The 576716-nt window shown below is 46.2% G+C and overlaps 1 protein-coding gene across 3 annotated transcripts; it reads right to left on the bottom strand.

The window, feature by feature from the left end:
- Nucleotides 1-106295: 106295 nt before the first annotated feature.
- SCMH1 (Scm polycomb group protein homolog 1) lies at nucleotides 106296-475339 on the bottom strand. Of its 3 annotated transcripts, none has more exons than XR_014978950.1 (15): nucleotides 475211-475336; nucleotides 473140-473264; nucleotides 471124-471209; nucleotides 458612-458674; nucleotides 430522-430592; nucleotides 423142-423376; nucleotides 374731-374819; nucleotides 345308-345551; nucleotides 233563-233798; nucleotides 217717-217843; nucleotides 176188-176388; nucleotides 167397-167579; nucleotides 153986-154113; nucleotides 133652-133794; nucleotides 106296-109386 (listed from the first exon to the last, which is right to left on the bottom strand). XR_014978950.1 is itself a non-coding variant. In XM_085645667.1 (15 exons), exons 3-15 carry the CDS (start codon nucleotides 471146-471148, stop codon nucleotides 109261-109263), a joined length of 1875 nt encoding a protein of 624 aa, XP_085501793.1. In that variant the 5' UTR covers nucleotides 471149-471209; nucleotides 473140-473264; nucleotides 475211-475339; the 3' UTR covers nucleotides 106296-109260. The 3 variants fall into 3 exon arrangements, 2 of the variants coding, with proteins under 2 accessions (XP_085501793.1, XP_085501794.1); XM_085645667.1 differs by having other exon boundaries at nucleotides 153986-154117; nucleotides 475211-475339; XM_085645668.1 differs by having other exon boundaries at nucleotides 153986-154117; nucleotides 473140-473259; nucleotides 475211-475319.
- Between the last annotated feature and the right edge of the window lie 101377 nt (nucleotides 475340-576716).

Here is a 576716-nt window from a genome sequence, read left to right as displayed (position 1 = left end):
ATGCCAGATGATATTTTTGTACATGATATTCTGACCACAGGGCAAACATCCACTAAACGGCCCTACTATAAAACTACTCACAGAAACTTAGCAATTTTAAAAAATTTTTAACCACATCAGATTTGCTCCCTCTAAGTAAAAGTACTTCACTATAGAGAGCAAAGGAAACGAGGAATACATTATGCGCTTCTTATTGAAATCACCCATTAGAGCAGAAATAACCCTTCAATATCAAGGAGTGGAGACAGCAGTTGATCCTTAATAGCCCAATGCAGGAATTACAGCCCATGTAACAACATAGCCGACACCAGCAACATTCAGCCAATTTGATCCTGGGAGTATCTCAACCACCACCTGCTACAACGCTAGGACCAGAACACTGCTATTGACCACCAGGTCAATAAAGGTTCGTTGCAGGTCTTGAAGACGACTCTTAGTCCTTGCCGTAGCCAGACTCACATCTAGAAACACAATCGTTCATTTTTTTTTTTGCTTGGCCTTACACCTCAGAATCCATTCCCTCACACAATGTTATTGAAATTCCTCCAGGGCTGAAACAAGCTCTTGCCATCACTTTTTGACTGCCAATGATAGAATGCTGGTGATGGAGAAAACAGTCTACTTGAGGTTTCAGTTCTCCAGAGTCCTCCACAATAGGCCAGCTAGTCAGTCTCAGATTCAGACTGTGAGCTGTTTTTGCTCAACACTTTCCGCACTGTTGATATTTTGATGTCCTATTGTTGAAATCTCGCTGTTGAGCGATGCCGTCTGTAACAACCGTGAAGCGTGCTTGAAGCCTCAACAATGCCGCTTCGATTGCAGAGACGTAGGTTGACATCAATTCAAGTCTTTTTCCTATGCAGGGCTGTTAGGTTCAAAGCTGTCAATTTCTTTTATTGATGCTTTCCAATGAGCACATGAGGCAATGAGAGCTGCATCGCCCAAACTGTTCTTTCTCACAGTCTCATTTGGAGTAGATCACTCTGTGGATTCCTCAAACTTGCTTCCTATATGCTTTGTCTCAAAAGCTTCTACCTGTTGAGGCAGAATGTCCCACTAGATTCCTCATCAAGGAGAGTCTGCCTGGGAATCACAGTATCTGCCCTGTAAGATCCACCTAACATAGCAGATCGTGCTCTCCCCTCTCGATGGTGGGGGAGTGGGAAAGATGGAACTAGAAGCCCCCCATCCTTGAATGATCCTCACTCTCCCATTGGGCTCCTGTAGAGTTTTAACTGTGGTTGCCTGATCGGCCACAGAACTCTTTCTATGTTTGTCGATACCAGCATCCACCGGTGAAGGATGTCCCCAGCAGGCTGTCACCCCTGCCAAAGTGTTCCAAGGCACTCAGGAATAGACACTGAATGCTATGTTGACCACCTCACATGCAGTAGGATCGGAGGCAACTGTCCAAAACATTTAGCTCGGCTGGGCATTGTTTCATTTCCCAACGCGCTCTACGGAAATTAGTATCCCACAAACTCTCCTCAAAGCCTGCAGACACACTTTGAGCGAGGGCCGACCAAGGACAAGACTTACCCAAAACACATCCAAGGATACGGTAGCCATCCTCCTGCTCGTGCGGCCATACCCCCTGCACAGCAGATTTTAATGGACTCTCAAGATGAGCCTTAATTGAAGTGCTGACTTTCTTTATTCCTCGTCAGCTGCAATGTTCACCTTTGTCCTTGTGTTAAACTACAGTGCTGAACAGTTCACGCATACCTGTCAACTCACCCACATTCTGTAGGTGCCATCCTCTTTTTATTTCTATTCACCCACCTGAGAAACAAAGTTCCTCTATAGACATTGATGGGGGATGGTCACCTCGCTTTCAAACCTATATCACACTCCAAAAAGTGTTAATTCTCTAAGTACCTTAATGAATCACCTTACTAAACTCCCAACATCACCCGCATTTTTACTCGAAGAAGGTGTTTTCACTGACCTGTTTACATGGAATGTTCCTTTGTTATCTGGTTGTGGAAAACTGCATTTTAATGTTCTGGTGCCTTTGCAGAAGCAAACCTAGTCCTTTGGCATCACTACACTCTCTCTTTGCTAATTAAGTTAGAAATAATATTGTTATTCTATGTATGGAAATTATAAAGTGCATTGATCACCTAGCGGTCTCTTAGCGGTAATGTTTCGAATAAGAGAAACCTTGTGGTATACATTTATTGATATTGGATTCTGAGCCCCTCTTCTACCAAGTATTCAGACTAAAGGTGCTAAAGAGGCAAACAAGTGAGTTTTGAATTGGAGATGAGTGTTCCAGCCTGAGAATAGAGTAGGAATCTACAGAGAGAATGGTGTTACTGCAGAGGATGTGCCACTGGTACATGCCCTGTGCTTTACATATGTGAATACAACAAGGAGAGTATTGGTTAAATGGATGCATGTCAACATGGAGGTGATACAGTGTCACCTCAAGTGATTCAGAAAGTAAAGGTGGAAAACATTTGGGTTTTATGAGTAGGAAGTTACAATCTAGATAGCAGAAATTGCCAGCCATTGAGGAAAAGTGACAATGGACATATTTACTACTTTTGTGAACAAAAATAAAGGAAGACAAGGGTAAAATAACCAACTGGAAATTAACATAAAGAACCTAGTATTTAAAGGAGACAGCCGTATAATTGTAAAAATAATTCTTCCCAACATAGGAAGAGCCAAAGCAATCCAGAGTTTCCTATGATCCTTCTTATGTTTACAAAGTCAACAATGAGATACAGATGATTAATATAATCTATGTGACTGCCCATTGTTCCACACCTAAAGGCTGCTCTTGCTAGAGTCTGAATTAAATCTTTCATTGGAAGCAAAGAAGCAGGTTGTCCAAATCGTTAGATTTTAAAATTAATGTCCAGGATTTGCTGGGCCATTGAAACACTAACCCAAATAGCTAGCTTCCGAAACATCACCCGCAAATCCCGTTCTGGGTTCCATGCAAAAGTTGATGTAGGCATGTTTCGAGAAAGGCACAGCTGGACATGATTTTGGGAACAACATGTCTGGGCACCTGTTACAGCTTTCTTCCTTTCACCATTATGCACACTTGGACTGCAGCCTGCTTTGTTTTCAAGAAATTCTACTTAGGAGTTCCATAGATCCCTCTTGGGTGGAGACAGTTTCCATCTTGGCACAGAGGCCTTGTCCAAATCTACAAGTTACTTAAAGCAAGGGAGTAGCCCAAAAAATATAAATACCACCCACATTAAACGAAAGCTAAGATAGAATCATGGAAACGCTAGTTGACTCAAACCTTCCTAGAAGTGTCCCCTTGTCTCTTCCATCCAAGCATCTATCCATTCACCCTTTCTCTCTTCCATCCACCATTTCACCTTTATCATGTCATCCATCCATTCATCATTCAGTTTTCACCATTCCATCCATACACAGATCCACCATCCATGCATACATTCATCCATATATGCATCCACCCATACATTCATCCTTTGCCTTACACATCCATCAATAAAGGCTTTCATACATCAATTGTTCCTTTTTGCTACCCACCCACTCAGATTTCCATTTACTCTGCCATTCTTTCACCAGTTCCTCCATCACACTCTCAGATTTCCATTTACTCTGCCATCCTTTAACCTATCCTTCCACCTTTCCAATCACCCATCCATCTATCTATCCATCCACTCATTCATCCACCCACACATCCGTCATATCACTCTTCATATCTTTCTTTCAAACGTACTTCCTCTCACCTTTCCTTCTTTTCAATACTTCATTCTTCTTTCCCTTTTCTATTAACACTTGTTTCTTTCTTCCTTAACTGTGAACTTTTGCCTGCCTAGGTGCAGACTGAAGAGGCCCATTAAGAATCCCACCCTCTGTAGCTGCTAAAGCAGGTGGGGGCGGGGGAGAGGGGGTTCACAACACCCCTTACTTCAAGTAATACCTATTGTGGTTATCCAATTTTACAGATGTCTTTTGCTTTCCACTCTCATCCTTGTATTTTTTAATTATTTAATTGGCAGGTTTGTAGCTATTGTGTATTTTGCTACATTTCTTCCTTGCACCTCAGTGAGCACATTTACTTGACTCCAGTTGCAACATTCTTTCCTGTAGCCAGGGTTCTCCAAAATTGGTCCCAGAGGGCGAGATCCATGCCAGATTTGTAAAATAACTACATTTATCTAAAATGGGATATGCTAAAAATCGGGCATGGATCCGGCCCTCCAGGGCCGACTTTGGAGAACCATGCTGTATACCCTTTAAGGAGCCATTCAGAGTAGAGAAAAAACTGCTCTCTTTACCCAGGCCAGCATTACTTACAAAAGGCATTCCAGAAGGTTCCTCGGAAAGATGATGTCTGCTTGGGCTATGAGACCTATTGTGACACCATTCATTGGATGGCCCCTTCAATACTGCTGTCCAAGACCTCTTTGTCTGCTAAACTGTATGTGCTAACACTTGGATCTATTTCTCTACATGTACTACCCGGTCTGCATTATATTATCCACCCTAATACAGCCCTCATCTCTTTTATCTGAACTAGGGATGCCATGGATTAAAGTCTCACTGGCAAGCTGGTCTTTCCCTAATGGGGAAAAATGATTCATACATGCGTCATTAGTGATAAAAGCTAGGTCCTGCTCGGCTGACTTCCCTCTCCCTCGTTTCACCAAATTCCCTAGCCTAGACACTAAAGAAAACAAGCTAGGAACATTATTTATTTTGGGTAATTCTTTAAATGTGAATTTCTGCTGTGTAGTTGACAAAGTCGTTTTCTGGTTAATTGTGGTGAGGTGCATGGAACCAGTTAGGCAATGGTTGAATTTGACGCTTTAAAGTGCTATTTAACTTGGGTAAATTCCACCATTTTGTGGACACACCTTTCTTCAGTATTGTTCCATTGTTTCTTTTTATAGATTTAGAGGACTTTATTAAAGTATTTTTGCTTAATATTATGGGCTTCCATATTTTAGATAAAGCAAAGGAGTTCTTTGTTGATTTTTTGAAGCATGCAATAAAGAAGGTGCAGAGGTAGCCTTTTACTTTGATGGGAGACGATATCCCAAACTGAAGTTACTCAAAGAAACTGCTTAATGAATTAAGTGTACCTATTAGGACTCCCTTGAACCCTTAAGCTTTGGTTAAATGGGTAATTGTCACTACCAGTGCTCAGTAACAATGAGTAGTCACCAGTACCAACATCAAAATAATAAAAAATGAAAATAGATACCACATGAGGAGTAAAAACAACATATTAAATCAGAGGCCTTAGTAGCTCTAAATAAGCCAACCTTTGAAGAATATTTAACTATGGGGCAAATAAACCACTGATCTGGTCTATTGTATGGTTGGTTTCCCTTATACGCATCCACAACTTCTTATATAGAGGGGCCTTCAAATGCTTCAAATCATAATTCATTTAAAAAAACAGTGTAACATAGATCACATTTCTGCCACCAGTTCTGTTTCACTACTGCCAGAGGGGGTTACAAAGTCTGAGCCCCTGTTCAGCGCGCAAATCATAAGTAGCTTGAAGGTCTCCCAACAGATTGGCCTCGGCAAGAAAACTTCCCCTCTTTGATCATATGCAACTCCTTGCAGCAGGTGGCTCCAGAGTTTGATAAGGAGAAGTCTGAAATCAGTGGCACTCCATAGATCACAGAGCTCGACTGGCTGATGGAAGCTCCGAGTTTGTGCCTCCTGCCCCAATAAGCACCTAGGGCCTCATTTATGAAAAGTGACGCATCGTTGCGCGAAAACATCGATGCGTCACTTTTCATTGAGCTCCCCTTACGACATGATGGATGCGTCATGTTTACTGTATGACGCATCATGTCGCAAGGAATGACAGATATGTCAGTTTTACTGACGTATCTGTTGGCGCAAAAATTATGCATTGCTGCAGTTGTGTCGGAAGCGTGACGCACCTCCAGCAATGAAGGGGGAGCGCTATGGATATAGCCCTGCATCACACTTCCGCCTGTTATGAGGCAGGCGTAAGGTTTTGACGCATTTGCGTCCTAGAAGTGACGCTGTGAAATCTCATATATTTTACTGCGTCACTTCTACGAGGCTTATTTGCGTGGGAACACCCCCCTGCATACATTATACCTGATGCAGGTATAATGTAGCGAAGGGGTTTACAAAGTGACACATCTGCTTAGATGCGTCACTTTGTAAATAGGGTGCAACAGGGGGCATGCTTTACGCTGCCGATGTGTCACAAAAAGTGATGCAACAGGAGCGCAAACTGTCGCAAGGCCTCAAAAATAAGGCCCCTAGATTGTTAGCAGCTGTGTGCTCTGTTTTTTCCTGTGCTGGTCTAGACATTAAATATTGAAGACGGCTTTTAGGGGCGCCCCTAAATCAATTTTGATACAAAAATGCAAACATAGGCGCAGTATTTTCTCAATCTGCTTTTCAGGTGGATGTGTTTACCGGGCAGGCTTGGAGATTCTAGGAAAAAGCAAAAAACGTCATGAAAAGTACCTCCTGCTCCTATCTCATAAAGATTTGTGAGGGTCTCTTTCAAGAGATTCTCCTAGGTTACTTTAGGGTCTAAACATGTGGAGAAGTGTGGCTCAATGGTTAGAGCGGCAGACCTCGATGCAGAGCACTGGTCCGGGACCAGGGTTCGATTCCCGTCGCGGCAGGGTCTCGGGCTATAAATTCCGCGGACTGGATATTCTCGCCTCAGTGCCTATTCTAATCATGGGTCCCACGCTGCAACTCTGGGCAATAGCTTGCTTAATCTCCACAACGGCCCCCCCGTGGCGGGATGCCTGGCTTTCACCTTGGGGATGCCCAGTACGGGTTATCTCACAGGGAAAAACCAGGACGGGTTCCCAAGGCAAGCGCCAAGATGCCCAAGGGTAAGTTGAGCACTATATAAGAACACATAATAATAATAATAATAATAACATTCCACCAATCAAGGTTAAGAAGAAGCATGTGCATAGCCAATCTGTGGTTAATTATGAAGCTAAATAAAATAAAGCTGGAGTTCCTCATGGGCTCGAATCTGGTCTCTGCCCTTTTCAATTTCACATGTTGAGCCTCTATGTGGAATCCGCTGTGTCTATCCATCGATATGTGGGTGACACACAACTCTCCATGAAAATGATCCACTTCTATAATGTCCTTACTCTTAAGGATACGCTAACCAGTATTCAAAAGTGAATGTCCGTGAACTTCCAGAAATGAAATCCTCCACATTCTCCTCCACAGCAGATCACCACCAAATGTACACAAGTATATACAGACTAGATAGCTTATTTAAAATCAGATGATTTTATACTCAAACTAACCAATTTCCTTAGGCTTTTGAATTGATGCTAATTTATCCATAAAAAGTCACATCAATTATACTGTTAAATATACTGTTAAATTGACAGCAGCTTTATTTTCCTTAATACGCCTCAAACCTCTGACTCCCAGTGCATAATCCGAGTCATTCCCATTTCCAAATCTGATGAAGCAAATACACTAATTATATTAACAAACTGTTTTGTTATAAAGTGCTTTGACATCATCAAGTAGGTTGCCGTCCTAATTAGTAGATAGTAAGTATCAAATGCACTGGCACATAACTGCTTGACAGTAATAGTCGAAAGCTGGTAGAGCCCACTCACCTTTCCTCAAAGAAAATTTACTAAATTGTATTTCCCCAATCAAAAGGTATGATGGTTGAATCAAATCAGGAAAACAAAGTATTAGGAAGGCTAAAAGAGATTGCTTCGAACAGATATAATAATCTTTGAAATTTTTTTATTTTACTCAATTTATATAGCCCTATCAGACTAATGGTCAATCGATGCCATAGTCTCATATCAGCAATGCTTTGCTTCATCACAACTTCATAATCTATTAATAGGCTCCTCTATACATCTGCGTGTAGGGTTACTCCCAATTTAGTAGCTGTGATGAGTATCAGATAATCATCAGCCACATACCTAAAGTTTAAAATAATTTGTGTTTTTTTCATTCAATCTATACCCAGACAGGTCCCCAAACTGTTTTCCATCCCTCTCTGTTGTAGAAATTGCCACCAGAGGGTCAGTGTCATATGAAAAACCTTAACCTCTCCGCGGCGGCGCAAATTCCGCCGCAGCTCTGCCGCAGTGCTGGACATTCCATTCGTGGGCGTGGTCATGACGTGTCCCGGCCGTCGTCCGCACACGCCCATCGTGACTCATGACGGCCGGGAGACGTCATGAGCATGGAAGAGGTTAAATAAATTAATACTTTGGTGAATACTGTCCGTGTCCCAGAAGCACCAGAGATTGTTTCCAGGGCTGTGCTGCTTATTTTCTCAAAACTGCTTTCGGTATACATTTGCCTCAGTGTCAGGACTAAGGGGACCCTTCTGCTTCATCGTTATATCTATGGGTCTGCCGTCCTTGCAGTAAGCTGTATTTGGAAACCCTGTGGAGATGTGCCTGAAAGCTGTGGTACCCCATGCTTGCTAACTGACAGAGAAGGAAGATTACACAGCTCAACCCACAAGTGATTTGACTGTTAATCAAAATGTAAATTTCTGTTTGAGCAGGAAGTTTGTACCATTATCCTAGGACAAGGCATTTCATACGTTGAAGATTGTAGTTCAGAGATACTGAGTAACTAAACTCCATCAGTGATAAGGTGATGAATAACCAGATATTCTATCACCTGTCATTCTTTTTGACACTCAGATAAAGTAAATAAATGTGTGACGTGTTACTAAAATAGTCAGTGACTGACTTATAGGAAGACTCACCAAAGAAACCCAAACTCTGAATAGCGGCAGTACAGAGATCCCATTGTAGAGAAATGATTGTGGCAATGAGGAACCAATGCAACCAGGAAGCAGCCAGGGTTCTTGTATCTGTTGAAGAAAAGAGCAGAAGCTGAGAAGACTCAGGCTAAAGATTGAAGATTTGGCTGAGCCAAATGCTACCTGTTGTGCCATTACATTGTCATTGAAGTCATTTCCTTCATTTAAGTGTAAAATACAGAAGTCTGACCAAGTCGTACGGATTCAAGGAGTAATTGAAGGGTACATGTAAATAAAGTTGTTATGGAATAAAGAAAAAAAGAAGAGTCTGATAGATGCTTAAATCAGGGTATATATGTAAACAATAATGATTCCAGGTAAAGGGCAACTGTTGCAGTCAACAGATGTGAAAAATACCACAAAAATAATAGTAATAAAGTATGGTGCCTACACAAAAAGTCGAAAATATAGTAAATTATTATTTTAAGCAGAATTTAGACATAACAAACACAACATACACAATGCATACATACATTCTTGATGCTCAACTTCTTATACAGAAAAAACACTTTAGATAGTACATAATGTGTTACAGGTAAACAAACTCATTGTCTTAATAAATCCATACCGAATCCAGTATTGGATTTATTAAGAAAGGCATTCAGCAGACCCCTTACAGGTACACCCTGAGCCCTACAAGTCTTCTAGTGTGCCGACTGACTGGTGTCGTCTACAATGCCACCAAAGATGAGTTTCTGACCCCCTGTAGGTGAGAGTCAGCACTCTCTGAGGTCAGGAAACTATGCCTGCTTTGGAGGAGGGTGTTATCACCTATTTCAGCAGGATGGCTAGTGAATCTGCATACTAAGGCCAGAGGATTCAAAGCTTCTATCGCCTTTGATATGCAACCCCAGCTTCCTCCATAACATTTGGCACCAGGAGAGATGGAAAATTAGCTAGTCACACCTCTAAGGTGGGCTACCTGATGTGCTCCCATTTCTTTGGGTGCAATTAGGAACTCTGGGACAGGGTTATGCCCGCTCCTCACAGGAAGTGGTCATATAGGGGGTGTAGTGACCTCAGGGGTAAGTAGCCCATTGGCTACTACCCTTCACTTCCCTTAATGCCCCTAAATTTATTATTTAATTGGCCCCTGACACCAGGAGCTCGGATTCATGTGACTGAAAGAAGAAGAAGGACAAAGAACAGCCAAAGACGTGTGAACTTTGGACCAGCATCAAACTTGGCGCAAAACCCTGCCTTGTGGCTGCTGTTCTGACAATCACAAAGACCGACTCATCAGAAGTAGAACAGCCTCCCCAAGCCCTTGGAGGTCTTCTGAGAACTTAATTGATCCAGCAATATCTCCCTTGGAGTGGAGGAGCTACTTCCCTGCACCTACAGGCACTGACCACATCTGCCTGGTCCACTGTATTGCTGACCATGAAGTCCACTGAGGGAGTAACTAACCAGGAAGAGACCAACGAGTGTTCAGGACATACGCCCCATCTATTCATCCAGTCCCTGAAATGCTGAGCTTTTCTGGAGCCTCTCTGCGCCAATACTCGGGGTACCAGAGCCAGTTGCAAGCACCAATGCTTGTTTGTGTCCAGTCAGATCACCAACACAGCCAAAACCAACATGCACGCCGGGGGACTTCAAGAGAGTCCAGCATTACACTGAAAGTGGCCCTGCTGTGTTTCTTTTCCCTCTTCTGCCGGTACATTAAGAACCGTAAGAGCCTCTGACTCACTAACCTACCGGACAAAACACCTCAGCACCTGAGGTCCCCAGCCTGGGCTCAAGTAAACCAACTGTGTCTCTGTGGTCCTGGGATCCTCAAAAGCCGAGCCTCCCCTTGGGTTCTGCCGGACTGGGATCCCAGTCCATACTTGCATTCTTTTTTTTACAAGTACTTTTCCCTATGGACTTTAGTATGTAGCATTCAAGTTACTGCTGCGAACAGGCACCTCGGCACCCGGATAACCCAGGGCAGGTAAACTTGAACTTCTGGTGCTTTCTTGGACCTTGGCCCCTACTTACCTCAAGTCCAGAAGAGAATAGTCCTGTAAATCATCTGTAAGTGTATCCATGCAGTGAAAGTTTCTCCCCTTTGTATAACATTACCACAGTCTAAGCTCATGCCTCAAATCTGACAGCTGTGATTTTCTGTTTTTTCTGTAAATGTTTAAAGTACTTACCCGAGTCCGATGATCTTGGTGTCTAAAATTATATAAAAATCTATGCTATTTTTTGCTAAATTGGTCTCAAGTTTTTCTTCAGTGTGTGTCTCATTTACTGACTCTGTGTGTAAAACAAATGCTTTACACTACCGTCTGATTAGTCCAAACTGCTTGCCCACACTAAGCAAAGACAAATTTGAGATCAATCATTTGAGCCCTTTAAGCCAATAAGGGTAGTCTGGACTTTCACATAGTGTACCTCGTTTTGGTGCGCTACATAAAAAGCCAGCTTTCTACAGTGTTTACAAAATAAGTACTCCTAATGCATCGTGTGTGTAGACGTATTGAAGAGATTATAAAAGTTTGTATTGAAGAGTAGCACAGTGTGCAGGTGACAGTTGACAACTTGTGTCCAGCATGTTCCACTATAACTATAAAATAGGGTATAACATAACACGTATATGTATGTGTATATCTATCTATCTATCTATCTATCTATCTATCTATCTATCTATCTATCTATCTATCTATCTATCTATCTACCTACCTACCTACCTACCTACCTACCTACCTACCTATATATATATATATTCACTGAAGAAAAAAAAAGGTTAAAGTAATGTTATAGTTAGGTGAATTTGCTAGTTACAACATTAATGTTTTGAGCTAAAAAAAAAAAAACACAGAAATTCACCAGTTAGTGGAGTTGTGTAGTTCAGAATACATGGGCGGATGCATGGGAACACCCACACTCCACCCATGTAACGCTCTCACCATGCTGTGTAACGCAAGGCAGTGACTTACGCTGCCTTGCGTTACACTAGATTAAATAAGCCAGGCAGGGTGGTTTTGTGTGGCTTGATAAATCTCATTAACAGTTTAGCGCCGCCCTGAGTCGCCTTGCTTGGCGCAGGCCGACACAAAACCTATAATAAATATGCCCCTTTTTGTGCACTCACAAAACCCGAGGTTAAAAAGCCAAATGGAAATGCTTATTGTGGGAAGGCTAATTTGGCACCAGGATCTCTAACAGCACTGCTGGAGCCATTCTGTACAAAAGTAGAAGCAGGGGCACTTTATGGGGCAGAAATTTGGTGATTTACAAATGCAAGGCAATTAATGATGCTTCAAAATTAGCTTTTAAGATGGGAGCTTCGGCCTCCCAAAAACAACGCGTATACCTTTGAAATTTAAACTAGATGTTAATTGGGTTGTGAGGAATGTAGTCCTCAAACTAGTAAACCTTTAGCTAGAAAGTCGTCAAAACAGGCAGCATTAATTTATCAGGAGGTATTGGTTGATTTATATATACCCTGATCAAGCATTAAGCCTGCCATGGATATCCCATTCTTGGATTATCTTGTTGGGTTTGGGGCTGAACTGTGTATAATGCCAACTTCCTATAATTATGATCCTTTATTGGGGAAATTATGTCAGTGAAGGGGTCTTGAACCATATCTGTAATATCACACTGTGTTTAAAGTACACTAAATTGCAGACAGTCCCCATGAGGGAAGAATATGTGGATTTGGGCAGCCCCAATAGATTTGTTTAGCATATATATCAAAATCAGAGTGGGGATTTTACCAATAAGTGATGGAAGCCTGGTTTGCCCTCCTGTTGATATTGTAGAGATGGCCTGAGATACATATTCTCTTTATGTGTCCATATTATGCCAATTCGAAGAAGGACTTATTGAAACCAGTACTTAGATTTTGGAAAGTAAATAGGTTATAATGCGTTAGGATTATACGCAAGAAAATTATTAAATTTGGGTTAAATTCTCCCACAGTGCATTACATCTGGTGAGAATGGACAACAAGGAAACAAATCCTGTAATATAATCCTATCTAAGAAAAAGCAAAGTCATACAGTGAGCAAATGGCCAGTTTGGGTCTAGAAACATGAAGAATGTGAATGTTCACCCTGCTGACCATAAGATCCAGTGAGATGGGTCTTAAAGGACACCATGTAGAATGTTTAATACTCTAATTATACTTTTTATTTGATAAAAATTAGGTGGCCATTATCTACCTGGAGTTGTTTTGAATTTCCCCACCATTATGTCAGTTCCATTGTAATAATGGGAATGTTTACTGAAGTTCACCTTTTTTAACAAGGTAACACGTTTTGTTTGTCAATTGATGAATTGTATGTTTCATGGAATACTAATCTGAATTAAAATGTTATTGATCTTAATTGATTTTAAACTGGACCCACCGCAAGTGAGCATTTAATACTAAGCACAATATGTCCTCCTTAAAAATAGCTACAGAGAAATCACAAGATGGAAGTTCCATAAACTCCATAATTTCCCATTTCAATCATGACGGAACTCACCAGCGACGTTGGTGTTTTTTCCTTATGTGAACTGCCATGGCAATGCGTCTGTGGTGTTTTCTCTGCTCCTCCCGACACACCTAAGGAAGCCCTGGTGCCCTCAACACTGACCACAATTTCCTCAGAAGTGCAGACTTCACATCTACTTAGATTCTCTAGGAGAAAGAATGGAACCCCGCGGACAAGGTGTTGATTGTGATGTAACTCCCATGTCATCAGTCTACCTTCTTCCACCAAAGTCAAGTCTAACCACAGCTTGTGGTGTCTTGAAGCATGAGCAGGAGACTAAGAAGACAAATGACATTCTATTTCAGTATTGATTGATTGATTAATTTGGGCTTGATTGCTATTCCGGCGGAGTGCTATCCCGTGGTGCTATACTGCTCCGTCTGATCATCACAAGCCTGGTGGTACCATACTTGGTTTGCCAGTTGCAGGAACACCAGACCTGATTTTACAAGCTGGCAAAATTACATGAGGTTTTGACTGCAACAGTAACTAAGCCGTGTTCCTGGTTCCTGATGACCTTGTTCTCTAGCAGGGAGGGAGCATGCTCAGAGCAGGTGGTCAATTTGCGCACGAGGCCCCTCGGAACAAGGAATACCCATGTGTAATTTCAGTTGGCAATTCTGCAGAATTCTGGTGGAGATACCAGTAATGGTAATTCCGGCCACTGGGAACCTCCTCCCAGAGTTCCGCCTAGCTCGTAATCATCACGTATGTGTGATATTCTCATTTGTAGTGAATAAGGGGGCTAACCTCGAGGAAAGCGTACCAATTGAGGGAGAAAGGGTAAGCAAGGTTGGATCAGTAGGCATAAAGAATTATCATTATAAATATATATCAAGTGTTGGATTCATCATTTAAACAAAGAAATAGTGCACAAGACAACACGGAACCACCACAAAGGTAATCATTGGCTACTCATACATCCTTGTTATCCACATTTGTTATTTGTTTTCCGACCTGGGAATGGAGTGCAAAAAATAAAGTCGTTTTGAGTTAGTATCAACGGAAGACAGTGGCACTGCTGGTCAGGCTGCAAGCAAATACGTTGAAATAAATCCCTTCACCCCCAGGAGAGTTGCAGTTTACATACTATGTTATAAAACAAGCCTGCTTCAGGACCAGTGTACCAATGTCAACACAAGCTTGTAAAAGTACGCTTATTTTCAATGGAAGGGTATTGCATTACCAGCAGTTGGCTACGTTTAGTGCTGAGCCTACTACAAAAGTGCAAGTCACTACAAAGGTGTAAGTTACTGCAAAAGCCTAAGTTAGAACAAATGTGCAGTTTGTGAATATTGAAAAGTAGTAAACTTACTCAAAAGTCAAAACTTACTCAAATGTGTAAATTGCCTTTGTGAGTCAGGCCCATCTGTTCTCAAATGGAATGCACTCTTCCCCCATCTAGAAAGAGGAGACTTTCCATATTGTTGAAATAATAGGTGCATAAAACACAGGGAAGGTTTTAGAATCTTGGTATTTCGAAATGCTCTCTTTGTCTGTGACAAGTAGGTTTGTTGTGTGTTGTACCTTCAGTCTCATCACCTAGGGTTGATGTGGTATCTTAGAATGCCTTTCATGTTGCCAGGGGCTAAAGAATGTTCATCTATGTATGTGCTAGGATGATGTAAGCGACAGCAGGGCAGTTGGAACTTGACTTTCATCCCTGCAGGAGCTTCTGGTGGATGGGATCTTCACTTACAATAAACATGATTATCATCTAAATAATCCTGAGTGACCTTCATCTTTACAGTTGATTTACTTGATTAATGAACTCGCAGATCTCTTTAAATGCAGAATCTGCCGCTCACGTTCGAACTTGAAGTACATCCAGGCAAAACCCAAAGCAGGACTGCAGTCTAGCTAATACGGAAGCCTGATGTCCGTTGTGAAATGAGGGATGAATAAATTCAATAATGCATTTAGGTTGCATTCCTAGACTCGTACAGCAGCAGAAAATTTGTAAACATGGTGTAACCTGGATAGATTTCTGCAGGGCAATATGCCAGAATAATAAAACATCACTTTCAATATATGTATATACCTAACTTACTACTGAGGTTGCTATTGAGTAAGCAGCTGGGCATGGAAAGGCGAACTTGTCAGAGTAGAACAGAGGATTCCTGATGCACCTGGAATTTTATCTACCTCTTTGAGGGAAAACTGGAGGAAGAAGGCTAAGGCTATGTTTGTATCTGAGAATGCACCAAGAGTTATGCCTCTGTCTTTGAAAAAATTACCTAGAACGTGTATGATTATACGAGAACCAAAGATTGTAAAGGATTCCACTAACTAGTCGCATTAAGTAGTCGGCAAGCTGAAAAATACCAGTCACCCTGATATGGTCCTTCTATTTGATAATGTAGAAGTACCCATGCAGTGGATTCACTGCATAAATCTGTTAAACGATGTAGGGATTCAGATTAAACATGAAGAGATCCACACATGCAACGGTAGGTTTGCATGTGTGGATCTCTTCATGTTTAATCCACACCTTCACCGAGGTGAGAATCGCATCAGGGATGGAATTTACCATGTCTTGCTTAGCTTTAAATGTAGACATAAACTTACAAGTCTCCATGCCCTTTAGTGAAAATAATGAGTGAAAAGATACCATTAGTAATTTTTCACCTGGCTGTGGAGATCTCTGCCACCGGGGCAGAGTTCTGCCTATAAAAAGTACTGGGACAATTTAGAAAAAAATATTTTAAATTAATGCAAAAGAAATATTATTTTTGTCATAATGAAAAACAATTAAAACTTATTTCTTTAACTCTTGTTCACCTAGGACTACCACGGTGACAACACACATGCACTAAAACGTAACACAATAAATGTTTACTTTCAAAAAAATATTTATTTAAATGTTTTTTGTAATTAAATAGATTTAATTAAGATGTTAATATTCCCTTCTTCACTCCATTCAGTATCAATCTTGGATACACATAATGTATTATTATACTTGTGATTTTATTTTTGTTATTAATTATTTACAACATATTGTATGAAAATATCATTCTGTAAAATGCAAAAATGTACTTTATATAAAAAATATGTAATAGTAATATGTAATACCTTTAAATAAAGTCGTATTTAAAATGTTATGTAAAGTTATTTATTTTATGTTTCTCTGTGTTAGTTTTATTTATTGCCTCCAATGATTTATACTGGAGTGTGTTTCAGTACCAGTGGTTGGCCATGTGTGGTGCTTGGCTCACTCCAAGGCTGGGCTGGAGTACAGTTGAGCTATTTTGTGAGGTGCAATAGATTTCAATGTGCATTTGGTGAATAACAATTCTGTTACTCTTAAGTGTGTGTGTGTTTCACATTAACTAGTCCCTGCTTAAACCTCTTCTTCAGTTTTCCTTCGCCCCACTCATTTTACAGTAATTATTCTCCTTTCTCCAGCCACTCTTTCTTGTCCCTTCCATATTCTCTTCTAAATCCTTTACCAATGTGCGCAGCAATATCTCTGTACACAAAAGACAGGCCAGATGGAGGCAGAGATCTCTGCATGGAAGTTGGTGAATTGCATTTTGGAGTACACAGAGTAGCAGTGCATTATGCACTGCAAAATAGAGGTCATGAACAGGACTCCCTCTGGGTGGGACTTCACAAGAGGCTATGGGAAAGAGAAGTGTCAGGAGGGTACACACATGATTAGCGGGGGCTTGTTGAGGGGAGACTGTTGCCAAGGCAAGGAGAGACCTGCCTAGTTTGCCAGTGGTAATTAGCAACACACAGGGAGCAGCCATAATGGAGGAGCCAAACCTGGGGAAGCTTGGGCCTCATGGACTCTCCTACACCCACCACTTTTGCACCAAGAGCACTCGGCACCCTACTCACTCAAACACACATAAACCAGCCACTCTCTCATGCTCATACAGACCAAACACCACCCATTCAACACACCACACTTGCATGTATGCTTCTCAACACCCGCTCGCTCAGCAAACACGCACAGAGATATGGCACCTACTGTACAAGTACACTCTGGACCTACTCTTCCTCATAGAAACATGGCTAAATCCCACCTCTGCACCGAACATTGCTACAGCAATCCCTGCCGGCTACTAGATTATTAGGCAAGACCATTGGCACAAGCCCTGAAGTGGAGTCGCCATCATATTCAAAGATACCATCAGCTGCATCACCTACACGGACACCCCCATCAGATACATGGAACACTTCACACTCAAGATATGCATCACAGCCAACTTCTCCCTGGTGGAGCCTTTGTATACAGATCACCAGGACTTGCACTAATTTCACCAGCGACATCACAGACTTTGTCAGACTCCTCATCATCAACCCTTGCACCTTCATCCTCCTTGGAGACCTTAACTTTCACCTAGAAGACCACACCGACCCAAACTTCACGACCCTTCTAGAAACTCTCGCAAAACTTGGCCTCACCCAGCCCATTACTGACACTATCCACACAACTGGGCACCTATTAGACCCGATTTTTTTCTTAATCAGCAACATCACAGTCTACAAGCCAGCAACTATGACTGAGACAGGCCACCTCTTCGTCTGTTTCAGTGTACCCGTCCCACACCACCGCAGACCTAACACCACCAGCACCGCCCGCCGCAGCTGGAAAAGCATCACAGAAGAGGAGTGGCTTCTGCCCTCTCTGCACACCAACCCAGGTACACCAGCTGCTTGCAGAAAGCCATCAATAACCTCAAAAGCTGGATCATTGCATTCACACCGACAGCCTGGTTCTCCTCAAGTGCAACCTAAGAGCAAGAGCCCTACTATGGGCCACCTCAGACGGAAAACCACTGCAAGCAACTGGATCGGAAATGGAGAACAAGACACCACAGATAAAGACATCTTCAAATCAGTCCTAAGCCGTTACCACCAGCAGATACGGAACACCAGGCGCACAGCTCTTGCAGATCGTATTGACCATGACACTAACAGCAGCAACAAAATCTTCGCCTTCACCGCACCTCCTGCTGCCTCCAAAATCTTTACAACAAGCCCTCAGAATTCTTCTGCAAAAAAATTACCTCCATATACGGCAAATTTGACCCTCAACTTCTCATCGGGACCAAAGAATGAACCCTGACCTCAAGGCCAGCAGTAACCACCATCAAAATCACTGCCACCATGAATATCATCCACCCGGGCCCTATCTGACACTTGCTACCACCACACCTTCATTAAAGGACTCCTACTGATCCGCAAACACTAACACCCATCTTCAGTGCCTCCATTGACTCAGCCGCATTCCCGGACACTTGGCAACGTGCCACCATCAAGCCCCTGCTCAAGAAACCACCCGCTGACCCAACCACACTTTTCAACTGTAGAACCATCACTCTTCTACGATACCCAGCAAAGGTTTCAGAGAAACTAATCAACCGATACCTCACCGACCACCTTAGCAACCACCAGCTCTCCGACGCCATGCAGTCTGAATTCAGACCCAATCACAGTACAGAAACAGCACTCATCGCTGTCACAGACAACATCCTCATCGTACTTGACAGAGGAGACATGACAGCCCTCATTCTCCTAGACCTTTCTGCAAGATTTGACATGGTCTGTCTTGACATTCTGTCCTCATTAGGCGCCTGCCCAAGATTTTCATCCAAGGACACGGTCAGCTGGATCTGCTCCTTCCTAACAGACAAGCTGTGAGCCTTGCACCTTACTCTACAGAAACCTGTAAACTCATCTGCAGAGTGCCTCATGGTTCATCGCTCTGCCCCACCGTCTTCAACACATACATGATTCCTCTGGCCATTGTCATATGCGCACACAACCTCAACATCCTCTCCTATACTGAAGACACAAAAAATATACTCTTCCTCTCGAACAAGACCCTCCACACAAGAAACAAGTTCACCGCTGGCATGACTGAAGTGACTAAATGAATGAAAGTCTCAAGCTCAACTCTGACAAGACAGACGAAGTGATCTTCGGCAAGAACCCCTCACCATGGGACTCCAACTGGTGGCTGGCCGAACTGGGACCCACACCCAACACCCAAGCCTGGAATCTCAGAATAATCATTGACTGCAAACTGGACATGAAGGCACAAGTCCTTGCAGTCACTGCATCCTACTTCTATACCCTGAAGATGCTGAGGAAGATCTTCAAATGGCTCCCAAGCAACAATGGAAAAACTTTCATTCACAGCCTAGCTAGCAGAAAGTTGAACTACGAGAACACCATCTACACCGGGATCGCCAAGCAACTCACTAGAAGTCTACAAACCATTCAGAACTCGTCAGCCAGACTCATCCTCCACCTCCCACACAAAACTCACATGACTCCATACCTCAGGGAGCTCCACTGGCTCCCGATACACAAACACACTCTTTTCAAACTCTTCACACACACACATGCACACACATTCAAGGCACTACACAACTAATGCACTACCTACGTGAGCAGTTGCAGCTCTTTCCACCAACCAACCGGACACTTCTGCTCTGCAATACTCCTACTCACACACATCCAATGCATAAATATTACCAGATCAGGAGGAAGGGTATTCTGTTACATCACTCCTAAAGCATAGAACTGCCTTTCAATTTACATCAGAACCTCTTCATCCTCTCTTCTTGAATTCTGAAAGATGGTGAAGACCTGGCTTTTCAATTAAACAACTTACCATTGGCCGGTCTAGGCACACACAACCCCTCAGCATGATAGTGTGCTTTACAAATAAGGCTCCCTGTTTTCCGTTTTTACTGATTTTTACAGATAAATACAGACAGAGAACCATTTATTTTCTTATCTGTATTTATTTTTAAATGTAGATAAAAACGGAATTTGTGTGCTTTTTGAATGATTCTAAATACACTGTGCTATGACTGCCAGGCTCATAACTGTGTGGATTGAGAGGTAAGGGGGTTAAAAAAAGGAATTTTAGTAAAGAGGCTTAAACAGCAGTAGTATGCACAAGGCTGATACTGAAATGTGCATATTTTCTTAGAAGTGCATGGATCTATCTTCTGCGGGTGTTCATATCACTGAAACCTGGCAGGCACTCATGCATGGCTGCATATATATTGGTTAAATAAATGTGGAAATATACCAGATTCAGCTTGATTTTTTCACAAAACTCAAAATAAATATGGATAAATCCAGATAAAGTTGGCAAAAAATAAATACGGATAAATACAGACGGAAATGTCAAAAAAATAAATACCATAAAACCGGGAGCCCTATTTACAAATACACATAACAAATTATTTGCATATCGAACACATCATTTATAAAACAGATCAATAAGTCACAGTATGGAGGTACCCACACTAGGTGATGTAGACACACTTCTGTATGGGGTTGACTTCACAAATGGTGATACAGACTGAAGCAATGTTATGGCGGTTGCTGGCTTTAAATCTTTCTTTAAAGATGTTTATCTCCTTCCTTCAGAAAATGCTACCAGTGATCACAAATTGGGCATTTCATACCCAGTATGTCATTCCCGAGGTCACTCCTCCAAACTGTCTCAATTACTGAGGCAAACCTGTTGAACCCAAGCCTTGGAACCTTCAATGACCATGTTCTGTCAGCACACCTACAAACCCCAACCCAGCAATCTGTTTCCCCTACTGAGAAAATATCTTATTCCATTTTGCTACAGACATTTGGTTTTTAGCAAACAACCAAACATGATTAAAATGGAATATAGAACAGCAAGATGTACTATACTGGTTCCCATTAAGAATAGTTCTAACTAATATTGTGCAGCTATTCTTTATTCGGGAGGTAATTCCTACTAGGTATATAAATCAATTTAAGGACCTTCCAGATAGAGTTGGATAAGAAATGTTGAGACCCTGCAAATATGTTAGGTAGGTTAAAGTTTATTGGAACACTTGTCCATAAAACGTCCTCAAACAATAAAACAATTATAATACAGTATCAACTTTAAAAACAAAGACAAAAAATCACCACGGACCCTCCTTGAGCAGCACAGCTTATTCTAATCAATCCATAGCACTCTGCTTAATAGTAAGTATAAAACCTGCAATTCCTATTGCAACGTCAAGGTAACGCATCTCGGCCAGAAGCCCCATTGCCTCCAACCTTCAAAGAGTCTGATATTTTAAAAACAGAGGTCTTAAAAACTAGATACAGGCAGGAATTTAAAAAAAACAGTCCATAAGTACCTGGGATAAGGAACATTTTGCATTCACGGAACAGGTACAAAACCCATTGCTATCCCGGACAGCATTAAACCATTTAGGGGTTGAAAAGATCGGGTTACACCCTCCTCTCACTTTTAAGATTTCATTACTTAGCCTGAGGTTTGGTACCTGGACCAAAAAGGAAAAGACCGTGTGCTGACCAAGAGTGTTTAATGTAAAGTCTATAGAGGGTTTCTCCCTCAAATAAGCCAAGTCCAAAGAGCCGCCAATCTTTCCCAGGGATTCTCTCAAAGCTTGTTTACTGGGCAAGGAGACCAAGTATCAATTGTACCCAAAAGAGAATGCATTTATTTAAATCTCGAATCCTGGCTCTTGCTTCCCATGCCGGCCCTCTTCTTTTACTATTAAGCATTTCTTCCCAATTTAACCTAGAAACCTTAGGAGCTTCGCTTGTCCGATAGCTTGTTGAAAAATCTCAGTGTGCGGGATTCGCTAGCAGATTCCAGGAAACTAGATTCAATTTCCTCCTTATACCATCCTTATACCCTGAACCATAGTTCCATGTGGCAGCGACAACAGCCTCTAAAGGATGGACCCTTCCAGCAGAGGTCAGTTGCAGGAGGGGTGAAGAGCAATTACCTCTGCTCCATACAGCCCTATCAGGAGTATTTTCACTTCTTAGGCCTTCATTAGCCACCATATCTCTGATTAAATATGACCAACAAACCTGCTTGCAACTTGGACCTCTGCTTATCGTTCCCCATATGGTTATCCCACTTTAAATTCCTATAGAGGGACAGCCCTAGGTATTTATAGTAGTACAGCACTTTCAACTCTTGGGCATGCAAGCACCATTTAGATAGGGGTGTAGTCCAGCAAAACCAAGTCGTCCGCATATAACAGACAGAATATTTGCTGTTTCCCAACTTTGGGGGAGAATGAATTCAATAGATTTATGGCTGCTGGAAGGTCTGCCAAGATAAGATGCGCCCCTGCCATAGGCCATTCTAGATAAGGATCTGTTGCCATAATCTGCCAGATTTATCAAGTTCGATCTGTGCACAATTGTCCGTATGTAATGCTTGTATTGCACTGAGGAGGGCAATCGGACGTTGCCAGGAGCAAAGCTTCTCCCATAGGAGTCCCCTCTCTACTGTATCAAAGGCTATACGACATCAATAAAAACAACAGCGCAGACTTTGGTTCACTTCCAAGGATTTCTGAAGGATGGCCCAAAGAGTAAAACAATGGTTTATGGTTGAGTGACCCTTCCAAAATCCTCCTTACTCAGTTGGTATGATCTTATGCTTGTGTGCCCAGTCATCCAAAATGGACAATCAATCAATCAATCAATCATAGCATTTGTAGAATGCACTACATACCTGTGAAGGGGTGTAGAAGCTGAGTCGGCTGTTGAGGTATGCTGGTCCGGTGTTGTGGAGTGCCTTGTGTGCGTGGGTGAGGAGCTTGAAGGTTATCCTCTTGTTGACAGGGAGCCAGGGCAGGTCTCTGAGGTGGGGTGTGATGTGGCTACGGCGAGGGATGTCAAGGAATAGGCTTGCGGAGGCGTTCTGGATGAGTTGGAGCCGTTTCAGGAGTTTGGCCGAGGCTCTTGCGTAGAGGGCGTTTCCGTAGTCCAGTCTGCTGCTGACGAGGGCCTGGATGACCGTCCTTCTGGTTTCGGTGGGGATCCACTTGTAGATCCTGTGGAGCATGCGGAGGGTGTTGAAGCAGGAGGAAAATACTCTGTTGACCTACTTCGTCATGGAGAGGGTGGAGTCGAGGATGATCCCTAGGTTGCGTGTGTGGTTGGTGGGTGTTGGGGCTGTTCCTAGTGCAGTCGGCCACCAGGAGTCGTCCCAGGCTGAGGGGGTGGAGCCGAGGATGAGGACCTCCGTCTTGTCCGAGTTCAGCTTCAGTCGGCTGTTCCTCATCCAGTCGGCGACGGCCTTCATTCCTTCATGGAGGTTGGTTTTGGCGGTGTGGGGGTCCTTGGTGAGGGAGAGGATCAGCTGGGTGTCGTCGGCTTAGGAGATGATGTTGAGGTCGTACAGTCGGGCGACATGGGCGAGCGGTGCCATATAGATGTTGAACAGCATTGGGCTAAGGGATGAGCCCTGGGGTACGCTGCAGATTATCTCGGTGGCTTCGGAGCGGAAGGGGGTAGGCGGACGCTCTGTATTCTGCCGGAGAGGAAGGAGGTGGTCCAGTCCAGGGCCTTCTCTTGGATCCCGGCGTCATAGAGGCGTGTTCGTAGTGTGCGGTGGCAGACCGTGTCGAAGGCGGCTGACAGATCCAGGAGGATGAGGGCCGCGGTTTCTCCGTTGTCTAGCAGGGTCCTGATGTCGTCGGTGGCGGCGATGAGGGCAGTTTCGGTGCTGTGGTTGCTGCGGAACCCGGACTGGGAACAACAATATTTATGAGAACACCTTCTCAGAGACATTTAGGAGGCTGATCAATCTATAATACAAATACGAGAGGGGCCCGAGCCATTCTCTTTTTTTAGGCTGAGCATTCGAGACCTCTTGTATATACATTAGTATATACTTATATGTGTATGTACTTTGTGGGCTCTGGAGATCAGCCCTAGGAATTGTCTGCTTCCGCTTAGGGACTTTTTTCTGTTCAACTGCCTCTATTTAACTGTCTTAATAGAAAACGACCAGTAGAGGTCAGTAAAATAGCAGAATTGCTTTCTGCTCAGGGACTTTCTTTTTTTAATTTTTCTGGCAACTGCCTCTATTTAACTTTCTTGATAGAAAACGACCAGCAGAGGTCTTTAAAATACCAGAATCACTTTAGCATTCTCTAGATTCCAGTCCATAGAAATTGTCTTCCACAAGCACCTGTAGACAATAATATTTTTTTCAAATCTTGTATTTTCAGTGATATGACGACCGAAGTCCCTGATTTTATATTAAAAACAGAGCTTTGGACAATACAATTTCCCGCTGAAAGGCAATAATTCTCTCCATGTGTTCCCATACCTTGAGTGTCACGCAGTTTGGTGCTTACTTTTCCTCCATGTTAAAGAACAGTAGATTTTTTCAGCACCCAGGCTAATGTGCTGCATAGCTAAATACATCTAAAGTCCCAAAGGCGAGACCGATTGCATTGCAAATGCTTGTTAGTATGGGTTTCACTATTGAACCCCTCCAAGATGAGGGATATTGGCCCATTGAGGCTCTCCAACAGAACAAAAGAGAGTACACCTTCACCCACCAGCCACTATTTGACTTAATTGAATCTTCCAAGATGTTGTCGGGGTCCACAGCTCTTGAAAGCTTGATACAGTCAATTATCGCCTTTTTTTCTTTCACAGAAAACGAGTGGGGGGCAAATTCATAGCGGGTACGCATTTAAGGTTAGATGAAATAAATGAGCTGCCATACAGGCCCTCTAAATACGCTGCCCAAGTATCCTCGCAATCATGCATGTTATGGCCCCCCCATGTGAGCTGCAGGATACATTCACTTTCTTTCAGAACTCTCGCTGGTCACCTGACTGTAGAGCCTTTAGCATATCCTCCTACAAACTATGACAGAAAGTGGCCTTTTTCTCTTTAATCAGCTGCCTATACTGGCACCTTAGCCTATTCAATTCCTGTTTGGGCTATCTTTCTGGGCTCAGCTTAAATTGTTTGTTACCTACCTGCAAATATGGTAATAAGTAGTTGTGGGTGGTTTTTGTGAAAAGAGTGAAGTGTGGCAAAACTAATTTTTAAAAGCCTTTATGTTGGGAGAAGAATAGAGGATTTTGTTAATAGGTCCAAACTGTGATCTATCTTTTTAAATTATGGCCTAGATGCGCCCCTTGTACATTTTTTGGCCTATCTGCATACTGACACAAAAGCCCAAGTAAGGGTTGGGATGGCAGGGGAAACCTCTGGGGCCATAAGAGTGGAAAGAGGAGTTAGGCAGGGGTGCGTTTTAGCACCCCTGTTGTTTATTAACTATATTAATGGGTTAAGTAACTCCCTAAAATTGGCAACTCCGGATGTCCCAAAAATAAGGGGGAGGCCTTTACCGACATTACTTTACGCAGATGATGCGGTACTTATGGATCTCACCCCGAACGCCTTGCGCATTTTGGTTAAAAGTTTTGTACAGTACATGAAAATTTTTATTATGTCCTGTGGGCCGGGGAAAAGACAGCTTAGTGCTATTTCGGTGGGAACTGACAAGCTATACTCTACAAATACTTTTCCCTACTTAGGAATGGTTTTTGCTGCGAACGGCTCGTGGAGTGGACATTTGGCCCACGCCATGAGCAAGTTCTCAAAAGCCATTAATTCTATTCTCAGTCTCCCACGGCCTAAGAAAATAGGAGCTACTAAAGCTATTTTAAAAAAATGTCAATCACAATGTGTATCGGTAGCAACTTATGGGGCTGAGATATGGGGTCTGGTCAAGACACCTAGGTGCCAATTACGATCCGGTAAAAAAAATTCCCGTACGACTCGTATTCGGTCTTTTTACCGTACGAATCGTACAAGTGCCATACAAACTGGCAATCACGATTCGCACGGTAAAAAGCCCATACGAGTCGCATTGGGAATAATTCCCCACACGTCCTCGGGTCGGAAAAAGTGTCTGACACGTCCTCGGACGAGTTACCGTACAAACGTGAAAAGCGAAGTCCGACCGGGGAATCGCGATCCGTCCCGGGCGTCCGATAGTACAACCATATGGTTAAAAGACCGTCCGCACCAAAATCCAATAGCAACCATGGAGACGTCCAAACAGGTGCCCGGTACGCGCCGTACCCCCCCCCAGCCCCCGCATGTACGCGCCGTACCCCCCGTGTATGTACACCCGAGTACGTGTTGAACCCCCCCGTGTACGTACACCCGAGTACGTGTCGAACCCCCCCGTGTACGTTCGAGTCGTACCCCCACCCGTGTATGTACGGTGCATACCCCCAGCGCGACGCGCTGGGGGTACGCACCGTACATACACGGGTGGGGGTACGACTCGAACGTACACGGGTGTACATACACGGGGGGGTTCGACACGTACTCGGGTGTACATACACGGGGGGGTTCGACACGTACTCGGGTGTACATACACGGGGGGGGTTTGACACGTACTCGGGTGTACATACACGGGGGGGTTCGACACGTACTCGGGTGTACATACACGGGGGGTTCGACACGTACTCGGGTGTACATACACGGGGGGTACGGCGCGTACATGCGGGGGCTGGGGGGGGTACGGTGCGTACATGCGGGGGCTGGGGGGGTGCGGCGCGTACATGCGGGGGCTGGGGGGGTACGGCGCATACATGCGGGGGCTGGGGGGGGTACGGCGTGTACATGCGGGGGCTGGGGGGGTACAGCGCGTACATGCGGGGGCTGGGGGGGGGGTACGGCGCTTACCGGGCCACCTACTCTGGTCGTTTCGCGCCGTACTTCGCATTTCCGACACTTTTTGGGTGCCGTAAAAATATTGCCGTCCGGACTGCTGTCGGTTCGAATCGTAATTCCTGGGTCGTGAAACGCTGCCTGGAAGCGTTCCGACGTCACGTCGCAGCATTCCCGGATCACATTCGTATGCATATTTTCGTCGGTCGGTGTTTTTTACGATTCGTACGGAAATGGTGTTTCCGTGCGAATCGTAATTCCATGTTTGTAATGTTTTACGACCGGGTACGAGTCGGACGGAGAATACGCTCCGACCGACGGTTCGTACCCGGTTTTTACCGGATCGTAATCGGCACTCAAGTATCCAAACCGAGGAAAACCGTTTCTGTAGAAAACTCCTTGGAGCCCCTATTGCCACATCGGAGTATATCTGTCATTGTGAATTAAATTTGCATTATATAACAGATTTTATAGGAATAAGACCGGCCCTGTTTTGGTTGACAATTTGGAGGAACACAGCGGCATCCTTAACCCATGAAATTATAAGAGATTGCCTAAACTGTGAGAAAGGGATGAGAATCCCGTGGCTTGCTGGTGTTTTTGAGAAATTATGCAGTGTGGGTAAAGGCCACTTATTTATTGACCCTACTAAGATTGAGCCCACAGATAAAAATGAAATTAAGTCTGCACTGTATGCACTTTATAGTAATACAAGATCAGATGTGGAATTAACTAAATCAACCGTCCAGGCCTATATAAATAAAGACCTGTATAGACAGTCAATTCCTTTGTACCTTATGTGACCGATGACAAATTGGGAAAGATCGTTATTACTCCGTCTAAGGGCAGGCACTGGCAGATTTTTATTATGTTTTCCATTAGGTTTTTGTTCATCGAAATCTGAAAGAATGCTATGTGACGGAGCGAGTCTACAAAATGATCTACACTTTTTCTTTTTCTGTAAATTTTATCTAAAATACATTAAATGGTTTTTATTCCCATATTTTAAGAAACAAAGACCACTTTCTTTGGAGCAGTCTTACGCGATGTTGCTCACCCTGCATACTGACGAATTGATCTTCCGTGTTAGCACTTTTTTGAGAGTTGTAACCCATGTACGCAAAACAATGGAAAACCCCTGAAATAATTTTTGTTACCATATAATATGTACCATGTAATGTGTGTTGTTAACATATAATTGGAACTATAACTAATTTTTATTTTTTATTTTTTTGGTTTGTGCATATGTCACTGCTTTTATGAATTTTGAAATTCGAATAAAGATGAATTGAATTTGAATTTTTGAGTCTGCAGAAGATTCCCTTTGCCATTATCTTAACTATTGCTGTAGGTATAAAAGGACAATAAAGCTCTCTTGACCTCCACTAGCTGGAGACCGTCTTTCCTACTAGCCAGACATACACTTTCACAGTACTCTCATCAAAGATGAAAATAGGCTAGGTAGAAACTTTTTCACTAAGACAACTCCTAATGGAAAGCAAATATTTAGCACAAACAAAATACAGAGAGCCCTCCAAGACCAGAAAAAAGTGAAGGCTCCTGACCCCTGGTTGACTTTAACCCTCAATGTCCCACCTCCATTGATGGGTCACCTTGCCTGTTTATTCATCCAGCTCTTCGGCGGGCATCACTCCAGCATCTTGGCTTAAAGCTGTCATCATCTTAAAGATGAAAGAATGCACTACAAGAATTTCCATTCAAATTCAGTCAGTCAGTCAGTCAAAATTACTTTATTCGGTTCATAGCAAAAACCATAAAAGTACATTGAACATAAAACAGTACAGCCATTTAAAAAACAGTTGACATAAAATTACAATAAATAATTACTCAGACAATAAAAAGATATACACTATAACCATGTGATCTTTTTCCTCAATCTCATTGAAATTACTAAAAAAGTGGCAATATTAAATATTTCCCAAGGAGAACCCAACATCTGAAGATGCATGAGAGCTGGTTTCGCCTGTCTGAAGCCTTTATTTTTTAAAAGAGGAATGATATATTTTTTACGGATTGAAGACAGGTGTTCACAGAAAAAGATAAAGTGCATAGTGTCTGTTATTGAGAATCCGTCACACGAACAGATCCCCAGATCCTTCTCCTTAGTCCAGCCAGGGGAGTCAGTCAATAAAAGATGGAATTTGTTCAATCTGAACTTAATTAATAAAAAACGATGGTCCATCTTATTGACAATACCCAGGTAAGGCTCTAAACCGTTAGATGTAGTAATCAGCTGATGTGCCTTTACAGTGGGTTTAAGTAATTCTCTTTCCTCCCTTGTTAACATGGCCCTCTGTTTATGTGTGTCTTTTGCCCATTTTAAATCCCCCCTTACTATAGTGCTTGGGTTCTCAAATAACTCAGGTCGGCCCAAATACCTTGCTAGAATTTTAATATGGTTCAGCCACGGTATGGTTTTGCCATACTCTAGGGATAAGCAATCTTTTAAAATGGCATGGTTCAATTCTAGTTCAGGATTTAGCCAAATCGAGAGCCATTTCAAAAGTGGGGCAATGACTATACGATCAGTTAAATAGTCAATCCCACACTCTTGATGCACTATGTAGCTAGAAGTAGAACATGGGAGGGATAATAGTGATTTTAGGAATCTATTTTCTACAACTTGTCGATCAGAAATGTTTTTAAAACCCCACAAGTCTGCCCCGTATAAAGCGATGGAGGTGCATTTTGCTACATAGACCTTCAACATGGCTTGCATGGGCTTCACCCCCAATTTGCGTCCAAATTCTAGGACAGCAAGTGTGGCCCTGGCAAATACATTGCGTTTGGCAGCCAATTGTGGGGCCCAAGTAGACTTGTCATCAAAAATGACACCTAAATAAGGGAATCTTGAGACCCGAGATAAAACATGACCTTCACAAGACATGGTTTTAACTCTCTTTGGGATAGAACCCACGAACATCACATGGGATTTGGAGAAGTTCACTCCAAGATCAAGTGCAATCATAAATTTAGCAAAAGAATCTAAAAGCTTTTGGAGCCCTACAGCCGTACGTGCTAAGAGAGCGGCATCATCAGCATACAATAATGCTGGGATGTCAAATTTGCCTGCCCTAGGAATATCCTTACATGACTTAGTTAATGTAGAGCCCAATTCATTAATATATAAAGTAAAAAGCAGGGGGGCTAAAATGCATCCTTGCCTAACGCCATTGGTGATTCCAATTTTATCGGTGGAATTGCCCTGCCGGTCATATCTGACCGTGGCAGTGAGGTCTCTATGCAAATCTGCAAGAAAATAAACAATGTTGGCATCTATTCCACAGTTTAATAATAACCCCCACAATTTTGAGCGATTCACTCGGTCAAACGCCGAAGACAAGTCCATAAAGGCCAAATACAAGGCCCCTTTTTTAGCAATGGTATACTTGCCTATTAAAAGTTGGAGGTTCAGGCTCTGGTCTATGGTCCCGCGGCCTTTTCGAAACCCATATTGTAGACACGAAAGGGAGGCTGTGTCTTCTAACCAATCAGTTAGTCTGCCCAGGACCACACGCCCCAGAACCTTCACAGCTGAGTCAATAAGGGAGATAGGTCGGTAGCAACTGGGATCCCCCCTGTTACCTTTTTTAAAAATAGGTATGATTACTGATTTGGACCAGGTGTCAGGAATCCCAGCAACACATACCCGGTTAAAAACATTGGTTAATACTATGGACCATGTCTCAGGATCAGATTTAAAGAGGTCCGCTGGTACGCCATCAGGGCCCGGGGCCTTATTGCTTGTCATCTTACTGATGGCCTCGACCACCTCTTGCTTAGAGACTAATAAAGTATAAGGGTTCACAGCGGTGGGAGATATGCTCGATTCACCACTAGATCCCATTTCATAGACTGTTTTAAAATGTGAGTGCCACGATTGTTTCCCGATACCGCAGTCTAGTTGATCATTTCCTATATCGGAAAAGAAGGGTTTATTCACCACAGACCAAAACTTTGCACTGTTACTTATTACGTCCACACTGGAAAGTTCTTCCCATGCTTCCTCCCTAATCACCTTTTTCCTGGCATCCAAGGTTTTCTTGTATTCTTTTCTCAACTCCGCAACCAGAATCCTATTCACTGGGTTCGATTTCAGGGCGGCCGTTAGCTTTCTGTTGGCAGATGAACAGCTTTTGTCAAACCATCCTAGCTCTGCCTTATCTGTGTGTTTCCCAGGACGGCTCAAGTCGGCAAGGATCTGACTACAGATGGCTGAGTAAGCCAAAAGGACCTCATTATCCCCTGCTTCGAGGTCCTGGCAGATTTTTAACTCAGAGCCAACCTTGCTATTCAGGTTGTTATAAAAGTCGCCAGGGATTACTTTGCACCATTTGATTCTACGTGCTTGATCTGATGGGCAAATATCGGATTTATCCACTCTTATTGGGAGTTTAGCCGGTTTTTCGAAGACGTTACAGAGTATTAGGTTTACAGGGTTATGATCACTTAAATGGGACCAGGTAGTCTCATATTTTTTAATGTTGGCCCCCAAAATAGAACTAACAAAAATGTAATCAATAACCGAGTCTTTCCCAGTACCTTTAAATGTGGGAATAATTTCACCCTCCATAGACGGGAGAAACAGACCGTAGTCTGCCAAGATGGATTCAAGGAGAAGTCCCGCCGCCGAATGTTCAAAGTGTACAGCACTTGAATCAATCGGTCCCAGAGGATCCGAGGAGAGACAAAAGTGTGGACAGCCATGGATATTAAAATCACCCATCACTATAGTGAGGCAATTTTTACTGTTGAGTTTATTGGTCTCCATGCGGTCAGCTAAAAAACTATTTAACGCGGCCAGATGATCGGTCGTGGCAACTCTATCATAAGAGTTATAAAAATTCATAACCAAAAAATCAGGTCCCTCATTCATCAGGATAAAAATAGCCATAAAATTTGGCGAGCCTGTTTCTATTTGAGAGGATGAGCCAGATATGGATGCTGATATTAACATTGCCAGCCCTCCCTTCGCCCTCCCTGAGCTAGATGGAGTGGCGGATACAGAAAAACACTCATACCCATCCATGTGCAGCGTGTCCTCAGTGTCCCAAGTCTCTAGTAAACTAATAATGTAACCTGATCTGATTAGATCTCTCCAAGTGGGATCATCTACTTTGCTTCTGAGACCAGCTACATTCCAAGAAATCAATTTAAAAGAGGAACCCAATGGTTCCCGATTTAAACCTGATGAAATGGAACCGCAAATTGAGGGATTCACAATTGGAAAAACAGGGACTTGTATATCAGGGGCGGTGACATGATCACTAGTCTTTAGTCACTCAATGTCATCCAAATTAGAGAAAACCACAAATCTGTTGGAGACAGGGACGGCGAAATTATTAGTGGAACTAAATCTAGTACTGAGTCCAAGTGGTTGAGAGGAAAATGGTGAGCCAAAGTGAGATGGTGGATAAAAGAAACCCAAGGGGAGAATATTCACATAATCTTTATGAATTCTCACAGACCCTGCCTGTCCTAAGATGTCAATTACAAGCCCTGGGGATCTAAAACTTATCACTATACAATCACCCTCTAGATGTTTGACAGTCTTACCTACCCAAGGTACCCTTCTAATCATCATAAAGTGCTGGTTGAGGTGATGACCCAGAACTGTTTTATTGGAAAGATAATGAAGGACCTTATTTTTCAAGGAGGACCAATGTTCCTTTTTATTTTGCTCTAGTTTAGGTACATTGGCTAGAATAATAGTGTAGGGGCATGCCTCAGCTGGTAAATGTAGGGAAAAATCCCCTTCTTGCTGAGGAACAGGGAGATGTGAGCCCCCCTCCTTGGTCTGCGTTCGCCCTGCCGTTCCTAAGGTCTTGCCCAAATTATCTAAGGCTGGTTGCGACATCGTGGATCCTGGGCAGATAGGCGCTACCGAGGGTGCTGGTTGGTGTGTAGAGGTGATCATGGAATTCAACAAGTTATCTACCGAAGCCGTAAGTGTGCTTAATGTATCTCCTGCAACGTTTTTTAGACCTGTTTGGGGTTCTTTGCTTCTGAGGTGAGATTCCATGATACAAATACGGTCCTCTATTCTTTTTAGGGTAGCTATTATAGGCTGTATTAATGAAGTAAGATGTGCTTCCATATTTGTAATGATACTAGACATGAATGTCTCCCTATTCTGGTCCAACTCTACATTTAAACCAGTTCGTCTATTCTCGCCAGAGTCTGCCCTGACCAAGTGAGGTGAGCTAGAGTTCAGTTTCTCCTGCCTAGAAAGAGGAGTAGTAATCCTTGGTTGCTTAGCCTGCTTACGATTCCCCGCTGGGTTATTTATGGCTTTCCGTTTACCACTAACAGAGTTACCCCCATTACACTTAGTGCCAGTTTTTGACTTGGACTGTCTAGTATGGATAGCCACTGGTGAGGGAACACTGCTCTCTGTACTTAAAGGAGTGATACTTGTGGAAATGGGATTAGAGTCGTCCGCCATCAACTCATTGGGGATAACACGGGGATGCACAACTGCCGGTATGACATTTAAGGAGGGAATATCAACTGTGGGTTGCGGGATACTTAGGTGGCAAATGGGCTCAAGAGAAAGTCGCCGTTCAACCAAAGCAATTTCATTCACTACGGCAGTTTCAGCTTGTTTTAAATAATTGTCCAGAGTCCCCATGCCTGCCACCCTCGTGCTTAGTTTCGCGTTCCCTCGTTGCATTGCTCACACCGGTCGTAACAGAATACGTAGCAACGGATTTGCGACTCACCACAGCAAAACAGCAATCAATAGGGGATTAAGGATCAGGCCAGATGTAAGAGGGATAGTCCCAACCCAACCTCTTTCGACCTCTGACGGCCTCAGACGGTCCGCCCTTTGTCCGGGCTTCGTCCGGCGCCCGCCCGCGCGCGTCCCGCGTCGCGGGGGCTTTCGATCACTTTATGCGCTTCAGGCGCGCTTCCCGCTGACGTAGGCGGGCTCGTCCCGCAGGGGCCGCCGGGAGCTGTGGTTCCCCTGCACACAGCGGCCGTTTAGCTGGTGAGTACGGCGGCGGCAGGGAACCCCAAAGAGTGTTGTTTAAAGCGCGTCCCACAAGCGCTGGGTAGACACCGTGGCTCTGCAGTTGGGTGGAGGATCGAGCGTTATTTCCGCCAGCTCCTTCTGAATTCTTTCCAGCGGCGCCAAGCCGGATGCGCGCTCAGATGTGGAGAAGGAGAAGATCCCACGGAAATGGAACCCAGAGAGCGTTCGAGCTCCGCCGGGAGGCTCACATCGAGAGACGCGGGGAGTGGGGCAGCTGCAGTGCGCTTCCACCGACTGCAGGGGGCGCCACCGAGCGGTTTGGCGAGGAAAGCGGTTCAAATTCACTTCTTGACAGTACTACTAAATTTTTTAGAACTCCCAAAACAAAGATTAATCGATCACCTAGAGGCGAAGGGAGCAATAGTAAATAACAGGTCAGCTTAATTGCATTTGACTAGCAATTCTAATAATGGAATATCCCTGTTTCAAAAAAAGTAGTCTTGATATGAAATTTCTCTACCTTTGGGCTATGTTTATTAAAGTTGTTTCGATTTTACTGGTGAATAGGTCACTTTATGGTTTGGACATAGCGAATGTCAGCAGAGTACATTACAACATGGGAATGAGAGAGTGCACATAGCTGCCAAGGTTTCCGATTGCTTATGTGTGACATTTTCATAATATCGGTGTAATTATGAGTTACATTCAATGACTATGAGTGACATTTTCTCGCAAGCAAAATCAAGCACCGAAGATGAGGGAAATATAAATATCAGAAATTACACCTATTTGAGTAACGAGAATCTCTAAGATCGAAGGGGCATATCAGCAAGGCGAGGCAGTAAAATTATTGCCGCTTTAGCGTCCGTTTTTGGACGAAAAGCAGCGATAATTTTATCGCCCTATCAGCATGGACACGCTAACGCGTGAATCCATGCCTTAGCGCCTGTTTACTCAATGCCCAGCTTTGCATTTCTAATGAGATGCAAAGTGGGCGTTCCTTCCCGAAATAACTGGAGAAATGTCACTAACCGACATTTCTCCAATTATCAAGGGAATCGCTAACAAGCATAGCGATAAGAAAAGTAGAGCTAACCACGGTTATCGCTACTTTCCTTACGCCTGCTTTAATTCTGACTTAGCCATGTAATCCAATGGGAGGTGGATTTCATGGCTAAAACCACCCTGCCCTATCAGCAAGGTATCGCCGGTCACAGTGCGATAATCACACTGTTTTCCAGCTATCGCTTGCATCTCTATCGCTTTGGAGATAAGCGTTGCTGATAGCACGCTATCTCCATGATAGAAAGCAGTGATAGCCGGCGATAATTTTCCTAGCGCTAAGTGGGCTTAGCGATAATTATCGCCGGCCCCTGCTGATATGCCCCGAAAAACAGCTGCAAAGCACCAGATACCCCAGTAACCTGATCTTACTGCAGACAGTGACTCACTGTGCAATGCAGATGTAACTTTAGGTTGAATGATGTGATTCTAAAAGTAAAATAAATTAGGAAGCCAAGGTGAAAAAGATTTATGCAATCATACCCCTCTGCAGTACAGCACTATTCTCCAGGATTGATGCAATGTATATGTCTTCTGCCTTTATAGAAAGATGTACAAGAAAGATGTACATTTTTTTTGTTAAATCTTTTTATTGAACTTCATTTCACACAGATTTGTCATGTTGTTTGGATTACATTGGTCAAGTTTGTGTCCGTCTGTGCATCCCATTTCTACACATATAAGTTTACATAAAAGCATCAAACAAAGAACTGTATGGTAACAATCCCCCCACCCAGTCCTAATTTTAGAATTGTAATTGTAATTGTAAAATCACTTATATAGCGCATGGCTACCCGTAGGCATCCCAGCGCTCTTGGCAACGGTGACCCTGGGCTAGTCCGATCTACATTCCTACTACGAGCTAATTTCTGGGGAATAGGAAGGTTTTAAGTTTCTTCCTGAACTGGAGGAAGGTCTGTTCCTGCCTCAAATTACACGGGAGGGCATTCCATTCTCTTGCTGCTTGCAGAGAAAAGAGCCGGCCGCCCGAGCGGGCTCGCTTTATCCTGGGAATGATTGCCAGGTTGTGTTCACTCGAGCGGAGATTAAGTTGGGGCCTATAGGGACTTATCATATTTTCCAAAATGGAAGGGCCTTCTCCATGCATGATCTTATATGTGATGCATAGGGATTTAAATCGCACCCGTTCCCTCACCGGGAGCCAATGAAGCGATCTTAGAGCTGGCTTCGCCGACATATATCGACTAGTTCCAGTCAAAATCCTGGCAGCAAAGTTCTGAACCACTTGTAAGGTTTTAAATGTGGATGCCGGTGCCCCAAGGTATATGGCATTCCCGTAGTCAATTCGTGATAAAACCAAGGACTGAACTACGGTCTTCCTTGCTTTTTCAGGAAGTTGGGGCAGGATTTTGCGCAGGGATTTGAGTATCCCATGACAAACTGCAGAGGTCTTTCTGGCTTGAGTTTCGAAGGATAAAGCGTTATCAAGCCAGAAGCCTAAACTCTTTATTTCCGGCTTGGGCGGTGGTATGGCACCCATACAGGTGGGCCAAGCTAGACAGTCAGGGATATCCTGCTTTCCTAAGAGCATCAGCTCAGTTTTTCCTCCGTTAAGTCTGAGCTGAAGACGAATTCATCCAGTTTACTACCACCTCCAAACAATTAGCCAGATTGTTTGGGGGGCCATCTATTTGTTGCAGGGAAAACACCAGCTGGGTGTCATCTGCGTAGCTTATTAACTGGATGCCAAACGGAGCAACTAGTTCCGCCAACGGGGCCATGTAGACATTAAACAGTGTGGGGCTGAAGGACGACCCCTGTGGTACCCCACACTGTAACGCTAGCAGGCGAGAGCAGTTGTTACCCTCAAACACCTGAAAATATCTTTCCTCCAGAAAGGATCTAAGCCACTCCAAGGCTTTCCCGGTTACCCCGATGTTTCGGAGTCGGGCCAGCAGCAGATGATGACTTACCGTGTCGAAGGCGGCGCTGAGGTCCAGAAGGATAATGGCCGCGCTGCCACCTGCATCCAAAATCCTTCTGGCCTCTTCTACCACCCTCAACAGTGCTGTCTCGGTACCTTGTCCCTTCCTGAACCCCGTCTGGGATGGATGGAGAAGATTGTACTTCTCCAGAAATGCCGCCAATTGGATGTTTATCAATTTTTCGGTTAATTTCCCCATCCCAGGTAACAGGGATACCGGGCGATAGTTAGCCGGGTCTCCTGGGTTGAGGTTCGGTTTTTTAATCAGGGATCTAACCATGGCCACTTTCCATGCCTTTGGAACCGTAGCCAATTCCAGGGAGGTGTTAACCATCTTAATTACCGGTTTACTGATGGTTGGAAGTGCCTGGTTGAGTATTTTCATGGGGACTGGGTCTCGTGGTGATCCACTTTTTATACTCCTCATCAGAGAGGGGAGAAGCTCCTCCGTGAGGGGGGCAAACTCGGAGAGTGTTGGGCATTCACTTCTTTCCTCACGAGGAGGTACCCTATGATGTAAGGCCGGGTCCGATACCGGGATCGTCTCAAGAATTTTGTATATTTTAGTCTGAAAGTAGTTCGCCATGTCATCACATCTTGTGTCCTGCTCGTCTGCTTTTACGGGGGGATCTGGGATTTTTGTCAGGAGCTTTACAATCTTAAACATTTCCCTGGGGGCATTGGGGGCGGATTCCATTTTGTTCGCAAAAAATGCAGTTTTAGTGGTAATAAGAGTAGTTTTGTATTTCTTCAGTGTGGCTTTGTAACTAATCTTCCTTTCCACGCTAAAATCCTTCCGCCATTTACATTTATGGAATATTTGGGAAGAATGATATCTGACCACCCTCATGTACAGCAATGTATGTGAATGTTAGAAACAGAACCGCTGAAATAGATACTTCCCCCGGGGAACCTAATGGGTCCCCTTTCCGGGATATTCTTCGGCTAGAATGAAAGAATTACTTTGAACTGAAAGGAGTGATACCTTGTCTAGTGGTAATGAGTGAGATGCCTCGAAAGTGGTGATCAGGGCGATCTGGGATTTTGCTTTCAGCAGGATAGCAGGTATTAGAAAAAGCCCCTGGAGTAGGAACTACAGGACAATGAGGGATCTACCTTGTACACAGGACGGAATCCCCCACCCTTCGCCCCCGCGCTATGCGTACTGACTATCTCTGACACAATAAACTGTTTTTTTCTCTAGATAGCATGGTAACAATCAGTATCTACATGCAGCAGAAGGTAAATTCTGAAAGAGTACTAGAAGCTGTGCAGAAGTCGATTGCATTTTAGTTTACGATGCTACTATCTCTGATAGGTTTTGTTTTTTTAACAAACTTTATTGCACACCAACGAATAGTACAGCGGCAGTATTAAGTACATCTTGGCATGTTCATTTTGTTTTTGTTGAGACATCTTAGCCGAATTACTATCTCCGATAGGTAGTATTGTATTAAATAGGATGGTGATAATCCCTAAAAGGTTACGCATTTTTCAAGGACACATTTGCACTAACCCTATAGAAGTATTTACTAGACTGAATGATGCGGAAACTATAATGAGTTGGCAAGTGGAACAGAGTCAATTTGACTCAGCTACACATGGACAGGGAAGAAGAGGATCTACAACCCCCCGGCATACAATATTATTGTTTGACGTCCCTTGTCACGTATGAGGTCAACTGATGTGCTGAGGACAAAACAGAAAGTCATTGAGCGTGATGATGGACAATTGATGTGCTGAGGACAACACATAGTGTTATTGAGTGAGATGATAGGGGAATCTCAACTAAGCAATCTCGTATTTAAGGACGTCATAAGTGCTACATATTGCCCATATACTGAGGCCATGCAAATGTATGGTAAGTTATCCAAGGCTGGAAGAGGCATGTGGGGAACATTTCCTGAAAAGGCAGTAGTGTCAGTGACGATACAGCTTTTGATAAGCACCTTTGTGAAATGAAACTTGATAACTCTACTGGACAGGATGGTACAGAGAGATATATCAACATCTGCAATTAAAGCTCCCAGTTTTCCCTAATTAATGATCTTAACAGATAGTTTCAGGCAGAAACCCAGTTATTTTCGATTTTTAAATGTGGCTAAAACCGGACATTACACTGTTTTTGAGTGATTCTCAATGCTGTCAGTCATGGCTGATAATCCAGTAACTGTGCTGATCAATGGGTAAGGGGTTTAAAAAACAAAGAATATTCCAGATGAGGCTTAATAAGTAGTGGATGTGCACAAGGTTTGCACTCAAATGTGTAAGGTATCATTTATATAATTAAAATCTGTGAGGTCTTGAAGAATGAGTGTACATTTATTGGGTAAATTAATCAAGAACTATACTAGTTTCAGCTCCATTTTTAACAAACTTCAAGATAAATATTTATAATCAGTGAAAAATTAAGCCCCAAAAAATATTGAAAAATACAGACGGAAATGTCAAAAAACATATATAAAACAAGGAGCCCTAAGTTAAACAGGCATGGCAACGAGATTGTGTGGAAGACATAACTGTGAGCAAGTTAAACAAAGCTTGTGTCCTGAGCAAAAAGACATCCAGCAATGTTAGATTTTAGTTGTCCCAAGTTGCATTGGTCCAATGGACATACACATCAGTGCAGCATAAAATGGATATGGTAAGACTGGAAAGCTGCCCCAAGTGCTCCGAAAAATAGGGCAAACTTCTTTCATATGTTAGGGAGCTGCCCGGCACGTATTGGAAAGGTGTTTGTGAAAGAATTGAAACAGTGCTATGGGAGGGGGGGGGGGGGGTTAAACTAGCACTCAAACCTGCCTATAAGACATTGCCCCATCAAGGAGAAGTGGGCTCTATCACAGGTTGGCATGTGATACCCTCAGTGGAGATGCCACTCAGCCAATTCTGAGTGGTCCTGTGTTCCCAGGAGTACCGGGTGGAGAACGCCAGGCCAAGTTTAATCTGTTGTGAACTTGCACCTGGTAAATCCACCCGTGAGCAAAGGCCCAGGCTGTGCGCGACCTCACCACCCTAAAAGTACAGGAGCCTGACCTACCCCCTTCCTCATTCCTCACCCCATGGCCCTTAACAACAACCCACTGTGACCCCATTGCTGAAAGCAGGTGATAAATGAGCGTGTTAACTCTACGGAATCGGGCAAAGCCTGTGCAGAAGGACCCAGTGGTTCTGGAGCGGGCGGGTTATTCCCCTGTCTGAGGAGTTCAATTGCAGCCCTGGGGCCAGATTTATGAAAGGATTGATTTGCCCTTGGGTCATGCGAGGCGACGCTAGGGCAACGCAAGCCTTAAGTGAGATTTACAATGGCACCCAGAGCCACCTTGCTTGGTTTTGGAGGGGTTGGAGATGTGGCTGTGGGTTTGGGAGGGGTCAAGGACAGACCTGATAAAAATCTGGATGAGGAGAAAGGGCAGGATGGGTGGAAAATGACTGGGTTTGGGAGGTAGAGGGAGCTGCGTTGAGTGATGTGTGTGTGTGTGCTGTTTTTGCAGTTGCATGTGGGTCTGGTGTATGTTGTGTAAGTTTAGGTGTGTGCTTCTTGGCAGGTGTATGTGGTATTAATTGAGCTCCCGTTCTGCAGAACTCTTAATACCCCTTTCATTTAAGGCCTCATTCTGTGTGGCTGGGTGTAGCACCAGCTAATTCCAGTTATTCTGCCTTTCAGAGTAACCAATACAAATGTTACCAATAACTAGATGACAGAGTACTAGAAGTACTGGGTACACAAAGTTAGGACGTATGTGCCAACAGTCTTTCATAGATGGTGGACTATCCATTACAGGGTCTCTGGCCTCAATTATCGGGGAGGTGTATCCTATTTTAGGTGAGTTTCCTGATGCTTACCCCTGTCAGGGTCTGCACTATAATAAGATCAAAAAGAGAGTAACCCCTCAGAACAGGAGGACAGGGTTATCTAGACCAAATATCTCAAAAACTCCCCTTGGTGAAACAAAACAGTACAATCCCTTTATACTTCACCAACAGCCAGTCCTAATGGTATCTAAGGGCCAGATGTATCAAAGGGGTTTACCCATTCTGTGTCTATGGGAAAATGTGTTCATACATAAGGCCCTAAATCACTCACACACATAATCCTTGGTATAAAATAACCAAATACCATAAAAAAGTAAAAAAATATATATGGTGTTAAAATCATTCAAAGTAAAACACAAAATGTATTTTTTTATAAGGTTTATATAGTGCGAATTTGACCTAAAGATATCAGAGCCCCTTACAAAGAAAGCATCACAACAATAACATGAGGTACATAGAGAGTATAAACAAGTATATGGTAAAGGTAAAAAGAGTAAACGCTATACAGTGGGAAATGTAAAAGAAATAGTAGCAAATACCAGAATTACAAAAAACGTAGATAAAAAACACATGGCCACATTATATAAACGCGATGCCCTTTGCAGTCCTGTGCACATGCAGAGATACACATGCTTTTCTGTGCACTTTGCTGTATCTGCAGATGCAGTGACGCACACAGGGTGGTATTATTATTATTATTACTTTGAGTTTTACATAGCGCCAGCTATAATAAAAAAAGAAAAAAATCCATAGAGAGAAGAATTCAGGAGAATATTCCGAGGACGACACAATTTAACTTTTTGTGCATACACTACTACTCATATCACACGGTGTCTACGATTTATTTGAAGGTGGTGTTTATCAACTGTGTCCACCGAAACATGTCAACGGCTTGGAAAAGCACAATGGTCAACACTAACCATTACAAGAAAGAAAACTCCCTTTGTGTGGAGACCTTTGTTTTTGGGGTTTCGCGAACACCTAATTTTAGGGATTATCTCTAAAAAACAAAGAAGTATGCTAAGTGGACTGTATCATTTGTGCCCACTTTTTTAATTTTGCCAAAAGAGCATCCATTACAGCGGTGGATTCTGTTTTTTGAAAGAGCTCAGCGGGAACAGCAAGGGGCTCTAAATTAGGGGGCTGTTGACCATGGACAAGGTCAGGGTCCCACACCTATTCATGGTTACAGAATATCCTGGATCCTGTTATATCACTTGCCTTCTTCGGTTACACATGAATCGCTCAGGTTACAGATATTACCAGGAGGCCCTTTTATAAGTTATTCCAATGCAGCACACACTGCCATACCAGCTTCCATATCACCTGAGTGTTTAAACCCTGTACTTAGCCCGGCTTAAAATTGGAATGGAGGAACACACCTAACTGGCTGAATGGTTGGTTGGGCAGAACTTATGCAGCACATTTACATGCAAAGGTTCCCTGGCATTGTGCCTGGACCTTAAGAGGAAACCAGCCTGAGGAGAGTGTGGCAAAGCAAAAAATGTTTTAAGGCGGTCCTCAGGTAGATGATTATTAGAAGTAAAGGGTTGAGGTAGAGATAGTAAGCACGGCTGCCAGTACAGATGCTGTAATAATAGGGAATCATCTTTATGGCCAGGAACCTTGAGCAAAGCTTAAACCTGGACAGATAAGGCTGCATTTATTGCACTGAATCCAGAGCCCAGTAAAGTTGTGTGCCTGATGTACAAGGCAGAAAGCCTTGAGCAAACTGTGCTCTGGCAATCAGTGGCAGAGTAGACTTTACCTGGCAAAGGTGGCATGATCACATTTCCAAAGCCTTTGGACAGGTTGACTGCAAGGTTTTAGATGCAATGAAGTTTCCTCAGGCAGTATGCTGGGAGGCCCATGTAAAATGCATTACTGTAATATGGTCACTAAAATATAAAACCATTGCACATTAGGCAGCCGCTGTACGTCTGGCAGATTTTCAACAGGAGACACAGTTGATGGAAACAGCAGAAACAACTGCATCACTCTGACTAGACTTTGACAGATATATATCTAGAAGAAAGCCTACGTTTCCCAGTGAGTTGGTTTGGGTACGAAGAGGACTGGAAGACAATATCAACAAGCATTTGCAATGCAATAGGTCTTGCATTTATAAGAGTTTGAGCTATTGGCATTGTAAAATTACAATGCCTTTTATTTATATTTTGGTTTTAAAACAAATAAAAGGCATTGTCATTTACAATGTCAGTAGCATAAACTCGCATAAAAGCAGTGTGTGGAGTGCAGCAGTGTGTGAGGTGCAGCAGTGTGCGGCGTGCAGCAGTGTGTGGCGTGCAGCAGTGTGAGGCGTGCAGCAGTGTGTGGCGTGCAGCAGTGTGCGGCGTGCAGCAGTGTGCGGTGTGCAGCAGTGTGTGGCGTGCAGCAGTGTGTGGCGTGCAGCAGTGTTTCGTGTTGCAGTGTGAGGCATGCAGTACTGTGTGGCGTGCAGCGGCGTGCAGCAGTGTGCGGCATGCAGCAGTGTGCTGCATGCAGCAGTGTGCGGTGTGCAGCAGTGTGCGGCGTGCAGCAGTGTGCGGTGTGCAGCAGTGTGTGGCGTGCAGCAGTGTGTGGCGCGTAGCAGTGTTTCGTGAAGCAGTGTGAGGCATGCAGCACTGTGTGGCGTGCAGTGGCGTGCAGCAGTGTGCGGCATGCAGCAGTGTGCTGCGTGCAGCAGTGTCCTGCAGCATGCAGCAGTGAGTAATGCAGCAGTGAGTAATGCAGCAGTGTGCAGCAGTGTGTGGCGTGCAGCAGTGTGCGGCATGCAGCAGTGTGTGGCGTGCAGCAGTGTGTGGCGTGCAGCAGTGTGTGGCGTGCAGCAGTGTTTCATGTAGCATTGTGCGGCGTGCAGCAGTGTGTGGCGTGCAGCAGTGTAGCAGTGTGTGGCATGCAGCAGTGTTTTGTGTAGCAGTGTGCGGCGTGCAGCAATGTGCGGCATGCTGCAGTGTGCGGCGTGCAGCAGTGTGCGGCGTGCAGCAGTGTGTGGCGTGCAGCAGTGTGTGGCGTGCAGCGGCATGCAGCAGTGTGTGGCGTGGAGCAGTGTGCGGCGTGCAGCAGTGTGTGGCGTGGAGCAGTGTGCGGCGTGCAGCAGTGTGCGGCGTGCACCAGTGTGCGGCATGCAGCAGTGTGCGGCGTGCAGCAGTGTGAGGCGTGCAGCAGTGTGAGGCGTGCAGCAGTGTGAGGCGTGCAGCAGTGTGAGGCGTGCAGCAGTGTGAGGTGTGCAGCAGTGTGCTGCGTGCAGCAGTGTGCTGCGTGCAGCAGTGTGTGGCGTGCAGCAGTGGGAGGCGTGCAGCAGTGTGTGGCGTGCAGCAGTGTGTGGTGTGCAGCAGTGTGCAGCATGCAGCAGTGTGTGGCGTGCAGCAGTGTGTGGCGTGCAGCGGCATGCAGCAGTGTGTGGCGTGCAGCAGTGTGTGGCGTGGAGCAGTGTGCGGCGTGCAGCAGTGTGCGGCGTGCAGCAGTGTGAGGCGTGCAGCAGTGTGACGCGTGCAGCAGTGTGAGGTGTGCAGCAGTGTGCTGCGTGCAGCAGTGTGTGGCGTGCAGCAGTGTGTGGCGTGCAGCAGTGTGTGGCATGCAGCGGCATGCAGCAATGTGTGACGTGCAGCAGTGTGTGGCATGTAGCAGTGTGCGGCGTGCAGCAGTGTGCGGCATGCAGCAGTGTGAGGCATGCAGCAGTGTGCAGCAGTGTGCGGCGTGCAGCAGTGTGTGGCATGAAGCAGTGTGTGGCGTGCAGCAGTGTGAGTCGTGCAGCAGTGTGAGGCGTGCAACAGTGTTTTGTGTAGCAGTGTGAGGCATGCAGCAGTGTGCGGCGTGCAGCAGTGTGTAATGCAGCAGTGTGTAATGCAGCAGTGTGCGCAGCAGTGTGTGGCGTGTGGTAGTGTGCGGCGTGCAGCAGTGTGCGGCGTGCAGCAGTGTGCGGCGTGCAGCAGTGTGTGGCGTGCAGCAGTGTGTGGCGTGCAGCAGTGTGTGGCGTGCAGCAGTGTGTGGCGTGGTTTGTAAACAACAAGAAAAGCGGACATCAAAGGAAGGGTGGGAGGGAACGAGCATATGGGGTGAGAGTTATAACGAAAGTTAATTGTTGTAAGAGGGGATGCAGGAAGTGAGGCCGAGCGTGGGCTGGCGAAAGCAGTCTGCTGCTTTCAAGTCCGATGCCAGATGCCAGCTTCGCGCTTGAATGCCTCGCATGCACTGGCCATAAACCGCATTCCTAAGGTCTTGTGCCCCTCACTAAATCTCTCTGAATGCGTGAGGCGGAGCACGCGCAGGAATTAGCTGGTGGCAAATGGAATGCGCGTGGTTGTGTGCGTAACCGCCACCCGATCCGCCTGGGAGCATTTTCTGAAGCCCCTACATAAGTCTTGCTGAGCGATCGCTTACGCGATAGCCAGACGAGACCTAAAAATGACTTTTAAGCTTGTCCTTCGCAATGTGCAAACTCTCAGCTTGAGGTCATTTTCATTCATCCTTTATTGATTTTCATTCGTCCTTTATTGAAAGAGAGAAAAACATTCTGAACAGCACAAGGAACGATATGGATCACATTTTTATCTAGCTGGATAGTTCTTTCCACATCATTTGCAGAGCAAACCAATCTAAAAACGTAATGTTCAGATAAGGACCGTTAGCAGCTGGGCGTGCACAATAAACTGTTTGGGGAACAATTCAGAGGCCACAAAAGAAAGGACAACAGCGAGACCTAAAAATGGATGTGCAGAAAACCAGTGGCCAATGGCTCAGGTAAGAGCTAATCCAGTTCAACAGTGGCCCTTACTCTCCTAGCATCAATAGCCGCTCAATCAGAACGGATTGGTTGACCATGTCAAATGCAGCAGATAGGTGACAAGTACCAGAACTGTCCATTACCAGAGTCTAGAACCAAGCACAGGCAAGGACAGCAATCAGCACCAACTTCATAACACTAGCAATACTAAAGGTAGCGCAATGTGGTCACACAGCCAGCTGGATATGACGTTTTAGCCAGTTTGTGGCAGAGATAGGCCAAGGTAACTTAAGAAACCAAACTAGGATTTTTCAAAGGAGTGATTAGCATTCTTTTCCATACCTGTGAGGCCATTCCTGAAGATAAGGAGGGATCAGAGTATTTTTGAATAAATGAACGCAAGTGGAAGCGTGCCTCAAGAAGAGAAATGAGGCAGGGATGAGAGTCGGGAGAACGGGTTTCAAAAAAGGGCAGATGGGCCTCCTCAGGAATGGTGATGGAGAGAAGTACTGTGGTGATTGGAAGAGCAGCAGGTTCTAAACCACGAGCAGGCCTAAAAAAATGAACCAGAACGCTTTCTTAGATTTTAATAATGTTTCCTGTTGCATTTCAGGCAATATTGTCACCGAGCGATTGGAAAGGTTTGATTTTGAAAGTTTCGGACTTTGCCGAGTTCCAGTTCCTTGATGATCAAGAATAGCTCCCTTTTACATTTAAAAGATACGCTTCATGATGCAGACGGCAGCTTTCTCTTGGGCTAAGGTACTCACAAAGCTGACATTTGTTGGACTTCATGGGATTTCTTCTTGTAGGAGCCCCTACATCAAACCTCAAACAGACAGCTAAGCAGTTTTTCTAAATAGGACAGGGAGAAAACTACTTGTTTTTTCCAATCATTACAGATATTAATTGATTTCTTAGGAGTCAGGTGATAAGTTGAGAAGCTTGCAATATGCCAGTGCCAGGATTCTTTGGGGTTGGACTCTGCACTTCCACTAGTTAACAGGAGATAACTGTCATGTCAAGTGTTGTTTAAAAACAAACTTTATTGGATTTCTATCTAACCTGGTCAGTCTTAAGGAGGAGCCAATCAAAACAAGGGAACTGAATAAGGTAGTGGTCTACCTGCACCAATAAGCAACTCTTGTGGTATCTGTAGGGATGGAAGTTGAGAGTTTGAGCTCAGGAGTGTGGCCAGCATTGGGCACATCCACATAAGTAAAGATTAAAGATTGATGCCTTATATAGAGTTTGGCAGATGGGATATTCAGTCACAATGTGACGAGTATCCTGTCTACTGTATTACAAGTGCCATAGGGTATAATGCACTTATAATACGCCCAATGGGACATCCGCCACATTTGTGATGGAGTATCCTGTCCCCCAAATTCTAAATAAAGCCCTGAATTAACTGAAGAAAGTAATCCGTTGTGCACACAAATATTTGAGACACTAAGAGCCAGAAAGGAGACGGGCAGACTAGACAGCTTGTGGCTGTGATACTAGGGGTAAGAATTCCACCACATAATGTAATCTATTACATTTTTAGGTCTCGCCTACGCAGCGCGCATGCGTTGCATAGGAGGAGACCTTTAGTAATTGATTCAGGTTTTGGCCCCAAAACGTGCACGCTTTGCATTGCTTTCAATGGCAACGCGTGCACGTTTGGCGATTCCCTTGCGGGTGCGAGCTTTGAAACCATCTGTTTGTAATTAACAGATGGTTTCTGCTCGCTCCCACAAGGGAAACAGGCGCAGGCCCCCTCCTCTCTCCCCTCCCCCTGCTGCCGCCTCCTCTTTCAGTGCGAGGCGCGCATGCGTGTTCATTTTCTCCCGATCCCGGATGTTACATCTGCTGACACCCCTGTCAGGATTCAGTGTTTTTAATTTGCTCGGAGCTGCTCGCGCCACCACTGCGACACCATAACATATTCAGCACATTATATTGGCACCCCAGGATCCCGCGTGCCCGTAATGGCCGTCAGGCTAGCAGAGGCCTCGCTTTGATGTTTGCGAGCACCACGAACAGCCGTGCGCTGCCAACGTACACGTGATATCCTGCACCTGCGGCCCTCGGGTGGTCTGAGGCTTCACAAACGACCACTCACTAGCCTTCAAAATCCACAGAGCCGACGTTCACAGTGTGCTTGGAAGGGGCTTACTTTTGTTAATCCTCCCTTGTGTGAGATGCGAATTCGGTACCACTGCAGAGTCTGTTTTGGCATCCTTCACTAGGAAATTGTGCAGACATGGCACATCAACACCTTAAAAAAGCTGCCCATTAAAAATACATATTACTGGGATAAATGACTTCGCTTTATTCATCATCAAAATGGCATAAGGTGTCTTCAAATCGCAGTAACAAGCCTTCTAGCAGCATGCGCTGCGTGTGACCAAAGATCTCTACACGGCGCTTCTTGGAAAAGCTGAGGAATTTCAGAGAGAAATATGTAGAACGTGGCCGTATTTATAGTTCACACCATAAAGTACAGTTTCATTAAGCACATGTTAATCTGTTACATGCTTGTCATTTTACTTACCCTCAGTATGTCACAGCATTTGAGAGTATGGCTCAGCATTGTGCAACCTAACTGTGCTGCTTATTTATAGTACACAGTGCTGTCAGTATGTCACAGCATTGCACAGTAGGGCTCAGTGCAATCTATTTCTGAGAATGTCTATGTCTGCTTCTATTTAGTAGTGTTAATTCTTGTGATGACTTTGCATTCTGTGATTCTATGGCTTATGGGTGTAAATTGACAGTCTCTGCTTTTGGATTTGCATTGTTTTGGTGTGGCTATGACCAGCTTTCATTACTGAGATGGCCTTCTTTCCTCAATACTTCAAAAAAGTACAAGAACAACAGAAAAATAATTGGCTTTGGGTCAGCCTCCTGCAGCCATTGACTCATGTGTTTTGTGTGGTCTGCTATTGATTGGGTGGGCTGCTCATCAAAGGCATGACATTGCATGGATGGTTAAATTGTATACCGTTTGCGTTCTAATTAGGTTTTGGTGATGGCCACTCTTTATTTTTTTATTATTATATGGCTTTCTTTGTCGATCTTGTGTTTTAGTCCCACTCCTTCTTCTGTTTGTCCCGCCCATGCAGTATAGCCTCTTTAACATCCTTTTCATTGGGTGACGTGTATCTTTCCCATGTTCACAATTAGGAAACTACGTTTCTTTTTTGATTTCAGCACTCCATAAGAGTGTGCCTGTTACCCTCCCCTGAACACTGCCCACATTCGCTCTATGTTGCTCATTCATTCCTTCTCTCCAAGCTCATTCATTGGTTTCCCCACCCCAACTTGGCTGTATTATTAGTTCTTGGTGGCCTCTGCCGTCCTCATTCCCACCCACCTGCTCCCTTGTTGCCCCCTCAGCTCTCACAGTCCCTTTTCTTGTTTCTCTTGTGTAGTCAGATTGCTTCTTGCAATAGTGTGACCATACCCTGTTCTTTGATTGCAGCTACTTCTTTTGGTGGGAAAGCGGGCCTTCCGAGCATGCCACCCATGTCACTATAAAGGCCGGGCAGGAGGGCGTAGTTATCAGTAGTGCAGCTGATGCACCTTCACTGGGGCCCAGTGCACTCCAATTATGTCAGTATGTCAGTTCCTATCTAAAAGTGAGTGAAGAGAGTCAACTTTTTCCTAATTCAAGCCTGGACTTCCGTTGTACAAGAGATGCTTTTTAACTAAGAATAGTAAGTAATATGTTCGATTCACGTCACATATAAATAAATGCCCACCAGACGCTTGGTTTGTATTGCCTCAGACTCCTAGATCAAGGGAAATAAATGCCATTTCAAAAACTGGGCTGAAACCGTAGGCGGAAGTGCTGTACCTTCCCATAATATGGACTACCGATTTTTTAATGCAATTTTATATAGCGCGGGCTTTACCCAAAGGTGTCAGAGCGCTTCACAATAGAAACAAGTACGTTACATGAGAAAATGTACAGATGCTTACACGTTACAGATACAAACGAAACGACAACAACCTCCTCCCTTATCACGCTGTAACAGCAACTTAAATTTCTGCAGATATAACTTGGTGGGCAAGAACCCCAGACCAAGTGCAATTTGCACGGAACCCGTCATTTGTTTTGTTGTTGTAAATGTTTGGAAATTTTTTCTGCTGCAACTTTCCAAAATATTATCCACTCACAAAGTGGACTCAAACGCCAGAGGCTCAGAGTCAAACCCGGGGTGCTATTAGTTGTGTCTGTAACAACCAGTGAGGGGGTGGGGCACCTGCGACAATATGCGTACCCCCGCGCGTCAGCTTCCAGGTGCCCCATTTCACATGCGTCAACATCAGTGAGTTCATGCTTTTCACCAGCAGCAGATTGCCTTCTGGGAGTTTTAGTTTGGCTTTAATGTGGTAAGAGTACGCAAAGTGTTGTTAGCTACAAGCCAGGACAGGATGAAGTTAGTTGTCACACAACATGCGACCACTCTCCAGTCATGATGACACTGCTACCCCCTGCGCACACTACCTGCTTGTGGGTTCAGTTGAAGGTCACTCTGTTGGCACTTTCCACGCTCCCATTCTGGCAGTGCGCCCCCTGGCATTGGGCTGGCGCAGAGGTGTGTTAGCAGCCCTATGATGAAGCATGACACAGCTTGCTGTGTGTGAGGGCAGTTTTACTAATTCGGTGCATTTCCCTTACACTCATCAACCTTTATGCAGTGTTATTATCCGTCTTCTATTTGTGAGATTAAAGTGCACCCCCTGGCCCACTTTATGCAGGGTGGGGCACCTATTCCCATTGCTGAGATGCTCGCCTCTCCGTTCTGCAGGTGTTTGTCCCCCGCGGGAGCAGCGTACAGCCCACAGGTGTGCTGAAATCGGGCCACCAGCTCCGAGTCCTGGAGGGTCCGTAGGAGGCTGTCCATGATGTAGGGTCAGGGGTTCCCTGTTGGGGGTGATATCCGCAGTGGGGCGGCAGCCTCGCTTGAACCCGACTGAGCGCAAGAGCTGACAGGTGTGTAGGGCGGAGAAGTCGTACGGTCCTAGTGCCGCCTACCAATACCAGGCAACAGAAGGAATCTTACAGCTATAATGCAGATTACAACACGCTGGCAGGCCATGGAAAACAACAACCCTAGAGAGCGTGTCAACTGCCAGGAAAGGACCCCTATGAGGCTCCCCTTAGTCTGACTGTCCTCTGAGCTGTTTAATGTACACTTCAACATATGATGGCAGTTATGAATGAATGCTATCATTTCTGGATTGTGCGTTGCTTCACATAGGAAACCAACCAAATGCCATGAAACAGGTGGAGTTACACAGACACAAGAAGGGAGTGTGTATTGTGGCTGTTCTTGGGAGCAGGACAACCAGGCCAATAAAAGTAAACAACAAGCATTGGCATAGCCAATAGGTCTCGCCTTTGGGACCTTATAAGTATTTTTTTATGCAGCACAATATCCTTGGTGCAAAAACATCAATTGTTGCATGGCTAAACACTTATAAGGTCCCAAAGGCGAGACCTATTGGCTATGCCAATGCTTGTTATTGTTCTGCTCTTAGTTAACTATTTATTTTTGTTTTGAAATCAGTAAAGAGAACGAACAATCATGTACTAACTTCAGTAGGAATAGGTAAATAAATACATGCTTGGGGAGTGGGCTCCTGAAATGCTGTTATGGGGGTTGTGGGGGCATGTCAATGTACCAAGTAGGCCCTTAAAAGTTATATTGCTTTAACATTATTTGAATATCTTCAACATAGTATTGTCAATGTATTAATTTATCCTGCCCACTCTCACCTATTTGTTAGGATTCTACAGTCCACATTGGCTGAAAGGGCTTCTCTTCAGGCAAGGTGGCGGAAGCAACTTGAAGATGCGAGGTTAGAATATAGGGTCTAATTGGATAAAAAATGCAGAGCTCAGTGGAATGCCAGGTCTATGCAGATCTTTGAATATGGGGAAAAAGCAGGTGCCTTATTGGACTGGAAGGCTTGGACAGACAGATCTAGGAATTTTAGTGAAAACGTGGTTGTGAATGATAGAGGGGACACCTCGGGGAAGCAGGAAGATATGCAGGCCTGCTTGGTGTCTCTCTTTTCTAGTTTATAAAGGGAAGAAATCTCCCCTAAGTTGGAGTCTATTAAGGCCTGGCTGAGGAAGCTGCAGCTCTCCAATTTGATAGATGTGAGCAGTAAGGCTCTTGACGCTCCAATAACTAAGGAGGAGATTTGCTTGAGTATAACCAAAAGTAGGAAGGGTAAAGCCGCAGATACCGATGCTTTACCAAATGAAGTGTATATTCTTCTAATTGAGGAGCTGATGTCATTCTTCGCAGCTCTGTTTAATTCAATCTACGGGCATGGTGGTCAGGTCCCTATATCCTGGAAAGAGGCCTCTATAGTCCTTATTTTGAAACCCTCTAAGGCTCCTACAAGTGCGGATTCCTATTGGCCAATCTCCCTGCTTAATGCAGATTCTAAAATCTTTATGAGCATCTTACCGGGCAGATTGGCTAAGCTTGCTCCTCAGCATATACATTTAGATCAGAAGGGTTTTATTCCCAAGAGATACATAAAGGAACAGACCCAACAGTTAATTGGTACAATAGATCTTGCCATAGAAAGATCTGCTCCTTTGGCCGTAGTAGCGTTGGATGCCGCTACGGCTTTTGACCGAGTATGCTGGATCTTTATTTGGGAGGTTTTGAGCACAATGGGATTCGGCCGTAAATTTATTAATACACTTATGGCGCTCTAGGAGGGAGCATCGGCCAGGATTTTCTTTAATGGTACATTATCCCCCAGTTTTAATTTACTAAGAGGGACACGGCAGGGCTGCCCCCTATCTCCTCTCCTTTTTGAGCCTAATATAGAGCCTCTCGCTCAACAGCTGAGATTGGATGCTTCTATTGCTCCATTTAGTTCCCTGCCTTATAGCTGTGCTTCATGCCGACGATTTATTAATCTACACAGCTGACCCTCGGATCTCGATTCCGAGAGTGGAACAATTACTGATGGAATTTGGCTCTCTTTCTGGTTACTTAGTAAACACTGCTAAAACCTAGGTTATGTGAGTTCCAAGTTTAGATATTTGGGCATTACAGTAGTAAGTTATATATATTCAGCAGCTCAACTTGTTAAGGGTGACCAAAGAGATTGACTGTCAATTAAGTAGGTGGAAAAATCTCCAGCTGACAATTTTTGGACGGGTTAATTTAATAAAAATGGTATTCTTCCTAAAATAACCTATCTTTTTAATGCTATTACTCCTGGGTTTCCCAAACAGGGCATTGACAAAATTCCTAAAATAACCTATCTTTTTAATGCTATTACTCCTGGGTTTCCCAAACAGGGCATTGACAAAATTCAGGGGAAGGTTGCAAGTTTTATTTGGGCCCATAAAGGAGCTAGGCTATCTTGAAAAAAAACATAGACGCATGTTGAATAAAGGGGGATTGGCCCTACCAGATTTTAAGTGCTACTGCGTTCCAATTAAAAAATATTCAAATGCTTCTGGCAAAAATGGATTATTCCACTTGGGGGAGATGGAAAGGCATTGGAGTGTGGAGGGCTTCTTATATAAGTTTGGTGCTCCCAGGTTTTTTAAGAAGGTTCTACTAAAAGTAGAGATTTGCCTTAAATACTTGGTATAGAGTCAGGAGGAGGTGGGGCATTAGTTACTATTCAGATTTAGCTCCAGTTTGGGACTCCCCTGGAACCACAGAATGTTTAAAGGACACCTTAAGTCTTCCACTCAGAAAGGCGTGGGTCACAACTTGGTCAGATCTAGTGTCATTGGAGGAAGTGCACCCCTGGGAAGTATTAAAGTCTAAAACCAGTAATGAGTTGTCCAGATTTAAATGTATCCAATTATCCTCCTGGTTTGTGGCATCAAAAAAGGAGATTGGGGGTGACCATGAATTGGGAATGTCTCTTCACGACATTAGATCGAAGAACAAGGAGGTGGCAAGGTGGTATGAGAGATTCCTAGTGGCAGAGAAAAAGATGCTACCACCCCCCTCTTCAGTGTGAAGTGGAACCCTCCCAAAGGGAGATATTGAGTCAGTATAGGAAAATTCATTGAAGACTCTGTACTCAACTGTTAAACCAGCTAATTTGAAGAAGAACCATTTCTTCACTATTAATCGCCTTTACTGGACCCCAAACAAAATATCCAAGTTTGTCCCACAACCTCCCCCTAAGTGTGTGAGGTGTGACTGTGTAGGAGCTAATGATGCCCATATTTTTGTTGAGTGTTAGTGTTTGAGAGACTTTTGGAGCAGAATAGAACTTGCACTAAAAGGCATTTTTGATCAGGAGATCAAACTGAATGCAATGCTTATCCTCCTAGGAGAAGAAGGAGCACTAACTATGTTGTTGAGGCGGTCCCACAGAAGGTTGCTCTTCTATTTGATTCTTATCGCTTGAAGGGAAATCTGTTTGAAATGGAGGGACGCCTTGCCTCCGAGAGTAGAAGACTACGTCAGGGCTGCTGTTAGGATCTGTTGTTTAGACCAGGGAACAGCAAAGAGCTCTAATTTGACTATATGGTCTGACTTCTTAATCTGGTGCAGCTCCTTGGGTGTTGGCTATTCTTCCCAATGATTACACCGACTCACTGGCAAAGGTGATGTCCAGGTTGGAAATGGACCCGGGTGAATGCAGTGACCGCTGGGCAGATATTTAGATGATGTGTTTTTTTCAGATTATTGCAGATGCACTTTGGCGATATGAGGGATAAACAAAAAAAGGAAAGTGGCTTCTCTTCTACTGACTCTAAGGCCTTCTTAACCTGCAAAATAATCCATGTTTTCTGATTTCTTTAGGGCCTCTTGCTTTTAGACGTTTACAGATTTTGACACCTTAGCACATTGCCCTGGGACCTCATGCCTATAAACTAGGTGGGGCAGGACATGACAGGCCTTGGGAGTGGTTTATGGTATCAAGAGTCTCAACAATGCAGTTAGAGAGCAAGACTCCCTGTGTGTCCCAAGACACGCTCTCTCAGGAACACACACCATGCGTGAGTACCCAAAAGGCATAACTTGTGCCATCTTTGAGCTTTGATACTGACTATGCTGTAAATTAGTGTGCCTTTGCATGTTGTGGTCCATGCTTATCCGACAGCTTCTAAAGCATCTTGTCTGAAATCACACTGTGTACGTGGCCCAGCTGGGATCAGGGCTTCGTCTCATCTAGTAAGGAGGTGTTTCCTTGAAGCGTAAATAAGTGGTGTAGCCAGGGTGTTGTGGACCCCAATGCAAGCAAAGAAAATGGGACCCCTGCATCAAAGGCCCATATTAGAGGCAGCTATAATTTGGGTGGTGAGCACCTCACTCCTCTGTGCTTACAGGTCACTCAGTTCCTAATACTACTTGCTTCTCATTCCGCTCTTCCTTATTCCATCCCTCATCTCTTTCCTTCCTTTCACTTTATCTCCACCCTGTATGCTTCCACTCTCACTTTCAAATCCCCCCTCACTCATCTTTATGTTTTTCCTGCCTTTTACACTTCATTTTCCACCTCACCTCCAAAGCTCACCCTTGTTTCAATTTCTCTATTTGCTCTCACCATTTCTGCCTACACTTACTCTATAGTTAGATCACTTCTCTTTCTTTTTCCATATCTTATTTTTCCCTCTCACTTCCCATCTGCTTTCTTCCTTAATTTGTGACCTTCATATTTTGTTTGCTTTTTCCTCTCGAGTCCCTTCTCTTTTATTACATTCTCTGATTGCATGTATATTGCTATATCCTTTTCTGTCCTCTTATCTCATTTCTTTTTCTCTTTGTCAACCCTATTTATGATCTCCATTTCTCTCTGTAAATTTAAATTCCCTATCTCCTTTTCTTTTCCCCTCCTACCTCTCGCTTCCCATCTCTTTCCATTATGTCTGACCATCCTATCTTTTCTCCATTCTTCTCCAATCCTTTCTTACTTTCTATTCTCTCTGTCATTCTAATCTCATCGCTATTTTTCTATTAAGCTTTTCCTATCTCCTGTGCCCTATTTCTCTTGTTGTCTCTGCTCTCCATCTAAGCTTCCACCTCATATCACCTTGGTCCTTTTTCTCACCCTCTCAATTCAATCCTTTCTTTTTCTCTCTCCTTTATATCCTTACTCTTTTCTATCAACACCCACTCTTCTCTATCACCGGCTGTCTTTATAACATCTTTTGACTTCCTTTGTTTCGCGTCTATCTTCTTCATACTTTCTCGCTGTTGTCTTATTTTTTTCTCACAGCCGGCTTCCTTTTTTTCTTCTCTATCCCCCTCTGCACTTGTGTTTCTCTTTCTTTTCTCTATAAATAAAATTGTTGTTCGGTGTTTTTCATGCTGAGCGCCATTTATACAGACTCTGCATGCTTGCCCGCCTCTGCTGTACTTCTGGTCTTTTCCAGTGGTTGCGTAGGGCGATGTCCATCTCAGTGTCCATCACTGTTTTCCACTCCGCCCCCCAGAAAGAGCGTAAACATATTGTAAGGATGCATCATTTTGCTTTTGCATCGTCAGTGCTGGTTTGCAGGAGCAAAAACACAAAACCTCCTTTTGCTTCTGTATAGCAATCATCACCACCTTAAAAAAAAGCAAAGCAGCAAAGTAGAACACACTTCCAATCTGGAACATAGACATATCAATATCTCCTGGGTGGGCTGACGGTCTTCTCAGCTTCAGGGTACACTGGATAACGAAAACAATCTTTTTCTGCTCTCTCTCTTCTGTACCCCCTCTCACTGAGTAAAGTTCTAGGTGTTAAAAAGTAAACTAATGAGGAATTATGCATTCAAACAATGGAAGGGAGGGCTGAAGCACTCACTCTCCTTCGAAAGGAGATCTCTCCTCTGGGGAGGCAGACAAGTTCCCTCTGCTAGACGTAAAGCAGATTTGAGAACCAAACCTAGCGCGGTGAGGATGGTGCCAACAGGATCACTATGAACGGTCAGATTGTCCTGATCATTTGGAGCAAGTTTAGAGTCATAGCAAAAGAGTAGAGGAAGACCCCTGTCCACTCCATCACCAGATTATCCTCAGGAAACTGGATCCCTTGCACAGCCAAGAAGAGAACTTCCTGCATTTGGCGTTATAGTGAATCACAAAGGCACCTATGAGAGGTTGATCCTAAGATTTGAAAATTAGATTTGGGGACTTCTTTGAGGCTCTCCCACGTACATGACTAGTAAAGCTACCTGATCTGTGTGTACACTCTTGAGTTAATCATCCACGCATTGTGGGAGACGAGTGTGACACACACCCCATTGATAAGCCTATTCCTGTAGAGTTGCGGCAGTAAATAAGGGCCATCGTATTGTCTGTGTGGATCAGAGTAATCCTGAAACACTTCAGCATCAAGAAGATGGCCTAAAGCTATAATAGATTTATGTGCTGGGACATATTTGAACATCTTGGCCATATTTTGAGGAGTCTGTGGCGATAACTCTGTGTGGGTGGAGAAGACCCATCAAGAGATAGGTAGCGTGCTGTGGCCTTTCTAAGATTGGGGCTTATAAATGGGTACAATGGGGCTACTTTTGATGATTTGTCTTTAAGTTGATCTCAGTGCTCTGCCACGTTCCATTATAATGTATGCGTGCGTGTGGTGCTTATCCTAGGATATGTGTGCAGCCCCAAAAGCCCCTGAAGCCAACAAGCTGAGACTGTTCTGTTGGCAAAGAAGTGCTTCAAAAGTGGCATGGTGCAACAGTAGAGCTAGATGGTAGCTTCCCTCCAGCACTCCCAGATCTCAGTAAAATGTTGGTGAAAGACACCAACGCAGAAAAGAATGCACTACTGTAAAAACATTTTACCTTATGAACAAGTTACTTCCCTTCGATAATGCTCTTTCTCTGGGATACTGTACTTTACTGCAGATTCCTCACCTTTAGAGTAATCACAGGCACCAGACTGGATCAGGATTTTCAACAACAACTGTTCCAGTGTGCAGAAGGTGGCGCCTTTGGAATCTGCAATAGTCTTGCGCCGCCCTCGATGTGATGACGTGGAGCTATATACAGATGCCACACCTGCATGCTGCATCAGTTTTTATTTTGCACTCTTCTTGGGTCTCAGACATGAATCAAGCTTTACAATTTGGAGGTGACGGTATGCTGAAACTAATCTGGGACCTGTTTAATAGGCACAGGAGTTCACTCCACATAACAGGAGGGAGGGAGGATGGCGAGGAATCCTCAGTTAGATAGAGTAGCCAACGGGAAGAGCATTACCTAATGTACTTAACATGTTCTTTAAATGGATACTTCTAACCGCAAAACAGCTATCTAAGCAGTACCTCCCGAAAGGTGGAGGATCTGAGGAGTTGACTCATACAAAAATGTTCTGAGGAACCGAGTCAACATAGCCCTCTCTGCAGACCTGACTGTTGAGGTAGTAGAGCTAGTGAATGTACGGGAACATTACTTGCGCATGTAGTTGAGGCACCTTTGGCTCGGGAAGAATGAGCTTGCAGGCCTTCACAGGGTTCTTTTTTGGCCATAGTGAACAAGTTACCTACCTTTTCGAACGCCTTATCTGATAGAAGTCTATCTAGCCGCAGTTTCCTTACCTTAAAACGATCCCCAGGCATCAGACTGAATCCAGTATTTTTTTGGTGAGCAATACCCCTGCATGCTGGTAGGTGGCATGGTACGGCTCCGTGCGGTGTCATCCGTGCCGGAAATGACATGTGTGGTGCATCTATAGGTGCCACCCCAGTGCGCTGACATCAGTTTCTTTTCACGACATTGCATGCCAGAAGTTTAGAGCCAAGTAGAATACTGGCCACAGCTGTTAGAAAACTAGGGCACTGCAAGAAATACCGGAAATTACATGTGTGGTGCATCTAAATGTGCCACCCCAGTGCGCTGACGTCAGTTTCTTTTCACGACATTGCATGCCAGTTCATAGCGAAGTAGAATACTGACCACTGCTGTTAGAAAACTAGGGCCCTGACATGGGAAAACCCCTAAGGGGCAGATTTACAAGCCCCGTACGCCACATTTGCGCCGCCGTTGTGTCACTTTTGTGACGCAGCGGAGGCGCAAAGCCAGCGCCATGCTGCCGGGTATTTACAACGTGACGCATCTAGGGAGATGCGTCACGTTGTAAAGCCCTGCGCCACATGTGGGCGTTCAGACGCAGGGGGGGGGGGGCGCGTTCCGGCATAGGAACGCCTCCTAAAAGTGGCTGAGTGAAATCTACAAGATTTCACTCAGTCACTTTTACGGCCACGCTGCGTCAAAACCCTGCGCCTGCTTGAAGCAAGCGTAAGGATTGACACAGCATGTTAGGCATAGGGGCACCCCGAGCCTTGCTGGAGCTGCATCGCGCTTGCGACGCGACTCCAGCAATGCGTCACCTTTACGGCAGCAGATGCGTCACGCATCTTTCTATTCTTGCCCCATGGTGCACCGCATTGTAAATGCGGCGCATCCATGGTGGTGCAAGAGGTGTCTGACGTGACGCAAAATAACTGGTGCATCCCTGCTGATATGCAGGGATGCACCAGTTATTGTAAATCTGCCCCTAAGTCTATAAATCTGTTTGTAGAGCGGGGAGGATGGGTGGGTTGGTAAGAAATCTGCGGCTAGATAGATTTCGATACAAAGCACGATCCATCGAAAGATGGTCTGTTTCTGTAGCGCCTTCCCTTTCTGGGCTCCGACATACCCTCCTCAAATAGTGGTTCATCAACTCTGAACTTTTTGTGTGTAGCCAAGGTAGAATGTCTACACTCTTTTTGGGTCCAGCATGTATAGTCCAGCCCTGCCAAGTGCTACGCATCAGGTGTTAGACTAACGCACTTCAATGTGGTGGTCCGCATCACCGCATTAAAATGCATTAATTACACATTTTGACTACCTGCGGGCTGAGGGTGAAGCAAGTAAGTGGCCGCAACAGTGGGAACTGCATTTGCATCAGTGCAGCGTCTAAGTGGTAAATGAGGACTGGGGCAGCCGTGACGGGAGCACAGCGAGCTCCTGCGACAGGGCAGCTCTAGAATGACAGGAGCAGAACTCCCGAGTCAGCTCCTGGAGCTGTAGCCCTTCACCATATAAGAACCCTGAAACATTGGCAGCTATGCACACACCTCACGGCGTGATCATGTTGTTACACTTTGAGGGCATGCAACGGCATAATGTCGCACATTGATGTTTTCTGTTCTCAACTTCAAAGTGCAGGGGACATGGAGCACGGCACTCATCAGCATCCCAGGTCTTCTAAATTGAAGTCATCTGAGTTTGGCTCCATTTCAAACATGGTCGTTTAAGAGTCCATTCTTGAGCCAGGCCCCACTCAGACTCCCCATTCTGAATTCACTTGGCCCATTTCAACGTGGCAGTGAATGGCTCAGCAGACCGGTGACCTTGTGACACTCGCAACGTGTTTCATGTACTATCATGGCAGGCCCCGCCTCCTCGGCGCCAGCGTTAGCTACCTGGTCTCTGGCTCCATGCTTTGCTCGGCCGCACGAGCTGTGAGGAGAAACTAATAAGAGGGTACAGGGGCGTAACAAACACCCCCGCAGCCCCCACGGTGCGGGGGGCCCCCAGTCTTCAGTTTATGAAGGGGGGCCCCCACAGCTCATCCGTAGAGAGCTGTGAGAGAGAGGCTTGCTCTAAAGCAGCTGCAGTGTGCAGCCTGCTCTGAGCTCCTCGCGCTGACCCAGGACTGAAGTGAAACAAAGCAACAACTTACATTCTCTTCAGTCAGAGCCATGAGCCAGGCCCAGAAAAAGGATGGGGGTGGGGGCTTCAGAGAGAGCAGGAGGCAGCACAGAGGAGAGCTGACAGGGGCAGGAGAAGGATTCCAGCTCCAGGAACAGGATCTGCTGGGACGCATTGGAAGGTGAGAGTTAGAGCTATTGATGTTGTAAAGGATTTTTATTTTACCTATGCATTTTCTGTTTGGAGTGGAGTGAATGTGTGTGGTGTCAAGTGGACATATATGGTTTGGATTGGAATTGTTAGTTGTGGAATTGTGTTGCGTGGATTGGATCTGTGTAGTGAAATAATGTGGCATGGTGTGCAGTGTAATTATGTGGTATTGAGTGGAGTGGGATTGTGTGTCTTGGAGTGGGATTATCTGGAATGGTATTTTGTGTTGTGGAGTGGTATGTAGTAGAGCTTACTTATGTAGTGTGCTGTTAAATATTGTAGCATGATGTGGAATTTTGTGGTGTAAATTGGATGTATGTGGTGTGTTGTGCATTTGTGTTGTTAGTTTGAATTATGTAGTTTGTTGTGAATTATGTGGTGTGGAATGGTAATGGGTAGAGTTGAATTGTGTGACGTGGAAGTTGCGGTGTTGAGTGAAATTATGTTGAGTGGTATTATGAGGCATGGCGTGAAGTGTAGCTATGTGGAGTGTTGCTACGTGGCATAGACTGGATTTATGTGCAGTGTATGTATGCAGTATGGAGTACAGCATAATTATGTGGAGGTTAATTATGTGGTGCGGAGTGGTATTATGTGGAGTGTAATTATGCTGTGTGATAAATTGTCTGGGGATGAATTGTGGAATTGTGTGACGTATGGAATTATGTCCACACGTCTGCACGAGTGCGCATCTTCAGGGTGGGGCATAGGGTGGGGCTGGTGACCATACCATTGTCATGCGCATTGCGCAGTAGTGCAATACAAAGTGCGCGTGACCGTGACGAGTGCAGTGAGGCATCCCACCCAGGACCCAGACAGAGTGATTACTGAGAAAGACCGTCACCGTGCGGCGCCCCCGGCCATAATGTAATTATTACTAGCCCCTACCTGGCTAGCCTTGCCCTCTTCTGCTGCCCGCTCGCACCTGCCACTGAAGCTGCAGGCCAGGCCTTAGGTGAGTCTGTCCGAGCCGTGTCAGGAGTGGTCCATGGTGGCGGGGAGTCTCAGTGGGTGGGTGGGTGGGGTGGTATGAGATCATAATTTGGATCAGGGAGGGCATCATAGTGGGGTCAGGCCGGGAAATCGGGAATAAAAGTAAAACGTATTATGTAGGCCGGCCCAGGGCGTAATTGACCCCCGCAGAGGTAAATGACTGGACGCTTGCCCTGGTTGCAGAAACCTCTCTAAAAGGCTGGCTTTGGGGAATGTCCCTGAACATACTATCTGTAGGTAGAGGAGGGAATACACAGACTGTCAGCTGCATGAAAGGTAGTGCCTGGGCCTGGAACAGAGCCATAACACTCCAGGGATGGAAAAAGAAAATCACTAAGGAAATTCCCCTGCGGGTAAGTACCTTCTTAGAAAAGGGACACATTGAAAGGATTTAGAAGTTGGCATCTCTATGGAATTTCCAAAGTAGGGGACCTAACCCAGGGCAGTGGAGCACGAAGACACTTGAGCACATGCAAAGGAATATAAATACATACAGCTAAAGGTATATCATGATGTCGTGCCCATAATATGGGCTGAGTTGTTTGAATATAGTCTGTGGGAACGTGGGGTTCTAGTGGAACATTTGTCTAAGGGACAATTCCTGCTCTTTATAAGGCTCAGAACAACAACATGTCTGGCTGCCTCCATAGGCTTACAACCTCATGGGAAAGAGATCTTGGCCCCATCGTGGGCACTGCCTGGGATACGGCCCTCTTGCCCATGAATTTGAACAGTGTCACTCATATTTTGGATCAGCCCATGGGAAAGCATACTTAGAGCAGAATTATCGGTCAGCCCTCTTTATCCATGGCTTTGTTGAAAGATTCATTTACATTTCTAAATGCCAGTCATCATAACTGACTGCAATTTTCATCTTTACTTCTCTGAATTCGCTCGCTTTTGCTTAAGAGGCTTTTGAGGGGATGCTGAGCAGCTCCCTCGAGGGTGAGGGGTTAATGGGCCCTCACCCCTGAGCAACAGCTGAATTTGCAAGGCGGAAAAGTAAACTTTTTCCATATGATTTGGGTGTGTAGTGCTATACATATCTACTGGAGAACTACAGCCAGTGAACTCTCAGGAAGTGTGAGAAAATGATCCTCTGACACCACTATGCATAATTTAGGGACCAAACCATGTTAACTTGGCTAGAGCTAGACTTGCTTGTTGCTTCTTTGGGCCTTATGGAAGAGAAGAGGGATGTAGTTAGAGCATGGGTATTTACAAACACTTTCCCAGGGGCCACTAAGTACAGTCTCTGGTATGACTGAGGACCACACTGATGCCAGCAAGTTGGCGGTTGGGTGATATGGGATTTGTAAGGTGGGTGTAGAGGAAACAAAGCATGTACAAAAAGTGACTGTTTGCACAATGCGAAACCAGAAAACCTGTTATTAATCCTGCCTTCCCCACTTGACCAAACGGTGTGATCCTAGGCAATTGTTTTTTTTCACTTTGCCTCCTTTTTCTTTTCTTGTGTTTAATATAATAAGCTATGATGTAGTCAATTTATAATAGCAGCCCAGGCCACCCAGAGGGTGCACATGACAATTGACCTGCCTCAGTGCACTACTCACATTGTTGTCATGGTCGGTGGAAGCATGAATGTTTCTACATTCATGCGTGAAAACTATCCCATTAAAAGAAAATACCTCTCAATGCAGTGATATCATCAGATATACTGTGGAGGAAAGGCTCTACAGGCTAATGAAAAAGACATTTTGAAGAGACTTTATCATATTTTTACACGTTTATTGTAAGATGTCTTTAAAAAATGAAGGTGGAGGGGGCATAAAAGGGGAGAGGGTCCTACAGAGGGAAGAGGGCTGCATGGTAGCTCGAAGAAGGAATAATGAAGCTTGACCATCTTATTGGTTTGTAGCACTCGTGCACCCAAAGGTCACCTCACGGTGCTCATCTCTGGATAATGAATTAGTAGACATTTCAAAACCAAAACTAAAGAAAAGTATGAGGATAGCTAGGGATTTGGGGTACATTTTCCAAATAAAAGGCAGAAGTGTCCTCTCACAGGTTAAAAAAGGTTGTGCTTGGATAAGACCCGTGGGCTACTGGGCTTTGTTAGAAAGGCATTCAGCGCTTAATTTGAGCCGGTTGGGGCACTGGCACTTATTTTTGGGGACCAGCACTGTTCCGAGCGCAAGAGAGGAAAAACACAAAGAACAGAAAGCAGCCAACTGCAAGAGAGAGAAAAAGGGGCAGGGAGTGCATAAAAGACTGTTGGCCTTGGTATTTGGTGCACCCATGTTTAATTGCACGGCCACCAGCTTCTGAGCAGAGCTTCGGGCACTGGCACTCTTTCGTTCACAAATTAGGCACTGATGATGTTGAGCCAATTTTCGGATATCAGAAAGTCATGATTATCTGTCTACCAGAGCATGTAAACTGAAGACTAAAAGTGATAAACAAATATATAGATAGCGGTTTTGGGTTGCCTCCTTCAGCTATTGTTTTTTTAAGGTGTCATTCACATTTTTGTTCGGCACACAGGAAAGCATACATAAAATATGATAATGGGTCATCCCCGTTTAGTCATTACTTTGTTGGAAATGTAATTCACATTTTGTAATATGTTGTTATGTTATACCAAATTTGTATAGCGCACATTCACCAAAAAGGTTTCCTGGCGCTGTCACCATGAATGATTGCATTTTTAATCTATAATTCTCTGGGTCCACTCGCTTCTGGTCTATGGAACTACCAACCAGTGTGGCAGATGAGAGCACGCTAACCATCTCCCCCAGGGGCAATGGAGTAAGGGACTGGTGCATATAAACCCCTGCACAGCAAAGGTGGGGCTGGGAGGAGGACAGCCTGCTGCCCAGAACATTGTGCCTCCTGTGGAAGGTAGTTTCTTCTGAGCAGCCTCCATCCCGGCATCCAGCGTTGTCCTTTTTCACACCTTTGGCTCCAGTTGCTGCTCGGACTGTCCTAAGGCTGGAAACCAGTGCTTAATTTGAGCCAGTGGTTTCCGGTGCTCGGCCCATCACTTAATTGTCAGCACCGGCTCTAATGACAGTCCACCACATGGTGGCGTTGTCTGTCAAATGTTGAGATGAGCACAACAGTGTTTAATAAGTCAATGTACATTAAAATTAATGAACAATATCTTATTATAGCTTTGGGGGCCTGCAATAGTCTGAATTGTCACTCCTGTAGGAGTGCAATGATTAGTAGTTGTGTTCGTGCGGTCATTGGCAGTGCTGACAGGGTCAATGGGTGGTGCGGACAGCAGTGACCTCACGAGAACGGCCTTGGCACATACTTTTTTAAAATTACAAATAAAGCACTGCTGGAAACAGCGGTAGAGGTGGAGAGGATACCAGCAGCGGAGAGATAAGCTAGAGGCACTGGGAAGTGAGTGTGGAGCAGTCCTGCGCCAGCAGTCTCAGCACCCTACAGTCTGTATCCTCTGCTCACACCGTGGCAAGTTCTGCACCTGAGCTGTGAGCTCCTGCAGATCCTGCCGGCCGCACTCGGCAGAACCACCTGCCCAAAATACCTCATGTTGGCTAGGTTCTGCAGCCGTCCCTTCCCGGGTACACGCCCTCTTCACTCTCTTTTCTTCACTCTCAACCTGTGCACAAAAAATACACACCATAATAAGGTAGAACGAAGGTAGACTGTGTAATGAAGCACTCAACACTACCTTAAAGTGCTGAAGGCTGTTTCAATGTAACAGGTTATCCCAACACCCTACAGCATATGTCTTACAGCCTAATATTCACCTTAACAATACAAATATTTGGATCTACCATTCTCACCCTTAATCCTCCGGAAGAAGTCCAGACCAGCCAAACGAACACCAACACATCCCACACATTCCTTCAGCAAGTCAACTGTTATAGTCCATTGTTGCACCCTTTCTGTTCAACCTTCCCAGTCACTGATCACAACCCCACCACAGTGAGCTAGAACTGACTGTCCTGCCACCATCCCAACCATCACTTAGTCCTCCTGCCTGTCTTTCCTGCCGCCATCCAGCAAAACCTCAACAGCTCTTTCCTGCCCCCACCCCCCCAGTACTCCCCTCTATCACCAACATGTTAATCAAACTAGTGGCGTAACAAAAGCCCCCGCAGACAGTCGCAGTGCGGGGAGGGGGGCTCCTGAGCTCTGGGTCCCCCTCTAGCACTGGCAGGCCCCTGACCAGTGAGCTTCAGACTGGGTCCGGAGCGTGGGGGCCCCATGCATGTACTTTGCAGGGGGGCCCCCTCAAGCTTAGTTATGCCACTGAGAGGGTAGGGTTGGAGTCAGATGTTGCATTCACCTCTATCAAGATGCCAGATCATTCGCAGAGCTGTGAGGTAAAACGGCACTTGCGTTCCTGATTTCATAATTGTTGGAGACAACTACTGTACCTGTAAACTTTTTAAGACAAAAATGAGCGCGATAGTTGTGCTCGCCATTTTCAAGCTCTGGTTGTGACCACGGTGAACATTTTAGAACATCGGTGCTCTTTCTTTAGTTGGAACAATAAGTCCTAAATAAGCCTGTACATCTTGTGGTTACGCCTGGGGGTGCTTTACGTGGCTTATCTCGGAGGCACTGATGAGCAAAAGCCCCCATAATGTTTGAGAATTATGATGTTAGATGAAGCAGGTAAATATACCCGAGCCACTCATAAACATCACAGAACAAAATAATTTATATTTATAACTGCAGTGAAAAACAATATCGGGAGTGGTATTGATGGTACCCCGGTGTTCTTCTGAGAAAATACTTCGAAATGTATCTTTGTCCGTTTTCTATATTTGCAAAATGAGATCAGTAATTACTTTTGCTTTCCAAATGTAGTTCTGTAAATAATCTGGGATTTTTATGATGATGTGTTACATTTCTGGGTGACTCTTGGATATAGAAGTAACTTCCCCAGGACCCTCCCTACTGAACGTTTCTTTAACCTTAAGGCCAGTCAGAGTTCAAGTTTAATATCATAGTTACACATTTGTTTTACACTTGGTTCAAGTTACAAGAGCACTTTCGTTTCTGGTGCTTTGCAGCAGTTGTAAGATTTCCTTACAGTTTCTGGTTGCTCAAATGAGTGACATTTCTGATATTTATATATTTTTCCTGGTCTTCTTTCTTGAGTTTGCACGTGAGCAAAGTGTCACTCATAATCGTTGAATGTCCCTCATAATTTCACTGAAATTATGAAAATGTCACACATAAGCAATCTGAAACCTTGGCAGCTATGATAGTCACTTCTCTTCCCTAGAGGGATGAGGTGGAGCGTAAAAGGTAGGCAGGGTGATAGACGGCCTAATGAAAGGGAGTGACCACTTTCGGTAGGAAGGAAGCTCTAGTGTGAAGGACTAGCTTGTCTGGGAAAATGTTTAGGTTTGGAGGCTTAGATGACAAAGTCTGGAGCTCACTCACCCTCCAAGCAGATGTTATTGCCACTACAAAGGCCATCTTGATAGTAAGGAAACTGATAGGATAGTTTTGTAGCGGCTCAGAAGGAGCACCCATCAGAAATGTCAAAACTAAATTTAGGTCCCAATGAGGCATGATGTTAAAAATATTGCAGACCTTTCAGAAACCTATGTGCACTAAGGCACTTGAAAAGGGATGGCTGATCTGCAACCACAGACATGCCGGAAAGATAGCCTTTTAAGGTGCCCAGACCATAGCCCTGCTGGGAAAGAGAAAGAATAAACAGAAGGACCTGGGAAAACTGAGCAGAAATGGAGTCGACCTGTTTTCTGCACAACATGCCACAAACTTGTCCCGTCTTGGTGGAGGGACACCTGGCTGCCAAGATAACATTATAAGCTTCGGGGGAAAATTTGAAAGGTGTCGACTGTAGGAGAGTAGGGTCTGCAATCCTATGATCACCCAGATTTTTTGCTTTTGCTTCATTGGTTTACGACTTTCTCCGGCTGTGGGCCTGCCAATCAGACCCACAGCCTAGCTGTTCTCTCTCGAAATTAACACACATGTACATTAGGTGCATCCACTAATTGGAACTGGGCCGCCTTGTCAGTCCCTGTCTCAGCATACCACAGGTATCCAGGGCATCGGTGTACCCAGGGCCTACCAGGGGCTGAAGCATGTGTTATGCCACCCCTGGAATGGCCGCCCAAATCTGACACAACTGGCTGCACGACAGCTGGGGCCACGTGGTGTAATCACCCGTTGCTGTAGGTGTAGTATTCCTACACCTAAACCCTAAAATGGACACATGGATTCCTATCAGTCACTCCTATAGCAGGCCTTATCAATCCTGAAGGCAGAGTGCCGGGAATCATGTGGGACGGTGCTCTGGCGCGAGCTGAGCCCGTCGACGGCTTGCGGAACCAAGTCCTAATAGCCGTTCCATGGTGACGCGGGCCAACTACTTTTAATGCATTATAATCCTTGCGGTTATTTGCTAACTTTGGCATCACATCACCTACACATGTCGAGTAAGGTGTCATACGAATGGGAATACGAACCCCTCGCCAGTCCTGGCGACGGGGTTAGCATTCCCCCCTTTTAGAGGGACACGACATGGAAGTAACCTTGAACCCCGGTTAAAGTTGACTCAAGCCTCAGCATCACAAAATGGATGCTGCCACCAGACACAAGTCTGACCTCCTGCTGCTGGGGGACCTTCCAGCAAGGGGAGCTTGGACAAAGGGTTTCCTGTCGAGGGCGGTGTTAGCACCATCCCAGACGGGGTTTGTGTATCCCAGGTAGGCAGGGCTGAAAGGAAGGTGATTGCAAGTGGCACCCCGGTGCTCACTGTGCATAGCCCGGCTCAAACCAGTTGCGGGGGCACACCAGCCCCTGAGCTGGCGCGAAGCCGGACAAAGGATAGGGGTGTTACCACCCCCCTCCTGGCTCCACCCATAGGTAGAACCTAGTCACGGGCCAGCCCCTTTTCTTAGAATAAAGGTAGGAGCGAGTCCCCTTCCCAAATTGGATAATCAGATAATCGGATAACTCCGAATCACGAACCACTTTCCACGAAAGGAACTCTTGACTATTTCTGAAGACTCTCCCTTGTGGCTAAGGAGTAGCCACCTTGCACCAGCAGGCACCACCTAAGCGCTTGCGGTTTGCTGCACGTCTCCTACGGATCAAGACTGCCCAGCTCGACGAGACCCGAGTTCCCTGCCATCTCTGACCTTTTACCTACCTCATCAGCCCAGCTGAGAGTCGTAGGTGTGACGAGACCTGCGGGACCGGCTATCTTCAGAACCTGCACGACGCTTATCTAGCACGCCCACCGAGGGACCCTCGAGTGAGTGCACCTAGGGTTTGAGAAGCCCTAAAACCCTGAGCAGCTCCAGCATCGAAGTCTGTCTCCCCAGCATCCACGAGATCTGCGTGGGGGCCCTTCCGCTTCTTGCTGTTCCCAGCGTTGTCCGACCACTTGCCGACCGGCTTGTGGCCCTCTTCACGACGCTCCAAGATTATTTGCATCACCGGTCTGGTTGCTCCAGACTGGCTCTTGCTCCCCTTCAACAGAGGAGTACCACGGACCCTCCTGGTCCACTCCCGACGCCATCGGGACTCCCCCGCTTGGGTTGCCACTGCCAAGATCCGCTGCCCCTTCCTGGGCCCAGCATCATCGACAGCAGACACCTTCGTGGGACAGCTCGCCCTCCATCCTGGTCGCCGCCGCGCCTCCTGGTCCGAGGAACAGCCGAGTCCGACGTCACCCACTCACCTGGTCGAGGTGACTTCAGCCGGTACCCCCCTGGTACCCACACGATCGCTGGCTAGCGGTTGAGAACTGAGTCCCCTCTGCTTTCAGGTTTCCTTCACCACCGATCCAGGCTTGGATCGCTCTGAACATCGTCACTGGTCGCCTGCCAGCAACTTCTTCTTTCAGGCTCCTGAGACTACACGAGGACTCCCGACATCTTGCCGAACTTCACGCAGCCGCAGCCTCCGGGCTAGGTAACTCGAGCATCTCGGTGCTCCATCGCAGGTTCGCTCTACAAGTGTCCAGTTCCTTTTTCTTTTAGTCCCACTGATCGGAACACTCCGGAATCAGTACCTCCAGACTCTAACCATTCGCATTTCACTGTTAGTGTAGATGGTTTCTCGTGCCCCTCGGGCATTTGTGTAAATTGTGCAACTGAAGTATTTTCCTAAGAGTTTTGTAGTGTGCTTAGCTCCCTGACTCATAAAGAGCCAGGGTAGTCTTGTTATAAATAAATATCCTTTTATTTTCATAACAACTTGTGTGGAGTCCTTTCACTTGGTGTTCAAGGGGTATATGTGATGGTAAACAGCTGGCTTAACACGCCCTCTAGAGTTTAGCCTAAGACTGCTCGTATCCACGCTACTAGGATAGCTGGTCTATAAGGTTGACTTACAACCAATCATCAATAAGGGTCGTTTGGAATGATACACAGTGATCACTAGAATAGTGAGCACTACATATCAGGCCAACTTCTCACATTGGTGAGCAGCGGTTGGGATTTGAGCTTGCTGTTGTTTTACCACACACGTATCCTAAGAATATCGCAGTGAAAGATCACATAAGTACCCAGGTACATATAACTTAACTTAGAATACTCCGAGTTCTACTGAGCCGGCTGTTGTAGTGTAACAGGGCTTAGCACACCCTGACTACAACTCTTAGCAAGGGATCAGTAGGTAAACCCATAGTGTAGGTAGGTGCAACACTTACACCCCACTAGAAAAGCATGTCGGTCCACGGAGAGTCTGCAGGGACTCCCTTAGTGGTCAGTGACCCTCCACAGGTCGTGTCACGATATGCAACTCTTAGCTTCAAGGAGATGAGACAACTGTGTGCCTCCAGGAAGCTAAACCAGGGTTCTAACCCTACCATCGCAATACTGATAGGTCTCTTAGAGGCGTACGATGCTAGGAGGTCCTCTAACCCAGGTCCCCCCAGTGCAGATGGGAACATGCCTCCCTTAGAGGGAACCCTCGGTGACCCAGACCTCGACCTCCACACGGAGGAGGACGAGGACGAGTTATCGGGAGACGAGGCAGACAAAGGTCCAGTGGTAGTCGGCAGGCTTACAAGGACCAACTTAAGCAGGCATGAGAATGGAACTGGGGGAGCCCCGGGCCCACGCTCAAGCAGGCTTAACCTTGGGAACGGACGAGCTAGGTCTCTCTCCAGAGGCTCTGGCAGATCGGTTCATACACATGTCTCTCAGGTACCTTCTCAGAGAGGAATGACTTCCCCTCAGAGGAGGGAGCATGAAGCGAAAATGCGGGAGGTCAATCTGAGGATCGAGCGGGAAGAACTTGCCCTCGCCAAAGAAAGACTTGCCTTGGCCCGAGAGCAGAAATTAAGTGGGTTAGACCCCACTGGTGGCAGCATTCTCAATAGAGAGAAAGACAGGGGTATAGACACTAGACACCTGAGTAAAATAGTGCCCCCCTTTAAACAAGGGGACGACATCCACAAGTGGATAACTGCCTTGGAGAGGGCCTGCACTGTCCAGTGCGTCCCCCCAAGTCAGTGGGCAGCTATACTGTGGCTTTCCTTTGAAGGTAAAGGAAGGGACAAGCTCCTCACTACAAGAGCTGAGGATGCTAACAACTACCAAGTCCTGAAGAACACACTGATTGATGGGTTCGGCTTAACCACGGAACAGTACCGGGTGCTGTTCCGGGACACCCAGAAAATTCAGTCTCAGGATTGGGCTGACTTTGTCGATTGTGCCACTAAGGCTTTGGAAGGCTGGTTGCTGGGTAGCAAGGTTACTGATTACACAGGATTGTACAATCTTATCATGCGAGAACAGATTTTAAACAACTGTCAGAACCAATTGTTGCATCAGCACCTTGTCGACTCGGATCTGACCTCTCCCCAAGAATTGGGAAAGAAGGCAGACAGATGGGTCAGAACAAGGGTCAAGCAGAACCAGAATCAGAACCAGGGTGGTCAGAAGAAAGCAGACCAAAAGGGTAACAAGAACGAACAAAATGACCAGAAGTCTTCGACAGGTCCCCAACAAACCAAAGAGGGTGGGGGTCAGGCTTCACAGAAGAAGAAGACTCAAGAAGGCCAGTCAAAAAGGTGGTGCCAATACTGTAAAAGTAAGACTCACTGGTTTAGTGAGTGCACCAAGAAAGGAGGGCAAACTCCTGCCACTGCAGCCCCTAAGGCACCTGCGCCCCCTAGTACAGTCAGCAGTGGTAGTGCGCCTCCCAAGGCATTAGTTGGGTTAACCTTGGGAACCGAGGGGAGTGACGACTTAGTCGGCACGCTCACTCAGGCCGTCCTTGTCTGTACAGGGGATATGGATATGTCCCCTGATGCCAGTCCCAATACTTTGGGCAAATACAGACAGACACCTTTGATAAATGGAAAAGTGGCTCAGGCCTACAGGGACACGTGTGCCAGTGTCACCATGGTGACGCCTAACTTCGTGGACCCTGGACAGATCATGCTAGGTACCAGTTACCTAGTGACCAATGCCAGCAACGTCACTACCAATCACAGTATGGCAGTTGTTGATTTCTCCTGGGGAGGGGTAAGTGGCCCGAAAAAGGTTGTGGTTAGTTCAGACCTCCCCGTAGAATGTCTGTTGGGCAATGATTTGGAAACGTCACAATGGTCAGAAGTGGAGCAGAGGACTCACATGGAGATGTTAGGCTTGCCAGCACATGTCCTTGCTGTGACCAGGTCACGGGCCAAAAGATGCCCCACTGAACAGGTGCTGGATCCTGGAAGAACGGACCAGACACCTTCCAAGAAAAGGAGCAGTAAGGGTAAGGCTTCGCCTTCCCCCTTGCCCCAGGTCGTGGATCAAGTCTCCGAGGAGGCTGACCTTAAAGAACTGAGGGAAACTGAGCCGCAAGAGCTTGAACCTGGTCAGGTTGAGTTTCTGGGCTCAGGGGGACCCTCCAGGGAAGACCTGGGGAAGGCACAGTTAGACTGCCCCTCACTTGAACCCCTCAGACAGCAGGCCGCTGCTGAGGCTGCAGGGAACGCCACAGGTACCCACAAAGTGTACTGGGACGATGGACTCCTGTACTCCGAGGCAAGAGACCCCAAACCTGGTGCGACCAGGAGGCTGGTCATCCCCTTGTCTCTGAGAGGTTTCCTTCTCACCTTGGCCCACGAGATTCCCCTTGCAGGTCACTTAGGCCAGAATAAGACTTGGGACAGAATTGTTCCACACTTTCACTGGCCCCACATGTCCGAAGATACGAAGGAGTTTTGCCGCTCCTGTGTCACTTGCCAAGCCAGTGGTAAGTCAGGTGGCACGACAAAGGCCCCCCTCATACCACTACCAGTGGTGGGGGTACCCTTTGAACGGGTGGGGGTCGACATTGTCGGACCAATGGAACCCCAGACAGCATCAGGGCACAAGTTTATACTGGTGGTGGTGGACCACGCCACCAGGTATCCTGAAGCTATTCCCCTTAGGACCACTACAGCACCTGTGGTGGCACGGGCCCTACTTGGAGTGTTCTCCAGAGTGGGCTTCCCTAAGGAGGTCGTCTCAGACAGAGGTGCAAACTTCATGTCGGGATATCTGACTGCTATGTGGAAGGAATGTGGTGTCAACTACAAGTTCACCACACCCTATCACCCACAATGCAATGGGCTTGTTGAGAGATTCAACAGGACCCTAAAAGGGATGATTCACGGACTACCTGAAAAGCTTCGGCGGAGATGGGATGTCCTGATATCCTGCCTCTTGTTCGCCTACAGAGAGGTCCCGCAGAAGGGGGTTGGCTACAGCCCTTTTGAGCTTCTGTTCGGACATCCTGTAAGGGGACCCCTTTGTTTGGTAAAGGAAGGATGGGAGAGACCTCTCAGAAAGCCGGCATCAAACATTGTGGACTATGTGCTCGGTCTCCGCTCGCGGATGGCGGAGTACATGGAAAAGGCGTCTAAAAACCTGGAGGCGAGCCAAGAATTACAGAAAGCTTGGCACGACCAAAAGGCTGTCCTGACTGTGTACCAGCCTGGACAGAAGGTGTGGGTGCTGGAGCCAGTGGCCCCAGCAGCACTCAAAGACAAATGGTCTGGGCCCCACACGATCATTGAGCAAAAGGGAGAGGTCACCTACTTGGTAGACCTGGGAACTCCCCGGAGCCCCCACAGGGTGCTCCATGTAAACAGGCTCAAGACATATGTCGACAGGGAGGGCATGGGCTTGCTCATGGCCACAGATGAGGGACAGGAGGAGGAGAGTGACCCTCTCCCAGACCTGCTCTCTCAGAACCCTGACGATGGATCAGTAGATGGTGTTGTCTTTTGCGGCAGCCTCTCTGGACATCAACAAGAGGATTGTAAACAGGTTCTTCAATCCTTTCGACATATGTTCTCTCTGACACCCAGTCAGACCAAGTGGTGTACCCATGAGGTCGACACTGGGGACAGTCTGCCCGTAAAGAGTAAAATCTATCGGCAACCTGATCATGTCAGAGACTGCATCAAGACAGAGGTGCAGAAAATGTTGGAGCTGGGAGTCATTGAACCCTCGGACAGCCCCTGGGCTAGTCCCGTAGTGCTCGTGCCGAAACCTCACACCCAGGGCGGTAAGAAAGAGATGAGGTTTTGCGTGGACTACAGAGGCCTCAATGCGGTCACTAAGACTGACGCCCACCCGATACCAAGAGCAGACGAACTTATCGACCGGTTGGCCTCGGCCAACTACTTAAGTACGTTTGACCTGACAGCTGGGTATTGGCAAATCAGGTTAGCTGAGGAGGCCAAGCCCAAAACAGCATTTTCTACCCCGGGTGGGCATTATCAGTTCGTGGTAATGCCCTTTGGTTTGAAAAATGCACCTGCCACCTTCCAAAGGCTGGTGAATCGAGTTCTCACTGGGTTGGACGACTTCTGTGCGGCGTATCTGGACGATATCGCTGTCTTTAGCTCCACCTGGGAGGATCACCTGGTCCACCTGAGGAAAGTGTTAGAGGCCCTGCAGAAGGCAGGCCTCACTATCAAGGCCACCAAGTGCCAGATAGGGCAGACACAGGTTGTATACCTGGGCCACCTTGTAGGTGGAGGCCAGGTTCAACCATTGGAGAGCAAAATACAGGCCATCCAGGACTGGGCTCCTCCAACCACCCAGACTCAGGTTCGAGCTTTCTTGGGCCTGACTGGTTATTACCGGAAATTTGTCAGAAATTATGGATCCATTGTGACCCCGCTAAACGACCTGACAAGTAGAAAGATGCCAAAAAAAGTTCAGTGGACAGCAAGCTGTCAGAAGGCATTCGATGACCTAAAGCAGGCCATGTGCACAGCACCTATCCTAAAGAGTCCAGACTACTCCAAACCATTCATTGTCCAAACAGACGCTTCGGAGCTGGGTGTGGGAGCTGTTCTATCGCAACTGAATTTTGATGGTCATGACCAGCCCATAGCTTTTATTAGCAGGAGGCTGACCCCCAGAGAGAAGAATTGGTCAGCTATTGAGAGGGAGGCCTTTGCTGTGGTTTGGGCCCTGAAGAAGTTGAGGCCATACTTGTTTGGCACTCACTTCAAGATTCAGACCGACCATAAGCCCCTCTTGTGGCTAAATCAAATGAAGGGTGAAAACCCCAAACTACTTAGGTGGTCCATTTCCCTACAGGGGATGGACTTCACAGTGGAGCATAGACCTGGCACTGATCATGGCAATGCAGATGGGCTCTCCAGGTATTTCCACTTAGAGCAAGAAGACTCACCTGGTCAAGGTTAGCTTATTGTCCCAAAGTTTGGGGGGGGGTCATGTAGGAGAGTAGGGTCTGCAATCCTATGATCACCCAGATTTTTTGCTTTTGCTTCATTGGTTTACGACTTTCTCCGGCTGTGGGCCTGCCAATCAGACCCACAGCCTAGCTGTTCTCTCTCGAAATTAACACACATGTACATTAGGTGCATCCACTAATTGGAACTGGGCCGCCTTGTCAGTCCCTGTCTCAGCATACCACAGGTATCCAGGGCATCGGTGTACCCAGGGCCTACCAGGGGCTGAAGCATGTATTATGCCACCCCTGGAATGGCCGCCCAAATCTGACACAACTGGCTGCACAACAGCTGGGGCCACGTGGTGTAATCACCCGTTGCTGTAGGTGTAGTATTCCTACACCTAAACCCTAAAATGGACACATGGATTCCTATCAGTCACTCCTATAGCAGGCCTTATCAATCCTGAAGGCAGAGTGCCGGGAATCATGTGGGACGGTGCTCTGGCGCGAGCTGAGCCCGTCGACGGCTTGCGGAACCAAGTCCTAATAGCCGTTCCATGGTGACGCGGGCCAACTACTTTTAATGCATTATAATCCTTGCGGTTATTTGCTAACTTTGGCATCACATCACCTACACATGTCGAGTAAGGTGTCATACGAATGGGAATACGAACCCCTCGCCAGTCCTGGCGACGGGGTTAGCATTCCCCCCTTTTAGAGGGACACGACATGGAAGTAACCTTGAACCCCGGTTAAAGTTGACTCAAGCCTCAGCATCACAAAATGGATGCTGCCACCAGACACAAGTCTGACCTCCTGCTGCTGGGGGACCTTCCAGCAAGGGGAGCTTGGACAAAGGGTTTCCTGTCGAGGGCGGTGTTAGCACCATCCCAGACGGGGTTTGTGTATCCCAGGTAGGCAGGGCTGAAAGGAAGGTGATTGCAAGTGGCACCCCGGTGCTCACTGTGCATAGCCCGGCTCAAACCAGTTGCGGGGGCACACCAGCCCCTGAGCTGGCGCGAAGCCGGACAAAGGATAGGGGTGTAACCACCCCCCTCCTGGCTCCACCCATAGGTAGAACCTAGTCACGGGCCAGCCCCTTTTCTTAGAATAAAGGTAGGAGCGAGTCCCCTTCCCAAATTGGATAATCAGATAATCGGATAACTCCGAATCACGAACCACTTTCCACGAAAGGAACTCTTGACTATTTCTGAAGACTCTCCCTTGTGGCTAAGGAGTAGCCACCCTGCACCAGCAGGCACCACCTAAGCGCTTGCGGTTTGCTGTACGTCTCCTACGGATCAAGACTGCCCAGCTCGACGAGACCCGAGTTCCCTGCCATCTCTGACCTTTTACCTACCTCATCAGCCCAGCTGAGAGTCGTAGGTGTGACGAGACCTGCGGGACCGGCTATCTTCAGAACCTGCACGACGCTTATCTAGCACGCCCACCGAGGGACCCTCGAGTGAGTGCACCTAGGGTTTGAGAAGCCCTAAAACCCTGAGCAGCTCCAGCATCGAAGTCTGTCTCCCCAGCATCCACGAGATCTGCGTGGGGGCCCTTCCGCTTCTTGCTGTTCCCAGCGTTGTCCGACCACTTGCCGACCGGCTTGTGGCCCTCTTCACGACGCTCCAAGATTATTTGCATCACCGGTCTGGTTGCTCCAGACTGGCTCTTGCTCCCCTTCAACAGAGGAGTACCACGGACCCTCCTGGTCCACTCCCGACGCCATCGGGACTCCCCCGCTTGGGTTGCCACTGCCAAGATCCGCTGCCCCTTCCTGGGCCCAGCATCATCGACAGCAGACACCTTCGTGGGACAGCTCGCCCTCCATCCTGGTCGCCGCCGCGCCTCCTGGTCCGAGGAACAGCCGAGTCCGACGTCACCCACTCACCTGGTCGAGGTGACTTCAGCCGGTACCCCCCTGGTACCCACACGATCGCTGGCTAGCGGTTGAGAACTGAGTCCCCTCTGCTTTCAGGTTTCCTTCACCACCGATCCAGGCTTGGATCGCTCTGAACATCGTCACTGGTCGCCTGCCAGCAACTTCTTCTTTCAGGCTTCTGAGACTACACGAGGACTCCCGACATCTTGCCGAACTTCACGCAGCCGCAGCCTCCGGGCTAGGTAACTCGAGCATCTCGGTGCTCCATCGCAGGTTCGCTCTACAAGTGTCCAGTTCCTTTTTCGTTTAGTCCCACTGATCGGAACACTCCGGAATCAGTACCTCCAGACTCTAACCATTCGCATTTCACTGTTAGTGTAGATGGTTTCTCGTGCCCCTCGGGCATTTGTGTAAATTGTGCAACTGAAGTATTTTCCTAAGAGTTTTGTAGTGTGCTTAGCTCCCTGACTCATAAAGAGCCAGGGTAGTCTTGTTATAAATAAATATCCTTTTATTTTCATAACAACTTGTGTGGAGTCCTTTCACTTGGTGTTCAAGGGGTATATGTGATGGTAAACAGCTGGCTTAACACGCCCTCTAGAGTTTAGCCTAAGACTGCTCGTATCCACGCTACTAGGATAGCTGGTCTATAAGGTTGACTTACAACCAATCATCAATAAGGGTCGTTTGGAATGATACACAGTGATCACTAGAATAGTGAGCACTACATATCAGGCCAACTTCTCACATCGACTGTCACCGCTCTATCTCCATGCATGAAGGTGGAGCATTGACAGTTTCAGGTGGAGAACCCTTCCCTGCTGCTGCGACAGAAGAACCTCACAAATCGGGAGGACCAATGGCCATGAACAACAGCCCGGAATACCAGACTCTCTGAGCCAGGTCCGGAGCCACAAGGATGACTTGTGTCTGGTCATTCCTTATTTTCTAGAGAACTCTGGGCAGGAGTGGTATCGGAGGAAAGGCGTACAGGAACCCTAGGTTCCACTCGAGACAAAAAAAGCGTCTCCGTGTGAGAGCTGCCTCGGAAACTCCAGTGTGCAGAACTGCTCACATTGTGGATTCGTAGCTGTGGTGAACAGATCTAATCAAGGTTCTCTCAACTGCTGAAAGAGACCTTGCACCACCTCTGGATGGAGACGACATTCGTGATCTGCTAGTTTGTCTGCTCTGGTGTTCAGAGATCCCCCTGGTGTTGAACCCCCAGGGAAATGCCCTGATGTTCCAATCATGTCCAGAGACGCAGGCCTCTTGACAAAGGGTCCATAACCACACCCTGCCCTGTTTGTTGCAGTACCACATGGCGGCGGTGTTGTCCGTCAACACCTGCACTAGCCTTCCCTTGATGGAGGGTTGAAAAGCTTTTAATGCCAGTCAGGTCACTCAGAGCTCCAATAAGTTGATAGGTTGATGTGGAGTCCAGATATCGCCTTTGATCTCCACCTCTCCAGGATGGCCGTCCTGGCCCAAGAGTGATACATCTGTAACTACTGTTAGTTCTGGTTCGGGTTCGGGAAGGGAGAGGGGACCAAATTGCTGTTCGTTAAGCACCACTGCAGATCTCTTGAATGCCCTCCAAGATCTGGACCAAGTTGGAGAGACTTCCATGATGCTGCGCCCTCTGGAACTTCAGGCCACGCTAGAGAGCCCACATATGCCAGCGGTCAAGAGTCACAAGCAGGATGCAGGAGGCCATGAGGCCCAGCAGCCTCAGTGTCAGTCTCACCGAAGCCCAAGATAGAGGCTGAAACATCGGTATCAAAGCTTGAATATCTTGGGCTCGCCGTTCAGGAGGATAAGCTCGAAACTGCACTGAGTCCAGAACAGCTCTGATTAAAAAGGGACCATCTGAGAAGGTGGTCAGGTGTGACTGCAGCTCGTTTGATAGTGAACCGCAGCGACTGAAGGAGGTCCGCCATATTCTGGAGGTGGGAGATGACTACCTGGGACAAGCCCGCTTTCAACAGCCAGTCACAGAGATAGGAAAAGACTGGCACCCGGATCACCATAGATGAGCTGCAATCACTGCCATCACCTTGGTAAACACCCAAGGGGCGCTGGTAAGGCCAAAGCAGAGCATGTTCAATCAATCAATCAGTGACATTTATAGAGCGCACTACATACCCGTAGGGTCTCAAGGCGCTGGGGGTGGGGGGGTGCCGCTACTGCTCGAACAGCCATGTCTTCAGCTTCTTCCTGAAGGAGAGGTGGTCTTGGGTCAGGCGCAGGTCGGTCGGGAGGGAGTTCCAGGTCTTGGCGGCCAGGTAGGAGAAGGACCTTCCTCCTGTGGTCGCTCTTCGGATGCGGGGGACGGCGGCGAGGGCGAGGTTGGCTGATCGGAGGTGGCGTTTGGGAGCGTAGAAGTTGACTCGGCTGTTGAGGTAGCTCGGGCCTTGGTCGTGTAGGGCTTTGTGTGCGTGGGTGAGGAGGCGGAAGGTGATTCTTTTGTTGACGGGGAGCCAGTGAAGGTCTCTCAGATGTCCGGAGATGTGGCTGGTTCGTGGGATGTCGAGGATGAGTCTGGCTGAGGCGTTCTGGATCCGCTGGAGTCTCTTCTGGAGCTTGGCGGTGGTACCGGCGTAGAGGGCGTTGCCGTAGTCCAGTCGGCTGGTGACGAGGGCCTGGGTGACGGTCCTCCTGGTCTCGGTGGGGATCCACCAGAAGATCTTCCGTAGCATGCGTAGGATGTTGAAGCACGCCGAGGAGACGGCGTTGACTTGCCTGGTCATGGAGAGGGAGGAGTCCAGGATGAAGCCCAGGTTGCGTGCATGGTCTGTCGGTTTGAGTGCGGTGCCCAGGGCGGGCGGCCACCAGGAGTCGTCCCAGGCGGAGGGTGAGGAGCCCAGGATGAGGACCTCCGTCTTGTCCGAGTTCAGCTTCAGGCGGCTGGTCGTCATCCACTCGGCTACGTCCTTCATCCCTTCGTGTAGGTTGGCTCTGGCGGCGGCGGGGTCGTTGGTCAGGGAGAGGATCAGCTGGGTGTCGTCGGCGTAGGAGATTATGTTGAGGTTGTGTTGCCGTGCGATGGCCGCGAGGGGGCTCATGTAGACGTTGAAGAGGGTGGGGCTCAGCGAGGATCCTTGAGGGACGCCGCAGATGACATCGGTGGCCTCTGACTTGTACGGTGGTAGACGGACTCTCTGTGTTCTTCCGTCGAGGAAGGAGATGATCCATTCCAGCGCCTTGTCCTGGATTCCGACGTTGCTGAGGCGCTGTACTAGGGTGCGGTGGCAGACAGTGTCGAATGCTGCGGAGAGGTCTAGGAGGATGAGGGCCGCTGTTTCTCCGTTGTCCATCAGGGCTCGAATGTCATCGGTGGCGGCGATGAGGGCGGTCTCGGTGCTGTGATTGGCTCGGAAGCCGGACTGTGAGGGGTCGAGGGATCCATTCGTTTCGAGGAAGGCGGCCATCTGCTTGTTGACGGTCTTCTCGATGACTTTGGCTGGAAACGGGAGGAGCGAGATGGGGCGGTAGTTCTTGAGTTCGGTGGGGTCCGCTGTGGGTTTTTTGAGTAGCGCGCTGAGTTCGGCGTGCTTCCAGCTCTCAGGGAAGGTGGCGGTGTCGAAGGATGTGTTGATGATGTCTCGCAGGTGGGGTGCGATGACAGCGTCAGCCTTGTTGAAGACGTGATGAGGGCAGGGGTCGGTCGGTGATCCGGAGTGGATGGAGTTCATCGTGCGGATGGTGTCTTCGGTGCTGATCGGAGTCCAGGCTTGGAGGGTGGTGGTGAGGGGTGGTTGTTCGGTCTTGGTGTGCGTTGGTTGGTTGCTGAAGCTGTTGTGTATGTCCGCGATCTTGTTGTGGAAGTATGAGGCGAGGGAGTTGCAGAGGTCTTGCGATGGGGTGATGTCGTTGTTTTCTGCGCTGGGGTTGGAGAGCTCTTTCACGATGTTGAAGAGTTCCTTGCAGTTGTGTGCGTTGTTGTCCAGCCTGTCCTTGAAAGCAGTTTTCTTGGCGGCGCGGATCAGCTGGTGGTGTTTCCGGGTGGCCAGCTTGAAGGTGTTCCTGTTGTCCGGTGTGGGATCCCTTCTCCAGACTTTCTCGAGGGCTCGGCAGTTCTTCTTGGAGCTCTTGAGTTCGTCGGTGAACCACGGGGCTTTCTTGCTGCCGGGTCTGCTGGGCGGGGTCCTCAGCGGGGCGAGTTCGTCCGCGCAGTTGCTGATCCACTGTGTGAGGTTGTTGGCGGCCTGGCTGGGGTTCGCTGAGCTGGCAGGGGGGTGCTGGCTCAGGGAGGTGGCGAGCTGGTCTGCTGTGATCTTGTTCCAGCTTCTGCGGGCGGCCTGTTGCTGGTGGTGGTGGGTCGTCGTTCTCTTGAAGGTGAAGTGGACGCAGCTGTGGTCCGTCCATTGAAGCTCTGTGGCGTGGCTGAAGACGATGTCTTTGCAGGATGAGAAGACGGCGTCGAGTGTGTGTCCGGCGAGGTGGGTGGGGGTGGATACCAGCTGCTTGAGTCCAAGATTGGCGAGGTTGTCGAGCAGGGTGCTGGTGTTGCGGTCGTTGTTGTTCTCCAGGTGGAAGTTGAGGTCCCCCAGGAGGATGTAGTCGGCGGAGGGGAGGGCATGCGGGCTGACGAAGTCGGCGATGTCCTCGCTGAATTGTGTGCGTGGTCCCGGGGGTCGGTAGATCAGGGTGCCTCTGAGGGTGGTGTTTGGGTCGGTGTGGATCTGGAAGTGCAGGTGTTCGGCGGTGGTCAGGGAGTTGTCGGTGCTGGTCGTGAGACGGATGGTGTTCCTGTGGATGATGGCGATGCCTCCTCCCATCTGGTTGGCGTTGCGGTCCCTCCGGATGATCTTGTAGCCCTCCGGGATGGCGATGGCGATGTCGGGAGCTGAAGAGGCGTTCATCCAGGTCTCCGTGAGGAAGGCAACGTCAGGGGCTGTGGCGTCTAGGAGGTTCCAGAGTTCCACGGCGTGTCTGTGGACGGAGCGGGTGTTGAGCAGGATGCACTTGAGGTGGGTGCTGCTGGTGTTTGGCTTGGCGGCTGCTGGTGCGGGGCAGGTCCGGATGCAGGAGAACTTGCAGGCGTGGCAGCTGAAAGGTCCGTGGGTGAGTCGTGGTGTGGCTTGGTGGCATTTTGGGAGTCGGCCGGTGTTGAGTGCGATGAGGGTGGCGGCGGAGTACTTCAGGCGGGTAGGTCGGGGTCTTCGTGGGCCAGGGGTCCTGGCGCTGGTCGCGATCCGGTCGCGGACGGGCGCAGACGGGCTTACCTTTTGCGCGCCTTCGGCGCACAATCGGCGCGCCCGCTGCGCGTGACCGCTGCGCGTTCGCACGGTCGCCATATAAGGCGAAGTGCGCGGGTGGGCGGGGCAGCTGGGAGGCGGGAGCGGGGAGGGATACAGAAGGAAAAAGGGGCGGGGCTAAGCGGCGGTGGCGGGAAGCGGGGAGGGTGAGCGGGGCTCGGCGAGGTAGGCGGGCAGACAGGGAGGAGACAGCGAAACACGGGCACAGTTATCAGATAATTTTAACAAAACACGGGCACGGTTACAGTGAAAAGAAAAAACACAAAGTCACACAGTCAAGGGAATGCAATTCGCACCAGAGCGATCGGCAGGCAGGCACGGACCGCGCCTCTCGGAGGAGGGGGCGTGGTCAGCGGCAGCGCGACAGGTAGCGAGGAAGCTAGGCGGGCAGAGGAGCACACGCAGCAGCTGGTGGCCGTGTGGCGCGGGGGTGTCCCACAAGTGGGTCACACTCACCTGCGTCGCACGGTCGCCATATAAGGCCAAGTGCGCGGGTGGGCGGGGCAGCTGGGAGGCGGGAGCGGGGAGGGATACAGAAGGAAAAAGGGGCGGGGCTAAGCGGCGGTGGCGGGAAGCGGGGAGGGTGAGTGGGGCTCGGCGAGGTAGGCGGGCAGACAGGGAGGAGACAGCGAAACACGGGCACAGTTATCAGATAATTTTAACAAAACACGGGCACGGTTACAGTGAAAAGAAAAAACACAAAGTCACACAGTCAAGGGAATGCAATTCGCACCAGAGCGATCAGCCGGCAGGCAGGCACGGACCGCGCCTCTCGGAGGAGGGGGCGTGGTCAGCGGCAGCGCGACAGGCAGCGAGGCAGCTAGGCGGGCAGAGGAGCACACGCAGCAGCTGGTGGCCGTGCGGCGCGGGGGTGTCCCACAAGTGGGTCACACTCACCTGCGTCGCACGGTCGCCATATAAGGCCAAGTGCGCGGGTGGGCGGGGCAGCTGGGAGGCGGGAGCGGGGAGGGATACAGAAGGAAAAAGGGGCGGGGCTAAGCGGCGGTGGCGGGAAGCGGGGAGGGTGAGCGGGGCTCGGCGAGGTAGGCGGGCAGACAGGGAGGAGACAGCGAAACACGGGCACAGTTATCAGATAATATTAACAAAACACGGGCACGGTTACAGTGAAAAGAAAAAACACAAAGTCACACAGTCAAGGGAATGCAATTCGCACCAGAGCGATCAGCCGGCAGGCAGGCACGGACCGCGCCTCTCGGAGGAGGGGGCGTGGTCAGCGGCAGCGCGACAGGCAGCGAGGCAGCTAGGCGGGCAGAGGAGCACACGCAGCAGCTGGTGGCCGTGCGGCGCGGGGGTGTCCCACAAGTGAACTGAAAGTGCTTGTGTTGTACTGTGAACAGCAGATATATTCTGTGGGCAGGCATGTCAGGGATGTGGAAGTATGCCTCCTGCAAGTCCACTGCTACCATCCATCTCCCGGGCCCTGGGCAGACAGGACTTGAGCGAGCATGAGCAGTTTGAATTTCTTCTTTTTCAGGAAGAAATTGAGAGAGTACAAGTCTAGGAAAGGATGAAGGCCTCAGTCCTTCTTGGGCACCAGAAAGTAGTGGGAATAGCAACCACAGCCTACTTCTGATGCTGTCACCCTCTCTATGGCTCCCTTGGCCAAGGGAGCCGCCACTTCCTGGTAGAGTAAGGAGATATGGACCTCCATCAGCCTTTCACAAGTGGGTGGCATGGGTGGAGGGGTAATCACGAAAGGGAGGGAGAAGCCCCTTCGGATAATCTGGGGAACCGAGCGTTTGGATGTAATTGAATTCCAGTGGTGCAGGTAGTGGCATATCCTGCCACCCACTGGGTGCCCCTGATGGTTGGAGGGCAAACTAAAGAGGCTTGGAGGCTGTGGCTGCCGGGGGCCCGACCTCTGGGTCTGTGGGTACCGCATCCCCAGCCTCACAGGGGCTGGGAAGCGGGCATGTCTTGGTGGCTGGGCAGGTAGAGATGTGGCTGGTTGCCCCTTCCGTGGCCACGGAAGGAGAGGAAGGTGGACTGGGGTTGGTGGGGGTCATGGATAGGCCCAGGTACCTGGCCGTAGCTCTGCTGTCCTTTAAGTGCTCTACCGCTAAGTCTGCTTGTTTTTGAAGAGACGGAGCCACCAAAGGGCATGTTCATTAGTGAGGCCTGGACATACCCTGACGAACCAGTGGTTCTCAACCAGATGTGGCACCTAAGGGACACCGTGGAAGAAACCACTCTGCTCAGTGAGTCAGTCGTAGCAAACCCACAGCGTATGCCGAGCTTGGGAGTGCATGGCTCAGGCCTCCTCCAAGACCACAGGCAGCACCTATGCAACCAAGTCCCAGATTGAGCGGGAGTATTCGCCCAAAAAGCATGCAGTGTTCACCGACCGTAGTGCCAGGCTGGCGGAAGAAAACATATTCTTTCATAAGGCATTCAGCCTCTTAGATTCCATGTCCAGTGGAATGGTAGGGAATGGGCAAGCATTTAGTTTGGAAGTGGAGGCTTGGAAGACTAAGCTCTCCGGGGTGGGGTGTTAGGTGAGGAAGATGGGGTCCCCTGGGGCAGGGTGGTGGCAGCGGGCAATTGTCCTATTCACAGGAGCCCCTGTGTAGGGCTTGGACCAGGTCCTGAATAGGACATCCATTAAGGCTTCACTGAAAGAGAGAAGCGGTTCGAAAGGGGTGATTTCCGGCTGAAGCACCTCCATCAAGACATTCATCCGCAAAACCATGGGTTAAGCTGAAGGTCCAGGTCCTCACTGCCCGCCTCACCACCATTGCAAATGAGGCTCCCTCCTCTGCAGCCATGGTAGGAAGAGCCACCAAGCCAGTATCTGGGGTGATGTCAAGTCCACTGGCATCTGCAAAATCCTCACACCAGTTGCTCTAATTTATAAGAGTCCAGTGGCCCCTCCCAATCTTCCCCAAGTTATAGCCCCTAGGAATAAGGCTCAGGCTCCAGCCTGAATGGAATGTTTCCAGTCGGCGTCAGATGAAGCCCATCCATCTCCGAGTTGGGGTAAGAATGGGGGTGTCGCCCAAGACGTCAGCAGTGGGACCAGCCCAGGAGAAGGTCGAGGTGGCTCAACTGGTGTGGGTCCGGATCCGTCCATGGATCCAAAGGACCTGAGGGCGCACCAGCGGGGACGGGTTGCACAAATATGAGCTGCACAGCCTCATTAAACTCACGGAGTTGGACAGGACTCGACCTGGCTCCAGGAAACCCAGGCAGGCACGGAGACAGCCCAGGTAAGCGCTAAAACAGCGGAGCCAAGCCTTGAAAGCTGATGTTCCCTCGCCTTGTCAGATGACATCGACGGATGGGGCCAAGTCGAAGAACTCTCGGACTTCTTGTTTTTCTTCTATTTGGGGGACTTACCCGACAGTCCAGACGACTTCGACCGTTGACCTGGATCGAGACCTTCATGGCGTCACACGTCGAGTGGTAAGGAGCTTAAGGGACCACTCCCTCAAGGCCTTAGGATGATTGGTGTGACAATCGACGCATGTGTTGGCGTCGTGGCCACGCTCGAGACACCAGAGGCAGACGAGGTGTGGTCCATTACTGACATTTGTCGGTGACCGGCGCCACAGGTCTTAACCAGCCTTTCTCGTTGACATCCCTGCCACACCTAGAGACAATATCTCGAAAAATCTTTTGACAAAAGTTCCAAAAAGGTCAGTCAAAGAGTAACTGAGGGTAGCTATTCTGCAGACCTGTGCTGACTGCACGGAAAGAAAAGATCTGACTTCAGCACTCTAGGGTCGCCCCTATATAGGCACCGCAAACGACACTTCCAATGCGGATGATGCCACGCGCAGCCGAACGACACCACCTACCGGCACGCAGGGGTACTGCTCATGAAAACGTTTCTGGATTAAGTCTGATGCATGGGGATGATTTTAAGGTAAGGGATCTGTGGCTAGAAGTCTCTATCATATATAGCATGTCTTTTAGCACAGGGTAACCCACCTAGACAGGGTCTGTTTTTACACTGACTTCCCTTTCTTGGCACCAGCAGAGTCCACACAGAGCTAGTCGTCTACATAGTATTCCATGCATATCAGAAACTTGAAGACCAGACTTATTGAGGCATAATGACGGGCTTTGGCGGAAACATGTGTCAAAAATATTAAATGATCTCATCATGATAGGAGATTTGAATAAAGACATAAAAAAGCCAAGGCGGTTGACATATAACCTTTAACTTTGCCCACTGCCAAGTCTTGCTGGGCTAAAGATAATGCAAACAACAAGACATGTGATAATGTGACCTGTAAGGGGATTAAGCTGGGAGTTTCTACAAGACTTCACAAATTTCTCCCAATACCCAGAATACATGTTTTCAGTTGAAGGGTGCCTAGTCACAAGTAACACAACCACTACTTCATCAGGCAAGTCGAAAGTTCTCAGTTGCATCTTCTCAATATACAGAGGTGTAAATTTTAAGGCCCTGCCGTGGGACAACTTAAAACAGGAGAGACAACAGCGAAAATGCATACAGAAGGCCTTTGCTGCACCACAAGCAGAAGACTTCTCCTATGGACCCACTTGGCAGGAACTTCATCGTGCAGGCAGTAGTCTTGATACTGCGCATTCTCAGGAGTGCCAAAATGATCCAGCGCGGGCATGCGTCACTGGTCGAAGATGTCCTGAGCCACCCAAGAGTGAAAACTTCTGCTGAGTTTGCCTGCCCCTGGCATGTAGCTGCCCCGCTAGGTGATACCTTGTTGGTCCAGCCACTTTCAAGGGCACAGTGCCTTCAGACACAAGGTCCAAGACCCTACTCCACCCTGTGTCTCACAGTACCACATGACACTAGTGCTGTCTGGCTGGTCCTGCACTGCCCTGGCTCTCTCTGATGGACTGGAGAAAGGCTTTCATAACCAGCAGGATGGCAATAAGCTCCAGGAGTTTCATGTGGAGCAATTATTCCACATGGGACCTTTATTTTTCACCTCTTTCAAGCGACTGCAACCCACAGACAAAACATCCTTCACTACAGAGAGCACTGAATAGAGTAGGGAGATGTACCTCCCGTAAGACAAACTGGTGTCCACCTGTCACCACATATTGTCACACAGACAGCCCCAGTATTAATCCCACTGGAAATGGGGGCCCCACTGCAAGGTAGAGATGTGCCAGTGAGTGCACAGACGCAGGAGCATACATGATGCCAGTAGTCAAGGAACCCTCAAAACCTAACTCACTGAGCCCGAGGATTAAGCCCGAAGAATTGTAATCATGCCCTGTATGTCCTGGGCTTGTTGCGGGTGGAGAGAAGACTTTGAACCCTACTAAGTTCAGGATGGTCCCTATGAAGGGAATTCTCTGCATAGAACCAGATGGACTTCGGTTCGCTGATGGAATACCCGAGCAACAAAAGAAAGGCAACTGTCATTAGGGTATACATATATCTCTGACCAGCTGAGGTGGGCCGCGGCCATCACCTTCTGCTTTGTAAACAAGGTAGAAGAGTAAAAAAGAGGCAGAAGTTAGGCCTAAGGGAAAAAAGGTAAATTGGTAAACGCTCAATACCCACCATGAACTGAGGGTTGGGTCTGTGGGACTGTAGGATGGGCACATGAAACAAGCATACTGCAAATCCAACAATATCATCCAATCTTCTGGGTCCAGGACAGAAAGAACCTGGGCCAGTGTGAGCATTTTGAATGTTTTCTTCTGTAAAAAGGTATCAGGGGGGCAAAGACCTAAAATCACTCTAAGCTGTTTGTCCTCCTTGGGCACCAGCAAAAAGCGGTAGTAACACCTCTCAGCTATATCAAATTTCAGGGACATTTCCATGGCCCCCTTGGCTAATAAGTACTTGAGAAGTCAGTCTGCTGGAGTAGGAATAGGTGTGAAACCAGATGGAGAAGAAAGGAATGGTGGGGTATAGCCCCTTCTTGCATTACCCACACGATCTGAAGTGATGGATTTCCAACTGGGTCGAAACATAAAATCCTAACAGCTGTACATGGTCTTGCAAGGGGCAATGAAAGTGGTTTGGATTCCATTACAGCAGAGAAGGAGGTGGAAGAATGTTGTCCCTCCGGACTGAGACACTATCACATCCTCTGGAGCAGCAAAATGTCTGGGCCAATTACTGAATTTGTTGTGCTAGTTGCTGCTGTCGACTGCCAAAACCGGTGAGTAACCTCTACATTTTCTGTACTGTTTCTGTACTGGCTGGCCACTGCGAGCAACCCTAGAGAATGGGCTGTAACATGGCTATCTTTGAAAGCACTTTAGCACTTAGTTGGCCATTACTTTAAAGAGTCTGAACCCATTGAAGGACCTCTCTATTAAGGCCGCCTAGATGTCCCCGGAAAACCTAGTAGCTTCATCCATAATGCCTGATCACAACACTGCTTCTTGTTCGTGGGCTTATGGTGCGATTTGGGCTTGGACTTACCCCAAAGAGTTTGACCAAAATCGTGATTTGATGCAGGGGCAAGCCAACGATCTAAAACTGAAACTTTGACCCATTTTGATATGGCGATGTTTATTCTTCATATCTGATGTAGTAATATGTCTGTGCAGGTACAACATCAGAAACTGATTATCTATTTATCAATACCTGAGAGTAGCACCCTGAATACCGTATGCATTCAGCATGAGAGTGAGTGTACAGCCATACATGCACTGCAATCAACATAATCAGTGGATGGGCCTTTATTCCCATACCCTAAAAATCCTCTAACTCGTGGTCGGACATAGAGCATGCTGAGACCACAATTAACTATTTTGTGCCCATTATGAACAGTTCCACTTTCCATTTGTTGAACGGGGTTTCAGCTATTCATCGTACCTCTAAACTGACTAGTCTGGAGGAAGGTTGTGTTTTGAATGCAAGGATCATGTGATCTGTTCTATCATTAGCTCAGCCAGCCATAAACAAGATATCCAAACGTTGTACCCCCACTCACAGTTACAGGAGACCTTTTTTTAACCACTACGGGGAACAGCGTCCTTTGGTAGTAGGTCAGGGACAAATCTGTATCCTGCAATCAACCTTAAGCTGTAACCATTATGTTGTCTCCTTATATCTTTGAGAATGGGTAGCAGCCAGGTGCTTCCAGGAGCCATCCGAACCTCTTTCAGTGATCAGGGACTTTTTGCTTTGCCCAACTTCCTCACAGTTGTCAAAAATGAAAACCCAAACATGAAGATTCACCAGAAAGAAATCCTCTGTACCTAATCACTCTCCATATTTAAAATAGATGAACAGAGGTAAGTTGCAAGCAATCTAATATTTCTTACCATTTACAGTGCATGTGAAAACTTAGTTTTTAACTCTAACTTCAGTTCTCCAGCGTTGGTATCTTTAATATATTCACATGCTTAAATCACTCCCCATTGTCAGGCTGATGTACTTATCTTGCTGTGCAGGTACAAAATCAGAGATTAATGATCAATTTACCCTTGTCCATTCACTCATTTTCGGAAAGCTGATGATGCGATGGAATATATCTAGTCTGAATCTTACTAACAGAAATCTGTCATATTGACTACATACTAGGGTGAGGTAAGGTTGGATACTATAAGTTATCAAAGAGTGATGCAATTATGCCCCTGTGATGACCCCTCAGAGCAATCCACAATCCACGCAGTCTTTTTCTGTAAATTTTATAATTTGCAAAGGGAAAAAGGGTTACTACCGATTTGAAAGAAATTTGCTTTAGAAGATGCCGACCAGCGTTTTTAGCGTTGCAGTTTTTAAATAATCAATTTATGAAATGGTGCCTGATAAATTTCTTGAAAAGTTTGATAAAATGTAGGAATTCAATAATATTATGATTAAGTACTATTCTGATAATTTGTGATTTCTGTGGAAAATTAGATTTTAATTGTTAAACTTTGAATAACAATGTATTTTTATTTGTGCTTTTATGATTCTCGTTTTAGTAATCAAATAAAGCTTTTCTATCTATCTATCTATCTATCTATCTATCTATCTATCTATCTATCTATCTATCTATCTATCTATCTATCTATCTATCTATCTGTTGGAAGGCGTTCACCGGGGAGGCTGCGGAATGTGTTCCTGACCACCCGGGGACCCACCTCTCCCAGAGTTAGGCCGAGCAAGAGTGGGGAGGCCCTTCCTGGAAGGGTCTCGTACCTAGGATCGCACACGCTGCGCTTACTCTCTTCTGACAGAGGGACACCACACAGTAGTTCTTCGTAAGACAATATACTTTATCGTTAGTGGTAAGGCACCTTTATGATCTGAAATGCAGGTACAGTGCCACAATCAGCGGCGATCTCGTGATGGGGGTATGGGGGTAGCGGGACAGTCTTTGAGTCAGTGTCTCTGCAGAGTATGCGGCGCACAGCTCTCAATCCTCGAGCTGATGGGATGTTGCTTCTATCGGCAATCTCTGCCGATTCTCTTGGAAGAGGGTGCCGCGAGTCACTCAGCAGGCACAGGAGGTTCGTAGTTCGGGGAGCCGCGACGGCGTCAGCAGGGCTCAGATGGTTCAGAGTTCGGGGAGCCGCGACAGCGTCAGCAGGGCTCAGATGGTTCCAGGATTCGGGGAGCCGCGACAGAGTCAGTAGGGCTCAGATGGTTCAGAGTTCGGGTAGCGTTCTTCGGTTCGGGGAGCGATCGAGCCGTGACCGGGTCAGCAGGCTCTCGTCAGTCCAGGTCTTCTCTGCCTCCCGTCCCTTCCGCACCCCTTGTTATACTTCCCCTCCTCTTTGAAGTCCGGAGTCCTCGCCGTGAGGGGTCTTGGTGCCTGGGGGCGGTGTGTCGGGGCTTCCTGTCGCTCGGCCCTTTGATCTGTTCAGGTGGGTCCGGGAGGGACTCCAGACACCCAGCAGGCGAGGTGGCCGCTCACCGGGGGCCTGGTGGCCGATCGAAACCTCCCTCGGGGAAGAGACCAGAGGTGTGACAGGGTCGGCGCCTCTCGGTCTGGCTTGGGGGGTTTCACTCTCCCTCGGCCGGGCATGCGTGTTGGGGGTCTGGCCGGCCATCGGGATGTTGGGCCATGGGGGCCGGAAGTCTGTGATATTGAGGATCGATGCGGTTGCAGGGTGGCTTGCTGGTCGGGAGGGCCCACGCCTTGAGGCCGGTCTCACACGCGCCCCCCCCCCCCAGCTGAAAGGCGGGGAGAACTACCCATCTACTTGGGGGTTCTCCTCGCTGAAGCGGAAGAATCGGGACAGGCTGTCCGCGTTGGCGTGGTCCGTCCCGGGGCGATGTTCCACAGTGAAATCCATCCCCTGGAGGGAGATAGACCAGCGTAGCAGCTTGGGGTTTTCCCCTCGCATCTGCATCAACCACCGCAAGGGTCGGTGATCTGTTTGCACTCGGAAGTGTGTTCCGAACAGGTAGGGCCGTAGCTTTTTGAGGGCCCAGACTACTGCGAAGGTCTCTCTTTCAATTGTGCTCCACCGCTGTTCTCGGGGCAGCAGCCTTCGGCTGATGAAGGCTATGGGCTGATCTATGCCTTTGTCGTTGAACTGTGATAGGACTGCCCCGATGCCGTGTTCCGAGGCGTCCGTCTGGACCACAAACTCCTGGGCGTAGTCGGGGGCTTTAAGCACCGGAGCAGTACATATAGCGGCTTTTAAGGCATCGAACGCTTTCTGGCATGGGGGAGTCCATTGTACTTTCTTGGGGTGTTTTTTGGAGGTTAGCTCTGTGAGGGGGCTTGCGATGCTGCCATAGTTCTTAATAAACCTCCGGTAGTAACCGGTGAGGCCCAGGAAGGCCCGGACTTCCGTTTGGGTCGTTGGGGGTTCCCAGGACAAGATGGCGTCGATCTTTGGTTGGAGGGGGGCGACCTGTCCGCTTCCCACCTGGTGCCCCAGATAGGTTACGGAGCCTTGCCCAATTTGACATTTGCTGGCTTTGATGGTGAGGCCGGCCTGGCGCAGAGCCAGCAGGACTTGTCGGAGATGCTGGAGGTGCTCGGTCCACTGGGAGCTGAATACCGCTATATCGTCGAGGTACGCTGCGCTGAACCCCTCTAGTCCGGACAGGACCCTGTTCACCAGCCGCTGGAAGGTGGCCGGGGCATTCTTCATTCCAAACGGCATCACCCTAAAGCGGTAGTGCCCATCCGGGGTGGAGAAGGCGGAGCGCTCCTTGGCTTCCTCGGTGAGGGCAATCTGCCAGTATCCACAAGTTAGGTCGAAGGTGCTGAGGTAGCGAGCGGCCCCGAGGCGGTCGATGAGCTTGTCTGCGCGGGGGATAGGGTGAGCGTCCGCTCGGGTGACCGCATTGAGTCCTCGGTAGTCCACGCAAAACCTCAGCTCGGGGGCGACACCAGGGGCAGCCGCTTTCGGAACCAGGACTACCGGGCTGGCCCAGGGGCTGTCGGAGGGTTCAGTCACCCCGAGAGCCAACATCTTCGCTACCTCGGTCTGGATGCAGGTTCGGACCCGCTCAGGGACCCGGTAGGCCCGGTGTCTCACGGGCGGGCTGTCGCCGGTGTTCACGTCGTGGACACACCAGTCGGTGACCCCAGGGGTTAGGGAGAAGAGGTCCGCGAACTGCCTTAGTAGCTGGCGGCAGTCGTCGGACTGTTGGACTGTGAGGGCGGTTGACAGTCTCACCCCCTCCACGGAACCATCGGTCTCTTTCGCCCCCAGGGGGTCTGGAAGGGGCTCGGTGTCTTCTTCGGCCCCATCGTCGGTGGCCAGGAGTAAACTCAACTCCGTCCTCACAAAGTGGGGTTTGAGGCGGTTCACGTGGAGGACCCGGAGGGGGTTCCGCGGGGACTGCACATCGACGAGATAGGTGACTTGGCTCTTCCGCTCGACCACCTTGAAGGGTCCAGTCCATTTATCTTGGAGGGCGCAGGGTTTCACCGGGGCCATGACCCAGACTTGTTGGCCCGGCTGAAACTCGACCAGCGTAGCATTCTGGTCATACCAGCGCTTCATCTCTTCCTGGCTAGCCTCGAGGTTCGCCTCTGCGAGTTCTCGGAATTTCCGGGTCTGGTTGCGGAGCGCCAAGATGTATCGGAACACATCCGGAGGGGTCCCCCGGAGAGTCGTTTCCCACCCCTCCTTGACCAGGCTCAGGGGTCCCCGGACGGGGTGTCCGTATAGCAGTTCGAACGGGCTGAACCCCAGAGATTTTTGTGGAACCTCTCGGTAGGCGTACAGGAGGCAAGGGAGGAGGACGTCCCATCTCCGGCGTAGAGGTTCTTCGAGGCCCATGATCATTCCTTTCAGTGTCCTGTTAAATCGCTCGACTAGGCCATTCCCTTGGGGGTGGTATGGGGTGGTGAACTTGTACGATACTCCGCACTGCTGCCATAGGGACCTCATGTATTTGGAGATAAAGTTCGTGCCCCGATCACTCACGACTTCGCGAGGGAACCCCACGCGGGAGAAGATCCCCATCAAGGCCCGGCCTACCACGGGGACCGTCACGGTGCGGAGGGGAATGGCTTCGGGGTAGCGGGTGGCATGGTCCACCAGGACGAGGATGAACCGGTGGCCCTGGGCAGTCTTGGGGTCCAGTGGTCCCACGATGTCGATGCCTACCTGCTCAAAAGGGGTACTGACGACGGGGAAGGGTTGTAGCGGAGCCTTGCGCTTCCCCCCACTCTTTCCGCTGGCCTGGCACGTGAGGCAGGACTTGCAGTGGGCCTCCACATTCGCTCGCATCTTGGGCCAATAGAAGTGGGTGACGAGTCGCTGGTAGGTCTTATCCTGACCTAAGTGTCCGGCCAAGGGTACATCATGGGCCAGGCCCAGGAGGAGATTTCGGAAGCGCAGGGGTACCACCAACTCGGCCGACTTTTGTTCGCTGTACAGGAGGCCGTTTTCCCAGTATACCCAGTGGGTTCCGGTCCAGTCGCCTGCGGCTTGGGCCTCGGCCTGCTGTCGGGGTCCAATGAGAGAAGGGCAGGTGGATTGTTCTTGGCAGAATTCTTCTCGGGAGGGACCTCCCTCGCAGTGCCACTGGGCCATTTCTGGCAGGTCCCCAAGCTCGGTCAGGGGTTCGGGATCTGGAGGCATGGGCCCCTCGTCGGGAATGGTCGCTTCTTCCGGAAGGGGGTCGTCGAGCTCGGGTGGTGCATCCCGGACCTCGGGGATGGTGACGGTGTTCAGCGGAATGGCCTCACCTCCCTCGGAGGAAGGCAATCTGAGAGTCATCGAGCGCGTGGTGGCGCATACCCATTCGGGTAGGCCCATCATCTCGAGATGGGCTCTTCGTTCCACTTGTCCCCACGGGGAATTCTCAAGGTCGTTGCCCAGGAGGCAGTCTACGGGCTGGGAGGTTCGGACGGCCACATTCAACTGGCCGGTGACTCCCCCCCATTCGAAGGGTACCAGGGCCATCCAGCAGAGGCTCTCGGAATTGTCTGACGATATGACTGGACAAAAGGCGTCGGGCAGGATCTGATCTTCGGAGACCAGGTGACGGTGAACCGCCGTGACACTCGCCCCCGTGTCCCGGAGACCCTCGACGCGGTGACCGTTGACCGTCACCTGCTGTCGGTACTTCTTCGTGTTGGCGGGCAGGGATGTTCCGGGGACCATCTCTCGGTCCCCTAGGGAGACCAAGGCCATGGCGGCTGGTTCCCATTCTTCGGAGTCTTCCATCTCCTCCCCCAGGGCTACGGAGGCCATTTGCCGAGCCGGTGGGGTTGTCTGGGCAGGTCGTTGGTACATGGGACATTGGGGGTCACTGGCATAGTGTCCGGGCTGTTGGCAGCGAAAACAGGTGATCCTCACTCGGGGCCCCGACCTCCCCGGTGGCCCGGTGCCGGCTGGAGGTGGGGCTGGAAAGGGCGGAGGTTGTCCTCTGGGTGGACTGTGCTGGGACCCCCCCGGGAGTTCTCTTGGTCGGCCTTGATTCCCTCCGCCCCTCTGGCGGGGGGGTCCCTGACTGTGGCGACCGTAGTCTCCCACGGGACCCCGTGAGGCCCAGGTGTTCACCCATCGGTCAGCCTCGACGGCCAGTTTTCGAGGGTCCGTGACTTTGCTGTCCAGGAGGTGCTGGCGTAACTCCACAAAGCAATTGGCGGACAAGTGTTCCCACGCGATTAGATCGAACAGCTCCTCAAAGGTGGAGACCTTGCTGCCCTTGATCCACCCATCCAAGGCCCGGCTGTAAAAGTTCACGTACTCCACCCATGTGGTACCGGGTATCTTCTTGCAGTCTCTAAATCGTTGCCGGTACATTTCGGGGGTGAGCCCATATCTGGCTACTAGGGCCTCCTTCATGTGGCTGTAGGAGTTCATCACCATGGAGGGCAGGTCCAGCAGGGTATCCCTCCCTTCGCTCAGGAACCGGCCCCACAGCCTAGCCCCCCAGTCTTTCTGCGGGACTCGGTGGGAGGTCATGGCGACTTCGTAGGCCTTGAACCATTGCTGGATGTCGTCGTTCTTATAGTATTCCTTCACCACATCCTTGGGGATGTGGACCTTTGGTTCCACGACGGAGGAGAGGGGTTGAGTTCCCGAGGGTCCGGCCTCCGCATTCTTAGCCTTGAGCTTGATCTCCTTCAGGCTGCGTTCGTGCTCCAGTTGGAGTTTTCTTTCTTCGTGCTCTCTCTGTCGTTTCTTTTCCTCGAGTTCTCCTTGTAGGCGTAATTGTTCTACCGCCAGTTTCTTTTCGGCCAGTTTCAGCTCACCCTCGATTTTTAACTTTGCTAGCTCTAGTTCGTGGTGGCGACCCCTTTCTCGGTCCGCTAGTTCCTCTGGGGATAGGCCCCCCTCGGGGGCACCGTTCCTCCCCGGGGTGCTTCGTGGTTCGTTTGGCGACTCTCCTTCTGTTTGTGTCCGGGGAGCTCCTGCCTCGACCCAGGTTTTTAATGCTCCCTGGAAATCCTCTTTCGTGCTTAATCCGGTGGTAGCGATTCCAAGGTCTTTGCAAAATTGTTTCAGTTCTCGGTGTGTATAAGATTCCAACTGGTCCTCTCGGAATGCCGTGCCCGTGTTGGTACCTGCGGCACCTAGGGATGTTTCTCCTTCCATTCCTTCTCGGTAGTGCGTCAGCCGTTTACTGCACGATCTCTAGGTGTTGGCTCGGATCCCGTCGTCTGCCACCAAATGTTGGAAGGCGTTCACCGGGGAGGCTGCGGAATGCGTTCCTGACCACCCGGGGACCCACCTCTCCCAGAGTTAGGCCGAGCAAGTGTGGGGAGGCCCTTCCTGGAAGGGTCTCGTACCTAGGATCGCACACGCTGCGCTTACTCTCTTCTGACAGAGGGACACCACACAGTAGTTCTTCGTAAGACAATATACTTTATCGTTAGTGGTAAGGGACCTTTATGATCCGAAATGCAGGTACAGTGCCACAATCAGCGGCGATCTCGTGATGGGGGTATGGGGGTAGCGGGACAGTCTTTGAGTCAGTGTCTCTGCGGAGTATCCGGCGCACAGCTCTCAATCCTCGAGCTGATGGGATGTTGCTTCTATCGGCAATCTCTGCCGATTCTCTTGGAAGAGGGTGCCGCGAGTCACTCAGCAGCCACAGGAGGTTCGTAGTTCGGGGAGCCGCGACGGCGTCAGCAGGGCTCAGATGGTTCAGAGTTCGGGGAGCCGCTACAGCGTCAGCAGGGCTCAGATGGTTCAGAGTTCGGGGAGCCGCAACAGCGTCAGCAGGGCTCAGATGGTTCCAGGATTCGGGGAGCCGCGACAGCGTCAGCAGGGCTCAGATGGTTCAGAGTTCGGGTAGCGTTCTTCGGTTCGGGGAGCGATCGAGCCGCGACCGGGTCAGCAGGCTCTCGTCAGTCCAGGTCTTCTCTGCCTCCCGTCCCTTCCGCACCCCTTGTTATACTTCCCCTCCTCTTTGAAGTCCGGAGTCCTCGCCGAGAGGGGTCTTGGTGCCTGGGGGCGGTGTGTCGGGGCTTCCTGTCGCTCGGCCCTTTGATCTGTTCAGGTGGGTCCGGGAGGTACTCAAGACACCCAGCAGGCGAGGCGGCCGCTCACCGGGGGCCTGGTGGCCGATCGAAACCTCCCTCGGGGAAGAGACCAGAGGTGTGACAGGGTCGGCGCCTCTCGGTCTGGCTTGGGGGGTTTCACTCTCCCTCGGCCGGGCATGCGTGTTGGGGTCTGGCCAGCCATCGGGATGTTGGGCCATGGGGGCCGGAAGTCTGTGATATTGAGGATCGATGCGGTTGCAGGGTGGCTTGCTGGTCGGGAGGGCCCACGCCTCGAGGCCGGTCTCACTCTATCTATCTATCTATCTATCTATCTATCTATCTATCTATCTATCTATCTATCTATCTATCTATCTATCTATCTATTTACCAATTCCTGAGAGGAGCATCGATTACAGTTAGTATTCAGCTCCACAATTGATGCTTCTTTCAACATGAAAGTGAGCGTACACTTATAACTCTAAACAGCAGTAAAGAATGTTAAAATGGCCATATAGTTCAACAAGTTTGTTTAGTAGCACATTGACCTCATCTGAAAAACTCAAACGTCAGCCAATGTGGTGGAAGTGCTAAGCTCTCCTACTCCCCCATAGAAGACACCATTGCTCAGATTGTATTCACAAGTGTGAGATGTACATATGTTAGAAGTAAGCCCCTGATAAGGGAGGAGATAGCCATGCTGAAGAACTTGAGTAACAGCTAAGTAACTCATTGCTTCTACAGCGTTTGATCTACCATATCGATTTGTTTGAATCAGAATAACAAGTAGTACATAATATTTGAATCAAGCGGCAAACAGGCTTGTCTTTATTGAAACAAATTGCGTAGAACGGCCTGCCCACTGCTGAGTCAACTGCTGTGTTCACATCCAGGTAGAAGAGCCTGGTGAACCTGTGCCTATTCTTCCACGTGGCTACACGATCAATTACTTCTAGAGGCACATCAGCATACAGTGAAGCAGTTGTAGCCTTGCTTATAGTGGGATGCGTCCTCACTCTACCCAGGAGGTGGTGCCTCTCCTTGTTCTGGAAGAAGGCGATGCAGGCTGCCAAGCCAATGTGCTATGCCCTGTCTGGATAGTGGTCAGCCTTATCCTGATTAGCAGAAGGCACAAACAGATAGACTAATTTGCATAAGTCTTTTGTCTTGTCCATATAAAATCAAATGTATTTGCGAACATCCAGAAAGTGCAAATAATTATCTGCTTATGTTGCAATAAAGAAAAAAACGCGAAGGATAACAGGGTCATTTAAATTAAAGACTGTCGGGATTATAGGCATGACTTTTGGATTGGTTTGCGGGATGACTCTGTTTCTGGTGAACTGAAGCAAAGACTCTTCTCTGGTAAATACCTGCAGCTCCCCTACTGTCCTTGCCAATGTAAGGGCAAGCAATAACTGTTTTCCACAAGATACATTTTAGTGTGTTCAGCCTCAGGAGGTCCCTGTATCAGTACTGGAGAGGCCATGCCAGGCGATGAGGATCAGGAACAATGATCGGCCTTCACATTCCTCGGTCCACTGTGCATTAGGGGAAAGCGAGGGAAGGCCTTTCAGAAGACGTTCAACCAGGTCATCAAAAAGGCATTGTACCCAGTTGCCAAAACTTGTTGATGTAACAACAGCATTTCTTGTTGTGCAGTGTGGAAAACAGGTGTACTGTTGGCTGGCCTATTTGGGGAAGATGTAATCCACATGTTCTTGGTAGAGCTCACAACGGCTGTAATTGCTAAAAAACCTTCGTCTCAATGCCTAAGAAATTGGGATTCTCTATGAACTATAATTTCACAAACATTTGGGAGACTTAGAGTTAAACTGAACCAGTTAGCCAAGACTTGGTGCTCTAGCAAATAGTCCTTTACAATCACCATCAGCTATGCCATTTCACCCCTTATCAAGAAATGCTGCATAGCTGCCTTTTTTTTTGGTAGTAGTCCACATGGACTTCGCAGTACACTGGAATTTTCCTCTTCAATCCTGTATTTATACGCTCCGCTGCTCCATACTGGTGATAGGGACACTTCCTACAAACAAAGATTATGCTTTTAGTATTTTCAAACAAACACAAGTGATGGTCAATGCCTTCAGAAGAAATTATTTGACTCATAGTTCAAGCAACATATTGTTATGAGAGGCAGCTCTTCTCCTACTATCATCTTAGGTTTTATAAACACTAATCTTAATCTGCAAGAGACTGGTTAACATTATGGCCAGATCGTCAGGGTAAAGTAAAAAATAACACTCTGGACACAAAACAACAATCAAACGTGGATTTATGATCATAAAATCAATGTATTATTTGAATGCAATATTATTTGTAAATCAAACAGGGTCTGATAGTGATGCATAAAATGTATTAGCTAAACAGCTCTGTCTCCCTACAAAAAGGATTGAAATAACAAGTATAAAATACAACTGGTGACATTTTCTTGAATGGTTGCTGCATAACACCAGAGAAATAATCAACCATATCTTCCACTCCCTAGATGTTGTGCTGTGGTAGGAAAGAACAGTGGGTTCAAAACATCTGCAGCATATCATACATTCATTAAATAGCGTTATCTTCCAACATAACCTCTACTTTCATTTAAAATAATAATAAAATAAAGTTTTATACAATTATTCAGCAGGGACAAAATCGAAGCTGCCAATTTACATTTTGTGTATGTTATTATGACTTGAAGCTACTCAGCTTACAATAGACTTGTTTGATAGGCGGTGAAAAGAATGCAGAGTTCTCTGTTATGTGTTAAATGTGACAAAATAATGGGGTTTGAAATAGCAAGGACCGTGAGACCCAAGACAGTGTGCTTTTAGTGACAAGACTGGAGGAAAAGCAGATGTTAAAGATGGCAAACAGAATACATTACAAAAACAAGTTACAACGTTAAAAAAACAAGTCTAAATATGACTTGAACCTAAAAGTGCTCTTGAAATACAGGTATCCCAAAGTCCTCCTTTAACTGTTACAATTTGTTGTGATTTTAGACTCATTGACCTCTTCTTCACCAGTTCTTAGAGCTTTTCAGGGCACCAGAACTCAATGTCTTAATGATTAACTTGAATTGTAGTGGTTTTATTGCTCAGAAAATGTATGTTAAAAAAAATTAACCTTTACAAAATGTCATATTAGAAGTGAATTACTGGGAGGCCATTATTCAGAACACTTCCCAGCCTGTCAAGGAACTTCTAGAACTGTGCCAACCTTGAGAAGTTTATGATCCTAGAATCACGACCCTTAGAAGAGAGTGGCCTTTGAACCCGACAATATAATCTATCACAGAATCAGATCCATAGAAACTGTATCCATTCAGAAACTCAGGCATTTCAGTGAACATAGTTCCTGAACCATTTCTATTACGAGCTTCACACGCCCTTAGCCTTTATCCTAAACAATAGAATAGAATAGCTCCAATAGGAAAAAGGTATACAGCCCAAAGCCAAAAGCTCTAAAGCTAGCTGTCCTGCATAAATGCAAATCAGGCTTGGTAACTTTATGGACTTCCCTATGTTTATGGGAATAACTGCTTCTAAGTGAAGCATGTATAAAACCAACCACCTCCAGATCAGCATCAGAACAAGTAGAACTGTCACTAAGGTCTGCAGTAGTTTATGTGTTCCAATGTTACGTTTTTGTGTGCCTGGGGTCTTATATATGCTTTTTGTTCGGGTTAAGGAATGCTATTACTCTGCACCCTTATTTAACCTGGAAGGAAGTGAACAGTTCACAAAATAGTTAAATGAAGAGAAAGGTCGCTACAGGTTTAGCATGAAAAAGAAGTACCCAAAGTAGCCTGCATCCAAAGCAGCATCATTACACCATGGAACCTAAAAAAGAACATGGGCTCCATCATTGCATCCTACAGATAGAAAGTGCTACCTCATGGACTCCATCATCACATCTTGCATTTGGAAATGCTACATCATCCTATTTTACAAAAAACTGGGCCCCATCATCACACCCTACACCATGGTATCCGACGGACAAATGGACATCCATCATCACAGTATCCTATAGAGAATTAGGCTCTATCACTACATACTAAAGATGGAAATTACTACATCATGGTATCAGGCAGAAAACAGGGATTCTATTATTGCATGCTAGCAAATATTTAACATCTTTTAAACATCTCACTAAATTAGAGACTCTACCATCAAATTTTATGCTGAACCATCACAGCCTATACAGCAGAATACGAGGGCAGAAATGTTCTTTGAATTGTTCCTCAACAACAATATGTAAACCTTTCAATAAAAAACTTGTTTTAGAGTACAATATGGTTACTAGTAAGTTAGATGAACATAAACACTGCAACACTGCTAGGTGAAGGGCTGTGCAGTAGCTGGCACCTGAGACCATCACTTGGTATTCAGAGTGATATTGGTGAGGAAGAGTGCCTACATTGCCTCAGTTGAGTACCTCTTCTTAGAGGAGTAAGGGAGGTTGGTGCCAGCAGAGATGTTTTTATTTATCTGGCCTAAATATGCTTGCTATTAATTGAAGGAAAAAGATACATATAACGGGGTTGGGCCAGGGGAAGAGTTATGACTTTTGAGCCTCACAGTGACCGACCAAGGACAAGCCATGCTAGGCCTGATGTCAATTGCATCTGGGTCCCTATGGAGAGCAGGACAGCTCTAAGTTGTTTGCAGGAAGGTGTTCTCCCTTACCGTGCCTTGCACTTGCCATATTTCTGTCTTCATTTAGTAACCCGCAATAATACTTTGTCTATCGTTAGTTGTCATACAGAGTATGCCACTTTTCTCAGCATAACCTTTACAGTTTGGCCTTTTCACATAAGCTAAATGAACGTTGCCCACACTCTTCCAGATTGCCACCCAGCAGCCAGTGCCTTGTCATAAAGTAAAGTTCCTGCTGCTCACTAAAGCAAAGCAGGTTGCAGAATGAGATGGAGTCAGACGTGGCAAGTGCTGCACAGGCCCTTTTAAAGCAAGCTGGCAGGCAGGAAGCCTTGCTGGCAGGGGTTTGGCACTCCATAGTAAGCTTTCTTTAGGTAAGCCACTAGCTCATCAATCCTACCTGATGTGACAGGAAATGAAAAACTATATCGAAGAGCATTCTTGGTCGAAATATACCCCACTACACTGCCCAAAAGCAAGCAAAAATGCTCTTTAGAAAAGCCGGGCTTTCAAGCCATCCTTAAGATTAGCTCCTCAATTCACCTTCACTTAGCAGGCCCTCTTGGGCAACACAATATCCAAAGCTTTCTAAATCTGAAAGACCTATTAAAAAGCAGACTATCAAACTTTAAAGCACCTCCTTGGCATGGCCAGAAGCACAGCCCACGATCCTGGGCTTACACTGCCATATTTCATGTAGAAGCCAGAAACTTGATAGGATTGGAGGTTTGTGTAGTGTATTATTGACAGGCAGGCCTGTGTCGAAGCACAGTGTTGTAGGCTTACAAAGTACTGTAGCCATACTTGATGAAACAGGCAGAAAATTTGAACAGGATCATGGAGTTCAGAGCACAGCATATTGTCAGCAGGCAAGGCGTACGCATTACTTCATGTAACCATTCTGCATGTAGCAGGCATAGACTATGTAGGAGATCATATATGTTTGTGTCCTCGGTGCAGTGTGTGTGGTACATGGAAAGATCCTAAGCTTTATATAGCTTTGGCTAAGCACATGAGCTTTAAAGAACATATTGGGGGAAAAGGCCACCAGCACCAAGTTCTAGTTATAATTCAGGTAGCATCCAGGGACTGCTGACGCTTGTGTACTTCTCAGCACGTTTTCAGCTGGCAGAACCTGGCACAGAACTTATTTCTTTGATTCTTCAGATTGCTTGAGCTAATGCTTAACAGATAGCCATATCCTTTCTAGAATTAGCAGAATATATGGCACAACACAAGAAGACACCCCTCCTTCAGGTGTGCTTAGTACACAGCAAATATCCAACTATTCTTTATGTAGCCCTAATGGCACTTGCATAACAGAGAATCATGAAGTGCCCTCAGATGCACCTTACAGCAGGGCAATGGGCACAGCAGAGCACCCTAGGCAGCTTCGAGCCGTATTTCAGTGAGGCATTCTGAACTTACAAGTCCCAAGTCTGAATGGCCACTTCTACCAGTTTCTAACAGAAGGAGCTTTATATGAAGTAAAAGATCTCAGCAATTATAAATGGAAAATCGTGGAACGTCCACTGCCTTTTCCTGCAGCACTGGGTACTATGTATGTGTCTTGACAGTTTCTCTTTCGAGTGCTGCCGTTTGAATCATATATATATATATATATAACAGATGTGCTTAATTTACACCTATTGCATTTTATATCACATTTATTTTCATTTGAAGCTGTCGTTTTTGTCATGCTTTGTATACCTGATTGGAGTAAAGCGCCAAGTTTGTACATTTTGGACTTGAGAAATGCCATTGAAATGTGAATACCACACAAACCTTCTGCTCACCTTGTGCAAACTGCATCTGACACTGTCCTGTAGATGAAAGGAAAGTTATGCTGTGCAGATTAACTTTATTCAGGGAACTATAGTGCAAATTCTATTCTCCAACAGATACCGGTATAGCCAGGAGTTCCCTTGCAGCGATGTCCACAACCCTAGAGGGGAGAGGGGAGAGGATTTTGTGGTAGAACATCTAGTGACACAGTTGGCACAGGGAACAAGGATTACAGTCTAAGGGTGATAACATTACACGCACGGCGAAGTTGCCATGTGTGAAACTTAGCGTTGCTTCATCATGGCACGTTATGCTCTTTTTCCCCCTCGTTATGCTCTTTTTTTCCTCTCGATAGTGGGTAGGGTATGTCAGTACAGACACAGAGCCTGGGTAATTAATGCACTCCCCGCTTCTTTTTACAGTAGCATCATTTCTGGGGTGGCATGGGGTACAGCGCGTGCTACTTAAGGCCAGAGTAACCAGTGTTTCCTCTCTTTGTTGCTTCTTTTGTTTGGGAGGTTTGTTGTGTTAAGTTTCTGAAAGTTTCAGGCGGACATACATGGTGACCGAAAGGAATTTGATGGTCAAAGAAGTTCAGAGATTGAGAAGAAGTGGGCCGTGAACCACGAATCTGAGTGAAATTACAGAAACAGGAATAAAAGCATTATTACCTAGGACAGTTGCCAGCCTGAGCACGTGTGTGCTAGGTATCATCTAGACCGTGCAAATGCAATACTTCCCTCGGCTAAAAGGTCCAGATGTGAGGTGTTGCATGCACAACCATGACATGTCATGTTACGCCTGTGCAGTGTTTATATTTGTTCCTTAATGCTATGTAGGAGATAGACATGAGCATGACACCCAGTGAAGCGCATGTGCCTATTTCAGAAGACGCCTGCTGTTGTGCAATGAGCCTGTTGTTCGTGGTAGGCGATATTTGTGTTCAAGTGGGGTGCGATTTTTTTTATATATGGTGTAGGCTGAATAGAACAACAGTCGATAAACATTACTGGGCCATAACACAATCTCATTTTTCGTGCTGCACTGTTATGTGCAGACACAGAAGGCGGTCTTTGTGTTTTCTATCCAAATAGAGTGCAAACATTCAATTGGGAAATCTCATTATCAGTGGATGGTCTACAGTGCTGCTGACAGCAGAGCTCGGAAACACGAAGAGGCAATTGCTGTCCTGTGTCTCTGAACTCTGCGGCCTGTAGCGCTTGACCGACTCTAGACGTTTTAGAGCTTATGTATGCGATGAGGATGGGAAAAAAACAACCTACAGGCCCCTTCTGTATGGATTATGATAGGACCCCGGAATTTGTTTGCAACTCAGGTGGGCAGACAGCCCAGGAGGCATTGATACTGCCTGCTCTTGAATCACCTGTAAGTTAACCTACTTACATGTTTTAGAAACTTGCGCCATAATCTTTCAACATAAACCGGTGTGGTGCCATTTATTCTGTAGTAATGTCATTTAATGCATGTATTGTGTACCTAATTTGGTTATGGACCAGCAGCGCTAGATCTGCTATAACCATGGTTCACTATATTTTCCTTGTCCCAAGAAGGAGGAGCAGGAAATGTCAGTGGAAGAGGAAATAGTGGTGTGTGTTAAAAACCCCTACCCTACAAAAGCTATCGTTTAGGCAGCTCTTGATGCCGGGAGAGGGTACAGGGCAACAACAAATGAAAACGATCACATTGTGAGAAAAGGCTTTCAAGAGTGTGGAATGAAGTGCAGCCATGATCAATATGTGTAAGTAGCAAAATAAATAACCATGCAGCAACTTAAAGAGGGATTTGTGACATTGTGACATAATGACAAAGTACTTTTTTTTCAAGCGATTGAGAAGTTGTCTGGGATGAAGCATAAACTATCTTTTTCACATATTGTAAACATCATTCTTTGAGTAATGAAAACACAAATCATTCAATTTTCAGGGACTAAATTCCTGGTCAAGCAGAATCAAGAACTGGGATAGATAGATAGGTCTAGCATGTCCCTTTTTGGGATATGCTAGATAATAGTGCAAATCTAGCGCTTCTACCCATTAAAAAGTACATAATGCCCTGATAAGCAGGAACATATATATCATTTGGGCAGAAACACATTGTGTACCTTTAGAAACGAAATCAGCTCTATCAGACAGCCTTTCAGTGTTGTCCCTTGGTATATGATGAACAAAATATAGTCTCCAGTGTATACCTAATAAGACCTACTACTCTCAGAAATATGCAGATTAATCAATTTTACTTACCATTAAAAGGGGGGGTCGGACGTATGTGGTAGTAGGTTACAGTACTGCCTACGCCTACACTGCCTTACCACTACATCGCCTTCACCTAGACAAGTCAAGTGTTGATTAATTAAAATGACTGCAATCACAATAGCACAAAGGTAATGACATCATTAAACCAATCCCTTAATACACCTTTATAAAAACAGTGATCTTAAATATGTATCCTTAAAATATCTTGACCTATCTCATGCCTAAACAAAGACTCTAAACTCTAAAAATGTCAGAGCACCCGAAACACACTAATTTTAACGATTCAGGAAGCAGAATGTATGAAGTTCCTGAAGAAGAAATCAGATTAAAAAGATCAACATGTTTTCCCTTAAAACAATGTTATTAAAGAGTGTTATCCAATCTTGGACAGGTAGATCCTTAAAAAAGCACTATTATCTGGTTTGTCAGTACATCCAAGCATGCTATTATAACCATACAAAGTTCTCATTGCAGAATGATGCTTTGCAGCTCACAAGTCAAAAATGCGCATACCCCATGAATTACTGCCTGACTTTGCCCTACAATATGCACCCTCAGTATTTTTCACGGCTTTTATGGCCTCATCCATGAAACTATTAAATAGCATTGAAATCAGTGGGTCAGCCCTGTAAAGACAAAATGTAAGAGCATCTGTGCACGGACGTATCCCCTTTAGACGCATCATGGGCTTCAATCAATATCTGCCCTCCTGAACCGGACTTGAGCAAATACACATCTTATATGTAAAGTCCTCTGTTTGCAATGTGGAAAACTGATGCCTGGGTGAGCCTGTGTTAGATTTGACCCCAGACTTTCTCAACACTGACACAGGAATTGATACAATCCTCAGGCAAATGACTTTGTATCAAATTGTTTTATGTAACATCATTAGGAGATAGGTTTATATGATGACCACTTTCCATTTCCAGACCTTTCCACTGTATAATTCCTCCAAGTTCTTTAATTGCCAAGTTAGTCACTGTTCATACCTACACCTGACATTAAACCCAATACAGGACACAGCAGTCTCCCAAGAGGTAATAAGATTCAATTCTCTCAACAATTTTCAATGAAAAAGTGACCAGGTGTTTAGACAATCTTACTTTTCCTCCCCTACTCAGAGGGCAGATTTGTGATTTTATTTTACCCTGACTGACATACCAGAGTAAATTTGCAAATCTTGTCTAGTCTATAGTATGTAACAGTTTAAACAATCTGCTATAAGAAAATGTGCGAAGACTGAACTCCAGTCAAATATGACCTTAGGGTATGCTGTTTAGATGGTTGAAAACAGCTCGAAAGGTGGAAAACAGTCCTGTGCCAAACGTCTTTGACAATCTACCTGGGAATGTCACAAGCCCATATGCAGGTTTTTGTTTAGTTTTAATAACAGTAAGGATCTGCTTACATCCGGGTGATCATAATTTATGATATAGTTGCCTAAAAGCATAGGCCACAAATGCTGCCTTGCTGTTGAGGCCAAACTCAGGGTATTTGTGGTTACGTCGCACCTTAAAGCATAGTGTCAAATATTCTAATGTCGCAGAAAGCTCAAACTATATACCGCAATTTGTTCTGATTATTTTGATTTCTTCATAATACCAGCAAGTTTGTTTATTAATTTTAGAGCAACCATCTCTCCTTTACTTTGCTATTATGCCTTTTGGGATATACTTTGTATAAAAGTAAACTATTTTTATACAAAGCACCTAATGCATATGGTTGTTGTACTTTTTTTTTCCCCAAACAATATAGGATAGACTGGTCCAACAAATACTTGTAAGTAATAATGAAACGTTTGCATATTTCTTGGAGTACTCAGTCTAGGCTGACATAAAGAGCACACATTCTTCTCTAAATTACGTCTCAGTATGAAAAGGGTTTCCTTTATTGTGTGGTATTCACTCAGCAAAGATAAATTATTGCTATTCAACTCGACAGAACGTATGAGGATGTTTAATCTAGATCTAGCATTTATCTACAGAGATCTGGATAACAGCAAATTTGGGAATCCAGAATGTAAAAAGTATCACACCAGTGGCTATTGATGACACAAAGTGACATGGTGGAAAGAGCTACTGTTCTTTGCTTCTGTTTATAAAGTTGGGGTCAGATGTATAAAGGGGTTTAGCGTTCGCACACCCTCTGATTCAGTAAATCAGAGGGTTTTCAACAGCTAAAATCAATTTTCAAATGTACTAAGCCCATTTACTAATTCTGAAAAGGTTTTCCGAATCACTGAGTATAAAATACCGATTCCTTATGGTATGTTTGAATGTTTTGCGATTAAAATAAGGTTGCAGAAAATTAATAACTGACCAATATCTTAAAGGGAAAGGGTCCCTAAGTGTGACCCTGACATGTTCCCCTTTTTGAATGTTGAAAAACATTTTTTTAAGAGTAGGCAGTGATCTAAGTTTGTGTAAGTTTTCATTTTTTAAAATGCATCCCGTTTTCCTTTAAGGGAAATGGGTTTCATTTAAAAAATTTATTTTTTTATTGAAGGGTAATTACAGACATGGCAGACCTCAGCAGGCCACCATCCCTCTGATGGCAGCGATTCGTAGTGGTTCACAGTTTACGACAAACCAAATTACTATTCATGTAGTAGGTTGAATTGCGACTGACTATGACTTTGCAATTTGTAAACCGAACTATTAGTACATGGGCTGTACAAAAAATACTAATGCATTTGGTAAATGTTAGAGCGCAACTTCCCACTCCTTTTACCAAATGCATTCTTAGTACACCTGGCCCTAGGTTTATGATAGAGGGGTTTTCAAAAGTGGACTAAAAGAACAATTACATGCAATTATAAATTACATAAAAATATATTTTGAGCCACAATCTTACATTAAAGTGTCATCTACCACAATTTAATGAGGCAAAACTAATTTCCTATAAGGACCAACCTCATGAAAATATCCAAAGAGAGTTCATAAATTTATCAGAATGGTAGAACTGAGCCCTTGTGGCCTAAAATGTTGACTTTTCTTCTGCGCAAATACAGTATTTTGAGAACAAAAATTGTGAAATAAGTTTCAGGGTAGAATTGGAATTTCTTGACGCACTACAGCAAAACTGTAAAAGTATCCTTCACAAGAGAAGCCTGCAACCACATGGAATGAGATCAAAGACTCAAACTACATCTATTCCTGAACCCATCAACAGTGACCTTCATGGAAGACTGGGAGGGATGGCAGTGCATGGGAGGAACCCTGTTGAAACACACATCTTTACTCTAGATATCATACCCATGTAGTCAAAAACAACATTATGCATTCCATGAAAAAGAGCTTACATTTTATCACTGGTTGGAAATCATACCTGAAACACAACATACAAAAACATGGAGGACATAGAGAGGAGATACAGCAGGATATTACAGGAAGGTAAAAGAAGGAAAGTACAGTGCAGTGTGAAAGAAAGGAACACACATCTGATGCCAAGCCTAAACAGTTTGATGAAGGCTAAATAAAACATTTTACAAGATTTTGTAAAAATAAAACAGAGTTTTCCTTTCCTTCACTTCAAAAACCGAGGATCCAAAGCTTCCTTTGACTGACTTAGTAGCAAATAAGTTTTTTCTGCTAAACTCATGAGATCCATGATTTCAGAGTGCTTCCATACCAAGGGTATCAAAATGTCTTTCATTTTCCATAAAATGCTCCGCTCACAATTCCAAAGGAACAGTTATACAAGGATGCCAAAGGCTTCTGTGACGGGTGTCTCTAGAGTGTACATTCAGTTCTATATTTCAGAGTATTTGCATGTGTAAACAACTTGGAGTGCCACATTCAGGGACTGAGGTCATTTGAGTCCATTCAGAACTTTCCCTGCTTTACTTTATCAATGTGGTGGGTTAATTTCAGTGCTGGCCCCAACTTCAGTCCCATATATTTCATCATCATGTCACTTCGTAGCAGAAGCAAGGCTTTTCCATCGATTTCCTGTAAGAGTGAGAAAAAAAGTTAATCAGCGTATTAACTCCAGTAATCTTTACCCTCTGGAGGCTTCACATTTCTTATCTATGGAATGGATGTAGACTAGTAGATTGCACACTGTCCAACACTCTTCAAAGAGTTAAGACGCAAGCACAATCGTGCATCACCACTAAAGACCTTCTGTGTGCAATTTCCTGAAATCCAGATCTATGCATTACATGCTGTATAGATGAAAACAATTGTCCTTGTAATACATGAATGATAGCGGGAGGGTACTGATATTATGAAGGAGTATTTCGCCATGTACATTTTCCATACCCTTAAGACCGTCTTGTTCACACTCCCAACATATGGTATTTTTATTAAGAATAAGGAGAGCAAAAAATTGCGACAGAATAGGACAAAGCAAGGGTTTCAGCTGAAAGATTACTTACCTTTGATAATAATATATTGGGTTTGTACATGATGATTATGCAGATGTATCACCTTATGAATATACACAAGGCGTCAGACTGGATCCAGGAATCTTGTCCCCAGCAGTAGCTCCCCAGCTTTGCCAGGTGACACCACAAGGCCTCAGTAGCTACTCCACCCTTCTTGAATGTGATGACATCAGAATTTAGTTCCTGGTACTTGTTCTTCCTCACATCGAGTTGTGTGGAGTGAACGTGAGAATGCATTAACATCCGTGACACCCATTACATAGTTTCATACCTTGGGATCTTATTAATCATATCACCAACCCCTAGGGGAGGAAAGAGGGTGGAGAGGAACCTGCGAGAGAATTATGTATCAACCAGCAATATCACTACGAAGGGTGTATAACTTTTTCGTCTGCTGGATACACCTTTCCACAGATTCTGCTTCTTCTTAATGAGTCCAAAAGCAATATCCTAAGGGAATTGGGACTAAGTAGTGCTGATTAGCCAATTAAATCATGCAGTACAGCCTGGGCAAAGTACCAGTCCATGTGTGCTTAACTCGTGGGGCAGTAAAGCTTGGCAAAGGTATGCAAGGATGACTATGTGAGTGCCCAGCATATTATATAATCAAAAGGGGGAGGAAGAAGCTCTGATCCATTCAGCTTCCTGTGAAAGTTCAATAATCATAAGGGGAATGGATCACTTGTACCTGTAATACCAGGGTCAGGTGTGGTAACCAACATAAAAACCCTCAATCACGTACAGGTGCGAAAAGCGGTATGTCTTGATTCTCCGCTTCTAGAGACGTGAAAGCATCATCATTGGGTCTTTTTTTTTTGTAACATATTTTTATTGCCATTTTCATAGTACACATACTGCGCATTATACAGAGCCTTCGAGTAGTTATGCCTAATAGTACAGCATGTGGTGTCACACATCATCTGCATAGACTAGTGAAGCATCAGTGGGGAGAAAAAACAACGTACAGATATATCACGATGTGTGTACCCTAATGGCGCGGATACATGACGTGTCACGTGAACTAGGGTATAACACAGGTATAAACTAGGGGATGGGCATGGAAGATCATATCCAGTTTACGCCAGCGAGTGCATTAAACGTCGCATGGGTATGGCGCCTCTATGACTCGTGATTGCATATCCTCTTCGGTTCGACCTGTAACTGCGATAACATATCCACTTCTGGGGCCTTGTATGTGATCACGTGGTCGGGATAACAAGAGATTGGTCGGGCGGGGTCTGTGATTGCGCTTGCAGGGCTGACAATGTGGGTGGGTCGTCTGTGGGGTCAGCGCCCGGGGTTAGCTGCCTGAACTGATATAGTAGCATGGCCCATTCCATGGATATAGGGTTTTTGCGGACCCCTCTCACTTCCTCCTCCCGTAATGTCTCCTCCTCTGCCGCCGCCCATTTGTGTGTAGCTCCCACCCAAGCTGCCAACGGAGGGCCGGTGGGGGAGCGCCAGTGCATGGCGATGCTGCGTTTGGCTAAAAGCACCGCAAGGGAGAGGAAACGAGTCTGCACCATCATTTGGTCTTTTTTGTTAAAATGCTTTCCTCCACCTGGAGGTTGGACCACTGGTTTTGACAGTAGTGACCAGAAATAGGTAGAAAAAGTGAGGGGAACAAAAAGAGCTAAAGTGAGCTAAAATTGCTTTGTTCTCCCTCCTAAACAGACTTTATTCAGAAAGAGAGGTGGCAAGGTTAAACAAGCATTTGCAATGCAATAGGTCTCGCATTTATAAGAGTTTGAGCTATTGGCATTGTAAAATTACAATGCCTTTTATTTATGTTTTGGTTTTAAAACAAATAAAAGGCATTGTCATTTAAAATGTCAGTAGCATAAACTTGCATAAAAGCAGTGTGTGGAGTGCAGCAGTGTGCGGCGTGCAGCAGTGTGCGGCGTGCAGCAGTGTGCGGCGTGCAGCAGTGTGCGGCGGGCAGCAGTGTGCGGCGTGCAGCAGTGTGCGGCGTGCAGCAGTGTGTGGCGTGCAGCAGTGTGAGGCGTGCAGCCGTGTGCGGCGTGCAGCAGTGTGCGGCGTGCAGCAGCAGTGTGTGGCGTGCAGCAGTGTGTGGCGTCCAGCAGTGTGTGGCGTGCAGCAGTGTGTGGCGTGCAGCAGTGTTTCGTGTAGCATTGTGAGGCATACAGCACTGTGTGGCGTGCAGCAGCGTGCGGCATGCAGCAGTGTTGTGCAGCATGTAGCAGTGAGTAATGCAGCAGTGTGCAGCAGTGTGTGGCGTGCAGCAGTGTGTGCTGTGCAGCAGTGTGTGGCGTGCAGCAGTGTTTCGTGTAGCATTGTGCGGCGTGCAGCAGTGTGTGGCGTGCAGCAGTGTGTGGCGTGCAGCAGTGTGTGGCGTGCAGCGGCATGCAGCAGTGTGTGGCATGCAGCAGTGTGTGGCTGTGAGACCGGCCTCACGGCGTGGCCCTCTCCATCATCCAGCCAACCTGCAACCACCCTCAAGACACGACATCCCCGACTCCGGCCGCCCCAGCCACCCCCGATCCGCGGGCCGGCCAGAGGCCTGACCAACTCACCACCCTACCACGCATGTCCAACCAAGGAAGCGGGAGCCCTCAACCCAGACCCAGAGGCGCCAGCCCAGTCACACCTCGGGTCGCCTTCCCCGGGAGGACTCAATCGGCCACCAGGCCCCTGGGGAGCAGGCGCCTCTCCTACCGAGCGTCTGGGGTCCCTCCCAGACCCACCTGAAAAGACCAAAGAAGTGAGCGGCAGGAAATCCCGCCGAACCCCCTCCGTCACCCCAGTCCCCCCTCTGCGAGCACTCCGGACTTCAAAGAACCAGCGGAGTATAACAAGGGGTGCCGGAAAAACAAAGACAGAGAAGACCTGGAACCATCTGAGCCTGCAGACGCTGTCGCGGCTCCTGAACGCTGAAGTCACCTGGGCCTGCTGAGTGACTCGCGGCCTCTTGCTATTGAACCATCTGAGCCCTGCGGACGAGGTCGCGGCTCCCGAACACTGAACCACCTAGGCCTGCTGAGTGACTCGCGGCCCCAGCTATTAAATCATCTGAGCCCTGCTGACGGAATCGCGGCTCCTGAACTCCGACCACCTGTGCCTGCTGAGAGACTCGCGGCGCTCCCCTTGAGGACGACTCGGGAAGAGATCGCCCAGAGACACGACACCCTCCGGCTCGAGGATTGTGAGCTTCCGCAGGGTATTTCGCAGAGACACTATCTTGAAAGACTGTCCCGCTACCCCCATTCCCCACGACTGACTTGTGGTACGTTGTGCCACTGCTGTACTATTTGTCTTTTGGGTCATAAAGATCCCTTGAAATCATCGATAAAAGAACTTATCGTCCTACAAGAATACGTGTGGTGTCCCTCTGTTCACAGTGCAGTTCAGGGTGTGCGCGCCTGGTTCGGCTGACTTGGGAGAGGTGGGTCAAAGGGGTGGGCAAGACGTGTATCGAACCCCCTTCCGGCGAACGCCTTTCCAACATTTGGTGGCAGACGACGGGATCCGAGCCGACACCGAAAGAGAGCGTGCAGTGAACGACTGACGCACTACCAAACAGAGATGGAAGGAGAAACCTCCCTGGGTGCCGCAGGTACCGAAATAAGCTCACCGTTCCGAGAGGATCAATTGGACTATTACACGCATAGAGAACTCAAACAGTTTTGCAAAGACCTTGGCATCGCTACCACCGGACTAAGCACAAAGGAAGACTTCCAGAAAGTACTGAAAGCCTGGGTCGAGACGGGGGCGCCCCCGACCCAAACGGAAGAAGACTCTACCCATGAACAAACAAGCACCCCGGCGAGAAACAACGGGCCAGAGGGGAACCTGTCCTCCGAGGAACTAGCGGACCGAGAGAGAAGCCGCAACCACGAACTGGAACTGGCAAAACTAAAAATCGAGGGAGAGATAAAACTGGCAGAGAAGAAGTTAGCCGTCGAGCAGTTACGGCTACAAGGGGAACTCGAAGAGAAGAGACTCCAAAGGGAGCACGACGAAAAGAAACTCCAGCTAGAACATGAACGCGGCCTGAAGGAGATTGAGTGGCGGGCTAGACACGAAAAGTCACAGCCGCCCGGGAATCCACAGCCCGCTCCCGCCGGGGAAACCAAAGTTCACATCCCCAAGGATGTGGTCAAGGAGTATTATAAGAACGATGATATCCAGCAGTGGTTTAAGGCCTACGAAGTCGCCATGACCTCTCACCGAGTCCCGCAGAAGGATTGGGGGGCTGGCCTATGGGGCCGGTTCTTAAGCGAAGGAAGGGACACTCTGCTCGATCTGCCCTCCACGGTCATGAACTCCTACAGCCACATGAAGGAAGCCCTCGTGGGCCGGTACGGACTCACCCCCGAAATGTACCGACAACGGTTCCGAGATTGCAAAAAGATACCGGGCACCACGTGGGTCGAATACGTGAACTTTTACAGCCGAGCCTTGGACGGGTGGATCAAGGGCAGCAAGGTCTCCACCTTCGAAGAACTGTTCGATCTGATCGCCTGGGAACATTTAGCGGCCAATTGCTTTATAGAACTGCGCCAGCATCTCCTAGACAGTAAACTCACCAACCCTCGGAAGCTGGCCGCTGAGGCTGATCGTTGGGTGAACACCCGGGCCACCCGGGGCCCCGTGGGGGACTACGGCCGCCACAGTCAGGGTCCCCCCCGCCAGAGGGGCAGAGGGAACCACGGCCGACCAAGAGACTTTGCCGGGGGGTCCTCCACCAGCCCCCCCAGCAGCCCACCAGCGGCGGGTTCGGCCCAGTCTCCAGCCAGCACCGGAGCCCCAGGACGACCAGGCCCACGAGCTAGGATCACCTGCTTCCGCTGCCAGCAGCCCGGACACTACACAAATGACCCCCAGTGTCCCCAGTATCAGCGAACCACCACGACCAACCCCCCGACCCGGCAGATGGCCTCCGTGGCTCTGGGGGAAGAAATGGAAAACTCCGAGGAATGGGAACCGGCGGCCAAGGCCCTGGTCTCCCTTGGTGATCGAGAGATGGTCCCCGGGACACCCTTGCCCGCCAACACAGAAAAGTACCGACAGCGGGTGACCATCAACGGCCACCGAGTCGAGGGCCTTCGCGACACCGAGGCGAGTGTCACCGCGGTCCACCGCAGCCTAATTTCCGAAGACCAGATCCTAGCCGGAGCCCTCTGTCCGGTCGTATCCTCCGACAATTCTGAGAGCCTCTGCCAGATGGCCCTGGTGCCCTTCGAGTGGGGAGGGGTCTCCGGAGAACTGAAGGTAGCGGTCCGGACCTCGCAGCCCGTAGACTACCTCCTGGGCAACGACCTGGAGAGTTCCCCGTGGGGGCAGGTAGAACGAAGAGCCCACCTGGAGATGATGGTCCTACCAGAATGGGTCTGCGCCACCACGCGCTCCATGACCGCACGAGTGGCCCCCTCCAAGGGCGGTGAAGCCCTCTTACCGAACACTTTCCCCGAGAGCAGGGACCCCCTACCAGAAGCAGACAACCCTCCTCCCGAGGAGGAAGGAGACACTAACCCAGGGGAAGGACCGGAACCTTCCGCCCCAGAGGCCCCGATGGAACTCGAAGAACTGCCCGAGTTGGCCCAGTGGCACTGCGAAGGGGGGCCCTCCCGCGAAGAGTTCTGCCAGGAACAGACCACTTGCCCCTCCCTCGAGGGACTTAGACAACAAGCCGAAGCCCAGGTCGCCGGTGACCAAACCGGAACCCATTGGGTCTATTGGGACAATGGCCTCCTCTACAGCGAGCAAAAGTCCGCCGAGCTAGGCGCAGCACGAGTACTGGTGGTACCCCTGCGGTTCCGGAGCCTCCTCCTGGGCCTGGCCCACGATGTACCCTTGGCAGGCCACTTAGGCCAAGACAAGACATATCAGCGATTGGTTACCCACTTCTATTGGCCCAAGGTGCGAGCGAATGTAGAAGTACACTGCAAATCATGCCTCACGTGCCAGGGCAGTGGGAAGAGTGGCGGAAAACGCAAAGCTCCCTTACAACCGTTCCCCGTTGTGAGTACCCCGTTCGAGCGGGTCGGCATCGACATCGTGGGACCCCTGGATCCGAAGACCGCCCAGGGCCACAGATTCATCCTTGTCCTGGTGGACCATGCCACCCGCTACCTCGAGGCCAGCCAAGAAGAAATGAAGCGCTGGTATGACCAGAACGCAACCCTGGTCGAGTTCCAGCCGGGCCAGCAGGTTTGGGTCATGGCTCCGGTGAAACCCTGCGCCCTACAAGACAAATGGACTGGTCCATTCAAGGTGGTCGAACGGAAGAGCCAGGTCACGTATCTGGTCGACGTACAGTCCCCACGGAACCCCCTCCGGGTCCTCCATGTAAACCGTCTCAAGCCCCACTTCGTAAGGACAGAACTGAGTTTGCTACTGGCCACCGATGAGGGGGCAGAAGAAGACACTGAACCCCTGCCCGACCTCCTGTGCACGAAAGAACTGGACGGTTCCGTGGAGGGTGTGAAACTGTTGGCCACCCTCACTCCCCAGCAGGCAGACGACTGCCGCCAGCTGCTCGGACAATTCGCAGACCTCTTCTCCCTCATTCCAAGGGTGACCGACTGGTGTGTCCACGACGTGGACACCGGCGACTGCCCGCCTGTGAGACACCGAGCCTACCGGGTGCCTGACCGGGTCCGCACCTGCATCAAGACCGAGGTACAGAAAATGCTCAACCTAGGGGTCATCGAGCCCTCCGACAGCCCCTGGGCCAGCCCGGTGGTCCTGGTCCCGAAGGCGGCCTCCCCAGGGGTCACCCCCGAACTAAGATTCTGTGTAGACTATCGGGGACTCAACGCGGTCACCCGTGCAGATGCTCACCCTATTCCCCGAGCCGACGAGCTCATCGACCGCCTGGGGGCCGCCCAGTTCCTCAGCACTTTCGACCTGACCTGCGGGTACTGGCAGATCGCTCTCACGGAAGGGGCGAAAGAGCGCTCTGCCTTCTCCTCGCCAGATGGCCACTACCGCTTCAGGGTCATGCCGTTCGGAATGAAAAACGCCCCAGCCACGTTCCAGCGGTTGGTGAACAAGGTCCTGGCCGGACTCGAGGAGTTCAGCGCAGCGTACCTTGACGACATCGCCGTATTCAGCTCTCAATGGCACGAGCATCTCCAGCACCTCCGACAAGTACTAATGGCCCTGCGCCAAGCAGGCCTGACAGTGAAAGCCAGCAAATGCCAGCTCGGACAAGGCTCCGTGGTCTACCTGGGGCATCAGGTGGGCAGCGGCCAGGTCGCCCCTCTCCAGCCGAAGATCGATGCCATCAAGTCCTGGGAGCCCCCCACCACGCAGACAGAGGTTCGGGCCTTCCTGGGCCTTACGGGGTACTACCGGAGGTTCATTAAAAATTATGGTAGTATCGCAGGGCCCCTCACAGAATTGACCTCCAAAAAGCTTCCGCAGAAGGTGCAGTGGACCCCCCAGTGCCAGCAGGCGTTCGACGCCTTGAAAACCGCCATGTGCACCGCTCCCGTACTCAAGGCCCCCGACTACTCCCAAGAGTTCGTGGTCCAGACCGACGCATCCGAACATGGCATCGGGGCCGTGCTCTCGCAGTTCGACGACAAGGGCATTGATCAGCCCATAGCTTTCATCAGCCGAAGGCTGCTGCCGAGAGAGCAGCGTTGGAGTACTATAGAGCGAGAGGCCTTTGCCGTAGTCTGGGCCCTCAAGAAACTGCGGCCCTACTTGTTCGGAACCCATTTTCGAGTACAGACGGACCACCGGCCCTTGCAATGGCTAATGCGGATGAGGGGGGAGAACCCCAAGCTACTACGATGGTCCATCTCCCTCCAAGGGATGGATTTCACTGTCGAACATCGCCCCGGGACGGATCATGCCAACGCCGACGGCCTGTCCCGGTTCTTCCGCTTCGGCGAGGAGAACCCCCCAGTGGATGGGTAGTTCTCCACGCCTTTCAGCTGGGGGGGACGCGTGTGAGACCGGCCTCACGGCGTGGCCCTCTCCATCATCCAGCCAACCTGCAACCACCCTCAAGACACGACATCCCCGACTCCGGCCGCCCCAGCCACCCCCGATCCGCGGGCCGGCCAGAGGCCTGACCAACTCACCACCCTACCACGCATGTCCAACCAAGGAAGCGGGAGGCCTCAACCCAGACCCAGAGGCGCCAGCCCAGTCACACCTCGGGTCGCCTTCCCCGGGAGGACTCAATCGGCCACCTGGCCCCTGGGGAGCAGGCGCCTCTCCTACCGAGCGTCTGGGGTCCCTCCCAGACCCACCTGAAAAGACCAAAGAAGTGAGCGGCAGGAAATCCCGCCGAACCCCCTCCGTCACCCCAGTCCCCCCTCTGCGAGCACTCCGGACTTCAAAGAACCAGCGGAGTATAACAAGGGGTGCCGGAAAAACAAAGACAGAGAAGACCTGGAACCATCTGAGCCTGCAGACGCTGTCGCGGCTCCTGAACGCTGAAGTCACCTGGGCCTGCTGAGTGACTCGCGGCCTCTTGCTATTGAACCATCTGAGCCCTGCGGACGAGGTCGCGGCTCCCGAACACTGAACCACCTAGGCCTGCTGAGTGACTCGCGGCCCCAGCTATTAAATGATCTGAGCCCTGCTGACGGAATCGCGGCTCCTGAACTCCGACCACCTGTGCCTGCTGAGAGACTCGCGGCGCTCCCCTTGAGGACGACTCGGGAAGAGATCGCCCAGAGACACGACACCCTCCGGCTCGAGGATTGTGAGCTTCCGCAGGGTATTTCGCAGAGACACTATCTTGAAAGACTGTCCCGCTACCCCCATTCCCCACGACTGACTTGTGGTACGTTGTGCCACTGCTGTACTATTTGCCTTTTGGGTCATAAAGATCCCTTGAAATCATCGATAAAAGAACTTATCGTCCTACAAGAATACGTGTGGTGTCCCTCTGTTCACAGTGCAGTTCAGGGTGTGCGCGCCTGGTTCGGCTGACTTGGGAGAGGTGGGTCAAAGGGGTGGGCAAGACGTGTATCGAACCCCCTTCCGACGAACGCCTTTCCAACAGTGGCGTGCAGCAGTGTGTGGCATGTAGCAGCGTGCAGCAGTGTGCGGCATGCAGCAGTGTGAGGCGTGCAGCAGTGTGAGGCGTGCAGCAGTGTGTGGCATGCAGCAGTGTGTGGCGTGCAGCAGTGTGAGGCGTGCAGCAGTGTGAGGCGTGCAGCAGTGTGCGGCGTGCAGCAGTGTGCGGCGTGCAGCAGTGTGTAATGCAGCAGTGTGTAATGCAGCAGTGTGCGCAGCAGTGTGTGGCCTGCGGTAGTGTGCGGCGTGCAGCAGTGTGTGGCGTGCAGCAGTGTGTGGCGTGCAGCAGTGTTTCGTGTAGCAGTGTGAGGCATGCAGCACTGTGGCGTGCGGCAGTGTGCTGCGTGCAGCATGCAGCAGTGAGTAATGCAGCAGTGTGCGGCGTGCAGCAGTGTGCGGTGTGCAGCAGTGTGTGGCGTGCAACAGTGTTTCGTGTAGCATTGTGCGGCGTGCAGCAGTGTGTGGTGTGCAGCAGTGTGTGGCGTGCAGCAGTGTGTAGTGTGCAGCAGTGTTTTGTGTAGCAGTGTGCGGCATGCAGCAGTGTGCTGCATGCAGCAGTGTGCGGCGTGCAGCAGTGTGTGGCGTGCAGCGGCATGCAGCAGTGTGTGGCATGCAGCAGTGTGTGGCATGCAGCAGTGTGCGGCGTGCAGCAGTGTGCGGCGTGCAGCAGTGTGCGGCGTGTAGCAGTGTGAGGCCAGCAGCAGTGTGAGGCCAGCAGCAGTGTGAGGCGTGCAGCAGTGTGTGGCGTGCAGCAGTGTGTGGCGTGCAGCAGTGTGAGGCGTGCAGCAGTGTGAGGCGTGCAGCAGTGTTTCGTGTAGCAGTGTGAGGCGTGCAGCAGTGTGTAATGCAGCAGCAGTGTGTAATGCAGCAGTGTGTGGCGTCGGTAGTGTGCGGCGTGCAGCAGTGTGAGGCGTGCAGCAGTGTGAGGCGTGCAGCAGTGTGAGGCGTGCAGCAGTGTGTGGCGTGCAGCAGTGTGTGGCATGCAGCAGTGTTTCATGTAGCAGAGTGAGGCATGCAGCAGTGTGCGGCGTGCAGCAGTGTGCGGCGTGCAGCAGTGTGCAGCATGCAGCAGTGAGTAATTCAGCAGCGTGCAGCAGTGTGTGCCCTGCAGCAGTGTGTGCCGTGCAGCAGTGTGTGCCCTGCAGCAGTGTGCGGCGTGCAGCAGTGTGCGGCGCGCAGCAGTGTCGTGCAGCATGCAGCTGTGTGCAGCAGTGTGCGGCGTGTAGCAGAGTGTGGCGTGTAGCAGAGTGCGGCGTGCAGCAGTGTGTGGCGTGCAGCAGTGTGCGGCATGCAGCAGTGTGTGCCATGCAGCAGTGTGTGCCGTGCAGCCGTGTGCGGCATGCAGCAGTGTGTGGGGTGCAGCAGTGTGCGGCGTGCAGCAGTGTGCGCCGTGTAGCAGAGTGCGGCGTGCAGCAGTGTGTGGGGTGCAGCAGTGTGTGGGGTGCAGCAGTGTGCGGCGTGCAGCGGCATGCAGCAGTGTGTGGCGTGCAGCAGTGTGTGGTGTATAGCAGTGTGCGGCGTGCAGCAGTGTGCGGCGTGCAGCCGTGTGAGGCATGCAGCAGTGTGAGGCGTGCAGCAGTGTGAGGCGTGCTGCAGTGTGAGGCGTGCTGCAGTGTGTGGCATGCAGAAGTGTGTGGCATGCAGCAGTGTGAGGCGTGCAGCAGTGTGAGGCGTGCAGCAGTGTGAGGCGTGCAGCAGTGTGAGGCGTGCAGCAGTGTTTCGTGTAGCAGTGTGCGGCGTGCAGCAGTGTGCGGCGTGCAGCAGTGTGAGGCACGCAGCAGTGTGAGGCGTGCAGCAGTGTGCGGCGTGCAGCAGTGTGCGGCGTGCAGCAGTGTGTAATGCAGCAGTGTGTAATGCAGCAGTGTGCGCAGCAGTGTGTGGCCTGCGGTAGTGTGCGGCGTGCAGCAGTGTGTGGCGTGCAGCAGTGTGTGGCGTGCAGCAGTGTTTCGTGTAGCAGTGTGAGGCATGCAGCACTGTGGCGTGCGGCAGTGTGCTGCGTGCAGCATGCAGCAGTGAGTAATGCAGCAGTGTGCGGCGTGCAGCAGTGTGCGGTGTGCAGCAGTGTGTGGCGTGCAACAGTGTTTCGTGTAGCATTGTGCGGCGTGCAGCAGTGTGTGGTGTGCAGCAGTGTGTGGCGTGCAGCAGTGTGTAGTGTGCAGCAGTGTTTCGTGTAGCAGTGTGCGGCATGCAGCAGTGTGCTGCATGCAGCAGTGTGCGGCGTGCAGCAGTGTGTGGCGTGCAGCGGCATGCAGCAGTGTGTGGCATGCAGCAGTGTGTGGCATGCAGCAGTGTGTGGCATGCAGCAGTGTGCGGCGTGCAGCAGTGTGCGGCGTGCAGCAGTGTGCGGCGTGTAGCAGTGTGAGGCCAGCAGCAGTGTGAGGCCAGCAGCAGTGTGAGGCGTGCAGCAGTGTGTGGCGTGCAGCAGTGTGTGGCGTGCAGCAGTGTGAGGCGTGCAGCAGTGTGAGGCGTGCAGCAGTGTTTCGTGTAGCAGTGTGAGGCGTGCAGCAGTGTGTAATGCAGCAGCAGTGTGTAATGCAGCAGTGTGTGGCGTCGGTAGTGTGCGGCGTGCAGCAGTGTGAGGCGTGCAGCAGTGTGAGGCGTGCAGCAGTGTGAGGCGTGCAGCAGTGTGTGGCGTGCAGCAGTGTGTGGCATGCAGCAGTGTTTCATGTAGCAGAGTGAGGCATGCAGCAGTGTGCGGCGTGCAGCAGTGTGCGGCGTGCAGCAGTGTGCAGCATGCAGCAGTGAGTAATTCAGCAGCGTGCAGCAGTGTGTGCCCTGCAGCAGTGTGTGCCGTGCAGCAGTGTGTGCCCTGCAGCAGTGTGCGGCGTGCAGCAGTGTGCGGCGCGCAGCAGTGTCGTGCAGCATGCAGCTGTGTGCAGCAGTGTGCGGCGTGTAGCAGAGTGCGGCGTGTAGCAGAGTGCGGCGTGCAGCAGTGTGTGGCGTGCAGCAGTGTGCGGCATGCAGCAGTGTGTGCCATGCAGCAGTGTGTGCCGTGCAGCCGTGTGCGGCATGCAGCAGTGTGTGGGGTGCAGCAGTGTGCGGCGTGCAGCAGTGTGCGCCGTGTAGCAGAGTGCGGCGTGCAGCAGTGTGTGGGGTGCAGCAGTGTGTGGGGTGCAGCAGTGTGCGGCGTGCAGCGGCATGCAGCAGTGTGTGGCGTGCAGCAGTGTGTGGTGTATAGCAGTGTGCGGCGTGCAGCAGTGTGCGGCGTGCAGCCGTGTGAGGCATGCAGCAGTGTGAGGCGTGCAGCAGTGTGAGGCGTGCTGCAGTGTGAGGCGTGCTGCAGTGTGTGGCATGCAGAAGTGTGTGGCATGCAGCAGTGTGAGGCGTGCAGCAGTGTGAGGCGTGCAGCAGTGTGAGGCGTGCAGCAGTGTGAGGCGTGCAGCAGTGTTTCGTGTAGCAGTGTGCGGCGTGCAGCAGTGTGCGGCGTGCAGCAGTGTGCGGCGTGCAGCAGTGTGAGGCACGCAGCAGTGTGTGGCGTGGAGCAGTGTGAGGCGTGCAGCAGTATGAGGCGTGCAGCAGTGTTTCGTGTAGCAGTGTGAGGCATGCAGCAGTGTGCGGCGTGCAGCAGTGTGTAATGCAGCAGTGTGCGGCGTGCGGTAGTGTGCGGCGTGCAGCAGTGTGCGGCGTGCAGCAGTTTGTGGCGTGCAGCAGTGTGTGGCGTGCAGCAGTGTGTGGCGTGGTTTGTAAACAACAAGAAAAACGGACATCAAAGGAAGGGTGGGAGGGAACGAGCATATGGGGTGTGAGTTATAACGAAAGTTCTGGTGAAAGCAGTCTGCTGCTTTTAAGTCCGATGCCAGATGCCAGCTTCGCGCTTGAATGCCTCACATGCACTGGCCATAAACCGCATTCCTAAGGTCTTGTGCCCTTACTAAATCTCTCTGAATGCGGGAGACGGCGCACGCGCAGGAAGTAGCTGGTGGCAAATGGAATGCGCGTGGTTGTGCGCGTAACCGCCACCCGATCCGCCTGGGAAGCCTTTGGGAGCATTTTCGGAAGCCCCTACATAAGTCTCGCTGAGCGATCGCTTACGCGATAGCCAGGCGACACCTAAAAACGAGTTGGTACTTTTATAGAAATGTTACTGTCCTATAGCACCATGTGGTTCTTGTGGAGGTCAAAAGGTCGACATGTTTCAGCCCCGTATATTGCCCAGGAGGGGTCGGAGGGCGTTCTTCAGGACCTACGTGCGAATTTTGGGTCTCTAAAATGATAAACACCCTAAAGGGGTAGTTATTTAACTCTCCCTTCTTCTTAGCCAAGAACCCACCCTTCTTCTTAGCCAAGATGAACAGGTGCTCTTCTGAAAATCACTCTGATGTGGGCGGAAGATGCAGCAGGCCGGAAAGGAATGACAGGGCATCGCCCCGTTAAAGGATCTGAAGGACCCATCTGTCGTATGTCATATTATGCCACCAGTGAAGGAAATGTCCAGTCCTGCTTCCCACAAGGTGGTCGCGTGCCACTATGGGGAAACTAAAGGAGCTTGGAGGCTATTGGCGTAGTGTCAGGGATTGGGAAATTCATTGTCCCTGGTGGCCTGGACATTATCTGCTTAATCCTCGTTCCTCGTCCTAAAAGGACTGGAGTGCCTGTTGTGGGGGCAGTGGGAATTGGCACTGTCAGGAAGCGAAACCTCTGGAGTAGCCCTGAAATGGAAAAAGCTACTTAGAAAATTGACTATTAGGAGTGGAAAGGCCCAAAGAACATGGCATGGCCCGGCTCCTCTTAAGGCATATCAGGGCAGAGTCACCTTTCCAGCCAAACGTCTCCTTGGAAAGCATATCCATGAGTGTTGTCTGCACATATTCAGAGAAGCCCGTGGATCAAATCCATTATTAACGCCAAAGCTCCCTGCTAGTTCTGACTGCTCTGCCCAAGTGATCGGTAGTGCCCAGTCCAGAATGGCTAATATATTTGGCCACATCCTAACCATCCTTGATAGTTTAAGCTAGGGTGGCTTTAGACACCTTAGAGGCTGCAAGCAGGATCAAGCCAACCATGTCCCACAAAACGTGGGAATATCTCCACAGGAAAAGTCAGTTTCCCGAATGCGTTTATTCTCTTCGACTCTGTCTGCGGGCCTGCTAGGAAATGAACCGGGGTTCACCCTGCTGGTAGAAGTCTGAACCACCAGCTTTCTGGTCACATTTGCTAGGCACTGGATTGAGAATCTAGCAACATGCCTGCTCACTGGTGGACACAAACAAGGCTTAGAACATGTGCCCATTAAGGTGTCAGTCAGGGCTTCACTGAATGGTACTAAAAGCCCAGAGAAAGTGTGCATTGGTATCTGTAAGTGTAATACCTCAGCTGCCCGTCTCATCACCAGAACAAAGGAGAAACTCATGAGCCATCAACAGAAAAAACACAACGCAGTGTGCAGAAAACTGCCTAATCCAATGGTCTACAGGAAATCCATGTACAGATTTTCATCATCCTCATAGTGTCACCAGTGTCATCTCCAAAAGCTGATTGACGCTGATCAGAGTCGGAAAAGAGAAGATGTTGGAGTACGGCTCTGGGGTAAAGGCATGGATCTGTCTGAGTCAGATTGAACAGAGACAAGGTAGGTTAGTCTGGCTTCGGGATGTGACCACAGTCAGGGCCGAGACAAATTTGACTTGGAGTTAGATAGGGCTAACGGGATAAGGTCGTAATCTGATGTGGTGGCATTGTGGCCTGTGTCGATGCCAAATGGACCAGAGTGGATTTCGGTGTCAGAATGAAAGTCATCTTCTATGTAGGAGCGGAACTTGAGATGGATTCAGGAGGCACAGATGGTGCAGAGAGCAGACCTGCAGGGGGTAAGCAGACCGAAGGCCCCCATGGATCTCTGGCGTCAAAAGGCATGCCAGAGAGAGATGAAACTGTGCCAACGATTCACAACATCCTTTTTATCAAGGCTTCACTCTGTTGCTGCATCGCAGATCGACTGGCAATCTTGGAATGCATTGGGATCTGGATCAGAATCAGATCCTAAGCAGGAATCCAGGAGTGAGACAGAGGGGCACACTGACATCCTTGTGACTTCTTTGGCTGAGAGTTGCAGGACAGAAACAAATCCCGCTTGCATTTCTTGCGCTTCCACTTTGACTTACTGGAAGACTTGGACCTCGAAGACCACCTATAAAAGGAATGGCACAGAGAGCGGAAAAGAGTCTGCACCCTCAACTTCTATGTCTTTTTTCGGTTTGCTTTTGGGTTCCCTTTGCTTCACGTTCTCGGATCACATTCAGGTTCATAAGAGCCAGTTTTTGCAGGCCATGGAGTCGTGCCCAGAACCCTAACACCTGAGGCATACCTTGAGGGTCTATTACAGGCACTAGTTTGCATCTTGCTGAAGGACTCATGTTTGCATTCTGAACTCCTTGGAGGCCAACTGTTGCTATTTTGCAGAAAACCCTTTAGTTTTTTACGACAAATACACGTGTAAATTCTGATTGTGTATGTGGATAAGAGATTACATGCTACTGCTCTCTCCTCGCAGCACCACCCAACAAAGACTCACCAGGCTATAATGTCTGTGGGACAGCAGTAGTATTGATAAAGGCTGGAAGTGGTACTACCCATTTGGTAAAATGTGAATGTTCTGAAGTTAACCACTGAGGACTTTTTCTGCTAGCGAGAAGTCTCAGCTTTGACAGTTGCTGTTGTCAAAAAAACGATGCATAGCTCACCCAATGACACATGCGCCCAAGGCAATGAGGGTCTGAAGGAACATAATGGTCAAGAGTCTTGAAAATAAAAGATGTCAAAGATGGTGAAGTTGACCTAGGAATTGACACCTTCACTCCACCTGTTGCAAGAACTTCGAGGAAGGTGTTTGTCATTAGCTGGAGAAATGTGAAAGGGTGGTTGGTGGCTCTCTGTGTGTTGGGGAGTGTCCCTTGACACCGCACAAACAGAAAGAGGTTGAATAATAAGAGTGTCTTAATCTAGGAATGGCTAGAGTGCCACAATTGGTGTCTTCAATGAGAATGATACCTACTTGGTATACGAGAACGTCTCGCCAAGTATGCATTTATCTCGGACTATATTTCAGAGTCAGTGTGCCAATAGGCACAAAGGTGTTGGCAAAGTCTGTTGTACAGCAGCTAAGAAGTTGCTTTTCGTTGAAGTTCAACACAAGGCAGCACTTGGAGAATGGTGATAAGACTTCAGAGAGGATGAATTGAAGATCATTATTACTGGACTAACCTCTCTGGTAGCGGGCATAACCCGTCAAGCCTGAATCAAACACAGCTGGATGCCGTTAGCCCTCAATTTCTTGAACCACTCAGATGAGAAATTAAGAGGCATATGACTGGTTTCAGAGTGGTGTTATGTCATGGAGATGTCCTTCAATGTTGATGTTCTGGACCTCTGGTGAGGAAAAGTTACCTCTTCTCAATGTAGTAGTCCTCAATGTCACCAGAAAAAGTTTATTTCGACGTGGTGACGTCTCTTTGTTGGATCTCTCATTATGGATGTTTTTGGAGATATTTGGACCGTCTGGGGTAGAGGGTGCCCTCTGCTATTCACTTTTCTGGCACTCCTGGTGGAGTTTTCTGGCACTGCTCCTCTTCACAGCCATGAAGTTGGATACTTTCTCTTTTCTTCAGGGTCCACCTGGAAATGGTTGTACAGTGCTTGATTTTCTTAGGACGAGGACAATCTGGCAAGCACACAATGCACACCTCCGGAATTTAGATGGGCAGAAAGTATTTCAAAATCACGATATATGCTTATGATATCCTGGTTACTACTAATAACCCTTAGAAAAGTCTCACATACAAAATATTTTGATGTCTCAAAAACAAATATCGTCATTAAAGACATGCTTCCTTTCCTGATGGGCCTGAGACTCAATCATCTATTTAGGAGGTTAAATCACTCGTCTAGTTGATTAAGTGATAAATGCCAATTTTTCTCCACTACTAAGAAACATATGTAGGGATTTTAATATGTGGCATGTGAAAGCTTTGTTGTGGCTTGGGTTAGCTGCAATAAACATGTCAATACTGCCTATGATTTTATTTCGTTTCCAGACAATACTACTACTTACATCTCTTCCTTTGTGGAAACAGATCCAAAAAACAATGAAGGACTTATTCTAGACAAGGAAATACCCCTGACTTGTATTACTTAAAACCCAAAGCAACAAAGTGTTTGGCCTTGCTGATATTTAAAGATACGTTCATGTGGGCCAATTATGTTACCTTGAGGAAAGTAAAAAAAGACAGAAACTGAAAGCAAGGATGCTTTATCATCCAAGTGATAGCTGGTGTGCATATTTGGAAAGTACCAATGATGGAGAGGAAGCATTGCACCTGGGAGGTTATTTTATCGCCAGTCACACATACCTTACAGTTCATCTAGGATAGGGTCACTAACAAACATGGCTTCTTGAATTCCCAGCTTCAATGTCATCCATAACGGGTAGCCCAGACCTTCCCTCCCTGCACTACACAAGATATAAGTCCATAAGTGGACCTCCCACAGTTGCCTTAGGATAGAGCAAGCTATTTGATGTCAATGGTATAAAATAATTTAAAACTCTTAAGAGAATCACTAGACCCATTGAAAGTGAAAGGAATTGGTACTATCAGATTGGGCATCACTAAACAGACAACACTGATCACAGAGCACATGCTGACAAACAGGTATGATGAATTCATTGGCACAGAAGGACTTTGTAATGATCAAACAATGAAAGTCTGGGTAAACAGCAATTTTGAAATAGCGCTAATGGATTTTACATACATCAAAAGCTATTGATTTTGTTAAAGCAAACTGTACAAAGTGCTGATCTGCTAAATTCAAGGCCTTTTGAGGGAACAGGTAATGAATGTATAATTATTTGCAAGGAATATGCTACTTACCAGTATGCATCTGTTCTTGGCATGTAGAGCTGCAGAGTTGTACACTTAGCATAGATCGCCATCTGGTGTTGGGCCCGGATGTTTGCAGTTTGTTTTTGTTCTTTGGACAGTTTTTGGAAGTCACGAGTTCGGTGACTCCTCCTTCGGTCCGTACTGCGCATGGGCTTCGGCTCCATCCTCAGATTGTTTTTCGCCAACAGGGAAATGATGGAGCGTAGTAACAACAGTGAGAAACCCATGTGTGTTGTATCTAAATAAGATATACTGGAACGGATACAGGTAGCCGGGGAGGCGGGTGGGCGTGTACAACTCTGCAGCTCTACATGCCAAGAACAGATGCATACTGGTAAGTAGCATATTCCGTTCGAGGCATATGAGCTGCAGATTGTACACTTAGCATAGATTATATAGCAGTACCCAACCTTAGCGGCGACCACCGGTATCCGTTGCAGTGGTTTGAAAAAGTGTCTTTAGTACAGCCTGGCCCACACTAGCTTGCTGCTTGGAATGCACATCTACACAGTAATGTTTTGTGAAGGTGTGCGGTGTTGACCATGTGGCTGCTTTGCAGATGTCATCTAAGGGTATGTTCCCTAGAAAAGCCATAGAAGCCCCTAACTTTCTAGTAGAGTGGGCTTTAGGTGGAACAGATAATGTTCTTTTTGCCTTTTGATAGCAAATTTGTATACACTTTACAATCCACCTAGCTATCCCTGATTTAGAGATGGGGTTGCCTTTATGTGGTGGAGAGAAGGAGACGAACAATTGTTTAGTCTTCCTGAAAGGTTGCGTTCTCTGTATGTAGTACAGCAAAGCCCTTTTAACATCAAGTGTGTGTAAAGCCCTTTCTGCAACAGATTGAGGTTGCGAGAAGAAGACAGGTAATTCCACCGATTGATTGAGATGGAAGGGGGAAATGACCTTGGGCAGAAACTTCGGATTTGTACGAAGTATGACCTTGCTGTGATGTATTTGTAGGAAGGGTTCCTGTATAGTGAACGCTTGTATTTCACCAACCCTTCTAAGGGAAGTGATAGCTACGAGAAAAGCTGTTTTCCAGGTGAGAAACTGTAGCTCACATTTATGCATTGGTTCGAAGGGCGGACCCATTAGCCGTGTAAGAACTACATTTAGATTCCATACAGGGGAAGGTGGTGCCCTGGGAGGAATTACTCGTTTAAGGCCTTCCATAAAGGCTTTAATAGCGGGCACTCTGAACAGTGATAAATGCTGTCTGTTTTGTAGATAAGCAGCGATCGCTGCTAGGTGTAGGCGTATGGATGAATATGCCAGGTTACACCTGTGAAGATGGAGCAGATAGCATATAATGTGTTGTATGGATGCATCTAAAGGGTTGATTGTATTGTTACGGCAGTAAATTACAAATCTTTTCCACTTTGCGGCATAGCATGCTCTAGTGGTAGGACGTCTGGCTTCCATGATGATGTTCATGCAATCAGGGGGAAGGTTAAGGTATCCAAATTCTAAGATTTCAGGAGCCAGATCGCAAGGTTGAGCTGAGCTGGGTCCGGGTGCCTGATTTCTCCATGGTTCTGGGTTAGGAGGCATGGGGACAGGTGCAGTTTTTGATGTGGTACCACTGATAGTTGTAGTAGTGTGGTGTACCACGGCTGCCTGGCCCACGTTGGAGCTACTAGAATGAGTGTGAGGGAGTGCTGTTGTAGCTTCCTTACCACTAATGGAATTAGTGGGAGAGGTGGAAAGGCGTATGCAAATCTGCCTGACCAGTTCATCCATATCGCATTGCCTTTGGACAATGGGTGTGGGTATCTGGCGGCGAAGCTTGGGCATTTTTTGTTTTCGTGGGTGGCGAAGAGGTCTATCTGAGGATGCCCCCACTGTTGGAAGAATGGGTGAAGAACTTGTGGATGCAGTTCCCATTCGTGTAGTTGTTGCGTCTGTCTGCTGAGCAGATCTGCCATGGTGTTTTGTACGCCTGGAACGTGCTGTGCCAGGAGAAAGATGTTTTGGGGAATTGCCCATCTCCATATGCTCTGGGCTAAGCGGGAGAGCTGGGGAGAGTGTGTCCCCCCCTGTTTTTGGATATAATACATTGCAGTCATGTTGTCCGTGCGAATGAGGACTGCTTTGCCTGAAATCTGTTTTTGGAAGGATTTTAGGGCTAGAAAGATCGCCAAGAGCTCCAGATGGTTGATGTGGAGCGATTTTTGCTGTGGCGTCCATAGACCTTGCATTGTGAGGTGTAGGAGGTGCGCTCCCCAGCCGGAGAGCGATGCGTCCGCTGTTAGAATCACCTGAGGAACCGGGTCCAGGAACGGCCGCCCTTTGGAAAGGTTTGTGGTGTTCCACCACTGCAGAAAGTGATGTGTGCGGCCGTCCACCAACACCAGATCCGTCAGCTGACCCTGGGCCTGGTTCCACTGTTGTCCTAGGCACTCTTGAAGTGGACGCATGTGGAGTCTTGCATGGGGCACTATGAAAATGCAAGACGCCATCATTCCTATGAGCTTCATAAACACTCTTGCTGGAAGAGAGTGTTGAGGAAGGAATGTTTTGCGTAAGGCTTGAATGCTTGTGATTCTGGCTGAGTTTGGATAGGCAATACCCTTGGAGGTGTCTATAGTGGCCCCGAGATATTGCTTTGTGTGAGATGGTATGAGGTGGGACTTTTGGTAGTTCACCGTGAAGCCTAGCTGGTGGAGCAGTTGGATGGTGCTGTTTGTATGTTGCACGCATTGGTGGTAGGACGCGGCTTTTATTAGCCAGTCGTCTAAGTAAGGGAAGACGTGAATATGTTGACGTCTGAGGTGTGCTGCCACTACTGCTAGGCATTTGGTAAACACCCGTGGTGCGGTGGTAACCCCGAAGGGGAGAACCGTGAATTGGTAATGCTGCCCGTCCACCACGAACCTGAGGTACTTCCTGTGAGAGGGGTGTATTGGAATGTGAAAGTATGCGTCTTTCAGATCCAAGGTAGTGAGAAAGTCTCCCTGACAGAGGAGCGGGAGGACTTGTTGTAGGATGACCATGTGGAAATGGTCTAAATGTATGTAGGCATTTAGAGGCCGAAGGTCCAGAATGGGCCTGAGGGTCCCGTCTTTCTTTGGTATTAAGAAATATAGGGAGTAGACCCCTAGATTTTGCTGATTGAGTGGAACCTGCTCTATAGCGTGTTTTTGGAGGAGGGAGAGTACCTCCTGTTTGAGCAGTGTGGAATGTTCTTGAGACATTGGACGGTGCCTTGGTGGGATATTGGGTAGGGTGGATGTTAGCTCGAGACAGTACCCTGACCGAATGATTTGGGTCACCCATTTGTCCGATGTTATGGACTCCCATGCGTGGATAAAGTTTTGTAGCCTGCCCCAGACCGGAGTGGGATGGTCTGGGGGAAGGGGAGGGAAGTCATTGTGCGGGTGGGGTAGCAGAACGGGTGGTGTTAGTTTTGCCCCTGCCCTTATTGTTGTTGCCTCTTTGGTTGCCCTTTGAAAAGGTATTTTGAGGAGGGGACTTGTAGGAGGTAGAGGCGCTATCGGTGGAGAAGCCTCTGCCTGTGCCACGAAAGGATGAGCGTCGAAAGGAACGTTTAGAGGCTTGTGTTTGGAGTGCCCCCATAGACTTTGCTGTGTCTGTGTCCTTTTTCATCTTTTCCAACGCTTCGTCTACCTTTGGCCCAAAGAGAGTTTGTTGGTCAAAAGGGTGATTGAGTATGGACGCCTGGACTTCAGGCTTGAAGCCTGAGATCCTGAGCCAGGCATGGCGACGAAGCAGGACACTGGTATTTATGGCTCTAGAACCAGTGTCGGCTGCATCGAGGGCACACTTAATGGAGGTGTTTGTAATTAGTTTACCCTCCTGTATGAGTTCATGAGCCCTGCGCTTGTGTTTTTCGGGAAGGTGCTGCATAAGAGCCTCAAGTTCGTCGTAGTGTGCTCTGTCATAGCGCGCAAGTAGCGCTTGTGTATTTGCAATGCGCCACATGTTTGCAGCTTGGGAGGCGGTGCGTTTGCCAGACGCGTCTAGAAGTTTCGATTCCTTGTCTGGCTGTGGGGCTTCTCCTGAGGACTGGGAGTTAGCCCGCTTTCTAGCTGTGGAGACAACTAGGGAATCTAAGGGAGCAGGGCCCTTAATGTATGCAGGGTCTGTGGGTGCTGCCTTGTACTTTTTCTCTATTCTAGGGTTCAGTACCCTGGCCCTGACAGGGTCTTTGAACACCTCCGCAGCATGCTTGGTGACACCTTTAAGCATGGGCAAAATAGACGTGGATTTGTCCTGGATGTCAAATGTGTCCAGTAGGAAGTCGTCTTCCACTGGTTCGCTGTGCATGTCCACCCCATGGTAGTGTGCTGCTCTCTGCACTAAATGATGAAACCCTAAGGAGTCCTCTGGAGGAGACGGCCTGGATGGGTATAGGTCGTCCTGAGGCATATCAGGTATGTCAGGGTTATGGTAGTCTTCCCATGGGTCTGGGGTCCCCGGTGGAGTGGGGTCCATTGGGGCGTCCGCCGGGTCATAATCCGGGTCCCCGTCGTCCGGATCTGGGGACGGGGTCGGAGTGTAATGAGGTAAAGGTGGCGGAGACCTGGGAGGGGGAGGGGGAGGGGGTGGAGGAGGTGGAGGAGGCAGGGGAGGAGGTAGTGGGGAGGGCACTCTGAGGGGAGAAGTAGCAGAGTCCTTCCGTTTGGGTGGTGGAGGAGGAGCCGGAGTGTCAAGGTGTCTTTTGTTGATAATTAAAGTCAATAGCCCAGTCTTTGGATCTTTAGATAGAGTCTTTTGCAAAGGGTCTGGTGTAAAGAGAGCCAGTGGCGCCGAGTCGTCCACTGGCGCCGATGATTTCGGAGCCGAGGGCTTCGATGGTTTCTGTGCGCCATGCTTTTTTGGGGCCTCCGGTTTTTTCGGCGTCGAAGGAGTTTGGCGCCGGAGCGTCGGTGCCGACGGATTTGTGTTTGTGTTTGGTCGGCACCGAGAGTCCAGGCTTCGGCACCGGTGGCTTCGGGGTCGAGCTGGGTATTACTCTTTTCGGTGCCGGATGCTGTTTTTCGGCACCAGGCGTCGGCTGGCTCGAGCCCGAGTTGCCGTGAGACTTTGGAGGCTTCGACACCGGGCCCGAAGGTGGGGTGATAGAAGCTTTGTGCTTGGTTTTACCCAGGCCTGCAGGCGAGGGTGTAACCTGAGTCTCTTTGGTTTTGGGCGCGGGGGTGGGAGGGGGTACAGTACTCACGACCCGCTGCGCCGGTGTGATGTCCTCCACGTTGGAATCGTCGGCCTCGGAAGCGCTGACGACGTCGTCCTCCTGCTCGGTGTGTAGTTGCCCCGAAGCTTCGGCGCCGTCTCCGAAGATGTCCGGTGGAGCTGCGGACGATGAGTGCGCCATGGTGCGTCGAGCTCTTCGATCCCGGATGGTCTTCTTTGATCGAAAAGACTTACAGGCGGGGCAGTCTCTGGCCTCGTGTTCTGGAGAGAGGCAAAGGTTACACACCTGATGGAAGTCGGTGTGGGGAAATTTAGACCCACATTTTGGGCACTTTTTGAACGGAGTCCTTTCCATCGGCCGGGACCGGAGTCGAGGAGGGCCCGAAGGCCGGTGCCGATGTACGGGATGGAGAAAAGTGCCGCTTCGAGAGATGAAGATGATGATGAAGAAACTCGAAGAAAACGAGGATTTTCCGTCGAGGCTGGAACCGTAGAAGTTCGAAGCCGGAGCACGAAGTATCACATCCGAGCCCGATGGCGGAAAAAAACAATCTGAGGATGGAGCCGAAGCCCATGCGCAGTACGGACCGAAGGAGGAGTCACCGAACTCGTGACTTCCAAAGACTGTCCAAAGAACAAAAACAAACTGCAAACATCCGGGCCCAACACCAGATGGCGATCTATGCTAAGTGTACAATCTGCAGCTGATATGCCTCGAACACATAGTTCGAGAAAGAATGTATGTAGCCATGATTTGCAGAGATATGATTAGAAACACATGGTATTTACATGTTTCCGGAAAAGATCTGCATGGGATCCCAGCTGTGGATCAGCTTCTCTTATAAAATGCATCACATCTTCCACTGTCCAGAAAGCAGGATCCTTGCAGCTCGGCTTACTGGCATCACGTGATCCCAAGTACCTATCTGACCCTAGAGTGCAACACAGAAAAAATAGAGGGTTTAAAATACAATTATTTTTGCAATTCAAGACACATTGTCAATCAAAATCTGTCCTATTTCTCATTGATCAGATTCTTAACAAAATAAAGTTAAACCCATGTCTGTAATTCAAACAAATCAGCATGCCAATAAAATTAATTTTTTTGTGGTCAGTGTGGTTAAGAATAATGAGGCGTTTCATGCCAATTTACCCAAATGTCACTTCAGCAATCTACTTTTACCTTGGCTGTTGTGCTAGCGGTGCCCAGATAGCCAAAATCCAATACTGAGGACTTAGAAAATGGTTTATTAAAAACTGCTCTGAGAACCGAGGGGAGACCAGGACCAACCAGCTCGTCTATCCGCCTAAGGTCCAGGCCCTACTTCGCAGCTGCTTCTGCTACGTTCTTCTCCCCAGAATCAAATCCAGTTCAGTGGTCCTTCGCCAAAGGGGAATCAAAGCCCCTGGAACTGTCTTCAGCTACAGTCTCGTCCTGCTGGAGATTTTCGACTTCCAAAAAAAGAGTCTAAGTTCGACCATGGAAATCTTCACCACAGCTTCCACCCAAGGCTACCCGATGATGAAGCTCCCTCCTTGGACACCATCTGCAGCCTGGCCCGCTGAACTTTTTGGGAAATTCTTCTAAGTCTCAAGGTAAGCGATGACCGGGCACAATCCCCTTCTTGGATCCGAACCACACTTCATCGTGGTCAGACATATTTTTCGACTTTGACCTGGTCTCGCATGACTAGATGTCTGCGGTTAGGTCTTTGATCTTTTAGGCACTAGTTTTTACAGAAAACCTTTAAAATTCATAACTTCAGTTCTACTGAATGGATTTTTGTTGTTTTGGTGTCCAATAATTTATAAAAATGTACTCAATTTTTCTGAATTGCTGTGGGATTTTTCTTGTGTTGGTTTTTCACCTTATAAATGTTTGTGCGCTATATACTTTACACATTGCCTCCAAGTTAAGCCTGACTGCTTGTTGTGCTTTGCTACCCAGGGTTAAGCACAGGTGAATTTAGTGACTTTTTGTGGTTCAACCTGCCAGGGTTTGTGGCTGCTGCTTGCCCAGAGCTCACAACCACATTCAACCAACAACCCAATTTCTCACACTCCTTATTTGCATGCATAGCTGGGTACACCGATAATTAAAGAAACATTTCAGTTCACCAGGAAAGAGGAGGCACATAAAGCTTCTCGAGCACTTAGCATAGTCTTGAATAGCATTCCTGCCAGTGAGGTATTTATGCATCCCCTAGTCCAGCTTTCCATTCCTTCCTCCTTTTGGAGGCTACCCTCACTAGCCAAATGGATGCAGCAGAAGGTGAAAGTAGCTGGTTAAACAATCACCTATCCCTTGAGCCTTGTTAACATTGTCTGAGGGAAGGGTCCGAAGTGCCTGGAAGTAGAGGATCTTTGGGATGTAAACCCTTTGCTCCAGAGACTGTGTTGCATCATGGGCGAGCCATCTTACCTGCATGTGAAGGCTCCAAACCACTGTTGTCCCGAGGAGCTGAGCCTGTCTCTGCTTCTAGGTGCAGTGTTAAAGGCCAGTTACACCAGAAGATTAAGCCCATCTCTATTCTTGGAGGCAGACTAGAAGACCATGAATCCCCTTGATCTTATGCCTTTTGAGACGTGTACTATGGAGTCAAGCCCAGTTCTTCTTCTGGGCAGCCACTGTTGCAGTCCCAGTCCCAGTCTGGCAGTGTAGGCGCATCTCTCGAGTCCTCCTTAGCCCCGGCAATTAGGAGCTATCACATAGCTGTTGAGAAAGAAAGTGCCATCCTATCAACGAGCAATAAACCTTGGTTAAGGAAGAACAGAAGGAAAGTCTAACTAAAGAACTAGTCTGAGTCACTTCTTAAATGAAAGAAGCACAAGCACCAAAATGCATTCCACTCCAGAGAAGCTACCCCAAAAAACAACCAGCTTCGTTGGGAGTCAGTCCCTTGTGCAGCCACTGGGCTCTCTAGAGTGCAATCTGGTAACAGTGGTCAGTTTTCTCAGTCCACAAGCTCTGGTGGTTTCTCCCTTGGGTCTCTGAAAATCAGATGTTGTGAAATCTAAAGGTAGACATGTCTGAATCATTCAATCCTAAGGACCCTCTCCCAGTCCCTGTCAATCCAGCCGCAGGGTTTACATCCATGCTGTCCACAATACTCACCTCCGGTTCCTTCCTGGATTTTCTGAGGACAAAGGTGAAAGCCAGTAGTACCCTGTAGCACCTCTGTCCAGTGCAGCTCCCAACTCTCCCGGTGCAGATCTGTTTTTCCCAATATAGTGCAGCTCCCAATTCCAGATGATCAATCCTTGATAGTTCCTCGACCAGATCACTGCCAATCTCCCACCCATTTCCATGTACAGGCCCAACTTAAATCTTGGTTGCATCTACGAGTACTGGTCATAGAACGTTAGGTTCTTAAGAAATCTCAGAGATTTGGAAGACATTTTTCTCCGAGCTCGATGTCTCACAGTCTATGAAGTACTGAGCACCAAAGGACTGTCCAGTCTTTATGTCGGTGAATCCTTCAACTCAGCCTGTCTTGATGAAAGCAGCTAATGTGGACTTCAGTCTTCCCTTGCCCAATAAGGCTGACAGCTATTGAAAGGGCAATGAGTCACTTCTTGAGCAACAAGACTGTGACAGACTAGTAGTACCAGAGATGTCTCTGCCTTCAAGAGGTCTGCACAGAGTTGTTCCCATACCAGGCTCTAAATGTACACCCTGCAACTGCACTTGGACCAGCTCATCCTGGTCCATTCATCTTTGGTTCCACTCTTGGAATGGTATAGACATGCATTTGACTCTTTGATAGGATGTACCTTCCTCTTGACCTGGCCATGGCTTGTGACCACAACTGAAATCTCAGAGGCTTACGGGACAAGTAAAAATTGACAATAACTTGTGCCCTAAGGTAACTATAACTTGCGCTCTCGCCATGCACTGCTAATTACCCCACATATTACATCACTCATGACATCTATGACATAATTGATAATATTACTGTAAGTAAGAGTTATAGTTACCTTAGGGTACGAGTTAAAGTTACTTGAGATAACTATAACTGCTAAATTCTGAACCTAACTATAACGACCCTGTAACCTTTTGTTTTTTTAAGTGAAAAAAATATATATACACACAGCACAAGTTACTTACCTTCGGTAACAATATATCTGTAAGAAACATTAGTTAGTTATAGATTCCTTACCTTAGAATTACCCCCAGGTGTCAGACTGGATCCGTAATGTTTTTTCGTCAGCAGTACCCCTGCGCGTCGGAAGGTGGTGTCGGTCGGCTCTGCGTCTGTCATCGTGGTCGCCGGGATGACGTTGCGGCAGCTACTTAGACACCGCCCTCACGAGCTGACGTCAGTTCTGTACACGACTTTCCGCACCTGAAACGCAGAGCCATGCAAGACACTGACCATTGCTGCACAAAACTAGGGCCCTGAAAGAATAACCTTAACCCTAGAAATCAGTTCGCAGAACGGGGAGGATGGGTGGGGCGGTAAGAAATCTATAACTAACTAATGTTTCTTACAGATATAATGTTACCGAAGGTAAGTAACTTGTGCATCTGAAAGAAACACGTTAGTTATAGATTCCTTACCTTAGAATAGATACCGCAGCAATACCAATGCCGGTGGTGGGTCTGCGAACCAAGATCACACCAGAAAATCCTGGAGAACAGAACGGCCAAAGAAGCCGTCTCTCCGCGGACCTGGCTGTGCAGGCAGTAGTGTTTGGGAACTGTTTTGTGAGATCCAGATAGAAGGAGAGCGCACGCTTTGGGTCCAGACGGTGGAGCCTCTCTTCTTCCTTAAAGGATGCAGAGGTGGAAAGAAGGTGGGCAAAGTGATGGTCTGCCTGATGTGGAAGGCAGTGACCACCTTAGGAAGAAAGGTTGGGCGTGTCCTGAGAACCACCTTGTTCGGATGAACAGACAAGAAAGGAGGCTTTGAAGAAAAAGCTTAGAGCTCACTCACCCTTCTAGCAGAAGTGATGGCTACTAGGAAAGCAGTCTTAAGAGTTAAGAGACGTAAAGGACAGTTATGAAGCGGCTCAAAGGGAGCGCACATTAAATAAGTTAGCACAAGGTTCAAGTCCCACTGAGGCATAACAAATGGAATTGGAGGAAAAAGATGTGTTAAGCCTTTCAAGAAACGGTTAACTACCTGGGACTTGAAAAGAGAAGGCTGATCTGGCAGCCGAAGGAGAGCAGAGATGGCAGAAAGGTAGCCCTTGATAGTGCTCAGAGCAGAGCCCTGCTGGGCTAAAGAGAGAAGGAACAAGAGTACTTCAGAAAGAGGGGCAGAAAGGGGATCTACAGCCTCTGCTGTGCACCATGCCACAAATCTGTTCCACTTGCAGGTGTATACCGTCTTTGTGGAGGGACGCCTGGCTGCCAAGATTATGTCACAAACTTCAGAAAACAGGTCGAAAGACCTCAACTGCCGCCGCTCAATCTCCATGCAAGGAGGTGGAGACTGGACAGGTTCGGGTGGAGGACCGTCCCCTGCTGCTGCGAGAGAAGATCCTCCCGAAGAGGCAGTCTGATCGGAGGATCGAAGGCCATGTTGAGCAGCTCGGGATACCAGACTCTTCATGCCCAATCCGGAGCCACAAGAATGACTTGGGCCCGGTCGCGCCTGATCTTCTTCAGCACTCTGGGCAGAAGTGGTATAGACGGAAAGGCGTACAACAGACCGCAACTCCACTTGCGATGAAAAGCGTTGCATAGCGAGTGCCGCCTTGGAAATTCCAACACGCAGAATTGCTGACATTGCGCGTTTTCTTCGGTGGCGAATAGTTCTAACCAAGGCTCTCCCCACTGTAGAAAGAGACCTTGCACCACCTCCGAGTGAAGACGCCATTTGTGATCCAAATGCGGCTGAGTTCGTCCGCCCTGGAGTTCAGAGAACCTGCCAGGTGTTGAACCACCAAGGAAATGCCTTGATGCCTTGATGCCCCAGCCATGTCCAGAGGCGGAGGGCCTCCTGACAGAGGGTCCACGACCCCACCCCGCCCTGTTTGTTGCAATACCACATGGCGGTGGTGTTGTCTGTGAACACCTGCACTACTCTTCCCCAGACAGAGGGAAGGAATGCTTTCAGTGCAAGACGAATCGCCCGGAGCTCCAGAAGGTTGATGTGAAGCCCGGACTCCGCCGGAGACCAGAGGCCTCTGATCTCGGCCCCTCCCATGTGGCTGCCCAATCCCAGAAGGAAGGCATCCGTCACCACAGTGTGGTCTGGCTGGGGAAGGGAGAGGGATCTGCCATTGACCCAATCCTGGTTCGTAAGCCACCACTGCAGTTGTCGAGCAGTGACCTGGATGCAATTGGACAGATTCCCCTGATGCTGCGCCCACTGGAACTTCAGGTCCCACTGCAGAGCCCGCATATGCCACCTGGCATGATCGATCAGCAGGATGCAGGAGGCCATGAGGCCCAGCAGCCTCGGTCATTCTGACCAAAACCCGGGACAGAGGCTGAAAGATCGGAATCATAGCCCGAATATCCTGGACTCGCTGTTCGGTAGGATAGACCCAAATCTGCATTGTGTCCAGAGTCGCTCCGATGATTAGGAGCTTCTGAGAGGGAATCAGGTGCGACTTCGGCACACTGATGAAGAACCCCAGCAAATGCAGGAGGTCAGCCGTGGTCTGGGGGTGGGAGACGACTTCCTGGGGCGAGCCTGGTTTCAACAGTCAGTCATCGAGATAGGGGAAGATGGAAACCCCTGATCTCCGCAGATGAGCTGCGACCACCGCAATCACTTTCGTGAACACCCGAGGGGCGCTGGTAAGGCCAAAGGGGAGCACGGTGAACTGAAAGTGCTCGTGGCCTACCGTGAACCGTAGGTAACGCCGGTGGGCCGGCAGGACGGGAAAGTGAAAATAAGTGTCCTGCAAGTCCAACGCTACCATCCAGTCTTGCGGATCGAGGGCAGACAAGACCTGAGCAAGCGTCAACATCTTGAACTTCTCCTTCGGGAGGAAGCGATTGACGTCCCTTGGGTCCAAGATAGGACGCAGGCCCTTGTCCTTCTTGGGAACCAGAAAGTAGTGGGAGTAACAACCATGACCTACTTCTGGGAGAGGAACGCGCTCAATGGCTCCCTTGGCCAAGAGAGCCGTATCTTCCTGCTGGAGAAGGGCCAGATGATCCTCCGACATGCAGTGGTATCGCAGTGGCATGGCTGGAGGGGTAGTCTCGAAGGGGAGGGAGTAGCCTCTTTGGACTATCTGCAAAACCCACCTGTCCGAAGTGATGGTGCGCCAGTGGTGGAGGTGCTGGTGAATCCTGCCGCCCACTGGCGTTTGATGGGTCTAAAAGGTCGGACTAGGAGGGTTTGGAGGCAGCTGCAGAGGGGGGGTTGGTGGACTGGCCCGCCTGCTGGCCCCCAGAACCTCGCTGGTTGTTTCCACTTCCCCGGCGGTGTGAAGTTTGGGTAACTTGCTGCGGCCTGTGGCCCTGGGTGGGACGTAGCGGGGCACCCCTTCCGTAGCCACGAAAGGGGCAAAAAGCAGACTGCGCCGGACGGGAGGAGAGGCCCAAGGACTGGACGTAGCCCGTGAGTCCTTGAAGCGCTCTAGGGCGTTGTCTGCTTTGTCGCCAAAAAGGCGACTGCCATCATAGGGCATGTCCATCAAGGTGTTCTGGATGTCCCCTGAAAAGCCAGTGGACCTCATCCAGGCGTAGCGCTGAAGCGCTACCAACGTTGAAATAGTCCTGCCCAGAGAGTCGGCGGTGTCCAGCCCACAACGGATCGTAAACTTTGCTGCATCTCTCCCGGCGGCAACAGCCTGGGAGAGCACTGCCCGGGCCTCCTCTGGACACTGAGGCAGCACTTGCGCCACCGTATCCCACACCGAGTGCGAATAACGGCCCAAGAGACATGCAGTGTTTACGGACCGCAGTCCTAAGCTGGCGGAAGAGAACATTTTTGCAAAGATGGTCCAGCTTCTTGGATTCCCTTTCCGGTGGAGCGGTATGGAAGGCGCTTTTGGAGGTGGAGGCTTGGACCACCAAGCTCCCTGGGGTGGGGTGTTGGGAGAGATAAGTGGGGTCACCTGGAGCCGGGCGGTGGCGCTCCCTCCTCCATAGCCACGGTAGGAGGAGAGAACATGCCAAGGTTGGGTGAAGTGTCAAGACCACTGGCATCTCCAGTTCCTCTCTCCAGTCCTGCTCAGCACCTAGCTGGTTAGTTAAAGGGTCACCTGACCCCTCCCAGTCCTCCTCATCATCCTCTGGGTGCCACTGTTGTTGAAAAGGGACCCCAGGAGTGAACAGGGACATGGAAACCCCGCCTGGCGCAGGATCCGGCGTCGATCGACACCGGTTCGGCTCCGTGTCCACGTCGGGATGGAAGCCTGGGTCGACGTCGGCCGGGGGCACGACTGGCGTCGGTAGCGGAAGTGTTGCCTGAGGAAGCGGCACCGGTGGAGGCGTAATGAGGTCAACTGGTGCCGATCCGGATCCAGGCCTGGATCCAAGGGGATCCTGCGGTGCCGGGGCCGTCGGCAGCGAAGACCCAGGTCCCCCGACCGAGCCCGAAGGCGCACCGGCTGGTCATTCCGCCCAAAGATGGCATGCATCGCTTCGTAGAACGTACAAAGCTGGACGGGGGTTGCTCCGGGTCCCGGAAAAGGAGGGAAGATCGGAATCGACCATTCGGGCTTCACGCTCGGAGCCACGGGAGTGGCACCAACCGCCTACCTCATCGGATCGGCCGACTGACGAGGAGAAGTTAAAGAGCGATGATGCTTCTTCGACTTCTTCTTATGCTTCGACTTACCCGACCCAGAGTGCGAAAACTTCGATGACTTGGAACTGGAATGGTGGTGGCTCCGCGACCGGTCCCTCGACCTCCCTCTCGAACGGGACATCGAACGGCGCGGAGCCACCTGTCGGCGTTCGAGCAGCTTTCAGGACCGCTCCCGCAAAGCCTTCGCGTCAACAACTGACAGTCTGAGCACGACTTGGGGTCGTGGTCGCACTCCAGGCAAAAGAGGCACACGCGGCGCGGAGTCGTCACCGACATCAATCGGTGACAGGAACCACAGTCCTTAAAACCGGGCATCCCTCGTGCACCTGTTCGGAGTCGGAGACTCGAAAAAAAGACGTCGACAAACGTCTATAAAAAGTTAGTCAAAAAATGACTGAGGTACCGCTCTTCCCGGATCTGCGCTGGCTGGCGTGAAAAAAAAAAAGAACTGACGTGCCGACGACCGGCGCGAAGCCGACTGTCGGCGTTCGAGCAGCTTTCGGGACCGCTCCCACAAAGCCTTCGCGTCAACAACTGACAGTCGGGGCACGACTTGGGGTCGTGGTCGCGCTCCAGGCAAAAGAGGCACACGCGCTGAGGATCCGTCACTGACATCAATCGTGGACAGGAACCGCAGTCCTTAAAACCGGGCATCCCTCATGCACCTGTTCGGAGTCGGAGACTCGAAACAAGACGTCGACAAAAGTCGATAAAAGGGTAGTAAAAAAATGACTGAGGTACCGCTCTTCCCAGATCTGCGCTGGCTGGCGCGGAAAAAGAAAGAACTGACGTCAGCGCGCGAGGGCGGCGTCTAAGTAGGTGCCACAATGTCATCCTGATGACCACGACACCGACGAAGGATGCGGAGCCGACCGACGCCACCTTCCAACACGCAGGGGTACTGCTGATGAAAAAACTTTCCGGATCCAGTCTGACGCCTGGGGGTAATTCTAAGGTAAGGAATCTATAACTAATGTGTTTCTTTCTGATATATATATATATATATGCATATATATATATATATGCATATGCATATATATATATATATATATATATATATATATATATATATATATATATTACCTACTGGCGGTCGCCAGTAGGTAGTTATAGTTAGGACCACGTTTCCATAGGAAAACCTCAACATTCTATTTTGAATAACTTTGGCGCCGGTCGACGAATCCTCGCGAATTTCTCAAAATAGGTGGGGCGCTACGCTCCGCTCCTACCCTGAAAGTCTCGGGGGGATTCGTCAAGCGGGGGCTGAGATAAAAGGGGGGTCCCAAAACGCGTTTTTCCCATGCATTTTTCCATAGGACCTTTAGAACGAGCTACAGCCCGAACGGCTGAACAGAATTACTAGAAATTTGGCAGAGAGGTAGTCCCTAGGTCAAGGAAGTGCCTTTTGTAGGTTTGGTGTAAATCTGTTCAGTAGATTCTGAGAAAATAGCCTTTAAATCAATATATATATCTGAGCCCGCTTACGGTACGCTTACCGTACGCTTACGGTAAGCGTACGGTGGCGTGCGCGAGCGCGATTCTGATTGGCTCTCAGATCTTAGTAAACATTCGAATCGGCAGAAACCAGGAAGCGGCGTCCGCCATTTTGTCTACCGCACTGAGTGTTATGTATCAAACATGATGGCCAAAAACATGTTACGGGGATGTTTTGACAACTCCCTCTCACATAGTCATGTTGAGGGAGTCCCCAAACATCCCCCAAGAGCAAAAACGGCATTATTTTTTTTTCGGCAATTTCGCGGGGTACGCTTACCGTACGCTTACCGTAAGCGTACGGTAAAAAAATAAAAATAAAAAAAACACTATCCACACTTTCTCCACCCCTTGTGCAAATGGTGGCCGAAGGCCACCATTTGTGCATGGCTTATCAGAGCACAGAAAATGTTCCCAAAAAATTTCAACAGATTACCTATCACAAGGAAGCGCATAATATGTCCTCCATGTGCGCACGGTGCGCGAAGCGCATCGTGCGTACATGGCCCATCTAGCGTAACGTGGGCACGGCACTAACTGCGTAAAGTGGGTGCGCGGTGCGCGAAGCGCACCGCGTGCTCACTGTGCGCGCACGGTGCGCGAAGCGCACCGTGCGCGCACGGAACGAACTGCGTTAAGTGGGCGCGCACGCCACGAATGGCGTAAAGTCACTTAGCATTTAAAAAACCGTACAAATTCACTGAAAAAACCATAGGTTTCACACACGTTATAGTTAGGAATTAGCATTTAAAAAACCTTGCAAATTCACTGAAAAAACCATAGGTTTCACACATGTTATAGTTAGCGGAAATTTTACTGATAAAAAACCAATGAAATTGCCCCGTTATAGTTAGTGCTGGCAACTATAACTCACGCGACCGCAATCTTCTGCTGATGACATATGTGTCTTTATGAAAAAAAAATATTTGTAATATATGTATAGCTAAAAATGTATGGAAGAAGACATGGGCAAATAAGTGTCTAAATACAGTATTAGCATCAGCAGAGGATTGCGGTCGCGTGAGTTATAGTTGCCAGCACTAACTATAACGGGGCAATTTCATTGGTTTTTTATCAGTAAAATTTCCGCTAACTATAACATGTGTGAAACCTATGGTTTTTTCAGTGAATATATATATATATATATATATATATATATATATATATATATATATATATATATATATATATATATATATATATATATATATATATATATATATATATATATATATATATATTTGTGAATAAGAGGGTTTTCAGTTTTCTCCTGAAGGGCAGGAGACTACTTTCAGAGCGCAGTTCGCTTGGCAGTTTGTTCCAGATGTGAGGCATAAGAGTGGAAAAGGCTCGGCCCCCTGTTGTGGAGTAATGGAAGCGTGGGCATTTTAGTAGACCCTCCGTGGAGGACCTGAGAGTGCGACCGGGGGTATAGATTGTCAGGCGGTCCTTGATATATTTGGAGGCTTGTCCAAACAAGGCCTTGTGTGTGATGCAGAGGCCTTTAAATTTGGCCCTCTGCTTGATGGGCAGCCAGTGTAGTTGTTGTAGTAAGGGGGAGGCGTGAATGTGTCTGGGTAGTTTAAAAATCAATCTGGCTGCATCGTTCATAATCACCTGCAGTCTGTGCAGTAGAGTGGAGGGAAGCCCGATATATAGTGCATTGCCATAGTCGAGCCGGGCCAAAATCAGGGCGGATACTACGGTTCTCATTGATGAAAAGGAGAGGATGGGGGAGAGTCTTCTTAATCGCCTGAGAAGGCTCACACAGGACCCGAAGACGGAGGTGATCTGATTTGACAAGGAGAGATTCGCATCGATTTTAATTCCCAGACTTTTTACCATTGTGGCTGGTGCAGGGATTGCCCCCAGTTCATCGGGCCAGAACTGGGAGTTCCATGGGTTGCTGTTGTTTGTGATTGCTAACACCTCCGTTTTATCGGGGTTGATCTTAAGTGAGTTAGAGGTCATCCACCTGACCACAAATCTCAAGATATCTTTTACCCTGTCGTATGCTTGCGTGCTGTTGTCTATTTGGATAATGATTTGTGTGTCGTCCGCATAGTTGAAGACTTGACAGTCCAGTAGGGCGAGCTTCCTGATCAAGGGTCCCAGGTAGATGTTAAACAAGAGGGGGGATAGTGCTGACCCTTGGATCCCCTCTCTGACGTCAGATCCCCCATCTGTATTTTGTGGGCACGCTCTGACAAGAATGATTCAATCCAGCGGAGGATCGACCCTCCGATGCTAGTGTCTCTAATTCTGTCCAGGATTTGTGCATGATTGACCGTGTCGAACGCTGCCGACAGGTCGAGAAGGATTAGGACACAGGGTTTTTTGTTGTCTGCTTTGGTCCTGATTTCATCTAGAACAGACAGCATCACCAGTTCAGTGCTGTGATGAGCCCTGAAGCCGGCTTGCCTGTCCTCGAAGAGGTTGTGGGACTCCATGAATTTGGAGAGGGTTTGAAGGACGTATTGCTCCAATGTTTTAGCTAAGAAGGGCAACTGAGATATGGGTCTGAAGTTTTTCAAGTTGGTGACATCAGCCCCAGGCTTTTTAAGAAGGGGGATAACTCTAGCTTCTTTGAATTGAGGTGGGACACTTCCTGAATCCAGTGATGAGTTCATCAGGGCCAGGATTTCATCCTCGATTGCTGGGAGTGCCAGTTTGAAAATCTTGGGAGGGCAAGGGTCTAATGGTGAGCCGGATTTTATTTTGGTCACAATGTTTCGCAGTGTCTCCAAGTCAAGGGGCTGGAAACGGGATATAAGCTCAGCTCCTTTTCCTTTTGACTCCGCCCTCATATTAATGGGGAGTTTAAAGGGGGAGTTGTTAATGTCCGTCAGGATATCTTGGACTTTATCCGAGAAGAAGGATAAAAATTTATTACATAATTCCTTGCTAGAAGGGGCGACTGGCACCTGTTTTTGACTTAGTTCATTGAGGATATTAAATGTTTCTTTTTGTTTGTTAGTGGCCGTCTGGATCTTGTTCTCGTAGTGTTTGGCCTTGTAGCTCAGCAAGGTCTTTTTGTAGACGATGAGTTTTGCCTTATATTCTACATGAGCTTGTGGTTCATAGGCTTTGCGCCAGCGTCTTTCATATTGGCGAAGTGTGCTTTTCAGGACTTGAAGTTCGTTTGAAAACCAAGGGGAGCCTTTGCCCTTATTTCCCGTTTTTTTCCTTCTGATTGGGGCGAGTGTGTTTATGGCGGATATAAGATGGTTATTGATGGAATCTGTCCATTTTTCCAAATCCAATGTAGTAGGCCTCTTGGCAGGGTTACTCCGAAGAGTACTCTCTAGGGTAGGACCTGAAATATTGTTCCAGCTTCTAACTACCTTCCAGGTAGGAGGTGGACTGGGGTTATGTTTGATCGGGGGGAGTAGAAGGTTGATAGAGTAGTGGTCAGACCACCCGCAGGGGATGATATTTATTAAGTTCACGGAGGGGGAAGTGGTCCATGCCAGGTCAAGGGTGTGACCTTTCTCATGAGTGGGGCCTGACACCAACTGGGTGAATCCGAGGGAGGTCAGCATTGTCTCAATAAGTAGAGCCTGTGCCCCTCTGGGTATCTGATCCCAGTGGTAGTTGAAGTCACCTACTATCACCATTTGTTGGAAGCGTGAACGGAGGTTAGTAATACAATCGGTGAAGAGGTCGATAAAAGAGGGTGAGCAGCTAGGTGGACGGTAGACAGTCACAATGACTATGTTAGAGGCGCTGTTGCAGACCTTGGTGACCAGAATGTCTGCTGCCTCGAAGTTTTCCCCAGACAACTTCTCAATAATCAGGTGATTCTTAAAGATAAGGGCAACCCCACCACCACGCTTCCCTGCTGTCCTATTATGCCAAAAGGCATCGTAGCCAGGAGGTAGGGATGCAATTAGCGTGGGTTCTGAGTCCTCATCGAGCCAAGTTTCGGTCACGGCGAGGGCATCAGGGGCATCCTCTTGTAGGAGGGTGAAAATTTCTGGGGCGTGTTTATGGAGTGATCTTGTATTGAGGGAGACGAGTTTCATGGGGATATGATGCTTTGAATGGGTGAGGTCCGGATTGCGTGGAGGAGGGGCGCAGTCTGTCCCCTTCACCTGTGGGTTGAGAATACCTTCTCTCTGGAGGACAAGCAAAGTTTCTGATGTTAGGGGATGTAAGTCGGCGCCTAGACTTAGAAGCTCATTGTGCGAGTATTTGTAAGCAAGGGCAGAGTTTTTGGTCCCTGGGCCCTTTCGGGCGCAGACGGGCTTGCCTTAGGCGCGCCTTCGGCGCGCCAGCGGCGCGCCCGCTGCGCGTCCTCTCCAGCGTGTCTTTTTTATGCTTCTCGATGCCCCTAGGCCCCTCCCCTCAATCAGCCCTGCTGAGCAGCAGCTGAGGCCCCCGAGACTCGTGGGGAAAGCGGGGAGGAGGTAGCGGACTAATTAGCACAGGAGGTTTGCTTGTAAATTCACAACAGGTAATACAATTTTAAAAGCAATGTTTTAAAAAGCAACAGGTTAAAAGCGGGTAAAAGCAATACTAACACTGCCTGGGCTAGCGCGTTCTGCAATCGCTGCGCGTCCGCTCCAGCGTGTCTTTTTTATGCTTCTCGATGCCCCTAGGCCCCTCCCCTTAATCAGCCCTGCTGAGCAGCAGCTGAGGCCCCCGAGACTCGTGGGGAAAGCGGGGAGGAGGTAGCGGACTAATTAGCACAGGAGGTTTGCTTGTAAATTCACAACAGGTAATACAATTTTAAAAGCAATGTTTTAAAAAGCAACAGGTTAAAAGCGGGTAAAAGCAATACTAACACTGCCTGGGCGAGCGCGTTCTGCAATCGCTATATGGATATTTCACTCGTAAAAAACCAATGAAATTCCCCCGTTATAGTTAGTTCAGATAACTATAACTCACGCGCCCGCAATCCACTGCTGATGACGTCACATATTACATCACTCATGACATGGTCAGTGGCATCACTGATGACATCATCCTTGTGATAGAGTGGCGGTCGCGCGAGTTATAGTTATCTGAATATATATATATATATATACACGCTCCAACCCTCCTTCAACATTCATAAAAGGAAGAACGGCACTCTCGGGGCTTCGTTGTAGCAATTTAATCTTCGGACAACAGTGTCCAAAGATTAAATTGCTACAATGAAGCCCTGAGAGTGCTGTTCTTCCTGTTATGAATGTTGAAGGAGGGTTGGAGTGTTTATAATTTTGCGGAGCACGACCGCAATATCGGCACCCGTCCCCCGAGTGCCTCGCACACTTTTGTGCACTGGAGCAGGATATATATATATATATTACAGAGTGGCAGTAGCCACTCTGCAGGTAAATTAGCTTAACCAGAGAGAGACCTGTTGCACCGGTTTCATTGTTGGAGAACTGATAGTTGTGTGGTGTTTGGTGAAGGAGGTCCAAAGAAAAAAAAACAGGGGGGGGGGGGGGTTCCAAAAACGTGCTTGATATCCAATGCATTTTGCATAGACTTTTGTATTTCGCATATCGCGGAAACGCTCAGTCGGATTTTCTATAAATTTGGCAGCAGTAGATATTAGGGTGTGCAGATGATTGGCTTTCATTCACTTTGAGCTTACATTACTACATGAACAACTAAAAGACACATTTATGGTCACATGATCATGTAAACCAATAAATAAATACATAACCGATACAATAGATAAAAAGAATGAACTCACATTAAATCCAATTGTCACTCGATAATTATAGATAGCATTCAAAACGATAAAAATTACTTCGATATTAGCTATTAACTTTCCACACGTTTGACGAATCACCACAAAACGTTCCAGACCAATAGCATTTTCTACACTTTGAGATGATGTGCATTGTTGTGGTGAATCATTAAGGGGGTGCAAAGATAAAAGAGGATGCCAAAATTTATTTTTCCACCAATTTTATTTCCATTGACTATTGTATTTGAGGTAGCGCAAAACCGTCTGCACGGATTTACATGAAATTTGGCAGAATTATACATTATGGTGCAGATATGCTTTTTGGGTACTGCAGTTAAGTAAGTAAGTATTTTTTAAGTTATAAGACATTTAAACTTAGTGATATTGGTCACCGCTGTCATTTCGCAGAATTTCACAAAGTTTTGTGAAACTACTGCAGTACATGGCTGTAAGCTGATTTAAAAATAAATAAATAAAAATATATATACATTTCCCTATCTATTACCACTTTAACAAGGTGGTAATAGGAAGGGTCCTTCTACTTACCTATATCTAAGGCCCTAACACTGAATACTGCCAAAGTGTAGAGAAAACAATATAGCTGCCTTTTCATTCTCTAAAAACAGCCATTGCCCATTTATATACTGGCTTGTCATTGCTATGTACCACAGTATACTGCATATTATCACAGTATACCATGGCCCAAAATATAACTAAGGTCTAGCCGTATTATTGGATTGTAGTACCCTTGTGCCACTCAGTGTCGCATGGGGAATGCAATACTCAAGTCAGATTTACAAAGGAATGCAAGGCCACCATGCATGGCCCTGCTATGATTGGTTAATCTGGAGAAATGCTAGGCAGTGCAATTCGCTGTTTTATGTTACTCTGCACACCATAATCTAAATTGCTGCTAAATTTCACATACGCTATTACAGTGCATGCAATGATACTGTACGGCACTCCACTCTACGTCACTCCACAGGACGCTATGCCACTCTATGCCATTCTACTGTAGACCACTCCACTCTATTCCACTGTATGTCACTCCACTCTACGCCACTCCTGTGTATGGCACTCCACTCTACGCCACTTCATTCTACGCTATTCGATTCAACCCACTCCACTGTATGTTATTGCACTCTACCATACGCCACACCAGTCTACACCACTCCATTATAAGCCACTCCACTATATCTACGCCAGTCCACTCTACTCTATAACACTGTATGCAACTCCATTATATACTACTTCATTATATGCTATTCCACTCTACGCCAGTCCACACTATCCTACTCCCCTCTATGCCACTCCGCTCCACCCCACCCCATTCTACACTATTCCATTGGACACCACTCTTCTGTATGCTATTACACTCAACCCCACTCCAGTCAATACCACTTCACTGCACACTATACGCTATTCCAGTCTACGCCACTCTACTGTACACCACTGCACTTTACGCTGTTCCATTGTATGCCACTTCACTATATGCTACTCCACTCTACGCCACTCCAGTTGTACACCACTCCACACTACACCACTTCATTCTACGCCAGTGCATTGGACACCACTGGACTCTATGCCACTCCACTATATGCTATTTACCCCACTCCAATGTACACTACTCCAGTCTACACCACTCCATTATATGCTAATCTACTCTAAGCCATTCCACTCTACGTCACTCCACTCTACTCACCTCTACTCTATTCCACTGTATGCCACTCCATTCTACGCTACTACACTGTACGCAACTTCAATCTTTGCCCCTTAACTATATGGCATTCCACTCTACCCTACTACACTGTACCTCATCCCACTGTATGCTATTACACTCTACCCCATCCCACAATACACCACTCCAGCCTAAACCACTTCATTTTACGCCACTTCAAGATACTATACTATATGCTCATACATTTTAGGCCGCTCCACTGTACGTTACTACACTATACGCTATTACACTCTACAAAACTCTGCTACACTCTATGCCACACTACTAGACTCTATCCCTGTGCACTACACTGTCCAAATTTGCAGTCAAGTCTATGCCCGTACACTTTATTGTACAACACTCTGCTCCACTCTACGACAGTTTCAAACTCTTTATGACACAGCAAAACACTCTACGGTATAAGATGCCACTCCAATTATAACAGTTTACTCGATTTTACGCTACGCCACTTCAATGTATGCCACCCCACTCTTTGCTAATCCACTGTGCCCTACTTCACTCTATGCCACTCCACTGTACGCCACTCCACTGTATGCCACTTCACTGTAAAGCACTCCACTCTACGCTACTCTATGCCACTCTACTGTGCGCTATTCCACTGTATGCTACTCCACTTTACGGTAATCCACTCTATGCCACTACAATGTACGCCCCTCCATTCTATGCTGTTCCATTGTATGACACTCTCCTTCGCTCTATGAAAGTCTACCACATTTCATGGCACTCTACTCCTCTCTATAACCGTATACTCCAATACACAAAACTCTATTCCAATGTACAACACTTTGCTATACGACACAGCACTCCACTCTGCTGTACGAGACCCCACTCCAATTTATAACAGTTTAATATCTATGCTACGCCATTACACTCCACTCCATGCCACTCTACTCTACTCTACAACACACCAATATGCTCTATTGTACCTTACTCCACAGTACGTTGCACCATTCCACTCAACTCTACTCCTCTGTACAAGACTTTACCTCACTTTACGCAACTATACAAAAATCCACTCTACGCAGCTCTACTGTTCCACACACTACTGTACCGTATGCAACTCCACTCTACAACACCCTATTAAACTGTAAGTCACTCACCCACACTTTATTCCTGTCTATACCCTTTCACTCCACTGTACTATACTGTATGCCACTCTACAACACAGTACTCCACTCTACTCAACAATACTCTAGTCCACTTTATGCAACTTTGTATGCCACTGAACCCACTGTACTCCATTCTACTCTGACAAAGTACTCCAATCTACTCCACTGTACGCCACTCCTGTCTACGCCACTCAATACCATTGTACTATAAATTTGTATGCCAATCCACTGTACCACATTCTACAACACTGCACTCCACTCTACAAAAATCAACTAGACCGTATGCCACTTTACTGTAGTGTGCATCACTTTTCTATATTGGACAACACCCCACTACACTCTACTGTGCAACACAGTACTCCAGTTTATGACACTTTACTCAACTGTATGGTCTCCACGCCACTATAGTCTATGGCCTAACACTTCACTCTACTCTACTCTACTCTACAATATCCCACTCCAGGCTACTCTACTATACTCCACATCACAACAGTTTATCTCCCTCTACGCCACTGTACTATACTCCGGTCCAGGCGGCTCCAATGTCTGACACTCTACTCCACTGCATGCAACTTCAATCTACAACACTGTACTACACTCTATGCCAAGGTATGACTCACTTTGCAGTCCACTCTATTCCCATCTACTCTAAGCCATTGAACTACACTGTATAACACTCGACAACATGCCACTCATCTTCTCTCTACGAAATACCACTCCACTCTACAACACTCTCCTCCACTGTAGTCTGCCACACTACACTTGACGATACTTCACTCTATGACACTCTACTTCACCCTACTCCACTCTAAAACACTTTATGACAGTCTACGACACACTACTCTACTGCTCGAGACGCCATTCCACTGTACAACTCGCTGCTCCAGTCTACAATACTTGACTCCACTATATGAGACACTATGCCACCATACTATATAACACTTTACTACACTGTAAAATACACTACTACTATCTACTCTACTCAATTCCAATCTACAATGCTCCAGTCTATCACAATAGACTTTACAACACTCTCCTCTCCTGTACTGTATGACACTCCACATAACAACCTTCCACTTGAGACATTGGACTTTACGGGTTGAAACACATTTTTATTTAAATAATTCTAAAAAAACATTGATATTCAATGAAAAATCCACAGGTTAAAGCTTAATTATATTTAGGAAAACTTATTTTCCCTATATAAACCAAGCTTAAACCACACAAACTTTAAAAGTTCTGAAGTGATAGTTATAACTTTCATTTACAATTTATCCACCACCTACAAATTATTAGAAGTATAGACTCTTTTCAGCTTGCTACCCAAACAACCATAACTATAACTGGTCAATCTACCATGCACTGTGTTGTGACAAAAAATGCCATTTGAGAAGTTTTAAGTGTTGGAATGTAATGAATGGCGATGATAGACAACTCGACTTGAAAGTCTTTGCTTCAGACATTCAATATCTCAAACACTGGTTGCACATCATCCAGACCTGGATATCTAGTGTCTAACTGAAGTTCAACACAACCAAGATAGAATTCCTGTTTTTTGCCAAGAACAATAAACAAGATACAGTACAAACTGGCTCAATGGCATGACCTTGATGGCTTTGAACACCAACTTTCACCGAATTCCAAGTCACTAGGATTCACCTTGGACACCAACCTCACCCTCAAGGTACACATTGCCCAAAAAAAAAGCATACTCTAGTAACAGCATACTTTTTTTAAGAAAGTCAAACCATTTCTTCCAGAAAGAGACTTCAGTACTGCTGTTCAAACCCCTGTACTCTTGCATCTGGACGGTGGTAATGCCTTACTGCATGGCCAGCCACACTTCACACAGGAACCTCTTAGAGGCAGCACGTTTCATTCGAGGTCTGCAGAAATATCATCACATCACCCACATCCTGATGGAACTTCACTGCCTCCCCTTGCTAGTCCACAAAATCTTCAAAACGAGCTGCACATTTACAAACCTATCACAATCAGCACCAACCCGTGTATTGCAGACAAGCTCACCTCTTACTCATTGTCTTTGACCATATGCAGCGCTCGGCTACCTTTTGGCTAGGTTGCGTTATAGAAATCCTATATACATGCATACATGAAATGGCTTTCCTGAATAAATTCTTTTATTCAAATAGTTTCTCTGAAATGGACTGGAATGAAATGACAGGATACTGTAGCACACTGCTCTGACAGTTCTTATTCTTTATACGATTGATTGTACACCGCCGTATTAAATCTTTCATATTTTGTGTATCAGGCATGATTTGTTATCTATAATGGGCCATAACCTACACACTTTCACAGAGCTATATTACTACATAAGTAAAGAAATGTAGAGAAGATACAGAAGTTTCTGTTTACCATCTGAAGGGTGACGGTCAGTTTTTGGAAGCTTTGGAGACTGCGAGGTGTTGCAGAGTGGGGAGTCTTGGTAGTATCGCTTGCTACCCCGACCAGGTAAATGCTGACTGCCTTCCAATGAATTGCATCTATCTGGGAAAAAAGCACAATAATTATTCAGGCAGAATGGAGAAATTTATGTAAGAGGAAACTTTGCAAGATTAAAAAAATCACGATGTTTAAATCAAGGACATTTTATAAATGCTTTTTATTACCCACACCCCCTCCCCAATTCATTTTTTAAATTATTCTATACTACCTTGAGCCTTGTGCAGTATTGTATCTCTGAAGTGCCAGGCCCAGGCCTACTCTTTACTATCCAATGTGGAGTGTCAATGCATGGTCCTCTACCACGAAGAGGAAGACAGAAAACTGAAAAGTATAATTTCATAGTTTTTTTAAAAAAAACAAAAGTAATAAGCATAGAGAAAGTGGAAACCTTTTGCAGTCTCTGTGTACTGTTGCATCCACAGGTTTCTCTTATGTTTCAAAACTGCCATCAGCTCTCCTGCTGGGTTAAGGTAGTTAAGCAATGCATGAGAAGCTGTCCAGGTCTATATACATTACTACCAAAAAATTGAGAATCTCAGACTTAATTTATATACTGTCCACATTAGTGCTCATCCTGGGTTTTGTCTCTATTATCACAGACGTAGTATTTCATTCAATGACAAGAAGAGGAACAAAGAAAACAGACGTTACTAATCGTTTCGACATCTTCTACAGGCTGTTGAGGTGCCTCTTTTGACTAACAAATCAGACGTCCAGCAGGCCGAGGTACAGATATTATTTTGCCTAGAACACAGAAAGTTAACAGGGGCTCTGGAGCATGTTTGGCCCAACCATACCCAAGCCCTTCTTCAACACCAGAAAATAAACATAATGGCACCATTTCTCAAGATGGTTGCAGGGCTTAACCAAAATATCTCATCTCTGGCTCCAAAATATCAGAAAGCTATCTAGAGTAATTGTGGGTTGGGGGAATAGGGAGTAGGAGAAGGGGTCTCTGTGAAAAAGGGAGCTCCCCAATCTATTGGCAAGTGGGTTCCTGTTATTGCTCAAAAGCCTCTAACAGCCTCATTCCCAGAAGATGACTTTTGCCCTCACAATAGGGATTTGCCAATTCAACAATTTCACATTTTTGGAGAATTTCTAAATTCACAATACCATTGTTAGGGAAGGGTTATGGGAAGTAATGGGTGGGTCTGCGAGAAGCTGGCCTGGTATATGATGTTCACTTATGTAAGTAGGCACCTTGCACCAGTCCAGACAACCCTTATGGTGATTTAAGAGGTCTTAGACAACCTTAGAAAGTGGTAGCTGAGGAGAGCAGCCTTCAGGCTTAGTCCAGAAGGAGCGTAAAGCAGCTTGTTTCACCAGAATGCAATCTTATAGAATAGATTAAGTGAAAAAGAACCACACAAAGTATTTATACAAATATGTATTTATTATATAATACTCTCTAACACTTAGAAATAGCACAAAATACACAGTGGACCCCAGGGGGTGACCAAACCATATACTAGGAAAGTGGTCTGAGAACCACGTCTTGGATCAAGACAGGGTCAAGAGGACGTAGAAGTGCTCTGGACCCAAGGAACCACCCAAGGTGAGTAGATAGGGACCCCACGGAGAGCGTGTGCAGTGAGGGAACACGACTGTGTGCTCCGTACAACTCTACGTGTAAGTCGCGGTTGGATTTTTAAAGATTAAGGACCCTTCCCAGTGGAACCTGAAGAAACTCCGTGGAAGAAAGAAGGTTGGAGAGCCACCCCACCCATGGATACCCTAGTACCCACATTACCTACACCAGGGAAGCCAGGTGCATACGTGTGAAGTGGTGTCGGAAACTGCTGTTGAACCCAATGGGGGACTTCAGGAAAGTACCGCTGCTGAAGAGGGAGAAAGTGTCCGGTGGAATCCGAAGGTGGATTCAAGATGAGTGGTACCTGCAAGCGGAGGGGACAGAGTCTATGTCACTCATGAGTGACCAGGAGACTTGGAAGACGAATGACCCTCCGATGTCGGGTGTTGCAGGATGGGTGACGATGATATAGACTGCAGCTGTGAGGATCAGGCGATGCTGAGGAGGACCAGTAACCGTGCACGAGCTGTCCCACGAAGGATGTCGAGTGCTGAGGGGTCGGTGTCTGGCGGGGGCACCAACAAGCCATGGCAAATGCAACCAATGCAGGAAGTAAAGAAGGAGCAACGTCGGGACCAGCAAGGTCCAGGGGACTTACCACCTGCAGAGGAGTCCGAGCCGGCCCTTAGCAATCAGGGGAGCCCAAAGGAAACAATGGTGACCCTCACGTGGACCTACAGGCTGGAGGCATTGGAGTCGAGAGAGGACCTCAAGCAGCTCACCAAAAGATGCAGGCCAAGATGCACAAGATGCGGGGTGGCTGAAGATTCTGGTCACTGGAGGTGCTCGAGGTTGGGGCTACTTGGAGCCCGAAGATCTTCTTGGAAAGAAGTCAACAAGCCTTTGCAAATGCAAGTTGACGCGGTACACAGAGGTTCGGTTATTGTAACCCCCACGATGGATACTGGCCTCAAACTTGATAAGAGGGCAGGGCAGACATCGGGAGCTGTTTAAAACCACTTCCTGTGTTGCATAGCCTTTGCAGTCCGGAGGAGCTTAGGATCAGCAGACCAGTCGACTTAGTTGCGGTGCCTGCGAATGCAGGGGAGTTACTCCTTCACTCCGAGGGAGATTTCTTCAAGTGGCTTTGATGCTTTAGAAGCTTTGGAAGGTTCCTGTATGGTGCACAGGCACAGACGATGCAGCAGACTGGAAGGGAGACGAAGTCAGGCCCAAACGAAGTCCAGAGTGCCCAGACGGTAGAAGAAGAAGTTGTGTCTGATCTGAATCTTATCCCATGACGAATCTAGGGACCTACACCCAGGTAAGCCCTTAAGTACCCAAAGGAAAGGGTTGGGAAGATTCAGGAGACCCTCACAGGGGAGGGTCTGGACAAGGGGATGTTACTCCCATTACTCCCATGTCCTTCGTCCAGTTTTGACCAGAGAGGGAGCCAAAGGCTCCAAGGACTGGTTTGAACTGGACTATGCACAGGGACACCAAATGTGTCTCATCATGCAGACTGAGTGGCACTGGCAAGCGCACCCACCCCACCCCAATACACTAAATCCTGTCTAGGAGATGGTCACAGAATGCCTATTGTTCTGCCTTCTCCTGCTCGATCTTGGCTCAGCAGCAGGAGGGCAGAATCGTGTCTCTGGTCAGCAGCAGCCATTTTGTGCTGTCTGGGTCAAGAAGGCTGGTGCCGGTAACACAGAGCCTAACACAGGACTCTTCCAGTGCTTGGAATCATACCTCCCACACCGTTTATGGTGTAGGGGTGTGATTCCAACATGTTTGATACCAAACATGATAGGATTTGTTGCAACCGTTTTCGAGATGGTCATCGCGTAATAAAGCGGTGCCTCTTTATATAGTATATGGATGCTTCACTGACAACCCGGGAGAATGATTCCGTAGGCTGCAGGGGTGTCCTGCTCATGCAGGGGCACCCTCTCACTTAGAACCAAGCACCCTGCCTTCAGGATTGCAAAGTCCTGCTAGAAGGGTGACATATAGGTTTTAAGTGCAGTGACCGTAGATATAGGAAACCTATATCTTTAGTAAGTGGTGCATGCACCATCTTACACAGGCTGCAATGGCAGGCCTGTAGTTCCATTTTGAATGGTCTCTCATGGGTGGCATAAAACATGCTTCAGCCCATAGGAGACCTCTGGGGTACCTATGCCCTGGGTACATGGGTATCATATACTAAGGACTTAGAATGGTACCCAGTATCCAATCTGGGGTGAACCTAAGTACTGAACTTAACAATTTAGGGAGAAAGCAGATCGACTGGGGTCCTGATTAGCAGGATCCCAGTCAGACTAGTCAAATACAGCTTAGCACCAGGCAAAAAGTGAGGGTAACCATAGAAGCAGATCCTACTTTCCTACAGGGTCTACCAGCAAACGTTGATCAATTCCCACAAACTGGGTATACACACCCTGGAAATGCAGACGGATTTAAGGTCTGGGTTTTTAGGTATATGCATAACCAGCCTAAGAATGAGGAGAGAACACCCATAGCACTGATGGCAGTGTAGCGGAATGGTTTTCTTCACAGGTAAATATTTTTTTCTACATGGAGCCACAAAGTGGACCGTCAAAATGCATATTTATGTCAATTCACGCATTTGAAATTCTACACCAGTCACACATGCAGACATACATAACCTTTTATGTAGTCAAGGAATTCTAGGGCTGTCAAAGATTACTTTAACCACTATCAAACTCTTTGAGAATTCTTAAAATATCAGGCATTCACAACAGACATATCAGTAATTCTACAAGGTAAATTTTTTACTTTTAATTTAAACGTGTATGAATTAGATCACAAGATCTCTTCCGGGCTGTGAGCTTTGGTCTTTGCGTTCAGTATTGTTATAGGAAAAGCAACTGCTACCATTCTCACACACTTGTATATGGCAGAAATGTACCCAGAACGGGAATCTATGCATAATGAAAAGGTACTTCAGATGAGGTGTCAAGCCCTCTCACTTTTTGAAATCTCAAAATTAAGTCCATACAAGTGTTAATAGGTAAGCGCGGATGTTGAGTTTCTTTGTCATCAACTTAGTCAAGGACATCACATGAGTTAGGGAGACCAGACCCTCAGTCGTAAATTCAAATATAGACCAGAACCTACGCAAAGATTCAGCCCTGGAGAAATTTATCACTAAGCCCTTCATATAAATATATATTTTTGCTATGTTAATAAAATCTGATATTTTTTTTATAAACAGCCTATTCAAATTGAAAAAAGACTTTACTCCAAAACTAGTTGGTAGAAGTTACAATCCTTACCTCATTAGGTCGAGCCTAGTGCAGCGCGCATGTGCTGCTCTAGAGAGGATCTTTAGAAATCGGTCAGCTCTTTTCAAGCACTCTGCTGGCATCCACCTTGAGGGAGCGAGCAGCAGCGCGCAGGGGCCATCTGTTTCTAATTAGCATGGCCGCGCTTGTTTACACATGCTGGCTTATTTTATACATTACATACTGGACATACATGCTGTTTACATTTATCATTACAACGCTGCATATAGCTGGGAAGTCGTTTTAATGTGATAGCAGTGATCCTTATGCAATGGGTTTAAAAGGAAAATTTGATTGAGGGGAGTAACACTAACCGCAGCTGACTCTTCAGGAATTGGGGCACAGAGATATCTTATATATTTGCCTGTTCCCTGCTGACATAATTAAAGAGGAGCCAACTGTATGCAAATGCATTGGATACTACTCACATTGAGCCAGCTGCTTGCTTTCATTAAATTTCTTATATTATACCGTGGCTCATTAAGATAAAAGCAACTGTTGCGTCCTCCGCAGCAGAACGTACGAATAAGGTGAAACATCTGCCTAATTTTGTTATTTTCAGGCAGACCCACAGCTATCCATTCATGATCGAGTTTCAGCCTGTCATGCTCTTTTTTGGCCAATTCACTGACTGCATAGGCCATTGATCCAATTTCTAACCATGTGTACATCTAATGTTTACGGGATAGTGACGCGCTTTCACTGTTATAGTTGCCCCGCCTACAAGTGGTGTGATGTTGCCACCCTCCTAGCGGATGATGAGCAGACGCCGGGGATCGAACCCGATTCCCCAGCTCCCAAGTCGGCAGCTCAAGCCGGCAGACCCGAGGAGCATGGGTGCAATGGGAGAAGTCTTGCTTTGATCTAAAAGAAACTTTTTTCATGGATGGTCCATGACACCAACGCAACATTTCCATGCCAAATGTTTATAATAGACTCTTCCCCATGACCCACGTTAAATTAATTAAAGGGGAAAACGGTATTTGAAACAATCTGCTTAAGGGCAGGGATATCTTAAGGATTTTAGGGGTGGTCCTGGGCAAAACATATTCTGGGGCCAATCACATCTATCCCTTTCTTCCCCACCTGGGTTTCCTACCTCACACATGATTGCCAGCGCCTACGAAGGCCTGCACATAACTCTATTCAGGTAATAGTTAACCCTGAAGATAAACGCTGTGGAACAACTATGCAAGCAACACCCGATGGACCGGGAACTGGATTGCTTGAAGTGGTAGGTTTGCCCAAACAGGAGCGTCACCCTAGTGCCTCATACTGCCTTCTCCTGTTGTATACGCAACAGGACTCATCATTACATTGCCCTTAGGTCAGTGCGCTTGGATATCCAAGGCGTCCGAATATCACCCGTGCCAGCACAAACTAAGCTCCGCGCGCGGGTATGCTCACCCATCCCTGTCCGCGGCCTCTGCTGCATGCCGACATAAAACGCACGGGGGAAGAAATAAAAAATGTTGAGAGCACATTCCTACTTCCTGGTCAATGCTTAACTCTTAGTGCTTCCTGACCGAAGCCTCTTCAAGGCAGCTTTTGCTGACCTATCCTCCTGCCTACTCCTTAGTCACAACATAGGCTCTAATTCCAGCTTGCTTGTACTGGTTCAAACCAGGGTCTGTCTAGCCAATCGTTCTTGCTTTGACCCCACGGCCCAGCTGTTACTTCCGCTCTCCCAGCTAGACCCCCGCCCTAGTTACTAAAGCTTGTGCTCGTAACAGCGCCGGCCCGGCACATTGAGGTACAAGGCTGCTTTAGTAGTTAAACGATTCCCTAGCTCATTTGGTTCTATTAGCCCTGTGTTAACTTTAACTCTGTAACAGTTCACTGCTTTGAAGTAACAATTCTATGTCACGCTAAGTTGCCCCAAAGGTATTGAAGCACCATTTATTTAACACCACGATACGTTGGACTTATTTTTTGGGTGGGCAGAGGGCCAAAGGGGGGGGGGGGGGAGGGGAAAGGGACAGAGCTCAAACCTGTGGCTTTCGGGCTCAACACCCGATATCAACCGTGAGCGATTAACTTCCTGAGCCATCCGGCTGGTACGTCGCGTAGTAACAGTTTAAACAAGCATTCGCATAGTCAATAGGTCTCGCTTTTGGGACCTTGTAAGTATTTAGTTATGCAGCACAATATCCTTGGTGCAACATCAACTGTTGCATGGCTAAACACTTATAAGGTCCCAAAGGCGAGACCTATTGGCTATGTCAATGCTTGTTTTTAAGAGAGTCAGTAAAGAAAATGAGGGGACGGAGCCAGATAGAAACAGTTCTGCAAAGCTGCAAAAAACACAGCCTCCCTTAGTTATTTTTGTAGTTGAAAAAGCACTGCAAAAGATAGTTAATTGACTCCAAAAGCCTGCCCGGACTATAGATAAAATATTATAAATTCAAATATACTTCAACAAAATAACAAAGGAATCAAAGACAGTTTGCTGAATCCAATAATTTGAGAGTTTCGAAAACCAATACAAGACTGATAGCAAAACATATGATCGGGAAGAGTACACCCTCTTTTATCAACTAGAAGTTTTAAATATCGTAGAACTCTATGGGTTTTCTGTAACTACAAATAAATCTACTACATGTCTACTCCCCTGATTGACAGAAACCTGCAGAGATGAAGACAAGAACTGGAACAGCTGGATTAGATGCAAAAGTGGAATGTCCTCAGCCTGGGTGGCAATCTTTTGCTCCAAAATGCAAAGAATGACCGATGGAATATCATTAGCCTTTTCCATACGGCAATTATACAGCTCCAAATAGAAAGCCAATATTAATGGTGAGAGCGGGCATTCCTGCTTCATACTGCAAATGACCTCTAACAGTGGGGAGCATGTCCCCCATACAGATGACCATACCAGTGGGCTTTTGCAGTGCCCAGCTGAATCATCTTGGCCCCAGCACTATCACTTAGCAATATCAAATATGGTAACTTTAAAATTAATATGGCATGTAGTATCCCTAGAAGGAATGAAACAGTGTTGGACTGGTGAACCCAATGGCTGAACAATATTAGCTCTACAGCTAGCCAAAACCTTAGTGTAAATTGTAGTGTCCACATTAATTAATGATAGCGGACTCTAGGAGCCACAGACTGTATGGTTGTTCTATGTCTTGCGGAAGACAGAAGTATTATTTATTTCCATGATGGAGGAACTGTGATCTTCTGACAAACGTTTCTGTATCATTGCCGGAAATATGGAGCTGTTACCATGGAACATATCTTATAAAGTTAACAAAGTATAAAATCTATCCCTGATGGTTTATCGAAAGGTAAGTTGTAAACTACTGTGGTTACTTCTTCCATTGTAATGGAGGACACTAGAATAGCTATATCATGTGTGTATTGGGGATGGAGGCTGCTCAATTAACTTCCAAATACTCTTAATCTAAATGGACATTCCAGTTATTGCATAGTATAGTTCAGAGGAACATTCACAAAAGATATCCATGATGGCAGAGGATTGTTGTACCTTGACTCTGTTTCTCTCATAGATACCCTACGTAACCAACATGGTTTGCTGCTCTTTTACTTTAAGAGTCAGTAACTTTCCCTTAGTCTCGCTAAATTCAAAGAGCTGTAACCAGTGTTGGTAACATTTCTTAATGACTTTGCCCCTGATTTGCTCATGATTAGATAGCAAATAGCTACCAGTTGCTTATATGCCATGACCTCCTCTTCAGAAGTAGGTTGGAAACAAAGGAGTTATCCATGCTTACAGTCCAGCTTAAGCAGTTGATTATGCAATCTGCTACTCTATTGACAGCCAAATGTATTTCTTCTTAATGTAAAATGCAGCATAGTTCCTTTCATTGCAGTTTTCAAAACTTCTCACACTATGTTAATTGTGAAGGGTAGAGAATTGATATTGATATACTATTAAATAATTGTGTTCATCTTTTGTCTATATGCAGGATGTGATAGTAGAGACTGATTAACCATCCAGCTCTTATGCTTGTCTGTAACGAGGACCCTAAGTTAAAGTTGTAATTAGACAGTACCTTTGGGTGAATCGGTTTTGTAATGCCTGATGTATGTATTACTGATTTAGTGCAGAAAAAAGTCAATGTAGGATTAGTGTTTATGTGGGCTAGAGTAAAATGTATATCTAGCTTCTTTACTCATTATTGTAGATCAGCAATCATATAAAGCTAGGGATTTAATAACAAGGTTGATAGCAGCCTGGACTTTACTAATGTGAGCACTAACCTGTTTACTGTAGTTACCAGTCAGGAGGTTTAATGGGGCATAAACATCCCCACCTATAATAACTGAACTGTGCCATCCTGATAAAAATAGCGGTAGGTGCACACAGAAGGGGCATATATGAATAGACCATACACTAAACATATTGTTAATTGCCTTTTCCTTCTGTAGGAGCCTTACCACAACCCAGTCACCCTTATTGTCCACCTTACTGCGTAGGCATTTCAATGCACCCCTTCCTTACAAAGTATGCAGCACCTTGCTTGGAGACAGTCTATGCATTAGGAGCACTTGATGTCTCAAAACAGAACAGCTTTGTTCTGGTATACATGTCTCTTGTAGACAAATGGATTTTAATTGAACAAGCTCCTCTTAAATACACAAAACAAGAGGCAAGAGGAATATATATTTAGTGTAGACAGATGATCGTAAGTCTTGAGTGTTGATGTAGAATTTTTCGGTACTATATATTTGCAAACAAGCACAGCCAACGCGTTTCACCTTACAAAAGTCTTCATCAGGGCCAATAATCAGAACTACTGTCAACGCAAGAAAAACTCCAGGTACACCGTAATCTGTGTCGGCATTCTAAAATGTACATGCAATTCAAAATTCGTTTTGGGTCGAAAGATATTGGTTTCCTTTCTCATTCAGGGATCGTTACGTGTATCTCCTGATCTGACCATGAGCGGCGTGCATCCAAATACATCACTCAAGACACATTCCAGTGGCTCTTGGTTCCACACATCTTCTAAGAGGTGGAGTTCGTAACATGATCCTTTGAGAAAGTAATCACACGAGAAGCAGCTATAAACACCTCTTGGACTGCCAGACTCTATGGGAGATAGGACGTGACTCGTGACGCTGTACACGGTGGTAACAGAGTGACAAGGATCCTGGATCTAGAGGCATCTACAGCTGCGTCTTGTCAGATTACTGCCCTGGGCTCCCTTCTTCAGCCAATCACGTCACACAGTGCCTGGGATAGGGTCCCGCAGGCCCAGGGAGGACTTCTGTGCTTGTCCGGGATGAAAAGCTCTGACTGGGCGCGGGGTCAGAGCCCCAGAGAGCCAGGAGGTGGAAGATACCAGCCTTGGGCTCTGTTCCCTTGCCCGCCGTGTCTCAGAGAGCAGCCGACAGGGACCCACAGGCCTAGGGAGGCCCCCCGCTTGCCTTGGTTCAGAAGCTCGGACAGGTTCCCGAAACAGAGCCCCAGTGGACCCAGAGGTAGAAGCCCCAGGCCCTGGGCTCCTTTCTTCAGTCCGCCGTGTTGCAAAGTATCCGGGACAGAGACTGGTAGGCCCAGGGGGGTCTCCTATCCTTGTCTGGGTTCAGAAGCTCTTACCGGGCTCCAGGATAGAGCCGCGGCAGGCCCTGGGTTGGAAGCCCCCAACCCTCGGCTCCCTTTTCCAGCTGGATGTTCAATGTGCACAGGATGAGGTCCCGAAGGATCAGGGAGGTTGCCCCTGCTTGCCCAGGTTCAGAAGCTCTGTCCGAGCCCTGGGGTAGAAGACTCTACCCTGGGCTTCGTTTCCTTGCCTGTCGTGTTTCGGAGTGCCGCTGACAGGGGGCCTGCAGGCCCGCGGAAGCCTCCCCTGCTTGTTCGGGATAAGAAGCTCTGACCGAGCCTCTGGAAAGAGCTCAGGCAGGCCCTGAGGTGGAAGACCCCGTCCCTGGGCTCCCTTCTCCAGCCTGCTGTGTCGCAAAGTGCACGTGACATGATCCCGAAGGACCGGGGAGGTCGCCCCTGTTTGTTTGGGTTCTAAACCTCTGACCGGGCTATGGGCCAGAGCTTTGCGAGGGCCCCCCATGGCCGCTTTTCATGATAATGAGCTTGGGCTCCGAGGACCCGGGTCTTAGAGTCCTTGTTCCCTCCAATGGTGAGCAGAATCCTTTTTCAGAAGTCATGGTGCAACCAGATGGCCGTTCTTCTGATCCTGGGCATCTGGTTGCTCTGAACTCCGGACATCTGGATGCATCTGGTTGAGCGCCATGTATTCCTATAGGGTGGCCAGAGGCCAGGGAAGTCCCAATGAGGGCTTGTTTAACTCCTTGATACTGGCCAGGGCTCCAGGATGTCGGGGTAGTTTTCTCTGGTGGCCCCTCTGTCACTCCCTGTTCATGGATTACAAGAAAAGGGGGTAGCCGTGCTCTGGATTAGTAGGGACAGTGTACTTGGGACCCTCTTGTGGCCTGCAGGTTCTCACCCAGGTGCTGCCTAGGCCTGCGGCGGCCTTCCAACCCAGCTCCTGGTCTTCTTGAGGCAGTGATACTTTCACAGCGTTCTCACTCGATTCACGGGGTCAAGTTGGATCAGATGCAGTCCTCACTTTCTGCTCACAGATCACGGGGTCCTTGCCAGTCCGCACAGCACAATTACTACCAGCAGCCCCTCCTGGCATACGGGGTTGCGGTGCAACTGCCACACAAAGCTTCGGCCTTCACCGCAAAGAAGCCCTTACCACGGCGGCCCCACTTGGCATTCGGGGTTGCCGCTACGGTGTGGCACAGGCTTCAGACCTTCTCTGCAAGGCAGTCTTTTTCCATGGTGGCCCCTCTTAGCACATAGGGTCGCCACAATGGTGCCACACAGGATTCTGCCTTTACCACATGACAATCTTTACACGGCTATCTGCACGGAGGCCCTCTCCTGGCGTACGGGGGTCACCTACTCAAGCCTGCACATGGGCAACAGCCCAATCAGTGCAGCAGCTGTCTCCTCTCATCTCGCACTGGGAGTTTATTCGTTAGGGCTCCCAAACTTGATCTTGCTCCTGCCAACTCTCTCCGCTTCCTCATACGACACACTGGTCTTTGCAAGCAGGCAGGTGCTGATACTCCAGAGCAGGTAGTCTTGGTTTCCCTGGGTGATGTCCACTCAGACAGTAAGGAGAATAGCAGGTCTTGGCCCCAAGTCCTAGTCACAGGCAGAAGTCTTGCAGAGCTTCCTCTCCTTACGCCCGTCTGACTGCTTGGCAGATGACAATTTTTGGGGTCTCAACCTCCCCTTCTTATAGTCCATTTCCAACCATCAAATGTGATTTAGAGTCTGGGTCTTTAAAGTTGTATGTTAATGTTCTGCATATTTTGAAGTACATACTTCTCTCCCTCTTCCTCTTGAAAAGCAATCTCTCACAGCAGGAAAGACTCTGAAGCTGATAGTCCCACAACACAGGCCATGGGAGTGGCTGGAGTTAACCCCTGGATTTCAGTCACAGTGATATGTGAATCAAAAGCTTAATCTCGAGTTCCCAGCCCCACTCTTTATAATTCCCTTATCAGCCCCATCTCCTTCCTGATATGTGTACAGGCCCCTTCCTTGCGATCTCTCACTGAATCAAAGAACACCATTTGAAGCATACAGGGGGAGCCTTGCTCTCCCTCCTCCAGTGTATGCCACCCAGCTCACAGGAATGTAGAAATACACTGATCTATCTGGGGAGATTCCTCTACCTCCTCATGCCTTCACCAGGCAGGTCGGGCCCCCCAAAATGGAACCCACAGTCCTCCATCTAATGTACCATTCAGGCACACTTGCACTCAGTATATTTACATAGTACACACACTTTACCAGCACTGTATTGTGCTACCACATTACCACAGGCACATATACATTCAGAACTCACATACACTCTGTACGCACTGCTCAGTACTGTAGCACCTCTGTGTTGCCACCTGCAGGCACACATGCAGCCAGCACACACGTTCAGCATGCACGTGCTGCACAACACTATACTCGTCATCGGTTGTACTCCTCGCAGGTACACATACACCTCGTACATGCACTCACCAGGCGCGCACTGCCTAGCACTGCATCTCACATGTACTGTACTCCTCAGAGGTAAAGATACACCTAGTACATGCATGCACTGCTGCCACCACTATGAGGATAGCACTTTACGCGCCCCTCCCGGTCCAACAAGACAGCAATCCATGAGACAGGCCTATGTCATGGCACACATGCATGCCCCGTGTTTGCCTATGGCAGCAAAGATCAGCATTAGGGATCCAGATATCAGTACAGTAGGCCATCCAGGGCAGAGGTTCACAACCATTACTATGCAGAGGACTTTCCGCCCCAACAACACCATAAAAAAGGTGGTGAAAATTTACAGCTTATGGCTTGGACTCTGGATGTATAGCAGTACAGCAAGGCAGCAGCAGTAATAACCAACCCAAAATGTCCTTGCCCGCTAGAGCTACAAGCATTCTTAACATGTATACCAAACCTAGTGGACCCAGCTCCTACCTGGTAGGTACCTGTCATGCTCGTATTCAAAGGACTGATGCATGTGGCTCTGTAGAAAAGGCTGGTTCCCAAATAGGTTATCACTTCGCAGATTGTGGCAGAGCTTCTCTAGGAATCGCAGGACGTAGCTTATGCTGTTAACCGCTGGAAGGGTTTGTGTGTGCTGTTCCCGGTCAAAGGTAGCTGCAAGGGAAACAAAAGGAAGGATTGATTTTAACCTATAATATTAGAAGGATAGCTCACCAGACCTTTCCCATGAGAGTTTGGAAACTATGTAGCACATATAACTGTGACTAACTACAAGTGCTGTGAAAGAAACACTAGGGAAAAACACTGTTAAATTAGGCATTACAGATAAATTCAATATAATTCAATATAATCATACTTCACTTATGTAATGTTTCATATATATATTATGGCACTTTCTTGTGCACCGTCATGTCGCCATAGAACATCACTAGAGTATTAAGTAAATTCTCAAACGTTTTCTCAGTGGTACATAATTGCACCTGAATCTGAGGCCCTGTGCATTCTCCATTTTCCTTTTCATGCTATTCAATAATGGTTAAAGACTTATGCAGGATATATTTTTTAAATGTGACATTAGTTTTGATTAATCACCTAACGTTTTTCTAAATAGGTGCATTCATCATCAAACTCATTTAGCTAGTTCTGTGAGGCAGCGAGTTCCTTCAAAAGTTTACTTAATCGCCAACAGAAGAGAGGGCTATAGTTCTCCCCACTCTTCCAGTGAGTTAAAGAGATGGACTGGACTATCTCCGATGGGCATCCCAGCAGAATCACCTCTGGGTATAGTGAAAGCTCCTTCCCAGTTAAATCTGTATGACTGCATATACTCCTGACCAATTGCCAATCAGCTTCTGACAGCCCCACACAATATGCATTATAGTTTCAGCTCCTCGGACTTAGGCAGATTGATTCGAATGCATGCTGTAATTCGAAATTTCTCTAGTTCTGATATCAAAGCTTTGAGGTACTGTTTTAATGCCATTGTTGCCTCCAAAAGATCATCTGCAAATCTTGTGAGCTTGAAGACATTATGCCCCAATACAATCCCTTAAGGGTTTCCTTAATCTTCTCTACCTGGGGTTCGATGGTGAGAGCAAAACGTAGGGGAAGGAGACATCCCAGTTGGGTGCAGTCCTCTATGCTTATTTCTTCAGCTAACCGTACATTCACTCCACCATCAACTTTGGTCTTTGGTAACTAGCTAAGTCCCATCTTATAAATCATGCCCCAAATCCAAAGTTCTCCAAGGTATCCGCCAGTAAATCCCACCAAACCCGATTGAATGCTTTTGCAGTATCTAAAGAAGGGCCCACCTTATGCCTAGCTATGTCAATTAGGTGTAGGTCTTTTTGTGTTATCTCAGTACTTCACCCCTTATAAATGTGCTGTGATCCGCATGTATTAGGGATGACATCACCCAGCTAGTCTGCTGCTTAATATTTAGTAAATATCTTGTTATCAAAGTAAAGTAGGGATACAGATCAATAGGATGAACATCAAATGGGCTCAATCATTACTTGGGTATAGGACCACCAATATTGTACTTCTTCAATAGAAGGAGTTATACACTGACATTTACTAAATGCATTACGCAACTCTGTTAGAAAGGTAATAGCTGTGAGGCAGGCATGAAACCTTCTGGCGCTGGGTTTTTAGCGAGTTTAAGCCATCCTATTGCTAACAATATATTCTCTTTGGTAATCAGGCCTCAGGTGGTACACACCCAACGAGAATTCCACACAAATATATGTTTTTTATCCTTGATACATTTTTGAGATCGTCATATTTCCCCTGGAAGATTAAATTCAGTTCTATTCAGCTGCAACAGAGATGCCTGGAGTTGCTCGTAGTCTTTACCCTGCTCATGCTCATCCATGTTCTCCTCTGAAGTATGCAGCCTGTCAGCAAGTTCAGATACATCCTTTCTAACATCTTTCTGGTCTTGTTTCAAATCAGTCTTAGCTGAGATAATGTTGTCTTTAAACTTCTTAAAAACTTGCAGTAGGAAACCTTTGGTGATGGCAAAACCTGAGCACACAATGGAGCCTTTCTGGTCCCTGGATTTCCCATTAACCATCGCTTAAGTGGGGGCTAAAGGGAGTTCATCTATCCAGCCGCCTTCTTTCGCACATCTTGCTGGATCAAGACTTTTATATTTTAGTGCTTCATACCCCTTCACCTGTTATGCTGTTGTAGAGAGGCTACAATCTCCCAGTAATCCCAAGATGAACTGGGTCCCACAACAGTGATTTAAGTAGGTTAGTCAGTGAAGCAAAGTTTTTCTAGGGGACTCCAGCATTCAAGTATATCCCACACTCAAGGTTCAGCAGCAGGGTGTATGTAGCAATGAGGGCTGTGTCTTATAAGTCAGGCAAAAGAAGCATTCCCTGTGTCTACTGTAGGTAGGGGGACCCACTTTCCTGTCCTGACCTTACATGATTTAGACCAATGAAGTTTCTCAGAATGGCTTACCTCTGTGTTAGGAAGGGCTGGGTCCCCACTCTCTTGCTGAGTGACTGCTTGGTAGTCGCTGTTTGTCGGAAATGATGGTGTCACCATACCCGACGCAGTGGACTCTCCCTCTGGATGGCACTCTTTGTCAGTGGGCCAGCTGCAGTCATTTTAAACTATTTGCTAGGCCATCATACTCATCCCAAGGTTGTTGTTCTGTCCTTCTATCGACCAATCTGTCTCAAGGGCACTCAGGAGTCCAAGGCAGGCAGCTTGTTCTCGTGTTGACTCTTTCACCCTCTAGGTCTGCTATTCTAGCAGGTCTCCACAACTCACATGGGCCTGTGCGGTCCTAAGGCATCATTGGTTTGCTTTGTTACCCAGCACAAGGTGCGCTCCTCTTCCATCAGATCAGGCCACTTACCCTCAGCTTTCATTTCGCACTGTTCTCCTCAGGCACGGCTTCCTCATTGATCCAACATTTTGATGTGCAGCACAGTCTCCCAGCTCTCCCCTATGAGCAACACCAGCCCTTTCAAACTGATCAGTGAGCTGCACTTGATTTCCCAGCCTTCAGCCTCACCTTGCACTGCTCTGTAGGCCTCAGGCACAAAAACCTCCTGGGGTTCTGTGCCATTATGCATACTTATTACCAAGGCCATGCAGGAGCTCGCAGATTATTCAACAGTTGCTGCAGAATATGTATCCAAACCCTTGCTACAACACCTTTTGCCTTTCATTTGAAACACCAGATGTTCTGATCTTTCACATCATGCTAAGAATGTCACTCAACTGGGATTCAGAGGAAAAATGAAACATGTCAGATCAGACTACATTCATAATGAAGGCTAAGAAATCAAAATTATAACTCAGTGGAGCAAACGAAGGATGTAGTTAATAGCTCACAACTTCCCATTATTGGCAGCCTACAAAACTTGCTTTTGCATGCTCATCACTTGAGATGTAGTAGCACAGTCAATGAACTCTTTATGTTTGTATCTTCTACTCAAAACAAAACCATTATCATCAAATGCAAGCTCATAACGAAATGTTGTAGGTCATAAAATGCTTCTGCTAAATCTACACTCTTTTTAAACATAAAACAATGAAACACCAGCATAACCCTCACAAATTCTTAATCCCTCCAATAACCTATAAACCACATCTGCACAGACGCGCCATCCTTAATTTAAAACCTAATTTACTATTCACCAGCAATGAGCACATTGTCACCTGAGCACTTGTTTCATTATTTACATTTCTAGCCATGCTTTTGGCCAGTCACGATAATTGGTAGCAACTTAGAGAATTAACTAAAAAAAAATATATATAAAAAATGCAGTTGTGCTATTTTACTGAGCGTCATATCCTTGCACAATTATGGCTTACAACCTAATGAAACACTAGGTCACTGTTAGCAAAATGAGAAAAGGGAAGGGGGGCTTTTCACACGTTTCCATCAAAATTTGTGCTGTCAAAGTTGTTACAAAATGTTGCCAGACCTACATGGATAACCACAAAAAAGAGCTTTAGGAAGTAGTACTGGGAGAGAGGCAACAGGCTCCATCCACATGTGGAGGTTCATCTCTACAAGCTTTTGATTGGGCAGAAGGTGGGTGCTTCCACAGGAAAAGAGGGGCTCAATACAGTGGGCCTTAGTTGGTTTAGGTGACTAATCAATTGTCAAGGAAACAGGGCTGATTCGCTCTCTGAGAATAGTTGTATCAGATGCCATAGGTCTTGTTGGAAATTACGATCTTTGGCGTGGTTCCACCCCAGATTTTTGCCATATCTGTTTTTGCTGGCTTTAGAACTCTGTGCACTTTACCATCTAACCAGAGGTAAAGTGCCTGTTCTCCACCTCAGCATGATGAAATTGCCATACCCCTGAATATTGAAATCACCTAGAAGATCCTAGTGTATGGCACAACAGTATATCTAGGGCCTCTAAGTTAATTGTCATAAAAGAACAGCAACACCCATGGTGTGATCCACTAAATGGTAAATTTGACTGCAGGCCTACCACCTGTAGCCGGACAGTGTAGGTTCAAACTACAAATTTGAACTGGCAAAATAACTGCTTTTGACCAGCCTAAACCTTCCTTTTAAATATTAATAAGTCATCTCTAAGTAGACCTTACTGCCCATAAGGCTGGGTGTATGGTAATTAAAAGTAGGACCTGTAAAGGTTTAGTGTTCAACATGCCCCAGCAGAGAAAAGGCCTAAAGGCTTTTTGTGTTGCATAGGAAAGCATTGGAGTACAGTATTAAATTTAACTTGCTAACTTCGGCTAGGAGGCAGATACAAAGTTCAAAGAATGTGGGTAGGAGAAGCCTCTTATCACTCCCCAACTAATGGGGCACAAGTTACCAGGGGTGGCCCTCCTCACCCTACTGCTAGAGGAACAGAACACCTCCCCACACCCAAGGCCTTTGGTTGAGCTCTATGGGCAAGTCCATACCTCATCATAGGGCCTATTAAGCTCCTGGGTGACCGTTGTAGCTCATACTGATGGGATTAGAGACTTTAAGCAAGGAAAAGGTAACTTTAAAAAAGTACCTCTTCCACAACATTTATTACAAATCCTAATTCACCAATGGATTGGGCTTGTAATAAATATTTCACAAAGTCCAAAAACGAACTTAGAAGATTGTTAGAGACTAAGTCTGAAGGTAAGCGTCTGAACTGGCAAACCTGGTTTTGTTTCATCCCACACTCATCACAGTTGGGCTTAATTTGCACCTTTGTACTAGTCAAGTGCAACCAGATAACTGTGGTTGGCGCTTAACACTTATTGGAGCTATTTTCACATTAAAACTTTAAAAATCGATACCTCTAGTTTCCCTTATTGGATTTGTGTCATTTTGGTGTTGTTTTATTTAATAAAATGTATTCCATTGTTCTAATTTTTTTGGGTTTAGATTTTTCTTTTGTTGTGTTCGACTTAATAACTTTTTTGGTACTGCATAAATACGTTAAACATTGCCTCTTAGTTAAGCCTGTCTGCTCTGTGCCTTATCAGAGGGTGGAGCTCTAGGGTAATTTAGTGACTTTACTGGTTCACCCTGACAAGGAAAGAAGGATAGTGAATATTATTTGAGATGGGCACTCACCCCCTCAACTAATACTCCTAATTTCTTACAGGTCCCAAACATAATTTTGCACACATTTGTAATTTTAGAACCTTATACCAGATGGTAACCATGTGGTAAAGCTTTTGCTCAAAAGAGTAGCCCTGAATTGGTAATGGTGAAAGGCTCATGATAAAGGCTACAGGTGTGATTAAACCAGTTGGAAACGCATGTCAGATGCTAGAGGTCTGAGTTGGTTATAATGAAAAGTTACGACAAAGGAAAATAACATGTGCTTTTCACTGTAAATAAATAAGGTAACAGGCATTTAAGAGTTGATTGTTATTACACTATGTTAAAACCTGTAGACACAAAAATTTTAGACGCAACGTTTGTTTGTTGGACTCTCACAGATTACCCTAATACACAAGGGTTTATAAGTTTATTACCCTTACTAACAAACCCTGAAGGTAGAATGTGTGCACTGTCTTAATCCATGTTTGGTCTTTTTAAGAGAGATTGTAAATTTTTGGGCCAACTGTAATTTGAACATAATTGTAATTGTATGTCTGCATGATGGTTGCCTTGTGGGAAAGCTTATGCTCAAAACCCTGCGCATAAGGGAATGTCTGGCAGCTGCCATCACTTAAAAAAAGGTGATCGGTCCCCTGCAAGTCTTTCGCCTCCCCTCCTCTGTCTGCTCTCTCAGTCCTTATGCCAGAGCTATGGGAATGTGGAGGTTGATGGACGCAAATTCAGCTACACTGCAGTTTTTTCTCCTCCTCATGCAGCTCGTGTTCACTGCCCCAGACCTTAGATGTAATTGTTGAGCTGATCCAGTAGACTAAGCAAAACTCGAAGGAGATCTGGACGGCTGCCGATCCAGTCATGAATACTGCCATCTTCTCCTCACTTACGTGCTGTGCCTGCATCATGCCCACACCACCAAGAGAGGAGCCAGCTTGAGAACAGAAAATGTGCACTCCAATGCCATATCAACAGCACCTAAGGATTTTTACAATTACCCAGCTGGCCCTGGGGAAAGATTCATGTGATGAAACTGCAATAGGTTTTCAAAAATCTGTTTAGTGTTTTATCAATAGTTTTTTTACTAAAAGAAAAGGCTGCATTTGTACATTCTGTAAGGTGTTATCCGAGTCCTGCAAATGGGCTGGACTGTCCAGTGCTTATTATTTCAATGTGAATGCCCTGATGGCGAACTAGGTTTACACTACATGAGTGTAACTTTTATATAACTGAGAGAAATCTTAAGTACCGATTCCTGCAAAGGGAAGGGGTGATTAGCTATTACGTAGTTCTGTTCTTTTAACAATAATGCTCTAAGTGGCTCAAAATCAAAAGGGTGCGTAAGTGGGGTAATATATATTATCAATCATAGAAAGAGCTGTTAAGATGCAAATACATGGGAAACAATAGGTGGTACAAAATAATTATGCCCAACCAACTATTCTAGGTAAAATCGCATTGCTCTCCATTGTTTAGTGGCTGATTTACAACACTGATATAAGATTTGTACAACTAGGCAGCGAGTAGGATGCCCTTCCTCAAGACATTTCTGTAAAATGTGAAAATCAAAATTAAAGGGGAAAAAAGTGCCTTTACAGAAGTGTATCTTAAGGCCAACCAGTAACTAGTGGAAACTGAAGAAGGACCAAGTAAAGTGGCTAGAATGCAAATGTAATCGTTTTTATTGAACGGGGCACTATTGATTATGTAGCGAAGATTCTCTGTTGGATGACAGGAAACAGGTATAGCCTACGACCCAATACTGGAAAGACTGAGAATCCTGTTGGTGGGTTCTACATTATAGTGTATTGGCTTTCTAAAATGTAATGCTGTGGATTATATACTCTGATCACAAGGAAAGGGGCATCAATCCAACACAGTCAGACTTGGTATGATCATTTATTTTCCAAATCTTTCCTCTCAGCAGTAGTAAAAATAAGTGGCCAAGTCACATGTGACTTCCCAAAACCCCACAGGATCTGCATCTGGGTAAAATAATCCTAGCATTGAGACCTGTGAACCTCCAGCGTGACTCATGTACAGGATGAAATATTCAGCACTCGGTTAAGTGCATTTTACATTGACACTGTGATTTCAGGTCTGACAGCAGTCATCAAATTCACTTTCAAACATTCTAGCAAAGATGGAGAAAACTGAGAAGTTTATTACATGAACACTCAATTTAAGGCATGCTGTTTCTGTAACTAAGTCTATCAACTGATGTAAAACAAAAGGTTAATGGACAAACATTCTTGCAAGAAATGTATGGAAACTCACAGATGTCAAATGACAATGGCAAGACACAACCAACTTCTGCTTTCTAGACAGGGGATTTACTCAACTAGACATTTTTGGCAGAACAGGATAAAAAAATTCAACATGCTGTATGACTGGCCATAAGAACTCTTCGGCTGCACAAAAACAATCTTACACTCATAGGTTTTTAAATATGTGCTCATTTAAAATTTACCAAACCCCACTTCAGAACTCATGTATCTTGCAAAGCCTCTCCAACTTCTTCCTCAAAATTAAAAACAGATCCTCATCCCCGGTTCAAGAGGAAGACAAACTACACTTTATGGAGATCATAGAAAATGTGCAAACACACCGCTATCCCTTCATAAACAGCAGAAATGTGAAGATAAACAGGTAATACTTTTAAATCTATTCATTTGGAACCAGAAATGGAAAACATCACTTTCAGCACCTCATTTGCAGTACTAGACTGTTTCCTGGAAAACTGGAACATGGGCCACAGAAAACGCACTGCTTCAAACTAGGATGAACCACCACTTGTTCTTTAAATCTAACATCCTAGTTGTACGTTTGTGAGTCAGCATGTCTCTGAATTATTTTGTGGTTTAAAGTATATAACCCTGGACCAAGATACAAATCACCTAAATAGGATAGCAGTTTTTAAAACCGAACCCTGTACAGAAACAAGACCTCAGAAGTATGACCTAATAAATTAGGGTACAATTTATGTTTCAATTTATTAAAAACCACAGAGGGGGTTTGCTAGTGACCAGGCAACATTCTGTTAGCCTGTCTTCATAAATCTGGCAGCCTCCTCATTCTTAAGCTACCGGGACTATTCATTCTGTTGCTATAAATGGCTTCCCTCTGGTTATGTCACTTTAAAAACAGGAAACATCACGTCGAGTTAATGTATTTCATGTTTTGAGAGTTGACAACATAAGCTGTGCCTTACCTGAAATGACCTCTCCACCATGCCCTTGTTTGAGAAAGGAAAACACCGTTTTCTGATGATATGCACAATCGATGCAGGCTTGCACTGCCTGCTGCAGGACAACGGAGGCGCGGGCTGGACCAAAGTGATCTGGCAAATGCTGTAGCCTCTTCTTGTCCAAATGTGGCCCAGTGTTGCCATTCTTGTTCAAGTAAATACAAACTGCAAAGAGCAAACATATATTTAAGGCATCAGGCAAGTATTTCCACGGACTGTACAAAGACTAAAATGAAATGCAGGGATTAAACATCAGCAGAGGCTGTACTATATGCCCTGATAGCCAGGAGCTCTGGGGAGACTGTATACACACCTTAACATGACTTGACTACAGCACCAATAAACCAGAAGCCTTTGAAGAAAATAATGTGCGAGAGGTGTGGCCTAAAGGCTAGAGCGGTCGACCTCGAAGCTGGGGGAACAGGTTTCCAGTCTCGGCAGAGACGCTCAACATCCTGTGATTCTGGGAAAAACCATTTAATTTCCCGGTGTCTAACAAAATGAATGTGTCCTCCTGTAATTAAACTGGTGCTCATGTAAAGCGTTCTGATACCTTCAGGTCGAGTTCGCGCAAGAAAAAAAGATTTTTCCGAAATTAAAGAAAACCAATTTTACATTTTCAGAGTTGGTCGTAATTAATTTGAAAGGACAGGAATAACAGCCACTTCTTCACCTGATGTAAAGTTAGTGAGTCGTATAAATTCAATATACGATTAAAGAGATTGCTTGTAAATCCGGACTGCTATTAAATTTGCGAACAGTTTCTTTTCCTGTATTATAGTCCAAAACATTAGCTGTAATGTTTTTGTTACTTTCGTTTGAAAAAAGCACATTGCATAACTTGATTGCTTTCATGTGCTCCTGAGAGAAGCAACCGAGTTCATCATCGTGAAGTAATTTATTCTAAACATAAAAGATTATAAAAACAATAACATGCAAAAACATACAGTAAAAAAAAAAATACATAACACGTTGCTGCGTCATAATCGAAGAAGAGAAACCAATGCAAACTGAGCTTCATAATGGCCCAGAGGAAAGCTTGAACCTGCAGAACATTACAATGAGTTATCAATAAGCATGATATTGCTAATCGATAATTCATTGGACGCAGGTGCTTCAAAATCGAACATAGATTTTTCTTTGTAGGAACTTGGTTGAATTTGTTAGAACACATGAAAACTAATGTCTGCCTACAAACCTGGACGCCAGGACAGCCCAGAGCATACAATACGGGAGACCTACAGTTTGGAGAGCTAATCATTCCGACACATAGGCACACCCTGAATCTAGTTTACCCAAGCGGCTCAAACCGAGAACACAGACCAATCTAACGATTCATCAACGAGGCATCGGATAATAAAATTGCTCCTGCCCTTTCTGTCTGAAATGAATAAAGAGAGATAAATTAGACTAATCTAACTATTTATTCTTTTTTAGTACAGGTGGAGATTTAAATTCCCTCCTGTCCCCAAGTGAATATGCTTACCAAAGAAGCAACTTGATTTCTAAATCAGACCCAGCCCATGAAAATATTCAGCAACTTTCCCGAAACTACATTTCTCATGAGCCCTCCCCCCCCCCCCCCCCCCCCCGCCAAAAACACCAACAACAACAACTAATCAGAGCTAGAGCTATCCAATCTAAAGACGTACGCCCTCAGGAGAAAGAGCGCCTCTTTCTTCATGGCTCAGCAGATGGTTAAGAGTTTTCGCCTGCGGCTTTTATATTGGACTTGTGATTATATTGGCATACTATTTTGCTGTATATGTTTGGCACTTTGCTAATGGTTCAAGAGTGCGTAGACTTTGCAGTAAAGGTCAAGCTCAGAGTGTGGCAGGGGTCCCAGCGCTGCGCTTCCTCAAAGAACCAAGGGCCATACGTATGAAGCTGTTTTGCGATCGCAAACATTGTGAATCGCAAAAAAACGTATTCCTATGTAGTAAAGTGTTCCGGTGTGCAAAAACGGTAATCGCAAATTTAGCGATTAGCAATTTTGCGAGGCATCGAATCTACGAATAATTTTGCGAACTCGCAATCAGCATCACGTCATTTGCGAAATTCGCTAATAACGTGCTCGCAAATTGAGAATTCGCAAAAGGAGAGGCATGAAAAAAAATCGCAATTACCACCAACTCTGAGCAGGTGGTAACCAGGTGCAACCTATTTAAAGAGGCCCACAATGCCACAGGGGTTTTCCACAATGGCTGGCCTGTATGTGATAGCCAGGAGGCTGTGAATCAGAGCTGCTGCACAGAGAAGGAGACGCCAGGAAAGGATCTTCAGAGCATGCATTACCCTGTTCCAGCGGACTGTGGCGGAGATCCATGTGAACTACAGGCTGGACACAGACAGCATCCTGGACTTAATAGAGGAGCTCAAACCCATTCTGGAACACCTCACATGCAGGACACACACCATTCCCATCCATGTACAGGTCCTGTGCTCACTGCTCTTACTGGCATCAGGGAGTTTTCAGGGGGTGATAGCCACAGCAGGAGGGGTCTCTCAGAGTGCACTGTTGCGCTTCTTCCACGCTTTCCTTGATGCAATGGTACAGAGGCTGCATCACCACATCCAATTCCCCAGCACACACAGGCACTAGATCAGACCAAGCCGGAGTTCTAACAGATAGCCCAATTACCCCACGTAATTGGCTGCATAGATCGGATCAATGTCGCTATCTCCCCCCTCACAGAATGAGTATGTGTTCCGGAACCGCAAGTCCTATCATTCCCTGAACATACAGGTAATGTGCAATGCCAAACATGTCATAACTGATATTGTTGCTAAATACCCGGGCAGCACACACGACTCATTCATTTTTCGCCACAGTGGAATTAACCGACAACTCACATATGGGGAGTTTGGTGAGGGCTACCTGCTAGGTAAATGCATGGCTTTCAAAGACACATTTCCGACAACTCACATATGGGGAGTTTGGTGAGGGCTACCTGCTAGGTAAATGCATGGCTTTCAAAGACACAATCAGTAAAGACACAATCAGTAAAGCTCAGAAGTGGCAGGACAGTGTTTAACCTGATTCTTGTCACCCTGCAGGTGACAGTGCGTATGCTATACGTGACTACATCCTGACTCCGTACCTGAATCCAGCCACTGCTGGGAAGTGGAGGTATAACAGCTCCCACAGAGCCACCCGCTGTGCCAATGAGAGAACATTTGGAATCCTTAAGAGCCATTTCCGCTGCCTACATAAGAGTGGAGGAGCGCTACAGTACAAACCCGAGACATGCTGCAAAATCGTGGTCACATGTGCCATGCAACACAACATCGCCACCAGGAAAGGCACCCCAGTGGAGCCCACAGATTCAGACTCATCAGATGAGATGGGGCCAGCTCCATGATGCAGACCAGCCGGTGGTGTTGGTGCGGCTGCCAGCCACCAGAGACGAGATGAGATCACACAGAACTATTTCTAGGTGAGTAATGATGAAACAATGCTACAGATTGGTGCAAAACTGTGTTTTTCTTATTTCCTTGAGTGCAGGAACATATCCGTCACACAGCCTGACATGCACACAATATGAGTCCAAATTGCTTGCACATGTTAAACACAGTGCAAGTATGTTGCTCAAACATGAGTCAAGATGCAATGGGTTGCCTCACCCATTGCCATGTGCCATTCTAGACACTTCATCTTCTGTGGGCACGGCCTGTTGCCCCTCGCTCAGGGTGCCCACTGCCCTCCCCTGAGTCATCGCAGTTCTCCCCTGCCGCGCACTCCGACGTCTGTCCTGGGGAATGGGTGGAGAAATGCTGCTTCTGCTGGATTGGTCCTCACTCTCCAGTGAGCAGAGGGTTCCTGTGACACCTGTGGCAGCTGCATGCAGCTGGTCCACGGCATGTGTGACCTGCACCAGGCCTTTGGCTACATCCTGGCAGCAGTGTGCCATTTCATGCTGCATGCTGACACAGCGACATGCCAGCAGTGATGTGGCAGTGGACAGGCGGTTCACAGCTTTGGTGTATATGTCCAGGAGGCTGTGGAGACGTTGCCTCTCCCTGCGCCTGGCTGCCCGGTCTCTCCGCATCTCTGAACACAGTCCTTCCAGTGCACCAGTCATGCCCATGAAACCCTCCCTCATCTGGGTCATGTTGTTATGTGCGGCAAACTGGCGCTGTATGGACTTTAATGCCTTTGCTTGCAGGCGCTGGACTTTTAGCATGTTGCCTTCATGCCCTGCAAACACTGTGTCTTCGCCTACGGCAGCTGTGCTGGTGGACGGCCGTGCCCTGCGCCTGGAAGAAATTCCTGAACTAGGACGGAGAGGGTACTGTGCTGTGCTGCACGCTGGCCCTGGACTGGCTGATCTTCTCCACTTGTGTTCAGTGGACCTGCCTCCAGCGGTGGGAGTGGTGGTACTATGAGGCACCGTCTGCATGTCACAGGGATTGCTGAGCTGCCTTCCTCCTGCTCCTCTTGCCCTGACTGGTCTTCAGTGTGGAATGCATCCTTCCCTTATGCCATTGATTCCTGTGTTTCAGGTGGTGCTGTGAATGTAAATGCACACATTAATTTGGTGTCCTGCCTCGTATTGGTTAAACAATACATTTTTCAGCTTTCGAGTTACATGGGTACTATCTGTCTGTTTTTGCCTTTCCTGAATTACTCATTCGGATTCTACCTTGCTGGGTCTCACTGCTCCACTGTTTGGTGCATGTGACATCTCCCATAATGCTTTGCTGGGTGTGCTTGTTAACATGCACTGGAGTTGCATTCATGTTTAGTGCCTGGGTCTTTCCTGAGTATGTGTGTAATGTGGTGATGTATCAGGGGAGTAATAGCATGCTTCTTACCTAGTCTGGTGTTTGGGTGTTCGGAGCTGTCCAGGTCAGCCACGCCACTGACACTCTCCAGCTGCAGGGTGCCCTCCACCAACTTCTCAAGAGGTGTAGAATCAGTTGCAGTGAACGTCCCACTACCGGTCTTCTTTGCCTCTGCCAGCCTTGTTGCCACCTTTTCTTTTGATCTTTGGGGAATATCGTACCACCTTTTGCGTAGGTCCTCTACGGCGCGGTGGGTCACGCCGATGGCATTCACCTTCTCCTGTATATCAGCCCAGATTTTCCTTTTGCGTGCCTCTGGCACACGTAGGGATTGCTTTCCTAACAGGAGCTCATGGCTGACTGCCATTTCCTGTGAGCACCTCCAGCTTCCTTTCACTGAACTTTTGCTTCCTTTTTCTGACATTCTCCTCCTACTGCGTCTCCTTCTCCTGTGTATCCATTTCTCCTTCTCTCAGTTGCAGTGCACAAGTGTCTCACTCTCCTCCCAGCATCTCACTCAGCTTCTGGCAATCAGGTGAAGCATGGGCAGTCACACTTCCTGGTTGTGATGTCATCAAGCTGCACCTGAATAGCCGATTCTCAGATTTGCGATTCCTTATTTGCGAATTCATAAAAAAAGAATCGCAAAATAGGTATTTGCATCAATATTCTGCACATTTTTGAGAATCGCTAAAATTATGTGATCTTTTATTTACATCGGGTTTTGCGATTCACAAAATGCGATTCGCTAAAAATCGCACATTGAGAATTGCAAATTCCGATTTTGATACGTATGGCCCCAATTCCCTTCCACCACTATGGAACCAGAGTGGCCTTACTTCAGACTGGGAGGGGACCAGGAAGTTGCGATGGACACAAAATCTTCCTTTTTTTTGCTTCCCTTTAGGTCTGGTCAGCATGCACAGCCAGCGGCGGAGTAGGTTCACCAAGCTCTCAGGCTGTCCTATGCAGTATTGCAATAGTGCTTTGGTGTTATGTTATGTGTATTGTAAAAAGCACTTTCACCCGCGAGTGTGTTGGGTGGAGCAGTGGGGTGGTGTGTGTCTAGCTGCCTAGAGGGCACTAAAGGCAGTGTGACATGCTGTTTCCGGTCTTGCTACCCCGGATCTTGAAATGATTTGCAGGAACACTGAATTTGAAATAGCAGAAGGAGGCCTCGAGGGCCGGCGCCATAATGGCTGCCAGAGCCCGACAAGGAACAGAACTGGTTCACGCTGCCGGGAAGCGCCACGTGGCAAAACACGCACCTGCGTGGTGCTTGGTCACCGGACCAATAGGGGGGCCAGGTGAGGGTTCGGATCCCCAATCAGGGGCACCGCCTCCCCCTTTTCAAAGTACAATGACAAATGGAGGAAAGGGGGGATATAAGCCGACGTGCCCCCTAGGGCAGCTCACTGCTACATCATGGTGCTAGGGGAGCGACGCCGAGTCTTTTTGAGACCCACCCACACCAAGGTAACAGAAGCGTCACAGTGCTGGCGGAAACAAAAGGTGTATTGGTTTGGTTATGAAAACACACCGACAGGGCAGTGTGTAGAAGGAGGGCCACTCTCTTTGGGATGCCTGACACCTGGGTGAGTAGGCCTGACAAAAAGGGGGTAGCAAACGGAGACGGCGCTCGCAGCCCAGCCCCTGCCAGACAGCAGGGCACAAAAGAGAATAGTAAGGTAGCGAATTGGGGCCTAACTCCGGGGAAAGGCTACCCCTCACACGCAAAGGGGCGTGGAAAACAACAAAGAATAATCTACGAACTGTCAGGGTGATTTACGACCCTAGGAGATGCAAATGAGCAAAGGACAAACAAATGATTTATGACCAGCCAATGATTTATGGCTGATGATCATGCAGAATGATTTATGACTGCAAAATGATGACCGATTGTGACAGAATGATTTATGATAACCCCATGATTTATGACCCATGATTTATGACTGCTGATTTATGATGATCATGCAGAGGGATTTATGACAACAAAATGATGACAGATTGTGGCAGAGTGATTTATGATGCCCCGGCGATTTATGACCCAAGGGGTTTATGATGTTAAACTGACACTGTGTGATACCCAATATGCAATAACGTGGGAGGATGATTTATGACCCGGACCCCAAGAAGGTGTCTAGAGGAGTTGCACAAGTATGTATGACATATGTAATGAGTAATAAAACTGCGGCCAACAATGACCACCAAATACAGTGACTGTTGGCTGTGTTTAGTAATGTAAATGCAAATGTATGGTACTTTTCCTGGAATGGGCACACTGCCGGCATTATGACTTGCAGGAACGAGCTTGCTCCATTTTTGCTGCTGGCTGCCTAGGTCATTTAGGTGGCCCCAAATCCCGGAACGGTAATGCTTTTTCAGTCAACAAATGGCCGGTGAATTGTCTCTTTAAAAATAGATGGGATCCTCCTTCTAAGAGATGCATTTCTCCAGGGCGATTGGATGATGAGATTAGATCTGAAGAATGCAATTTTTGGACCACATCAATGTTTCCTTCAATTACAATGACAGGTCAGACGTTTGTGTTTGTGGCTCTTCCTTTGGCCCTATGGTGCTTCATCAAGATATTGAACCCAGCAGTAGAGTCTTCAAGATCAACATTCTTCTGATAGACCAGGGTCCAATATTTCAAGAGTCAAATGAAGGTGTGTGTAAATCTCCTTCAAGGGCTGTGATATGTCATCAACATAGACCATTTGGAACTTGATCGGATAAGAGAATTCCTTCTTGGGGTTTGCACTGGACTCCGAGTCAGCAAGATTAAGACTACCTCATAAGAAAATGGCAAACGTCAGGAATAAACCAAAGGTGACTTCCAAAATATATGATATCCATGAAGCAACTACCTAGGATTGTGGATTCCTGTCTTTGACACTATTGGCATTTTTTTTCTGGGACCTCACCATTACAAGATACTCCAGAGACTCAAGGCTTTACACTCCAGTAATGGCCTTACATAATCATATACGAGAAACCTACAGGGAATGCCAGGACAGAGATCCAATGGCAGTTGAATCATATGGAGGCCTGGAATGACAGTGCCATTTTTGAGGCCACCCTAGATCAGATCATTGGAGTCGAAAATCAGATGATTTGGTTATGTAGTGCAATATGGGAATATTACAAGTAAAGGACAGTGATCAAATCGAGAGCGCAGTCTACAAATCAACTACTTGTAATTCTGAGTTGAGTCTGTCCCTCACAATGAAATGCATGTCAAAAGACAAAGTCACTAATTGCAGGTTACTAAAAATGGACACTGACTGGGGGATGCTGTAATACTAATGGCTCTGGGGCAACCAGTGCAAAGATCAGGCAGACCTGGCCAACAACATACACACAATGGCCAACGACCTAGCACTACTGTTTGGACAAAAGTGATATACAGTGAATCAGCGAACCATTGTACTGGGGACTGGTTCCATTCGAAAGCCTTTATCTAAATTCTGTGATCATTTCCTAAGACCTTAGGTTGAAAGTAACCCCAACTTTATAAAAGACACAAAGGATGTCCTGACATTAGTCGCCAGAATAAATTAGGAGAGCACAACTGACCTTTTGATAATGCTGGACGTAAAAGCCCTGAATGCCAACATCCCACAGGATGCTACATTGACCACGATTGAGAAGAACAAGATTCATGTGTGGCTCCATTTCATGGATAATATTTTGATAATTTGGAGAGGTGACACAGCTCTCTCTGTGGATTTTGTTGAATGGATCAACTCATTTGATCTTTATCTCAGATTTACCAAGACAGTGTCTGAAAATGAAGTGCACTTTTTGGATTTGTTCATCTCAATTAAACAGGAGTACTTGAGAACAAGGACCTATAAAAAAAAATGACCGACAAGAATAGCATGTTGCTTTTAAATTCACCATCCAAGGGCTCTAGGAACAAAGGGCCAGATGTACTAAGCATTTATCCAGTCGCAAACAGCCCTATTCGCAGAAGCAACCGGAAAAATGTTTTTTAAAATGTGCAAAATGCGATCCAGGGGTTTATTACCGAATCGCATTGTGCATTTCCGATTCGTTATGTGGAAGGGGCTTGTTTAGGGCATCCCTTCCAATACCAAATCGGTATGGTATATATTACTGTTTTGGGATCAAATTCTGGTTGCCAAACAGTAATGCTTTATCACCAATTTAAAACTGGTGGTAACCCATTTGCAAAGGAGAAGGTGTCCAGACCCCTTCCCCTTTGAGAATGTAAATAATAATATTTTTTAGGAGCAGGCAGTTGTCGCAAGAAACACAGCCTATTCTTAAATAATTAAAATTCAAGGTTTCATTTTTTTTCTTTTTAAACACATCCCGTTTTCCTTCAAGGCTGCATTTAAAAAAAGATTGCTTTATTAAAAAGCAATCACATACCTCTGCAGGCCACCATCCCTGTGATGGCTGTGATTCCTAATAGGTCGCTAATTCATTCATGAGGTAGGTTGATTTGCAAACCACAAGGAATAACTAAATGAAACTCAACGAGTTTCATACATTAGAAATACTGATTTTCTAATTACGATTCGGAGAGAATCACACTTAGGAAAGCAATATTCCTAATGTTGGTACATCTGGCCCTATTTTACCATATGGTCATTTTTTGCTGATCAGGATACATTGTGAAATTACAGATTATGCTACTTACCCAGTAAGCATCTGTTCTTGGCATGTTGAGCTGTACATTCACATGCTTTGCATACTCCTGCCATCTAGTGTTGGGTTCGGATGTTTGCAAGTTGTTTTTCTTTGAAGAAGTCTTTCCCAGTCACAAGGTAACGTGACTCCTCCTTTCGGTGATAGTGCGCATGGGCATCAACTCCATTGTTAGGTTGTTTTCCCGCAAGAGGGGGAGAATGGAGGAAGTGAGTGTAGTACAGAGATGTCCATGCGTATGTAATGTAAATAATGAAAACTGCAACAACTATAGGTGCTCGGGGAGTTTGGAGGGCGCATGTGAACCTACAGCTTTACATGTCAAGAACAGATGCTACCTGGGTAAGTAGCATAATCAGTTCGAGGCATGTGTGCTGTAGATACACATGCTTTGCATAGACTATATAGCAGTATTCTCCCAAAGCTGTGGTTAACCAGTAGATGTTGTAGTTGTTTGAGAAAGTGTCTTTAGCACTGCTTGCCCTACATTGTCTTGTTGACGTGCTAACACATCCACACAATAGTGTTTGGTAAACGTTTGTGGTGCAGACCATGTTGCTGCCTTACAAATGTCAGCTATTAGGATGTTACCTAAAAAGGCCATAGACGCTCCTATTTCTTGAATGGAATGCACTTTAGGAGGTATAGAATAGATAATGTTCTTTTAGCTTTAGCGTAGCAGGTTTTAATGCATTTAACAATCCATCTTGCAATACCATATTTAGAGATCAGATTGCCTTTGTGAGGTGTAGAAAATGGGACAAACAGTTGTTTTATTTTACGAAAATCCTTGGTTATTTCAATATAATACAATAACGCTCTTCTGACATCAAGAGTATGAAGAGCTCTTTCTGCTAAGGAATCAGGTTGAGGAAAGAACACAGGTAACTCAACTGATTTGTGGATATGAAAAGCAGAACTACTCTATCTTTATGAAGCTGAAAGAAGTGTTTTTCTAATGTCAATGCTTGGAGCTCACAAACTCTCCTCAATGAAGTGATTGCAATGAGGAAGGCTACTTTCCATGAAAGAAACTGTAGCAGACAGTTGAGTAATGGCTCAAAAGGTGGACCCATGAGCCATGTAAGCACAATATTCAGATTCAAAACTGGTGCAGGAGGTACGCTGGGTGGTATTACTCTTTTAAGGCCCTCCATAGAAGCTTTAATTACCGGAACTTTGAACAAAGATAGATGCTGCCTGTTTTGCAAATATGCAGCTACTGCTGCAAGATGCAATAGAATAGAAGTGTAGGCTAGACCAGCACACAGTAAATGCAGAAGATAACAAATGATATTTTGAATAGAAGCACCTAGTAGATCAATATTGTTGGTACAATATGTAACAAAACTTTTCCATTGTGCTGCATAACATGCTCTTGTAGTAGGCTTTCTTTCTTCCTTAAGAATAGTCATACACGCTGGTGGCAAGTTGAGATAACCAACTCTATGACTTCAGGAGCCAAATCGCTAGATTGGGCTCCTTGGGATTAGGGTGTCTGACTTCTCCATGGTTCTGCATGGGAAGGCTGGAATTGAGATACAGCTTTTGATGTGGAAGAACTGACAGTTCTAAGAGTGTCCTGAACCATGGCTGACGGGCCTAAGTGGGAGCCACTAGAATCAGTATGAGGGATGTTTGCGTGAGCTTCTGACCCAGAAATGGAAGGAGAGGGAGAGGCGGAAAAGCATAGGCAAATATCCCTGACCAATTCATCCACAGGGCATTGCCTTTGGATAGAGGGTGTGGGAACCTGGAGGCGCAGTTTGGGCATTTTGAGTTGTCCACTGTGGCGAACAGATCTATTTGTGGGAATACCCATTCTTGAAAGTATCAAAGGAAAACCTGGGGATGAAGTTCCTACTCATGTATTTGTTGCCACCTTCTGCTTAGGAGATCGGCAATCTGATTGTTCACTCCGGGGAGGTGCTCTGCCAGAAGATGAACTCTGTGATGAATTGCCCAACGCCAAATGGTCTGAGAGAGACGTGACAGTTGCAGAGAATGTGTCTCCCCTTGATTTTGTACATAGTAGATGGCTATCATATTATCCCTGCGAACTAGGACAACTTTCCCTATGAGTTGAGACTGAAAAGTTTTCAGTGCTAGATACACAGCTAGAAGCTCTAGATAGTTGATGTGAAGAGTTTTGTACTGGTTGTCCCATAGACTTTGAATTGTCAAGTTCTAAAGATGGGCACCCCAACCTGTGAGAGATGCGTCTGCTGTTAGCACGATCTTTGGAACAGGGTAGATGAAGGGCTGCCCTTTTTATACGTTTTGTGCGTTCCACCACTGCAGAGAGCGATGGGTGCGGCTGTCTACCAACACTAGATCTGTTAATTGACCCTGAGACTGGTTCCACTGACGTGCTAAACACTCTTGTAGAGGACGCATGAATAATCTTGCATGAAGCACTATTTGTAGGAAACTGGCTCTGTATATGCTATACCAAAATGAGGGATAGTGTGCACAGAGTCCAGTGGGACCCGAAAGGTAGGCAGTTGTAAAGTAGATACCACCTCACTCTCTATTTGTGGTAGTGTGGTTGAGCATTAAGATTTTATTAGAGGACAGTGTTAAGCATTTGTTGTACACACTCAGTCATCAAATGAATTCACACACTCAAAGACTGAACTTCAGACCAATTATTTTTGTATAAATATATTCTTTTAGTTATTTTATTTTCTAGAACCAAGGAAGCCTGGCACAGGTTAGCAATAGACACTTTACAGTAGTAATGCAGTTGTAACACAGTTTGGATTGCAATTCTATATGCACTTTGTTTTGATTTACAGTGCTGTTACTGAGAAATGCAATGCTTTGGAAATACAGTACATATACTTTGAATGAGCTTTTTAGTAAACTGACCAGTACATTACTTTCAGATTAGTTTTCTTACACAGTGTAGTATACCTGGATACTACACAGGGACATTTCCTGTAAACAGGTAAGTATAAGCGTTTTTGTTATTTGGTACAGTTGTAAAAGAGTTTCATAGATTTTCCAACTCCACCACTTAGAAACTTTTTCATAGACAAACAGTCAATGTTATCCTATGGAGGAAAATAGTGTTATCGGTTAACAGGTAAGTACTTTGTTGTGGGAGTTGGTATTCTGGGGTTAGACTCGGTGGTCCCCCAGGGTCAATGATGCACTCTTGTTACACCCTCAGCGGCACTAGGGCAGCCGGGTGCAGAGTGGTGTTTTGGCATTGGGTGCCCAGTAGCTATCAATGGGGAGTCTCTGGTTTGCAAACACACTGCAGGCTCGGGGACGAAGGTCTTCTGGGCGCGACGACCACTCTGAGAGGTAAGTTGGGATGTTGGGGGTTGGTTAGGCACCGTCGGTTGGGCCACCCAAGGCCGTAGGGCATCGGGTGCAGGGGTGCCTTTTAGGGTCGGATCTTCTTACCAGCTCCTGGTCGCGGTTGCGGTGACCTTCCAGTTTGAGCCTGCAGCATCGTTGTCATTATCATCATCATCTTCTAAATCAGGCTGTGTATGAGGAGGCCCCTATGGTGTTATGTGTAGTGGATCTGAGCCTGGCAGTTGTGCTAAAGATGAAGATGGTGGAGGTGGAGAGGATGGCAAAGTAGGGTGGATAGGACTGATAGCAATATCCTCTTCTTCTTAAGAGGAATCTTATATCGATTGTCCTCTGAACGGAGTTTCCGTTTGGAAGGAGTTTTAGCTAAAATGTGTCCAGTATCTGGATTGATGAATAGTTTTTTCTGTTTTGGATCCAATCAGTTCTTAATAACATCTAAGATCGGTTCCGGAGGATCTGAAAGATCTTCTTTTCTTTTCAGCGCCGAAGGTTTCGGTGCTGAACCGGACTTGTCCTTTTTGTCCTTCGAAGCGGAAGATTTTGGCTCCGAACCAGACTTGTCTTTTGGAGCGGAATGTTTCGGATCCGAAGTTGATCTGTCTCGACTCGATCCCAAGCCAGAAGGCTTGACCATTTGTTTTGGTGCCGGGCATCGGAAACATCGTCTCGGTGCCGACCAAGACCCGAAGGCAGAGGTGGTGCCTAAGCCTTATTTGTGGTGAAAGATAATTTATGGGGTACAGGGGTTTTGGTACTCACGACACCCTGTCCCACTTGAATGTCTTCGGACTCCAATTCGATCTCTAAGTCAGTATCCGATTCTGCGACGGGGAAGGCCTCCTCCTTTTCTGTAGCTGTCACTTCGTACTCGGATTCTTCTCCGAAGATATCCAGAGTATGTTGAGTGCCTTGGTGCTGCATTTCTTGCCGTCGAGCCTGACGATCTCGAAGAGTCTTTTTCCATCTGAACAACCAACAGGCCTCATAGTCTTCTTCCTTGTGCTCCGGTGATAAGCACAAGTTGCAGACTTGGTGTAGATCAGTGAGAGGGTACTTGGAGTGGAACCGAGGACAGAATTGAAACAGAGTCCGTTCCATCGGCAGAGGGGTGGATTGACGCGGCTAGGCTTGAAGGCCGCCCAAAATGTTTTTGAACTAAGATGAGAGACTTTCTTGATCGAATAGATACGCAGAGAGAGTGAAATGCGTACGATAACAATACCGTCGAGGGTATAGGGGAATGCGCACTAAGGGAAACCCGAAAGAGTGCAGCAATACACATCCAAACCCGATGGCGGAAAGTAAATAATCTAACAATGGATTGATACTACAGTGGGGGGTGTTGGTTCTCTAGGAAGTGATGGCGCCTCGCAGCGTGTGTATGTAAGAGATTGATCTCTAGTTTTTACGGTGCAAAAGGTAGGTGAAACACCCTGTAACCCCTAAAACTGGGAAAGAGAAACTCTACAACGAGTCAGTAAAACAAGGTCCCATGCACACGTTTGAGAGTAGTCTATCAAATCAGTATGGTCGTGTAAATTACCAACTCAACAAAAAGTTCAATCAAATCTGTTCTTTGTCTTTTATATCATAGAAATCAGCCAACATGTGTTTCGTCACACAGGAAAGTATCCCGCGACTTCTTCAGGGCTGTTCTTCGTACGTATTAGGCCTTCCAATTTCGCTCTGCCGGTGATAATTCCGACCCGGCTGGTCTAGAAGATTACGTTAAAATAGTGCCTTTTGATGTAGATCGGTGGGTGGAAATTAATACAGGTATGTAAAATCTGGTGTATTCGTGAGCCGGTAGCATGCAGTAAAATCCCTGCAGCACCTACTATCTCTGGTAACGAGTGGACCGATGTGGTGCCAAAACCAATCTGTGGGCGGGTTATCTGTTTTAACAATCCGGATCAACAGCGAGTACGCTGATGTCCGTGACAACAACAGGGGTGTTCCCTGCTCCGGAAGTACCAATCGAACAGAGCATGCGCACTATCACCGAAAAGAGGAGTCACCTTACCTCGAGGCTGGGAAAGACTTCTTTGAAGAAAAACAACTTGCATACATCTGGACCCAACACTAGATGGCAGGAGTATGCAAAGCATGTGTATCTACAGCACACATGCCTCAAACACATACTTATTGTAATAGCAAGAATTGTATTTACTTAAATACTAAATATATTGGTATGACTGCCAGACCAGAGAAGATTCATATTAATGGGCATAGGAGCAATATCTGATGCCGATAAATCACTACAATAATGTCTGCCCACTTTCTTGATCAAAATCATAGTCCAGATGATGCGAAGTGAGTGGTACCGGAAGCAGTTCTTGGGTCTGAAAATACTGAAAGCTGGCTCCTCTTAAAAGAACAAAGATGGATTTTCAGATTACATACTCATATACAGGGCCTGAGAGATGATATTCCTTGGTTCATTCTAGCAAAACAAATCGGACTGTCCCCTCAGGTACTGTGAATCTCCCACCTATTAGAGTAGATTATGTAAAATACCATATTTATATGCCTCCTTCATATTTATTTTTAGGCGATCATATGCCTATAGAAAGGAGGGACATATATGACAATGAAGTATCAATCTGCTAGGAAACTTTTAAAAATAGTCTACTAATTACAATGAACTTGATTATTATTTACACTTAAAATTATTTTGTCATGACCAATTTCTGGGACACTATGGGTTTCTCATTTATTAGATGGCTAGCCAATCTTGACTGTTGTGCATCAATAGTGCTTCCTGAGCAAGTAAGTGGTTAGGAGTATGGCCGTGGGCAGACTTGTGTACTGGCCTGATATTTTATTTACCTACCTTGCTACCTTTTCCATTAAGATGTCAACCGGGTAGTCAGAATCCTACCCATCCTAAGGGGGCCGACTGCGAGATACTGCATTTCTGTATATTTCACTTTCATTCACACTGTGTATATGTCTCAAGAAAAACGATACCCTGGCTCAATAGGTGTTACTGTGTGAAAACCTTTGTAACAGTACAAAACTAATCAAATGTAGGTGTACTTTGAAGTGTTTCTATTGTTGGCACAACATTCAGCATGATGGTGTTTTTAGTTGAGTAAAATAATAACAAGACAAAGCACAACATGTGCATGAGTATTACAGGAAACCATAAGGCTACTTGTTTTATGTGGTGTGACTTTTTCTTTCTTTCAGGTCATAGGTAAGGAATGAGGCAGATGGTCACGAAATGTATTACACTACGCAGATTGCATTGTTTCTTAAGATTTATTACATAGTATTGTGCCCTAAATGTTAATGGATGATCTGGAACAGAGATCATATATTGGAGATTATAATGGCATAGTACTTGCCAGGGGTACAGAAACAGGAAGTACGAGAAATTAAAATGGACCCACACGGACAGCGGATTGACATAAAGATGAAATGCTTATTCTCGTGAGGCCTTATTTCTTTGGAATGGATATCTTTGATAGGATATTGTTATCGGTGCTTCCTGTCTTGGATTCATGGGAGAGGTGGCCCGAGAAGAGTTGTTGAATGTTTTCATGGGCTGCTGAGAATAAAAGTCAAAATGCACAATACTTGCCTTTGGGTCCTTAGCAGAAATCAAACTGTTCGTCACAATAGTTAGAAAATGTAATATTCCTCCAGATGTTTTGAAAAAGACCATAGTTGACATTTACTTTCATAATCCTGAGAGTAACCAAATCAACATAGCACTTCCAATACAACGCGGAATCAAAAGCAACACCATTGCAAGTATATTCAGTAACTCGTTAGGTGTCGCATGCGCTCTCGCTTGCGAGAGAAATTGTATACAACAAGGGGCTTGGTGTCTGCCCATAGTTTACTATTGATGGATTTATTGTCCCTCCTCTTTGTTGCCTTCAAATTGGCCAGTGCGTGCCAACTTCACTTCCTCTTCTTTTGTGTGGCGCATGGACCATGTATTAATTGTTTCATCTTGATTAGTGTCCTTCTGCTGCTTCCGCTTTGATTCAGGTACAATTTTTAGGTCTCGCCTGACCCAGCGCTTGCACTGGTCTGGTGAGACTTTTTGTGAGAGTTTAAAAAAAATGCTACCATGGCCGGCCTAGAGCTTGAGTGCATGTTTGATCATGATCACTTTCACTTTTCGCGGCTGCTTTGATGTTTGATTGCGATCACTTTCGCGGCCGCTTTGATGTTTGATCACAATCACTTTCACTTTCGCGGCCGCTTTGATGTTTTCCGTGAGCCAATGCTTGTTATATATTGATCTGTTAGTCTATGCATGTTGTAGATGTGATCTGTAACTCTTTGTTTTGAAAGAAAACCCCCTTTGACGTCTTTGTAAAGACTTTCTGTATGATGAATGTCTGTGCTTTAAGTTTAAGAATTTATGGTTCCGGGTTAAGACTTAGGTGGGGCATTTGGTGGAATTTGATATATTTCTTGTTTATTTTCACAAACAGCAAATGCGTTCAAGCGTGCTCCAAACCAATCAGAGCCTACGATTTCCTGGGTTCAATTGATACGTAAAAGAACTCGGTCTCCGACTGTACCACAACTGGGAGTAACAATGGGCTTGACGGGGAACAATTGTTTTGGCTGGTGGTTGGCATTTTTACTACAAGTTGGGGAATTGTTTTACCAAAGTATATAAAGTTCTGTCTGAATGTGTATATGACAAAGCTGGCTTTGTTGTGTGCGTGTACCTATCATCTTCGTCAAACCTTCCCCCCCCCCCCCCCCCCCCCCCTGTAGAAGCCCGTGTGGTTTTTACCTCATTGTCATTGGCTATACATGCAGTGCTTCTTTCCGGGGAGGCGCAGCGAGAGACAATATATTCCACCATTTAGCTAAGCTTTCGGTTTTATTTCTTGGTCATTACGAGCGGGATGGAATAGCTGTCGCTGCTTATATTTATTATATATTGATTGAGTTTTGTTTTAAGCTTCACGTTTGGTTTAGGGAAGTGTGTGAGGGCTTTTTGTTTTCATGGTAACCGCTAAGATCACAGGAAGATGTTTTTAGATTCAGAAACAAATATGATTAAGCTTTAACCTTTTACTTTATTTTTGTTAACCTGGTGAAATTGGCATTTTGGTAAAATAATTCTCTGACTGAATGATGGCAGGGTTTTGGGAGTTACGCTTGCAGTGTTTTGGTGTTCATTTAGAAATAACTTTGCAATGCAGGTTACACTTGTCTTTAGGCTTCATTTTGCGTCAGCAAATGGGGTGTTCAGATCACTTTTCAGGTTTCTATATCCAGAACTTATGGCGTCTACGGTTGTTATTTTGAGTGAATCGGCTAGAATGGTGCAGGTGGTTTACAATTCTTCTTTTAAACCGACCGTTTCCAGCGCTTTAGGTGTAGTTGGGAGTCCTACGTGGGACACGAAAATTATATGCCATAGGAACATTTGTCTGTTAGATTCACGATAATATGAAGATACATTTGCTAAACCTTACCCCATATTTTCCTTCCTGGGGACGATGTGTGCATCAAGTACATGTATGCAACTTACGTTATACGTCAGTAATTGTTGTGTTAACATTTAGAAATTGCGGGAGTTCGCCAGGAAGGGCATGTTCGCATTCTTGACTTTCATAGTCTTTGCATTTCTGTTATGTGCGGGCAGTTTTTTTAATTTGATCTTTTCACAGTTCCAAGAACATGCTCACAAACCACGTTTCTGTAAATCTTACGAATGTGGGTCTTCTATATAACCGTGTTTAAAATCGCAATCGCCGGATTAACAGTTGCTGTTGGGAACAATTACTATTCTTTTTGAGTGAGCAGACGCGCTTTTTTGGAAAAGAGAAGTTGCAACACTTTTTAGGTGCCAGACTTGCTTCTGTCAGTATTTTGATAGAAGCACACCTGTGAGAAAAGTTGTTACTTGTTGGGGTGGGAGGGGTTGTGGGTGCAAACAGGAATATTTGGTTTTGTTATGGCATGTTAATGACGACCTCAAGAGAACAAGCAGTGGCATAGCCAATAGGTCTCGCAATGGGGACCTTATAACTGTTTAGCCATGCAACGATTAATGTTGTTGCACAAAGGATATTGTGCTGCATAACTAAATACTTATAAGGTCCAGAAAGCGAGACCTATTGGCTATGCCAATGCTTGTTTTTCTTCTTCCCAGTCAACCCCTCTTGTCCATTTTGATTCTTCCATCCCAATTCCCTCCTAGTCTCCCGTTGCCTGTGTTGCCCCTCCCACCTGCCATATGCTTTTTTCCGCCTCTAATTGTCCGTGTTGCTCCCCTACTAGCCATAAGAAAAAAAAAAAGTGCATCATATTGCATTTTTTTAAAACTCCCCATTGTATGCGTTGTTTTCATTTTTCAGAATGTTTGCTTGCGGAAATTTGACTCAATGTGAGGTTCTCGTACATTAAAAGAATTAAATTAATCGCCATTTTTGCCTTCATCTTTCAGACAAACAGATATTTTTTAGCAGAGAAAGGCACTATATAGAAATATTTTAATGTGGAAAATCTGAATATCGGGGCTCGAAAAGACTTGATGCATCTCAAAGTGTTGCAGTTTAAAACAAACTTTTTGACAAACATCGCAGCTCATTAGATGTTTGTTCATATGTTCAGTTCACTGTGATTTATGGAGCACACAGGCCGTCCACCCACAAACTGTTCACTCAAGCCTGCACAACAAAATAATTCAATTCACTTGACAAAAGCCCAGGGGGGAGGGCAATGAGTCAATATGGGCATCCAGGCGTGCAAACACCGCAGGACACACGCATACACACTGCTCGACACACACAGGCACAGACATGTAGACACTGTGTTTGTAACGACGCAAACAAATTGACAACAGTGGAAATGAAAATAGGAATTCTTAGAGGGTAAGGAGCTTTTCTCAAGCCCTTCCATCCGTTACTTTTTAGGTCTCGGCTCGAAGGCTGCGCTTGCGCAGTCTCGATCCGAGATTTAATGACTTGGAGAAGAGGGGCTTGAACCCGCCCCTCTTCTCCCCTGTTCTCCATTGGCTGGCCTCTTGAATGCTGGCCAGCCATTGGAGAAGAGGTCCGTCATTCCGATTAGGCCCCGTCCTTTTCGGATCGGGGGGCGTGTTTTTTTCAACAAATCTAATTATCTCCTCCAGCCAATGGCAAGAGGAGATAAAAGCAAAACACGCCCCCGAATCCGAAAACGCCACTGCGTTTCTCCGAGGCATTTCTGCTCTGCCTCGGAGAAAGGCAGTGGTGTGCTTGCCTTTTGCTCTGCCTTGTTCAACGGTGTCTCAACGGTGAACTCTTCAAAAGCTGTTTACGAGAATTACTTCTCTGAAACTCCCAGTATATTTCAAATACTCCTTTACCTATACGGAATATGTATACAATAAGAGTACATTCTTTTTAAAGGATAATTAGCCTGTGTGTGTTGTGAAAAGTCAAACATGATTTCAGTTTCATTTATCCCAGATTTGACAATGAACAAGCCGGGGTTCTCCATTTTCAAATACTACATGTTGAAAGCGTTTTTTCGTTCAATTCTTTATTCTCATTTTTGTAGGCATGATTGTTTTTTAAACTATGTCTCCAGATAATTCAAAGCCACTCGTGTTGTTTGTGCAATAAAAATAATATGTCCATGAGTTATTTTTTCAAACTTAAAAGGGTATCGTTATATGTGCCTGTTAAAAGCACACCTTTAAGCAATGAGCCACAGGTGTGTGTTTTTTGTTTGTCGCAGTTTTATGTTGCGCGAACTCGACTCGAAGTTCTTAGAGTACTTTACATGAGCACCAGTTACATTACATACATTTTTTAGACACTGGGAGATTTAAGTGATTTACTCAGAATCACAGGATCTTGAGGTGACGCCGAGACTCGAACCGAGTTGTTCCCCAGCTTCCAAGTCTGCAGCTCTGGCCCTAACGGAACATCCCCCTATTAACCTTATAAACATAGATTATTTCTTTGTAACTTTGAATTTGTATTGTACGGTGAAGTGACTGTTATGTTTTATTTTTGTTTTCAATTTTTATTTTTTCAGCATATGCTTGCAATTCCCCCCCAAATGTAATAATAATAATAACCATCACCCCAGCAGCAGACCAAGACCATTGTCTTTGCCAATGTTTGTTTTGTTTGTATATTTTCCGGAAGTCTCAGTGCAGCGAGTTCGTGTGGAACAAAGACTGTTTGTTATGTGGTCGCCCCCATCTCCAGTGCGAGAGGGGTGTTTCGAAAGTGATAGTCCTGGGTCTCCCGTGTACGAGGCTGTAACTAAACTTCAAGCCACAATAATATGCAATGCCTCCTGCTGGGTTTACACGTCACAGCAGCCCAGGGAAGGCCGCCTGGAATGTGTAAGGTGCTCCTCGTTGTGTTTTATTGGGTCGGGCTCGGGCGAACCTGACCCCGGGTGTGCCCCCCTTGGAAGCAGTGACAGGGTGAATCGACGCGTCGGCGCGGGGGGGGGGCTGGGGGGGGGTTCTGGTTTGCAAGTGAAAAGAACATACGCCTTTGCTGTTGTTGTCGTTACTGTAGGCGCTGTACTGTCACACACGTTCACAAATGTATGTGCTTAATGAGCACAAGGTTCTCACCACTTTCGTGTCTGTAAGCATTGAGCAGTGTGTATCACCAAGAAGTGTGGAGTATAGACTGGAGTCATGGTCTGTTTTATGAAGAAAAACAATTATATGTTTCTTTGAATATATCTTCCCCCAAGTTTAATTTTACACACTTTTCATTTCGGTAGCGAGGAGATGTATTTTGGAATAAACTGTTTACAGTTGACATTGTAAATAACAATGCCGTTTCTTTAAATGTTTTAAAAACAAAAACATAAACAAAAATAATGTCATGAGCAATGCCAATAGCTCTAACTTTAACAATGCCGAGACCATTGCATTGTAAATGCTTGTTATGGTCTGGCTTGACAGCGCAGCTGTCGACAGAGAATTATGTAAGAATCACCAGGAGAGAGGGACTTTAGCTCTGCCCACATGTTGGGAGACAACAGTACATACATGTTTTGCTTGGGCAGAGGTTGTGTGCTTCCACAAAAAAGTGCTTGCCCTCCACACAGCTTTGACATATATGTTTATGTATCAAGCATGACTGTGAAGCTATTAACGTGTCTTAGATAACTAGATAACTAGATAATTGATGTTGTTTTTCACTGGCAGCAGCACATACGGGAAGAGTGAAGTCATTAACCTACATGGATTTTTAGTGTTGGCTTGCCAGTGAAACTGTCAATTGACCTTTTAATCCTCACCTATATTATTCTACAGTTCTTTGCTTCCACACTCCTACATATCCATTTGCATGTTATCAACTTTTAATGCTTCATATTACCATACAATATTCCATGACAGCCAGACCTAATGGCAGTGCCAATGCTTATTGATTTCTAGTGGCAAGACTTTGTTCGGTGGATGAGTAGGCCTGACGTGAGTACTATGAGATCAAAACCACAGTGGGAAAGAAAGAGGGGGTACATGCTTGAAGTGTTGCCTCAAAATCTGAGTTTCACTCTTCTTTTCAATGACCTAGACATATTGGCATATGTTTATTCCCCTTTTGTAGTGGCACACACTAAAAAACAAGGGATGAAATGATACCAAGAGAAATTGAAGCATTATCATCCATCACTGTTTCCTAGTCTCAAGCAATTGACCTTATGCCATGGTCTTTTGCCATTTCATTATAGACATGAGCCTGCAAGTCCCAGAATGCATTATGTCACCAGATGAGTGCATTTTTTTTAGTAACACAATGAATTCTGGGAGTTGTAGTCCGGTGTCTCCTGACATTGCCTTAAGTTCTAAATTGTAATAGTTTGTAGAAGTAAATCCTTGATTGAAAACGGTGACCCTGATAATATGGAGTTATCAGGGACTGGCTGAAAGTTACCCGCATGACAAGCCGCGAGTTGACAACTATTCTGTTGTATACGTGCTCCCTCAGAATTGTTAATATGGATTATCGGGTACTTGGCCTTTTTTTTAGTGCACTTATATGTGCAGCAGACATTCAGCTGCAGTCTAATTTCATCCTCTATAATCATTTACGCACACATGCACTGTGCACCCGTCCGCCTTCTCTCAGAGCATATCTCAGAGTGGCAATGGGCCATGTCTGACCATATCTGACAGATCTATTGATTAAATATTAACAAAGACATGCCCCTTTTGCTTCTTAGAGAAGACACAATTGGAAAAATAATGCCAGTGTCTTATTCCCCATGCATCTTTATGGCCCACACATGCTTCCATACAGCCCACCTCATGGATTAATGCATGGGCCGGATATCTAGAACATACAGAAATTCAAGTTAGTATCAACCCCTCTAACAAAGAGACATAGGGCTTGATTTACAGTTCTGCTGGCAGGTTACTCTGTCACAGCTCTTCCAATGCACCTAACGTGTGATGTACCTCTAATCTTTTTTTCCAGCGCTGATACTATCACACAGTTCTGCCGATGCACCTCATGTGTGATGTGCCACTCATCTTCTGTTCCAGCGCTGATACTATCACACAGTTCTGCCGATGCACCTCATGTGTGATGTGCCACTCATCTTCTGTTCCAGTTCTGAGACTCTCACACAGCTACCAAGATGAACCTCGTGTGATGTGACGCTCATCTTCTGTTCACGTGGTAGACTTTCACACAGCTCTGTCACTGAACCTAATGTGTGATGCCCCACTCATCTTCTACTCCAACGCTAAAACTCTCACACAGATCCACCGATACACCTATGTGAGACGTGCAGCACATCTGTTCCAGGGTTGAGACTCTCGTACAGCTCCGCCAATGCAACTCATGTGTGATGTTTAGCAAATCTTCTGTTCCAGCACTGAGACGCTCACACAGCTCTGCTAATGCACTGCATTTATGAGGTGCAACACACTTACTGTTCTAACACTGAACCCAACCAGCCCCCCTCCCCCACCGAGGGACCCCATCTCTGAAGAACAGCATCCACTGGCATTCTTGTACTGAAAGCCACCAAAGGCTTTACCATTGGACTTCGATCCCAATGTGCCTTACATGCTGCTATCCTGCTACTGAGACTCACACACAGTTCAGCCTATACATGTTTCTGATATGCCTCACTCTCTGCTACTGAAACACTCGCGTAGAGCTCTTCTGATGTATATAATTTCTGATGTGCAGAACTCTCAGCCCAAATAGCAGATGTTTCTTGATGAACTATTCCGACATGCACCATGACATGCACTACTGAAATATCAGAGTGGTGCATGTCGGAATGAGGTGCATTAGAAACACAAAGTCCTACACACAGCTCTGTCGATGTATCTCTTTTCTGATGTGTAGCACTCTGTGCTAAGCCAGCACCAAGGTTTAAAGAGAGCTCTTCCGACACACCTCATTTCTAATGCCGACACTCTCAGCTGCTCCACCACTAAGACCTACATTGCACACAGATTTTCTGATGCCTCTAATTTCTGATGCACAGCAACTGTCTGTTGGAAAGCATGGCAAACAAAATTGACAAAGACGAATACCTCTATTATTTGGTTTTGTCAGCTGTGTTGTACAGCAACGCGGCTGCAGTGCAGCGTGGCAGAAAGGTAAAAAAATACCATGTGACGTGGCCAGCATTGATCACGACATAACGCTCTTATTATTTCTTTCAACCATGCCGTGAAGCAACCTGGCAAAAAAATATTGACAAAGTAACCTATTGGATTGGTTAGTGTTTGTTTAGTTTGCATTTATTTTCACATACATAATTTTCCTTAGTATTTCATTGCCCTGTTCCCATTATTTTTGACTTTCTTCCATTTGCTTCGTGTCCCAACATATCCACAAATTTTACAGACCAATCAACTAATTTTTGCAGGTCATTTATTCTCCGGGGGATTAATAGTCATCTGCGTACAGGCAAGTTGTTTCCTTTGCATTTTTGGAAGACCATACTGAATTTTTAATAATGATTTCTAATCCATTAGTGAAAATAGAAAATAAATAGGTACAAGAACACACCCTTTTCATGCCTTTGCAATACAGCAGGGGCCAGCTGGTTTTCCTCTCCAACCGACTCTGACAAATTCATAGATAAGCTGCAAAGCAATAATAGAAGAGATTTCGCACCCCCCTTTGAAAGTATGATATCCCATAACTTGGACATGTCCACTGAGACAAACACAGTGAATGGAATATGCTACTTACCAGTATGCATCTGTTCTTGGCATGTAGAGCTGCAGATCTATACACTGTGCATAGATCGCCATCTGGTGTTGGGCCCGGATGTTTGCAGTTTGTTTTTCCTCTTGGAAAGTCTTTGGAAGTCACGAGTTCGGTGACTCCTCCTTTGGTTCGTATTGCGCATGGGCTTCGGCTCCATCCTCAGATTGTTTTTCGCCAGCAGGGAAAGATGGAGCGTAGTAGTAACAGTAAAGAAACCCATGTGTATTGTATCTAAATAAGATAAGACTGGAACGGATACAGGTAGCCGGGGAGGTGGGTGGGCGTGTATAGATCTGCAGCTCTACATGCCAAAAACAGATGCATACTGGTAAGTATCATATTCCGTTCGAGGCATATGAGCTGCAGATTATACACTGTGCATACATTACATAGCAGTACCCAACCCTAGCGGCGACCACCGGCATCCGTTGCAGTTGTTTGAAACTGTGTTTTTAGTACAGCTTGGCCCACACTAGCCTGTTGCTTGGTTTGCACATCTACACAGTAATGTTTTGTGAAGGTGTGCGGTGTTGACCATGTCGCTGCTTTGCAGATGTCATCTAGTGGTATGTTCCCTAGGAAAGCCATAGAAGCCCCTATCTTCCATGTAGAGTGGGCTTTAGGGGGAACCAATAGCGTTCGTTTTGCTTTTTGGTAGCAAATCTGTATGCATTTTACAATCCACCTAGCTATCCCTGATTTGGAAATAGGGTTGCCTTTGTGTGGTGGGGAGAAGGAAACAAATAACTGTTTGGTTTTTCTGAAAGGTTGTGTTCTCTGGATGTAATAGAGTAAAGCCCTTTTAACATCCAGTGTGTGTAAGGCTCTTTCCGCAACTATTTGGGGTTGCGAGAAAAAGACTGGTAATTCTACCGACTGGTTTAAATGGAATGGAGAAATGACTTTGGGTAGAAATTTGGGATTGGTGCGGAGTACAACCTTGTTGTGATGCATCTGAAGGAAAGGTTCCTGTATAGTGAGTGCCTGTATTTCACTATCTCTTCTGAGGGAAGTGATGGCCACTAGAAAAGCTGTTTTCCATGTGAGAAATTGCAGCTCACACTTATGTAATGGTTCGAAAGGGGGTCCCATTAACCGTGTGAGAACTATATTCAAGTTCCAAACAGGTGAGGGTGGCACTCTGGGTGGAATTACTCTTTTGAGGCCTTCCATAAAGGCCTTGATGGCAGGCACTTTGAAAAGTGAGAGGTGCTGCCTATTTTGTAAATAGGCAGCAATTGCAGCGAGGTGTAAGCGAATGGAAGTATATGCTAGGTTACACCTTTGTAAATGGAGTAGATAACATATAATGTGCTGTATGGATACATTTAAAGGATTGATTGTATTGTTGTGGCAGTAAACAACAAATCTTTTCCACTTTGCTGCATAGCACGCCCTAGTAGTAGGGCGTCTTGCTTCCCTGATAATGTTCATGCAATCACGGGGAAGGTTAAGGTATCCAAATTCTAGGACCTCAGGAGCCAGATCGCAAGGTTGAGTTGAGCTGGGTCCGGGTGCCTGATCTCTCCATGGTTCTGGGTTAGGAGGCATGGCGAGAGGCGTAGCTTTTGATGTGGTACTACTGAGAGTTCCAGCAGTGTGGTGTACCACGGTTGTCTGGCCCATGTTGGAGCTACCAGGATCAGAGTTAGGGAATGCTGCTGTAGCTTTCGCACCACTAATGGAATTAGTGGGAGAGGTGGAAAAGCGTACGCAAATTTGTTTGACCAGTTCATCCATATCGCATTGCCTTCGGACAATGGGTGTGGATATCTGGCGTCAAAGCTTGGGCATTTTTTGTTTTTGTGGGTGGCGAATAGGTCTATGTGTGGATGCCCCCACTTCTGAAAGAACGGGTGAAGAACCTGTGGGTGAAGTTCCCACTCGTGGATCTGCTGTGTCTGCCTGCTCAGCAGATCTGCCACGGTGTTTTGTACTCCTGGGACGTGTTGGGCTAGGAGAAAATTTTTTGTGGAATTGCCCATCTCCATATGCTCTGTGCTAACTGAGAGAGCTGTGGAGAGTGTGTGTCCCCCTGCTTTTGAATGTAGTACATGGCAGTCATGTTGTCTGTGCGAATGAGGACTGCTTTGCCTGAAATCTGCGCTTGGAAGGATTTTAGGGCGAGGAAGATCGCCAGTAACTCCAGATGGTTGATGTGGAGTAACTTCTGTGGCGGCGTCCACGTGCCCTGTGCTGTTAGATGTAACAGATGAGCTCCCCAGCCGGAGAGCGATGCATCTGCTGTTAGGATTATTTGTGGGACCGGGTCCAGGAACGGTCGACCTTTGGAAAGGTTTGTGGTGTTCCACCACTGCAGAGAGCGATGGGTGCGACCGTCTACCAACACCAGATCTGTCAGTTGTCCCTGGGCCTGGTTCCACTGGCGCGCCAAGCACTCTTGGAGTGGACGCATTTGGAGTCTTGCATGCGGCACTATAAAGATGCAAGAGGCCATCATCCCTATGAGCTGCATAAACACTCTTGCTGGGAGAGAGTGTTGACATAGGAATTTTTGACGCAGTGCTTGTATCTTTGCAATCCTGGCAGGATTGGGATAGGCTATGGCTTTTGAGGTGTCTATGGTGGCGCCGAGATACTGTTTTGTGTGTGATGGTACCAGGTGGTATTTTTGATGGTTCACCGTGAAACCTAGCCGGTGAAGTAGTTGGACTGTAGCGGCGGTATGTCGCACACATTGTTGGTAGGACGTGGCTTTTATCAGCCAATCGTCCAGATAAGGGAAGACGTGAATGTGCTGCCTTCTGAGGTGTGCAGCCACTACTGCCAGGCACTTGGTGAAAACCCTTGGTGCTGTTGTTACCCCGAACGGGAGCACCTTGAACTGGTAGTGTTGTCCGTCTACCACAAACCTGAGGTACTTTCTGTGAGACTGGTGTACTGGGATGTGAAAGTACGCGTCTTTTAAGTCCAGAGTGGTGAGAAAATCGTTCTGGGAGAGAAGTGGAAGAACCTGTTGAAGGGTTACCATGTGAAAATGGTCTGAGTGAATGTAGGTGTTGAGAGGTCTGAGATCTAAGATAGGTCGTAGGGTCTCGTCTGTCTTTGGAATTAGAAAGTACAGGGAGTAGACCCCTAAATTTTGTTGATTTATGGGGACCTGCTCTATTGCTCCTTTTTGCAGGAGGGAGATCACCTCTTCTGTTAGTAGCGCAGTATGTTCTTGCGACATAGGGTGGTGCCTGGGTGGAATGTTGGGGGGTGTTGATGTTAATTCCAGGCAATACCCTGACTGAATAATTTGTGTCACCCATATGTCTGAGGTGATTGTCTCCCAGACATGAAGGAAATATTGTAGTCTGCCTCCGACCGGAGTGGAATGGTCTGGAGGGAGCGGGGGAAAGTCATTGGGCAGGAGGTGTGGCAGAGCGGGCGGTATTTGTTTTGCCTCTGCCCTTATTATTATTGCCTCTGTATCCGCCTCTTTGATAACCCTTCGTGAAGGTAGATTGAGGGGGGGATTTATAGGACGTGGACGCACTGTCCGAGGAGTAGCCTCTGCCCGTGCCGCGAAAGGATCGCCTGGGAGTCTGTGTCTATAGGGCTCCCATAGATTTCACCGTTTCTGTATCTTTCTTCATTTTTTCGAGGGCTTCGTCTACCTTAGGGCCAAAGAGATGGTCTTGGTCGAAGGGGTGATTTAATATGGAGGCTTGTACCTCCGGTTTAAACCCTGAAACCCTGAGCCAGGCATGGCGACGGAGAAGGACACTGGTGTTTATGGCCCTGGAGGCTGTATCTGCTGCATCTAGGGCACATCTTATCGAGGTGTTGGTTATTGTTTTCCCCTCTTGAATAAGTTCATTAGCCCTAGTCTTGTACTTTTCAGGGAGATGGTGCATGATGGTCTCTAGCTCATCATAATGCGCCCTGTCGTAACGGGCCAACAATGCTTGCGTATTGGCAATACGCCAGATATTGGCCGCTTGTGACGCAGTGCGCTTCCCTGACGCATCTAGGAGCTGGGATTCTTTGTCAGGTGGGAGCGCCTCGCCTGACGCCTGAGAATTTGAGCGCTTCCTAGCTGTAGACACCACTAGGGAGTCTAATGGTGCAGGGTTTTTAATGTAAGAAGGGTCTGTGGGTGCGGCTTTGTATTTTTTCTCTATCCGAGGGTTTAGGACCCTGGCCCTGACTGGGTCTTTAAAAACCTCAGGGGCATGTTTAATTACGCCCTTTAACATAGGTAGAATGGCAGTGGACCTATGTGTATCGTCAAAGGTGTCTAGGAGAAAATCTTCCTCCACTGGGTCTGTGTGTAACTCCACCCCGTGATAGTGTGCCGCCCGTTGTAACAAATGGTGAAAACCCAAGGAATCTTCAGGAGGGGATGGCCTAGATGGATAAAGGTCATCCTGTGGGACATCTGGGATGTCCGGATTGTTATAATCATCCCATGGGTCTGGAGACCCAGTAGGGGTGGGATCTTGTGGCCCATCTGCTGGATCATAGTAAGGGTCCCCCAAATCGTCTGGGACAGGAGACAAGGTGGGGGAACGATGAGGTGGAGGTGGAGAGGGTGGAGGAGGAGGAGGTGGGGAAGGTACCCTGAAAGGAGAGGTAGCAATGTCCTTTCTCTTTGGAGGTGGAGGTGGAGCTGGCTTGTCCAAGTGTCTCTTTTTTGAAGACAATGTCAAGTGTCCAGTCTTTGGATCTTTGGTGAGAGTCTTTTGCAAAGGATCCGGTGTGAAAAGCTCCTGTGACACTGGTTGTTCGGTCGGCGCCGAAGGTTTCGGTGCCGACGGCTTTTTAGGTTTATTGAAGCTGTGCTTCCTTGGAACCTCCGTTTTTTTGGTCGGTGCCGAAGAAGTTCTCGGCACGGGAGTGTCGGTGCCGAGGGTCTTGTGATGTTTAGTCGGCGCCGGAGTGGCAGGTTTTGACCCCGAAGGCTTTGGTGTCGGATTCGGTGTGGAGGTGGAGGCCGATTTTTTCTTCGGTGCCGAAGGGTGTTTCCCGGCACCGGTGGTCGGCTGGCTTGAGCTCGAGCTGCCGGAAGGCTTACTAGGCTTCTTTACCGGGCCCGAAGGTGGGGTGTGAGAAGCAGTGTCCTTGGTCTTGCCTAGGCCCGGAGGCGAAGGTGTGACCGAAGCCTTTTTCGGTATCGGCGTGGGCGTGGGAGGGGGAATTGTACTCACGACCCGCTGCGCCGGAGTGATGTCCTCCACATCTGAGTCATCGGCCTCGGAAGCGCTGACGAGGTCGTCGTCCTCCTGTTCGATGTCCTGCTGTCCCGGAGCTTCGACGTCGTCCCCGAAGATGTCGACTGGAGCGGAGGTCGAGGAGTGTGCCCTGTTGCGTCTAGCCCGTCGTTCTCGAATGGTCTTCTTTGAGCGAAAAGACTTGCAGGCGGGACAGTCTCGGCCCTCGTGTTCTGGGGAGAGGCAGAGGTTGCACACCTCATGGAGATCGGTGTGGGGAAATTTGGACCCACATCGAGGGCACTTCTTGAAGGGAGTTCTTTCCATCAGCCGAGACCGGAGCCAGACTAGGCCCGAAGGCCGCCGTCGACCACCGGAATCGAAGAAGTGCCGAAGAGAAGATGAGTAAGATGATTTATGTCTTTGAAGAAGCTCGATGAGCGAGGATTTATGCGTCGATCGGTGAACTGGGAAGTTCAGAACCGGAGCGCGAAGTATTACATCCGAGCCCGATGGCGGAAAAAAAACAATCTGAGGATGGAGCCGAAGCCCATGCGCAATACGAACTCGTGACTTCCAAAGACTTTCCAAGAGGAAAAACAAACTGCAAACATCCGGGCCCAACACCAGATGGCGATCTATGCACAGTGTATAATCTGCAGCTCATATGCCTCAAACATATATATTCTTGACCACCAGATGGACTACTTAGTTTTTAGCAACATTATTTTGTGCTAGTACGATGTAAAGATTTAAACACTCTTTGATGCCTGGTCATTTTCTGAATCCCAAATGTACCTCAGAGAAAATCGCAACTTTCTTTGCCCAATCTTGTAGTCATTCAAGCAGAATTCTAGGTTATATGGTGAAAGAAAGCAGTTGAGTTGAATATGTCCCTTAGAATCTCTCATCTTCCTGGGCACCTGCCCGTTAACTCATGCACCATACCCACAGATTAAATTATGGCCGCCATAAAGGTTGTTTCTCTTAACGTCAAGGGACTTCACCAACCCATGAAGAGCAGGAAGATCTCGGACTATTGTAACATTCTTAATGATTATATAATTTTTCTTCAAGAAGCTAAGATTGGGTACAAACATGCGCTATCCATGTGCAGTGGTTGGATCTCCGATTTGGCCTGCGTTCCTGCAATCTCCAAGGGAAATGGTGGGGTCACAAGTGCTTTAAATGGGCCGGTACTGCCCGGTATGGAGTACCATCACATTTTTATTTTGAGAGGGAGAGTACTGGCGCTTCTCAAGAGCAACGTAATACTTTTAATTGCAGTGGAGCAGGACAGTGATGGCAGATGGCTGATTGGCAGACTATTGCACTGTGAGAGGGGTGGGGGGTTCGCGCAATCAATATATATGCCCCTAATAGTGACGATCCACAGTTGTGGTCCACCTTCACCGCAAAACTAGCTTCTCTACCCCAATGCGCACGCATTGTCTTTGGGGGTGACTTCAATATGACCATGGATGTGATTCTGAATAGACAATCGACTTTTGAGTATAGACCTTTCAAAGCACACAACACTATGCTAAAACTCTGTATACTGTCTATAGACTCAATATTTGGAGACTCCATAATCCCACATGCGGCGAGTCCACATTCTTTTTATCTCCCCACAATGCCTTTTCAAGGATTGACTATCTACTAGTAAATGCAGAACTTCTCCATGACTCCCACAACCTCCTAATAGAAACTATCCTAGTCTCTGATCATGCAGCATTCACGATCTCAATTAAAATTTCTCACACGCGAACCAAGAAAAGCTCATGGTGCATGAATACCTAACTCTTAGATTCTGATGAAGATCGACAATGACTCGACAAAGAGTTCACTCAATTCCTAAAGGAGAACTTGGATTCGGTCTCATCCCCAGTAGTCTTGTGGGATGCTCTAGTGTGTGCCGTTAGAGTCTTCTGTATCAGCCAGATGTCTAAAAGAAACAAGGATATTAAGAACTCTCTATCTAAGCTAGAAAAAGAAATCAAGCACAAGACAGCTCTCTATAGACATTCCAATGACCTTACTTTCGTGACAGAGATCAAACTTTTCAAGTATGAATATAACACTATTGTAAGCAAAAGGGCATACATTATAGCTCAGGCACAGAAGAGCAAAAAACTCTTCCATCTAAATAAGGCTGGGCAATACTCTAGCAGCGTACCTGAAATTCAAACATCACTCTCTTTTAACAGCCATTAGAGACAAACAAGGCTCCACTATGTCTAGGACCTCCGACATCTTGGAAATTTTAAAGAATGTCTACACATCATTATATACCCCTAATATCGCAGCTTCGAATGAATCATGCTCTGACTTCCTCCAATCGATTTCCATGAAATCGCTCTCAGAAGCAGATAAACTGACACTTAAGACACCAATTAATACCAAGGAGCTAATTAAGTGCAATTAAACTTATCTCCGGTGAAAAGGCACCAGGCCCAGATGGCCTTCCCATTAATTTCTATAAAGCCTTTACAGACATGATTTTACCACCCCTGAAGTCGCTCTTTAAGCGATTTATCTCCTCTGGCAAAGTCACCGGCACCGCAACTGAAGCTACCATGGTAGTCCTGTCTATGATTTGGAAGGATCAGTTAGATCCTAAGAACTATAGGCCTATCTCATTATTAAACACGGAGGCATAGGTTTTGGCAAAACGTTTGGAGCTACTCATACCGAAATTGATCCACCCCTCCCAATCAGGTTTTGTTAGGGGCAGGCTGGCTAGTGACAACACCCGCTTATTTTGTCACATAATTGAGAAGGCCTCCCTTCACCAGTTCTCGGCTACAGTCGCCTTCACATTAGATGCCAAAATGGCGTTCAACAAAGTCTATTGGCCCTACCTCGAGGCAGGGCTAAGCAGATACAACCTAGACAACCTTTTCTCATCTATGGTTATGTCAGTATACGCCGATCCCAGAGCAAGAATCAGAAACAACTGTGCTCTTTCTTCGCCTTTTTCTCTGCACCAAGGTACTTGCCCGCTCTCCCCCATTTTATTTCTATTAGCGATAGACCCACTACTGATCATGAATATTAATAGTTCAAACATTGAAGGTGTCAATTTTGGTTCACTAACTTTCAAAACCGCTGCCTATGCAGACAATATACTTATTTTCTCAAAATATCCAGATGTATTCATCCCAGCTACTATCTCTATAATCCAGTACTTCTCGGTATATTCTGGCTACTCTCTGAAGAGAGCGAAGACGGGAATCTTGATGCTCTATGTTCACTGCCAGCCCTCTGCATCAATCTCTTGGGTCTCCGATGGAAACCAAAAATTATTAACTATCTAGGCATCTGGTCTTCGAACAACTTATAAGAATCAATCGTCCATAATGAACAAAAAACAATTAATAAAATCAAAAACCTACTAACCTCATGGTCCCCCAAATATATTTTGTGGTGGGGGAGAACTGAGACCTTAAAAAATATGATTACACCGATAGTGATCTTTCTATCTAATATGCTCCCAGTATGTCTCTCTCATTCCTTCTTTACCACAGTTGATAAATTGATCTCCGAATTTCTTTGGTCAAAAAAGAAACTCAGATTAGGCCTTAAAAAACTTAAGGCTACCATGTGTAAAAGGGGGTGTGGCGTTCCTAACTGGTACGAATATCATACATGCATTTCAAGCTGCACATGACACCCGTTGGCTAGACACTAAACCCTCTGCAATAGTTCAATGGTAAATAATCAAACTACATCTCATTACACCCTACTTTTGAACATGACTGCAGCCCGAACTGCTGGACAGAATTACATTAAATTTGAGAGGAAGCTAGCTCCTGGTCTAGAAAGCACGCTTTTGGCGATTTGGTGTAAATGTATTCAGTGGTTTTAGATATATTAACCAAAAAACACATTTGCATATCTGGGAGTGCGGATCCTCCATGGATCCAACAGTCCCAGTGCTGAATTCTGATGGCTGCCAACACTTCAACCAGGAAGTGTTGGCAGCCATTTTCGGACTTGGCTTCCAGGTTGAGATGTCATCAGTGATGCCCTCAGCGATGTCACTGACCATGCCATCAGTGATGTAATAAGTGAGGTGCAGGGGTGTAAGTTATAGTCGGGTCATGTAACTATAAGTGCTGAATTTCACTGGTTTTGTATGAGTGAAATCTGAGCCTATCTAGAATGTCCCTGTAATGTTTGTCTTTTTTCAGTGAATTTGTAAGCGGGGGCTAATGTACATCACTACATACATATAGAATGTCCAGACAAGGGTCTGGGGTTCACACTAAAGCTTAACTTTACACAAGTGCTGTGAGTAGACTGCACTCTCCTTTTACACACAAAGAAGTTTTGGCAGGATTAATGATTCACAGTACTTGGCATGCTGCCACCATCATTTTAGGTGACTAAACCAGGACATGAACTGCATTTACCCCCACCCACCCCCTCCCACCCGCCCCCCCCCTCAGGTCAGAGAACATGTTCTGGACCTCACATTACCATGAACAGGCCTAGGTCTCTGTACACAAGCTAAATTAGCATGGCTAATGGCCCAAACAAAAACTCAAGATACCTATTTCACATTCGGTTGGGCACTCACGACAGGGGTACACACCTCTGTAAGTAGCAGGGGCCATTTCTTTCCCAACACTTAGTCACTGTACACATGATACTTAGAATTGGTTTACTGATGTGCACCAAATCATATCCAGACTACTTGTGTTTTGCTTATTGTCCTACTGATTTCAGAATGTCTGTCCAATCATTAAATTAGCAGAAATATCAGTCCATCAACTCGACACCCGTACAATTATTTTTTGCAAAGAACAATGCAAAAGAGGCATACAACACTACAGAATGTTTTTTTTCTATTGTTTTTTTTTCATTGCTTTCCCATAAAGTTACAAGTTAGGGCCCAGTTGGAAGGAGAAAACAAGCCTTAAATGCTATGCAGATGAAGGTAATTTTTCATTTTGGCAGCTTCCAATGTCTGAAAACTGGACTTTAGATGTTCCTGTCTGCTGCCAACATCCTTTCGCTCAAGAGGTTTTTATTGCAATTTGGGCATGTCTAGCATGTCACTAGAAATTGTATATTTTATGAAAGGAATATGCTACTTACCAGTATGCATCTGTTCTTGGCATGTAGAGCTGCAGATCTACACACTTGTGCATAGATCGCCTGGATGTTTGCAGTTTGTTTTTCCTCTTGGAAAGTCTTTGGAAGTCACGAGTTTGGTGACTCCTCCCTTGGATCGTATTGCGCATGGGCTTCGGCTCCATCCTCAGATTGTTTTTCGCCAGCAGGGAAAGATGGAGCGTAGTAATAACAGTGAAGATGCCCATGTGTGTGTTATCTAAATAAGATAAGCTGGAACAGATACAGGTATCCGGGGAGGCGGGTGGGCGTGTGTAGATCTGCAGCTCTACATGCCAAGAACGGATGCATACTGGTAAGTAGCATATTCCGTTCGAGGCATATGAGCTGCAGATTACACACTTGTGCATAGATTACACAGAAGTACCCACCATTAGTGGCGACCACCGGTATCTGTTGCAGTGGTTTGAAATAATGTTTTGAGTACAGCCTGGCCCACACTAGCTTGTTGCTTAGTTTGCACATCTACACAATAGTGTTTGGTGAAAGTGTGCGGTGTTGACCATGTAGCTGCTTTGCAGATATCATCTAATGGGATGTTCCCTAGAAAAGCCATTGAAGCCCCTATTTTACGTGTAGAGTGGGCTTTAGGGGGAACGGATCGAGTTCGTTTTGCTTTATGGTTGCAAATTTGAATACATTTGACAATCCACCTAGCTATCCCCGACTTGGAGATGGGGTTGCCCTTGTGTGGTGGAGAGAAAGAGACAAACAGTTGGTTGGTCTTACGGAAAGGTTGTGTTCTCTCGATGTAGTAGAGTAAAGCTCGTTTGACATCTAGTGTGTGAAGAGCTCTTTCTGCAACAGTTTGTGGTTGTGAGAAGAATACTGGTAGTTCTACAGATTGGTTTAGGTGAAAAGGAGAAATGACTTTGGGGAGGAATTTTGGGTTGGTACGGAGAACCACCTTATTATGGTGCATTTGTAGAAAAGGTTCTTGAATAGTAAATGCTTGTATCTCACTGACCCTTCTGAGGGAAGTGATGGCTACAAGAAAAGCGGTTTTCCATGTTAGGAATTGAAGTTCACATTTGTGATGGGGTTCAAAAGGAGGTCCCATTAGTCTGGTGAGAACAATATTTAGGTTCCACACAGGTGAGGGTGGCACTCTGGGGGGAATTATTCTTTTAAGGCCTTCCATGAAGGTTTTAATGGCAGGTACTCGAAAGAGTGAGAGATGTTGCCTGTTTTGTAGGTAAGCTGCTATGGCTGCGAGGTGTAGTCGAATGGATGTATAGGCTAGATTGCACCTTTGTAGGTGGAGTAAGTAGCCTATGATGTGTTGAAATGGACACATCTAGTGGATTGATGGTGTTGTTATGACAATAGATAACAAAACGTTTCCACTTGGCTGCGTAGCACGCTCTAGTGGTAGGGCGCCTAGCTTCTTTGATGACGTTCATACAGTCAGGAGGAAGATTTAGGTACCCGAATTCTAGGATTTCAGGAGCCAGATCGCAAGGTTAAGCTGAGCTGGGTCCGGGTGTCTGATCTCTCCATGGTTCTGGGTTAAGAGGTGTGGAGAGAGGCGTAATTTTTGATGTGGTACTACAGATAGTTGCAGTAGTGTGGTGTACCACGGTTGTCTGGCCCAAGTTGGCGCTACTAATATTAGTGTGAGGGAGTGCTGTTGTAGTTTGCGCACTACTAATGGAATTAGTGGGAGAGGCGGAAAAGCGTACGCAAATCTGTCTGACCAGTTCATCCATATCGCATTGCCTTTGGACAATGGGTGTGGGTATCTGGCGGCGAAGCTTGGGCATTTTTTGTTTTTGTGGGTGGCGAAGAGGTCTATCTGTGGATGCCCCCACATTTGAAAGTATGGGTGAAGAACTTGCGGGTGAAGTTCCCACTCGTGGAGTTGTAGTGTTTGTCTGCTGAGTAGATCTGCTATGGTGTTTTGTACTCCTGGGACATGCTGGGCTAGGAGAAAGATTTTCCGGGGTATGGCCCATCTCCATATGCTCTGTGCTAATTGAGAGAGCTGTGGAGAGTGTGTCTTGCCTTGTTTTTGAATATAATACATGGCTGTCATGTTGTCTGTGCGGATTAGGACTGCTTTGCCCAAAACTTGTGTCTGAAAGGATTTTAGGGCTAGGAAGATGATTGATATGGAGTAGCTTCTGTTGAGGTGACCACTTGCCTTGCATGGTGAGATGTAATAGAGGAGCTCCCCAGCCGGAGAGCGATGCGTCTGTTGTTAGTACTATCTGTGGAACCAGGTCCAGGAACGGTCAACCTTTGGACAGGTTTGTGGTAGTCCACCACTGCAGAGAGCGATGGGTACGACCGTCTACCAAAACCAGATCTGTTAATTGACCCTGGGCCTGGTTCCATTGGTGCGCTAAGCACTCTTGGAGAGGACGCATCTGGAGTCTTGCGTGAGGTACTATGAAGATGCAAGAGGCCATCATCCCTATTAGTTGCATGAACACCCGAGCTGGAAGGGGGTGTTGTGCTATGAATTTTGCGCGCATAGCCTGGATGCTTGCAATCCTGGCAGGATTGGGGTAGGCGAGCGCTTTTGAGGTTTCTATAGTGGCACCTAGATATTGTTTTATGTGGGATGGGTGCAGATGGGACTTTGTGGTTTACAGTGAAGCCGAGCTGATGAAGTAGCTGGATGGTGGTGTGTGTGTGTTGTACACACTGATTGTATGAAGTGGCTTTTATTAGCCAGTCGTCGGTAAGGGAAGACGTGAATGTGTTGTCTTCGCAGATGTGCTGCCAACACTGCTAGGCACTTGGTGAATACTCGTGGTGCGGTTGTGACTCCGAACGGGAGCACTTTGAATTGGTAGTGGTGGCCGTCCACTACAAATCTGAGGTACTTCCTGTGGGCCTTGTGCACTGGAATGTGGATGCACTTTGAATTGGTAGTGGTGGCCGTCCACTACAAATCTGAGGTACTTCCTGTGGGCCTTGTGCACTGGAATGTGGAAGTAAGCATCTTTTAGGTCCAAAGTGGTGAGAAAGTCGTTTTGGGAAAGTAGCGGAAGTACCTGCTGAAGCGTTACCATATGAAAGTGGTCTGAGTGTATGTATGTGTTTAGGGGCCGAAGGTCTAGGATGGGCCGTAGAGTTTCGTCCCTTTTTGGTATGAGAAAATACAGGGAGTAGACCCCCATATTTTGTTGGTTGGTTGCAACATGTTCTATTGCCTCCTTGTCTAGGAGGGAGATTACCTCCAGCTTGAGTAGCCGTAGATGTTCTGGTGACATCGGGCGTTGTCTGGGTGGAATGTTTGGGGGTGTAGATGTTAGTTCTAGGCAGTAGCCTGACCGAATTATTTGTGTTACCCATTTGTCTAAGGTGATGGTAGTCTAGACCGGAAGGAAATGTTGGAGTCTGCCCCCGACCGGAGTGTGATGGTCTGGGGGAAGTGGAGGGAAGTCATTGGGGAGGCGCGGTGGCAGAGCGGGCGCTATTTGTTTTGCCTCTGCCTTTATTATTGTTGCCGCTGTAGCCGCCTCTTTGGTAACCCCTTGTAAACGTGGACTGAGTAGGGGATTTGTATGCAGTGGAAGCGGAGTCTGAGGAGTAGCCTCTGGATGTGCTCCGAAAGGAAGAGCGGCGAAAGGAGCGTCTGGGAGGGTGAGATTGTAAGGCTCCCATGGATTTTGCCGTGTCCGTGTCCTTTTTCATTTTCTCCAGTGCGTCATCCACTTTGAGCCCAAACAGATGTTCCTGGTCAAAGGGATGGTTGAGGATGGAGGCTTGTACCTCCGGTTTAAAACCTGATATCCTTAGCCAGGCATGGCGACGGAGGAGGACGCTAGTGTTGATAGCCCTAGAGGCTGTGTCTGCTGCGTCTAAGGCACCACGTATGGAGGTATTAGTAATGGTTTTGCCCTCCTGAATGAGTTTGTTGGCCCTAGCTTTATATTTATCAGGGAGATGGTGCATTATGGCTACCAATTCGTCATAATGGGCCCTGTCGTATCTGGCGAGTAGCGCCTGTGTATTGGCGATACGCCATATGTTGGCAGCTTGGGATGCAGTACGCTTGCCTGATGCATCCAAGAGTTTAGACTCTTTGTCAGGTGGTGGTGCTTTGCCTGATGCCTGGGAGTTGGCCCTTTTACGTGCGGTGGAGACTACTAGAGAATCTAGTGGCGCAGGCCCTCTAATGTAGGAGGGATCTGTAGGGGCAGATTTATATTTCTTCTCAATGCGCGGGTTAATGACCCTGGCTCTGACTGGGCCCTTAAAGACCTCTGGCGCATACTTTATAACTCCTTTGAGCATAGGCAATATGGAGGTGGACCTATGTGTGGTGTCGAATGTATTGAGGAGGAAATCCTCCTCCACGGGGTCGGTATGTAGATCTACTCCGTGATAGTGTGCTGCCCTTTGCAATAGGTGGTTGAACCCCAATGAGTCTTCTGGTGGAGAAGGTCTGGAAGGGTAAAGATCGTCCTGTGGGACGTTAGGGACATCAGGGATATTGTAATCGTCCCATGGGTCTGGGGATCCTGTGGGGGTGGGGTCCCCTGTAGGTAGATCTTGGGGTGCATCCCCTATGTCGTCATATGGATCCCCCTGATCATCATCATTATCCGGAGATGGAGTTGGGGAATGATGAGGTGGGGGTGGAGAGGGCGGAGGAGGGGAAGTTAGAGGCGGTGGAGGAGGTGGGGAAGGTAGTCTGAAAGGGGAAACATCAGAGTCCTTCATCTTTGGAGGTGGAGGCGGAGCCGGTTTCTTCAATTGTCTCTTTTTGATAGAGAGCATTAAATGTCCAGTTTTGGGATCCTTGGTTAATGTTTTTTGTAAGGGATCCGGTGTAAAAAGTTCTGGTGAGGGTGGTTGGTCCGTCGGCACCGAATGCGTCGGAGCCGTTGGTTTCTTATGTTTTTCTGTGCCGGTCCGTTGTTTGGAACCATGCTTAGAAAACTCTGGTTGTTTGGTAGGCGCCGAGATGAGTTTCGGCTTCGAAGTGTCGGTGCCGGTTGCTTTGTGTGCTTTGGTCGGTACCGAAGATGGTGTCGGTATCGAAGAGCTGGGTTTTGACCCCGAGTGTTTTGGTGCGGGGCTCGGTGTCGAGATGGAGGCCGGTTTCTTCTTCGGTGCCAAAGAGTGTTTATCGGCACCGACGGTGGGCTGGCTCGAGCCCGAGCTGCCGGAAGGCTTACTTAGCATCTTTACCGGGCCCGAAGGTGCAGTGTGTGAAGCAGTGTCTCTGGTCTTGCCTAGGCCCGGAAGCGAAGACGTGACCGAATCCTTTTTCGGTGCCGGCGAGGGTGTGGGGGGGGGGGGGGGAGGTAGATTAGTACTCACGACCCTCTGTGCCGGAGTGATGTCCTCCACATCTGAGTCGTTGGCTTCGGAGGCACTGACGAGTCCCTCGTCGGTGTGAGGCTGTTCTGAAGTGTCGACGCCTTCTCCGAAGATGTCGTCCAGAATCGTTGTCGAGGAGTGTGCCATGGTTCTTCTGGCTCTTCGGTCTCGAATAGTCTTTTTGGACCGGAAGGACTTGCACGCCGGACAGTCTCGAGCCTCGTGTTCAGGGGAGACGCAGAGATTGCATACCGCGTGGAGATCGGTGTGGGGGAATTTGGACCCACATCGAGGGCACTTTTTAAATGGAGTCCTTTCCATTAGCCAGGACTGGAGCTTGGGTAGGCCCGAAGGCCGCCATCGACGACTGGAACAGAAGGTCTGTGCCAATGAGAAGTCGCGTCGAGTGGGGAGATCGCGTTCAAAACAATACCGTGAATTGGGGTGAGGATTGCGAGTAGATCGTCAAACTGGAAGCTGTTCGGAACCGGAGCGCGAAGATTACATCCGAGCCCGATGGCGGAAAAAAACAATCTGAGGATGGAGCCGAAGCCCATGCGCAATACGATCCAAGGGAGGAATCACCGAACTCGTGACTTCCAAAGACTTTCCAAGAGGAAAAACAAACTGCAAACAACCGGGCAATCAATGCACAAGTGTGTAATCTGCAGCTCATATGCCTCGAACAAATGATTTGGTGATTGGACTTTGGCTATCCAAATTGCCAACATTTTGCCATTTCGTCAGCATTCTCATACAACGTACAGAGCAGCTGACAGTTTCTCCCTTCTTTCCCTAGACTGCTGATTGATATAGCTTGTTTTCCCGCGCTGCAGCAGGGTTCTCATTCTTCAGGATTTCCCCGAGCCGCCAGTCATTGCTAAGCATGTGGTCTCCCTTCCTATGTCATACCGTTTCAGTGCTATATTCCATACCTGTTGGCGCCTGCATTGCAGAGCTCGGGATTGTTGCGGCATCCTGAGGTACCGTGCTGGTGTCTGGCTCTGGGGTGCTGATCGTAGGTGAAGTGGGAGGTGGATTAAGTAACTGTCGAGGTTTCCTCTGCAGAGAAAGGGTACAATAAATCACATACAAAATACTATAGTCCCTGCAATCAAAAATTCCTCTCTTTATCCCCACAACATTATGCAGCTCAATCCCTTCTTAGTGCCAACATTGGCGATAGGACTGTTGACCCTGGTATATTAACATTTGTAAATAACAAGGAGACAGTCTGCTGCAGCTGACTCAATCATTTCCTCATTTAGATTGCAGCCTCCGGACTTCCGAGTTCAAGATGTCATGAACGATCCGCAACATCGCCAATGTTAAAACGCTGATGTTAGTGCCTAAATATACGTGATTTATCTCAGACGGCATAGGGTTGAGTGGAGGAGAGTATTGTGCGCAGAGTTGAATGGCAGTGCTGCTGAGTAGAGTGTCGTAGAGTGCAGTGGTGTAGAATAGAGTGGTGTACAGTGGTGCAGAGTAAAGTGACGTAGAGTGCAATGATGTAGGGTGGCGTAGAGTGCAGTGGCATAGAGTAGAGTATGGAATATGCTACTTACCAGTATGCATCTGTTCTTGGCATGTAGAGCTGCAGATCTATACACTGTGCATAGCTCGCCATCTGGTGTTGGGCCCGGATGTTTGCAGTTTGTTTTTCCTCTTGGAAAGTCTTTGGAAGTCACGAGGTTGGTGACTCCTCCTTTGGTTCGTATTGCGCATGGGCTTCGGCTCCATCCTCAGATTGTTTTTCGCCAGCAGGGAAAGATGGAGCGTCGTGATAACAGTAAAGAAACCCATGTGTGTTGTATCTAAATAAGATAGACTGGAACGGATACAGGTAGCCGGGGAGGCGGGTGGGCGTGTATAGATCTGCAGCTCTACATGCCAAGAACAGATGCATACTGGTAAGAAGCATATTCCGTTTGAGGCATATGAGCTGCAGATTATACACTGTGCATAGATTATATAGCAGTACCCAACCCTAGCGGCGACCACCGGCATCCGTTGCAGTTGTTTGGAACAGTGTTTTTAGTACAGCCTGGCCCACACTAGCTTGTTGCTTGGTTTGCACATCTACACAGTAATATTTTGTGAAAGTGTGTGGTGTTGACCAGGTCGCTGCTTTGCAGATGTCATCTAGTGGTATGTTTCCTAGGAAAGCCATAGAAGCCCCTATCTTCCTTGTAGAGTGGGCTTTAGGGGGAACAGATAGCGTTCGTTTTGCTTTGTGGTAGCAAATCTGTATGCATTTTACAATCCACCTAGCTATCCCTGATTTAGAAAAAGGGTTGCCTTTATGTGGTGGAGAGAAGGAGACAAATAGCTGTTTGGTTTTCCTGAAAGGTTGTGTCCTTTGGATGTAGTAAAGTAAAGCCCTTTTTACATCCAGTGTGTGTAAAGCCCTTTCTGCAACGGTTTGGGGTTGTGAGAAAAAGACTGGTAATTCTACCGACTGGTTTAGATGGAATGGAAAAATGACTTTGGGTAGAAATTTCGGGTTGGTGTGGAGTACAACCTTGTTCTGATGCATTTGGAGAAAAGGTTCTTGTATAGTGAGTGCTTGTATTTCACTAACCCTTCTGAGGGAAGTGATGGCCAATAGAAAAGCTGTTTTCCATGTGAGAAATTGGAGCTCACATTTATGTAATGGTTCGAAAGGGGTTCCATTAACCGTGTGAGAACTATATTCAAGTTCCAGACAGGTGAGGGTGGTACTCTGGGTGGAATTACTCTTTTGAGGCCTTCCATTTAATACCTTGATGGCAGGCACTTTGAAAAGTGATAGGTGCTGCCTGTTCTGTAAATAAGCAGCAATTGCAGCGAGGTGTAACCGAATGGATGTATATGCTAGGTTACACCTTTGTAGATGGAGTAAGTAACATATAATGTGCTGTATGGATAAATTTAAAGGATTGATTGTGTTGTTGTGGCAGTAAACAACAAATCTTTTCCATTTTGCAGCATAGCATGCCCTAGTAGTAGGGCGCTAGCTTCCCTGATAATATTCATGCAATCAGGGGTAAGATTAAGGTATCCGAATTCTAGGACCTCAGGAGCCAGATCGCAAGGTTGAGCTGAGCTGGGTCCGGGTGCCTGATCTCTCCATGGTTCTGGGTTAGGAGGCATGGTGAGAGGTGTAGCTTTTGGTGTGGTACTACTGAGAGTTCTAGCAGTGTGGTGTACCACGGTTGTCTGGCCCATGTTGGAGCTACTAGGATCAGTGTTAGGGAATGCTGTTGTAGCTTTCGCACCACTAATGGAATTAGTGGGAGAGGTGGAAAAGCGTATGCAAATTTGTTTGACCAGTTCATCCATATCGCATTGCCTTTGGACAATGGGTGTGGATATCTGGCGGCGAAGCTTGGGCATTTTTTGTTTTCGTGGGTGGCGAATAGGTCTATGTGTGGATGCCCCCACTTCTGAAAGAACGGGTGAAGAACTTGTGGGTGAAGTTCCCACTCGTGGATCTGCTGCGTCTGTCTGCTGAGCAGATCTGCCACGGTGTTTTGGACTCCTGGGACATGTTGGGCCAGGAGAAAGATCTCTTGTGGAATTGCCCATCTCCATATGCTCTGTGCTAATTGAGAGAGCTGTGGAGAGTGTGTGCCCCCCTGTTTTTGAATGTAGTACATGGCAGTCATGTTGTCTGTGCGAATGAGGACTGCCTTGCCTGAAATCTGCGTCTGGAAGGATTTTAGGGCGAGGAAGATTGCCAGTAACTCCAGATGGTTGATGTGGAGTAACTTCTGTTGCGGCGTCCATGTGCCCTGTGCTGTGAGATGTAACAGATGAGATCCCCAGCCGGAGAGCGATGCGTCTGTTGTTAGGATTATTTGTGGGACCGGGTCCAGGAACGGTCGACCTCTGGAAAGGTTTGTGGTGTTCCACCACTGCAGAGAGCGATGGGTGCGACCGTCTATCAACACCAGATCTGTCAGTTGTCCCTGGGCCTGGTTCCACTGGCGCGCTAAGCACTCTTGGAGTGGACGCATCTGGAGTCTTGCATGGGGCACTATAAAGATGCAAGAGGCCATCATCCCTTTCAGTTGCATAAACACTCTTGCTGGGAGAGAGTGTTGACATATGAATTTTTGGCGCAGAGCCTGTATTTTTGCAATCCTGGCAGGATTGGGATAGGCTATGGCTTTTGAGGTGTCTATGGTGGCACCGAGGTATTGTTTTGTGTGTGATGGTACCAGGTGGGATTTTTGATGGTTCACCGTGAAACCTAGCTGGTGAAGTAGTTGGACTGTAGCGGCGGTATGTTGCACACATTGTTGGTAGGACGTGGCTTTTATTAGCCAGTCGTCCAGATACGGGAAGACGTGAATGTGCTGTCTTCTGAGGTGTGCGCCACTTCTGCTAGGCACTTGGTGAATACCCTGGGTGCTGTTGTTACCCCGAACGGGAGCACCTTGAACTGGTAGTGTTGCCCGTCCACCACAAATCTGAGGTACTTTCTGTGAGACTGGTGTACTGGGATGTGAAAGTATGCGTCTTTCAAGTCCAGAGTGGTGAGAAAATCGTTCTGGGAGAGGAGTGGAAGAACCCTGTTGAAGGGTTACCATGTGAAAATAGTCCGAATGTATGTAAGTGTTTAGAGGTCTGAGATCTAGGATAGGTCGTAGAGTCTCGTCTGTCTTTGGAATCAGAAAGTACAGGGAGTAGACCCCTAAATTTTGTTGATTTATGGGGATCTGTTCTATGGCTCCTTTTTGCAGGAGGGAGATCACCTCCTGTTTTAGTAGTGCAGTATGTTCTTGAGACATAGGGCGGTGCCTGGGTGGAATGTTTGGGGGGTAGATGTTAATTCTAGGCAATACCCTGACTGAATAATTTGTGTCACCCATCTGTCTGAGGTGATTGTCTCCCAGATGTGAAGGAAATGTTGTATTCTGCCCCCGACCGGAGTGGAATGGTCTGGAGGGAGCAGGGGAAAGTCATTGGGCAGGAGGTGTGGCAGAGAGGGCGGTATTTGTCTTGCCTCTGCCCTTATTATTATTGCCTCTGTATCCGCCTCTTTGATAACCCTTTGTGAAGGTAGATTGAGGAGGGGATTTGTAGGACGTGGATGCACTATCCGAGGAGTAGCCTCTGCCCGTGCCCCGAAAGGAAGAGCGGCGAAAAGAGCGCCTGGGAGTATGTGACTGCAGGGCTCCCATGGATTTCGCCGTGTCAGTATCTTTCTTCATCTTTTCGAGGGCTTCATCAACTTTGGGCCCAAATAGATGATCTTGGTCGAATGGGTGGTTTAATATAGAGGCTTGTACCTCAGGTTTAAAACCTGAAACTCTGAGCCAGGCATGGCGACGGAGAAGGACACTGGGGTTTATGGCCCTGGAGGCTGTATCTGCTGCATCTAGGGCACAGCGTATAGAGGTATTAGTTATTGTTTTTCCCTCTTGAATCAATTCATTAGCCCTAGTCTTGTACTTTTCAGGGAGATGGTGCATGATGGTCTCTAGCTCATCATAATGCGCCCTGTTGTATCGGGCCAACAGCGCTTGCGTATTGGCGATACGCCATATATTGGCGGCTTGTGACGCAGTGCGCTTCCCTGACGCGTCTAGGAGCTTGGACTCTTTGTCAGGTGGTGGTGCTTCGCCTGACGCCTGAGATTTAGAGCGCTTCCTAGCTGTATATACCACTAGGGAATCCAATGGTGCAGGGCCTTTAATGTATGAAGGGTCTGTGGGGGCGGCTTTGTATTTCTTCTCTATACGAGGGTTTAGGACCCTGGCCCTGACTGGGTCTTTAAAAACCTCAGGTGCATGTTTAATGACTCACTTTAACATAGATAGAATGGCAGTAGACCTATGTGCATCGTCGAAGGTGTCTAGGAGAAAATCTTCCTCCACTGGGTCGGTATGTAACTCCACCCCGTGGTAGTGTGCCGCCCTTTGTAACAAGTGGTGAAAGCCTAAGGAATCTTCCGGTGGGGATGGCCTAGATGGGTAAAGGTCATCCTGTGGGACATCTGGGATGTCCGGATTGTTATAGTCGTCCCATGGGTCTGGAGATCCAGTAGGGGTGGGGTCTTGTGGCACATCTGCTGGATCATAATAAGTGTCTCCCAAATCGTCTGGGACAGGAGACAAGGTGGGGGTGGGGAGGGTGGAGGAGGTGGGGAAGGCACCCTGAAAGGAAAGGTAGCAATGTCTTTCCATTTTGGAGGTGGAGGTGGAGCTGGTTTGTCCAAGTGTCTCTTTTTTTAAGACAATGTCAAGTGTCCAGTTTTTGGATCCTTGGTGAGTGTTTTTTGCAGAGGATCCGGTGTGAAAAGTTCCTGCGACACTGGTTGTTCGGTCAGCGCCGAAGTTTTCGGGGCAGACGGCTTTTTAGGCTTATCCAAGCTGTGCTTCTTTGGAACCTCCGATTTTTTGGTCGGTGCCGAAGAAGGCTTCGGCATGGGAGTGTCGGTGCCGAGGGCCTTGTGATGTTTGGTCGGCGCCGGAAGAGCAGGCTTCAACACCGAAGGCTTTGGTGCCGGGTTCGGTGTGGAGGTGGAGGCCGATTTGTCTTTGGTCCCGAAGGGTGTTTTTCGGCACCGGTGGTTGGCTGGCTCGAGCCCGACCTGCCGGAAGGCTTAATAGGCTTCTTTACCGGGCCCGAAGGTGGGGTGTGAGAAGCAGTGTCCTTGGTCTTGCCTAGGCCCGGAGGCGAAGGTGTGACTGAAGCCTTTTTCGGTATCGGCGTGGGAGGGGGTATTGTACTCGCGATCCGCTGCGCCGGGGTGATGTCCTCCACATCTGAGTCGTCGGCCTCGGAAGCGCTGACGAGGTCGTCGTCCTCCTGTTCGATGTTTTGCTGTCCCGGAGCTTCGACGTCGTCCCCGAAGATGTCGACTGGAGCGGAGGTCGAGGAGTGCGCCATGTTGCGTCTAGCCCGTCGATCTCGAATAGTCTTTTTAGAGCGAAAAGACTTGCAGGCGGGACAGTCTCGGGCCTCGTGTTCTGGGGAGAGGCAGAGGTTGCACACCTCATGAAGATTGGTGTGGGGAAACTTGGACCCACATCGAGGGCACTTCTTGAAGGGAGTTCTTTCCATCAGCTGAGACCGTAGCCGGAATAGGCCCGAACGCCGCCGACGATGACCGGAATCGAAGAAGTGCCGAAGAGAAGGTGATTAAGATGATTTATTGTCTGAATGAGCTCGATGAGCGAGGATTTTTGCGTCGATCGATGAACTGTAAAAGTTCGGAACCGGAGCGCGAAGTATTACATCCGAGCCCGATGGCGGAAAAAAACAATCTGAGGATGGAGCCGAAGCCCATGCGCAATACGAACCAAAGGAGGAGTCACCAACCTCGTGACTTCCAAAGACTTTCCAAGAGGAGAAACAAACTGCAAACATCCGGGCCCAACACCAGATGGCGAGCTATGCACAGTGTATAATCTGCAGCTCATATGCCTCGAACAATGGTTTACAGTGCAGTGGTGGAGAGTAGATTGGCATATAGTGCGGTGGTGTCGAGTGTATTGGTTTTGAGTAAAGTGGCCTAGAGTGCAGTGGCGTGTAATGAAGAGGCGTGGAGTTGCGCAGAGTGCAAAAGAGTGGCATAGACTGCAGTGGCAGAGTAGATCGTTTCAGAGTAGAGTGAAGTGGTGTAGGGTGTAGTGGTATAGAGGACAGTGTTAGAGTGCAGTGGTGCTGAGTAGATTAGAGTGGATTGGTATAGAGTTCAATGGCGTAAAGTGGCATAAAGCATATTGGCAGAGAGTGCAGTGTTGCAGAACATATTGTAGTAGAATGCAGTGGTGTATAGCAGAGTTGTGTGGCATGCATTGGTGTAGAGTGCAGTGGCGCAGAGTAGAGTGCCACAGAGTAGAGTGGTGCAGAGTAGAGAGGCGTAGAGAGGCATAGAGTGCAGTGGCGCAGAGTAGAGTGGTGTAGAGACCAGTGGCGTAGAGTGCAGTGGTGCAGAGTAGAACAGAATAGCGTAGAGTGCAGTGGCGTAGAGTGATTTGGCGCAGAGCAGATTGGCACAGACTGTATTGGTTTTGAGTACAGTGGTGTAGAGTGCATTGGCGTAGAGTGCAATGGCATAGAGTGCAGTGTTGCAGAGTAGGGTGGCATAGAGTGGAGTGGTGTAGAGTGCAGTGGCAAAGATTGCATAGTAGGGTCTTGTAGGGTAGGGAGCATTGGCGTGGAGTGGAGCTGTGTAGAGTAGAGAGGCGTAGCATGGAGGCGCAGTGCAGAGAAGTGTGCAGTGACGCGGAGTGGCGTAGTGTGGAGTGGTGCATAGTAGAATGCAGTGGTGTGGTGTGGTGTAGAGTGGAGTGGAGTGGAGTGGGGTAACGCGGAGTATGCATGGTATGTAGCATACTGCCATCACAGACACCACATCTTCAATTGAAATGGTCATTACATTTGCACTCACATGCAGTTTTACTGATAAATGAATAGAGCATAGAAATGATAATGGGTGGAAATGTCATCACCCAATGCATCGATTTGATAGTGAGCACAGTTCATTTGCAGATATTTACCTTTTGTTGTGTGCTAGAAAAAAAATAACATCCGTACAACCTTCCTCAAGCAGACCGAATTAGCCAGCATGACTGTCACATAAATCCTCGCACTCTGAAGCCAGAGAAAGAAAAATAAACACCAAGCTCCCGGGAAGACATAGCCTGACATTTTACCTCTGCCTTTGAATGAACAGCAAATGTGACAAGATAAGAACAAAATTTAAAGGCCTGTTTACAGAAAACGAGTTAGTGGAAGAATACAGTAAACAAGGTTTTGGCAATGGGAGGGACGAACTTGAGCTGAACTGCTTAAAGCAAATAAAACCAGCAAATAGAAAGTCAGAAAATGTGTGCTGCAAACCACAAAGCCAATGTTAAGCAACAGCGGAATGCATTCTTAGGTAATTTTCTGAATGTCCCCAAGATGTCTTCAGCAAACCAAACAGTGCAGGCTGTGACCTAAAAAGGCACAATTCTCTTTGTAGTCGAAATACATGTTTCAGGAGCCAATATTCTACAAAAACCTGTAAACAGAATAAGACATGTCTGGCCCTTCCCTCAAAGGATAGAGACCAAGTGCACCGAAAACAGCAGGCGAGTAATAAAGTGAACACATTTTTCATCCTAGTGCCTAAAAGAACAAAGGGGGATTAAAAGGAAAAGTAAACCAATATTTGTTCAACTACTCTCTTTAAGTATGTTTCATTTCACACAAGTTTGACAAAAATGCAGGCCAATTCCAGTTCCTCCTCTTCCACTGTAAGCTGAGCCCTATTCTGCTTATCTTAATCCAGATAAGGCCATTTAGTACCAGTAGAGAAGCTGACAGACCAGTTCTGTTTCCATATAGAGATTGAAGATGTGGTGGTCCAAGTCCAGGACATCTCCCGACCTACTTCATCTACCAAGTCGGCAGGCAACCAGAAGGGCAGTTTGTGTGGGATACTTTAATTTTTGGAGATACTGCCATTTAAATGTTTCATGTACAATACCACCTGAATAGCTTTGAAGCTTTTGTGGTTTCTCTGCACTGTTTTACTTGGCTAGAGTAGCAATGATGCCAAACCACACCAAACACTCAGCAATCGATGAAGAATGTGATCTTGGCAGAAGACGATAATGGTGTGATTAACTCACAGCAAACATTTGCCAGTTAAAAAAATGAGTCACCGGGGTACCGGAAAAAAAATTGTCAGTGCATAAGAATAAGAAAATAAAGCCACTGCTGGATGTATCCAACACCTCAATTTCTTCCAGGGTGTGATCGTTCTAAGGTTGGCAATTGACTGCCGCTCAGCTTCTTTCTTCATGCTGCACACAAAGAGCATGAGAACATGCACAAAAAGCCAAATGTATCTTTCTTTATGCAGGGCAGAACTGGCCATTACCTAAAACCAATTGTTCAGCTGCATTAAAGGCGTTATGACCTGGCCCTTGCTGGCTTAGGGCAGCTTCTATGTAGGTGACCTCCACTGGTGCAACTGCTGTAGTCCCCCAGTATCCTATTTACATTAAAGGCGTATCCTGCACTTGAGGATCCGAGGAACTCCAACACCAGTAAAGTTTCTTTGCTCAAAAGCAGAAGGTAAGACTGCTTAAATACATTATTTACCACCGTTTTCTTTTACAGCAGAAGCACTTCGTATGAAATACCCATGATTGAGAAAGTTAGCAAACAACTAAGAGTACACATGTATTTGGTATTCAAAAAGCACAACATACAACCTAGTTAGGGCACCTTAAAGCTAATGACCAGAACTTAAGAAAAATACAGTCACTAAAACCTGAAAAAGACTAAGTTAATTCCCATACGGGCAAGGGAACAGCCAGGTCTTCAGTTGCTTCCTAAATTTGAACAGACACGGTTCAGCGCGTAATTATAGAGGCAACAAAGTCCACCTGGATGCAGCTGTTGCTGAAAGAAATTTACAGTCTAAGGTTTATATGGCAAAATTTGGCAACCTCAAGGTAAAACTCATTCACTAATCTCAACAAACAGGCAGACGAGTACCAATTAAACCTGGAATAAACAGGTGACTGCTCTGGTATGTATATTGCTTTGTGTTATACTGCTTTATACACTACACATAAAGAGTTGAAGAACATTTACTCATTTACTATCAGCCAGTGTAAGGACGCTAGGATAGGAATATTATGGTTCAACCAGTACAGCCAACATGTTAGTCTGACCGCACAATTTTGAAGAAGTTTAAGCTCCTGAATCAAAAAGCTGGTAGCTCCAGACAAATGTGCTGCAGTAATCCACCAGGGCAACTACAAACACATTCAGAATTTGTACTTTCTTCAATGCTCAAAAGCACGTAGACTAAACTTGAGAAATTTGAGTTCTTGAGTGCTCCAAGTGTTAGAGAACAGTCTTTTTCTTGGAAATTATTGTCAAGGGGCCAGACAATCGAAAGAGGAGTGCACAAAAATATAATAGAGTTCCACCACTAAGGTGGAGGAAACTGAACTGACTTTGGAAATATCAAAGGAGGGAATAGCATTAGATAAGGCTTCACAAGGAGCCGTCATCCTGTTTCAACATTTGATGGTAGAGAGCCTTTGCTCTTCGGAGGCTTAGGAAAATGGCAGATGAAAGGCACCCGAAAGTCATCAGTCCAGGGAAAAGGATAGTGATAGTAAGGCTGACAATTTGAGGAGTTTGAACAGAAAATACATAGAGAGTGACAAAGAACATGAGTAGGCAGAAAATGGGCAGACTTCATCTCAAACAGGACTAATATGTCACTGCTAGAGGGGTAGAGGAATAATTAAACTGAATGTTTAGGTCTTTTAATAGGAGTATTATGGAATTAGGAATAGCCTTGTATTAAAGTAAGAATTAGCTGATCAAATGTGTCAGCATCTGCAGACGAGGGAAGAGAAAACTAAGACGCATGACCAAAGGCAACCTTTAGGGTCTTTAAATTTTACTGTCATTGGTTCTAATGCAGGATTACAGCTACAGGAGGCATTCACACATTTCCTTGGGTTTTCACTATAAAGGAAGGCCATCAACTTTTTTTCTTGGCAATGCAGTTCGAAAAGTGCATAACCGACTGATGCAATCTTATTACAGGCATCTGAAGTAAAATTGGTAAACCAAGTTTGAGTCACTGCCTGCATATCCAGTTCCAAATTCAGAACAAGCTCTTTTAAGGTTGAGAGATTCCTAACAGCATTGTAAGCATTTATCAGCAGGGCATAAAATGTGGAATTATATCTGCCCAACGGAGACAAAAGAGTTAAATGCAGTCATTGGCCGTATGGTCAACTCAGAGACATATGCACAATGTAGTCATTCACAGAGTAATTTTCTAATTCAGGAGATCAGTGCAAGAGCACTACACCTGGTGTACCATAGAGAAAGCAAATTACAAAAGGGTTGTCTATAAAAATGTGCCTGGCAAGTTTAACAAAGGTGCATGGAAAACTGTGGTGACTGTTTTCTTGCTCTGTGAGTTGTAAATTCATCCTAAAATTGCTCTAACACTCAAAGCAGACATTAAGATCACAGCAACTTTGATTGTCAAAAAGAAAAGATCACAGCAACGTATCACTTCAAAAATGTTGCACCGCACTTTTTTTGCAGAGGGGTCTGTTCCAAATCATTCTCTGTGCTCATTTAAAGTCAAGTTCCTAGTGCTATCTACCAGCATACTGAAGAAAGATGCACGGTGAACAACGTTTCATTAGCACTTTGCAAGCACAAAGGAATGATAGCACATTCATTTGAGGGTGATTAAGTGTCACAGAGTGCAATTTAGGGGGTTCTTTCCATAGCACTCTCCTCCAAATAATGCTATTAGCCCCTTTAAAAAATATAGCTCAGACTGGATGTTCAGTTTATTGACTGCAATTACTGTGCCTTACTGGATTTGAATTGATGTTCCTCTACTCAATCCTAGAGATAGACTTGATTAATGGCTATCACTACGCTTGGCAAGTACAATGTATAAAATACCAATTTTAATAAAATATTGCCCACCCTGAAAAGCCGACGTCAGCGCAGGAAGCAGCACGGGATATGCGTTGACTGGACGGGCGGATTAGACTGACGACTGGGATGCCCCTCCGGGCCGTGTCCGGTCGACGCCGTATCGACTTCGGGGTCGGAGTCAATGCACTCAGCCGGTGCCGAGGACGAAGCTGCCGGCGAAGACCCGACATGAGTGCCTTCCTCCTCTGTGGGACCCGAATGCACACCAGGGAGAGGGGGTAACCCAAAGAAAGACTGGAGGGCTTTCGAATAGGCCTCCATTTGGGACAGTGTCACTCCGATACCATGGAAGGGTGGGTATGGAGGAGACGACTACAGGGCGCCAGTGCCTGGCAAGGACCGAGAGCAGCGGGCCCCAGTGTCACGATGTCGGGAGGACGACCTCCGCGACTTACGCTTGTGCTTACCCGTCTCCGAACGGCGTCTGCGGGATCGGTCCAGTGAGCGGGCCCGATCTCGAGAGGGAGATCGGTGACGTGAAGGCGCAGGACCGGACATCCGGGGGGCCAGCAGCTTCATGCAACGCTCCCGGAGGGACTTAGGTTTCATCTGTTGACAGGCGTCGCACTCTTTGGAGTCGTGGTGCACTCCCAGGCACCACATAAAAATTTGCGTGCGGATCCATGACAGACATTTGCCGTTTGCAGGTCTCACACGCGTTAAAGCCCGAAGGCATCGCACACTGTTCTGCGCCGCAGAAGACGTTGAAAAAAATGCCTGAAAAACAGACCAAGAAACCGCTGGTTTTCCTGGACCCACGCTGGGACGCGGAAAAGAAGAAAACTGACATCAGCGCGCCGGGAGAGGCATATATGGCTCCGCTGACGTCACATCCGTGGATGACGTCAGGGCGGAGCCATGCGGCGCTGCTCCCCGGCGCGCAGTGGTGCTGCTGCAGAAGGTTTTCTGGATCCAGTGCGACGCCTGGGGATATTCTAAGTTTAGGAATCTGAGGCTAGATGTCTCTATCAGATTTTGCATTTACAATGCATGCCAATACCACGCATTGTTTTTAGATTTAAAAACAATGTATTTGTGGGGGGAGACCCCCCCACTTCCCCCAACGAACCTTAAATGCGTGGTATTGGCATGCGTTGTAAATGCATATTCGTGGTAAAAATATGCATGTTAAAAAATGCGTGGTAAAGGCACAACAAGGTAAAAACCTTGTTGTAAAGGCTGTTTCCCCTTCACATAATAATCATCTTGGATGGGTTTCCGCAAGCTCACGAGTAAGACACCCATCCATCCTTCTCCTTCCACTGGTAATACACTTCAAATGTGGAAGATCGTAAGCAAAATTACTAGCAGACTGACTCACTGCTGCTCTTGATTTCACATACAGTCAAGAAAAGTGTGCACATGAGTTATACTTAAGAGGGGACATTGCCCAACAAGGCCTGCCCTTTCTAATTGGGCAAATACAAAGAGCATTCAAGGAATTAAATACTCCATGGGATGTCAGTGTGAATTTGCTGAGGGAAATCTGCCAGTTAGTTATAGCTCCCACACCAACTAGAGCTATACACATGGCACAGCAGAGGGCCTGACACATATTAACCCCTTCCATGCCCATGACGGAACGGTTCCGTCATGAGCATCGGTTGCGCTGTGCTCATGACGGAACCGTTCCGTCATGGCCCCGCCCGCGCTCGAACCCTTCAGCACCGCGGGGGAATTCCCGCCGCGCTGAAGGGGTTAAAGAAGATGCTGCCTTACTCAAAACTTACCTCAATGCCTAAGGAGTGCTTAGACCCTATTATTAAAATTCATTCCATTGTCCTTGACAGAGCTGAAATGATTACCATGAGTAAATTACCATCAGCAAAATGAACAAGATGCTTACCTTCTGTAACGCTCTTTCTAGTGGATACTCTACCTAAGCACAGATTCATCACCTTTAGAACATCCCCTAGGCGACAGACTGGATGCGGACATTTTCGTAGCAGTTCTACCGCACGCCACTTACTTCCACCCCTGGATTACCCACCGATGTCAGTTTCTTGCTTGACTCTTTCGAGCCCTGACGGACCGAACAAACAAAATGACCAAACTGTTGGACCTGGCAGTCAAAGTAGTAGTGCTTCGTGAACATGTGCACTGCCGCCCATGTTGTGGCCTAACAGATGTCAAGGACGGTAAACATCCTTCACAACGCATGTGTTACAATGCATGCCATTACCCTGCATTTTTCACTCCGCAAAATCTTTTACAATGCAGGGCTTTACACAACAAAACATTACAACGCATTCCCCAAAGTAACGCCCCAGTAGTGTAAAAATAATAAATTGCATTGTAATGGGGAATGCGTTATAAATGATTGCGTTGTAAAGCCCTGCGTTGCAAAAGATTTTGGGGAGTAAAAAATGCGTGGTAATGGCACATGTTGGAAAAGCGTGCGGGCTAAAGTGTCCTATTCGTCAAGGACAGGCACTTCGCATGACGGTGGAGTGGTGGCAGCCTTAGCCCTAATTGAATGGGCTCTCAAACCTTCCAGAGGCCGCTTTTTTGGCCAATGCATAGCAGATCTTAATGCAAAGGCCTATCCACCTCGACAGAGACCTTTTCTGCACATCCTTTCATTTCTCTGCCCCAGAGAATGCTACAAAAAGTTGATCGTACAACTGATGTTCCTTAGTACAATTGTTGTAAAAGCTTGAGGCTCTTATGGGATCCAGCTGATGGAGTCCCTCTTCTTTTGAGAGGTGAGGCGGAGCAAAGAACATAGGTAGAGTGATGGATTTCCCAATGTGAAAAGGAGTTCCAACTTGTCAAGAGGTCCTCAACACTAGCTTGGAGCTCACTTAGCGACAAGCTTAAGTCATCACAGTGAGGAAAACAGTTCTGAGTGTCAGAATAGACAGTGAGCGCCTATGGTTTGGCTTGAAGGGGGTGCACGTGAGAAACGGCAGAACCGAATTGAGATCCCATTGTGGCAACACAAACAGTTTGGGAGGGAGCTTATATGTCCAACCTTTACTAAATTGCATCACACCAGGTGACTTAAATAAGAACGGTTTGTCCAGTGAACACAAAAAGGCTCGAAGAGGAAACAAAAAACCTCTACTTGTGCCCACGGCAAGACCTTCTGGGAATTCACAGGAAAAAAGTCAAGTGAAAACATCAATTAAAAATACTATTTTAAATTCAAAACAAACACTGAAATTCACCAGTTATATTTAACTGAAGCGACTCTAAATATCGCACTTGCCTTGCACTGCTTGTGACCTCACTTGTTGCATCACTCATGATTTGTTCAATGACATCATTGATAACATAACTGATGATATTTGAAATTACATCATTGATGACAACACTGTGCATGGCAAGTGCACAAGTTAGAATGACTTCATTTAACTATAACTGGTGAATTTCAGTGCTTTTGTTTTATTTAAAACTGTATTTTTAACTGACATTTGCACCTAACTATAGTGTCACTTTAACCTTTGTTTTGTTCAGTGAATGTCTAGGTTTTTTTTTTAATGTAAAGTAAGATATTACCATACCCAACTATGTCACTTTAACCTTTGTTCGAAGATATGCCAGTTGTTTGGTGATAGCTGATGGAATAATTCATTAAGGCCCTCATTACGAAAGGGATGATAATTCCAGTTGGATCTATAACCCACGCTACAGGCCCATCAGAATGATGAGCTTAGTGGGAGCACAGGAGCTCCATGGTATTTCACCAGAGATTCCACCTGAGGTCATCAGGTGAAATACCAGGTCCAAATATGTTGGCACGGTAAATACATCTCCTGAATGTTATCCCCAAATTTCAGAATTCCCATTAGTCCCCCTCCAACTGAGGTACCCGAAGACTGAGTTACAATAATTCTGGGAGAAAGGCATTACATGATGTAGCTTCACTCATGATTTTTGTTTCTTTTTAGAAAATATTTAACCCTATGCGTGTTTAGTTATCAGCAGATATTGTTTTTAGTGTGATATCCAATAATTTTGCTTTACATTCTCAGCACTCCCACAATCCACATTATCTGTGTGGCATGAATAGAAATTTATATGAGACTCTATTATATCCTTAGCCTTTCTGAAACCAGTCCTACACAACCCTAACACAGTAACAAAATGAAGCAGAAAAAGGATAAGCGCTGTTAAAAAAGCATGAGCAGGTTAACAGCGTGCTTCTGGACTTTTTGTGGAATATTTTGGTTACAGGTTTCAATTCAGACAGGGACAACTAAGCTCTTCATTTTTCAGAGGTCAAGTACTATAAAATGGCAAGACCACACATGAATGCTATATGAAAAGCAAACCATTCGTATGTGTATATTTACCTTACTTCCAGGCTTTGGACCCCTCTTTTTTGGCAGTTTCAAAGGCTCCACTATAGACGTAGAACCACAGGAGACTAGATGATGGAGAAGACTCTTGGGCGTTCGTCCACGCCTCTTGTCGATCTTACAGACTTGTTGCACCGGTGGATGAACTCTGATGGTCCTTGCACCACTTTGCATGCTGAGCTTTTCAGAGCAGATATCAGAGGCAGTGATGGGGCTTTTTGGAACCACAACTGTAAAGGAAAATAAGATGAAGAATAAAATATTAACATATTTACAAAGACCCAGTATTAATACTGTTCTATTTCCAACTACAAATTAGTCAGAAACACAGTTCACTCAGCCTTGTAAACAGCTATTCCATAGCAAGCCTTGGCAAAGCCAATAAGTCTTGGCAATCCGAGAGCTATAGGTGCTGTCAATCCTAATGGCACATTAGCGCAGCCATGCGCACTTGGTGCCAGGTAAGGCCTGCCCTCCTCGCAGCATCACCAGTGGAGCATGTAATATGCACTCGCCCCTACAGGGGCCTGAGCACTGAAAGCAGCGCAGCAGACTAGCATCGACATAGAGAAGAGACATCTCTGCAGAAGTTCTCCGCTTACAAATGGCATCATGTAATAACAATGTTATTTACATTAGTTGGAATAATGTAAGCAATTGTTTTTTGTTACTGTGGTCTCCCTGCATGCATGGAACAATGTATATGTCCTGACTGGGTATGCTTGCTTCCACTATATATTTCTTGTTACATCATGTGAAAGAGATTAATAAAAGGTTTATAAAGGAAATGTATGTTGGTAAATATAACGTATTCACTGTTGTGCTTTAATTTTATAGATGCGACAGTTGAAAATCAAGCGCATTGGCATTATAATATAAACTCACTTCTGTGTATTTCATTGAGGTATTTATGTCCGTGCATGCCTGAAACCTGAAACGTAAAACCGAAGTAAAGTATTTTTTAAGCGAGTATTTTGAAAGTAAATCAGAATTAAAAGTAATATTGAACTACGTTTATTTGTAACCTGATTTGCTGGTGAAACATTTTAATTGTGATTGCACTTCTATCACTGCAATGTAAAGAGTTTATTTAGGTACGTATTTACAAAGAAAATCATGTGATTAAAAGCATTTGTTTAAGCGTATGTTTTGCAATTAAATCAGATGCACTCAGAATTAACCCCTTCGCTGCCAGGCCTTTTCCCCCTCCTGTGCCACGCCCTTTTTTGGCTATTTGGGGTAGTGCGCGCTGAGGCCCCTGTAACTTTTTGACCACATAAGGTATCCACGCCAAATTTGCGTCCTTTTCTTCCAACATCATGGGGATTCTGAAGGTACTCAGGGTTTGTGGATTCCCCTGGAGGGGTCACAGAAATGAGCCAAAATACAGCAAAATGTAGTTTTTTGGGGGGAAAATGGGAAAAACGGGCTGCAAATGAAAGCATCTGGGTTTTTCCCTGCAAATGGTATCAAAAAAGGGTTTGTGGGGCTGAAATCACCATTTTCCCAGCTTTCAGGGGATACCAGACTATTGTCAGAAACCCAACATTTTTACACAGTTTTTGCATTTTTCTGGGACATAGCCTATTTTTGCTATTTTTTGTGCTTTCAACCTCCTTCCAGTTAATAGTAGAAATTGATACAAAAGCAATAATGGATCCTGGAAAGCTATACATTTTAGAGAAGTAGACAAAATTCTGAATTCAGCAAGGGGTAATTTGTGTAGATCCATCAAGGTTTCTTTATAGAAACTAACAGTTAAATATAGGATAAATTGAAAATTTATTGAAGAAAAGCACCTTTTGTGTCAACGTTTTCACCTGTAACTTCTTCTAATTTTGACAGCTCTTTGAAAGCAATATACCGTTACATCCGCTGGACATTACTGGTTGTGGGGATATATAGGACTTGTAGGTTCACCAAGAACCCGACGAACCCAGAGCCAAAAACTGAGCAGCAACTTGCAATGGTTTTTTATTATGTACCGGGTATATAGTAATTATTCTGTAAAAATGTGTACATGGAAAAATCAGTATGAAAGACACCTATGTATTTCTGAAATGGGAACAAAATATAGAGTTTAGAAACAGTAGATATTTGCACATTTCCGAAATTGGGATACTCATACTAGCATGAGAATTTTTTAGAATGACTTCTTTTTTACACAATGTCTTTCATTTGGAAGGCAGAAATGCTTCGAAAGTCAATAGGTAATAACAGTTTCTTTACAAATATGAATTACGCTAAGTCTCCCGATAAAAATGGTACCTCACTTGTGGGGTAGGCATAATGCCCACGACAGGAAATGGCTCAAAACCCAACGTGAACACACCACATTTTCACAATGCAAAATTACCCTTTTTTAGCAAAGTGCCTAGCTGTACTTTTTTAACCCTAGCTCTGCCGGCACCTAGGGAAACCTAGCAAACCTATACATTTTTTTAAACTAGACACCCAGGGGAATCCAGGATCGGGTGACTTGACTGCCTCCCACCAGGTTCTGTTACCCAGAATCCCTTGCAAGCCTAAAAAATTGGCAAAAAAACACACATTTTCCCCACATTTCTCTGGTGGAAAGTTCTGGAATCTGCGTGGATCCACAAATTTCCAGCCACCCCGCGTTCCCCAAAGTCTTCAGAGAAATATGGTACCTCACTTGTGTGGGTCGGCCAAGTGCCTGCGACAGGAAACGGCGCAAAACGCAACGTGGACACACCTCAATTTCGCTGTGAAAAATGACCCTTTTTTGGCAAAGTGCCTAGCTGTAGTTTTTTTTTTTTACAACCAACTTTTTATTATTTGAAAAGGCAACACTACAAAGCTGTTGGCCTACAACCACATTGGCCGGCAGCAAAATTCATAGCAGCATAAGACAGTTACTTTAGGACAATAAAGACCTTCTGCACCCACGTCACTGGCCCAGCTGTAAGTGCCAATTGCGTAGTTGTCCCCCCGCCCGCCAGGCACTGCGCCCTGCATATTCTATACTGCGAGCACCCGCCGAGGGATGTGCAGTATTGCCGAGTCAGCCAAGGCACAACATAACTCACCAGACAGAGCCATCGTGGTATCTACAGATCTAGGCAAATGCCCCCCGTGACGTAGTTGCAAACATGCTTATACAAGCTTAGGCATCATACATTACAATCGCATCTGAGATTGCATCCTAGCTATAAACGTTAGCCCAAACGGACTATGCATAAAGGACTCATCCGCCGTTTCTCTTCCAAAAGCGACCAAGTGTAGGTCTTTTAAAGTTTGTATAAGATCTAAAATTTTTGTTCTAGGCTCATTCACTAGGCGTTATGCATACCTTACAGTGCATTATGAGACACAACAACCAGCAGGCAGTACTCAACAGTTCAGTGTTGCTACAGCAGAGTTGCAGTATCCATCCGCTATATTTCCCAAGTCAAGGTGTAATAAAAAGGAAAACCAGCTATTAGGTAGGGGATTGAGGCGGAAGGAGAGGAGAGGAAGATTGGGAAGGGGGAAGGGAACGGACATGGCGGGAGGGCGAGGTAAGTAGGACTCTGCTACCAATATCTAGCCTCCCTTTCCTAATCCAGAGGTACCACCCCAAGGGAACCCATATTTCTGTGGTGGCGGTGTACAAGGTGTATCAAGAGGCAACGGTCTTGGTGTGCTCAATTGAATTTAGCGGCCCTCCAACTGTGAAAGCGGCTGCCCTGTTGACCTCCAGAGTCCCCCCGGATCAGTAGGGCATATCACATCGTCAAACAACTTTAAGGCCCGGAGCCGTGGCGGTTGTAACCTAGCAAGCTCCATCCTCCCCAGGTGGTCCACCAGGGGTTTCCATAATTTCCGGAACTTAGTATCTCTGAATTGAAGGCGTGCCGTGAGCAGCTCCATTGCCACCACATGCCACAAGCGTGTGAAACACAGATTTATGGAAGGTGTCTCTGCCTTCTTCCAATACAATGCTACTGTCTGCTTCGCTGCACCCAGCATGTGGAGGCTTAGGTGCAAGTCCCGGCCCGTCATAGCTCGCGTGGTCGCTGGCCTGAGACCCAAAATGATCGTGAGCGGGTCCTCCGGCAAGGGATATCCCAGCACCCTTTTAATGTGGCTGAGGACCTCTTTCCAATAGGTAGTCAGGAGGGGACACGCCAACCAAACATGTATGAAGTCTCCTAGTGCTTGAGTACAGCGCCAACAGAGAGGAGACACCTTGGGAAACATCTTTTGAAGTCGGACGGGTGTATAGTACCATTGGGTCATTACCTTGTAGGCTGATTCCTGTTGGGGTATGCTACGAAAGGTTCTGGGGATGTCGCCCCAAAGCCGCGTCCACTGGGATAGCTGTATTTTTTTAACCAGAGCTCTGCCGTCACCTAGGGAAAACTAGCAAACCTATACATTTCTGAAAACTAGACACCTAGGGGAATCCAGGATGGGGTGACTTGACTGCCTCCCACCAGGTTCTGTTACCCAGAATCCCTTGTAAACCTAAATAATTGACCCAAAAAACACATTTTCTCCACATTTCTCTGGTGGAAAGTTCCGGAATCTGCGTGGATCCACAAATTTCCACCAACCCCGCGTTCCCCAAAGTCTTCCGAGAAAAATTGTACCTCACTTATGTGGGTCGGCCTAGTGCCCGCGACAGGAACTGGCGCAAAACGCAACGTGGACACACCTCAATTTCGCTGTGAAAAATGACCCTTTTTTGGCAAAGTGCCTAGCTGTAGTTTTTGAACCATAGCTCTGCCGTCACCTAGAGAAACCTGGCAAACCTATACATTTTTTAAAACTAGACACCCAGGGGAATCCAGGATGGGGTGACTTGACTGCCTCCCACCAGGTTCTGTTACCCAGAATCCCTTGTAAACCTATAAAATTGCCAAAAAACCACATTTTCTCCACATTTCTCTGGTGGAAAGTTCTGGAATCTGCGTGGATCCACAAATTTCCACCCACCCCACGTTCCCCAAAGTCTTCTGAGAAAAATGGTACCTTAATTGTGTGGGTCGGCCTAGTGCCCGCGACAGGAAACGGCGCAAAACGCAACGTGGACACACCTCAATTTCGCTGTTAAAAATGACCCTTTTTTGGCAAAGTGCCTAGCTGTAGTTTTTGAACCATAGCTCTGCCGGCACCTAGGGAAACCTAGCAAACCTATACATTTTTTTAAAGCTAGACACCCAGGGGAATCCAGGATGGAGTGACTTGACTGCCTCCCACCAGGTTCTGCTACCCGGAATCCCTTCCAAACCTAAAAAATTGCCCAAAAAAAACCATTTTCCCCACATTTCTGTGGTGGAAAGTTCTGGAATCTGCGTGGATCCACAAATTTCCACCCACCCCATGTTCCCCAAAGTCTTCCGATAAAAATGGTACCTCACTTGTGTGGGTCGGCCTAGTGCCCGCAACAGGAAACGGCGCAAAACGCATCGTGGAGACACCTCAATTTCGCAGTGAAAAATGAACCTTTTTTGGCAAAGTGCCTAGCTGTAGTTTTTTAACCCTAGCTCTGCCGGCACCTAGGGAAACCTACCAAACCCACACATATCTGAAAACTAGATCGGGCCAAAAACCCAGGTGACCCCCCTTGCAAAACCAGGTCGTTTTGAGGTAGGCAATTTTCATGTCGCCTCAATACGTTTTGGGCCCTTGCCTGTCGCGGGTACTTGGGCCGCCCACACGAGTGAGGCACCGTTTTTATCAGAAGACCCGGGGGAACGCTGGGTGGTAGGAAATTTGTGTCAGCCCGGTGATGCCACAACTTTCCCACACAAAAATGTGTGAAAAAGGTGATTTTTTCAGCTAAATTTGAGGTTTGCAGGGCATTCTGGGTAAGGAAACGTTAGGGGATCCACGCAAGCCATACCTCCCTGGAATCCCCCGGGTGTCTAGTTTTCAGAAATGTGTGGGTTTGGTAGGTTCCCCTAGGTGGCCGCCGAGCACCGGGCCAAAAACCCAGGTGACCCCCCTTGCAAAACCAGGTCGTTTTGAGGCAGGCAATTTTCATGTCGCCTCAATATGTTTTGGGCCCTTGACTGTCGCGGATACTTGGGCCTCCCACACGAGTGAGGCACCGTTTTTATCGGGAGACCCGGGGGAACGCTGCGTGGTAGGAAATTTGTGTCAGCCCAGTGATGCCACAACTTTCCCACACAAAAATGTGTGAAAAAGGTGATTTTTTCAGCTAAATTTGAGGTTTGCAGGGCATTCTGGGTAAGGAAACGTTGGGGGATCCACGCAAGCCATACCTCCCTGGAATCCCCCGGGTGTCTAGTTTTCAGAAATGTGTGGGTTTGGTAGGTTCCCCTAGGTGGCTAGCTGTAGTTTTTTAACCCTAGCTCTGCCGGCACCTAGGGAAACCTACCAAACCCACACATATCTGAAAACTAGACCGGGCCAAAAACCCAGGTGACCCCCCTTGCAAAACCAGGTCGTTTTGAGGTAGGCAATTTTCATGTCGCCTCAATACGTTTTGGGCCCTTGCCTGTCGCGGGAACTTGGGCCTCCCACACGAGTGAGGCACCGTTTTTATCAGGAGACCCGGGGGAACGCTGGGTGGTAGGAAATTTGTGTCAGCCCGGTGATGCCACAACTTTCCCACACAAAAATGTGTGAAAAAGGTGATTTTTTCAGCTAAATTTGAGGTTTGCAGGGCATTCTGGGTAAGGAAACGTTAGGGGATCCACGCAAGCTATACCTCCCTGGAATCCCCCGGGTGTCTAGTTTTCAGAAATGTGTGGGTTTGGTAGGTTCCCCTAGGTGGCCGCCGAGCACCGGGCCAAAAACCCAGGTGTCCCCCCTTGCAAAACCAGGTCGTTTTGAGGTAGGCAATTTTCATGTCGCCTCCATACGTTTTGGGCCCTTGCCTGTCGCGGGTACTTGGGCCTCCCACACAAGTGAGGCACCGTTTTTATCGGGAGACCCGGGGGAACGCTGGGTGGTAGGAAATTTGTGTCAGCCCGATGATGCCATAACTTTCCCACAAAAATGTGTGAAAAAGGTGATTTTTTCAGCTAAATTTGAGGTTTGCAGGGCATCTGGGTAAGGAAACTTGGGGGATCGACGCAAGCCATACCTCCCTGGAATCCCCCGGGTGTCTAGTTTTCAGAAATGTGTGGGTTTGGTAGGTTCCCCTAGGTGGCCGCCAAGCCCGGGGCCAAAAACTCATAGGACCCCCTTTGCAAAACCAGGTTGTTTTGTGATAGGTAATTTTGATGTCTCCTCAATAGGTTTTGGGCCCTTGCCTGACGCGGGCACTAGTCCTACCCACGCAAGTGAGGTACCATTTTTCTCTGAAGACTATGGGGAACGCAGGGTGGGTGGAATTTTGTGGACCCACGCAGATTCCAGGACTTTCCACCACAGAAATGTGAGGAAAATGTGTTATTTTGGACACATTTTTAGGTTTGCAAGGGATTCTGGGTAACAGAAACTGGTGAGAGCCAGTGAAGTCACCCCATCGGGGAAGGGGGTTTCATCCTGATATGCCCCTAAAGGGGCAGAAAGACTGTGGCTATGTTTTGTGGGGGTGGGGGCATTGGTATGACCATTTTGGGCAGCCCCCACCCCCACGCATAAAAAAAGCCTGCGTACTCGCTGGCGCCTAGTGGGCTTTCTGCCCCCCAGGGGGCAGATCAGGGGCCACTGCCACCATCTGCCCTCCCGGGAGGGGCAGAAAGACTGGAATTTCTCTGGGGGTGGGGTGGTGTATTGTCATGCCCATTTTGGGGAGCCCCTACCCCTACACTAATATAACAGAAAAATCCATGGTTTCTAGTGGGCATTCTGCGCCCCCAGGGGGGCCCAGATTGGGAGCTACAGCTCCCATCTGCCTCCTGGGGGGCAGAAAGACTGTCATTTTTGTGGGGGGGGGGGAGGGTGGGGGCATTGGCGTGCCCGTTTCGGGCAGCCCACACCCTAAAAACAATTACGCAAAAAAAGTCCCTGGTGTTTAGTGGGCTTTCTGCCCCCCCCCCCCGAAGGGGCAGATTAGGGGCCAATGCCCCATATGCCCCCCGGGGGGGCAGAAAGACTGTAATAATTGGGGGGTGGGGGCATGGGCCTGCCCGTTTTGGGCAGCCCCCACCCCTATTTTTTTTCTTTTTAATTCCCTGGTGTCTAGTGGTCTTTTAGCCCCCCCGGGGGGGTAGATTGGGGGCCAATGCCCCATCTGCCTCCCGGGGGGGCAGAAAGGCTGTAATGGTGGCGGGTTGGTGGGGGCATTGGCGTGCCCGTTTCGGGCAGCCCCCACCCTAAAAAACAACTGAAAACAAATCCCTGGTGTATAGCGGCCTTTCTGCCCCCCCGAAGGGGCAGATTAGGGGTCAATGCCCCATCGGCCCCCGGGGGGGGGGGGGGGGGGGGAGAAAGACTGTGATAATTGGGGGGTGGGGTGGGGGCATGGGCCTGCCCGTTTTGGGCAGCCCCACCCCTATTTTTATTTTTTTACAATTCCCTGGTGTCTAGTGGTCTTTTTGCCCCCCCCCCGGGGGGGGCAGATTGGGGGCCAATACCCCATCTGCCCCCCGGGGGGGCAGAAAGGCTATAATGGTGGTGGGTGGGTGGGGGCATTGGCGTGCCCGTTTCGGGCAGACCCCACCCTAAATAAAAAATGAAAAGAAATCCCTGGTGTATAGTGGGCTTTCTGCCACACCGAAGGGGCAGATTAGGGGCCAATGCCCCATCTGCCCCCCGGGGGGGGCAGAAAGACTGGTATTTGGGGGTGGGGTGGGGGAATGGGCCTACCCGTTTTGGGCAGCCCCCACCACTAAGTTTATTTTTTTCAAAATTCCCTGGTGTCTAGTGGGCTTTTTGCCTCCCGGGGGGGGGGGGGGGGGGGGGGGCAAAAAGACTACATCGTGCCAAAAAAATCAGGGGGGAGCAAAGGCCCTTGCCCAAGGGGCCGCTCCCCCCTCCCTGGTGTCTAGTGAGTGGATCCCTGCTTGGGGTTCGCCCTCCTGTGGCGATCCCCAAGCAGGGATCCACTGGGGAGGGGTACCATTGGAAAGGGGAGATTCTCCCCTTTCCAACGATACCTCTCCCGTCTTTCTACGTGCTCAGGGGGCTGAGATAGACCACTGAGCACGTAGAAAGAGAAACAGAAATGAGCCTCTTGGCTCATTTCCGTTTCACTTTCAGTGTAATAACGTTGGCGCGACGTGCGCGCCGATCGTCATTACACTGAAAGCAGGGGGGGGGGGGGGGCCCTCGGGAGCTGGGGAAGCTCTTCCCCAGCTCCCGAAGCTATTTTTAGTGAAAGGGAATCCCTCTGGTGCCCGCACCAGAGGGATTCCCCAGGGAATGCCTCATGACGAGCTGGACTCGTCATGGGCACAGCGCGACTGTGCTCCATGACGAGTCCAGCTCGTCATGGGCACAGAAGGGGTTAAAACTAATGCTGTACCCACAAATCAAAAGAAAAACATAAACGCAGTATGTTGAAAGTAATTAACTTTGATTTGCTGGTGCAACATTACATTTAATTATGAATACATGTGAATTACTTTTACAACATGCGCTTAAACAAAGGCTTTGCATCATTTGATTTTGTTTGTAAAAACGCACCCAAAACTGAAGTGATCGAAGTGTGGTATAGCCTCAAGTTTTGAAAATATATCACGGCCACGCAGAATTACAAGTATATCATACTGATGAAGGACCTGAGTGTTGACGTACACTAATCATGTATAACATAGCTAAACAGGCGCCTGCAGAAAATAGCATGTGGCATTTGACCTTGGTCTTTGAATGCACAGCAAATGTCACGAGATAAGAACAAGATTTACAGGCCTGTTTACAGAGAAGCTTGCGCAGCGAGTAAAAAGATAAATGCAGTGTTAAGTGCTCTTTAACAAAAAAAACTGTAGTTCCCGGAACAGACCCTAAAATCGGAGCAATGGAAGAGATAGTGCGATTGGTCCACAGTCCTGGGGAGGGCTCAACAGCTGGTGAGGCATGGACAAATGGGGAGAAAGATTTGAAAGCAATGTTCGAGACATCAAATGAGAAGCCTATGTGCGGGCTGAAGCCCACAAAGTATATTAAACATGTCTCTTTGAGACAGTGCATGAACGGTCTAGCTGAGACCTAAAACAAGCATTTGCAATGCAATAGGTCTCGCATTTACGGGAGTTTGACCTATTGACATTGCAAATGACAATGCCTTTTATTTTTGTTTTTGTTTTTACAACATAAATAAAAGGCATTGTCATTTACAATGCCAACAGCTCAAACTTGTGTAAATGCTTGTTTGTAGTAGCAACTGGTGACACTGGATATCCTCAGGAAAATAGACTTAACAGGTGTCTCACTTTACTTTTGTGCGCAAGTACATAGCCCACTTCCAATCTTCACATAGAAGTCCGGCCAGCATAATTCAACTAAGAAAATTACATTTATTTCACGAGGAAAAAAAATATACAATGCTGCCTACTTCTAAGTGCCATCAAACAGCATCACATGTTACAAGGGACACTTGACAGTAATGGGCATATTTAACCAACTTCCTTACTCCTTTCCTGCATTGCTTCTCTCTTTTTTTGCCCTTCTTCAGTTGCCTCCATCCTTGCTTCTTCCCTTTCCAGCTCTCTCTCCTTCTTTCTTCTGTCCTATCTCTCTCCCTACTGCTTTTTTCTGTCCCTTCTCTCTGGACCCCCTCCTCCCTTCTGCCTCCAGTCGTTAACTAGTTAGGCGGTGGCCACCCTCCCCTCCCTGCAGCTGCCACTCAAGCTGCCAGTCTTGCTTGATCGCCTTCAGGTGTTGTGTTGGTTATGGGAGGAGCGGGTGCTGATGCAAGGGACTCCTGGTGGGCTTTTGGGGGGTGATCAGGTATCTGCCCTTTCAGACTGAGCTGAGGAAATGCGCCATCTGTCAGAGAAGCAGAGGCCCCTGACTGCTGCCTCTGCGTACAAGCAGGGAGGTGGGTACTTCCTAGAAAACTCTCTAAAAGCAACCGTGGGCAAAGGAAAACGTGGACTGGATTCTGTGCCGGTTGCGACTTGAGGTAACGGACTGGATTTCGTTCCACTTGGGGTGAACTCCTTGTAAAAGTTCACTGGCGAGAAAATGCTACATCACCCGGAATGAACTGTTGGTAAAAGTATTTTTAATCACACAAACCTTGCCTTAGAGGGTTACAACGGACCAAGCCTAGTCAAACATTTTTTGCCCAAGACACAAAGGAAATCAAATGATTTGCTTGACGGGCGCTGCAATCTCTTGGCCCTATGAAAACTATACCCGCGCCCCCAGTGCCCGGTCATAACATCCGCAACCCCCCCCCCCCGCGCTTGTGAGTCCCCCTGTCTTCACTCACTGTGCTGCTGCCGAGCGCAGTGTCCCTCAAGCGGGTGCCACGCTCGGTATTACATTTTAATAAAAAATAATAAAATAAAGCGAGCGATGTCTCCCTGAAGCGGGTGCCGCGCTCGGTATTTAATTAATGAAATAAAAAATACAAAATGAGCGTGGTGTCCCTGAAGCAGATTAAAGTTTGAAATAAAAAAAGAAAAAAAGAAAACGAAATGCAAATTAGGTTAGGAAGTGGCCGCCATTTCAGAAGCTGGCACCCCATGCGTGCTGTGTCCCTTAATGAAGTAAATAGTTCTTGGAACTGCTAATGAAAGCTCCCGAGTTAGGACACAGTAAAAGATCGAGTCCTTATGGGCGGTACCAAATGGCGACAGGGCGGTAACAAGGAGGGACTAAAAAGCCTCATAATGAATCGGAAGCCAGCATTTACCAAGGACAATTACACAAGCCAATGAAAAGTATGGGCGGAGAGTGGGCGAGGCTTACACAGCATACTCAACTACTGCATGCCTCGCAGAGCGAGCAGTGTATGCGCGCTGCCGCTAGGCTCGACCTAAAAAGGACTCATAATGCTACGAAAAATTGAGTCTGGAACCATCGCACCATTTAATGTGGTGCGAAAAAGGGGTTGTTATGCCCCTAAAATGTTAAAATGAAACTTAATTTTACTCAGAAGACTAGCGCCTAATTTAGGTAAAAATGGTAAACAATTGAGTTGTTTTTAGGTCGAGCCTGTAACATCGCATGCGCTGTTCTGGCGAAGACTTTATGCATGGACTTTTTGAAATGTCGCCCACACTCGCACACGTGCTTTTTGTTTTGTGCCAGGCTATTGGCCTTTGCGTGCGTCTTTTTAACAAATACAGCACGCAATTGGCCAAAGGCCTATTGGTTGCGGTTACCCGCACGGGCGGCATGTGTTTTGAATTATCGTGCACAGATGCGTGCGTGATAATTCAAAACACATGTCTCGGTGTAGCGCGCGCGGGCATCACTCGTATTTTTGTTTTTTTTTTACTTTCAGTGCGCCACTCTCGGTTACGCCTCAGTCCAGGCTGTGTCTGGCCAGGAGGGCCGTGCTTTGTTGGAGTGTAATGCGGCAAAACTTGGTTTTGTCTCACCACTGGAGAAACTGGAGCTGTGTTCGCATTGATTGGAACGGGTTACAATAACAAATAATGTGCCTCGGAGGAAGCCACGACAGCAGTGTCTCCTGTTCCAGTTTACACCGTGAACTTCCTCGGCCAAGTCCCTCTGCTCTCCTTACAACAAAAGGTAAGTGTCAGGGGATGATGCTGCAGGCAGTATTCATTTAATGTGAGGAATGAGAGGCGTGTCCATTGTTCAGATAATTAGCTGTCCATGACGTGCAAACGTGATTGTAATGTAGTATCCGGCATTGACTTGAGGGAGCAAAATCTGGAAAAAACAAACACAAGTTTGGGCTCGGAGTGCCATAAGAAAAGAAACAAATGGAGGGATGTGTGCATGTTAGTTAATGCCATGCCATAGTATACAATATGACGTCATCTGATGTGATGTACAGGAGAAAAGCTAAAACGCGTGAGTGGTAACTATATAGCTCCATCACATCATGTAAAGTGATTAGAATTAATCGCGTGACATACTCGGTGGTGGCGTCTCTGGTTATAACGGGCCCTTTGACGGTGGTTGGGGTGGTGAAATGCATCAGTTATCAGGATTCAGTGGGACTCCGGTGCAACTGCACCTGCTGCACCAAGAGTAGCCACGCCCCTGCTGTAGTAAAGAATGGTATGACAGCTAAAACAGGGGTGAGAAGGCGCGGATGCTGTGGCACTGGGGATTTACATTTAGCAGAGCCCTCCCTGCTACCCGTCTCGGCTCTCCTGAGAGCGATTTCTCCCACTTTGCTGGTCAATCTCCCGATAAACGCCTCCAGTCGATGACACGTGCTTTGAACGAGGCTTTCTGCGGGCTCCGCGTCAGCTGCCAGGGAATTAAAGTGCATTTTAGTATCGTGGACGAAGCGTGAACACAACATCGAGGCTCTGACTGACTGATTTCCGATGGCGAGAGAACCATGGCCCCTGTCAGCTCCAGGCAGAACTCAGTTACTCATTCCCCGCACTGAGCAGGCGGCCGGGCGATTGGGAGGCACCCCAGACCGCATAACACCCCAGAGCCCCCTCACTTCTCTGCGTGCATCCTTTCTGCAAATCGCGCACCTTTTAGAGCTCGCTTTCCAAATTTGAGTCTGGCTGAGAAACACGTTAGCACTTAGAGTAGTAAAGCAAATGAGGGAGCAGATAGATGTATTTGCAAAGACAATATGTGCATCACGCATGTGACATGCCACACTGTTGGCTGCATGGAGCAAAGACAATTTATTTGGAATTTAGGCTCCTTATGCGCTTGGCATACTAGTAGCAAAACCCTGGCAAGAAAAGCCATGCATCACTCGTGTGTTCCTGATTGCAGGCAGGCACAGGAAGCTTCAAGTACGCACACGTTTTAGAATTTGCGCGGGAGAACTGTACCACATACACCAACCGATAAGTGACCGTATAAGATTTGTGTGGTGTAATAATAAGTATGGCTGGCTAGCGTCGGGCGTATGTTAAATGTTGGAAAAGGGCGAGCACGTGGCCTTCTGCCTCTGGAAAGCTGGCCACCCTTCAGAGGGCGCCACTTTTATTGGAAACCTACGAATGGCTGTGAGTCTCAGAGCCGCAAGTGGGCCCCATCAATTTGTGTTACGCCACTGGGTGGAAATTTGCCAACTATATACTTTTTCTATAGTGATTACACTGCATTTCCGTCTTTTCTAGGCATGGTATACAATAGATCTTATTGTTACCCAAGTAACGGCACTATAAACATGTGCAGGCCTCAGGAAGATGAAGCGGCCTTGGTGGCACGCCATATTTCACCAGCAAGTGTTCATTTCGCTGAGCTATTCTGGAAGTTGTTGTGTTCTATAGTAATTAAAACAATATGAATCATCTCTGTTCAGGAGGGCATGAAGGGATTTATGTTACATTGTCATTCAATCTTTGGCCTCTGTTCTGTAAATGAGTGATAGCAACGTATTGGTTCGAGTAGTGCTTAATTTGTAAAATAAGAAATGCCGGGGCTCAAAGGTTTGGTTACAAGACTGTGACTAGCGCAAAGGCGAGACCTATTGGCTATGCCAATGCTTGTTTGGTGGTCGATATGACAACTTGTAACCCAAACTAAAGATTGCATCCTAGAGAAGGCATTAGCAAAGCAAGAGGGCTGACCTTGACAAATTAGTGCAATGCAACTTAATTTGTATTTTTTTATTGAAAGCAGGTACAACAAAAACAAAAAGAAAACATTTTACCTCCTAATGCTAGCTTCTATATGCTTGCAATAAAAAAAATCAAACTAAAAACAATTCACTGACAAAGCTATTTTACAACAACTTTAAAAAATCTGTCAAAAAATAATTTGCCATTTAAATGGAAACCCGAATTGCAGGTAAAATTAATGACTGGTAAAGGTATTATTTGAAAACAAATAAGTCCTCTCTGAACCACGTCACTACACAGGACAGAACTATGATTAGGTGGATGTAAACAACGTTAACATGCTTTGTGCAGCCACTCAGATAGAAGGCATTGTACACTATGTTATTTAAAAAAAAAAAAAACAATAGTCTGGCAAGAAAGCTAAAGCAGTCTCGAAGACCTGACCCAAAAAAGGCACGACTATCCTTTGTTGAAAACATCAGCTTGCAATAAGGGCGGCAGTGGGAGACAGAGTTCAAATTTCCATTTTTACATAATCGATAGGGTTTAAAAGATGCGAACTAAAGATTATTTTAAAAGATAATGCAAAACGTACAGTTTACTTTAGAAATCTTGCTAGGAGCCTTAGTCAAAAACTTCTTTTGCACCCTGAAAGGCTCTGCAACTAAGTGGGAGAGCCCACTGAGGCATTGCAATGACTCGGTCATTGTGTTAGGAAAAATAAACCATGTAAATGGGGCATTAGAAGGTGTGTTGATCTGTGAAACTGTATTCGTACACATATGTAACACTGGGTAATGTAATTCGAAATGCTACCTTCATTAATCCTCTGAGTGCCATTCTATATTAAAATGTATTATTTATTACCCCAGAGAAAAGACACAGATTAAATGAATGGTATTTGGTCTCTCACCAACTTATATGCTTTTTCAATATGCCGTGGACCACATCTTTAAGAATCTGTAAGGTTTTATATATTTACAAGAGGACGGTTTGACAAGAGCAAATGTAGAAAATATCCACCAGATAAGTGATAGAAGGACATGCCTACTGGAATTTGGAATACAACTTAAAACATCAGCGTGTTGCTGATGAAAGGGCCCATGTCTATTGTGCTTGCAAATGCTTCTTATTTTTGATACACCCTATATGCCCCACACTGTACCTACCTAGACACACCAGTGTTCTGTCATTTGCTCTGCTCTACTGGTTCCTCACAAAATCTCATATCTTCCAGAGACCAACTTAAACCATATCTCCTCAACTTCATTAATTCTGACCCCTTAATGTGACCACCTAATGTTGTGTGAGTAATGGTCTATGCTGCCATGTATTTGACAATGTTTTGCACTGAGAAACACTAGGGTGAAAGAGCTACATTAACAGATTACATCAAATGAAACGAAATCCAGTGTTCTGAAATGTAGAAAATGCTTAACGCCAGAACTGTCCGCTAAACATCGATGATGAAAGCCCATGCTCCCTATTACAGTGCAAAAGGCTAGACTTCTACCTATATTTGCAGTGAAGTAATATTTTATGTAATATATGTATTTATTTGTCTTGTATATATGTATTCTTTTTGCCCAATGTTCAGTGTTTCTCACACTGTAAACTACAATGACACCACGGGGTGAGGTTGGCCAGGCCAACCAAGATTGCGGAAGTGCTTTTTTGGGCTCTCATGCCGCCGATCTGGATTGAGCCACATCCTGTTGAGGACAAGTTCTGCCGTCCCAGCCAACAACGCGAAGGACCCTTCGAGTCTGGGGGCTGCAGCACGGTGCAGTTCGCTGTCAAAGAGTGGCACCCCGCTCGCCCGTGAGGGTGAGGCCTGCCTTCTTGCTGATATGGGTAAGGGGGTCTCGTGAGAAATCCTGTCCTGAGGGGGGTCCATGGCTGCTCCCAGTGCGGATGGCCCTGGTCGAGTAGCTCTGTACTGGGGATCTGGGGCATGGCTACGGGCCATTGGCGGTGCTAATCCCTGCCGCCGAGGCACCGAGTGGCCCATTCCTTGCTGGAGCCGGTGGGCTGCAGGGGGACATGAATGAGGAGTGCATGCCCCCACCCTGGAGTTGCACGACTCCATGGTTCTGTCTGGGTCTTACCACCCGTCCTTCCTCTCTTGAAGATAGACACTTTCCCCACTGCCCTGGAGAAGGGACCACAGGGGCTTCCCCTCACCTCCTTGAGCGTTGGCTGCTCCTGCTGTCCCACAGGGAAACAGGCCTGTGCCTAACGACCTCTGCACAGTTGGACCCCACACCGTTGAGCCAATAAAGACAAAGGGACGAGGTCTTTTCAGCGGTTGGGGGAGAGATCCTGGGGGCCCGCTGCCACTTGCACCTACAGCTACCTCTAGAGGCGATGGCTGTTTGTGCTGTCCCTGGGCAGGCGGGCCAGGCTTTGGGTACTCCCCTACATGGACTTCAATGCTCATCAAGGCTCCCTTTCAACATTGCAAAGGGGCATGCCATAACTTTGGACCTTCACCCCCCATGGAGGGATGGGGAGTCCGTTATCAACATGGGCCGAGACAGACCACCAACCCAGACCCAGGCCAAGATAGACAAATACATGGCGCCAGCAACAGGACCCCAAGTGGCTCACAAACCAGTTTGCCACTCTGCAACACCTGAGTGCCCCACAAACACAGATGCCTTTTTGCAGGCTATTAAAGTCTCCCGTCCAGCGATAGAGTGAAAAATTGGTGAAGCAGGTGTTGCGGTCACCTTCCTGTGACAAGATTTGAGAGGAATGGCAGACACAGTGAACGACACTGAGGACTGCATATCTGAACTGGAGGGCTCAGTAAAGGAACTTCAAACAACGGTCTTGATACTCTCGTACACATCCAAACTTCTGGAGGCCCGGGTAGAGGACGCCGGGGGCAGAGCCCGCAGATGTAATCTTCACTTCGTCGGGTTTCTGGAGAGACCGGGGGTCAAGCTCCCGAGTGCTTTCTGGAGAACTGGATTGCTACTTGGGTGCCTGCATCAACAGTCTCAAATTGCTCTGTAGTAGAGAGTAGCACAAAAACCTTTTATGGGGCACCTCCTCATCTGGTGATTGCCAAGTTCTTGAACTACTGAGACAGAGACGTGATTGTCAGGGAGGTGCGCAGATTAGGTGACCTCTGATTCCAATCAGGTTGTATAATGGTCTTCCCGTACTACACCTATTTGGATCAACAACAAAAGAAATCCTACAAGAAGGTCACCTCAGTGCCCATGGCCTCCAATAAATGATTCTCTCCCCGGCAAAGTTTAAAGTGATCCACAACACCAGATCTATCTTCTTCAAGACCCCCAGGCAGCCTGGACATGAACAACAGAGCAGCATACCCTGTTGAGTAACTCACAACCACCGTGAGGGGCCAACGCTCCTCAGGGAAGCACAGTTAAAACCAAACACTCAAAGGGGATGCCCGAGTTCAACAAGACGGAGGCGCCTGGGCTCCTGCTCCAGATTACTATCCGACTCCAAGGGGGAACATGCGGCTCGGGCCCCGGCGCTTCCCCTAGACTTACTGTGATCTGAGTCACCCCTATCACCATTCGGATCCATGGTACAGAGGGCCTCTCACACTGTAAAATGACCTCACCGGCAACTCTATCTTTACTCGTCATTGTCAACACCACTATATCCTTTATGTATTATCAGTCCGGACTGGCCAGGGTTGGACCGAGGTTAATGAACCCCCACCTAATCTATGATTGAGGAAGGGTGACAGATGCATGTGGGGTGGAAGTGTGGAGAGAGAGTACGTTTCTATTGCAGGGAGCTTAGGACACAAACATTTGAAATGTTATTTCTGTTTAGTTAGCGTTGGTTCTTGTATACTCCACATACTGCACGACTCCATCACACCTACCTTTCCTGCACCTTCTTTCAACCCTGAAGATGGAGCCCCTGAGCTGGTCACTTCATTAATTTGCAATGTAAATGGCCCTGATAATAAGATTAAAAGGGAGGCAGTATTTCAGTACCTAAAGGGCCATTCTGTATTGTAGCGTTACTACAAGAAACACACCTGCTAGGCAACTACTGTCACTTCCTACAGTGCAGTGGTTTCACCAGAACATACAATGCCGGCTACATCCTAAATGTACCATGGGGTGGCCATCCTCCAACACAAGTGCCTCCCGCTGTGAGTTTCCACAACTCACTGTAATGCCCTGAGCCACTTTGAAGCTATCAGTGGAGACATGGAGGGCATGTACTGGACGATAGTATCTGTGTATGCCTCACCCTCACTGGTTGGTGAAGACTACACTTTAAGCACTCACAGCGGTGATGTTGCAGTCCCCCATGGGCCAGACATTAATTGGTGCAGACTTCAACTCAGTCTTGCACCCCCAGCTAGACACTAGCAACCCCTCGTCATGAAGAACAAAAGACCTGGCGGCTTGGGCCACGTCCTTGGCCGACACCTGGCGCTTGCTTCACCCACGCGCACAAGAATACACATTTTATTCACATCCACATGGCTCCACACCTCAAATAGATTATCGTTGATACATCCGCCAAAGTGGAATCCTGTATCCTGCCACAGGTATTGACTGACCACTCCCCTGTATTCCTCACTCTCAAAATGCCTAGACACAGACAATCGGGACAGTGGTGTCTAAGTGCCTGGTGGCTCCTAAACCCAATATTTGATATCTTCCTCCGACAACAAATCTCTGACTACTTCACCCTCAGCAAAGACTCCCCCATGGTAATTTGGGAAGCCATAAAGGTGACCCTTAGGGGTCAGATAATATCCTATCAAACCACAGCCAAACCTTGCCAAAACAGGGACGTCAAGGACATGGAACACAAAATACATGGAGCAGAAAGTACTCTCACAGAATCCCCGAAACGAGCACACACAACATCTCTTAAAGAAGAGACAGGCCCTCAGACAAAAATTGCTTGACACAGCAGCTTTAGCACACTTTTGAACAAAATGTGACATTTATGAACTAGGGGATAAGGCTGGTAAACTCTTACACTGGCTAGCGAACAGGGTACAAGAAGCCTGGCGGGTCCAAAGCTTGATCACAGAGAAGGCTTATCAGTCACGTTCTCCCAACTCATAGCGCAGGAATTTGAAGCCTACTACTTACACCTCTATAAGGAATACTGATTACCCGTGGAGAGCGAGATAACGCGATTGCAGAAGATCTGATTGTCCCCCAACACTCTGACACAGACAGAAGGGAGCTGGATGAACCACTGACTGCCAAAGAAATTCAGGAGGCCATTCCGACACTTCCGGCTCAAAAAACTCCCAGCCCTAATATTTCTTGCTGCCTGTTAGACCTGGCACCATTGGCGTGGGTCACCCTTCCATTTTTGTCTGTGCCTCAATGTATTTTTGTGCTGGTGTTAGCTGCTCAGGGCACTGTGCCACTGCCATCCAGTGCCACAGTGCAAGTGCTCCCTTTGGTAAAATGTATAATGTGAATTGACTTCCATGTTTGGCTTATTTGGTTTACTATCAGTCCCTAGTAGAGTGCACCAGGGGTGCCAAGGGCTTGTATATCCAAATGCTGCTAGTGGGCTTGCAGCACTGGTTGTGCCACCCACAGAAGCAGCGGGGTAAAATGTGTCTAAGGTCTGCCATTGCAGAACTGCATGCAGTCTGGTACTGTCATGCTGACTGGGCAAGTGTCCCCACTTGCCAGTCCCTAAACCTTCCCTTACCTTCATATTAGTCACCCCTATGGTAGGCCCTAGGGCAGGGTGCATTGTAAGTATAAGGTAGGACATGCCCTGAGGTGTGTGGCATGTCCTAATAGTGAATTACAGCCATTTTCGTTTTTCACTATTGTAAGGCTACCTGCTCTCCATAGGCCAGAATGGGCTGCTAGATTATAACACTCTATAATCCTAGCAGGCTCAGGAAGCATGGTAGAAATTCGTGTTTAGTATGCCTGAACTCAGAATAATAAAATACATCTTTTAGTAAAGTTTATTTTAATATCCTGTGTTTGCAAATGCTACTTTTAGAAAGTTAGCATTTGCTTGCCTAACCATTTCAGTCCGCCTCTGCTGGGAGGGGTTATCTTCTTTGTGTGTAGCTTGAGTGACAGGGCTGGGAAGTTCCAGGAGACAGGCTGGGGCTGCCAGGTGGTGAATAGAAAGATTACACCAGGATGGGTGGGAGGAGTGCACCTTGACTCTGAATAGGGCAGTGCTCTGCCACCACAATGCTGGCTCCACCCCCTGGGGAGCGGCTGATGTCTCTGCCCTGCCTGCTGAAAGAAGAAGCCAGAGTCCCAACAACAAAGTGCTCCTCACTGAAAAGAACTGGACTGGGATTATGCAAAGGCCCCCCTGGCCTGTAAAGACAAAAGAAACTTGGTATAAATGTAGGAGCCCTGCTCCTAAGAAATCAGATCCTGATTGAACCACGAAGGAACTCTGCCTGACTAGAAGGACCTGGAAGAAGCTGAAGGAGGAGTAACTTTGCCTGACCTGGGGGATTGGCCTGCAGTTGGTGCCTTGCTGAGACAGGAGAGGAAAAGACTGAAAGAGACTTTGCACTTTGTTTTTCAACTATCTCCAAGGGCTTGGAAGCAGAGCTTGCCCCCTGAACTGAGTCCCAGGACCACTGGACTCATCTGCCTTGCAAAATTGAGTTGCCTGGACTATCTGTGATTGTTTCCCGCTGGATTTGGCCCCAGTACGCCTCGTACCACATCCGCCGCGAAGCCGTGTCTTTGCCGCCCGGCACCGTGCGTCTACGCTGATCCAAAAGCGTTAGTACGTGCCGTATCCCTCCTGGCCGCATTGCACCTAACCTTCCCCGCCGATTTGAGGCGTACAGTCCTGGCTGCCGAACCCTGTACGCCGGACCCAAGCTCCATCGTCCCGCAGGTACGGTCTGTACGCTGCTAACGTACTGCACCGTGCCGTGCTCAGAGCCGAGAAGCCGCAGTACGCTGTTCCTCCCCGTACGCTGTACGGCGCCGAGAAGTGTCGGCGCCTATCCGCACCGAAGGTACGGCTCGAACGCCGAACGCCGAACGCCGCGGACTCTGCAAGCTGATCCGGGCCATCCGCACGATTTCCTGAAGGTCCCGTACCAACGCTGCGTCCCGACGCCGCGACCCGACCAGCATCTGAATACGCTGCCGAACTACGACCCGGACCCATCAACTTGTCCCGCACTGTCCGTCGCGGACCCCACGAACTTAAGGTACTTTGTTCTGTTCGCACCGCAGCGTGCGCGTCACGGACCCCGGAGTCCGCACCGATTGTTTGACTCGTACTTTCTTTGTTTTTAATGCGGACGAGTCGCACACCCAGGTACGAACCGTACAAAGCCTGAAAAGAAGCAGAATTGACTAAACAAAGCCTATTTTTGTATTTTAAGCCTTTTTACAAGAACATTGAACTGTGAAATAATACTGTGGTCATTTCTAAACGTTATTCTGGTCTTGTGCTAAGCCTTATATAAAGAAACCTATTTTTGATATAACCTTGACTGGTGTCCATTTGTGGTGTGTCATTGTATTACTGTATGTGGTCACAAATGCTTAACCTTTGACGCCCTGAGAATAGTCTTGACTGCTTGCGCCACACTACCTAAAGGGTGAGCAGGGGTTATTTAAAAGGGTGATCCCTTATCCTGACTTGGAATTGAGAGTCCCTGCTTGTCGCAAGTGTATACCTGTGCCAACTAGAGATTCCCAGTTCTAACATTGGTGGTCAGCGGTGAGGATTTGAATTTTCATTTGTGATTCATGTACAGTGATTGAGTGAACGCCACGTAGTGAGTTCAGACCGATAACGCAGCCACACAGTATTGATTTTTGTTTTGCTGAAGAATCTCCACTTTAAGAAACCATGCCTAGCTCAGTCAATGGAGGCGGAGCGTCCTCTATATTCTCTGGGGTTGATGACATAGATTGGGAGGAGATGGCACTGATGAAGTGCACAAAGGAAGTCTTGAAAGGATACCTCTCCAAGTACAGAATTAACCAAACGGGATTGAAAACCAAGGAGCAGTACACAAAGGCGCTGAGGGCCTGGTACGAATCAAAGTTCCCAGAGAATGCGCTGAAGGTGATACCCCTAGAAGGCATTTCTGAGCCTAGCAGAGGCCTGTCGCCAGAGGAGATGGCCGACAGGTGTGCTGCAAGAGCACATGAAGTGGAGATGGCAAAACTTCAAATGGAAATGGAAAGACAAAGGCTGGCCATGGAGCATGAGGTAAAAATGAGGGAGTTGGATCTCAAGGCCAAGAGTTTAGACCGCTCTCCCTCTGGTGGCAGCAATTTAACAGAGTCAAGGGTGCACATTCCTAAACATGTAGTGAAAGAGTATTATAAGCAGGATGATATTGGGCAATGGTTCAGGGCCTATGAAGTAGCCATGTCCTCCCACCGGGTCCCTGAGAAAGATTGGGGAGCGGGGTTGTGGGGAAGGTTCCTGAGTGAGGGGCGGGACGCACTGCTGGATCTCCCCTTTGATATCAACACATCCTATCCACACATGAAGGAAGCTCTAATGACAAGGTATGGGTTAACTCCTGAATTGTACAGGCAGAGATTTAGGGATTGCACCAAGAAACCTGGTACCACTTATGTAGAATATGTGACTTTTTTTTCCAGAGCGCTAGATGGTTGGGTGAAGGGTAGCAAAGTGAATGATTACCAAGGGCTGTTTGATTTAATTGCATGGGAGCACTTGTCTGATAATTGTTTTCCTGAGCTACGCCAGCACCTGATCGATAGCAAGCTGACTAACCCTAGGAAGCTTGCTGAGGCGGCGGACTGCTGGATCAGCACCAGGGTCCACAAGGGTCCCGTGGGAGGCCCCGCCAAAGGTGGTCAGGGTCCCCAGCAGAAGAGTGGGGGGGGGCAAGGGTAAACAGAGGGAGTTCTACAGAGGGCCCCAAAGTAATTCCCAAGGGAACCAAGGGAAAGGTTCTCAGCCACCCCCACCCCCGAAGCAGACTGGGGGCCCCGACAGGTAACCCTGTTCAAAGAGGGCCCCCCAGATGTTACAAGTGTAACAACCTGGGGCACTATTCCATGGATCCCAAGTGCCCCATGTATGGTAAACCAGCACCCTCTGGTGCTCCACCCCCCAAGCAGGTGGCTAGTGTAGCCTTTGGGAGGGAGGTAGATGTCCAAAGGGAGGGGGTTCCCGTACAAATGACCCTGGTCTCATTAGGAGACAGTGAGATGGTCGCTGAGGCCCAACTGCCCCCCAATACTCAAAAGTATGGGCAGTGGGTGACCATAAATGGCCGAAGGGTGGGGGCTCTTAGAGATACAGGAGCCAGTGTGATTGCTGTCAAGCAACACCTGGTGTCTCAAGAGCAGGTTGTCCCACACGCATTCTGGGTGTTGTCAACGCCGACAACACAGAGAGTCAGTGTCCAATGGCTCAGGTTCCCTTTGAGTGGGGGGGGGGGGTCTCTGGTACTCTGCAAGTGGCTGTGAGAGAGGCCATGCCTGTTGATTGTCTCCTAGGTAATGATTTGGAGAGCTCCCCTTGGGAAAAGGTGGAGAAGACCACTCACCTGCGGATGGTGGGTTTACCTGATTGGGCGTGCGTGACCAACCGGTCAATGGCAGCCAGTAGGGGTGTTGAAGGGACCCTGGAGCCTGAAGGAGAGGCCCAGGAACCGGCCTTAGGGAGAGGGCGCAGGAGGCACGGGAATCCAGCTCCTGAAGTTCCCACGGCCCAGGAGGAAGCAGACCTTGAGGGGGATGCCCTGGAGCCTACTGGGGAACAGATAGCCGAACTGGGGGACCTGCCTGAGCTGACCCATTGGCAGCAAGGAGGAGGCCCCACCAGGGAGGAATTCTGCAGGGAGCAGAAGGAGTGCCCCTCTATAGTGGGTATGCGGCAGCAGGCTGCAGCCCAGGCCAATGGTGATCAGTCCGGTACTCACTTGATCTACTGGGAGAACGACCTCCTGTACTCAGAGCCTAAGGTTGCTGAACCTGGGTCAGCCCGTGCGCTGGTGGTACCCCAGAAGGTCAGAGCCTTCCTACTGGGGCTGGCTCACGACGTTCCGTTAGCAGGGCCTTTGGGGCAGGACAAGACCTTCGAAAGGCTTGTCATCCACTTTTATTGGTCTCAAATGCGCAAGAGTTCTGACACTCACTGCAGGACATGCCAGACTTGCCAGGCAAGTGGTAAGAGTGGAAGGAAGCTGAGAGCTCCACACCAACCTTTCCCTGTGGTCACTACCCCATTCCAGCGAGTGGGGATTGACATTGTGGGGCCACTGGACCCCAAGACAGCCATGGGCAACAGGTTTATCCTGGTCTTGGTGGACCATGCCACCCGGTACCCTGAAGCCATCCCTCTGAGGACAGTGACGGCCACCCGTGGAGGGACGGGCACTGATGGGAATTTTCTCACGAGTAGGATGACCTCTAGAGGTGGTGTCTGACAGGGGGACCAATTTCCTATCGAAATATATGAAATCCCTGTGGCAAGAGTGTGGTGTGACATACAAGTTCACCACCCCTTGCCATCCCCAAGGAAACGGGTTGGTTGAGCGCTTCAACCGAACCCTAAAAGGCATGATTATGGGTCTTGAGGAACCCATGAGGCGTAAGTGGTACGTCCTCTTACCATGCCTTCTCTTTGCGTACCGTGAGGTGCCACAGAAGTCTCTGGGGTTCAGTCCCTTTGAGCTTTTGTATGGCCACCCAGTACGAGGACCTCTTAGTCTGGTCAAGGAAGGCTGGGAGCAATCTCCCAGGAAACCTCCCCAGAATGTATACAGTTACATGCTGGCTTTCCGGAACCAGACTAGGCGTTTCAAGCAACTTGCTGAGGCAAACCTGGAAGCCAGCCAGGAGGAAATGAAGCGGTGGTACGACCAGAATGCCACTCTGGTTGACCTTCAACCTGGTCAAAAGGTGTGGGTCCTGGCCCCTGTGGAGCCCTGTGCACTCCAGGACAAGTGGACAGGACCCTTTGAGATTGTGGAGCGCAAGAGTTCTGTCACCTACTTGGTGGACTTGCAGTCTCCAAGGAACCCCTTGAGGGTCCTCCATTTCAATCGACTGAAGCCCCACTTGGAGAGGTCCGAAGTGGGCATGCTCTTGGCCACAGATGATGGGACGAAGGAGGAGTCTGAGCCTCTTCCTGATCTCCTGGTAGCCTCAGAGCGAGACGGGTCAGTGGATGGAGTTAACCTCTCACCCACCCTGACCCCTGAGCAACAGGATGACTGCCGCCAGCTGCTGGGGCAGTTTCCTGACCTGTTCTCCCTGGTTTCTGGTATCACAGATTGGTGCGTCCATGATGTGGATACAGGAGACAGCTTACCTGTGAAACACAAAGTTTACAGGGTAACTGACAGGGTCAGATCCTGCATCAAAGAGGAGGTCTCAAAGATGCTTGCTCTTGGGGTGGTTGAGTCCTCCAGCAGTCATTGGGCCAGCCCAGTGGTCTTGGTCCCAAAGGCTGCCTCGCCGGGTGCCACACCCGAACTCCGGTTCTGTGTGGACTACCGAGGACTCAATTCGGTCACGAAGACTGACGCGCACCCCATCCCCAGAGCTGATGAGCTCATCGATCGGTTAGGGGCTGCACGGTACCTCAGCACGTTTGATTTAACGTCTGGGTACTGGCAGATCGCCTTGACTGATGGGGCCAAAGAGAGGTCCGCATTCTCCACACCCGATGGGCATTTCCAGTTCCGGGTTATGCCATTTGGCATGAAGAATGCCCCTGCCACCTTCCAGAGGTTGGTCAACCAGGTGTTGGCTGGGCTGTCCGAGTTCAGCGCAGCATACCTGGATGACATCGCAGTGTTCAGTGGCACATGGGAAGAACACCTGCGACATCTCTGGGAAGTGTTGATGGCACTGCGCAAGGCAGGCCTCACGATCAAGGCAAGCAAGTGTCAGATCGGGCAGGGTTCCGTGGTGTACTTGGGACACCAAGTAGGGAGCGGACAGGTGGCGCCCCTACAACCCAAGATTGAAACCATCCCGGCTTGGGAGCCCTCAAAGACCCAGACGGAGGTGAGGGCCTTTTTAGGACTCACAGGGTACTACAGGAGGTTTGTCAAGGGGTATGGCAGCATTGCTGACCCCTTGACAGAGCTGACTTCGAAAAAGCAGCCCAGAAAAGTGATATGGACTGACACCTGTCAGAAGGCCTTTGACACCCTGAAAACTGCCATGTGCACGGCGCCCATGCTCTTGGCTCCTGACTTCTCCAAAGAGTTCCTTGTGCAGACAGATGCATCAGAGCATGGTGTAGGGGCTGTTCTCTCACAGATCACTGAGGAGGGCTTTGACCAACCCGTGGCCTTTATTAATAGAAGGTTACTTCCCCGGGAACAAAAGTGGAGTGCGATTGAGCGAGAAGCATTTGCTGTGGTCTGGGCATTGAAGAAGCTAAGACCCTACTTGTTTGGGTCTCACTTCCGGGTTCAAACAGACCACAGGCCCCTCAGATGGTTGATGCAGATGAGGGGTGAGAATCCTAAGTTGTTGAGGTGGTCCATTTCTCTACAGGGGATGGATTTCACGGTGGAACATCGCCCCGGTACAGACCACGCCAACGCTGATGGTCTTTCCAGATTTTTCCACCTTAGTGATGAGAACTCCCTGAGGTAGGGTAGTTCTCCCCACATTTCAGCTGGAGGGGACACGTGTTAGACCTGGCACCATTGGCGTGGGTCACCCTTCCATTTTTGTCTGTGCCTCAATGTATTTTTGTGCTGGTGTTAGCTGCTCAGGGCACTGTGCCACTGCCATCCAGTGCCACAGTGCAAGTGTTCCCTATGGTAAAATGTATTATGTGAATTGACTTCCATGTTTGGCTTATTTGGTTTACTATCAGTCCCTAGTAGAGTGCACCAGGGGTGCCAAGGGCTTGTATATCCAAATGCTGCTAGTGGGCTTGCAGCACTGGTTGTGCCACCCACAGAAGCAGCGGGGTAAAATGTGTCTAAGGTCTGCCATTGCAGAACCTGCATGCAGTCTGGTACTGTCATGCTGACTGGGCAAGTGTCCCCACTTGCCAGTCCCTAAACCTTCCCTTACCTTCATATTAGTCACCCCTATGGTAGGCCCTAGGGCAGGGTGCATTGTAAGGATAAGGTAGGACATGCCCTGAGGTGTGTGGCATGTCCTAATAGTGAATTACAGCCATTTTTGTTTTTCACTATTGTAAGGCTACCTGCTCTCCATAGGCCAGAATGGGCTGCTAGATTATAACACTCTATAATCTTAGCAGGCTCAGGAAGCCTGGTAGAAATTTGTGTTTAGTATGCCTGAACTCAGAATAATAAAATACATCTTTTAGTAAAGTTTATTTTAATATCCTGCTACTTTTAGAAAGTTAGCATTTGCTTGCCTAACCATTTCAGTCCGCCTCTGCTGGGAGGGGTTATCTTCTTTGTGTGTAGCTTGAGTGACAGGGCTGGGAAGTTCCAGGAGACAGGCTGGGGCTGCCAGGTGGTGAATAGAAAGATTACACCAGGATGGGTGGGAGGAGTGCACCTTGACTCTGAATAGGGCAGTGCTTTGCCACCACAATGCTGGCTCCACCCCCTGGGGAGCGGCTGATGTCTCTGCCCTGCCTGCTGAAAGAAGAAGCCAGAGTCCCAACAACAAAGTGCTCCTCACTGAAAAGAACTGGACTGGGATTATGCAAAGGCCCCCCTGGCCTCTAAAGACAAAAGAAACTTGGTATAAATGTAGGAGCCCTGCTCCTAAGAAATCAGATCCTGATTGAACCACGAAGGAACTCTGCCTGACTAGAAGGACCTGGAAGAAGCTGAAGGAGGAGTAACTTTCCCTGACCTGGGGGATTGGCCTGCAGTTGGTGCCTTGCTGAGAAAGGAGAGGAAAAGACTGAAAGAGACTTTGCACTTTGTTTTTCAACTATCTCCAAGGGCTTGGAAGAAGAGCTTGCCTCCTGAACTGAGTCCCAGGACCACTGGACTCATCTGCCTTGCAAAATTGAGTTGCCTGGACGATCTGTGCTTGTTTCCCGCTGGATTTGGCCCCAGTACGCCTCGTACCCCATCCGCCGCGAAGCCGTGTCTTTGCTGCCCGGCACCGTGCGTCTACGCTGATCCAAAAGCGTTAGTATGCGCCGTATCCCTCCCGGCCGCATTGCACCTAACCTTCCCCGCCGATTCAAGACGTACAGACCTGGCTGCCGAACCCTGTACGCCGGACCCAAGCTCCATCGTCCCGCAGGTACGGTCCGTACGCTGCTAACGTACTGCATCGTGCCGTGCTCAGAGCCGAGAAGCCGCAGTACGCTGATCCTCCCCGTACGCTGTACGGCGCCGAGAAGTGTCGCCGCCTATCCGCACCAAAGGTACGGCTCGAACGCCGAACGCCACGGACTCTGCAAGCTGATCCGGGCCATCCGCACGTATCCCTGAAGGTCCCGTACCAACGCCGCGTCCTGACGCCGCGACCCGACCAGCATCTGAATACGCTGCCGAACTATGACCCGGACCCATCAACTTGTCCCGCACTGTCCGGCGCGGACCCCACAAACTTAAGGTACTTTGTTCTGTTCGCACCGCAGTGTGCGTGTCACGGACCCCGGAGTCCGCACCGATTGTTTGACTCGTACTTTCTTTGTTTTTAATGCGGACGAGTCGCACACCCAGGTACGAACCGTACAAAGCCTGAAAAGAAGCAGAATTGACTAAAAGAAGCCTATTTTTGTATTTTAAGCCTTTTTACAAGAACATTGAACTGTGAAATAATAAACCTATTTTTGATATAACCTTGACTGGTGTCCATTTGTGGTGTGTCATTGTATTACTGTATGTGGTCACAAATGCTTAACCTATGACGCCCTGAGAATAGTCTTGACTGCTTGCGCCACACTACCTAAAGGGTGAGCAGGGGTTATTTAAAAGGGTCATCCCCTTATCCTGACTTGGAATTGAGAGTCCCTGCTTGTCGCAAGTGTATACCTGTGCCAACTAGAGATTCCCAGTTCTAACACTGCCACGGTACAAAAACCATATATAACAGTTAATTCCACTGTTGTTGCCCATGTGCAATGATGCTCTGAGATCGAGGAAGCTCCCAAATTACTTATTGGGGGAACACAATCTTGGTGATCCGGAAAACGCAGAAGCCTCCCGACCGGTGTGCCTCGTACAGACCCATCTCCATTATTAACATGGAGACCAAGATTCTGGCCATGGTGTCAGTCAACTGCCTGGGAAAGACGATCCACACAGTGGTGTGCCCAGGCCAGAATGGCTTTATGCCAGGGCGAAGCACCTGTCATTGCCTCCGACACCTAAATAACACAATTGGCCTATCTACCCCCTTCACAGAATGTAGGGCCCTCATAGCAACTGATTTCGAAAAAAGTATTTGACTGTCTCCTGGCAATATATGTTGCGCCTACTGGAGCTTATGAACTTTGGTCCACTCTTTCGCCACTGTGTCCAAGTACTCCTTGCAAAACCATGGGCAAAGGTCTGAGTGAATTGAGAACTCTCCCCAGCCTTTAACAATGAATGAGGAACGAGATAGGGCTGCTCCTTGTCGCCGCACCTATTCGCCCTTGTTATGGAACCCCTGGCTGAGTGGATCCGACTTTACGCTCGGTTCAGCAGATTCTGACAGTCTTCCTGTATGCTGATGATCTCCTACTCTTTTTTAGCGACCCCAAAATCTCTCTCCCCATCTCCTATCAATGTTCGAAATTTACGCAGATGCATCTGGTCTCACCACGAACTGGCACAAATCCACATACATCCCTTTAACTGACCCACAACTAGACATTAGGGCTGCCTACCCAATACAATGGCGACTCAGCACTTCAAATGCCTAGGGCTGCACACTGTCCTCACCCAACAAGAGGCATTGGACCGACCTTAACATCCCCCCTTTATTAAATTGGGCACGTAAGGACATGGACCACTGGGACAAGCTCCCTCTAAATATAGCAGACTGGGGAGCCTTATTTAAGATGATGGCACTGCCCAGGCTCCTCTATAATCTACAAAACTACCCACATTATATCCCACCCACCTTTTTTCACACCTTGCAGGTGGACGCAATGAAATTCCTCTGGGCGGGAGATCAGCCCACCATCTCTTACACAAATGTGTTCTGAGCCCACACGATGGAGGGGTTGGGAATTGTGGATGTGTATAAAGTTATAAAACTGGGGTAGCCACCTAGTCCCCATAAATTATTGGCTTTTTGCAGGATGAGACGACCCCTCCACAGCAGCAGAAATCTGCACTCTTGAACATCATGGAATATTCAACATCCTCTACAGCTTCGACACACTGACACCCCTTCCACCCACAACGCAAACATCTCTTACATATTGGCATCAGGCTCGACGATGGATCGAGTGGCATGGTGTCCCAACAGTGGTAAAACCATTGTGGGTCGAGAGCTGGACTAAGCACACAATGGCACTCGGGGGCTTCTGCATGTGGGAGAACATTGGTATATCCAAACTGAGGGATGTCTGGGACGGCAACTCAATGTGCACATTCCAGAACCTAGCAGACACTTATTCACTGCACAAGACACAATCTTATCGATATTTACAAACGTGCCATGCTCTTGAGGTTTTCCTGGACACACACTCCCACAATGCAATCCCCTTGAGACCCATGTGACGGAGTCACAAATAAGCAGGAAAGGCATCTTCACATTATATCACACCTTGGTAAATAATACCCCCGACCCGATAGTGGCTCTACTGGACAGATGGGAACGAGATGTGGGTCCCTTGGAGGAGCAGGACTGGGTGGAGACCAGGATGGCTCCCAGAGTACTGGCGATACCTGCTAAGCTGTGGCTCATTCAACTTATACACATGCATCGTATTTACTATAGCCACACACGGTTACTTAGCATGAAGGTCAACTCAGATTCAAGGTATCTGAGATGTCAACAAACCCTAGGCAACTTTTATACAAACGTACTGGCAGAACATTTGCACCACAATCTCACAATCTGCGGGCAGGACAATAACACCTGAACTGTAGCTGATTTGACTAGAGCTGATGTATGAAGGGGACGGGAGGCGGTATGTGAAATCGTTTAGGTGCCATGGGATTCCTCATAGGAAAAAAGGATACAGCAAGATACTGGTGCTCCTCGCAGCCACCGCCAATGACTGAAAGAACACGTGGGGTGGACTATTGCTTCTTGGTGGAAAAACCCATATATAAATCCTGTGTCTGTCCAGAGAAACATGAGAAGATGTAGGGTAAATGGATGGCTCAAAGGGGCAGCCTACCTCTTGATGGATAATACACCATTCATGACTCAGGGCAATGGCTACTCACTGGAAGGGGTGGACTTGATGTATGTGCGGCATAGTTTATGTATTGTTTTTTTACATTGTTGCATACAATTTCCAAAACCCAATAAAAAGCGTCATTAAAAAAAACTATGACACCAAATCTTCGTGTGAAGTGTCACAGGAGTGAGTAGCATTCTACCAAGTAGCCTAAGCCAAGATACTGCATGGATTTAAGAAAAACCAAACTAATTTAAATGACAACAAAAACTCTAAAAGTGTATTCTATTGATTAAAGAAGGGTCTCTTCAGGAGCCCCGAAGTGATGCATTTTTGATACTGAACAATGAACCTGCCATTATGAGTGCGAGCATGTACAATTCTGATTTAGTGCTCAACAAGAAGAAAGCGGAGGGGTGGTCATGAATGCATTTTCACCAGACCCTCAGTACAAAGATGGAGATTGTTAAATGGACATTAGTTAACGTGTTTGATATCCTTACCAAAAAAAGGTAAATTTACACACTTTAAAAAAAAAACTATCACAAAATTTGCGCCTTTATATTGCAATCTGAAACCTTTAAAATCACAAGGAAACGAGTACTTGTCCAACTGATTGCAATTAAACTACCACCACCGACCGGGTGGCTAAGATTAAAGGACACAAGAAATATAGAAGTTTGCTTGGCTTCCACAAATAAACAGTAAACTAAAGGGATAATGTGTGGTTTACCTGCGTTGACAAGATCTGATGTTTCACAGCATATTATTTCAATTTTTCGGACAGAAATCCTGATCTTTAAGATTAAATACACTGCCCTTTAACCACAGACAGGGAATGAAAAGGAGGAAAAATGTGGTTTTGAAAAAAAAAAAATCATCATATTCACGATGCAAAAATAAAACAACTATAAATGAGGCAGAGAGAGTTAGGTATGCGGAGATTTAGCTAAAGAATATCTATTCACTATTACATTTATATTTATATTTGGTATCGAAACCTTAATGAGAAGTTACTTCAAATATATTTTAGTCTTTTAGATATTCAATACATCCTGCAGACATATTTGATCAAAAGAAGTAACGAATCCAAGAGGGGGGGTCTAGGGGGTCTAGTGTCTCTCGCTTCTCTCTTATTCTACTCCACTTTCCCCACTTCTACTACTGAACCTTACATTTCTGTATATTAAGTTGATTGTGTGGATGGTCTCTCCCATCGGATTCCGAGCACAAAGGTTAGTGCATCCTGACACTGTCATGATGTAGCGCTGGTGGAGAATAGCCAGCTGGTATCAGGCAGCCAGACCTTTAAGATCATCTTCGGCGTTCTTGGTAAAAGTCCCTAAAATTAATAGAACGAGAATGGGTGGTCGCGCTTTTAGTTTTGCGGCTGCCGCGCTGTGGAACACTCTCCCCTTAGCATTAAGGAGCTGTCCTGATCTGCTCACTTTTAAAAAGAGCCTTAAAACTTACTTGTTCCCCAGAGTAATGTAGCTGTTTAATAGATGCACGGTTAGGTCTCAGCGCCAGGATACCCTTTGGGTGACAGCTGCGCTCAACAAGCAATAAATACAATACAATACAACTTTGTAAGTGATGACCCAAACCACGACAGAAAATTGGCATCAGGACAAAAAGTTATGTCTAGCTGGAGCAAAATGCAAACTACAACTGACAGCCGTCTTAAAACTGGTAAAATGTCTCATTAGGTTAATAAATTAGTCAGTCACTCAAGATCCTCTATTCGGCACTAATGAGCCATAGAAGCCACCGCAGGAAGACAAATACAGAATAATGACCATAAAATTAGAGAAATTTGCTAAAAACACTAAAAACAAGTATTAAACACATCAGTATGATGGGAAGAACGTTAAATAATTAGATCGTACCTTTACAGCACTGAAGATGTAATTTAAAACGGCATAAATAACAGTTTCATTTCCCAAATAAGCAAAGGCCGCAGCATGAGATCTGGTTTCTAGTATTTGTAATATTGGGCGAAGGAACCGGCTTCTTTGTGCAGTATTGAATATGCCAAAAAAGCAAAAAGAGGATAGTGCTTTGTTCTGCTGGGACTTCACAATGACAGCGAGGGAGAGACGAAAACCACACGTTGTTTACTGGGAAGGCTAGCAAGAGGTGTATGGTTTGGAGACGAAACCTTGTCAGGACATCTCTCGTCTCTGTCCATAGGCTTTGTTCTTTTTGATTAAAAAGCGCTTTAGTTTTGAATAAATTCGTGTTTGAGACCAGGTTCACAGGCTTGGACCCTGATGGGAGTGCCTGAGAGGTCATCGCTTGATGCTAAAATATCACTAGAAGTATTGTTTATGAGATGGAGACAAGAAACAATGTGCCGATTTGCAAAACCTTCGTTGTGCGCAAATCAGATTGAAGTGCAACAAAAAGTGCATGCGATATGCGACTGTGTTACATGCTAGAATCTGTTTGCACTTGTACACAGAGATGCCACTTAAAGATGGTGTCATTCCTGAATAGAGTGTTAAAGAAGCTTCTCGCGCATATGAAGAGAACACTTGTATATTCGTAACGTTTTGGGGATCCATAAACGTTGTTAATGCATTTCCCACATTACCTGTAGTGTTAAATGTGTGCCAGAAGCAAGTGGTGCAGAAGGTGAAAGAAAGTGCACAGACACCCCATTTTACAGCAGAGTGTGAGGGGCGGGAAATACTAAAGAAGGAAAAAGGTTTCCATGTGAAGAAAAAAGCAAAGTAATAATCTGTTCTAGAAGAATTAGAGAAAACAGGTGTATGAATCTAGGATGAGAAAAATTGTAAGCGCCCCTACAAGAGACACGTCACCTCTGAGTAAGGTATATGGCTGTGAATGCTTATGGTGCAAGTGCGTACATCAATGCAAAAATATACAAGTTCACTTTGTATATGAAGGGCAAAAGAAAAGATTCCCTTGCAGAAATTCAACTGAAACGCACATGGATCTGACCGAACTAGCCCCACAGTCACCACAGATCTCCCCGCTGTGGAGTAAGGGCTTCTTGGCTCCCGAGTATTTGGACAAATGTGATCAAACATTAGGCTTCCGGGTTAAGGCAGCCAAGCACGCCTCTCTCTCCCGCTCACGAGACTGTGTACACAGCACGGGCCCAGGCAGTGTCTGTTTACGTTGCTGGTTTGTTACACTCAAGTGCCTGGGAACATTTTTCACGGCATACGTTGGTGGAGTTTGTCCACTTGAATTCCAGGAAGGCTGTAAAATATTAAGCAGGTCTGCTCTGTACTGTGCTCTATCTGTGAACCTACTGCGCACGTGCGCGAGGCGAGCGTCTCCATCGAGAGCGGTGGTGGCTCGAGACCCCGTATCCTCAACATGGATTACAAGCGGCACTGGGTCAGCGCGGAGCCCGGCCACTGTTTTCTGAGCTTGAAGTGTCTAAAGTTCCTACATACAGTGCAGGAAATGAGGGGGATCCATATGGACCCTGTATCTAGCCGCTGTCACACCCTGACCCCCAATTTGTGGGTTCCCAGAGATATGTTTTACATTTCCATTACTGCATACACTGAACTCGAATTTCTCCAAATTCATGCATGAACTTCAGAAAGCTAACTGGTCCTCTTCCATGTATTATACTGCTGCTCTGCCTAGAATGTTGGTGATGTGTGTTACATGTACTGCTGAGCCTAGAATATTGGTGGCATGGTTTATAGGAGTTGCTTGGCTTAGAAGATTGGAGCCAAGTTCTAAATGTCCTGCTCAGGCTCGTATGTGGCTGCATTGTTTTGTATGGGATGTGCGGCCTAGCTAATGTTGCCCTATTGCATATGTGCTGGTCAGCTATGGTTGTTGCCATTTTTACGTTTTGATTGGATGAAGTGTATGTATCCTTCCACATCGCCACATCCTGGAACGACTTTTTTTGTTGTAGCTACCAACACTCCTAGAGAAGTCTAAATGTTTTCTTTCTCTCTGTGCTCCTTCCCTCTCAGATCCCCGCCGTGTGCTCTCTGTTTCCTCCCTGAGTTATCCATCGCTTCCCCCACACTTCTCCCCTAGGCTTTTTCTTTTAATTTAAGCTACCCCACCGTTCTCTTGCTTTCCTCCCCCCTCCCATCCCACCCTCCCATCTCCATCCACTGTGTGCCAGTGTTTACTTTACTCCTGGCCTCTCACTTGTGTCAATTTAGCACGCTGTCAATTTTTCCCTTTTCTTATTTTCTCCTTTTTCTGGAAGGGCCGACAGTTGCAATTTACTCCAGACTGCTAATTTATACAAAAACAGTGTGCTTTTTTAATTTACTGCTCTAAGATGGGCTTCTGCCATCTTGTAAAAAGGAATTAAAACAGAAAAGACACAATGACCACCACATCATGCCGTGTTTGTGCGCATGCATGGTGCCATACTACCATGACGCAAATGATCACACTTTTTTTGCTGATGCTTTCTGCATCTGCAAACTCGCATTTTTGTTCTTTTTGCCGATGTGCAACAGCATTGACTAAAGAAATTGCAAAACCAAAAAAGCCAGGTAAATGCCATTGCAAGCTGAGGCCTACTGGCTTTGTCAATGCTCCTAAGGTGTGGGTTTGGACAGGGCGGCTTCCAAACAGAAGTACTGCTAACAATACACTTTATTAATGGAGGCAGGAGTGCTCCGGAGTGTGTTCTTGCCTACAGCTGCATAAAAGGGCCTACGAGCGAGCACACCCCTACTGCCACTCTTGTAGTGGTGAAATCACCGAGGTTTTTGCCTCAGTAAAGTGGTGCTCTCGCCCCATTCCTCGATCGAAGGTGATGTGTAGGTTGAACTACTTTTTTATTTTCGTTCAGTTTGTTTTATTTCGGAATCTTACATCCATCAGCATAAATTTAGCTCACACCTGAATACATGGCGTGCGAATGATATAAAAAACAGAGTGCATTTCGTACATCCAAGTACCCCCCCTGGATCTGTAATGCCCCTTGGTCAATCCGAAGCTCGCTCCACAAATGACATCCTAAGGTACATCCTACAGTGCTGGAAGAGCTGTACATCCCCAGTGAATTAAACAGTTGTCATTAATACACAAAACATTTAAGCAACAAGAAAAACTCCGGCAGCGATTGGTCGAGGTAACATATTACACATATTTCTAAATCATAGAGACAGGCTCAATAGATCTCAGAGTCCACCCCCCTCGTCCCTCAGAATGGACCCGCAGTGCACCGAATTACATAGGTTGAACTACTTACGAAGAAGAATGCTGCCTATGCCAAGCCCACAAAAGCAACTTGTGTTAGATGTAAGGCGGCCTTTAGAAGTAGTTTTCTTGAGGTAACAGCACCTTTGAGAGGAGTGAGTGCTGGCACCAGTGATCTGGTCACGTGGAACACGTTTGTGCTTGGCGCACTTCTTTCAGTGTCTGGGGGTTGTTTTTGAGTCCCGTTGCTTTGGAGTTATGCAGCATAGTGAGTGCAGTTTATACAAGTTCCGAGAGTCTAACATACTATTATTTGAGTGTGGTGAGGTTGGCAGTGCACGAATGCCATGCATCCGGTGTTTATCGAGTCACACTATTTGCATCCGCTTAAAACAGATTTTCATTCTTGCAAAATTGCTCTATTGGTGGGAACTGAGTGGGTGACTAATTCCTTTGCAAACATTACAGCAGAAACCACAAGAAGGAGTTGAGTGGAGGGTTTAGTTTTGGGTTACCCAGATCAGGGAGGGAGTCGTGGGTGGGTGGGTGAGTGGTTGTGTATGCATGTATGTAATGTATTGGAAATCTGTGCATTTCTAAGGGGTTGAACCGGGAACAGTACTGGGCTTTCGATGGTTGTGTCTGTGTGCCGGTTTGTTTTAAAAGGGAGTTGGATTTTCCCGGACCTGCTTTAAGGAGGTTATTTTTCCGTGGTGAACGGAAGGGCTGCCTGCATAACTGTATTATGTTATTGTTCTCGGCTGCTTGGAAGAGCTGTGGTACTCTGAGCAGGTTTGAAGGGGGGAAGTGAACCTGTGGCGTATGCACCACACTTGACTGGTAATAAAAAACAAAGAGCTTATCTGAGGTGGCTGGGAGGCCCAATACTGTTGTGAAGATTAAGTATGCCTCAGCTGCCGAGGGCAGAGTCAAGTTCCCTGAGTTCATTTCAACGGTGGATGTGTATTACTGTGTCTGGGTTTTTGCAGGAGAGTATGGTTCTCTCTATTACCCCGAAGGCTGAAGCTAAGGGTGTGGTTGACCTGTGCTGGTTAGAGAGTTGCTTCCTTCTCTTGCTGGAAGAGTATGTGGCGACTGATTTCTGTGCGGTATTTGAACTTGGCTAGGTGGAAGGGAATATGTTCTCCAGGTTCCCTGACAGAGAGGTGTGTGGATAGTATATGTTAGGTGAACCTCAGATCAATTTATTACCGGATTTGTAGTTATGAGTGCACTATGTATCCGATTTATGTTTTGGGTTGTTGGTGTTCTTGTCTGTATTGGTGGGCCGTGTTTTAACTCTTGTTCTCTTCCATGTTTTATCTGCTGTAGAGAGGTGTATCATGCTCGCTCTTTCTCCATGCTCTATATGTGCCGTGCGGTGCATGCTTGGCAGAGACACATCAGAGAGAGCACCTGCTAGGGTGTTACCTTTACAGTATATAATTGGAACTTGCAAAAAGGAAACTTTTCAGACGCAAAGTGCCGCCTGATTAGACGGATGACATTAGCATACCTCCATAAAGGTTTGATTTCACCGTATCTGTTTGTGGCTTATCTAAATGGAGCAGCTGTCCAGAAAAGAGACAACCTCTCCAAAGGATCCGAGACAATTTACACAGTAAGAAGTACACAGTGGTTAAGAGTTGGTGATCCCCATGCAAGGAAAGACTGAACAGCTCTGCTGGTTTTCTTCTACCACCAGAGGATATATTTGTATGAACTCTATCTAAAGAAGAGGACACAATTTAAAAGCAATATTTGGGATGTGAATAGGAGTCACAGAGCTTCTTCTTGTCTTGATACGGGTGTACCCAGTCATTTGGCTGCTGGGTTCATGCAGGATGTAGTGGCGTAGGGTGAGGTAGAGAGTAGTTTCTATAGTGCTATTCAGTTTTTGTGGTGGTGTTTCTAGGAGACAGAGCATCACGGTGTGTTAGTGCACCTAGGATGAAGTACAGCACAGAGGGTTAGGGTTCCTTACATGCAGTTCCTAGAGGTTTCTAAAGACAATGCTTGGATTCTTAGCCCAAGGATGATACTTGTACCTGTGATTCAAAGAAGCAGAAAAGTAGCAGCAAAGCCTTTAACAAAGTTTGGTCTATTGAAATATAATCATACCTGCCTGCCAAGCTCTCGGGTGGGAAGCTGAACCGAGCTCATGAGCAACAACAGAGAGGTAATGTACGTGCTGTTCAACAATAAATCACCAGTTGACATGTAACATATAACCGAAGCTTGAAAGTACAGCATAGAACTCTTCACCTTGAGCAACCAGCCTCTCTTTGAGACTGTTGCCTGCACAAAACACCTCCGCGGTATCTGCACAAACACTGAAGCTAGCCAACAGCACCCATACTTATAGAAACGCTAAATTACAGACCCATGACAAGATCGGCTCATCCACTAATGTCGAGCCCTCTAGTCTTGAATGCGGGGAAGCTACCATAAGTTCAAACTATGTTAGTCTGAGGCTGAGCCCCCTGCTCCAAGCTGCTCCTTCCAGTGGCGGCTCCTCCGCTAAGGCGGAGGAGCATCGCCCCACTGCTCTTTGAGCAGTGTAAAAAAATAAAATGATAATAATAAGACATTATTATAATTGTATTTTTCTGTGCCACTCAAAGCAATGTTAAGAAGGGGGGGGGGGGGGGGGTGGGGGAGGGGGCTGAGCTCGCCGCCATCAGAGGGAGCAGGAGTGGTTTGCACTCCCTAAGTGCTCATGACTGTTTGGCCGGCCCTCTCGGGCCAAACAAACAGTCATGCACACTTAGCATGTTCTCCACCTGGCAGTGTTGCACAGCCCGATGGAGAACATGCCCAGGCTCCCATGCACTGCCTGAGTGGCCAAACAGGCCACTCAGACCAATTATAACGCCGCTGATGAAGCATCATGATTGGCTGGGAGAGTCCGGGATCCTGGGACAGTGGAGAGGCGTGCAGCGGAGGACGGAGGAGAGGCGTGCGGCAGCGGCGAAGGCAAGTTTATTTTTTTCACCCCACCACCCTTGTTCCGAGGCAGCCGCCACTACTTCCTCCCCTGTCGCCCGTCTACTGTTAGAACACTCTGGCTTCCTGGTGGACTTGTCAGTGTTCCCCCGCTTCTCAGTCCAGCACAGTGGCAGACACAGTCGCTGCTTTCCCATCTACACTAGGGCAACAACCTCTCCTTTTCTCCCAGGGGCTTTCATCTGCAGATGCCAACGAGTTCAGAAAACAGTCTTTGGTTCCCTTACGTGGCTCAAGAGAAAGAACCACACATCACCCACTTTCTATGCTTTACAATGACTCCCTGTGCTAAGAGAACTCAGTACATGAACTTCACCCTACCCAGAGCTAAAGCACTTTCTGTGGCTCTGGTCCAGACTAGAGGCAAGAATGGTAACCCAACCCACACCTGTGATTTAGAGCAAATGATAAAAGCAGAAGTGTATAAGGAAGCGTAATAAAAACAAAAGATTCTTTTTAAAAGGTGGCAACCGGTGAGAGAACAATCGAACAATAGAAACAATATTACGGGAAGGCAGAGTAAGCGGGCACCTCATGTAGACAAACGTTGTAGTGTAGTCTGTCTCAGCGACTGCAGCTCTCCTATGGTTGGCACTTCTGCACGCTTACATGACAGGAGATAGATTGCTCAAAACATTAACAGCAGCTACGGGGCCTTGGTAAGTGAAGACTCACCACTCCATGCCTCAAAGAGCTTCTACTGAATATCTGGAAAGGTACGGGCAAATTCCACATTGAGGTTTTGGCTAATAAGGGCCTCTACTGACACTTATATGAAGAATCATTTAATCATGATTGTTACTGTTTTTCCCCCCAGTATTGAACATGTTTGCATTCAGATTTCACACAAAACAATGACAAGGTCAAGCAAATCTTTTAGTTCTGGCTGACTGGGATAACAAGAACACCCTGGGAACGATTTACAGAGACAAACTTACAAGTTTGGGTACGTTTACTATTGTTTGCTATTCACAAAGGTAATTTACTAGTAGTATATTAACGACTGCGGAGTCTCCATAAGTAAAAAGATAGGACTGTCCTCTCTTTTTTATAAACTGAGACTCTGCAGTTGTAAAGATACTACTAGTAAAATACTGTGTGTTTAATCCCTGTGTTACACACAGGGATTAAAAAATTGCGTCCAGTCAAAAATGTGTTGTTTCTATAAAGAGTGTTTTTGTGTAAAGACACTGACATCACTGTTTTAGTATTTCCAACATAGGCGAGTTATAGAAGTGCCTCAGATAGGTGGCTAAAGTATAATTGTTGCGATCAGAACTTACCAGAACTCATTGGGGGAGAAAGAAAGAATGAGTATGTGACCCTAGAAAGCTACAGATTTAAAACAGACAAGTATACATGTCAGATGTGTCACCACGTCTTATTCACACATTTGTTCTCTGCTTTAACTGACATGAAATCAAGAGTACTGTAAGATAATACAAAAAAAGTCATACATACAAATTGTGTATGTCAGTTACTTCATCCCTTCCCTGTAGATCACCAAGTTTTCCCGGGTCATCCGGTCAAAAGTACTCTACATTTCAAAAGCTATCTGCCCCAGCTCAAGATCCAGAGGCTACAACCCAGCCGAGTTAACAATACGCTTAGACATTTACCTTCCATTTACCTAGCTAAAACATTCTTTTAAGAAAGGTTGGAGAGTGAGACGTGTAATGCATTGGTGAGTGAGACATGTAATGCATTGGCTGAAAGGTAGACAGGTGTGGGGCGTTCAAGTGTAGAATCCACTGTGCTTTGCAGCTTGCATGGCAGCGTTGCGAAACATTGATTTTTGAAATATTTCCTTCAGCACTACCGTGGAAAACAGATGTAAATCAAGTGCTAAGAAGGACCATGTGCCTGGTCTGCATTTGTTGGCGTTTCCTAGTGAAAACGATATGCCACATGCGTGAGTGCTACACTGGTTACGTGGTGGACATAGGCCAAACTGTCTTGAGAATTTAGAGACCACATTTGTTATTCCAATTTTACAAGAGGCCTGTTTTGTCTGTTACAGGGAGTCCAACAGAGTGGAATCTTAGCAACACTATATATTGCTGCTAAGCAGAACCCAGTGAAGGGTTGCTCAAGCCTGTCCTACACATGAAGAACTAGAAGCACAAGGCAGCATCATCTGAGAGAAGCAAAAGGAAGTCAGCACAGGTCTGCTAAGAGTGCCTTGAGTGACCTCTACAGCGCCATCCACTCCAGTCAAATCGCAGTCTAGGAAGTGTGGGACTACCCACATAACAGGAAGAACAGAAGTTGCAAAGGTGTCAAAGACGCGCATGCAAAACACTAATGACTGAATCAACAAGAAGGGGGTTTACTTCCAGATTTTCAGTATTAAAGACTGCAAATATAAGTTAGTCTAGAAACATCTACTCTATGTAAAACTTTGTAATGCTGAATACTGATGGTTTTCGTGGTCTTAATACTTGAATATAGTTACAATGCTGAAGAGTACTGTTGTGCGTTATCGAAGGACTGTCCTGAATACAATGTGTTAATGCTGAACTGTACTAGTACGCACATCCCTAGGACGAACTAGAATATACTTATTTTTAATTAAAACAATGTATTTAATTAGGGAAGGACTACACAAGAAAAAAATAAGAGCAAATGGTCAACACATGGTCGTCCATATCATTCCTTATAGAAAGTTATCTACACAAATTATAAGGCAAGAAACATTAGTTTAGTGGCGAGTTGTTCTGGTGCACGTGGCCCGACCTAAGGAAGTCTCTAGCACATTGTTTATGAACTGCGGGCGCACGTGTCTAGAATGCATAGTTCTGGTGCAGCGCTGATGTGCAGCTCGGCATCTTGACCGCAAAATCCTACTTCTAAACTGACAGAGGGGTTATCTTCTCTGCACCGACTGTCGCCCTGTATCTGTCGCACTGTATCTGGGCGTTGGGCAGGGCCGGACCGGCTGCAGCGGGCACCAAGCATTTCCCCGGTGGGCCACCAGTGTGGGGCCGTTTTCGTTACTGGGGGCCAGGAATATCGGCCCCCGGTAACAAAATCGACCGAAACTGGCCCAAGAAAACAGCTCCGCTGCACCACCTCCCCCTGGAGGGAGAGCAGGCCGAGCAGTTTGCCAGAGCCGGTTTCGGTTCCCAGTACGGCCCTGGCGTTGGGGTGCCGACTCTGTCGAGGAAAACAGCGGGAAGAGGGAAGAAACGAGTAGCAAAGGCAAAACTGAGCATGGCACCAGCAGAGGAGGCATAGAGCGTTGCAAGTAGACAGGCAGCAGAGGGTAGCGGACAGCAAGCTGGCTGGACAGGAGAACACTTGCAGGGGGAGAGGGCACGAGGACGCGATGATGTGGCCGCGGACAGGCAAAGGATGAAAGATGCTCTAATTCTTGGTAAACTGAGGGCCAGTCGCCCAGCAGGACGAGCACAACACACAACAAACCACAGTTAACCTTACTCTACACATTCAACTCTGCACAAGACAGACTCACAGTCACGCTGGAGCACACTGTGGTGATGTCAATAATGCATCCTTGCTTTCCATTTAGGTGTGCGCTACAGAAATACTGAAACATTCACACATGCATATAGTGCTCAATATTAGTTACTCTTTCCTCATGTTCATTAGGCACACAGAATCTGACCACACGAGGGTCCTGGAGACATTTAATCAAGGCAAAAGATCTGCTGTTGGTCACGTGAAGAACAGTGCAAAAAGGAAAGCTGTCTTTAAATCGTGGGAGCGAGGCTTATACTCAACATTGCACGGCACTGCACAACTACAGACAGTCATAACTCACTCTCCTGGGCGGCAGACTTATAAACACAGATTACAACAACTTGCTCCAATAAAGCACTAAATATCACACATTATTTCCAGTTTATGGGCCTCATTACAAATTACATGGATCGAAATGAGTGCATGTTTTCATGCATTAATTTCGCTCAATCTAATTAGGACTTGTTTGGTGTTTCCACGTCCAATTTTACTACATGTGGGGAAAACTGGTCATACAATACTCCCTTGCTAGAAAAAAGCTTCCCCTTCCCTTTCTTAGTCCCCCAAAAACCTTCCTCACCACCACTGAACTCACAAGTCCGCACATGCATTTACAACCTGATCAGAGCTGCTGGTACATGTAGGCGGCAAAATTTCATAACAGCAAATCCAGTGTGGTTTTACAACCACAAAGACTGACTCCCCGCAGTAATTCAGCTTTTTATGAAGTTCAACTCCTAATTGCATGGTATTAAAGGTCATTTTACCAGGCGGTAATTACATTTTAACAGAGCTCCAGTACTGTGAAACTTGCGTTCAGGGCATATACAGAGTAAGTATCAAGAGTTACTATTATCCAATATAATATTGCTCGATTTACGTTCGAAGGCTGAGGTGGCCTTTCAGAGATTCAAAATTGTGACCTGCAGGTCACAGCAGATTTCAGTGGCGAATGTTTAACTCCCTTAGCCATCTGACCAGCTAAGTAACATGTCACGCAAGACCTGCCAATACATTACGCAAACTATTGAGGTGCAAGCCTTTACATCCACATTCTATACTGCTGACTTTCATATTCATTGTTTTTTTTTTAGTTCAGTCGTCTGCTACAAGATGTACTCGGTTATGTTCTCTGCTACTTTTGAGGTGACCTCCGTTACTCTCATGAGGACACAAGCCTTTTCTTATGCATCGAGACTTCCCTCAGAAAGCTATAATGCCACGACTATGTCACAATAAGAAAATCCAATAAATACAGTTTTTAAAAAGAGACACACATTTTAAAATGATAAACATGATCATGACGGCTGTAAGCAGGCGGATGTGCGGGACAAGGCGAACGCAACAAAATAGCTCCCCTTCGCCAAGCTTCTAGAATCTGTACTCGCCCGGGGGCGTAGCTCTCAACAGTGCAGCAGGTGCAGTGGCACCGGGGCCCAAGCAGCGGGGGGGGGGGGGGGGGCGCGGTTCTGCGCTCCAAACATTTCTGTATTTCAGTACAATATCTGGAAACAGGTTGGGACTTTTGCTTGCTTTCTCCACGGCCCCGACATCCACGCTACGCCATTGGATCCGCCACTGAGAAGAACTCGGGCTAGATTCGAATTGACTAGCCTCCAGAACGAATTAAGAACCCGACCTATTCGAACTACACATGGATATTAAAAAAACAACGTTCTACGTTTCACCTTCCACCGGTGTGTTGTCACTTCATTTTTGTTGCATAATATTACACAGAAGCATATTTATGTTCTAAAAAAATCACACAAACAACCTGAGCAGAACACGAAGCTGTGACTGTAGAAAGCTAGCAGTAAACTTTAATAGTAGCCAATGAGAAGGAAGAGCGCCTTCCATAACACCTTATGTCACTTACCCGGCGTGACCTTCTACCATTCCTGCATGACAGCCACTGCCGAGGGCTCCCGTCCAGTCAGGTGGCGGTCCTTCAGCTCGGGTCATGAACCCGCTGCAAGCAGGCAGCTGTCTATGACAGGGCGACAGTCCCAGACCAGCTCTCTCTCCTTCGCTTCTGCCGCGCTCGGGCCGCTCACGTGACTGAAACCCAACACCGCCTGCCAACCCAAAGCACCCCTGGCACTGGCTTCCGAGTGCTCCTTCACAGAACGCTGCATCTACTGCAAACACCAGCGCTGGCCTTCCCAGCCACCCAACCCTTCTCCTCAAAAACACCCAACAAAGAACCTCCGCGGAGAAAATACGTACTAGAAAGAAACAATGCACTCGTTCTACTTCTGCCGCCAGGCAGGCAGCTTCAAAGAAGCATTGTTTGTCATCTTCTCACCTTGCCAGGAATACTATTAAGAGAGGAGCTGAACGTTCTCCCATATCGTAGCTGGCAAAGTAGAGCCAGGAAACAACCACAGCCCTGGGAAAACAGAACCTAGCCCACAACACTAGAATCCAACAAGAGGTAAACGGAACAGCGGCAGGTTAAGTTGAAAACTGTAGCTAGTGCTGCCTTCGTAGGTAGTGTAGTCGACTTGGGGCCTGATTAGGAGTTTGACGGTCCATAGGACTGCCGAACCCATGGTGGAGGTGTGGTGGCAGTCGGGGACCGCCGCACCAGTGGTCCAAACACTGTATTAGGAGTACGGCAGTCCGTTCTGGGACAGCAAACCGCCAGGGATCCGCGATATCTGGCGGTGGTGCAGCAGTGAGAGACCGCAATATGCTTGGTGGTGCCGCTGTGGCACCGCCACGCATATTACGAGTTTCCTCACTGCGGCCCTATCCACGGTGGTGAGCCCGCCATGGAAAGGGTAGTGGTGAGGTAACTCTGGGGGCCATTACAGGGCCCCCTTGTGCCTCTCTGGGGGGGGGGGGGGGGGCATGCATGGGGGCACATGTTGTGCACCCTCAGATCCTGCACGGAACAAAAAGCAAAACATTGTGCCTTTCGGAACGTGCAGGAATGAGCTTTGGCACGCCCACTGTGTTGCCTTTTTGAAAGGCTCCTCCGTGGGGAAGCTAAAGGACTGCCCGCCAGACCATGAGGAAACTCGTAATCTGGCAGGCGGCCGGCAGCCCTGTTTGGCGGTTTGGAAGTGTGGCGGTGGCGTGGCGGCCCAGGCCCACACCGCCAAACTCTTAATCGGACCTTAGTAAGTGCAAGAACGCCATATTATAAAGAACAATACACATTTAACTGCAGAACTCCCATCTTAGAATATCCCCAAGACACCTGCCAGGATCCAGAGAATTTTTTAGCAGTGCTCCTGTGCAACAGCAGGTGGTGCTGTACAACCCAGCACTGACTTCAAACTACCCCAGAAGTGAGAGAGAGGAGCCATATATAAGCCCCCCCCTGCGTGCTGATGTCAGTTTCTAGTCTTTTCCAAATGTGGGAAATTAGTGGTAATAGTGTGCTGATCAATAAATTGGGACATTTTTAGATGTTAAAAGAGGCTACTCCACAGAACTGGGAGGTCAGTGAGGAATCTGCGGTTACATGAATTGTCCACTAGAAAGAGCTTCACTGAAGCCAAGTAACTTGTTCTTTTGATAGATACTTCAAACTCCATTTTCTTCACCTTGGAATAGATGGCAAAGTGGAACTTCCCATGGTGGTGGGTCTATGGAGACGGCTCAGCCCAAAAAGTATTTAAAAAACAAGCTGATAAAGTATCCTTTCCACCACACTCGCTGTCAATGTGGTAATGCTTCAAGAACGTATGCACTGACTTTGTGAACGTTAGCACTGATGCACATGTTGCAGCCTGGCAGATATAAAGGACAGGCACCCCTCATGTCAATGCACTGGTGGCAGCCCTGGCCCTCAGAGAATAGGCTCTGAGTTCTTCAGTGGGCTGGTTCATGGTCAGCTCATAGCAGATCTTAATGCAGAGGACTAGCCACCTCAACAGGGTCCTCTACTGCACAGCCTTCTCTTTCTTTACTCCGGATACCCCACAAAAAGTTAATTGTTCACTCAATGGTTCTTAGTACGATCAGTGTAAAAACGTAAAGCCCTTAAATCTAACTACAAGAGGTGAATTAAACAAAGCTGGTTGGTCCAGCAACGTAGAAAACCAGAAAGGGCAGACAAATAACCTTTCACAGTCCCGACTGCAAGGCCAAGCTGGGCTAAAGCCAAAACAAACAAAAGGATGTCCGACAGTTTGCCTGTATATGGTTACAGTCCCCGGCACAACACCAGGTTACATATTGGTCCCAATGCCTGGCATCCATGGATTTCGTGACGAAGCACCTGGAGCCAAGGATAATATCCTCCACTTCAAGCGGCAGATGGAAAACAGTCAGTTGCCTCTGGTTAGTCACCTTGCATGGTGGTGTAAATTGCAGAGATTTTAGTGGAGTACCCTGTCCTGCTGCTGAGACAGGAGGTTAGCCAAAAGTGGTAGCCTGATCGGAAGACAGATGCTCATGCTCGGGAGGTCCAGGTATCACACTCTTCTGGCTCAATCGAGGGCCAAAAGGATAAGCTTGGCATGGTTATTCTTGATCCTCAGAACTTGGGGTAGGAGAGGTAGTGGCAGGAAGGTGTACAGGAGTCTCTTGTTCCATTCTAACTGGAACTGGTCTCCTAACGAGTGCTCTCACTGAAACTCCAATGCACCAAAACCATTGACACTGTGTGTTCTCAACTGTGGCGAAAAGATTTAACCAGCGCTCCCACCACCGGTCAAGCACACCCAGTGGCAGATAGCCTGTAACTCTAGTAAGATGATGTGGAGTTGGCCCTCTGCTGGAGGCCAAAGGTCTCTGATCTCCATCTCCATAAGTGAACCCCCCAATAGTGATGCATCCGTCACCACTCCCAGCTCTAGGTGTGGAAGGGAAAGTGGCCTACGGCAGGACAAATTGTGATTGGTCGCCACTATTGTAGATCATATCATAGACCATCTCCTCTGAGACCTAGCTAGTTTAGGAAAGGCAACCTTGATGCTTGGCCCACTGTGACTTTATGTTCCACTGCAGGGTCTGCATGATCCACCTGGTGTAGTTGACAAGGAAGATGCATGAGGCTAAGAGGCCAATAAGCCTCAGAGCCACTCTCACCAGGGTCCAGACTAAAGCCTGAAATATCAGGTTAATAGCCCGAATGCCCTGGACTCATTGTGGCAGAGAAAAGGTCTCAAACTCCACCATGCCTAGGATTGACCCAATTAATTCAAGCCTCTATGACGGAATAAAATGGGATTTTGGCTCGCTTATGTTAAGCCCCTATTATGATTGTTGTGATCCATGACAGGAGGTGGCCCATGACTGACTCCGGCAAGCCAGCTGTCAGCAGCCAGTCATCAGGGTATAGGAATACAGGAGCTCCAGACTGCTGAAGATGAGCAGTGACCACTGTCATCACTTTCATAGACACCCAAAGGGCGCTGGTGAGGCAAATGGGCATACAGCAAAATGAAAATGCTCCTGACTCACCTTTAACCACAGGTATTTCATGTGAGACTACAGGACAGATATATGAAAATATGCGTTCTGCATGTCCAAGGACAATATCAGTATCTCAGGCCCAGGGCAGAACGTCTCTGAGCCAATGTGAGCATTATGAACTTGTCCTTTTGCAAATAGGAGATCAGGGGATGGAGATCCAAAATACGCCTAAGGGCCCCATCCTTTTTGGAGATGAGTGAATAGCGGGAATTAGAACCCGTTCCCCGTTTTCTGAATTCAGTACCCACTCTATGACACACTTGGTGAACACATGTGTATCTCCGGTAGAAGGATAGACAGATTTTGTATGAAACTGGGAAATTAGTTGTGAAAGATGAGTCTTTTACAAGTACTAAGTCCACAACTTTTTTGTTACTGGGAAACAAGTACCCAATTGCAGCACTTGCCGCTCTTAGATAAGCAAAGCGGTGTAATCTAAGGCCTACTCAGGAGAGGTGGTGTGGTTTAGTACCCACGTCCGGTGGTACACAACTCTAAATCAGTGCTTTATCTTCTAAACAGGAAGAGTGTTTTAATATATACACTACTAATTACTATTATTGATGATCAATCTTAAGCTGTCTTATAATGCAAAGTTGATTGATTCCTGTTCTCCTCACATGTTAGCAGTAGAATTGTCAGGGAATAATTTACCAACCCTCCTAGTGGTTAATTTTTATAATTCTTTTACTAGAACTCAAGAGACTTACGGCCTTTTTGGAAAACTATGGAGATAGCTCAGAAGCACACCATGATATATTAGTTTTGGGAGATTTTAACATTCATACTTGCCCCATTAACTGTTCAGCCAGGCTGGAGGAGGAACATGGCCCTCAGGGGCTAACCCATTTTGAACACACCTCGTCTGGTATTTTTTTTATAAAGTCTTTTATAAGCTCATAACTTGACTTGCCTCGAGCAATCAGACAGGACAGTTCCCATACCTACGAATGTTGGTCATGGAGACGTCACAGTATAATCGACCATATTTTAGTTTCATCTCCGTTGTTGTCGGTAATAGGGAGATTTAGTGTAACAAAAAATTGTGTTAGTGATCATAATCCACTAATATTGGACCTTAACATAAATGCTGTCAATAAGGGGAGGATCATGACTCAACTTACTAACGCTAATATTGCTCCTAAAGATCAAATCAGTAGAGTGAGGTGGGAAAGGATCACCCCTGAAAGTTTTATTGATAGCTTGTTCACTAACTGCGCCCAGGAGTTTAGGATCTGTTCAGACCAGGATTCCCAACCAAGATCCGTTCTTAATGCCTTTGATTTAATTGTATAGCAGGTTGTTTCTTATTTAACTACAGCCAGTAGACCAACGTGCCCAAAATTTAAAAAGTGGTTTAACGAAACCTGTATGACATACCCATAAGGAACTCATGCAGGAGCTTAATCAAAATCCAAGGGTGGCATCACGGTTCAAAAATGTAAGGAATGCTTATAAACTTGCAGTAGAGAGTAGGAAAAGGCAACTAAGGGAGATGCCCTGGGAGGAGCTTAGCCAAGCCAGTGTGCTGGCCAACAGTTATAGATTCTGGTCTGTTGTAAATAGTCCTTTGTTTGACGATACACCAAACTCCAGTAAAGACTCTCTCGTTTCCGCTGAGATGTGGGTGCAACATTTTGGAAAAATGTATGGTGACACGACCTCAGGGGTTTCCACAGAGAAACCCGCTCTCGGTCTAGTAGGCTCCCCTCTTGTTTTTACAACCGATGAAGTTCATAAAGCGATTACATCAACTCTTGGGGGGAAAGCTCCAAGTCCTGATGGAATACCGGCTGATCTCTATAAGGCAGATCCCAAGCTTTGGGCTAAGATCTTAACTCATGTTTTTAATGCAGTTTGTGTGTCTGGTTTTACCCCGTCATGGGCAAAGGCGGTTATTATACCAATTTTTAAAAAGGGGGCAAGGGATCATCTGGCTTGCTACAGGCCCATTTCGCTCCTTGATTCCGTGGCCAAAATCATGGGGAAAGTTGTTTTGGAACGCCGAATAGAGTGGCTTGACCAAGCAATCAATCAATCAATCACTGCATTTGTAAAGCGTGCTACATACCCAAGAGGGTCTCAAGGCGCTGAGGGTGGGGGGGAGGAGGGGGGGCTACTGGTCGAAGAGCCAGGTCTTGAGGAGTCTTCTGAAGGCCAGCAGGTCCTGGGTCTGTCGTAGGATGAGGGGGAGAGTGTTCCAGGTCTTGGTGGCGAGGTAGGAGAAGGATCTGCCGCCGGCGGTGGTTTTTCGGGTGCGGGGGACTGTGGCGAGGGCGAGGTTGGCTGAGCGGAGGCTTCGGGTGGGGGTGTGGAAGCTGAATTGGTTGTTGAGGTAGGTGGGTCCGGTGTTGTGCAATGCTTTGTGTGCGTGGATGAGGAGTTTGAAGTTGATCCTTTGGTTGATGGGGAGCCAGTGAAGGCCTCTCAGGTGGGGTGTGATGTGGCTGCGGCGGGGACGTCGAGGATGAGTCGGGCCGAGGCGTTCTGGATGCGTTGGAGTCGTCTCAGGAGCTTGTTTGTAGTTCCTGAGTAGAGTGCGTTCCCGTAGTCGAGTCTGTTGGTGATGAGTGCCTGGGTGACGGTTTTTCTTGTGTCGAGGGGGAGCCATTTGAAGATCCTGATATGATCAGCTGGGGGTCGTCGGCGTAGGAGATGATGTTGAGGTTGTGTTGTCGTGCGACGTGGGCGAGAGGAGCCATGTAGATGTTGAACAGCGTCTGGCTGAGGGAGGATCCCAGTGGGACGCCGCAGATGATCTCAGTAGTTTTGGAGCGGAAGGGGGGGAGGCAGACGCTCTGGGTTCTGCCGGAGAGGAAGGATGTGGTCCAGGCCAGGGCCTTCTCTTGGATGCCGGCGTCATGGAGGCGTGCTGATAGGGTGCGGTGGCAGACCGTGTCAAAGGCTGTTGATAGGTCCAGGAGGATGAGGGCGGCTGTTTCTCCTTTGTCCATCAGGGTCCAGATGTCGTCAGTGGCCGCGATGAGGGCGGTTTCGGTGCTGTGGTTGCTGCGGAAACCGGATTGGGAAGGGTCCAGGATGTTGTTAACTTCGAGGTAGCGGGTCAGCTGTTTGTTGACAATCTTCTCGGTCACTTTTGCCGGGAAAGGGAGCAGGAGATGGGCCGGAAGCATAGTCTCTGATCTCCAATATGGTTTTAGGCAGGGGAAAGGCACTCTGGACCAATGCCTTAATCTCCATTTGCTGATAGGGAAGTACACAGTTGCAAAGCGCGGGATCTCCACCTGGCCTTTATGGATTTAACCTCAGCCTTTGACCTTGTTAATAGGTCAAAGCTGTGGCTGATTCTTCAAGATATAGGGCTAGATGCTGACCCGATTTCATTTCTGGCTGAGATCCAGCAAAAACACAATAGCAGCAGTACGTTTTAATGAAGATGGCAGCCTGACTGATTCTTGGGCAGTAAAAAGAGGGGTTCAGCAGGGGTGCATATTGGCCCCCTTGCTGTTCACCCTCTATATTAATAAATTAGGGGATTCTCTGTCTTCCTGTTGTAAAGATATACCTAGAGCCGGTACCAAAATGATTCCGGCATTTTTGTATGCCGATGACGTGGTTTTGGTGGCCAGAACTGCAAGGGGGCTGCAACTGCTTTTAAATTGTTTTATAGATTTTATGGAGTCGCTGGATTTAATTATTAATTTTAAAAAAATCGCATGCCATGAACAAAGGCTCAAGGAGGGCAGCAAAGGCTAACTTCTATTGCAAGGGAGTTGAGTCAGTAAAAGTCCCCGCTTTTTCCTATTTAGGGGTTCTTTTTGATGACCAATGCTCATGGTGCACGCAGCGTGCGCATAAAAAGAATGTGTTAGTTAGAGCATCGGGGGCTACTCTAGACTTTGCAAAAAGAATAGGATCAAAACCACTCCCTGCACTTATGAAGATTTATAATGCCAAGTGTGTTCCCATGGCAACTTACGGCAGCGACATCTGGGGTTATACAGATGTCAAAGAAATTAAAGGGGCCAAGAACATTTTTATGCGTAAACTGCTCTCGGTCCCCGCATCCACCCCAATCTTTAACATACATAGGGAACTGCGAGTGGGTTTTATTTCTGATCAGATTGCGGTTGCGCCTCTACTACGTTGGCTGAGAATCTGGGCCCAACCAACCCTAAATTTAAATCAACTGATCATCCGAGACTGTCTTACCTTAGAAAGGGCGATAGACATTCCTTGGATGAAATACATTAAGGATCAGATGGAAATTCTTGGCTGCCCCGACTTATTCTTGAGTCTTATAGCATTGGGTAAACTGGCCATTAGAGACCTCAAGCAGCAGTTTTTAGACAGACAAAAAGGATTAAGGGAGGAGAACGAATTGAAAAAACCTATGGTGAAAAGATTTGTCACATTGAGCTCGGGCCAACAGATGCAACCATATCTATCTTATATAAATAAACTTTATCATCTTTTTGTTCTGACAAGATTTAGACTGAAAATGGTTGCTTGGCTACTTGCCTTCCCTAGAGGTTACTTTAAAGAGGGCACATTAAATCCCTGTCCCTGTGACAACTTCTCTGATCAAGATACTCTTCATATAACGTTTTTCTGTGCCTATTACAATCTACTGCGCAGAAAGTTTATCCTCCCTTCGCTTAGAGGTTGCAATTTTGTACAAGTTAGGCCGGCGTTGGTCTATTTACAAACGCTAGTGTCACCTATGGTCTGCCTTGGGTTAGCCAGTTTCCTAACGGGGCGATTAGACATAGACAGCCCCTGAGTCAGCCTGCGGATACGATTCCTAATCATGTTATATAATTTTTTTTTTAAAAGAACATATTTTTATTTTTCTGTATGTTGCAGTCTTGTCTACTATGAATTCTTCTTATTTTTAATTGTAAATACGAGCAAGTGTGTGTTGGGCACATTTTTTACTCCCAGGTCTAATTATGTCATGGTGGGCTGATCCCTTATTTATGTATTCTTTTTTCTCGTCATGGTTTTTATGATGTGTGTTCTATTTTGTATGAATTGTCACATTATACAATGGTGTGCTTCTTATTTTGTTGTTCCCAAGGGGGCTGCAGACCATGAATTTCGTGTTGAGTAGGATTTTGTGATGATTGTTAATTGTTTTATGGTTTTATTGTCTACTTTTTTTTAAAACTTCTGTTTATTGTGGTTTTTCTTTTTAAACAAACAAAGCAGACAATGACATCCGGTACATCAATTCTCATATTAAACATTACATCGTCAGCATATTTATCCTTCCAGCACTTAACGCAATTCTACATGCCCCAAAATGTGCCTCCACCCTTCTCCGAGCCCTCCAGGCATGCCTATGTGACAGCCCCACATCTTCCAGGGTACTTTAAATTCACCAAAAGGCCCATGCTCCTAGTACAGTTGAACCACCCCACCATATACGTACATGGCTAATTAAACCGGTATTATACAGCAGTTCATCCATTATGAACGTAGGCAGAACCTTACGGCATAGTACACAGAATCCAATCCAGCTTGTATGTAGGGATCAGCTTCTCAGGGATCATAGAAGGATGTGAATACTTGGGAACACGATGTCTTCTCCGCTAGTATAGCACTGTGCCACCTGTTATTTGCCCCAGGTCTTACCCCTCCACCAAGGATCAGTCCATCTTAAGGGCCTGCGCTCCCCCCACTCAAGAGGGCCCACCCTCCACTCTGCACCGTCGCAGCATCAATGAATCCGGCTGTCTGCTGCAGGGGAGAGAGCCTCATGCGGTACCGCCAGCAGATAGCACCTCAGGGGGGCCCAAATATCCCTAGGCCTAGAAGCACTAGGCAACAGCTCGGCATATGTAGTGAGTCATTCCTGGCAAGTCACTAGATCATCTATCCAATCCTTAAACTTGGGTGCCCTTCCACAGCCCCAACGGCAGGCCACCCGCCTCTTGGCCCTAAGTAAAGCCAGTGCAACCTATTTGCGGTATGCTGCCGGTATCAGTTTTGCGTATCTGAGAAGAGCTAGCTACCAAGGGTGTGGGGTCGATGCATATGTTCGTCATCCGGGCTAAGGCGTCGAAAACCCGTCCCCAAAAGGCATTAACATCTGGACACTCCCAGGCCAAGTGAAGAAAGTCTGCCCCAGGAGCTCGACACCTATCGCACCTATCAGAATCACGCAAATGAAACCTGTGTAACTTGGCCGGGGTATAGTACAATCTATGTGGAAATTTATAATGTATCATGCGAAGCCTGCTGCTGGCCGATACCCTCGCGGTCTGCAAGCAGCAGTATTCCCATTGATAATCCGACAGGACCAGCCCCAGCTCTTCACTCCACTTCGTGCGGGACGACGTAGCCGGTAATTCCCTCTGTGTGTGCACCGTTCGATGTATCAAAGAAACTAGTCTCTTGTTCCCTGTATTCTTAAGCAGTAATTGCAGTGGGGCCAATGCTATAGGCTCCAGCGGGAAGTCCGGTGTCAATGCCCGGATACCTTGACAAAGGCGAATATAGAGGAAAACGTCCAGCAGGGTCTGATGAAGTCCCTGGAATACCTGTTCAGCAGTGCGGAAGCGGCCATCATGATATAAATCCCCCCAAGTATTTATGTGTGTACGCTCTTTAAAGCTACGAAACAGTGCCTCCTGAAGGAGAGGCATACCTGGATGGTAAGCGAGGGGCATCAACGGGGAATATAATAGGGTGACCTGCATCATACGCCCTATGCGTTGCCATGCTCCAGTAGTACACGTAAGGGTAGTCGGTGCCCTGTCTCGAGGCTGGATCGGGCCATATAACACTCCCTCTAGTGGAATGGGGTGTGCCAACCAGTGCTCTGCCGCTACCTGCGGCATACACCGTGGCTGTTTCACCCAGAACCATGCATAATACGCAGGTAGGTAGGTAGTATAATTCAAAATCTGGTATACCAAACGCCCCTTGCGAAAAGGGTCTAGTAAGGACCTGCCAATGTAACCTTGGCTGCCTACCCCCCCATACCAGGCGCGTTAATTCCGCTTTGAGTGTCTTAAAAAAAATAGTTGCCCGGATAATACGGGATGTTTAGAAAGAAGTAAAGCAATTGTGGCAGTATCACCATTTTAATAAGGGATGCGCGTCCAGCCATAGAGAGGGGAAGAGCTATCCAGCGGGTCACATATTCCGTTATACGGGTCAGTGAAGTACCATAATTTGCGCGCATTAATTCCTCTCTGTTCCTGGTAATCTGAATTCCCAAATATCGCATGTCTGTATCACACCACTCCAAGGGATAATCAAGCGGGAAATGAGTCGTAGTATCCGTCAAGGGGAAAACGCAAGATTTGCCCCCGTTAATTTGGACCCCTGACAGTCTCCCAAAGACTATAAATTCTCGGAGGAGGGGATTTAGGTTTTGTTGTGGGTCTCGTATATATAAGGTAATATCATCGGCATATAAGGATATAAGGATTAGCCTCAAATTACACCGCAAGACCTTGTCATTGTGATGTTGCCTTAGTTTGGCCGCTAAAGGTTCTGTTGCGAGAGCAAAAAGCAAGGGTGAGAGCGGACACCCCTGCCGGGTGCCCCTGATAATTTGAAACGCGTGTGATGTGTGACCATTAGCCAAAACCTTAGCAACCGGCTTATGATACAGAAGTCGAATCCAGGAGTGGAAGAGGGGCGGAAAACCCATCCTTAACATGACCCCATAGATATAATTCCACTCAATGGAATCAAAAGCCTTAGTGGCGTCCAAAAATATCGCGGCCATAGGCAGGTCGGGGGAGACGTTATTTAGAACGGCAAAAAGCGTTCTCAGATTATGCGATGTTGCCCTCCCAGGCACAAATCCTGACTGATCCGGTAGGATCAAGTTCTCCAACAGTAGGCTCAATCGAGCTGCTATGAGTTTGGCCAGAATTTTGACGTCGCAATTAAGGAGAGAAAGGGGTCTGTAGGAGTCGCATTGTGTAGGTGACTTACCTGGCTTTAAGAGTGAGACAATAATAGCTTCCCTCATGGATGCGGGTAGGTGGCTCACCTCTAATGACTCTTCATATATCTCCCGCAGAATAGGTGCCATTAGATCTATATATGTCTTGTAGAACGCTATAGGAATGCCGTCTGTGCCGGCAGCCTTTCCACTTTGCATGCTCATAATAGCATCCCTGACCTCGTCCAGTTCAAACGGGGCGCACAAGAATTCCCGCTGCCTACCACTCAACCAGCCTAGTACTACATCGACAAGATACCCTACCAGGTCCAGGTCCTCACAACGCTTGGTAGTCTAGAGGTGGTTATATTGCTGTGTAAATTCATTAAGGATATTAGGGGTATCGTGTAGGACCTACCCGTTCGCATTCTCGAGCTCCAACACGTAGTTAGCATGCCGAGGTCTCCGGATCACTTGCGCTAGGGTCCTGCCAGGGCGCTCCCCCTCTCCGTAGCGACGAGCCACCCATGATTTACCTCGGAACTTCGTTTCCCTTTGCGCCGCGTCCATATATTCCGAGAGAGTCTGCCGAAACTTGTTACGGGCAGTGCTGTTCGGCCACGCCGCCTGTTGCCCCTCCAGTGCCTTAAGCTCTGTCTCTAGCCTACGTAACGTATTCATTATATCTTTAAGGACTCCTGACCCCTTCGCTATACATATTCCACGGAGTGTGGCCTTAAACGCCTCCCAGATGGTCTCCACACTATCCACTGAGCCTTTATTGCGTGCGAAAAAATCTTGTATTTCCTCTCTCAGTTCCTCCTGAAAAACCGGGTCTAGCAAAATAGGGGCACGAAGCCTCCACGCTCGGAGCGGCATGTCGAATTCTGAGGAGGACAGCGTGAGCTTCACCGGGGCATGATCAGAGTACGTCCTAGCTAAATGTTGTACTTGGGCTATCGCCGGCCCCAACCCCGGGTAACCAACCAATAGTCCAGACACGCCCATGTCTCCACCAGCGCCGTGAAATGCGTACCCTCCCTCCCGTGTGGGTGAATATGCCTCCAAGCATTAATTAACTGGTAAGCTGTGATAGTATCATGGAGGAATGCACGCGCTTTTGAATAATGGTGCGGGGCAGGGTGTGATCTATTCATGCTGGGATTATGTGTAACATTGAAATCCCCCTCCCCCCCGATGATGTGACTGGAGCCTATGTCTAGTATCCTAGCCCATAGCGAAGTGTAAAACTCTGGTGCATCTACATTCGGCCCATAACAGCAAGCAAGGGTGACCGAAGAAGTCCCCAACCGTCCCCATGCCAAGCAGTATCTACCGCATGGATCACTCTCCGCCCCAGCCAACTGGAAGGGCGTCTGTTTTTTTATAAGGATTGCCGTACCCCTCGCATATGACGAATACGAAGAGAGGACTCTATGCTCCGCCCATTTGCCTGCAAAATTATGTGATTTCTGAGGAGCAAAATGCGTTTCCTGCAGCATAGCTATATGCACCCGGTGCCTGTCTAAATGTGCCAAAATTTGCCTTTTCTTCCTCGGATCACCCATGCCTCTGACGTTCCACGAAAGCATGTTCAAATGCCCAGCCCCTATCTCAGCCATATTCCGTAACAGGTGCCATCCGTCTAAAACAGGCGAAGAGGGAGAAGTGTATGCCCAGCATACCAGCAAATGCCCATCCCGGTTTGCCCTCCAGGCGCACAAACTCCCTTACCCTTGGCATTGTAACTGTGTCTGCTAGACTAGAGTCTTGATGCGCAGATGTCAGACAACAAAATACCCCGTCCCCCCCACCCCCAGCCACTGAAGCAACCCCAACTTGCCAGAAAAGTACTCCCTCCCACCCTCCCTCACTCCCATACCAAACAAAAGTAACCCAACAATCCCTGCAGCAACTGTATAGGGAACATTCTCTGGGGAATAACCATGGGGGGTCATTTCCAAGTAGCAGCACAGGTACCTCATGCCTCCGATGCCCACCCTGTTGTTAGGGGCGTGCCTCCGAGGGCGGGGTGTGCTCGATGCAACATAACAATATCGCAAAATGGTCTGTCATATGCTCAGTGTAATTGTTTCAGCGGATGTGCCTGCATGACAAATATTAGTCTTGGCACGAACCGTAATGATAAAGACCAAGCAACTTAAGAGTCTATTCAGTGCATCTCATCCTCCTCCTCCGCCGATGGCGACCGCCGAGGTGACGACACGCAGCCCTCCGAGCGACCCCGGCTCTTCACCTGTTTGAGGAACTCCTCCACCTGCTGTGGCTTGGTGAAAAAATGTTGCCTGCCTTGATGAGTAACTCTAAGCCTAGCAGGATATAACAAAGCATAGTCAATTTGTGCTTTCCGCAGCTTATTATTGACTTCCAGAAATTTGCGTCTCTCCTCCTGGACGATTGGCGTAAAATCCGGGTAAATAGAGAATTCGGTTCCATCATATGACAATTTTTGTTTACTTCGCGCAACCCTCAAGGCCACATCCCTATGGTTCAAAAGTCTAGCTATGATAGGACGTGGCAGACTGCCGGGTGGGGGGGGCGCGGTCCAAGAGAGCGGTGGGCCCTTTCCACAATAAACTGACTGGAGAAGGATTCGGCCCCAATGGCAGACAGCAGCAGCTTTTCAACGTAATCCTCCATTTTCCCTATATTGGTCGATTCCGGAATACCCATTATTCGAATGTTATTGCGCTGACTGCGCGCTTCTAAATCCTCATTCTTTGCTGCAATGAGCTTCAAGAGCTTATCCATGTGAGCCAACTGCGCGGTATGTCTCGAAGTTGTGTCCTCCGCATCAGAGACGCACCTCTCCGCTTCCTTAATACGCTCATCATGTCCCTCCAGCTTATGCGCAATCGCATCCATCCGCGTGGACATTCTGTCTACCATGTCCACAATGGTAGCGAAACCCTGCCTGACCTCCTGAAGGATACTCTGTATGTCAGCATCCTGTGCGGCCGCCCCCCCTTGCTCCTCATCTCTCCTTTCTGCATCCCGGTCCGCCTGCGATGGCCGAGGATCGCGCTTCGCTGCCTCAAAGGTGAGCTTCGGTTGTCTATTGTCCGTCTTGCCCATGGCGCCTCCGATACGTGGCCAGGCAATACGCCCCACAGCGTTTACGCACCTAATCCACTCCTCAGATCTCCAATCGCAGGTCCAGCGCCGGACGGCGCTGCAGTCGACCTCAAAGACTTCAGGGGGCCCTTCACTCTCAGCACTCAAGTCCAGAGTCGCTCAATGGGCCTCGGGTGCATTCACAGTCGTGACACTCCCAGCGTGTTCGCCTGTCGCCGGTGCCACCACTCCAAAGACTCACCCGCCAGATCGCACACAGTCCCTCGCCCAGGCTTGGCAGCAACTCGTTCTAGATGCGGCAGGGGTCTATTGTCAGGCATCCCAGACCTGCTCCCGCAATCCGTGGGGGCTCATGGATCACAAGGGCGATAGCATGACGATCTCCAACTACGGTTGAAACCACACTCTCTGTCCCCCGCCCGCTTCAGCTGGGCAGGCTCTGTTTTTGGCCAGATAGGGGCCTCTGGGCCGCTTCACCAGAGGGGCGACCCAGCGGCAAAGGTATCCCGCAGCCTCGCAGACCCCTGAGCGGTGACACAAAAATCTCAAGCGTAGCTCTCCCTATGATCTGCAGGGACCAGCCGCCACCAGCCCCCCAGCGGCAACACCAGTTGAAGGCCCCCACGAGCCAATGTCCGCGGCATAATCTGCGCCGCCAACTCTATTGTGCCCCCCTCCGATCGTGACTTGCGGCGAGTCCTCGGTCCCCCAGCCGCTCAAGTGCCAAAGCACAGGTCCCCAATGCGAGCAGCCAAGCAGCAGCAGTGTCTCCCCAGGGCAGGAGGGCAGTCTATTACGCATGTGATAGCGCCTTCCAGCGCATTCCTGAGATACGCCACCCGCGCTCCTCTAACATATCAGCACACTCCCGGTTTCCCCGTCCACACATACCACCTTTCCATCAAATTTAACAAGCAATGGCAAAGCCAATAGGACTCGCCTTTATAATGCAAATGCCAAACTGTTGGCCTCAACAATGTATATATATATAGATATTAACGCTGCAACTCTCCTCCTCACAATAGACTTCTCTGGAGAAAGAAAGCACTCACGGGGGGCCGTTTCCGTGATTTTATTAACCGGAAACTTTTTACACGTTAACAAAAACAAAAAGACGCATTTCGGTAACAGCCTTTCTCTGTCGAGAATTACGAAGTTCCTTCCCATTTCCTCCACATAGTTTGCGCCATCTGAAATTTCAGAGTCAGTGGCTACCCTTTTGATGGGGGTCACCCAGCTGCAAGACCAGTCCACAAAAGATCCAGAGCAACCCTCCAGGGTCTCCCCAAGAAGGTTCATACCACTACTGTTCCTCAGAATGTCCCTGGGTGCCAGCTGGACTCAAAGTTCTTCAGTCCATCTTTGCAGTGGCATCAGTGGCTTCTCTTTCCAGCCGGGCATTACTTCACAATTGTTGCTCCCAGGTCCAGTGAGTTCTCAAGGGACTCTCCCTTGTTCAGGGGCCTTTAAGTGACGGGTTGGAAGTTCTGGAAGATGACAACTTCAAGTTTCCTATGGAAACATCAATCAATCAATCAGAGCACTTGTAAGGCGCGCTACTTACCCGTGAGGGTCTCAAGGCGCTGAGGGAGGGGGGATACCGCTACTGCTCGAAGAGCCAGGTCTTGAGGAGTCTTCTGAATGCGAGTAGGTCTTGGGTCTGCCGTAGGTGGGTCGGGAGGGTCTTGTTGGTGAGGTAGGCGAAGGATCTGCCGCCGGAGGTCTTTCGTTGGATGCGGGGGACAGCGGCGAGGGCGAGGTTTGCAGAGCGGAGCTGGCGGGTGGGGGTGTAGAAGCTGAGTCTGCTGTTCAGGTAGGCTGGTCCGGCATTGTGGAGTGCTTTGTGTGCGTGGGTGGGGAGCTTGAAGATGGTCCTCTTGTCGACTGGGAGCCAGTGCAGGTCTCTCAGGTGGGGGGTGATGTGGCTGCGGCGGGGGATGTCGAGGATCAGTCGGGCGGAGGTGTACTGGATGCGTTGCAGTCGACGCAGGTGTTTGGCTGGGATTCCTGCGTAGAGTGCGTTGCCGTAGTCTAGTTTGCTGCTGACGAGGGCCTGTGTCACCGTTCTTCTTGTTTCGGTCGGGATCCACTTGTAGATCCTGCGGAGCATGCAGAGGGTGTTGTAGCAGGAGGAGGAGACGGCGTTGACCTGCTTCGACATGGAGAGGGAGGAGTCGAGGACGAATCCTAGGTTTGCGTGCGTGGTCGGTCGGTGTCAGTGCTGTTCCCAGCGTGGTCGGCCACCACGAGTCGTCCCAGGCAGAGGGGGTGGGTCTGAGGACGAAGACCTCCGAGTTCATTTTCAGATGGCTGCTACTCATCCAGTCGGTGACGGCCTTCATTCCCTCGTGGAGGTTGGTTTTGGCGGTGTGCGGGTCCTTGGTGAGGGAGAGGATGAGCTGGGTGTCGTCGGTGTAGGATATGATGTTGACGTCGTGCTGCCTGGCCACTTGTGCGAGGGGGGCCATGTAGATGATGAACAGCGTCGGGCTGAGGGATGAGCCTTGGGGATGCCGCAGATGATGTCCGTGGCTTTGGATCGGAAGGGTGGGATGTGGATTCTCTGGGTTCTGCCGGAGAGGAAGGACGTGGTCCAGTCGAGGGCCTTCTCTTGGATTCCGGCTTCTTGGAAGCGTGTTTTTAGAGTGCGGTGGCAGACTATGTCGAAAGCGGCTGACGGGTCCAGGTGGATGAGGGCTGATGTTTCGCCGTTGTCTAGTTGGCGCCTGATGTCGTCTGTGGCGGCGATCAGGGCTGTCTCGGTGCTGGGGTTTCGTCTGAAGCCGGACTGGGATGGGTGCAGGATGCTGTTGTCTTCGAGGTGGCAGGTCAGTTGCGTGTTGACGGTTTTCTCGATGACCTTCACCGGGAACGGGAGCAGGGAGATGGGCCAGAAGTTCTTGAGGTCCTTGGGGTCCGCCTTGGGCTTCTTTAGGAGGGCGTTGATTTCGGCGTGTTTCCAGCTTTCCGGGAATGTCGCTGTTTCGAAGGAGATGTTGATGACCTTCCGTAGTTGGGGTGCGATGGTTGCGTCGGCTTTGTTGAACACGTGGTGTGGGCATGGGTCTGACGGTGATCCTGAGTGGATGAAGTTCATGACCTTGCGTGTCTCGTCGTCGTTGACGTTGGTCCAGGAGGTCAGGAGGTTGGTGCGGGTGGTGTTCGCAGGGGTGGAGTCTGGCGTGGTCGGGGTGGTCGTGGTGTTGAAGCTGTCGTGGATGTCAGTGATCTTTCGGTGGAAGAAAGTGGCCAGTGAGTCGCACAGTTCTTGTGAGGGCGGGATGTCGTTGGCGTTGGCGCTGGGGTTGGAGAGTTCCTTCACGATGCTGAAGAGCTCTTTGCTGCCGTGTGCGTTGTTATCCAGGCGGTCTTTGAAGGAAGATCTCTTGGCTAGTCTGATGAGGTGGTGATGTCTGCGGGTGGCATCCTTGTGGGCTGCGTGGCTGTCTGGTGTGCGTTCGTGGAGCCATTTCTTCTCTAGTTACCGGCAAGCGCGTTTGGACGTCTGGAGCTCGTCGGTGAACCAGGTGGCTTTCTTGCTGGCGTGGTTGATGGAGGGTTTCTTGAGCGGTGCGAGGGTGTTGGCGCAGTCGTTGATCCACTGTCGGAGGTTGCGGGTGGCGTCGTCTGGGTCGGTGGGGTTGGTTGGTGGGTTCTGGGCGAGGGTGGTGGTCAGCTGATCTTTGGTGACTTTGCTCCAGCAGCGACGGGGCAGCTGTTGGGTGCGGTGGTGCGTGGTTGGTTTCTTGAAGGTGAAATGGATGCAGCGGTGGTTGGTCCAGTGGAGCTCGGTGATGTGGTGCTTGTGGAGAAGATGGAGTCCAGCGTGTGGCCGGCGGCGTGGGTGGGAGCGGTGACGATTTGTCTGAGGCAGAGGTTGTCGATCAGGGTGGCGGAGTTGGCGTCGTTGTTGTTCTCGAGGTGGAAGTTCAGGTCCCCGAGGAGGATGTAGTCCGTGGAGTCGAGTGCGTGGGTGCTGGCGAGGTTGGCGATGGAGTCACTGAACGGTGCCCGGGGTACGGGGATTTGTAGACGAGTGTTCCTCTGAGGGTGGTGTTAGGGTCAGTGTGGATTCGGAAGTGCAGGTGTTCGGTGGTCTTGAGGGTGTCGTCCGCGTGGGTGGAGACCTTGAGGGTGGACTTGTGGACAATGGCTATTCCTCCTCCGATTCCGTTGGAGCGGTCCCTGCGGGTGATCTTGTAGCCATCCGGGATGGCTATGGCGATGTCGGGCGCAGAGGAGTCGTTCCACCAGGTCTCGGTCAGGAAGGCAACGTCTGGGGCGGAGGTGTTGAGCAGGTCCCAAAGCTCGACGGCGTGTTTGCGTGCGGAGCGGGTGTTGAGGAGTATGCAGCGGAGGTGGTTGGGTCCGGTCCTTGGAGGTTTGGTGGCGCTTTCGCAGGTGAAGCTGCAGGTGCGGCAGGAGAAGGGTCCATGGGTGCATTTCGGGGCGGCCTGGAAGCAGGTGTTGTCTCGGCCAGCGTTGAGCGCATGGAGGGTGCTGGCGTCGTATCGGAGTCTGGCGTCGTGGCATTCGCGGGGTCTAGGGGTCTGGCACTGGGCGCGGTCCAGGCGCGGATGGGCGCAGACGGGCTTGCCTCTGCACCATTTAATGCGGGGAGAGAGGGAGGAGCAGCTGGGAGGCGGAAGCGGGGTGACGAATGGATGGCGAGGGGGCGGGACCGCAGGGGAGCAGCGGCGGGAGAGGGTACAGAAGAGAAAAGGGGGTGGGGGGGCGAGCGGTCGCAAGGGCGCGGAAGGCAGACAATTAAACCAAAAACGAAATAAACACAGTACAGCGCACAGAGCAGAAAACAGTGGCAGAAAGGAACACGGCACAACTGGGCACAAATACTTAACACAAATAGCAAGGCTGCAGGGAACAGCTGTCGAACGGCACGATCAGGGGGTACAGCAGGAACGAACTCCTGATGAGAGCGGCAGCGAGGGGGAAGGCAGAGACTCACAGGTGGTGCTGTGCGGCAGGAGGGGGGCGACCTGGCCTGCAAGCAGGGTCAAGGGTCTTTCCTGGCATCAGCCCTGATCCCAATATACACAACTGCCTGGTCCCTTCCTACCAACACTTTAAAGAGGAGCCCCTCCTGTGTTTGGCTACAGAGGCCTAGCTCTCCCCTGTTTCTGTGAATCTTGGGCTTGTCCAGGCCCAGTGCAGTGTGAGCAGTTATCCATGGTCGCAACTTGAAGAGGTACCTGGGTAAGGTCTCTAAACTACTTTTTGTATTCAGCAACAATCAACTTCACTTCCTGGTCTCAAATCACCTTGAGTGCACCAGGGTGAATTTATCACACAGCTGAGTCACATCTGGGTCACGTCTGGAACGCAAGCACCTATGGCACTTCTCATGCAGGTCCTAGGGCATTATAGAGTCAGAGAAACAACAGAAGAAGGTACTAAGTCAAACAACACAAGGAAAAGGGAGCTAGTAGGAAGCTATGAACAAAGTGAGAGAACCTCTCAGAATAATCAATACATCATTGTGTCAGAAGCAAAGAGTCCATCAGCCCACCCTTAATGGCGGAGCATCGTCATTTGAGACTCTAAGGGGTCAAAAGTCTGGGCCAACACTGTCGAACCAGCCGGCTCTGCTAAGTGCCCGACCTAATGATCCCCAATCGTAGAGACTCCTGACACAATGTGTAATCCAATTGGTTAGGACTCAAAAGGGGACTAAAACAAAAGTGCAGTGCTGAAAATGTGATAGTGTGCTAAAAATGACTACGTGGGCAAAAAGTTATCTTTAATAGAGATTGACCAGGTGTCATGTCTAAAAAGGACCAAATAGTCTTGAAAAAATAGACTATAACTTGATTTGGTCTCAAAGGGTCGACATGTTTCAGCCGAGGTGGTCACCTGACCCGCCTTTCTTCAGGACCTATATCGATGGAGCAAAGGCTACTGCAAAAGTGATATGTCTAATGAGACAATGTGAAAAACAGAAAATCATAAAGTTTGTGGCAACAGCCACCCTACCAGGCAAGCAATTTTTTGCTCGGGTATAGGAACTTGGTCCTCTTTCCTGGAACAGACAAAAGAGAGGTGCAACACACAATTGAATACAGCTTCCATGACCAGCATTCCGCAGTGACTATTAGACACTGTCGGACTCATAAAACCCAAAACGTGGTTACTACTTAAAAAAATGCAATATAATATAAAAATTCAACTCACCCAGCTTTCTGTGGGAGGACAGCCTCACCTCACCCGGCTGACTGCTCGGAGAAGGAGGCACCGCTCTGTTAACAGGTAGGAAAAGACATAACAAGTTGCACATGGATACTTGTCTATCTGTGCTCCCTACTCTCCGTTTAACACCACAACCCCATTCGAGGTCATGACTCTAAAAGATCCGCCCTAAAAGTCAAGATAGGCCGGGTATCCGGGAGAGTGGCAATCTGTCGCCTCCAACCCAAACAGCTGTCTATATCCCAGTGTGCCTATGAATTGAAATGTATGTTATACAGTCAAAGTGGGGGCCACCCTTCCTCTGATACCAGAATCACAGCCTCACTCTGTATATCTTCTATTCGCAAGACCTAACAGAGTTCTGGCCCTCCTCCGTTAAATTGTTAAGTAGAAGTGGTACCGTAACATTAACTGTTACCCAAGTCAGAATGTCAAAGACTGGGGTCATAAAACTGAATCTACTCGATACGAAATCTAACGTACCCCTCTCCTTACCTATCCGTCGATACCTCGAGCCGGACTCCGCGCAGTCTGGGAGGTGACGGCAGGAAGGGGAGGGCTCTTTAAATACCCCCTCTAATAGGAGCGATCCTTCACTCAAAACACAGGTGTAGGTAATCATCTAATGTCCATCCCCGAGTATCTAAAGTGAGCGTGAGCCAGTATCGAGACGCTAGTCACAAGTGCATGCGCAGTTCAAAGAATCATACGGGGGAGTGTGTGCAGCGTCTCCCTATTGCTCCTGAGCGTATACTGCAAAACTCAAAGGTCACATGATAGGGGCATAGACCGACGACAAGACACTAGTCTCCCGCTCATGTGCAGTCCTCATCAATGCGGGACAATGCATGCCACGCAGACCCATTGTTCTAGATGCATGCAAAAAGAGGGGGTCCAACGATCACCGCATAGGAAGACAACAGACATTACGAGCCAGGGTCAGATCATCGGATGCAAGTGGATCACTCCTTACAATAGAAAAAGTGGAAACCTATATATACATTCCGATATGTAGTGGACAATCGCGTGAAGCGGTACTGATCTCTACGCATACTATTTACAAGAATCGATTTAGGTACAATCACCCAGAACAATACAAAGTTGTAACAGTCTCACTCTCTGGATGTCCCAAAGTGAAAACAAATGTACCTTTCAGGATCCTACATGCTAGTCACTCAACCATCCTTCAGATGAAAAGGGGAGAGTATACACATAGACTACCCATACAGCAAAGGTGGTGCATGATCAAACAGCAAGTGTATTATCGGCAGGATCATTGATCAAGTCAGGTTAAGGCTCAGAATGGCTCAGAACGGCTCATTCGTGAAATGCACAAAAGAGGTTCGTAGCATGACATGGGGACTAATAGGGCCATCCTGAACAATATGTGTACCGAGGTGTAAGGGACAGGGAGGGGCCCACTATCCACAACCACTTTATGACCAACAGCTCTGGAGGTCGCGCGCTGCAAAGAGATTAAAGTATGTGACACTGGCATGGTCTTTCCGATGTCTTAGTAAATATGTCAAAATAGAGTTAATACAGGACATATTCCAACAATCAGATCCTCACAGATGTACTATCATTGGAGCAAACAGAACAATTTTTGTTAGTTTTTTGAACAGTCAAGGGCCATCATGAAATCACCACTATACTGTGTGAATCTCAAAATACCTATGCCCGGATACAGCGGACACACAGTTCACAACAAGGTCCATGGAAATTTGTCATTTAAACCATGTGTGTCTGTTCCCATCCTGAAAATCATCCTCTGCTCTCTCTGAAACAAAAAACGAGTGATGTCACTCACATGCTGGGGAATCAAAGGTCGTTCCAACACGACCCACCTCAGCTCATCGGCTCTATGTTGTTTAGCCAAGAAATGATCTGTGAGGCAGGTGGATTGTTCCTTGCACCGAATCGTGCTTTTATGCTCACTAATGCGGAGCTTGACTTTGCGCGTAGTATGCCCAATATAGTGAAGAGAACAGGGGCATGTGATCATGTATATTACGCACTCAGAGTTGCAGTTCGTATGACTGTTGAGTATCCAGGGGCGGCTGGTACCTATGTCGACTGAGGTGGCCTTAGTTGTCTGGGGGCAAACGCTACAAGAGCCACAGGGGTAGTGACCTCGTACCAGAGGTAATGACCACAAGGTGTTATCAGTACGTATTGGCCGTGTTGGTGGTCGTGTGTGCACCAGACTGTTACGTAGACTCGGACCCTTTTTAAAAGCAAACAGAGGAGATGGAATGTTACCTGAGGCTACATTGAGAATGTGCCAATGTTTGCGGACGATTTTCTGTAACCTGTTGGAATGGGAGCAGAAAGTGGTTACAAAGGTCAATCTATCATTAGGGGTCTTGGAAACACTGTTGTCCAACAGTGCATCCCGATTGTTGTTGGAAGCCCTCTTCCACGCTTTCCGCACCAAACGTTTAGGGTATCGTCGTGACTGAAGTTGGGATGCCAATGCTTTGGCGTGTTTATCAAAGAGATCCCTAGTGGAACAGTTCCTTCTGATGCGTAAGAACTGGCCCACAGGGAGATTTTCTCTAAGAGCCCTTGGGTGGTAGCTGTCAAATGAGAGTAACGAGTTTTTTGACATGGGTTTCTTGAAGAGTTCACTATGTAAAATCCCTCCAACAGGAAAGATGGAAATATCTAAAAAGGACAGTCTTTCTTTACTGTGCTCGATGGTGAACTTTAGGAAGGTATTTTGTTGATTGAGCCAGATGTGAAAAGCTTGGATCTCCTGGGTCGTGCCACGCCACACCACCAGTACATCGTCAATGTACCTCTTCCACAGCACCAGATGTTCAAAAAAAGGGTTACTGTGGTTCAATACATGATGTTGTTCAAACAGATGAACGTAGAGGTTGGCCAGGCTAGGCGCAAAAACGCTCCCCATGGATGTGCCAGAGATCTGTAAAAAGATCTGATCCTCGAATCTGAAAAAGTTCTCGGTCATAGCTATCCTGGCACACTCCATGATGAAAGAGACGGGAGTTATGCTGTTCAGATCACGTGCTTCGAGAAGTCCTTTGATGGAGTCCAGAGTTTCGATTTGCGGAATACACGTGTAGAGAGACTCTACATCAAAACTAGCCAAAATATCGGTCCTACTATTGAACTCGATATCTGGTAGCATCCGCAAGACATCAGCCGTATCTTTCAGGTAGGTGGGCATTTCCAGTCAGCACAGAGCCACTTGATATCACCTGTGTGCATGGAGAGGAATTGGCCTAAAGCTAGGGAAGTCGCCCTCGAATCTGGGGAACTGGGTTCGAGTCTCGGCAATGACGCTGAACATCCTGTGATTTCTGGACAAATCACTTAATCTCCCCGTGCCAACCCAAAATGAATGCGTGTTCTCATATAACGTAACTGTTGCTATGTAAAGTGCTCTGATACCCGATTCGGGTCAAGTTCGCACTATATAAAACTATGCAAAAAAAACCCAAAAACTCAAAATTCTCCAGATCCAGGCAGATGCCTGCGGGGTATTTTAAGGTGAGGATTCTTTGGTTAAAAGAATTTACCAGAAAAAAAATATTTTGCAAACACTGAGAAACAGACTCCAAGACAGAGACATTGAATTACACACAGAGAGGAGCACAGAGCAGTTAACAATAGAGAGCAACTACAACTGCAGGCTGGAACTGAAGAGCTGGATCCTCCTATTCTAGAACTCAAGGACTCCTGTTTCCCCCCAGCATTATTGCCTAGCCACAAGCGTACACATCTTCTCCGGCACTTGAGCACTGTGGAGACCTTAATTAATGCTTGTACACAATGGTAACACCTAGGACCTCAGCCATTACCACGACAGATGGGTTACAATCCTTCTGCAACCCCCAAATTAAGCGCTGAAAGCTACAATGATCAATAATATTAAAGTAAAAACAGGCACCAAAACTGCAAATTGGCCGCATGAGCACATGAATATTATAGCTTTAATGTTGGCATTAATAGCGAGACATAATTGGCGAATAGTATATCTAATGTGAACAAATACAGTAATTGCACCCTGGCTATAAGTGCATAATGCCTGTTAGGCACATACTAGTTCCAATGCATAATGCCATCAAAGAACAAAATTAATTTGCCAAAGTTATTAATCTAGCACTCTGTCACTTCATCAGAGAAAGGCTCCAGTACTTCAGAGAGCCCCCAGTAAAGAAAAGGCTTTGAGTATTTCACAGAGTAATTTTGTAAAATGACCCAGTAGCCCATACACTGCTGACAAGAACGTCCCCATTATAAAACACTGTCACTTTGCAGAATGCTCACCGTAGGAACACATTACCATTCAGCAAATAAACCCCAAACACACTTTTTGCATAGAGTACACAGCAAAGCCCACAGTGACTCAGTGAAGACTGCCCCTATTAGTATTCAGACAAGGTTGTGGAATGCTACAGAAAATAAGTTTCAGAATGAACAGATCCACAGCATTAAACACCTACACAAACTGCTTGAAGGGACACCAAGCTAGTGCATGGGGAGTATTCAGAACCAAGAGGTTAAAACATTAGTGTTTTGAGGGCAAGAGTACTGAGCAAAGGGCATGAAGTTAGGATACCTCCTTGTGGGGACAGTGAGCCAGGTGTCTTGAAAGCGGTGCTTAGCTATCAAGGACTGGATGCAATGAAGGTATCTCTAGCTACTTTTCCGCATGCCCTAAAAAGGAATAACTACTCCCAGAAGCCACAGTGCCACCATGTACTTAATGGAAATTGCAAAAGGTATCTTGTGTCTCCATAAGAGAGCCCCAGTTAGGAGGAAAAACACAGATGGCACACAACATTTCCTTGGTAAAGTCAGTGAATACAGAGTTTTACAATAGTTTAATAGCAAGACACCAAAACTACCCTTAGACGAGTAATGAAAGGTCCAGCAAATGGTCATCTAGATAGGAGAATCCCACAGAAAATACCGCTGCAGAAAAATAGCAAAAATCAGGGCTATAAAGCATTTAAGGTGGGTGATAAAGGTGATAAAAAAGCTGTGAATCAATCTTCTCCGCCCCAACCCTCCTTGTATGTGAGTTAGGCAGGGGATGACATCACAGGAAAATAGTTGGGCACCATCTTGGATAGTGAAGCTTTGGAAAAACGAACTTGAATGTGATGATCATCTTGGTTAGGAATATATATTGGCCTATTATTCCTGCCCACCTTCTCCAAAAAAATGGTGTTGTCCTTACATAGCAGGCACACGAAGGGCAACCAAATGATTGACATCCTGCCTTTGCTACAGATGGCACATCTTTTCCTCCATACATTCATGCTCCTCTAACTGACTCCTCAGCCCAGTGTCCTTGATTGCACACAGACCAGTCAGCTGCCTACAAGGGCCCCACGGCAAAGGGTACACAGACACCAGATGATAGAAGAAAAGCCAGCTGATAGAAGAATAAAGGGAATTTTTCTGCCATGCCAGGTGCAAGGACTTTTATGAAAGGCATGCTGTCTTCCAGTCGGTTGATGGGGGCCAGAAGACTACGTCGTCACAGAGCTAAATCCTCTCCCCGATGAATTTTGTCTGTAGGTGTATCACTAGCACCTCCACAACAACCACAAGTCATGGATGAATGCTATGCCTTGCCAGCACCACACGTGGCGATATTGTGACCGGAAGTCAATTTCAGGCCCTAATTTGGATGGCCATTGACCATGTGCTGAAAATGGTTTGGGCAGTGGCACTGCACTCAGGGCATTGACCACTGTTTAGGAGCTACACGGTATGGCAAGAGATTAGTGAAGACACAACTACATTGCAAAAATTGCTGTCATCAAACTTACTTAACTAAACCCAGAGAGTGGTCATCAATAGCGGCCACATGAATCTAATTTCAAAATTAACTAGCTACTCTGAGCTCCGTATTGACAGTTTCAATCCTGTCTTGGTCAACCAAGTTCAATTTCTCTGTGGATTAATTCCTAACTATCAAATAACTCACAAATGACCCCAATGCTTTAAGTACAAAAGCCTCCTTTCAGCTAAAAAAAACCTCATTAAAATAGCTCAAACCTCTCTTGCATTCTTTGAACTTTTACAATGTTTTGCAGGTCTTTGTACCCAACTGGACTATGAAAACTCCATTCTCTCGCGCATTCTCAGTGGTTTCTTAGCGCCTTCGAAAGCCATTCTACATTCACAATATTTTCTGGAATGAGAAAGCATTACTACATATCGACTGTACTAAAAGGCCTATACATGCTTTCTCTAAAAGCAAGAATACAATTCAAACTGAAGTACATTCCCTTTAAGGCCATACACAATAAACACCCACACAGCATCTGGTGCTTCTCTTAAAATATCAGGAGACAACAAGAACTTGAGAAGTGTCAAAGGGCTTATATTGGACACCAAAACAATGCTATCTTGAAAAGCTGCAAAACATCTTTCTCTGGAGCAGCCTCTTCCCTCTGCAGATTACTGTGGGTGATTAAAGATGCTCAAAAGACCTCATTCAATTTCACAAAAGACTAAAACCTTACCTGTTCAAAATGGATCTGGGATAATCTACATATATTCCTCTTATTTTCCTTTTCCCTTTCCATCTTTGCCTTCCCCTCCCGCCTCTAGTGTCCCAAACTCTCCCCATTTAAGGATTAACTATAATTTTGCTATTCCTCATTCTTGGCTCAATGTACCTCGATACCCAACTTTGTCCCTCTTCTCCTATTCCTCAACCTTTTCTCAGTCTCTTTAGAATCCTCCCCTATTGTTTTTCTAAATATAACCATTCTCATTACCCTTTCCTTTAGCAGATTTTCTTTCTTTAGTAAATCAGCTCCCTTTCACTGACCCTCCTCTTCATCTCTGTGCCTCTTTATAATCCTCTGCTTTGTTTCTTTCTATTCTGTCCATTCTAATCTCTTCTCCTCCCTTTTTAACCATTTATTTCATCATGAAAGTCAGCTCCCTTTTCTTGTCCCGCCTCTTCCGAATATCTTGCCCTTGCTGTTTTCTACATATGGCTCCCCTAACTGACCCCATTACGTATGAAGTCTTAGCACTGTCTGGTCTTTCGCTGTCTAGCCTGTAGTCATTTTCAATCTCATACGCACTCATTTCCACTGTTTCTCACTTCCACTCTCCCTTTAATTGTGTTTTGACATCTTGCTGCAAATATTAAGGCTATAGCTTTTTCCTGTGTTCATCCTTCTTGAAGCCAGACCCTTTTGTCAATCTCCACTGCAGAAGTCCTTTGACTCTATACATGTGGATGACTGTCTGGTCATATGTTATGCCTTGTGCCTAGCCCCCACCACCTTTTGCTAGACACAGCAGTGGTTGCCGCACAGTGGGCTGACAAAATACCATGCAAACAGCCATGCCCTACGGCCACTATGGTGGTTAGGTGCAGGGTCTGGCCAAAGGCTAGGCAAAGATGTCGACCCCAGCTGCGAATGGACTGTTGTATTGCACAGCAGGTATTGGCCGAATGGAAAGTCGGGCATTGGGTATGGCTGCAGGCAGCTCTCTGCGAAACCTCTGTTGGGCACGTCAATTGGCAAGCAAACCCAAAAATGGGTTTAGAAACCCAAAACTCGGACAGGCTAGCCACAAAAAAACATTTCTCTTGCGGCCAGTATTATAGGTTGTGGGATATGGTCCCCACATCCTGAGAAAAAATTGCAAAGGCTACATAAAGGCCTCTGTAGTGTCCTCCCCAGCCCAGATATATGCACATGATTATGCCCCACATGGAGCTTAGTATTACATGTCTTCATTCCTCAGTGTGCAATTGTTAACTGAACATTCTACTTCATGAATTCTATTACCCACACTTGAGCACTTACATCACTGTTCTACGGAGTCCGTCAGAAACCAAAAGGGTCCCATCATCGCTAACTCACAAGACACTACATGTCCCCCTTTGTTAAATAAAAAGTACAAATAATACATATATACATAACAACTTTTCAATACATCGTTTCGTTGCTTGAATCAATCGCTCAGATGTAATCATGTGAGGTTGCGAAGATGCAGGAGAAGTGCCCATGGCTAGCGCTGGTGACCTGAAACACTGGTAAAGTCATTAGGCTCTCTGGATTCTCAGGTGGATAAGTCTCACTTTTCACATCTGGAGCTGGCGAAGGTTGAGGCAGGTGCTTGAATATGAAGAATCTCACGGAAAGGACTTCTTAGGATGGTGAGCAGTCACCATGTGTCATTTACTAGTCGCAACCCTCAGTGGGTCAGCATCAAAATGAGCATCAGACGTGCCTTTCTGTTTCTGCTTGACAATAACTTGGTCTCCTCTTTTGGACACTGAACTCCGAGCACAGTGGCGTTTATCCGCATAGGTCTTGATTTTGCGTTTATTAGACGACTCAGTAGTGTACATTTTACCAATGTCAATAGCTCCCTCATTGGTCCATTGTTGCAGTTTGGTGCCTATGGCTTTCCCAAACCTTAAGGTGGCAGGACTTTCACCCGTGGTAAAATGGGGGGTTGACCTGTATGCACCGAGCATAGACTGAAGAACTGATTTGAGTTCAAGCTTTTCGAGCACAGCGCGCTGAATGGTCTAGTTGAGGGTGCATATAAATCTCTAGACCACACCATTCGCCTGTGGCCAGAGAGGTGTGCTTTTCTAATTCTCAACATTTAGATGAGTGTTACAATCTTTAAATTCTCAACTATTGAAAGGCAGGCCATAGTCAGATTTAAAAAATAAATAAAAAGAACACATCATGTTGCAAACATATTAACTATTCATCAACAATTTCTACTAGATGATGTCCGTTGGCAAGGGGTCCAAAGAAATCAATTGCAATCTTCTCCCATGCATGCTTTAGAAGATCAGACATGTTTAACGGGTGCAGGTTTGTATTGGTTGGCAAGCAGTTGCACAAATGACATGCCTTTTTCTCTTTTTCAACTCTTTCATCAAGACGAGGGATTCACACTGTCCTGTTGAACTCGTTTAGTAGCAACAACTCCACAATGTCCCTCATGAGCACCTTCAATAACTTGTTATCTCAGACTCTCAGGGATGACAATTCTCGATCCTCATAAGATGATGCCTTCTGGGGTAACTGAAAGTTCTTCTTGAACATTTTTGAATTTCTGGTATTCCAGGTCAACATGCAGTATAGAGTATGTTTTCACCATGATTGATGTATAATAATGTCTTTGAGTATCAGCAAATCTCGTACAGTGCTCATGGCAGCAATGGTTTGTTTCACCGGTATGGCAGCTGTGGTACTGGATTTCACAATGAAGTTAACATAAGCATCAGTTGCTTTAGAAGGAGTGCCATGATACTTTATTGGCACAAGAGAGAAGTAGTCAGCAGATCTTTTCCTGGACAATGCACAATCATATAATCATACTCCTGCAATTGCAACCCCCACCTCTCAACGACATGGGGCATTTTGGCTTTAGGATAGCAGAGAATGGTGAGCAATGCTTGGTGATCGGTGACCACTGTGAAATGCTTTCCATACAGGAACACATGAAAATGCTAACAAGCCCACACTACAGCGAGGCTTTCTTTCTCAGGTTGTGAATAGGCACGTTCCGTCCATGACAAACTTCAGCTAGCATAATCCACAATGTGCCTTGGATTGGGATGTCCAGTGTGCTGGGCAAGGATGGCACCCAGCCCCTCCGGGCTTGCATCATCAACAACAACCTTCATCTGTAATTTCGATTCAAAGTATGCCATTTCAATGGCTTTCTCAATTGCATTCTTGATTCTCTTGAAGCTTTGCTCACATTCACTTGACCATCGAAATAGGGCATTTTATAGGCCTTGTACTGGCTAAAGTGGCGCTTTGACTCCACATACACGAACTGTCGATTTTTACTTCGACTGATGCACTCATGGCACACAGTTTGCTTGACCACAACAAAACTCTCCGGGAGAGCACTCTTGGTTCTTTGGGCGCTGGGTTTATGTAATCCCCTATCTCGTCAACAGTTGTAGTGTCCCCACGCCCCCTTGCCCGGGTACATGCACATGATCACACCACACATGGACCTTGATATTACATGTGTTTATTCCTCAGCGTGTAATCGTTAACTGAACATTCTACATAATGATTTCTATTACCCACATCCAAACATTTACATCACTGCTCTATGGTGTCTGTCAGAAACCAAAAGGGTCCTGTCATTGCGAACTAACAAGACACTACAGCCCCTACCAAATGTGTACAAAACACAAAAAACCCAACCCAATTGTTGCAACGAGGAATCCATAAAACTCAGTAAGAGTTGGGGACCCCGACAGGCACAGAGCATAGTCCACAGCCCTGGTTCCAAAACAGAAGACTACTAAAAAGAGGGTCAACACTTGTCCAGGAGTTGTACAGTCTGCTACTGAGGAAGTGGACTATGAGCGCCATTTTGCATGTGGCAAGTCCGCAGTCTCGATCTGGAGACCACAAACTATATGAAACAGGGTTGGGCCCAGTTTAAATAATCTGTTGTCTTGACACAAAGAATATTGATTGTGGTGGGGAGTGCTGAGAGCCTGTGCCTTATGGGATTTGCAGCCTTGTTACAGAGGTCACAGACTACAGGTACCATTTTAGGTTGGTCGGTCTGCGGCACCAAAAAACAATCTCCAGTCACTAAAAAACTTTTTGTGTGGACTGCGATCAGACAAAATTTTATGGGGTTGCTTCTAGGGAACTTTTTTGGGGTTTTTTTTAGTGAAGAAGGGTCAGACTGAAAGAGGGTGACCTAGCAAAAACAAGACCATGCAAGAATGAGAGTGAGAAAGATGCAAGAGAGCGAAGTAGACACACACTGACTAGAAGAAAGAGACGTCAAGAACAATATTTCCGAACTAATATAGTATGCTTATGGGCTCGCTTGTTTTATATTTTTTCTGTCGGTACCAGGGTTTGGTTATGCCTAGTTTGTTAGTTTTGGTAGCCGGCTTACTCTTCACATGTAACTTATTACCTTGTGGAGGATTCAACCCCACCTTTTTATGCAACTAACTAAGATGTACACAAAGTTGACCCACACCAGGTGTATAGATGCAAAGGCACAGAAATCATTTTCTAAAAAATCAAACTAACAAAAAAGGAATTGGCTCCAACTCTTTTACTATTGTGACGTCAACTGAAAGTCTGCCAAACCAGGCAGAGTGTATTGTTTCTTACTAAAGGAGGAAAGGAAAAAATAGGCAGAGTGACAGTCGTGAAGCAGGGCATAGCCAAGGACAGACACATATATTTATATGCACCGAAAAAGTCAACAGGGAAGGCTTCATCTCTATAACGATTTATGTACAGACCTTGCATCACATGCTAAGTGCAGCCAGACACCCAACGATTTATATTGTTTTCTTAGTAAAGGGAGAGACTCTATATAAACACTTCACTGTTTGCATTGCATTGCAAACTACTCATTTAGACCAAACAAAAATATAGATTGTAAAAGTTCGACTGACTGTGTTATAAGGTGAGTGGGAGAAAAAGCAGTCACTGAGCAGTGCACTCTTCTTTATATTGCATCTGTAGTATAAACGGACACCGACCGACTACAACACTGCACTATATCTATCTTGTGTTTATTACAGACGGAAACCTAGCCGGACTGCAAACGGGGCACTTTTTAGTCACAGCCTACCAGGCAGCGCAGCTGTGTGGTATGTGAAATACATCTTGGGGAGTTTCAGAAAGCTGACCTGAGAATACATTCTGCCAGTTGCTTGTCATTGGCTTTGTGGTTTTTAACTCACGTTTTCTTGCTTCTCATTTGCTGGCTTAGGATCTACAGGTTCACTCTTTCCCTCCCATGCTAAAACCTTATTTACCAGTCTTCTCACGAGAGCTCCCTTTCGGTAAACCAGATTGCAAATCTTCTTATCTCGTCACATTTTCTTTGCATTGAAAGACAGAGGTTAAATGTCAAGCTGTGTCTTCCAGAAAGCTTCTGCTTTCGGCTGACTTCAAAGTGAGAGCGTTTATAGGAAAGAGTAATGGAGGTTAGTCTCGGTATGGAGCCCACTGGTACCCCTCCTATGCTCCATTTACAAAACCGTAACATAACCCTTGAATAGCACATCATGTAACATGCAGATAACAGATTTGTGTTTTTTAATCACGGAGAGATAAGTGACTTGCTTTTTTTGCACTCTATGTGACTTCTGTCCTTCCGGTTTCTTCATGTTTAATATTTGTCAAATTGCCCTATACAGTTACAGTTTTCTAAAAGATTCATTTGAATAACCCTTTTTTGCACTGTACAGCACATTCTCTTTAAGAGTTTGCATTTGCATGCTTCAGACAACATTAATTGAAACTGCTGCCTGAAACGGCCACGTGCTTTTAGTGGGAAAGTCATTTTTAAATCTAAGTGAGCTAATGTTTAATCCTACCTTTTGAATGGGGATAAAGCATATATGAAAGAAATCTACGTGCAACCTGCATCACAGATTCAAATAAAAAAATGCTGACTCAGTTCGCGCTCGCAATTGAGCCACTTGCGGCCTGGGCTTATATAGACACCCAGATCCGGGGCTTTGAATGGTCCACCAGGCTGTCTGATCGGTTGGCCCTATATGCTGATGATGTCCTTTTCTTCATGACTGACCCGCACAGGTCTGGCCTCCGTATCCTTCAAATTATGCCAATATTCGGGGAGACCTCGGGGCTCTTGATGAATGTGAACAAATGAATATTATGGCCACTCCGTGGGTCCTCAGATGATTATAGTTGGGCCACCGACCTCTCCAAGACATGGGATGGTATACAATACCTGGGGTCTATGTTACAGACAGGCCTGAGGTATCCCGGATATGCAACACTGACGGGGTTCTCGCTAAGATCAAAACGGAACTGAGGTCTTGGGCGGGGCTGCCCCTATACCTACTTGGTCGCTCAGCAATATTTGAGATAATCTCTCTCCCTAAGCTCCTATACCAAATGCAGAATCATCTGTATCCTATCCCACAGTTGTGGTTTACACAGATCAATTTGATGCTGAATGAGTTCCTGTGGGGGGGTGGAGCCGTTAGGCTTACAGTTCGTACTTGCTTACTCTCCACATTCTGTGGGGGCATTGCCTCTGCCGATGTACAATCATACTATGCGGCCTCCCACTTGCAAGTCCTTAATGATTGGTGGTATGGCCCGGGGAATGATCCGGCATATAACCTACAGAGATGGCTACTGTGGGACATATCATTATATAAATACTTGTATGGCCGCGCTGCTACTCGCTGAGGCTACCAAGGTGGTATTGGCCATGTGGCGCCAACCTCTTTGCTGCATTGGCTGGCAGAAGCGGCTCATACGTGTGGCCCCACTGTGGTCTAATTGTATGCTCCCACAATTACAAAACATACAAGGTTTTCATAGATGGGACCAGATTGGGATCTCCACACTGGAAGATGTTCTCGAAGTTCTCACTCTTAAATCCTTTTCGAAATTGGGGGAGGAGTACTCTATGCCACGTACCAAGTTCTATCGATACCTACAGTTTCGCCAAGCACTAGTCCCATACCTAAAAGATCTTACAGCCCTTCCAGAATTCAACCCACTTTCTATATTTCTGTAATCTTTCCACGCTATAGCCAGTTTTAGCCTTGCTAACAACTCTTTTTATGCCAAAACATTGCAGTGCAGATCTTTATTTTTCCCAGTTGTGGGTAACACATTTGGAGTTTTTAGACTGTTTCTACATCCCTGTTCTGAAGCACTACGAGCACCCTTGTGAAGTCAGCCCTCGCCGAGTTCCTGCACACATATATTGTTTGCCCGTTCATTCACGAGGCAGGGAAGACCGGTAGGTACATTCCCTGCGCACACTGTAAACAGTAGAGACATATAACTTTACAAGGTGGCATTTGCTATAGAACAATAATAGCCCTTGCTTGGGATGTTAAGGATGTATAGCGCGTGGCTGGTCATCAATTGTTGAAACATGGTTTCAGAGGAGGTTCTTCCTTGGGGAAAAGTTTGCAAAAATGGTGGCAAATAATGCTTTACACGGAACATTTTCCACCCAAAATGTACTCAAAGGAATTCTCCTAAAAGAGCATTCACTAAATGTCCTAGTATTTAATGGTGAGCCGACTTTGCCCGTGTTCGCTTGCCCTACGATAAATTTAAGAAAATTAGGGCAAAATATAGCATTTTTTCAATATGATTTCCGTAAAGCGAGTCTAAAAAACCATATATGAAAAAGTTAGTTCAGGAAATCCAATCCTACGTGGCTAGTCATTTATCATTGCATCCATTCACAGTTCAACTTTTCAATTTGTTTTATCAGCCGTCCTGCCCCTTGCAAGCAGATTTTCTGTCATATGCTATAACTGAGAATCTCCTTGGAAAGGACAAAGTGGAAAAAAATAAAGGACACTATCTCAGGCAGTACATAGAAGAGCTAAACAGATTTACAGATTTTCAGGACCAACATCACTTCATGATCAAGAGCAAGTTTATTTATGATACGGAACTCCTACCGAGGTCCACATAATTATACAGTGAGGATAAATCAAAGAATAATACATTCCCTACAATAAATCATTTTTCTCACTTCATTTATGGACTCACAATTCTTACAGATTAAGGTTTCAGACAGCTTAAGTGGAGAGGCCCAAGTTGAAGGCGTACATCCAAAAGGCGTCCACGACATTTATTGTTAATTGTTTTGCACTTTTTGAATGTCAAGAGTTCACATAATTAACAACAAAATTACTCACCAACCCGACTGAGAAGTATCCTGCATTGTGCCGCTCCTGTTTATCGTTTTGGTGTTCTCCACAGAACAAAGACAGACACTCACAGGGTGTAGCTGATGCATCAATTTATTACCACGTAGATACGCAGAACAGACGTGTTTCGGCTCTTGCCTTTCTCAGTGAGTGTAGATATATATTACCTACTGGCGGTCGCCAGTAGGTAGTTATAGTTAGGACCTAGTTTCCATAGGAAACTCGTTTTTTGTTTTCCAAATAACTTTGGCGCCGGCTGACGAATCTTTGCGAAATTTTCAAAACTTATGGCCCGCTCCTATGCTGAAAGTTTCGGGGTGATTCGCCAAGCGGGAGCCGAGAAAAAATGGGGGTCCCAAAACGTGTTTTCTCTATGTTATTTCCTATAGGAAACTTTAGACACGGCTACAGCACGAACTGCTGAACGGAATTACACCAAATTTGGCAAAAAGGTAGTGCTTGGTTCAGAAAGCGCCCTTTTTTTTTAAATGGTGTAAATCCGTTCAGTAGTTCCTGAGAAATGTTAAAAAAAGAAGTCGAAAAATGCATTTCTCATAGGAAAATTTAGACACGGCTACAGCTCAAACTGCTGAACGGAATTACTCCAAATTTGGCAAAAAGGTAGCGCTTGATTCAGAAAGCACCCTTTTTTAAAAATGGTGTAAATCAGTTCAGTAGTTACTGAGAAAATCAAAAAATAAAAGTTTTGATATCTATGGCCGCGGTGGATCCGTGGACCCTCCCGACCATAAACTTTATTCTAATTGGCTGTCAACACTCCAAACCAGGAAGTGTTGGCAGCCATCTTGTGACTCGCTAGAACCGAGTCATAAGAAAAAAGAAAAACAAACGTGAAAAACATGAAAATGGGGCAGGGTAGAAACACCCTGACCCCCTAGGCCTGCTTAGGGGGTCCCTCAAGGACCCCCAGGGCCAAAAAAAGCATTTTTTTAAATAAAACAATCTGCGAAATTCGCCCACCCAGAGCGAATTTCGGCTGAAAATAAAAAAAAACGGGCTCCTGCGCTTCGTTATTATTTAGCCCCCGGGTGGGCCAAGTCCCCGGGGCATGACACATAATAATTGCTGGGGCCCAGGGGGCCCCCGCAGCCTCAGTTACTGCCACCCCCCGGGGCTTTCCTAAAATATTTGCGGGGGAGCGCACGGCCCCCCCGCAGGCCCTGGGACCACCACCCCAGGGGCTTGTTTTATTTGATGTGTGGGGGGCCTCCAATAGGAGGCCCCCAAGCCCTGGGGGCCGCCAGCCCCCGGGGCTTTCCTAATATATTTGCGGGGGCACATGGCCTCCCCGCAGCCCTGGGGATCGCCACCCCCCCAGGGCTTGTTTTATTTCATGTGTGGGGGGGGCCTTCAAGGCCCCCCAAGCCCCAGGGACCGCCAAACCCCAAGGCTTTTCTTAAATATTTGCGGGGGGCACGTGCCCCCCCCCCCCCGCAGCCCCGGGGACCGTTACCTCCCCGGGGCACTAAGTATTTAAAAAATAATAAAGAACCTGTGTGGAGGGCCTCGAGCCCCCCCACATGCCCGGGGACTGCCACCTCCCCAGGGCACTAAGTATTTAAATTCAGGGGTCTGTAACGGATCCCCGCCCCGGGGACCACCACCTCCCCGGGGCTTTGACAATGTTAGGAGGGGGGCCGCGCGGCCCCCCTGCAGGAGCCCTTGATGGCCCTGGGGACCGCCTCCCCCCAGGGACGGCTCCTGCTCTCCCTTCAATGAAGCAAAGCAGAATTGCTTTTCCACACGGGGAGCTGCTTGTCAGCAGCTCCCAATGTGGAAAAGCAATGCCGGCACCCGCAGGAGGCGGGGAGCCGGCGGGACCGTGGGGGCATTGTGGGTCCCCCCACGGTCTCCAACGGAGAGGGCCAGCCCCGGGGGCTAGCAGTGGCCCGGGAGGGGGGGGGCACACAGCCCCCCTCCCCAAAAAAATAAATAAAATAAAGGCCGGCCCTGGGGGATGGGGTCCCCGGGGCTGGAATTGGCCATGGGAGGGGAACCCACGCGGCAACATTTGGGATGTCATGCGTGATGTCACTGACCATGTCATGAGTGATGTAATATGTGACGTCATCAGCAGTGCATTGCGGGGGTGAAGGTTAGAGTTAGCTGAACTAACTATAACGGGGGAATTTCACTGGTTTTGTACGAGTTAAATGTCCAACTAACTATAACGCCCCTGAAACCTATGTTTTTTCAGTGAATTTCTAAGGTTTTTTAAATGCGAATTTCTAACTATAACGTGGATGAAACCTATGGTTTTTTCAGTGAATATATATATAAACACACACACACACACACACACACACACACACATATGGACTGCAGCACAGTCAGCTTCCAACTTCAATCAAATTCTGTAAAGGCTTTACACGTTTCAAACTTTCGTTCTTGATCACAAGCCACACATGAGTAAGACAACCACATCACTATGGAACACCTGCTGATCTTATTCATTGAGTCCCGCCCCAGTGGGCGTGTGCTACCGCCACAGTAGGCGTTTGCATGCAAGGCATTCTGGTCTTGGCAGTTTCCATAGTTCAATACTTGCCAAGTGGGTGTGGCCATCTCACACCCTTTCATGTGTCAATAAAATCCATATGTATGGTTGTTTCAAAGTGCAATACTGCTTGTGCTGCTTCCAAAAAGTCTCTCAATTGAGCTTTCAGCTCCGATTAGTGCTGCGTGGTCGAGGCGCTCAGGATCCGCTGAAGGCGGCAGTTTGTCCCGCGACCAGGCACGGCTGCTAACCTGACTGTACTGCAGTCCTCAGGCAGAGGTTAACTTTCCGGGAGGGCGTCCCAAGGAGGGCAACCTTTAGTGTTTGGATATTAGCGTCCGTGCCTGGTTGCGGAACAAACCGCCGCCATCAGAACATCATCTTGTTAATTTAACTTTTAAGAACAGCCCCCTACCCCCTTTTGCTGTCAAATTGACACTTTTCTATTGGAACAATAAACTTGATTTTCTCAAATAAAAACTTGCTGCTTGCCACATCTATAAGCTCTGCTTTACATGCCCAGGTCATGGATCCCCCCCCCCAAAAAGTCAAAAGTTACCACTATGTTTGGCACAACATTATACCAAATATAGCGCTGAACCTATCATGCAACGAGAACAATACAACAAGAATAACCAATATTATGCTACAGGAAGCATTTTATTCTCCAGTGCCCACAATCCTACCATGAACTGCTGCTGAATGCAAAGAATTGCCAGCAATATGCTAGGGTCAATATTCTGCTCAAGAAAATCACCATCATGTCATGGGTTGCTCTAAAATGGCAAGTGGCACGGATGGGCAAAATTGCTAGGAATTACCATTACTACACCAGGGTAATCGATTGTCCACCATTGATTTCAAAATCGTATGAATCAACACCAAATATGCCAGAGGTTTGCCAGCACAGTCATGCACGCAGACGTGCACACACACACACACACATGCACACAAGTGCATGCACACCTGCATGCAGATAAAAACCATTTAAGACTTAACATCACATGACATTGAGTCTCAGCTCACCTGTCTTCCTTTTACCACACTCTTAATGGTTCTGCAGCCTGTGGCTTCAGGCTGGCAGCTCTGGCGCCATCCTCTATAATCGTCATGAAGCGTTAGTGGGGGAAAGAGGGGCCTATGGGCCTTGGCGCCGGCATTCCACTTGGTATTAGGCCTATTTTATAGGAGTAGAAGTTCATAGCCTCTGGAGAGGGCCAACATGAGGAAGGAGCTCCGACGAATCTCTGGGTCGGGCATTCCCAGGGATTCGGCCCATCAGCTCCTGAAGGGCTGGGTAGGCCGGGAATCATGGCCCATTACTTGCCTTGACAGCAACCTTCTGGTGGGGACTGCACCTGCACGAGGAGCCCTGGCACGAGGCCCAACACCTGTGCTGGGGTTGCTCTCGGGAACTGAGAGTGTTCCATCAGCAGAAGAATACCTCAATACCTGTACAGGATCCCCGGGACACAATTTATGTTTTTCAATTTCGAAATTGAATTAAAAAAATACATCACTATAAGAGGCACCATCTTTTTTAATTTTTTTTTTACCTTTTGTGGGATTTTCACTCACCGGTGTGGTAGAAACAGATTTATCCGTCTCCCATAACATCTGCAATCCATGCAGTTGGAATTCAGAAGGTCACATCCTCAGTCATGGGTTGTTTTAAGTGTTATTCCCCTAGTGATCAGATCAGCCCATATACATCAGTCAGTGGTTGATCCCAAGAGCCCAGTCATGATGTTTTAGTTTTTACTCCTTCAGTAGGTACAAGACAATTTGTTACAGTACTGTAAATAGTTCTCATGCAGAGGCACACCTTTTAGCTGCACTGTACATGTATGTGTCTTTTCACATGCAAAGAATTATGAGCATATGTTAACAGTGGGGCTGACTTTCCCATTGAGCAATACAATATTTGGATCATGAAATCAGATCTTTGTTTTGGTGTGGGGGGAAGGAGACTCCTGTAGAGACGTCCTCTGTAAAGCAGCAAAAGCCTAACAAAGCTTCCGCTCATGCAATTTTGATATGACAGCAGTTAATAAATCCTTGCAGACAATGTGTGCTTAATTTAAGGAGACACACAAAAAAATTGTAAATTTTATATAGAATTTGCATAACAAATATAAAAATGAGTTGGTCCCCTTCTTAGGTTTCACAGACGTTGAGTGTGACAGCAGGCCCGGCAGGGCTTTCTGTTCCAATTACAGGAAGAAATTTGGGATAAGTCATTACTTCTGTTGATGCCATTTGGTGGAGGTTTTCGATTCGGGGTCTGATATAAGTTTGCCAGTCAGTTATTTGGCCCAACATTAAGTCAAGCGATCAGTAGGTTATAAAGTTTGGAGAATGCATTTTGCATTGTGGAACATGCATTTATTTTCCTTCCATTACATGTAAGGGTCTACAGTTCTAAATTGAGGGGGCCTTTCTCACATATGGTACAGGAGCACTAAGAAGCCATGTACTTCAGATGCACAGCCCTGCAGATAAAATGGTGTCTGATTGCATAACTAATGGTATGAGCCTAATACCCTGGCACATACTTTCATCTAGAAAAGGTGATGAGGATGAATGTGGATTACAGGTCACCAGATTAGTATCAAGCACAACAAGGGATGGAGGCTGCTGACCTGTAGAAGTCTATGTCAAACCACAATAGCTGGGCGTGGAAGAAGTACTGGCACAGTAGGAACTGGAGCCAGAGTGTCAGCGACTGAGCAAGGAAATCTATGAAGAAATCCTTCACGGGCTCTGATATCTTGAACCTGAATGGTAGTGCCTTGGACTTGTCATGTTGTGGCTGGTCTGGCAATCTGGATATGGAGAGACAAGGATACCACAGTGCAAAGTCCATTCTGAAGGCAGTAGAGTGGTGAAGAAGTTACTTATCTTTGGTAATGCCTTATCTGGTAAAGGTGAGTAACTTGTTAATTTGATAGAGACTTCTAGCCACAGATTCCTTACCTTTGAATAGATACCCAAGCAATACCTCCCAGAGGTGGGACTGAGGACCAAATTTACACAAGGAAGTCCTACATGACCGAAAGGACAAAGAGCTCTTTTCTGTCGACCTGACTGTCCAAACAGTAATGTTTGGTGAACGTGTGTAGGGAAGCCCATGCTGCTGCCTGGCAGATGTCCAGGACATGAACTCCACATGCTAACACAGTGGTCACAGCTTTAGCTCTGGTGGAATAAGCTCGCAAACCTTCAGGAGGTTGCTTCTTGGCCAATGTGTAGCAAGTTTTGATGCAGAGTATGACCCATGTAGAGATGGTCCCCTTCTGCACAGCCCGATCCTTATTGCACCAACATACCCCACGGAGTTGGTCATCCATCCAGGACTGTTGTGTGCGGTAAAGGTAGAAGGACAATGCTGCTTTTGGGTCCAGTCAGTGGAGTTGCTCCTCTTCATTAGAGGGATTAGGAGGAGCATGAAAGGTAGGCAGAGTGATTGATTGGCCTACGTGAAATGGAGTGAGCACTTTTAGTGGATAAGAGACCCTCCTGCAATGCACCAGTTTGTCAGGATAGACTGAGAGGTAAGGCGGCTTGGATGACAAGGTCTGCAGCACAGTCACTCTACGGGCAGATGTTATAGCTACAAGAAAGGCTGTTTTAATTGACGAAAGCCTGTGGGGGACAATAAAGGAGAGACTTGATAGGAGCACACATTAAAAAAGTCAAAACCAGATTAAGGTCCCACTGAGGCATAATAAATGGAGACAAGGTAGAGACCATTTAAGAACCTATGTACAATAGGGTTCCTCAGGCAGCCGCAAAAAGACAGATAGATAGCCCTTAAAAGCGCACACAGCAGATCCCTGCTGGGCAGGGGAAAGAATGAAGAGCAATACTTCAGAAAAGGGGGCAGAAAGAGGATCAATGTCTTTTCCTGCATACCATGCCACAAATGTTTTTCCAACAGCAGGCTTATACCATCTTGGTAGAAGGGCACCTCACTGCCAAGATGACATTACAGACTTCGGGAGGAAGGTCTAAGGCTGTCAACTGTAGCTGTTCAATCTCCACGTTAGAAGGTGGAGAGCCAACAGGTTTGTGTGGATAACCCTTTGCCTGCTTCTGCAACAGAAGATCCCCCCGAAGGGATAGACTGATAGGAGGATCGATAGCCATGCTCGGGATACCAGACTCTCCTTGCCCAGTTTGGAGCCACAAAAATGACTTGGGCCCCTTCCATGAATGTAATCTCAATCACACAGGTTACTCCATTGCTTGATGCCCATCAACTAGGCATGCTCTCAAAACAGCCGGGGTTCGACAAATGAGACCTGATTGGCCTCTCTAAGGCCAGGGACTTATGAGCGGAGGGTAAGGTTGTCCCGTTTAGCGACCTGCAGCGAATCTACCAACTACAAGGGGAAACCTTTTGATACCTTCAAGCACGTAGTGCGTTACACAAAGCAATACCCAAGGGTTCAGACCTGCCGGTCTCCTCGCCCATGGAGGATAGGCTGCTAGATGATTACCTCCCGGAAAAAGCCATCTCACTGACCTACCATAAACTCCTCAATAACTTACCTGAAACTCAGGACAAAATACGTGCAAAGTGGACGGACGATATAGGAGACATGACCGACGAGGACTGGAGGGAGGCCTTGGCTTGACCCCGGGAGGTGGCGATCCGTTCCCGTTTCAAACTCGTACAACTCAAATACTCCATAGGCCCTACTACACTAGCTCAGCGCTTGTTAAGATGGGTATACTTGGCTCCCCGGTCTGTGCCCGTGGATGTGGTCATACTGGTACTTACCTCCACCATTAGTGGGAGTGCCCTGTCCTTCAGAAGTATTGGGGACGGGTTGTATCAACCTTATCTCGGATATGGCATAAACCTATTGAAGTTTCCCCCCTGGATTTGTCTCCTGAACATCTGGGACGCTACGGATTTGTCAAGAACTGAGCAAATGTGGGTCACGTTGGGTTGCATGGTGGCAAAGTGCAATATTGCCAGAACATGGAAGGGAGTGGTTAGGCCGAGGTACATTGACTGGGAATCCGATATGGATGGGTTTATGCAGGCATAGAGGGTTATCTATGAGAGATGGGGATGCCCACACAAATGGACAAAAATATGGGGCCCCTGGAATGAGAGTAGAGGTTTGCTATGTGCCCCCTTTAGTGATGCTCCCCCACTGGCATCTTATATTGAGACTTTGTAATGTTTTGCTGGACAATGGGGACCTGTAAACGACTGATTGTGATGTAGACCTGGCATAATGATTTGTCTTATGACTGTACCTTTATATTGCCTTCCTGGAAATTGTGGCAACTGCACCTTACTGTATTTGTTTTGATTTGTATGGTTTTATGTTGTTTTTCTTTTCAATAAAAAAGATTTAAAACATAAAATAATAATGACTTGGGCCCGGTCATTCCTGATCTTCTTGAGAGCTATGGGCAGGAGTGTTATGGGGGGAAAGGTCTACTGGAGGCCTGAGCTCCACTTGAGACAAAAAGAGTCTCAGAGCGAGACCCACCTTAGAAACTCCAGGGCGCAAAACTGATGACATTGTGAGTTCTTGATGGAGGTGAACCAATCTAATGAAGGCTTTCCCTACTACTGAAAGAGACCTTGTCCTACCTCTGAGTGGAGATGCTATTTCTGATCAGCTAGGCATTGAGGGCTGAGTTTGCTGCTCGAGTGTTCAGAGAGCCTGCCAGGTGTTAAACCACCAGGGATATGCTCTGCTGTCCCAGCCATGTTCAGAGGCGCAGGGCCGCTTTACAAAGGGTCCACAACCCCACCCTGCCCTGTTTGTTGCAGTACCAGTGGTGGTGTTGTCTCTGAACACTTGTACCAGCCTGCCCTTGATGGAGGGTAGAAAGGCCTTCAATGCCTGTCGTATCACAGCAGTGTAATGTGGACTCCAGATTCCACCGGAGATCAGAGTCCTCTGATCGGTAAACATCCTTTACAACGATTGCGTTACAATGCATGCCATTACTACGCATTTTTTACGCCACAAAATCTTTTACAACGCAGGGCTTTACACCGCAAACCATAACAACGTATTCCCCATTAAAACGCCCTGGTGGAGTTGGAATAGTAAATTGTGTTGTTATGGATTGCGTTGTGAAAGATTTTGCAGTGTAAAAAATGTGGGGTAATGGCAGGAGTTGTAAAAGTGTGCGGGGTAAAGTGTCATATTCCTTCTGATCTCAACCTTTCAAAGATGGCTGCCACATCCCAGGAGTGCAAAAGACGCACAGATGATGTCCCTGAATTGTGCGTCTTTTGCTTTCACATCCCAGGAGTGACGCATCTGTCACTACTGTGAGATCTGGTTGGGGAAGGGAAAGGTGTATGCCGCAGACCCAATCGCAGTCTGTGAGCCCCCAGTGTAGATTTTTTGCAGTTTACACCAATCTATGGGCCAGGTTGGAGAAATTCCCCTGATGCTGTGCCCACTGGGACTAACAGCTTGCCACTAAGGAGCCTGCATGTACCAATGGGCATGTTTTACCAGCAGGATGAAGGGAGCTGTAAGACCCAGCAGCCTCAGAGACAATCTCACCGAAATCAAGGATAGAGGCTGAAACATGGGAATCATAGCCCTAATATCATTGACTGGCTGTGACAGAGGGTATGCCTGAAACTGCACTGTATCCAGAATATCTCCGATGATGTGGAGCGCCTGAGAGGGAGTCTGGTGTGACTACAGCAGATTGATAGTGAACACCAGCAAATGAAGGAGGTCCACTAAAGTCTGGAGGTGGGAGACAACTGCCTGTGTTGATCCCGCCTTTCAAAGCCAGTTGTCGAGGTAGGGGAAGACTGGTACCCCTGACCTCCGCAGATGTGCTGCAACCACAGCCATCACCTTGGTGAACACCCGAGGGGGGAAGTAGACGTCCTGCAAGTCTTGCCCTACCATCCAGTCTCCAGGGTTGAGAGCAGACAGTACCGGAACAAAAGTGAGCATCTTGAATTTTACCTTTTTCAGGAAGTAGTTGAGAGGGCATAGGTCCAGAACAGTACGGAGGCCTCAACCCTTTTTTGGCACCAGAGAGTAGTGGGAATACCAACCACAAACTACTTCTGATACCAGCACCCTCTTGATGGTTCCTTTGGCCAGAAAAGCCAGTATTTCCTGTTGCAACAACCGGAGGTGGTACTCCGTCAGCCAATCGGTGGAAGGTGGCAAAGGTAGCAGGGTCTGTTGGAATGGTAGGGCATAGCCACATTTGACGATCTGAAGCAACCATTTTTCTGAAGGGATTTCCCACCATTGTAGTAGGTAGAGCGAATCCTGCCACTAACCAGATGCCCAGGATGGTAGGAAGGCACACAAAAGAGGCTTTGAGATTAAGGCTGCTGGAGAGGAGGGGAAAAAAATGTGGGTCGACCTCTGGCTCTGGTTCCCAGGAGGCTTGCGGAAGCAGTGCCCGCCGCTACAAAAGGACTGTGCTACCTGCTGCCTGTGTTGGCTTGGGTGAAAGGAACGCAGCTGATAGCCCCTACTGTAGCCAAGAAAGGAGCGGAAGGCGGAATGCTGCTGTCATGGGGTCACGGTGAGCCCCAACGAACTAGCGCTGGCCCTACTGTCTTTGAAATGCTCAAGCACCAAATTTGCCTTGTTGCTAAAAAGGCGAATCCCATAGAAGGGCATGTCCATAAGAATGTCTGGACATCCCCAGGAAAGTCAGTTGTCCTCAGCCAGACGTGATTTCAGAGCGCTACCATGGAAGCTCTGCCCAACGAGTCGGCCGTATCCAAACTGCATCTGATCATGAACTTTGCCACATGTCTCCCATCAGCAATAGCTTGGGAGAGTATGCTCGGGCTTCATACTAGACCACAGGCAGAACTTGCGCAACCACAAATTATGGGAATAACAGCCAATTGAACATGGGGTGTTCACAGACCAAAGTGCCAGGCTGATGGAAGACAAAATCCTCTTTCCGAAGAATTCCCTATCGGATGGTGTGGTAGGGAACGTGCAGGGATTTATCTTGGAGGTTGAAGCTTGGACTGACAGGCTCTCAGAGGTGGGGTGCTGGGAGAAAAATGCTGGGTGTCCCAGGCCCGGATCCAGGAATTTTTAGAAGGGTGGGCCAAGGGTGCATTTGGGTGGGCCACTGCGGGCCCTATTTGTCGCTTCTTGTGGTAGCCTACAAGCCCTAGACTACTTCATATCTACTTGCAGTCACCATGATGCAACAGATCAATTATGTGTGTATACAGAGCATGTGGAAAGTTATTTGAAAGTAAGAGCCATGTCTCGACCTAAGTGCAAACGCTCAAATTCCAACAGGCCAGGTTTCAACACAAGTACTTCCAGGCCCGATTATCCACTTTTCTACCATCCCTCTCCGGTGCACCTTATCTCACTGCTGACCTTGGGCCACAGCCCCATATCAGCCCCATCCAGCTCTACTTTCATTATTCCCATAAAAAACATAGGTAAAATCACCTTCAAACTTAAACATTGAATATAGCAGTAAATATAATTAGCACGCACTTTAAAATATGTTCCACAGTTGCCCTAATGACCTGACTGCTAATTAAATAAAAACAGAAAGGCAATGACAGGGCCGGTTTTAGCGCTAGTGCGAAAGTCTTCTTTGGCGCCCCATCAACGACCTCTTTCTCCACAGATACCATTACTACCAAACTCCAACAGTGCCCCTCATCTCTCCGTAGCCACTCTCTCATATGCATTTCATTTGTTGAATAGCGCTACTCATACCAGTGTAGGGTGTCACAGTACTTTACATCACACACACATTATACAGAGACAATGAATCATACAAGTATGTAATTCAGTCTATAGGGAATGTCACATGGACCAATGATGATTACAAGGTGTAAGAATTACATGTCATCCATACTGGTGGGCAGTATATTTTAAGAGGGCTTGGGAAGCACAAACTCAGGATTTTAAAGCATACCGCAGTGGTTGGGGGTTGGCTTTACTAATACAAATGTATATCGGCCCAAACTCTTTTTAGCAACATTAAAATAATGAAAGACTGGGGAATTTCTAACTATATAGTAACACAAAAAAGTGAAGTTCTAACTATACCATTCATGTTTGTATGCAGCTCTTTGATGACATTTCATAGGTCACTGTCCTATGTTAGGATTGTAACTTCTGAACTGCAAGTAACACAAGAATCTCTGTGACAAAGGCTGTAACCCACTGAGCTATCCAAATAAAATACAGCTTATCTGCATTTCAAAACTACCAACAGGCAAAGGATTGCTCAACAGCAGGATCATTAATCACCAGTTATGTTGACATTTTTATTGTTGTCTTGCATCCATGGCCATGATATTGATAAAAACTATGTAAATGAAGCATACACAAAGTATGTGCCTTGCTGGGCCTGTGCAGATTTTTAAAATAAAAACAAATAGTAACACATTCTCTTACCTATTCCTTGTGTCACAACCTGATCTGATAAGCAGCTGCAGGAGTCAGGAAAGGTGAATTAGAATAAACAAACTTATTTTCTCAAATGCTAAACAGAAATGGAAAAATCCACGCAGCAAAGGACTGTAGGCAAAAGTTACTTGGTGTCAAATAAAGAATGTGTTCCTTTCTCCATGCCCCTATTGTAGTTGCACGACACAGCCCACCTGAGCCCAGGCCCAATAACGCATCTCCCAGAATAAGAAGAAAAACAACGTTCGGAGGAAAGTTTTAAATTAAAGTGCCCATTTTCTATTGGCCTTCATGTCCTCACTGCGAGGGCCAAGTCTCATGGTTGGGTGGGCCAGGCTCATGTTTGGGTGGGCCTGGCCCACCCTCTAGAACTGGGCCTGCTGGGTCCCTGAACAAAGGACGATGAAAGCGCCTGGGCTTGGCCCAGACCCAGAGCAGGACATCAGTGAAGCTTCTGAAGGTGACACCCTGGACTGAAGCTCCTCTGTCGAAACATTGGTCTTAACCTCACCCATAAACAGATGAAGGTCACAAAGGGACCTGAAGCTGCGTTGAGTGGTGTGGTGAGCCACCAGAAGCTTTATGGCCTGCTACTGTATGGCCTTCGGGTTCATGGTCCTGCAATCCGCTCAGGCTGTGGAATCATGGTCCTGTTCTAGGCATCCTAGTCACACCAAGTGGGGGTATGTCACCAACATTTCCAATGACAGGTACCACACGGCTTGAACCTGGTTGGTTTCTTTAGGGACATGTCACTAAAAGTTAGAAAAAGGCACACTACCCAAGTTGGACAAAATGTTTAAAAAATTCAGTCAAAAATTGACTGAGGGGTTGTCTTCCGGATCCAAAGTGATGGCGCGGATAAGATGAAACTGAGGTCAGCGCTCTGGGGTGGCGCTTATTTAGGTACCGCACACTTCACTTCCGGAGCAGAAAATGTAGATGAAGCCAAGCAGAGCTGAATGATGCCATCTACCCGCATGCAAGGGGGTTGCAAAACATTGTCAGATCCAGTCTAAAGCCTGGGGAATATTCTATTGTAAGGAATCTGTGGCAAGAAGTCTCTAGTGGATAAAGTTACAAGAGGGGTGATCGAAGTCACAAAAAATTGAGGTTAACTTACACAAAGTGAGTAGTACAAGACGGGGTTGGGGAGTCACTGGCAGGGATGGTAAAACAGGGATGTTTCTGCAGTAAATTTTCTGGATTTTGCTTGCAGAATCATCTGTTTAACTTCAAGGCTAAAATAAATACACTGCATCCATACTAAGTGCGTTATCTTCCACGATTTTATCTAAGATGAAGGTCAAGCACTATTTGACCCATGAATTGGAAGCCAGACTAAGGCAGTGGGCTATGAGGAAAAGAAACAGCACATGAGCTTATTTTAACCTGCTTTCGAACTAGTAACGTATGGAAAAGCTCACTGTACACATAATGCAATTCTGGACTTGGCATGCGAATGCGTGACTGAGAGAGGAATGCACAGAGCGGGTAATTCGTCTGTCCCAAATAAACAACTTTATCAAGGGACGTAGTCAGAATCTGTGCCAAATGGCAGTTCCCACACCCACCCAGGAAAATAAATGGAATACAAGCGATCTGGGAATCAATGAGGCAAAACACAAAGTTTGGCCTTGAAGCTGGGCCAGCTGCAAACAAGCTATTGTGAGTCTGCCAGGAAGGCTGATTGCATGAGCAGTCAGTTAGAGTCCGCAGCAGGTGCACTGCACCAGGTGGCCAGGTGTGGGAAGTGAGCGTGGACAAGTCCTAGAGCAATGTTCAGCCTGTGGGCGGGGCGAGTGCCCCTTCCCTGCATCTGAAGAGTTTATGAACTCTCTATTTCTTCTCTTTCATTTAGCAACGTTTGCTTTCTGGGTTTAAAGTGTTCGAGACCAACTCTTCTTACTGAACTCCTGCCTACGTGGTCTATTGTACAAAAACACTGAGTTGTTCCAAACGTACGTGAACTCTGAGGCTAACCCTCCATCTTGTCCTGGCGGTGAAACGGGCCAACTCTCTCTCCAGTCAAGAATGATGTGATCACGAGGCAAGCTCTCTCCAACCTACCCTCCAGCAGAACACGAGGTGAAAGCACTCTTAATCTGCCCTGCAATGTAAAAATCTCTCTCCAAAATGCTCTCAAGCGAGAACGCATAACAGGTGCGTAGCTTCAGGGGGAGTGTTTGGGGTGTTACACCCCCTAATAAAGGTAATTTTTGATGAATAGGTGGTTACAGGTGCTTTCAGTCGGGTAAGGCAAGATGTCTAAAGGATTTCACCGGGGATTTTTTGCATGCACACACTGACAAAAAAAACAGACACACTCTCTCATCTGTTTTGAAAGTCCTAAAAAATGTTAATTGTTTCACAAAATGTGTTTCTCTCACTTAGTACTCCTACCAATTCTCATTCGTCTCCCTTTCCGCTGCCCCTTACCGCCCTCTCATGAGCCCTGCTTGGCATATAATATATTTTAACATTATGTGCCAGCGTGATTGTCGGCTGAAGCCCCCCCAATCGTACTGACCAAGGTAGCCCCTGAAGACAGCTCTCCCCAAATTGCGCAACAGGTGTGTTCTCAGCACTGAACAATGCAAACATTCACCCCCAGTCACAAAGATCTAGGCTTAATCCATGTTCTTTTGCTCACCACACCACCCCAGTTTGGACCATCCATATGCAAATCAGTCTTGACCCTGTTCCTTATGGGAACAGTCCAGCCCGAACTGCCAAGACAGGTCCTCCCTGGACCGGAAACAAGCATCCTGGGACCGGTTTCGGGGAATCAGCCAGGCTAGCTTGAATCCAGTGGCGCAGTGAGCATGGGACCCATGTCTGGGCATACCCATCCCAATTAGAGCGACAAAAGGGACAAAAGATGGATGGAATGCTGAATAATGTAAACATTCACCCCCAGCCACTAAGATCTGGGTTTAATCCATCATTCTTTTGCTCTCCACACCACCCCAGAACGATGGATTTAACCCAGATCTGTGACTGTGGGTGAATGTTTGATTAATTCAGCATTCCGTCCATCATCTGTTCTTTTTGTAACACAGCACAGACGTGGCTTGAAGAAAGGGGAACTGATTTGAACCTATTCAATGAAATCCCTACATCCATTAATAGCATTAAACTTGACCTTGTGCCCATCTCAATTTTATTCTGTTAGAGGTTAAGTTATTTTTATATACTGAATGTACAATGCATGTACCACTCTACCATTCTCACGTCTTGGCGCATTGTCTCAGCAGTGTTTGGAAAATGTTTTTTTCATATGAAACTGCAGTATTATCTCGAAGCAGTGTCAGCTGAAGGTTTGTTGCGTAAGGTTTGTTAAAAGTCACGGTCCGGCAGGCGGCAGCCACAGGACACACACAGGCCGCAGGTCGAGCCTCAAACTCGGTAACAAACAGAACAGAACATTCTAAAGAACCGTGCGTGCAACGTCATGCAGGTTTGGGGGGAAACAAAGCATTGACTGCATTTGCACTTAACATGAACTGCATGACATTTCTTTCAAAAAAATAAAACCCAAACAAAATAGAATGCAAACATACAATACTATTGTGAGAAAAGCAAACTCACACGGTATCTGGCTATCCAGATACCGTTCAAGGAATCTCAGAGGCAGGCATCTTTTCAGCCAACTTCTTCGAACTGCAGGACACTTACTAGCTCCCAAACCAAACTGCGGCTGCACACCCTGCTGCTCCCTTTTACTCGCCTACTGCACCTCATGAACCACCTTAATCACTGTCTCAAGTCGTTTGTACACTCTGACGGTGTAACCACCAACTTTATCCATAAAATATTGGTCACCAAACTCGTGTCCTTCCTACCATGACCTTTTTTTATACCTATAACATCCCACACATAGAAAGGCACTACAAGCACATTTTTTTCTAATCGGAAAACATTTGTGTTTCCCTTGAGCCTCCTGTACATTGGCCTTGAAAAAAGGCAAATGAGTTTGAACTGTGATTCCTGGCTTGACCCAACTAGCCATCCGCCCCACCGCCTTGTTGCAAGCTTCCTCCCCCTCAGCAATCTGAATGGAGACACCTTGGTTGAGGAATAATGGGCTGTATGATAAACCACAACATCGATCTTACAGCATTGGGCACTACACACCTATTAACAACCGCCCACTTAACGAACCCACCCAACAACGCCTCGTTCATCCGCAAAACAAGGCCACTGTTCTGAGTATGATATAATGGGCGCTTAAAATGGTTAACACCAACTGATTGTAAAACATTCCTCAATAACAAACTGAGCACAGTTATTAGACACTAAAATCTCAGAGAAACCGATGTGCTAGAAAACACCCTTCAAGAACTTAATCACCACCTAAGTATTAGGTGTGGAAATCTACCAAACCTCGGGCCACTTCGTGTAAGAGTCTACCATTAACAGAGTAGCAAGACTGCACAGAAAGAGTTAAATAAGCCCACCTAGGTAATTCCAACCTTCTCCTGTGTTCTACACGGTAACATCTTCGGTTAAACTGGAGATAAAAACTTTAAATCTCTTCTTTCTCACAGCTGTTATAAATTACGCAACCCTTGACATCTTCATCGATATCCTTGTCCATGCGGGCCACAAAAAAACATCACGGAAAAGGTCGCGAAAAATCATAAAAATTCTACTAAACCTGCAGGTCTAGTAATTTGAATAATTTACTTGACCTAACTGTAGTGTATTTGACCCCTAAACTGGTTTCAAATTGTGTGATCCTAGGCATATATTTTATTTTGCAGAGTCGCCCTTTTCTTTATTATCATGACAGCACCTTCAAATATATGAGTTCAGCATTTCTGTTGTACAAGAGAAATCTTTTGCTTCATTTAGTAGACTAAACGTTTGCTCCATATATAATAACAATCTAGCTCACATATAGAGTACACATGGCCCTTGACTTGCCTCTTAGTTCAATAATAGCATTGCTATCAGGGCGGGGTCAAGAGTGTTTCTCAGTTCATGTGTAAAAACTCACTTTTAATAAATATATTAATAAAGCAGGATGTGGAAGTGAACTGTCATTTACAGACAGCACATTTTCTATTGAAATGGCCACAAACGTTTGCACTAACATGCAATTTTGCTGATAAAACTACATAGAGTATAAACAACAATCTGTGGAAATTGTGATGCAGCAAAAATGTTTATCATTTGTATATCACCAAGGACAGTTTTCTGATTTGTTTTCATCCTATTAGAATCAGGTTTTTAATCACAAGAGAATTTAAAAAAATTGGCTTTCATACCTAATGAAATATAATTTGAAATGTTTGTACAGTTAACGTATTAGCTATTTAAATGTTGTGTGTTAGAAAAAACCTGACATCCAACAGCTTTCATTTCACCCTCTTTTAACAGGCGGATTGTAGGACGGTTCATTGTTCAAAATCCTCTACCTTTCTTTCTCTGACTCCAAAGTTAATTGACTTTTGACCTCTCTCTGAACTTGGAGCAAAAGTAACAAGATAAAAACAAGATTTAAAGACATCTTTACTGCTCATTCAGTTTGTGAGTGAACAAAACACCTGTTGGTTGTCAACCGGCCAGTTGGCCCTAAAAATAGCACACACTGATAAAATCGGACTTGCCATAGAGAGTGGGCCAGTAGATTTCTGATGCCTGCAGACTCTACGCTACAAATGCAATAAAATACCATTTTCCGCCATCAATTCTTGAGAAATTGTAACAAATGGCTGGTACTCGCCAAACGGCTTGTAATCAGTTTGTACTAGAATCTCATCTCATGCATATTTATGAAACTTCTGAATGACTCTCCAGCACACTAGACGTTCCTTTTCAATCACAGAAATTTGTAGCTCAGTATACCTCAAAATATGTAAACGCAAACTCAACTCAATGGTGTACTCTTCCTCTCCTTTGCTCTCAGTCAATACAGCCCTGAGCCCAAGCTTTCTAGTATTGTAATACACATGGTGGATTGGGATCATACGGTTTGAGAGCCTTAGCTCTGACCAGCTGAGCTTTGACCCGCTCAGAAGTCTCCTGACACATATTGTGCCACACAAACTGTACATCTGATTCAGCATGTTAGTTAAAGGCTTAACACTGGAGGCGTATTCGGCGATGAACCAAGCATAAAATTCACATAGCTCCATAAAAGATTTCAGATCATATGTATCTACTGGTGGAGGGACATCCAAGATTGGCTCTAACAAACCTGATTTGGGTTCAATAACATCCTCAGAACACCAGATGGCCCAAATATTAGACCCTTGTTCTAAGACATTCACACTTATCTCTATGAGATCATCATGCTCTTAGAGACTCACCAGCACGTGATCCTGCTCTTTCTTATTGGCCACAATCACCAGCATATCTTACTGGAATACAGTCACACCTTTCACCCTCTTGAACATCTGAAACACAATTAGTTTCAAAACAGAGTCCACTGAAGCTAGCACAAACTGCATGATGCAATATTGGAAAGTGCCAGTGGGTAAGACTACCCTGTGTAGTGTCCTGATTCAGGATCTTCTTTGACCTGAGGGTATGTGGCAGCAATATCACATTTGGTAAACCACGTAGAACCTCTCGATATTGCCAACATTTCGATGATCTTAGTGAGCTGGTGTGAGTGTATCCAAAACTCCTTATTTAGACTTTGGGTGAAGATCTATGCACTCCCCCAATTCACCATTGTTAGTGTGCCAAAACTAAAGGTGAAAGTCATATTGAAGAGCCAATCAGCCAAATTAGGCCCCTCTCACATAACCCCATCAATTCTTTCTCAAGGTTATCCAGAAACAAAAAGACACGTTCTGTAACTTTAATTTTGATCTTACATTTAAAACTTTTGAGTTTTCCCAGGCATCCCGAAAACAAGCTAGTGTATTTGTCCATTATCACTTCCACAGGCCCCTTACTCTTCATTACAAACATGTGCTCCTTGCACCTAGGCTCAGGATCATATGAAATAAACCTTGGTGAAGCCATCCTCTAATGTCGAACCCCTTTACCGCTATGTAGTTTTCTTCAAAATGTATCTGCCTATAAAATCTAAAATGTTTTCCAAATAACCCAGAAACGATATCCTGTGCTCTTCGTATGATACAGGAGCACCATCAGGCTTCTCCAAGTGTCAATTATTCGTCCCTCCCGGAATAATCCATGAGAAATCATTGTTATTCTGGCCCCATATTTACGACCAACATGCTATCACCCACTCTGACATCAACATTGGGGTCAACTTATTCTGGAGAATTGTCACTTCTGATTTCGCCTTCAATCACCATCAAGATAATTTCACGCTAATCATCTTGAATCTTAGACATAGTTTTGGCGTCAGCACCCTCCTCAGATTCATTAGCAACATTACTGTGTGCATCACTGAGTTGAACGGAACAAACACCATATATATTTAACTAATGACACAATGTAGACACTATGGACAATACCAGAATGTTGCTGGTGGTCCCTCAACTGGATTGCAAGTAAACTCAGCACTGTATTATCATGGAGCGGTACAAAAGGGGGTGGTAATGGACGGAGCATCAGAGCCAATCAAACACTCACACCCAGTCAACAGATCTGGGTTTGATCCATCACCATTCTTTAGCCCACTTTGCCACCCCAGTTCAGACATGGCCATATGAAAATCAGTCCGACCCTGTGCCTCATGGGAACAGTCCAGCCCGAACTGCCAAGCCATGCCTTCCCTGGACCGGAAACAAGCTTCCTAGGACCGGTTTCTTGCATTTCAGCCGTCTTCAGCCAGGCTTGCTTGAATCCAGTGGCAAAGTGAGCAAGGGACCCATGTCTGAGCATACCCTGCCAACTTATGGCGAACAAAGCGGTACAAAAGGGTGTGGTGATGGACAGAGCATCAGAAACAATCAAACACTCACACCCAGTCAACAAATCTGGGTTTGATCCATCACCGTTCTTTAGCCCACTTTGCCACCCCAGTTCAGACATGGCCATATGAGAGAACGGTGATGGATCAAGCCCAGATCTGTTGACTGGGTGTGAGTGTTTGATTGGTTCTGATGCTCCGTCCATCACCACCCCCTTTTGTACCGCTTTTTTCGCCATAAGTTGGCACGGTATGGTCAGACGTGAGTCCCTTGCTCATTTTGCCACTGGACTCAAGCAAGCCTGGCTGAAGACGGCTGAACTGCCAGAAACCGGTCCTATGAAGCTTGTTTCCTCCAGGAAAGGCATGGCTTGGCAGTTCGGGCTGGACTGTTCCCATGAGGCACAGGGTCAGACTGATTTGCATATGGCCATGTCTGAACTGGGGTGGCAGAGTGGGCTAAAGAACGGTGATGGATCAAGCCCAGATCTGTTGACTGGGTGTGAGTGTTTGATTGGTTCTGATGCTCCGTCCATCACCACCCCCTTTTGTACCGTATTATCATGGAGGCAGCTTCAGGGGCTTTGGGGGCGACAGAGAGCCTGTGCCTTCTTGTTGCTTATGAAATCACATGTTGTGCAGAAGCTACTGTATGCATGCATCCTCAAAACAAGGCTTGAAATGCGTTTCAGATGGCCTCACTATACCCTTCTCCCATACCACCATAGATGAAGTGCTTCAAATGTCTCCAACGATGCACATTCTGGGCCGGAGAGAAGGGTTATGCAGATAGTACACAGGAATTGGATAAGGTAAGCTGGAGATGATATAAACTTGGCATGGGATCGCAGAGGAGGTGGATTGCTTGATTCATTGCCGAATTATGAGGTATTCTCACCGCACAGAAATGGCCAAAGCTTTATTGGGTGAGATTTGTTAAAAGTCACAGTCTGGCAAGCCACATGGCTCAAGTGAGCTTCAAACTGTCAACAGAATTTCATAACTCAAACAGAACAGAACATTGTAAATAACTCTGCAATTTCATGCAAGACCTTGGAAAAACAAAACATTAATACCAGTTACACTTATCACAAACAAATAACTACTACAGAAACAGTCTGGCTGTCTTGGTTCAATTGTACAGCTATCTTCTTGCTTCGCCGAGGTTTAGGTTCCACTTCTGTACTGTACTCTAAAACATCTGTTCTGCTTCCCTTCCCTAGCAATTTTCCCTCTTTTCAAAGTATTTTATATTCTGGTGGTTATTCAGCATATGCTTGATATATTTTCAAATTTGCCTTTTTACCTTACCACTCATTGGTCGTCAAATAATTTTAGGATGAAAGCCGGATTAAATTACTTACATGCAAAATCGTGGTTTGGGGAAAATTGTGTATTCATCAGTAGGTTTGTTAGAACTCTCAGGCCCAGTGACTAGGAGCCACTGAGGAGACCGACTATCGCAAGACAGAGGTTGGAAAGATCAAGGCTCCAATTTGAAGGCTGCCGGTATGTAAACTAGAAGTGGAATAGATGAATTTAACACAGCATAGGGAAATTAAATATTTTGGAAGTGAGTTTTGCTTAATTTAGTAATTAATAGATGTATTTATATATGGCTGAGAATTTGACAGTCTGTGTTGTGTAATTTTTGTTTTTGCAAAATATATTTCGGCAGCCAATGTTTCCAAATGGCTCTTCCAAGAGAAGAGAGTTTGGGATGATTATGAAAGAGGACTTAAAGTCCTTTTTCATGATGTTCATAAACTCTCTTCCATTGCCTTCCCTCACTCTCTTCGGGTGTCCTCACAATGTCTTGTTCATTTACTTCACATTCCCTCTTCCAGCCAATGTTAATGTATGCAACTAAGTAACGTTTCTTTACTCTTGGTTTCCATCTCTGGAATAGTGGCATACACAATCAATCAGCAAGCTTGTGGAGCTCAGTGAAAGCATAAGCCAGGCCACACCATGCATCAGGTCTGGTCGAGATTTGTCATTAAAGTAAAGTACAGATTTTTAAACAAAAAATAATGATTAAGAATGGCCCACATGTCTGACTTACATATGGACAACGTGGACAATTCCAATGAAGTAGTTCTGTAAACCCTGGAACAGGCAAATTGACATTGCAAGGATCAACCTTGGACCCCACAGTGATGACCCAGAAGTTGCCCTAGAAACGTACAAGATTAGGTCACATAGATGCAAATAAGAGTACCACCTTGAAAGCATTGGCTGGATGAATCACAAGTCATTCCTGTGCAACACTAATGTTAATTTGGTGGTGAGGATAACATAAAAGGGGTCTGAAGTAGGTTTCAAATCTGAAATACTTTTCAAAACAGATGCAGGCATAGAGCATAGACTGAACAGAAACATGTATTTAATTAATAGCAAGCAAACAGACTATGGTTCCTGAATGTGGGCACATACAGTGATCGTGCCTTGATACCTTTACTGAGGGATGTAATAGCTAGATTCACGATGCAGTGTATACTTACTATCGCCACTCATTTAGCTATCAAAACTATGGGTTTAAACTATTGCAGCATACACAATTCAAATTAAGAACAATGAATCTATACTATATATGCTTCAGTCCCAAGAAAAAGAGGACTTGCTTCGGGCAAAGCTACATCATTAGATAATCAGCAGAGGCCTTCATCACTACAGAAGACACTGTGTTTCATTGAGGCGGCTAAATGCTTTTTCATTCCTAACACACTATGTAGATCCTGCTCCTGCTCCCTACCAATAACAGAAAAACCATTATACACGCCATGATCACTTTCAGAATAAATTACGGCAATTCCCTTCTGGTAGGAGCCCCAGCCCACATACTTAAACGACTAGCTGTGCAAAAAGTCACAGCTAGGTTGATTTTAGATCTTCCCAAGCATTCCCACGCCTCAGAACTCTTCACTGGCTTCCTTACATGAGAGGATCACTTTTAAAGCCTTCTATGACTACGGCCCATTTTCCATTACACATAAAAATCATGCAATATCACCGTCCTGAGCACATAAGATCTGCATAACAAGTTCTTATAACAAAACCTAAAATCAATTTGGTTAGAATTGGCAGCAGATCCTTCTCTCTCTCCTATCCTCCCAAAAATGAAATGCTCTTCCATATCAACTGAGAACTGCAGCCAATCACGATTCATTCCGCAAACTAATATATGTCTGGCTTTTTACACAAGTGTAGCTCTGGCCATTCTCTTTGTATGCAAAATCCATCGCCGGGATACCTTTCAGAAGCTGTTGTGCTCTATAAATTAACTTAATTCATTTCAGCAAATTAGAGTGTACAGTGTTTTCAATGGATGCTACTCAGGCCCAGATTCCAAATTGCATGGTAGTGACAGGATGCAAACTCTGCACCCATTTTTATGGGTACTGTAAGAAAATTCCTCTTTTTGCTTGATCACCACCCTCTTTTACTGACTGGTATTGATATTTTTTATTTATTATTGTGTACACTGGGGCACTACTGTTCAGTCACCAGTGTATCTGCTTTGACCATAAAGGATGGTAAAATCACTGCATGCCCTATTGTCATATTTACCTTTCCAGTAAGACTGTAGTACATGTTGCAGGAAAATACATCAGTGCCACGGAAAGTTGAATGCCATCTATGGACGGCAGCACCTATTGTGTCATCCAGTAGGCTGACAAGAAAAAAACCTGACTTCAGGCCTACATGTGTATCCTGATTCCTGTACCATAAAAACTTGTCAAAGTAACCCATTTTGAGAGAAAGGAACCCTACTTTTAAATATTACATAAGTAACCTTTAGGTGGTACTTGCAGCCAACAAGGGAGGGTGGTTACTAGTATTTAACAGTGGTATATGCAGGAATTTAGTATAGTCATGTACTTACAATTACTAGACCTGAAAAGCTGTTTTCACTGTAAAGGCCTATGGCTGTTGCTATTAGAAAAGCTAACGCTTAGAATAAAATACTATTTCTGCTAACTAGGATTTGGGATAAGCGACAGGAATGATTCAAACACCATTTTTAATATTTATTAAAAATCCAATAAAGTGGACAAGTCGGATTCTTGATACACATTTAGCAAAAGTAACTTTTAAAGAAACAATAGCTTATATATTTTGGCAGGAATATCTGTGAGAGCGATATGGGAGTCCTCTCAGCTCAGGAAGGACAGCTGAGCAGGTTAAGGAACTCCATTAACTTGAAAGGGACCAGGGTGAGACCTGCAGACTCATAATTAAGTTTAAATACAGACGTGGGGAAGATAATCCTTTGTTTCCTGGACCAAATGTAGCCAGCTTGGTACCAGCCCATTGCTAGGGGCAGATTTTGGTGAGGCTGAGGAAAAGTGGAATGCTCATTTCCTTATACACAACTCCTGGATGGTACACCCAAAACCTCACAGAGCAGAAGCGAGCTGCCATGTTGAATTTTACTTAGGATAGTGCACGGTGGGATCATTTGCAAAGAGGCAAACATGATGTGCAGCAAAAGTGAGAAGGTCTGCCCCTGGGAACTTTTTTTCTTATTGGTTAGGGAGTGTCCTGGAGGCACCACTACTAACTGGCTAGTGAATCCTACAAAAGTAGCAGCTGACCCACAGCACATCAGAACACACATGAACCTGAGAAAGACCATAAGAGGACTGTACCTGTGTGGAGAACCTGCTCCCACTTGAACAAGAAGTAGACTCCAAAGGTCAGTTGGCTGACCTCCTGAATGGCTCCAGCACACAACAACCTGCAAGAAGCCTTTTTTCCTGGAGAGCCCAGCTGAACAATAACTGGACATGGACTGGATACTTGCTGGTGGCCTCTCTTGGAGAGAGTCCTTCCCCTAAGGAATGTCCCTGAGATCCTGTGAACCTTGGAGGACCTACTCCAGAAAGTCAGAATAGTTGAGACTTAGAACATTTCTGGACTTCCAAGACCTCCGAAGTATGAAGACCTCATAACAAAGGAGTTCGATTTCAAGAGGACTTTGTGAGATACAGCTTCAGGCTTGCCCTACTGGAGGATTTTGAGCTCCATAAAAAGGGCTACGGTCAAAGGTAGAATTATTGACTGGTTGAAGGTGTGAAAAGTATCGAACTTCTGAGAGGACTTCAGCGGCACAAAATGTGAATTTTCCCTCTTAGAGTTTTTCGTTGACAAAACCAAAGGCTACAGCACGACCTCGTCCAAGAGCTATCCAACTTGGAGAGGACGTCTCCAGATACAGCCTGAAGCCTTGCCATGCTGGAAGATTCAGATTTCTATTTGAGAGACTATGTCAGAAGGTAAAATCTTTTACTAGGACGACCTACATGGGGTAGCTGACCTCCACTCCATTGCAGTTAGTCTGAAACTGCATCTAAGTCCCAATCAACTGCGAACAGTGACTTCTGAATTACGCTTTATCTTTTCTTAGTTATAAAACTTTAAAAATTCATATCTCAGTTTCCCTTTATTGGTAGTTTTAGTTAGTAGTTAGTAGTTTTGATGCAATGTTTCTAATTAAATGCTTGTCTGTTAGAAATTGATCATGTGAATTTCATTCTGTTGTGATTTGACTTCTTAACTGTTTTGTTACTGCTAAATACTCTACACACGTTTTTCTATTTTTATCCTGTCTACTCTCTTTCATAGCTACTAGGGGTTTAGCCCACGTTTATTTATTGGACTTGTGTGTTGGATTTATTACTGAAGGACTCCTATCCTCCCTAATAACCCATTTCTTGCACCATTTTATAATAACCCACCAGCACAATGCAAATACAAATTAAAACCCTCGGAATGGGGGATAACTGTGCAGATATGGAATTAGGATGCATAAAACAGCACGGTATTCCTTACTCTCAGTTGTTGAGAGCTCCATTTACCACCTACTCTGAGCAGATAGCAAATGGGAGCAGGAGCTTCTATGTAGAGTGGGGGTGGAGGAAGGGTGGTTAGCAGGGTAGTGTAAGGGAAGAATTATTTCTGACACAGGGAAGAATTGCATGCTACTCCTCTGTTGTAGAAAAAAACTGGGCGAGGTCATGGGAGAGATATGGCTGTAGTTGGGGCCAAAGCCTTAAAACAGTTCATCAGTTGAAATTTCCTTTTGGTAAAAAAGGGTCTGGTGTTCCCGTACCAAGGAAAGCCAGGTGCAAAAACTGCCAGGCCAGTCATGATCAGGTGGAGTAGAATTACATATGAGAATTCTGGTCCACATAACTCATAATAAGGCCCTTACTATCTCACACAATTGCTTCATATGAGAAGACAATATTGACTCCTCTAACCTATTTAAAGACACCCGTTTGAGATAGAATTTGTAGTTTGTGAAAAACATGGATAGATACATATTTTCAAACTTTAACACTGCAATTAGATGCAAGAAGGCTCTTGTATTGTTAAATAGCTGCTTAAGGAAGACATTTGGGAATTGTGCCATGGAGCGTGTTATGTGATGCCATTAGTTATTTTGAACCTAGGTCTCATCGAAGTTATTAAGGCTGGTGATTTTGGGAGATACTGCTATGAGTTAGGACTTTTTCACACAACAAGGAAATGCTGAATAAAACCAGAAGTCTGCACTGTGACAGAAACAGGTTTAATAACAATGATGATCAAAGGAAGAGTGGTCCTAACCTCTCCGAAACAAATTGTGTTGAGTGGCAGAGCTCCCTTGTCTCTGGGTAGCCTCCTAGTAAACCTCCATCCATTGCAACAATAATGAAAGTACAAGTAAAATGTATTTCTACATGTTTTTGTATGAAACATTAGGGACTTGATTTAGAGTCTGCAAAATAAAGAACTCTGTGGCAAACGTGAAGGAGTACCCTGCCCTCCAAACCTCGTTCCGCCTGCCATATTTGGAGATGGGCGGACTGTAGGTATTCTATTAACAGAGCTCCTGCTGGCACTGTCAATGGAATATTTCCTCACATGGCCAGACAGAGTGGGACCGTTGGATGAAGGATATTACACCATCTAGGTGGTAAGAGTAATGTCTTTTATTACTGCCCGTCACTGGCAAAAAAAAAACTAGCAGTAAGGGACTGGAAAAAAAATCTATATTGGCCCCCACACTCTGAGAGGAAACACCCAGGATTTGGGGGGTCATTAGTTTTTTGCTTTTCAAAAGTAAGCTCCCGTTTTGGATTTTGTTTTTGAAAAACCTTGTTTTTGAAGGCACCTGGACACCTAGCTTGCCACTTGTATGTGGCCTTCAGTTCCCGCAGCTACCTGGGTTTTCCCGCTGGGGTATTCCCAACCGGGTTTTCCCACTCACCATTCTTCCTGCCAACAAAAGCCCCGCCCACCCCAAGACCTACTCAATGCAGGCCACAGCATGACCCCGCAGTGAACACACCACTAGTGCACCAAAGGCAAGCCTGTCTGCGCCCGTCCATGCCTGGATCACGCCCAGCCCCATGACCCCTGGCTCTCCCGCTCCCTCCCCCAAAGATACACCGTCGCCGAGCTCTACACTCTTGACTGTGGACGCCGCAACAAACACTGCCACAGCACCGACCGACGCTCCACGGTAGGCCCTTTCACCTGCACCCACTGCCACTTCACCTGACACTGCACACACACCAGCCCACCGACCAGCCCCACCCAGACCACACCACAGACACTACCTGAACAAACACACCAACTCACATGAGCCCTTCTCAACAAACGCTCACTATGCAAGCATTCCACTGAATTATGGGACCTCATCGCCACCCTCACACCCGACATAGATTCCCTTACTGAGACCTGGCTCAACCTCCATCCTCCCCAGGCATTGCCACAGCGATCCCCGACAGATATAAAATTCATCGCCAGGACCGCACCAACAAGCCGGGAGGAGGTAGAGCCATCATCCACATAGAGACCACATAGTGTACCACCACCACCAACACCAACACAACTACCCTCATGGAACATCTCAACTTCAAGCTCCACACAGAGGACAAGACAACCCTTCCGACCCCCAGGCCTGTGGTCCAGCTTCTGCAACACCACCGCAAACTTCATTGCACCCCTTGCCTTAGACTCCAAAGACTACATCTTCCTCAGCGACCTAAATTTACACATTGATGACCCTAACAACAAAAACACTGCACACCTCTTCAGACCCAGATTGTCCACGACCCTACACACACTGCAGTACACAGGCTGGACCCAATTTTCCCCTCCAATAACCACGTCAAATACAGCCATGACACAGAACTCACATGGACAGATTACTCCATCATCCACTTCAGTATCTCCAACTCCCTCACACCACCTCCCCATGATGGCCAACATCCCTCACCAGAGGTAGAACAAAATCTCAGGGACCAGCTGGTCGAACACCCTCAACACCTCCAACCTTGCTACCGCCACCAACCTCGAACAGAGAGTGAAAAACATTAACGCCTGGATCACAAATTGTGCAGACAGTTTCGTCCCCATCAAGAGCACCATCCAGAGACAATACTCCAAACAGGCCAACTGGAACACCCAAGAACTCAGAACAGCGTAACGAGACAGCAAACAGCTGGAGTGGAACATCCTCTCCACACAGGACACCACTTCCACCATGAAATCCATCTACTCAGTAGCTCCAACAGACCCATGCCTGCACCACATCTTCAACCTCAGAAATGAAAGGATTGGCCAGGAACTCACCACCCTACTCAACACCTCTATCACCACTGCAACATTTCCCAATGACTGGAAACACGTTAAAGTCAGACCACTACTTAAAAACCCTCTGCCAACCCCAGCGATCTAAAAAAATACTGGCCAATCTCCCTGCTTCGATTCCCATGGAAGGTACAGGAAAATATAATCAACATTCAACTCATGAGACACCTGTAGCAGAACCAGCTACTCGACGCCGCCCAATCCGGCTTCCACAGCAATCAGAGCATCGAAACCGCCCTGATTACAGCCACAGATGACATCCAAACCCTCCTCAACTAAGGAGAAACAGCAGCTTTGATACTCCTCGACCTCTCGGCAGCCTTCAACACCGTATCCCACAACACGCTGATCAAAAGACTCCACCGCATTGGCATCCAAGGGGACGCGCTCAGATCACCTCCTTCCTCACCGGAAGAACACAGAGGATCCACCTCTGAACCCAAGAAGATCACCTTTGGGGTCCCCCAGGGCTTATCCCTCAGCCCTACGCTCTTCAATGCAGATATGACCCAGCTGGCCAACATCATCCGATCCCATGGTCTCAACATAATTTCTTGTGCAAACGACACCCAACTCATCCTCGCACTCACCGATGACCCAACCACCAACTGAATCAACGCTCACAGATGCATGACAAATGCCGCTGACCGGATGAAGAACAACTGCCTGCAGCTAAACACAGATAAGATGGAAGTACTGAAATGCATGAAACCACTCTTGGTGTCAATCAGTCCTAGGACCCGCACCCACTCCTTCCAACCACGCCAGAAACCTCAGAATCATCATTGACAACAAGTTCATCATGAAACCACAGATCAACGCTGTCACCTCCGCCTGCTTCCTCACTCTGAGCATGCTACGCAAGATCTTCAAGAGGCTACCCTACACACGAGATGCACCGTGACACAAGCACTCATCACCAGCCAACTGGACTATGGCAACGCCCCCTACGTAGGAATCGCCGCCTACCTCCTACAGAGACTTCAGACCATACAGAACGCCGCAGCCAGACTCATCCTCGTCCTTCCCCGATGAACCCACATCACAACCCACCTCAGGCAACTACACTGGCTCCCCGTACAGAGGAGATGTCAACCCGCCTACATTAACCACTGCCTGAACTTTCACCAACTATTGAGAAGACTACGCTCCGCCTCCCTTTCACTTGCCCATGCACTCGGCATCTACTAAAGCAGAAGTAGAGGACGCTCCTTTTCCCACATAGCAGCAAAGACCTGGAACAGCCTCCCCATGAACCTCCAGACCATCATCTCAGTTCCGGAATTCCAAATGGCCATCAAGACCTGGCTTTTCAAATAAGCCTCCAGGATCTGCAAGCGCCTGGATAACCTATCAGCTATTTAGCCGTGCTTTATAAAATCCTGATTGATTGATTGAAAACAAAAAACTTTTGAAAAGTTTGACAGCCGGCGGGCCATCACAGTTGATGGTATTGTCCGGCAAACATTTCCTACATTGCCAGGAACCGCCATGACAGTGATTCCTATTAATGTTGGGAGAAGTCTATGGGGCCTGCATACATATCTAAATTTGACTGGCGGGATGTCCTACAAGGCGACAGTGTAAAGTAGTCCATTGCCCTGATGGACATTAATCTGTCCACCAAACACTAAATCAGGACTTGCCAGCTTCTCGGGAGCCCAGGTCAGCAGACTGGTCAATACATAAACATGAAGAAACAACAGACGGCATCAAGCGATATGAGCAATGAGAAGCCACAAAAAGGTAGGTGAAAGGAAGATCAATGGAAATTAACTATGTGGCTGAAGTGAAAGAAGCAGTTTTGGCAGATGGAGATTGGTTCCAGATAATCCTATCCTAATTTCTATATTTGTATACATTTAAAGCAAAAGGGGAGGGGGCAGGGGGGAGAAGGCGGCCTAAACCAACAGGGATAAATAGGGACAAAGGAAGAAGACATATGGGTTCTGACAGTCCTGCCCTCATTTGTATCTTTCAGGAGAAAACAATTCTAGAGCAAATGTATGAGACTTCCTATAAATAGTGGAAGGATTCACTCTAAAGATGTGTACCCGAAAGAAAAACAAGACCCTGAGAAGTATCAAGTTTTAATAAAAGAACTACATAAAACACAACATTTCAACATTCGTCTGGATTTATCCATTCAAATCATAAAGAACTGCTTTTTTCTTTCTCACTTCAAACATACTTTTCATTATGCAGGAAGGCACAAATATTCATAAAGTAAAATAAATCAATTTTAAGGGGAGGCTGGATCTGCCCAGAACTCCTGAGAACTCCAGATATCACATGCGCACATGCACAACCAGTTGGACAATTATACAGCATTTAACTGTTTTTATATAAACATTGTGATGCAGCAAATTTAAGCAAACACTGAAACGATTCAAATACCTACTACATGCCATTCCACAACATTCTCTATTCATACTTTACAGCAATACATCTGTAGTCACCTCCATCAAAAACATCTAAAAACACTTGTAACACAACACACACAAACAGCTTCATATATAGAAAGTAATATCAAAGGCCACATGATAACTAAACATAAAAGAGTTGTAGCCAGAAGTTACCTTTGGTGCCAGGGGGCTGCAGATTGTCCCCGGTCATGGAACACCAGCCAACAGGGAAGATATCACGGGAATCATAGCGACACCAGTAATCAAAGGCCCCTCGCCAACCATCGAAAGTCACAAGCACTTCGCAGCCCTTTACCTCCCCTATCGTTGCAGGACAGATGAAGTGAGGGTTCTTCCGGTCCACGGCTTCCAATTTCATTCCCGTACTGAAATAGTTCTGGGATGGAGGAGGCGGATCCTTTAGGGAAAGCCAGAAGACAACAATTGGACACAATTTTTCCAAATAATGTCCGTCTTGACTCATTAAATACTTTATCAGGCTCTTTCCATGCTTGAGCTGTGGTAAGCTTTTCCAAAAAAAGAACGAGCACCTTTTATTCTAAGGGCATCGCCATCACTAGAGGAACAAGTTATTTACCTTTGGTAAGGCACTTTCTTGTAGAGACTATCTAGACAAAGATTCTTCACCTTTTGAATATTCCCCAGGCATCAGACTGAATCCGGAAACCTTTTCGCAGTACCTCTGTGCGACGGAAGGTGGCACCGTGCAGCCCCGCACTGAATGCTGTTTCGTTACTGAAATGACTTGCGTGTCCTATAAAGATACCACTCCAGCACACTGGTATCAGGTGCTTTTGAGACTGTCCATGCCTCCATTCGTGGAGCCCCAAAATCAAATCAAAAGATCAGTGTGCAGATTCCTAAATGAAGCATAGAGCCCAACCATAGAAAGGTGAGGATGGGAGAGTCGGTGAGGAATCTGCAGCTAGAGCCTATACCAGAAAGAGCCTTACCAAAGGTAAGTAACTTCTTGTTTTGATAGAGACTTCTAGCCACACATTCCCTACCTACTGGTTCCAAAGCAGTACCTAAGGGAGAAGGGCTGTGGAAGGAATCAAACCAGAAAGTCCTGCCTGACTGAGCAGACAAAGTTCCGTTGCTTGTGGACCTGGCTGTCCAGACAATAGTGCTTCGAGAAGGTATGGAAGGTCTCCCAAAGTATCTGCCTTGCAGATGTCTAGGACAGGGACGCCGCATACTAAAGCTTTGGTAGCAGCTTTGGCCCTGGTGGAATGGGCACACAGTCCTTCCGGAGGCTGCTTCATTGCCAGTGCGCAACAAATCTTAAAACAGAGCACGATCCAGCATAAGACTGTATGCTTCAGCACAGGCTTGCCTTTTTTTACTCTGGCGAACCCCACAAGAGCTGTTAGTCCACCTTGTAATCCTTTATGCGATCGATGTAGAAGCTGATCACTCTCTTAGGCTCCAAGGCATGATGAAGCCTCTTGTCTTCCTTAGAGGAGTGAGGTGGGGCTTAGAACACTGGCAGAATGATGGATTGGCTGACATGGAATGGAGTTACAACTTCCGGGAAAAAAGATGTTCAAGTATGCAGAACCAGCCTCTCAGAGAAGAAGGTGGGTATGTAGGATGAACACACTGACCCTGAAGTTCACACACATAGCATGCTGAAGCGATGGCGACTAGTAACACACTTTAGGTTGTGAGAAGCCGTAAGGGACAACTATAGAGCAGCTTGAATGGAGTACATATCAGCTACACAAGGACAAGATTGAGGTTCCATTGGGACATCACTAATGGGGATCGGGAAACATATATTGTAGCCCTTTCAAAAAAACGGGTCACAATAGTTGATTTAAATAAAGATGGCCGATTAGGCAATTGTAAAAAGGGTGAGAGGGCCGAAAGAAAACCTTTAACTGTGCCCAGAGCAAGGCGTTGCTGGGTAAGACACAGCACAAACAATAAAACATCAGAAAGTTTGGCCCGGAGAAGTTCAATCCGGCAAGCATTGCCCCAAACCACAAATTTGTCTCCAAGAGGTGTATACAGTTTTAGTCGAGGGACGCCGGCTGCCAAGGTGACATCAACTACTTCTGGAGGCTAGTCGACGGAGTTCAGCTGCTGATGCTCAATCTCCATGCATGAAGGTAGAGATTGCAAAGGCCGGGCTGGAGCACCCGACTGTTCTGCTGTGACCGGAAAATCTCCTGATCAGAAGATAGATGCTTAAGACCAGGAGTTCTGGAAACCATATTATCTGTGCCCAGTCTGGAGCCACTAGGGTGACTTTTGGCCCGGTCTGTCCTGATCTTACTGAGAACTCGGTGCAGGAATGGTATAGACGCAAAGGCATACAAGAGTCCTGAGTTCCATTCGAGGCAGAATGTCTCTTCACGCAAGAAACACCTTGGAAACTCCAACGTTGAGAAGTGCTGACATTGCGTGCACTCAGTAGTGGCACATAGATCGAGCCAAGGTTTTCCCCATTTGCTGACAGGACCTTGTGTCACCTTCGGGTGTTATTGCTACCTGTGATCCGCTAGCAAGCGACAGAAGGTTTGCCACCAGGAAGATACCTTGGTGGTCCAACCCTTCACAGAGGTGCAAGGCCTCAGGGCACATGTTCTGGGAACCCATCTGCCCTGTTTGCTGGAGTACCACATGGTGGTGGTGTGTCCATAAGTACCTGTACCAGCTTCCCCTTGATGGATGCAGGAAGGGATTTTTTGAGTGCAAAAAGGATGGCCCTCAGCTCCAAAACATTAATATGGTGCCAGGACTCCGCTGGAGACCAGAGGTCTCGGAACTCCACCTCTCCCAGATGACCACACAAACCAAAAGCGATGCATTGGTCACCACTGTCAGTTCTGGGTGGGGAAGGGTAAGTGGTCTGCAGCAGACCCAACTGCAGTCCAGTTGTCACCACTGCGGATTTTTAGCAGTCTCCTCAGATCTGCACGTGATCAGAGAGGTTCCCTTGAGGTTGACCTACTGGGATCACACTGCAGAGCCAGATACGGCACCTAGCGTGCTCGAACGTTGTCAGTGAATTTCTAGGATGAATCGAGGTTTGCAGTGGTGGTGTTGATGACTGCCTGGGGTGAGTGCGCCTTCAATAGCCTGTCGTCAAGATAAAGGAAGACTGGTACCCATGAAGTGTGCTGCCACCACTGCCATCACTTTTGTGAACACCAGAGGGATGCTAGTGAGACCAAAGGAGAGCACAGCAAATTGAAAATGCTCCTCTCCCACCACAAACCGCAGTTAGCACAGAGTCGGCAGGATGGGAATATGGAAATAGGTGACCTGCAGCTCCAACGCCACCATCCAGTTTTCAGGGGAGAAGGTAGACAATACATGAGCCCAGGTGATCTTTTTGACCTTCTCCTTCTTGGGCACTAGAAAGTAGCAAGAATAACAACCATGTCCTATTTCTGGCACTGGCACCATCTCGATAGCCCTAGTGACAAAAAGGGCTTGCACTCCCTGCCGCAAAATGTAGATATTCCTCGTAAGTCTTTGGGTAGACGGTGGACGGTGCGGTAGAGATGAAAGGAAGGGTAAGGCGTAGCCGTTGAGAACAATTTGGAGGTCTAACCTGTCTGATGTGATCGCTGCCAGCCCGGATAAAATCTGTGAATTCTGCTTTTCACTGGATGGCTCTGACCTGGTAAGGGTATACTAAAGGGGTTTTCATTTGGGGCTGCGAGTTGTATGGACTAAGCGGCATACTGACCTTGGTCGCAGGAACGGTGGGCACCACGCATCTCGTGCAAAACTTCTGGGTGCTGATGGGGTGAGATAGGCTGGTGATAGGGAATTCCTCGGCCGAAGCCACAAAAGGAATGCTGGAAGTGTTGCTGGCAAGGCTGCATGGAAAGGCCAAGAGAGCAAGCAGTAGCCCTACTCTCTTTAAATTTTGCAAGAACAGAGTTCGCCGTCTCCCTGAACAAGCCAGTCCCATCAATGGGCATGTCCATTAGGGAGGATGGATGTAGCCCTAGAACCCAGTGGATCTTTACCATGCATGTCAGCGAATGGCTACACTAGTGCCAATGAAGTCAGTGGTGTCTAAGCCACAATGAATCTTGAACTGGGCTGCATCATGACCATCCTGGACGGCCTGTGAAAGAACAGGGTGAAGGTCTTCCGGAACACTGGGGAGGACCTTTGCCTTCCAGTCCCAAAGTGTGTGTGTGGGGGGGGGGGGGCGGGTACAAAAACCGGTAAACAGGAGGCTTTGACTGACCACAGGGCCGAGCTAGCGGCGGCTAAGAGAACAAGCATTATCCAAAAGTCTCCAATCACTCTGGTTCCCTGTCAGGGGGAGTGGAAGGAAAATGGTTAGGGTTGGTCCAGCTAGTGGAAGCCTTCACCACAAGACTCTCTGTAGAGGGGTTCTGAGAGAGAAGGTCCGGTCACACAGGGCAGGGCTGTGGGGCCTGGCAACATGCTGGTGAACTGGACGGACAGTACATGGTTTATGTCAGGCAACTAGAAAAGTATCCATCAAGGCCTCAATGAACAAGAGGACAGGCTCAGAAGCAGTCTGACATGACATGACATTCCTTTTGACCTCCACAGTGGGGAGGTGAAGATCGAGGACTTTAGACGTCCTATTCCTGACCATGGCGTAGGAGACATTTTCTTCAGTGGCAGGGCCAGAAGAGGAGAACAGGGCCGACTCCGAGGGGATGCCTTGCACCTACCATCTTGTAAGTCTTCATACCAATTGTCAATGGCATAGGGCTGAGCGAACTTATCACCCTAATCAGGATTGTTGTTGGAGTCTGTGCCAAAAAACAGAATACAAGGAGTGTTGCCTGCCTAGTGGTAAGGCGAGAGCAGAAACCTGCGACAGATTCGGTTAGGGTGTGGGTTGAATTCCAACCAGTGTTAAGTCGACGTCGGAAAGGACAATCAGGGCCACCTCCTCAGGTGATACGGTCAGCATCGGCGTCTACATGCCTGGAACTGGATTGGGCCTGAAGGCAGCGTCGGTACTGTAGCTGAGAGCGGAATTGGCACAAAGGCTCCAGATGATGCTGAGGGAAAACCCACCAGCGGTAATCCAGGTAGTAAGTCTCTCGGCTACCTGGGGCCCGAAGACACGCAAGAGTGATTCAGTAAAGAACCAAAGCATGGCTGAGTAAATTTAGTTTATTTGGCACGGCATGGCTGAAGGCCTCAGAAACTCGGGTTGTGCCGGAACCATCTACGGAATTGCCTCCGAAGTTGGCCCACTTCGAGAGTTGCAAGGGGTCTGTTGGTGCCACCCAAACACCTTGCCAGGGGAGTGGGAATGGCGTGACGGAGCGAAATTCTGCTTTGACTTCTTATGCTTACATAAGGATTTGAAGCGTGATGGAGACTGGCCTCAAGAGCGGCTCCGTCAACTCTATGAGCGGGACCAGAATGAGCTTCTGACTTGGAGCAGGACTTGGAGCTGTTCCTGTGCTGCGTCTTCTTGTTCTTAGAGATGTAAAGTTCTTTCTAGCCTTCCCTGATGGCATTCGGGCTCATCGACCTACATTCCTCAAAGGTCTTGGAGTCTAGCCCATCCTCAGATATCACAGACAAACCTGGTGAGGATCTGTCACAAAGCAAACACAAGGAGACATCTGTTTGCGACAGTCCTCTCGGAGCTTAAATCCGGTTGTCACTGTGGAAAATGTGGATAAATAGCTGAGAAAAAGTAGTCTCTGAGAGACGAAAGAAGCTCCTGATCCGCATCTAGAGGTGCGGAAAGAAAGGAAATGTCAGCTTGCGGGAGTGGTGCCATTATAGGTCCTGCACGTCATTTCCAGAGTAGAAAGGCATCAATGCAGAGCCGCACGGCACTAACTTCTCGCGTACAGAGGTACTGGATCCAGTCTGAAGCCTGGGGATTATTCAAAAGGTGAGGAATCTACGGCTAAAAGTCTCCATCAGAAACATGACTTCTTCAAATGCTGCTTTAAAAGGGAGTCATTTATTTTCATATATTCTGAGTTTTCCCATTAGAAATAGCCGAGGAGCGCCCATTTGTGAAACCGATTCTATGAATATCATGGAAAAGAAGGATTGTACAACTCTTTAAATAATGTTTTCACATCACAAACAGTTCATGAGTCTGATCAAGTATGTATTTTATTGAACTGAGGACCATTTGTGCTACTTTGGCGACCTTTAGACCACTTTAATGTTTTGAGGACCAGAAGGGAAGTAGCTAGTTGTATATTATCCCTTTCTAGGAATGGCAAGTCACCACATCACCTACCTGAAATGAAACAAATTAGAAGTTCATTTGGGATGCTCTATGGAATGTTATGCCAGGAAGATTCCTTGAGAAGACCCTAAATTGTAGTGACTAGTTTGAACAAATAATGGAAATGAGGTACAACTTCCAAACACATTCGACAGAAATGAGCAATATAAGACCTTTTGATAGTTTAAGCAAAAGCTAAAGAACTGCTAGATTCTTGTAAAATAGTTCAATGAATTGCATTCCCAGTTTTGTTGTTTTTAGCAATATGACTTGCGTTTGAGGATTTTATATAATAATGACAGAATCTATATTTACTTAATTTTTTTACCTATCAAGTGGTGTGATGTCACTTTATTATAGTTTTGCCTGACATACAAATACAAAGACAAACCAAAAGCCACTCACATATGTCATCTGGAAACAATAGCTATACAGTAGAGAGACCTCTACTGATGATACTATACAACTAATGTGCGTTCAGAAAAAAGGGGTGGAAAGAATCTGTACAGTCTTTGAGGCTTGTAATATCTCCCCAGGCAGTCCAAAAATATCCAAGTCTTCCAATTTAAAGTTAAATGCTGGACACTATCAAGCTCACTGGCAGTAAATGTTCCAACCATGTGAAGAAACATCCTGGAAGGACAACATGTTGTTGGGAAATGTAAAACAACAGGAGATTAAGATTTGCCACATCCATTTAAGCTACCTCAAAAATATCTCTGCTTACTTGCAAGAAGAAAGAACACACTGCCTCAATAATAACAGTAACGGTTTCTTGCTTGGGTTATGGAAATGTCATCTCTGGTGGCCTCCCAGAAAATAGAAGCGTGACATCCCTTGCTGATCTATGGCATAAAGCAATGAAACCATGTTTCATAAGTTGTGAGATGGCTCCACTAGCTCCATTTAAGGTTCTGCATTTGGTCCACAATGTTCAGTATGTACAAAAACACAAGTACCTGCAACTCGAATTAGTGCATTACCATTTTTCTAGGTCACTTTTGAGAAGGTCATCACAATTAAGCCTCCAATTATCTGAGAGACTGAATCCATCTCCATTTCAGGATCTGAACCTGAGGCTTTAGTTTCAAACCTCAGCGTTGGAGGGTGCAGAGTTGCAAGGAAGGAGGCGCCGCACATTGAAAGTGTGACTATAGGGTGACGTTCCCACTATGGTCCTCGGATACCGCATGGCAAGTGTGTCTTTTGAGGGCAAGTATTGCCATATACCTATCCCTAGCTTCTGGTTAAACAAACTAGGAGGGATTAGGATGTAACGAGGGATCAGTATCCTGAAGAAGGCCAGTGGCCCAGTAGGGCGTTTGGCAATAGCTGAAACAAGTCGGTACAGGCAGATAGGGTAATGGAGAGGAAGCTCCCCCTATATACCCATATTTATATTTTTATCCCTGTCAAGGGGGGCCTATAATAAATTAATATGGGGCACCCACTTAGACAGTTTTAAACATCTTTCTTTCTGCAATAGGGATCGTTTTTTGAAAATATGCTTTTCTTTTCTATAAAAAAACAAGCGCTCTACCCTGAGTGTTGGTCCGCGCCAGTGTGTGTTAGCTGCCCTATTATGAAGCATACTACTATTAAGTGGCTGAGGGCAGTCTTAACCCTTTGGGGTTTCCAGTAGGTTTCTTTCTCCCTTTTCACTGTCTTTACTCTCCATATTCCTAGTCCTCTAATGGAGCAGCTGGGGATCTGTCCTTCTCGTGCAGTGAAGTCTATAGTCTGGTTGGAAGAGCGAAGGAAGGCTCATTCTCTAGTCCCTCCAAGGTTTGTGTATGTTTAATTTCAAACCCTCTGGTAACTTGTACTAGGGAGTCGAGCTCAGTGCCTCCTTTGGGCTGACTTTGTTGCAGTCTCAAAGGAAACACCACTCTCCTAGCTCCTCCAACTGCATTCCTGCAGCTGAGCCTAGCTCCAATGCTCTGCAGGCAAATGCTGAGGAGTTGAATGCTGCTCAGCCTGACAGCAGTTAGCCTGTGCACAGAAAGACAAGAAGGGCACAGGACACTATTCAGGCACACAGATTGCAGTCTAAAGCACAAAAGGCACTGGGAAGCCCTAACCCCTGAAGACTGAACAAGCAAGGAAGCTCATTCACACTGGTTCTGTTGAGAAATCGCAATGACCGCAGGTGAGCACCATGCCCAGGATTACTTAGCAGAGCAGCACTGGTCACCAATCCCTTGGTGCAACCGTTGCTTTCAGGAGCCTGTCCACTTTCTAATGGCTCCTGGGCAGCCCTTGATATTCTCTTCAGACTCCTTCCTGGAGTCTCTGAGGATGAAGATGAAGACCTCTTCGACTAAAGACCCATTAGAGCTCCTGCTGCCGCATTGCAGTTGCCTGCAATTCTAGTACAGTTCTTGCTGTTTCGAAGCGGCACAAGCTAGACCAAATCTGTTATGCCGTCCAGAGACAACATTACACTTTTTCAAGGCTAGGGAGTCCTTTTGCCATAGGACCTAGCTGGATTTTCTTATTCCTCAGCATGCAGACAGGAGGGAAAGAGACGCTTCATGTGAAAGAATAACCCGCTTTCACCCTCAGCCAAAGCACCGTAGTCCAAATGAATTTCTCATGGAAAAGCCACCTCAATCTGCACCATCTCAGGAGGCATACTACACACTAGTAACTGTATTTCCCTCCTCTAAAGGCAGATCAACAAAGACATCTCAGTGGTAAAGAAAAGCTATGCTCTACACTAAACAGGGCCTCTGCCACCCAGGCCTGTGTTGCTGAGCTGGCATCCAAAGACTTTTGCAGGAGGTAGAGAAGCCCTTCCCTTGCAAGCCATAAAGCCAGTCCCAGCACCAGAGGGAGCAGAGGTCTTCAAACTGTGAATTGCACCTCTCTGGAGGATAGGAGAGGCGAGCAGCATTTCCATGGAACACGAATTGTAAAGCCTCAAGGCCGGGGGAGGGGATAGGTCAGCTCTCCTAGGAATAGTGAGTATTTCCCAACCTCTCGGTACGGTGTCCTTTGCGACGCTATTAGCCACAACTGATTCTTCAGCATACAGGTATGATAAACATGGTGGGCAACTAACCATTTATGCCTTGTGGTTATTTTACATATATACTTTCACATAAATGTGTTGGAGCTGAAGACAATTCTATTGACGTTCAAGGCTGTCCATGCAGTGCTGAAATTCACAGGGGTCAATGTCCACAAAGATAACAACACAGCTTTTTTATGTATCATGAAACAAGGGGCAACTTACTCCCCACAGCCGTGCCAGCTAGCTATATGCAGACAGGGAAGTACTCATGCAACATGTAACTTTGGTGGTAAATAAACCTACTGTCAAAGACATGCCTAGGGTAAAGCTCCAGGTGCAGATGTTGACTTTCATAAAGAACAGATTGATGTTCTGGCACCACTCTTGCTGGAAATGCATGTGGAAAGGGGTTTCCATCCCCCTGCATAATGGAAGGTTCATACTAATAAACTACTAAGACCGGGTAAATTAGCCTTTCCATGTGAGTCCCGGAGAGCTCTAGCCCTCACAAATACAGACAAGTGACTAGCCAAACTAATAACGAGGAGACTGCTTCCATTACTGCCAGACAGTGTTCTGCAAGATCAAGCAGGTGTTATCTTACAGTGTTCAGCTTCACATCATCTCTGCACACTATTTGCACTACTTCAACAACTGTGTCCTGAACTGGAAGTGTCTGTGGCCTTTTTGGACATAAAAAGGGCTTAGGGTTTACAAGAATGGAGCTTGATGCTCGCCACTCTATGTCAAACCTGTACTGGGGAGAAAATCCAAATAGAATAGTAAATCATGGGTGAACAGAGAGCATACATGAAGGCTGCCCTCTCTTTCACTTACTCTTTGTGACTGCACTGGAGATCCTGGCATGTGCCCTTAACACATTCCACTCACATGAGGGTTTGATATTACAGTGTAGAAAAACTTTCCTCTTTCGATATTTGATGACATCCTGTCAGTCATCAGAGAACTGAATGCTAACATGATACCAGTTACACAGGAGATTATACTCTATGGTCGCTTTTCTGAACTCCAACTAAACTGCCATAAAATCGGTGGTGAGAGGTTTGCGGACACCAGATACAGTACAATATAAGGGTGAATTCCCACTACATTAGCAGACTTCATCTGGAAAGGGAGCTGATAATGCTGGATAATTATATGGTACTACTAAGCAAGCTCAAATCTCAGGTGGAACCTGGATCACTGTGCCACTATTGCTGTCTGGGAGAGTAGCTGGAAATAAGATGATGGTGTTTTCAAGGTTGCTATTCCTCCTCTTGAATATTTCACCTGCCTTACCACAGGCCCTGTGTGGAGGCTCTAATTCTCAAGCCGCTGTGGGTGAGTAAACTACTGGGCTTTAGCTAGGAGACACTGCTTTTGCAGTGTAGCAGCCAAGTGTTTTCTGTTCCTGACATTCAATTTTATTTTCATGCAGCTCAGGCACATTACGATACCTACTGATATCACTCAGAACCAAATTTGCCTAACGGTAAGGTAAAAGAAGATATCGCTTCAGCATTCCTGCTGAACATTTTGCTTGCATGACCACACCTCCCCACACACTACCAAAGGAACACATCTGAAATTCATACGTATCCTTGCCAAGTACTTACTATGATTGACAATCCTTTTTTACCCTTAACATAAGAATCAAAAAACAATTCACAGTTAACTAGATTTTGTTTTATCAGCTGGGTAACAAGAACAAGTTACTTACCTTTGGTAAAGCCATTTCTGCTGGATACTCTATCTAACCAAAGGTTCCTCAAATTGCACTCTGGTCTCATAAAGGGCTTAGGAGGAAACATAGGTCTGTAAACATTTTAGGAAATGCATCACATCCAATGTTTTGAACGGTTGGGCCTGCAAACATAAAGACTCCAAAAGAGCCGTGGGCAACCCTTATCTGCACCCAGAGCAATACACGGTCTCCCATAAAACCCTCATCAGAAGACTCCACAAGATTGGCATACAAGAATCCACTCTAAAATGGATCTGTTCCTTCCTCATGAGAAGAACTCAAAGTGTCAGGCTGCCACCCTTCACATCAATCAATCAATCAATCAATCAATCAAACATTTGTAGAGTGGGCTACTCACCTGTGAGGGTCTCAAGGCACTGTGGCGGGGGGGGGGGGGGAGCAGCTACTGATCAAACAGCCAGGTCTTGAGGAGTCTCCTGAAGGTCAGCAGGTCCGGGGTCTGTCGTAGGTGGATGGGGAGGGTGTTCCGTGTCTTGGTGGCGAGTTGGGAGAAGGATCTGCCGCTGGTGGTTGTTCGGCAGATGCGTGGGACGGTGGCGAGGGCGAGGTCAGCGGAGCGGAGCTGGCGGTTGGGGGTGTAGAAGGTGAGTCGGTTGTTGAGGTATGCTGGTCCAGCGTCGTGGAGTGCTTTGTGAGCGTGGGTGAGGACGGGAAGCCAGTGCAGGTCCTTCAGGTGGGCAGTGATGTGGCTGTGGCAGGGGATGTCGAGGATGAGGCGTGCGGAGGCGTTTTGTATGCATTTGAGTCTCTTTTGGAGTTTGGCCGTGGTTCCCGCGTAGAGGGCGTTGCCATAGTCTGCTGGTGACGAGGGCCTGGGTGACCGTTCTTCTGTTTTCAGTGGGGATCCATCTGTAGATCTTGCAAAGCACGCGGAGGGTGTTGAAGCAGGAGGGGGAGACGGCGTGGACTTGTTGAGTCACTGACAGAGAAAAATCCAGGATGAACCCCAGGTTGCGTGCGTTGTCGGTGGGTGTCGGCGCAGTTCCTCTGGCCACCAGAAGTCATCCCAGGCAGAAGGAGTGGAGCCGAGGATGAGGACCTCTGTCTTGTCCGAGTTCAGTTTCAGGCGACTGCTCTTCATCCATTCGGCGATGACCCTCACCCCTGCGTGGAAGTTGGTTTTGGCGGTGGCGGGGTCTTTGGTGACGGAGTGGATCAGCTGGGTGTCATCGGCGTAGGAGACTATGTTGAGGTTGTGCGATCGGACGATGTTGGCGAGCGGTGTCATGTAGACGTTGAAGAGGGTCGGGCTGAGGGATGATCCTTGGGGTACGCCGCAGGTGATCTTGATGGCTTTGGATCGGAATGGAGGGAGGCGGCCTCTCTGGGTTCTGTCGATGAGAAAGGAGGTGATCCAGTCCAGGGCTTTGTGCGGATCCCCGTGTTGTAGAGGAGTGTGCGCAGGGTGCGGTGGTAGAAGGCAGCTGAGAGGTCCAGGAGGATGAGGGCCGCTGTTTCGCCGTTGTCCAGCAGGGCCTTGATGTCTTCGGTGGCGGAGATGAGGGCGGTTTTGGTGCTGTGGTTGCTGCGGAATCCGGATTGGGAGGAGTCCAGGGTGTTGTTCTCTTCGAGGAATTAGGTCAGTTGTCTGTTGACGATCTTCTCGATGACTTTCGCCAGGAATGGGAGCAGGGAGATGGGCCAGAAGTTCTTGAGGTCCTTTCGGTCGGCCTTGGGTTTCTTGAGTAGAGCGTTGATCTCTGCGTGTTTCCAGCCTTCCAGGAAGGTGGCGGTGTCGAATGAGCTGTTGAACATCTTACGGAGTTGGGGTGCGATGATGGAGCTCGCTTTGTTGAAGATGTGGTGGGGGCAGGGGTCTGATGGTGAGCCGGGATGGATGGTGTTCATGGTCTTGATGGTGTCTCATCAGAGACCAAGAAATTGATATGCGGAGTCCCATAGGGATCGTCCATCAGCCTCACCTTTTTCAACGTATACATGACACCGCTCGCCAACATCATCCGATCACAAGACATCACTGCCATCTCCTACGCCTATGACACCCTACTCATCCTCTCCCAGATGGACAAAACAACCACTTGCAGAACCAACTTCACCAACTGCACGACCATGGTAGCAGACTGGATGCAAACCAACTGCCTGAAGTTCAACTCTGACAAGACGGAAGTACTGGTCTTCGGTAACAAGACTTCCCCAGAGTACTCAACCTAGTGGCCGTCGGAGCTAGGAGCAGCAGCCACACCCACAGACAACACAAGAAATATAGGGATCATCCTAGATGACAAGCTCAACAAGACAACACAGTGTGCCCCCCCTGCTTCCACATCCTAAGCATGTTGCGAAAAATCTTCAACTTTTTGCCTCAGACCACCAAACGTACCATCACGCAAGCACTCATTACCAGCAGGTTGGATTAAAGCAACACTCTCTACACCGGAATCTCCAAACAACTCCTACACAGACTTCAGACCACCCAGAACACCGCTGCAAGACTCATACTCAACCTCCCTTGACATACCCACACCCACATCACACAGCACCTCAGGAAACGTCACAGGCTTCCCATTCAAAAGCACAGCCAATTCAAACTTCTTGCGCACACATCCCAAGCCCTACACAACACAGGTCTAGAAAATCTGAAAACCCGCATACACTTTCACCAACCCACTAGACATCTATGCTCTGCCTCACTCGCACACACTCACTGCATCCGCAAAAGGAAAACTGAAGGTTGCTTATTTCCCTACAACCCATCCAAGACATGGAAAAAACTCCCTCAACACAGCAGAGCCTCCTCCTCACTTCTTGATTTGCGCAAGAAGCTGGAGACCTTGCTCTTCATATAAGCACCTTGAGGACCACAAACCTACAAACCTGCCCCAGCGCCGGGATACCCTCTCTGATAGTGCACTATACAAATCAATATAACATAACATAACTTTGGTGGGTCAAAAACAAAGCAAACAACAACACATCTGACAGTTTTTCTTGCCACAGGACCAACAGGAGGGTTCCGCTCAAACCCACAAACTTGTCAAAGCGACCAGCATATAAAGATTTTGTGAAAGGGCACATGGCTGCCAAAATGTTCTCAACTACCTTGGGAGGAAGGTCATTCTGGAGCCACTAGAATGACTTGGGCCCAGTCGTTCCTGATTTTTTTTAAAACTGGAGCAGGACAGGTAGCAGAGGGAAGGCAAACAGGAGACCCGTGCTCACCTCTGGGCAGAATACATCTCCGGCAGAGATCCAGCCTGCAAAAGTGCTGACACTGGATGTTTTTAGCAGTTGTGAAGCGATCTAGCCAGGGTTCTTTCAATTGTAGGAAGATGCCCTGTCTCACATCTCGGTGTAAATGCCTTTCATGATCCGCTGGGCACCACCAGCTGAGCTTATCCGCCCTGGTACTTAAAGATCCTGCCACTAGGGAAACCCGCTGACAATTCTGTCACCACTAGAGGTGCAGGGCCTCTTGGACAGGACTCACCCAGTCGTGCTTGTTGTAGTACCACATGGTTGTGGTAATGTCTGTGAGACCCTGCACCCGCCGTCCCTTGATGGAAGGCAGGCAGGCCTTCAACATCAAGCGAATTGCACCCAACTCCCACAGACTTATGTGCAGCCAGGTCTCTGCCGGCGAACAGAGTCCTTTGATCTCCTTCTCTCCCCGATGACTTCCACAACCCAGTACCATCCAGTAGCAACAGATCCATCAACTCTGGCTGGGGAAGGCGAAGGATGTGCCACTGCTCCAACTGCAGTCAAATAGCCACCACTGCAGATTTTTTTAAGTCTCTTCCAACACTTAAATGAAATCTGACAGGTTTCCTTGGTGGAGGGCCAACTGAGACGTCAGATTGCACTGCAAAGCTCTCATGTGCTGTTTGTCATGATAATTAGTAGGATGCAGGCAGCTAGTGGGGCAAGGAAGCCTCAGAGCCACCCTCACGGAGACCCATGACTGAGACTGAAGCATCAGGACATGACCCGAATGTCCTGGACTCATTGGAGGAAAGGCTCGAAGGTTCATCTAATCCAGGATGGCTCAGATAAACAAAAGCCTCTGTGGAGGAGTCAGGTGCGAGTTCGGAAGGTTGATTGAGAGGCCCAATGATGACATCTGGAGGTGGTTCCTCACTAATTGTGGCATGCTCACCTTTTACAGCCCGTTGTCAAGGTAGGGAAAGACTGGGACCCTGACCTTTGAAGATGGACATGGACATGGACCACCGCCATCACCTTTATGAATACCCGAAGAGCACTGGTGTGGCTGGAAGTGAGCATGGCAAACTGAAAATACTTGTGGCCAGCCATGAACAGCAGGTATCATTCCCCATCCCCACCACTGTCATCTCCATATGGGTGGCTCTGATCAGAGCCCGAGCCTAAGAGTTGGTGTAATGGCTGCGCTGTTGTTGAATCGTGTCTGGACCTCGCCTGGTTCAAAACAAATCCAACTCGGAGTCAGACACCAAAAAGCATTGAAGGACCGACATGGATTTTGTTCCCAGTGTAGAACCCAGAACAGGTTCAAGGAGCACAGATAGTGCCAAGGGCAAAGCCACCAGTGGTAACTGGACTGTGGTTTCCTGTGGATACTTGCAGCATGGCCTCTTGAAGGGCTTTGACCTCCTGAGGCATTGCCAATAGACCCAGGACTTCAGGAAGAATTGGGATCAAGTACGGAATCAGCTTCTCCGTGGCACAGGAGCAAGACCTGGAGACACGGTGACCCCCTCGCACCATCTGAAGAATGAGGGTGGCGAGAAAGGCCAAGACCCACTTAGACTTCTTATGTTTTTTTGGTCTTACCTGAAGATTTTGACCGCCAAGAAAATCTACCTTGGGAATAACTTCAGTAGCGGGATTGGATCTGTGCTCCTGCTTCCAGTATTTCACTACATAGAGCTTCCCTTCACATTTTCAGATGGCTTTTTGATTCATGCGAGCGCAGTGTTTGCAGGCCTTAGTGTCGAGCGTCAAACTCAAGCACCAGAGGCACACCTCATGGGGGTCTGTCACATACATCTGCTTGGGACAGTCTCTACAACATTTAAACCCTGTTGTTTCAGGCGGTGGCATACCAAAACACTGGAAAATTTGGAAGAAATCTCTTCAGAAAGTGAAGAAAGAAGGAGCGGAAAGAAAGGAAGGTGCAGAAAGAAAGGAACTGACACCAGCGCACATGGGAGGCGCTTACATGCATATCCGTTTGTCACTTCTCGATTGGAACAGCGTTAGTGCAGGATGACCGCTTCTGAGGTTTCCGGATCCAGTCTAGCACCTGGGGAAACTCACACGGTGAGGAATCTGCAGTTAGACGTATTGAACAGAAACATGTTTCTGATAATACCACAATTTAAAGCCTTCTGAGACGCCACAGAACTGGATGTATTTCTGTTTTTCCAGATGCAAGAAAATGTCAAGGCTTGCTGCCCTTCTTTTCCTGTGGAACACCAGGCTTTTGAGCTACTTTCATAAGTGATAAGCAATCCTGACTAGCATTTATAACCCTATTCGTGTTTGAAGCCAGTGAAAGGTCTAAGGGCTAGCCATAATGACTAAGGGGGATCTGGAATCCAGAGTGACAGATAAACAATGATTCTTCAGCGTTATGCAAATAAAGGAGGAGTCAATTAAAAGACTGCTTGATTTCAAATTCCTTTACAGACTCTACTGTAAGCCATTGGATATAAAATTATTTGGACCAGATGTTATCACTCCATTTAAAAGGTGTGGGCATCCAAGGAGGGGAATTAATACTGTTCTAATTGTAGTGCTCATTCAAAAAGCTGAACTAGCAAATTATGTTTATTGAACTTTCAATTATGCCAGATTATGTGCAGCTCCACACCCTGCTACTGGCGATGTAGGATTAGGTTAGGGAAATTCCAACACCAGTATGTAGATTGACAGCTAATGCGCTGTTGCTGGCAAAGTGTAAGGTGACTTTGTGCCTGGGGAGGCCCATCATGGCAAGTTAGGTGTTATCAGAACGATATGTGCTATTGGTAGTAACAATGTGTTGTGGAGATGGTTAATAGAGATAGATGATGGGTAGATGTACCATTTACTGGGGGTACCATGACACCATTCCGAGTGGTCAGACGCCTATGGTTGTGAAGCTTCTCTGGTAGTTTTCCTCTATGTCTATAGATATGCAAATTTCTTGCTGTTTTCACATGTTATTTTATGTATGCTGTGCATTTAGCACGATGATGCACTCTCTGTATGACTTTATTGTGTACAATTATATATTACTTCTGTGAGGTATGGTGTTACTAATTGATTTCTCACTGAAACTTAAAGTTGAAAAGAGGCCTTAAGCATAAGAAATACTGTTTTAAATCTCAGAATGTTCGTATAAAGCACTGGTCCCAAAGAGGCCCACAGAATACGAAGATTCATGGGGACATATGCATGAACAGATTTTCCCATCGACACAGAATGGGCAAAACCCTTTGATGCATCCGGCCAATGGAGCCCTGGAGAGGAGAAACTTTCTGCCCTTTGTCCGGATGGGCTCCACTAAAACAGAGGCTCTGAAACCAGATCAAAGGTTGATTCTTCATACTGAGTGTCACCACTATGTCACAGAGCAGTGCTGAGATTAAAGGAAGGGTGAATAGTGGGAAGAAACCCTTACCAGCAAGTTGGCCAGCTAGGAGTAAATATGGATACAGTGTAGCTGCAGGAATGAGCCAAATACAACCGCAGCTCTGAGTTCAGCCCAAACAGCAGTAATTCCTAGTGAAAACGTCTGCCTCTGGCCTCAAACCTAGGAAACCCCCATAAAAAAATGCTGTGTATTGATTTTCATAAGTTTTAACATTTATCCTTGGCAGTATGTGGTGTGCATATTTTCATACATACAGTCCTAGGAAACCCCCATCAGGGTGCTAGATCAGGATGTGAAAACAGCCATCAGTGATGTGTAGAACACATAACCAATCCACATGCTGTCTAGTGGCAACGATCTGGGTGGAAGTAGGGAGGTAAGGAAAGGGCACAGGGCAAGGAACGATTATCACCAGAATCGAGAGTCGCTTTAACAACCCACAGGTCCAAAGAAATGCCTTCTTAGATCTGCAAGAAGCTATTGTCAACAGAGATCTAGGCCCCTTGATTCCACTGAATTAGTTAACTCTGGGGCACCTACACGCTGTGGGAGGCAGCCACACTCTCCACCATAACGGCAGTACATGGTTCCGTGAGGCCGCTGCCTCCCATAGATGCCGGGCTGTGGTGGCTAAGAAGTGATCATGAGTGGGGGCAACCGTCCTGGAATGGTGGTCAAATGAGAGCTTAGAATCTAACCACATTCCCAAGTTCTTCACCTGCTCCTTAGGGGCAGGGATAGGGCCCAAGGTCTGTGGCCACCATTTAGGAGACCATAGTTTGGTATGTCTACCCACAATCAGTACCTCGGTTTTATCCCCGTTCAATTTAAGGCAGTTGTTCTCCATCCAACCGGCAAGTTCTTGGAGGCACAGTGAAAAGTTGGAGGCATCCTCATCACGAGATTGGGATAGAGATACCACAAGCTGCGTGTCATCTGCATAGGACACGACACTGATGCCGTATTTTTTGATGTTATCGGACATGGGTGCCATATAAAGATTGAAGAGCGTAGGGCTCAATATAGATCCCTGGGGGACTCCCTGCTCCATCCTGATGTTCTTGGAATAGAACGGTCCTTGGGCTACTTGGAAACTCCTATCCCGAGGGAAGGAGCTTAGCCATTTCAGTGCCAGATTGGCCAATCCACCTTCCTTAAGGTGCTGCAGCAGAATGGGGTGGGCCACAGTGTCGAACGCAGCACTAAGGTCAAGCAGGATCAGCGGAACCGACTGACCTGCATCGACCAGTCTGCGGATGGTTTCAGTAGAAAGGAGCAGAGCCGACTCTGTGGAGTATGTCGCCCGAAAACCCGACTGCGTGGGGTACAGCAAGTTATTCTGATTCACGTGCCTCATAAGTTGGTCGTTGACCACCTTTTCCGCAATTTTGACGATAAAAGGTAGAAGTGAGATTGGCCGCAGATTTTCCGGCTGACTATAGCTAATCCCGGGTTTTATGGGCACAACCACAGCCTGTTTCCACTCTCGGGGAACTATGCCTGTAGTGAACGAGTGTTGAATGAGGTGTCTAAAGTAGGGCGCCAAAATGTCCATACTGTCCTTCATGTTTCTAGGTTTCATGAGATCTTTCGGGGAGCCTGACTTAATGTTCAGGGCTAAAGCTCGAAAGTCTCTCAAGGATGGAAGACTAAAGCCCGAAAGACAGGATACCTCATTCATAATACCAACTCTCGGCAAAGCAGACTTCCCATTACGAGCCGCCTCCGGAAAGGTTGAGTAAATTCTCTCCACCTTCTCGGAAAAGAATTCCGCTATCCTGTCGCATGCCTCAGCTGAATCCCTATTAGGGGGAGAGTCCACCTTCTCGGAAAAGAATTCCGCTATCCTGTTGCATGCCTCAGCTGAATCCCTATTAGGGGGAGAGATTCTATCCAGCGACGATAGTTCTTTAAAGATCATGAACAGCTCTCTAGAGGAGTTCTCTGCTAGTTCAATTTTGGTGTTATAATAGGCAGCTTGTGTCTTCCTTATAAGAGAGTGGTAGTTCTTAAGACTAGACTTATAGGATAGTTTCCTATCTTTGGAAAAGTCTACTCTCCAGCTACGTTCCAGACGTTTTCAGGAGGATTTAGCGACCTTCAGTTCTTCATTAAACCAGGGAGCAGATCTACTTTGTCTCCTCGGAGCATTGGATGCCCAGGGTACTACCTTATCAAGTGCCTCATTGATGCGGTGTGTTAAGGCATTGCAGGCAGCTTCCACATCACTCCCCCCTAGGGGACCTCTCAGCAGTATGGCCTGATTAAACTTAGTAGCCGAGAAGCTGGCCCACTTTCTCTGGGGTTTACCTGATTTAAGCACAGTAGGGGGTTTTAGAATCATAAAACTAAAGGGAACCAGATAGTGGTCTGACCATGGAACCGGGATCGGAGCGTCCACCCTGATTCCTTCCCAGTTGGCAAAGATGGGGTCTAACAAGTGACCCAACTGATGGGTAGGGAGAGTAGATTGGAGCATTAGATTGAGCGCGGCCATCTCCTGACAAAGCTCTTGTACAGGGGCATTATCCCTATCATCGAAATGAAGGTTAAGGTCACCCAGCACCAGTACCTTAGCATACTGTAGAGCTAATTGAATGACCTGTTCTCTAAGATTATTGGCAAACTGTAGGATTGGGCCAGGAGGACGATATATCAGCAAGCCCTTGATAACAAGGGAGCTGTCGGCCCCGATTGTAAAGAGACCCGCCTCACAGGCCTCTATGGTCACTCTTTCCAGGGCACATTCAATTGTGAGTTTATGGATCAGTGCAATCCCGCCCCCTCTATTAATGGGGCGGTCCAATCTTAGAATCCCATAGTTTAGGGGGAGTGCCTCTAGGATATCAGGGGCAGAGTCCTCAGACAGCCATGTCTCCGTCAGCAGCATAATATCTGACTTACTATCCATGAGGAGATCGAATAGCTCAAGTTTGTGTTTAGTAAGGGATCTAAGTTGACTAATATTATTAGGAAATTCTGTTCCTTTATAGTGTCTCCCTGTTTGTTAGCCAGTGAGAAGGGGCAGTGAGCGCATTTTTGTGCCTTGAAATCGGACCGTATGCTATGCGCACATACATCCGTTACAGGGGGGCGCAGCGAACGCAGTTCCTCAGGGGTATAACTGAGAATGATTGGAGGACGGGCAGGGGTTCTGGCCCCAGGCCCCGGCAGGATGCGGACGGGCGCAGACGGGCTTGCCTTAGGCGCGCCTTCCGCACGCCCGCAGCGCGTGTCCGCTGCGCGTCCTCCCAAGCATGCACCTAAATAGGCCCCGCCCGCCTCCACACTAGACCGCAGACCTGGGCCAGCCACCGGGAGACCGGAAGCGCTGTTTCCTACTTCCTGCACTCCGTACAATCGGCACTAGCAAGCCGTGACGGACCGGGGCAAGGAAGATCAGATCGTACCACAAGGGTAAGTAGGCTTTGTTTGTTTTCTTTTAAATATTCTCACACACAATTTTAAAAAGTATACAGCGTTCTAGAACCCAAGCCAGCAATACCATGAGAGAAGCGGTACCTCACAGACTCTGCCACCGTCTGCAATTGAACCGCTGCACGTCCTCCCAAGCATTCACCTAAATGGGCCCCGCCCGCCTCCACACTAGACCGCAGACCTGGTCCAGCCACCGGGAGACCAGAAGCGCGGTTTCCTACTTCCTGCCCTCCGTACAATCGGCACTAGCAAGCCGTGACGGACCGGGGCAAGGAAGATCAGATCGGGCCACAAGGGTAAGTAGGATTTGTTTGTTTTCTTTTTTAAAAAATATTCACACACACAATTTAAAAAAGTATACAGCGTTCTAGAACCCAAGCCAGCAATACCATGAGAGAAGCTTCTTTCATATACAAAGAGGTACCAGTCAGGGTTGCCCTGTCTCTCTGTTACTTTTCACATTTGTCCTGGAACCCCTGGCAGAAATGATAAGAGTGAATACCTGTGTACGGAGGTTACGCTGAGGGCGTGACCATGAAGATAAAATCTCTTTGTATGCAGAGACATGCTTTTGTAAGTCCAGTTAAAGTATACAAAAAGGTGATGGATGTAAAGCTTGAATTAATCTCAGACACTGGTAATTACTTAGGGCCGCATCCATCCCACTGTTATTTTCCACACTATGCCACCTCAGTTTGGACGCAGCCATATGCAAATGGGCTGCTGCAATGGGAACAGTTCAGCCCGGACTGGCAGGCCAGATCCTCCCTGAACCGGAACACAAGCATCCCCGGACTGGTTTTGCCCTAGACAGGGCTCATCAGCCAGGTATAGCTTGGTTGCAGTGACAGAGTGTCCAGTATGCTTTTATGTACATACAGCAGCCTGCCATCACAATTCTCCGGCTCATGCAAATACTGCAAATGTATGGAGATGCTTCAGGTCTCAGGGTGAATTGGTGGAAATCCTCACTGGTCCCGAAAAAGGGCGATTACACACAGGATGGATTGGGGTCAGGGCTGCATTTGATGGAGGGTCGATATGACGGGTGGCATAGAGTAGAGTGGCATAGAGTAGATTGGCACAAAGTGGCATTGTGTGGAGTGGAGTGGTGCAGAGTGGATGGCGCAGAGTAGATTGTAGTGCTGTAGAGTAGTACAGTTTTGGGTGGAAGTAACTAAAGCGTCAGTAGAAAGGGCAGATAGGGAGAAAGCAACATAAATAAGAAGTCGCATGCCTGTGATAAACATAGGAAAGCACAATGCATGTCCAGGAATAAAACTAAAATACTTGTAAAAAAATTAAATTAGGGAACTGCAAAAAGAAAAGGAAGAAGAAAAACGAGGAAAAAAACGTTCTCCAGGGAGGATAATACTTGAAAGGAAGGGCAGCCTACAGGTGCTAAGTAATCAAAAGTTTGGAACTAATGGTATGATGTGGGCTGGTTGTCATCTACCAAATAGTAATACGTCTTGCAGCACAGGGCAAGACCTAAAAACGACAAAATAGAGTGGGCCACTACACCTCACAAAACGGTTGATTGCGGGGCATTATATAAAATAAAATTCCTTCCCAGTTTTTTCTGTGTTTTAGAGCATTAACTCTTTATACTGCCATCCACGAAATGTAACTGTTCACGACTAGGGATTATAGAATTTATTGTATGGCAACAAACCAACCCCTGACACACGACCACCTTACCCCACCAAGCCCCCCACACCTCCCACTCTGTACCTCCAGTGACTACACTGCATATTCTGTGCTGGAAACCAGAGCTCAAACACATTAAATGGTTGAAAAGAATATCTGTGGTAACTCCCCTGTGGCATGGTACAAACTAGCAGACTATTGGTTTCTCCTGGTGGGACTTAATAGGTATATTAATCCATGGAGACCTATGAATGGGCTGCCATATTAGATAATTGGGAACTTCGCAATGGAGCTCCAATTCCATAAATCACAATTTTTCCAATATTTACAGGTGAGGCACGCCCTGTATTCATGTTGAGACAACCTAAAGATGGTCCCCAAACATAGCGCTCTTGAGATTAAGTTGATAAGTGGATGACAGCGAAGGGGGGCCCTTTCAAGTCTCTATAAGCCCTAGTATTACACTCTCCTGACTTACTTCTGAAGATTAGGGCAGCATAGGGGGGGATGCGGATGCCCTCGAGGACGGCTATTGAAATTAAGTTAAAAAGGCCTCTAGGGTGCTGGCTATTTCTGTGTTTTCAATTTGTTCAATTTAATTACATATATAGGTTTTACTATTGCCTGACATGACTCTGGCGCATGGGTTGGGTGACAAATCCTAACTGCCTTCGATGTAACACTGCACCAGGCAATTTCTATCATACTGTATGGGAGTGTCCAGTGATTGACACCAATATGAGAACAGTAAATGAAAGATTGGGACAGATGTTGGTCAAAGGCTGGAATGGACCGCAAGATTGTCCTCCTGGGACTGATGGATATCGTGGGTGGCCTTCGCAGTGTTTGCATTTTGGTGGCTAAGGGATCTGTGGTGTTGAAGAGTGATATAGAGCACCACTGGAGGGACAAGCGGGCCCCTTTACTTATGGAATGAGTTAGAGGCCATGGATTACTATTCTAAAATGGAAGAACTGGCCTATAAAGCTCGTGAGGTACACCAGAAATACTTTTAAATTTGGAGTTCATGGACTGCCTTCAATGCAAGCTTGCAAAGTAATCGTGGTATATGTGTAGATATGCCATTCACACTGAGCTGTTTGATTATTAATGTATGAATCCACTGTGGTAATTCCATTTATGAGGCATCTGACACCCAACTGCACATGTTTTATATTTGTTCTTTGTATGTTAAAATTAATAAAAAAGAGATAGCAAAAAAGAAACAGTTCATTCGATTCTTTCTCTTTGTGAACCACAGAGTCACAGAAGACCCATTAGCAAACCTTGGATGGCTCTTACTGAAAACACTGGAGGGCTTGCCCATTTGAGAAGCCACAAAGCCTGGGACATCCTCAAACAACTAAGTACACGCGGTAAAATTGAGGGAAATTGTTGAGAGACATCACCACATCTGCCTTGCACGGATTCAGGACCCAGAGCAGGATAGAAAGGCCCTGTTCTGTCAACCAAAATGGCCCGTACCCTATACGAAGCATCCTAAGATGAGGAGAGCTGCCAGGCCAGACTACACATCAATAGTCCTTGAATCGTATCCTTGACCTTTATCTCCGATATAAGCCTGCGCAATGTGAGATACTTGTGAGAGTGTGTGGGGGAATCTTACTTTTTTCAATTTTTTCCCCAAAATATGGCTGCAAATCACACCGTCGGCATTAGCATGAACTTGTTTCAGATGAAAGTGAAATCTCTTTGTTGAGTGGATGTAAAGTATAGTCTTGGTCTGTAGGCACTGAGCATGCATATTCTAGAAAGATGCCTATGCTAAAAGCTGTTAACAGCACAGTCAACTTACCCTGCATGGTGGAGTTGACATAGGGGGGCTGGTACCATGGCCATCTATTTGTTGACTAGTGTTTCTGAGAACAGCCAAGAAGACTGCGACTGAAATTATTCTTTAACCACAATCATAATGTACATAAAAGGCGTGAACAGCTTGTTTGTGTGCAACCAGTTGAGGATGGCACCAGAGCTAGAGAAGATGCAACCACTACCACAAGCTGCTTTCCACAGGCTGCTCCCTGTTCTGAAGCTCCATTTTACTACATCTACATGACCGGTTTCTTCATGTTTTAGGGAAGGTTTCAAAAGTCTGCGCTAATGCCACATCTGCAGGTATCTGTAACTGTATTGTGAATAGTATATGTTGAACTGTGAATAGAAATACTCTGAGATAAAGAGAGTCTGATCTCCTAGGGGGGAGTAAAATGGCTCCACAACACTGTGCATGACATGAAGAGGCCCAGCTAAAAGGCATCCTGAAAGACAATGAGGTATGATGTCAAAGGCAGGATTGGAAGAGAATGTCGAGATTCAGGAGTGCGTCATCATTGCTTGCCCAAGAGTGATGTTCCTCATAGGTAGATTCTCTCACAGATAGGTGAGGGACATTTTAGGTGATTCCACTATATGTGTCGAAGGGCCCACGGGTCCCAGTCCAACAGATCTGAGTCAGCCAAATGGCATACAGAAGAGCAAGAAACTCTGGTTTTAGAAGCTTGACCTTAGTGGGTCTCTCAACCGGGGAGCAGTGGTAATTCAGGCATCCACAATGATCAGAGGGATGCCTGTAACCAAGAGAGCAGGCTTCTTGTCTTTCAGTCCACTCCCCAGCACTTTGTGAACTTCTGTAGAATTTAAACATGTAAGCCATTTGAGCTTGCTCCAGTGTCTCCAATAAAAAACATTACATTAAACAGAAGCAGGGGAGTAGTCTCTCCAAAGCAATGCCGCACTTGGCTAGGTCTCTTTGTATTACTTCAGTCAGAGAGCTCATCTGTGTGAAAGACTGCTTCATCTATACTCAGTTCAAATATAGTCCCAGGGTTACATTGGACATCCTTAGGTGGTAGTCCCCCAAACTTTTCTGCCTTCACCTCTCCTGTTTTGATGAATTTGCTTTTGTTCACTCTAGGAATAACCAGTGCCAAAGTGTATGTACTCTCTCCTTAAATCATTGTAAAATTGGCTCGTGCCCAATTGGCACACTTAATTTACCTATATATCCCTAGTAAAGTGGTACTACAAGTACCCTGGGTCTGTAAATTAAGTGCTACTAGTGGGCCTGCAGCACGTTTTGTGGACCAACTTAAGTATCCCTTCAAAACATGTCTGAGGTGTACCATTGCAGTCTGTGTGTGCATTTTTTAATTGCCAATTCAACTTGGCAAAATAAACATTTTGCCAAGCCTAAAACTCCCTTTTAAACACACATAAGCCAAGGTAGGCTCTAAACAGCCCCTAGGACAGGGTGCATTGCATTTGAAAAGGTGGACATGCATTTTTTAATTTTACATGTCCTGGTAATGAAAAACTCACTAACCCGCTTTTCACTATGGTGAGGTCTACCTCTCCCATAGGGTAACATTGGGTTGCCTTATTAAATTAAATAAGGGATTACTTTTTATTAGTAACAGGTAGATATGTCATTTTTACACTCAAATGAATTGTAGTTTTAAACCCTCTTTAATGGTGCAGCCAGATTTTAAGGCAAAATTCCAAAAATGCCACTTTCAGAAAGTTGGCATTTTCCTTCCCAAATCATTTGGTGCCTGCTGCCTGTTTCCTGGGTGACATGACAATGTGAAGTATTCAACAGGCCTTTCTGTATTCTTTCCAGGAAGCCACACAACAGAGGGCCTTGGTGCTGGTAGGATGGGTCATCTAAGGCATGATCGGATGGGGGGAAAGAGCTATGTACAACCCAACTTGCACTTCAAAGATGCTCTCTCAGCTCACACACAAAGAACTTCACACTAGTCTATTGTTCCTGCAGACAGGCTGGGATCAGGACAGAGAGGCAGTAATTTCCAAACAGCTCTGTGTGGGAGAGGGAGTGTGTGTGTGTGTGTGTGGAGGGGGGACTCCAGAATCTCCTCGTATTTTAAAGGGGGCATAAAGTATAAAAGTAAGACCCTCAGACCCACTCTTCTGTACACTCCTGGATAGTACAAAATAAGGACTGGCCAGCTGCCAGAGGATTACCCTACTGCCTAAGGCATGCCCTGCTGTCTCACAAGGAAGGCTGGATCTGCTACCTTCATCCCAGGCTGAGTAACTCAAAGTGTCAGCTTACTGACCTCCTTTTCTGAGCTACAGGGACACAACAAGCTTCAGACTCCTCCCTGCAACTGCCCAGCTGACCTGCTGCAACTGGACTCGCCTGAGCCCTGCTAGCCTCTCCTGAAGTGTTTCCGATCTCCAAGTGGTGCCTCGCCACAAAGCCTCACAAAGCCTTGGCTCATAGCTTTATCGCAACCGATGACGTGAAGCCTCGCGAAGTAACGCTGCACAAACCGCCCACCAAAGACATAAGGTTCAATCCTCAGAGGACCAAATTTGGTCCTGTGCACGGACTGGGCTCCATCGTGGTTGGCCTGGTGACTTTGTCCTGGTCCAGCACGAGGAGCTGGCGCTTTGCACCTTTTGGTGCTACTTTCATTTAAATCTTTAAAATTGCATATATCCAGTTCCACTGATTGGTTTTTTGTCTTTCTGGTCTCAAATAATTTACTAAAATGTACTGGGAGTAGGAATTTTCTTGTGTCCTGAAAGACAAAGAAGGCATGAGGTCAAAAGCAGGATTGGAAGAGAATGTGGAGCCTGAGAGTGATGTTCCTCACCGATGGGTGAGGGCAGTTTTAAGTGGGTCCTCTATATGTGTCTTGAGACCCATAGGTCCCACTCTAACAGACTGAGTCTGGCAGATGGCATGCAGAAGGGCAAGAAACTCTGGTTTTAGAAGCCTGAACTAAGCGGGTCCCCGTACCGGGAAGCGGTGGTAATACAGGCATCCACAATGATCAGAGGAGTGCCTGTAACCAAGAAAGCCGGCTTCTTGTGTTTCAGTCCATCCCCCAGCACTTTGTGAACTTCAGTAGATTTTAAACATGTAATCCATTTGAACTAGCTCTAGTAGCACCATTAAAAAGGGTTACGTGAAACAGAACCATGGGAGTAGTTTCCCCAAAGTAATGACACACTTCGCTAGGTCTCTTTGTATTCGCTCAGTAAGAGAGATCAGGTCATCTGAGTAAACGACTACTTCATTGACACTCAGTTCTAAAATCGCCCAGTATATTTTGTTATTGTCCACATTACCCTTCAGTGAAATCGCAATACAATTTGACTAGTCAGACAATCTCCTTAACTTTCCTCCCTACCATTCTTCAATTGTAATGTGGTCAACCAAAGCATTCTAAAATCTGGAGGTTACCTTTAAATCTGTACAGCTGTTTAACGGAGGGGGGGGGGGGGGGAGTAAGGAGGCAAACCTATGCTCCACTCAAGATTCCTTGAACTTTGCGACTGATATCAACTTACTAACAGATTATGAGCACAAATAAACACTCGAAGTGGCAAATGCCTTCTCGGACAAATGTCAAGCAACAAGTAGAAATAATTACATCTAAGCTTAGAAAAATAAACTTCAACTAGAATTAAACTGGACTGCAAATAAACTCTATAGCTCCCTCAAGAACTATCCAATCGCCACATAACCATGCACAAAGGCATGCAACGCTAATGACTTTCATTATGTTGAGGATGATTAACACCTTGACTTCTTAAAGCATCATTTACAGTGGTACGATAATGTTCTTTCACAGAAAGAATGTGCGGAAATCATGTCTTTGCATGGTTTTGCCTTGAAGGCTTATTAAAAGAATTTCTGTAATACTACTGAATCCTGCCTCTTCTTTGATGTGTTACCACCAGTTTTGTGTTGCTGAAAAGGCACAGCAAAAACAAAGGCAAACACGTGCATTTTTTTTCTCATTCTTTTGCTTGTAGATCTAAATTTACAATCCGATGACAGTAAGTATCAGTAACATTAAGACCAATTGGGGACAGCACATTGGGTTTTGATCAACACTCATTTAAGCTACTACTGTGTGTATAGACCAGGCAAATTCAAGTTGTTCAGCTCACTTTTCATGGATACGAAAAGACCATTAATGAAACAGCAATCAGTTGAAAAAGTCAGTTGAAAGAGTCAGGTGATAGGTGACACAAACAGGCCACTTCTTGGCTTCTTAGAACACAAAACTATCTCTCCTCTAGTCAGATGTTTATGATGGTGCACGATTAGGAACTTCCCTGCGGTGACCGGAAAAAGTGCTCTGCTCCAATTGACCTTAGATTCTCTGCTACACTACCTTTCTTGCCTTAGAAATAATTTAGGGTGATTTTTTGAAAATCAGAAAAAGCTAAGTTTGCAAGGCATGCTCCATTAGGCTGGGACGATGGGAGACTGAAAACCCTAATTGCAATGTGTTAGAACAGTACTGCAAGTGGCAAATTTATTTGCGGTTTACAAGGTCAATCATGCAATTTCTTGAGAGTAGAAAGGAAAATAAGGCATCTAAAAAGGTGTGCCATCCCTGCAATCTGCCAGAAGATGTGCCTATGCTTTATGACTAGTCATGTGGTTGCAGGGCACTGAAAGGTTACCCACTACATTTATCAGCAGATAGCCATTCACACACTGGAGGCTGTCCATCAGGGATATGTTCCACTCTGCAAATGACAACTGTGGGTATCGCTGTAAGCAGAAAGCGGTAGCACTTCTTTTTTTCCTACTGATGTCCCATTCGCAAACGGACACAATTTGAGCCATGACACCCCTTGCAGGAGGAGCGACTGCAATAATGGCAAATGCAAGACGGAGGTCTGCTGCAACTTTCATCACAAGAGAACTTTTACAAATTCTTGTAAGCAAGCTCTTTGCCATGTGGAGGACTGATAAAGCCAGGTCGCATCTCAGATACAGTGCCAATACAGCCGGTGAGATGAGGCCTGGTTAATAATATATCTGGCCCCATTTGTTTCTTAGAATTCATGAATATAGAGACGTGTGAGCAAGTACAGTTTTCAGAAGGGTGAAGCGTATTACCTTGTGGAATATCTTAGCTGGTGCCATCTCAACCCCATTCAGAGTCTTCAAAAGGAACATCGGCCAGGAGGAGGCATTTAACCGAAACCCTGGGAAGAGCAAGATTGACAACTTAAATCAAGAAGTATGGAATCTTCATTGTACAGTAATTGAAAACATCGGATAATATGAACCGCCTTTTTGATTACCGATACCTTTATCAAATACATAAGTGGTTTAATTTATTACCTGAACAAAAAAAGTACTACGTGTTTGCATTACACTGAAACACACACATGGTTAGAAACTGTTTTTACCTAAAAAGACATTTGGAATGTAAGTCATGGTCGTTATTTTGAACAAGAAGCACATTAATGTGCTCATGGGCAAACGTTTACTACTAGCCAGTTTTTATTTATTGAGAGACCATATAACAAGCAACTAGTAGATGACACTTGTAGAGCACGCTCTGCTACAAAATGTGATTAGCTGGTTGTGAAGCTATTGAAAGATCATGAGCTCAAAACTGACATGAACAAAACAGCTGAAGACGAGCACTTCTGACTGTGCAGCAAACATTATTGACAACAGACTCAAAATCCTACTGAACTGTTTCAAATATCAGCTTGCAGTATGGCCTTTTCTAGATTTATTTTTGCCATTTTCTGGATGAGAATCTCCCCCCCCCCCCCCCCCCACGAGATTTCAGATGAAGTCAGACATTTTACATAATTCACTACAATGTGCTACTGCACAACCATGCTCTTTTTGCATGTTTGCTTTAGCCATTTGCTAAATGTATGCACAGTTATTCTCCACAATAGAGACTGTAACTTACAATTACATTTTCAAAATCTTAAACACTGCAAATGTTAAACTTTGACACATGCAATACAAACATGGGAATATGACAAACAATTGCTATGCAGTAAAACCTTGCACTGCATTTTCAGTCATTATCCTAAAATAACCCAGTTTAAGGCAAAGTTGCTTACACACGATAAAGAACTACCATTTCAGGTATAATACCACGCCCAAACTTCAGGTAAATTTGCATGTTATTTCATTTTTTTTTTACAAGCTTCTGCATTACTGATGTGCCCCTGCATCGCGGCGAATCACATACTGCTGAAGGGAAGAACAAGTTACGTACCTTAAGTAATGCTCTGTCTGGTGGACAACTGCAGATGCCTCGAGGCCGTAGAATACTCCCCAGGTGCCAGACCGGATCTGGAAAAGGTTTCTCGAAGCAGTACTCCCACACACAGTGCAGGTCAGCGCTGACTCCATGCCGCCCCATAAGTAACGGAGAAGTATCCAACAGAAAGAGTATTTCCAAAGATAAATAACTTGTTTTTCTGATGGAGATTTCTAACCGCACATTCTTCCCCTTAGAATAGATTTGAAACCAGTACCTCCCCAGGTGGAGGTTCTGTGGGTCGTCTCAGATCAAAAACTCTCAGAGAACCGAAGGGGCAAAATGGATCTGGCTGTCATGGCCGTAGTTTGTCATTAACATGTGCACAGACGCCAAAGAGAAGGCTTGGAAGATGTCAAGGACATGCATTCTTCATGCTTTCACAGTGGTAGTAGCCTAAGCCCAGGTGGATTTAACTCTCAGACCTTATGGAGACTGTTTCTTGGCCCGTGCGTAGCATATCTTAATGTTGAGGACTACTGACCTTGATAGGGCCATCTCCTGCACAGCCTTCTCTTTCTTTGCTCCAGAGAACCACAAAAAAAGTTGACAGTCCACCCAATGATACTTGGTACAATCAATGTAAAAGCTTATAGCCGTTTTGGGGTCCAGCTGCTGGAGTTTCTCCTCCTCTTTCATGGAGGGAGGATGGGGTACACAAATTTTGGCAGAATGATGGATTGTCCAATGTGGAAGGGAGTCACAAACTTTGGCAAAAATGCCACTCACATCTTCAGCACCAACTTGACTGGAAAAATGGTGGAGTAGGATGATCAAAGTGCCTGAGGTACACTATTGTGATGTAACGATTTTCTCAGGTGTCCCGCAGGGTTCGATCCTAAGCCCTCTCCTTTTCAACATCTACCTCATTCCCCTTCTGTCCCTGATTGAATCCTTTGGAATTCCTGTAACCTCCTACGCCGATGACACCCAGCTCATCGTGCCTCTGGATGGTAGTTCTACCAGCGCAGAACTCAACCTTAAGAACTGCCTAACGAAAGTCTTCCATTGGATGAATGCAAATCATTTGAAGTGTAACTCAAATAAAACGGAGATTCTCCCAATCGGTAAGAGTACCCCCTTCTGCCCAGCCCTCTGGTGGCCTGACGACTCAATCGCCCCCCCCCAAACTGTAACTACTGCCAGAAATTTAGGCGACATCTTTGACTCAGATCTCTCATTCGACCACCATGCTAAGACTGTAGCCGGCAAATGCTTCGGGACAATAAGATCCCTAAGAAAGTTCTTTAACTTCCTCCCTCTCGACGCCAGAAAGAGCGTAACAGTGGCCCTTATAATCTCCCGATTAGATTATTGCAACGGCCTACTGGCAGGGACAAAAAAGAGCACTCTCGCTAAACTCCAGAGCGTGCTAAATACAGCTGCTCGACTTGTACTCAAACTGCCCCGGAGAGCTTCCACCTCCGCAGCCCTTCTTTCCTTACACTGGCTACCTCTCCACAAGAGAATTCTATTTAAGATTCTAATCATCGCCTTCAGATCCTTCAACAAATCCGGGCCAAAATACCTCCACAAACGTTTTCCCCACTACATCCCCAGGCGATCTCTCCGCTCGGCACAGGACAACCTCATCCTGCCTGCAAAATACAATCTGAAGACGAAAGGAGGAAAAACCGTTAGCCACCTAGCCACCAAGGCATGGAACAATTTGCCCAAACACCTCAGGCAAATAACACAAGAAAGACCATTTAGAAAGGCTCTGAAGACCTGGATCTTCAGCCTTCCCGACGATCTCACTAAAGCAGCCATCTAATCCCGCTCTGTTCCCAGACCGGCCACCAAGAACACTTAGCGCCAAGATGCTCCCTCCGGAGCGAACGCCGCGCTTTACAAATACCCCCACAAATACACAAATACAAAATCAAGAGGAGAAAGACAGTCTTAAAATTCTAGAGAAACAGCCAGAATATATACCTTGGGGCTCAAAGAGCATACAGACCAGCAGTGTCAAGAGCAAGTCCAAACTGCAGCATCACAAACAGTTTAGGAAGAAACAAGTGCCAAACCTTTAAGAAATCTCCTCACGAGGCGGAGCTAGGAAGGACAAGATGGCGGTTGCTCATTCTTGAACTTCTGCCGGCCCTTAACGTTAATCTGTGGTGCTGGTATGTTGGCCGGCCCCCACTGAGTGGCCTTGGATGCACCTGGATTCCGGAACATACAGTAGGGACACGGCGGCTTGCCTGGCCGCTGACCTTGCCTGGGGGGCCTGCGGCAGCTCGGAGATCAAGGGAGTTGTTTGCCTGGCTGGGCTTGCATGGCGCGTCCTTGGAATCTGTTACTGTGTGGGGACAGCCAACCCTCCTTGCTGGTCTTTAGCCCCACTAGGGGAAAGGGGGGGGCGGGGGATGATGACGGTGAGTGGAGCTGCATGAAAGGCCCAGCGGATTCCCAAGGAAGGTGGGCCTCCCGCCACATCCCCTGATATTGCCCCAGGGGGATTGGCCGGATTGCATCTCCCACTACAGGGCCTCAGAGTGTGAAGCGGGAGCTCCACCCTGCTTATAACCGTGAATTGAACAGCCACAAGATTCTGTCCACCCAGGAGGAAGGCAGACCCGAGGAGGAAGCAGAGAGCACAAAGAGAGCAGAAGGCCCACACGGATCGTTAGACACCCTGAGTAGCCCACATCACCCAGAAAAATAGGGAAGAGTAAGAGGGAGTAAGGGAGTGTGTGGCCGGGGTAGGGGGTGATCAGCCCCAGCCCCTACCGCAGTTGCCCGGATTCCCAAGGGCCTCAGCTGTTCATGCTGCCCACATTGTGTATGTCGCAGGACAGGTGGGCCAGATATCAAGTGAAGTAAGTGAAGTTTACTCTGAGGGGGCCCTGGAGGCCACTAGATAACTGGTGTGCAGCCGGACAAATACTGCAGACGCTCTAGACCAATATGGGGCATGACAGACCCACACTGGCCTAGCCTAAAATGTACAAATCCACAGCCCCCCCACAGGCGGTAGGTAACAAGGGGGGCCGGGCAAGGAACCACAGGCAGCCCAGGCACAGGAAGGTGGAGACACCACTGTAATCCTTCAGGTGATCCAGGACTCGTCCTTTAAATCCGAGATCGGAGAAGTCTGAGTCGATGTGTTCCTCTTGCACCAGGATCTTTCCAACACTGTAACAAAGGTTTCCGAAGCCGAGGAGCACATGGCTGAACTGGAGAACCTGGTTGGTGACCTTAAAACGGAGGTGGCCCGGCTGAGATCGGCTTCCAAGATCCTCACAGCTAGGGCCGAAAACCACAATAGCAGGAGCAACCTTGGATTTTCCGGGTTTCCCGAGAGAATGGAAGGTTCAGTACCCAAGTTATTCCTGCAATTATGGCTTAAATCATGGATTGACCCCACCTGACTGTCGGCCTGCTTTATAATTGAACGAGCACCTAGGCCCCTGGCCCTAGAACCACCCCGAGTCCTCACCTCCTCCGCTGATCGCCAAGATCTTGAACTATCAGAACCAGGACACGATCCTACGAGAGGCATGGTCCAGGGGCCAACTTCTGTATCAATCAAGCTGGGTGATGGTTTTTCTGGACTACACTTGGCAGGTTTAAACCCAATGCAAAACGTAAGATCAAGTGAAACAAAAACTGAAAGCCATGGAGCGGCATTACATGCTTCTCTTTCCAGCGCTCCTCAAGATTATTTCTTGGGCAAATTCCATTTCTTTTATAAGCCGGATGAGGCCTGAAAGTGGTTGAGTGAACAAGGTCCCCTGCCCCCTAACCAACCACCACCCTGGCCAGATCACTTGACTCGTGGACACAAGAGTTAGGCAGCGTTTGAAATGCACCACCCACAGGCGCAAGAAATGGTCCTAAAGGGGCCGCCAGAATCGCACATATGCCTCAACTACCTCAGACTCGGAGAAGGAAGGGTACCTCTCATGCAACAAAGGAGGATAATATTGTGAAAGCCACAGCCTCGGCTGAGATAGTTGCCAGTTACCAAGTAACACTATGGCACAATGCGGGCAGAAACTTCTAATTGATTGGCCTATAAAAGTGTGTGCCAGCATCACCTTATCCATTTAGGACCACTTGAGGCCTGACCCATGGGCTAGAGTCTTGATGGGCGGCCTCTGCTCCTGCCCACTGTAATGACGAGATTTGAATTCGGGTGACAGATGCTTCAACTGGGGTAAAGTATCGGGAGAGAGGGAGTTAGAGGGATGGGTTTTTGGTTCTCGGTTTCTAAGGTTTGGTTTGTTTTTTGAGCAGCACCGCATCAGACATGAATGTTATACTCTATCACACTCCCACACCACATGCTTTGCAGTGCCCCTGGGGTGACCCATAGCCCCCGACACATGCTTCCACACAACCCACCATGAGGTCAACCATGACTATGGAAAGTTAACGGATTGCTGGATAGTATAAAGCACGGAGCTGTTCTGCAGTTTATCCGTAGATATGGTCCTCAGGTTGTGATGCTGCAAGAAACACACCTCATGGGGACTAATTGCATCCACTTGGTTAGGCATGGGTTCACCAGATTATACCGCACAGGTTTTGACCATGATTCCAGGGAAGTAGCAATCCTTCTACATGAGTGGGAGGAGGGCTCGCCTATATGTCCCCCCACAGTTCACGACATCCACACTGCGATCGCTTCGTGACTTGATACTACTTCTCCCTACTGGCAGACTCATCTTGGGGTGTGACTTTAATGATGTCCTTGGCAATTTATACTTCCCTTGAATGCCCGCTGCAGAGCCCAGTGAGGGCAGGGGACTGGCCTGCTGGACCCCGAGACTGAGACTCTGTGACACCTGACGTGTTTGGAACCCCACGGCACGGGAGTACACACACACAGTAATGTTTGTACATCACTATGAGGACCGGCCATTGACCGCAATGAAGTGTGTAATTACTATTCTAACTCCAAGCGCTCCTTGATAGTAGGAAAGGTTATAAAGCGGACCGAAGCAAGTCAAACTGCACTTTTAGTTTTTTCATACACTCGCTCAAAAGTACCTAAACACACTACAGGGACTGGTCCTCATAACGCACCAGTCCTCACAAAGATAGCGTTTGTCTGGTTCTGTCAAGGTTAACCCACGCTATGAGGACCGAACCGTTCCCCACAGTGTGGGTTATACATGCCCACACACACGCATCGGCAGCGAATGGCTCCCTCTAACGGATAGATTGTTTTTGTTGCCCTCAGCTGACACCTTATATACAAGAGGGTCTTGGATCCTTACCAGTGGCATATCGGACCATGCATCAGTCACCCTTCAGGTGGGAGACACCCAGGGAGAGGGGGAGAGACAAGTATGGTGCCTCAACGCTTGGTTCCTTACAGACAGACAACTCACACAGGCCCTGGAAACAGACCTAGAAGCTTTCCTTAACACCAACCAAGGGAGTGTGGAATCTCCGGGGATATGATGGGAGGCTTGTAAGGCCACTATGTTGGGGAACGCTTGTTCTTGTATCAGGGGACCGGCCAGAGAGGCCCTGTCCCGTATAACACAGCTGGAAATCTCAACTCTAGAATTTGAAACCTACAACGTGGGCAATTTGCGGAGTTACTGAGCCGGCGTCTGGCCGTAGAGAGGGCTGACCTGTGCCAACTATGTTTGGATAAAGCCTGTAGGTGTTGGGAGGCCCCACTGAGAGAGATTCTCTAGAAGGGGCCCTGATAGAAGAGGTGCTCAGGAAAGCCCTCGCAGACCTCAACTTGAGCTAAACCCCTGGCCAGGATGGGTTTCCCACAAAATATTATTGCAGGCTGTGAGCACACATTTTAAAACACATTTTTGGATTGCTTCTGGAGGTGGCTGACAGAGGTTATTTCCTGCCGGAAATAGACCTAGCCACTATAGTGGTCATACTGAAACCCGACAAGCCCTTGGATCAGTGTGCATCTTATTGACATCTCACTTAATAATACAGAGGTTACGATGTTTGCCAAACTACTAGTGAGATGCCCGACACCGGTCCTCAATAGAATGATCCATCCTGCTCAGTGCAGGTTTATTCCCAGACATTGTATCCATAGGGTCCATCTTGTGAGGGTGAACGGTGCGGTTTCCCACGATTTCCAATTTTCCAGGGCACCAGACAGAGGTACCCCCTTGCCCCTGTGCTCTTTGCTTTGGCCACAGAGCCTCTAATGAGTTGGATGGCACTTGAAGACAGAATTGCCCTCTATGCTGAACTTGTCCTTTTGTTCATAGCACAACCGGCGGAGACTGTTCCCCGCCTCATGTCTAAGCTCAATGGGGTGGTGTCAGGACTGCGGGTGAACTGGCTAAAGTCACTCCAGGTTCTCCTTTGGGGGAACAGGGATGATGAGACCTGGCACTCTGTCCTACCGATCCAGCACCTGAGTTTTCACTATCATGGGATCATATGACATGGGAACCAGCCTCACCTGTAGGATTCAAGCTGATCTAGACAGATGGATCACAATTTCAGTCGACAAATTGGGGCAGATGGCCCTGTATAAAATGATGGTCCTACAGCAACTTCGTTATATACTTAAGAATTTACCCTTCTCTATCCCTAACCACTGGTGTACTACAAGAACATCCCAAGCGCGGAGATTTCTTGGTTCGACAAACCCTTCAAGGGTTGCCTTTGACAAATGTGTCTGTTTGACCTGTCAGACACATGATAGTGCCTCTGCCATGTCACACCTATCAGCAGAGGCTCAATTCTCTGTTTGGTTCTAACTATGATCCAGTGCCAGACCGGAGACCAGTCAAAGATAATGGAGATGGCTTGCCCTCCTGCTCAGTATACTTATAATACCTTGTACATTGATTTACAGAATGACAGATGGATTGACTTCTCGCCAGAGCCTCACTGACTACTTGGGCCACCCACGGACACGCGCTCCCTGTTTGCATTGGTGTCTGAAGGAGAACTGAGGCACTAGAATTACAGCTTCTCTCTGTTGAGGCCAAAGTAAATGTCATTACGAAGATCTTGCAGGCAGAGCCAGCTACTTCTGATCCTTTGCTTCCATTTTACACTGCTCTAATTGATACTTTAATGGCTGCATGGTCAAAGCCTTGTTCTTGTCTTCCAGTTAATAGGCAGTGGGCCAGACGTCACAGACCTGCAAGCATCTGTTGATTCTGTTACAAGAGATGTGGTTGGGAGATTTCAGATGAGCACCTGTCTTTTCTATTAGAAGAGATGCAGTTGTTGCTCTTCAAGGGTACCATCGAGAGGGTTCCAGACTCTGAAAGATGAGAGGGTTGTTACTTTCACTATTCTGGCATTTGAAAGAAGGACGGGGGCCTCAAGCCTATTTTGGAACTCCGTCCTTTCAATGCCTTCCTGTGAAAAGGACAAATTCAGAATGCACAGATCCTGTTTGTTCTGAACCTAGGCTACTTAATGGTGTCCTGAGACGTGCAGGACGTGTATTTTCATATACTGTCCTGCATTCACACAGTTGTTATCTGTGGTGCAAGATAAGCCAGGAGCATTTTCAGTTTCTTGTGCTCCTTTTCGGACTCACTATTCCCCCTTGTGTGTTCATGAAAGTGATTTTAGTGGCCTGGGCCCCTCTTCAGGTGTCGAAGAAATCAGTATTTCTGTACCTCGACATCTTACTGTTGAAGGTGGATGTGCCAGTCAGTCATGAACCACAATGACGAATCTCTTGACATCATTGGAGTTTACTATCAATATATTGAACTCCCACCTGACCCCTTCACAGAGGCTTCTATTCATTGGAGCAATCCCTCCGCCTCAACAAGTCGGGCTATGATACCAATATTTCCTGCTAAATCCTGGCTCATGATGAGAGCAGCTTTGACCTTCTTGGTCTCCTCCATCCTCCTCATCAACTCTAACAGGTGGCAAAGTGGATGAACTGATTAGATGGTGTCTGGCAAATCATGAGTGGTGTCTAAAGCCACAGGCTGCACAGGGTGTCTTCCATTAGTAGAGAGTATTCTAGCGAGATATTCTAGCCACCGTCAAAACCGTGCTGTGTCAAAAGTTTTGATCTGCAGTTTTCACAAGAACAAAAAGTCTGGAGGTGTATACCAGCTGGTATGGAACACAGGACTCCAGTCCTTCTTTCTGCCCACCTCTCTTGCCCCAAGTTCTGCAGAAGATCAAGAACAACCTAGCTTGAGTCATTCTAGCATCTCTCGATTGGGAGAGGAGATTATGGTACCTGGCTTTTCGTGAGATTTGGAGCTCCGGTTACAGCCGCCCCTTTCCCTGCCCTCTGACGCATTTCCTCTCTCTGCGCATACTGAGCGTGGGTTAATGTGGAAAGCGTCCCGCTGCAGGTGAAAGAAGAGCGCTCTAGCTGGCCGCGGGACCCAGGCTTAGCTGCTCTTCAGCACTCGCCTTATTTGGGACATTTTCTCTCAGGAATCCTTTCGCCTCTATTCGTAGTTGAGCGTATTTCACGGAAGGTGTACTTTGCTTGCAAGCATCTGCAACAATGAGCATCACCCGCAGCAAAGGTATTGTTTGAACCCCCCGTTGCCTGTGGCCCGACTGAACTTTGTTTACTGCTGTTCTGGTCTTGTGCAGTGAGTTTATAATACTTATGTATTTTTAAAAAAAGGTTCTTGTGCCTCAGTCCTCCCGCAGGCAGCGCTCACCTGCTTCATGTACACGGCTTCTAAGCGCTTGTGTCTCTTCAGTGCTCCTCTGACCAGTCTGTGCTGCCTCAGGACACCCCCCACCCCACCCCGCACTCCGCCCTTCAGTGCTCTGCGGAGCCCCCATTACCGCGGGGGAGAGGAGCTGAACCACGACTCGAGGACTGAAGTCTGGAGAGTGGATTGGTGCCTGATTGGGAGCCGCTTCGTTCCTTGGAGTGCCTGGCTGTTGCTTTCCCTACCTGCGAAGACTCCATTGCCCAGGGGGCCAAGCGGGACTGACCACGCGACGCACCTGTGTCCAGGGATTTAAAAACTGCTCGTCACTCACGCTGCGCGGGAGCCGCTTCGTTCCTTGGAGTGCCTGGCTGTGGCTTTCCCTACCTGCGAAGACTCCATTGCCCAGGGAGCCAAGCGGGACTGACCACGCTGTGGAAATATGGATTTTTCTGGTCAGTTATGTCCCCTATCTTGGACCCCAACGGTTCCATGTGCATGTCACAAGTACATGTATGTTCCCTCCAGTTCCAGTTATGAAGACGCAAATACATGTGCGTCCACCGTCAACATGTCCTTTGACAGATCCGCCATGTATAGGCCGGATATCCCATTCCTAAATATGAAAGGCCATCGGCTTTATATGGTTCACTTATGCCACTTTTCGGTCCAGGCAAGTAGGCCCTGATTCTGTCATCAAAACTCCTCTTGCCTTCTGCCTCTGAAAGCTTCAGCCCGAGCCTGCATCTGTGACCATGAACTTTGTCTCATTCTCTGCGCGGCTCCCGAAGCCTGACATCAGCTTACTCTCTGCCAAGAACTGTATTTCACCTTCGAATTATCTGCCTCCCCCTCAGCCGATGCATTCCTGCCTAGTAGTTTAAGTAAACATTCTTCCAGTTACCAAGCAAAAAGGCCCATCTTCTCTGTCCTCATGCAAGTAATTCATAGTCCTGTTACCATGGAATATTCCTACCCCCTCGCATTCAGTGTAGACACTTAGACGCTTGTACACGCACGCACAGTCAGTATAGAATAGATTCTGTCCGAGAGTCCCTCTTTTATGGATAACATAGTTCTTTAAACATAGGATGTTAGATATGATTTGGGATTAGGTTGACTTGACCCCCCAGACTTCTCGTCTCCACATATAGAGCTAAATGTCAAGTCCCCGTCACCCCCTAGTTACACGTCAATTACACGTCATACTGCTGCGCGCGCATCAATGCCAAGTATTATCTTATAGATCCACCTATGTATTACATCATAACCAATCATGTTCCTTTTTACTCATTATTACACCCATTTTCGGTTACGCAGACCAAACGTCAATGTCCTTATCAATTGTTACGCCTACTGTATTCACTTCATTATAATGTATGTACTATAAAAGTTACTTCTTGTCAATAAAGTATGTACTTCACTTCCTGAACCCCCGTGGTGATGGAACTTGAAGCATCCGATTATAATCGATTATTGGAATAAAGCCCATTCCGAAACTCTAATATCACGGATTCTGCCTCTCATTTTACTGAGCTATTTTATAATGTTTCTGTATCAAATTCAGTCCCGGTAAAGGAATTTTTATTTACCACATGATGGCGCCCGAATAGGGACACTTTCTCATCTCACGCGCCGGCGGTGCGTTGCAGGCCCGGTCTCCTGCCACAGCTGGACGGACAATAACGCGTACCAGCAGGATTTCCTGTATCTCCCTCCGGTCAAGCGGGGGCGACTGAGACTGCGATCAACACCCAGACGAGGCGGTGAGAAGTGCGAAGTATCCCGACCAGAGCCTAGCTGAGAGAGCAAGATCCGAGGTATACAGAGACCCACCAGTCCGAAGTCAAGCCCAGTGTCCGACGAGTCGAGTCGAGTCGAGTCCAGTCCGGTTCAAGTTCAAGTTACTGAGGCCTTCCGTTTCCGAAGCTACCCGGTGAGTACCATTGCTGGGGAGGCATTTCTGACGTGCACATAGGTTGTGCCGGTCAAGACGGGTTTGGGTACACAAATCCGGTCTGCACTGTTTTAGCAGTGTATCTGTACTGTTTAGCAGTATATCAAGTATTCCGAAGTATTCCGAAGTATCTAGTTATTGTCTAGTTATTGTCGAGAATTAAGCTTGGTGATTAGTTATGCAGACGATCATCATTGTTGTTTCAGTTAAAGGTTTAATGTTAAATGTTTAAAGTGTTTAAGTATGTTCTGTATATCGTGGTATGAATGACTGTTCATTATCGTGTTTATTGTATTAAGTCTGTTCAAATTCAAGTATCAGGTCAAAATCAAGTATAAGGTCAGTTCTCAATATGCCGCTCTTTTCGAAATTAAGACAGATCACTACCAGAAAAGGGGTTCTCGAAGAAGCCGTCCCTATTCCTCCTAGGGACACTCCAGGGCACTTTATGTATCACAAACATGGCTTAGACGCTATATTATTTCTTGATTTATGGGTAGACTATACCAAGGGATTACCAGAAAGTCAGAGGTGGCCCACAGCGGGGACCTGGGATGCAGAGTGCATCATGAAAGTCGAGGAAGAGTTATGGAAAAGAAAAGTCAGACAGTCACAGAAAGACGCCGTTGAATTATGGCGTAAAGAATCACATAGACGAACAGAAAAAGCACGTAGACAGGAAGAGAAGAGTAAAGAGAATTCCAATAAAGTTCGAGAGAATCTATTAATTGAGGAAGGTATCCGAGTGAAATCAGAACAAGTAGACAGACAAAGAAATGCCCTTATGAATGGTATGTATCCCCTTCTGGCCGAAGGATTACCTAAGGCTACTCCAGAGATACCGAAAGACTTGCCACCCCCATTATTCCCAATCAAGGTACATCCTAAGGGGCATCCTAGAACCGCAGAAGATGTTTTTCTTTCCTCATATTTAGATGACGCAGCTCCCGAGTATGCTAATTCCGCCCCACGTAGACCGCATACCAGGGAGGTCCAACGCCAAGATCCAGCACCCGTATCCCTGCAGCAACAAATCGAGTCACAAGTTCCGGCAAGCACATCTGTTTCTGCATCTGTCCCTACAAGTACTTCTATAGCTGAGTCCACACCTATAGTTGCTGTGTCACGTTCGACGAATCCTTTCACACCCGACGCCCCAGACGGGGCCACGGGAGGTGCTACCAATATTTTTTCTACGCCACCTAGAATAAATAAACTTATTTTCCAAGAGTCAGCGCATTCACGTACACCCAAATTCGTAAGTGATCGTACGCTTAAGGAACTTCTTATAGATTGTAGATATGACCCGGTGCTCGGTAAAGAGGACGAAATGATCCTGGCATCATTACGTATCAGACGAGCCGCAGGGTATTTAGCGAAGCTACCAGGAATGACTGCGCATCTAGATAAAATATATCATTTTGTTCAAACAGGGCGAGATCCAGAATGTATTAACAGAGCTATGGAATACCAGAAAGTAGAGATACAGGGGGAACTGTTGCGTTTCCTCATAAACTGTGTGATCAGAAATCAAGACCGACCGGGGGTAGATCCGGAAGCAATGAAAATTCTTACAAAATGGAGCCAGAATATATCAGAAGGGAGACACGATAAGCAAAATTGTATAATAGCCATGTGCCGAAAGATCCGTAAAGAAATAGAACGCCTACACGAAGAGAGATTAGAGACAGACGAGTTCGAGCAAAGCGAGGAAGAAGGGTCAGGACTGCCCGCCGGACAGTCAGACACCATAGCCTATGTAGGTAGAGGAAGATCTTGTAATAGGAATCAGACTAGATGTCATACTGACCCAATACGTCCAATATGTCCAGATAATGACAGGAATTTCCAAATACCTATAATTAACATAAGGTCTAACGAGCATTCGTTCCAAACCGCCGACAAACTACTCCGAGAACGAAGGGGTTATCATTTTCTCGATTCTATGGATGAACAAGATTTAGCGAGGGCAGCTGTTCACTGGGTGGACAGTCCCGGAAAATATAGTGATGAGACAGTAGTACGCACATTTTTGAATCTCACCCCAGATGAGCAGAGGTTAGCTGGGATTTATATGATTCAACAACTCATTATACTATATCAGAGTCAGCATTCGGACCCTGGTCCCTTACCTGACATATTGACTGAATTGCTTATGAATAAATGGAGAGGTCCAGGTACCAAATTAATTAAAGAAATTCTAGTATCTAGAAAGCAGTATATTCTTTTTGTATGCTCAGAGCATGTCTCATTGCCTGTCAAGGAAAGAACGACGTATCACCTGGATAGACAGAATCCCTTACGAGAAGTACACCCAATAAAAGGCGAGGACAATCAGTTTAAACGTGTATTTGTATATACGCCTATATCGAAAATAGAGTTGTTAGAAATGAAGAAAGTAGTACCCAGTCATGACAAGGACCCAGCGGGTTTTCACCGAGAAATTAAAGACATGTTACTCATGGGAGAGTATACCTACCCCGACATTATGACAATATTAAAGGTGTTGATGCCTGCTGGCATTTATGAGAAACTCAAGGAAAAAGAGTGGGAGGTAGGTGATCAAAAGATAGAATGGTCAGCATTAGAAGCAGAAGAAAGGGCCCGAGGTCCAGGTTCGGGGCTTGGGGACAAAACTAAAGCACTACCAGGTCTACTAGTACAGGTACTGCCACGTTTATTAACTACGAAAAAGGAAGATTGGGGTACAATTTCAGCCTGTAAACAGAAGCAAGATGAAGACACTAGCGATTACTATGCCCGATTCGAGAAATGTTTTGGTATAAATAGTGGCATAAAAGCAAGTAGCGAATCATACCCGCATCTGTTTGTAACAAAATTAGTGGAAAATGCCCTGCCCCCAGTAAAGAATAGAGTATTAAAATTCGAAAGTACCTGGCAAGGTAACACTCCAACACAAATGTTACAAATGTTACAGTACCACCACAATAGAATTAAAGAGGAACAAGAACATGAACACAGACGCATGAAAGACACGAAAATGAAAATGCTAGTTTCCCAGACAGTTCCAGCTGAAGGACATAAAAAGGGTATGACACATTCCGATTCAGCAGGACCTGTAAAAGGGACATGCAATTATTGTAAAAAGCCAGGTCATTACGTACATGATTGTCCAGTGCTAAAACATAATATCGCCATAGGTAAAACACAAGAAAGATCACGGCCACTAAGACAAGATCAGAATGAACAAGGAGCTACGCAGCATGCCCAGGCCATGCCAGCCGCACAACAGCCAATACAGTTTGTGCCAGCTGCACCACCGTTGCCTGTTGCTGCCACACAGACAACAACACGACAAATGTATCAGACTGCACAGTATGAATATCCGGAGTATCAACGTTACGCATGAACTAGCCTAGAGAGGGAAGTTGACTTACCCCTTATCGAGATTCCTGTAGATCAAGAAGGACCTTATGTACATAGTGAATTATTAGGTCAAGATAGAAAATTTTTACTCGATACAGGGGCAAGTCGAACAACTATAAAACGAAGTGAAGTCCCAGGGGCACCCCTCTCAGGCTCACAGAATATTTCCCTTGGTTTTTCAGGAAAACCTATTGTTAATGAAGTGTCACAGCCTCTTCCACTTACGATAGGACCTCTGACCCGAACTACAGATTTATTGCTTACTAAATCATGTCCAGAAAACTTGTTAGGAATAAAAACGTTGAAAGCCCTAGGAGCCATAATATGTTGTTCTCCGGAAGGAGTAAGGTTGTTTTTACGTGATTTTAAAGGTCACTATGTATCTAGAGACATGGATCCCCGACTGCAGACTTTACCTACACATCTATGGGCACAAGGCCCTACTGATGTTGGTTGCATGAATATTACACCATATCGAGTCACACTAAAGGCAGGAGTGGTGCTACCACGAATGCGACAATACAAGTTACCACCAGATGCTGTAGCGGCTTTACTACAAATCATTGACGAGCTTATTGCCCAAGGAGTAGTTGTAGAAACAGACTCCAATGTATGTAATTCACCGATAATTCCGATTCTTAAACGAACAGATCCTACAGCTCCGCCAGTATATCGATTGGTTATTGATCTGCGCGAGTTAAACAAATGTATTGTGCCACAATTTCCTGTGGTCCCAGATATCTCGTCATTACTGACAGCTATTGATTCCGAAGCGACATTCTTTACTGTAATCGATCTCAAAAATGCCTTTTTCAGCGTCCCAATAGATCCGGAAAGCCAATATTTGTTCGGATTTAGTTTAAATGGACGTAGCTTTAAATTCTCACGCGCACCTCAAGGATTTACAGAAAGCCCCAGCATCTATAGCCAAGCACTGAAACGAGAACTTGACAGTATCCACATGCCCGTTAACACTGCTCTGCTCCAATACGTCGATGATCTGCTGATCACCGCTAGAAGCGAACCCGAATGTGAGAAAGCATCACTGACAGTTTTACAATTTCTAGCCAAAAAGGGGCACAAGGTGTCCCCTTCTAAGCTGCAATTCTGTGTCCAGCGAGTTATTTATCTTGGTCACTCGCTGTCCAAGGAGGGAAGGCAGCTTACACCCGACCGCATTCAGTTAATTGCTAACATGTCAATACCCAAGACACAGAAGGAGGTGCGGGCTTTCATAGGCCTCACTTCATATTGTAGACAGTGGATCCCTCAGTATGCATTTCTAGCAAAACCACTCATTCAATTGACAACACAGGAGGCAGCCACACCGACTGTTCTCCCTTGGACTCAGGAACACACACAAGCTTTTGAAAGCTTAAAGAAAGCTTTATGTCAAGCACCCGTTTTAGCAACGCCATGTTACAGAAAACAGTTTACACTCTTTGTTACAGAACGCGAAGGTACGGCCTTGTCAGTACTCACACAGGAACAAGCAGGAGCACACAAACCATGTGCTTATTTTTCTAGTACATTAGATCCCGTAGCTCAGGCTTTGCCTGCATGCCTAAAATCAGTAGCAGCAACAGCTTTAGCAATCAGACAAAGCGATGCCATAGTGTTAGGACATCCATTGACAGTTCAAGTACCACATGCAGTAGAGGTTCTTGTAAATAGAACGCAAACACAACACTTGACTGTAGCGCGACTTACAGGATACGAGCTTACATTGTTTCAGCCACATATAGAAATCAGACGCTGTAACACATTGAATCCTGCCACACTTTTACCAGTAGTCGGAACAGACCCACTAGCCCATGACTGTATTGAAGTTATTACAATAACAACAAAACCCAGACAAGACTTAACCGATGTCCCATTGTCAGATCCAGACCTGACCTTGTATGTAGATGGTTCATGCATGAGAACAAGTACAGGAGAGTTAGTAGCCGCCTACGCAGTCACAACAGATACTGAGGTCATTGAAACTAATCGTATAACTACTTTGTCAGCTCAAGCCGCAGAACTTATCGCTCTGACACAAGCCTGTATTCAAGCCATGAATAAAAAAGTCAACATATACACTGACTCACGTTATGCATTCGGAGTTGTACATGACTTCGGCGTGCTGTGGCGAGAGAGAGGTTATTTAACTTCCCACGGTGCCCACATTCAGCACGGACCCCTCATTCATGCATTATTAGATGCAATACATCTACCCACTGAAATATCAATTATGAAATGTAAGGCTCATACGAAGGTTACTGATATCATTTCCCAAGGCAATGATCTAGCCGACAGAACAGCTAAACTGATTGCTCAAACTCAAACCCCCGATATGACAAAGACAATAGTCCCGACACCGACACATTGTATGACAGTTAAAGATCCTACTCTTGACGTAATTGACATACAGACACATGCTACACCAGACGAAATAAAGAAATGGACTGAATTAGGAGGGATCCAAACGGACCAAGGATGGATGATGAAGGAAAGGTCTGTATGGTTCCTTCCTGATTCAATGGTCCAAGTCATAATTAACACTATACATAGTCCAGCACATTTAGGAGAAAAAGCTATGCTAGACAGCATTCAACACATTTGGTTCAATAAACATTTACGAGCAGCAGCAAAACAAAAGGTCCGTACCTGTATGATCTGTTGTCAGTTCAACCCAGGAAAAAGCGTTCCCGTAGAACAGGGTGGATTTCATACCCCTAATCATCCTTTTGAAGTACTCCAGATGGATTATATCCAGATGGAACGATGCAGAGGATTCAAATATGTTCTCGTAGTTGTCTGCGCTCTGTCCCGTTGGACGGAGGCATACCCGGTTTCAGATTACACTGCCCCGACTACTGCCAAACAGTTGGTTCGAGAATTCTTCCCACGATACGGTTTACCACGTGCTGTTTACTCAGATAACGGCCAGCCGTTCTCATCCGAATTAATGAAACACGTTTCACTTCTGTTAGGATATCAGTGGAAATTCCACTGTGTCCGACATCCCGAGGCAGCAGGTCTCGTAGAAAGACATAACCAGATACTGAAAATTAGAATGTCCAAAATATGCAGAGAGAAAGGTGTCGACTGGGTAGTAGCGTTACCAGTTGCACTCTTTTACATGAGAATGGTAGCACACTCTCGAACAGGGCTATCCCCGTATGAGGTGATCTTCGGTAGACCACCGAATATGTGGGGGACGCCTATACCACGCAAAATAACTGATATTGACTGTAATATGCTGACAGATTACTTGGCTTCCTTGATGTCTGCACTACAATCTTCTCGTTCACAGGTAGCTGCAGCCTTTCCCGACAACACTGAGGTGAAACCCCATGACGTTGTTCCGGGTAATCTTGTCTTTGTGAGGAATTTCGACCGAAAGACTCAGCTGGAGCCCAGGTGGAAAGCACCCAAGTTGGTCCTGTTGACCACAAGAACAGCCGTGAAGATCGAGGGCCGCAAGGGCTGGATTCATTCAAGCCACATCAAGAAATTTCATGGACTATCTTCGGATATAGACATTGTGCCCTGCACTCCCTCACAGACTGATACAAAACTCCCTTTTGTTGAACCTAACAAATCTGAAAATTACAAACTAAAGCTTAGGCCCAACCAGTCGAGCAATTTGATTGTTTAAGTCCTCTCCAAGGTGAAGCGGTTGAATTGTCTCTGACATGTATCCCTTGGACCTGAGTAGAGAAAATACCCGAAAAATGTTGAAACGACAGGCGTATTGTAAATCACTGCGTAGCCACTGCATAGTGACATTATTAATTTTGTTTTTATTGAGTCTTTTAATAATTATTACAAGTATGTTGTTGCACATATATTACCCTATTTCTAGACATGTTTATAATGTTGCTGCTGAACATTCTTTTAGTGACTTACCTCCGCATGAATTGTCTTATAGACTTGCGCTGCGCAATAACACTTTCATTAGTATGTTACATCATTCCCATCAGACTAGTAATGCCACCAATTGTTGGGTGTGTGGCCGACTCCCTCCCTATCAGAATTATGAAGGAGTCCTGCCTTTCTTTCCACATCCATTTACACATAATGGCTCCTGTGGAGCATGGTTTAGCTTAATTAATTCCATAGACTCAGACACAGCAGTTTACCAAGATCATTGGGTATGGGGAAATCTGAACCTAGCTTTACTCAAGGTCTGTTACCCTGACAAGGAGGGTCGCCCCAAAAGAACAGGAACTGATCTAGAAAATGAAGTATATGGATTAGGTAATTTTACACCTAATCTCATGATTCTAAATGTCGTATCTGAAATTGAACTAGTCTTACCCACCATGTCAGTATTCCCAGCGAGGGGTGAATTATGTGTAAGAAAGGTTGGTTCCATACATATGGGCCATAGTAAATGCACTACTATGGTAGAATTCAGTGATCAAGGAAAATCTTCATTTAGAGCTTCTCGCCACTCCTACTTTATATGTGGTCAGACTGCATATATGCGTCTACCTCTAGATTGGGATGGTACCTGCTACATTGCATTCCTTTTGCCACCTGTTTTCCTAGCTCCTCCTGATTATTACAGAAATATTCATTTAGTACACAACAGAGAACGGAGAGATCTCCCCATTGTCGATTACACTGAGACGGCATGGGACAAGTATGTAGATTTTAATAAAGGCATCTTTCCCTATATAGGTACTGTTACTAATAGTAAGCTGATACGTAGATTAACTAGAACCCTTGAAGCAGTAGTGAATGAGACTATTTCCGCCTTAGGCAATTTAACGGAAGAGCAGTCTGCTATGCGGATTGTTGTGCTTCAAAATCGTCTTATCCTTGACGTCATCCTGGCTGATAGGGGCGGAGCTTGTAGGGTCATCGGATCAAGCTGCTGCGTATTCATACCAGAAAATTCGCCATCTGTATATAAAGCCATCACTCGCCTTCATAAGATTGTAAGCCAGATACACCAGAACCCAGGCACTTGGACTTGGTCCAGTTGGTTTTGGAATGCGGTATCAGCCTGGGGATGGAGAGTTTTATCCTTCCTAGGTATTGGCCTTCTCATACTATTCAGTTGCTGTCTATGTCTACAATGTGGACCAGCAATTTGTGGTCTGTGTGCCACATCGTGCATTCCACATCAAGATTTTCATTCAAGATCCCGGAAGAAGAAAGAAGAACAAATGATGCTATATGAACAGATCAATGGATTGATGAAGATTGATATCTCTTGAAGGGCAAGTAGGGGACAAGGAGGGAATGTGGAAATATGGATTTTTCTGGTCAGTTATGTCCCCTATCTTGGACCCCAACGGTTCCATGTGCATGTCACAAGTACATGTATGTTCCCTCCAGTTCCAGTTATGAAGACGCAAATACATGTGCGTCCACCGTCAACATGTCCTTTGACAGATCCGCCATGTATAGGCCGGATATCCCATTCCTAAATATGAAAGGCCATCGGCTTTATATGGTTCACTTATGCCACTTTTCGGTCCAGGCAAGTAGGCCCTGATTCTGTCATCAAAACTCCTCTTGCCTTCTGCCTCTGAAAGCTTCAGCCCGAGCCTGCATCTGTGACCATGAACTTTGTCTCATTCTCTGCGCGGCTCCCGAAGCCTGACATCAGCTTACTCTCTGCCAAGAACTGTATTTCACCTTCGAATTATCTGCCTCCCCCTCAGCCGATGCATTCCTGCCTAGTAGTTTAAGTAAACATTCTTCCAGTTACCAAGCAAAAAGGCCCATCTTCTCTGTCCTCATGCAAGTAATTCATAGTCCTGTTACCATGGAATATTCCTACCCCCTCGCATTCAGTGTAGACACTTAGACGCTTGTACACGCACGCACAGTCAGTATAGAATAGATTCTGTCCGAGAGTCCCTCTTTTATGGATAACATAGTTCTTTAAACATAGGATGTTAGATATGATTTGGGATTAGGTTGACTTGACCCCCCAGACTTCTCGTCTCCACATATAGAGCTAAATGTCAAGTCCCCGTCACCCCCTAGTTACACGTCAATTACACGTCATACTGCTGCGCGCGCATCAATGCCAAGTATTATCTTATAGATCCACCTATGTATTACATCATAACCAATCATGTTCCTTTTTACTCATTATTACACCCATTTTCGGTTACGCAGACCAAACGTCAATGTCCTTATCAATTGTTACGCCTACTGTATTCACTTCATTATAATGTATGTACTATAAAAGTTACTTCTTGTCAATAAAGTATGTACTTCACTTCCTGAACCCCCGTGGTGATGGAACTTGAAGCATCCGATTATAATCGATTATTGGAATAAAGCCCATTCCGAAACTCTAATATCACGGATTCTGCCTCTCATTTTACTGAGCTATTTTATAATGTTTCTGTATCAAATTCAGTCCCGGTAAAGGAATTTTTATTTACCACAACGCGACGGACCTGTGTCCAGGGATTTAAAAACTGCTCGCTGCTCCCGCTGCGCGGGAGCCGCTTCGTTCCTTGGAGTGCCTGGCTGTTGCTTTCCCTACCTGTGAAGACTCCATTGCCCAGGGGGCCAAGCAGGACTGACCACGCGACGCACCTGTGTCATTAGTGGTAGGACATAAATCTATCTCCTAGCTCCCGACCCGCGGGACGCGCTCGGGCGTGCGCCGGGCGAAGCCCGGGCCAAGGACGGGCCCGTTTGAGCCAGTTAGAGGCTGTGTCAGGCTGGGCTGGGCTGGGCATACTCTCTTTCCCACTCCTCCTGGAGGTCCTGCTGTCATACGGCTTGAGAACAGTGCAAGTAGTGCATTAGCTTTACCTTGGCTGTGACTTTGACGTGACATACGCAGCCTGTGATTACTACTGATGGTAAAAGTATCATGGCTACTGGAACCACGAGGCTGGCTCCTAAGGGTTCTAATGTGGCAGGGACTCTAGGAGATTTCATTACCCGTGCCAGTAACGTTCTTGCCTATGAGATTGCTGCCACAGAACGCCGTTTATCCTTGGATCCACTTTCAGTAAAACGCTCCTCATTGGGAGGTATCATGTTAGCACCTTCACCTGAAAAGTCCATGACTTCGCATTCCAATGGCCTATTAGACGAGTCACCGTTAACAGATCTAGTGCCCGCAGTTGGTTCCACTTTATCTAACCCTTTTGACGCAAAGGCTATAGAACCCAATCTGCTAGCTCCTGAGCCTCCTCCATCTGCCTCCATTTTTATTAGCTTTGCTACAACAAGATCCATGTCGGACCCGTCTGCAAGAAGCAAGGGCCCAGGTGCAAATCCATCTGTTATAAAGGGGAAGAAACGAGAAGGGGGCCCCACGAGGAACTCTACTAGGAAAAAACAAAAAAGCACGCCTAGTATAAACTATGGTCCCAATCCTTTAACCCAGGAAAATGGTTTACCCAGAGGCCCTATATTTGACCCCGTGGTCCCTACCACACTTCCATCGATAGGGGAAGAGGATTCACGGGGCCTAATTAATTATGCTTTTTGAGCAAAAATGGAAACTGTCATTGCTGGGAGCCTGTCCCCCCTAATTAAACGCCTGTCCATACTGGAAGAAAAAATATCATTGATAGCCAATGCTACTAATTTGATTCCTCCAGTAATGGCTCAGTTGAGCCAGGAGGTTCCATCTCGACAAACTGTTCTTCCATGCATTGACAATCCAAGTGAGTTGGGCCAAGTCTCTAACCCTTCTTGCAACCCACCTCCACTTGGGAAGGTCATTCTCTCTAATACAAATGGAATTATTGCTTCTCCACCTATCCCCCAACACGTGCAGGCCCCAGGTGGTATGAGTCGACCAGGGCGGTCTCCACAACACTCTGAATTACCCACAAGACATATGGGTCTGCCGAGAATTGACTTGCCCCCAGAGTGTAGTCCCTATGTTGTGGTTCTAACAGGTGTCCCTGAACTCCCCCCGGATAGAGTTGAACCATACTTGTCCCTGAAGCATAAGGTAATCCATTGGTTGAACATAAATAGACCTCTCCCGCCCAAATTAAATGGGGAGATTATGATGGTACGTAGAGTGGCGTGGGTAGGCCGGGGTGTGAAAACCACTAGGGGAGATTGTATTGTTGTAAATTTTAGGGACAAAATGGTGGTTAAGTATCTGGGGGAAGGGGGGCTGACCAGTACAGTCGATGGAATTCAAATTTCCCTTTACCACACTTCTATTCATTGGAAGTGTTTAACCATAGGATGGGCCCAGAGAAGCCATACGGGATCTTAGGTGGGAAGGGCTTGGGATCATTTGGAATCCCCTATGACTCACGCTTCACTATACCATGCCATAACAGGTTTAGCCCGCTTGAATGTGTCGACTGACTACTTCCTGCTGTTGATGCTAGACCCAGTAATTCCATGCAGGGGGAGGCCCATGTTTCTGTGAGCTGGCACTGGATTAGAGTTAAGGTCCATGAAAAAGGGTAGCGCTTTTGTAAAATGACAACAGTCGGGTTGAGCCAAAGTCGGTTTGGAGTCCAACACAGATATTGCCACCAGGTCCTCTTCCGGAACCTGTGTATAAGCCACTGACACCAGTGTAGCAGGGACCAGCATTGATCTCAAGGCCAGAGTACAAGTCTGCAAACGAGTTGGTTCAGGTCGAGTACCAGGTTCCAGGGGGACAGATGGTGAGGATGGAACCACCGGTGGTAACTGAATTGTGGGTCACTGGGGTTCCATGTGGCAGAAGGCAAGCTAGAGGTTTTCGAATGCACTGAACATTTCAAGCATGGCTCCTCGAACGGCTCAATCTTCTGCTGGACCGACAACGGCCCAAGTAAATTCAGGGCGCATCGGGATCAGCTGAGGAATCTGTTCTGCAGCCAGAGACCTCGAAAGATAGCAACTAACATTGTATCACCCTTGCGTCCTCCTTTTGGAGTTGCCGCTGGGATGGCGTAGAGTTCAGTTTTGCTTTCTTATTCTTATATGTGGCCTTAGACTTACTGGAGTGCGGACTTGAGGAAATTGTTTAGATGTGGGAAGAAAAACAGACAAATCTAGGAGTGGATCGCCAGATCCATGTTGGAAGGTGTGGAAAGAAACAAACTGACGTCAGCATGAAGGAGAGGGACTTATACGCTGCGCTGCACTTGTAGCAGAGTGGCATCGACTGCATTGTTGCCCCCAACTTTTTGCTGATGTTTTGACTGTTTTATGACACTAGCCAGGCTGTGGCCCTGATATCCAGGACCCCAGCCTATCTGCTTCTTCTCTAAACTGATGCGAGTACCCTAGGTACCTTCCAATTGGATACTGAGGACACCCTACCAGTCCCTTGTAGATGGTACCCTAGGTTCCCAGGGCATGGGTCCCTCAGAGGCCTACCAGGGGCTGCAGCACTTATTGTGCCACCCCTGGGACAGCCATCCCAAATGTCACCACCAGACCACTACTGTAGTCTGGGTAAGGTGGTGCTTGCACCCCTTACAGGGATATAGGTATCCTGTATCCCACTTAATACAACACATATATCCTCATAGGTCACCCCTAGAGCAGGCCTTGCTAATTCTACCAGGCAGGGTGCTGAGATATGTGTGAGGGGGACCCCTACCTGAATAGGGCCCCTCTGCAACCTTCGTAAAATCATTACTGGGTTGTTTGTAGTGTAGCCATACCATATACTCTTAACCGCATAAGTCTATCTCGATAGCGTGATAACTTGAGAATGGCTACACAGAACCATATTGTGTTTGGTGTCAAACATGTAGGAATCGTACCCCCAATCCAGCCATGGGACTGAGGGCATGATTCCCCCCTGCTAGAGGGGCGATATGGGAAAAGCGGCAGAATTTAGACACCAATTTAAAAGTGCACGCGAAGTACAAAATGGATGCTACCCACCACCCACACGACTCTGGCTGCCTGTTGCTGGGCAGAACTCCAGCCACGGCAGCTGGACAATAGGGATCCTGTTGCAGGGAGGTGTTCCCACCTCCCCAGACAGACTATGTGGATTGGAACTGGGTGGGTGCACCATAGGATGCCTTTCAGAGTTGCACGTAGGCTTCTCCACTGCCTACATTCTGCATACACCGCCTGGAACCGGTTTAGGGGCATCCTGTCCCCTGCCCAGGCGGGAAACACACAAAGGGGAAAGGGTGTAGCCACCCTTTCCCGCCTGACCTCTCATTGGTGGACCCTGATCTGGATACTCCCCAAATCTTTGGATAAAGGTGAATACTGGGTCCCCAGAGCCTCAGATTATTCTTGAACTTCGCAGTCTTGACCTTCGATTTGCTGCCGCACAGCTACCTGAAGAAATCTCCCTTGGGGTAAAGGAGTTACCCCCCTGCTTGGCAGGCACCTGAAACACTGCAAGTGACCCTGTTGGAACCTCGCTGCTCCTTCGGACATCGACGACTGTTTCCTACCTTGAGGTGGGTTTCCAAGCATCCCAGAGGCCAGTGAGTGTGCACAGCAAAGCTCTGCACTGTGGACCCCGTGGGTGCCGAGATCCCCAATACCCCAGGACACCGGCCACCTCTTGCATAGCACCCGACCCCGACGAGTGGGGAAGTCGTGCTTTGCCCCACTACCTCTCTGCAGCAACTGTGCCAAAGATCGACGCCCCCGTGGGCGCACCTTTACGCACGCCAAATTGCTGCCTTCCGCGGTCCCTTGTCTTTCGACTTGTGGGCCCTAGCGGAGGACAATCTTCGATTCCAAGAGTTCCCCTGGTTGCTCCAGGCCTGCTCTTCAGTCTCCTCGCTGGAGACCTCACTCAGACCTCGTGGGTCTGCACCAGTAGCTGCTTTGTGTTTCTTGCGTGGGTTGCGGTTGCCAAGGCTTAGTGGATCCAATCCGGACACTAACACCGCAGCGACCCTCATCCTTCGTGGGACAGTCGCCCTCCAGAAGCTGGCCTTCCTTGAAGCCTCCTGGACCCCGTGGCTGACGATCCAAGCTACACCTCTTCCACCTGGAAGCACCCGACATTGAAGGGCTCCTTCTCTTGAGCCCCCTGGTGACTGTGTCGTGACCCAGACTCTGTCCCCTCTGCTTTCAGGTTCTTCTCTACAAGACCTACATTTTCATTCTTCACGACAACGACGACGCTTCACGTTTTGCCATTGAAAATCAACCCGCGACCCGACATCGAAAACGACCTATGCACCCGGCTTCCCTGGGGCAGGTAACAGGGGTACCTCGGTACTCTCGTGGGTGTGGGCCCTTCAAAAGCTTAACTCTAAAGTGTTGAACTTGAATTCCTGCTATAAGTGTTTTTAAACTTGTAAAATCAAACTGCGACATTCTCCATAGGCTATAATAGAGATCCCGACAGTAACTTCAGTCACTGCACGCGTCTCCCGTGTGTCCCCTTCCTCACTACCTCGGGTGGTTTCACAAGGGGCCAGCGACCCTAAATGCCCTAGGCATTGTCTGTAGAATTGTCGTGGTTCTTATACCACTTTTTTATATATGGTTTGGTCCCCCCGGGGCCTTGTGATTCCAGTGCTATTTATTGTAACTATCAATGCTTGTTTGAATTGTATCTTCACCTCTAGCCTCATAAAGAGACTAGTAGGGTTATTCCTAGAATAAATACCTATATTTTATATATATATACCTGTGTGGACTACTCTTTCATTTGGTTATTCAAGAGGTTATCTATGGTAAAACAATAAGCTTAACACTCCTTCAAGACTTAGCCTGAAGGCTGCTCTCCACAGCTACCACTAGGATAGCTTTCTTTAAAGGTTGTCTTTAACCTATCACCTTAAGAGTCGAATTGGACTGGTGCAAGGTGGCCACTATAACTAGTGACCAGCATATGCCAGGCCAACTTCTCACAGCACTGTAAGTTCCGGGACAATGTGGAGCATAAGTGGAGAGGCATGACGGGAGGCATTGCTTGGAGAAACGTTTTTTAGATCCAGTATGGCATCTGGGAGCATGCTAAGGTGAGGAGTCCGTGGGCTATAAGTATCCATCAGAAGTAAGTCATTGTACAACAGGCCTACAAAACTACACCAATGTATTGCTGCCTCTATATAGACGAAGTATTTATTTTTTATTCCTAATTACATATCTGCTTACTTTGACAATATAGTGGCTGTCAATACATGGATGCAGTATTTGTGTCATGTATCCATTGCATGCAATATAGAAACCAATACCTCTAAACCTATAATGACCAAAACTCTATAATTGTACAAGTAGAACCAAGTGGGAGCTTAGCATAGACTTCGTTGAGAGTTATAGAGTTGGGAGCCTTCAAAAGAATGTTGACGTGTGAAGAATTGTTTGACTGTGGCACCTTCTGCGAGTGCTACCTACAGACTGAAACATAATCATTTCTATTGCCAATGTTGTTCCTACATTTAAACGAGAACGTCAGGAAAGATTTTCGTTTTACAGCTGGAATTGATGCCTCTGGGGCCCCCTCACTGGGGCAGTGACATAAAAGGAAACTCACAACTGGGGTCTGAGTGAGGAAAACATTACCCATTAAACATTTTTTATTGTATTCTAGATGCTTTCATCATTTAAGGGAAAGATATGATGTGGGAAGTTCATAGGTGTAGAGGATCTGCTCTTACCCCTTCACACCCGGCAATATTTTGTATGTGAAACGGTTGGCAACATGTTGCTAATATGTCATGCTAGAAAATATGTTTTGAGAAAATGTTGGCAGAGGAAGATCTACATTTTATTTTATAGAAAGGGACTTTTTTCACTGTCAGTCCATCAAATAAAAAAACATTAAAAGTTACAAAAAAAGATATAACAAAACAAAGAAGATTATCTAGGAGAGGGTGGGCATGACGTTAGAAGTAAAGGACTAAAAAAACACAGTAGATGTATGCAAGCTCACCTGGCGATAACCATTTCCGCATACTATGACTAGAGAACATACACTTCTTATTTATTTCTATTTATAAGGACTGCTATTGTACTAGAGAAAAAGTGTCAGTGCACTTTACATACACAAGGGGTAACAATAAACTAATCTTCATAAACATCAACTGATAACAGATACATTCCCCATGTGCAGGATTCAAAAAGGTGAGAAGTTTGAAGACAGCAGCAGAAGGAGTTCATTAAGAGCACCAAGAAGGTAAAGAAATGTGCATATCTGACAACGGGAGGAAGGTGTAGCATGGAAGGAGAACTTAAGGGTGGTGGAGTTAATGTAGTAAGCTGGTAGGTGTAAGTACACTCAGTATAAATTCAAAGAATGGGTTAAGGAAAAGGGTGAGGATCCCAGAGAGAGAGCAAGAACGGTAGATGATTGGTTGCGTCGATGGTATTAACAAAGCCATTTTAAGGGAAAAGTGGACAATTCCTCGAGGTCTCTAACTTCCAAAGGGCCCCTTAGAAAGTGGATTAAAGGGAATTTTCTCTCTATGACATTTTTGCCTATTTCACGATCTCAATCTTTAACATACAATAGTTTTTGGGCCTCATGGAGCTTCATTTACCAGAAAATGTGTGATAACATTTAAAGATGGGCTCCCAAAATACATCTTCCCTGGGGTCCCAACAATACTTATAAATACACTGTTTTATACACCATGTCTGTATGAGTCCCATCAAAGCACTTTGAGGTACCACCTAGGGGGATGCATTGCCTTACAAAACATCTGAAAAAAGTAACCAAAATTCCCTTTTGCTGTTAAACTAGCTTCTCAGTACATTTTTAATGAAAGAAGGGATGTGAAGCAAACAAAAGCAAGGTGAATTCATCTTCCAAAACATTTATGAAATTGCATGAGAAGTTTAAGGGTAAAGCCAGAAACGGGCTCAAACAAAATTGTGAGTTGGTGATAAGCAGAACATAGGCATCTATCTATCCGATTATGAGTGAAGATGAAGCAAGATGAAAACACTAAAGTTCGGGGTAGGGAAAATCATTTCGACTCTTACAAAGATGACCACCCTTACTTTCACAATTTCACCAAGACATTCTTTTACTTCAATGACAGCATATGGATTTCAATGCCTGAGACAGGTAACTAACTAGAATGAATTAGAACCATTATATAAACATACCTGTAGACTCAGCCAAATCTACACACTACATCAACCTCAACTCCGCCATAAATCTCCCTCCTCAAAAAAAAATTCTCATACCAAAAATTCGCTCATCTCCATTCTTTGCATGAACAGTGTCCTGTCCAGTTTTACTGTCCACAACTTCTCATTCCACCTCTCTAAAATCTTCCACCATCAGAAACACACTCCAATGCCTCCTCCTCACCCACTCCACTTTCATCCTCCTGACCTTATCGCACCACCAACACTCTGACTTAACTTGATCTCCCTCACTACTCCAGTGTAAGTGATCCCCAATTTCTACTCTGCCTCTTCCTGAAGCTTTCTCCCCCCAAACTCTTAAGCCACCAGCCCTAACTTCTTCAGCAGCCCCAGGATTCAGGATCTCGAAGGGTCATTAAGAAGCATGGGTGGGCCTTGATGATGAATGTATTGCATATCCTCACCTGGGTGTCTGGACCTGATGGATGATCTGGGAGCAGGAAGAGCTGTATACTCTGCCTACTGTGGGGGTCATGCTTACTAGTTTGAACTCAATTGTTAACGGTTTGTTCTGTACCGAAGTTCGTTATCTCTTCTGCTTCCTCTGTTCCTCATCCTCCTTTATCTCTGCCTCATCCTCCTCTGTCTCCCTTCACCTTGTTCTTCTCACCCTCTACATCTCCGGCATCACCATCGTCTCCCTCTCTCTCTTCACCTCACCCTCCTCTTTACATGCCTCATCCTTCTTTCGCCATCTCCTCCTTCTGACTCTCTGAAGTGGCCTCCTATTTCTCACCCTCCCCGTCTCACCTTAATGTCTTCCTCACCTTACTATCCTCCCTTTCAAACTCAACCTCCTTTCACTCTTTTCCTCACTATCATCATCCCACTGGGCTTCCACCTTATTCTTCTGTCTCTACTTCATTTGTCTCTCTTGCTTTACCTTTCTCTGTCATGCCTTTATCTCACTCTTGTCCTCACCTGCCTCCTTCTCTTCTTCTCTTCACCTCGCCACCCTCACTGTCTTATTCACTATCCTGCCTCTCTTTGCCTTACCCTCCTTTTTCGCACTCTCACACTCCTACCCATCTCCCTCCCCTCTCTTCGTTTCAACAGCTCCTCTTTGAAACACAACCTCCTGTCTCTCCATCTCACTCTTAGCACTCTTCATCTCATCCTCTTCTGTCAGCCTTCCCTTCATTGCTGCCGCCTAAGGGGTAATCATTTTGTGTATATAAAGGAAGCTTGAACTGCTTCCGTTAAGCAGTTGTGCCTGTGTGGGTGTGCGTAAATGGGCCTTGCAATGATATTCATCTAAATCTCTATGAATTCACCCTGGGAGACAAATGATTTATGACAATAATTTACGGATATGAAAACTGTGTTTTGACTACTCATGTTTCAAGACCATGCAATGAAATCAAGTTTGCTGTACATACTGCATTGTAAAAGCATGCAGCATGTTGGATGTAGATTTGTAATGACACCTAACCATAGATGAATCAATAAAGTAAATAAAGCTATTGATAAATGTTTACTTTATGTACAAATGAGCCAATAACAGATAAACGATAACATGAATTACCTATATGTATATGAATAAAGATGTTTGAGGTATTTAGAAAATGGACAGTAACATTAGAATGTGAAATGTGAGTACTGATATTGATGAGAAAAACAATTGCCATAATATTTTGTCCTTTGTAAAGGTTGATCTTAGATGTACTTTCAAACATAACAATTGCTGTATTAAACTTTTAACGTGGGAAGAGATTTACAAAACTAATATGCGAAATAATAATGAGGAGTTTTAAAAATTTGATATAGGTACTTTGTACCTTAATAATATAATTGAGTGCCATTAACATGTCTAATAGAAGAACTAACGTCCCTTATTCAAAAATGTGAAGTTCATATTTTAGCATAAACTAAGCGCACACAGGCTGCGTTCCGTATAGGCCTCAAACTTCTTTTCCTTCTTAGAAGGAACTAATGAACTGAATAGTCTGAAGCCTATGAGGACTTTTCATACAGTTTCTACTTGTACTCTAAAACTCAATAATTCCTTTCATGCTTGAAGCTTACTTGACCGGACTTGCAACACTTTTGTTACTTCTTAGAGTACATGCTCAGGAACAGACTGACAAAGGGTGAGAGCATGGAGTAGCCTACTTCCCAGATGTCATAGCCAATTGGATGAATACAAATCAGAGGTTTTATGGAAAATGCAAAGTAATGGATTACTTAATGTGCCGGATTTGTATACTTTACCTACTACATCATCTCATCCTATTGAAACTGACCAATGGGACATAATGGTCAGATCAAATTGGTGATGTCAAGGGGTGTCAACCGGACATCAACGGAGTATAATTGCCTATAGCACAGACAGGGGCGATTCATATCTTACCCACCTTGTGGTACAGAGACTGATGATTTGAATTTCCAGAAACTAACGGGAACTGGGACAATTGCTGCGTTTTTTGCCGGCTGGTATGCTTGCATAAGTGGAACCTTTCCAGCTGGAAGGTTTACAACAACAGCTATGGCATTTGATGCTGTAGTGCAGACAGGGGCAGACAAACCTGGAACTGGTCATTTTGGCAATTGCTGAACTTACATCTATTGGGTTGTATGAGGGTCATATGCTTTAAAGGACTCATTGATACAATGTTCCTCGGTGGAGGAAGGATTTCCTTTAAATTTGATTCTTACAGCTTTATTAATGCTTATTAAAACTCTATACATCATAAATCACATTGGCATGAAAATTTCCTTTAAAATACAATAAAGATACCAACTGACAATCATTCTGCTGATTCCGTTTCATTCATTTGTTGTGGTCATGTTATCTGTTCCCAAAATTCATTTGATCTAAACATTTATGCCTGAACCAGGACCATTTTGTAAGGAATCGATGCTAACTATTATCTTATTCCTGATCCTCATATGATAACAGTTCATCCCCTAAATGTTCGAGTCCCTTTCAGCACAAACCAAGATCCATCGGAGGACCTAAGGTGAAAGGGAAATGGTAGCAGAGGTTATACTGACAAAATCTGTTCTGTAGTAAAGTAGTGTAAGGCCCAACACGTTTATGCTACAACATAATCCTGCAGCTCTGTACCTGATCCCCACTGGCAGCTCTCAAACTTTTAAACAGCCGCAGCACCAAGGCCTGGATTATACAACATGTGTATGCAGAAGATCTACAAAGACTTGGGGGTCCTGCATATTTTAAAGAGATTGTAAAAGCCTTTTTGACTTTTTGAAGTTGTTGATGGCACCCACTGCTGTCCATTTACTTCAAATACGTATAATAACAATTGAAAGATAAATGAAACTTGGCAACTTGCCAAACATCAAATATGAGCCTGTTTCTTCCCTTAGCTGCCCACTGTTCAAAGTGCAGAGGTGCTGAGGAGGGCCACTGGAACTGTAATTTGGTGGCTAGTTTTTCCACCAATATTTGTCTGTCAGTCCTTTGAGTAGAATGTATATTAAGGGAACAAAGTGGAAATGTATAGCTAATATGAGTACCTCTCGACTGAACGGTCTTTTCTAAATTTTGACGGTCACGTTCCCTCTTCTTCATTTCTCACTCTAGCCTCTCCTGTTCCATCACCTTCTCTGTCTTCATCACTCTCCCCACCCATCACTTTCCTCTCCCTTCTGTGTTACAATTCTCCTCTTAACACTCCTTCTCTGCCCCAATAAAATCTACAGTTTGCTCCTTTCGCTCCTCTCGGATTACCTTCCTTTCTCATTACCATAATAATTTATCAGCCTTATCTTCCACATTTACCCTTCCCTACTCCTCTCCATCTACTCACTTCTCATCTCCATTTTCAGTTCAGGTCTATCAGTCATCCTATTCCCATCACCCACATTGCTCATCGTTCTCCTGCTATATCATTCAACCACTTCATATACTCTACTTTATGAAGCATATCCCTCTCCTACTCCTCTCTATTCAGCCCTTCTGTCATATATTTTCTCTTTTCTTCTACTCACAATGTTACTCTTATTTCATCCATCTCTTTCCTTACCATTCTTTTTTCTTATCCTTTATTTTTTCTCTGTCCTCATATTTTCTATCGTCACACTCTCCTTTAAATACCCTCCATTTCTCATCTCTTCCCATCACAATTTCCTCTAGTCAAGATTCTAGAATTGTTCATTAAGTTCACTACCCTTTGGAGTCAAAGTGTGGTAGTTGTGGACCTGGGTTTTTAAGGACTTCTGACGAAAGGACATCACCACATCCAAAGCTGCGAGTTAATGGACAGTTAATAAAATTAGTGGTCTAACCATGGTTATTTCCTGTGTCTTTTCAAAACATGCCAAAACACAATTATTTGAAGCTCAATTGGCTCTGCTGTTTATTAGGGATCCGGCACACCTAGAGGCTCAACATTGTTATATTGATGGCAGGACATACACATGTTTTAAAATGCCTTCTGTCCTAATCTTGAATCTAAAATAAAATGAAAGGCTGAGTAGCAATATTTGAACTTTTGAAGCCACAGATTGTAGGAATATCTTGGCTGCAAGACCATTAGCCCGCTATATTATCTTATTGGTTTGGGACTGAGGGGTTACCCCAGCACTTGAATCCATTTCTATATATGTGACACAAAGAGAGAATTTGTAAGGAGAGAATAAGTGTACAGTTCTCTGCGCCCCAAAGGGTAGCGTCTGTGCTTTAAGTTCCTTCTAATTATGTTAGATTCAGCTAGCACCCCTGGAGATTGGGAGTAGGCAGGAAAGTGGCAGTTCTGCCACTGAATAGCTGCCAATACTGTTCTCTGTGTAACAGGAAATAGCATTGCTCCGCCCATGCTGTGTTCTGTTAGTGAAACTTAGAAAAGTCGCCAATTGAGAACCTCTGCAGATTCTACTGTTTCAACATTCATGGCACCCATATCAAATTTGCAGCCTACGTAGATGACATTCTTTTATTTATGTCCTGCCCTGAAAGATCTCTTCCTGCTTTCCTCCATGAACTTGCTCTTTATTCTGCAGTATCAGGATATAAATCAAACATGGATAAAACGGTAGTACTTTCCTTAAATAAATACTGCTCTAAAGCTATATTCGAAGAAGTAGGACTTTCCTGGAACCCTACCATGATAAAATGTTTAGGAATATGGTATGAGAAAACTCTCAAAGATACTGTTATAACTAATTCAGAAATCTTATCAGAAAGATTATCAACTGTTTCTCAAAAATGGTCTCCATTATATCTTTCCTGGTAGGGTCGGCTTGATACAATTAAAATGATGCTTCTTCCTATTATAAATTTTCATCTTCTGATGCTCCCTATCCACTTACCCAAAAGCTTTTTTGGTGCAATTCCCAAAATTATTTCCAAATTCCTTTGGCATTGTGTACCTCCTTGATTCCCTATATCAAGATTAAAGGTTTTGAAATCTAGAGTAAGTGTTAATTTCCCTGACTTGTCATCTATCACAAGGCTTTTGGCATCAAGTAACTCCAATCTTTTACGTGTCTCCATCGACTAACAACCCTCCGAAGCTATGGCTCTCCTTGGAACAAGCTATGATAGCACCTTTTTCACACAAACACATTCTTTTGATGGCTTCCCAACACCATTTCTCATGCCTGCACTCTTCTCAAACCTTACTATGTTTTCACCTTGTCCCACATTGATCAATTACTTAACAGTCCAATCTGGTACAATCACTCTCTAAAACAAGCATTTACAATGCAATGGTCTCGGCATTGGTAAAGTTAGAGCTATTGGCATTGCTCATGACATTATTTTTGTTTATGTTTTTGTTTTTAAAACATTTAAAGAAACGGCATTGTCATGAGCAATGGCAATAGCTCTAACTTTAACAATGCCGAGACCGTTGCATTGTAAATGCTTGTCATGTCTTGTTAGCCTCTGTCTGTGAGCGCACCAAGGCCACCCCCTGTGCCCCACGGCCAGTCCTGTCCTGGAAGTACCCCTCTGCCCTCTTGCATTGCCAGTCCCGCCCTCCCTGTAGACCAGTCCAGCCCTGTCCTCCTTTCTCCCCCACTTGCACTCCTGTTTCCACCCCCTCCCCCACCCTATGCTTCCCTCCTGTTTCCACCTCCCTCCACCCTATCGTTGTTCTATTTTTTGCCATCTGTGTGGGTAAACATTCGTTTGAAGGTCTGGAGTGACTTCTTCTGTTGCTGTGATCGGGAGTACCATGTCACGACGCCCATCCGTGTCACGATGCCCCTCAAGGCCGAGCTGGCCCTCGGAGGGGGCTGGCTGATGATAGATAGCGCTGATGGCGGATAAGGGACGCCAGACCCCGCCGCTGGCCTCCTTCTCAGGTGTGGAGGTGTGGGTATGGGGGGCCTGCTCCAGAGCCCCCCGCCTCTCCCTCCTCGGGGTACGCCTGCAGGTGTTTCCTGCGGGAGGAGTTGAACTGAGAGGCCTGAGCTTGGACGGGGGAGGGGGGGGGGGGGGGGAGGGGGGCGGCGGAGATGTCTGATCCAGCGACCGCCTCCCTGGCGCCCCAGCAGCACAGCGCCAAGAATGGTTCTGAGTCGAGGCCCGCTCGTGAAAACGAATATTGCTGAAATCTCACTGTGAGCGTGACTTGAACGAGAAGGCAAGCAGTTTTACTGGCTCGGCTACTGACTTTATAATTTCAGTATTTGTTTTTAAATAGCGCCGCCATCAAGCCTTTGTCAAGCATTGTAGTAGCAGGCAATTAAAATGCTCATAGCAAAAGAGTTTTACAGACGGTACAAATTATTAAAAAGCCCAAGCGACGTCTTTCTCGGAAGTCCTAATGAGTGGGTGGATTTGCAGATTTTTTTTGTACAGACCCCCTTAACCGAAAAATGCACACACGCAACTTTTGGGCGCCCTTGAAAGGGAGGTGTTTAAAGAGATGCGGAGTGCATTTACCACATAAACTACATTCTAGCAAAGAGATTTTACAAGAGGGACGGGGATTTTATTTATTTATACATTTTTAAATAGCGCGGGTATTAATCAGAGGTACTGGAGCGCTTTACAGTAAATCGATATGAGGAACAAGGCAGAGCAAAATGCACACCACCGCCTTTCTCCGAGGTCAAGAAGAAATGCCTCGGAGAAACGCAGTGTCCTTTTCGGATTCGGGGGCGTGTTTTGCTGTTGTCTCCTCCCTGAGACTTTTCGCAAAAAACACGCCCCCCGATCCGAAAAGGACGGGGCATTATTGGAGTGACGGGACCACTTCTCCAATGGCTGGCCAGCATTTACTAGGCCAGCCAATGGAGAACAGGGGAGAAGAGGGGCGGGTTCAAGCCCCTCTTCTCCCAAGTCATTATCTCTCGCGAGCGAGACTGCGCAAGCGCAGCCATCGCTAGCCGAGACCTAAAAAGGAGGGAGACCTTTATTCTGGAAGACCTGGATGAACAAAGGCATCATACTAATTTCTCAACTTTATAATGCTGGCTCCCCCATTCCCTGTTCTGAACTATCTTCATTTACAATCTAAACTCCCATCAGAACTCCCAATATCATGAACTTTGGAATCAAATTCATAATACTATTTTACAACAACTTCCTCCAGACCCATCTCATCCCTGCTCCCCTTCTTACCCTATTGCCAATACGATCCACTCAAAAGTGGCCTACACCTATAAGTTCCTGATCACACCTGACCCTAATGGAACCAAAACACATATTAAGACATTAGGGGAGACTGATTTTTGTCTCTCCTGGCCAATCTCTATTTGGGATAAAATATGGATGAAAATGTACTCCACTGCTAGTCTCACGTAAAAACTATACTTCTTCTATAACAGTCTTTTCTATACTCCTGTCCTCATTTTTTAAGCTCAAACTTACACAACATGATACTTGCTACTTGCTGGCAATGCCGTACCCAACTAGGTACAGACTTCCATATGTTTTTTTTCCTGTCCAACTCTGTCTACATTCTGTTTTTCTGTATGGAATAGTATTACTGACATTACTCAAATACCCGTACCCTTTACACAAAACCTACTTTTCTTAGGTAGTGCTCTCGACCTTTGGAGCCAGAATAAGGCACTTGGTAAATTACATGACATACTGCTGTCTATAGCTATTTCTATTATCACCTCCAATTGGAAATCGACTAACAAGCCTACTCTTCTGTCATAGTGAACTTAGTTTGCTATAATCACAGGCTACTGATTTATTACAGTTATCTATCAAGCTTACCCAAACATGGGGCTATGGGACATGTGCCTTTGTCTACCTGATTGTATACTCCTTAAGACATATTTTCTTACAAGTTATTTATTCTATTGTACTGCATACAGTTCACTTCTTTAAAATGTTGTCAAATTTAGTATCCAATTGCTTCTACACTTTATTCTCCCAAAGCCATATGTAATTACCTTTTTTTATTTCTGCTCCCCTTTTTTTCCCTTTCTTTCTTTCTTCTTTCTTATCCTAAAACTATATTATCTGATTTTACATTGCTTTCTCAGTATGCTTTTTCTTTTGAAAACATATTTCTTAGTATATCTTTTACATTACAATATCTTACCTTTACAATCCGGCAATGTAATGTTCCTGTATTTATTACTTCTCATGACTCAATAAAAATGTATTTTTTTTTTTTTAAAACCCCCAAAAAACAGAAAATTTCAATACAGAAAAGTCAAATGTGTGGCACTGACTGTGTTTTTTTCATATAGTGCCACAAGTTAATAGGGTCACAGCAGCAAGAACATAAACCACTAGGATACAGGTTGATTGTCTGCGTATTTTCAATTACTTTTTCTGGGATGCCAAACCCCTATCAGATTGTTTCTGCCATATACTTGGCCACTGTAATTATCTGCCACGGGAGGATAAAATTATATGGCAGCGTGTACTAAATTATGTGACAAGAAAAGGCAAATTCTGAGGCATAATGTGGTATCTTTTAAAACAGTACTCACCACTTTCTTATTTTTATGCATGTTACCACTGTTTGTGCAAAGGTTTTGCCATATTAATATAAGTTTTACACCTAAATACAGCAATCAGAAAAAGGAAGGTGATCTGCCTCTTCGTAACAAATGGTCTACCACTTGGGAAGGCAACAAATGCAGTAGGGTTTTTAGTAACTTTTGATACATTTGAGCTAGAAGACATTTTTGGGGGTTATTCTGCAAAATTGTAGAAGATGATAGAATATGAGGTAAGCGTGGCCAATCCGGAAATCACCACATCAAGTAGAATCACAAAATCCCAGTGGCTCTGGCCATATGCCATCTCTTAAGCCCTGTGTATAGGGAGCTTGCGGGCTTCTTTCAATACAATAGACGTGTCACAGGTATCCCTGCTTTTCACGTGCGTGTGTTATCAGCCAACATCCGCATGGAGATCATCCCTGTCCCAGAATTAAAATGCTACTTACCCAGTATGCATCTGTTCTTAGCCTATAGAGCTGTAGATTCATATGTGTTGGGCCCGGATGTTTGCACTTTATTTTTCTTCTAAGAGGTCTTTGTAGTCACAAGTTAGTCGACTCCTCCTTTTGGTGATAGTGCGCTTGGGCATCGACTCCATCCTTAGATTGTTTTGCCAATACGGGTGATGATGGAGTTAGTAAGAGTAGTAAAGAGATGTCCATGTAAAATGCATCTAAGTAAGATATTACTGCAACAGATAGAGGTACCCGGGGAGGCGGGTGGGTGCAAATGAATCTACAGCTCTATATGCCAAGAACAGATGCATACTGGGTAAGTAGCATTTTCCGTTCGAGGCATATCAGCTGTAGATTACATGAGTTAGCATAGACTATACAGCAGTTATTTTCCCCGTGGTGGCTAACCTGTATCTGTTGCAGTGGTTTGAAATAGTGTTTTTAAAACTGCCTGGCCCACACTAGCTTGTTGTTTTGCAAACACATCTACACAATAGTGCTTTGTGAATGTGTGTGGTGTAGACTATGTTGCAGCTTTGCAGATGTCATCTAAGGGTATGTTCAATAAGAATGCCAAAGAAGCCCCTAGCTTGCATGTCGAGTGTGCTCTAGGGGGAATTGTTAAGATGCGTTTAGCTTTAAGGTAGCATATTTGGATGCACTTAACAATCCACTGTGCAATACCTGCTTTTGAAATGGTATTGCCTTCATGTGGTGGTGAGAAAGCAACAAAAAGTTGTTTAGTTTTCCTACAAGACTTGGTTCTTTCAATGTAATAAAGTAGCACTCTTTTCACATCTAATGTGTGAAGAGCACGTTCTGCCACGAAATCTGGTTGAGGAAAAAACACGGGTAACTCAACAGACTGGTTGAGATGGAAAGCAGAAACGACTTTGGGTAGAAAGTTTGGGTCAGTCCTAAGAACCACTTTATTTTGACAATTTGTAAAAATGGTTCTTGTATGGTTAGTGCCTGTAGCTCACCAACTCTTCTAAGAGATGTGATGGCTAAAAGGAAGGCTACCTTCCAAGTCAGAAACTGTAGTTCGCATTTGTGCAAAGGCTCAAATGGCGGGCCGATGAATATTGTAAGGACTATATTAAGATCCCACACGGGAGAAGGTGAAAATCTAGGAGGAATAATTTTTTTGAGTCCTTCCATAAAGGCTTTAATAGCGGGTACACGAAAAAAGAACAAGTGTTGTCTGTTTTGTAGGTAAGTTGCTACTGCAGCAAGATGCAGTCTTATTGATGTATATGCTAAGTTAGCCCATTGTAAGTGTAATAGATAACAAATTATGTTTTGAATTGAAGAATTAAGTGGATTGATTTGAGTGTTATTACAATAAATTACAAATCGTTTCCATTTTGCTGCGTAGCATGCTCTTGTGGTAGGGCGTCTAGCCTCTTTAATGACGTTCATGCAGTCTGGCGGAAGATTAAGATAGCCAAACTCTATGATTTCAGGTGCCAGATCGAAAGGTTGAGTTGACTGGGATCTGGATGCCTTATCTCTCCCTGGTTCTGAGTGAGAAGCTTGGGGGAGAGGTATAGTTTTTGATGAGGAACTAGTGATAATTCCAACAGTGCTGTAAACCATGGCTGTCGAGCCCATATGGGAGCAACTAGAATCATTGTGAGGGAGTGTTGTTTGAGCTTCCGAACCACTAATGGAATTAGCGGGAGAGGTGGAAAAGCGTAAGCAAATATCCCTGACCAGTTGATCCATAGCGCATTGCCTTTGGACAATGGGTGTGGATACATGGACGCGAAGTTTGGGCATTTTGCATTGAGGTGTGTGGCGAACAGATCTATTTCTGGGTAGCCCCACATTTGGAAAAATGGGAGAAGAACTTGAGGTTGTAGTTCCCATTCGTGGATCTGTTGTCTTTGACGACTGAGGAGATCTGCAATTTGATTGTTTACTCCTGGGAGATGTTCTGCAAGGAGATATATTTTGTTGAGGTATGGCCCATCTCTATGCTTTGAGCTAGGTGTGAGAGCTGTACAGAGTGTGTCCCTCCCTGTTTTTGTATGTAGTACATCGCTGTCATGTTGTCTGTACGAACTAGGGCAGCTTTGCCTTGTAGATGTATCTGAAAAGCTTTCAGTGCTAGAAAAACTTGCTAGCAGTTCCAGATGGTTTATGTCGAGTAGTTTCTGTTGTAGAGTCCACATGCCCTGAATTGTATGTTTTTGAAGATAAGCTCCCCAATGGGCGAGGGATGTGTGTGCTGTGAGCACTATCTGTGGCACCGGGTCGATGAATGGCCGCCCTTTGGAAAGGTTTTGTGTATTCCACCACTGCAGAGAGCGATGAGTGTGGCCGTCCACCAACACCAGATTGGTTAACTGACCTTGAGCCTGGTTTCAGTGATGTGCTAAGTATTCCTGTGGGGGATGCATTTGTTGTCTTGCGTAAGGAACGATTAGAATGCAAGATGCCATCATTCCGATGCGTTTCATGAACACTCGAGCTGTTAATGAGTGTTGAGGCTGAAATTGTGATATCAGAGTTTGTATGTTGCGTATTCTGACAGGGTTGGGGTATGCTAGAGCCTTGCAAGTGTCTATTATGGCTCCCAGGTATTGTTGTTTTTTGGAGTTGAGACTTGGTGAGATTTACAGTGAATCCCAAGTGGTGAAGCAGCTGAAATGTTTTGGGAGTGTGTTGTATGCAGCTGTGTTGTGAGTTGGCTTTAATTAGCCAGTCGGCCAAGTAAGGGAAGACATCAATGTGCTGTTTTCTCAAGTGTGCTCTGACTACTGCCAAACACTTGGTGAACACTGTGGGTGCTGTAGTTACCCCGAACGGGAGAACTTTGAATTGGTGGTGTTGCCCGTCCACCACAAACCTGAGATAATTCCTGTGAGCTGAGTGAAGGGGAATATGAAAGTAGGCGTCCTTTAAATCTAGAGTGGAAAGGAAGTCGCCTTGCTGAAGCAGTGGGAGCACTTGTTGTAGTATGACCATGTGGAAATTATCTGACTGAATATAGAGGTTTAGCTGTCTGAAGTCTAATATAGGCCTGAGAGAGCCATCCTTTTTTGGAAATAAAAAGTATAGGGAGTACACACCCATCCCCCATTGATGTAATGGGACTGGTTCTATTGCATGTTTTTGAAACAGGGAGAGAACCTCTCGTTTTAAGAGTATGAGGTGTTCTGGTGACAGTGCACACTCTTTTGGAAGGAGAGTTGTGGGGGGGGGGGGGGGTACATGTAAGCTCCGGGCAATAACCATACTAGATAATTTGTAATGCCCACTTGCCTGTGGTGACTGAATTCCAGACTGGTAGGAACTGTGAGAGTCGTCCCCCGACAGGTGTTAAATGATCAGGGGTAGTGGAGGGAAGTCATTGTTTATTGGCAGACGAAGTGCGGGTGGCTTTACCTCTGCCTCGTCCCTTGTTATTATTTCCTCTGTAGCCTCCTCGAAAATAACCTCTGGAGGAGGTGGATTAGTTGTTTTTATAGGAGGAGAAGGGAGTCTTTGACTACACTGTTTTTGAGCCACCTCTATAAAAGGAGAGGCGAAAGGAACCCCTGCTGGAAGGTAACTGTAAGGCCCACATGGACTTAGCAGTTACAGTGTCCTTTTTCATCTTTTCGATTGAAGTGTCGACTGTTGGCCCAAAAAGATGCTCTTTATTAAAGGGCTGATTGAGTATGGAGGACTGGACCTCCTGCTTAAATCCAGAGATTCGAAGCCAAGTATGCCTGAGTAGTAGTATACTTGTGTTGATGGCACGAGATGCTGTGTCTACTGCATCCAGTGCGTATTTTATTGAAGTATTAGTGATAAGCTTCCCTTCCTGAATGAGGTCATTAGCCTTTGTTTTGTATTCATCAGGCAAGTGTTGGATGACTTTTTCTAACTTATCAAAGTGAGCTCTATCGTAGCGTGCTAACAGGGCCTGAGCATTGACGATTCGCCAGTGGTTAGCAGCCTGTGAGGCCACTCGTTTACCTGGTGCATCTATTAATTTAGACTCCTTATCAGGAGGAGGGTCATCGCCTGTAGTTTGGGAATTAGCTCTCTTGCAGGCATTAGATACGACAAGAGAGTCTAAGGGCAATTGTCCCCTAATATATGCAGGGTCTGTAGGAGCGGGTTGTATTTTTTGTCTACTCTCGGGGTCAGTATTCTGTTCCTGACTAGGTCCTTAAAAAGTTCGTCTACGTGTTTTATCATGTCTTTGAGCATGGGCAAAGTATTAGTGGATTTCTGAGACTGTATGTCTCCACAAGAAAATCCTCCTCTAGAGGGTTGGAGTGTAACTCCACCCCATGGTATTGAGCAGCCCTGTTAATAAGCTGTGTAAAGCCTATATTATCATCAGGTGGGGAGGGTCTGGAGGGATACAGGTCAGGGTCATTAGTGTGATACGGAGCTTTATTGTAATCTTCCCATGGATCAGTGTCCTGTGGAATGTCTTGTGGCTGATCCTCGTCCCCATCCCCATAATCATCATTCTGTGGTTCAGGTGAAAAAGAGGGTGGTGGTGAATTTGATGGTGTGATTAATAAATGTGGATAAGGTGGAGGAGAAGGAGGTATGTAAGGGGGAGAAGGGTTAGTACCCATGTCCTCCTTTTTCAGAGGGATAGGACAGTCCTCTGAGAGATTTAGCTTCAGTTTTTTTGGAAGAGTGGCTGTAAGTTGTCTAGTTTTGGGGTCAATACTGAGTCTTTTCTGTTTTAGGTCTAAAACTGTAGCTTCAGATGGAAGTTCTTTTGAAGGAGTGTCCTTCCCCTTAGGAATGGGTTTTGGCGTGGAGGCTTTATGAGGGTCCTTGTGCTCCGAAGGTTCCGAGTCTGAATGCTTACATATGGTGTGTTTAGGACCTGAATCTTTCGAGCTGGATGTTTCGGCTCTGAGTGTTTCGGTGCGGAGGATGACTGGTCAGAGCTTTTAGGTGTGGAAGATTTCGGTGTGGACGATTTAGTCTCCGAAGCTTTTTGGGGCTCCGTAGCCTTTGGTGCCGAAGGTGTCTTCTGTGCCGAAGATGTAGGGAGTGGCACATGAGGCTGCTTATGTTTTGGTGCCGAAAGTGGTGTTTCGGTACCGGAATGGGGCCGGCTAGAACTTGAGCCGGAAGGCTTGTCCTTATGTTTCGTAGCCGGGACTGAGGACAGGGCATTGGAAACTTTTTGTCAGTGTCGACCAGAGCTTGAGAGAAGGGATGATGCCGGGGCCTTAGTCTTTTTGAGGTGTGTGGTCACCTGGGGATTTGTACTCACGGTACGTTGACCCGGGGTGATGTTCAGGTCTTCCTCCATGTCGGAGTCGGCTTCGGAGACGGAGACCAGTTCTTCTTCTTTGGCCTCTACGTCTGTACGGGGAACCTCTGAATCTTCTCCAAAGATGTCAGGTACAGAGCCGCTGTCTCTTTGCATTTTGTGGTGTCGAGCCCGACTGTCACAAAGAGTCCTTTTCGATCGGAACGATCGACACGCTTCAAAGTCCTTCTTGTCGTGTTCCAAAGATAAGCACAGGTTGCAAACCTGGTGCAGATCGGTGCGTGGGAACTTAGCACGACACCCGGGTCATATTTTAAATGGAGTCCGTTCCATCGACTGCTGGCGTGGTCGACACGGGTAGGCCCAATGGCCCGCATCGAAGTTCTCGATCAAAGGTTTTACAAATTTACGATGCGTGTCGAGTCGGAACCACGATCGAAAGAAAATAGCGTCCAGGGTAGAGGATTGCGCGTCGAAGGGGCTCGAAAACGATACCGAACCGGATTGCTGCAATACACATCCGAACCCGATGGCGGAAAAAACAATCTAAGGATGGAGTCGATGCTCATGCGCACTATCACCAAAAGGAGGAGTCACCTGCCTCGTGACTACAAAGACTTATTCGAAGAAAAACAAAGTGCAAACATCCGGGCCCAACACCAGATGGCAATCTATGCTAACGCATATGATCTACAGCTCATATGCCTCGAACACATGTTTTTCTAATGGGCCTTGGGAGGGCCAGGAGGCTACCTTGGGAGGGCCTGGTCCACCTGATAAAACTGGGCCTGCTTTCAGTATCTACCAATTTTCCTATAAACTCATAACCAGATTTCCATAAAATTCATATCATAAAGTTGCCCTCATGAACGCCTATAACGTCCTTGACTTTTATTACTACAGTCACTTCTACTATTACCTTTCACCTCAAACTACCAGCAGCATTTTCATACACCATTCACTCTACAAATCACTGTATCCACAGGAATCAGTTCAAGCAGGTCAGTTGGCACAAACCAACATTACAACTCCAAGAATGCACTTTTTTTTTAAGGAAACCCTAAGGGTTTCCTTAAAATTTACCAAATTAAAAATTTCACTGACCAGAACCGTCATGACAGCTTGGCGGTCATTTACAAATCTGGCAGGCGGTCCATCCACCAGGGTGACAGAGTAATTTACTCAGTTGCCCTGGCAGAACAACCGGCCATCAGCCAATATATACATGAGGCCCTATGTGTCTTAGGCAGTGATGGTGCTATGTTTGAAAGGCCCAATTGGAGAACATCTGCAGTGACAAGCATGGTCATCTGGCCCCACTCGAAGCATCCCCTCAAAGGCAACAGTCAACCTACAGTAGAGAGTTTATGTAATCTAAGCACACTATCTCTCATTCATTCTTCCTCCACCACACTGCTAAGCGATCAAAACCAGAAATTAGCACAAGTCTGGTCACTTGGGTACAACATCCAAAACGGTGCCCACATAAGTCCACATCAAGCACAACGTGTAGCATGCTACTTGTTTATTAGGGCGCTTCAGACATTTGCAATGGAGTAGGAAGTGCAATCTAAATGTAATTACAATACAACACAATTATTTCGATTCTTGCCTTCCTTGGCATCAGACGGATGAAGCTCTTCATTGATTCTTCTCTTGCTTCTACCAATCTTATCAGCTCCTGGTGTTCCTCAATTTCAACACCAACCCCTCATCAGTTGGGATCCCTAAGCCACTGCAATGGGCTGTCTCCTATTCTCACTGTACACCAACTCCCTCTGGAATATAATTTGCTCCTTTGGTTTCTCCTGTCACCCATTCACAAATGATACCTTGATCTTTTGCTCCTTCCTTCAATCACACTCCTCAGAGAAACAATGAGTAGCACTCGCTAATTCTTGTTTCCACTACAAATGGGATCATCTCCTTCCCAGTCACACCCGTTCCACTACATTTCTCTCTTTCCAATAAGCTTTCCCTTTGCCACTACTGCCTTGGTAACCTGCCAAAACATCTATTGTTGCCCACTTCTTCCCCAAAGAACATCAGGTTGGCTACTTGGCTGTCTAACAACCACAGACATAGCTAAATAGTTCACTGTACCTCTTGGACGTCATCACACTTTATTGTGTCTCTATGCTCCATCATCCTCAACCGACTTACTGTCCTCAAACCTCAAGTGCACCCTCTAACTACAGACTATTCAAGCTTTTTGCATTCACACTCCAACTGAGTACCCATACTGAGTCTAAACTAGGAAGATCAAAACATAGGAAACCTGAAGAGCTATTTCCGTTGACAAGGCCAGCCTTATTTAAATCCGTATATAAATGTAAATGTGAAAATGCTGTTCTTAAACCTTTTCTGTAGTGTGTTCATCCTTGCAGCAAACACCAAATCTCGTTGACTTTCACTATTTCATTATGTCATCTCCTTAATCTGTAAACTGTTCTTATTGATACTGTGTAACATTGGGTTGAAGAACTAGGAGTAGCCCAAATCTTAGCTCAAAGACTAAATAACTTTGGGGTGCAGTTTGACAAAAACATCTCCATCCAACATCAAAACTCAGACCGTACAAAAAATCTTAACTGTCAGCACATGCTATCAAGAATAGAGCTCCTGATCCTCTACAGCAGGGGTCTTCAAACTGGGTGGCGGGCCTCCCTGTGGAGGTCACAAGTGACCTTATGGGGGCGCCAGGCTCTGGCCAAAAGAAGCATTATGCTGATAACAGTGCTTTGTTTTAAGCGAGTGCCAGTACACCGCTCTGTAATGGGCCATCTCTAACATCTTTTGTCATTTATATCCTAAATGGGAGAAGGTGTCAAAAGGGAAGGGACTCCAAATATTCATCAAAGCCCCCACCTCCATTTCTAATAATCACACTGTGGATACTTCTACACATTAGTAATGCCTGCCTGACCAGAATAGTATGTTTGGCAATCATATATTTGATTGCATTTTTAAAACAGTATGAAAACTCCACTGCAATGTGAAAAATGAGTCTAGACATATTTCAACATTGTCAATTTAATAGAATAATTGTGAAAAATTCTGGGAAGGACTGATTTTTTTCCCCCGCTTGGGGGTGGGAGGGTGCATTAAAAGGTTTAAAGACCACTGCTTTACAGAATCATCAGATAGAGGTAACAAAAACACAAATTCTCTGCAGGTTGCAACTTGGGAACTTAGTGAATGTATTAGCGCCAAAAATAATTCCAGAGAATCGAGAATCAAGCAGACCACACCACCCCATCAATTAAGAAGAAGTAATCACAGTCTTATGCCAAATTAAGCTTGGCTTTCCAGATGACTTCCGCCAAGTCTCCTTTACACAATTCCGTGCACCTGTACTTACATCAACACTCAGCATATTTAGAATCTGCCCCTCTTAACCGGGATAGCCCCCCTGGTTGGAAAGTGAGTAATCAGCCCCCCTTTTGAAAAAAGTCAATTTAAACACTAAGTGACAGAAAACCATAGTGCGATTACACTGTTGCCCGCTCTTGGAAAATTAACTGAATGCATTGTAGCAAGTAGTTCAAGACCTGGAAGACTCCAACTCAACTGATTCATGGCAACTGGGCTCTCATCCCAATCAAAAAAAGAGAAAGCACTAGCTCACACGATTGATGAACTAGGACTCTTTTTGGATAAGGGTGACTGCACCAACCCGATTTTATTTGACCCCTCAATGGCATTCAATACTGTGGTTCATACCACTTCATAGAATCAACTGACTGAGATTGGAATCACTGGGTCTGCTGCAGCATGGTTCTCTTCTTTCCTCAAAGATTGGTCTAAGGCAGTAGTCATTCCACCTTATCGTTTAAAGGCCTTGCATATTAAAATGTGGAGTTTCACAGGGCTCGTCAATGTTGTTCAGAATCTACATTTGCCAACAAGCCCGGCTGATCAGATCTTTTGACTGCCTGGCTGTCTTGTATATGAATGATACACAGTTCATTTTGCATCTTGACAAGCATGTGCCAAAATCTGCAACCATCTTGACTAAGCGCCTGATTACGACTTTGGTAGTCTGGGAGCCGGCCACCACACCAGCGTCCCGCTCCCAGAGTGCCAAAGTCGACCGCCGCCCGCCTGATTACGAGTTTCCTCATTGTCTGGCGGGCAGGCGGAGGTCTCATATCAGTGCCTATTGAAAAGGCACCACAATGGAAGCGTCTCTCGCCGTGCAGGAAAGGGGGTGCATGCAGAAAGGGGGGCAAAACATGCGCCCCTCCCATGCATGCCCATGCACAGAGAAAACAGGGTGCTCTGTAGGGCCCCCTTTTTTCCCCCACCGCCAGCCATTTTTTGGCAGGCTCACCATGGTCAACATTTTAAGGGTCAGCTTCCTCGCTGCTTTTCAACGCTAATGTAGAGCAGCAGACTTTAAGAAGGTCAAAAGTCATTTTACAGCATCATTCATATTGGTTAATTGTTTAACAATCAGAGCTTTATGGACAACGGACCTATGTTTTTTAAAGCAAAGAAAGGCAATAGAAAACAAACCTCAGTGAAGGTCCACAAAGAATTGCTCTTTGTATGGAGAAAATAGTGGGTAAATACAAATCAGTCTACAGAGAAAACTCATAGGAAGACACAGTGTCTCACTAAACAGTTTTTTGGGGCTGTGCAGCAGTGTGCTGCTAGAGACTGTGCACACTTACCCAAAGGGGGCTGTAACATTCCTCCATTCTTCTCACAATTTCCAATAGGTTGAATTTCAGTTGCGTCCACCAGCCGCCAGAAGTCATTCTTGTTATCGCTGCCATCCAAGCGCAGTCTGAGGCGTGCACCAGTCAGTCCAACCACGGTTGCAATGCAAATGGAAGTTGTGTTCCGCGGGTCCTGTGCTTCTAACTTCATGCCAATCTTAAATTCATTGGTTGGTGGTGAATAGGACTAAAAACGAAAAATAAGATTATCAAAGCATTTTTATCATTCCTTGCCAGCACTGCTGCAAATTACCATTCTCTAAATGTGTTACTAAGCAACATTGGCCAATTGTATGATATTTAGAGTTACAATAAGGGCCAATTTATGTAAAAGCACTTCTCAGTTGGCTCTGACATGAGAATATATTATTTGATGAGGTGATGAGAAGAGAGGGTTCCATGCTCACTTGGTGACTGGCACTGCACTGTGTATTAAGCATGTTTGTTTTTTGGGAGTAGGTGCAATTCAGATTCTTCTGGGTTTGACCCAGCTTCCTAGTACACAAGTCATGAGTACAAGAAATAGAATCTTCATATTATACTCATGGTGTAGATTGTGTCTTCAAACGTGGAAATTGAACTCTTCTGAAGGCCAGTGTTATGAATTGCTTTTTGCAATTTAATTGTCTCCTATGATTAGCCGAAATGTGTTTCATTCGGAATATTATTTTGGCACATGAGCTTGCTCCAGCTTAGGTGTAATTATAAATGTCATGCTTGTGCAGCCAATGGCCTAGTGGAGTGCATTAGTTCATGATGTCAGACCTTGGTATAGACCATCAATGTAGTCAGTAGCACGAGAGATCCTTTCCATGTGGTGTATCACAAGGTAAAGTGGGGTCTACAAGTAACAAGGTTCCATCATTACAAGACAGAAAACATTAACAACCATAGTACTGAGCATGCAAATAGTGTTGCTGAGAACAAATTATAAATGACTGTTTCTTTCTATTAGTGATGCTCTTCAACGAGCCCCACTTATTTACCCACCCAAATTTGTGGCAAGACTCCAGACACCTGGTTGGAATTGTTAAACAAACACAGTGGGATAGCATACATCCAAATAGCCACCCATGCACAAGCAGCTAAGATACTGAACAGTACCAGCAGACCTCATTTCAAGCTTCTCTATTCAAAATAACAGCTTTACTCTAGACACCACCGTTCCTGATCAACCACCTCTATAGCCTACACCATTACAAACATGTTCACACCTACAATACACGCCTCAATGCTGTAAATTAAATATATCTACGCAGTATACCCGCTGATATACTTAATTTATGGTCTCTGTGCCAACGCTTTAAACCTCTGTTTAGTGTGACACCTACACTTAGTGCAACATGAAGAATAAGTTACTTACCTTCGGTAATGCTCTCTCTGGTGGATGCTCTATCTAACCTCCGAGTTTCCACCTTGTGAATATTCCCAGGTGCCAGACTGGATCTGGAAAATTCAAAGCAGTGCTCCTGTGTTCTGGCAGGTGGCGCCATGCATCTCCGCGTCAATGCATTCAGCTGTGGAAACAGATTGAACAAACGAGTGTGCAGATTCCTAGATAGGGATCTTTTTAGATATAAGGGTGTATACCACAGAATGGAAAGGTGGACGGGCAGTGAAGAATCTGGAGTTAGATAGAGTATCCACAAAAAAGAGCATTACCAAAGGTAAATTACTTGTTCTAGTGGATACTTCTACCTGCAGTATCCTAACCTTGGGAATAGATACGAAAGCAATACGTCCCAAGTGGTGGGTCTGTAGAATGGCGCAAACTAAAAAGTCATGCAGGACAGAGAGTCTAAAATGCCATTTTGACCGACCTGACTGTTGCGGCAGTAGTTCTTTGTGAACATGTGCACTGATGCCCCCATAGCTGCCTGATAACCATCCAGGAAAGGCACTCATATTGCCAACACAGTGGTAGAAGTTTTGGGTCTGGTGGACAGAGCCTGTAGACTTTCTGGAGGCTGCTTCTTAGCCAATGCGTAGCAGATCTTAAAGCATAGGACTGTCCAGGAAAGATGGTCTGTTTCTGCACCATCGTGTCCTACGTTGTCCCACAAAAACCCACAAAGATCTGATCGTCCACCTAATGTACCTTGGTATTATTGCTGTAAAAGCTGAGCGCTCTCTTGGGATGCAGACAATGGATTCTTCATCTTTTGAAGGATGAAGCACAATATAGAAGGACAGATGAGAGAGAGCTTGTCTGACGTGAAAAGGTGTCACCACCCTCAGTAAGAAAGCAGTATGAGTCCTTAGTACCAATTTGGCAGAGAAAAAGGATGTATAAGGGGGAGTCCTTAGTACCAATTTGTCAGAGAAAAAGAATGTATAAGTAGGCTGAACCGAGAGATCCTGAAGTTCACTTACCCGGTGTACATGCGTTGTTGCCACCAGAAAGATTGTTTTTTAGGCGAGCAGGCAAAATGAACTGTGCACTGGTTCGAATAGGGTAGACATCAGAAAGGTGAGGACTGAATTCAAGTCCCACTGTGGTGTTACAAGGGTGTTGGTGAAAACATATGTTGCAAACCTTTTATAAAATGTATCACAACTGGGAATTTGAACAAGGACAGTTGTTCCAGCAAACAAAAAGGCTGAAAGTGCTAATAGGTAATATTTAACAGAGCCCAGAGCAAGGCCTTGCTGGGCCAAAAACAAAACAAACAACAACACATCTGACAGATTAATGTACAATAGGTAGACTGTCTGGTACCACACCAAACTACAAACGTGTCACAGCGACCTGCATATCCAGATTTTGTGGATGATATCAAGGAACTCAAGACGGAGATAAAATCAAATCAACTGCTGCGGCTCAAACTATACGAATGGAGGTCCAGATTGTGCAAGCTCGGATATAAAACCCTGACCTGCTGCTGCGGCAGGAGATCCTCCCGCAGTGGAAGCCTAACCGGAAAGCAGATTCTCAGGCCCAGAAATTCGGCCTTAATATGATCTTCCTCCAAACGTATTGCCTTACTTCTCCTGTTTTTGCTAAATTTGGTTTTGTTGGCTTTAGGGCTCTGCACAGTGCTTGTGCTCTTCTCCTTTAAACATGGTGAAATTGACTTACAACCAATTAGCACATTTAATTTACTTTTAGGTCCCTAGTAAAATGGTACTGCATGTACCCAGGGCATGTAAATTCAATGCTACTAGTGGTTCTGCAGCGTTAATTGTGCCACCCACTTAAGTAGCCCTTTTAAAGAGGTTTTAGGCCTGCCGTTGCAGCATGGGTTAAGTTTTAATGTGGAATTTCGAACTGGAAAAATAAACGTTTTGCCAGCTCTAGACCTCCCTTTTTAATATATATTTGTCACCCCTAGGGTAGACCCTAAATAACCCACAGTGCAAGGTGCAGTGTAGTTAAAAAGTTGGACATGTACTTTTAAGTTTTACATGTACTGGTAGTGAAAAAATCCTAAATTTGTTATTCATTACTGTGAGGCCTACTTCTCCCATAGGATAACATTGGGTGACATTATTACACTTAATATGGGATACCTTTCAATTGGGAGCAGGTAGGAATATCGAGTTTGGTCCTTAAAGATTTGTAATTTAAAACCCTCATTGGCGGATTTTAAGTCACAATTCTGAAAATGGCCATTTTCTTGTCCTAACCATTTGGTGCCTGTAGCCTGTATCCTGGGTTACATAACTAGTTGTAACTGGCACACGGTATTTGTTTATTACTCCCAGACTGTGAGACTAAGTGTAAATAGGTGTGGGCAGGATGGGCCATTTCTGACTTGATGGGAGGTGGGAGGTGGAACAGTCACCTACCCCACTTGCCCAATACAAAGACTCTGCCTCAGCACACTCACAAAGGGTTCTCACTAGTCTTTTGTGCCCCAGCCAAGCTGGGGCCAGGGCTGGGAAGCAGAAAATTCTAGATACCTCTGTAGGAGCGGGCTCTTAAAGTTTCTGCTAATTTAAAGTCAGCACCAGGTATAAATATTGGACCCTCAGACCCAACTCTTCAGTACACCTCTGGACCTGTGGAAGACTCAGAAGGAATGCTACTCTGCTGCCCTGCTGCCTGAGTGAGAAGGACTGGACCTGCATCTTTAACCCAGGACCACCAGAGTGACTCCAAGGACTTGTAGGCTGGCCTCCTGATCAGAGTCTACGGGCAGAAAAGGCTTCAACCACCTTGAGCCCTGCATCTGGACTCTGACTACTGTGAGTCTTACCCTCCAAGTGGTGCCACCCAGTCCTGGACCCTTGGAGATGGCCAGAAGGTGCTCTGACCAACCCAGCTGTGGACCAAGCAGAACCGATGTCGAGCTGCATCACCTTGTAGCGGAACTACCACTGCACAATGCATCCCAGACGCAGCACCTCGCTGCTCCTCGGAACTGCTGCTGTGTGATGCAGCCTCGATGCAGGACCTCCCATCGCAGCCCCTCGGAAACTGGCGCTATGCAACGTATACTCAACACAGGACCTCGCATCGCAGCCCCAAATCACCGCTGCACAACGCATCCTCAAAACTGTACCTCGCAATGTTCTGTAATCAGGATTTAAGGTACTTTGTTCAGTGGGCCTAACTTGGTCCCTGTCATGGGCCCACACTCCATCGCGGTCAGCCTGAACTTATGACTCTGTCCCAGGTCTGGTGCGACCAGATAATTGCAGTTGTCAGTTTGTGCTTTAAGTACTATTTATACCTACATTTTTTAAATTGCACGTCTACTGATTGGATTTTTGACATTTGGTGTAAAAGAATTAATTGAATTTTACTCTATTTTTCTGAATTGGCTTGGGATTTTTCTTGCGTTGAGTCTTCACGTTATTATTGTTTGAGTGCTGCATAAATACTTTACACATTGCCTCTAAATTAAGCCTGACTGCTTTTGTGCCAATCTACCACAGGGTTAAGCACTGGTCAATTTGGGGTTCGCTTGTGTTTCACACTGAAAGGAATTGTGGCTGCTGCTTGTGTAGGGTTTCACTCCCTCGACCAGTAACCCAATTGTATGCACACGCTATCCTGGTCAAATCCAGAGCCATTAAAGTGACGTGGGCCTGGCAGTTCCTGATCTTTTTCAAAACCCTGTGCAGGTAACGTGGTGGCAGGAAGGCATAGAGGAGTCCTGAGCTCTACTCTATGCACCTCCATGAGACGAGAGAGCTTTCTGGGGAATTCCAGAACGCAAAAATACTGACATTCATTGTTCTCGGCAGCAGCGAATAGCTCGAGTCAGGGTTCTCCCCACTGTTGGAAAGTACCCATATCAGCTTTGGACACAACTGCCATTTCATGATCCACAAGGTTTGGTCGACTCAGTTCATCCACCCTAGTGTTTCAAAGACCCCGGCAGGTGGAGCACCACCAAGGAAATCCTGTGGTGTAGATCCACCAAGCACAGAACTCTGGAAGGCACCCGCTTCGCTTGTTGCAGTACCACATGGTGGTGGCACTGTATGGGAGAATGTGCACCAGCCGCTCTTTGATGGGGAAAGGGAGGCATTCAACATGAAGCGAATCGCCCGCAACTCCAACAAGTTGTTGTGGAGGTAGGTCTCCACTGGACACCAGAGATCTCTGATCTCCAACTCCCTGAAAGTGTCCTCACCAACCCAGTAGTGATGCATAAGTCACCGCCATCAACTCTTGGGGGGCTCAAACACACATCATATCCACGATGGCTCCGATGAAGGGGGGCCTCAGCGAAGGAGTCAGATGTGACTTCTGCAGAACCCCAATGATATGAAGAGGTTTGCTGACATCAGGGGGAGGTCCACAACTGACAGCGGTGATCCTGACTTTAGTGGTTAATAGTCGAGGTAGAAGACTAGTACCCCCGACCTCCACAGATTTTCAGCGACTACGAACATCCTTTTTGTGAACACGGCAGGAGCACTGGTGAGGCCGAAAGGGAGCACGAGAAGCTGAATGTTTTCGTGGCCCATCTTGAAATGCAGGTAGCATGTGTGGGCCTGCCGGATGGAGATGTGAAAATAAGTGTCCTGTAGGTCCCACTCCACCATCGGGGCTCCAGGCAGATAGAACATGGGTCAGTGTAAGCATCTTGAATTTATCTTTGACTAGGAAGGTATTTAAATGGCAAAGATTCAGGATAGGGTGGTGGCTTCTGTCCTTCCTTGGCACAGAGAAGTAGCAGGAATAACACCCTGTCCCCTCTTCCAAGCACGGTACCCTCTCTATAGCTCACAGCCTGCACTTCCTGGTATAAGAACGACAGGTGGTTGGACTGTTGGACAATCTACAGGACTCATTTGTCAGATGTGATATTTTGCCACCCCTGTTGGAAGTGGCTCATCCGGCCTCCCATTGGATGTCTGTGTGCCCTTAAGGGTGCACTAAATAGGTATGCTCATGGGGAGTAGGGTCCAGACTGTTTTGCATATGGCTGGGTCCAAACTGGATTGGTGTGGAGAGCAAAAAAATGATGGATTTATGCCCAGATCTCTGACTTGGAATAAGTACTTGACATTGTTCAGCATTCCGCCTATCAATTGTTCTTTTTGCATTTGTAACCCCGAGTGGGACTGTTATGCCCAGGTGCAGGTCCCTTGGTCTCCAAGCCACTGGATTCAAGCTATCCTGGCTAATGAGGGGCGATACCCCGAAACCGGTCTTAGGAAGCTTGTTTACGGTACAGGAAGGACCTGGCCAGGCAGTTCGGGCTGGACTGTTCCCATGTGAGCAGGACCAAAAAGCTTGGTCCAAACTGGAATGGCGTGGTAAGCAAAACAACAATGGATTTAGGCCCAGATCTCTGACTGGGGGTGAGGGTTTGACACTGTTCAACATTCCATCCATCAATTGTTCTTTTTGCTATGTTGGCTTCAGGGCCAAGTCACAGAATGTCACTGCAAAATGGACTGACACGACAGAATGTGTTACCCTATGGTCAAAAAGCCACTCAAATTGCATAATCTTTAGTTTCTGTTACATTTGAAAGAATGAGCAATAAATTTAAAGCCTTTTTGAGATGCACCTGTTCTAAAACACAGAGTTTAGTTAAAATGAGTATGAACCAGTTTATCTATGTTTATGCATACAATGAACGTAACAAATTGCTTACTCTCAAACCTGCTCCCAACCTCTGTAAGTCTCATATATGCTATCAGACCGAGGGTGTGAATATGTTGTTTAAACCTTTTAAAAAAGGCCTGTCTTATAGCCACCTTATTTGCAAACATAACTGATCTGCAACAGCAATATCCCCTAGTAAAAAAAACAGAAGGAGGGTTGGCATAGTATTGAATCTGTCACAAACAGTAAGCCCATTCACATTTAAAGTGAGCTTGCATCAATTCTGCACTCATTACGCATTCATTAAAACTACCTCTCACCTGTTTAAAGCAGTGGGAAGGAGCTGGAGCAGAGCATGTCTCTTTCAGGTACTTGTCCCAGCTAAAGTGACCTGCAATTGATAAGCAAACCAATTAAATATGAAGGAGATTTAAGTTAAGGGGAAAGTTCAGAATGAAACATAATTTGATAATATACACCGACTGCCAGGCCAAGCCAGTTCTTAATAACACAAATCAAATTCAGAATCAGTTAAGAAATAGGGCTAGGCAATGGCTTTTAATAGACAGCTATTACTTCAACAGTCCAACATACATAGGCTACATGTTTCTCTGCTTGAAATGGCTGCTATTGACTATACAAACACTAATGAATCATTTAACTAAGTATGGATAAAAGCCGGTGTATTCTGCTTGCAATACCCTCTTATTAAGTACACTGAATTGTGTTAAATAGACACAATTTAGCAAAAGTGTGTATAGTCTGTAATCTACGAAGTTCCATAACATTGCAGTAATTTTAATTGCCATTATGTTTACTAGTGACATGATCTCAGCAGATTTCGGTCATGATGGAGGTGTTCAAAATATTTTATTGCTGTGATGTTAGTACTGACAAAAGCAAAAGCCTGTGTGCAACAGCAACATACTGCAGTAACAGACAACTAATCACCATTGCCCCACCTCCTCTCCTCTGGTACCACCTAGAGAAAAGCATGATGCAAGGCAACAGAATCTTCAATAATGGCACGGGAGACTTTCAAGAAACACCATGTGGTCAAAGATTGTGGTAGCAAAAAGAAACAATGGGTTCCATCAACATCCACATGCTGGAATGCAAGGCCCACAAAACCTTTGTTCCATCTCTATTGCAAAAGTCAGTCTTGAGTCAAATGGACTACAAGAACATGGTGTACTACCTGGCAAACAAAGGGAAAGGAGTTTCAGAACCTTCTCAGTCGAAGCCTATTCAATTTGGTAGATCTACACATTGCAGCAGTACACCGCTCGATGCAGGAAAGGTGAAGGGAAACAAATACGGCAGAACCTTGTTGGACAAATATAAGTGGATCGTAAAGAACTGCATACTAGCAGATTTCTTCTGTCACATTTTCTTTACACCATAACCATTTCACTTATTCCAAAAGTCATCATTAAGCCCAGTGAATCCAGAAAAAGTATGATCCTGGTTTTTCAGATTGTGAGCAAGTATAATCCTGAGCACCCATGTTTTTTTTCTGCTTCAGAGACAACATTAGAGATTGCACATTCCAGATGTTTTATCCAGGATGTCAAGCAAATCCTCTATCACAATCTGCCACTGGTTAACTGGACTGCCAGGGTCCTAAATACCTGCAAAAAAGCCATCAGAATTTACCTGGTTTGTCAATGTGTATAACCAGTTCTCCTTCCTCTTTGATCTCTCCTTTGGGCATTGTCTCATTCAGAATTAAATCCAGGAATATGGGACTCATTTTGTTTAGGTACACTTAAGAATCATAGGATCATTGCGGCGCTAAAATACACTCTCTGGAAAATGTACACTTCATGTAGCCTCATCTACAAAGTCTTCTTGGTCGTCAGTGATAAAGACATGATCAATTGGGCAGCTGTCAGGAACTAAATGCCGAACATCACTGATGAGTCGGAGGACAAAGCAGCCATTAATGAGGATTTGGCACCTTTTTTGTACAGTCTACCAGAATAGCCACAGCATCTAACAAGGATCACTCCAATGACGAAAGCCCTGAGGATTTATGGCCAGATCAAGATATGACTGAACACGTTCCCAAATTCAGAGGAAGAATCTGATTCGCCTTTCATGGTTTTGCCTTTAACTTAAGCTATTTGAGGTGCATAGGTGTTCCTCGTACATATCCCCCAACTATATCAGAAGAAAGACCACTTTTCCAGATAGCCTTCCTTATCTGTTGTCAAGCTACAGATGTGTTTTTCAATGATAAAAATTCTGAAAGATGAATGAATTCTGACTGTGGAGATCTAAAATTACGATATGAGGTCGAAATTGGAAGCTGCCCATCTTGGAATTTAAATGTATCCAGAACGTTAGGTATCCTAAGAACCCAAAGCAACCAGTGAATTGGTTACACAGGCTGATGCACTAAGTGTTAGTTTTCGATTCTTATTTGTAAGACCTGGCGGGATCCATAGGAATAAATGGCACTACTAACACAGAAAATACAATCAATTGTCTCCTAATAACCTTTTCTACTGCTCACTGAGGGGGGAGCCGAATCAATAATCATTGAAAGAAGACATCAATTTCTAAAAAGAATGTATGACTGTAATAATGAAAATGTGTACTAAATATAATTTTTTTTAAATAAAAAAACAAAAAGGTATTTCGACAAAGAAATGATCTGGGCACCATAGAAGTACAGCTACAACTGAGATCAATTTGAGAGTCCATATTTGATGTGCGGAGCAATAAACGAAAAGACAGTTATAGCTTGCTGAATTACAAAAAGAACAGAGGAAAAAGCAAGAAGGGTCAGTGTTCAGATATTAAATCACAACTGAATACACAGTTACAATTATCTCCAGGGTACTGTACAACAGATTTGTACCAAAATATTTTCGTTGCACACATGTTTTTAACCCCAGTTTTCTCAGTTTTGAGGATCATCTAGACGAAGTTCATCTCTTTATGATGTAAAGATCACTTTATGATCACAGTGGGACATAAACCTAGGTTTGAATTCACCAGGAAATGCTGTGCTCAAGATGCTGCCTTCTACAACTGAATAAGCCTCACACACTGTCTACGGATCAGCTTCAAACAACATTTATTAGATTTTGTGTCGCCATGCTCCCAGAGACACAGCGAACTAGTATGTATTACTGCAAAAATATGCTTTTCAGTTAGAAAACAAAGCAGCTCATTATGAGCTTTCCTACTCACAGCAAAGTCAAAGTACCAACTGAATGACTACATGGGGTTCTCTTAACTTTGAAAAAAATTGCTTAAATAGTTATACAATAATAATATTGTTTAAATAGTTCTACAAAACTGTGATTGTGAATGTGCAGCTTTATGAGTAGGAATAACAGATGCTGTGAAAACATAATTTTATGTTCCCATGTATTAGAATATAATTATTCGATATATATCTATGACTAAGTATGTAGCAACATATTTTATAAACAAACATGGATGCCGTACATTATTGGTTTGAAGTATTTATTATATATATGCTAGCTAAATTTCATACTTCTAGTAGACCCAGAAGCCATTTTATTCAAGGTTATGCATCGGCACATTTCAGCAAAGCGTAACCTCATTTCTAGTTCTGGCAAATAGAAGCAGGGTTTTGGGAGAATACAGAGTTCAGTTTTGTATTCATGAATGATATCTTCTCCTCAAGGATATCTTGTGCTTCCTTTGGGAGAAGATTCTACCACCTGCTCATTATATAGGTTTTTGCTCAAAGTCAATCAATAATTTTTCAATCATTTTATTTATAGAGCGCGCTACTCACCCGTGAGGGTCTCAAGGCGCTTGGGGGGGGGGGGGGGGGGATCTGCTACTGATTGAACAGCCAGGTCTTGAGAAGTTTTCTGAAGGTCAGAAGGTCCTGGGTCTGTCGCAGGTGGGTGGGTAGGGTGTTCCATGTCTTGGCGGCGAGGTGGGAGAAAGATCTGCCGCCGGTGGTCGCTCGGTGGATGCGTGGGATGAGGGTGAGGTCAGCGGAGCAAAGCTGGCGGTTCTGGGTGTAGAAGGTGAGTCGTTTGTTGAGGTATGCTGGGTCGGCGTTGTGGAGTGCTTTGTGGGCGTGGGTGAGGAGCTTGAAGGTGATACTCTTGTTGACGGGACCCAGTGCAGGTCTCTCAGGTGGGCAGTGATGTGGCTGTGGCGGGGGATGTCGAGGATGAGGCGAGCAGAGGCGTTATGAATGCGTTGAAGTCTTTTCTGGAGTTTGGCCGTGGTTCCTGCTTAGAGGGCGTTGAAGTAGTCCAGCCTGCTGCTGACAAGGGCTTGGGTGACCGTCCTTCTGGTTCCAGTGCGGATCCATCTGTAGATCTTGCGAAGCATGCGGAGGGTGTTGAAGCAGGAGGAGGAGACAGCGTTGACTTGCTGGGTCATTGAGAGCGATGAGTCCAGGATGAACCCCGGGTTGCGTGCGTGGTTGGTGGGTGTCGGTGCATCTCCCAGCGTTGCCGGCCACCGGCACATGTTTCTGATACATGATTAGTTTCTAGAGGCTTGTATTAAGAAAACCCCTATAAAGAGGGTCCTAAAATGTATGTATTTTAGCATTATGCTCAGCCGAGCCTTTTCAAATTAAAGCTCTGGTCAGTTGAAATGATATCTGTCTTCTCATTATTTTGAAGTGCGGCTTGCTATTTTGTATTAAGCCCAAGTTAAACTTGGGCTTCTCAACATTTAACAATGCACATCTTTCAAAAGATTAAGACAGTATTCAAATCTTTGTCTGCCCCAGAAGTGGTTGACACAAGAGTTTACTCAACAAATTGGATTGAGAACAAAGGAATAGGAAAGTGGGTGTTTGTTATGTGCAACACTCAATTGCAGAGCAAATGTTCTAATGAGATGGTCTCTCGTTTACCATGAACTGCTGAGACTGAAAGTACTGAGAATCTGAATCTGAAAAACAAATAACACAACTGGGCTGGGTGTGTGGCCTCCATTACTACTCAAAGCCAAACGCAGATTTAAATTCAGGATATGAAAACTATATCCTGCCAGCAATAAATTATCAAAATCTAAAGTTTCTTGCCATTGTTAGCTTGTTTTTCTTTTACCTAAGTGACACCGTTGTGACAAACTACTGTGGAATTGCTCCAATGATGGGAGAAGAATAAACAAAATGGTAAATACACATAACCAGCTTGGTACATATTGCAACATTAATTTCCAAGTTGTGGGATATGCACCACAGTTGAAACAACTATTAAGACTGGGTTCAAAGAGCCATAATCTGAAGATCAAATTTCATGCATTGAAGGGGTAAGGAATGGCCAAAAGGGAAGCTATAATGAAGTGAAGGTACTGATTTTCTGTGAACACTAATGACAGTTGGTTTACACAACCAAATACTCCAACACCACAGACAAATGCAAAAAGAACAATTGTTGGACAGAATGCAGAACAATGTCATACATTCACCCCAATACAGAGATCTGGGCCTAGATCCATCATTTTTTTGCTCACCAAGCCATTCCAGTTTGGACCCAGCCATATGCAAATCAGTCTTGACCCTGCACCCAATGGGAACAGTCCAGCCCGAACTGCCAAGCCAGGTCCTCCCTGGACTGGAAACAAGCTGGGTCCAAACTGGGGTGGCGTAGTGGGCAAAAGAAAGATGGATTTAACCCAGATCTTTTGACTGGGGGAGAATGTTTGCATTGTCAGCATTCCGTCCATCATTTGTTTGCTGTAACACCTAGGCCATAGACAGCTGTGCTAGCCGTTTTCTTTTAATATTCTTCTATAGCAGGGGGTCTCCAACTTTTTCTGTAACACGAGTTACTTATGTTCAACGAAAGTTTATCAGAGCTACTATTAATATTAGTGTTGTAATACTGACCCAAAGAGACAAGGTTACATTAGGGGCTACCATTAACAAGATTACCAGCAGTAGTCACCTCAGTACATCAGGCAGGGTTGCCAGCAGTAATGTAAAAAGGGTTTGGAAATTTGGAATGCCTCTTTATGTTTAATACATAGTAGCCGTAGTTGTAATGCTCCTGGCAGCAAGGTAATAATGTTAGCACTAAACCTCCATAATACTGCATGATTGAGCACTCAAAAATCATAAGTGATGAGTGTGTTGACATTGTCAGGGTAGCTATGAGCGGAGTAGCCTAGCTCTGAGGCATCAGTTGTTCTTACTATGTTCTTACTATCAGTTCTTCTAATGGCAGCTTGACACTGGTCTTTATTTTATTCTCTTTATATACATTTATTTTGTACAGCTCTTTTTGTAACAGCAGTGGCAATCAAATGTGATATTTTCATAGTTTCCACTTTCTTGACTTTTATTGTCAGCATCATAGTTTTTTATTTCGTTTTTTTTTTGTTGAGGTCACTACACTTGATAGCAGTGCAGACTCATGGTCATCAATAGTGCCAGGAGGGTTTACAGAGTGCTCTGCAATCGCCCGATCCTATCCCCAGATTGGAGGTCAAGTGGACAAAAAATCTGTTGGGGCCATTTTGGGGGTGGGACCTCGGAATCAACGTCAGGGCAGGCCGCCCTCACCCCTGACAGCAATTAAAAAAAGAAAATGTTGCTGGAATCTAGTGGCCTTTCTGCCTCCCGGGAGGCAAACTAGAGACCTCCTATAAACCCCGGGAACGGGCAGAAAAACTGTTGGCGTATTTGTTGCAGTGGGGGTTTGGCCTGATGGCTGAGTGGGGCATCATCTCCTTTTTTTATGGTTAAATGCCACGAGGGGCAGATTAGGGTAATGATCTCCTTTCAGCCGCAGGGTTGGGGTTGGAAGAAAGACCGTTGTGGCTAAGTGCGAGGAGGAGCACTAGCACTTTGCTAGGGATCCACTAGAGGGGGATAACAGAGGAAAGGGGAGATTCTCCCCTTTCCAACGGTACCTCCCTCATTCACTTTCATAGTAATGACATCAGCGTGCCATGTGCGCCAATCATTATTACAACCAAAAAACAATAGAAAGCAACGCGAACTGAAGCTAAAGAAAAAAAATCCCTGAGGTACTATTACCAGAGGGATTTCCTGCCCCTAGTACTAGGACATGCTGGAGCCGTCCATGGCACCTGAGTGCCAATGCTATTGACAGCTCTAGCATGTCCATAGCATGCAAGTGGTTAAAACAGCTACAATTTCAGGCATAAAACCAAAAGCAACATGGTTAGAGATCCAAAGAGCAGAACTTGATCAGACAATTGTGCTAGGTTACAACACTGGAATCAATTTTAATATTCATTGCAAGTGTTCTAAACATTGATCAAGCACAAATTTACAAAAGTCTCAACCTTGGTTATGGTCAACCATTGGAATTTTTTACTGTTGATATAAGAAGGGATCATTCTGTTTTGCAGAGAAGTGACGATTTGCATATTGCAGCCAATGAATCTATGATTCCTGTGTTAGAGGACACCAGGGGAAACATAAGAGGCGTAACTATGCATAAAAAGCATTGATTGCCAAAGCTACTGTTATGTTATGTTGATTTGTACAGCGCACTAATTACCCTGATGAGTATCCAGCCATTTGGGCAAGGTGTGTAGGTGTGTGGTCCCAAGGTGCTTATATATGTAGAGCCAGGTCTTCAGCTTCTTGCAGAACTCAAGAATTAAGGAGAAGGTTCGGATGTGTTGAGGGAGGTCCTTTGATGTATTGGTTGCAATGTAGAATGAGCAACCTCCAGTTTTGCTTTTGTGGATGCGAAGAGTGTGTGAAAGTGAGGCAGAGTGTAGGTGTTTGGTGGGCTGGTCAAAGTGTCTGCGACTGTTCAGGTATTCTGGTGCTGTGCTATGTAGGGCTTTGTATGTGTGCGCGAGAATCTTGAATTGGCTGCGCTTGTGAATGGGGAGCAAGTGAAACTTAGTTGCGATGTGATGTGGGTGCGGCATGGGAGGTCGAGTATGAGTCTTGCAGCTGTGTTTAAGATGGACTGGAGCCTGTGTAGGTGTTGTTTGGCAATTCCGGCATACAGAGTGTTGCCGTAATCCAGCCTGCTGATGAGGAGTGCTTGAGTTACGGTCCGCCTGGTGTTCTGAGGCAACTATATTAAGATCTTTTGCAGCATGCGAAGGATGTGGAAGCAGGAGGTGCACACTGCGTTGACTTGAGCCGTCATGTTGTGCTTGTCATCTAGAATGATCTCTAAATTTTCTTGCGTGGTCTGTGGGTGTGGGTGTTGGTCCTAACTCAGACAGTCACCATGTGGAACACCATGGAAAAGTCTTGTTGCCGAAGACCAGCACTTCTCTCTTGTCGGACTCAATTAATAAATCTGCTGTAACATCCCTTGCTGTAAAATTTCTCCCTCCTGATGATTTTTAAATCATCACAAAACACAATACAGTACTCTACAGTAAATCATTCATCACTTTTTGTTTCTTCTTCATTATCTCCAAGGCTTTCAACATCTTCCACTCGATGTCATCCAGTTCTATTTCTCCTCTCCTTCCCCTGATGCTCGTTGCCATACTTTCACAACCACAATTTTGTTTATTTTTCATACAAACTACGTCAAGCAGTATTAGCAGATAAAATAGACCAATTAGACTAAGAAGAATTATAGTAGTAGGGGTTAATATTCTCTTAAGTGAACAACCACCCACATCACCAAACAATTCACCAGTGACTGCAATTCTCTTTCCAATCATACTGAACCAATCCATGCACCACTCTCTGCCAAAGATTTAGCTCCTTGTGAAACAGTAGTTTATATGCATAGCCCTTGGATTCACGAGTTCATTCCCTAGTATTTTGCACTTTATTGCTATGCACTTATGCACTTTAGTTCGCGATCTCCTGGCCCGTCATCGGGAATGCTTTATGTGTCTTTCATTTTATAATACTATATAATGTTTGTGTTTTATAATATACCAGGTTTTAGCTTATTGGTATGAGTCCAGTAACTCTTGTACAGGGACTCTGCTTTTTTGCACATTGTATTTTACAAAGCTCTTATATTGTTGCTTTTTTAGATTGGTCATAGGGACTGATACCAGGAATACTTTAGCCCTTTCTTTTCTTTTAAACCGTGTCATTGATATGTATTGTTGTTTAATGTGATCACTTTTAAGGCATTAAGTTGTCGAATAAAGTATTCTTGACTGACTGACTGACATTAGTAATGTTATTATTTAAAATATTTAAAGTATATTTTTCATTATAACACTTCACATTGGTGTAATACATACTAAAGAGACATTATATAATCACTTTCTCAGTTTACATCTTTTTGGGTCAGTCATTTGGAATGTCACCATCAGTATACACCTTTATTAATCTGGTGAAAGAGCCCCTGTCTTTTACAAGAAGGGGGGTGTCGTTGAACATCTACCACGGCTATGCAAAGAATTATCATTCAAGCCAAAATGGAGTGGCAAATTCATAACAGAAAAAAGAAAAATCAAAGGGGCATATGACCCAACAGCGAGCTGAAAGACATAAGGAAACAAGGTGAACTTGCACATGCAAATGAGACAATCAATTGGTATAGGCTGCCAATTATCAGGGGTGTGGATGTGCGGGTGGGGAGATCTCCATCCAACTCTGTGTCGGATATCCCCTGTGACTTAGACCATGCCCTGGAACCAGTGGGCTGTGTAGTATGGTTCAATCCTTTCCAGTCCCCTTATCTGAGTAGCATGAGAAATCCAGAGCTGGTGGAGCCTCCCAAGTTAACCCGAGGCCACTCTCTTTCTCCGATCGTCCGTTGACCCATCCATCTGCTCTTTTAATGAATCGCTACCCTCCCCCGGCTCTCCCCCAGGGCTGTCCTGCGGGTGTTCCCATGAAACCAGTACCCTGGTCCACAGGTCTGCAATAGGGCGAGCTCTTACCCCTCTGGCTTCTTCTCTGGCCAATGCCCTATCCTCAGCCCTGACCCACTATGTAACATCCTCCCTCCAAACCTGGATCCTAGGTCCCCTATCTGACTTCCAGGACATAGCTATCCGCCTTTTTGCCAATAACAATGCCAAATCTATATACCGCGAGCCTACTTTCCATGTGGTCGGCCCCGGAAATAACCCCAGAATGCACGCCTTCAGGGAACAAGAGGGTGAGCAACTGAGTGCAGTCTCCAGGGTCGTAAGAATCGTCTCCCAAATAGAGCTGTAGGATGGGGCAGTACCACACCATATGTACAAAGTCTGTATCCAAGTGACCGCATCTGGGGCAAGGGTGTGGCTCACCTCCATACACCACCCATGCGTATATAATTGAACTGGAGGTATTTCAACCTCGTGTTCCTAGAGACCTTTTTTGGGGTGGCCAAGATCTTCTATCACTCAGAGTCTGGCAGGTCTCGTTCCAGAAACTTTTCTCATTTTGCTCTTAAAACAGCCAGGCAACTATGCACCAGTCGCGAGAGAGCAATATAACCAGGTCACCAGGTGTCTAGCGGATCCTATGGAGACACACAACTGCAACACCGCATGGGTCGCAGGTTCTTTACGGCCTTGCGACCACAAGTCCCGTAACAATGCTTCATATGTAAGAAGAGGCCTGGAGGCAATGCATATTGCTCCACCAGTTCATCTACCAGCACCAGGATACTTTGTTGATAGCAGTCTGCAACTGTGGCCAGCCCAGCATCCATCCAGGTTAACATTTGCGTGGCTGTAAAACAAGGGAGTGGTTCTCCGTGAGAGAGGTCTACCAAAGGCAGAACTGGTGCACAAAACGGTGTCCCCGCGGTCCTCAAGAAGCATCTGGGCCAGCCTTTCAATGCCACTGAAAGTAGCACGCACGGGTGCTGGAGTACTGCCGATGGGCAAAGCAACTTGGCCAGCAAGGTCTCGGCATGCGCCGAAACCCCGACCACCTTCAGCCCACCCTGACTAGGTCGATCTAGCCACAACGCAAATCATTTGAGCTGTAAAGCCAAGAAATACAGTTCAACGTCTGGTACACCCAAGCCCCCAACCTCCAAGGCGCGCCTAAGAACTGCCAAGGACACTCTATGTCGACAACCGTCCAAGATTATGACCTGCACCAGGGTGTCTAGTTGTTTAAACCATGGGATAGATACTCTCACCGGTAGGTTTACAAAAAAGTAATAGAGTACCGGGAGCATTACTATTTTGGGGAGCAAAATCCATGCCATTATGGGCAGTTTAAGGGACCGCCAGAACATGACACAGGTCTTCAAGGAATGGAGGATCTTCATCAGATTGGCCTCTAGAAGATCTTCCAATGTATGAAATATTTCGATTCCCAGGTACCGTAAGTAAGTGTGCGACCACATCAAATCGGAAGGGAGGTCCTGCGGCTATGCCTCCTCCAAAGAGATATGGAAAATGTGCATCTTGGTCTTGTTGATCCCTAGCCTGGAAACTACCTCAAAACTCTAGGTGTTCCAGGGTACGCTTGCATAGAGAGAGTTGATGTGTTCTCGGCCCACCACTATGATGTGAGAGCCCCGCCCTTCCCACTGATATAGTTTCAGCAAGAGGTTCAATGGTCAAGGCAAACAGCCGCGGGGATAGTGGGCATCCCGGTCTTGTGTCTCTATGCACTGTGTACTGCGGGGAAAGTGTGGAGCCCATCCGCACTCTGGCCATCGGGGCAGTTTACAGTATCCAGACCCACTTAACCCAGTTCTCCCCCAAGCCCATTTTTATCATCACTTCAAGCAGGAAGTCTAATTGTACAGTGTCAAATGCTTTTTCAAGGTCCACCGACATCACCAGTGCATTCCGATTCAACTGGATCTCAGGGTGATGCACCACAAGGTAAAGTTGTCTACTGTTCTAGGAGGTGCTGCGAGTAGGAATAAAGCAATTTTGGTCTTCATGAATAAGGGTGGGTAGATGAGGTAGCAAGCGGAGCACTAATACCTTGCTAACGATCTTAAAATCTAAGTTTAAGATAGACAGAGAGCAGATGTCCGTGACCCGGGCACCCTGCGCCTCAGACAGAGCACTCAATGGTATAGTAGCTAAAATAGACGATCGAGCTTCCGCTGGGGTGGGGAGGGGGCATAACAGCAGCAAACAGGCCACTATAGTATTTAAACAATTCTTTATTTATAGCCGCGGCTGAATGTATGGAATGGTCTTACCTCTGCTGGATATGGGTGATCGCCCCCCCACCCCCGAGATTCTGGTCTAATGAGCCATGCCAACAGCCTTCCCGCTCTGCCTAACTCTTTATGAGTCTTATCAATGTATTCACTATAATCATGCTCACGCATTTTCTCCTTGATAGCTTTATATTTTTCTTTAGTCTCCAAAATCTCCTCCTGGGTCCCTGCCTGAGTACCAGGGTATGCAATTTGTCTTCCAGAGTTTGTAGTTCCCTACTGAGCTCCCTTTGGGTGCTGACCGTCAACCCGATGCAGCAACCACAAACCACAGCCTTCAAAGCTTCCCATTAGTACTATTATTAATATAATAATTAATTAACATGCCATTTTGCAGAAACATACAAAATTGCTGCACCTTTGCTAAACGGCATTCACCACCTTCTTTTGCAAGAAAAATATACAAAGCTCAGGGAAGAGGAATTTGTATCGCCCGAGACATCTAGATTTATTACCAAGGCAAGAGGTTTTAATGTCTGTTTTGTCCGAGGGACAAGCACATTTCATAATAGTTAAAATAGGGACAGAACTGCTACCTCCACCGACTAACAGCTAATCAAGAAATCCGAAGCAGATGTCTTCAATAACTAAAATGTTTAAAGGCCTATGATTCGCTGAAAGCCACTGACTGTAGTCACTATTGAGCGGGCTTGAGGCTGCTGTTATTTGTGAAATTGAGATTGTCAAAATGCAAAGTCGAGCGGCTTTTTCTGCAGACTTTAAATCACACGTCACGGAGCAGGATAGCACAGCTCCCATCGGACTGCCAAGTAAAAGACTGGAGAGCGGGGAGGAGAGGAATGGAGGCTCTCTCAGTTCTGCCCCTCGGTTTCCTGTCCGATTACTTTTGCTTTGTTGCCTCCTCGTGCATTTCCTTGGGCCTTGTCTCTGGCTCTTGCGCCCTCTGGGCCTTGTAGAATCATCAACGTCTGCCAGTCGGGCAAGTCTCTGGCATTTTGCTCCCTGGGCCTCTTGGAGTCCACACAAGTCTGCTCATAGTGGGCATTTCCGTTAACTTTTACTTTGCGTGGATGTCACATTTGAGCTGATGTTGGAGGCAAATGCTATGCTTCCCATTACCCTCTTGTGCTTCCTGCGTGCCTGCATTTTAAGTACAGTGAGTGTAATCAGCAGAAAATCAGGGGATTTGTGAAAACGATTTGTTCAGCAGTACTTCTTACTTTGGCAGCATCTATGAACAAAAGGTATGCTAACGAAAACATGAAAAGACAGTGCATACTTTTGCAGGTTTGCCTGTAGACATTTTTCCGATAGTAAATCTTCCCTTAATGACATGTATTCAACACATTGAGGGGCTTTGTAGGAGTTTCAGTGCAGTGCTGTGCATACCTTTGCAGAGGCAGGACAGCAACAAACAGCTTCTGTCAGTATAAGCGCCTCCCAATCCTCAAAGGGACATAAGCTGGAAAGCTGGAAAGCTTTAGGTCTCAGTAAGAAAACCATTTGAATAATGTTTTAAAAATGGTGGTGTTGTGTTCTCAAGTAGTTACGTATACTTATGTAAATGTCAAGCTGTTTGGCATAACACATAGGCCTTAGCCTTTAGGCTGTAGCCAAATGCAAGCAGTCTTGACAGGTAGAGGAACAGAGTCCCAGTAAAATAGAACATTTGCCTAAGCTCACACAGTTTAGTTAAGTGGGCAGCATTAGAAATGTTGTTCCCTCGTTTGATCGCTAATCTAGCAACTAGGATACATCTTAAGAAACAAGATGTATTGTGTGCAATCAGAGGGCAAACGCCTGGGCATATCTCAGACATACCCCAAATGGAGCACTGTAAAATACCCAACAATGCGGTAATGCAGCACATAAAAATGGCGCTGGAGAACTTGCTGTAGTTGTGGAGGGAGCATGATGGTCTGAAGAATCCAACTCAGTCTCTTGCTTGTAGTGGATATATTAACGAGGCCTAGGTGTTCTTTCACATCACTAAGGCTTAGAAGTGCCTTGCTGTCAGGCTGTAAACACTTCCATATGTGTTACAGTCTGTCCTTTGACTTGGCTTCTTTTCCCAGTGTTTTAGTGTGCTCTAACACCTACACCTTGCAATGGGGTTGACCTTTAAAACTCACCACAGAGCACATAGGCTTTAACCCCCAGACAGACAGCACTGAAGCTATTGTACTTAAAACATATTGCACACAAATTAGGTAAATACAAGCAAAAGGTCCTGTTAAAAGAATTTAAATCTAGTACAGAGGTCTTCAAACTGCGGGGCGCCAGGCTCATGCTGATAAAAGTGCTTTGTTTCAAGTTGAAAAAATGAGTATCAGTAAGCTACTCTGTAATGGCCCATCACTAACACCTTTTGCCATTTATATATTGGCTCAGAGTAGGTGTCAAAAGGGAAGAGATTCCATATATTCCTTAAGCCAGAATAGAATGTGTGTCAATCGCGTATTTGACTGCTTTTTTAAAAAGGTTAGTATATCTTAACTACAATATTCAAATGTTAGAAATATACAAATATTTAAACACTGCAAATTTGTTAGAATCATTTGTTAAAAACTCTTGGTGGCCCTTTTTTATTTTTATTTTAAAGCTTGAAGACCATTGATAAAGGAAGAAACAACATTTCAATGCTCAGTATAGGAATTCAGTAAGATAGTAGCCAGAAAACACAATAGATGCATTTATGTAGTGTTCTTTACAGAGGCTACCAGCTTTGGTCAAAAAACAACAAAGGCACCAAAATTAGTCCATGCCCTACCTAACACCTCCACTATATCTATCCACGTCTAACACACCTATCTTCTCATGAACCATAGCAAATTCTTGAACCATCTCTATCCACATCTGACTCTTTCCAGCCTCTTGCGCTCAATCATCCCCAACCTTTCTCTCATCTCTAGTTCCTAGTGTAACACCTTCACCATGCCTTCAGGACTTCAACTCCCAACTCTTCTCTTTCTTATCTAAAGCCTACTGCTATTTTTTAGTTCCCTGTTTAACGCCCCTCCCTTCTCTAACTCTATGGCTAACCTCTCAATCATCCTTCACTCCTCTCCGGCCACCAGACTAACACGTCATATAACCACAAAGCCATCAATGGCTTCCTAGGGACACTTAAGCCATTTCTAGCTGAGAATCTCTGGGCCACTACTGGCTCTCTTTATAAATCTTACGCTACCACAGGCTCCCGGTGTAACTCCATCAAGACATCCCTGGCTTCCTGTGTAACACCTCAGTCCTGATTGACTTCCTGTGGCTCTCCATGTAATCCCTTACCCATCTATAGATCTCCTCAAAACTGCCTCTCTTGACTAATTGTGATGTGATCATCTTGAAGGCTCTGTGGTTTTGTCATACATTTAATGACATGAGTGTCACATGATTGTGTGTCAGGGCGTGCCTGGATCATATGATGTACTGGGAGAACCCAATCACTTGCATTTACTCTACCTACTTTAGTGCACATGCTCTACACCAAAATCTGTACTCTCTTGTACTTGTTCTTTAGCTGCTGTCCTCAGGAAGACACTGCCACAGTTTGAAAAACTGAGAATGCAATCAGTTTTTGGATGTTGGAAACTGCTGTAACCTCCCCATACAAACATGAGGACTATTGTATGTGGCAAATACTGTTACCTCCAACCCAGATACATTCCTGTGTCATTTCTTTTCCTGTAAATGCCCTAAAACTTCCACTCGTCCCATCTCTACTTCTCTCCATATTATCTTCCTACCCTCCATCAACCATTCTTTCTTAAATCTGCCGGTAGTGTCTTGCATATACAATACGGTATCAAAATTATCTCGAGTAACCCGGTCTCCTGACGTGCAAAACTCAATTTAGAACCGATTCACAAGCTCATGTATGGCTGGTCTCTCCTTTCCCAATCCAAAATCCAGGCCCACAGCATGCCCCAACATCCGGTCAATCACCCTCCACTCAACAGCTGAGGAATGTTTTGAGGACACAGGATCATTTAAGCTTTTTTGCTTATAGATTTCTCCTACCAGCCACCTTCTTCATGCTTCTTCCTGGGCTCCTGCCTAATCCACAGTGTATCTGATTCTAGAACTGCCAGACTCTGGGTGAATTTCTTGTTAACTTGTAGGTAAACAAGTGGTGTTTGGGTCAGATCACTCTGCAGACATGATCCCTGTTTGATTCCTTTAAAAGTAGATCAGGAAAAAATGTCTTGTTCTTTGTCTTATGTCTGACGAGGTTACACTGGATGTGGAGAAAGTGATCTGTATTTTCTTACCGGGCAGTCTACCCTCACTGGAGAATAAAGGTTGTGGTAAATGCTGACCACTCCTGCTAGGAGCTTACTAAAAATGACATTGAGTAGTCCATGCACATTAATTTTGCAACTCTCCCTCATGTGGAATTGTTCTGTTAAATTTGCTACAGAAGTTATGCCACTGCACTGTGGTAACTACTGCTGGCAAAACCTCACAACTGCAACCACAGCTGTTTTGAAAGCGCTGGCATTTCTTCCGATATGTTGTCCATAGTTATAACAGGATTTATTCAGTAGTTCATCACGAGCAAACCAATGCATTTTCATAGACCAGATTCCTTGCAGTTTGTATAATGGGATATTAAAATCCTGCCAGGACTGACAAGATTCATAAGAGAAGAATTTTAAATCCTTGGCCCTCATACCAGCTACTTGCATGAGTTTAGTCATTTCAGACTTTCAGTGCTGCACAACCTGTTATTGTGTACGTTTTATGTAGCTAACACAGGTAAGGTAAATGGATCTGGAATATACTGAAGCTGTTTCCTATGGGAAGACTTGGAAATCCTTTTTGTGAATCTGTAATACAAATTGGGCTTTGTTAAAGATCCTTCTGACTCCTCACCAAGTTTAATGGTACACTCCCTGTCTTTGGGACTGCTGGTAAAACTGCCATACCTTGGGCATAAACCTGAGCCTCCCTCCCTGGCGGCTTGCTCAACCATGTGCCCAGGCCCAAGAGCTCTCTTTATTACCATTATGTGTTGCAATGTCACAGTCAGATGTAGGTCGATACTTCACATACCATTACTTCGCATGATTTTAGTGCAATGTTTTTACTTAGCATAAACCATTACTTCGCAAGTTTTAACTGCACATGCATTTATAACGCAAATGGTTATAAATGTACTATGGTTTGTGCTAATTTAAAACCGCACTAAAATCATGCTTACACTACAGCACCTTACACTACCTTACACTACTTAAAACACTACTACATTACCCTAAACCCTAAAACACTACCCCTGCACATCCCTCCCACGACCCCAGTCCAGTCCCTACTCCCAAACATTACCCTTCACTACCCCCGATACTACCCTACACCCAAATACACTACAACCTACACAACCGTACACACAGCCCCACTTACCTCTCTCTCCTCGTGGATCACCTTCCACTGCTCCAGCTTCCTGTGATTTCAGAGTCGTACTGCGTTATTTGGAAACGGAAGCGCATCCAAATCAAAACAACGATGTGGATAGCCTGCGCAGTAACGGTCATGCGCAGTAAAACCATGCGAAGTAATGGTTTCTGCGTACTAAAGATGCGAACTAACGGCAATCCAAAGTAGTGGCCGCATAGAAAAGGTCACCCACCGTCACAGTCACCCAAATTAAAATCTTTCACATCATGTGAGATGATCCTTTGATGTTAATTTGACAGCAATCTACAGAACTGTCTCCTAAGAAGAAAGGAATTCTGACTCCTGTCCTTCACTGATGAATTAGAAAAAAAAATCCTTTGTTCTACTGAAGAAAACATAGCTCTGGTTGAGGCATACTGAAGATTGACATTTATGTCCATCTCTGACTTAGGGCTGGATCCCAGATGTTTTGTAGGGATCAGCTCGGGTCTACAATGTTTGTTACTGTATTTTATTTGCCAATACCTAGTGCAAAATGTATATTGTAATATAGTTTTTTTCCAGTACATACACATCAAGAGTAAATTTATAACAGATACAGTTTTCCCCAATCAAATGTCAAACGCGTCACTGTGTAAAGTTAATAGTGCCATAGTCTCCACTACAAATAATAGGCACTTTCCTTGGAAGCTCATCTAATTGAATTAAGCAATAGGCTGGGCAAATTGGTTTCTTTGCATTGCAAGTAGATTCTTGTAGCATGTTGTCCCTTGGACAAGTACATTTTTAGGTCTCGGCTAGCGAAGGCTGCGCTTGCGCAGTCTCGCTCGCGAGATTTAATGTTTTAGAAGTGGGGCTTTAACCCGCCCCTCTTCTTCCCTCTTCTCCATTGGCTGGCCTCTTAAATGCTGGTCAGCCATTGGAGAAAAGCTTTGTCTCTCCAAAGAAGCCCCGTCTTTTTCGGAGGCGTGTTTTTTACTTTCTTTCTCTCCTCTGGAAAGTAACATTCCAGCCAATGGCAAGAGGAGAGAAAGAAAAACACGCCCCCGAATCCGAAAACGCCGCTGCATTTCTCCGAGGCATTTCTGCTTGACCTCGGAGAAAGGCGGTGGGGTTAATGGCGTCCTCTCCTCCTGCTCTCGGCTCCCGTGATCGGCTGCTGCTCTGGTCTCCTCCCCCTGTCCTCTCAGGCTGGCGCCGAAGTGATTAGAACTTTGTGGAGCGCTATCTCCATCCCAGCCAGTATCGATCGGTTGCACTGTCTCCCGCCTCGCCCCGCGTTGCGCGAGCGTCGCATCCACGGGCCGTTTGTTGTTGCCGGGCTGGCGCCGCTGCTTCCGTACTGAATATGACATCTGAGCCATCACTTTGACTATGAAAGTCTGACAAAATAAAACTTGTTCTTGTTAAATAGTGACTTTCAAGCTCAAACACGCAGTAGATGTTATCAAAACATTGAATGTTACAAAGGATTTACACTGTGAACCAGCAGTTTACGTAAACTCTGAAGGATGCATCTAGTTCAGCTACTTTATTAGCTATGAAACAAAGAATCCTACGAGTTGGTAGCAAATACCATTCTGCCAATCGTTTCCTTCCTCTCCAACGCATAATTCACACCTTTAACTGTGCCTTTCCTGTACTGTGTGTCCCGTGCGTGGCTCTGCCCCTTTTGGAATGAATGCGCTGTTTCTGTGTTAAAGTCTCTTCTGCAGGTCAATTGTTCCAGGCCCTCTCTCGCTTTCCGTGAAAGTACGTGCTGCTCCTCCGAGGCCACGCCCCCTAGGGTGAGGTTTATTCACATATTATGGTCTCCAGTTCTAGGAACACACGTCAGGTGTAAAGCACAAATTCAGCGACTCTGCCTGCTAATCCTCTTCGCCACCAGCGTGAACACGAGCGGATGTGTAAGCATCTCTTTGGGAAACCTATCACTTGTGAGCAAAGAATCATTATTGTCTTCGCCAGAGCTTTGTTCTCAGGGGAGGCTATTTGCGAGCCCTCCCCTCCCCCCTGCACTGAGGCGGCCTGCCATTCACACAAACCCTTATGGAGTAAAACTGTCATTTCCCCCATAACTACCCTCTTTCTAGTCCACCCCCCACCTCCTGCCAGGACACAAGAGTGCACCTTGGGAGCAACCTCCTTTCAACTCCGCCCCTCCATGCTGTTTGCCTGCTGAGCAGGGACTTAGCTCACAATCAGCCGAGAAATGCACCCCCGCATTGACCAATCTTCCCTAACCCACCACACACACACACACGGACACTGCCCTCCGGCCTCTTGTGGGCCTGACATCTCTCTAATCGCAGGTCTCCCGTGGACCTGGAGTAGCAAGATATGTGTTTTGTACAGCGCCTTCGACGCACACAGGGCCGGCTTTAGTGCCTGTGGCGCCCTGTGCGACAATGCTTCAGCTGCCCCCCCACTCTTTCATTCTTCCCTCTCTTTCTGTCTAGCAGTTCTTCTCTAACTGAAAACCTTGACTTCAAGATGGGGTTCTCACTCTCTTTCCTCTACTTTCTTTTATTTGCTCCCCTGTGATACGGATCCAAAAAAGAAAATCATTTTTGCTGGAAATGTCTTATTTTAATTCTAAGGTGCAGCATCTGGAATAAAAGGTTAAAAATATGAAAAATAATTAAATAAAGTAAGACAGTGGTAGCAAACTGGCCAGATTGATTTTATTCACACCCAAACACATTAGCGCCACTTTTACAGAGTTTGCCAATGAACGCTATTTTTTTTTTCTTGTCTTTGTTTTCCCGGGGCTTGCAACTAGTGCACCAATCCTGGAGGTAATGCAAAGTGTGGATTGGAAAACAAAATGTGTACTGCGGCTCTGCGTCCAGGGATGTGGTCTTTTTACCATACTGCTAACGTTTTGTAAGGATATCAGCAATGGACATTAAAATGGGACCATTCAAGGCCCCTTTCAGGCAAAAGCACTCACTGATTTCTGAATAGTGAGTGTAAAAGCGTTAAGGTAACAATGTTGTTCCTGCTTGCATTTCACATGGTTTGCTAAATTTTGCATTCCCCTATGAGTGTTTGCTTTTTCCAGGATGGTGTTACTTTTTTTTGTAGGCCGCATATTGCTCTTGTCTATTGCATCATTTAAATTGAGCCTCATCCAGGTGTTTATAGCCGGCAGCAATTGGGTTGTAGTTGAAGGCAGTGTGAGTTTTTCTCAGTGGGACAGTATGCTGTTCAGCGGGGGAGACAATGTGGCACTATGGCGAGAGCTGCTGAATTTGGAACTGGGGAACCAGGTTCAGCCTTAATAACCAGTCCACCAGACGACTCTCTTGAGAGAGCACAATCCCATGCTAGACCTTAGAAGGCTTCGCAAGACCTTAGAAGCGCTGGTGTCTTAGCACCAGCAGGTGGACCCTAGCACTGGCAAGTCTGGGTTGACCTTCAAGGCTTGTCCACCACAATCCATACTGAAGTTCACCTCCAGTCTTGCTAGCAGGGCTATGAAGCAGCACAGCCAAGAACAACAGTGACTCTATCACTGAGGTCACAGGACCCTTGAGAAGGGCCAGCTCTAGGGCAGTGCAACCGGTGTGACCGAGCGCTGACTTTGGGTGGAGACATTATGTTTGCAAGTAAATTAAGGTTTTAAAAGCACTTGCTGCCTCCTTCCTGGCCTCCAGCAATTTTCGGCAACAATAAAAATGTCATGATGACTCTGGTGTTTAATGTTCTTCCTAGAGAGAGATCGGAGTTTTGTCTAGTGGAAATTTTGACTCCTGGAAAGGTAGCACATAGGGTTAATGTGCCTGCAGCACAGAACATGTACCATGCAGATCACAAAGTGCACATAATGTAAATAGGTCAGTGGGCTACTGCTTGTGTGTGTGTAGGTGGCTCTGTGGGTGGCTCTATTTGTGTGTGGGTTGCTCTATGTGAGCGGCTCTGTGTGTGTGGGTGGCTTTGTGTGTGGCTCTGTGTGTGGGTGCAAATGCAATAGGTCTCGCATTTGAGAGTGATTAAGCTATTGACATTGTAAATAACAATGCCGTTTCTTTAACCCTTTCGCTGCGGCAACCGTGGCTCATGACGGAGCGGCTCCGTCATGAGCGGGGAAGGGGTTAAATGTTTTAAAAACAAAAACATAAACAAAAATAATGTAATGAGCAATGCCAATAGCTCTAACTTTAACAATGCCGAGACCATTGCATTGTAAATGCTTGTTTAAAATATTCCACAACCCTGAAAGCCATTTGGTTTTGGATAACCATCACACAGATGGCAATCATTTCTTCATTTATCTTTGTTAATACACAAGCAGTATTAGTAGCCAGTTGATCTACCAATTGACAACTTTCTAATCTTCATATCATTCAAAGCCACACCAATCAGAGAAATCAACACATCACAAATATCCATACGCACTTGATCAAATCCACATTTCACTCTTTTAAGGCTCATTTCATTTATTTGACCCACACGATACACTCTTGGGAAGACTAATGCTAAATAACAAGAACCTATCAAGTTAATTGGAATGTTAAAGTTAGATATGATAGATTCCTCTAAATATTGAATCTTGACCCAACATATAATCTCTGCTAACTACATACTATATCTACACTCACTCATTCCAAACATTTCTCAAGTTTCCCATTCATCACGTTTGCCAAGCATAATACAAATAAATCATTGTCTTCTGATTAATTCTAAATCTAGGATGCATTTTTTAATTTCTAAATCTCTGCCCAGATTCTTCCTGTAATTAAATCTCTCTCGGCTCAAGAGCATTTCTATCAATTTTCACTCTTCTTTAAACGCATTCTCTAATAAAAGTATGCTCTACATCAGCCAATATGCACACACTCTTTTAGTTAGTAATGTTAGATATTTCATATTGCAGTATGGTCTAATATTTTGGTTACAAAAGCCAAAGTATTCATTTCAGGCAACTCAAGAAATGGCAATTCGTTGTCTGCCCTCAATTCTAACAATAGATCCTGTTCCAATAAAGTCAACAAATAAACACTGCACAACAAAACATAGCTCAAGGGGAGTTGAAAATATTTAACTCCCTCTGTAACAGAAATTGGCAAGTACATGCAAATACAGCAATTACAGTCATTCAAAATTTTCCTATATTCATCAAGCAAATTAACATAAGTATTTTTCCTAAAATTTGCAACAGAAACATCCTCAAATTCTAATCTACTATCTTTTGTAGGATTAGTATTATATAAATAATTTTTCCTTTCAGAAACATACCGAACAGGAGTGTATGAGCTCAAAATGGCAATTAAAACCAGTAATATGAGAATCATAAAAACATATTTTAGCCATCTTCTTTCCGAAAAATACTTTTAAAAAACATCTCACATCCACGATTTATCGTAAGCTGATTAACATTGTGCTGGACCCCTGACGACCCTCCGTGATGCATGGGCAAGGGACCTGGGGCCCCTTGACGAGGAGGAGGGGCAGGAGGCGATTCAGAGTCCCAGAGAAATAGCGATACGCCCCTGCTTTAGATTGGTCCAACTCAAAATATTGCACCGCACATACTACCCGCGCACCTGCCTTTATTCATGGGGCAAGATCACGGACGCAAGGTGTGTCAGGGGATGTCGGGGGGAGGGATCCTTCCTGCATATCTTATGGGAATGTCCTGAGATTGTCCGCAATTGGCACGGGGTCGCAGAGGTCATGTCCAGGGTAGTGGGTGCGACAGTCCCCCTTGACGCAAAGTGGTTACTATTGATTACAACAGACGCTGACTGGTCCAGATACCAGGGCCTGTGGCTGGCTCTTGCGGCAGGGGTGGCTAAAAGGAACACTGCCAGAAAGTGGGGGGGCGTCTCTGCCTCCGACGCTGGAGGAGTGGAAGCGAGACTTCGACTGGTGCCAACGCACAGAAGAAACGGTATACAAAAGTAGGAGGGCCGCTAAGAAATGGGAGAAAATCTGGGCACCTTGGCGGAAATATAGAGGGTGGACTTGAGATCCTGATTCATGCTGAGGGTGTTGTCTCCCGCCTATTCTTCAGTGAATTGTATCATTTCTGCAAAATGGTGTCTGTTTGTCGTGTAACCCTGATTATGAATACTGTGTCTGCAATTTTCCTGAGCTTTGTTAATAAAAAGATTTTTTTTTTTAAATCTCTAACAAGGTGCAAACATTTCAAAAACAATTTCTTCAATAAACGTTAAACATTTTAAGCATATAGTTCAAGAATTCAGTTTATAAAGTTCAATGCAGACACAAAACTATCTTCAACTGGATACCAAGGGCCTCATGTAGGTAGCCAAATACCGGTCGGTAACGGCCGATTTTCGGTAATATTACCGTTACCGACCGGTATTCTGGCTAATGGTATGTAGGGGGACAATTTTTGGTGTCGGAATTTACCGAATCGTTAAAATTACCGAATCGGTAATAATACCGAATCGGTAATGTTACCGAATCGGTAACTTTTCCGATTCGGTAATTTTAACGATTCGGTAAATTTCGACACCAAAATCGAGATGTAGGGGGAGTGTGTGGGTGTGTTTTAGAGTCGGTATTTACCACCAACTTTTAGTTGGTGGTAAATAATTAAAGTATGTATTTATGCATTTTTACGCGCGTACCAGTGTGCAATGTGGCATACATACATGCCCTTAGGGCATGTATGTGTGCCACATGTGCACACATGGCCGAATCAGGGGTGCAACAGGGTGTCAATGTGACACCCTGCCACCCTTGCAAGTGTTCCCCCCATTACCGAATCGGTATTTACCGATTCGGTAATGAGGCATACCTTCCCATCAATGGGAAGGTATGCCTCATTACCGAATCGGTAAATACCGATTCGGTAATTACCGAATAGTAACGAATCGGTAAAAAATACCGACTCATTACCTACATACGAGTTACCACTTCTAAAATACCGATTCGGTATCGTTCGGTATTTTAGAAGTGGTAACTGGTATGCTACCTACATGAGGCCCTAAAGGTATAAAATCAATCTTCTTTAAAGCGGTCATTAACTATTAAATGCAAGCATAACAAAAAACCTTCTAACTCAGTTTCTAAATCTAAAAGAATTTTTCAGGCACCCTATGAATTCAAAAATAGTTTTCTCAAGAGATTGTTGCAGGGAACAGAACTATGCCTGATATAACAGGACGTCAGAATGTAGGGACTGAGTCACCATACCACATCAGTACCTGTAGACCCAATTCATATTAGCACATAGTGCCTTCCCTGCCCTCGCAACCTTCCCAGAGTAACAGGTAAATTGGCACCCCAGAACACAACTCTCTAGTCCCCAGGGGAACCGTGGAATCAGATCATCACCTTTTGTTTTCTCACTGATGCATGCCCACAATAAACAAAAGAGAGACACAAACAATGTTTACAATATTTATTGAAACTATTGTGCTCTATCATGAAGCAAACTGTACGCAATTAAAAGCCTTAACCTAACGAATGATAGATCTACCTAAGCCTACCTTCACAACGTAAGCACAGCGATATATCAGTGATCACTGTGATTAGTACCAGACCCCATACCTGGCATTTATAGTTAGCTGGTCTGCATCTCAGATTGCGCAAAGCTGGTGCGACTGTCCCAAGACCTTTCCCTCTATTAGAAATCCTCCTCTCTGTTTTCAAAAAGGCAAGTCTCGGTTTATATGATAAGAAGTGCCATGTTGGAAAACAGCAGGTGGGTCTCTATGTTATCTCTAAATGTTAGAATATGTTGCTGACTGACCACAGAAGGAAACAGAGCACAGTGTTGTTCGAAATGTTCAGACTGAGTCCCAGGAAGAACTACTAAATAATAAAAACATGTGCAGTGTATTTCTAAATTAATATTGTGGCACAAAACAAACGTGCTATTTTGTAACGTGTGCAAAGCAAGGAAGCCTGCAACGTGCAGATATACTAAAATAAGTGAGAATTAACTGGGCACTAAAGGGAACTCACTTCAAGATTTTTTTTTTTTTAAAGTTTCATTATTCCATTAGGAACTTATTTAGTGAAGATCACCATTATTCTCAGTTCAATAATACTCATGGAGGTTCATCCAAAAGAAATTGATAGTCTTTCAGATCAATGTCTCTTTCTTGTGATTCAGTCTTTGTCAATAGTGCCTATTCCGGTGCTGAGCCCGTCTTGTTTGACACGCTTACTCTTGTTGATCTTCTGATTTTAGGCCTTTCACAATCTTCCCTCAAAATGTCAGACCAATCAGTTCAGATTAAGCGGTCATCTTCAGTCAGAATTATTCCATTTGTCTCATTTTCATCTTCATTTGTTTCATGATTTGCACAACTTGCAACTATAACACCTTGAATAGCTCTTGGGGTTTTCAGAGTTTGATTGTTTCAAGTTTGATTTTCTTGTTGTACTCTCTGTACCTTTTATGCTCTAGATCCATATAGAGAACTTGAGCTCAACCCTGTGAATTCGTGGTTTGTATCACCATTTTGCCTGTAGTCTTCACTCTCTTCATGTGACAGAGTGTACCAGATCATCCAAACTAAAGCAATGACCCAGAATCAGATCATCTGTAATATTCACAAGTGCAGCTGAAGGAATATTAGGAATTCTCATGGCTTGGGCCCATAATAATTTAATGAACAGATAATCCTGTAGTCCTGTTAGGTGTTTTCCTCATAGTTAACACCAAGGGAAGGGCATCTGAATATTTCAATGTCATCAATGTGCATACCTTTGCTACTTTTCCTTTTAGGGGACCACTGGCCCTCTCTAGAATTAGGTTTTTCATATGACATTTGAGGAGCATGTCAAAGAGGAGCCAATACAATTTTTGTGCATCAATGTATGGTTGCTGAAAGCTCAGCTTTGTTCTACCAGTCTTTTGTTTCTGAATCTGTTAGGAGTATAAGGACTTCCTAAAATTGGATTTTAGTGTTAAATGTGGGAGACTAGGTTTACCACAGTACACTCCCCACAAACACCTACAGCACTCGGAGAAGAAGTTTAGTGCAGCCAAAGACTTGGGCCATCTTAAAAATGCCCAAAGTGGGTAGGGTCAGCACAGAGAACATTTACCCCATTGCTTAGGGTGTTCCCAGGGGCCATTCCCAATCACTAGCTTGTGGAAGGAATAAAGGTGGCATCTCCAGCCATCCACTTCAAAACACTCCTAGACCTTTAGAAGATCAGAAGAGGGCTGAATGTGCTGTCTGAGAACGGAGAAAATCCTATAGGAGTAGACCTCATCTCCCTCTTGTACCCAGGACAAATAAGTGGAGCCCAAGGTTCATAAAGATGACCGCCTGTTAAAAGTACAGGAACAAGCTAAAAAGGCAACTGTTTAGTAGACCAGTGGAAACTAGACTGGGACTGGGCCCTCCTGATGACTTCTGCCTGAGACGCTGTGAGTCTCTTAGTGCCTCCCTGAGGTCCTTGGGCTTTAGAATTGTACCCCCGTGGTGGGTTGGGAATTAAAGGACTAGAGTCAGAAGATAAAATTGTTATCCATGACGAATCTGGTTAGTGTATCCAACCCGCACTCTATTGCTGTCAGCTTCAAATTGCGCATTGGTCCTGTTCTACAGTGACCATTGACCATCATTGGCACTTAGTGCTCCATTGTGCTATTTCTACTTAAAACTTTAAAAATTCATATCTAAGGCTACCCTTATTGGATTTTTATCATTTTGTTTATTAAAATGTATTCTATTCTTTGATTTCATCTTGAGATTTTTATTGTTTTGCATTTTAACTTTATTGCTGTTCTAGTACTGCAAAAATACTTAATACATAGCCTCTAAGTTGATCCTGCCTGCTCTGTGATATGGTGAACAGCAGCAAATTATAACTTACACCTCTGAAATTTTAAAAAAATATCTGCTTTGAGGATGGTCTATCACTAGCACTGTACTGCAAAAAACAGAGATCACTAAATGAACAGGCATGGAATAACTGAAGTGCTGGACAATTCGGAAGACTTCAATATGGTCCACCACACCGGCTCCCAAATATCTACACAAACTGGCCGTTTTTTTACATCTCACAAAAACATTCAATATGGGATGATAAAAATGTCCGTCCCAAGAGATCTCTCCACTTCTCCCTCCCTCCAACCAGGTCAGCTCAGGACCACAACTATACGCAAAATCACAGACTGGACAACCCAGTGCAGTAACCAGCTAAGCAGACTATATTATTCATATTCTGCTGCATTTGGGAAACCATTTGTGACTCATTTTGAAATCTATTTGGATTACATCTACAATACCATTTGCAGTGACCAGTCTTTTAACAGATGTGGCAAGAGCCACTTCTCATCTGTGCATTATTAACATTGTTTGATAGAGAAGCCTTTGCCATGAGGACAAGTATTTCCACCATGTACACATTGTTTACTATTACCTTTTGAATTAATACCAGTACCAAAACCAAGTCTAGGTCAAGGTCCTGAACACCACCTTGACTACCCTTTCGTAAATATTTAGTTTAGTCCGCCATCAATTTCCCCTTGTCATTGTCTTCTTAGCATTGCATCAATCACTGCAATATTTTGCACAGGCAAGAATCTCATTCAAAGATTCAACTCGTCAACAAATCACATGTTGCTGAAATATGCGAAGTAAACTCCAGACTCAATCACATCTCAAAGATTAAACACATCCAGAGACACCTGCTTTTGTGGGGTATTTAACACCACTATACTGTTGGTAAATCTGCATCAAGCTCTCATAATATGCATGCAGTGATTCACTTGGATGAATGATTAAACAAACAGTTGTGGCTGCCAGCAGATTTACAGCTATTTGCTTACGACTTGATCAGTCATTTCAATCAAGCCAAAAACAAAAAGCAACGGCCTTGATTATGTGCAATATTATTAAAACATCTCCGGCATTGCGTCTTTTGAATCACAAATTTGATATAGTAAGAGAAGCTGCACCATGATGACTGTCTTTTTCGGATGTGGTGGCACCAATAAGGAATAAACATCTGTGGCCAAACTGAAAAGGAGTAATTGTTATTGTGCTCCTACCTTGGTACTGTGCTGGGGGTTCGGATGGGCGGCCGGGTCTGTGCTTCCTACCATTTTTCCAGTCTACAAATATGAGAAAACAAACAATACTTTTGGTTAATGGCTTGAAGCAGGGCTAACTTTGCACATTTCTGGGGAGCAGAACTATTATGAAAGACACATAAACATCTGCAGTCCATCCTAATGGGCTAAGAGGCCACGTCCCCTCACCTTTTGGGCACTATAAAGAATGTCTGTCAGGCTGAGGAAAGGTCAGTCTGACAGACACTCTTTATTTTTAGGGCAGGCAGCCTGAGCTGAACTTTGCCAGGCTGAAGAAGTCATAGCTCTTGTGGGCGTGACATCTTCTGCCTGGCAAAAGCCCCTTCAGGCCCTCCTCCTCGTGGGAAGCGGGGCGTCACTGATTGCCTCGGACCTAGGTGCTTCAGTTCTAAGCCCTAAACTGCCCAAGGCCGAGTGTCACTGACACCTCGTCACAGAGTGGAGTGGGGTCAGCAGTCTCACTGACCCCATCCCACTCTGTGATGATTGAGGGACTGCTGCCTTCTCTCATTGGCTGACCAAGGCAGTAGTCCCAACCCTCATGGGACCACCGAGGCTTGGGACTGCTGCCTTCCCTCATTGGCTGACCTTAGGTCATCCAATGAGGGAAGGCAGCAGTCCCAACCCTCTTAGGAGGTCTGAGGCAGAGCTGCACAGATAAGACTGATATTATTTTTTATGTTTGGTGCGTGCGTGCATGAATATTTGTGGAGTTAGTGTTGTGAATGGATATGTGTGTGTGCATGTGTGAATGCATGAATGTGAGTCAGTGTGTAAGTGTGTGGCCCCAGCATCCCTTCCCTCCTGATCACGAATGGAGCCACCATTTTGTTGTTTCTTGCCCTCTCCCTCGGTCCGTTGGAATTCACCTTGCCGACCCTCAGACATTGCTCCTCGGCTGGATGGCCTTATCTCTTTCTCCCCCCCATAGGCCCCCATCTCTCCTATCACCTATCTCATCTCCCTCCCCTCCCTCTCTCTACCCCCTTGGATGTCTTATTGCTCCGTTCACTCTGTTGAATAGTAATATACAATCGTTTTTAGCCTAATCGTTGTGAAAATGGAACCTTGAGTGAATTTACTATTTTGCATAGTTACAACTCTAACCACTTGTATATGTAGTAGTTCTTTGTACTTAATATCACTATTTTGTGATTCTGAGCCAATATTCTTACTCTGGAGTCTCTGTGACCCCTCTGAGAGAGTCCACAGCGTCAAGGGAACCAAGCACCGCTGAGGCATGGTATGGCGCCCCTTACCAAAGTACTCCCTCTCCCCTTGTTGGGGAAGGATCCAGTAGGTAGGCCTTGGAGTCTCAGAGACCCCTCTGAGAGAGTCAACTACGTAAAGGGAGCCTCACGCAGTGGAGATGAGGGAATGATACCACTTCCCCTGGGATCACAGCTTACCAGACCTTGGACGAGGTTTTTACCCGTTTACCAGTTTGTGCCTCCTTCACCCTCCCCCCCCCCCTTTCATGCTCTCTCTCACCGTCCCCTACCGCTTTCCCTCTTTCATTCTTTGTCTACTTCCTCTGCTCCTATCCCCTCTCCCCTTAATCTCTTCCCTAGCCTGCTACGCCACCTAGCCCCCTGTCCCTTGTGCCCTTTAACTAAGCACTCCTTCTTCCCTTGTTGGGGAAAGATCCAATTACTTATACTCTGGAGTCTCAGTGATCCCTCTGAGAGAGTCCACAGCACCAAGGGAGCCACTCACAGTTGAGGTATGGTATGGCGCCCCTTGCCAAAGCACTCCCTCTCCCCTTTTTGGGGAAGGATCCAGTAAGTAGGCCTTGGAGTCTCAGAGACTCCTCTGAGAGAGTCCACTTCGTAAAGGGAGCCTCTCGCAACGGAGTTGGGGGAATGATACCACTTCCCCTGGGATCACAGCTTACTGGACTTTGGACGCAGCTTTTACTCGTCTACCGGTTTGTGCCCCCGTCACCATCCCCCTCATCGTTCATTCTGTGTCTCTCACCCTCCCCCTCCTCTTTCCCTCCTTCATTCGCTGACTACTTCCCCTGCTCCTAGCCCCTCTCCCCTGAATCTCTACCCTTGTCTGCTTTTTCCCTTACGCATGTCCTTATTGTTTGTCTCGACCAAACATGTAACTATGTAGCTATGCTCTAATAACTGTGTAACCTTTGTAACGATGTAACCTGCAACTATGGTCTGATACTCATGTAAAGCGCTCTGATACCTCCGGGTCTAGCCAGTGCTATTTAAAACCTTTCAAATAAAAAATAAATAAGTAACAGTTTAGGCTGCGACTGCAAATAAATCATGAAAAAACTTCAGTTCAAGTTACGTGAGGGCACAAGCTTTAAAACGACCACAAATAAGCCTGCTAAGGTTAGCTATGCACCTTAACTCGCCAACCATGCTGTGCTCATGATCTCCTACTCTGTATTACATGTAAGACCTCACCAATATATTTGCAGATGATACAATTAGCATTAACAGAGCTCAGCTTCATAGAGTACAGCGGCATGAAGTGCCTACTAGGCAGCGCCACTTGTGATACCCTGTTCCTGCAAAATACATGCATGCAAGGCTTCACACCTTAATGTTGCATACAGATGGGATGGCCTTTACCCTTTTTCTGCTTATACTACATATATGCCCATTTAGATACAGAGGCTATGGCTATCCCTTGACCTCAGAGAGACTTTATTTAGCACACATAGGGCACAGTTCAAAGGGAACACTTGTTTAAAGCATGCCAAGGGCATGCCTTTACCACACTGTGGGATGGGGGGTACTAAGCCTGAGGCAAATTCTACTGCTGGAGACCCCTCCAACATGACACTTTGCGGAATCAACTATTCCAAAGCTCGACCTATAAAAACATACCTTCAAACTGACTGAACTATTTCTCATTAGCAAAGGCAGCTCCTGAGTTCCTACTTGTTACCCTTACATTTTCAGCATACAGCTGGAAATTCTCAAATTCTTCAAAGGAATGAGGTTAAAGATTTTCTTCAAAGACATCCCAACTATGGGGACATGTGATAAAAGTGGACTACGCACATGATCTACTTTTAAATCTTCTGACTTTTTCAATGCCTCTTGTAGAGATTGCCTTCATGCATTTGATATTTAAGGAGCTCTCAAAACACAGATGCTAATTTTCCTAGAAAAGGATGGTCATTAAACAGATACGATAGCAAGCAAGTGGGTGAAGGTACTCAAGAAGGACCAGTTGCGCTAAACCTAGTAGCTATAGACATTTGGGAGAAGGACCAAGATGCTCTAAAACACATTCATCCGAAACACAATGGGATTTGTGCACAAAGTTAGTATCAATGGGAGGAAAGTGCCTGCTCTCAGGGATACTGAAGCCTTCCACACTATAGTTGAGAGGAAGCACTTTAAACCAGAGGAGATACACCCTGAGCCCAAGGATACATGTATGGAAGCCAGTGAAGAAGGCTTGGGGTAGCCGCATGCCAGGCTGAGATTCAGATCAATGGCAAGGCAGCCATAATTGAATTCAGTGTAAGGGAAAAGCAAGAAGCTGGATGTCGCTTGGGCAATATGATTGGTGCCAGGCAATATGATTGGTGCCAGGACCAGAAGCCTTTATTGCTTGGACGTCAGCTTTGGAGGGAGTGATCTCCAGTGGGATCCCTACCGAGAGGACTTACTGAGCGAGGTGTAAGGAAACGGCTGTGCACCGATCAGGTCGTTGACCGTGTGCAGGAGTGATCCGGTGACCACCATATGAGAGGGCCGCTGTGACTTGAGCTGTATTGTGAGCACCGTGCGGGAAAAGCCAGATCAGCATCACCTTGCTGCAGTGTCCCCATTTGCCAGAGGGAACCGCCTTTGAATTTATTGTTGCCAGAGTATCGAGACATGCCTTACTCGGCGACCCCATATACCATGAGGGGCCACTGTGGTGTGGGCAATCGCACCGGATGAATCTGCACCTGCTGGGGTACTGCTGCATGTACCGCAAGCAGCCTGACTTTTACGAATCGCATCAGGACTTGTGAGCGCCCTCGGCGAGAGCACTCTCTGTACCAGTTAACGCTTCCATACTGCAGGAGCGAGTAAGACTTGAACTGAGCTGTCGGGCTCCAGGAGACTAACTGCTGAAGGTGCTAGGGCACCACAGACACTTTGACTAATTCCTAAAGAGTCAAAGAGGATCTCTTTTGTTCAGCCAACTAGTGGGTATCCCCCTGCAGACTTATGTCCAGCAGCTAAAATCAGCTGTGCCTTGTACCAGTAACAGATGCTTCAGGAGGTGCGGGGGACTGCACACAAAGAATAAATCGCTCCTGCAACCAGTAGTACCACACAAAACCAAGCCGAATGGATCACCAGGACTTTGCCTGAAATCATTTAAAAGGGGCCATTCCCATGAATAATCATTTACTTTTTTTTTTTTTTAAATAAGGGTTTTATATTTCTGTCCATGATACAACATAACAAATTAATCTGTGATCTGTTATGAATCACCACATTCTGCCATATCACAGAGACGTTTCTCTGTGTGGTGTCATGTATGAAAGATATAAACATTCTCTAACACACATAATCAGCAATGCAACTTTTTGCAATGAAGTACAAAGCAGGAAATGTATATAATGAGCACACGAAACACGCTGAGGGAACAGGACAGCCATGCAGTAAGAAAGAGCTTCTCTGCAAGAACTACAACTTTGCAAGCTCTCTGTACAGAGGTCCAACTTTCCCAGTTTTTGTCAGTGCCCCAAGCATCCACCCCATGAGAAAGATGACCACCCAGAAATTGTGCAATTTTCCTTATTGCCACTACCGGGCTAAAGTCACAAAGGAATGCTACTTCCTCACAAAGCAGTCTCTCCATATATCAGGCAAAACAGTCTTTGTAGAGAATACAACAGGGAGCCCCAAAACCACAAAGGAGCACCCTTTACATTTCGAGAAAGTCCTGCCCAATGAGCATTGCCACAAAGCATAGAAATGGATAACCTCGCCATCACAATGTCACAAACAGGCAACATCAGCAAAAATTCCCATCCTAGCGAGTTGTCAGCATGAATAATACACTGCACAGAATCTTAATCCGTACTATCTAGAACTCTGGGGTAATGGCCACCTCACTGTGGTACATTTTCACTATATCCAAGGCTTCTTCTGTCAGTGGGACTATGTTCATTTGCCGTCTGCACCACAGTTTCACTAATGTGTCGGTGTATTATTGACCAGCATTTTGGTAGATACAGCCTTCCTAAGAAGTGGTTCAGATAAAATCCTATGCACACTCTGGAGGAATCCAGCATGTTGTGTAGTTTCTCAGCGTAGGCATGGAATTGAATATATATTATATAGTGCTGGGCGGAATCTAAGGAGAACTCTGAACAGACTTGCAAAGGGTTTCACACCCCTAACTTCCCAGAAACCTCCCACCTTTAAGATCCTACCTACAGAATCCCTTCAGAGCTAGCAAATCTGTCTGGAAAGCAGAGTCCAAACATTCAGTTTCCAACGTGATCACTCCTTTCCACCCAGGCCTGGTTAAGTAGTTTGCAGAGGCTGAGAGATGGACCAGCCCTCTTCTCCCATGAATTACTCTAAGATACCCTCTTATCCCATGGTATGCCTATGTAAGATCAGAGATGACGCCTGCTGAGAAGAAAAGACAATTATTCGAGATCACGAACTGTGATGCCTATTAATACTCCCTTATGTCAGGGAGGGTGATGCCCTTGTCATACACCCCTCCACATAGAGATAATAGGACACCTTCAGGTTATGAAGTATTGCCTTCAATTTAAAAGCATCCAAAATTAGGCGTTTTTTACGATATACAAAACTTAGGGAGTGTAATTATTTTGTAAACTGCCTCCTTCCCCAAAATGGAGAAAGGAAGCGTCCTTCTTATACCTTGCAAATATACCTAACGTGTCCCTCTTCATAAATACTTCCCAATCCCAGGCCCAATTCCCTCTAACGCAGGGGTCTTCAAACTGTGGGGCGCGACCCCCAGGGGGGCCGTGGAGTGATGCAAAGGGGGTCGCGCCTTCCCAGTCACACTTCTGCCCAGGCCCAAGGGCTTCAGCCCCCCCCCCCCCCTTCCCCCGTCCTGTGTCTCAGCCCGGGCTGCTGCAGTGAAACTTGAGCTGCTGGGGGCTCAGCTGGGCAGTGTCTGGATTCCTATCTCCGGCACCCCCGTGTTTTTTCACAGGTCTTTAAAGACCATTTGCATTTTAACATGCCTTTGTAAACTGCTTACAGAGGCTTAGGTTTTTTTGCTGGTTCCAGTACCCCCTGGGTCCCCACTGTGCCTATTCCTTACATTTGGATTTTACATTCACTGCCGTAGTGTGAGAATGCATTTCATGGAAAGGAATACAAAGTTGGCTTCCTGGGGGCGCCCTGAGTGAAAGTTTATTGTGCTTTTGAAGCACCTGCTGCAGCATTTCTTTCCCGGCAATTACCAGGCCTCACATAAATGTCAAGATAACTTGTGTGATTAATTATCTTCCTGGAGAGAGATCAGAATGTTGTATAGTTGAGGTTTTGACTTGGGTGATGTTAGTGCAGAGGGTTAATATGCCTGCTGCAAAGAACGTGTACCAAGTAGATTACAGAGTGCGTATGATGTGAAGAGATCAGCAGGTTACTGCTTTCAAAAGAGACATCCTTTTGTTACTTGCAATTTATAACTTAAAGTCCTAATATTCAACAGTGAGCTATTAACTTTCATCCTAGAACTGTATACACACTACAAAGAATACATTATTAGACCATTGATTAATGTTGCAAAAAGGGTTAATTTGGCTAGAAATCAATTCTTATTATTAAAGGAAACTCCCAACTATGCTGTTTCTTTTTCGACTCTGAGTTTGTGCTTCTCCACACCAAGCACTCTTGAACTATACTGCCTACCAGTATGGATGACATGTGACTCCTATACTTTTAGTCCTTTGGCTTATGTAACATTTCCTATACACTGATTTACACACTTATGATTGATTGTCTCTGTGTAATGTGTGTGTGATGCAAAGTGCTCGGACACCCTACACTGGTATGAGTGGCACTATATAACTAATTCAATGCATCTGAGAGTGTGGGGTTATGGAGACTTGGTCACTGTTAAAGGGTGCTAGTGAGAGAATCCGTGGTGGGGGTGGTCATTGTGGGGGGCACCAACAAATATGGTCGCACAGGGCACCACCAGCACTAAAGCTGGCCCTGGGAAGTATGCACAGATAAGCGCTGAAAATACCGCTTTAGGTGACTGTTTTTTTTTGTACCTACTGGGCCACCAAAATAATCTGCTGGCAACCCTAACCATAGGACTGGAAGTTTGTTGCAGGATCAGCACATTATTTCCTTCACCCTCGATCCCCGATTAATGCCGCAATAGTTTAACTTAGATCTTAAAGTCTACGCCCCGTCAATAACATGCTGAGTTACTTCATGGGTCTGGGAATGCACCCTGCATTCAGACAACTCATTCCTCATTCTCGCCCTTCATTGTCACGCTCACCCTGCACTCACAGTGATCACAATGCACTCACACTGATCACCATGCACTTGCACCATTCACCCGCTCACCCTGCACTCACAGTGATCACAATGCACTCACACTGACCACCATGCACTTGCACCATTCACCCGCTCACCTTGCACTCACAGCGATCACAATGCACTCACACTGATCACCATGCACTTGCACCATTCACCCGCTCACCTTGCACTCACAGCGATCACAATGCACTCACACTGATCACCATGCACTTGCACCATTCACCCGCTCACCCTGCACTCACAGTGATCACTCTGCTCTCAAAATGCACTTGTCCTGCTCACACTATACCTCAACCTGCAGTCACACGAGTACACTACTCATCCTGCACTCATGTGACACTTCACTCACCTGTCCCCCTCACTACTCAATATGCAACTCACACAAACAAGCCCATCAGTAATCATACATTCATTCATCCCATTCTGAACTTGCATCCGCACCCAAAATGAGAGAGGACAGCAAGGGAGTGAGAGAATTTGATTGAAGAGGTCAGGGATGAGGAGAAATGTGAATTGCCGAAGAGAAGTGTGGACACGCAAGAAGTGAGTGTGATCCAAAGGTGAGGGCTTCTGTTAGAACAAAGGGGAGATGTGAAAGAGGAATGGGGGGACTGGAGAGGTGTAAGATACAAATAGACAAAAATTTGAATGAAGAGACGAGGTGAATGAGAAGTGCTGAGGGGCACGGGAGGTGACAGGGCCAGAGAGGCCATGAGATAAATGTGAGAGACTGTTAGAGATGAGGGCAGTGAAAGGACAGAATGGCAAGAGGTGATTAAAGGTGAAGTGAGAGGTTGAATGGGGAGAGTTCAGAAGTTGTAAAAAGGGGTGAAAGAAAATGACCTGCAAAGTGAGAGAGGGATCCGGGGTTAGGAGAGGAGAGAGAGATGGAAGGGAGGGGGTGAGAGGAAAGCTGCATGGGTAAAAGGCTTAACTCTACACAAAACCGCCAGGGTTTTAAGGGACCCCTGCTTCTTCCGGTCAGGGCCAGGTGAGCTTCTAATGTGGCAGCACGTATTGCTGCAGAGTGGAAGGCCCTTCACAAACGTTGACTTGAAATCTTTCTGATGATAATTGCTGTATTTTGGTTATAAATGGGTACTGATTGGGTGAAATCTTTCCTCAGCGTTACTGTGTGTAACAAATATCAAAATAATGAAGCAATGCTATCCCAAAATACGCGGCATCACATAACCTTATTTACATTTTCATCCCACGCAATTTAGTCAACAGGTTTAGACATTTTTGTCAAGAGGGGGTTCTTACGCCTCAAAATGTTGACAGGGGGGTCTCGGCATCCAAAAGTTTGAAGACCTCTGCTCTAACGGTTCGTTCCCATGCAGCAAGTCCTCCTTTTGGGCCTTCACTGCCTCGTTTTCTGCCTCTTGCCCCTGAGACTTATCTGCCAGTTTTTACACTTCTTGTTCTTGCCCTTGTGACCTCTCTGTCTCGTTTTTTGCCTTGTTTTTCTTGCCCTTGTGACCTCTCTGCCTCGTTTTTCCCCTTCTTTTTCTTGCGACCTCTCTGATCCATTTTTTTCCTTTAATTTTTTTGCCCAAGTGACTTCTCAGCCGTTTTTTCTCCCTTTTCTTGCCCTTTGTGACTTCTGTGTCTCATTTTTCTGTCCTTTTCCCGCCCGTTTTTGCAACCGTTTTCTTCCTGCTTCCTGCCTTCTGCCAGCCTCGTTCACCGCCACCCAACACACCTCCCTCCTTCCAGGACCTACTTAATGTAGGCCTGTTGTAAATGCATCTTAATGCATCCTTGTGTACTGTTCACCTTAGTTCTTACTTCTAGAACACTTATTGTGTTCCAATTCTAGTGGCGGATTCTAGGAGCGCCAGTTAGCAGTTGGTCAGCTGGCGAGGAGTTGTTCTGTCTATTTCTGCATGATTAAACTATAAGCACAAGCGCGCGCACAAGCAGACTCACGGTTGGTGCGAAGGCCTTCTCAATTTTCGACAGCAATTATTCCGAAGTCCTTACTCCTTGGCCACTAGCGAGGGAACACGACAAGTTCACGTGGATTCGTCAATCCTCCGCAAAGAGTTGCTTCTGCCGCCAAACACGTGACGTGGGGTGCTGCGTCCGTATGGATGCAGGTGCCAGTCAGCTGATAATTAAATCGTCGCCAAAATGTTGAAAGGAGACATCGCTGGAACAAAGGTAGGTGTAGCACTCTGCTAGTCCTACCAGCGTGTTACCCCAAAGAATTGTGGTCCATGAAGAAGCATTGGCGGGTACGCCTATACCAAAAGTTTAAAATGAAAATAAGTGTCGCGTTAGCCATCCCTGGACACGTGTTTCGAGGTAGTTGACTCTCGTCAGCAGGGAGTAGGTATGTGTGTAGGGTTGCTGCGTAGGCTGCCAAAAAATATTCTCAGGTAAAGTACCACTCAAGGCGCGCAGGTGCGTAGCCATGGGCTCGTCAGCCCCACCGGCTCAAGGGAGCCTGAATGTAAACAAAAATCCGATTGGCCGCACTCTGCTAGTCCTACCAGCGTGTTACCCCAAAGAATTGTGGTCCATGAAGAAGCGTCGGCGGGTACGCCTATGCCAAAAGTTTAAAATGAAAATAAGTGTTGCGTTAGCCATCCCTGGACACGTGTTTCGAGGTAGTTGCCTCTCGTCAGCAGGGAGTAGGTATGTGTGTAGGGTTGCTGCGTAGGCTGCCAAAAAATATTCTCAGGTAAAGTACCACTCAAGGCGCGCAGGTGCGTAGCCATGGGCTCGTCAGCCCCACCGGCTCAAGGGAGCCTGAATGTAAACAAAAATCCAGTGTTGTGATTGGCTTAGGGGAGGTGAGGGAGGCTGCCTGCTTCCTGCCAAAGGTAAATTACATTTTTTTAAATGATTTATAATTAAATTAAAACTCCCCCCTCCCCGCACGACCCCTTCTCTCCCTGCGCGACCCTCCTGCACGCCTACCCGCGAGCCATACCGGGTGAGGGTGAGGCCGGGTGGTATGGGAGAGGCAAAAAAGAAAATCTTCCAATATCAAGAAAAAGCATCATACTTGAAAACATTAAAAAACAATAAAAAAAAGTTAGGCCTAAAGTTTTTGTCATAACTTTTCATAAAATACATTATGAAATCTGATATAACTTTTCCTAATAAACCAATTTGGTCTATAGCATTCAGTGTTGGCTTGTCATCATAGGGAACCCAGGCCTACTGTATTGCACATAGCTTTTCCCACAAGGCAACCGTCTGGCATATAGTCATAACATTACAAATATCTACAATATTATATGTGGCAAAACCATACACAGCTCCTCCCAAAAGGGCCTCCAAGGATTTTCACAGTCCAAATATTCTACACCCTGTGTAAGCCTCTAGATCGCCAAAATCCAAAAGGAAGACAATATGTTTAGGCTGTCCTGAGAGTTATACACAGTAGGTGCAATACCAGCAATAACATTTTAGGAAACACTATCAAACGTTTCCACCAGCGATGCAAGGAGGGTGATTTTTTTTATAGTGCTGAGGGGCCCTTTTCAGAACGAATTCATACTTTTTCAGATAGTAAAAATAAATGAGTTATTTGCTGCAGGGTAATATGATCATCCGTTTCCCCAAAAGATCGATGGAATCCCCAGAAAGGGTGTGTTTAGGTTCAAGAAAAAAGCTACTCGGATGTGATATATTTCTGAAATGTGCAATCCCAGTACAGTGCGACAAACACAACTGAGGGGCAGCCCACCTTCTTGAACTGGGAGATAACCTGAGGCCTTCTGGATAGAGATCAAAAGTAGTCACTAACTGCTGAAAAATAAACGGAGAGTTTTGGCCCCAAGCACTGCTTGTTCTGTAAGTTTCTGGGAAAGGTTGGAGGAGGGATGAATAAGTGAACGGGCATCAGGGGTTGTAGATTCTCGGGGTTTTTCAGATTAAATAATTATTGCAGTTGTCAGATGAGATCTGTATCTGTCCCTGACTTCTTATTAATACATGTATTTAAATAAAAGCAATGCAATTGTGATTGTATGAAAGAAAATACACACATAAAGTACGACAGACCTTTTAATACTGCTATGATACGAATACCATAGAGGAGGTGAGCACATTCCCCGAGAGCAGTTTTAGAAAAGGAGTCTCTAGAAACTTTCCCGGAGCAACAACGTTTCTCCCAGAAGTGGTGGTTAATGGGTAGAGCTTCCATGCAGCAGGAGAAGTGGTGCAATATTGTAAAAGCCTTGAACAGACACTTATAAGTGTGTGAGAGCAAACACACGGAGTCGCCATCGCAGTAGGAAAGGCAACAGACGAGTTGTGGCCGGCGGATGTTATCTGCCTAAATATACTTGTATTATTTGCAAAAGTGGCTCCTCAGCATGTTAAATGTCTTTGGCCCGGCAAGAACCACAAGCAGACGACATCCACACTGGGAAAGCAAATCACAAGATCATTCTGAAAGTAGTAGAGCCTAAAATTCTGAAAAGAAAACATGAAACAGAGCCTTGTTTCCTGAATAAAACAAAGTGGAAACACAAAAGTAACACTCGTGTCCGGGCTTGACTTAAAAAAACAGCTTCACCCAGCAGCATATCCAGCCAACCAATTGCTCAATATCGATATCGCACAAAGCAAGAGGGTCCCTACACCAGCTATCTTTTGCTCTCCTTCTATGCCCCCCTCCAGGCCTTAGCCTGATTCGACAAAAGACAATCCTGTTTCCTAAACTAATGTTTGTCGGTTGTCGTCATGATAATTGTTCTAAAGCGCTCGATACTTTCGGGTCTGGCCAGCGCTATATAAAACTCTTAAATAAATCTAACTCCTGCGTTCCAACCGGAAACCTAATTTTTTAAAAACACGAGCTTAGGCTCATGACTCAGAACTAGGGTGCAGAGTCTAAAAAAAGAAATTGTGAATGAACAGGGGGGAGATCTGATCAACCACGGATTAGGACATGTTTTACATGGTTATGCCACTGGCACTTACCTTTCTGATGACCTGGTTTCCGCATTATTCCCAATACTGAATGTGTTAGATCGGGCACTCAGATCCCTTCTTCAAACTCTGATACACTAGAGGGAGACAAAGAAAGCAAGTAAGTCTAAACCCCACCAGAGAAATACTGAGAGTCATAATCTGAAATTATATATTCCACCCAAATATCTAAAGTTTTCCTTTGATGTGCACAATTTATACAACAGCACAATAAATGAACAAAATTGTCTTTTATGATTACTTGACACATTGCCTTATAAGGGGAGCATCTCCAGTGCCAAGGTGCAACAGTGTGGAAAAGAAGGATCTTAAAGTGTCAAGAGAAGGCAATATATCAAGCACCCAGGCATGGAAGTTCGTGGAAGATAGGAGGATCGAGTCCAACCCTCTCTTTATTCCCTTAAAACCAGCATACAGTTAGTGCAAAGCACATCAAGCATTAACTGGGCTTAATAGGGAGGTGTGTTAACAGACTTTTGTGATCAAGATCCTTGTCTATGCCCTCTGAGATAGATACATAAACACAAAAAAAACTGTCTTACACTCAGGAAGCAATGACAGATCAGCCTTGCACGGGTAGCCTTGTGCACCAATAACCCCTTATTTTAACTACTCCAGTCCACAGCACTATTAGTGCCTTTGTCAGAGACAGGGGAGAATGGATGAAAGATGGGATATAGCCAAATAGCAAAAAGTGTCAAGTCACTGAGTACCACATAGTCCATGCTCTGAAATTTTATAAACATAAACACTAACCATTTTCTATGTTCATGAAGGTAACGAAGGGTTGGCTTGCGCCTAGCAGGGATATTCACTACTAATGTACATTTACAGATAGGCACCGTACCCTCCCTCATAGTAAAACACTCAGTGGTCGTGCAGTGGATTATAGCTCAAACAGACTCCATAATAATTTCCTTATACTGCTTGGCCCCCTTTCACTCACATAAGACGGAGCCGCTACGGGTCATCTCTATCACTCAGTACTGGACCAGTCCACAGCAACAAGCCACCCATCATTATTTGAACAGGCATCAGATAACTAAGGAGATCTACTACAAACCGCTAGCCATCGGAGAACTCTAATTTAGTCCACCACTGTAGTGCCCAACTAACTACATATGATGACTGCTTATTGTCTTCTCACAATGACATTCATATAAAGGATGATTGTAACAAAGCCCATCCCTGCAAATCTCATGACCATCTCTCCATTCCAATCTATACCTGCATACTATTATAACCATTTAAAAAAATCTCAGAACAGACAACCCTCTGAGGTAACGAACTTAGTGGACTGTGATCATAAGAAATACCATAAAGGGACCTGCAGAGCTCATCAAAACTGCCAGCTTACCAAACAATAGAAACCGCACTCTCATGTTTCACCACAGCTCACACTGCTAACTAAGCGCTGCACAAAATAACAGCACCTCAGTGGTCATCACGCATAACATGGAACCACTTCCCATTTAGGATTAAAAAAACTGGAAAAAGAACAATACCCAGCAAACCATACTGCTCATGTAGGCAAGAACTTGAGCGACTCACAAAGGGGCAGTAAATATGGCATTAATGTTACAATACAATAACATGCTGCATATGGAACAATATAGAGTGTGTTCAGGCTGAAACCAAATAACCCAATATGTAATGGGAAGTAGTGGCACGAGAACGTACAAGTATAGATTTTTTTTCTCCAGAAGACACCACTAAGCATAATTATATTGCGTTAAATAGGTTAACATGTCGAGTCACAGGTAGATAAAGTAAAATGATCAGAATATTTTGGTCAAGTGCCGAAGCTGGGATTACAACCCAGATTTTTCGGATACATATTAACCAACTAGACCAAATCTTCTCCCCATCACATCTCGCTTTCTGCGTCAGTGAAGTCACATGCATTCTTATAGTAATGAAAAACAGTCTAATTGGCAGTTGGTTATCTTTACTGATAGGATATTGTTTAGGTAAGCAGTATATCCCCAGGTCCCAGCTGCCACTCACTTTTAAAACTGCTGTCCTGAAGGCTATTCTCATACACAGCCCATGGTGCTTTCGATCCTTAACACCGTGTTAGTAATGCAGAGATGGTGGCACTGTGAAAGTCAGGCCTCTTTAGATCTTCTGTTCTGGAGGGAAACATGAAAACGTAGAACCGGTTTCTATAACCACCCAGAATAAAATACACAAAACAAAACACCACGGTCAATTCCAGAATATGATCCTTATATTCTCTGACATAACTTGAAACTCATTTGATGCCTGCTCATGGTGGAATTTCTTACTAGTAAAAAAGAATGACGATTGATGCATAGATTTCTCCGAGTCTTAAAATGAATTCCAACAGCAACATGGTGTCTCCCCTCCTAGACATATATCGAATCAAGTTAATTCCCTGGAAGACGAGGTGCTTATGAAATGCAGTACTTACAAGGAACCACTAGGGCACTGTTTACCATGTGCAAGGACAGGGGGAGCTTGCACTTCTGCTGCTCATACTCTGCCAGCTCTTTGGGTGCAATTAAGCATGCACCCCAGCTATTCCTACTGCACCTCTTCTGGGTGGGATGACTGTTTTGATGCTGACCGCACTGTGTCTGTTCTGGAATAATGCATAGCTTTTGCCTTCTGAGTACCCGATTGTTAGTATGATCAATGCCTGCACTGCTGCTACTCATAATGTACCTCCTGCATGTATGAGGAAGGCTTGCCCTGACGATTGTGTTGCGTTTCTCCTGTTTTGAGGGGGGGGGGGGGTCAGTCTGTGCTGCTTGTGTAAAGATTGCATTGCTGCTTCTGAGGGAAGCCTGCACTACTAATGCTGCTTCTGTGAGAAGCAGCCTAAACTCTGGTTGCCCTTACTGTACATTCTGTATAAAACAGAAGTCTTGCACATCCGCTGCCCATTCTGTACCAATTTGTGTTCGTTATGCTTGCACTGTACTGTAATTGCATTGATGCAGCACTTACTACCTCAGTAATTAACTGAAAAACGTGTGCCTATTTGTGTTAGTTATGCTTGCACTGTATTGTGCTGTAAGCCAATAATTCAGCACTTACTACCCCAGATGAGTAGCAGTAAAGCTTTTATGGCGAGAAGCCCACTACTCCAAGATCTACGATTTGTGGTTATTGTAGTGATTTTAGGTTGCTGGGTTTAGTACTGTGCTTTTAAAATAAATAATTCCATGTATAACTCCAGTATGTTTGAGGTGGGATTAGAGGAAGTTGGGTCTTATAGCTAAGGAGAGTCTGAGGGGGTACCCGGCTCAAATGAAACATTGGTGAGGTGAATAGATAATTTAGTGCAAGATTAGGACAGTGATAGAGAATAGGCATGTGATTACCACCATTTAAAGAGAACGGGTAATGGGGTGTGGTTTGAAATGTGGGAAGTTCACACAGGTAGGAATAGAAAATAAACCAGAAAAATAAAGCTTTGAGTAGGAATTAAATAAGGACATGGAGTTGAACAAGGAGAGAGGGGTCTTCGAGGAACACTACACCTGGCCCGTTGGTCTTCCCTTGAGCCTTCCTAGAATAAGTGCATAGTCCTGAGGGACATGCCAACTGTGCAGCGCAGTGTTGCTTAGGAGCTCGGTTTGCCCTCCACAAATTCTAATGTATACATACATACAAAAAAAAGCTAGGGCTTCAGGATTTCCATTATGTTTAGGAATGGCTGATGATCCTATGCTTTACCTTTCCTGTGTAAGAAGAACTTGCACTGCTGCCCGTGATATGAACTTTCTGGGTGTGAGGCAAACCCACACTACTGATGCACATGGATAGCGGGTTAAGTATATGAACAAAACAATTATTTCTGCTGTACTACGCTGTTTAATAGGTTGCGCTGCTGTTGCGTGCGCTCTTACTGTTTTATGTATCTCTTGTGAGGGAGCCTTGCATTACTGATGCACATGCTTCCATCGTTTGCACTGTATCTGCATGTGTGCATGCATGACTGAAGCTTTCTCCAATAACACTGTCTGTGTTGTTAACTGTTTTGCCTGTGAGTACGACACTCTAAATGCCAAACAATCAGACTCGGGAAGATTCCAAATGCGTGCCTTACCTCTAGTCCAAAAATGTGATACATCCGATTGCTTCTACCTTGCTACAGCCTCAAATCAACTTCAAGATGAGGGAAAGAAAGCATGAAATGAATTTGGTTCTAAACTGCTTGACAGCCCCAGGAGGCGGGACTAGGAGGGCCTTTGTGGCTGCACTTCCCAGTAAGACCTATGATTGGTCAGGAAAAAAATCCCCGCCCCAAAGTTTATGGACCACCCACTGCCAGAAACCCCGCCTCTTGTGTTGCACCGGAAGAGCTCCTTTCGTTGTTCCGGAAAAACAATTCCAATTTGCACCGGAAGAGATGTCACTAGGCCCGGAAAAGATTTCTCCTGTTGCCGCACCCGATTAAAGCCCCTTGATCCGTGTCTGCTGGCGTAGTTTTGAATAATCCGACGCTACCTGGATGTGTGTGCTGAATCCTCGCTCCGAGGGATGGGGACATATAGATCCCGGGAGATCGGTGACCGAAGGGATGGGGTTTAAGGGTGTGGTGAAACATTTCCAAGAGAAACGTTATAGCAGGACAGCCCTGAGAGGAGAATAGCTGACGAGGAGGGATGCCATTTGTTTGCGATATTCGTTGTTTTCAATTGTCAAGACGTGATTTCACAGCGTTAATCAAAAGAAACCCGTTTTTATGTCATTTTATAAGAATAAAAAGCTTTTATAATGCACTTCTTCGTGTATACTCAGCCTTTTCCATTATCGTATAGCAATTATGTTCGCTAATGCTCAATAGAATAAAAGTTGCCAAGAGATTTGTTTTGAACACTTGTATTTTCTCTGCCCTGGTAACAGATATTAGTAGCAGGAGGTCCTTCTATGTACATTCAGTGAGATATAGGGAAGCCACGAATAGTGACAAATGGTGAAGTTTAACACTGATGAGACATAAATATCCAGCCTGCAAGACTATGCTTCACTAGAATTGTTTGGACCCCTACCCTCACAACCCCCCAGAAAACTATTAAAACGGTAACACTGTATTTTTCAGGACAATGTTATTAAAATTGGCTAAAAAGCCCCGGGCATTCAAAATGTCTGGGTATTCAATGTCATATGGCCTCATAGTTTTACAATTTCTGTAGTATCTTCTTTGACTTCTACATCATATCTTCCATTTTTCCATACTAAGCCTTTTAAGTAGATTATAAGTCATCATACTTGGTGTGACAATGTACTTGGAAGTGGCACGGGCGAAAGTTGAAAAGTTATGCAGAATTTAGTAGCTCAGGATGTAGACAGTTGGCATAGAACAAAGGATCATAAATCAGATGTGTCCCTACAAATCTAACAACTTAGGACTCCGATAACAGCTGCTATAATGTTATAACAAGCATAATAAGAAGATATAATGAAATGCTGTCATCATTCATTAAACAAAAGCTTAGGTAAATATGTGGTAGCCAAAAAGGAACCATCGACTTAGCATTCATGGCTGGAGTAGTGCTCTTAACCAGTCAAAGATGTGGATTCTACTGGCTGACCTAGGAATGCCCCAAGCTTTGATTGATTTCCTATGTGCCCTTCACACAGTTATTGCAGCTACTGTCAGTTTTGGATAGGAGGGAGAATACAGAGATTGTTTTAGCCTCCTTTTGGGGTCAGGCAGGGATGTGTCTTGGCACCCATATTCTTATTTTAAACATAAATGGTCTGAATAATTTCTTGGTGACAAATGGGAAAGACACGCTTAAGGTTAACGCCTCTTTTATCCTGTCTCTGCTATACGCTGATGACACGGTATTGCTCTCTCGTTCCTCAAACGGTCTTAGGGGCTTGTTAGACCTATTCAATTGAAGCTTCAGTTATTTCTCAGCGCTGGGATGCCTACGCGTAGCTACACGCTCTATAAATGCTGATTCATTCATTCATTGAAGGACAAGCTTAGTCTTGACACTAATATAGTCACACCCCATTACATGGCCTGTGGGAGGCAGCCCTTCACAATGAGACCAATAGCCATCAAAGAGAAGGTCATCACAAGGGTCAGTACCTTCTCCTATCTGGACATTACAGGTGATCAACAAAATTATTATATTCCCAGTCTGGCTGACAGAAGTCAGCGACGTAACCAAACTTGTAGTGCTTTATTTAGGTTCTCTGCAACGATAGGTAGCAAAACAATTGTCCCACTGCTCCAAATCTATCGAATTAAATGTTTACCGGTCCTCGCGTACGGTGTCACCCTTTGGGGTTTTCTCAATTGCAAGAGAATCCAACAGGAGGAGAACTGGTTTCGCAAGAAACTGATTAAAGTGGGTCCAGCTGGCCCCAGTTTCTTTGTGCACGATGAGTTAGGCCTGGGGGGTGTTGATGATAATGGAAAAATAGCCCAATGGCTCCTGTGGATATCCGTTTTGAGTGGGCAACATACAGCTTTTAAAAGGGAAGAGATCCTTAATTGGATTGTGATTATGAGTATAAAATCCTGTGGCTGACAAACATTAAAAATGTAGCTGCCTCATTGGGCTGTCCAGATTTATACTCTGCTCTCAAGCTCATTACTGAAAGTATAGAGAAGAAGGTTAACGAGTTGTTTTTTAGGCATGCTGTTGAGAGGATTGAAGCTGAGACGTTAGTAAAACCAACTTTGAGAGCCTTTAAGATCACCCAAACCTGCACGGGCCTTCAGCCTTTTCGCTCCCAAGTTATTCGCCCATGGGAGAGATCTACGCTCTCTAAATTGTGGTAGGGTGCTATAAGATACGGGTTATGCTTTCCGCCGGGATAGTATGATACCGCCTCTATATTGGCCCTTTGTTGATAGTCCTTGGAACACTTAATTTTATGCTGTAATTTTTATGAATCCCCCAGAGCAAGATACTTGTTGCCTATTCTTAGCTCAAGGGGCTTTTACCAATATAGACCAGCCTTTCATTACCTTCAGGTGCTTGCTGGCCCTGCTGTTATAACTGCTGTTGGGTCTTTCCTGAAATGCGCTTCCCATTTCAATACTGCACTCAATATTTTATCTATGTTTTAATGCGTTTATAAAGGGAATAAGTGTAGCTTGAACTGGGCATACTACACCTTCCTATGTTTTACATAGATTTTATCTGGAGACGTAAACCTGTTATTCCTTTTTACGTTCTGATATATGTGTTTTAAGCTTGGTGATTTTGTTCTGTACTTTTATAAATATTGACTAATAATCGAATAAAGATACTTAATCAACAAAAGCCTTTGTAGGAAGTACCTGGCACCTCAGCACCAAGTAAATATCAGCCATAACCTGTGAGCCAACAAGACCTACCATAGTCTCCCGGGTCCTGGGTCCAGAGCGGGGCCTTGTTGACGGGGTGCCAACGCTGTGTGTCTCCCCCGCCGCCAAACAACATCGTCGGCCGCAGTTCGGGGAGACTACAGCTCCCGTGAGCCTTTGCGGTCCAGCCTACTTCCGCCCAACAGCGCGCCCGGAGGCGCTTCAAAAACACCGGCTCCCTCGGTGGAGCGGTGGGACACTTTCGCTAACCTGTGAGCCAACAAGACCTACCAGAGTCTCCTGGGTCCAGAGCGGGGCCTTGTTGACAGGGTGCCAACGCTGTGTGTCTCCCCCGCCGCCAAACAACATCGTCGGCCGCAGTTGGGGGAGACTACAGCTCCCGTGAGCCTTTGCGGTCCAGCCTACTTCCGCCCAACAGCGCGCCCGGAGGCGCTTCAAAAACACCGGCTCCCTCGGTGGAGCGGTGGGACACTTTCGCTAACCTGTGAGCCAACAAGACCTACCAGAGTCTCCTGGGTCCAGAGCGAGGCCTTGTTGACGGGGTGCCAACGCTGTGTGTCTCCCCCTCCGCCAAACAACATCGTCGTCCGCAGTTGGGGGAGACTACAGCTCCCGTGAGCCTTTGCGGTCCAGCCTACTTCCGCCCAACAGCGCGCCCGGAGGCGCTTCAAAAACACCAGCTCCCTCGGTGGAGCGGTAGGACACTTTCGCTAACCTGTGAGCCAACAAGACCTACCAGAGTCTCCCGGGTCCTGGGTCCAGAGCGGGGCCTTGTTGACGGGGTGCCAACGCTGTGTGTCTCCCCCGCCGCCAAACAACATCGTCGGCCGCAGTTGGGGGAGACTACAGCTCCCGTGAGCCTTTGCGGTCCAGCCTACTTCCGCCCAACAGCGCGCCCGGAGGCGCTTCAAAAACACCGGCTCCCTCGGTGGAGCGATGGGACGACACTTTCGCTAACCTGTGAGCCACAAGACCTACCAGAGTCTCCTGGGTCCAGAGCGGGGCCTTGTTGACGGGGTGCCAACGCTGTGTGTCTCCCCCGCCGCCAAACAACATCATCGGCCGCAGTTGGGGGAGACTACAGCTCCCGTGAGCCTTTGCGGTCCAGCCTACTTCCGCCCAACAGCGCGCCCGGTGGCGCTTCAAAAACACCGGCTCCCTCGGTGGAGCGGTGGGACACTTTCGCTAACCTGTGAGCCAACAAGACCTACCAGAGTCTCCCGGGTCCTGGGTCCAGAGCGGGGCCTTGTTGACGGGGTGCCAACGCTGTGTGTCTCCCCCGCCGCCAAACAACATCGTCGGCCGCAGTTGGGGGAGACTACAGCTCCCGTGAGCCTTTGCGGTCCAGCCTACTTCCGCCCAACAGCGCGCCCGGAGGCGCTTCAAAAACACCGGCTCCCTCCGCGTCGCGGGACGCGCCGGGCTGAGCCCGGGCAGAGGGCGGGCCGTCTGTGGCCATCAGGGGCAGATAGAGGCAGGGCAGGGCCACCTCCCGTTGCAGCTACGATCAGAACCCGTGAGAAAGAGGTACGTTATACCCCAGGGACTAAGTTTACTGCCACCTTACCGCCACATATGGACTGGACGTGACCATCGTTTTGGAATGACACTTACTACTCAACATAACCGAGTCGGACTGTGTAGTCTGTGTAACTTGTTTGTACCTTAATCTCTGTTCCAAACATGGAAAAACGTAAAAGCGCTGTGGGCACTTTAGACGCCTACTTACTAAGAGCAGAATCCTTAATCAATCAGGAAATACAAACCACTGAAAGGAGGCTTTCGATAGAACCAACCACCAGAGTAATTAGAATCTCTGATGTTTCAAATCCACCCTTCTCGATTAATTCACCTACCCTGATACCCGCCTCTAACTCTTTGGCCCATCCCCCTTTAAATTCACCGGGGTGCACAGGAGCATCGCCAAAACCCACCCCCCCCACAATCGAAAGGACCCCTAACTCGAGGGAAAGCCAAAACTAAACCGAATGCTGGAAGGGGGGCACACAGAAAAGGTCAACCTTACAAAGCGGGGAAGACCTCAATCCACCTAGTCTCCTGTGACATAGGCACACAGACAGAGGAAAACAATCAAACTCCCTCTGTCCAACCAGACACCCTTGGTGCAATGATAGAGATGACAGCTCATAATAGCGCAAAGGCAATCCAAATAGCAGTAAACCAAGGCATAGAAGAGAAATTGGGCGAAATGATCTCCATACTTTCTGCTGTCTTTGAAGACAAATTCGTTCAACTAAAGAAAACGTTACTTGAGGGCATAACACGACTAAATTCGCCCAGAATACAGGCTGTAAATAGCCAACCTACCTCTCACGAGGAACAGTCTTCACCTCCTGTAACAGAATACTCTAACAACCCTATCGCAAACACTCTCATCCCCCCTCTACAGTTACACCGATAAATACCCAGGGTTCTAAGGGGGAAATTAGACCAAATGTAATAGTGGAACAATCCTCAAGAGCGCCTGTAAGTCCCAACCATAATAAAATGCCCGCTCCTAAAACCTCTCCAACCTTAAATAAAGATCGCCTAAATTTACCACCGGCTGCTCGCCCATATGTCCTAGTCTTAACAGGTGTTCCACCCTTAAATAAAGACTCAACAGAAACATGGGTTTCTCTTAGAAATAAGGTTACGGATTGGCTCACCAAAAACACCTACTTTCACCCAAACCACATAAATCAGATTTTGATGGTCAGAAGAGTGGGTTGGATCAGGGACTCCCACAAAAAGTGTTCTGGAGATTGCATAGTTATAAATTTTAAATCACCAGGTCTAGTGCGCTCCCTCCTCAGGATTAATAGGGGAATAATACACGAAAACACAAATATCAATCTGGTGTCACACGATGTTTTCTACCTTACCGAGCAAACAAATGACCACAGAAGTAACGGGTGCATCTTCTCACAAAACATATTTGAACAACTTGCTACACTAGAGGAGGTGGACTGACAACCAACTCCCCCAGATAATCCCGATCCCCCAAACGTTATCCTGACTCTTTCCACATCAAACGAACACTCTGAGTCCAACTACGACCACGGCAAGAACACGGCACCTTTCATTTTCAGCCCCCCAGTGCTTTTAGTTCGAACAGGGCTTTCCCCTATTTCTAAATCCATCAGCATGCCTGAAAACATAGCCCCTTTGACAGACAGATCACGCAGGGAGGACGACATCAGCCCACCCGTTGACCCCTTAGCAGCCAAATCAAACGCTCCAAGGATTCCCACTAGTCTTAACAAAACTTCCCCGAAGAATTCAGATTTAAATATAACTTTCTGGAACATATCGGGCCTTCGACCAAAGATCCACAACGAAGGGTGGATACATTTCATTAAAGAAAATGAAATCGTCGCCTTCCAGGAGACATGGGCAACCACCCCTATTCACATAAACGGTTATAAAACATTTTTCAGCCCAGCCTTAGCCTCAACATCAGGCAGAGCAAAGGGCGGATAAGCCACCTACGTCTCAAATCTAATCCCAACCTTGGAAGCTCACCCTCTCAAAAACGAGATACAATATCAGATATTACGAGTAAATGTAAGTAGAATGCCACCAATCCTGATAGTTAATATCTATAATAATCTGACAGACTCCAGTTTCATGGAGGTTACGAAAGAAATTCGATACTTTCTACAAAAACAAATCACCCATAGCAAAGGGAAAGAACCAATAATAATCTGGGGAGGGGATTTTAACCTTACACTATGCAAGAGCAGACATAATGGTAATTGTGGCCACATAGACCATCTAAATAATAATACCACTCATTTCTCGCATTCTCAAAAGGGGTCCTTTTTGAATGAGACTATGACCCTCCTTCAATTAGCCTTCGCAAACAAACTTATTGAGCCTCCAGCTGTCTTTGCCCCAACCTTTAATGGCAGAGGATTATCTTCTTGCATTGATTTTATCTTGGCAGGAAACATTTCCTCAGATCTGATCACTGCAGTCACTACTCATGACTGTGTATTTAGTGATCATTTCCCACTGTCCATCACCATTCAAACTACCGCTCCACAAAAAAAGGCTCAAACATTATATCACGATGAGAACATCTCAATGCCCCGTCCAAACGGTTATGCACTCAAATGGTCTCATATTGATCCCACCGTTATTTTAGAAACCATACTCAAAGCGGCGCGTCCAGCCTTTGTAGTTTGTCTAACGGAGACGTCATCTCCCGGTGAGATCGTAGCCAACCACGAGAAAATAATTTTTGAAGTAAAGAATGCCTTGACAGTGCTGCCCAATGGGCAGAAAATCCCAAAGGACAAACCTAAGTTTCGGTGGTTTAATCCAGCTTGCTCTATAGCTTACAAAACCCTTAAAAAAACTTTTAAAAAATCCCCAAGAAACGTTTCAGAGGTCTCACAAGCCAGGAAAACATATAACAAAGCAATTATATCCAGAAAAAAAGAACTAAAAGAGGCACACTGGACTGCCTTACATGATAGTTGTCACAACAAAGATTTGGTCACCTTCTGGGAGATCGTTAATTCCTCCTTTCTTGCAGGCCCTAAAGAAAGTGGCACACTCGAAACAACTATCACTGAACATGAGTGGGTCACCCACTTTTCCAAAAATTTTTCTATACCAGAAGGGATAAGTCAACAGACCCACATTCCTCTAATGGACCGAATCAACCCACTAGTTATGGACTTCAACCTCTCCGAGGTGAAGATGGCCCTGAACGTAAGTAGATCAGGAAAGGCCCCGGGACCAGACGGCGTCCCTATGGACCTTTATAAATCGAACATCGATCTTTGGGCACCCCTGCTACTTAACGTTCTAGAGGTAACGGGAAAGGTAGGATTACCAACTTCCTGGTCAGATTCGATCCTAGTCCCCATTTTTAAAAAGGGTAACAGGAATAGCCCTGCGTGCTACCGACCCATATCCCTACTGGACTCTTTAGGAAAAACAGTAGGAAGAATCCTTTTAGCACGCCTACAAAACTGGGCAGAGGCAAACAATATTTTATCTGACCTCCAATTCGGCTTCAGGGAAGGAAGAGACACCATTGAACAGGTCCTTAACCTCACACTTCTGAGAGGGAAGTATGTCTTTGCAAAGGGTGGCAGCCTCTGCATGGCATACGTTGATCTATCTGCAGCCTTCGACTGCGTAGCCCACAATAAGCTATGAAGTATAATGACTCAAATGGGAATTGACACTAACCTGGTTAATTACATCAGGGAAATTTACTCCAATACGACCACAAGAGTAAGATACGGCTTAGGGGGGCAGCTAACGTCACCTTTTGGAATTGAGCGGGGAGTCAGGCAGGGTTGTGTCCTGGATCCCTTCCTTTTCAATCTGTACACAAACGGCCTAGAAGCAGCCTTGCTAAAGGGTAGCCAGGACCAACCATACGTTCAATCGCGCCCGATCCCCGCCCTCCTCTATGCGGACGACGCAGTTATAGTCGCCCGCACCCCCCTGGAGCTACAACAGGCCCTGGACAGATACCAAAACTTCATGAACCTTTTGGATCTAAATATCAACGTCAAAAAGACCTTTATAATGACATCAGGTAAACAATCTCGAAAAACGAAAAGTATCTACTTAAACGACATTAGAATAGAACATACTACTACCTACCCTTACCTGGGAGTTGTAATAGACAAGAAAGGCACTTGGAAAAGAGCAATAGAAAATAGAAAACTACAATTTCTCAAAGCAACAACGGCTCTGAGAGCGTTCGCCCGGAGACTGGGTAAAAGAGCCTCCAAAGAAATGCTTGACATTTATAACTCAAAATGCCTTAGCACGGCAATTTATGGGGCAGGGATTTGGGGAAACGTACGAGTCGATTCAATCCAAAAGGTAGAGAACACCTTTTTGAAATTTTTGCTGGCAGTCCCGTCGTCCACTTCGATTTTTAATATCCACAGTGAACTGGGCCTCCCATATATCACAGACGTGATACGAATACAGCCAATTCTTTTATGGCACCGTGTCTGGTCCACACCGGAATTAAAATTCACGCAGGCACTTATTTCTGATTGCATGAATTTGGAGCACGGGTCCCATATCACTTGGTTATCTTATGTTAAAAACTTTTTATCTGATTTGGGACTCGATCATTTTTTCTCTAACCCTCATAAAATAAATTTAATTCCTAGAAAGAGATTACGAGACATGTGCATAAGCCACCTAGCAGACTTGCGTCTGGTCCTTGAATCAAGTAAAAACTCTGTACAGCTCTTTCTCCCCATTCAGACCATAGATCAAATGGAGCCTTACCTGAATTCAAGTTTAAGTAACTATGAGAAATTCTTATTGACAAGATTGCGACTTAATATGTTCCATCGGCTAATTACCTTTCCAACGATAAACGATTGGGCACCTCAACTGACCCTATGTCCCTGTGACGATCTTTCTGCCCAATCGACTCTGCACGTAATCATGTTCTGCAAATATTATACCGAACCAAGAAAGTTATATTTGATCCCTTTATTGAAACAGCTGGGCCTAAATCAATGTCGACCAGCCCTAATGGTTCTCCAAATGCTAGAAACAGAACTGTTGGCAAAAAACATTACGAAGTTTTTAAAATTCTGTGTGCGACACAGAACAAACCTTTAAACGGAAACTTGCTCCCCCTCTAAACATCTAAAAAGACGGTCCTCACGAATCACTTAAAACATACTCTACAATGAATTGGGATTACCCCCCTACGCATCTTAAATCTGCTACTGGGGGGTTTGTTTTCGCTCCGTCTTTACAATTCTCAGCACCTTTACAACTCTATTCGCTGTTTAATAGTCACGAAAGGCACACGAATACTTCTTTGCTAATTTGCACATATTCTTACCTAGTTAGGCAAATAACAAAAACTATTTCTTTTAATGATTAACTCTTCTTTTCACTTTTTAAAAAAAAAAATGTATTTTAAACTGATGTCTAATGTATAATTGTAATTGCTTTTTCTTTTATGTAAATGCTTTTATGGTATGTAAATGCCTTACCGAATAAAGCTTTTTCATCATCATCAGCCATAAGTTAACATAAATCAGCATGCATGGCAGTCATTTTGTCCAGAAACAATGTTTGTTTCTGCAAATATCCATACTTTATCAAATAGTTTTTCCATTTAGATAAAAAACCGAAATAAAGCCTACTGTTGTCATGAAAAACATATTTTATTCTGAAATGCATGTTTTTTATATTTATTACAAAATACACGTTTGATTTCCACATAGAGTGTCACACAAGAACAGACACAGTTTTTCATGAATATGTATTACCTTTATATAAAAGTAATATTGCAAGACACATCTCAAGGCACCATTATTTCGGGGTGGACACTGTCATACTATGGATGCCTATAAAATGGCAGCAATTACCTCCATTATGCCAGGACAGGCAACATCATACCTTAAATGCTTTGAGTATTTCAAAAATTTGCTACCAATAAGCAAGGACCAGTATTATAACGGGTGAACTCCATCATGCCTGTCTCCACAAGTGATCAAGAATTACCACAGTGGATTTAGGGGTCACATTCTGCCAGCAGTGACTATGCCATGGATGCCCACAGTAAGCACAGGAAATATACCCATGATGTCATGTTCCAAAGGAGACACATCAAGCCGTAGATGCAAGGTTGCTAACATGAATTACATGAATGTGAATGGCTGGCTAAAACCCAATTCCGTCCGTCCGTCCAATAAGGTGTCGTCAGGTGAGTCCACGTCCCTATGGATGGGCCATTGTTTGGCCGTGATGAAAGTGTTCCACACAGGTGATCCTACTGCCAGTCATTCATTGAACTTTATTCGATATATAGAAATACCATAAAAGCAACCAAATTTATCAAAACCAGTTACACGTACAGGTTAAAAAAGTTAATAATACAAGATTTTTTTTCCCCCCTTTGTTTTTTTCTATTTAAAAAAAAAAACATATAATACAATTTCCATCTGAACATTAAAAAAAAAAATCCTGTCACGTATCCGACCAATTCATCTATAGTTGTGGGGATCATTCATAAAACAATAAGTAATTATAACAAAAAAGCTACAGGTTACCGCTACCCCTTGTGTTCATTAGTCTGAATGCAGCCCTTAAAAAGTTTATAATACAAAACAGTGTAAAAGTATCTGGGGCCAATTTGAAAAATAACAGTGTCACCTGTGCCTGTTTAAATCTGGCTTTCTTTAAGATTCCTTTCAAGAAGAATCTCCTGAGAAAAAAGGGCATAATAAAATGAAATGAAGGGTGTCCTGAGGAGATCTATGATCACAGCCACAGGGCCCCTTCATTTCTATGGAAGGTGTGAACCCTGCCGGTTCCGCCAAAACATGATGCAAGAGATTCATCCTGTAACGGGTCATTAAAAATCTGTTGTGTGCACTGTTTATACAAGACAGGTATGGTTCAATGCCTCTGACAGACCTAACTACTAGGTGTTCCCTAACCGACTGCTTGGCCAGCTCTGTGTTTTCCCAAAGCATAAGTGCATGTTAAAAAAACTGGTCCTTAACCATTGCCAGTCAATTTCCATTGCCGTATTTGGCTTATGATGCTGAAAGTGGTCTTAAGCAGGGTGACAGGCTCCATTTGAGATGAATGGTAGTTCTTGACCAGAGTGTAAAGGTGTTGCAGAACCAGGCCCTTCAAAGGATTTTCAAATCACTTTGGATGCAGCCACCGCTGCATGCAGCCTCAAAGTAAAAGTCAAGAACTGCATTTTCTCTCATACTGTTGCCATGGCTTTCTCTCACATGCTATTTATTTAACATTTCTTGCTGTCCTGTGTCCCCTGCTTAGTTTATTCTCTTCTTTCATCTCCAAATTATTCTGCTCTTGTTCTCTCAACCGCCTTTGCCTCCTTTATCCCAAACCCATTATTCGCCCTAATCCCTCAGTCTCAGTCACCACAATGTTATTTTTCATTGCTTTTATCTCATTCTTTCACTTAGTTTCACTCACATCTCTCTACAATCAATCTTAACTGCTCTCTTTTGTTATTTGTACTTAACAGTTTTATTTCTTTCCTTTATTCTCAGATTCCATTTTTGTTTTGTTTTCCCTTATTTTGTGTGCTTTTCTTTTTCTGACTTAATCATTCATTCCTTGCCTATTTTTTCTCTTTCTCTCTGATTCCCCGTTTCTGTTGAGCTTTTTCCTTCCTTCCTTTCTCTCATCAGATCTCTTTCCTATTGCCTCTTGCACTTGATCCTTTTATCTATCACGGTCTTTTTAGGTCTCGCCAACGCAGCATGCATGCTCTGCATAGGAGGACCTTTAGCCGTCGTTCAGCTCTTTTTCGAAGCACATACTCGTGCTTGTGGCGGCATACACCTTGCAGGAGCGCGCAGCGGTGCGCCACAAGCACTTGTATGTGCTTCAAAAAAGAGCAGACTGCGCGCGCGCATACACGCACGCACCAATCCCGGGCCAGCAGTGTGTTTTTCTTTTCACTCGTGCACAGCTTTTCTTTTACTGCAAATAAAGCACTAAAACTAATCACATGCTTTTGGCATTGATAACTTTTAAAAGCTCTATCAGCGCACAATTCACCGGTATGTAACTTTTAAACTACATAACGCTTGAACTTTAGCAAAACGCAAAACTTTATTTTCGGGTATGACTTCTTGCATTCTAGGTGCTTTCATTTTATCAAACAACAATGCTTTTCTACAATATATGCCTTATTGCATGGCACAACGCTTTCACTTTTACAAATTGCAGCGCTTCCTTTTCCGAAATTTAAAGTTTTACATCTTCACAACGCTTTCACATTACCAACACCAGCCATAGTTGCAAATTAGTTCATGGTAGAGTTCTGTCTAATATTTAGCTCACACCTATTTAAATACAGTGCCCTTTAACCTGGCAATATTGTAAGCGCTATAGTATATACTAGTATATACATATGCAATAACTGCCATACCAGGCAAGGGGATACAAATAAAAGCCACATCTCCCTGATCGTTTCTGGCCGTCTTTGCATTGTTTTACAGGCGGAGCATTTACATAACACTTAACCTTCACCAAATCACGGCAATTTATTGTCTAGATATGCCTTCTTAAATATCCTTAGTGTTTGTACTTTAGCACATCGTGGCGCTACATTCACAATATATGACTTATTCCACCTGCATGCCTTTACACTTTAAAAACCACAGCGTTTATTCTTTGGTATGGAACTTTTTGAATCACAATGGTGCTTTCATTTTCACAAATTACAACGCTTCGTTCACTAATATGTGACTTCTTACATTTTCACACCACTTGCACTTTATATATTAAGCAACAAAAGGAAGGAACCTTTGCCAAACACTAACCTGTCGCTACGCACCATAGTCTGGTGAACAAATTTATGAGCACATATTAAAATGCAATATATAGTGTCAACACCATCAAAACATTACAACACACCTAAAATGCAACCTTTGTGGAGCAATCTTAAACTATCTTTGAGCTGCTTTGTCCTACTAAAATAAGCAGTGCCCTAAAAATGCTTATGTTTTATAACATACTTTATTATATACTCTGTATGCTTTTAGAAATAGCTCTCCCTGTTTTAAACTATTACATGGCTTCTTTGGTTTAAACAAGTACATACTACTGTGCCATCATCTACCTATTGCATACATCTAACATGTACATTATAAATACCATTAGCCTTATAATAAAATATAGCTGGCCATAAATACACCACACCTAGCTCTCATACACAGGCACAATACAGGTGACAAAGGAATGGAATATATATATAGTCAAAGTTCTGTACAACATACATTCATACTCTGTTAGCATAATCATATCTGTACAACACTCCTTACTGGATTGCCAAGCATAGATGTTTAATACAATGGCAGGTAAATATACAAGCTATATTATTAAAAAAACCTCTCTCAAACACTATGCTCCATGCCCGCTATAAAATGCAGTACCTACTTCACTTTACTGCCCCAACCCCCCATAGTGCAATTAAAAAAACATGCTGAATACCACGTTGGTAGAGCCTTTGTACAGCCATTAAACTAGGTCAGCAGAGCCACTCTAAAGCAGAGAAATAGGTCAGCAAAGCCATTGTAAACCTAAACAAGCATTGGCATAGCCAATAGGTCTCGCTTTTGAGACCTTATAAGTATTTAGTTATGCAGCACAATATCCTTGGCGCAACAACATCAGCTGTTGCATGGCTAAACACTTATAAGGTCCCAAAGGCGAGACCTATTGGCTATGCCAATGCTTATTTTCTTTGATAATGAGGGGTCAAGAAACCGAAAGAGGCATGGGTAAATAGAAATGGCAGGGAAGGAAAACTAGGAAAGTAGGTGTCACTAATGGGGCATGAGGTTCACAGTCCGCTTATGGTGTTTCCATCCTCAGAAACCTTCAGTCTGTGACTGGGTCTGCATTCTGAAAGCTTTGTGTCGGAATGCTAATCGTTTGGGGCCTGACCTGTGCCACGTACAGTTAAAGGCGCAAACTCCCATTTGGACTTTTTGTGTCTCTTGGGTTAAAGAAGTGTTGCTAGATAACTCCATGCCACCAAATAAATACTGTTCCTGCTCTGGGCTCACACTGACTGTTGCATTCTGGGAGCTGTAGTTTTGTTTCACATCATTTGTATTAATGGACCTAAAATATCACATTTGTAACAGTTTGTTATATATAAACGTTTGTAAAATATGCGAAGGCTGAGACCGTAGTGTGGCACCGACAGTGATACCGAGTCATCCTGTAACAAGAGCCGTAGAGCATGCTACCCTATGGGTCAATGGCAACTTTCCAGCTGGCTGGTGCGGCTGATAGACTGAAGGACTGGGGCAGAGTCAATCCCATAACAGGCGTGGAACTTGTACAGGGCTGCCCTTCTTAAACAGCCTGCTTAGATGTTGCCTGGTGGTGTTATAGGATGGTGAGCCTCAGAATCTTCAGAGCGATATGCCTTGTATACCCAGTACATACCGCACAAACTCAGAAATAACTTTTTCCTGGTTTATCAAGGCCTTGATAATCCATTCGTATCTTGGTCACTGATTCCTTTAGAGCGATTTAGCTAGTGCAGGTCTTCAAACAAAATCTCTCCTGGATTGAAAAATACACAATTTCCACTTTGTGCTGAATCTTGCTGTTAAGGTCAAGTTAGGTTTTTCTTCTTGTACACTAGTGCGGGTTTCTCAAGGCTGCTTCAGAGTACTCCCTCTCTTTCCAAATAATGGAACAGAGGCAGAGACAATAAACCTGACTTGATCAGGTCACTGTTGTAAGATCAAGCAGTCACAAGTAGCTCTCTACCCTCCAGGTTCTGTACTCAACAGTACTGCTCTGGCCCAGTTCCACGTACAGCTGCCTGCATGCACCATCAGCAACTTGAAAAGAAGGCTAGGCTGCAGGAGTAAAAGCGGTTTGTGAGGGTTGACCTAATGGGTACGGTAGCGATCAAAAACTACTTCAAGTGCTAAGCCACAGTGTATCTGGAAGACTCACATCTTATAGAAGGATCCCAGAGCATGGTGCCCTGGACAGAATCACAGCAGACTTCTGCCTACCCCTGAACAGGAGACATTTATAGTCATAGAGCTAATGCCGTACTGACCTGAGGCTACAATTAAGGCTGAGAGTTTATGTGATTGCCAAAGAAAATGATCTGGCTCATCAGGACTTCAAGCTGGTGGTATAACAGTTCTTTCAGTAGCATTGAGCCACACCCCACACAAACCATAAGCCACAAAACCTAACAGCCAGCAAGCAAGTCATCACACAAGCTGGGGGTGGGTGGGCGGGCAACAGCTTTAGAATCACAATTGTAGGGGGTAACTGAAGATGTCATTTGAGGGCCTCCCCTCACATAGTGACAGAGAAAGGGGATTCATATCACTATTTCAAGAAATATTAGGGCCCTAAGGAAAATGATCACTGGCTTCACAAGGTCTCAGAATGGAGATCCAGACCCTCTGAAGACAGCAAGGATACTTGTAGGAAGGAAGGTGACATTTTGTTTAAGTTCCCCCCCCCACGTTTTGCCCCATTTGTGACTACTAGATGCTGGTTTTCGGCTGCGACAATGCACTGCTGCCTGCTAACCGGACCTCAGTGCCAGCGCTCTTTCCCCTGAAACAAGTTAATTGTAACCCAATTGGCATTGACTTTAGCACCCCTGTAAGTCCCTAGAAAATGTTAGCCCTAGGGCATGGGTACTAAAGAGGGTCCCTATGGGCTGCAGCATGTCTTATGCCACTCTAAGGGACCCAGACACACATTGTATGCAGGCTGCCATTGTAGGCTGGGTGTCATGGTGCAAACCATGAGTGAAAACACAACATGGTACATTCACTGTGTACCATGCCAAAGTCACTGCATGTAATATATGTAAGTCACTCCTACAGAAGGCCTTGTATCCCTATGGCAGGGTGCATTATATTACACGTGACGGCATATCTGCATGAGTAAATATGCACCTGTGCTATCAAGTTCAATTACTAAATGGTACAATTGAACAGGGAAGTCATCTCAAGCATAAAATACTGGGTCCTGGTCATTACAGGTTCCGCAGCTACATGCTAGTGAAGGTCAAAGGGGTTTGAAGGTATTAAAAATATTTGAAATTTAATAATATCATGTCCTTACAGTGACAAGGCTCAACATTTGTTTTCACAATGAAAGGCGCTGGCTGTCCTCTAAGGAAAACTAGAGTGCAGATTAAAAGATTAAGTCTTCTCTCTTGGATTTAGAACCAATTAGAAAAATAGTTCGACCACTATTTTTTAATATTTGTTAAAAACTCAAGTTAGATTTTTATTATATATTCAGGAAAAGTAACTTTTAGAAATGTACCTTTTCCCTGCCTGAAGCTCCTAGAGGCTAGTTTGCAATAGCTCTCCTGTGGTTTCCAACCAGTGCTTGACATTAATGAGGTATGAAAAGTGCTTTCAGCGCAGGAACAATCACCTTGATGTTGGGATCTGTTTTTCTTCACCTCACAGGAAGAATGGTTAGGGTGGACCTAGGAACTTTGTTAACTTGTAAATGGGCCTGCCCTCTCGAAAGCAAATGTCAGGTGAGCCTTTGAGCAGGCAACCCTTTGTTCCCTCAGCCAGGCTGGCACCAAACCAGTGGGAGTGAAGCTACCCTAGCACAGGTTTTGAGTGATCAAAATGAAAAGGACTTCTCATTTCCCTTGCTACAGCTCTGAGTGGGCAAGCAGCCTCTGCACCAGGTAGAAATGGTTCCCCCATTTTAGATTTTGGAGTAAGGTGCACCTTGAAATTGTTTACAGTAGGGCAAACCAGAACTGCTGTAAAAGTGGGTAGAGTTGTTCTTGGGAACTTTGACCACATTGGTTAAGGAGGAGCCAGGTGTCACCCCCACCCACTTGCTGGTGCCAACTATAAATTTGACACCCTAATGCACTCTCCTCAGAACACTGTCTGGACCTGACGAAGAACAGAAGACTGACTGCGCCTGCTGTTTGAGACCTGCAAGGAGACCTAAAGAGCTGGATCTACTCCTACCTTTGCCAGAGACAAAGAACTGGACTAAACGAGTCAGTTGGCTGATCTCCTATGAGAGGGCTTTCCCCTGAAATGCCCAGCTCACCAGTGGCAATGGACCTGGACTGGACCCTATTGGTGGCTTCTGCTTGAGTGAGCCTTGATGCTGCAAGTGCTGTTCTGAGGTCTTGGGGCCTTTGACTGTGTCTAACTGGACTTCTCTGAACATTTGGGACTTAAAAAAGTTTTGGACTTCCATACCTCCGCAGGACCGGGAACAACCACCTAAGCCATGGTGTGTCTTGGTTGGGCTGAAGAAATAGGTTTCTCCCACTTGGAGCCTGTCCACAGCAACAAATATGTTTCAGCAGGTTCTCAGCAAGAAGATATCTCGCCCAGTACAACTAATCATTGAACACCGCCTACAACCTTATCCCACTAGAGCGTTCTGTGCTCCGAAAAAGGGACTAAGTCCGAATGTAGAAATCCTGACTGGGTGAAGGTGCCAAAAGTATATGGTTGACAACATTAACTACCCCAGGCATGTAATTAGAATTTCCCCACTCAGAACTTTCCCCTGCCCCAACGCAGAACCTCATGCAATAACTATCTGACCTTTTACCTTGCCTGTCTAGAGGATTTCACCTTCCATTTCAGAGACTAAGGGCCTGCTTTATAGTTTGACGGATGGCCCATTGTTCTGCCATGGGGACAGAGTACATTACTCCATCCCCAATGGCGAAGGGGCTGTCTGCCAAATTTATAGGTGACCGCCAAACAGCCGTTCATTTATAATGCACAGGGAGGAACCACGTTCAAGGCGATTCCTGTTAATGCATATCGCTGTTTGGTACAAGGCTGCGTCAGCATGACGCAGCCCTGCACCAAACAGTATTCTTTTTTACATTCAAAAAGAAAATTGCAAAATTGGATTTTCTTTTCGAAAATAAAAAAGAAATGCTCCCCCTACCACGGGAGCCATCTCCCATGGCGGGGGCGGAGTGGGGGGGCTTTATTTGGTTTTAACTGTTCTTCACAGCCAGGGTTTGCCTTGCAGTGACTGGCAGTACAAAAATGGCTGCATGTCCACCCATCCTGATTTGATGGGCAGACGTAGCCATTTCTACAACTGCCCCTACTCCGTCAGACGGGTTTAGCTATGGCAGTGACGGACCAGATACTGCTGTTGCCAAACCTATGGTCCAACCACAATTAAATCAGGCCTGCGTACCATTATGTTGGTGCTGCGTACACTCCGTCACCAGTGCGATGGAGTACATTCAGCAACAACATATAAATTGGCCCCTAAGTCCCAAGGTGAAATCTGCAGCCAAAACAATCCCGTTTGGGATATCCTTACCATTGTCCGTCGCGGTTGGCCTAAAATCGCTCTCAAGACCTGGTCTACCATTACTATAGACTATCATTGGCACTTAGTACTTTTTAGCACTGTTTTGCCTTAAATCTTCTAAAAGTCATATCTATAGTTTCTCTATTGGATTTTTGTTATTTTGGTGTCAAATGCTACTTTGCTTTTAGAAACTGAAGTGGGATTTTTATTGTGTTGTGTTTTAACTTTTTAACTGTTTTGGAACTTCTAAATGCTGTTCACAAGATAAGCCTGTCAGCTCTGTGCAATAGCTACCAGGGGTGGCACTCAGAATTTAAATTACTAAAAATGTTAACTGGACCTAACAGGTTAGTGACTATATTACTTGTGGTGAAATTACATCCACCCCAATTTATATGCCACCTGCTTACAAGGACTAAAAAGAGCGTGGAGTATATGCACAGAGTAGACATTTAATGTTCTGACCCTTCCGGACAGTGATAGACACTCTTTACAGAAGAGGCAAGTAGCAAGAGTGCTGTGGCTCCTAAAGCAAGCAAGGAGATTGCCTTTGCCCCCTGTTTTTTTTAAAATAGATAATGGCAACTAATTGGGGTTATGGGGAGCCCTAAGACTTCTGGGTACCAGTACCTCTGCACCTGTTACACTATTTTAATTATGTCTCTGCAAAGCTGGTTGTGAAATTGGCAGACTGACACAAAATCGATGGAAGCTCTGGTGTGTACACACAGGTAGAGAGAGCGATGGGGTCTCACTAGCTTCACAGGAACCTGAAGTGGGACAGCAGTTATTGATGAGTCAGACAGCTGCAAATTAAATGTTGATTAGAAGGGCAGCGGGAAGGAAGGAGTGCTTTAAGCTGTTGACATCTTCTGTACAAACTATGGGGCTGATTAGGATGAGTCCGCCCGCCACCCTAGCGGTGCTGGGACCGGCCGCCAGTGGTGCGGCGGTCCCGCACCTGCAATTAGGATGCCTCCGCCACCGTGGCGGTGGCATCCTCCACTCCCAGCATTGTGGCAGCCGGCGCTCACAGCACCGCCCGCCACAATGCTGGGAATGCACTGTGTGCATTGTCATGCACAAGGTGACTGGCACCGCGAGGTGCCTGCCATGATCTGACTTCTGTCGAGTAAAACCACAGGCCCGACCACTCACTAAGATGTCAGTTTATTCAGTCCTGCGTTGATCACTTATTCTGCACTCCATCAAATACCTCAGGTTGTTTAGGTAAAAAAGAGGTCACTTCTCTTCAAAGGAGTTCATGCTAGTCTAGGTTTCCTGAGGTAGGCAAGTGACCACTCCTTTCCAAACCCAACCACACTCGGACGTGGCCCAACAAATAACATTGTACAAAATTAAAATAACATAACTAATGTTTCGGTAATGCAACTTTAGAAACAGAGGTTTACATGTATATCTGGTCCCCTGGCTGCTATTCATAATTTTTTTTTTTAAATCAAACAACTAACTAAAAAAGATGGATAAATCCTTTTGGGAACCATAGCTGTCACAACTTGTTTTCACGCTCACCCCGTCATATGGATTCGGCGAGATTTCAACATTACGAGCAGTTTGGGTTTGAAGGCTGGCCTATTAGAGGCAATGGAGTCCTGGGACAGTGTAATCCATCAAATGCTGTCAGAAAAGAAAGGAGTCGGGCAGTAACCGCTGTAAATATGTTCTTACTCACTTTCCTCATACTAAGTTTCTTTTTAGTTAGACGCCTTTCCTTTACATTAAAACTTTACTGTGAATATATGGGTCTGACAGCTCGAAGCATGGGGAGCAGCCGCCAGCACAGCAGTCACTGAGACCTGTCGCAGGGTTAGCGCTGGCCCTCCTGTTCCTCCAGTTCCCGGCGCTATATCTCAGCTCCCACAGCTCCTCCTCTTTTTCCTCCAACCAGGCTTCAGCCATGCGCAGCATGAGGGGGAGAAAGACATGGAGGAAGGGCTGGAAACCACGTCCGATCCGAACCCACCCGATCACTTGGGCTAGAGCGGCACCAGGGCCCTGCAGCCGGACAAGGCCGGGCCTGGGCGCGAATGTCCATCACACCAGTTGGCAGGGAGGAAAGTCCAGGGCAGGAGGCTCGGGTCAGCAGGCTCTCGGCCATGCAGCCTTGCGCAGTTCGAGCAGCACTTCTCAGAGCAGGCAGTGTCAGCTCAGAGAGAAGAGGTGATTTTTGGGGGGCAACCAAGGCCTGGCGCTGCTGGGACTCCCTGCCAAACACCCCCCATATCCCTCACTCTGAAATGCACCAGCTGCTCGGGTGGCACTTTCAAACCCTCTCAGCCAATACTGGCTCTGCTCCATCAGCGCCATGATTGGCTTAGCAGGGATACTTGCCTCCCATTAGGAGACCGAGGGTTGCGGCGTTGAGCAACCCTCACTCCTAATGCGCAGCCGCCAGCCAGACTCAACACTAGTGCATATGACTGGGCTGGTCGCAAAAATTCTCTGACCTAAACCCAACATGCGCACTTGTGCTGCTGCCTGCGGTGCGCTCCGCGCCACCCCCTGGCCTGGCCTGCTGAGTCTGACTGACAATGCATGTCAGTCAGCATGACGCCAGACCGCCCACCGCCTTCAGACTCTGAAGGGGGTGGGCGGTCCGGCATCATGCTGTCTGACAAGCATTGTCAGACTCAGTAGGCCATTCAGACAGCCGCCAAGTGAGCTGCGGAGCGACTTGTGGGTCAACGCCCCAGCGCCCTAATGGGCGCACCGCCACTGCTTCAGTTTTGGGATGTTTTAGTTTTAGCAAGGACATATAAGTTCATTTATTATTCATTCCAAAGAAAAGGGGAGAATATGGAATCGATTTTTGTGTAAAAATTAAGGGGGATATTTAATGCCATGTTGGATAGTGTATAGAGAATAATGGGAACCGACATCTTTTTAATAGTGTTGAGACGACCCCACTAGGAGAGATTTAAGGGGTGCTATCAATAGGTTAAAGAAGTTATTTTATTTATACAATTGTCAATATTTATGGAGATAGATGTTTTAAGGGACTGGGTGAATTAGAGACCAAGGGGCATATCAGCAACAACCGGCGATAATTATCGCTAAGCGCACTTAGCGCTAGGATAATTATCGCTGGCTAGCGTGGATTTTTATCGCTGAGATAGCGTGCTATTAGCAACGCTTATCTCAAAAGCGATAAAAATCCTAGCGCTAACTGCCTAAAGTGAGATTATCGCTGGAAACCCAGCGATAATCTCACGAAATGTGGCGTTAGCTTGTTGATAGGGACTCACAAACTTAGCCATGATATCCACCTTCCATAGGATATCATGGCTAAGTCAGTCCTGAAGCAGGCATAAGGAAAGTAGCGATAACAGGGGTTATCGCTACTTTTCCTGCCGCTATGCTTCATAGCGTGGGGCTTGATGATAGGAGAAATGTCGCTTAGCGACATTTCTCCTGTCATGTCAGGTCAGGAATGCCCACTTTGCATCTCATTAGAGATGCAAAGCTGGGCATTAGGAATAGGTGCGCTAATGCAAGGTTTCACGCGTTAGCTTGACCTTGCTAATTAGGCGATAAAATTATCGCCGCTTTTCGGCCGTAAATATGCCCTCAAGATATTTAATTTGTTGAGGTTCCCAATTGAAGTTAAAGGGCAAGAAATCATGCTCAAAAGGGAATTTGTTTAGAGGTAATGTTTTACATTTCTCGTTATTTAACTTATAACCAGATACTAAGGCATAAGATTTTACCTCAGATAAAAAAGCAGGGATTGAAAATTGAGACATTGACATAAATAGTAAAATGTCGTCATGTAAGTCTGTGTTTTGCCTGAGTCGAGTTAAAAATGGCTCTAAGTCTAGATTCAAAAGAGAAGGACAGAGGAGCCAACCTTGACAAACTCCTCTACTCAAAATAAAATAGGAGGAAGTCAGCCAATTTACGTAGCTGGCTGCTTGAAGGGATGTATTTAGGAGGGAAATTAGATTTGTTATTTTAGGGCCAAAGCCAAACCAAATGAGGGTGTGAACCAAGAACATCCAATTCACGTGATCAAACAAATTTGCCGCATCTATTGTAATGGCTGCTAAGGGTTCAGTGATACCTGTGGATTATTTGAGAATATCAAAGAGCAATCGAGTATTGACGATATGTACCTTCCTTTGACAAAACCTGATTGCTTCTTTCCCAAAAGATTAGGAAGAAGGGGTTCTGGTCGTAGGGCTAAGGCCTTTGAAATTTGTTTATAATCTATATTAACAAGAGAGATAGGTCTGCGGTTTTTATAACATTGTGGATATTTCCCTCCTTTGGAATAAGACAAATACATTTGTCTAAAAAAGAGTCTGATGATTCACAAGAGTAAGTCAAGCACTGAATAGTGGTACATAATTTGGGTGGAGGAGTAATTTGGAAAAGTGTGCATAAAATTCAGCCGTGAAGCCATCTGGTCCCAGAGCCTTATCCTTTTTAAGTGTAAGTAGCGCAGTGTGAATAATTGTGTGTGTGATATCAGATTCTAAGGTTGAGCAATTTAATTCTGGGTGTAAAGGTTTCTGAACAGAGGATAGATACTGTAGAATCTCAGGGTTGGATGGAGAGTGTTCTGGTTCGTATAGATTTTTATAAAAAAATTTAAACTGGTGTAGGGTGTCTGAGTTTTTATAGTGGAAATTATTAGTATCATCCGTTATTAATTCAATTTGTGGTTTGTGTTGTATGTTATTGAGATAATTCACTAGTAACTTGCCAGATTTATTTTGGCCACAGTAAAATTTGCCACTATATTTAAGAAGACAAGATGACACACTTTCAGTAGATAGTTTGTCAAAATGGTGTTTGGCATTAACAGGTTGTTGTAAAAATGATTGTGTTCCAGAGGTGCAATAGGAATGCTCAAACCATTTATTTTCTTCAAAAGTTTGTGTGGATTGATTTTGGGATAGTTTCCTTTTTTTAGATACAATATTGATTATAAAGTTGCAAGCTGAGGCCTTAAATGCATTCCAAATGGCGTGGAAGGCAATGCCTGTCGTGAAATTAAAATAGAAGCATTCATGAAAGAAATAAGTAAATGAGGAGGTGAATGAGGTATAATAAATCTCCACTGTTTTGGGGTTATAGATTTAGGCAAAATTACTAATTGTGTAGACACTGAGACATGATCAGATATCAGAATGTAGGGTCTGGGTTAAATTATGGGAGACAAAAATATAACTAATCCATGATTGTGTGTGATGTATCGGAGAGAAATATGAGTAATCCCATCAAGTGGGGATACACAACCTTCATGCATCTGTTAGATTGTGTTGCTTAAGAGCTTGTGGTTTCTTAGGGATATATTATGATATAGAGTGTCTATCAACAAATGAATCAACAAGTTGACTGTGGTCTCCTAATAAACAAAGTTATAATCTGGGTGTTGTAAGAGCTTTTGAATGATGGTAGACCAGAGCTGACCACCTGGAGCAGTGGTCCCGTATACATTAAATAGAGTAATTGGAACTTTATTAATCAACAGTTTGAGCAATATCTATCGACCATCAACCTCAATTCCTGTGATATGAATTGGATAAGGAGGGATTTGTGGCAAAGGATTACAACTCCATTTTCTTTTACCAGTCCCTGGTGAAAAATATACTTCACACATCCATCCCCTCTTTAATTCCAAAGATTGATTCTCTGTGAGATGCGATTCCTACAGAAAAGGAATACGTGCACCAAGTTTTGATAGATGGATTAGGCATGTTCGGTCCGCAGGGGGAAACAAGGTGCATGAAGGGTTGTAGGCTATGGAGTGGGCAACAAGCACATATGGGTAGACAATACCTGTAGGAAGAAACCATGAGAATGAATTGATTTTTGGGATAGGATACATTTAAGCTACCTAGACCTATGATATAACAACTGACTAGTGTCATAACAACATCTGAAAGATAAGTGTAACACAATACTTTCAACGACAAAAATGAGATATGCAAAGATTATAAAAGATTAAGGTTAAGATTTAGCATGTGTAGAGAAGTCCATAGTGTCAATTCTACATGTGTTGGGAAAAGCCTTCAGTCGACTGGGATTTTCATGGATGTTGTTTTGTTTCTGTAGGTGACTTTGAATGGGCAGGGATGAAATAAACTAAAACAAGCGCCAAGAGAGTTAAATGTTTGGTTGCCTGCATAAGAAATCTTTACATCTATCTGCAGTACTCTTGGCATAGTCCTGAGAAAAGTAAAGATTATGACCTGATCATGAAATGCATTTTTTATTTGTTTGGCAGCAGAGAGGACCTGGATTTGTTCTTTGTATTTCAAGAAATAGAGAATAACTCCTCTAGGTTTTTTTTTAAGTAGAAGTGGTTGCAGGAGGGTGGCCTAGCTTATGCACTCGTTGAATGCTAAGTGGTGACCCAGCTGGTAGGCTGAGTAGTTTAGGAAGAAAAGATTTAAAGAATGTGATGGAGTAAGTTCTCTCCGTCCCCTCCAAAAGGCTGTAAATTTGCAGGCTATTCCTTCTGTTTCGATTTTCAAGTACTTCAACATGTTTCTGTAGGATGGAGAGCTGATTTTGAAGAGAGTTCACTATGAGGGAGGCTTCGTTGAGGTTTGTAATTTGTTGTACCGCTGTGCTTATTCTTTCCTTCATGTGAGACCATCTGTTGCCGAGAAACTGTAGTTTGGCATTTGTTTCTTCCATATAAGGACGCAATAACCTAATCTCCTTCAGCAGAAGATCCATTGAGACAGTGGGAGGAGGTTTTGTAAGAGACAGCAGGTCTTTTTTAAGTTGTTTGATTAACATCTTGCTTGGATTAAGTTGTGTAGGAGTTGTGGTAGAGGAGGAGGGAAAAGCAAAGGAATTGCCTCTGTGTGAAGAAGAGCAGGAATCCTCCGTTGTAATATGCCAATGGATTGCAGTAGAGTTTTTGAGATATTTGATAGACAAATTCTGAAGAGGTGGTTTAAGTCTGCCCATAAACAGGGACCAGTAGTGAGTGTAAGCAGAGGGGTAGGAAGTACTGAGTGAGAAGGAGACTCTTGAGGACCCCACTGAGAAGAAAGGGTGGGATAAAATAATGAATGCACCACTAATGAGATGAGGAAAAACCCATTTAAACTGAGAAAATAGTTCATGCAGCAGAGGAAAATTGTTGACGTGTTAACAGTCGAAGAGGAAACTAAGTGTATTCAGAGCCAAATTTCCATTAAAATAATGCAGCCCCTCTTGCCTGTAATAGATGTAGAAAACAGGATGAAGCAGCCTCAAATGCAATGTTCAGGTGATGAAATATGATGAAAAGGTGCTCAAAGGCAATTAGGGCATGTTTGCCGGCAACTGCGATGTCGCTCCGCTCCTGTCAAGATGGCGGGTGCCTCTGAGAAAAAGGAGACACTCTGCCAATATAATAGAAGGCATACTCCCCTGAAATAAATGTTGACGACCACTACATGACTTTGTGGCCATTGAGGCGTTGCTGAATGCTGGTGCTGACAAGAGAAGCAGCCTCCACATCTCTGTACTGTAAGCTAGACGCGGAGCTTCACACAAATGCCGTCATTTTCCATGGGCAGCAAGCCAGGTCACCCTTAGAGTGTTTTTTATACATAATAGATCAGTGCCAAACTATATTCATGGCCTGACAGTCGTGCAAATTAGCCATAAAACGTAATGCTGTAAGCAGGGGCCAGTCCCATTGGTGTTGGGGGCCAGGGGGGAGGAATAAAAGGAAGCAAGAGGTGACATTAGACTCCCAGCCTTCCTATTAGCTCTGTCACTGTGTGTTCTTTAGAATTAGAAATAGTTTTCTGCCATCGTATTTCAGAGATAAAAATTGTAGCTTTCACATTTATCATTTTTAAATAATACATTATTATTGAAAGCTATGCATTCAATACATGTGCTTCCATATAATTTGATGTAGGAACAAATTTATAATCACCACATACGTATGTCTCCAAGAAATGGTGCAGAATGGGAGACCCTCCAATTTACAGTATTGCAAAAAATAGCCTATATTGATTCAGCAATATTTGCTATGTATTGGTCTTTATCTATGTCAACAATAATAAATATGAAAAATATTACATACGCGTAACACCACTACATTGAACAACACAAACTTCAGACAGTCGAGAGGACAATAAATAAATAAATAATATAGGCTACCTATCCACCAACCGTTATTACGTATAACATTATAATGACATTAGACTCCATCATATTTTTACCACTGGTCCAATTTTTAAAAACACATGAATACATAAATCTGGGATCCAGTTTTCAATTAAAATTACTACAGATGACATCCAAACTCTCAATATATGTTTTCTTGGCTCTACTTAGTGCACGAATGATCCATTAAACGAAATGCTGTAAAATCAATAAAAGGGGTCTTTCTCACTTTATACCAAGGATCCACTGCATAGGGTCTAATACTTCATCAAGAAGGTGGTCACTTTCTGACTATGCTAAAACAACTCTGTATAAGTACGAGAAGACAAATTATTTTCTTTTCCAAATGTATTCACAACATGTACACACCTTTGAAGTATTTTTACAGAATAGAAGCAGAATGTAGATTTGATTGCACCCCATGCAAGCGGAAATATGCATTAGCAATCCCTCCAGCTGCCCCTTATGGCATATATTTGATCATTTGGTAGTTTGTATCTAAATATTAAGAATTCAGAATCTACCATAACAATATTCTGTTTTACATATCCTATTTTGAAGGTCCCAACTTTCACTCAGGTTATTTAAATATATTATCTATTTTCACTGCTTGATTTTCCATAATAGCAGCACTCGCATGAAGTCCTGAGTATTTATTCCTAATCTTTGCCCACTGTATGTCTCTACTTGCCTAATGATGTTTGTGACTCAATAAAGTAAATGGAAAAACTTCAGTCTTGTCCTGGGTATGGCTTAACAAAAACGAATATTCTTATAACAGATCACAACCAACGGCCATGTTGCGGATTATGTAAAAATAATTACAGCATCTGCTTTAACAATACTTTAACCTCTGCTTCCATTTGTCAAATACCTAAAATGTCTGTTGTTGAATGGCTAAGGGTAAGTGACCCGTAGCAGTATTTAATAAAAAAGGAGAAAGATGGCCCCATTGTCGTGTGCCCCGCCCTAGCTTAAAACCACATTTAACCTCATTTACCACCCACTGCCGCTTTACCCTCAGCATGCACATTCTTCATTGTACCCCTGAAACCTTCACCTAGTACAAATTTCGATGGCACTAGATCAAATTAAGACCAACTAATCTACTTAAGTTGTTTTGCTAACTAAAGGCAGCCAACTGTTCAGTACTTTTGTTATCTAAGTCACAATTCAATTCAATCGACTTTATTTCGGCTAAACCGAACCATAAAAGAGCAAACAGTATAAATACTGAACAAAAATTATAAATAAAAATCTCAATTCATAACAGTAAGTAAACAGTCGTACAACATCAGTAGTCAAGTGGATTACCACTAGGCTCAGATAAAACCAAAGTAACAAAAACCTCGAAAGAAGTCCTTAAGAGGGAACTCATTAGGGGTTCGCTATGTCCCCCAGGATTATCTAAGCAACAGATCAGATATATTAAGGACAATCAGTACAACAATAAAAGGGACAGCAGGCAGTAAAAAAACCTAAAAAATCAATTTAAGTATCAGCTAGAATTCCTAAAACATCACATAAAAACAGTAGCCCTCTGCTTGATGGCGCATTCAATATATGTGGCAGCAGAAAAGCAGAGCTTGATCATGGGTAAGGTTTGCAGGTATATAAAGGGCGGCTCTACAATAACGAATATTGGCCGCCATGAGGATGGGCAACAAATAGCGTTTCCTCAGCAACAAATAAAATTTACAGAATAACATAAAATGTAGGGTAGTTTGTGATGATTGGTCATCACATGGGCATATAGGAAGTTGTAAAAAGTATGTGCCATGTGACGGAAAAGCAGCAAGAAAGTGCACCATGTATCAGCTGAATCTCATCAGTAAGAATTTGTGATGCATATTTCCCACCCATACTAAGTATGGACTTGCAGCCGGATAAATCCCCATATAGGTCTGGACCGTTGGTTTATCTACTGCACTCCGCCTTCTATTCTCCAGGCATCCCTCTAAAAACGCATTCTTCAGAGTCCTGGTAGAACTAGCTATAGCATTGCTAGGAGAGGTAAACAAGTCCTTCTGTCCCATACTACAACATAAATTCTGTATATACTCCAACCAAGGAAAACTAAACAGTGGTTGAGTTTTAAGCAGTCACAAAGCACCACCCTATTAAAAGATGTCTGACTTTTGGTCCAAATTCTGAGCCACAAAAGGAGGTGTTGGATTTTGATGAGATCGCTAATATAGCCAATCTGTACCTGAGTGTAGCAGACAAAGGATTTAGTGCTTTGGAGGACAGCTAGCAGTCTCTTGATAAAACCATTCTCATTTATTTCAAGGGCCCCCTGATCTTCGATGCCCCACACCCCAGCCCCATATTAAGCAATAGCACAGCATTTGGCTTTATAGACTGTCAAGACTTCCTTTATTGGTTTTTGACCAAGTTTGTGGGCAAAATTAAGGATGGCGTCCACTGATTTGGAGAAGGCAACCGCTCTACTGGTCTTCAGAGGTACCATGACGGATATGTATCAAAGGGGATGCCAAGGTAGAAAAAAGTAGGAACAGAACCAACTTTCTTGCTGTTCACTGCAAAGGAGACATTATCCTTCTTCCTTTCCCCAAACATCATTATGTGGGCCTTACTTTGGTTGACCATAAGTTCTAGACTGGCCATAAATTCACAACCAACGTCCAGACATTGTAAGACATTCTCAGTCCTGGCAATTAGGACAGTATGGTCTGAATAGATTAGTGTGGGGATACTCCGAATACCTACATGAGGGCAATCTGCCCTGAAGTTAACCAGTTTATCCTCCAAGCTGTTTATATAAATGGAGAACAGAAATGGAGCCAGGACACAGCCCTGGCATACGCCCTTTGCCAGGCGGAAAGATGGTGGAGTTTCTCCACCTGAGCCGTGTCTTACACTGGCAGTGACATCATTGTGCAGATCTCTAAGGAAAGTAACTATGTAAACGTTATTTAAGTCAACTAGATGAGTTCCAAGTATTATTGCATCCTAATCTACCATTCATAAGCCCAGATTGATAGACACCTATAATTTTCATTATGACGGCTTAAACTCGAGAAGGTAATATTTTACATCAACATTTTAAATCTAAATTTTAAAAAACTTTTGATATTTAATGAATGAATGTAATGTTATATTTCCCCAATTTATATAATGCAGTGATTAATCTGTTATATACACTATCAGGTATCCTTTGTTCTTCTAAACGTTCATCAAACATTAAGCGTGAGACAGGGCAAACACGTCCTGAAAAGTCTTTGTAGAATTCATAAGTGAAACCATTGTTACCTTGTGATTTCACAATCTTAGGTGATTTAATTTCAACCTTGACTTCATTCAATTTGAATAGGAGCATGATATCTGTAATTCCTGATCGGAGTTAGATGCATGACCGGGAGATCAAATAAGGAATTCTCCCCTGACGAAGGGCATTCAACATGCCCAAAATGCATCGGGGATGATTTATATACCATTCTAAATGCCTCATCAGCAACTAATTTAATGTCTCTACATGAACGATGTGATGAATTCATGAAACCAATTCAAGAACTGAAATAAAAAGTGTTCATTGAAACAACATACCTGAATTTTGATTAAATTGGATTAAACGGATTCCATTTGGGCACAGGCAGTGCACTTGAGGGACACTTCCCAGTGAGGAAGTGTGACAGCATTTACTGTGCAATTATTTCTCATCTGAAAACGCTCATTCGAGGAGATGCCAAATTTGAATCACAAAGCAAGTTTGTGCTCACATTTTTCTACCCTAAGTCCCACCATTTTAGGCCACTGCAGAAGCGTGGCAAGTATTGCCTTCACTTCTGCAGCACTACCTTTTCTATCCCACTGAGGTTTTTAATGTATAAGAGAGGATTCTGCTTACCCACACTTGGAGTCCAGTTATAGCATCTATAAGAATAAGCTTTTTTTTCTGTTGCTTTTATTAAATTACTCCACTGTCCCACTCCACTTCCAACAGACTGAGGCACACCCATATACACTGTTCAAATCAATGTGGGATTTAAGGTGGTTTGACATATATTAAGGAATGCTGCTGGGCAGTCATGTCATCTCCAAAAGGCTGCACTAGAGACCCCGGGTGAGCAGCCTGGTGCTATGTTTAAATCCATCAGTGGAATTGGAGGCTATAACTCGTCTGTTTAAAGTCAGTTGACAGCAGAGGGGAGAAAACCTCTCTGCACAAAGCTGGGATGCAACCTTCCCATCTTCCTGCCTAGTCTTCAAGCTACTACACTACACCAGATATGGAGCTCTGAGAAGCTATTGAGGTGATGGGAAAACTGCTGTTACAATGGATGACAATTTTAGTTGCACGCCAGGGAGCCATGTCCACATAGATGGAATTTGGTCACTTCATCAACATCTTCATCCCAGACAGCTGAAGTCTGCATCAAGTCAGATTCATCACCCATTTTGAAACAAATATTTCATGATGTTATGAAGCACAAAAATGAAATGGCAACAAATAACTGCAATCCAACGCTTTACACATAGGTAAATGGCCAAGCTTCCAGACCTTTTGCTATACCTATATTCTGATTTCTAGCCTCTTGGGCAATATTCTGAACAGATCCATTTCAGATTATCTTGTTGTGATAGCCAGTAAGCCTTACTTCCCAAATACTAAATTTTCTAGAACCCTTGCCCTAGTGATATGTATCAGCAATCATTTACAACTTCCTGGAAATTGTTCTGACTTCATCTCAGATTCCAGATCCATGCCTGTTGTTTGGCAGCCTGTATGTGTTTCCTGACAAAGTCTCCAATTCCCTGGTCACTGCTCCTTCTCTATCTGTGCATTCCAAATATGGGTGGAGGAATCAGCAAACCCGTGGTTGGCAGGTGCTAGCATGATCACACATAAGGCTTGTGATCACTGGTGAGCTCTATTTAGCCTCTGATTTCTTCAGTACATTCTTGGCAATGAATATAGTGTTTATTTTTCGCTGACCCTCTGTTTTCAGGGAACTCCTGAGTTCTGAGCTTTAGCAACATCCTTGCTCCTTGCAATTAAATGTTCTTAGCCAGTGCGTCTCTCGCTTATTGCCACTGTTGACCCTTTTATAATACTTTGTGGCAGGTGGAGTCCTTATAAAGCAGTGTCAGTCAAAGAAATGTTATTGCATGGTTAATTAAAACGTTGACAATGTAAAACATTTAAAAAGAGACATGTTTATGCAAAGGACAGTAAAAATGAGTAGATCATTGTAGAACCATCTGACTTAAGCTGATGTATGATTTCAGAAGATAAGACACGTAATTTAAAATCTACTATAATTTCCTTAGAGGCAAAGTGATTATTTAAGGTCAATTATAGGTAAGCCAAAGTCTCAAGTGCATATTGTGCCAAAATGTATGTTAATGAAATAAAATAAGAAAAGGGCTATCCTGTAGTGTGTTTTTGTTTCCTTAACTGCAGAACTGGCACTGGTTAAGTGAATCCTTATTTCTAGAACTTTAACTATTTCAGTAGTTGTCCTTTTACCAGAGCTTCTCTTGCTTTCCATCTTTCCTAGCTCCAGTTTCTAGTGTGCTGCATTATCCCACTGCCTTAGTTCCCACTTGCCTGTTAAGCACTCTTCCACCTTGCTCCTTGTCTATCTTGGCTGTGTATTTCGGTCTCTTCTCTGCTGATGGCTTGGAATCATGGGCAGAGCTGACATCCTAGGTGGTGTTTCTTGCCCACAGGGAGCATTGCCTTTTGTTTCTTTTATAACATTCCCCAAGGTATGGGCTCCACAGACCACGCCTCTGAATGTATATCCTACATGTGGATATTTGCAGTCTGGATCTATCACAGCAATTGTGTGTGAGAAACTTAATGAGCTTCACTCTTACCATGTGTAGCTCCCAAGTGCTTTCCCCTCATACCCTTTATTATGAATGCTGTTATATGGATGTCTTGCATGGCCTGGGTGTTAATTATTGTGAATGATGAATTGCCTCTTGGGCGCCCATATTTTCTGAGCTGTGACTTTCTTGCTCACTTGTGCACAGCTTCCTCATTGGACATCCCCTTTCTCTTCCGACTCCATGTGTGATCTTGGGCAGTTCTGCTAACATCGTTCTCTACAATTTGCGCACCCTGCCTTCAGTTGCTGGCAGGACGCCCTGACATAAAGTACCTCTTTATTAACTGGTGAATGTAGACACTCATGCACTGTTATTACCCACCCTTGTACTCATGCATCCGTTTATCCAGTCAACCATTGGCTCATTCTTTCATTTATCCACAAACCACGTGCCCACATAAACCCACAAATGAGTGAAGAGGAACTTTCAGTAATAAACCAGACCTATTTGCTTTAGCAGTGCTTGTTATATTAAGGCACTGTGGTGGATAGCCCACAGATTCTAGCTTTGAGCTACAGCAGTGCAGACTCGTTAAGGTGAATAATGCACATATAATTAATTTAGTAAAACGTGCTGGAACACGTCTGAATACCATGCTTTCAAATATGAAATACATGGACAGTTTAATTTAATGGAATATATGAATGTTGTTTAAGCATGAAAGGGGAGTTTTTTATACCTCATCTCAGACATGCACTTGAAATAGTGTCTCACTTCTGATTTTTACATTCTGTTGGAAAAGTATATGTGAATTGTTTTCAGTTGACCTCTCCCTGTATAATGTGTGTCTGGGGATGTCCTGCGGTTGGGGCGGGCTGGGGAGGGTACCAGAGTGCACTCTCTCCATCCTTCTTCTTCATCTACTACAAAACTGATACTTGTAAACTTCCAGGGAGTTTACGAAGGACCTTGACTGGATTCATTTGAATCACAAGACAAAGTGGCAACCTTTTCTATTTTTCTTTTGTAGCAAAATATTATAACCCCTTTCAGGAAGCATATATGTTTCCAGTTCACACCAAGAAATCACTGCTGTGGGGAACAGAAGGGACCACTTAGCCACCTACCTGTCACAGCTACTACTGCCAGAACACTGCTTTCTAAGGACTCCACCTGCCACAAAGTATCATGAAAGAGTCAGGAGTGGCAACAAGCGAGAGAAGCACTGACTAAGGACTTTTAATTGAGTATGTGTGTGTGTATTTTTATTCCTGTATTATGCTAGCGACAGTAGTAGTTTCAACATTTCTGTTTCACGAGGATAACTTCATACCCATGAATGATTTGCCATAATTCTTCTGCATTGTGGATTTCATCACAAAGATCGCCCAGTCTCAGCCCAAATTCTTTCTCACTGGCGACCTAGTCTTCAAACATGAACATTTTGTCATTATAAATTAAATTGTATTAGCTTTTAAAGCATAGTAAATAATGACTTTACTATGCACCAGGATACAACAATCTTTTGTCAATCTTCAATAATTCCCTCACTACTACCCTCCAACAGGCCCTCTCATATCTCCATAGCTCCACTGTCACGTATATTTAATTTATCTTATAGCACCTTTCATACCACTGTAAGGTTTCAGAGCACTTTACATCATACACATACAGAGGCAATGAATCATATGTGTGTAAATGAGTGAATAGAAAATGTGACATAAGACAAAGAGGACTACAAGGTGTAGGATTTACATGTCATCCATACTGGTAGGCATTTTTTAAGAGTGTTTGGTATAGAGAAGCACAAAGTCAGGATTCAGAACATAACACAGGAGTTAACGTTGACTATAATAATAATGATTTATTTCTACCCAAACAAACCTTTTTAACAGCATCGGAATAATGGAAGACTGGGAAAAAGCATACGTACTAACTTGTACCATGCAGTTTGTATGCAGCTCTTAAGTGGCAGTTTATAGCTCATTGTGCTAGATTACGATTGGATCTAGTGAACTGCACAATAGCATAACAATCTCTATGGCAAAAGCAGGAACCCACTGAGCTAAGTACAAAACAAAATACTGCTTTAAAAAAAATGCATGGTAGACATTCTTCGCAGCAGGCATATTAACCATCTGCGCTTCCTTAGATGAGTCAAAGCTGCCACTGGACAAAACCCCCATCTCTCTCCAGCAGGTACATTAATCACCGGAGTTATCTTGACACTTTTATTGCTGCCCTAAAACTGATGATTATACAAGGAACTATGCAGTGCTTTTAAAACTGCTGCGTGTGGAGCCCCTGGGAATGTGTCACGGACCACTGATGTACATAATATTATGTGTGCCAAAGGAGTGTGGGTCCTGCAGTAAAAACTGCAGCAATAAAGTATCTATGGAGAGCATGCGCAAATAGAGCAAAATGTCCGACCCACTGGGTTCCAACTGCCCAGTGACGATAACAGAAATAGGGAGAGTAAAAAGACTAGCATATATCAGCCCGTCTTGTGCTTATGGTAGTGGCACATGGTGACAATTTATTGATTTTTAATTCTGTATTATATCTTGGTGAATAGTTTGAGCATTAGAGTTTCATTAGATGATTATAATTGTATATTTCTTAATGATCAAGTCTATGGCGATGTTGTAAAGTTAAATGCAAAGGCGATGGTGTGCAAGTAAAGTTACAACAACACTGTTGAAGCTTGAACATACATTGAGTAGCATCATCGGTGTTCTATGTTTCAATGGAAAAAAACTAAGCCTCAACCTTTTTAGAAAAGAAATTACAAACGAAATAGTTTATAATTTTGGGAGTTTGGCATGTTGACTGTAGGTGATAAGGACCGCCATAGAGCACTGTATATGGCTGCCAAATGTGAGTGAGACCAATCTGCATTTATCAATAAGGTTTTTGAAAATATGTTAGTAAAGTTACATTTTTAAACTGTATCATTAGTTTAGTTCTGTCAACATCTACAGAGGGTTTTAGTGCTTAATTTGTGAAAGAATAAGTGCGGGATCCAAAGTTTTGTGAGTGCTATCGAAGGTCTGGGTGCCAAATACCAAGGCTGCGGATTCTTGATTACACGTCCTGCCTCTTAAGTCCATCGCCAGACACAGTTGCTGCCCTTTTTATTTTACTCTTGTGGGTTCTTTTTCTTTTCTGCTTTCTCCCTTTGCTGCTGTTTTCCACTTTTTCCCACCCACCTTCTTTTCCATTTTTGTGTTTGTTGAGGAAAAATAAATGCCGGTCCCCAAAAATGAGTGTGGATGTGTCCCACCTTAAACCACCAGCTCCAATGAAGCACTGGTTATAATTAATATTATGTCTTGATAATAATAATCATCATCATGCTAAATATTGGTACATATATTATATATGTTTACACATGTTCAACATTCAGGCTTACAGATATACGTGATACACCTCTTACAAGAAAGAATTCTGAAGTAAGATTGGTGGAAGGGAGTAGGACCAAGAGGCAGGAGGGAATGGTAATAGGATAGGAAGGAGTGGTAGGGAGCGAAGAGATAGGACTCCGAGACTGATGTCAAATGGTTCTTCCATGCCTATGAAAACATGAACATTTTAATTGAAACCGCGTTCTTGACCTTTGCAAACACGACCATTATGTGTGTATGACCAGGGCTCGCTTTGATACATTTGCAATCCACAGCGGAGCGCTGTGGTTCAGAGAGACCCACCAAGTGCCTCCTCCTTGCAAACAACATGAATACTGTCAGCTCACTGAGCTGCATTGTGCTGACAGTGGCAGGGTTGGACTGGGACAGGAAATAGACCCGGGCATAAATAGAAACAAGCATTTGCAATGCAAAGGTCTCGCATTTGCGACAGTTTGAGCTATCGGCATTGTAAATGACAATGCCTTTTATTTATGTGTTTTAAAAACCTGCAAGCGGTGTGATAAGCACGCACTAGGTACTTATAGTAGTTGCTTACGAGAAGCAAGACTGCCAGAAAGTGTGCCGCTTTTACTGCCAGCCTTGCTTTTCGTAAGCAAGGACTATCAGTACAAAGTGAGTGTTTATGCACCGCTTGCAGCTTTTCAAAACACATAAATAAAAGGCATTGTTATTTACAATGCCAATAGCTCAAACTCTCGCAATTGTGAAGCCTATTCCATTGCAAATGCTTGTTTTAATATAGCGCTTTATACTGTAATAATGCCAGCAATTAGGGGCATAACAGGGTTAAATTAGACCTCAGGACAATTGTTTCAGATAAAGTTTTATTTTTGTTACACAAGCAGCTGGGAAATAGTCCTGGTGTTAAGAAAAGCGTTGCCTCTGCTAATTGATGGCTTATTCAGTGGCTAATTCCTTTATTTTAAAGTGACATCATCCAGCAAAGAAGCAGGTCTAACATCTGCGTCGCTAATCGCCAGAGCAAGCTTTAGTTTTTGCTTTGGTTTTACCCTAATGTAAAACTAAAAACAAAATAATTTAGAACAGGCTATATAAATGAATGCACTAGGAGCAACTGTTCAAGAGAAAGAGGTTGTTAACTGGTGCCATAGGCAGAAATAGTTTGGAGTTGTGTTCTATTGTTGAAAGATGAACTTCGAGGGAAGGACTGCAACAGTGAACTTTCCTGGAGGGAACGTAAAATTACAATCAGCTGATTTTTTCCAAATCACTCTTTCCTTTCAAGTTGAAGATGAAAGAGGTGCAGGAGAGAGAAGTGCACTGTGACACACGTGAACCTTGACTTGCTTCTCTCAGAAAGAGTCAGGATGTGTGGATGACAACATTTGCTTCCCGCAACTCTGACAGCTTCAAGCCGATGAACACACAGCGCCAGGAAGCCTTGCTTAAACATCAGATGCGGTAGGCGCATTTTTTAAAGACTGGTACTCACACATACAGGGCCCCTACAGAGCCTGAGCTACAGCTACTTGGCTTAGTGAATGCCCAAGAAATATTATAAAGTAAACAATAAAAGTTATTACAAAGTTCAGTATTGCCATGCCACAAAAATATAGAGCCCTTACAGTGCCGCAGCTACAGCTATACACGCTTAGTAAATATGCCCAAAATATAATAAAATAAAAAGTCTAAATCAGTAAAAAGTACCATTTGGATGTGACACGGAAATGTAGAAAGACAATCACATTCCAATCCATACTTCAAAAATAAGTAAGTATTTCGTAATCACGTTTTTTTTCCTTTTGAAAGGTCAACAGCATTTGTCTGCATTTCACCGCCATCTTCCTATCACCCCTGACGCTTGATTCCCCATGACGATATAAATGGAAAGAAGCTCGTGGCGCCTGGTTGCTGTGACTTGTTTGAGGGACTAAACTGTCAGGAAAATAGCTATATAACTGAGCAGTGAGTGCAGAAATCAGCTGCAGGCATGTCAATTAGAGCACGCGACGAGAGGTAGTGAAATCTGCACTGGATTAGTATTTCATTAAAATGATGTGCAGAACTCAATAATTCAATTTTTCAACAGGCAAGAGCATTTATCCTAAGTTATAGTTTTAAAAAGGACTAGCGAACTGAGTCTACTGCACCTGACAATGTGACAGAAATCTAGGAAGAATGTTACACAGAGTAGAGCATTGAGATAGTGCTATTTTACGTCCTGATTGCGTCAAAGCACTGGCATCAGACAACAAAAAGAGTCGGGTACAACAGTCCCATGGTATGCTCATTTCACCCTTAGAATCAGTGACACTATTATCCAAAAGGGTGAATGGTGTTCCCTTACTTTAAGGACATCGAACAAAGAGTTAGAGTATGTGCCGGACCTGCCGAATTTTGAGCTAGGGAATCAGGTTCCAGTCTCGGCGTTGTCTCCACATTCTGAAATTCTGGGCAAATCACTTAATCTCCCCACCTACAGAAAAATACATGTGCTCTTGTAATGTAAGTGTTGCTCATGTGAAACTCGCAGGTTGAGTTTACGCTGCATAACATTGCAACAAGCGACGAGCAGAAGCACCAAAGACACAAGCTTGGCTTGTAGAGCAGGGAAGGGCAGCAGTAGAAACAAGTGCTTGCTTCACCAAGCATATGTTTCAGCAAACCACTACTTTAGAGAAAAGCAACAAAGCGGTTACTATAAAACCAAGTCAAAGTGCGACACGTTCAACAGATCTCTCGAGGAAAGCCCCTGTGCTCTTCTCGCCGTTCACTTTTTCCTAACTCTCGCGATATTGTTTCAGTAGTTGCTAGGGAATACGCCACAAAAGCTAGTGCAGCTACCTATTCGAGTGCCGGAAGATGGCGGAGTCTCGGAGCATATCTGCGCTCACCTCTGCAGGTGGAAAGGTATGATGGAAAGTCTGCTCTTTGTGTTTTTTACTGGGCGTTTACTGTGCTTTTCAGAGAGCAATGAATGGCGTCTCTGCCCCCGCAACATTATTCTCCCCCTAAGTTCTAAGGGCAGTACACTCTGCAGACACTCACGGCCCAGACACTTAAACGACAGAGCAGCTTGGCGTTTTTTGCAGGATTTTTGTTCCACGTATCACCAGGGAGCCCTTTTGTGCCCCGAATGACCTCTGAATACTGTTTACCTACCTTTATGACTCTTGTACGCACATTAGCCTTTATATGATGCACTTATATTCTTTTACCCAACACTTTAAGCAGGGCACAAGTCCTAAACAGGGGGGGCGGCGGCGGTGGCGAGGTGTGTGCGCGTGTGTTAGGCAGCCGTGAGGGGGGTCGGCAGCGGCGGGGTGTGTGTGTGTGCGCGTGTGTGTGTGTGTGTGTGTGTGTGCGTGCGTGCGTGCGTCTGCGCAAGCGTGTCTCAGAAGCGCGTCCACAGTCCCCGATCGCTGCGCGTGCCCCGGTCTGTCTCCCTTGAGAGGCATCACGGCAACAATAGTTCTCGTTGGCGGCAGCGCTTCGCGCTGCAACGCCAGCGAGACCTAAAAAGTGACACCAACCCATGAGAGAATTAAAAAGCTGGAAAAGGTGGTTGTTAGTTATTGGGTTTTTGATTGAGGGGGATGAAAAAAAAACCTTCTGAGCAACAACCACAATTATTGCCAGGGTGTGCCACAACCTGTGCTTAACACTCTGGTAGCTTGGCACAAAACAGTCAGGCAATATGTAAAGTATTTATGCAACACTCAAACAGTGATAAAATGAAAACACAGCACAAGAAAAATCCCACACCACTTTAGAAAAATAGAACAAAATTTGATAAATTGGCACTAACATGACAAAAAAACAATCAATAGAACCAGAGTTTTAAATTTTATAAATCTTTAGACAAAAACAAGCTCTTAAAAGATCAAAGTGCCTACCGCGGACATCTAGCCGCACAAGAATGGGGCAAAGTTGAAAGTTATGGCTGACAGCGATGGAGCGTGGTTTCGGAAACACAAAGTGAATAGGGCCCGGTCCCAGTTTTACCTTTGTACTTAAAAGAAATTTTGAAGAAATATCTCTGAAAAGGTAAAGTTCAGTGAGACCAGGAGGCGGAGGCGTCGTCGGGGAGCCGCTGGACAAAGGTGCAGTGAAAATATATACTTTTAGGTTTTGTCACATTTATGGAAGTTTAAAATCCCAGCGAGGCAAAGCTGCAGATTGTAGCCGATGATGGCTGCACAAGGCCAGATACTCCTTCTGCGAGGAGCCCCTGGACAGGATTTGTTATTGCAGAGAAGAACATAGAGGGAGCTACTGTGAAGTCAGGCCGACCGGCAATGCACCTTGGGCGGATTGGCGAACAGGTAGTTCCTATTCTCTTGTCAGTTCTCAGAGCACTTTTTGGCAGAAAATTTTCCATGTTCCAAGTTTTTGGTTTTTGGGCACTGTAAGACCTGGGGTCACCGGGCCCTAAGGGGGTAACGTGACTCGAGCGGTTGGGCACCCGAAGGCTTAAGTGTAAAGCGACCATACAACACACTCATCCCCTGAAGCAGGAAACGCACACAATAATGGACGCCACACAGTAGGTTCAATGAAAATCAAACAAGTTTATCTAAGCAGTTAGATGCAAATGCAGTTCATGAGATGGCAATGGGCATTACTTGAATACATTAACAGTAGATTCACCAGCATTTCATTATGGTGCCCTAGGCAGTACCTGAATACATTAGTGTCAGATTCACCAGCAATTCATTATGATGCACCATGCAGTACCTGAATACATTAGCGTCAGATTCATCAGCAACTCATCATAGTTCCTTTGGCAATACCTGGCGAACCTGGGGGAACGGTGAACACAGCGGTTAACCAACGCGCTGCGCCCCTCCCACCACTAGCGTTTCAACCTGCCGTGGGTACCTTGCGTGGTATCTAGCGATTATCAGCGCTTTAAAATAGGGCTGGTAAACGTAGTGCCGCACATGGAAGACTACTTGCGCTTACGCGCAGAACTTGAGGACTCAGCGCTACTCATAATAACTAGGCACTAAGCACTTCAGAGCAGGACGTGAGAACACAGCGCTACTCGTAATAATTAAGCATCAAGCACTTCAGAGCAGAACTTCAGAATACAGCGCTACTCGTAATAATTAAGCATCAAGCACTTCAGAGCAGAACTTCAGAATACAGCGCTACTCGTAATTATCAGGCCGTAAGCATTTCAGAGCAGAACTTGAGAATACAGCGCTACTCGTAATAATTAAGCATCAAGCACTTCAGAGCAGAACTTCAGAATACAGCGCTACTCGTAATAATCAGGCCGTAAGCATTTCAGAGCAGAACTTCAGAATACAGCGCTACTCGTAATGATCAGGCCTTAAGCACTTGGTCCCCTTGTACGCGGCAGTCTAGCAGCAAGGGGGGCAATCCCACGGAGGGGAATCAGAGTCTCCGATGCCAGGGGGGGGGATCCCACGGAGGGGAACCAGAGTCTCGGAGTGCGGTGCCGCTCCCGATCGACAGGGGGTGCATCCGGTCTTCCGCCAGCCTCCCGGGGAGCAGGGGGGTGGGTCCCAGGCCTCCGCACGGCCACGCTACCTCCCAGCCCCCGGGGGTTACCTCGATCTCGGCGTCCTGAGGGGATCTTCACTGTAGCGGCGTCCATCACGGCTCCGGGCCCCGCAATCAATGCGCTCAGCAGCCGGGGGACAGGTCACAGCCTCTCACGCCTCTGACAGCAGCTGCGACGGCAGCGACGGGGCCCCGGGCTTCTCCGTGGGCCCCGACTCGATGATGGGGCACACTTCAGGCCTCCGGGCTGCGGCGGTGAGCACGCTTCAGGTCCCCGCACCAGGGGGGGGGGGTGACAAGCTAAGCAGGGGTGACGGCGGGCTCAGCGCTCCGCGCCCGATGCGGGACTGACTTGGGGGATCCCAGGCAAGGTCGGGGAGCGCAGGGGTCACAGCGCTAGTACCTGGTTGATCCCCAGCAGCCCAGCAGTCACTTTCAGCTTAGGTTTCAAGAGGGAGCTTCAGCATTAGGTTTCAGCATTCAGTTTCAGCATGAAGTTCCAGCGTTTGGTTTCAGCATTCAGGTTCAGCATGACGTTCTAGCATTTAGTTTCAGCATTCAGTTTCAGCATGAAGTTCCAGCAATCTTACTGGTGCAGATGTCTCTGGCGCCCTTAGGGGTTCTGTTTCTTGGGGGTAGGGATTGAGTTGGTGACTAGTTCCTTCCTAGTCAGGTTTGGCAGATGGCCCCTGGGTCCTCCTACCGCTGGGCTAGATCAGTGGGCTGTACCGGATCCCTCACTCACTTAAAAGGCAGTACCTAAGTCCTGTCACTTTCAGAGGCATAAGTCCCTGGCTAGGCCCTCCCGCCTAAAACTCTTGCGTGAATCCTCCAGGTCTGCTTTACCCCAACTGGCCAACTGACCAGAAAAAGTTCCCTCCCTCACTTAAGTAGCCCTAGGTCAGGTGACCACTATCCAAGGCGGCAAATGTAAAAACCACACCTCCCTTCTAGAAGGTTCCAGCACATTCCAGGAGCTTCCCCATTCTACCTATGGGACAAAAAAGGCGGGCTGGTGTCGCAACATTGTTGTGGGGTTCCAGCCAGCTGCTGGCAGCTAGGGTGCTACTACTGAAGACCACTCTGCAGTAGCAGGGGCCTGTGGCAGCCATCTTGGGAGAAGGGAGCACCTGCACCTAAACACTGGTTATTTGATCTCACATGCATTAAAAAACGAAAAAATTCAGGGAAAAAGGGCCAAGTCCAACACAACCCCCTTCCAGCCAAAAGCCAGGGTAGACCGATCAATGCCTTGATGGGCTTCCCTGCTTGGGGCGAGAAAAGGTGGACGCAGGCCCGCAACTGCAGGAGCACCCGCAGGTTCTCCTCCACTCTGGAACCCGATGGTTCCCTCTCAAACCTCCCTGGACCAACGAAGCCACTCCACTGGGGCTCCCTAGCTGGTTGTGGCCAGGACCGGCCCCTGGGCCTTCCAGATGTCTCTGGCCCTTGTGGTCTCGCAGAGTGGGGGGCAGTAGCCCCAGGCCTGTAGTGCCCGTTGACCACTCCCCTCCTCCTCCTTGCAGTCCCAAACTGCCACTGGTCCTTCCACCTGGGGTCCTCACCCTCAGGCTGACCAGCCATCAGGGGCGAGGCTCTCCTCCCCCTACCTCTCCTTCTGGGGTTCCTCACCCTACTCCCATGCGAGGCACCCTCAGACCACCACTCTCTCCCCAGTCCAGGGCCTTGACCCCTCAACTGGTTCCCCAGCCTAGGGTCTAAACCCTTAGGCTGCACCGGTGCCAGGAGTGAGTCTTCCCTCCCCCTGCACCCCCTCCCAGAGTTCTGCACCCTCCCAACAGGAGAAGTACCCCTGGAAGACACTTCCGGGGGGACACTGGTAACAGATGCCCCACCCGCCAGGTCAGGCAACCCCTGAACCTGGCATCCCAGCCCAGGATCTAAACCCTGCGACTGGGCCGACCCCAGAACCTCAGGAGCTCTGATTACAGTCACTCCGGGTCCTCCTGACACTAGGGGCTCCCCCTCACCGGGCGGCACATCAGCACAGCCTAGGCTCCCAACCTGGGGCTCCCTTATGGAACTCTCCTGGCCCTGAGACTGCGGTTGGGGCACCTCGGGACACCTCCCCCTCTCACTCCTTCCTATGGATAGGACGTGAGGCCCTACAACCCTCTCTCTTCCCGGGGACCTAGCTGGGCTATTCGCCTCCTCTCCCACCTCGCTGGGTTGGAAGATCCCTGCACCACTCCCTTCAGGGTCACTCCCCAATGCCTCCTCAGACACCCTGGCGTTATCATCCTTGGGTAATTTTGGCTCTTGGGGATCTCTTGGTACGATGTCACCATTGTCCTTATTGGACGCATTTAACTGGAGGGCGCGCAGCTCCAACTCCTTCAGCTGAAGCTCGTGCGCCATCTTCTTTTCTTCCATTGCCCATCTCTTGTTTTCTCTCTCATGTTCCAATTTGGCCAGCTCCCACTTTAACTGCCTCTCCTCCCTCCTGTCCTCGTACTCCTCTGGAGACGCGCTCCTCCTAGACCCTGTCCTACTTACTGGCCCCAGAACGTCTCCCTGGGGGCACATTTTCGGACATATCCACATTGAGTATGTCTAGTACTTCCTGGGCGCTCTCCTCCTGAGGTGCATCTGGCGCCTCCTGTCCCTCGTCCTCTCTCCCTTCTGGGTGGGCCTCTACCCATGCCCTTAAGGCGGTACGGAGTTCCGGTCCTTTGGCCCTCCGCACCCCAGGCACCCCCATCCCCTGCCCGAATTCCCTCAGTTACCTTACAGTGTACCCCTCGAGGTCGGCTAACCGGAACTCCATCGTGACAGGTGGGGACCTAGATACTAAGGAAGAAAAACTCTAGGATATGGGTGACAGTTGCAAGCTAACCAGGATTTTACACCCTCAGTCTGGACAGTGGAATGTAATGCAGCAATAAACAGTTGTAGAGCTTAAATACAATAGGCGTTTAATTGTGGCGCTCTCCGCTTCACGGAAGGGTGCTGTATGGTCACAGGTCCTAATCCCACCGCTCGCCAACAATGTAAGACCTGGGGTCACCGGGCCCTAAGTGGGTAACGTGACTCGAGCAGTTGGGCAACCGAAGACTTAAGTGTAAAGCGACCATACAACACACTCATCCCCTGAAGCAGGAAACGCACACAATAATGGACGCCACACAGTAGGTTCAATGAAAATCAAACAAGTTTATCTAAGCAGTTAGATGCAAACGCAGTTCATGAGATGGCAATGGGCATTACTTGAATACATTAACAGTAGATTCACCAGCATTTCATTATGGTGCCCTAGGCAGTACCTGAATACATTGTGTCAGATTCACCAGCAATTCATTATGATGCACCATGCAGTACCTGAATACATTAGCGTCAGATTCATCAGCAACTCATCATAGTTCCATTGGCAATACCTGGCGAACCTGGGGGAACGGTGAACACAGCGGTTAACCAGCGCGCTGCGCCCCTCCCACCACTAGCGTTTCAACCTGCCGTGGGTACCTTGCGCGGTATCTAGCGATTATCAGCGCTTTAAAATAGGGCTGGAAAACGTAGTGCCGCACATGGAAGGCTACTAGCGCTTACGCGCAGAACTTGAGGACTCAGCGCTACTCGTAATAACCAGGCACTAAGCACTTCAGAGCAGGACGTGAGAACACAGCGCTACTCGTAATAATTAAGCATCAAGCACTTCAGAGCAGAACTTCAGAATACAGCGCTACTCGTAATAATTAAGCATCAAGCACTTCAGAGCAGAACTTCAGAATACAGCGCTACTCGTAATAATCAGGCCGTAAGCCTTTCAGAGCAGGACTTAAGAATACAGCGCTACTCGTAATGATCAGGCCTTAAGCACATGGTCCCCTTGTACGCGGCAGTCTAGCAGCAAGGGGGGCAATCCCACGGAGGGGAATCAGAGTCTCCGATGCCAGGGGGGGGATCCCACGGAGGGGAACCAGAGTCTCGGAGTGCGGTGCCGCTCCCGATCGACAGGGGGCGCACCGGGTCTTCCACCAGCCTCCCGGGGAGCAGGGGGGGGGGGGCCAGGCCTCCGCACGGCCACGCTACCTCCCAGCCCCCGAGTTCGGCGTCCTGGGGGGATATTCACTGCAGCGGTGTCCATCACGGCTCCGGGCCCCGCAATCAATGCGCTCAGCAGCCGGGGGACAGGTCACAGCCTCTCACGCCTCCGACAGCAGCTGCGACGGCAGCGATGGGGCCCCGGGCTTCTCCGCGGGCCCCGACTCGATGATGGGGCACACTTCAGGCCTCCGGGCCGCGGCGGTGAGCACGCTTCAGGTCCCCGCACCAGGGGGGGTGACAAGTTAAGCAGGGGCGACGGCGGGCTCAGCGCTCCGCGCCCGATGCGGGACTGACTCGGGGGATCCCAGGCAAGGTCGGGGAGCGCAGGGGTCACAGCGCTAGTACCTGGTTGATCCCCAGCAGCCCAGCAGTCACTTTCAGCTTAGGTTTCAATAGGGAGCTTCAGCATTAGGTTTCAGCATTCAGTTTCAGCATGAAGTTCCAGCGTTTGGTTTCAGCATTCAGTTTTAGCATGACGTTCTAGAATTTAGTTTCCGCATTCAGTTTCAGCATGAAGTTCCAGCAATCTTACTGGTGCAGATGTCTCTGGCGCCCTTAGGGGTTCTGTTTCTTGGGGGTAGGGATTGAGTTGGTGACTAGTTCCTTCCTAGTCAGGTTTGGCAGATGGCCCCTGGGTCCTCCTACCGCTGGGCTAGATCAGTGGGCTGTACAGGATCCCTCACTCACTTAAAAGGCAGTACCTAAGTCCTGTCACTTTCAGAGGCATAAGTCCCTGGCTAGGCCCTCCCGCCTAAAACTCCTGCGTGGATCCTCCAGGTCTGCTTTACCCCAACTGGCCAACTGACCAGAAAAAGTTCCCTCCCTCACTTAAATAGCCCTAGGTCAGGTGACCACTATCCAAGGCGGCAAAAGTAAAAACCACACCTCCCTTCTAGAAGGTTCCAGCACATTCCAGGAGCTTCCCCATTCTACCTATGGGACAAAAAAGGCGGGCTGGTGTCGCAACATTGTTGTGGGGTTCCAGCCAGCTCCTGGCAGCTAGGGTGCTACTACTGAAGACCACTCTGCAGTAGCAGGGGCCTGTGTCAGCCATCTTGGGAGAAGGGAGCACCTGTACCTAAACACTGGTTATTTGATCTCACATGCATTAAAAAATGAAAAAATTCAGGGAAAAAGGGCCAAGTCCAACAGGCACCTTTAGCAGCCCTTCCAAGGGTCCAGAACTTTGAGAGTAGCACTAACTTTAGGCAGGGTCTAGGTGCAGGGTTTAAGTTGTTGGAGCTTTTTGTGTCCATGTAGCTCAGAACAGGAGGCCAGCTAACCAGCCCTTAGAGTCACTCTGGTAGTCCTGGGTTCAAGTAGCAAAGCATTCCTCAAGCAACAGAGCAATCCTCTGAGATTTCAAGGCAGACTGCAGGCGGTTGGACAGTCCTCTTAAGGACAAAGCAAGCCATAAGCAGAAGGTCAGCCTTCTGAAGCAGAGGCAGGCCTTGTGAGTGTCCTCCGCAAATCCAGCAGTAAACTGAAGAGTGGGTGTGAGGGTCCTATTTTTATACCTGGGGCCCGTTTTGAGATGGAAGAAACTTGTAGAGATTTCCCACTAGAAATGGTTCTGGAATTTCCTTCCATCCTGCCCAGGCTCCAAAGAGTGTGGGGTGACAAAAGACTGGTGTGAAATTCTTTGTGAGTGTGTTGAGGCAGCTCTTTTGAAATGTATGTGGGACAGATAAGCGCTCCGTCCCTCTCCTCCTGGCAGCCCATCCTGCCAACATTAGTCCCCATGTGTCTCACTGTCTTGGAGGAATACAAAAGGGACAACGGTCACTCTAATCATAGTCATGTGACCTAGGACACAGGCTTCAGGCATCAAAAGATTAGGACAAGAAAATACCAACTTTCTTAAAACTGGTATTTTAAGAGTTGTGATTTGAAATCCGACTTTACCATTGAGAAGATTTTAAATTACAATTGATTAGAAACTAAAAATGGTTATCAAAAAAATGGGGGGAAGTAGAGGTTCAAGGTTAGGTTCACCCTCCAACAGTACATATATCATAAACAACCTGAATTTATCAGGTAAAAGAACCTAACCTGGATTCTGAAGTCCACCAAAAAGAGAGAAAGAAAAAGATTTTTTCTTTCTTGAGTCCCCTCACTCACCAGGGTTTCCCCACGGTGACATGCTTCATCATTGGGGTCCTCTCAGTCCTCTACGGGCTGAGGCGTGCTGCGACTTGCGGATTACGTAGGAGCACTAAAAGGTACAGATTATGTGTAGTGCAAGTGAAAGTGTAGTGGAGTGGGATAAAGTTAATTAAAATAATCAGCTAGTGGGCCAAATGCATTTTATTCTTGCTCCTAGCTAATTGGTTTAAAAACGGGGTGATATGCTAAAGGCCCTAACTATAATGGATAGGTGTACCTAGCATATAGTCAACTAGTTTCGAGCTTCCCCCAGCTCTTCTTCAGGACTACACCGGGACCAGCCCAGTGTGAAAACCACTCCTAGTCGACCTGATTAAGGTGCAAAAGTGAGACTCTGCAACTAATAGGCATGCGTTATAAGCAATAAGTTATAAGTAATACATACGTAAATATACGTCGGGCAATATATTGACTATGCGGTCCGTGAGGTTTGGCTCCATTAGGTGTACAAGAGTGTGGGTGTCCACGTACAAGTGTACGAGATCTCCACACCCCCTCCGTTGACCATGAGGCACATTGTTGCTTCTTAAAATATATTGCCTGACGTACATTTACGTATGTATTACTTATAACGCATGCCTATTAGTTGCAGCGTCTCACTTTTGCACCTTAATCAGGTCGACTAGGAGTGGTTTTCACACTGGGCTGGTCCCGGTGTAGTCCTGAAGAAGAGCTGGGGGAAGCTCGAAACTAGTTGACTATATGCTAGGTACACCTATCCATTATAGTTAGGGCCTTTAGCATATCACACCGTTTTGAAACCAATTAGCTAGGAGCAAGAATAAAATGTATTTGGCCCACTAGCTGATTATTTTAATTCACTTTATCCCACTCCACTACACTTTCACTTGCACTACACATAGTCTGTACCTTTTAGTGCTCCTACGTAATCCGCAAGTCGCAGCACGCCTCAGCCCGTAGAGGACTGAGAGGACCCCAATGATGAAGCATGTCGCCGTGGGGAAACCCTGGTGAGTGAGGGGACTCAAGAAAGAAAAAATCTTTTTCTTTCTCTCTTTTTGGTGGACTTCAGAATCCAATAGATTTCTGACACCTCTCTCTCTCTTAGGTTAGGTTATTTTACCTGATAAATTCAGGTTGTTTATGATATTAGAAACTAAAAATGACATTTCTACCTGTTCCCAAATAAAAGTTATCCCTTATCAAATGTAGTAAGTTAACCCAGTGTTATCTTATGGGAGAGTTAAGCCTTATTGCAGTGATAAATGAAATTAGGAGTTTTTCACTACCAGGACATGTAAAACTTAAAGGTATATGTCCAGCCGTTTAAGTACACTGCACTCTTCTCTATTGGCTCGTTAGGACTAATTCAGGGGTGACTTACATGTATTAAAAGGGGAGGTTTAGTCCTGGCAAAAAGTTTATTTTGCCAGGTCGAGTTGGCAGTTTAAAACTGCACACAGGTTGCAATGGCAGGCCTGAGACATGTTTTAAAAGGCTATTTAAGGGTGTAGCATACTAAGTGCTGCAGGCCTACTAATAGGATTTAATTTACAGTCCTTGGGTACCTGTTGTGCCACTTTACTAGGGACTTACAAGTAAATTAAATGTGCCCATCAGGTGTATTCCAATTTTACCATGTTTCAAGGATAGAGCACACGCACTTTAGCACTGGTTAGCAGTGATAACGTGCACAGAGTTCTAAAAACGAACAAAACCGGCTCAGAAAACAGGAAGGGTGAAGGCAAAAAGCATGCGATGACCTTGCAGAGAAGGCCTATTCCAATACCCATGTTTGCAATTTGTGGCAATATTGAACTTGTAAGGACATGCTGTATAGGTATTGTGCAAGGTATGGAAGACTGCTTCAGGCAATGTTTGTTTTGATATCAGAGGAATCCACAGTAAAAACCAGCCCAACAAACCACAAAACTGCCAACAAACAGCCCAAAAACTGACCCACACACTGACCTGTCAGACCAGCCCATCGAGTTATGCGTGATTGCCCTATAGCAGAGGTATTCAATCTGTGTGGCGCGACCCCTGGAGGCATGAGAAGGGGGTCACGCACTTCATTTGCTCAAAGAAAACGGCCCAGGCGATCGATTCCGGCAGTTAACATGTTTTCCCTGGAGTGTTATTCAGGGACTCTCCTCTGCTGGGAAATCGAAGCAAGACAGACAGATAAACACACCGTAAAGGATTTGCAGATTAACTCGTTGTGCACATTTGCTTTTCTTTCAGGCTAGCAGCACACTGGCAAAAAGGTGTGTTTAATTGTCTGCCTATCTTTGCTTTCTCTGGAGAGGAGAATTCTGCTACAGTTAATTGATCAAATCGCTTTTTTGAGTGGTAGTGCACAGAGTTTACTGAGCTGTGAAGTGCTTGCTTTTAATAGTTATTGTATTTACATAGTGCTTACTATCCCTGAGAATGTGTTGAAGGGACAGATATGTAAAAAAAATTGCATTACTTAGGGTCTGAATACTACTAATAACTATGGGTCTTATTTCCAGTGAAATGGTGTGGGGCAGCTCCGCAGGTATTAATGCTGCGCTGCCCTATGCCAATTCAAAAGTACAGGCATGGACTGTATTTATAAGATACAGTGCACTCCTGTCCTTTCTGTCGGCGCACAATTTGGTGCCTAGCGCCAATGCAGGCACCCTTGCACCATGGTGCAAGGGTGTTTGCATTGAGGGCAGGATTGTTTTTGTGCAAGAAGGCACGTCTTCCTGCGCAATAGAAAGAGGAAACTATTGTAGAGAAATAAAGATATTTTTCATTGCTACGCATCCCCTGGGGCAGGGTGCAGTTATGACCCATCCTCAGGTTTACAGATCCTTGTAAATCTGGGAATGTGTCACAACCGATTGGTAAACACACTGCAACACCCATGGAATGCCCCCCCACGCAATGTAAGACAACGCACCAACTTGCGCTACCTTGCCTTACACCATATCTAGGAGGCCATGAAAAGCCACCCAAAGGGACCTTGCGTGACCTCGTAGATATGGGGCTGCTCTCTGTGCAACCAGAGCGTCATAAAAAATGATGCGCCGGCAGCACAAGGGGCTTATAAATAAGTCCCTATATTTTGGAAGCAGCCAGTATATATTTGGATGCACTATTTTATCGTAGAACATTTTGCGCATTTTGTAGAGGTCTGTTTTATACTGTGTGTAATGCAAGTATAAAATAGCGACTTAAATATTCACAGTGCTTTCTGTCCCAGGCTGTGACCTCATAGCACTAAAAATACACAAGTCACTATTCTCAACTGCACCAACCACGATTTAATTCTGTGGCGCTCTACTTTCACACAGACTTTTGCAATGCATTAATTAATAGAGGTTTTCTAATTTATTATATTGCATTTCCCTCTGAGTAACAACTTTTTCAAATGTATTTATTATTCATTGAAGCTGCCCGTTATTTTTTATGTAGCTACCTGATGGTGAAAGACCTAAAAAACGTACGTATGTTTTAAATATGATGAATTTTGTTCAGCTATCTCCAGTTACATGCAGCTGTAAATGCCAAGCTGTCAGCATCCCATGAAATATAGCATGGTTTTCCTCTAATGCTGTGCAATAAAGTTGCAGCCCATGCATTACAGCTATTATACCAAGGGCCACTGGAATTATGTGATTGTGCGGCCGTAGCAATTTTAGCATAATTATAAATTTGCCGCATTTGCCACATAATCCATCATCTGCTGCATAATCTGCTAATTTTAACACAAATTTTTTTTATTTACTCAAAAGGTTTAAAAGTTACTAAAAAGCAGCAACAGGTGTTGCCGCTCTGTAGAAGGGTCTTTGGAAAGCTGCTCTGGTCACATTTTGGTTACTTATTGCTATATTTTGGTGTTAAACTGGTACTAATGAGGGTGCAACCACAGACTGACCGTTTCTCTGGAGAACATTTATGGTTGTCAATGATAAGGACTACCAGGTTCTAGAATTGTTTTTTTGGGAGGGGATCCTTACGCCTAATAAATTTTGATGGGGAGTCTTGGCATCAAAAAGTTTGAAGACCACTGCCCTATAGGTTAGTCTTACCCTGCACAGTGGTAGAAGTGATGTTTATTTAAGAGGTTTAGACTCTCTCTCAGTCCTTTGCTAACAAGTCATTCGCTGCATCGAGGTGTTCATGGCTTTGCACTGTTTGAGCATGGCAAGGTGAACTAAGAATCTGTGTCATGGTTGACGGTGAATATAGAAAAATTCATTTTGGATTTCCACTGTAAGTTAGTGTACATAATGGATAGTGAAGGTAGCATGCTAGAGGAGCTACTCACAAAAAGAGGCACTGTTCCCAGGTGAATCAGGTCAAGGAGCGACCAGGATCCACATACGGAAATGAAGGGATAGAGAGGATTAGGTCAGGGATTAGGTACTCTGGATGGCAGGGGAGACACAATATTGTCTCTTGTTGCCCTCACACACCCCGAAGGATGTCATGCTTCATCATCGGGCGTTTGCTCCTCGTCGGGCCGGCGGTGCAATGCCCTACGGGTCCCCCGAAGGGTCTCTTTGGCAGAGATCTTTTAGAGAACTGCCGATGGGTGCATGCGGGTATGTGGGACGGAAGTACCAGAGTGGTCAGTGCAGAGTGGTGTGTGCAAGGTGAGTTTAAGAATACCTAGGGATACCAAACAAATTGTCATTTAATAAAGAGATATCCTTGGTATAATAAAAAGCCCGTAGGTTGATAGTTATCTGTCAAGACGTTATGTGTCTGGATAACTTAAAAAATGGTCGACATGTTTCACGCCTTGGGTGGTCAAAGTGATCCTTGGCGTTTCATCAGGACCAGTGGTGATGGTGAAATGTGAACGGTGCACAAACTAAATGAAGCGAGTAGGGTGGTATTAGCCCTCTCGCTGTTCAGAAAGGGGGGGACAAGGTTTAAATCGCCTACACAGGTAGTGTGTGAAAAAACCAGTATGTTATGCCCCCTTTGAAACTGACCTAAAATAAAGACAAGAAAATGGAGAAAAAGCATGATTTAAAATGGAGCAAGCTATTTCAATGGCAAATGCGGAGCATCATTGTCTCTGCATCTAGCATCAGTTACCAAAGAAACAGAAAGTCCGAACATTATGGAGGCAGAGAAAGGCTGACTCAAGGTATATCAGGTTCGCGTGCATTGCATACCGCGTCGGCTGTCAATGGGTGCGCGGAGGGAGGTCGGGCCCCGAGACCCAAGCCGGGAAGGCTCGGTGACAAAAGCCAACCAAACCCGCTCCAAATCACCCCTTCGCAGACTCAAACACAGGGCTAATGTCACGCTCGTAAGTGCGTTATGCTACAAGTTACAGAAGGGTAAAAGCACACAGAACAGCCAACCGAGTCGTTGGAAATGCGTGCTTACCTAAAAAGGAGTAAGGGTTACTCCATGAGTCTACTGGCGTAGGATGCCCACACCTTCTAGGGCTGTAGGCGGGAAAAACCGTGTTCCGATTCAGCAGGGCCCAAGTCGGAGAGAACAAGGAGTAAATACAGCATAAGACATTACATAAGCAGAACCACACTCGCAATGTCGAGACTTACTTAGTGCGGAGAGGCGGGTGGTAGACTTGAAGAATACTCACGGGTTACTCAGGTGACGGCACTGGAAACCTGCCCGGTCCAGACGCCTGCTCGTAGGTAGGTTGAAAGTTGCAGACTCGCTGTATTTAAGGGAGGAGGGCTTGTGAGAGTGGGGAGGTGCCTGTTTCCGGTGAGACGCGAGGAGTAGCGTCTCCAGAGGTCACGACGCCCATGCGTGATGTGTGACACAAGCCCATACTATCTCGCGCATGCGTAGAGGTTAGTAAACTGGGTCTGCGCATTTGTGGGGAGGAAGTGTTCAGCACGATTCACGTGGAGGCTAAATGGTATCTATAGCATATCGTGGATAAGGTGCTCATCTTGTTAAGGTACATGCACTACGTAGCGATCGGGAAAGTGTCAATAACACGTAGTAGAGCCCTCGATATTGGTAGTTAACAAAAGTGTGTCTACAGCCTAGATCGACTGAAGAGTTAGGCTGATTATGATGGTATAGGGAGACAGGGTCACACGACCACCTCTCAAATGTTGCAAAAAGGGTCTCAAGTGGTATATGTGTGCAGAATCAAATGGTTCCTCCCTCTGAGAGAAGCGTGTAGCCACCAAATCGAGATATGTACACAAAAAGAGGAGAGACGGGTCCTGTACAGGGTGGATATCCTGGGGGCCAGCCCTACAGTTCTGACCACGGGATGTCATCATTCAGGCCCAGTGTGTCAGTGTGTAAGCGATGGACCCAGCGTTGTTCTTGTCTAAAAAGGGACTTGCTACTCCAATTGGGGTTTGTTTCCAGAATGGTCCATTGGATAGCTTCACAAGGGTGGCCCTTTTCCAAGAAGTGGTTAGTCAATTTTGTGGCTGAGCGTGCTCGTCTGATCGTACTTTTATGCTCGCTGATCCTTTTCTTGATTGTTCTGGTCGTCATCCCTACATAGTAGAGGGTACAGGGGCATGAGATTAGATATACGCAATTCGTGGTGTTACAATTAGTGTGCTTTCGTTGTTCCCATCTAATATTGCCTAGTTGTAGTACTTTGGTGTGCTGGGTAGAAGCACACGCGCCACATGAGCCACATGGATAGTGACCTCTGACAGCTGGAAGGTTCCAGAGAGTGTTTTCTCTGGTTGTCTGTGTGGGTCGGGGTCTTGTGTTGACAAGTTGGTCCCTCAAGTTCTCCGTCCTTTTGAAGGCAAAGCGGGGCGCTGGAATATTCAGGTTATCGCTGTTTAAAATTCGCCAGTTGCGATTGATGATTTTCTTGAGTTGATTGGAGAGCGGGGTAAAGGTGGTTACACACGTCATCAGATTGTTGGTTTTTGGCTCCCTTGTTTCCAGGAGGCCATCACGGGTGTTGTTTCTAGCCCGTTTTTTGGCCTGCTTGATCACCTGTTGGGGGTAGTGTCTCTGTTTCAGATTTCCTGCTAAGTTGTTGGCTTGCAGTTCAAAGTCCTGTGTTTTGCTGCAGTTGCGTCTGATTCTTAAAAACTGCCCGTAGGGAAGATTTTCCCTAAGGGCTTTCGGGTGATGGCTTTTGAAGCTCAGGAGGCTGTTGCAATCCGTGTTTTTCTTGTAAGTATTGGTGTGTAGTACTCCATTCTCAAGGTTAATGGATAGGTCCAGGAGAGCAATCCTTTCCTTGCTAGTTGTCATGGTGAAGCGAAGATGAGGATCTTGGTTGTTAATCCAATTGTAGAAATCCCTTGTCAAGGCTAAGGGACCCCTCCACAAGACCAGAATGTCATCGATGTAGCGTTTCCAGGTCACAAGATGTTGTTGGAAGGGGTTGGTGTCCGCAAAGATGTGAGTTGCTTCAAAATGGGACATGTATAAGCCTGCCAGGCTCGGCGCAAAGGTGCTGCCCATACTGGTACCTTGTACCTGATGGTAAATGGTGGTTTTATACATAAAAAAGTTATTGGTAAGTGCCAGTGTGATAAGTGCTGAAATGAAGGTTGCCGAAGTTTGAGTGGGGAGCTCGGATTCTTGTAGGAGGTTGCTGATCACCTCAATGGTAGCACCCTGTGGTATATTGGTGTACAGTGCTTCGACATCGAGTGTGAGTAGTAGATCGATGTTTTCGGTGTTCTCCTCGTTGATGGTCTGAATAAGGTTGAGGACGTCCCGGGTATCCTTAAGGTATGCAGGTGTTGCTTGAACCAAAGGGCGCAGAAAGAAGTCACAGAATTGACTTAGGGGCTCCAGTAAAGATCCAATCCCTGAAACGATGGGGCGACCTGGCATGCTAGAGGAGCAACACATATTGCATGCTCCTTCATTGCTTTCCTGAAGCCTTTGTTAGTAGTCAGACTCCAGTGTGTGGAAGTTCAGGAGACAGTAGTTCCTTCAGAAATGCAGAGTCAGCATTTGGTTATGTTTTGCGCTTTTGCTCCTCCAGAGGTATTACTGACAACATGTTGATAGGTGTGGAGTGCAAAGGAGTGTATCATTATTCTCATCTACTCTACGTTTCACAGGGCAGAGGAGTGGTTATGTCAGGCTCTGCACCTCAGTTGTATAGTCATGATAAATGCAAATGACATTACTATTGTGGATCCTGGGGCTTTTGGCTCTGCAAAGTTGTAGGAGTAAGTCCCTGCCTCTCTACTTGAACAGTCTGCCAGTATTGGCCAAGGAGCAGCTCCGAATGGGTGAGCCAGTGAACCCTTTCAATCGAAAAGAAGTTGGAGACCTTACCTGGAAGTCCCGTATCAAACAACCAATCCTCTAAGAACAGCTGCAATTTGATCCCTCTGAACGTCTCAGCAGTCCAATAATTTGGATGTTCTTGCACCTAGAGTGCCGTTCAGCATTCTATGCATGCAGTTTGAGGTCACTCATTTCAAACTTCAGGGCCTGCAACTGGGCTTGCACCTCCTTCAACGTGGGTGACCTTGTTGTAAGTGTAGGCTCTTCATTCTCCAATGTTTCTGCCAACTTTTCATGGTCTGCATAGTGCAGATCGACGTCAATCGATAGAGCATCTATCTAAGTTTGCTAGGTGCTTGTGGTATGGGGAATGGCCTCCAAAGTGTTATCCAATTTCCCTGTGAGGATTCCATGTGTTGCAGTTCTTCGTCTGAGGTCAGAGTCCTTGTCAGCATTTCCATGATTCTCTTGGAAGGGGGCATCTTGCTATTCTTAGGCTTGACCATCATCTTATGTATGGTGTCCCGTGTATTTAACCCCTCTCTCCAAAATACTAGGAGGGGAAGCTCACACAGTTCAGTTGCCCTGGTGAGTGGTAATTTATCAGTATAACTCTGGGTAAGACAGACTTGCCCCCTAATATAAAAAGCCCAGGGCTATCGCCAGCTCTGGCAGCAGTCCCAGGCATCAGGTGTGCTCCACTGCGGCGGACCACTAATGTGAGCGAGGTCACGAGGACGACCCACATCTGCTGGAATGTCACAGCCACACCTGTGGAAAGATATATGCAGCTGCAAGTTCACACTTAATGTCTGTTGGAGGATATGGTAACTATCTGGACTTAATCATGGATTCATGGAGCCTCCTTGTTGTGGCCCTTGTCCTCTCATGGCACTGTAGGGGTCTGCCACCTGAACCAGTGTGCAGTCTCCTATTCTTTGCTCACATCTCTCTGAGCAGACGGTGGGAAGTGGGGGGGTTGTTATATTAATTACATTTATAAAGCGCAACAGCTCACTCCCCTGGTGCTAAGACTTAAACAAGAAGGATGTTTTCGACTAAGGTCTCAACAGTTTTTTTATAGTTTTTGAGAAGTTATAACATTTTGGCAGGCGCGAATTTGAAGCGGTTACATATTCTAATGGTGTGGAGTCAAATAGGAAAAGGAGTGACCTCCACTGCGAGTCGTCCTAACATTGTAAGCACATGTAATGCATTATTTGCGGACATAAGACTCATAGATGGATGGTAAAATCTTCATCTAGACTGAAGATAGGCCGGACCTTTGCTATACAAGGCTTTTGGGGCTAAGCAAAGAAGCTTTAAAATACAACTCTTTTTCATGGGGAGCTAGTCATCTTAAAACTGAGCCTGAATAAATATGAAGATGAAGGCCACAAACCAGTCTAACTGCCGCATTCTGATTCACCTGCACCTTCAGTCTAGATAGAAGTGGCTCATTGATAGCTACTAGGAACGCATTGCCATAGTCTGGCCGACTAATCATAAGTGCTTGTTTAATAAACTTTCTGCATTCGATAAGGGGCCACAGAAAGACATTCTTAAGTATACCAAAGATTCCAAAACATGAGCCACCAACTGATTTAATGTGGTTGGCCATACAGAGTTCATCATCTAAAACAATGCATAGATTCTTGACTACTGTTTTGGGATAGGAGGCTGTTCACAGCTCAGGGACCATTAGTCTTTGGTACAGATCTTCTTGACTTTGCCAAATATCATAATCTCGGTATTTCCTCCGTTAAGTTGTAAACAATTTTGTTTTATCAGAAAATTAGCTTTTATTACCTCAAGGTCCTACACAACCAATATTACTAGTTGGGTGTCATCAACATAAGACAGAATCTCAGGCCCATAGGCTTCCACTACCTTAGCCAAGGGGGCCACATTGATATTAAAGAGCAGGTTTCTCAATGAGGGTGCTTGGGGTACCCCACAGGTATAATTCATCATCCAAGACCTAAACGAAGGAACTAAGACCACTTGAGCTCTGTCTTAAAATAGTCTCTCAACCAGCTTAAAGCTTCCATGTGCACCCCAATGTCATATAGTCTCTGAATGAGGATATATGTGACACCATGTCAAAGGCTGCAGGAAGATCAAACGGGATCAGCATAGTTGATCTGCCTTCATCCAAGCTAGCCCTAAGGGTATCTTTAGCGGCTACCAAGGCTGTCTCCATACTGTGAGCCGCTCTAAACCCAAGCTGAGGTTGATCTAGGATATGATTATCCTCTAGCTAATCCGAGAGTCACCTGTTAAGCAGTTTCTCCACTATCTTTAGGAGAACAGGGACAGTGACAGCGGGCAATAGAGAGAGTTAGAGAGTTTACCAATCTGCAGTGGGTATCTTTAAAATAGAAGTAATATACGCCAACTTGCAAACTTTAGGGACTTCAGCCATATCCAAAGATAGATTAAACATATATGTGAAACCAGTAACAGTGATATATAAGCAAATATGTGTGCCGAATGTCCACTATTAAGTGTGCTTCACTGATGAACTGCGCGGAGGGTCGCATCCATGAGGAGAAGGAAAATACAATGTCATTGTGACGAGCCCCTCAAAGCGATTGCATGGCACTGATTGCACTACCGAGCACAAAGATGACTATGGAGGTTTCGATGCTGCGCTGTGTTGCAGGTTAATGAGATGATTCATACATCTGCTTCTGCGGCCATCACACCCTATGTAAGAATGGTGACTTTACCACTGTTACCTGGAAAGAAGAAAAACAGACAGGTGTCCGTTGATTCTGTAAACCATACCTTGGGGCCTATCCTCTACAGTAGACATCTGCTACTCCCAAAAACACTGTATGCTCTGTCACAGTCAGAACACCCTCCAAGTGAATGTTAACCCGTCCCAAGTACAGATCAACAAGTGCTAAGTATTGCGGTGACTGAGACTAAGGTACAACTTGATGATTTACAGACAATGGCCCTCAAAAGTATTTGTTATGTCTGCTGTAGGATCCCAACTGCTATTCTTGAACCATTCTACTCACAACCAAATACAGTTATCACAGAAGCTAATGTTATGATTGAACAAGCCTTGACTGCTAGGGTATTGGATACAGGATTGTAATGGTATCACAATATCTGCCAAGCTCTGACAGGATTAAATAATCATATGAAAGTTTTTTTTACAAAATCTTATACCTTACAAGATATTGTTTGGTATCAGTATGTATGGGCAAAACCTCCTTCTACCTGGTGAGGTGGATTTGCACCCTGATTCATGTGCTGATCTGATTGAGACCCTCTAGGAAACAAGAGTGAAACTGTCCCTGATGAAGGGCTTTCCAGGGTCGGAATAGGAAATCAAATCTGCTCTTGAATGGCTCCCAAAACCAAGAGAACTCGGCCAAACGAAGATGTTTTTGACCACCTATTCTAGTTTTTTGAATACAAGATACTCACACTATCATATTGCCACCACTGACTGGTGCCAAGAAGAATTGGCAGGTATTTGATGGATCGGGTCAAAAAGAAACAAGTGGCGTTTCCTCCGTGCCAATGCCCAAGTGCCTCAGGGTGAGTCCATTTTGTCACCTGCCTTCCCTCAGCCCTGGCCCAGTAGGTCACTTCTCATTTCCAAGTGTCAATTGTCGGTCCAGTGACAGACTTCCAAGTCATCGCTATACACCTTCTAGCCAGGACCAATGCTAGGTCTAGAAATCTGTTGCCCACTTTCGGTTTGGGCAGATCGGGGAAAAGCCCCAGCAGGCACACCCCAACTGTGAATTCCAATATATGTCCCACCGCAGTCCCCGAGAGCCGCAAGACTTCCCCTCAAAACCTGGAGAGCATATCGCAGCCCCAGGTAATGTGCACAAAGTCCGCTTTATCATGGTCGCATCTTTGACATTTGCGTGTGTCACCCTCATAAGCCATTTGAAGTTTATGAGGAGTCATATAGGTCATACCCCTGGTGGATTTACCCCATGGGAACCCAAAGACAATTTTAGCCCTAGCCATGCTGAGGACATGGACCAAGGCCGGACTGGATACGGTTGGGGTCTGCTACCAACACTTGGTCCTGGTTCTCTTCGGGGACCTGATGAAGAACTATGACTTGCAACCAGGCCAATTCTTGACTTATGAGATAGTGCTACGCACCTTCAGGGAGCTGTGGGGAGGGATCCAGGAGGAGCCAAAGACGCATGCAGTACTACACTCAATCCTTACGTTGGGCACAGCGAGACACCAGGTAAAATGGTTATATGCTTCGCAGCTGGAGATGGCCTGCACACCTTTGATGAAATTGCGCAAACGCTGGGAGACCATCCTAGGTAAAGACATCACAGACCCGGAATGGGCCCAAATTTTAGCATACCCTGAATAAGTCTTGCGCAATTGGAGGCTGGAATACACTCGATCTTAGGGACCTGAGGGCCTTTCCAAGGTTACCTTTGCGTAGGTCATCCTGCGTAGGTCATCAAACTAATGATGAACCTGAATTCCCAGGTACCGAAAAGTCGCCAGAGCCCAATTAATGTGCTTCACAAGCTTCAGGGGGCAGGCTGTATTGGCCGACACAGGGAAAAGATATGTCTTAGTGCAGTTGACTTTAAGTCTTCGGACTGTAACTCGAACTAGCCCATCAGATTTAGTGCTGCCTTGGTCCCTGCAGTCGCATTGTTGAGATAGATCAGTAAGTCATCAGCATACAAGGAGATAATATGTGTACTCCCCCCTAAGGTTAGGCCAAGCCCTTCGCCACTGCATCTAAACAGCGCTGCCAGAGGTTCCATCGTCAGCGCTTACAGGAGGGGTGAAAGTGGACAACCTTGTCACGTACCTCAGAAAATCCCGTATTGTGTGGACACCGTTTTGCTCATTTTGACCCTGGCTGTGGGGTGTTTATAGAGCAGCATCATGCACCTTGCTCAACCCTCACCCGGGCCCATGTGTTTCATAGTTTCAAACCGATAATTCAATCTCACTGTGTCAAATGCCTTCTCAAGGTCTATTGACAGAAGGGCCACTTGTGGCATTTGTCGGGTGTCCGGGTGATACGGCACCGAGTACATTCTGTGTAGATTGGATGACGTGTACCTGGCTGGGATAAATCCGTTCAGGTCTGTGTGGACCAGATCCAGCATATGGGGAAGTACGCAAGTGCTAATACCTTCCTGAGAATTTTAAAATCCATGTTTAGCATGGAGAGTGGGCAAAATCCATGACCCTAGCCTCAGTCAAAGGCTTCTTGGGAAGGGGGACCACCAATGCATCTCGCGTTGAATCAGGGAGGTGCCCCAATTTCAGGGAGTCTGCATATAATTTCTAGAGTTGTTTTGCAAGTTTCAAGGCATATGTGGAGTACAATTCGGGGGGAGGCCTTCAAGTCCTGGGGTTTTCCGTGTAGCCAGGCTTTTGATCACCGCACGAATCTCAAGCACGGTCGCCAGCCCTCCCAGTGCATCTACTATCTATTTGTCGGATATCCGAGGGCTCAGCACTATCAGGAATTCCCTCTGGGTACTGGGGGATGTCAGAGGTAGAGCCTTATATAAGGTTGTGCAATAATCGCAGAATGAAGCATTAATTGCCTCAGGGACGTATTGTGGGATTCCCTTATTAGTTCTGACTTGTGTAATCGGACTGATAGAGATCAGGGTACCTAAAATAAACCCACTTCCACGGATAGAGTAATTTCACAGTTACACGCACATACATTCATCATACGCTAGGGCCCATTTCACTAACATACGCTCAAATACTCTACCAGCATAAGACCTGTGGGAAGAAAACCCTGCATCTATATCTGGGACGATAGGACCTGATTATAGTGGTTATCCTTAAACATACTCTATACAATATATACAACAATAGTCAAAAATGTACACAATAATTGACAAGAAAGAATATTCAACACCATTTTTAAAATTATATTGCTTTATCTAAAATTAGTCAAAGTAAATCAATCAGAATAAATCATTTCTCATAGTTACCTATTCTAACTAAGTGTCAGAACGGGTCAGGACAAGTCTCTCGGTAAAGTCTCTCAGGACAAAGTCCTCAGCACGGTCCTCAGCAACGCAGCTTCACGCAGCAAAGGTAAAATGGCAAGTGGCAAAAACCCTCCCTAAGCTAACAATTCTTATAATGAAAAATACAATGGAAACACACATAAAGTTGGCAGGATAAACTGTATCACTGAGCAGAGCGAGAAGGAAGGGATGTAACATTGCTACATCTGAAAATCTTCGCTCAGGAAAAGTCACAAGACGTGAACTACGGAACAGGAACCAAGAAACTATCAAAGTATCCAACTTGTACAACTTCCCTCGGCAGCCAGGCCACAGTACATTATTCATTTCTGAAGCTCCTTTGTTTGCCAAGGACGTTCCATTTCTTTTGGAGATCCTCCAAACTGCTGATGTCCTCATGGAAAAATACAACAAGGACCACGGTCAGTTGTCTTCGACCTTTTTCCAGCAGGGGTCTCTCTTGCCACATCACAGAATATGCCACAGCCAGGCTTCGAAATACTGTCAGCTCGGCTAAGGCCTTCATAGGCCACAATAGACCATCTTTAATTAAAGAGACAAAATAAAACATTACTACAGCATAATGATTAAACAGTGTTAACCCCACTAATACCCTTATGTGTATGTATTTATCTAGCTTTGCGACATAAAAAGCATTAATTCAGACAGCGTTTTGTGCTCAAAATAAATAGCACACAGCAACGTTTAAACATGAAAACTTGCACGTTATTATTAAGACAGAAACAGCACAAATAAGCTAACCCTCGTGTAACTTTCTCTTATGTTAAGACAAACAAATTGATTAATAAAACACACTTGCACAAAGACAAATAGTTAATTGTTAATTTATTAATAATTTAATAAAACGCATAGACATGCCAGAGCTTCAAAAGCCCATGAATTTTCTAAAAGAAAACTCTGCTCCAGCAGGACCAACAAACAAATAATGGACGGAATGCTGACAATGCAGACATTCTCCCCCAGTCAAGAGATCTGGGTTAAATCCATTGTTCTTTTGCCCACTACGCCACCCCAGTTCAGACATGGCCATATGCAAATCAGTCTTGACCCTGTGCCTCATGGGAACAGTCCAGCCCGAACTGCCAAGCTATGTCTTCCCTGGACCGGAATCAAGCATCCTAGGACCGGTTTCTGGCTATCAGCCGTCATCAGCCAGGATAGCTTGACTCCAGTGGCGTAGTGAGCACGGGACCCACGTCTGGGCATACCCATCCCACTTAGGGCGAAAAGCGTTACAACAAACAAATAATGGACGGAATGCTGACAATGCAGACATTCTCCCCCAGTCAAGAGATCTGGGTTAAATCCATTGTTCTTTTGCCCACTACGCCACCCCAGTTCAGACATGGCCATATGCAAATCAGTCTTGACCCTGTGCCTCATGGGAACAGTCCAGCCCGAACTGCCAAGCCATGTCTTCCCTGGACCGGAATCAAGCATCCTAGGACCGGTTTCTGGCTATCAGCCGTCATCAGCCAGGATAGCTTGACTCCAGTGGCGTAGTGAGCACGGGACCCACGTCTGGGCATACCCATCCCACTTAGGGCGAAAAGCGTTACAACAAACAAATAATGGACGGAATGCTGACAATGCAGACATTCTCCCCCAGTCAAGAGATCTGGGTTAAATCCATTGTTCTTTTGCCCACTACGCCACCCCAGTTCAGACATGGCCATATGCAAATCAGTCTTGACCCTGTGCCTCATGGGAACAGTCCAGCCCGAACTGCCAAGCCATGTCTTCCCTGGACCGGAATCAAGCATCCTAGGACCGGTTTCTGGCTATCAGCCGTCATCAGCCAGGATAGCTTGACTCCAGTGGCGTAGTGAGCACGGGACCCACGTCTGGGCATACCCATCCCACTTAGGGCGAAAAGCGTTACAACAAACAAATAATGGACGGAATGCTGACAATGCAGACATTCTCCCCCAGTCAAGAGATCTGGGTTAAATCCATTGTTCTTTTGCCCACTACGCCACCCCAGTTCAGACATGGCCATATGCAAATCAGTCTTGACCCTGTGCCTCATGGGAACAGTCCAGCCCGAACTGCCAAGCCATGTCTTCCCTGGACCGGAATCAAGCATCCTAGGACCGGTTTCTGGCTATCAGCCGTCATCAGCCAGGATAGCTTGACTCCAGTGGCGTAGTGAGCACGGGACCCACGTCTGGGCATTCCCATCCCACAGGGCGAAAAGCGTTACAACAAACAAATAATGGACGGAATGCTGACAATGCAGACATTCTCCCCCAGTCAAGAGATCTGGGTTAAATCCATTGTTCTTTTGCCCACTACGCCACCCCAGTTCAGACATGGCCATATGCAAATCAGTCTTGACCCTGTGCCTCATGGGAACAGTCCAGCCCGAACTGCCAAGCCATGTCTTCCCTGGACCGGAATCAAGCATCCTAGGACCGGTTTCTGGCTATCAGCCGTCATCAGCCAGGATAGCTTGACTCCAGTGGCGTAGTGAGCACGGGACCCACGTCTGGGCATACCCATCCCACTTAGGGCGAAAAGCGTTACAACAAACAAATAATGGACGGAATGCTGACAATGCAGACATTCTCCCCCAGTCAAGAGATCTGGGTTAAATCCATTGTTCTTTTGCCCACTACGCCACCCCAGTTCAGACATGGCCATATGCAAATCAGTCTTGACCCTGTGCCTCATGGGAACAGTCCAGCCCGAACTGCCAAGCCATGTCTTCCCTGGACCGGAATCAAGCATCCTAGGACCGGTTTCTGGCTATCAGCCGTCATCAGCCAGGATAGCTTGACTCCAGTGGCGTAGTGAGCACGGGACCCACGTCTGGGCATACCCATCCCACTTAGGGCGAAAAGCGTTACAACAAACAAATAATGGACGGAATGCTGACAATGCAGACATTCTCCCCCAGTCAAGAGATCTGGGTTAAATCCATTGTTCTTTTGCCCACTACGCCACCCCAGTTCAGACATGGCCATATGCAAATCAGTCTTGACCCTGTGCCTCATGGGAACAGTCCAGCCCGAACTGCCAAGCCATGTCTTCCCTGGACCGGAATCAAGCATCCTAGGACCGGTTTCTGGCTATCAGCCGTCATCAGCCAGGATAGCTTGACTCCAGTGGCGTAGTGAGCACTGGACCCACGTCTGGGCATACCCATCCCACTTAGGGCGAAAAGCGTTACAACAAACAAATAATGGACGGAATGCTGACAATGCAGACATTCTCCCCCAGTCAAGAGATCTGGGTTAAATCCATTGTTCTTTTGCTCACTACGCCACCCCAGTTCAGACATGGCCATATGCAAATCAGTCTTGACCCTGTGCCTCATGGGAACAGTCCAGCCCGAACTGCCAAGCCATGTCTTCCCTGGACCGGAATCAAGCATCCTAGGACCGGTTTCTGGCTATCAGCCGTCATCAGCCAGGATAGCTTGACTCCAGTGGCGTAGTGAGCACGGGACCCACGTCTGGGCATACCCATCCCACTTAGGGCGAAAAGCGTTACAACAAACAAATAATGGACGGAATGCTGACAATGCAGACATTCTCCCCCAGTCAAGAGATCTGGGTTAAATCCATTGTTCTTTTGCCCACTACGCCACCCCAGTTCAGACATGGCCATATGCAAATCAGTCTTGACCCTGTGCCTCATGGGAACAGTCCAGCCCGAACTGCCAAACCATGTCTTCCCTGGACCGGAATCAAGCATCCTAGGACCGGTTTCTGGCTATCAGCCGTCATCAGCCAGGATAGCTTGACTCCAGTGGCGTAGTGAGCACGGGACCCACGTCTGGGCATACCCATCCCACTTAGGGCGAAAAGCGTTACAACAAACAAATAATGGACGGAATGCTGACAATGCAGACATTCTCCCCCAGTCAAGAGATCTGGGTTAAATCCATTGTTCTTTTGCCCACTACGCCACCCCAGTTCAGACATGGCCATATGCAAATCAGTCTTGACCCTGTGCCTCATGGGAACAGTCCAGCCCAAACTGCCAAGCCATGTCTTCCCTGGACCGGAATCAAACATCCTAGGACCGGTTTCTGACTATCAGCCGTCATCAGCCAGGATAGCTTGACTCCAGTGGCGTAGTGAGCACGGGACCCACGTCTGGGCATACCCATCCCACTTAGGGCAAAAAGCGTTACAACAAACAAATAATGGACGGAATGCTGACAATGCAGACATTCTCCCCCAGTCAAGAGATCTGGGTTAAATCCATTGTTCTTTTGCCCACTACGCCACCCCAGTTCAGACATGGCCATATGCAAATCAGTCTTGACCCTGTGCCTCATGGGAACAGTCCAGCCCGAACTGCCAAGCCATGTCTTCCCTGGACCGGAATCAAGCATCCTAGGACCGGTTTCTGGCTATCAGCCGTCATCAGCCAGGATAGCTTGACTCCAGTGGCGTAGTGAGCACAGGACCCACGTCTGGGCATACCCATCCCACTTAGGGCGAAAAGCGTTACAACAAACAAATAATGGACGGAATGCTGACAATGCAGACATTCTCCCCCAGTCAAGAGATCTGGGTTAAATCCATTGTTCTTTTGCCCACTACGCCACCCCAGTTCAGACATGGCCATATGCAAATCAGTCTTGACCCTGTGCCTCATGGGAACAGTCCAGCCCGAACTGCCAAGCCATGTCTTCCCTGGACCGGAATCAAGCATCCTAGGACCGGTTTCTGGCTATCAGCCGTCATCAGCCAGGATAGCTTGACTCCAGTGGCGTAGTGAGCACGGGACCCACGTCTGGGCATACCCATCCCACTTAGGGCGAAAAGCGTTACAACAAACAAATAATGGACGGAATGCTGACAATGCAGACATTCTCCCCCAGTCAAGAGATCTGGGTTAAATCCATTGTTCTTTTGCCCACTACGCCACCCCAGTTCAGACATGGCCATATGCAAATCAGTCTTGACCCTGTGCCTCATGGGAACAGTCCAGCCCGAACTGCCAAGCCATGTCTTCCCTGGACCGGAATCAAGCATCCTAGGACCGGTTTCTGGCTATCAGCCGTCATCAGCCAGGATAGCTTGACTCCAGTGGCGTAGTGAGCACGGGACCCACGTCTGGGCATACCCATCCCACTTAGGGCGAAAAGCGTTACAACAAACAAATAATGGACGGAATGCTGACAATGCAGACATTCTTCCCCAGTCAAGAGATCTGGGTTAAATCCATTGTTCTTTTGCCCACTACGCCACCCCAGTTCAGACATGGCCATATGCAAATCAGTCTTGACCCTGTGCCTCATGGGAACAGTCCAGCCCAAACTGCCAAGCCATGTCTTCCCTGGACCGGAATCAAACATCCTAGGACCGGTTTCTGACTATCAGCCGTCATCAGCCAGGATAGCTTGACTCCAGTGGCGTAGTGAGCACGGGATCCACGTCTGGGCATACCCATCCCACTTAGGGCGAAAAGCGTTACAACAAACAAATAATGGACGGAATGCTGACAATGCAGACATTCTCCCCCAGTCAAGAGATCTGGGTTAAATCCATTGTTCTTTTGCCCACTACGCCACCCCAGTTCAGACATGGCCATATGCAAATCAGTCTTGACCCTGTGCCTCATGGGAACAGTCCAGCCCGAACTGCCAAGCCATGTCTTCCCTGGACCGGAATCAAGCATCCTAGGACCGGTTTCTGGCTATCAGCCGTCATCAGCCAGGATAGCTTGACTCCAGTGGCGTAGTGAGCACGGGACCCACGTCTGGGCATACCCATCCCACTTAGGGCGAAAAGCGTTACAACAAACAAATAATGGACGGAATGCTGACAATGCAGACATTCTCCCCCAGTCAAGAGATCTGGGTTAAATCCATTGTTCTTTTGCCCACTACGCCACCCCAGTTCAGACATGGCCATATGCAAATCAGTCTTGACCCTGTGCCTCATGGGAACAGTCCAGCCCGAACTGCCAAGCCATGTCTTCCCTGGACCGGAATCAAGCATCCTAGGACCGGTTTCTGGCTATCAGCCGTCATCAGCCAGGATAGCTTGACTCCAGTGGCGTAGTGAGCACGGGACCCACGTCTGGGCATACCCATCCCACTTAGGGCGAAAAGCGTTACAACAAACAAATAATGGACGGAATGCTGACAATGCAGACATTCTCCCCCAGTCAAGAGATCTGGGTTAAATCCATTGTTCTTTTGCCCACTACGCCACCCCAGTTCAGACATGGCCATATGCAAATCAGTCTTGACCCTGTGCCTCATGGGAACAGTCCAGCCCAAACTGCCAAGCCATGTCTTCCCTGGACCGGAATCAAACATCCTAGGACCGGTTTCTGACTATCAGCCGTCATCAGCCAGGATAGCTTGACTCCAGTGGCGTAGTGAGCACGGGACCCACGTCTGGGCATACCCATCCCACTTAGGGCGAAAAGCGTTACAACAAACAAATAATGGACGGAATGCTGACAATGCAGACATTCTCCCCCAGTCAAGAGATCTGGGTTAAATCCATTGTTCTTTTGCCCACTACGCCACCCCAGTTCAGACACGGCCATATGCAAATCAGTCTTGACCCTGTGCCTCATGTGAACAGTCCAGCCCGAACTGCCAAGCCATGTCTTCCCTGGACCGGAATCAAGCATCCTAGGACCGGTTTCTGGCTATCAGCCGTCATCAGCCAGGATAGCTTGACTCCAGTGGCGTAGTGAGCACGGGACCCACGTCTGGGCATACCCATCCCACTTAGGGCGAAAAGCGTTACAACAAACAAATAATGGACGGAATGCTGACAATGCAGACATTCTCCCCCAGTCAAGAGATCTGGGTTAAATCCATTGTTCTTTTGCCCACTACGCCACCCCAGTTCAGACATGGCCATATGCAAATCAGTCTTGACCCTGTGCCTCATGGGAACAGTCCAGCCCGAACTGCCAAGCCATGTCTTCCCTGGACCGGAATCAAGCATCCTAGGACCGGTTTCTGGCTATCAGCCGTCATCAGCCAGGATAGCTTGACTCCAGTGGCGTAGTGAGCACGGGACCCACGTCTGGGCATACCCATCCCACTTAGGGCGAAAAGCGTTACAACAAACAAATAATGGACGGAATGCTGACAATGCAGACATTCTCCCCCAGTCAAGAGGTCTGGGTTAAATCCATTGTTCTTTTGCCCACTACGCCACCCCAGTTCAGACATGGCCATATGCAAATCAGTCTTGACCCTGTGCCTCATGGGAACAGTCCAGCCCGAACTGCCAATCGGACTGTGTAATCGGACCCCACATGTTTCCGGCCTGATGAGCCACACCAACAGTCGACCAGGCCTCCCCTCTTCCTCCTGCATCTTAGTAAGGTAACCTCTGTAATCATGGCATCTCAGCCGCCGCTCAAAGGTTTGGTGGTAAAGCGCATGTATTTGTTTTAGGGTAGTTAGTGCTTCTGATCTGGTTACTTGTTGGTTATCCAGTCTATGTAGGTCACCCTTCAGTACTTCCAATTCCTGATGGAGTTCCCTCTGAGCCCAATTGATTGTCCCGGGCAATGCCGCTTCATCACCACCTTTAATGCTTCCCATTCTACCAATATGGTGGGTGGCGTTTGTGTGTTACTGTCGAAATAAGTGTCAATTGCTGTGCCTAGAGTCTCCTTAAAGCAAGCGTCTTCCAGCATCAATGAGTTTTGCTGCCACATTGGGATCAGTGGGTGCGTCCCCCGAAGATGGAATCCTAACAGGAGATGCTGTGGTCTGAGAATGTGCATTCTAGATATTTTGTGTGAGTGACCGTGCAACCCAAACCAGGTGTGCTCAGGAATAAATCTAGCCTGATGTGTAGTTGGTGCAAGGGTGAGTAATAAGAGTAATCCCAGGTTCCTATGTGTTGTGTTCTCCAAACATCCTCCAGCTCCCAATGTCTCCTCCAATCTCGGAACCTAGTTGTTATATGGTGAGCTTGGACACTCGGCAATGGAGGATGTGAACGATCTAGATTAATATCAGTGACACAGTTAGAGGTGCCATCTAGAAGTATGTTTGGAATTAGCAACTCAGCCAGAGAGGCAGAAAGATTCAGAAGGAACAGCACCTGGTCTTGGTTGGGGGCATATACACTACTCAGTGTGATGTCTTGCCCAGAGAACCTGCACTCCAGCAATACGTATCTGCCATCCTTATCTATAAGTGTATGCAGGGGTTTGAATGGGATACCGGCTCTCACCCATATCGGTGCACCCCTTGCATATGCGGAATAAGAGATCGCAAATATTTGCCATTTCCATCTTCTGCATAGTTCCTCCACCTCACCACTAGTGAGGTGTGTTTCCTGAAGGAAGGCAATCTGAACTCCTCTCCTGCGTAGATATCTGTGTATGTTGTGGCGTTTAGTAGCCAAGCCCATTCCTCTAATGTTTCATGTCAATAATGTTAGTGTGTGTTAGTCTGAGGACATATTCAAGAGCCTAAGTACTTAGTCCTATCCTTCTAGGAAGGCGATTATGTTACTGCCTTCCTTTCCTTCCAGAACCCTGATGATCCGCACATAGTTTCTCCTATTGCACCCTTCCGCATTTTCGACTCTGCGCTCTAAGGTGCTGACCCTTTCAGTGAGCTTGGTGACCTGGCGGGATAAGTTTTGTAGGGTGGAGTGGAGTTTCATGATCTAGGACTCTGCCGTTTACCCGTTCTGCTAGCTTATGATGTTCAGCTTGGATCAGGCCCAGCCCCACCGAAACAGTGCTAATATCTTGATGTGTAGGGTGGCTTTAGTGTCTGTAATTGCGTCTAAGATTTTAATCAATTGCTGTTGCACCAGACCTGTCATTGCCGTCGAGTCCGTTGAGGCCTGTTGTTGTGTTTGCATACTCTTCACCTTGGTCCGAAAAAGCACCTGCCGTCTTCGTTCTAACTTTCTCCATTTTTCCCCCTCTTTTCCTCTAGCGTGCTGGCGTCTGAGACTCAAGCAGGATTGTCCAGGGTGGCACCGTCCTCCAACCGGTGAGGAAGGCAGAAGTGCACCCTGCCTGGGCGTCTTCCAGCCCATGTAATGGGCCCTAATGGTGGTGCACCCAAAAGAGAGGGTGGCGTAGTTGAGGGTGCTGCGTGCAGTCACCAGTGAGGATATATGCAAGCGTGTTTCTAACTTCCACTAAGGGTCCAGCCTGTCTGTCTAGACCCAGCTTCTTAACGAGTTACAAGTATTGGGCCCCTTCCAGGCTTTCCCCTGCTATTTATTAAATGTCTAGTCTGCCTCCCTGTGCTGTGTCCCACCTAAATGGAGGAGCCAGTGCCGCCTCATGTCCATTAAGTTGCCTTTTGCCGAGCGCTTTTTTTTTTATCAATAAAGGGAGATAGAAGCTGAGATCCATTCGGCTTCCAGGCGATAGTCTAGTTATCATAGAAGAATGGATAACTTGACCTGTATTATTACCAGGGTCTAGGGTATTTAGCCGTCTTAAAAAGCCCTCATTCATGTAGATGGTACCGTAGCGGTATCTCTTGATTTTCTGCTTGTTTGCCAATGTGAAAAGCATCATCGTTGGGTCTTTTTTGTATGCTTTCCTCCACCTGGAGGGAGACCTACTGGTGATTACAGTAGTGATCAGAGATAGTGGATGTGTGATGAAAGTGAATTTAAAATTACCTCCGTCAACAACTTATTTTACTCTCTTGGAGATGGGACAAGGATAAAAACTAAGGACGGTGCATATCTAGAAGGGCTACTGTTCTATAGCACCTACTTTAAAAACGTGGGTGGTCGACATGTTTCAGCCCCATCGGTGCCCATGCGGGTCGGTGGGCTTTCTTCAGGACCAGTGTAGCGCACGTTACCAAGTTGATGGTGTGCGTAGGTAAGCTTTTTCACTAACCCTTCTTCTCAGATGTTATGTGTCTATAGTACCTATAACTGGAAAGAGAAAAGAGAAATAAGACCATAATGACAGGGTATCACGTTAATTGAACATGAAACTAAATCAGTTATGATCAGGGTCTGTCTAGGAGGATGCTAAAAATAGTAGTTCTTAACTGGTAATGAACTTAAAAATCGAGAAGAGGTGGGTTGACACACATAATAAATATACATGATGTTGGAGGCCAACTGGATTTCTAAAGACCTCTCACGGAACAATACTGCATGCATGTGCCATTTCTAAAGTCTGTGTATTCAATTGTCATTCCAAATCTTAATTTGAGGAATAGTTTAACAGTGGTAGTATGTGCGGTATCGTCAGGATGATGGTTCAAAACAAAGTGCTATACCAGGTGGTATTTAACCTTACAGGTTATTACCACTCGAAAATGCAGTAAATCTCGTGGGGCCCGCTTATAACAGTGTTTCTCACCAGGGCTTCAAGGTTTCTGCCTCTCCCGATGGGGTAGCTGCGCGGGAGCCTGTAGGCTGTTAATTAATCCCTAGGACAGGCAGGGCTCCGTCGATGTCTCACGCACCGTTCCCTCCTGCCCCAGGTCAGGAATCTGCGTGTGACGCTGCAGGTGGTCGTGGTCTATGGTGGGAGTTCAGGCGGTGCCCCACAGTCTTAGCCGCCAGCAGGGGGTTGTAGGTCTTGAGCTTCCCGCCCAATATATTTTGGACCATTCAGGCCTTGGAAAGTTCTGCCTACTCGTACTAAGAGAGTAGGGGCCCTAGTCCCGGGCACTCAGCTAGCTCCATAGCTGCCATCTTGCTGCCTGGAGTGCCGGATCTCGCAAGTCCAGCAGCAATTCTTTGCAGCCCTTCATCTCCGACTGAGGCTTCTCGCCCGGCCCACCAAGCCTTCCCCTCCTCAGCGGCAGTCTTCAGGTGGCAGATGACGCAAGCTGGGACTTATATCAGGTAGGATGTATGAGAGGCCGGCACGGAGCATCGGGCTCACGCGTCTACCATCTGTGACTTCCAAACCACACCCCTCCTTGTGGATTACTTTGAAGATCATCTCTTTGAGGATGGTGAATGGTCACTATCTTCCTAACTACTTGCCTCCCTCTCTTCTTTAGCAAGAGTTGCAACCCCTTCCCCTTGGAAAATGCAGGAGCGAAATATTTTTTAGGGGCAGGCAGTGGTCCCAGGGACCACTACCTGCCCTTAAACAATGAAACGAAAACGTTTCATTTTTAAAAAGAAATGCATCCTGTTTTCCTTTAAGGAAAATGGGCTGCATTTTTTTAAAAAAAACTGCTTTATTTAAAAGCAGTCCCAGACACGGAGGTCTGTTGAGCCTAGCAGGCCACCATACCTGGGAGGGCCAGCCATTCTCAATGGGGTCGCAAATTGCGAGTGCCTCATGAATATTGATGAGGCATGCAATTTGTGACCCCATTGAGAATCGCAAACAGTGTCTCCGACACTGTTTTACATGTCATTTTGCGAGTCGCAAATTCCGACTCGCAATTAAGTGCAATTTGCGACTCGCAAAATAACATGGTTGTACATCTGGCCCTGAGTTTTTTAGCAACTTTAGGCCCTTTTCTCTGCTTTCTATATTTTCCAAAATTATGGAAAAATTGGTTAGCATACAATTATCTGAGTACATGGAGCTGGAAAGCTGCTGCATCCTAGTCAATCTGGGTTATGGCCTCGCCATAGCATAGAGACAGTGTCATTAGAGGAATCAGACCATACTAAGATGTCCCTGGATCAAGCTGTGTTGATTTTACTCGATCTCTCAGCAGCATTCAATACAGTCCCACATGCTATCCTTCTACAATGCATTGCCAACCTGGGGATTGGAGGTATAGTGTGGGACTAGGTGAAATCGTTCCTTGATTCCAGAGGGTTGGCTGGTGACCTTTACATCTGCCATTACATTTCTTAAGCAGGGAGTGCACAGTGTACCTCATTGAGTCTGAACTCTATTTAATGTCTTCATGGCCCCATTGGCTTTAGTGATAGAATCTTTAGGGGGCAACATTATTTCCTATGCAGATGATACACAGCTGCTCCTCTCCTTTGAGAGTGCCTCTACCTTGATGGCGAAGTGATTTAAAGTTTATAAGCATGCTGTTTTTGACTGTATGCTTAGTAGTCAGCTTAAATGCAACTTTAATAAGATAGAAGTTCTTTTATCTGGCTCCCATCAAGCCAGTTGCAAAAAAATTCAGGAGTCAAATTTAATAAGCAACTTTCTTTTCAGCCACAGTTCTTGGTAGTGGTTGGCATCTGTTTTTGGCTGATTTGTACCATCAAGAAATTTCTGTTTATGTTAACTATACATTGCAAAAATACAGTGATCCATGCTTTGATCACCTGTCAGCTGGACTATGCCATTGCTCTTTATCTAGGGGTGCCAGTTCCGGTTGGCTCCACGTTGTCCATACCATACTGCTGCTGCTCGCCTTATTTTGGGAATCCCAAGATGAACGTCGATATCCCCTTTTTTAAGATCTTTCCACTGGTAGCCCATCAAGAAGTGGGTCCCCTTCAAATATATTGCCTTGTACCATTGAGCACTCTTTTGGAAAGCCCTAGCTATCTCACTGATAGATTCTTACACTATTGCCCTGTAAGATCCCTGTGCTTGGCAACGGCAGCTTTGGCGGTAGTGCTGCAAATTAGTTGCACAAGGAAGGGACAGTGTTGTTCACCCTCCTGGCTGCTAAGGCATAGAAACAGCTTCTCTTGGAATTACCGACTCTGGCTCAGAATGTGTCTCCCGCAGTAAACTGAAAAAAACGGTCTTTTTTCTTCTGCTTAACTGGAGGTTTTTAGACATTTCTCTTTTGCTTTTTCTGGGCTGTATCCGCAGTCCTTAGCGTCATAACACTCTAGTCGTGTGCTGTACAAATCCTGCTCATTCATTCATTTGAGGCATGCTCTTTAGGTCTCGGCTAGCGAAGGCTGCGCTTGCGCAGTCTCGCTCGCGAGATTTAATGATTTTCAGAAGTGGGGCTTGAACCCGCCCCTCTTCTTCCCTCTTCTCCATTGGCTGGCCTCTTAAATGCTGGTCAGCCATTGGAGAAGAGCTTTGTCTCTCCAAACAAGCCCCGTCTTTTTCAGATTCGGGGGTGTGTTTTTTACTTTCTTGTAAACATTCCAGCCAATGGCAAGAGGAGAGAAATAAAAACACACCCCCGAATCTGAAAATGCCGCTGGGTTTCTCCGAGGCATTTCTGCTTGACCTCGGAAAAACATGGTGGTGTTCAGGGCGATTCCCTCAACGACTGGCAGCTGGGCTCGCTCGCCGCGGCATCACGTAAGACTTGTTCACAGAAGCTTCAGGTACGTATACAAGGCAGCACCGTTACACGGAGAAGTTAGTGAGGTCACTGCCAGCGCCCCCAATGGCAGCAGGATAGCACGAACTGCCTTATTCCGGGCGGCAGGCTGGGCAGTATAAACTGAATGGCGTGAAGTGCTTCGTTGCCAGACAAAATCGCGAAGCACGTAAGAATTCCCATTTTATTTAAAGGTGGAGATGCCTTTTGTGCAACGTGTACTGAAATGTCCAATTTCCACATTGTGCCTCATAATCGTCGATGGCGTAATGCAACAAGATGGCGCGCCCCTCCAGAATATAACGAGGCACCAGAGTCTCCCACGTGTCACAGTCTTGACCTTAGGCTAAATGGGGGCCCCCTGAAGCCCCCACAATCCCGCTGCAGGGGCCTGCGTTACTTATTACTCCCTGCGCACCTTAATCAGAAACCCCGGCGTCGTGCCTGACTGAGCCCTCTGCGCTTCCGAGGAAAGGCAGCTGCGTGTCCCGGTCTCTCATTCCGCATCATCAGCTGTTCCCGCTCAGGGAACCCGGCCAAGTGCATTCTAGGACCGCTTCCGCAGACTTCCAGCGGCCGCCACGCAGCGAATTCCGATTTCATTCAAAAACAAAGGGCGATGTTCACTAACCGGGGTTCTGTTTCACAGAAGCATTAAGGGACATGACAACATATGGAAATGAATGCATGTGGAACAACTTCCTATGGCCCTGTTGATTCCTCCCCCTCCACCTAGCTACCCTGCATCGCCACGCCACCCTCTCCTCCGTATCTTGCTCATGGTTGACAATGCCCTCCCTAACGGCCCATGTTTCACTGTGAGCTATCTGTGATTAGTGTCAGGATACGTGTGGCAATTCAGACGCTTTGAGGTCCAACACAAGAGTTGGGTGGTTTTCACTATCAAGTGTGCAAGGGGCCCTAGTGCAAGCACGGAAAACAGGCCCCTAACCGCTGCACTTGTAGAGCAATAATATAACAACTATCGGGGTCCAGTGCCCTCTTAGGCCTCTGGGAGCAGGTGCCACTGCACCTGCTGCACCTTTGATAGCAGCACTACTGCACTTTCTCGCTCCTCTCTTATAGGGAGCCAGTTAAAGCGCTTTCATTGTTTACACTTCTTAAAATTGTTGGGGAACTGCAGGTGGGCAGCACTTTGATTCCTTGCCTCATGCACGAGTGTCCCCGGAGCCACCCCTCCCCCCCCTTCACTGAGAGGGTGTGTCGTGCATCATGTCTCACCACACGCTAATACTTGCACAGCTGCACCAGCCGTTATTAGAGCCCCAGTGAGTGGCTGAAAACACGACCGGGAGTAGACATCGCACGGGTTTAGGACAGAGATCTGTGCACACGAAAAATGACGCTCCTGTGAGTCTCACTCGAACACACATACTTTCCTTCTCTCACTTCTTCTTATCCTCTTTTCTCATATATTAGTCTTATTTCTTTTTCTTTCCCACGTCATTTTCTTTCATCCTCTCAATTCCTTTCCATTCTTGTAGATATTTATTTCCTTCTCTCTGAGTGTCGCACACAGACGCACACTTTTCTTTCCTTTTTATTTCGCTGCTTCAAAAATCATAAATCTCAAAACGTCTTTTCCACCTTTCAGATAATCTGTCAATTTTTATTAGTCATTTATTTTTTTTAAATGCTTAATTTTTAGTGATAAATGCAAAGATCTAGAAACAACGGTGCCACTTCTGCTTTGGCTCCCATGATCAATGTGTATGTGTCTAGATATATGTGTGTGTGGTTCTGTATGTGTGTGTGTGTGTGGCTGTGTGTGTATGTGGCTCTGTGTATGTATGTGTCGCTCTGTGTGTGTGGCTTTGTGTGCATGGCTCTGTAAGTGTGGGTGGCTCTGTGTGTGTGTGGTAGGCTCTATGTGTGTGTGTGTGTGTGTGTGTGTGTATGTGTGTGCCTCTGTGTGTGTGGCTCTGTGTGGGTGGCTTTTTTTGTAGGTGGCTCTATGCGTGGGTGGCTCTGTCTGTGTGTGGGTAACTGTGTGTGTGTGTAGGTGGCTCTGTGGGGGTGGCTCTATTTGTGTGTAGGTGGCTCTATGTGAATAGCTCTGTTTAGGTGGCTCTGTGTGGGTGGCTCTGTGTGGGTGGGTGACTTTGTGTGTGTGGCTCTGTGTGTGGGTGCAAATGCAATAGGTCTCGCATTTAACCCGTTCCCTGCTCATGACGGAACCACTCCGTCATGAGCCACGGGTGCCGTGTGCTCATGACGGAGTGGTTCCGTCATGCTGCGGCCGTTGGCGGCCACTCCGCCCACGCGGCGCTAATTCCCCACCTGTGCGGGCGATTAGCGCAAGTGGGTGGAGTCATGACGGAACCACGCCGTCATGAGCACAGCTCGCCCGTGACTCATGACGGTGGGGTTCCGTCATGAGCATGGTGGTGCCGCAAACCCCCCAAACCCCCCCAGCGCTGCGGCGGAATTCGCGCCGCAGCAAAGGGGTTAAGAGAGATTAAGCTATTGACATTGTAAATAACAATGCTGTTTCTTTAAATGTTTTAAAAACAAAAACATAAAAATAATGTCATGAGCAATGCCAATAGCTCTAACTTTAACAATGCCGTGACCGTGGGATTGTAAATGCTAGCTTTATTTTACCAAACATGTATCAGACAAACTGTGCTTTTTGTGCGGCTTGAAGTTAGGAAAGTGATTTATTGTAATCCAACATTACATTAAATCACTTAGCTGCCACTTCTAAGGTGGCTGAATGATGAAAAAAACCTAAAGCAAAACATGTTAAAAAGCATACACACCGCTGCATGCCACAGCTCAATCTTGGCAGGAAATCCAGTTGCGTCATTTTAGTATTGAAGTAAACCCCTGGCTTTTTAGTTTTAATATCATTCACAAATGGAAGTTCTGAATAATTCCTCCTTGTGCTTAAGGTGACCTGCATGATATTTAAAAGCCAAGTGGGCATGGCCTCTTTATGGGTTATATGTACGGACACATTTTTCCATAGACACAGAATGGGTAAAACCCTTTGATACACCTGGCCCTATATCTCTGATTCTTGTCCAAAGTGCATTGATACTACTCCAGTCTTCAGAAGTGTCCGTACGAGTCATCTTTCAAATCTGGGATTAGCACTGGTGTCATATGGTAAAAGGATTTCTTTTTCCTATTCCTGAGGTTTAGAATAACCTCCTTCCCGACCCTCGTGCAACCCTTGAGGACACACGCCTCAGAGCCTTAGTATAGGCTTACTTATGAATTGATTTAGCGTCTGCAGCACCGAGCCTTGAGACATGAGAGGGAACACCTGTGCCACTTCCCATATGTGTTTCTTGCTGTCTGTAGCGATAGTGGCAAAGTATGTGCTTGCTTTGACACTCATATTTTAGTTAGTCACAAATGATGCTGTACATTCAGTTTTCTCCAGACTCCAAACTTCCACTAGCCTCAATTAGGCCCGGTCTTTTCTGTGTACCCAGGTCCTTGGTTCATTTATGTAGACTACAGCACTATATGATCACTCTGGAACTGGTTAATCCTTCTGTCACAAACAGGGCCGGACTGGACGTAGCGGGCACCGGGCAATCCCCTGGTGGGCCGCACGGGTGGGGGCCGGTTTTGGGCTCCTTGGGGCCGTTTTTGTTACAGGGCAGTTTTTGCTGCATGGCTGCAAAATTGGCCCTGTAACAAAATCGGCCAAAAACCGTCCCTGGCAAAAAGCTCGGCCGCACACCCAACCCCCCGAAGGGGGGCGGCCGAGATCTTTGCCAGGGCCGGGTTTGGTTCCCAGTCCGGCCCTGGTCCCAAACAGATCGGCCACATTTAACCTGCTCATCTCAAACTGGCACCCCATTCACAGTTGTTCCAAAACCTGACTAATACACAATATCCACATTTAAGCCACTGTCTATCCTGTTTAGGTCTGGTGTAAGCCAAGGCCTTTTGGTATTACTAAATGTTTATGTGCAATATACTTACAGGGACTTTCACCAGCCCTCTGCATCCATTGATCTGTTGCTGTGTTATTCACATTTTTCTTCCGCCCGCTAGAAAATACAGCTTGGGGCTGTTGGCCAACTCACTTCAGTCATTGGCTAACTTGACTGTGAGTGAGGCATTCTTCCCTTTCACAAGGAGCGAATCCGCAGGCAAAGTAGTTCCTTTAAGTGCCAAGGACTACTATTGCAATGTGTGCTCTTTGAAACCAAGATTTATTTTTTCTTTAAACCAATATTTTTTATGCTGACCCAAAGTAGTTTTTACAAAAAACATGCCAAAACAAACATTTACAGTCAAAGGTGTGACGGCCAGATATATTGGCCTTACCAATGCTTGTTTTGATAATGGTTTCAATTTGTATCAGTTACTGTATTCAGATCAACTTTGTGCTTTTGCTCAAGACCGACATTTTGACAGTTTATTTCATAGCTCTTTATTGGGTTTTTGACATTATAACACATGGTATTTTGCATATGTGTTGATTGGTCTGCCCATTCCTTGTATTTTGATTACAATTAATCGTGTCATTTGTCTATGTACGCTCTGTGCTTGCTTGTGCGGCAGACCTTCCGCGTTGTTTTGCTGTCTTGGCTATGCCTACAAGTTTGTCCTCTTGGCTGTTCGCTTGTGTTGTTTAGTATGCTGACTTATACGCTTCCATGAATTTCGCATGGTGGGATTCTGTGGTGTATCTTAAGTTTCCAATCTTTCAAGATGGATGTTCATTTGCTTTCGATTCTAGTGCTGTCAGGTTTGTGTTCATGGTGCTGTGTGTTATAATGTCCCCTTTTTAGGTCTCGCCTGACCCAGCGCATGCGCTGGTCTGGCGAGACTTATTGAGAGGGCTCCAAAAAGTGCTACCAGGCCAGCCTAGAGCTACAGAGCATGTGCACGGCCGCTTTGATGTTTGATCGCGATCACTTTCACTTTTGCGGCCACACGGCCGCTTTGCATAGCCAATAGGTCTCGCTTTTGGGACCTTATAAGTATTTAGTTATACAACTGTTGCTTGGCTAAACACTTATAAGGTCCCAAATGCGAGACCTATTGGCTATGCCAATGCTTGTTGTCTTTGCTGTTTAGCTAGTGTGTTTTCAGCATTAGTCAATTTATTTACATATTTATGTCTGGTCTTTATGTGGGGAGGGGGACTTAGGAGTCTAGATATTTTGACATTTCATATATATTTTGTGTGATAATGAAATAATACGTTTTGCTTGTGTCTAATGAACATAATGTACTCGTTTTGGGATATCAAATAATTAAACATGGAGCGTTGTTCTTTGATGGTAAAAATGAGAGATAAAATATCCATCCAGTGGTTGAATTGCGCAGTGTGTGTTCAGGAAAGCTGAGTTCAAATTGTGACCAAATCACTACTTCACTGTGCTTCATTTTGACTGTGGGTCAAACATGATTACAACTTGGAGGAATTCAGTTCAGTTCAGGATGTATGCTTTATAAAAACGTTACTCATAGACAATATTGTTGTTCCAAATAAAACATAGTGCACTTGAAAAAAATGACATCACTTTCTTCACTAATGGCTGTGTCTCCGGGGAACCTGGATGGGGAAAGGACATTCATAAAAACTATCCCTTATAACAGACGTCACTGCAGTGATTTAATCTAATGTTCTAAAGTGAAACAAAAACGTTCAAGAAATGAACCATTTTTAATCTGTAAAGGTCTTATATTTTCAGGTGATGTTTGCAGCATGTGGAATCTTTTGATGGCTCGGCTCTTGTTTTGTCTCTTTGAGCCAAGCCAGACCTCTGATTCATCTCTCCTTTGAATTTGCTGGCTTGTACACCTCCACAGCTGCTACCGAGTGCCTGTAGCTCTTTGAAGCTATAGCGCTACAAACACCTAAGCGGACAAAATGATTCAGAACTGCGTCACGCTTGTGGGTACTTACAGGGCCGACGGTAGGCATGGGCAGCGTGGGCAGCCACCCAGGGCCTCGCACTCAGCCAAACAGCATGGGGCACCGCACCAGTTCAACACACCACCATCCCTCTTGTACTCCTGCAGATTCAATTGAAAGAAAAGCTTCTCTTTGCAATTGGGCCCCTCCCTGGGCCCGTTAGGGATGGTGTCCTAGTTGCAATGAGACGAATTTTGCAGGTTTGTCCTACAATTAGGCCTCCTGCCTGGCTGCCCAACTGCGGGATGCCCATTGTCAGCACTTTAGTGCCCCACAGGTTTAACTCTCAGCCCACAAGCAATTCTCATACCTTCAGCCCGAAATGGGCTGTGAAAGACGGTGCTTGTAGGTGGCTGAGAGGAGGAGCTGTGGCCAGGAGAAGTCTGAATCAAGCCGCTTCTGGAGCCATGAATATGTCACATACAGTGCCGGCTTTTGGGCGGTGCGAGCGGTGCCACCGCACTGGGTGCCTAGGTCAGGGGGGCGCCATGTGTGCTCTAAAATCAGCGCCAGTGGCATTGCTCAAAAGCCTGCACTGTTGAACGCTGTTGTCCCTCTTTCTTTTCCACGATGTTAATCTTCGTAGAAATAGAAGAGAGAAAACTGTTAAACAGATCAGGGGCATGCTTTTACCAATATTCTGCAGTAAAATATTTGTTTGCTTAGGAGTCAGAAAATAAAATAAAAGGTTTTGTGTGAACGTTTGTGGAATGTATTTAATTGATTTAGGCACATAGAGCCAAGCACCGCTCTCTACTGGCACTATCAGTATGTCTTCTTACTGCCTTGATTACTAGACACATTCTACACCAGCTCAATTTTGAGCAATTCACTTTCAGTTTGTTAATTGAAACTATGTAAGTTGTAGGCAGGGCCAGCTCTGTTGCGCTGCAACATATGGTATGGTTTTAAAAGCACCTGCTGCTGCATTCTTTTCTTCCACCAATTTTCAGGCAACAATAAACATGTCATGATAACTCTGGTGATTAATGTTTTTTTCTGGAGAGAGAGATTGGTGCTTTGTTTAGTTATGTTATGTTATGTTAACGAGTTTTATAGAGCGCGACAGCTGCCTCAGCAAAGAGGCGTCCCGGCGCTAAGCAACAAAAAGAGCTGTGTGCAAGTAACACCAAAGTTTAAAAGGAGGGGAACAAAAATGTCTTAATAGCCTTCCTGAAATGAAAATAATTGGAGAGCCCACGAATAGTGAAAGTTTTGATTTATCGTAAGGTAGCACAGAGGGTTAAAACGCCTGCTGCAAAGAAGGTTTACCATGCACATCACAAGGAGCATATCATGTAAATAAGTCAGTAGGTTACTTCTTGTGTCAGAGAGATCCTATTGTCACTTGCAGTTTATAAGTTAAAATCCTAATGTAGAACAGTAAGCAATTAACTGTCATGAAAGAGCTGCGCGAAAACTGCATTGTATAGGTTACAGCATTAGGATTTATCCAAAGTCTTTCATTAACCAAATGATGCAAAATGGGTTCATTTGGGCAGAAATCAATTCTTATTATTAAAGAGAAACTGCAACCACGGTGTTAATTTTTATATTCTAAGTTTGTGCTTCTCCTGACCGAGCACTCCTAAACTATACTGTCTATAAGTATGGACGACATGACTCCTATTGTAGTCCTCTGTCTTAAGTAACGTTTCCCATAAACTGATTGACACAGATATAATTGAGTCATGGGCGTAGCAAGGGGGAGAGGAGGGGGCGGTCTGCCCCAGGTAGCACGAGTTTTGGCGGCGGCGTCCCCCGCTCTTACCTGCTGTCTCGGGGTGGAAATCCCCCCCACTCTTCAATTGGCCGCCGCTGGGCGGCAAATGTAGTGACCGCCAGGGGCAGCCAAAGGGCTAGATACGCCACTGGATTGATTGTCTCTGTAATACCTGTGATGTAAAAGGGTCTGACCCTACACCAGTATGAGTGGCGCTATAAAACTAATTTAATGGATCTGTGAGAGAGTAGTTATGGAGACGTGAGGGGCACTGCTGTGGAGTGGTAGTGAGGGAATCCCTGACGGATGTGGTCATTGGGGGGGGCGCCAACAAACATTGGCGCACAGGGAGCCACCAGTGCTAAAGCCGGCCCTGGTCACATGTGCAAATTAGAGGGGCTTCGCACAAGCCCCTTTTGGCCCAGGGCCCCAATAATCCTAGAACCGACCCTGGGTACTTAGGTGTGAAAATGAAACCTATGACTGGCCCTGAAGTAAGATGTCTGCCACCATGAAGTAAGATGTCTGCCACCATGAGCCTCGGGAGGAGACCGTGAGTGTAGAGCACGGGGCTCCTTCAGGATCTGCCGCCATGGATCCTACCGGCCGGCCCCGCTTCGGTCTCTACTTCTACGTCACCCCATTCAGGTTCAAAGACGGGCTGTTATCGTGCTTCATATGTGACAATTTAGACTTCAGTTGTTGTGGCATTGATTACGAGGATAGAAAATTCACGTTCCAAGTAAAACACCTAAATGAACAGGATCTGTTTGAAAGGTGTCGTGAATAATCTGTTCTTTTGTGTGTCTTCCAGTCCTTACCACATGATGGCGCTCAAGTAATTCAGTATTTTTTTTAGCTCACAGAACTCTGTATCCACTGGCCCACAAACTTCAGAGTGAAATAAGGGCAGCATAGTTAACTCCTGCGGTATGAGAGAGACCTCTTGTGGGTTTGTTAGGATATGCATCCTCCAAAAATGTTTGAACATGTATGAGGCCGAACCGAGCCTGTGTTTCAAGTTGTGCAGCAACAAACGGACAGAATGCTGAATGAATCAGACATTCACCCCAGTGAAAAGATCTGGGTTAGAACCATTATTCTTTTGCTCACCACGCCATCCTAGTATGAACCCAGCCATATGGAAATCAGTTTTGACCCTGTTCCTCTTGGGAACAGTCCAAACTGTTAAGCCAGGTCCTCCCTGGACCAGAAACAAGCATCCTTGGACCGGTTTCCGGACATCACCCCTCATCCCTCATCAGCCAGGCTAGCTTTAATCCAGTGCAGTGCTTAATTTGTGCCAGTGCTTTCCGATCCTCAGCACCGGCACTTATTTCACCGGGCCGGGTCTATACATGGCCCGGTAATTATTAAAATACATTCCTGCTCTCATTCTGTGGCTGAGCCTGGGATGTCCCACCCTGGTCGAGGCATACTGAAAGAGCGTCGTCATCACGTTAGTAGATGGTGTCTGCCTTTCACAGAACATTGTTTAATTTCCGTTGGAGAAAGGCGGAGGGCGAGCTTCTGGATGAGATGGGTCACGGAAGGCTGGAAGTGGGCAGGACTGACAATACACGTTTTACAAAATCATACAACGTCCCGCAATCAATACAGGTATCATTTTTATACATTTGATTTACTTGCTTGCTTCATAAAAGCAAGAGCCGCACGCTTAAAAATTAAATAACAATCTGGCATTAAATCACGTTTGTTTAATCTCCTGTCTCCCGTGCTGAGGGCCTGCCCTTCAGATCTAGTGCCTAGTAAAATCCGGACGATGGTAGACAGCCGCTGCGTTTGAGTCTCATAGTAGTTATACTCAAAATAAATTGTCTAATGTGGGATGCAAGTACACTAAGGGTGCCTTAGGAACAGGGCATGTTTATTCTTCTCAGTCACCACAAGAGGCTCTTAAACCCATACTAAATGGAGCCGCTTTGGTTGGTTTCGCTGTTGGTAATTTACACCACTGTGCGCAGGACTTGGGTTCGGATGACATTAGAAATTTCCCCAGCAAAAGGAAGCGGAAACGTTGTTAAGGACAGCTATTTAAAAATCAATACACCTATTTAGGAGTGTGTGGCTGAGACTACGAGAGTCAGAGGGGATTGCAGACATTTACTACCGTGGTCTTTAAAAAAGCCAGGATGTTTTCCTTCTAACCATACATCTATTAAAAAAAAAAAAAAAAAAAAAACTCCCTCGGTGCCCCTGTGAACTCCTGCTCTTCAGTGAAAATGCCAAAGCTTAAACATGAGAGCGATAGCGAGAAGAAACGTGTGAAGAATCGTTACTGTTCTAATCTTTCCAATAACCTGCAGATCTGGCCCATCAATCCATAAATGCGACCACTAAAACTTCAGCGGCTCTGGGCATTATGCCACATCCTTGTGCCACCTGTAGAGTAGTGATTTCTGGTGGAAGCTGCCTTATGACGAGAGCCCCGGCACTTGTTTTCACAAACTAACCACTGATCCAATGGCGCAGCGAGCAAGGGACCCATGTCTGGCTATACCCTCAGCCACTTAGTTTGCACATAGCAACATCACAAAATAAAATGATGGACGGAGTGTTGAAATGTTTCAAACACTCATCCCCAGTCGCAGATCTGGGTATAATATATTGTTATTTTGCTCGCCATGTCCTCTCCTCTCCCTCCCCGCCCCTCCCCTCTCCTCCCTTCCCTTCCCCTTCTTTGTGGTTTAAGAATATTAATTGAGCCCTTGTCCTTCTCAATTCACCTCCTTCTCTTTTTGTAAAGAAATGTTTTTCTTTATTGAAAGTTTACAGGTTCATGAAGGGCGAACGACCTTTGCAACGCGGTCGTTACACAACGGTATGTTTACAACACTGTCATTACAACGCAAGTCGTTACAATGACTTGCGCTGGATGGCGCTATACACTAAGGAATAGTACGATTTACTATTCCAACACCTTCCCTACTGTAACGTAGGCTGGAGTTGGAATAGTAAATCATACTATTCCTAAGTCCAGCGCCCTCCAGTGCAAGTCGTTGTAATGACTTGCGTTGTAATAACTGCGATGTAACGTACCGCGCTCTAACGACCGCATTGTAACGTCACATATTCACAGTGGGAATGTGTTGGAGCCACAGTTAACATTACATATGAATATAAGTTAGGGGCTTACCGCCAGGACAACAGTGTGAAAGGAAAATAAAATAAAAAATGTGTACTTTCATGTGGACAGCCCCGTTTCAGGGTGGCCTCAGATCAGTGTCGGCTTCTAGCTCTAGCAATAACGTCCCATCCTGTGATCTGATTGTCCCCCAAGCCTCAAAGCAGAGCAACTGTAAAACATCAGTGTCAGACCCACTGTTTGACCCATTGCAGTGTGCACATTGGTAATTCGGTGTCTGTCTGGGCTATGTCAAAGGTACCTGCAGATAACAAACCTCTAGAGGATGCCTCTTGGGTGAGCAACATTATCAGCCACTGCCCACAAACCCCTGGCCACCAGAGGGAGATGCAGTTTGCCCAGGACCACACACAGTCAGCCTGCAACCCAAATGAGGTCAGAAAGCCAGTCATTTGGGGCAGAAACACTGTGTAGTGCAGCAACAGGGGTGCAATAGCAAATACATGAAGGAGTCGCGTTAAGGCCATCATCTATGCCAATGCCATGTGTCCAAGGGGTACCAGAGGCAGCGATCGGCAGAACGTTGATGATGCATGGAGTGTTGTGACCATACTGCTCAGGTTGCCCTTGAAGACGTCCGTCGGGTCTCTCTATACCTGGACGCCAAAGTACCGAAAGGTGTGGCCAGCAACTGTCAAGTGAAAGGGTCTAGTCCCTGCTAGAAGAGCAGCATAGTGGCCCAACAGTAGGAAGTGGCATGATTTTGTTCTTTTCATGTGTAGACCGGAGAGCATATGGAACGATTCTAGCAACCGCAGGATTGGTGGCAATCCAGTGGTGACATCATTCAGATATATCAGGATGTCGTCTGCATAGAGGGAGATAATGTATATCTGTCCATCTAGCGTCAATCTGTGCCCCGTGCGAGACCCCCATCTTGCATACCAATGGTTCCATGGCAAGCGTGAAGAGTAGCGGGGAAAGCTGCCAGCCCTGTTGGGTGCCTATGTGAATCTGTCATCCGTCCGAGTACCTGCGGCCAGTTCTCACCCTTGCCCTGGGGGACATGTACAGCACTTCGATCCAGGCCAATAGGTTGTCTCCAAACCCCATGTGGGGAAGGACCGAGAATAGATAGGCCCAAAATATAAGTTTAAAGGCCTTCTCCATGTCCACTGATGCCGCCATTGCTTGGTGGAGCTCTACCAGTGGCCCGTCCATTATATGGAACAGCTGTTGTATGTTTGGGGAGGTGCTTTTCCTGGGAATAATGCCACTTTGCTCTGGTTGGACCAGGGATGGCAGCAGGCAAGAGAGGATCTGGTTCTCTATGATTTTTCCCAGGATCTTTCATTCCATATTGAGGAGGGACAGGGGTCGGTATGCACGCCTATCTGTCGCATCATCCCCCCCTTTTCCGTATCATAACTTCAAGGGCCTCCTGAGAGAATTCAGGCAGATGACCTGCTGTGTTGCTGAATATATCTTAGCCAGAGGTTTGAGGAGCCCTGATTGGCAGTATTTGTAGAATTCTAAGGGGAGGCCATCGCTGCCAGGTGTATTCGCAGTTGCCAACTGGTTGATTGTATGCACTGTCTCCCCTTTCCATGATGGGCTCCTCTTTTTGCAGACTGTCCTCTGGTGTCAGCATGGCCAGAGGTATATGGGCTAAAATGAGGGCCAGCTGTTCCATGGACCCTACAGTCACCAGACTGTTTGGAGATTGATAGTGGTCCAAGAACACTGCCATGATGTTGGACCGTCTGTGCAGGTGGTGGCTGCCTGGGTGGCTATTGGCTGTTATCGTGTGATGTTAGCCCTCTACTCATTGTAGGCCTGCAAGTAAGTGTCCCGCACAGTCCCCCTCAGTGCAGCTTTGTGCCAGGTATTCCAAATAATCATGCTGGGCCAGCTTGAACCTTAAGTCAGAGTGCTCTCACCTGAGACTGACCAAGTCGCAATGAGCCTCCAACTCCGAGACTGCATGAAGTTCCAGACTGTGGAGCTTGCCTTTCCTACAATCCAATTGGGACTGCAGTGCTGAACCAACCCCGCTGGAAGTCTTAATGTAGATGCCTATCATATACACCTTGAAAACGCCCACTCTATCAGTAGCGAGGAAGCTGAGTCTGCATTAAGGTCAAAGTAACGTGCTTCGCATGGACAACAGAAGGGGGCAGTAGTCCAAGCATGCCATTGCGAATATTCAGTATTATCTGTTGCCCCGCCAAATGACGGGATGTAAGGAACAGATATATGTCTAATGCGTGTAGTCCCCACTTGCCAGATGCGCCTATCGCCATATGTCCTGTAGGTGCTAGTTGGTCTGCCAGTCAAGCACCTGCTCCCCACCCCCTCTGCAGTTGTGTCCAGCAATGGGCGATGCGGGCAGCCCAACACCTTGCCGCCACACAGTTGAAGCCTCGCCCTACCACTAGAGGCCCATCCAGTGCCCTCTCCAACAGCCCCTTTAAGGAATGCAAGTACGACGCTTGGCCCACGTTTAGGAAGTAGAAGCTTAATAAGTGTATTGGGGAGCCGTCTAGTTTCCCACTCACAAACACGTATCTACCCTCTGGGTCTACCCCCTGCCACTCTAGCTGGCATGGTATCCAAGGTGCCTCCCATATCAGGACCCCTCTGGAGTAGGCTGCATAGGTAGTGTAGAAGAGGTGGCCCCTCCAATGAGTTTGCAGGCGCCCCCCCGCTCCGTCAAGTGTGTCTTGCAGTATGGCAATGTGTGTGCTATCAAGATACAAACTGTTGCGATGTCCCCATACCCCTGATGTTTCACATGGGGAATTTAAATGTAGTGAAGTGTGCCATATTGGATCTTCAGATATGTTTGGTGTGGGGCATGTGGAACACTGCGATTTTCCATCTGCTCCTCCAGCCCTCCCAGTTCTGAGCCCCCAACCAACATGGTGGCTCTGTATGTGCCTCGCATGTCACAGGGTCATAAAGCTACAATAACTCAAATAGAACAGTCAACAAAAAAACCCAACATTAACTCCCAACCCCGGGCTGATACAAAAACAACATTCCGCCCATTCTCACAATAAAAGCAAGTTGTGAAGAAAAGAGGTGGCCCCGCAAAAAGGATGCACAGAACAATACAAAAAGGACAGCAGGAAGGAAAAGGGAAGAGAGGAGATCATGGCCTGTGTAGGACCGGCAAGACCGAGGAACAAGCAACAGACATAAAAGGAGGAATTAAGCATATCACAGTGGATCGTAAGTTCTAGTGGTGTTGGTCCAGAAGAGCCACTTCTGTTTTGCAGTCTCAACTCTGATTCACCGGCTACATTGTCTCCATCGTGGCCGGCCACCGCTGCCCTGATTAATCTTCTGGTGCAAGAGAGATGCTAGTGTTGTATCAGTTCCTCAGTAGAATGTGGAGTGACCCCCAGAAGGACCAGTCCCTCCCTGCCCAAACTTTGTTGGGAGTCTCTTTATTCTACCCTGTTGCCTACCTCTGGTACAATCACAGAGGGGCCCCGGGAACACCAGTGCCCCAGCCCTGCCTGTGTCTACTTGAGATTTATTAGGTGTTGAGACCATTCGGCCTCTCTCTCCTCCTGTCTTTTGCTTCGCCGTCTGCGCGAGTCACTTGAGCACTGTGACAATTCTTTGTAGGTCCCTGGCTGTGAAGAATTCCCTTGGGTCTCCTCCCAGTCCCATGCTTCCGTTAAGTTAATAAAAAAGAGACACCTGCCCTCATGGATGACTCAGTGATGAGCTGAGAAGAGCAAGGAGTATTTCAGACCCATGTCTCAAATTCTTCTTTTCATGCTCAGGAATGAAGCCCTGTTTCTCTGCACAGCCAGGTTGTAGTCCAGGAAGATGAACTGTTGTCTCCCACGAAGTAGCAGGTCTGTCTGGTAGACTGTATCTGTCCTGAAAGTGCAAACATTTGGCCATCGCAGATTGCAGCCGGGCCCCCGGCGGTGGCAATCTTGCCGGAACCCAGTTTGCCCTCTCCAATAAAAGGAAGGTAGACAGACCATGAGACACCACTCTATTCTTCAACCACTTTTCCAGTTAGATGACCATGTCCTGTTGCACCATGCCCTTGGGCAGGCCCACCACCCAGATGTTGCTGCAACAGGCCCGGTCTTCGGCATCCTTGGCTCTACCTTCAAGGATTCTGAGACAGTCCGAAAACGTGCGCACCTGCTGTTAGAGATCTGTCATCTGGGGCTGCTGCTGTCTAACATAAGGTTCTGTCTGGGTCACTCTTTAACTCTTCTTTAGACCCTCATGGAGCAGCCCCACCTCCAGTGCCACCACGTCTACTTTGGCATCCATGGAGGTGAGGGAGTAGTTCACCGCTGCCAGGGTCTTGGCAACTTCATCCTCGCTGAGCTCCTGGGCTGATGGACGCTATGCTGGTGCAGCCCCTGCCACCAATTTGGTCTCCTGCTCTGTCCTTTCATTAGCTCCTGGGTAGGGAGTAATGTTTGGTGCCGGTCTCGTTGTTCGGAGCTTCACCATTATGTGTTCTGGAAAAGGGGGCTCCCGCCTCATCTCTCGTCTGTCATCTACACTCTGCCACAGTGTGCTGCAGGGTCCAGATGGAGGGCTGTGCTCTAATTCAGCCTACATGCTTGTGGCCCGAATGCCCACCCATCTTGGCAAAGAAGCACGAGCAAACGCCTGACCACATAATGTCGTGGTAACAGTAGCAGTGCCTGCCGCATTGGTGGGCCCTTTGAACGATTATGCTGTCTGCGGGTCAATTCCATCTCACTCTGTCATGTGGGGCCTCACTCGGCCACCTGCCAAGCAGCCTCTCTTGTTGATATGTCCTGGGTCCAGATTCAAGCTGTGTTCAGGTGGCCCACTTGACCACCTACTCGGTGTAGCAGCACGAGCAGCAGCCCACACTCCAGAGTTCACACAGCAGAAGCCGCTGCCATTGTGGGCCGCAAGGCCTGCAATGCTCACGTGCCTCATGGAGGACCCTAGTAACTCCCCAGGTCTGGTGTTTCCACATGCCACTGTGGGTGTCCCACTCATCCCACTCTTATGTGGACCACCCACTGGCACCCCCCAGCCTTCCGTTGTTGCAGTCCCTAGCAGGCTCTGTGCTGTCGCCCAGCTCACACCTCTCCCATAGGTGGGGAGAAAGCGTCTCGCCTTGCTCAGCCAAGGGGGTGGGGAGGCCACTACCATCACAGGATAAAGGGCAAAGGCCAACTGTAGCAGGCCAGAGCCCCTAGCTTCTCTTCCCCTGAGTGCTTTAAAGTCTGTCACACCTGTGGTAGAGTGTGGTCGAGGTGAGATATGCCCAAACCTTTTCTTGCAAAAACTCAGCCACATTATTATTGGCTGCAATAGCAGTTTGAATTCCCTCTTTTAAAAAATGATTGGCTCTTTCAACAAGTCCATTGGAGGATGGACTGTACAAGGCAACTTGTCAGTGCTTGATTTAAAACTTTTCCCAAAAACTCAGATCAGTCAGATCAGTTCCTTCATCTTGCCATCTGAAGGGCCATGGATAGCTTGGAAGAAGCTGAAAAGGAGGTTGGAGAAAGGAGGATTAGGGTTACCAGATCTGCTTTTTAACTCCTGGGCTTTCTTATTAAAGAATGCGAGAATGCTTTTGAACAGACCCACAAAATCAGAGATTGGCAAGAGGTGATGTTGAAGAAAGAGAAGGGAGGGGAATGTGGTTTCATGTATAAATATGCAGATCCAAAATACTTTAAAAAGGTTAGGCTGAAGATTTTAGGGGGTATGGCTGAGACTTGGTATAAAATCAGGAAGATGACAAAATTGCCATATTTCAGTCAGCTTGCCCCCATTTGGGATGCTCCCGGCTCTCCAGAATGGACAAAGGATGCATTGGCACTTCCATTAAGAAAGGCTGATATACTAAGCTGCAAACATCTACTTCAAGAAGGCCATCTGATCACTTGGGAATGGGGTAAATAGGAAATGGGCCAAAGAATCTCAAGATTTAAGTTTCTCCAGATTCAAAGTTGGTATCAGGCCACTGACACAAAAATAGGAGAACCTAATGAATTTGAGGAGAAACTGTTGTCGGGGGTCGTACCCAAAAAAGAAATCGTGATGTGGTATTGGCTGATGATAGAGATGGAAGATGGGGATTTCACCTTACCGAAGGATCTATGGGGAGGATGCTTGCCGGAGACTATGCTGGAAGACCAATGGCAAGTATCTATGTATATGTTGTACAAAATAGTAAAACCTGCATACCTGAGGAGGAATCATCTTTTTATCATTCACAGGGCCTACTGGACCCCCAAAGGTTATCGAAATTTGGGACTGGAGGTGATGTGGCAGCATGAAGGAAGATGATCTGCATATGTTTGTATACTGCCCACAGATCTAGTCATTTTGGGAGGCTGTGATTAATGTCCTGTCTAATTCCTTGAACTTACAAATCAAGGTAAGCGTCTTACTAGCTATCTTTGGAGGTTTGGATTCACAACTTACAGTCAATATTAATAATGCAAAACTGTTTTTTTATGCAATACTTTTGGCGCGCAGAGATATTTGCAAACAGTGGGTGTCATAGGCTCCTCCGAGTTGTGAGGATTGGAGCATGGCCAAGCTGGACATTTCAGACAAGGGAAAAAGAGGTATGAGTTTTGGATACCCTTCTTAAGTTGTTGTGAGCAACAAGTAAGAACTTCAGACCAATGGTCCAGTGATTAAGCTTTTCTCCGCCTCGGCTGGCACCTTTTTCTACTGAGCAGGGTGGCTCGCAGAAATTGTGTGTGTATTGGAAATAAAAGAGGAGGGCTGTCACAATCCAAGGGCGACAACAGGTGAACCTTCTTCTTCTTTCCTTTCTTCAGCGAATGAGGTTTTGGACACTCCAGTTTGGAAACGTAAGTGGAATGGTGTGAATGAGGCAAATGAGGACAAAAAAAAGTTAAAAAAAAAAAAAGATAAACCATTATCTGTAACAATGCACCTTCGATCTTAAAAATGTTTTCAAGAAATGAGATCACAGAAGTTAAATTAGCAACCTCCATGAATGCATAGTATGACCACTTAGAATAATAGTCAATTGCTACTAAAAAGTATCTTTTATCTAAGGGCAGTACATTGAATGGCCCAAGGCTATTTTCTCCCATGGCGCTTCTGGAAATAAAAAAGGGAATTGGAGTTTCTTGTTTAACTTACAATGTTTGTCTGAAACTACACATTCAGGACATCTGCCAACAAAGATGGCTACCTGTTTGTCCATACATGGCGACCAATAAATTTCAATGATTATTTTTTACAAGTGGCTGAAATCCCCATATGTCCCTCATGAGCCATGCGAATAATCCTTTCTCTCAATAAGAGGAGGAACAAACAAACCCCGTTCTCAAATGACAATTCCTCACTGGTCTGTGCAAAACTCCTCAATTCCTCAGTAGGTAGAGGTTGGTGATCAACTAAAATGTTTTGATTTAGAGACCTCAAATCCACACATGCTCAGATATCCCCAGTCTTTTTCTTTGTCAAAACGACTGGAGAAATCCATTCTGATGAATCAATGGGCGCAATGATCCTTTCAGATTGCAATTTTGATAACAACAATTTGAGATCTTCCCTCATGCTGAATGGAACAGGTCTAACTTTATGCACAATTGGCACAGCATTCTTCTTGAGTTTTATGCCATGCTCAAAACCGTTTACGTTTACAACTGCATCCTTAAAAGCTTTTGGTTAAGATTGAACAAAGCTATCCACTACCCTTTCCTCTTCATCCAAAGAAAGAATTTTTGTGGGAAGTGCCCCTAACACAATTGGAGGATCTTGCCCTGGGCATGGAATAATGCCTAACAGTTCAAGATCCTTTCAACCATCGATATCTCTCCCATAAACTGCCACATAGACTTTCGTTCTTATAGACCTGCCCAGACACTCCAAAAGAAACCCAATAGATCAATGTCTTGTTTCCCCGAAAGCCTTGGGATTGATATCAGGTGCCGAAAGGGATGTCTCCTTAGACCAGAATCTGGAGAAAGTGTGATCCGCAAGTATAGTAACTGGCGCTCCAGAATCAGCCATTATAACAATAGATTATCCATCAAGGATGGTATCCACTAGTGGCCCTTTAATTTTCCTCTGTGGACAGCCACTAGAATCTGGGATATCTACAGTAAGTAGTACATTATCAAATTTAGCGCTGCATTAATGTACGTCACACTCAGGACTGTTCAAGTTTATATTTGAGACCTTGACTCTATTGAAACTTGAACTACCACCGGATGTTCCTCTGCACACACTTTGAAATTGCCCGATTTTCCAGCAACGCATGCACTTCTTGCCAAAGGCAGGGCAATTTGGATTGTTACCTATATTATTCCTGCAACCACAGCAGAAGCAGACCAATTGTCCCTGCACAGGCTGGTTCTTTTGATTCCTTTTTTCACCAGCTTGCTTTGAACTGACTGCACAAACAATACTATCATCAGACATAGTATTTACAGAAACCTGTGTCACATGGTTCCACAGCACCTTAGAAGTCACAATTGACCTCTCAATACTCTTAGCAATTTCCAGAGTTTCTACCAAACTGGGATTGCAAGCGGTCAACAAACGTTCTTTTATTTTATTTTGAAAAACAATAAAACACAAACTGATCCTGGATATAGGTGTCTACATTACCCTCAAATCACATTTTTCTGCTAAAACTTTCAATATGGCAATATAGTCTTCTACTGACTCCTCACAAGATTGTTTGCTCATTGCGAAATTGAATCTTTCCAAAAGAACACTAGAGGTATCGAAATATTGTTTTTCATATGTTCCTTGGCTACCAAGTAGACATTCCAGGGGGTGTCTTCCGACAATGGGGCAGGAAAACGATGGAGATTATAAAAAACCCTATGCCAACCTACCCCCAAATGGTTTATTAGCAAAGCCATCTTTCTTGAGGTCGAAAAACCATCAGCATCAATAGCTGTTAAGTAGTTTTCAAAATTACGAAGCCACTCTGACCAATTAATATCCAGCTTCCCTGCTCTCTGTAAGAAAGGCGGCAGTTTAATTACTCTTTAACTGCTGGCCATGTTTTAAAAGAAAAGAAAATTCTGTTTACAAACTTGACAAAATGTTACAAATGTTACCTCCATAAACAAGTAGTAGATGAAGGTGTGCGAATCACCGATCCAGGTGTCACACTTAATGACTGGTGTGTGAATCACTGACAAGTAGAACAACTGGCAGAAAAAGATGAAGATTACAGGTGTGGTATGAACCACCGATCCAGGTGTTGCACTGAACAGCAGGTGTGCGAATCAACGAAAATAAGATGCATGTACAGTTGCGTAAATTTCCACACACGTGAAGGTATTTGTGGAGATTTGAAAGATCCTAAAGAACTTAGACAGCTGGTAAAGAGGATAAATCTTTACCAAAATGTCTGCCGTGCGTGTGATGTCATCACGCTCCCAGGATGCAAAGCGGCACAAGAGAAGCAGATCCTGTTGCGCAGTCGCTTTCTGACAGTCCACGGAATCCAGAGGCAAAGAGAGACGAGGGCAATGCCACTTGGAACGAGACACTGAGACACGTGCTCCTACAGCCGACACAATGTTGGAGCGAGGTACGTGCACAAGAACAGCGCAAGCCAGGCAGGCAGGAAGATTCAAATGTCTACAGGCCCAAGCGGAGCAACGGTGTCACTCAGGGACTCAAGAATAGCGCGAGCCAGGCAGGCAGGAAGATTCAAATAACCACAAGCTCAAGCGGAGCAACGGTGTCACTCAGCGAACAACTGGAACACACTGCCGTACACAAAAGAGTAGGTGACCCACCTCAGGGTGAACATGCAAGCAGAATTTTCCCTTGAGACTTCCTCATAACGTCGAAGTCGAACAGCCGGTGGGGTCCTTCCTTCAGTAAACAGGCATGTTACCACACAGTAGCTTCCCCCCACCCGTGGTAACAAAATGTGGTATGGGGTTGGAAAAATGATCACAGCAGGAACAGGAACTTGGTTAACAAAGGTGTAATCTGCAGAAGTGTAGATACAGGAACCCACAGCAAAGAGCAGCTGGGCAGACGGAGACAACAGTCCAACTGCCCCTCACTAGGTAACCAGCAATACATTCCACATGGCATATAAAGGATTATACATGACATATAAAAGGACTAAGAAAGTCTTAAAGAAACATTGTTAACATTGTTATAAACCTACCCATATTACAACAACCCCCACCCCCCAAGGGGTTCACTTCTGCGACCCCACCGGCTCCTACCTCTCCAGTGGGGGAGACGATAAATGACCAAATCTCTGATGTCCCTTACTCAGTTAAGCCATTGGAGGTGTATGTCACCGACGGATTAGTAGTGTCCACCGTCAACATACTGAAGGTCCGCCTGACTAAATAAAGAAAGCAGGCTTTCAGTTTGGCATAGAGGGTGTGCTATGTTCTCCCTTGATTTTGTTGTTGTACGGTATCCCTTGTAGCATGGGTTCTTTAGCAACTACATGCTTCTGTGGCAATGTACAGTGGAGCTATTTGCCCAGTGTTCTAAGAAGGTTAGAATGCGTCATGGGTTCCAATGCGGAATCAGAAGGGCTATCGTGGGGTTCTGTAAGTGGGAGTTGATAGAGAGCTGTTGGTGGATGAGGTGCCAATAAATCCACTTGTCTACTCTTTCGGCCTGGCTTCTACTCATTTATTCCTACAAGGACACTACATTTATTTGGCGACGAGGATGGGATAAAGGCACCTCAACATCGACCTGGCACTAACCTTTGGAGGGTTTCTGCGTGGATCTTGGAGCAGATGTTCATGCCCTGTGGTATCGAGGAGGCGGTGCTTGAGGCTTTCGTGAGTTGTACTGCTCCGAGTGAGGCGCTGCGGATTTCCAAGTGGTGGAAGGTTTCTTTTTGAAGAAAACAGCTGGTGGCATCGGGAGCGCGAGACGGCTCCGTGAAACGGATTGCTGCGCGAGGCCATGAGCGCGTGACTTCTGAGCGCAGGCTGTGAGCGCGTGACGTCTGTAGCATCGGGAGCGCAAGACGGCTCCGTGGAACGGATTGCTGCGCGAGGACGTGAGCGTGTGACTTCTGAGCGCGAAGCCATAAAGGAAAGTGCGAGGCTTCGGCGCGTGTACCTGTAATTGGAGGCTTGAATCATCAAATGGAGGCTTGGAGACAGCCAATGAGAAGCGAGTGACAGTGATTCCCAGATGGAGGCTTGAATCACCAAACGGAGGCTTGGAGACAGCCAATGAGAACCTCGTTGGGGGCCATTTTGAGTGGTTGGGGAGATTCCCATTCACTTTGAAGGAAATACGGTGTTCGGAAAAGGCCTGAACTTTATGGCTATTCTTCTAAGTATCTGACGGAACGTGCACAGTGATCATACTCCATAAGGGAAGAATATTAACAACTATTCGTTTTTACATGTGTGCCAGCTGGTAAAAAGTACTTAAACAGTTTTTTTGGATGTGTTAATACTACCAAGAGTGGAACTGGTTATTTTTTTTTATTTTTGTGATTTTAGGATTATTATTGATAGCTTGGTAAGGTTTAGCACTTAAAAAAAGGGTATATCGTCATGCAGAATGTAACGCAACCTCAGTTTTTTCTAACTAGTCCAGGTGAGCCGAATGTTAAATGGCAAAAATGGAAGAAGATTTTTACGAATTATGCGAGGGTTTGTGGCACGAATCTCAGTGCTGAACGCAAACATTCGTTATTGCTGCATTGCCTTGGGGGTGAAGGTCAAGAGGTGTTAGAACATTTACCTGATTTAAGTGCTTCTGAACAAAGGAACCTTAATGAATATGAAGTATGTATTGAACAATTAGATCGTCATTATCTACCAAGGCTGAGTACGATAATGGAAAGGTATCATTTTGGTCTAAGGGGACAGAAAAAAGAGGAGTCGGTGGAAGAGTATGTTTCGGCTCTGAGGAAGCTTGCATCTTCATGCAAATTTGGTCCTGCTGTGGAGGAGAGGATTAGGGACCAGTTTGTGTTGAGATGTGCGCATGATGATATCAGGAAAGAACTCTGGTTGAAGGATGAGCCTCCGCTCGAAGAAGTGATTACTATTGCCAAGCAAGTTGAGCATATGAGGAAGTGTGTTGATGAGTTGAATGATGAGAAGAGTAAAAGTGAAGAAAAGAACAAAAGTGCTGTCGTTGAAAATAAAGTAGAAGAGGTGGTATGCCAGGTACAAAAGAGGGAGGTTAAAGGAAAAGAGACTAATATATTTATGCCTAGTAATGTAACCAGTTCTCCTGTTGGGGGAAAACCGGTATGTTTTAGATGTGGACGTTTTAGGCATTTTGCTAATTCACCTTATTGTCCTGGACTGAGAGCCATTTGCAACATGTGTGGTCGAAAAGGACATTTCGCTAAATGTTGCAAGGGTAAAGGTAACAAAGATAACAGTATGTCTGCCAAGCTCCATCCTGAGGTAAAAGTGGTCACGTTCCAGGTTGATGCAAGCAAAAGTGATCATCCATCTCATGTGGTGGATATAGAGGGGGTACCTCTTATTTTTAAGTTTGATTCCTGTTCTCACCTGACAATAATTGGAGAGGATGTGTTTATGCAACATTTTGTCAACAAGGTGAAATATTTTAAGAGTGATCTTTCTCCCATGGGCTATGGTGGCTTACCTATAAAAATGTCTGGATATTTTGTCGCCACCATTGAACTCTGTGGGAAAATGATTGCGGGGAAGATATATGTTGCAAAGCAGGGTGATTCCCTTATGGGGTGGCCTCATCAACGATTATTGGGGGTGTGGTTAAACCCCAATGCCTCTCCTCAGGTTCAAGTACAAGCAGTTGGGGACACGTCTCTCAGGTTTATAGAACAGTTTGCTGACATATTTAAGGATACCTTGGGGTGTCTTAAGGGATATAAACATCACATTAAAGTAAGAGTAGGGGCAGTACCTGTTGTGGCTAAAGTAAGGAGAATTCCGTTGAATGAACAAGCTAGCGTTCAGAAAGAGATAGATAAATTGGTGAAAGCAGGCATAATTGTACCAGTTGAAGCTACAGAATGGTTGGCTCCGATAGTTGTGGCCAAGAAGGCCACTGGCGAAATTCGTCTTTGCATTGACTTGAGGGCATTGAACAAAGAGGTCATAGTAGATAAGTTTCCCTTACCGAACATCGATGAGATGGTTGGTACGTTGGCTGGTGCGAAGTACTTTTCCACTCTTGATTTGGCCTCAGCGTACCATCAGGTTGTGTTAGATGACCCCTCTCAGGATCTGACTGCTTTTGTTACCCCCATGGGTACTTTTAAATTTTGTAGGATGCCGTTCGGGCTGGTGTCGGCGGCTTCAGTGTTTCAACGAATAATGTCGCATATTCTCAGGGGTCTAGTTGGGGTTAAATGTTATCAGGATGACCTTTTGATTTTTGGAAACACTTTACAAGAGCATGATAGTCGGGTTTTTGGTGTCCTGCAACGGTTAAGAGAAGCGGGGCTTACTCTTAGGAAAGATAAGTGTAAATTTGGGTTGCAGGAGGTAAATTATCTTGGACATTGTATAACTGGACATGGGGTTTTTCCCAAGAAGGAATTGGTGGAATCCATCATGAAGGTTTCTGTACCGGTCAACAAGGGAGAATTGCTTTCTTTTCTTGGTATGGTAGAATTTTACAGTAAATTTATCCCAGACTATGCAAGCAAAACTCATAGTTTGAGGAAATTGACTGTAAAAAATGCGGTATTTTTGTGGTCAAGTGAGTGTGAGGAGGAGTTCACCTTGATCAAGAAGGAGTTGAGTAAAGCGCCAGCCCTTCATGCGTTTGTGCCTAGTGATCCGACGGTTATCATGACGGATGCTAGTGAAAAAGGGTTGGGGGCGGTGCTGCTTCAGAAGAAAAATGGTGTGGATTGTTTGATTGCCTGTGCTTCGAGGTGCCTAAGAGGGTCCGAAAGGGGTTATTCAGTTATAGAGAAGGAGTCTCTAGCCATATTTTGGGCCTTAAGAAAGTTTAAGAATCTGGTGTGGGGAGTGAAGGTCAGTGTTTTGTCGGACCATAAGCCCTTGAAGGAGGTGTTTTCTAAGAAAGGTCTTGACTCCATTTCTTCTAGGATAAGGAAATGGATCATTTCTTTACAAGAATTTAATTTCGAGGTTGACTACATTCCAGGTGTGGTCAATAGATCTGCGGACTGTCTTTCTAGGTTGGTTGATCTCAAAGGGAGCAATGAGGAGGATGGTGAGGATTATAATGAGGTAGTCAATGTGTGTGAAATCACGGAGGGAACAGTTACCCAGGATGATTGGAATGCAGAGATTAATAAAGATGATGAAATTACAAGTGTTATGGTGATGTTGGGGAAAGGTAAACGGTTGGAGAAACCGTGGAGTTTGGTTTCTGATGAGCTTTCTGTGGTGAACGGCATGCTTTCGAGGGGCACGAGGTTGGTTCCGCCGGTGGGCATTAGGGGTAAGTTGCTCAATTTTGCCCATATTGGTCATCTGGGGATTGTTAAGACCAAGGAACTGTTGAGGTTGCAGTTTTGGTGGCCTGGCATGGATATGGAGATAGAGAGGTTGGTTCGAGAGTGTCCTGAATGCTGTGCTAGTGACAAGATATTGAAGACTAAACAAACCCCAATGGTGTGCAGGAGGTTACCTGATCATCCTTGGGATGAAGTTTCGATTGATATTGTTGGTCCTTTGCATGGGGTATGTGATACTCCATATTTGATTGTGCTTCTGGACTTATACTCCAGGTGGATAGAGGTAGGTGCTGTTAGGGATGTGTCTACAGTGTGTGTCATTAGATTCTTGCAAGACATTTTCAAGAGAGAGAGTTTTCCTAACAGTATTCTTTCAGACAACGGACCACAATTTATCTCTGGTGAATTTAAGGATTTTGTGGTGAGGTGTGGTATTCAGCATAAAAGGTGTGCCATATATCATCCTGAAGCTAATGGTGCGATTGAAAGGGTCAACAAGACTCTTAAGGAGAGCATTCAGCTGGCAAGGGCTAGTGGGTTGAATTGGAAGGAATCACTTCAAGACAGAATTTTGGCTTACCGAGTGTCTCCCCATTCTACTACTGGGAGATCTCCTTTTGAACTATTTAAAGGGAGGATACCTAATACTTTGTTGTGTCCTGGTTGGATGAAGTTGAACAAGGGTTTTGTTGATAATCAGGTAGGGAGGTGGAGGGATAGAGAGATAGAGAAGCAGTCTTTGAGGAAATTTTATGTTGATGGTAAGAAAGGTGCCCAATTTCAGGTGGTGAAGGTTGGGGATATG

Source organism: Triturus cristatus, chromosome 3_1 (assembly GCF_964204655.1).
Source record: "Triturus cristatus chromosome 3_1, aTriCri1.1, whole genome shotgun sequence".
Classification (NCBI taxonomy): Eukaryota; Metazoa; Chordata; class Amphibia; order Caudata; family Salamandridae; genus Triturus; species Triturus cristatus.
Note: the sequence above shows the minus strand (reverse complement) of the source record. Positions and strands in the feature narration are given on the sequence as shown.

Bases quoted from the DNA above. Each gene is read 5' to 3' on its own strand.
- SCMH1 (XM_085645667.1), bottom strand. From the start codon at position 471,148: ATGCGGAAACCAGGTCATCAGAAAG. The intron at 423,377-430,521 runs GTGAGAGGTAGT...TTTCGTTTTTAG, and splicing joins CTTCCCACTGCTTTAAACAG to TCCTATTCACCACCAACCAA. The intron at 233,799-345,307 runs GTAACTTCTGGC...TTTCCTTTACAG, and splicing joins GCAGCCCCCTGGCACCAAAG to TTGTGGTTCCAAAAAGCCCC.